The following is a 576,716-nucleotide window of genomic DNA, read 5'->3' on the forward strand; positions in this document are numbered from 1 at the left end:
ATGAATGAGAAAAAAAGTGAGCATGGTTTTAGTGAGTGGCAGAAAAACATGGAGTGGACAGACATATATGTAAATAGAATTCTAAGAAAAGAGAAAATGAGGCAGAAAATATATTTGAAGATAGATAGTGACCAAATTTTTTATTTTTCCAAATTTGTTAAGAATTAATCCCCATACCCAAGATACTTAATAAACCTTGAACAGAAGAGACATGAAGAAAACCACAGGAAAATATATCATAGTCAATTTCTATAACATCCCAAGACACCAACAAAACATTAATAAAGAATAGTCTTGAGGCCGGTGCAGTGGCTCATGTCTGTAATCCCAGCACTTTTGAGAGGCTGAGGCAGGTGGATTGCCTGAGCCCAGGAGTTCTAGGTCAGCCTGGGCAACATGGAAAAACTCTATCCTCTACAAAAAAACACAAAAATTAACCGGGTGTGGTGGCGCATGTCTGTAGTCCCAGCTATTAGGGAGGCTGATGTGGGAGGATTGCTTGAGCCTGAGAGGTTGAGGCTGCAGTGAGCTGTGATCTGGCCACTGCACTCCAGCCTGGGTGACAGAGTGAGATCCTGTCTCAAAAAAAATAAATAAATAAAAGAGAAATTAAAGAAATAAATAAAGAATAACCTTAAAAGCACACAGTAGCAAAAATAAATATCACATACATAGGAAGAAATAAAGAACAGCAGATTTGCCACTAAAAACCATGCAAGCCAGTATGCAATGGAGTGACATTTTAAAAATAGTAAGATATTTTTATCTAAAAAGATTCTGTCAAAAATAAACAGGAAATATATATTCTTTAGAATATAAATGCTGAGAAAATTTATGATCATAAGACCAATATTATTTTAAAAACATTAATGGAAGTCCTATTTTAAAGAAAGAAGAAAAACATATACTATATGGAAATTTAAATGTATCATGATTAAATAAGTGCTCAGAATAAAAAGTAGATAGACTAAAGATTGTCCTCAGGAGAGAAATTGAGATAAAATTTGCGAGGTGTTTATGTAGCAGTAAATGTCTTGAATGATATGAAAAAGGGTTTGAACTGTGAATACCATGATCATGGAATCCTGTAATCAACATTTTGGGTAAAATATATAAGTATTTTTTTCCCATGGACATATTTCAATTCACATGTAACTTAAGTATTTCAGAGTGCATATTATCTTACTTACAGTAAATCTCAGTCTTTGCAAAGAAGAATTTTATATGGGACATAGATAAACATACATATCCACCTTTCCTGTTCTTTCTTCTAATTTCTGTCGCACACTCAAAAAGAATATATTTTACTCAGCTTGTACAGAAGAGAGGATAAATAGAATTACAGGACAAAATACAAGTGAAGAAAACATTGGCAATATAACTAACAGTTAAGAAATGGAGGGAAGGTCTAAGTGAGAGGAATTATAAGTTGCTACGGTTTGAATGTGTCCCCCCAAGTTCATGTGTTGGAAACAACACATTTGTAAAATAAAAAGGAATTAAAAGAAGAAGAAAAAAATTCCTAAATCATTCCAGGAATGGTACTATTTTGATATGCTCTCAAGAATCCAGCATTTTAGGCATGTTTATATAATTGTGAACATTTGATATACAACATTTTATTTTCTGGCTTCTCTTTAAAATTATTGTATCATAGATTTTGAAGTTAATTTATATAATGTATACATATTATGAAGTATTGGATTATATTACATTCAGTTAATACTTCATCATTTGATTAGCTAATTCTTTTTATTTTACAAATTTGTTCTCCTGGTCATTTACATTTCTCTTAAGAGTCAATATAAATGATTAAAACATAAATATATGAGTACAAAGACGAGGAGTGTGTACATCTTCAGTAAATATCTGCTCATCATTCATTTTACAAGTTAGATTTTTATCTCCTTGGAAGGCAGAGAACAGACCAAGAGGTGTGAGGAATAACACTGGTCAATTTTTATGGAAGGGAGAAGAAATACATTGTAATAAGCTCCTTCACCTCTTAAGAAGCCTTAGCTATGCTCCTCTTGTGACTTTTTACAGCAGAGGTTTAAGTAGATCCAGTCCAATCTTTAGAAGCCCAGCAAGACATTCTCCTTTGTTACCGATGTTCTGGGATGTTCTCTTCAAATACCTGAACTATAGACTCATCATGAGTCACTATTAGAATTGAATCCTTTTCCTTTCTTCTCCTTCATTTCTTTCTTAGGGATCTAGGTAACTGCACCAAAATGGATCCTCACTGCTCGTTGACAGACCAACTGAGTGCTTTCCACATTTGTAAGATCTGGAATATTCTTCTTTCCATTGTGCTTCTTCCCATCTATATCCAGTCCCATCTTATTGAAGACACCACTTCCGATCATTGCTGCACTCTATCCTGACCTTCTCTTGGATAATCTATTCTGCCACGATGTAGGGTATCTGCTCAAAATTGGCATTTAATGGGGTTGATGGGAAAAACAAGCAAAAGTCAGAAGGCTTTGCAATGAATTAATCAGAGATCTGCAACAATAATATTTAAAGTAAAGTAAGCATGAGAAAGTCAGAGAGAGAGAGAGAAATCTTTACATCATAATAACTAACAGATTCTTATATCATCTAACAGGATCTTATTTAACAGATTCTTTTAACATCATAAAAACTAACAGATGAACCAGTGCGATAGTTTTCAACAGATCTGTGGTAGATACACTAGTTGATCATAATCAGTTTTTGTGTGTCACATTTAACTTGATGTTTATGATATACTTTTGTCTTCATTAGAACAGATAATTAAACACGCTATTTTTGTTTCATTCTCTTGAATTCCCTATTTATTTATTTTTGCCTAATAAAGAATCAAGGAGAAATTTCAGAGCCCAAATTTCGCCTCCAAGATGCTGAGCAGAATGTTATGCATGTCAATGGCTTTGATTAAGACGGTTGCTGATAAATTAACCTTCCTGATCAAAACCTGCTGATCTATCACAAGCTTTTTTTTTTCTATTGAAGAAAAAACTGTCTCACAAGGAAATGGACTTTTCCAAGGTCACACAAGCAAGTTAAGTTCTTATTTTTTTTCTCCTAGCTTTTTGAAGTCTCTTTACTCCCCCTTCATGCCACATTATTGGGATCTAATTCAGAACATTCTGTATAAAGACGGGCATTTCAAACCCATGGCAATCTCCTCTGAGCCTTCCTTTCTATACAATTATTAAATGATTATATCTTCATTTCTTTCAAAGAGCAAAATGATTGCTCTCTTCCAGGGTCTTTTCATTTATTCTTGATGTGTCTCTTGTAGCTTCCATTAGCTTTTCCAGATGCTGCAAACATGAGAAAACTTTGCAAATAGTTCACATTAATGACGAGCCATTGGTGCTTTTCAGCTACTTTTAAGAATAATATCCTTTAGTGTGATTTTCAGCTACTTTTAAGAGTAATATTCTTTGGAAACAGAGACTTCAACTTCCAATAGTGAGCAATTGGAGGTTGCAAGATCCATAAGTGAATATTACAATGTATTTTTCAAAAATCACATCAAAAAAATTCTCAACATCTGATTAACCTAAGTATTTAATTAGTTTTGAAAATATGATAGAGAAAAATAGTTAACACATGGAATTTTCTGACAGATAATCTATTAACTACAGAAATTTTTATTGATGCCCCTATAGCTATGGATGATGAACCATTTACCAAATCTAAAGTCTATGTGACTTCACAGGAGCAGATGGCAAACAGTGTCTTGGTTGAGATAATTTCTGCTTCCCTAACAAAATTTATTTTATTAAAAAAGATAATTATTTAGGATTCTGCTGTAGCATTTTAAGGTTTTAAACAAGATTAAGAAATATGCTTATTTTAGGCTGTGAATATGGCTTGCTATTTCAGGCACCCTGTATTATTTTAATTATATTTCAGCACCAAATATAAAATAATATAGTTTAGATAAGGAAAACCAAGGTGATTTTCAGAAATTAGCGTCTTGTCTCTTACTAGTTGCTAAGCAAGTTAGTTGGCCTGCCTGATGTTCTATTTATTTATTTTTACGTGCATAGGAATTAAAAATGTATATAATGATAATATTTTTTGATTTAAATATTTTTATTTTAAACTGATATTCCTAATTGTTTTTAATAGTTAATTTTGTATATTTAAAAAATTATTTGTGGTAACAAATGTAAAAAATACTTATTTTTTATACTTCAATACACTAAGTGAAAATATATTCAGATTCTGTGTACTTGGAATTCAATTACAGTTTGTTTTTTAATCATTTAAATCACTGAGTATGATTTGACATTACGGTAGAAATAGAAAATATAAAACTAGAGTTTAAAAACATTTTAAAAATAGAAAATAAAAAATAGATTCAAAAAAATCTTCAAAGTGATGGTCTGCTTATTTTTTTTTCTTTACTGTAGATTCTAGAGGTACATGTGCAGAAGAATATAATGAAAATGTTGCTATACATTTTTCTTCTATGTAGCAAAAATAACACAGTTTTGATATAAGTGGAAAGATAGGAGAATACAAATGGTTTCTGTGAGTGCATTTATGAAACGTACTTAAATGTGTGAAATAAGTTGTGTCTACAGTTCAGATCAATGGCTTAATGGGAGTTGTTGTTTCAATAGGTTCCTGCTAAGAATGGCCTCTTTTAGGAATTGATTTTTAACCTCCACTTATATAGGACTTGAGTGGTCAAATTAAGTGAGAAAGTTCATTCTTGGCATTTGTGGGAAGGTTAGTTATGACTGTTGGTAGGAATTCTTTCTATAGGGAGTGTGACTATGAGAAGAATAACGGGAGGCCAATGAGATTCCCTGTAGAGAATGACACATGGAGGAATCTGCCTTGATATTTCTTAGCAGGAAAAAAGGAATGAGATTAAGTGGTATTGCTGCATCTTTACTATGCCCTGCATACTGTGCTTCACACATTACAAGCACATATCATTTTATTTTTCAAACCACCCATGGTGTAATTAAACAATATTATACACATTATTAATAAACAGTTTGTAGGCACTGTTGTCCAGGCACTATTATCAGAAATAATGCATTCAATACTGACAATATCTCTATGTGATCATCTAATTTAGAGACGAAGAAAAGACGACACAGCATTAAGAAGCTTTACCAAAGAGATAGAGCTTATAAGTGTGGAACCAGAGTTTGAGCCCAAGAAATTTGCTTACAGAATATGTGCTCATCACCACAAGCTATAATGCCTCTTCTTTAGGCACTATTATAACCCTTTTAGATTAGTGGAACTAAAGTTTATAAAAGTTATGTAGTATGCCCAATGTCACACAACTCATAAGGAGGGAGAGTTAGAATTTGAACTCAAAACTGTCAGCCATTAAGCCTATTTCCTTTTCCCAACATAATTTTGCCTGGTGAATATTGAAAGAGAGTTTCAGTAGCAAGCATTATAAGGATGTGCTGAAGGAGAAAGTCATTTGGAAGTAATCTTCTGAATTTATTTATTTATTTATTTATTCATTCATTCACTTATTTATAAGTAAGGCTGTTATTATTTTATCTTACCATGTCCTGCTTTTCAAAGCTTATGACTCTTTGCAACCTCAGATACCATCTCTTGACTGCTAACTTATCATCCATATCCCATCAAGCCAAGTCTCCTCATCTCTGACACTTCCCACCATAGAAAGATCTGCCTTTCATTTTAAGACCCAGCTTTTTGTGTATGTCTTTGTAAACCCATCAGCTGTTATTTAAACCCCTCCCCTCTTACCTAAGACTTACTATTTACCTAAAACCATTATTTAACATGTTAACTAAACATTTATGTATTGACTTTTCCTATTTTTGTGCCATAGGTTCATGTCTTTTCTTCCTAATTTATTCAGCTATAAGTACAATTCTCACACTCTTTATCTACCTTAGAGTGAAAGATATTGAAAGTATGCTAGCTGGTAGAATAAGGGTTGACTTCGTTTTTAACATGGTTCTAGTGCTTGATCGTCACTCCCCTTTCTTGGAGATAATCAGTGTTGATGGTACTCAGAGACAGTCTCCCCATGTTCAGTCATCAGCATTCCTGGACAAAGGCATCTTGAAATCATTTTCAGAAGAAGGCTTATTTGCCTTGTAGGTGACTTTGTTGAAATATAATTGTTACGATCTGAATGTCTGCATTCTTTCCAAATTCCTATAGTGAAACCTAATCACCGATGCAATAGTATTGAGAAGTGACACTTTTAAGGAAGTAATTAGGTCACAAGGGTAGGCCAAGTGAATGGGATTAGTGGCCTTGTAAAAGAAGCTTGAGTGAGCTTGTTTGCCCCTTTAATAATACATGGACACATAGAAACTGCCACTATGAGGAACAAGCCCTCATCAACCCTGAATTTACTGACATCTTGACCTTGGACCTTCCAGCCTCCAAAAGTGTGGGCAATAAACTTCTGTTGTTTGTAAATTACTCAGTTTAAGATAATTTGCTACAGCAGTCCAAACTGACTAAGACAAGAATCATGGGGAAATCCGAACTTACGCACACACAAACACACATAATAGACATAGCCTAAAATAATTCATTTAAAAATACATAAAGAACTTGTATTTTTTATCATGAACCTAACCAGCTAAAAAGTATCTGCCTTCATTTTTTCAAAAATTTAAAAAAATTATGATAAATATCAAGGCATCAGGACCAGTTTATAGTCTGAAGTCAGCAGCATGTACCTTATATGACCTTTAACTTTTCCGTATAGTAAATTGTATATAGTTGATGAGTCATTGATCATGTTTACAGTAAGCTATATGTGTGATCGTTTTAGCAATGGTCAAAATTCAGCATGTTCACACACACACACCTACATATCAACCCATCCGCCCACTCTGACATGCACACATTTCACCTATTTTTTAGTTGAGGCTATCAGGAACAAAAATAGATGCTTCTCTATTCTCCAGATATTCATTTTGACCATTGATTTTCCCAAGATTACTCATGAGGATTGAGAACATGAAACCAAACACTCAGCTCCGTTAATTGAGCTTTCTTTGGTTCACATCAGTTCTTTCGACGTTTTTAGTAGGATTGCATTAATGGAATTTTATATAGTTGGAACTGTTCAATACTTTTCTACAAAGACAAGGTGTTTCTGCCTGAAAAGGTGATTACTCTAATTGTGCTATCTATTCTTCTGTAGAATAATGCCATTTTTCCATTTAGGTGGAGTTGACATGTGTCAGGAAGCATCAATCAGCTTCCATATAAACAATCCTAGAGAAAAATTAGTATAGTCAATGTAATACTTCAGAGACATCTGGAAACATACCCATTGTGGAAATTATGGCTTTCATAATATGTTGATATTATATTATTTGTAAGTGCAACGTGTGTGTGTGTGTGTGTGTGTGTGTGTAAAGACAGAGGAGATTTGCTGAGTGCAGGGGCTCACGCCTGTAATCCCAGCACTTTGGAAAGCTGAGGCAGGCGGATCAACTGAGGTCGGGACTTCGGGACTAGCCTGACCAACATGGAGAAACCCTGTCTCTACTAAAAAAAATACAAAATTAGCCAGGTGTGGTGGTGCATGACTGAAATCCCAACTACTTCGGAGGCTGAGGCAGGAGAATCGCTTGAAACCAGGGGGCGGAGGTTGTGGTGAGCCAAGACTGCGTCATTGCACTCCAGCCTGGGCAACAAGAGCAAAACTCCGTCTCAAAAAAAAAAAAAAAAGAAAAAAAGAAAAAGAAAGAGGAGATTAGAGGGCTAGTCAAGTCCTTAACTAATATGCACACTAGTAAAGAAATGATGAATAAAATTAATTATATGTTTCTTTGGACAGTCCTATTCTTGGCTCTCAAAGGTAAAGCACATTGGGGAAATGGAGTCAGTTTAATAAATAATGCCTTGGCTAGATCTTTCAGAAGAAACTCACAAAGGATGTTTCGGGAGAGAAAGACCAAAGCATGTAATTTCTATAACCACAGGAGATCTTTTCATTAGCCTCCTCTTTGGTTCTTAATAGTTTCCCAGATGCATCTGGGGACTGCTATAATGATTATCTCTGTACAATTGCTCTCTCTCTTTATTGATACATAGAACTTCAATCTGTTTGAGTGAAGAGAAAACATTCTATCTAATCTGCATTATGTTATCACAAAGTCATTGCTGAGATAATGTTATGTTAAAATAAAATTGTATTCCAACCCCTTTTTAAGTATTTAAGTTCAGACATTTCAAATGCTACTGAAACCCTACTAATTAACTCCAAGCAACTCTTGCTTACCTGTAAGGATCAGTAAATGCTTCGGAAGAGCCAGCTACTAGTGGCACTAATGAGGTATGAAATAGACTAATTTTATCGTGTTTCTTTGCCTATTTTTTCTACCACAGAGGAGCAGACATGCAGAAATTGTGTCTCTCAGATACACAAAAATTAGGTAATATTCTCTATAGTGTTTTTCCTTTTCAAATCTCTTGTAACAAAATACAACCAGAAGCAGAAGCACCACAACCACCATCGCTGTCACCGTCATCATCATCATCCTACACTTCTGGAGACTTGCCTCATCCAATGGTGTTTCTTTCCATTATGTTCTCTACATTGGTGTTGACTTGCATTTTTCTCCTAAAACACACCAAGAGTTTCTCTGTATTCTAAAGATGAAAGCCAAACTATCCCATGGCATGCAAAGCCCCAAACAGTCAGACTCTTCCACATTTTTCCAGCGATAGGTGCAGTTTGATCATTGTCTTATTCTGCTTCAGCCATACTTTTTTGTTTTTCCGATTGGTACACCTGTTCCATGCTCTCTTTCTCAGGGGGCCTTCTCACATACTGTTTTTGTCTTTCTGAAAAAAATCATAACTAAAGTTTTCACCTAAATAAATTATCTTAATTTTATTTAGACCTTATCTTACTTCTCACTTTCTCAGGGGATAGTCCAAGCTGTACCATTTTGTAAGGCCCCCACCATTTCACAGACCCTGGTCAGAGTGAAACATTCCACAGGGGTTCGGGCTGTGAGAAACATCTTTCCTAACAACCTGATCACAGCCACAGGAACACCCTTTTTTATTTTTATTTTTATTTGTTTTGAGACGGAGTTTCTCTCTTGTCACCCAGGCTGGAGTGCAATGGCGCGATCTCAGCTCATTGCAACCTCCACCTCCTGGGTTCAAGCAACTCTCCTGCCTCAGTCTCCCCAGTCTCTGGGATTACAGGTGCCTGCCACCATGCCCGGCTAATTTTTGTACTTTTAGTAAACATGAGATTTCACCATGTTGGCCAGGCTGGTCTCCAACTCCTGCCTCAGATGGTCCACCTGCCTCAGCCTTCCTAAGTGTTGGGATTACAGGTGTGGGCCACAGCACCCTGCCAGGAACATCCTTATCATACCCTGCTGGGTAAAGCCCCAGCTGAAGGAACATCCCGTCATATCCTGCTTGACACAGGTCCAAGGAACATCCTATCACATCCCACTGGAAAAAGGGCCAAACCACCTGATCATAGGAGCATCTTATCAATATCCTCCCGGGCAGCAAGCCATACCACCCAGACCCCTTCCACCCAGGCCTATAAATTACTCCAGCCTGTAAGCAGCAGTGGGCTCTGGCATTAAGCTGGTCCCCCACCTCTGCAGGTTTTTGCAATAAGCCTGTATTGCCATAGAGCCACCAACTGTCTCTCTCTCAGACATTTTTTAACCCTTGCTTTCCCCTCTAACATCAGGAATAGTTACCCTTCTTAATATTATTAATATTTGTTGCAGGTCAGCAAACTGAACACTCTTTTATTATTATTGGTTATAACTATTATTGGTTACAACTAGAATTAATTTTATATTTTACATATTATTCCCACTACTAGATTGTCACCTTATTATATGCTTTTATGTAATCATATCACTAAATAGCCATTATTTCATTAGAATTTTTATATATTACTTGATACTTTGATTAGTTTGTATCTCTATGTATAAACCCAAGAATACATGGGTAGTTATGCATGCAAAGTTCAGTATTTGGAATGTAATACACTCATAACAAATAATAAAATACTGTAGAGCATTATTGTGTGCCAGGAAATGGCTAAGGTGGTACAAGGTTTATTTAATCTCTGAAACAAACTAGTGGCTTTTTAGGTATCACTGCCTCATTTTACAGTTGGTTAATAAAACGACATGCCCAAAGTCCAGGAGTAAAGAATATAACCAAAATTCTTTTCCATGTCCACTATTCTAGGAAATATGCAAGTCATCACAATCTCTTCTCTGGCTTTCTCCAATTGACCCTTCCTGTCCAGTCTTCCACCCAACCAAATATTCTCCTCACGTTAATTCAGTCATATCACACTCTTTCTTAAAACTCTCCAAACCCATCTTTCTTACCTTAGATCCCCAAATCCTTAGAATTCTTTTTCAAATAATGTCAGAATAGTTTGTAGCAAACTATTCATCTTGCAGATACACACACACACACACAGACACAAACACACACACACACACTTCTTTTAAGACACTGGATAATGGAAAAAAGAAGGAAAAGATTGGAGGTTTGTCAAACTTTGAAAACAAGAAAATGCACTGTCTGATAATTCCACTTACATGATTCTTGCCTGAGTGTAGTCCAAATTGTTCTGGATGCCTTGAACTCAAGCAGAAAAATCACAGCATTCCTGGATTTCAGACTTAGAGATAAAGTTTGGAGTTGCCAGAGAAACTGGAAAATTAGTGTGAATAACTATATTATTAAATAATAATTTAACAATTAAACAATAACTTCATCTTTAAAAACTTTATTAAGTCTGAATCCACAGATGTGGGAGTCAAAACTATGAGGATAAATACCACTCAAATCCTTGCATAGCACTGAATTATGCCTGTGCTAGAGGGAAAAAGACAATAAAGCAGACAAAAGATTAGAAGAAATAAAGGCACTACATTTCTCAAATTTGGTAAAAAAGAACCCCACAAACTTAAAAATCAAAAGAGCACAGGAAACACTAAACAGGATAAATACAAGAAGAATATATTTAGACATATTATAGCCAAAATGATGAAAAGCAAGACAAAGATAAATTTTAGAAATAATATATTTTTAATGAATTAATAAATAGTGTAGGAACAATTGGACATCAGTGGACAAAATCTAAACTTTAAAACCTTACACATTATACATAAGTTAATCCAAAATAAATCATGAATTTATTTTCTATTTTATTTTTATTTATTTATATTTCGGCGACAGGGTCTCACTTTGCCACCCAGGCTGGAGTGTAGTGGCACAATCTCAGCTCACAGCAGCCTCTACCTGCTTGGCTCAAGCAATCCTCCCACCTCAGCCCCCAAGTAGCTGGGACCACAGGCATGCGCCACCACACCCAGCTAATTTTTTTGTATCTTTTGTAGAGACAGGGTTTTGCCGTGTTGCCCAGGCTGGTCTCAAACTCCTAGCTGGTCAAGCAATCTCCTGCCTCGGCCTCCCAAAGTCCTAGGATTATAAGCGTGAGCCTCTGCCCTTGGCCTGGATCTACAGCTCCCAGCGTGAGCGACGCAGAAGATGGGTGATTTCTGCATTTCCATCTGGGCTTTGAAGAGAGCAGTGGTTCTCCCAGCACGCAGCTGGAGATCTGAGAAGGGGCAGACTGCCTCCTCAAGTGGGTCCCTGACCCCTGACCCCTGAGCAGCCTAACTGGGAGGCACCCCCCAGTAGGGGCAGACTGACACCTCACACGGCCAGGTACTCCTCTGAGACAAAACTTCCAGATGAACGATCAGACAGCAGCATTCGCGGTTCACGAAAAAACACTGTTCTGCAGACACTGCTGCTGATACCCAGGCAAACGGGGTCTGGAGTGGACCTCTAGAAAACTCCAACAGACCTGCAGCTGAGGGTCCTGACTATTAGAAGGAAAACTAACAAACAGAAAGGACATCCGCACCAAAAACCCATCTGTACATCACCATCATCAAAGAGCAAAAGTAGATAAAACCACAAAGATGGGGAAAAAACAGGGCAGAAAAACTGGAAACTCTAAAAAGCAGAGCACCTCTCCTCCAAAGGAACGCAGTTCCTCTCCAGCAATGGAACAAAGCTGGATGGAGAATACTTTGACGAGTTGAGAGAAGGCTTCAGATGATCAAACTGCAAGCTACAGGAGGAAATTCAAACCAAAGGCAAAGAAGTTAAAAACTTGGAAAAAAATTTAGACGAACGTATAACTAGAATAACCAATACAGAGAAGTGCTTAAAGGAGCTGATGGAGCTGAAAGCCAAGGCTTGAGAACTACGTGAAGAATGCAGAAGCCTCAGGAGCCAATGCGATCAACTGGAAGAAAGGGTATAAGCAATGGAAGATGAAATGAATGAAATGAAGCGAGAAGGGAAGTTTAGAGAAAAAAGAATAAAAAGAAATGAACAAAGCCTCCAAGAAATATGGGACTATGTGAAAAGACCAAATCTACGTCTGATTGGTGTACCTGAAAGTGACGGGGAGAAGGGAACCAAGTTGGAAAACAATCTGCAGGATATTATCCAGGAGAACTTCCCCAATCTAGCAAGGCAGGCCAACATTCAGATTCAGGAAATACAGAGAACGCCACAGAGATACTCCTCGAGAAGAGCAACTCCAAGACACATAATTGTCAGATTCACCAAAGTTGAAATGAAGGAAAAAATGTTAAGGGCAGCCAGAGAGAAAGGTCGGGTTACCCACAAAGGGAAGCCCATCAGACTAACCGCGGATCTCTCGGCAGAAACTCTACAAGCCAGAAGAGAGTGGGGGCCAATATTCAACATTCTTAAAGAAAAGAATTTTCAACCCAGAATTTCATATCCAGCCAAACTAAGCTTCATAAGTGAAGGAGAAATAAAATACTTTACAGACAAGCAAATGCTGAGAGATTTTGTCACCACCAGGCCTGCCCTAAAAGAGCTCCTGAAGGAAGCACTAAACATGGAAAGGAACAACCGGTACCAGCTGCTGCAAAATCATGCCAAAATGTAAAGACCATTGAGACAAGGAAGAAACTGCATCAACTAACGAACAAAATAACCAGCTAACATCATAATGACAGGTTCAAATTCACATATAACAATATTAACTTTAAATGTAAATGGACTAAATGCTCCAATTAAAAGACACAGACTGGCAAATTGGATAAAGAGTCAAGACCCATCAGTGTGCTGTATTCAGGAAACCCATCTCACATGCAGAGACACACAGAGGCTCAAAATAAAAGGATGGAGGAAGATCTACCAAGCAAATGGAAAACAAAAAAAAGGCAGGGGTTGCAATCCTAGTCTCTGATAAAACAGACTTTAAACCAACAAAGATCAAAAGAGACAAAGAAGGCCATTACATAATGGTAAAGGGATCAATTCAACAAGAAGAGCTAACTATCCTAAATATATATGCACCCAATACAGGAGCACCCAGATTCATAAAGCAAGTCCTGAGTGACCTACAAAGAGACTTAGACTCCCACACGTTAATAATGGGAGACTTTAACACCCCACTGTCAACATTAGACAGATCAACGAGACAGAAAGTCAACAAGGATACCCAGGAATTGAACTCAGCTCTGCACCAGGCGGACCTAATAGACATCTACAGAACTCTCCACCCCAAATCAACAGAATATACATTTTTTTCAGCACCACACCACACCTATTCCAAAATTGACTACATACTTGGAAGTAAAGCTCTCCTCAGCAAATGTAAAAGAACAGAAATTATAACAAACTATCTCTCAGACCACAGTGCAATCAAACTAGAACTCAGGATTAAGAAACTCACTCAAAACTGCTCAACTACATGGAAACTGAACAACCTGCTCCTGAATGACTACTGGGTACATAACGAAATGAAGGCAGAAATAAAGATGTTCTTTGAAACCAACGAGAACAGAGATACAACATACCGGAATCTCTGGGACACATTCAAAACAGTATGTAGAGGGAAATTTATAGCACTAAATGCCCACAAGAGAAAGCAGGAAAGATCCAAAATTGACACCCTAACATCACAATTAAAAGAACTAGAAAAGCAAGAGCCAACACATTCAAAAGCTAGCAGAAGGCAAGAAATAACTAAAATCAGAGCAGAACTGAAGGAAATAGAGACACAAAAACCCTTCAAAAATTAATGAATCCAGGAGCTGGTTTTTTGAAAGGATCAACAAAATTGATAGACTGCTAGCAAGACTAATAAAGAAAAAAAGAGAGAAGAATCAAATAGACGCAATAAAAAATGATAAAGGTGATATCACCACCAATCCCACAGAAATACAAACTACCATCAGAGAATACTACAAACACCTCTATGCAAATAAACTAGAAAATCTAGAAGAAATGGATAAATTCCTGGACACATACACTCTCCCAAGACTAAAGCAGGAAGAAGTTGAATCTCTGAATAGACCAATAACAGGAGCTGAAATTGTGGCAATAATCAATAGCTTACCAACCAAAAAGAGTCCAGGACCAGATGGATTCACAGCTGAATTCTACCAGAGGTACAAGGAGGAACAGGTACCATTCCTTCTGAAACTATTCCAATCAACAGAAAAAGAGGGAATCCTCCCTAACTCATTTTATGAGGCCAGCATCATCCTGATACCAAAGCCGGGCAGAGACACAACCAAAAAAGAGAATTTTAGACCAATATCCTTGATGAAGATTGATGCAAAAATCCTCAATAAAATACTGGCAAACCAAATCCAGCAGCACATCAAAAAGCTTATCCAGCATGATCAAGTGGGCTTCATCCCTGGGATGCAAGGCTGGTTCAATATATGCAAATCAATAAATGTAATCAAACCAAAGACAAAATCCACATGATTATCTCAATAGATGCAGAAAAGGCCTTTGACAAAATTCAACAACTCTTCATGCTAAAAACTCTCAATAAATTAGGTATTGATGGGACGTATTTCAAAATAAGAGCTATCTATGACAAACCCACAGCCAATATCATACTGAATGGGCAAAAACTGGAAGCATTCCCTTTGAAAACTGGCACAAGACAGGGATGCCCTCTCTCACCACTCCTATTCAACATAGTGTTTTTAAGTTCTGGGCAAGGCAATTAGGCAGGAGAAGGAAATAAAGGGTATTCAATTAGGAAAAGAGGAAGTCAAATTGTCCCTGTCTGCAGATGACATGATTGTATATCTAGAAAACCCCATTGTCTCAGCCCAAAATCTCCTTAAGCTGATAAGCAACTTCAGCAAAGTCTCAGGATACAAAATCAATGTACAAAAATCACAAGCATTCTTATACACCAATAACAGACAAACAGAGAGCCAAATCATGAGTGAACTCCCATTCACAATTGCTTCAAAGAGAATAAAATACCTAGGAATCCACCTTACAAAGGACATGAAGGACCTCTTCAAGGAGAACTACAAACCACTGCTCAATGAAATTAAAGAGGATACAAACAAATGGAAGAACGTTCCATGCTCATGGATAGGAACAATCAATATCGTGAAAATGGCCATACTGCCCAAGGTAATTTACAGATTCAATGCCATCCCCATCAAGCTACCAATGACTTTCTTCACAGAATTGGAAAAACTACTTTAAAGTTCATATGGAAACAAAAAAGAGCCCACATCGCCAAGTCAATCCTAAACCAAAAGAACAAAGCTGGAGGCATCACGCTACCTGACTTCAAACTATACTACAAGGCTACAGTAACCAAAACAGCATGGTACTGGTACCAAAACAGAGATATACATCAATGGAACAGAACAGAGCCCTCAGAAATAACGCCGCATATCTACAACTATCTGATCTTTGACAAACCTGAGAAAAACAAGCAATGGGGAAAGGATTCCCTATTTAATAAATGGTGCTGGGAAAACTGGCTACCCATATGTAGAAAGCTGAAACTGGATCCCTTCCTTACACCTTATACAAAAATCAATTCAAGATGGATTAAAGACTTAAACATTAGACCTAAAAACATAAAAACCCTAGAAGAAAACCTAGGCATTACCATTCAGGACATAAGCACAGGCAAGGACTTCATGTTTAAAACACCAAAAGCAGTGGCAACAGAAGCCAAAATTGACAAACGGGATCTAATTAAACTAAAGAGCTTCTGCACAGCAAAATAAACTACCATCAGAGTGAACAGGCAACCTACAAAATGGGAGAAAATTTTCGCCACCTACTCATCTGACAAAGGGCTAATATCCAGAATCTACAATGAACTCAAACAAATTTACAAGAAAAAAACAAACAACCCCATCAAAAAGTGGGTGAAGGACATGAACAGACACTTCTCAAAAGAAGACATTTATGCAGCCAAAAAACACATGAAAAAATGCTCACCATCACTGGCCATCAGAGAAATGCAAATCAAAACCACAATGAGATATTATCTTACACCAGTTAGAATGGCAATCATTAAAAAGTCAGGAAACAACAGGTGCTGGAGAGGATGTGGAGAAATAGGAACACTTTTACACTGTTGGTGGGACTGTAAACCAGTTCAACCATTGTGGAAGTCAGTGTGGCGATTCCTCAGGGATCTATAACTAGAAATACCATTTGACCCAGCCATCCTATTACTGGGTATATACCCAAAGGACTATAAATCATGCTGCTATAAAGACACATGCACACGTATGTTTATTGCGGCTCTATTCACAATAGCAAAGACTTGGAACCAACCCACATGTCCAAAAATGATAGGCTGGATTAAGAAAATGTGGCACATATACACCATGGTATACTATGCAGCCATAAAAAATGATGAGTTCATGTCCTTTATAGGGACATGGATGAAATTGGAAATCATCATTCTCAGTAAACTATCGCAAGAACAGAAAACCAAACACCGCATATTCTCACTCATAGGTGGGAATTGAACAATGGGAACACATGGACACAGGAAGGGGAACATCACACTCTGGGGACTGTTGTGGGGAGGGGGGAGGGATAGCATTGGGAGATATACCTAATGCTAGATGACAAGTTGGTGGGTGCACCGCACCAGCATGTCACATGTACACATATGTAACTAACCTGCACATTGTGCACATGTACCCTAAAACTTAAAGTATAATAATAATAATAATAAAAGGCTCTTACATTTGATATGAAGTAAAATATTTTTTAAAAGTTATAAAAGATACATATTGCAATCTCCAGAACTACTATAAAAATAACTAAACGAAGCACAATTAAAGAGCCAATAGAGGAATTGAAAGAAAAAAAAAAACATGAGAAACACACAAATAAACCAAATATGATATGTAATCCATTTAAGTAGAGATGTTTAAATTGGATAAGAAAGAAATCAAGCCTCAGCTATGAAATAAGATGCCATCCAGATGATATGCATTTTATATATAAGCTTGAGAGCAGCAACATGGAAGGAGCTGGAGGCTATTATCCTAAGCAAATTAATGCAGGAACAGAAAACCAACTACTGCATGTTCTCACTTATACATAGGAACTAAGAACCGAGCACACATGGACATAAATATGGGAACAACAGACACTGTGGACTACTAGATGGTGTGGGTGGGTGGATTGAAAAAAACTATTCACTACTGTCATGCCATATTTCCATGTGACAAAACTGCTCATGTATCCCCTGTTGAAATAAAAGAGGCCTGGCACGGTGGCTCACATCTGTAATCCCAGCACTTTGGGAGGCTGAGACAGGTGGATCACCTAAGGTCAGGAGTTCAAGACCAGCCTGGCCAACATGGTGAAACCTTGTCTGTACTAAAAATACAAAAAATTAGCTGGGCATGATGGCAGGTGCCTGTAATCCCAGCTACCTGGGAGGCTGAGTCGGGAGAATCACTTGAGCCTGGGAGGCGGACGTTGCAGTGAGCCGGAGATCGCACCGTTACACTCCAGCCTGGGTAACAAGAGAGAAACTCTGTCTCAAAAAAAAAAAAAAAAAAAAAAGAGAAAGTTGAAATAAAAGTAAAAGAAAAAGGAAGATATATATATATATATATATATATATATATATATATCCCATTGCTATATATATAGCTTATTGCAAACAAAAAGCATTAGACACACACAAACGTGACATCTATATTAATTCAGGGAAAGTAGATTTCAAGAAAATGCACATAACCTGAGATAATGAGAAACATTTTTTTATGATGAAATTGAAGATTTCATCCTTAAATTTGCCAGGAAAACAAAATACTCATGAAAGTGTAGATGCAGAATAACCAAACAACACATGAAGGGAAAGCTAACAGGACTAAATGTTTCAATAGATAAGTCCATAGTCAAACATGGAGATGTAAACATTCCTTTCTCCATAACTGGTGGAACAAATTATCTTAGTGTCTGCTGTTATAACAAATTACCTGAGACTGGGTGATTTATAAAGAACAGACATTTATTATTTTCTCACTGTTCTAGTGGCTAGGAAGTCCAGGGTCAAGATTCTAGCTGTTTCCATACCTGGTAAGGACTGCACTTCATGTCCAAGATGATGCCTCTTGCTGTGAGCTCATGTGGCGGAAGAGATGGAAGGGCGAAATACCCTAGCTAGTTCTCTCCAGCCCTTTGATAAAGCACTAATCTCATCCATGATGGGGGAACCCTTCTGACCTAATCACTTTTTAAAGGCCCTGCCTCTTATTATTGTTGCACTGGGGATTAAGTTTCAAAATGAATTTGGAGGAGACACAAATATTCAAACTGTAGCACAATTAGAGAAAAGAAAATCAGTAAAGATAAACAATGTCAACCATGTTTACCTACTCAGTATTTCACTGAAACAATACAGCATGTACATTTTTTAAAATGCAATGTAATAATAAGCAAATTGTCTTTATGTTGGGCTATATAAGTCTCAGCAAATACTGAGATATTACAATTATGGGAATATGCTGTCTGATCAAAATGAATTTGACTAGAAATCTATAATAACATTTTTGCAAAGGGCACATTTCTAAATAAATCATGGGTCAAAGAAGAAATAATGAGAAATTAGGAAATATCTTGGGTAGAATGGTAATGAAACTAGGATACATTATGATTTGTGTAGCTAAATAGTGATTAGAGGGAAATTTAGACCTTCAAATGCTCACAGTAAAAAAAGGAGAAATGTTTAAAATCAGTGATCTAATTTTCTACTTTACGAAGCTAGAAATAAATGAGCAAATTAAATCTGAAGTAAGTAGAAGAAAGGAAATAAATGGTAAGAGCAGAAATAAATAGACAATAAAAAATAGAGAAAACAAAAAATAACAACACAGAAACATATTCTCATAACATTACAAATTCAGTCTTCCTGATACCCACCCATGGTCTAAGTTTTACCATTTATACTCTCAAAGGACCAGTGATTTCTTCTTGTATAATGCTGAAGATATCTGAAAACGCCTCTTCTCATGCCCCTAACCTGACAAGTTTCCAACTCTAGTAACAGAAATGCAATTAGAACAGTAACATCAGAAACATTAGTGTTAGACCTGGGTATTTATTTTTCCCGCTTTTGGAAAACTGTATTCTAAAGGTCATCACACTCTTAGCACCTTTTCCCAGTTGTTCTCCACTTGCTATTAGGCTCTTGGGTAGTGTCAAATGGTCACATGTACTTTTACATATGCAGGTAACCTTGAGGTTAATAATTACTTAAATAGCACATACTATTACATTCATTTACCATTTTAATAACCAGTTATCAACACAGTTGTATTAGGATTGAAGGTAAAACTACAATTTGAGCTACAAGAATATTAAAGATGAAGCATTTTTAAAAGTGCCTGATTTTGGTTCAACCTCCCTGTTAATACATTTCATACAAATTATGTCTGGGCCACATCTAAACTACTTGACAAAGGTTTTGCTATGATTTGAATATTTGCTCCCTTTAAAACTCATGTTGAAATTTTGGCTGGGCATGGTGGCTCCTGCCTGTAATCCCAGCAATTTGGGAGGCCAAAGCTGGAGGATCACTTGAGGTCAGGAGTTTGAGACCAGCTTCATCAACATGGTGAAACCCTGTCTCTACTAAAAATTCAAGAAATAGCCATGCGTGGTGGTATGTGCCTGTAGTCCCAGCTGCTTAGGAGGTTGATGCAGAAAAATCCCTTGAGCCCTGGGGGAAAAAGTTGCAGTGAGCCAAGACTGTGCCATTGCACTCCAGCCTGGGTGACAAAGTGAGACACTGTCTCAAAACTAACAAACAAAAAGACTCATGTTGAAATTTAACCTCCAATGTGGCAGCATCAAGACTTACAGCCTGTAAGAGGGGATTGGATCATGAAGGTGCTCATGATTGAATTAATTTATTCTTGGATTAGTGGATCAACGGGTGACTGGATTAATGGAGTATCCTTGGAGAGGAAGCCAATGGCTTTATAAGAAGAGGAAGAGAGATTTGAGCTGGCAAATAGGCATGCCCAGCTCCCTCACCATGTGATACCCTGTGCCCTGTGGGGAATCCTCACCAGCAAGAAGTCTCTCACCAGATGTGGCCTCTCAACTTGGACTTCTCAGCCTTTACAACTGTAAGAAATACATTTATTTTCTTTATGAATAACCCAGTTCTAGGTACTCTGTGATAAGCAACAGAAAACAGACTATCAGAAAATGGGCACTGAGCACTGGGTTGTTGCTCTTGAATACCTGAAAAGGGCAAGCAGCTGGGTAATGGGCAGAAACTGGAAGAATCTGGAGGAGCAGGCTAGAAAAAAAACCTAGAGTCTGATGAGGGCTTCAGATACAAGAAGACTAGGGAAGGTTGGGAACTCCTTAGCAAGTGGTTTAGTGGTCCAGACCAGAATGCTGATATAAATAGGAACAGTAAAGGTCATTCTGACAAGGTTTCAGATGGAACTGGAGGACAAGGTGCTAGAAACTGGGGTAAAGGTCTTCCTTATTATAAATTCACGAAGAAGTGGGCTGAATGAACTGTACTTACATTTGAGGGCTTTGTGGAAGGCCAAACTGAAAGTGATGAATGCGGTTATTTGACAGAAGAAATTTCCCAGCAAAATACAGAAGAAGCTTCATGGTTTCTTTTGACCACTTATGAGATTTGGAAACAAAGGAACAATTTAAAGACAGAATTTACAATTAAAAGGGAAGCAGAGCAGAAAGATTTGGAAAACTTTCAGCCTGACCATGTGAAAAGCAAAGTGTATTTGAGAGAGGAAACCAAAGGTGTAGCCCAGCAATCTTTTGCCAAAGAAATTAGTAGGGAAAGGAGATCATCAAGAGAATGGGAAAAAAAAGTCATTTCAGAGCTCTTCAAGGCATCCCCTACCACCACAGGTCCAGAGGCCTAGGAGGGCAGATGGGTTTAGGGGATAGACCTGGGGCCCCCTCCACAGGCTCCCAGAACGCCTCAGGTCTCTCCTCCCTGAATTTGAGTGCGGTGCTCCTGGGCCACTTCAGCTGTGGCGAGTGTGTCCCCAGGTGTGGCTTGACTTGTCATTTAGAGAGATACAAGCTGTAAGCCTTGAAGACTTCCATGTGATACTAATTTGCAGGCTTACAGAAAGCAAGAGCTGTGGAGGACTGACAGCTTCCACCCAGATTTCAAGGGATTTTGTCAAAAGCCTGAGGGACCCAGGCAGATACTTGTCACTAGGGTAGAGCTGTCACAGAGAGCCTTCACTACAGCAATGCTGAGCAGAAATATGGATTTGAAGCTGCAACAGAGTCCCCAGCCGGGACCACCACAAAGCTATCAACAACTGGGAGAGCTGGGGTTTCTGAGCCCAGCAAAACCACAGGAGTGGGGCTGTCAGAGGCACTGGAGGCACAATCCCCCCGACCAATGTAGGGAGGATACTTCATAACATTGAATCAAAGAAGATTATGCTGACATCTTAAAATCCAATGTCTACGCTCTTGAAATTTGGACTTTTGAGTTGGTGTTGGAAGGAGTTATGACTTTGGGGCTATGGGGATAGAATGAATGTATTTGTATGTGAGAAAGACATGAGTTTCAGGGGCAGGTGGGGGTGAAATGTCATAGTATAAATATTTGTCCCATCTAAAGCTCATGTTGAAATTTAACCTCTAATTGGGCAGTATTCAGAGGTGAGGCTTTTAACAGAAGATTAGATAATAAGGGTTCTGCACTCATTGATGGATTAATGGATTAGCGGGTTAGTAGATCAATGTGTTATCATGGGAGAGGTACTGGTGACTTTATAAGAAGAGAGAGATCTAGGCTAGCATGCTAGCATGATCAACCCCCTTCTGTGTGATACCTCGTGTCCCTCAGAACAAGAAGGCCCTGATGCATTGTGATTCCTCGACTCTGAACTTTTCAGTCTCCACAACAATAAGAAATAAACTCCTTTTCTTTATAAATTACTCAGTTTTAGGTATTCTGTTATAAAGAACAGAAAACGGACAGGTTTCAAACACTCGGGTAGATTGAAGACTGCTCATAGAACTGGAGGTTGGTCTGAAAGTACAGAGTCAGTGGTATGATAAGCCCAAGGCAGTGGCAAAACTTAGGTGCTTACAGTGGTTGTGAGACATTGCTGAGAAGTTGTGGGTCCATGGATGTGTGTACCAGCAGAGGCCATCTGGAAATCATGAAAACAAACTTGAAAGACTTGAAGTCTGGAAAAGGTAAAATTAGATGTAGGAAAAACTGGATCTTAAGAGAGCATTGGCAATGGGAAGGCCAATAGGTAGAGATAGTTGAGATATATGAGATGAAGCTTTTGAAGAGGTAATGTCCAAAATATTGAATACTACAGGCACGGGGCAGGACTGGCCATACTATGTAGGATAATCCTTGGGTAATCTTATATCATGTATGGCTCATCCACTACAACTTACTACTAATAAAAGCATAATGTGTTATTGGTAAATGCACAAGTTCAAGTCATAAAACAAGTAAAGTATAATAGTTTATTCTCAGTATAGCCTAAATGTTTTCTTTAAATTTTATTGGTGAAATACATCATGTATGATGGGGTTTTCAGAAACACTGTATGATTTAGATTCAGCTCTTAAACAGTGTATAGTTTGATGTCTCATAGAATCTAATAAAAATGCTAAACCAGGCCATTAAATATTTATGCGCCGTTTGTATATTGCGTTGGGAAGGGACTTTAATTAGTTTGTTGCACAAGACAGAATCTGCATTTCCATAAGGGGAAGAAATGTTAAGATGAATGTCCTAGCCAGAACTTCCCACATAGAATGTTTTCAGGTCCAATCTGGAAACTATTCAAATAGTATTATAGAAATAAGAACAAGATGAAGTAAGGGCAGAAAATATAAAGTGAAGATTAGTCAATCAATGAGAGCACATTATATTGTAATTAAAGCTGATTTGATGAAATGTAAATTACAGAGAATGCTGAGGATATTCTCTGCTCTGATAAACTTTCTCTTTAGTTGAGGGTACATCAGAAAACTCATTTTGTTGCCTTACTCGTGACACTTTAGGCACATTCTTATGATTTTAATTAATCCAATATCATCTTGCAATGTCTCAGGAGGGATGCCAGGGGAATAGGAATTAACGTTAGAGTAACAGAGGGCTAGTCTTGAGGAAATCAAACTCTCCCACATCTCAGCTGTGCAAACTTGTGAAGGTTATTCTCTGAGTCATATTAGTTTTAATTTATTGATTAGAAATATTAATAGTTTTTATGGAGCCTTTGTGAGAAGTATAAATTAAAGAAATTATGATTTAATTAATAATCATAGTTCTCAGTCCATAATAGATGCTTAGCCAGTGTTTTTCTTTCCATTCTTGTCTCAGGCTCATTATTCTGCATATGCTTTTATTCCTCTATCCACATTTTCAATTAATACATTTTTCTGAGTCTACCTGTTAGTCTCAACTATGGTTTCCTCTCAGTTCTCATTGCCACATTTTAAAATTAGATACTTAACAAAATCAGCTTACTCCAGGGTTCCCTGAGGGAAAATCAGTCACCACTCAAACTCTTCCAACTCATGTGTCTCTATTGATTGTTCTAAATTACTAATTCCATATTGAATTTTAGTTCTTTGGCTATTGTTCAAAGTCCTCATCTGTATGTATTTAAGTTTATATCTCACTATTTCCAGCATGATGTCTTTGCTCTAGATGATAGCCGATAGCTATGCAAGCAGTCTGTACATTACAGCCATCACCTGTAACTAATTTTGTCACTGTTTTGGCCCCAAGTAAAGTAACTCTAAGCTCATTTTTCTTGAGCCAGTTATTTGACCTCTCTATGACTCAGTATTCTAATCTATCAAATGGGAACACGAAACACTGTCTACCACATAAAGTAATGCTCAACATGTGTCTGTTGTTGTTTTAGAATTGTTATGAAACTGCGAACAGAACAGCAATTTCCCTAGGAATTTTCCTATGTTGTTTTACAACGATCTCACTTCTTTGAACCCAGTAACGCTTGATGCTAATCCTATTATGTTGTAGGTCTTTAATTCACCTGGCTTTTGTGTACATATTTACCTCTAAATAAACAAGCAAAAAATACATTATTTAGTGGCATGGCTGAGTTATAGTTATTTTTGTATCTTCAGTAGAATTGTGGGTATAGCGACGTGGAAAATGAATAAAAATTAGCTGTTATAGAAACCTAACAATAAATAAATAAATAAATAAATACAGCTTTAGTTGTTTTTGTTGTTGTTATTTTATATTACTTTGAGTTTGATTTTGTTTGTATTAAAATAATATAATTTCTGATTTTAGTTTCTTATCCCTTCTCGGGGAATTCTCATATTTCCCATTCTCTCCCCAAAACATAAGTGCTATGGAAAGGGAACTTTTGATAAGAAAAGCCATTAATTCATTTATGTAGAATTTGACTTAAATTCTAATATTTTGATCAAATTTTGCAGTGTCTAAACGGTAATTTACAATTGGTGGTTGAGCAATGAATGTTTCTCAAATGCGTTTTTCTCCTCCTTGTTTTGGCTTTTCTTCAAGCACACTTTTCTACAGAGCTTTCTATCTTTTTTTCACCCATCCTTTCAACTATATTATACTATCCCACGGAGCTCAGAAGCCAATCACCCAGCATTATTTGTGTAACTTTCATTAATGGTAATTTGCTTAGTCCCTGCAGGCTGTTATGATAAAATACCTTAAACTGGGTAATTTATTAACAACAGAAATTCATTGTTTGAATTAGGCCTCAAAAAATTTATTATTTGAGCTTGGACTTCCCAGCTCCCAATTCTGGAGCTGGGAAGTCAGAGATCAAGTTGCCAGCAGATTTAGTGTCTGGTGACGATTCTCTGCTTTATAGATGACACCTTCAATGGGTCCTTACCTGGCAGAAGGAACAAACAAACTCCCTTATGCCTCTTTTATAAGGGCACAGATCCCTTTCATGATGGTTGCCCTTGTGAATGGGATTGGCACCTTTTAAGAGTCACTTTCCAGAAATCCCACCTCTTAATACCAACATATTTGTGATTAGAATTCATATACAAATTTGAATGGGACACAATCATTCAGACCATAGCATTAACAAATTAGAGAAACATAGATCACCAAGTTCAGATATATATTTAATATGAAATTGGTGTTAAAACTGTAGGTGGTACTAATTAATTACTAATGCTGTACAGTTATTCAAGTCTTTTTATTCCCATCATTAATGACTAAAATCAGAAGCAAAGAGTTCAAATTTCAATAAAGAATAAAAATCATATTTAAAATAAAATAACAATTTAAAAAGCCAATTAGTAAAACACTGGGCATAACATCAAATTGTAATAGTCTTAAAAGCTATCATTGCTATTTGGTAAAGAAACTCACACTGAATGTCTAGTACAAAAAAAAAGACAGAATATTATAATCTCATGGAATTCTCAAATATGAAAATAAGAACTATGCTAGAAAATAGAATAAGAAATTCTACATTAAATGGAGATGGATATCCCAAGGAAAAATATAAACATTTTATTCTCTTTGACAATCTATTCTTTTCTGAGGGCTTATCCATATGGCAAGGTGAAAAGGAAACTGGATTAGTTATTTAGGTAATACAGAAAAAAACAAAAAATGGTAGGAGCATTGCTTTTATTCTAAATAATTTCCAATATATAATTCTGACAATAGTATCTTCTGGCACATAGTAGGTGCTGGATATCTTTCTTTCTCTCTTTCTTTCTTTCCTTCCTTCCTTCCTTCCCTCCCTCCCTCTTTCTTTTTCTTTCTTTTTTCTTCTTTCCTTCTTTCTTGTCTAATATTTTTCTCCTGCAGTAAAGTTACTTATGATTTGTAAAATTATAACAAAACTCAAGTAGCATTAAGTCAAATAGGTTCTACCAGAGTAACGACATCATAGCAGCTCTCTATTGTTATATTATAGAAGGTTTTAAAGATTCACATTAATATGATCTCATGGTTGAGTAAACAGAGACACACTAAAAACTGACAATTTTCCAGGTTCTATTTACTCTATTTCATAATGTGGGCTTAACATTTTCTACACTACTCAGCTATGAAGTACTCACGCATATTTGATGGGAGAAAATTATCTTTATAAAGAGTTATATTCATGATTTTATTTTGTTTAGTGGAAGTGGAGGTTCGTAGATGAAAGATTTGGGTGTACAGAGCTAAGAGCTGAGGATTATATATAGTCATATGGTCATAGTGGATAATATATGATGTGCCAGGACATAAATAACTTCTAATATGAGGACTGATCATAGGCAGTGGGCTATGAAACTGTTTCAGCAGGACAGGACATATGTGCATATATCTTTAGTGAAACCTGAATTAGATTGGATATCATACCTGTTTTTCAGAAAATGTCAGTAACTTATCATAGTATTAAAGCACAATAAATTACATAATGGGGAAAACATTATAGCCTGTTTAAGAACTATAACATTGTCTCTATCCCCAACCACAGTTTATCTCAGCTTTCTGGTTATTGGCAAAATATTTACCTTTGTTGTCTGACACAAAGGGAGGTTTATTATTATTATTATTATTATTATTATTATTATTATTATTTTGAGACAGAGTCTCACTCTGTTGCCCATCCTGGAATGCAGTGGCATGATCTCAGGTCACTGCAGCCTCCACCTCCCACGTTCAAGCAATTCTCCTGCCTCAGCCCCGCGAGTAGCTGGGATTACAGGCATGTCCCACCGTGCCCAGCTAATTTTTGTATTTTTCATAGAGAGGGAATTTTGCCATGTTGGCCAGGCTTGTCTCAAACTCCTGACCTCAGGGTGATCTGCCCACCTTGGCCTCCCGAAGTGCTGGGATTACAGGTGTGAGCCACTGTGCCCGGCCAAAGGGAGATATTTTTATGACAGGAATTTGACCATGGACTTTGAGGTCAGAATGACTGTGACACTAATAAGGCAGGTCATGAATAACTTACTTAAGTTCTTTAAGAGTCATTTAACTTACTTGTGAAATATTTAAAAAAATCACCCTTATTAGGAAGTAGTGATGATTAAGTGACATAATATTTGCAAAATATTGTCATTCTTTTTGTGCTTTTTGCAATACATTTGCCATAGTGTATTGTAATTATTGATTTACTTATCTTTTTCATCTGGACTTATAGCCCTTTGAAGAAAGAAACTGTATTTTTTTCCCACTTAATGTCTAGAGCAATACCACATATGCACAGCAGGCATTCAATATATGTTCATAAATAAATGGAAGTGGTGTGCATGCCATTGACTATCGGACAATAATTTTCCAATATTCCCTTAAGTTAAATTTCTCCACTCACGTGTTTTATCATATTTGTCCTATATGACTTTCATGCATCTAACTTTGAATAAACAATTTTGCTAAACATGTAAAATGAGTAGGAAAGTACCATTAAGTAATATAAAAGTGATAGAGATTGGAGTTTTCATCAGCTCCATATCTGGAGCTTAGGTGCATTTTTAGACCAAAATCCTCACCTTCCTCTGAATGTGTTCTCTTCTCTCTGTCGGACATGTATCAACTGCTGCCCCATATTCACTTCCAACCCATCTCAACCCCTCTTGGGAGTATATCATAATTATTTCTTGACCTCTGACTTCCAGGTCAGCGGAGGCACCAGCAGTAGATCTTAGCTAGAAGGAGAGATGTCGAGATATATATTCCCTCACTTATTTCCTTCTGGGTTTTGTGGTTCTCTTCACTGACCCTCTTTTCTATCCATCTAACTACCTCTCCAAATTCCTTTAACTGGCTCCTCTGCTTTTCCCCTTCTTAAAAATTTTTTTTTTTGATTTAAGGGGTACATGTGCAGGTTTGTTACATGGATATATTGCATAATGGTGGGATTTGGGCTTCTAGTGCACTGTTCACCCAAGTAGTGACCATTCTAATCAATAGGCAATTTTTTTTAAATCTTCATCATCCTCCCAACCTTCCCCATTTTGGAGTCCCCAGTGTCTATTGTTTTCATCTTTATGTCCTTTGTGCCCATTGTTTAGCTCCCACTTATAAGTGGAATCATAGTATTTGATTTTCTGTTTGAGTTATTTCACTTAGGATAATGGCCTTCAGCTCCATCCATGTTGTTGCAAAGGACATGATTTTGTTCTTTTGTTATGGCTGTGTAGTATTTCATGCTGTATATATACCACATTTTCTTTATTTAATCACCTGTCGATGGACACATAGCATGATTCCATGACTTCACTGTTGTGAATGGTACTTGAATAAACATATGAGTTCAGATGATTTTTAATATAATAATTTCTTTTTGGGGTGATAGATACCCAGTACTGGAATTTCGGGGTCAAATGCTAATTCTACTTTTAGTTCTGTGAGAAATTTCAACACTGTTGTCCGTAGAGGTTGTACTAATTTACATGCCTACCAACAGGGTGTAAGTGTTCCCTTTTCTCTGCATTCATGCCAACATCCGTTGTTTTTTGACTTTTTAGTAATAGCCATTCTGACTGATGTAAGATGATATCTTATTGTGGTCTTGATTTGTATTTCTTGGATAATTAGTAATGTTGAGCATGTTTTTCCTTTTATACAAGTAAGTGGCAAAACTTTGTGCTCTCTACTGTACGTAATCCAGTGGTACAGCCCTATTCATTGCTGCTCTTCTAAGTCCATCCAGAATTTATAGATAGCTCCTTTATTGAACTCCTTAAAATTACTCAGTTCCACATGTAAAACCATGAAGATAATTGTAATTAATAATTGTAGAGGTGTGTTTTTTGGGGGTTAAAAAGATTATTTATATGAAGTGTTTATCATAGTAATCTAATGTGGAAAAAATGAGTTAAGGCATATAGAACACTTAGAGCTTGACTGACATGTAGTACAAGCTAAAAAATGCTTCAAGATGTTGCAATTGTTATGATCAATGTATTACACATATTATTTTCATCTCTGATATTTTATAGCTTTCTCTATCTCTTGTCTCAATTTGCAAATTCGCTGAAGAAAGTGTTCATGCCTGCGTTATTCTTCTATCACTACTGCTTATCATAAGGTGGGGCACAAGGAACATTCAACATTTTTTTTTGAAAAGCCTAAATGAATAAATTATTCACAATACATTTTTGAAGAAAGAGCAAAATGTTTAGTTATTATGCTTAATTTAGTATTAATGATCAATTCTTTAAATTTATTATCTCTATTTCTGTAGAAATAAGCTACATCTTTGGAGAATATAACTATGGTTACAGTCAAGCATCTGGAACCTTAGTGAGAAATGAAACGATTAGGATGATTATGTTCTTAACAAGCTTATACAACATCTGCTAATGTGAACTTGAGCTATGGGGCAGGTAAAACCTTACACAATATTCCATTATGAGTAACAAGGCATCTTTCAAATATAAGTATTTATAGATTTTTCTTAAGAACTAAATTTTTTGTTTGTGAAATTGCATTTGAAACAGACTTCCTTATTTTAATGGTGTTTGCCTGTCACAATTTAACACCCTAAGAAATCTTCAAAACTTATTTTGAATTGCAATGCATTTATTAGGATGTCTACAGAATAAATACTTGAATAAATATTTCCCAGATGCTTAAACATGTAAGTTAAGAGCCTCAGTTAATGACTCAGAAATCACTGTTCAATTCTCAGGATATGTATTTGTTGGAATTTCAGGCTCTGTATTGAGCCTATATAAGTTATAGCTTCAATAAGTGACCTTATAAGTTAGAACTAATGCAACCAATTAATCATTGTTGTTATGAAATTGATGAAAACAGTATATTAAAATACCCTGCATATATCCTATTATATAGAACACACTGAATTTTTAATTTACTATTCTTTTTATCTTCATTTTCTTAATAATTTAAAATAACTTAAACATAAGCCAACTTAATAGCAACAAAAAATAAAGAAATACAACAAAATAAATGAACACAAACAAAACAAACATAGAGACCAGAGTATAGACCCTAAGGGGTTCTGTGGATCAAATTTTATTTATTTATATGCAGAGATATTGCTATGGGCTGAATGTTAGTGTCCCTCCAAAACTCATATGTTGCCATCTAATCCCCAAGGTGATAGTATTAGGAGATGGGAACTTTGGGAAGGTGATTAGGTAATGAGGGCAGAGTTCTCACTAATGGGATTTGTGGCCTTGTAAAATAGGCCCAAGGGAGCTGATTCAGCCCTTCCATCATGTGAGGATGCTGCTAGAGTGCACGATCTATGAACCAGAATGTGCGCTTTTCTAGATACCCTATCTCTTGATCTGTTTTGATTGTGGACTACCCCAGCATCCAGAATTGTGAGAAACACATTTCTGTTGTTTATTTGATGGTATTCTGTTATATAGCAACCAAAACATACTAAACAGAAAATTGGTATTGAGAAGTAGGGGTGCTGCTGTAATAATTAAGTCTAAAAATGTGGAAGCAGCTTTGGAGCTGGAAAATGGGTGGAAGACTTGAAGGGTTTGGAGTTTCATGCTAGAAAATCTCTGTATTTCTATAAACAGGCTGTTAAGAATAATTCTGGTGAGGCCCAGCAAGACAAAAGGATAGCTGTAGAGAAAGCCTCAATCTTGTTAGAGAATACCTAAGTGGTTGTGAACAGAAGTTTGGTAGAAATATGTAGAGTAAGACCACTCTGATGAGGTCTCAGGGAGAAATGAAGAACATGTTATTGGAAACTGGAGAAAAAGTGATATTTGTTATAAAGTGGCAGAGAACTTGACTGAATTGTGACTTAGTGCTTTATGAAAAGTAGAACTTGTGAGCCATGAAATGGGATATTTGGCTGAATATATTTCTAAGCTAAGTGTCAAAGTTGTAGCTTGGCTTCTCTTGAGTGCTTATGATAAAATGTGAGCAGAAAGAATTCAATGACAGAATTTTTAATCATAAGGGTAGCAGAACTTAAAAATTTGGAAACTTGTCTGCCTATTCATATTGAAAAGAATAAGAAAGTGTGTTTAGGAAATAATGTCAATGGTATAGCTAAGCGACCATCTGATAAGAAAATTATTCAGCCTGCTAAACAGCAGTCAAAACCTATTGTCCCAAATAGTGAAAATATGACACAAAAGTATTTCAGGAATTATCAGGCCTGCCCTTCCCATCACAGACCTAAAATGTCTTGTCCTTGGGGACAGAATGGTTTCAAAGGAGTAGCTGTGTATGACCCCAAAACCTCAGTACTCATTTCCTGGTGCCTCCTCAAGGCTGTGCTCTCCATACTCTAACACAACATTCTCTGGTTGCTTAAGGTTCAGCTCCAGCAGGCCATGGTGGCTGTTTCTGAAGAGGACACAGGTGGTAAACCTCAGTGGTGTCTTTGCAGTACCATCTCTGCCAGCTCGCAGAATGCACAAGCTGTGGAAATGTGGTCACCTCTACCTAGATTTCAAAGGATAAAGCCACTCAGAACTACTATTATGCAACTCAAGCAGAGAGGCACCACAATGATGGGGCCACTAGAAAATTCCCACCAGGACAATGCCTCACGGAGCTATGGGAACAGGACTGTTCCTACAAACTTATACTGGTACAACCACCAGTCTTGGAGAGCTATAGACACATGACTGTAAGCTGTGAGAGCTGTGGCATGGGCTGCACTCAGTAAAGCAGTGAGGGTGGCCTTCCAGAATCTTGAGGGCTCCATCCCTGCTCCAGTATTTCCAGGAGGTGGAACGCTGAGTCAAAGATTATTCTCACATCTTAAGATTTAATGTTGTTTGGCCTGTGAGTTTCAGACTTACTTGGGATATGTTAACCATTTATTCTTTCTTATTTCTTCTTTTTAGAGTGGGAATGTCTGTCATATGCCTTCCTCACCATTGTATTTTGGAAGTGCTTCACTTGTTTGACTTCACAGTTTATGCGTGAACAGAAATTTGCCAGTATGAATTATACCATGAGTCTTACACAGCTGATTTAGATTATATTTATATGAGACTTTGAAACTAGACTTTAAAGTTGATGCTGGAACTAGTTAAGACTGTGAGGGTTATTAGGATGGAACGAATATATTTTGCATGCAAGTAAGATATTAATTTTGGAGAGCAAGGGGTAGAAAGCTGTGGTCTGAATGTTCGTGCCTCCTCATAATCATACGTTAAAACCTAAACCCAAGGTGATAGTATTAGGAGGTGAGGATTTTGGGGAAATGATCAGATCATGAGGTCTCATTAACAGAATGAATGACCTTTTATAGAGACTCCAAAGAGCTTCCTCATTCCTTCTGCTGTGTGAAGAAGACACAACAAAAGGATGGCCATCTGTGAACCAGAAAATGGAATCTCACCAGCTACCAAATCCACCAGCTCCTTCATCTTAGGCTTTCCAACCATGAGAATTGTGTAAAAATACATTTCTCTGGTTTATGAGCTATCTAGTCTATGATACTTTTTTCTAGCAGGCTTAAAGGATTAAGGTATCTTTTTATTTTTTCTAATTTTATTTATTCCGTCTCCTTTGAGGGAAAATAGGTCAATAAGCAGAAGAACTTGTTTCTAGATCAGTCATTATTTCCTGAGTGACTATGGCTGAACTACCGTTATAGCCTTCAGTTTCTTCATTCACACAAAATGACTTGAAATTGATAATCTCATTAAATTATATGAGTCTCTTCAATTTCAGTAGCTCTCTTGGTTTAACAATGTGCTTACTTATTTTTGTCCACTAAATGTACTACTTATTTTTAGTAAGTGACCCAGTGTGCAAAAGGCCACGTGGATGAGTAACTGCTTAAGGCTCAGAAATCTCAGCTTTGGTCATAGCTCTGCCATCAATTTTCTGAAGACTTTTGCTTGATTTCTGTAAACCTAGATTTTCTCATATATAACATAAAAGCATAAGAAAACAAAAATTTCTGGTTCCTACCCACTACTTTTTTTCTCTGTAACAAACTACAACATTTTATAAATTTGTATTTCCTCAAAATATATTATTTCTGCTATTTACAAAAAGAAGGCTTTCTCTTAAATTTTCCTCAGTAATCTGCAGTGTTAAAAACACATTTCAAAAGTTAATGCATGTTATCATATCAATCAACTAAAGGTCATAAATTCATACACTTGTCTACTACAACTCTTTCATTCAAAGCTCAAATTTTTCCAATGACATTTTAAATATTTTCTTTGAGTAATAGTGGAAAATATCTAATTAATCTTTATGCATTTTATTAATAGGCTTTACTTTGTAGAGCACTTTTAAGTTCACAGAAAAATTGAGTGAAAGATACAGAGACTTTCCATGTATCCTTGCTCCTCACTCAACAAACACAATGTCCCCATTATCAACATCTCCCACCAAAATGACGCGTTTGTTACAATCAATGAACCTGCATTGACAGATCATTATAACCCAGAGTCCATAGTTTGCATTAGGGTGACTTTTCAAAAACTCAATTAAATTTTGGCTCAAAGACATAGGACAAAAGGAAGTCCGATTATCTAGAAAAGTTTCGAACAGATTCAACAACAATTCACAGGGTTTTTTTTTTTTTTTTTTTTGAAAGTTTATTTTGCCAAGGTTGAGAATGCACCTGAGACAGCCTCAGGTAGTCCTGATGACATGTGCCCACGGTGGTCAGGGCACAGCTTGGTTTTATACATTTTAGGGAGACATGAGACGTCAATCAATACATGTAAGAAGTACACTGGTTCAGTCTGGAAAGGTGGGACAACTCGAAGCAAAGGTAGAAGGACTGGAAGTGGGGAGGGAGCTTCCAGGTCACAGATTGGTGATACACAACTGGTTACTTTCTTTTGAGTTTCTGATTAGTCACAGGGGTTATTTTTTAGTAAACTGAATATATTTTCTCTTCTATTATCCTGCCATTTCCCAACCCAAATAATAATAAATCTCCACAATGACAACATAAAGGCATCTTTCATATATACATAGATTCAATTTTGAACATTTACTAAAGAATTATAGATGAGATTTCAGGTAAATTTTTTTTATTTTTCAGATGACAAAAGTAAACTGAGACATTATTTGCTATATACTAGAGATGATTAAGGATGTTCCTCTCCTAGAAACTGAAACCTAACAAATAAAATGCTTATTAAAATTGCTATGGAGTTATAAAAATGAAATATATTTGCTCCACTTAGGCAAAAATAGAGCTACTTAACTAATGCATTCTTAATGATCATATATGGCTGTGAAGATAATTTTCTATTTCTGAATAATCCTCTTTATTTATTTATTTATTTATTTTTATTTTGTTGTTGTTGTTGTTGAGACGGAGTCTTGCTCTGTCTCCCAGGCTGGAGTACAGTGGCGCGATCTCGGCTCACTGCAAGCTCCGCCTCCTGGGTGCACGCCATTCTGCCTCGGCCTCCTGAGTAGCTGAGACTACAGGCGCCCGCCACCACGCCCGGCTAATTTTGTTTTGTATTTTTAGTAGAGACAGGGTTTCATCATGTTAGCCAGGATGGTCTCGATCTCCTGACTTCGTGATCCGCCCACCTCAGCCTCCCAAAGTGCTGGAATTACAGGCGTGAGCCACCGTGCCCGGCCTGTAAAGGTAATTTTCTATTTCTGAATAATCCTCTTTATTTTTTTACAATCCTAAATGCACCCAATTTTCCTCTTTAAAAGATCTATGCAACACTTGCCTGAACACTAAACCACTATAGTATTTCTGTAAGGGTTAATTGAAGAATAGTTATGGAAGACTAGTGAAAAGTGGAAATAACTTTAGAATCAATGATATAATCAGAAATCCAAGGATAAATAAATGCTATTATCTCTAGATCACAGAGAATTATACAGAACACAAATTGTTAGGCAAATCTGGAAGTCAGGTATAAGGGAAGACAAGAAGCTGGGGGCTGTGAGAGTAAATGGGATTTTACTCTGACCTGACACTGAGATGAATTTACTACATCTCGCTCAATATCAGTTTCTAGAGTCTATTTGTTTTCATGTATATGGCAAGTGCTTTGAGTCTTCCAACTGTTGGAAAAAACAAAGCAAAAAAATAAAACCAAAATGTTTCACCCTTAATGATGTACTAAAAGAAAGAAGAAAGGAAGGAGAGAAAGAAAGAAAGAAAGAAAAGAAAGAAGGAAAGAAAAAGAAAGAAAGAAGAAAGAAAGAGAAACAATAGAGGCAGTAATAGGTCCTGTGCTGAGTCAGCAGTCTCAAACATTTCTATATTACATGTGGAATTCAGCCAGAACAGAGCTTTAAATATCTTTTTCACAAAGAGTGACATAGAATAAAAATAATGAATTAAAATTGGTTCTTTCCTAGCATGACTGTTTATGATGTTTGTAAAAGAAATTTATGAGACAGACTCTCTTCCCAGTAAAATTTACTGATTGGTTTTTTTCTTTGACAAAAGACGTGAACGGAACAATTTTGCAATTGCCTGAAAATAATGCTGGATTTATTGCCTGGTCAGAATATAAGAGAAATTTAATCATCCATAACAGGTGCAAGTGATAGAGTCAGCAAAATCTCTTTCCCTAGTATAAATGAACCAGTAAAAACCAGCACTTTGGGAGGCCGAGGCGGGCGGATCACGAGGTCAGGAGATCGAGACCATCCTAGCTAACACGGTGAAACCCCGTCTCTACTAAAAATAGAAAAAATTAGCCGGGCGTGGTGGCGGGCGCCTGTAGTCCCAGCTACTTGGGAGGCTGAGGCAGGAGAATGGCATGAACCCAGGAGGCGGAGCTTGCAGTGAGCTGAGATCGGGCCACTGCACTCCAGCCTGGGCGAAAGAGCAAGACTCCGTCTCAAAAAAAAAAAAAAAAAAAAAAAAACCATCTCACTACATAGACGTTATTGAAAAAGATGGAAGAGGCTTGGAGGCAAGGAAGAAGAGATAAAGCAGAAGACAGCTAGAAGATTAGAAATGGATAGAGAAGGGATGAACTGGGGTTAATGAGATTTGGCTTTTACATAGTTAGTATCTGTAAACCCGAAAGCAACTTGAAATATGAAATCAAGTTCCAAATAGAGAGATGAAGTAAAGACTACCCCTCTAGAAAAAAAAAAAAAAAAAAAAAGCCCTGTTGTGGATTGAATTTTGTCCTCCCCTAAATTCATATGTTGCTGTCTTAATTCGTACTTCCTCAGAATGTGACCTTATTTGAAAATAGGGTCATTGCAGATTTAATTAGTCATGTTAAGGTGAGGTCATTAGGCAGTTCCCCAATCCAATATGACTGATGTTTTTATAAAACGAGGAAATTTGAACACAGAGACACACACAGGAAGAATGACATAAGATAAAGGCAGAGAATGGAGAGATGCATCTAGGTCAAAGAGTGCCAACAAACCCCCAGAAGCTAGGTGAAAGGCATGGGGCAGATTTTCTGTTTCACAGGTCTCAGAGGGAACCAACCCTGTAGATAAGTGAGTCTTGGATATCCAGCCTCCAGAGCTGTGAAACCATATACTTCTGTTGTTTAATCTGCCAATTTGTAGTTACTTTGTTAAAGAAGCCCTAGCAAACTAACACGTGCCTGAAACCTTTACTCTTGAATAATTGCTAAATAAAGCTAGCAACAAAAATTACTAAAATATTCGATTCCCCCATTTCGTTTTCAGGTAAATGAGAAAAGTCTAGTAGAGAAGCCTAAACTTAAGAAATATTTTATTCCAGTACATTCTGAGAGCACTGACAATTATTCCACAGTGAACTCTATAGTTCCTGTTTATAAGTATTGAAATTGCCTATTAGTTGGTTCTCCAATATCTGGATTTCTTAAATCCATGTTAAGCTTCATGAAAATCAAAGACTTTCTACCACTAGCATCTAGGAAAAGGCTAAATATGCAACTTTGCTTAATTTTTAAAAATCGAAGTAGTTTAATGTGATCTGCATTAGAGCCAAACATTTCTGAGTTTAAAATTTGGCTTTGTCACATGCACACACACTTACTTGACCTCAGTATGATCAAAATATTAGATATTGAAGATAAAATAACTATTAGCTGGCTAAAGTATTAGCCAGCATATGGAAGATAATAAATGGTAGCTATTGGTAAATAGCAAAATGTAGAGGAAGGGTTTTATATATGGAATGTATAGTTACAGAGTTGTATCAAATCTGATCATGGAAAGATGCCTCACTACCATGAAACTTGTTGCTCATCTCAATAAGTAGAATGATAGTGTATGTTGGATTGTTAAATAAACTAGAGCTTTATCTGGTAAGTTATAAGAATGCAACAAGTTATATAAACTCATCAAATATTAGTTATCTCTCCTTTGATATATAGAATAATTAGATGATTCCAGATCTGCATACAAATTGCATAGTACTCCCTTTTGAGAAATGGTTTTTTAAGCATTCTTGCTGCTAAAGTTGGGACAGTTGTCCTCTCTAAATTTCATGTTGAAATTTGATCACCAGTGTTGGAGTCAGGACCTAATGGCAGCTGTTTGGGTCATGGGAGACTATCCATTATGAATAGCTTAATGCCCTCCCTGGGACAAGGGTGAATGAATTCTCATACTATTAGTTCCCTCAAGAGCTGGTTGTTTGTTTAAGAGCTATGAACCTCCCTCCTCCTGCTTCTCACTCTTGCTTTCTCCCCGTACCATGTGATCTCTGCACATGTCAGCTCCCGTTCCCCTTTCACCATGAGTGAAAGCAGTCTGAAGCCCTCACCAGAAGAATATACTGGTGCCATGCTTCCTGTATAGCCTGCAGAACCATGAGCTAACTAAACCTATTTTCTTTATAAATTTCCCAGCCTCGGGTATTCCTTTATAACAAAATAATACAGACTAAAACATTTAGCTTTTTGTTTTGCTGGCTTGTGCCCTTACTGGGAGTCTCCATTTCTTGGTTCTGATGATCAAAAGATTTTTAGATATTCAAACCTTTTAATTAAGTCCCAAGTCCAGAATAAGGTGGCCCAAGCAAAAATGTGTTGGAATCAGTGTCCTTTATCACCAGCCTGGATTTAGCGGCCAGATATATCTTGTTATTTACTTGGCCATATAGCAAGTGCAATCTTAAATCCAATTGACAAACGTCATGAAACAAGAGCTACTCTGTTTCTCCACTATCTCTCTTCCTTGGATATCAGGTCAGACTCATTGTACAGATTTAAAATATGGAGTAAAGTGTATTATAAGAACCCATGATGTTACTTGGAAACCAAGCTTTTGTGACAAAAAGCAAACCAAACTAAGAGATTCCAAGTGAGGAGGAGCCCTTTTCTACTGCCTCTCCTTGCATCCTGCATGACTATTTTGTTCTTTACTGTCCAGATAAACTGACTTTACTTTGATTCTTTGTTTTATACTGCATAGTGTATGCCCACACATAGTCCCTATTTTACACGTTGGATATGCAGTTTCCTGAAAAGAGAAAATAATCTCACTCAGGTCCAATTACCAAATAGCCAATATGACTAGGCCAGCTTGTACTACGTTTCTAACTCTAGTTAAATTGACTGAGGATGTAGGACTGGAATTCTCTTTTAATAAAAGCCCCCAGCATCCTACTGACTGAACTATATGAATGAAGGATGGCAGGGTTAAAGATTTCATGAAATAAAGTCTGGGAAGGCAATCAGTCAAAAAGCTGTCTGATATCCCTAGTCCCATTCTATGTCAGGGACCTTGTCCTTACTCTTAAGAGAATTGAAAGAACAGTTCCCATGGCAACTCCTCCTCCTCATGAGTTGAATGATTGATTTGTCCCACTTCCCATCTATTCTGTAACTTCCTTGTTTGGGCAGATCTCAGAGCTGGGGCTGACACCTGCTTGACTGTTGGCATGTTTTTTTCCTCCTAAAATCAAATTCTGAGTCTTGACACTTGGAAGCTCTTATGGATTTTAGCAGATCAAGATGTCCCTTGGATCACCATGACCAACCTATATTGTTGTATTTATTTTCCTTTTGGTGTTGTCTTTCTCTAATGCCTGGTGTCTATTTTTCCAACCACAGTATGTCTAACATTATAACCTGTCTTTATGAAGATAGCAGAGAAACATTCACATTTTGACAGCTTTTGTCTCTGAGTAGCCTTCAGAAACACTTTTGTCTTCCTTGACACAATCTGTTGACATACAAGAGGAGACATGATTTTTCTCTCTCTGGAACACCACTACATTGGAATGGCCTTCTCGCTTGACGAACCTTATGGCAGAGACCAAACTCTTTCTTTGCATGCTGACTGGTCAGCACTGGTTATTAACCTGCCAGCTCAGTTCTGATGCCTGGAGGAAAGACAACAGGGTTTTAAAGGGACAATAAATATTCCATACAGCTCTGGACTAAACAGAGTTGCATCTTTGAAAGATTTATATTTATAGTAAACATAAATCAACTCTCTAGAGAAAATGAAAACAATAGATGTCTACATAATTTACTAGCAGACCACCTTGCATAGTTTCAGAGTACACTGATGTGGTTATCAGAAGAGTCCTGGTGATGACAGAAGGTTTAGATTCACAGTGAGGATAATAATTGCTTTCAATGCAAATGAGTGGAAGCATAAATAACGTAGTCTCAGGAGTAAACTTTTCTTGTTAGTATAAAATATCTGGTCCTAATAAGACAGGGTAGGTGAAGGTGCGGGAGGAGGTTAATCCTTCGTACTGCAATAAATTAAAAATTATGGAGACAATATATTAAATGCCATGTGTGTTGATTCTTTGTGATAAATATGCATTTTGATAGTTAAATGAATATAGGCTATTGAAAGGATTATGACCTCTAGGAAATAAAAACCCTAGTGAAATTTTCCTGATCTTGGGACAAATTTGTAAATTAATATACTGGACCAAAAAGTAGAGGGGAATTTAATGATATAATAAGTGTTTTTCTAAAAATAAAGTGTTGGCCTCAGATCAACCCAATGCATCCTTCCGGTTTACCCTTCTACTCCAGGACCAGAACAGGTGAACAGAAAAGCCACACCTATATTTTAAAATAACAGAGATAAGACACAGCCTAGTCAAAACTAAAACCTGGCTAACATGGCTTATTAGATTATTTATTAATTTTCTCATTCTCTTTAAGAAGAAAACATTTATAATGCCTAGTACACTTCCTGACACATAAGTGATGCTCAATAAATATTTGTGAAATAGATTTAAGAATGATTGAATCTTCATCATTGTCAATGGAAAAGTCAAGGCTTAGAGAGGTTGAGAAGAAGGTTCTCTTATGTGATCAGTTCCTAATTCAGCAGGAAAATAAAAACTGACATATTTTGAGATTTTGCATTAAGCCAATTATTCCAGACACAATGTACATAAATTCAGGCTTAGTTTTAAGAATAGCCTTTTTATTTTCTGTTTTATGGACAATTCAGCATTTTGTTACAATCAAGTAATATGCCAAAGAGATGACTTGGCTTACATGTAAGTTATTTGGGATTAAATCTCAAATAACTATAAGCGTTATTCTGACAACATAATGATTTTTGAAAAAAGTTTCAAGGTGTTTTATCGTAACATTTTGAGAAAAAAATAGGGTGGTATTATAGCAGTCCAAGGTGACCTTCTGAGCTGAAAATGAACCTCTCTTTTTCACTGAAATAAATGAACACACATTTTGTTTAGTGGTCTAAAAGAAACTGAGTGATTGAAAGAGGATGGACAATTTTTTTAAAAAAGTGAAAATTCTGAATAATGAGGCAATATATTTTTACTGAACACTGCTAGTTGTCAATTGTGTTAGATTGTCCTGGGTCATGTGAAAAATCTACCATTTATTGTTTACATCCCCAAAGAATCTGACAGGAACATGTTGGTCCACTTCTCAACTACTGCCATTTTTGACATAACACTTAACCTGGAAAATACTTTCTTACTGACACTGGAGTGAATATCTACTATAATCTGGGAATGTCTAAGCATGAATATGTGGGACTTTCTCCATCTAAATGGTGGTTCTAACATATTATCATTTTTTTTTTTTTTTTAGATGGAGTTTCACTCTGTCGCCCAGGCTAGAGTGCAGTGGTGCAATCTCGGCTCACTGCAACCTCTGCCTCCCGGGTTTCAGCGATTCTCCTGTCTCAGCCTCCCGAGTAGCTGGGATTACAGGCATGCACCACCACGCACAGCTAATTTTTGTATTTTTAGTAAAGACAGGGTTTCGCCATGTTGGTCAGGCTGGTCTCGAACTCCTGACCTCGTGATCTGCCCGCCTCAGCTTCCCAAAGTGCTGGGATTACAGGCATGGGCCACCACACCCGGCCACATTATCAACTTTTTGAACCTGATCTTTCCAGCCTACTTAATTGAGCTGGCTCACCAACTACGTGTTTTCTTCTTTTTAACTGGAAAGTTCGGCTGAAAACTAGCATAGAATTTCCTCTTGACAAATATATAAAATGAAGAGGAATATCTCTGATCTTCCTTGAAATATAATATTTATTCTATTCTCAGAACCAGAAAAAAATATCATTATAATTCCACCACTTTTGTATAGGTAGAAGTTGTTTTATTATATCATATTATATCATTGTTATAACTTTCCATTAAAATGGTGCAAGATTTGTATGTGTGAATACAAGATAAAAATTTATTATTGAATATGTCTATATTTTATTTGTAAAAAATTTACTTTCTACACTAAATAAGTAGTATTCATTGGATATCTTTAGTTTCAAATAATTTTATCTACAATGTCCAGAAAATTAGCCAATAATAGCAATCCTACTTCCTCTAAAAATACCTGATATTTAAAAGAGTAAACATGGAAAGCCATACTATATGACAAATGTTGCAGAAAATATAAATCACCCCAAAATTTGGTCTCCTCTTTTCAATCAGAATATAATCAATGACTTTTATACAGATTCCATTTTCAGATACCTGTTTCTACATCAATAGCTTCCAATGAGGGAGATTCAAGCAAAATATGATTGGGTGAAGATTTTTTGTAACATTATCTTAAAAGACAATTACTACTAGCCTTACCCCCTTATTCTTCATCTTTTTCTTCTGGGTTGGACTATAAATATGATGGCGAGATTTGGATCAGCCACATTAGACTATGAGTTCAAATTGGAAATAGAATTCAGGCTTGAAGTAAAAAGCTAGAGGATCCTGGTTCCATGAGTATATTAATATTTCCAATATCGTCTTTGGACTACCTACTTTTATACTCTACGTGAGAGGAGACTAAACTATGTATTGAATTTAAGATTCTTTTATGTCATGACTCTTCTAGTAAGTAAATTCAGTCCTTAGTTACAAAGGTAACTGTATCTAGGGATATTTTGTGTCTTGTCCTACACTAGATATTGGGGAAATATAAACATTCATAAATGTGAAGAAAATTTACTTAAATGGTATTCGTCTAGAGGACCTAAAATTTTTTTTGGTTTCTTTAGCACCTCAATTATTCAAACTTGCACACTGAAGAATACTTTATGATAATATATGTATAGGGAATAATAGCAGAGTAAATCTTACTCATTTTAAAGGGTATTGGCTACATAATCTAGTACTATATAGTCCAATAAACAAGTTTAGTAAAATGTTTCTCCCTCTCCAAAGTCTAAATTTTATTATTTTATCACACTGAATTTATAAATTACTGATACATATTACAAGAAAATATTAAAGAAAAATACAGAGTAAAACATATTTGTTCCTAGGGGTGAGGGCTTATAGTGCCATGTATTGTAATACATAGGTCTTTTTAAAGTCAGGAAGCCTCTGGATCCAATGGCCAAAAAAGAAGAGACAGTAGAGGGGGTGAGAATAGAAAGAGAGAGAGTGAGAGTAGAAAGAGAGAGAGAGAGAGTCAGTGAGAGTAGAAAGGGAGAGAGTGAGAGGAGAGGGAGAGGGAGAGAGAGAGAGAGAGAGAGAGAGAGAGAGAGAGAGAGAGAGAGAGAGAGATTGAGAATGAATGGAGCCATTGCAGCCAAATGAAACTGAGAGAAAGAAGAGAGAAAAGAAATGACCAAATGTCCTATTGGTTTGTTTTTTTTTCCTTCAATTCATTGATAGAAAATAGGCTCAATGAGTAGCAGAATCCCTTTTTATTTATGTGTGAAATTCTTTAAATCTTCATTCATCCTTAAGGAAGATTAAGGGTGACTGGAGAGAAATAGAAGTTTTTGTTTTTGTTTTTGTTTTTGTTTTTTTTTGAGACGGAGTCTCACTCTGTCACCCAGGCTGCAGTGCAGTGGCGCCATCTCTGCTCACTGCAAGCTCCACCTCCCGGGTTCACGCCATTCTCCTGCCTCAGCCTCCCCAGTAGCTGGGACTACAGGCGCCCACCACCACGCCCGGCTAACTTTTTGTATTTTTAGTAGAGACGGGGTTTCACCGTGTTAGCCAGGATGTTCTCGATCTCCTGACCTCATAATCTGCCCGTCTCGGCCTCCCAAAGTGCTGGGATTACAGGCATGAGCCACCGCACCAGGCCGAGAAATAGCAGTTTTAATGTAACTCAATTTGTGATGAAGGTGGGACCCTTTATTATTTATTAATTCATCTATATAAATAAATATAGATGGCACTCAGGCTATATTGCTGAGTGAAGTCATGGAAAGATAAATTAATAAATAATGAAGGATTGGATAAGTGATGTCAAAATGTTGCACTACTAATTCTTCAAAAAATTCTCTCTATATTAATATATATACATACTACATAGACATATATACACATATATACACACACTTGTATATGTATGTATGTATGCCTACACATTTACATATGGTCACTCTTGAAATATAAATATAATTTTAAATTTACTTATGGTAAAATCACTGTTGTTTGGTTTATGATTCTGTAAATTCAAACGTATGTATACATTTTATCACCATCACCAGAAACAGAACAGCATACAGAACAATTCCATAACCCCCAAAATTTATTTTGTGCAGCTCCACAGCAAACACTACTCCAACTTCTAACTCAGGCAACCAGTGATCTATTCTCCATCTCTGTAACTTCATCTTTTCCAGAATGTAATATATTTGGAATCAGATAATATGTAACAGTTGAAACAGGTTTCTTTCACTTAGTGTAATGCATTTGAGACTGATTCAAGTGTTGTGTTTATGGATAGTCTGTTCCTTTTGATGCTAGGTAGTATTTCATTATACCACAATTGGTTTATTTACTTATATTATTTTTTAAAGAAGCCCAAACACATTTTCTTGCTGTATTTGTGTTTAATTCTCCATCGATAATGAGCAATCATGAGGATGGCCTTCTGCAGGACAACATAGTCACAGGACTGAGGCGATTCATCGGCACTGAGAAGGAGTATGAGGATCACAGAGTGGGGGGCTGCCTCTTGCTGTTTCATGTTAGAGACAAACTATAACACAGTCCATGGGCCTGCAATCTTCCCCTTTTATTATCTGGTAAACGATGTAGTCTTCCACTTAATTCCGGAAGTCCTAGTTGTCCCGCAAGTGATGTTCTGCAGCTTCAATATTCAGTGGATCATCAAAATTCACAAGATCAGTAAAGAAAGAGTTTAATCCCCAAACAATTACCTTTATGGGATGTTCTCGTGGGATCCCAGCCAGTGTAGTCAATTGAATGTTCTCTCGGTAAACTCAGATATACTTCTCCTGTCTCTGTAATGTTGTGGTGCCACATCCTGCTCAGGCATTTCACTTTGGGAGGCGCCATGATGTACGCATGGGAACCTCAGTTCAAATGGAAATTTTCCACCCTGTAACCCCCTCATCTGGTTACAGTTAGCTGAAAACAATGAGGCTGGTTTGGATCAAGAAAAGACACTTTACATGTAGAGGGTAAATTAGCTTCAAGCAACTTGTCTCTCACAGAAACCCTCCAAGTGGAGTCGGACACTGTGGCTGCCGTTGGGACCCTTTGAACAACAGTTTTTGTTGTTGTTTGTTTTCCATGTTTTGGTGACCAGGATAATGCTTCCATAAACATCCATGTGCAGATTATTGTTTGAATACGAATGGACATTTCTCTAGAGTAAACACCTAGAAGTGGGTTGCTGAGTCCTGTGGTCAGTGTAAGCTTTTTTTTTTTTTTGAGATGGAGTCTCACTCTGTCGCCCAGGCTGCAGTGCAGTGGCACAATCTCGGCTCACTGCAAGCTCTGCCTCCCAGGTTCACACCATTTTCCTGTCTCAGCCTCCCTAGTAGCTGGGAGTACAGGCGCCCGCCACCACTCCTGGCTAATTTTTGTATTTTTAGTAGAGACGGGGTTTCACCACAATTGGCCAGGCTGGTCTTGAACTTCTGACCTTGTGATCTGCCCACCTTGGCCTCCCAAAGTGCTGGGATTACAGGTGTGAGCCACTGCGCCTGGCCCAGTGTATGCTTTTTAATAAGAAAATACCTGCCGGTTGCGCAGTGGCTCATGCCTGTAATCCCGGCACTTTGGGAGGCCGAGGTGCGTGGTTATGAGGTCAGGAGATTGAGACCAACCTGGCTAACACGGTGAAACCCTGTCTCTACTAAAAATGCAAAAAAATTAGCCAGGTGTGGTGGCATGCACCTGTAGTCCCAGCTACTTGGGAGGCTGAGGCAGGAGAATCGCTTGAACCAGGAGGCAGATGTTGCAGTGAGCCGAGATAGGCCATTGCACTCCAACCTGGGCAACAGAGGGAGACTCCATCTCCAAAAAAAAAAAAAAAAAAAAAAAAAAAATTATATATACCAGACGGTTTTCCAGAGGGACTGAAACATTTTGCATTCTCACCATCAATTTTATCAATTTTTAAGAGTTCCAATTACTCTCTATCCTTGACAGCACTTAGTATTGTCATATTGTTATCTTTTAAATTTATTTTAGCAATTCTAATAGGTGTGTATTTCTATGTCATTCTTGTTTTAATTTGCATTTCCTTAATGACTCATTGGTGTTGAACATTTTTTCATGCACATATTTTGCTACCACTATATTCTTTGCAGTGCAATGTCTGTTCACATATTTTGCCCGTTAAAGTTGGGAGGTTATTTGTTTTCATGTTTGTTTTCTCATTTGTTTTCTCTTTATGTTTCCCGAATACAAGTTTTTTGTTAGGTATGTGACTTGAACCTTTTTTTTTTCAGTTTGTGGCTTATCTGTTCATGTTTCAACAGTGTCTTTCACAAAACAAACTTTTAAGGTTTTATGAAGTTCAATTAGCTTTCATTAATCATGATTTTGGTTTCTTTAATAACATTTTGTCTAATTCAAGGTCCCCCCAATTTTTTTAATGTTTTCATCTCAAAATTTATTTTTGAAATAGATTTATCCTTTACATTTAACTCCATGATCCATTTAGAGTTAATGTTTATACAAAATATAAAGTTTAAGTCAAGCTAATTTTTTGGCATATAGATATCCAATTATTTCAGAAATATTTATTGAAAAGACTATGCTTTCTCCATTGAATTGCCTTTGCAACTTTTTCAAAAATTATTTGACCATATTTATTTATATTTCTGCACTCTCCATTTAAATTTTTAAACAGTATGCAATAAAACAAAAGCTGGCTTTGCAAAGTCACTTTAAGTAAAATATTTAAAAATATATATATAAAATCCTATGTACCCATTATTTTTCCCTCTCTACATTTACTCAGATATTTACCTTCTTTTTCTTTTGTTCTTCATTCATTACCATTTCTCTTCCATTTGCATTTTTTAAAGCATGTTTATGGGTGACAAATTGTCCTAATTTTCTTTCATCTGAGATTGTGTTTCACTTTTGATCCTGAAAGATAGTTTTGCTTGATAAGAATTCTCAGTTTACTTTTAGCTTCTCCTCTCAGCACTTTAACAAATACTATTCCACTCTCTTGCCACATCCATCAATTCTGATTAGAAACCTGCAGGTATTTGAATTATTTCTCCCTCTATGCAATGTGTGGTTTTTCTCTGGCTGCTTTTAAGACTTATCCTTTATCTTTGGTTTTCAAGAGTTTCACTATAGTGCCCCAGAATGGTTTGATTTCTGCTTATTCTGCTTGGAGTTGGCTGAGTGTTTTGGATCTGTAAATTTATGTCTTTTATTAAATTTGTAAGGCAGTCAACCATTGTTTATTTAAATATTTTTTCAGTATCTATGCCTTTTTATCTTTGCTATTAGTCCCTAATGACACAAATGTTAGCATTTCTGATACTGTCACACAGAGATTGCTAAAATTATTTTTATTTTGTTTTAATCTTTTTTCTCTCTGATGTTCAAACATTATAATCTCTATTGATCTATTTTCATGTCTAGTGATCTTTTCTTATGTTACATCTACCCTATTATTGAGCTCTTTCGGTAATTAAAAAATTTCTCTTATTGAGTTTTTTGGTTCCAAAATTTTTATTTTAAAGACTCTATTTGTTTTCCAAATTTTCTGTATTTTTATTCATTTGAAGTCTATGATTCTTTCATGGAACATAATCATAACAGATGCTTTAAAGTTGTTATGAGACTCTGCATCTTATTACAGCTTTGTAGACAGCTACTTTCTTCTTTAAAAAACAGTCAAACTACTTTAAGACCACAAATTCTGAACCATCTTTTTTCAGAACCATAGTTTTAATAAGCTTAATTTTCAAAGCCTTTGCTGCATAATTCTGGTACATTCAGTGTGTGAAAGATCTAAGGTTCATTATGGATTTGGAAGTGATCCAGACTTATATGTAGTCTTAACCTTTGTATTGTTAATTCTGATCAGTTCCACACATGTGATCAGTTCAAAGTACAGCCCCAAATCTTATGTGTACATAAATTCAAAGTGTCTCTTTTTTCCCACACCCTGTAATCTCCATGCTGTTGAATTTCCAGTAGCCCCTGTTCTGCTGTTGCAGATACTAAACCTGAAGTTTTAGGGCACCCATTCTATTGCACACATCCTATGACCGGGTTAATGTTGGTGTAAAACAGCAAGATAAAAGAGTCTGCAAAGCTGCTGCTGTTGCCACTGCCACCTCCACCTCTTTTGCCTCTGCTGCTTCCATCATAAGCATCCAGTTTGTTTCTGGAATTTGTCTAGCATGATGCTAGAAGAATCGAAAAAGCTTCATCCCTTAACCCCCCACACCAAGATCTCATCCTTTTGTCTAGACAAAGTGTGTGTGTTTTTTTTCTTCTTAGAACTCCTTCTATCTATATCCATCAGCAATTCTGAGATAAGGTATTCTAATCAAGAAGATACTGAAGAAAAAATGAGCAAAAAAAAAAAAAAAAAAAAAACAACCAAACAAAAAAAAAAAAACACACACACACAGCAAATCAAGACAGGAGCAAAAAGCGAAACAAAACAAAACAAAAAACCACAAATGGAAATTTACCACTATATGGTCATTTGAAGGAGGTGGCGGCGATTTCCCTACTCTATGTGCCAGCTCTTACCTACTGCTCAGAGCCCTCTGATAGACATTTTACTTTTTTTTTTCCAGTATTCTTGGTAGTAATCAGTTAGCAAGATGAGCTAGATGTGCGTATTCCATCTTAACTGGAACTGGAAATTTCCTGCACCAACAATTTTTAAGAATCTCAGAGTCCAGTGGGCCATTATTATTGACATGAGAGACATATATTTAAGAGAGGTGAGAAGAACACATTATTTTCAACATTTTGAAAAAGAATATTCTGTATTGCTAATTAGAACTCTATAATATGATTACTGGAAAGAAAATGGAAAGTCATTTACTTAGAGATGGCATGTAAAGACTCCTTGCTAGTGAAGGATAAAAAATGAAATGAGAAGAGGAGAGAGAGAGAGAGAAAGAAAGAGACAGGGACAGAGAAAGAGATACTATTCTATATATGAATTTCCAGAAGTTAGTAAAAAATATTTCTCACCTATTTATTTTTATAAGTAACATTTTCCTTGGTATAACATATTTTATGTTCAAGAAACTTATATGTGTTTGTGAGTGTGTATCTTAATTGTTTGAACTGTAGAAAAGCAAATGTTGAATAATTGATCTAGGTGTGTAACCCAGAAAGACTAAGATGTCAGCACAACATAATAACCACATACTTGGACAAATAAATTATAAGTGTTATGGCTAAATAGAAAATTATGATCCAAGGTTTTCATAAGCCACTGTTGACTCAGAAGATGGTGGATAAGATGAGATAAGGGTTAGAAAGCATTGTCACAGGGAATCCAAAGGAAAACAGTTCTTGTGTCAGTCTAGTCAGGGAGAAAGTTATTGTCATGTTAAATAAACACAAATGCCTCTAAAAGCAAAGAGTCCCAGGATCCCATACTTAGGATCTGTTAGAGAGAATGTAGGCATCTGAACTGTATATGCAAGGACTGAGCCTAGGGAATGAGAGGACGTTCAATTGATTAGAGCAGTAGGATGCTTTCATTTCCATTCTAGGCTGAATACTTTGACAAAAGTGTGAAGATAAACCCATTTGCAACTGTCATTACTGGAAGGAGAATAAGCAGGTAGGATCTATGGGAATAACCTAACAGAAGGGAAAATAGCTTCACAGAAGTGGAAGAACCATTTTCTGAAGCCATTTCTATGATTATAAAAGCTGAGCAGAATTTTCATAGATGTTTAGGCATCCTTAGAATGGATAGGGCATGGTATTTTGTTGTAGGCATGTCACTGGGGTGGTTATAAAGAGGGAGGAATTACGGATGCATTTCAGGTTTCCAGTCTGTGAATGTAGCAGATATTGGGACAAGAGAGGAAGTCAGGCAGTAAGAAAGCCAAAAAGTACACAAAAGAGAAAGAGAATGGGAGAGAGGGAGGGAGGGAGGGGGAGAGGGGGAGAGAGAGAGAGAGAGAGAGAGAGAGAGAGAGAGAAATGGTGGGATAAAAAAAAGGGAAAGATTGTGATGTTTTTAAATGGATATTTTAAGATCTGTAAATCACAAAATTTGTGATGTCTAATAAGTAGTTGGAATTGCAGGACTAGAATTCCTACCTTGGATCCTGGGAGATTGGCTCCAGAACCAGGAGTTTACAGTTAGAGAAGGATCATATTTTAGAAATGTGGGTTAGAGGAATTGCTCTGGGAGCACGGAAATTATTATCCCCAAATTGTGGTAACAGCATATTTCTCCATTAACCTGGTTTCTTGAAATACTAGAGTTGGATAGCCCTGGGGATGCTTTATTTGTAAGTGCTAGGGAGAGATAAAGAGAGTTGGGTGGTATGAATCTCATTAGGGGTGTTATTGATTATAAAAAATTATCTATTTTTGCTCATACTGCACAGGCCATATATCTCATTCAAAAAATAGAAACATTCTAAAGCAGTTGAAATTATTTCTAGTGGACTATTATTAATTAATGTTATATCTACAGCTAAGGATGCAAGTCAGAATAATTTTGATAATGTTTTTATGAAAAAAATTTTTCGAAAAGTTTGAGGAGACACTTATATATAATGGAGAAGATATATATAATGAGAAAAAAACATTTGTTTTTAGTCTTTTATCTGACTATTTTACTTGTATCAACTTTAATTACAATTTATATCATTTCTACACAAAACCTTGGATTTGAGCTCTTATCTGGGCAAATTAGATATACTGTTAAAGTTTGAACCATGAAAGCACACTGAATCATTTCTCCCCAAATGATGCAGATGCTTAATTAATCTTGAATTCAATACTATATGTAAACTGGGTCCATTTCAAATCTAATACATGTGTTAAGTAAAGTCCATTTTCACCACTATATCAGAATACTTCTTCTCTATTTTGGAAATAAAGTTGGATAGAGAACAGAAAATTGTCTACAAATGAGCCTATTCTTGACAAACTTCTAGTGAAAGGATGTAAGATAAGTCTTTATTTAATATTTGAGCTGAATCTAGTATATGAATGTCAAGCCGTTTATTGCTGCTGGAGGATTTTCTTTAAAAAAAATCATGTTTAGCAGGAAGCAATGTGACAATTTCCACTATAAGCTTAGGGAAATAATGAGTAATTTAAGGCACAGAATCGTTTTATTATCTCTGAAGCCCCATGACTTTAGACTCCTTGGTTTGAAGCAATGAAAGGAAATATAGAGAGAATTAATACTATCAGCTGGTGCTTGAGGAGCTCAATGATGATCAACTATGCAGTAATAAAAATGTAATTGATTATCTTTTAGTCTGAAAAGAGAAGTGACTATACTATCTAGTACTGTATATATTTTGATTAATTTTTTTATTATCTTTATATTTTGATTAATTCTTTAGAGAAAATACTGTTACTATATATATTACACACATAATAGTAATAATATAAATGTATTAGCTATTGACATAACACCTATTTAATAGGATACACATTAAGAACTAATAGAAAGTTACAGAATAATGAATGAAAAGTACACACACACACACACACACACTCCTGGGATATAGGAAAATTACACTTTAGAATTCAAGAGACCTGGGTTTGAATGACATATCTGCTGTTGAGTTTGGGCAATACATTCCCTCTTTGGGCTTAGTTTCCTCATTTTAAAAAGTAACATGACAGTCCCCATCATATGATGTTGATGTGAAGAACAAATAAAATAAAATTTAAAGTATTTACCAGAATGCCTGGCACATAGACAACATCGATATACAGTCCTAGTTTTTGCTACCATTACTGTGTTGCTTTGATTGTTGTTATCAGAAGAAGACTTCTGTTGATGTTAGTAATCTTTGTTGAGTAATGAATGTGAGAACTTAACAGATGTGGCTGTATGGGTCCTAATTGGTTGAATCCAGCAAACGGCACGTCTTTGTCATCCCAACTGGTATAGTGTCATGTCACAGACTTCCACTGTTACCAGGTCATGGTGGGGGCAGTGATCAGGGGGATGAGTAAGTAGCAGGTTCTTGAATGTTGCTACCTGAAACGGGACTAGATCAATAAAACAAGTGGGCAGTGTGTCTCTCTTTAGCCCTATCCTTCTCCACAACCAAAAGAGAAATAAGAGTTACAATAAAATGTCTTGCAGATGGCCTTGACGATAACTGACATCTTAAAAATACCATTCTCGATGTCAGCTTGATAGAGATTCATAAGATGTGTTGGGGAAGAAGAAATGGGTTTTTGAAGCGTGAAACACACTTCTATGAGCATGCCGCTTTGCTCAGATGAACGGAAGTAGGAATGGTGGTTAATAATTAATCTGTTCCTTGTGAATTCCAGAATGAATTCTGACTGACTTAAGTGCGAAACAGAACAGAGCTAGGCAGAAGAAAAAAAAAAGGAAAAAATGAAGAAAACAATATGAGACTGTGGAGGATATATATCACCATCCCCATGCCTGAAACCTCCTCAGATTTGGGCTATTTTTGACTGGGTAAGGGGTAGGGAATAAAAAGAGGGGTGTCATATCATTACTTTGAGTGAGCTCATTTCTGAAGCTGGCTGAAGCATTTTATGACCTATTGCTGTGCCACACCTCCATCTGTACTTCTCGTCTCTCGTTCATCCAATTAGAGATGGAAATTTACTGCAATACAACAGCAATGAGAAGGTGGTAAGTGGACAGGTGGCTATATATTCTATTTGATGGTGCCAAAGTGATTGGAGGAAGGAGAGAGAAAGACAAGAGCATGGGAGCAGAGCACAAGAGAAATTATATATTACTGGGGAATGCTTAGCACATAATGGCTCCATCCAAACCTCGGCACTAAGGGACAATCAAACTCTAGCGTGGCTTTTAGAAGCATAAAGCCTTGTTCCTAGGATGACCGCAGCTCCCCATTAAAATACTTGAGAAAACTCAGTGTTGCCAGGAGAATTTACTGTTTGTTCTAGCCAACACCTTCCCGTACTTGGAGAACTTACCTAAAAAGGGCATACACGTGTGAACCCATCCTCTTCCCTTTGAGAAAAAATATGTAACTTCTACAATTCAGGAGTGTCTTTCTCAAGGACCTGAAAGCCATTTTTTTGAAATGTAACTATCTGAAAGGAGAGAGCCTCCTTCAGTTTCTGTGGATGGATGAAATCCTAACTTTGATGACTACCAGGTAGCAGACACAGCTGATCTAATGACATTAGCCCTCACCAATCTTTTGTAAGTTTTTCACTTGACCCCACTTGCCTCCCCTCAATAGCCCTTCATCCTCCCTCTAAAATGCCCAGTTGCCTCTGCTCAAATAGGAAGCAAGCTCTTTCCCCTATTGTTAATAGTTGCTGAATAAAATTTGTTTTAACTGCTTTAACTAATGTCCAGCTCTATTTTTCACAGACAATCACATGATTTTATTTCATTCTATCTTATGTTACTTCTATCAAGGGAAAAAATTTAGACTACTTCTAATTTTCCAGCAGTATATTTGCCTCCACATCTTCAAGGATTCATTCCATGATCATATACTATTATAAGATATGTTAAATATCTTGAGGTCTTAGCATATGAATAGAAGGCCTGTCTAGCTCATGGCTGACATTAATATTCTAATAGTATCTTCCCAAATGATAACAGGGAATGAAAAAGAAAAATCTAAGCTCTATCTATTGGCAACATGGCTTGGATCAACCTTTTCTTGCCCAAATGTTTCAAGAGAAAAAGAGACTTGGAGATAAGTTCCTGAGACATGAAAGATGGAAATTGTTACATTGAAAAACAAAACCAAAAGAAGAGAGACAAAAAAAACTTTAAAAATACTTGTTTAAAAAACCAAATAACATTTTAAAATTTGTCTTCCAAATGACTATATATAGTAAGCAAATTAATTTATAAAAATTTTATGACCATCTTAAGACAAATTTGCTAATTTTAGTATATACAATATACTAAAACTTAAAGAAGTATATACATAAGGAATTTAAAGCATGGTGCATTTGTATGGTCAAATATTCTTCAACCAATAAAATTGTGCTATTTTCTTTTTTTAATTGAGACAGAGTTTCTCTCTTGTCGCCCAGGCTGGTGTGCAATGGTGGGATCTCGGCTCTCTGCAACCTCCGCCTCCCAAGTTCAAGAGATTCTCCTGCCTCAGCCTCCCAAGTAGCTGGGATTACAGGCACCTGCCACCAAGCCCAGCTAATTTTTGTATTTTTAGTAGAGACAGGGTTTCACCATGTTGGCCAGGCTGGTCTCAAACTCTTGGCCTCAGGTGATCCACCCACCTCGGCCTCCCAAAGTGCTGGGATTACAGGTGTAAGCCACCGTGCCCAGCCCAAAATTGTGCTATTAAAGGGCATTTGATACCATAGGAAAATAACATGAAAATCTCAGAACCAGAACACACATTTTTATATATAGTATGACCCTAAGGTAATAGTATATTAACTCACTTGTATACAAACACACTCATTAATTATATATGCATACACGTAGACAGTCCAATAGCAGTATATGATTTCCAAAATTCAGTAGGTCATTTATTCTGAATAATGAGATTATAGACAATATCATTTTCTTTTTCATACCTTTTGTCATTTGCCTAATTCCTTCGAGTCAGCATAGACTATTTTATAATTAGAAAAAAAGTACATAAATATAAACATTATATGTAGCATCATGAGATGTGACAGCCATAAGAAATCATTAAAGTGTGTGAAACACTTGGAAGTAAAGCATAATGCTCAAAAATAAAGTGTGTTGTTACAGAATTATATTGCTATAGCGAGCTACTTTAGAATGACAGTGATCTTATTTATCTTTCTGGCCCATCAAACAAGCTTGACAAATATATGATGACTAAATGAGCATCTATGAATTTTCTAGAAAATGTATATTTGAATATTCTTTATTTAATTAGACACAGAAGCTTATTATCCATTTTACCAAAATTTAAATAAAAATTGCCTGCTTTTACAGAAAAGAAAAATTGAAGTCTGGATAAATTTTCAGAGAAATTTAGTGGGAAAGATGGAGTAGATTATTCCAACTTCATATCCGATGGTGTCCCCATTTTCTTAAAACGTTTTACTTAATAAGCCTTTACTGAGAATTTGCTTTGTGCAAAGTTTTAAATGAGACAATAGTGCCAGGCTGAAACGTACCCTAGACTTTAGAGCTGTCTTTCACAAGAATGCAAATGCTGGGGTTGGCTGGAGAATATGTGCTTTTGGAAGAGATATGGTTGGTACTAGGAAAGGAAGGTGGGACGAGAGTCAACTCACATATACCCCCAGCTATTTCAACATTTCTCGTGTAGATGAGCATGCTGTGACATAGGAAACAACATCAACATCATCTCTATATTCTTTACAAGCATAAAGGTAGGCACTGAATTTTGAGAAAAGGATTTGTTCTTTCTAATTTCCAAACCGAATGTGGGTCATTCTTGAAGACAATGAAATAAACTGTGCACATTCATTCATATAGCTCCATTGATGAAATCAAGAGACAATGACATTGAATTCTCCAATTCAAAAAGCTCCCAAGATGAGCAGTAAAGCAAATTACTAAGTGCTCTTAGTTTATCTAAGCCCAAATTTTATGGTGGCAGATGTTAATTCATCTCTGCCTAAGAGAAACCTCTAACAAAAACACAAACTATGTCAACTGCAAAATGCTTTTCTCAAAGGTCATGCCACAACTAGAGGGCTCTCAAAAGTGTTTTAAAGTATTCTTTGCTGGAGAGAGTTGATTTAATCACCTGTAGCCTGTCCTCTGGGGATAATTTGAATTTGATAGCACTCTGCAAAGACATGTTTTCAGGAAAGAAAATTCTGAAGATACTTTCTGTAAAAAGCCTAACACAAACAATGCAAACTTTTATAGACCCTCAATTTATTTTCATATAGTATGAAAAGCACAAGATTTATTGCTTTGTTCTTGTTTGTTTATTTAATAAATATGTCTTGTTTTCTCCAGCAATGCTACCAGGAGCCAAAATGACTCAAGTGCAAGAAATATTTCAAAGCTAAGAATAAGAAGAAGCAATAAAGAATTGAGCTTAATTGTTGTCACAAATCTAATCTGACTGTTCTCATAATGCTTTCTTCCCTGGGTGCCTCTGCTTTAGAACTTTGTGTCAAGTAAGCAACAATTAACACAGACTTAAGAGTGCAGCTTATATATTGAAAATGACGCTTTCACTTTTTGCAGGGGCTTAGGAATATATATATATATATGTTATGATTTTCAACAATAACCAGGTATTATCATCTGGGATGAGCCAATTTGAAAGTCGATGTTTTTCTGTTAAGGTTTTAATCATTATAATTTGAACCAAGATCATGACACTGGAGGGGGAAAAGGAAGTGATTTCTTTACTATTTGACTTTCAGAAATAGCTCAAATGACTGTTTTAATTAGCTTTCAAGGAAGGGCCTGGAAGTAGCTGGAGGAAAGTAGATTGGGTAGATTTTCCCCAAGGAACTTAAATACTAGCATTTACTAAAGTGTATTATGCAGAATACTACATCCTTGAAATATGATTAATTGAAAAACAATGAGATTCTGTGATCAACTATATTTAGAAAAATATGCATTTAAATAAAATTTTATCTTACTGTACATTTCTCATAATATTTTTTTTCCTAGCTACATGGGCATTATCAATTTCCAAGAATAGTATAAAATAAACAATTTTCCAAACTTGATTGGTCCCACAATACTTTTTTTTTGCTAAACATTTAATGGAGAAGAGTCTTTCATTGTCATGCCTAGGTAAGAACATTATTTTAATCCAGGCATCTTCCACACATGTGATTGACACAAACTTTTTTTCTTTTTGAAGGGAGCAAGAGTGGGAAGTAGGTGAACTAAGTTATTTAGAATACAGAATTGTTAGAATTTTAAGCCATTTGTCTGATGGAATAAATTGTTTCTGTGTTTTTCTAAGGAGTCAGGCATTATGGTAAGAATTCTCCAATATATGAGATAAGTTCATTCTATCTACATAGTTAAGGAAAATGAGACTCATGAAATTAAAGTAATTTACATAGAATTGTGACAAATCTGGGAATTGGACTTAATTCTGATGCGTCAACCCTCCCTATCACCCAGCACAGATGATAAATATTGTTGGCGGCTGTGTGAATGATACTTAGACCTTGTCTCAGACCAAAGCCAAAATTGATTCCAACAGAGCAAACTGAGTCAGTCAGACCATCATCACTTTGCTATGAAGAGTAATGACTCATATACGGACTTCAGAAGACAGATTAAAAATATGTTTCCAATCCATTGCTTTCCCTGCATGATTTAAGATTTTATAAACCATTGAGGTAGAAGGTAGGACAAAGCTTGTCATGCTTGTATACAAGAATCAGACACTCTCCTCAAGATTTTTATTTAGAGTATAGTGATTTGTATGTTTAATTAACTTCCCAGGGAACACTCTTTTAGGTAATCCTTGAGCTATGTTTTAGGAAGCTCTGATGCGAAGAATATAAAACATAGCCAGCTATTGCTAATCTAGAAAATATAAGTGTCTAGCGAAGATCAGTATGTTAATTATTCCACAGTACAAAAAAATTGTTGGACATGTAAGTAAAGGAGATGAAAGTCCGAATTTATTAGATCTTCCCACTGTTTTAAAAAGGCTCTGTATCTGACTCTGTTTTAAAAGCTAGCTTGGATTAGGGAAACATAATCTACTACCTATTGCTTCTGATTTAATAATTCATTCTTTAAAGACCTTGCCCTTAGGCTTGTGCTTATTTTTATATCCATGTTCAATTCATACTTACAAATATTTAGGTGGCTAGTAGATTGGCTCAAAGTGGAGTACAAAAGGAAGTCATATACTAGTCCTGCATTCCAACATCATAGGCTGTCATTAGAAATGGGAGGGTAGGCTGGGCATGATGGCTCACGCCTGTAATCCCAGCACTTTGGGAGGCCAAGGCGGGCAGATCATGAGGTCAGGAGATCAAGACCATCCTAGGCTAACACGGTGAAACCCCGTCTCTACTGAAAAAATACAAAGAAATTAGCTGGGTGTGGTGGCGGATGCCTGCAGTTCCAACTACTCGGGAGGCTGAGGCAGGAGAATGGCGTGAACCTGGGAGGCGGTGCTTGCAGTGAGCCAAGGTCGTGCCACTGCACTCCAGCCTCGGTGACAGAGCGAGACTCCATCTCAAAAAAAAAAAAAAAAAAAAAAAAAGGTAAATCACGTAAGAAAATAAAGAATGAAATTTTGTTTTCTAGAACAGCAGTTGCATTGGTCTGATTACAGGTTTTTCTTTTCATCGTTTAAAAAATTGCTCTGCTTCTTACTTCAAGAAGCAGAAGAGGGCTGTACACTGGACACAAAATGTTGAGGTTTTGTACATTTAAATAGCCGGGGATATTCTAAATTAGCCCAGCTCTACACAATCCAGAATTTTTAGATATTGTAACTATTGTATCAGGCAGAACTTGAAATAACAAAATTTTAAAACAGTAAGAAGAAGGTGGTAGAGAAACAAGAGGTGTGGAGGTATGGGAAGGTGTGCAAAGAACAGAGAGAAATGAGGTGAAAGTGTCAGGAGACAGAGGCAGGGGGGAGAGAGAAGACAGATCAAGCATGAGAGTGAAAGAAAAGGGAAAAGAGCAAAGAACAGGAAAGAGGGAAGAACAAGGAGAACGCATTCTGCCTGTGCCTCTAGTTTTCCTGCTGCAGGGATCATCCTAGGGGAGAGAAACACCAGCATGGACATTCAAGTTTTGCTCTCCTTCTTTCCAAGGACCATCCAGCAGAAATTAACCATAGGAAGCGAGATATAAATAGAGTTATATGAAGATAATGTTAGATATTCAGATAAACCAAAAAGAAAAAAAAAAGAATACATTGGCATTCAAAGAAAGGCAAAAAGAACGGAAGTGAAAGAGTTGACTAAGTTAAGACCCCACCAGCAGGAAGCAGAAGGCTCCATCCAGGGCTGATATCAGATGTCATGTTGCTAGGTGAACAGGTGAACATCAGGTAAGGAGGAGCAGATGTCCAGAACAAAGATGACATCCACATTGAGGGTATGAGCAGTGTGAGGACTAAAACTAGGAGACAAAGAACACAGCAGTGCAATTGAAGGGGAAAAGATCACAGGATGGTTATTGCAAAACCAGGAAACTTCAGGCATGTGACCCCTTCCTGAAATTTACCATCTATTGGCAAACACATGTGTAGCTAATATTTATATATGCATTTGTTCATTGTTTAATAAGCATATTTCCACCAGCCATGGAAGTATTGTTCATCTTAGGAAACCTATACGAACAGAAAAAAAGGGTAAACCAGTTTATGAATTCCAAAGGTCCAGGTCCAAGTACAAGTACTGAGACTTAAATGTGGACTTCTCAATTGAGGAAATACCAGTTTTTTATTTATCCACTGAACTTATACTGTTTCAATTGTTGTGTTATTCTACTGACCTCTTTTTTCCCCAGCTGTTTTCTATTTATCTGAACAAACAAAGAAATAGTAGCAGAAAGTCACTGGGGGAAAGTAAAACATTCTTGAATAGACCAAGAAGAGCCCCGGTTTAGGAATAAAGTAAAGTAGTCCTCTTCAGCACACATCATACAGACAGCTCTCGTATTTGGTGTCTTGCAGAGAGACAGATAATATCACAGCGTGCCACAGAGACAAAGAACTAAAGGACCAAAACAGAGCCCTCAGAAAGGAGTTGTGGTATTGATTTTTTTTATTAAATCACATTTCTCTGAAAATGGAGAATTTAAGTTTCTAAGAGAAAAGATGCCTTTGGCTTTATGCCTCCCTGATTTCCAAACTCTACGAAAAAACTAGGGAATATGATAAATATTTCAAAGAAAATCTATGCAGATATGCAACCTAGTGCTGGCAAAGGGACTAGAATCAACTTTTCTTGATTTCAAGTCTGATACTTTTTATGTTTTTAAGGACACATTAAAATAATTTGTGGGCAAAATTATTTCCATGGGTAAAATAATTATTCTTCTCCCATCACATCTTCCCTTTGGATAGTTTCTGAGAAGTCCTGTGGGATGGAGCAGTATTTGGCAAAATTTTACAAGAGGAAGTATAAACCAGAACTGGAGGATCTGCCAAACTAGAATGTCTTCCTTCCCTGCCAAGCATAATGGAAATAACCACATATACAGAAAGGGTTTCAGGTAATCAGAGAGGGTTGAGCTGGGATCCTTGCCTCCTCTCCTGTCTCTACAGCAGTCTCAAAATGAACAACTGTTATAAAAAATGGACTAATTCCACTATCAGTCAGTATTTGAAGACGAGCTAGACACTGCATATCTTTTGTTTATGTCTATATAGACTGGCCAGTCCCACGAAGTAACTGGTATGGATGGTGAAATAAAATAAAATAAAACAAAAGCTATTTCTTACATTATTTATCTAGAAATAATGATGATTGTAGGCATTTCCTCCTATTTTCTCTAGGATTTATGACTAAGTTATAAAATAGGTATTATTGTCCCTCATATATGCACATACATATGTAAACCTACCTACGATACATAGACAGACAAATAGATAAATTGATTGACAAATAGATAAATAGATAAATTGATAGATATAAACAAATCATCAGAGATTATTTGACACAGCAATTTAGGACAGAGCCCGAATTGTAATCCAAGTTGCTCTATCTCCTAATACGTTTTTTCTCCCCTACACCATGACGTTTCTCTTCAGAAACATGGAGTGTTTTGCCATCTCAAAATGGTGATGTAACCTACAATCTGTGCTATATATCTTTTTCTTTTTCTTTTTTTTTTTTTCTGTTTGTTTGAGACAGAGTCTTGCTCTGTTGCCCAGGTTGGAGTACAATGGTGTGATATTGGCCTACTGCAAGCTCTTCCCTCAGGGTTCAAGTGATTAACCCACCTCAGCCTCCCGTGTAGCTGGGACCACAGTTGCACCCCACCATACCCAGCTAATTTTTATATTTGTAGTAGAGACAGGGTTTTGCCATGTTGGCCAGGCTGATCTCCAACCCCTGTCCTCAAGTGATCCACCTGCGTCAGGCTCCCAAAGTGCTGGGATTACAGGTGTGAGCCACCATGCCCAGCCTATTTTTTCTTAAATAAAAAATGTGACATCATATCCACATAAATTACCAAATATCCCTCTCATCTTTACATCATACTGTATTCCCTTCCCTGTCTTTTTTATCTTGCCATATGAATTTATTTCTAATAAAAAAGCCATGGAGATAGAAATATTAAGATTTTTTTACACATTTCACTATATATAAAAATACCGTCTATAAATCCATCCTGATATACAGACAGAAATAGAAAAAAATGATAAAATTCAATATATGAGTGTGTAATTTAGTTGGGTATGGTTGGCTGAATAATGACTCTCTGAAGATATTCATATCCTAATACCTGAACCTGTAAATTTGTTACATTATATAGAAAAAGAGACTTTACATAAATGATTATAAATTATAGATCTTAAAATGAGATTATCCTGGATTATCCAAATGGTCCCATGTCCTTAAACAATAAAAGTTCTTATAAAAGGGAAGCAGGATAACCAGAGTTAGAAAAAAAATTGGAAAAACTATATTCATATACAAAAGAATGAAATTGAAACAGTCTCTTAAATCATACATAAAAACTATCTCTCAATGAATTAAAAAGTTAAATATAACTTCTAAAATCATAAAATTCCTAGAAAAAAACACAGGAGAAAAGCTTCTTGTCAATGATTTTTCGGACATGACACCAAAAGCACAGGCAATGAAAACAAAAATAAACACATGAGACTATATCGAATGAAAAAGCTTCTGCACAGCAAAGGACAATCAACTAAATGAAAAGACAATCTATGGAATGGGAGGAAATACTTAAAAACCATATATATGATAAGGGATTAATATGCAAAATATGTAAGGAGCTCACACAACTAAGTAGCATAAATAAATAAATGACCAATTAAAAAATGGGCAAAGGACCTGAATAGACACTTTTCCAAAGAAGACATTCAAATGACCAATACTTACATGAAAAGATTCTCAATGTCACTGACCTTCAGAGAAATGCAAATGAAAACCACAATGAGATACCACCTTATACCTGTTAGAAAGGATTTTATCAAAAAGACAAGAAATTTTGCAAGGTTGTGGAGAAAGGGACCCCTCATACACTGTTGGTGAGAATGTAAATGTAAATTGGAACAAGTATTATGAGAAACAGTATGGAAGATTTTCAACAAAATTAAAAATAGAACTACTACAAGGTCCAGAAATTCCCCTTCTGGGTATATCCTTTAAAAAAATGAAATCAGGATCTCAAACAGATATCTGCATTCCCATGTTCACTGCAGCATCTTTTACAATAGCCAAGCTATGGAATCAACCCAAGTTCTTATGGATAAGCAAATGGATGAAGAAACTGTTGTATTATATGCATATAAAAGAATATTATCAAACCATAAAATAGAAGGAATAGAAGGAAATCCTGCAATTTACAACAGCATGAGTGAACCTGGAACACATTATGCTAGATAAAATAAGCTAGATACACAAAGACAAATACTGTATAATATTAGTTACATGTGGAATGTGAAAATATGGAATTTATAGAAGCAGAGTAGAGTGGTGTTTTCCAGAAGTTGGGGAGAGGGTAGGGTAAATGAGGGTGTGCTGGTCAAAGAGTACAAACTTTGGCTTATAAGATGATCAAGTTCTGGAGATCTAATGCACAGCATGGACGAAGGTGATTGATGTGTTAATTTGATTCTGATAACCATTACACAAGCCATATGTATATCGAATCATCACATTATACACATTGAATATACATAATTTTTATTTCCAAATTATTATTATTATCATTTTGAGACAGAGTTTCATTTTCACTGTCCAGGTTGGAGTGCAGTGCTGCAATATCGGCTCATTGCAACCTCTGTCTTCCGGGCTAAAGAGATCCTCCCACTCCATCCTCCCAAGTAGCTGGGACTACAGGCACACACCACCATGCCCAGCTAATTTTTGTACTTTTAGTAGAGACAGGGTTTCACCATGTTGCCCAGACTTGTCTCGAACTCCTGGCCTCAAGTTATCCACCTGCCTTAGCCTCCCAATGTGCTGGAATTACAGGCGTGAGTCACGGTACCTGGCCCAATTAAACATTTAAAAAATAAAATAATAAAATAAAATAGTTGGCTGTCCATATCTGTGAGTTCTGCATCCACAGATTCAACGAACTGCAGATCAAAAAAAGAACATTTACAGGATGTCAACCCATAGAAATGGAAGGCCTACTTTTCCCGAGGGCAGATAGCCAGACCTGAGCCTGTAGATTTTGGTAGGATTTTGGTATATGTGGCTGTTCCTGGAACCAATTCCCCCCATAACAAGGGATGACTATCAAAATGAAGATTCTAGGAGAGTGTTTTGCGGGAGAAGTGAGAAAGAAAAGATGTAAGGATGCAAGTAGAGGTCAAAGAGATGAGAAGATTTTACATAGCTGACTTTGAAGATGGAGAGAGGTATTATGAGTCAAGGAATGTAGGTAGCCTCAAGAAGCTGAGAAAGGGGCATGGCTTGGTGGCTCATGCCTGTAATCGCAGAACTTTGGGAGGCGAAGGTGGGCGGATCACTTGAAGTCAGGAGTTCGAGACCAGCCTGGCCAACATGGTGAAACCTCACCTCTACTAAAAAAGTACAAAAATTAGCTGGGTGTGGTCGCCGGCGCCTGTAATCCCAGCTACCCGGGAGGCTGAGTCTGGGGAATGGCTTGAACCCAGGAGGTGGAGGTTGCAGTGAGCTGAGACTGCGCCCCTGAGTGAAGAAGTTGAAAAAGGCTTCTCTGGACCCTCCAAAAGGATAGCAGCCCTATAGACCCAATGTACATATTTGACCACAGAGATGCAAGACAATAAATATATTTGGCTTTAAGCCACTAAGGTTGTGGTAGTCTATTACAACAGCAATAAGAAACTAACATAGGAATTCCTTTGTCACAATTGTTAAAATCTTCTCCTCTTGAAATTATCCATGTACTCTCAGTGGTTGGGAAATCTTACTTATAGATGGCTATGAACTGACTAGGAGCACTAGTATATCAAATATACTTCAATAAATCATCATTTTTATTTGAAAAGTCAAAAAGTACAAATTTGGTGAATTCTATGGTTTCCATGATTGGCAATGACTTGGAAAGAAAACTTTTTTTGTTTGTTTGTTTTTGTTTTTTGAGACAGAGCCTCACTCTGTTGCCCAGGCTGGAGTGTAGTGGAGAGATCTTGGCTCACTGCAAATTCGGCCCCCTGGATTCAAGCGATCCTCCAGCCCCAGCCTCCTAAGTAGCTGGGATTATAGGTGTACACCACCATGCCTGGTTTTTTTTTTTTTTTTTTTTGTATTTTTTTAGTAAAGATGGGGTTTCACATGTTGGCCAGGCTGGTCTGGAACTCCTGACCTCAAGTGATCTCAGACTCGCAACATGCTGGGATTACAGGCATGAGCTACCATGCCCAGTCAGAGAGAAAACTTTAAATTCTTGGTGGGAATAAAGGAAGATGGCACAATCAGCTTGGGTTGCTATTAAAAATGGCATAAACTGAGCCAGGTCCAGTGGCTCACGCCTGTAATCTCAGCACTTTGTGAGGCTGAGGTGGGCAGATCACCTGAGGTCAGGAATTTGAGACCACCCTGGCCAACATGGCAAAACCCCATCTTCACAAAAAATACAAAAATTAGCCAGGCATGGTGGCGGGTGCCTGTAATCCCAGCTACTCAGGAGGCTGAGGCAGGCGAATCACTTGAACCTGGGAGGCATAGGTTGCAGTGAGCCGAGATCGCGCCACTGCACTCCAGCCTGGGCGACAGAGCGAGACTCCGTCTCAAAAAAAAATAAATAAATAAATAAAAATAAAAATAAAAATAAAAAAAGCATAAACTGGGTGGCTTAAACATCAAGTATTGATGTCTCATAGTTATAGAGGCTGGGAAGATCAGGATCAAGGGGTGCCAGCCAGTTTGGTTCCTGCCAAAGGCCTTCTTCCTTGTTTGCAGATGAATGCCTTTTTGCTGTATATTCACATGGCTGAGAGATCATCCTGCCGAGTCTCTTATTGTAAAGGCATTAATCCCATCATGAGGACTTCACCCTTATGACCTAATTACCTCCCTAAGGCCCCATCTCCAATACCATCACATTGGAAACTATGACACAAAATTTTGGATGGATACAAACATTCAGTGCACAGCAGAAGACTTCCTTAAGAAGGTGACCCCTATTGCTCTTGGCTTTCAGATAATTTGTAGAAAGAAGTAAAGTGTGTTTATTTTTATAGTAAACAGAGACTTGGAAGTCCTTTCTAATTTCTGTTTTTTCCTCCATTTGTTATTTATTATATTTGGCTTAGGTCAATAGTCAGCATAGTATCAGACCATTCACAGATCTTTTTTTAGAAGTTTGACCCTTCTTTATATGAACCAATTTTGCCAGCATTGCTTTCCATGTTTATAGATGCACTTTAGACCCTATGAAAAGTAATTACTGGATTCATTTAATATATTCTAGATATAATTAATTTTTATGGCATGGCTTCTGAATAAATAGCTTTTGAAGTATACTGGTGTCAGTAGAAAAAAGTGTAAATGCCAGGAACTTCTCAGAAGCAGAACTATGCATTCTCTATATTCTTATCACTGCTGGCACCTGTCATATGGTCTACCCCAGAGAGAGGCACAATAAATATGTGTTCACTTCATTGATTCACTGCTTCTCTGGCTGACTGGGTGTAGGGGTGTATGTTGGATTACATACTGATTGGTAAAATAAATGGTTATAGCCAACCCACCTTTGTGCTGTTCATATGCTAATCAGCACTTTCAGTAGGGCTTCCTAATTTTTGTTTGCACATCTGTCTCCTTCAATAGACTTTGAGCATCCTATTTATATCTGTTTCTCAAGGCTATAGTCTAATTCATGACACATAAGAGGTACTAAGAAGATTAAGTTATAACAGGTACAGGTACTTAGAGAACTGAATGAAAGAATGAATGAATGAATGAACAAATGAATGAATAAACAAATGAATGAATGGATAAAGGGCAATTTAGCATTATTCAAACATGAGTTATTTTGAACAGCTACTTTAACCCATGGACATGTTTGGAATACATTGATGAATGAACAAATGTTGAATTCCTTAAAATATTTCTTCTGCAACATAATATTTATCAGAATCAGAGACTATACCTTCTGATAAGTGTCTGGAAAGAAGCTACATTCAGAGGTTGATAAGGACTGAGACTATGATACGTCACTGAGGAGGCAGGCCTTAAAAGTGCTTCAGCCTCCGTCCTTCTCTAGCAGAAAGACTATACCAGGGCAAAATAAATAAATCATTTAATAAGGAAGCACTTCTTAATTAAATTCTTTGAAATTAGTCCTAAAACATGGATAAATATATTTCAAAATACTAAAAAAAAAAAAAAAAAAAAATCACTTCCATACAGGATGGATTCAGTTCTTCCAGTTGTTATGTTTCAGAGTGGAGATAATGAAATGCAGGTATGTGTATGTGTGCTTGTGCATTTATATGTGTCACAAGAGTGGACTTGTTATACATGGGCGTTCTGCCCCATCTGGTTCTTTGACTCTAGCATTCTCTTGCTCTTCTGCCTTCCACCATGGCTGCCATTTTATTTGAATGTTAATTATTAATGGTTAGTGAATAAGGCCACTCCAAGTCCCATGACCAGCTGAGAGGTAGGCAGTAATAATAGGCATCTCTGTCTCTTCTCTTAGAGCAGTAGTTCAATATTCACTAATTCAATATTTATGGCAACTGTATAGAATTTGACAACTATGAATAATGTGAACTGACTGTATTTTCCACACACTAGTCCTACCAGAATCGATTCCCTTTTATCTCTCAGCTCAACCCTGACATTTTCCCCTCATTGACCTCTTTATGGCCTTTCTGGCCTCCATGAAGCTTCTCAAACACACCAGGTATAGTCCCAACTTGCTCTTCTCTGTCTGGAATGCTAAACTCACTAAAATCTTTATGACTGTCAGGTTTTATGAAAGTCTAATATACTGTAATATTTACTTATGTATTTAGTTCACTGTTTATCGTCTAACTCATACCCAAAGATTCAGTTTTCACCTGAGTGAAAAATATACATTCTCTTGTCTTGTTTCTGCAGATGTAAGATGAGGGCCAGGCATAGTCAGGTGTTGCTTAACAACAGAGATATAATCTGAGCAGTGTGTTGTTAGACGATTTTGTCCTCATGCAAATGTGATAGAACTTACACACACCTAGATCGCACAGCCTACTACACACCTAGGCTACATGGTATTGCTTATTGATGCTAGGCCACAAACCTATGCTGAATACTGTAGGCAATTGTAACACAATGGTAAATATTTGTGTGTTTAAACATATCTAAACATAGAAAAGGTGCATTCAAACTATGGTATAAAAGATAAATTTGGTACACCTGTACAGAGCACTTACCATGAATAGAGCTTACAGGACAGTAAGTGGCTCTGGGTGCATCAGTAAGGGGGTGGTGAATCAATGTGATGACCTAGGACGTTACTGTGCAGTACTGTGGACCTTACAGATTCTGCACACTTAAGCTCTGCTAAATTTGTTTATTTTCTTTCTTTAATAACACATAACATAACCTTATTATAACTTCTTTTTTTTGAGACGGAGTCTCGCTCTGTCGCCCAGGCTGGAGTGCTGTGGCATGACCTTGGCTCACTACAACTTCCACCTCCCGGGTTGAAGTGATTCTCTTGCCTCAGCCTCCCGAGCAGCTGAGATTACAGTAGCTGGGATTATAGGAGCCACCACGCCTGGCTTATTTTTGTATGTTTAGTACAGACGGGGTTTTGCCACGTTGGCCAGGCTGGTCTCCAACTCCTGCCCTTAAAGGATCCGCCAAGCCGTGACTCCCAAAGTGCTGGGATTATAGACATGAGCCACCATGCCCAGCCACTATAACTTCTTTATAAACATTTGAAGTTTTCAAAAATATTTTTACTTTTTTGTAATAACAATTATCTTAAAACAGAAACACATTGTACAGCTGCACAAAAATATATTCTTTCTTTACCTCATTATTCTATGATTTTTTTGTTTTTAATTTTTTTAACATTTTAAACATTTTAGTTAAAAACTAAGGTGCAAACACACGTTTTAGCCTAGGCCTACACACGGTCAGCAAATTCAAGTTGTCACCAGGAAGCAATAGGAATTTTTTGGCTTCATTATAATTTTATGAGACCACCATTGTATATGGTGTCATTAACTGAAACATTGTTATGATGTATAGTACTATATATACATGTACATATATTTGTATACATACACATATTCATATATACATACATAAACATATATCTATGATATATGACACGTTTGATACATATGAATACATACATGTATATGTGATTTGCAAGTACCCAGGTGATCACCATTAACAGCCAGATTTCTGTACTGCTGATATAAGTGCCAGCGAACCTCTGAATAAATATTAGAGGAAGAATCCTTGATCTAGTAGTGCTATGCTTGATAGATTGATGTTCCAGGGATGTCAGATAGTTTAGGGAAAATAAAATGGTGTGTAAGGGAATAGTGATTTAAAAAGCAAACTCTGGAGCCCAAATACCCGATATTTAATACTAACTATCTTGTGGTGAACATTATATATGTGCAACTCATAAAGTGGTGGCATAAAAACTCTTGTTCACTAAAAACACCCAAAGTAAAGGCATTAGTGAGGTATTCACAGTGAAGCTGGAGACAAAGGATATGCTTAAGAGATGTTTTGGTCATAAATCAGTAGAAAGAAATGACTGATAAAAAGTTGGGTCTGGGCGTGGTGGCTCACGCCTGTAATCCCACCACTTTGGGAGGCTGAGGCGGGTGGATCACCTGAGGTCAGGAGTTCGAGACCAACCTGGCTAACACAGTGAAACCCTATCTCTTCTAAAAAAATAGAAAAAATTATCCAGGCATCATAGTGGGCACCTGTAATCCCAGGTACTCATGAGGCTGAGGCAAGAGACTCGCTTGAACCGAAGAGGCGGAGGTTGCAGTGAGCCAAGATTGCGCCACTACACTCCAGCCTGAGTGACAGAGCGAGACTCAGTCTCAAAAAAATAAAAAAGTTGGAAAATGGCTAAGCTTAGAAACTTAAGGCATTTGATGATGGATGTGATTCTGTACATGATGCATTTGAAGCTTTTGCAGTATATCTAGGTAGAGATGTCTAGTAGACAGAAGTGTGTGCTAGAAAAATGTGCAGAAGCTGCATCATTAGAAGACATAAAGCCTTTAGAGATTTGTGTATAATCTGTGGATGATTGTTTTCACTAGCTCAATCCTTTGCCCCACATTTGCCACTCTACATGACCTTGCTAATTCTCCTTAAAGTACATATGGCTGTCATTTTATGTTTTTATTTATAAGTTATTTGTCTACTGATCATCTCTTTCAGAGGACTGCATATTCTATATGAACTGGTACCTTTTTCAACTTGTCCACTATTGTATTTATAGCACTTTGATAGTGCTAGTGCCTATTATTTGTTGGATGAATAAATGAATAATTAATATGATGAATTTTTAGCACAAACACAATATTCAACTAGATGATCTTATTTTTCTTTTTCATTTCTTTTATTTTTTTTTCTTTTTTTGAGACAGAGTCTCACTCTGTCACCCAGGCTGGAGTGCAATGGCATGGTCTTGGCTCACTGCCACCTTTGCCTCCCAGGTTCAAGCAATTCTCCCTCCTCAACCTCCCAAGTAGCTGGGACTACAGGCGCGTGCTGCCACACCTGGCTAATTTTTGTATTTTTAGTAAAGACAGAGTTTCACTATGTTGGCCAAGCTGGTCTAGAACTCCTGACCTCGTGATCCGCCCACCTTGGCCTCCCAAAGTGCTGGGATTACAGGCGTGGGCCATTGCACCCGGCCAGATGATCTTTTATATAACCATAATGGTTGGGGGAAAAAAAAAATCAGTATTCTTGCATCACCAATATCCCTATGGTGTTAGAAATGGTAGCATCTTTATTCTTTCACAGTAAAACTAAAATATCTGAAATTAACAACATCATAATCATTTGTCTTGTCTGCTAATAAAGAGTAATGTATAAATCATCACAATGCTAATTATAAAACAAGTAGATCATATAAATACAGCGTGTCTCATTGCCATTACATACTACAAATGTAGTTATAGCGCTACTAAAAATCAACTCTTCTCAAAATACTAAGACATAACTCTGGGAACAACTTAAGAAATAAATTTTAAAAGTAACATATGAGTTGGCACAAATAGAATATTAAATGTAATCTTCATATCTTTAATTATGCAAGTCATAGAAGCAGATGTAAAAGAAAACTTGTATTGAGTAATATATGTTAATAACTTCATATTCAGTTCCCTCAAATCAAATGATTCAGCCAAGTTTTATAGCTTGAGAAGTACTTTATTATACGGAGCACTGAACTAGTGACCAGATAAAGAATTTTCTGCTAGCTTTCACTTAGTTCTGGAAAGTCATAGCAAATGCAATAAAATTATATTGCATCTTGTATTATTGATATTTGTGTTATTTCCTCTTTTCGAGTCATTTCTCTTTTTACATTCTCACTAAGGTGAGCTACAAAAGAACTATATCTCTCTCTGGGAAGTACATCTAATGAGAGTGAATGATTGAGAAAAATATTTTACTAAATAGCTTGACCAAGTTTTCAAGAGTGAGCACATACTTTATGTAATGTAACTACTCCATTTTATAGGGATGTAAACTTAGACCCAAAGAGTTGAGGTGTACTCTTTAAAATTATGTTTAGTTAGTGATGATAGAATATAACTCAAGTCATTGGATGAAGTTACTCCACTATACTATGAGAGTAGCAACTAAGAAATGGCCAAACAGGCATGGTTGGCCTGATACTTTTCCTGTGTTTAATGGGAATTTTATTAAGGGAGGGAGGAAAGCAAACTACTCTAAGTAGTAGCCTTTTATGTTCACACTTTATCATCCATCTCCATCCTAAGAGATCAGTAAATTTCAGACTTCAAACAAATAAATAATAGCTCCCCATCAGGAGAAGGTTCTGATATCTCTGTAATTGTAAGCAATATATACAACGAAATTCTCCATTCTCTAAGAAAGGTGGTTTGATCCTTCATCTTATAGTCTTCAATCATTCATTCAGTGTTAAGTATTTTCTGTGTGCAAGATACCTCATTAATCTTTTACAGATACAAAATTTAAATTAAAAAAAAATTTGAAGACTTCTGTTTCTGGTTCTGCACATAAGAAACCCGGAAGTCACCATTCCATCCTAACAACAAGCAAAAAGCTGAACAGACTGAAAAGTCAGCAAGTCATCTAGGATCTGTAAGAGTGGTGAGGACACAGGACAAATATCTCCTCCCAAGAACGGAGAGACAGGCAGGGAAACATAGGGAGCCACTGTTTACAGGAGCAGAAACCACCCTGAAATCAGTGTTGGGGTAGGAGAATCTGAATTGGAGTTGATGAAACACTGAAGGCTCAGTGTGGAATAATCTGTAAGGTAAAAACTTCTAGAGGACCCAGGCATGAAGAATAGGGGACTTTTTTTGTTAGTTTTACCTTCAGGCGCACTGCCAGGTTCTCACGTTAAATATCAGAGAAAAATCTCCTCCCTTCCCTCTCTCCCACGCTTCCAGCAGGAGAAGGGCAAAGGATACCATTCTGAAATACGCCAGAGCATTTTATTCTTTTTAACATGGCCTGACCTTAGGAGAGACTAGTTAACAAGGGTCTAGCTAGCTAGGGTATCATCAGAGCCTAACTTAGCTCGGAGAAGGAAAATACCCAACTGCAGTCCACTCTAGATATCCTCTCCATCTGAGCAGGGAGAAAAAAAATGGAGAAGCACTTGTGAAGTTCTCAGCACAGAAGAATGGTCTCACTAAGAGTCTGAGACCGATTCATAGGACTGTAGTACACTTTGCCTATGCCCACACATTACTCATGCATTACTAAAAGCCTCTTTACGGTAGATTCTCTTAACTGTTACATTAAATTTACAAGGCATGCCAAAAGGAAACACACACACACACACACACACACACACACACACACAATTTTGAGGAGGCAGAACAGCATCAGAACTGACATGACAGGGATGTTAGAATTATTAGACTGGGAATTTAAACTAACTATGGCCAATATGCTAAGGACCATAATGGGAACGTAGACAGCATGCAAGAACATGTGAACAATGTAACCAGAGAATTAGAAGTCCTAAGAAAGAACCAAAAAGAAATGTTTGAGATCAAAAACACTGTAACAGAAATGAAGAACGCCTTTGATTGGCTTATTAGTAGACTGGCACAGCTGAAGGAAAATCTTTGAGCATGAGGCTATCTCAGTAGAAAACTCCAAAACTAAAAAGGAAAAGGAACATGGACTGAAAAACAACCAACAACATCCAAGGAGTGTGGGACAAATACAAAAAGGTGTCACATGCCTGTAATGAGAAAACCAGAAAAAGAAGAAAAAGGAACAGAAGAAGTGTCAGACACCAAACCACAGATCCAAGAAATTCAAAGAACAACAAACTTGATAAATGCCAAAAAAAAAAAAAGCCCACTACACCTAGGCATATCATTTATAAACTACAGAAAATTGATGATGTAGAAAAAAATTCTCAGAGAAGTCAAAGAAAAACAACACCTTACCCATAGAGGAAGAAATATGAGAATTACATCTGACTTCCCCTCGGAAATCATGAAAGCAAGAAGAGAATAGAATTAGCTATTTAAAATGCTGAGAGAAAACAAAGCGAAACACCAACGTAGAACTTTATGCTCTGTGACATTACCCTTGACAGTGAAGGAGAAATATAGACTTTTTCAGGCAAACAAGAATTAAGGGAACTTGATGGCAGTAGACCTACTTTGCAAGAAACATTAAATGTAGTGCTTTAGAGAAAAAGACAATAATATAGATCAGAAACTCATATCAACATAACAAAAGGAGGAACATCAAGAATGAATATGTAAAGGTAAAATACATTTTTTATTTGTCTTATTCCTAACTGATCTAACAATAACTTTTTTCAAAATAGTAATAGCAACTATGCATTCAATTAGATATAAATGTATATTATTTTGTATGTTTATGCACAAGTGAAATGAATTACAAGCAATAATATAAGAGATAAGAGAAAATTTTGTTATTATAAGGTATTCATGCCATTAGTGAACTAGTATAGCATATTTGAAAGTAGTCTTGGATTCCTTGTAATGCATATTGCAAATTATAGGGCAACCACTAAAAAGATTTAAAAAAAAAGAAGTATAACTGACAGGCTAAGAAAGGAATTAAACTGGAATCATATAAAATGCTTCATTAAAACCACAAAAAAGTGGAAAAAAGTAGAACACAAAAATAAGAACAATAAACAAGTGTGACAAATAGGAAACAGTAACAAATATGGTACACATTAACTCAACTATGTCAATAATGACTTTGAATATTAGTTGTCTCAATGCACTCATTAACAGAGAATGTCACAGTGGATGAAAAAACAATACTCAAATCTATATGTTTCTACCAGAAGCACACATTAAACATAAAGCTATATGTATTTATAATTTATATACATATATACATTAAGAGTAAATAAATGGCTAAAAATATACCAAACTAACACTAATCAAAAGAAAGAAGAAGTAGCTATATTTATTTCAGATAAAACAAATTTCAAATCAAGGGAAATTATCAGGAATAAATCAGGGCATTACATGATGAAAAATAGGCTGATTCTCCAAAAAAATATAATGATACTTAATTTGTATGCACCTAATAACAGTGTCAAACTACATGAGGGAAAACATCAATAGAATTAAAAAAAATCACATAATCATCTTAATAGACATAGAAAAACAAACAAACATTTGAAAATATCCAGCATACTTTCATGAACAAAACATTCAATAAATGAGAAATAGGATAGAACCTCCTCAATTCAATAAAGGCCATCTATTAAAAACCAAAAACAAAAACAGCTAAGATTATACTTAATGATTAAAGACTAGTTGCTTTTCTCCTAACATAGAAATAATATACGGATGTCCCCTCTCACTACTTTTTTTTTTTTTTTTTTTTTTTTGAGATGGAATTTTGATCTTGTTGCCTAGGCTGGAGTGCAATGGCGGGATCTCGGCTCACTTCAACCTCCGCCTCCCGGGTTCAAGCGATTCTCTTGCTTCAGCCTCCCGGGTAGCTGGGATTACAGGAACCTGCCACCATGTTCAGCTAATTCTTTGTATTTTTAGTAGATACGGGGTTTCACCATATTGGCCAGGCTGGTCTCAAACTCCTGACCTCAAGTGATCTGCTCACCTCAGCCTCCCAAAGTGCTGGGATTACAGGCGTGAGCCACCATGCCCAGCCCCCTCTCACTACTTATATTTAACATTTTAGTGAAGGTTCTAGTCAGGGAAATTAGGCAAGAAAAAATAATAAAGGCATTCAAATTAGAAAGGAAGAAGGACATGATCTTATAAATAAAAAAATTCAAATTCGTTCATTAACAAAATTCTTAGAACCAATACTCAAGTTCAGCATGGCTTCATGATACAATTTTAATATACAAAAATCTATTGTATTTCTATATCCTTTAACAAATAATCCAAGAATATTAAGAAAATAATTTGATTTACAATAAAACTAAATATAATAAAATACTTAGGAAATAATTTAACAAATAAATGTAAAATATGTACACTGAAACCTATAAAATTCCATTGAAATAATTTTTAAAAGATCTAAATAAATGAAAACAAGTACAAAGTTCATGATTTATATTACTTATCATTAAGATGATGATACTCTTTACATCGATCTATAGACTCGATGAACTCTATATACAAATTCCACCTAAATTATTTGTAGAAATTAGCAAGTTAATTCTAAAATTTACATGAAATTTCACAGGTCACAAAATAGTCTAAACAATCTTAAGAGTAAGAATAATGTAGAAGTACTTACAAAGCAGGGAATTGAGACAGTGTGACATTGTCATAAGGATAGACATGTGGATCAATAGAAGATAACTCAGAGTTCAGAAATAAATCTATACATTTACAGCAACTGATTTTCGAAAATGGTGGCAAGACCCTTCAAATGGTGCCAGGCCAGCTGGATAGCCACTTGCATACCTCACACCATACACAGCAATTAACTCCAAATGGATCAAAGACCTCAATGTAAGAGATACAGCTATGAACGTCTTGGAGTAGAACACAGGGGTAAATAATCATGACCTTCGATTAGGCAAAAATTCTCACGTATGACACAAAAGCATGAACAACGAAAGAAAAATAAATTAGACTTAATCAAATTTAAAAATAAAAACCTTTGTGCTTCAAAAAGTCAGCATCAAGAAAGTAAAAAGACAAACCACAGAATGGGAGAAATATTTTCAAATCATATGTCAGATAAGTGGGTTGTATCTAGAATATATAAAGAACACTCAGAAATCAGTAATAAAAAGACAAATAACCCAATTAAAAATAGATACAACATATGAATAGACATTTATTCAAGGAAGATATATAAATGTCTAGCACACACTTGATAAAATGCTTGACATCACTAGGTATTAGGGAATGAAAATCAAAACCACAGTGAGTTTCTGGAAATTTGGGTTGTTTACACCTTATCTATTGTGAACACGGCTGCTATGAACAGTTGTGTAGAAGTATTTGTTTACATATATGTACATATTATTAAAAATAATTATTAAACAAATACTTCTACATAATTATTTCTCGCAGCCCTATTCACAATAGCTAAAGAGAAATCAACCTAAATGTCTATAAACTCATAAGATGTGATAGATTACACATACGATTGGTTATTAGCCACAAAAAAGAATGAAGTACTGACACATGTGACTGAACTAACCTTGAAACATTGTGCTCAGTGAGCTAACACAGTCACAAAAGATCACGTTTTATGATTCTAGTCATTTGAAAGTCCAGAATATAAAAATATACAGATAGAGTAGATTCAGGATTGCCTAGACCTTGCATGTGTGTGCAGCAGAGGGGTTGTTAGAGAAGAGATAGTTAAAAGGTATGGAATTTCTTGTTGAGAAGAAAATAATGACTTTGTTGCTTGTTGCACATATATATAAACATACTGAAAACTGAAAACATACTGAAAACTTGATTAGTACACATTAGATAAGTGAAATATATTGACGATAAAGATACCGAAGATTAAACCAAAGACATATTGCAAGCACTAAGCCTATAAATCTCTTGGCTGAAAACACTGGAGTAGATACTCAGGGCTTTGGATTAAGTAGTGATGTCTTATATATAGAATCTAAATCACAAGCAACCCAGAAAAACATCGATAATTTGGGTTTCACTAAAATTAAAAAACTGTTGGACATCACAGGACATCTTCAAAAAAAGTGGAAAGACAATCCAGACATGGTGAAGGTTATCTGCAAATCATATATTTGATAAGAGATGTGTACTTCAAATCTATAAGGAACACTGATAACTCAATTTAAAAAAGACAACAATGGTAAAGGATTTGAATAGCTGTTTCTTCCAATGGCCAATAAGTATATGAAAATATAAAAAATCAACCCCCAATGTGATAATACCTCATGCCTATTAGAATGATTATGATCAGGATACAAATAATAAGTTTTGGTGAGGATATGGAGAAACTGAAACATTCGTACTATGCTTTTCGGAATGTAAAATGGTGCATTCACATTGAAAAATATTTTGGCAGTTCCTTAAAAGGTTTATCATATTTACCAAATGACCAAGAAATTCCACTCCTATGTAAATATTTAAAAGAAAGAAAAATGTGTCCACAGAAAAACTTGTAAAAGAGTATTCATAAAAGTATTTTCATAATGGCCAAGTAAATATTATTCATAATAGCCAAAAGCAACCCAAATTGCCATTAGCTGATCAATGGATACATACAATGTGGTAAATTCATACAATGGAATATTATTTGACAATAAAAAGGTATAAAGTACAACCTATTCAAAGTTAATCCATGAACCTATTTATGTTAAACACGTAAACATGTTAAATGAAATAAGCCGTGCACAAAGACTGAATAGTATATGAATCCATTCATATGAAATATCCAGAGTAGGCAAATATAAAAGAAAAATAAGTTTGTGGGTGCCTAGGACTGGGGAGGATGAAAGGAATGGGTGATGACTGCTAAGTACTGGTTTGTTGTTGTTGTTGCTTTTGGTAATGAAAATATATCATGTTTGTGGATTAGAAGATTCAAGAAGAAACTGACAAGATCATTCTAAAAGTTATATGAAAATGTAAAGAACCCAGACTAGTCAAAACAATTCTGTAAAAACTAACTTGGAGCACATACATTATTCAATTTTAAATTTTACTATACACCCAAAATAATTTAAAAAGTGGAAGTGTTGGCATGTTAATAGCTTCAAAGATAATGAAGCAGAATTAAGAATACAGACATACATGGTCAATTAATTTTTTACTAATGTGACAGGGTAATTTGTTGAAGTAAAAGAAATCTTTTCAGCAAAAGTTGCTGAGATGATGGTATATGCATATGACAATGAACCTTGAGCTTTCCCTCATAGGATACACAAATATAAATAAATGCGGATGGATAGGATAAATATAAGATTAAATATAGAAATTAAACTATTTTCTTTGAGAAGAAAATATGTCTTATTTTATTTTAGAAAATATATAAATATAAAATATTTTTTATATATTTTCTTCTCAAAGCCATTTTCTTTGAGAAAAAAATACAGGAGAAAATTTTTCTGACATTGAAATGAGTAAAAATTTCTTAGATAAGACACAAAAGTCTAAACCATTTAAAAATGATGAATTACATTTCATCAAATTCAAAACAGCAATATAGAACAATACAAACCATAGTTTCCTTTTTAAAACACACTGTTAAAAATGAAAAGGTGCCAGGCATGGTTGTGTACACCTGTAGTCCTAGCCAATCGTGAGGCTGAGGCAGGGGAACCCAGTTGTTTGGGATTGCAGTGAGCTATAACTGTGCCTGTGAATAGTCACTACACTACATGCTGGGCAACATAGTTAGATCCTGTCTCTATGTCTCCAAAAAACAAATAATAATCATAAAATAAAATGTAAAAGTGGAAAGGAAAGGCACAAACTGAAAGAAAATATTTAAAAAGCATATATTCTACAAAGGACCTGTACCCAGAATATATAGAGACATTTTGCAAGTTAATAACAACATGACAGACAATCCAATAAATAAAATGATAGGTACTTTATTGAGAGAGTTGAATCAATGGTAAATAAGCACATAAGATGTTTGACACCATTTTTGTCATTAGAAAATTAATATTGAAACTGCAATGACATTTGAATATACATCTATTATAAAGACTTAAAATGGTTATATAATTGCTTAAATAAGCAAATGAGAAATATGACAACGTCAAATGTTGGCAAGGATGAGGAACAACAGAAACACTCATACCTTCCTACTAAAAATTCAATATGTTAATAATAGTCATTAAAAAAAATTCAGCAATTTTTTATCAAGTTAAAATATGCTTTCCATGTGACTCAGCAATCCCACTCCTAGGTCTTTACCCAAGAAATGTAAATGTATGTCACAAGAAGACATGTGTTTTTGTTTGTAACTTACACCTGTTAAATAATGCTAATGGAACTTCATTCATAATGGCCCCAAACCACAAGTAACTCACATGCCCATCAATTGGTGAATGTTCCAAAAGTTTATAATATATATTCACAGAATAGAGTATTACTTAGTAATAAAAAGAATGAGTTACTAATACACACTACAACATTAATAAATTTTAAATATGTTGTACTAAATGAAAGATGCTAGACAGAAAAGACTGCGCACTACATGCCTCCATTTATATGAAACCACGAGAGCAGGCAGATCAATGTTTGCTGGGGCAAGATGCTAGCAAAAACGTTTGCAAATTGGAATCTCAGCATTTTTCATGGGTGATGGAAATGTTTACTATCATGACTGTGGTGGTAGTTACACTGCTATTTGTTAAAACTTATTCAACTCTACATTTGGCAATTTGTATTGTATATAAATTATCTCAAAGCTAATTTCAACAGATAAAAGAGAGATACAATATGCAAACTTTAATAAAACTATGTATTACTCTGTTTTATTTTCCTTTTCCTCCGCCTGAAATACAGGAGACCTATGTCTTCCTCCTTCCTTATCGATGCCTAATACTACAAAATATATGGCTTGCAAAATCAGATCAAACATCTGCATTTTCTATTCTATAAGAGTCTAGTAGCTTAGAATATTTGTTAGAACTGCCTTCAAAGGCATGCTAAGCATTATTTTCAAAACATGTAAAGAATCCTATCATTTTAAAACATGGCTACAGAGGTTTTCAAATAAATAGAAACATAAACCTCTGCTATACTGCCATAATTTGACTATAGAGTTGCTCATCCTGATAAAAAAAGATACGAAGAGTTTTAGCCAATATATTATTGCTAACCAAATATTCAGCTCATATCAAGACGAAGTCACTAATTTATTCATATATTTTTAAAAAGCAAGTAGTAGAACACACTACCAAATATATTTTTTTCAGAAGAACATAAAGTTGAATATCACAGAGACAAGCCATCATATTTGAGATGGTAATCAAAAAGAAATTGGAGTTGTTATGTGTACAAATTTGAGAGAATCACTCAAGTAAAAGTTAAAAGTTAATAGTATATTTTCTTTCTTTCTTTCTTTCCTTCCTTCCTTCCTTTCTTCTTTCTTTCTTTTTTTTGAGACAGAGTCTCACTTTGTCACCCAGGCTGGGGTGCAGTGGCACTATCTCGAGATCGGCTCACTGCAACCTTTGTCTCCTGGGTTCAAGTGATTCTCATGCCTCAGCCTCCCTAGTAGCTGGAACTACAGGTGTGTGTCACTATGTCCGGTTAATTTTTGTAATTTTAGTAGAGACAGTGTTTCACCATGTTGGCCAGGTTGGTGTCAAACTCCTGACCTCAGGTGATCCTCCCTCGTCAGCCTCCCAAAGTGCTGGGATTACAGACGTCAGCCACTGTACCCAGCCATATACATTCTTTCATACAGTAAAGAAATATCAAAATCCAAATAATACATAGAAATAAAATAAATGCAAGTTAGAATAAATCTTGAAATTGTATTTTACCTTCTAGCCAGAAAAATCCATTAATGAATAGAAAATATCCTTTGTTGCCAGTAAAAGAAAATATTTTCTTCTTTTGAAATTACTGACTTCGTAGAATTATTTGACAATACTGAAGATGTCCAAGCAAACCTTATCTTTCTCACTTTCATAAGCAAGACATTAAATATTGCAATGGAGAACTTTGGATACAAGTTGAAATTGACGCTAACATCCATGTTCAGAATCTACTTTTTTAAAAATGAGCTGAGAATCTGAAACTGATTATGTGTTCTGTTACTGTGTATAAAGATGAAAGGTCTAATTGGCCTATGGGACCTCTTGACAGGACAGATTTAACCATGAAGCAGAGTAGGGACAGGACCAAAGGCCCATGGTGCTTTTAGGGATGCATGAAAATATTTTAATTCGTTTCAAAATCAAAATATAAACTGAATAAATCAAGCTGGATGATAGCTGTCTTCATACCAAAACAGTTATGAAATATAGTATTTTTGTATTAATCTGACTCTAAACTGATGTTCAACATTTGAGCAAAGTTTATGGATCAGTGAAAATATGTTCACATAATAAATGTGTGCTTTGTGACGATGCTGAATCATCTTCAAGGGTGGACTTAGAGAATGCCTAAGTTCCAAACGCATACCAGCCACTGATTTGCAAGAAGACATGGGAGAGGAATAGTGTCAGGAACTAGACATGTGATACATAAAACTGATCTCATTTTACATGCCAGAAATTGACAATCCTTGCCTTTCTCTTTGTACCGGACTACACTGTTGTTATTTTAAAACATGAATTGAAAATAAATGATCGTTAATTGACCACATTTTTTAGTAATAGAGAAGAATCTTACTCAGGCTGTTAATTATGATTATTTATCCCTTCATGGTTTGTTTTGCTCTATTCTGTCTGAGAAATGCATCACACTGTGATCTTTATGTTCAGACAGTCTTACAAGGCTTCCCACTGTGCACTTCTTAGCTCTTCATCACACAATGAAACCCAGTCTGTGTGAAGCTAAGATATTACTTCTTCACTATTATGCATAATAAGACTTACAATTTGTTTGTCTATGATTAATTACCACTTTTCCCAAGAGATGTAATGCTGAATGTTTTCATATGCTAATACGTGCCAAGCTGCCAGTGCTAACTCAGCTCTCTAATCCTAAAACTCACCTTAAGTGAATGAATATCACTGTTTATTGCCAAAGTTGACATTTGTCTGGAAATGAAATAAATATCTAAGAAGAATTTCAATGATAGAGCTGCTTTTCAGCTGACAGCTCATTCCTTGTTATCAAAAGGCAAATATATGTCAATGTGTGCATTACTTAAGACTCATGAGATAATTGCTTCAATTTGCCTGACAATCTGATAATTTCATTTGCACAGTTGTGAATGGTGTCAACACTGAATGAATGTACCTTAGACAAAAGGTGTGAAACACAGTTGGAGAAAAAAGGGCTTCTATTGAAGTGTCTTCTGCCAGATGAAATCCTAGATAGTTGCTTTCTTCTTCAAAAGTGTGTGTCCTTGACTCAAATTTGATCTTGAATTTATTACCAAAAAAGAGAACAGATTCAACATTCCAGGTGGCCTAAGAAACATGTAGGTTTCTAATCATTTCTTTTAATTCAAAATTTTATTTATTGATATATTTGTGAAAGTCCATATAGTGCACAGGTATATACTTGGAGCAAGCTGTGTGATGGATATTGGAGAAACATATATTTTAGCAATAGATCCTTCTCATCTCAAATCTCCCTAAGTTTTATGGTGTTAAGTAAGTTTTGTTGCTGTTTTCTTAATTTCTCTAATTACAGTTTTTTTTAAATTATCGAAGTGGGTATAATCCTACCCACTGCTAAGGAATTTTGTGGAGATTAAATGTGTTAATAAACAAAATGTGTTTATAAATAAAATGTGTTAATAAATGAAACAATTCTATTGTAATCAGCTCAGGTTAAACACTTAGAATAGTTTAATTGTTATTATTAACACAACTACATGTGCATTTAATCAAGTTCTTATATTTTTTAAGCCTCAATGTCTTTATCAAATAGATCCAAGAATAAATCATTTGTAATGTTAATATGTTTGAAGTGTTGTTGCGATGGTCACTTAAGAAACATAAATATCTTTGCCTAGTGTATAGCACAAAGATGGCTTTAGGGAAAAAAAGTGCTTTCTTTATTGTATGCAATCAACAAGTAAAATATTAAAATATTATATATATATTTTTTCATATGGTGGCATTGACAGGCTTCAAAATTAACTGCAGTGTATTTCTATTTTATTATTCACCTGAGCTGGTGCTAGCAGCAGATTCTGCCTGGAGTAATTGTTCAGATCAGTGGTCTATGGCCAAGGACAGAAGAAATGAGACTTTTAATTAATAGAGTGGAAACCAGAGAGATATAATAGTTGGGGCATCTGCTAAACTATAAATCTCTAAACAGAAATGACTCTGATTGCAACTCAATATTTAGAAATTATAAGATGCAACATGGAGTTCATCTCAAATAAAGAGTTCTTATTTAACTTAGAATGTAAACCTACAGTGCATTAATGCATGTCCAATTGAATTTTATTGTGATAGAATAAAAAAGGAGGCTTAACATATTTTATTAAATGCATGCATTTGCCATCAAAATATCAACTAAAATGATAGCAGATGACTCATTTTTTTAAAAAAAATTAATACACCTAAGTACTAGAAGAATGAGAAAAGATATTTGTATGTGAATAGTTCAGCACATACTTAAAAGATTTATAGCAGGTAAATCATTGTTAATTTTCTTAACAGAAAGTAGAGAATTAAAAATTAAAAAGTGTAATGCTGTAAGAAAAAAATAAGTGGATTCACCCAGAATTAGCCGGCTCAGAAATTGGAGGCAGGAATATGTGATGTTTAAAAGATACATGAACAATAGTCAGACTCCAACTTCCACTGTTCCTTCAAAACCCATGTATGCCACGTTTCTGCTCAGGAGAAACTGAACCAGAGATGGTCTGGATGCAAGGACCTTGAGGCACAACAGAAGATCTGGGAGAAACATAATCATAAATGGAAGGAGTGCTTAAGTGCACTTCTATTCACTGAAATGTGAACGTCATCTTACTCAAAATCTATCCCTGCTATTGAGCTCCCAGGATTCTGGCAGCCATATTTACAGAGCCCATTTTGGAAACTTGGAGAAGGTTTTTATTATTATTATTATTATTTTTTTATTCTTTCAGAAATCAAATGCCTCTAGGGAAATATCTTTTAGTTTTCCCTCTTCACCCTCCATTGAGTTCTACCAGTTGACAATAGCAACTGTTGAACCAGAGCGCTCCAGAACACACTCGGTGATTTTTAAATATGAACAGTGATCCAAGTATCACCAGACATTAGAGGAGGGTCTCTATTATAAAGCTAGAACCCAAAACAAATGAATGGGAAGGAAAAGAACAGGAAATGTACATAGTCTTTGGAGAGGACAATCAAAACCTTACATCAACAGGAATATGTAATATTTGTAGAGAAAGTAAAAAAAAAGTTTCAACCAAGAAACAAAAGGAAGAGGCTGTATAAAATAAATAGAAAATACAAAATATTTCTAGGAAATTCAAAATACAATAGCTTAAATTAATAAAAAATTTAAAACCTATACATGTTGTAAACCAAAAGTAAAATGGTAAGCCCTCAGCCATCTGAATGGACCTTCTCCTCTGGACAAGAACATTCCAAAGTCAGTTCAGGACATAATGGGAAGGGGGAGCCAGACATGCCTCATTATATCCTCCTCCCTTTTGGAATTACTGATAGAACAGACTCTTTAAGTCTGGTAAGAAACATTTACAATCTATTCTCTTTAGAGATTGCTACCTGGAGTATTCATCTGCATATTAAACTTTGATCTCCAAAACTCCTTATTGTAACCCAGGCATTCATTTCTAATGATAACTCTTTCAACAGATTACCAATCAGAAAATCTTTGAATGCACCTATGACTTGGAAACCCCCACTTCCAGTTACTCCACCTTTCTGGACTGAACCAATGTATGTCTTACATGTATTGATTGATGCCTTATGGCTCTCTAAAATGTATAAAACAAAGCTGTGGCCTAACTACCTTGGGCACGTGGTCTCAGAATCTCCCGAGGATTGTGTCATGGGCCATTGGTCACTCAGATTTGGTTCAGAATAAATCTCTCCAAATATGTTACAGAGTTTGACTCTTTTAGTTGATAATGTGTTGGATGATAATATCAAGGAATCACTGAGAAAGTGGCATAAAAATAATCAGGGAAGCATATCAAGAATCATACATAAAGATCCTTGTGGTGTGTTTTGCAATATAAGCTATTAGAAACAATTCAAATTATTAAAGATGGTTTAGGGTTGTATTCACACAAACATTGTATGTGGATAACAACATATGTAAGTTATTTGTTATAAGCACTGTTAGACAGATATGTGAATACTGTCTAATGGCATGACTCCCATACAGAGAAACCGAAAAATCTGAAAAATACATCTAACAGTTAATGGTGGCTTCCACTGGGTTTTTAGATCATAAGGTGTCAACTAACAACAAAATTCTAAGCCTCCCAACAATCTAAATGGACCTTTCTTCTTGGGAAGGGCATTCCAGAGTTAACCTGAAAAACTATTCAGACCATGATGGGAAATGGGGGTAAGACATGCCTCATTATCCCCCACTTCCTTTTGAAATTCAGGCATAGCTGATCAGCATTAACATTAAAACAGATCTTACAGCTGACAAAGCTGAATCTGTGGCAATGAGATACCAAATTACAGCCTGACTCTAGCACAGCATTGCATGACAGATAGCAGGCCCTGAAACAAATCAAAGTATTTTACCTCAAATAATGTTTATTTGCTATATCTTGAAATAGTCCTGCAAAGCTGTCTTTTGTGGGAAAAATCTACATTCTGAAAATAATCCCTTCCCTTTCCCAGGTTTTTTACCTGATTCAGAAGAAAATTAACTAAGATTCTGGCATTCTTTTAAGTCTGATAGAAAACATTTAAAATCTATTTGCACTGAAACTTGCTGCCTGGAGGATTCATATGGTAATAGAAGAAACCATGGTCTCCTCAAGCTCTTATCTTAACCCAGACACTCCATTCTATTGACTCCAAGTCTGTACATAAACTCTTTAAACCAACTGCCAATCAGAAAATCTTTAAATCCACCTATGACCTGGAAGCCATCCCCACCACTTTCTTCAAGTTGTCCCACCTTTCTATATCAAAACAATGTACATCTTACGTATATTGATTTCTAATATCTCCCATAATGTATAAAACCAAGCTAGAGCCCGACCACCTCGGACAAATGTTTTCAGGATCTCCTGGGGCCAAGTCACAGGCTATTGGTCACTCATATTTGGCTCAGAATAAATCTCTGCAAATATTTTACAGAGTTTGACTCATTTCATTGCCAAAGGAAATGAATGCTGTTATTTTAATAACTAGTCTGCATTTTCTAAATTGTATATAATTGATATATATTGCCGTTATTTGAGCAATTTAATATATAAAATAAGAATTAAAAACTTGATTTTCAGTTCCAGGTTCTTCATGCTCTTTGCCAATTGTGTTAAGTGACTTTCTTCTCTTTGTCTAAGAAGGCAGTGTAACTATGTCATCTATTCATTTGAACCACAACATTTATTAAGCACTTATTATATGCCAGCCTTTGTATTAAGTACTGGGGATGTAGTGTTTACAAGATAAGTCAGTCTTTGCTATCATGAAATAAATAATCTAGAAGAGAAGATAGCTAAGAAACATAAAATCACATACATAAAAAAGAAAAGTGTGTGTATTAGTTAATTCTCACACTGCTATGAAGAACTGCCCAAGACTGGGTAATTTATAAAGAAAACAGGTTTAATTGACTCAGTTACACATGGCTGGGGAGGCCTCAGGAAACTTACAATCATGATGGGAGGGAAACAGGCACATCTTACATGACGTCAGATGAGAGAGAGAGAGCATGAAGGGGAAACAGTCCCTTATAAAACCATCAAATCTCATGAGAGCTCACTCATTATCGTGAGAACAGCATGGGGGACATCTCCCCCATGATCCAATCACCTAGCAGGTCCCTCCCTCAACACCTGGGGATTACAATTCGAGATGAGATTTCGGTGGAGACACAAAGTCAAATTATGTCAGTACGGCTTGTAAAAAGTGCCTTGAGGAAAAACATTGATTGAAAAGAATGAATATCAATTGGATGGTCAGGGAGCCCTCTCGAGAAAAGTTGACTTTTGACCTGAGAAATTAGACTATGAAGCCATATAAAAGGAGTGATGGGAAAGAAAATGAAAAAAAAGAAAAAAAAAAACAGTGAGCATTATCCTCCAAAGTTGGAAAGGTCTCAATATAACTCAGAATCAAAAAGAAGGTAAAAGCATAATTAGTAAAGGAAAGAAAGACGTGATAATTTTAGAGAAATTGGGAGACATGGAAGGAAGGATTTGAATCGTGAGTGATCCTAATTCATAGGGCTCTTTTGATTCTAGGCTAGAATTAACATGATCCATTTTACAAGATAATTATGGTTGTCAGGTGATGAATGAATGAGAAGATGTGAGAATGCCAGCAGGAACCATTTGGAAGCTACTGCATTAGCCCATGTAAACAGGATGGCATAATAAATTCAAACTATACCTTGCAGATTAGTGGTTTGTTTTATTCCTGGAAGGACTACTTCACCGTAAAGGGACAAAACGCAATGCCACAATAGATGTCCTCTGCTCTGGCTTCTGCTTTATCACTATTGAAGAACATGGACTACTCAAAAGGAGATTCCAGGTTAGAGGCACTGTTATCTGAAAGCACATCGCTTATTGCTCATTACTAATTTTGGTAATAATGTTAAGCAGCACAACTGTATGGCCTGAGAGAAAACATTGTAGACAGAGAAAACATTTTTTTCTCTAAGCTAATCTTTAAATTGTGTTATTATTGTTATTAACCATAGAAAAGCAACCCTACATATGCACCAGAATCATTGACAATTCCCTGTTATAATACAGGATTGAAGGCACCGTGCTCAGACCTCTTGAATCAGATTTGCCTGGGCTAAAGCTCTGGATGCTGCATTTTAATGTACTTGCCATGCACACTCCCCAGGGGCTTAACTATGCAACAGATAAGGGAACTACTCTTCCAGGCTACGTCATAACAGGCTGTCCTGACACCAACCACACCTGCATCTTCATTTTTTTGGGGGAAGTTACCATATAGGGAGTGACAATCAACCAATGCAACATAATATAAAATTAAAACCTAATTTTAGACTCAAAGTACTGCTATTTCCTCATGTTTTTGAATTCAAGTTTATTCAGAATTAATTTACCTAATGATCAACAGAAAAAAAAAATAGGTAAGTGTTTTCTATCCGAATGAAAATTCAAAATCGAATGTGGTTTCTTAAGAACAAATGTGATTTCTTTTGAGATTTTCTTATCTGATTTTTAAGGAAAATTCAAAAACTTACTTAAGGTAAATATTTTATTAAAAAGGACACTCTGTAAGGAGGAATAAATGTAGCATTCTGGAAGTCAACATAATCTAGGTCCTGACACTCTAGAAATCACATTTTTTTATTTTCTGTTTAATATACTATGCATTTTTTAGTCTAAGTAGTAGGGATTTGAATAGATAGCTGTTCAAGTAGATAAAGCATTAGTTTAATACAAGGCATTAAAGACTACAAAGAAATTGCCAATTTCTCTTCCCTGCCATAAAGAGGAAGACACTGTAGTATGATCACAAGGTCATTTCTACCTTAACATTCTGATTCTGATGTTGTTGCATATCTTGTGCAAATCACATGCTCTTTTCCATTTTTTTCAACATACAAAATGGAACATGAAGATCACAAATATTCATTTACTCTATGCTACCTGCAAACAGTACTCACAGCTTTATCTGTGATATAACACTAACCCTCTGCAAAAATGCAATATGATAGTTAGCAATATTGTAACATTCTTTCACATGAGAAAAGTGTGTCTCGGTGTGGTTAAATTATTTGGGTAACGTTATACAGATCATAGGGGAAATCCACTTTGGTCTAATTTGCAATATATGCTTTTCTCTGCTATGTCAAATTTTCCCCCATAATGAGTTCTTTTTAATTTTTTTGTAGAATTAACTACAAGTTTTCATATTAAATTCTAATGCTCCTCAGGGGCATAGAAAGGACAAAGTCATAAGTTGTTTTTAATTTCTGCTTTGGTCTATAGCCACATTATAGCTATACACTGGCCAGAGGAAAATAAAAGGACAAAAAATTCAGTAAAGCAGATCCTAATGCACTATACAGAATGAAGAATCATGGAACGCTGGATATTATGATTATTCTATTCATGGGACAGTAAATAATTTTTATCTCTTGCAGCAACTCTAATCCATAAATACAGAATTCCAATAGCCATGTGCAGAGAAAGGTTGCTGATGCAATTTATCAAAAAAGGTACCAGGATCAATTAGCAAGGTCTAACTAACATGGGTGGAGCAGGTGGAAGGGGTGGCTTTTATTCTGGTTCAGGTATCCCTTAGAGACATTGCAGGTTTGGTTCCAGATTATCACAATAAAGCGAATATCACAATAAAATGAATCATATGATTTTTTTTGCTTTTCTAGTTCATATTAAAGTTGCATTTGTACTGTAATCTATTAAGTGTTTAATAGCATTATGTCCAAAAATCAATGCACATATCTTAATTAAAAATATTGCTAAAATCTGCTAGTGATCATCTGACTCTTTAGTGAGTCATAAACTTTTTGCTGGTGGAGGATCTTGCCTTGATGTTGCTGACTGATAAGGGTAGTAGTTGCTGAAGGCTGGGGTAGCTATGTTAAATTCTCAAAATAATAATAATAAAATAACATTTACCACACCGATCAACTCTTTCTTTTAAGAAAGATTTTTCTGTAGTATGCAATACCATTTAATAGCATTTTACCAACAGTAGATCTTTTTCAGAAATTGAAATCAATACACTCAAACCTTGCCACTGCTTTATCAACTAAGTTTACTTATTTTCTAAATCCTTTGTTGTTATTTCAGCATTGTTGACAGCATCTTCACCAGGAGTAGATTCCATCTCATGAAATAACTTTCTTTACTCATCTAAAAGAAGCAACTCCTGGCCAGGTGCAGTGGCTCTGACCTATAATCTCAGCACTTTGGGAGGCCGAGGCGAGTCGATCACTTGAGGTCAGGAGTTGGAGACCAGCCTGGCCAACATGGTGAAGCCCTGTCTCTAATAAAAATACAAAAATTAACTGGGCATGGTGACACACGACTGTAATCTCAGTTACTTGGGAAGTTGAAGGAGGACAATCGCTTGAACCCAAGAGGCAGAGGTTGCAGTGAGCCAAGATGGCATTGCTGCACTCCAGCCTGGGCAACAGAGTGAGTGAGACTCTGTCTTAAAAAAAAAATGGCAACTCCTCATTCATTCAAGTTTTATCATGAAATTGTAGCAATGCAGTCACATCTCCAGGTTCCTGTTTTAATTCTAGTTATCTTGCTATTTCTACTACACGTGCAATTATATCCTTCACTGAAGTCTTGAACTTCTCAAAGTTATCTATGAGGGTTCTAAATCAACTTCTTCAACCTTCTGTTATTGTTGGTATTTTGACCTCCTCCTATGAATCACAAATGCTCTTAATAACATCTAAAATAGTCTTTTCCAGAAAGTTCTTTTATTTATTTTGCCCAGATTCATCAAAAGAAACATTAACTATGGCAGCCATAGCCTTATAAAATGCATTTCCACTACCTGGAAGTTGAAAATACTTCTCGTTCCATAGGCTGCAGAATGGATGTTGTGTTAATAGGCATGAAAACATCATTGCTATCCTTATTCATCTCTGCTGGGCATAGTGGCTCATGCCTGTAATCCCAGCAATTTGGGAGACTGAGGCAGGCACATCATTTGAGGTCAGGAGTTTAAGACCAGCCTGGCTAACATGGCTTAAGTCTCCATTAAGAATACAAAACTTAGCTGGACATGGTGGTGCACACCTGTAGTCCCAGCTACTTGGGAGACTGAGGCAGAAGAATCCTGCAGAGTTTCCAGTGAGCCGAGATCATGCCACTGCACTCCAGCCTGGGTAACAGAGCAAGACTCCCTCTCAAAAACAAAACAAAACATAAACATTCTTATCCCTCTCCATCAGAGCTCTTGGGTGACTGGGTGTATTATCAATGAGCAGTAATTTTTAAAGGAATCTTTTTACCTGAACAGGTCTCAACAGTAGGCTTAAAATATTTCGTAAAGCATGCTATAAACTGGTGTATCATCACGCAGGCTTTGTTGTTTTATTGACAGACCACAGGCAGAGTACCTTTAGCATAATTCTTAAGGGCCTCGAGATTTTTGGTAAATAATCATGGCTTCAACCTAAAGTCATGAGCTGCATTAGTTCCTAACAAGAGAATCAGCCTGTTCTTTGAAGTTTGAAGTCAGGCTTTGACTTCCCCTTTCTAGCTGTGAAAGTTCTGATAGTATCTTCTTCCAATAGAAGGCCATTTTGTCTACATTGAAAATCTGCTGTTTACTGTAGCCATCTTCATCAATTATCTTAGCTACATCTTCTGGATTACTTGCTGCAGCTTCTGTGTCAGCACTTGCGGTTTACCTTGCACTTTTATGTTATAGAAACAACTTCTTTCCCTAAACCTCATGAACCAACCTCTGCTACCTCCATGCTTTTATTCCACAGTTTCCTCACTTCCCTCACCTTTTTAGAATTAAAGACAGTTGCAGCCTTGCTCTGGGTTAGGCTCCGGTTTATAGGTATGTTGTGGCTGGTTTGATCTTCTACCCAGACCACTCAAACTTTCTCCATATCAGCCGTAAAGCTGTTTCACTTTTTTAACATTTGTATGTTCTCTGAAGTAGCATTTTTAATTTTTTTCAAGAACTCTTTCTTTGCTTTCAAAACTTGGCTAATGGTTGACACAAGAGGCCTAGCTTTTGGTATTTCCAGGCTGTTGACACAGCTTCCTCACTAAGCTTAATCATTTTTAGCTGCTGATTCAAAGTGAGAGAGGTGCAACTCTTTTTTTTTTTTTCACTTGAACACTTAGAGGCCATTGTAGGGTTATCAATTTGTCTAATTTCAGTATTGTCATATCTCAGGGAATAGAGGGAGAGAGATGGGGCAATGGTAGGTGGAGCAATCAGAATACATGTAATATATATAGACAAAGTTTGCTGTTTTATATGGGCATAGTTTGTGATGCCCCAAAGCAATTAAAATAGGAACATCAAAGATCATTCATCACAGATCACCATAACAGATATAATAATAATGAAAATCTTTAAAATATTGCAAGAATTCCCCAAATGCAACACAGAGACATGAAGTGAGCATATGCTGTTAGAAAAATGGTTGCCACAAGCTTTCAATTTGTAACAAAACACAATATCTGTGAAATGCAATAAAGTGAAGCATGATAAAAAGAGGCGTGCCTGTAATTTCTAGCTCTTTCCTTACCAGCAATGTAATGTTGGCCAAGTGACTTCCTCATTTCATTCCTTAATACTTAAGTAGTGCTAACATCCACCTCTTAGTGTTGGGGAATCATTACATAAGTGTTGTAGTTTCTATAAATTGTCTGCCCCAGTACCCCATTATTTTATTGCTGTACTGGGAGCTTTAGCACAGCTTTAATGAGTTGCAGGTACTTCATGTCTCACTTATTCCGTTACATCTCTTCACAAATGCACGTGCTTCTTTTTGGATTATTCTTCCCTCCATCTCTTATGGGAAACCCTAGTTATAAACAGGCTTTGGAGCCCAACAGTACTGGGTTTAATTCTGTCTCTGCCAAATAATCTGTGTGTTTTGGCAATTTATTTTAACTTTATCAGCCTCAGTTTCCTCATCTGTCAAATGTGGCTTCTCATAGTATAACACAGAATTTACAGAGTGGTTGTGAAGATCAAATCAAGTGAGGAAATTTCTATTTTATATTATGCCAAATATCTAATAAAAAGTAACTGTAATAAAATTATAAACTAATTACACGATAATTTTATGTATTATGAATGATTATAATACTTTCCATTTTATTATCTGCAAGCATGAATCTTCAAAGTAAAATCCAAAAAACCATTTTTATTCTAATCCACACATTATTTTCTTCCCAAGAATAAAATTGAGCCAGGTTTACCTTGCAGAAATATATTTCTTAGGGGAAGAACCTCACATATTATATCATAAAGGCCACTTTATTTTTTATTGTATTTTCAGAACTGACATATAAGAATGCCCAACTAGATTTATATTGGCAGTTTTATAATACATTAAGTAGAAATGTTATTTTCTCCTTCCAAAAATCCAAATATTTTAAATCTCAAATGTCGCCTCCGCAGAGTTACCTTCCCTGAATACTCCTTCTGAAATAAAGCCTTGAGCCCAGCCATCAAATTATCTCTTTATGTTTTGTTTCACACAAGCAATCATTTCTCAACATTACACTACATATTTATCTGATTTCTACTTTTTTTGTTTTACTCTGCTAGACTGTAAGCTCCATAAGGACAAGGAAGTTGTCTAGTTTACTGCTTGAATCTCCAGCTGTTATGATAATGCCTGGCACATATGTTGGATCTTGTTTTCACTTTTTTCTTTTGACATATGTATAGAGCCACAAGAACTTACAAATATATTACAGAGATGTCCTGTGTACTTGTAATTCAGTTGACTCCAGCGCTAACATCCTACATAATAGTATACTAGGAAACAGAAAATGGACATTATTGGAACCAAACAACTAGAGGACTTAGATCTCATGAGTTTGTGTGCTCATTTTTTTTGCACATGTTTGTGTATAGGTCTACATTTTATCACATTTATAGATTTGTGTTAACTATGATCACTATCAAGATACAGAGCTATCATCTCATCTCAAAACTCCCACATCTCAAAACACCAGAATTGTTTTATATATGCATCTCCTCTCCTTCCCTAACCCCTTGCAACCACTGATCTGTTCCCCATCTCTATAATTTTGTTATTTTTAGAATGTTATATAAATTTACTCATATTATATGCATATATAATAGCTATTTTCACTCAGCATAAATAATACCCTTGAAAATTTATCAAAATTTTTATATGTACCAATAGTCTGTTCCTTTTTACTATTTAGTTGTATTCCATATTTCTACTAATTATGTCATTAAGTAAATCCCACTTTCTATGATTTATATTACATCTTTCAAAGTCATGTAAAATGTTTGCATTGTTGTCACTTTATTTCAACATATTAACCTGCCACTTATCTTGTCCAGGACACTGTATATCTTTATATTGTAAAATTTTAAAATGTCATATTTTCCTCCTGCCTCCACATCCTTATAAGCAGCTGTGAACACCCTGCCCAGGTGGTCAGGTGCACTAAATGATAAGGAGGTATCTGCCACAATTTCCCTTCTTGCCCTCCCCTGACTGTTGAACTAGTGACATTCAAACACACTAACGAAATTCTCTCATTCCTTTTGCTTGTGTACACCCCCCAGGTTTCCAATAAAGCAGTTGCCCATAGATCCTCTCTCTCTCAGCTCTACCTGGTTGGCTGAGCCTACTTCCCTGGAGCTACTCCCATACGGCTTCTTGAGCAGCATGCCACACCTTTCTCTCTAAGATATGAGTGTAATAAATCATTTTATTTCATATGCCTCTGAGAGTGTAATTTCCAGGGCAGTGTGGGAATGATCCTTAAAGGCTCCACGAGGGGAACTTACTTTCCCATTTATAATACAATCCTTCAGCAAGTAGGGGAAATTTCTAAATGAAAATGTGATTGACTCTGATCTCAGCTGACAGCTAAAGAAGGTTCTCAGTCTTTATGCCTGTGATGTTTCAGTGTGTATGGTCTTTCATCGCTTCCTACAGTTGACATATGGCAGTGCCTAACACACTGGAATGGCTTCTCTGTTTACATCCTTCTGCTTTTCTTCTCTCTCCTTGTTTTGAGAATAGGCAACATTCTAAGTGGACTTAAGAGGAAAGAAAATCCTCATTAAACTGGTAATAAACAATTTTATTTTGTCTTTAGAAAATCTTCTCAATATTTTTTTCTTAAAAATTACATAAGAAAAGGAAAAAGCCCTAGAAGTTCAGATCTAGCATGTAAGGCATAAGACCCAGAAAGGCAAATTTTAAGGTATCCCAAGAAACATGGCATTCTTAGAGAATTACTAGAATTATTTAAGGAAAGCACACAAACAAAAACAAGAATCCCAGTGCTGTATAATATACAAAAATTAGGCAGAGTAAATACTTTATAATGAATGGGTTTCAAACTTTAATTAATGAGTTATAGGGGGCATAAAACAGAGGTTTTCTGCCAGGCATGATGGCTCATGCCTGTAATCCCAGCACTTTGGGAGGCCAAGACAGGCGGATCGCTTGAGGTCACGAGTTTGAGACCATCCTGGCCAACATGGTAAAACCCCACCTCTACTAAAAATACAAAAGTTAGCTGGGCGTGGTGGCCAGTGCCTGTAATTCCAGCTACTTGGGAGGCTGAGGCAGAAGAATTGCTTGAACCCAGGAGATGGAGGTTGCAGTGAGCCAAGATTGTGCCACTGCACTTCAGCCTGGGTGACAGAGGGAGACTCCGTCTCAAAACAACAACAACAACAACAAACAAACAGAGCTTTTCATCCCCTCTCTTCCCAGTACTGTGGCTGCTTCTCATATTATATTAGTTTGCTGGAATATGACTAACATGACTAACTGCAACACATACCCACCCCCCGCCCCCCAAAAAAAATCAGGAATAGAAGAGATGAAGCCATCCACAAAAGTCAGCAAGCAAGACACAAACCTATAGTTCTTAAATAACTAGTTTTCTTGGCTTTACAATATGCCACCTCATTTATTGCTCCCAAGAGCTTTGTGAGGTAGGCACACTTTTTCCTATAGTAGACTAGTAAAATGAGATTTAGAGATATCGAATCCTCTGGACTGAGTGTTGATGCCCCTGAAAATTTGTATGTGAAAATCTTAACCCCCAGTGTGATGATATTTGGTGGTGGAGACTTTGAGAAGTGATTAGATCATGAGGTAGAGCCTCATCAGTGGGATAGTGACTTATAAAAGAGATCTCAGAAGGCTTGGTGTGGTGACTCATGATTCGAGTTGCAGCACTTTGAGAGGATGAAGCAGGAAGATGGCATAAAGCCGGGAGTTTGATACCAGCCTGGGCAATTATGCAAAACTCCCATCTCTACAAAAAAAAAAAAAAAAATTAAGATTAGCTGAAAATGGTGGTGTGCACTTGTAGTCCCAGCTAATTAGAAGGCTTACGTATGAGGATCAAAGGAGCCCAGGAGTTTGAGGCTGCAGTGAGCTATGATCACACCTCTGCACTCCAGCCCGTATGACAGAGGGAGACCACATCACTGAAAGATAATAATAGGTTTTTTTTGTTGTTTTGTTTTTGCAACCCCAGAGTGTGTGCTCTCTCTCTCTCTTCTGCTTTTCTGATAGCAAAACAGTGACTACACTTACCAATAATTTATCGCATTAAAAACAACAGGAAAAACCGCAGTACTTTTCCACCAACCTAATACATTTTAAAATAAATAAAAGAGTGTAATTGGATTGTTTGTAACATGAAGAAAGAATTAAAGCTTGAGGTGATGGCCCCTACTTATCCTTATGTGATTATTGTGCATTGTATTTCTGTATCAAAATATCTCATCTACTTCATAAATATATAAACCAACCATGTACCCATAAAAATTAAAAATAAACGGAAACCTGTTTTTAATTAAATCCTTTAAAATAAATTATGAAGAGGTGTGTTGTTACTTTCTACGTAGCTTATTTGGTGCTAGCTTTCTCATATGTATTTGCCAACTAAGGTCTACCTGCCATCCCTACTCCCCATGCCTTGGCACCCCTATGATCATCTGGAACAGTGTTCAATGAAATGTGAAACTTACATTATAAAGAAAATTCAATTAAAGATTTGAAGCCAAGTGGTAGTTGGTGAGGAAGGAGGAATATAATGTTTGTGGCCAGATATCTCAAATTGCAATCTCAGCTTTGCCTTTAATACCTAAGGTACATTAGGCTTTTAGGCAAATTACGTGTATTAGTTGGCTTGGGCTGCTGTAATAGAAGATCATACACTGGGTGGCTTAAACAACAACCCATTTTTTTCTCATAATTCTGTAGGGTAGGAATTCCAAGATTAAGGCACTGGCTGATTAGGTGTCTAGAGAAAGCCCTCTTTCTGATTCATAGACTGCTGTATTTTGGCTGAAATGATATCTCATAATTTTCACTAGCATTTCTCTGATAATCAATGATGTTGAGCACCTTTTCATATACCTGTTGGCTATTTGTATGTCTTCTTTTCAGACAGATCTTTTCAGATATTTTGTCCATTTTAAAAATTAGATTATAGTATTTTTTCCATTGTTTGAGCTCCCTATATATTCTCTTTCTAATCCATTAACAAATGAATAGTTTGCAAATAATTTCTCCCATTCTTATGGTTATCATTTTACTTTGTTGATTGTTTGCACTGATGTGCATAAGCTTATTAACTTGATGTGATCCAATTTTTCCTTTTTTTCCTTCCTTGCCTACTCTTTTGGGATATCACTCAAGAAATCTTTCCCCAAACCAATGTCTTAGAGAGTTTCTTCAATGTTTTTTGTGGAGTAGAGTCATTATTTTAGATATTAGATTCAAGTCTTTAATCCATTTTGATTTGACTTTTGTGTACAGCAAAATATAGGGGTCTAGTTTCATTATTTGCATGTGGATATCTAATTTTCCTAGCACGATTTATTGAAGAGACTGTCCTTTCCCCAATGTATGTTCTTAGCAATTTTGTAAAAAATGAGTTCACTATAGATGTATGGGTTTATATTTTGTATTCTGTATTCTATTCCATTAATTTTATGTGTATATTTTTTATGGCACTACCTTGCTGTTTTGGTTACTATAGCTCCATAGTGTATTCTGAAGTCAGGTAAGGTGATTCCTTCAGTTTTCTTCTTTTTGCTCAGAATAGCTTTCACTATTCTTGGTTTTTTGTGATTCCATAAAAATTTTAGGATTTTTTTTCTATTTCTATGAAGAATGTCACAGGTATATTGATAAGGATTGCGTTCAATCTGTAGATTATTTTGGGAAAAATTGACATTTTAACAACATTGATTTATCTAATCTGTGAACATGAAATGTCTTTTTATTTTTTGTGTTCTCGTTTTTGCATCAATTTTTAAAATAGTTTTGATTGTAAAGATCTTTCACTTCTTTGGTTAAGTTTATTCATAGGTATTTCATTTTATTTGTAGCTATTGTAAGCTATTATAAGTGTAAAAAAGTAAGCTATTACTTTTTTATTTATTTTTCAGATTACTCATGGTTGACATATAGAAATGGTACTAATTTTTGTATGTTGATTTGGTATCCTGCAACTTTAATGAATTTGTTCATCAGTTCTAATAGTATTTTTTTTTGTGGAGTCTTTAGGTTTTTCTAAATATAAGATCATGTCAACTGCAAACAAAGATAATTTAACTTCTTCCTATCCAATTTGGATGTTCTTTATATATTTGTCTTGTCTGATTGCTCTACCTAGGACTTCCAGCACTATGTTGAATAATCGTGGTAAAAGTGGACATGCTTGCTGTGTTCCAGATCTTAGAAGACAGTCTTTCAGTTTTTTTTCCTATTCAGTATGATACTAGCTGTAGGTCTGTCGTATATCCCTTTTATTGTGTTAAGATAGGTTCTTTCTATATCCAGTTTTTTTTTTTTTTTTGAGGGCTTTTATCATGATGGGATGTTGATTTTTATCAAATGCTTTTTTCAATATTAATTGATTATCATGTGGGTTTTCTCCTTTATTATGTTGATATGGTGTATCACATTGATTGATTTGTGTATACATAACCATTCTTGCATCCTTGGCAAAACCCCCACTTTGTCATGATGAATGATCTTTTTAATGTGTCACTGAATTTGGTTTGCTAGTATTTTGTTGAGGATATTTGCATCAATGTTCTTCAGGGAGATTGGCCTGTAGTTTCCTTCTTTTAATGTGTCTTTCTTTGATTTGGGTATCAGGGTAATAATGACCTTGTAGAATGAGTTTGTAAGTACTCCCTTTCTTTCTCTCTCTCTCTCTCTCTCTCTCTGTCTCTTTTGAACAGTTTGAGTAGGATTGGTATTTGTTCTTTTAATGTTTGGTAAAATTCAACAGTAAAGCTATCAGGTCCCTGGCTTTTCTTTGAGGGGAGATTTTTTATAATGGCTTCGATATCATTACTTGTTATTGATTGGTTTGGGTTTTGTATTTCTTCATGTTTCAATCTTGATAGGTTGTGTATTTCCAGAAATTTATCCATTTCTTCTAGATTTTCAAATTTATTGGCATATAGTTGCTCATAGTAGCCCCTAATGATTCTTTGTATTTCCACAGAATTGGTTTTGAGGCCTTAATTTTCATCTTCGATTTTATTTATTTGGGTTTTCTTTCTTTCTTTCTTTCTTTCTTTCTTTCTTTCTTTCTTTCTTTTAGTTAGGCTAAATGTTTGTTGTTTGTTGACTTTATTTATCCTATCAAAAAATAGCTTTTCATTTCATTGATCTTTAGTATTTTTTTCACTCCAATTTCACTTATTTCTGCTCTGATCTTTTTTATTTCTTTTCTTCTATTAATTCTGGGTTTGGTTTTTCTTGCTTTTCTAGTTCTTTAAGATGCATTGTTAGGTTTTTATTTGAAGTTTTTCTGCTTTTTTTTTTGATGTAGGTGTTCATTGCTATAAGGTTTCCTCTTGTTACTGCTTTTGCTGTATCCCATACATTTTGTTATGTTTTGTTTCCATTTTTTTTTTTGTTTCAAGAAATTTTTTAATTTACCTCTTAATTTCTTTATTGATCCACTGGTTATTTAGGGATATATTGTTTAATTTACATGTGTTTCTATAGTTTTCCAAATTCCTCTTGTTATTGATTTCTTGTTTTATTCCATTGTGGTCAGAGAAGACACTTCATACACTTTCAATTTTTTTTGAATTGTTAAGACTTGTTTTGTAACCTAACAAATGGTCTATCCTTGAGTATGATTCATGTGCTGAGGAGGAATAATGTGTATTCTGCAGCTGTTGGATAAAATGTTCTGTAAATAACTATTAGATCCATTTGGTTTATATGATAGACCAAATCTAGGTGATTCAAGTCTGTCTTTCCTACAATTTTCAGTGCCTTTTTCCTTAATATGATGTTAAAACCAGGTACTGTGATTGCTCACCAGATGTTTGGTTTTTATGAGGGTGCTTTTTGTGTGGAGAGTTGTTCAATTTGTTGTTCTTGTTGGGGTAAAAATAGCTGGGGGTTTCTATTCAGCCATCTTGCTCGGCCTTCTCTAAGACAGTTTTTAAAAAAATATTTATTGAGTTTCTACTATAAGTAAAACAAACAGGTCATTGGTCAACTCTAACAATATGTTATGTGTACTTATGAAGGTTAGAAAACAAAAGTCAAAGCAGATGTTGATATTAATTAAATAATAGGAAAAATAACTCTTCCTGTTCTTCTGGGACTGTCCCTGTTTTAGAAGGAAAGTCTACCTCCCAGGAACTCCCTCAGTACCAAGTCAACATGGTATACTTGGTAAGCCTATCAAATAATCATATGATAGATACAGAATTACAGCTATCACAATTGTTAAAAGACAGAAAAGCATGAAGTTACAGATTTCTATGATGGGGAAGGGCCTGATTGGAGGTCTAAAGTGTATTCTCCATAGAAAGGAAATATGAAAAAATAGTCAAAGAAAGAGGAGGTGTTCACCTGATACATATTGGAAGAAAAGTTTTATGTAGTGAAATTGGCATTTAAGAAGGATCATGGTAGAAGATAGCTTGTTTAGTGTGAGAGCTATACAAAAGTTAGTGTGGCTGGGGCCCACGAACCAAGCGGCTCATGGTGAGACATGTGTCTCAATTACACACCAGGATTCAGACCAGACTCAGCAAGCGTTTTCTATAAAGTGTCATATGGTATAAAAAATTGTAAGACAGCTTTAAAGATTTCAACAATTGTTGTATAGCCTCCTCGTTCCAAATATTAAATCAAACATGAATCCAACCACTTCTGGAAAGGAAATGTTATTAAGGTCCCAAATCAGGTGACCTTAAGATAGAGAGGTTATCCTATTGGGCCTGACCTATCACATAAACTTTAAATCTTAGTTCTAGAGGTCAGAAATAGAGGAATTCAGAGATTTCCAGCACAAGGGGATTTAACTCACAAGACATTCTCCATTGCTGCCTTTAATATGGAAGAAATCATGTGGCAAGAACTGTGGGCAGCCCTAGGAGCTGAAAGCAGCCACTAATGATAACTATTAAGCAACTGGGAGTCTTGCCACTCAAAGGAATTGCATTTTCTAAACGGGCAGTTAGAGGAAGACCCTAAATCTTAAATAATACAGTAGCTCTACACAAGATCTTGATTTCAGTCACGTGAGACCCTGAACAGAGAACACGGTCATACTGTGCCAACTCCTGACACATAGAGACTGGGAAATAACATACTTTTGTTGTTTCAAGCTAATAATTTTGCAGTGATTAGTCATGCAGTAATAGAAAACAAACACAGTAAATATAGTAATTCTTTTTTAACTACTGGGCATTACAGTTTCTGCTGCAACTAGTCAACTATGTTATTATAGAGCAAAATCAGCCATAGATAGTACATAAATGAATATGTATGTCTATATTCCAATAAAATTTCACTTACAAATAAAGTCATAAATATATTTGGCTTTTGTGTTATAATTTTCAGACTCCTAATATAGAAAATCTAAGGAGTTGTATACATTGTTAAGGAGTTTTTGCTTTAGCCTAACTAAAATGGAAAAGCATTGTATGGCTTTAGTGTGGTAATAAATGATTACATTTACATTTTGAAGATCAATCTGCCTAAGACTTTGGTAATGAGTAATTGAATGAAGTAGATCAATATGAAAAGTGTAGAATAATTTTTTGGCTATTGCACTTGATATCTCTTGCTAGGAGAATGGTTACCAGAAGAGTGATAGGGAAAATCTTCAATCTGGGCACGTGTGTGAATATGCATGCATGCGTGTGTGTTTCCATTCATATACATGTATAAACTCTCTATAAAGATAGGAGTTGTGTTTTGTGACATTTTTGCTCTAATGAATAAACAGATTCTGCAACACTTGTAATGTAACTCTTAAAAAAAAATGACTGAGCTTTTTCTACGACAATGGCATCACACAGATTAAATGAACATTTCCTGTACCTAGTGGATTCATATGAATTATAGGAAAGAAAACGGCTCTACTGACCCGGTGATTTAATGTTGTCTTCCTAACAACTTGCAAAACTTTATAAGATGATGAGAACGATATCACCAGAGGCATTTTGAAATGGTCTGAAAATTGATCAAGGCTAGACAACAGCTTCCTTATTGCCTTACCTCTTCTCACACAATGCTGTTTTAAATAGTATTTTGGGCCAGGCACGGTGGCTCAGGCCTGTAATCCCAGCACTTTGGGAGGCCGAGGTGGGTGGATCACCTGAGGTCGGGAGTTCGAGACCAGCCTGACCAACGTGGAGAAAACCTGTCTCTTCTAAAAATACAAAATTAGCCAGGCGTCGTGGCACATGCCTGTAATTCCAGCTACTTGGGGGGCTGAGGCAGGAGAATCACTTGAACCTGAGAGATGGAGGTTGCGGTGAGCTGAGATTGCACCATTGCACTCCAGCTTGGGCAACAAGAGTGAAACTTCGTCAAAAGAAAGAAAGAAGGGAAGGGAAGGAAGGAAAGAAGGAAGGAAGGAAGGAAGGAAGGAAGGAAGGAAGGAAGGAAGGAAGGAAGGAAGGAAGGAAGGAAGGAAAAAGAAAAGAAAAGAAAGACAGACTATTTTTAAAAGCCTTTATATTGGAGTATTTTCCTAGGTACTGAATGGTCTCTTATGAAATAAGACACCCAGCTCAATAATTGACACATAGTAGGTATCAAGTGAATTTTAGTGGAATTGGAATCTAACTTGGCTAAAATAAAGACAGTTTTTATTGAACCTAGGTTTAATATACTAAACAAAGTCAGTAACTATGGTGAATACCAACCTATTTAGAGTTCAGCATTACTTTTCTTCAAAAAGAAATGCAAAATTAAAAGAGAAAAATGTTGCAAGAGATTTCTCCCTGGGTCTTTCATATTCCTACATGTGTTGCTGTGTGCTACGCTTCAAGACATTGACCACTCTTTACCTTGGACCATTTTTCAGTGTAATGTTTACAGCAAGTAATTGAGGGATGAGTTAACATCTCCCCTAGGAACAAAGGCTTATTTGCTGACTGCTCACTGTGAAATAGAGAATTTCTTAGGCTTAGCAATCCTCTTTTGTGATACAATCCATGATTTATGCAGGCACCTGTGTAGGCCCTCTGCATGGATTTGGGAGGCAAGTGGAATTAACAGAAACATGCTAATACTCATGCTACCTGCTGTGTCATGAGTAATGAAATTCTTTGTCTCTGAGTGAGAAGTTCATATCTTCTGTCAGTATCTGTCATAGAGTATTTGGACTTACTTTATCATGTTATAAATAAAGAATGATTCCCAGTGCAGAAAAAAGTTTTCAAGGTTTTATATCTTGGATAAATATTCCAGGTTGACTACTTCAAACAACGTGTTCTCAAATATTTTCCCAAATATTTATGAAAGGATATCATAACTAGTGACATAAATGATGATAATGTTATGGTTGACAAAGCATTCTTTCAAAAGGTTGCTTTAGTTCCTCAAACTTTAAGTTAACTAAGAAAGATATTATCATTCCAAGTATAAACGTAAACATTGCTCAGAAGGTTTTTACAATGTTTTTCAAAGCAATGTAGTGTTTAAAAGTTAGGTTCCTACTTATAATTTGAAGATTCTGACTTCTGTTGTTTAAACATATTATTTATAAAAATAGTACAGTGAAAAATACATTTATTGTAATTATTGATTCATGTATTTATTAGCAACATTTCTCAAAATTTATTGTGTTATGCTAATTGTATAACATTATATAATATGTGTTCTCTGTGTGTGTGTGTGTGTGTGTGAGAAAATCAATTGGACATAATACGTAGCAGATACAATGCAGACAAGTGGTTAGAATGTCTAGTTTGTTTTATAAGGTAAATAAGAAAGTTTTGTTTGGTTGGTTGACTTTGCTTCATAGCTCAAATATGTTTTATGAAATAATTTTGGGAATTTTAATTGTGCTTTCAGTGATTGAGTCAAAGATAGGAAGGAGAAAAGGGTAAAGTCAGGAAAAGAGTTGGTGAGAACCGTCAACTTTCACACAGAGACCCAGGTATTGGAACCTCAGATTGAACCAAATCCCAGGTTCTTTTGTTTCCTTGGGGGAGTAAATCACAAAATTTATTTAAAGTCCTCTTCATAGCTTGCAGTGCTCTGAATATCATGTTTCAAGTGTATGAGTAAGCTTTGTATACTCCTTATAGCGAATGCTTGGATTCCTTATTGACACATAGATTGAAGTTCTTAATTGTCAAGACTAAGAGGCAATTGAAGGAATAACTTGGTGAAATGCTCTAGTTAAGAGACAAAAATTTGCTCATTTTTTAGATTTTGGTGCCTAGCACAGTGCCTTGAGCTAAAGAAAGTGTACACACACACACACACACTCAAACACACAAACACACACACACATACACAAACACATGCACACACAAATGGATAAAAAATAGAAAAGAAGGAGACTGGGTGCGGTGGCTCATGCCTGTAATCCCAGCACTTTGAAGGCTGAGACGGGGCAGATCCCCTGAGGTCAGGAGTTCGAGACCAGCCTGGCCAACATGGTGAAACCCCGTCTCTATTAAAAGTACAAAAATTAGCCAGGTATGGTGGCATGCACCTGTAATCCCAGCTACTCGGGAGGCTGAGGGAGGAGAATCGCTTGAATCTGGGAGGCAGAGGTTGCAGTGAGCTGAGATGGCGCCACTGACTTCCAGCCTGGGTGACAGAGTGAGACTCCATCTCAAAAACAAAACAAAACAAAAAAATAAAAAATAAAAAAAAGAGAGAGAGAGAGAGTGAAAGGAGGGCATGAGAAAAGAAGATTGAATGAAAAGGTCAAGGAAATTATTTAAGAGAGTTGATGAAGCAAGCATGAACTTTAAACCACCTTTGGTTGGATTTCCTCCCATTTAATAAAAAAAATCATATTAATAAAATCACAAACATACAGGAATTATTATAAAATCTGTATTTATTTGTAAGGAGAAAGAGAAGAGGAGAAATCAGGCAAACGAACTAGGAGAGAGAGGATAAATTACATAAAATTTAAAAAAGTTGGGGGGGCTAAATAATAGTTAAGGAAGAGAAAATATAAAAGAGAACAACCAGGAAGAAAAAGGCATAGAGAGGCTAGACAGAAAGAAAGAAAGAAAAAAAGGAAAATAAAAGAAAAGTCAAACTTTTAGTGTAGCTTCACTTTCTTTCTACATGATTAGTAAATCAACAGGGGAGACAGAACCTTAGAGCCGGAAGAGAGAGGAGAAAATAGCTGCTTTTCAGACACTTGACTTAACCACACCTGGTCTCTAGCTGGCAGCCTCTGCATATTCCCCTGACAGCACCTGGAGAAGGTTCCTGTACAACACCGAAGGGGTGATGGGAAAGTATGACACGTGGCACCAGGGCAAGATCTGATCCTTGACAAATGAAATCTGTCAGCCATCTCCTCAAAGGCTGCCACCTTTCATATCCCTGCTTGGCTGAGCTAGCTTTATATAGAGACTTATTGTATTATTCAGCTGGTTTGATTTTCCTTTTTATGACAACCCTCCCCTGGAGACCATCCATCTCTTTACAATCCTGGAGAATGACTCTAACTGAATGATATTTCAATGTAATTTATAACTCTCTACTGTAAACACAAATGCGGGTTGTTTCTTAGCACTGGAAGTAATGCTAGTGGCCAGTCTTGAGCCTTTAATATTTTGAATGAAGTTAGTACCAAAATGGTTAAAGAATTTAGATAGGAAATTTTAATAGAGCTAAAAGAAAGAAGAAACAAATGCAAAACGAATAAACAAACATAAACACTCCGAAAAAAATCGAAAGAATTAGTTTTAGCTTTCTATGATTATTAATTTTGTGTTGTTGAACTTCACAGGCAGTTATGAAGATTATGTAAATAATTCATGATTAAGACTTACTAACAAAGTTGTAGGAAATAGTACCCAGTACTGCATGATTCTAAAGATACAAGAAACCTTAAGATGTACCTATTCCATTGGAAGATCTAAACTCTTAAGATGTTTATTCTCCCTAAATTTATTATAGATTCACAACAGTTCCAATCAAAACAGCAATAGATGGTTTGTTATTTTTTGTTGTTGTTTGTGGAAATTGATGAGGTTTTAAAATTCCTATGGAAATGCACAGGATAACCAAGGTAATCTTGAAGGACACCAAGGTCAAGGGCTACAGTACCTGATTTCAAGACCTACTATAAAGGTCAGTAATTAAGAAAGTGTAGGCTGGGCGAGTTGGCTCACACCTGTAATCCCAACACACACACACACACACACACACACACACACACAGTGGCTTTTATGCACTTTGGGAGGCCAAGGCAGCGGATCACGATGTCAGGAGATCGAGACCATCCTGGCCAACATGGTGAAACCCCGTCTCTACTAAAAATACAAAAATTAGCCAGGTGGGGTATTGGGTGCCTTTAGTCCCAGCTACTCAGGAGGCTGAGGCAGGAGAATTGCTTGAACCAGGAGGCGGAGGTTGCAGTGAGCCACTGCTTATCTGTGTAGATGTCTGCTTAACATTTACCTCTGTTAAAAAAATGTTATTCCTGGTGTTGGCCTCTGTTTCATTCTACTCTAATTGTTAAAAATTTATTTCATGTTATTCAGACCAATTTGAAAATTTTCTTATGAATATATTTATCAAAAAATTGTATTCATATTAATTATAATATAATATTAATAAAATAATTATAAGTAGAGATTTTGGCTATAGGATGCTGTAATCTGAAAATAATATTTTACATGAATAATTGATAATGATTTTACATGTATGTTTTATTGTAAAGTTTGACTCTATGGTTAAAAGTAAGATAATTTTAGGACTAAGCAATTACATTAGGAAAAGTTTTTGAAGATAGAAGAAATAAGAACTCAAGTAGAAAAAATTGAATATAAAATTTCTGGTAAAGAAATTTTTTTTGTGAATGTATAGAATGATTAATAGTGGTTATCAACTTGCTATAGGATTTTCATTTCATTGGATACACTTTATAAGAATGATTTAAGTGTCTTACTTAAAAATGTTAGTATTTAAAGTGTGCCAAGTGTTATTACAACACTTGCAACTACCTGCTCTTAAAATGAAATGTTATTTGTCAATTTAAATACATGAAAGGGAGTGAGGTTTTCAGAATTCATTTGGAAATACACAAACAAAAAAGTTGAAGACCACTGTCTGAGAACATAAAAGTAGCTATCTAGAAACTGTCACCATGTGGACGAGCACAGAATTCCTGCTGTCCTACAAAGTCGTTCCAGGCCTCCTCTGAAACTCTCAGGATGAAGTTCACATAGGAACACCCTATGGCCTCAATGACTTCTGCAGCCTCATTTCCTGGGTTCTATTTTCCATACTCACGTAGAAGGATCCCCAAAGACAGAACACAGGGTACTTTTCTGAAAGACCCCAGCCTATTTCCCAGAGGGCTTGCTGTTTCTGCCTTGAATTCACTCTACACACCAAATGAACAAGCTAACACTTCCTGCTCCTCAAAATTCAGCTCAGCATCATCCCCTCCTCTGGAAACACTCTTAGGTGACCGCATAAAGATTTGTATTTTTGTTAGGATTAGAACCTTTACTGAGTTAAATATTTGTCTTCACCAATGTCAAAATTTATGTACTCCTTCAGGGCGGGGCTTTTCTGGTTTTGTTCTGTTTTTTGTTTTTGTTTTTGTTTTTCTGCTTTGCTTCCCTCTTTAAAATTTGAGGGTTTAAACGCTATCTATTTTACAACACGCAAATGATTGTAGAATGATTGAATTTAAGAATAAACACACATTGAATTTACTTTTCTTTTTCCATAGAGCAAGTTCATGCATTTGAAATTACTGAAAAGGCATATCTTAATGACTTCAAATTTTAAACTTGATAATACTTGAAAAGCAAATTTCTGTTTTATTTTCAAAATATTAAATTATTTAAGAAATACTAGCTACATAGAATGCCAGAGAGACTTACAGTATTAAAAAGATAATTCTGTAATTACAGATATTATACTTTGATTTTCTTAGTAAATAAGTCTTCCCAAAGGCAGCATTCTCTAAGTATTTTGAGATGGGTTCTGCAACCCTGCTATTAATTTTCTGTGGTACAGTGTCTTCTCTAATTATTAGAATTCACAGTATTGTGCTGTCTTAAATATCGTATCTATTTGGAAAATCTATAATGAAATGATTTGATTTGATTTGCTCATGATGGCTAAAAAGATTAAGATGAGTAAGCAGTAAACCCTAGCAAACCTTTAAAAAATCAAAAAAATAAAAATCCTTACCCTGCAATCCACCTCTAGTGCCAGGTTTAGGACCGAATGGCTGATAGAATGGATGACTGATTGGCAAACAGAAATATTCATGGCTGCCAAGCTGACGGAGGAGACTTATTCACTTGCTCAATCCCTCCCTGGCTCAGGGGTTGACTGGCTGGCTGACTAGAGCTGCCTGGCAGACTGGCTAGTTAACTTGCTAGCTGACTGGTTGGCTAGCTGCAGGGATGGTTTCCTGACTAGCTAAGTGCCCGATTAAAGGGATGACAAGTTGCACAGCTGCCTTCTACACTAGCTCAGAGGTCGGTCAGTTGTCTGACTGACAGTTTGCCAGACTAAATTAATAACCGATGTGCAAGATCACACATATTCTGGAGGTGGTCTCAGCTGCATACTCACACTCACTCAGGCTGCAAGATTATGCAAATATCCAGACCACATTTGTGGAGCCTGTGACTGCATAAAATTCACAGCTCCATTTGAGAAGACTTTTTATACCTGAGGAACTCAAAATTCCTGATGTTTAATATTCTACAACCAGAGACCATTTGAAAAGAACTGGGGCTCTGTCTATGGATGGTTTATGTGCTAGGGCAAAAGTAAAAATGAATGCGTTAGGGTGTTTGCTTAAATCTAAAAGAGGCCAGCCATAGGTGGTGAGGGTGTAGATGATCAGTAGCCGTTTTGTAAGAGTTAGTAAGTTTCCTTCCCATGTTAGAGAAATGGGTAATAAATTTTCCTGTGGTGACACAGATTCATATAATCAGACCGACTACATCTCTCAGGGAGTCAATCTTGTAAAGAAAAATAAGTATGCCAGGCATGGTGGCTCAAGCCTGTAATCCCAGCATTTTGGGAGGCCAAGGCGGGCAGATCACCTGAGGTCGGGAGTTCGAGACCAGCCTGACCAACATGGAGAAACCCTGTCTCTACTAAAAATACAAAATTAGCTGGGCACGGTGGCGCATGCCTGTAATCCCAGCTACTCAGCAGGCTGAGAGAGGAGAATAGTGTGAATCCAGGAGGCAGAGGCTGTGGTGAGCCGAGATCGAGTCATTGCACTCCATCCTGGGCAACAAGAGCGAAAATCCATCACACACACACACACACACACACACACACACAAACACACACACAAATTGATTAAAAACAATTCAACCAGTATTCATCTATCCATTAAGGAACTGCTCCCCCTTTTCCTGTGTTCTAATGAAATTATCCGTCAAAGTGCCTTGTTCACCTATCAACCTGATGGATTCGGTCCAAATCCTCTTTCCAAAGAGTTAACAGAGGGATTTAACAATATAATGTCATGTTCTTAGAGGGGAATTCCCTAGTTGTAGGGACCCTTTTGGTCAAGTTTCTGAAGGCTCTTTTTTCAGAACTAAGAAGTTTCCAAGTAGAAAATAAAGCCAATTAAAAGAAAGAAGAGCTGAGACAAAGAGGTAAGAGAAACAAAGCATAGAAAAGAGGGGAGAAGATAGTAAAAGGGGGGACTCCCAACCGCCCAACTTCGGAACTTCTATTCAGACACACCCAAATTGGACACTGGACTTTCCAATATTGTGATTCAACAAAGTCCCTCTCATCCTGAGCTGATTTTGAGTTCTCTCATGTGTAATAAAAATGTTCAGAATAATATAGAGCCACAGTTTCTTTAAATTATGTTGATAGATTGATTCATTATTTTAAAAAATATTTGTTTAAAACTTACAAGATGGAGGTAATACAATGGTATGTAAATTATATTAATGCGAAGCAATATAAAGAAAAATATCACTACCTAAAATATACAAAAAATTACCATCGCAAAATAATTATCACTAGCAGAGCATGTCAAAAATAGAAGGACTTTGACAGGTATGTGTGGGTAATAGAAGGTTTATGATTAAAATATTTTCAATAAATGCTATTTCTCTCTTTTTTTGACTGTAATAATCGAGTCATTACCTGTATTTTTTTGTGAGTAAATAAACATGTCTTGAGTTTAATCAGCATAACCAAAATAATTGATTTTGCATGTGTATCATTATTAAAAATGTCTTCTTACTGGGCCTTTATCTGCTTGGTACGTGCCTCTTACCCATTAAAGTCCATCAAAATAGCTTCAAGCTCTGTTATTTTATCTAAGAATTTCTCTCTCCATGTGTATCTCAGGTTACCATGTGTTCTTTCTTTAGTGTTTCTGACTTACTAAGTAATATGCGTTTAACTTAATCATAATTTCACATAATAATTATTGTACATATTCTTGTGTGTGCTGAGTTTGTCCAGGATGGAAAAGACTTATTTTACATCTTATGTCTCTCAAAGATTTGTCTGGTATTTAATTTATATGAAGTGGCCAATAAATGCTAATTATAAAATTGAATAAACAAAATATATTAACTCAAATATGAGATATTTAGCTTCACTCCTTCAATGATCTTTTTTTCTTTGCAAGTATAAGCAAAAGAAAATTTAGCTAATGATAAGTATCTATGTAATTCATAATGAGCATTAACTTTTTGCTTTTCTCATCTCTTATTTTCTTTTTGAGTTAAAAGATTCCCTGGGAATAAAGTTTAAAAACTCTTATGATTCTATTAGTGTGGACAACTGGCATTTTATAATATTTAATTATCAAATAATCTTTCAGAGCCCTTAAGTTATTTGAACTCATGAAGGATGTAGAAAATCACACATAATCGTATTTTGTAATCAACCAGAAAGAAATTGTCAGTGTTCACTGTAAAACATTTGTAACTAAGTTGTTAGTTTATGAGGGTTAAATTAGGCCAAATATTTCACTCTGTGTATCTCAATATTTCTGCATATTAAATTAAGATGACCTAAATTCACTTAAGGTCCATACATCTATTACCCTAATGACCCCAAAGCCAAGTCACGCCAAGACATTTCTGCTAGTCATGCCAAGCCATTTCTCTCATGTTTATTTTGTAAAATGTGGATAATAAGGAGGATCCCATAAGATTTTTCAAAGAATGAAATAGATATGCCTGCATGTATGTGTAGATAGACAAATACAGACATATAGATATATAAATATTTTATCCTAAAATTTCTCTGTCTCTATATATATGATGCATATCATATATTATATATATGAAACTTAGAACAAGTTCTGTCCTTGGTAACTTCTGTATATGGTTTTCTGTTTACTCATAGCGATGATAACTCCTGTTTTAGCTTCATTAGCCAGAAACTAGAACTGGAGGAAAAGGGACTACAGTTCAAGGAAGCAGACCAACAAAAAGAATACTAAATCGGAGAAGGCAAGACAGCCAGTATATCATGGGACAGTTTTCTGAGAATCTGCTTAAGCACTGCATTTAGTAGTCCTTTCAGGATAAGGCATGAGAAAATAAATATATGAGCTGGCTTTATCCATCACATATCAAACATTAAGTCCCCGTGGCATTAACTTTATTGTACTTCTGAGTTGTGTTTGGGCATGAAGGGAGTCTCATACTCAGCATTAATAGTATAATCCTGGGGTGAGAAGGAAAGATGTATGTTACCCATTTAAAATACTAAAAGCATGTTACTCATACAAAAGATGTAACAAATGCATAATTAGAGCATCAGAAGAACAAAGAGAAAACTGAGAAATACTTCAAGTAATAATGACTAAAAACTTTCCAAAATTTATTATAGTCACAAAACTATGGATTTAGAAAGCTCAGGGCTCACAAAGCAGAAAAAGACAAAAACTATAACTGAATGTAGCATAGTTAAACCATAGAAAAACAAAGACAAGTAAAAAATCTTGAAGGAAACCAGAGCAGGGTGGGAGAACTCCCTTCATATAGAGGAGCAAGGATAAGAATTTCACAGTGACTTTCTAACCAGAAACCATGGAAGCAAGACAACATCTGACTGAAATGCAAACTATCAAAATTCACACAAAGTGAAACAGACAACTTGCAAATCCCTATATCTATTAAAGAAGAGTATTCAATAATTAATAACCTTCTGAAAAGCAAACCACCATGGACAGATGGTTTCATTGGTGAATTCTATCCCACATTTAAGTAAGATAATACCAATTTTCTACAATATTTTACAGAAATACAGACAAAAGCAAAACTTTCCAAATAATTCTATGAGTCCAGACTTAATAATATCAAACCAGGTTGGCATTATAGAGAAAGGAAAACATTATGAACACAGTATAAGAAGGAAAAAAATCTACAGGTTGATATCTCTCATGAACATAGTCATTAAAATCCTCAAGAAATATTAGCAAATTGACTCCAAAAATAGATATACAGAATTTTACAACATAACCGGTTATGATTTATTCCAGGAACACAGCATTCCTCAACATTTATAAGACAAACAGTATATCTACCATATTAACAAACTAAAAGTGAAAGAAGTTGTATAAACAGAAAAAGCAAGGGACAAAAGTTCAACAAATATGTATGATTTTAAAAAAAACTTAGCAAATTTAGAATGGTGAAGAACTTCTTCAAATTGATATAGAACATCTGCAAATAACATACATAAAACATTATATTTAAGGTTAAAAAACTGGATACTGTCTCCTGGAAAGCAAGAGCACAAGTAAAGCAGACAAAAAAATTTTTTTTTTTTTTTTTGAGATGGAGTCTTGCTTTGTCACCAGGCTGGAGTGCAGTGGCATGATCTCGGCTCACTGCAACCTCTGCCTCCCGGATTCAAGCGATTCTCCTACCTCAGCCTCCCTAGTAGCTGGGACTACAGGCACGTGCCACCATGCCCGGCTAATTTTTGTATTTTTAGTAGAGACGGGGTTTCACTATGATGGCCAGGATGGTCTCAATCTCTTGAGCTCCTGATCTGCCCACCGCAGCCTCCCAAAGTGTTGGGATTACAGGTGTAAGCCACGGCGCCCGGCCAATTTTTTTTTTTTTTTTTTTTTTACCACTCCTATTCAACCTCTTATTGAAAGTCCTAACTAGTGCAATAAGATAAGAAAAGGAAAGGAAATGTACACAGATTGGAAATAAAGATCTCTATTTGCAGATGGCACGATTGTCAAATGGATACAGGAGTCAACTGAAAGCTTCCAATGACCAAAGCTGAAAAAATAACAAAACAAGGTAGTGCTGCATTATAACACAAAATATAAAATAAATAGTCATGAGGCCATACTTATATAAATATGATTGAATAAATAAAGAGAATTCTCTTCACAGGATTATTCAAAATATTTTAAATTACAGTCTGTAAATAAGAGGTAGACCATAATTGCCATTCCTTAGGTATAGACTATCCATAGTGATTGTCTTTCCAGACAATGTGGTATAGAAAGGGAGAAAAAAAGAGAAGAAATTCATAGTGAAACAACCTGATACATAACTTCTCAAGCCAGCTGACCAAGGTTAACATTAACAGTGATTAGTTATATTGATTGCATGCACTTTTATAGGAGGCGATATAAACAGCAGTTCCTCATCTCTACTGTCTTCCTCCCAAAAAACCTTACCCCAGGCTAATCATGAGAAAACCACGAGACAAAAATACCAACTAAAAGCCATTCTATAAAATACTTGTCCAGTAATCCTCAAAAATGTCAAGGTCTTCAAAAATAAGGGAAGTGTGAGAAACTGTCATAACTAATAGGAGCCTCAGAAGATACAACTACTAAATGTAATGTATTCTAGAGGAGCTTTTGACATGTAAAATGAACATTAGGGAAAACCTGGGGAATTACAAATAAACTATGGACTTAAGTTGACAATAATGTATCAAGATGAGTTTTATTAATTGTGATCAGTGTACCAGGATAAGGTTTTAAAAATAGATCAGGGCACATTGGCTCATGGCTATAATCTCAGCTCCTTAGGAGGCTGAGGAGAGAGGAGTGTTTGAGGCCAGAGTTGAGACCATCTGGGACAACAAAATGGGATTTCTTCTATTTAAAAAAATGGGTAAAACATTAGCCAGGTATGGTGGAGCGTGCTTATGGCTCCAGCTACTTGAGAGTCTTAGGTGGGAGGATTTCCTGAACTCACGAGTTCAAGGATGCAGTGAGCTATGATTGTGTCACTGCACTCCAGCTTGGGCAATAGAGCTTGACCTTCTCCATTAAGGAAGAAGAAGAAGGGGAAGGCGGAGGGGAAGGGGAAGGAGGAGGGAAAGGGAGAGGGGGAGGAGAAAAATTGGGTGTAAAGTATACAGAAAGTCTCACTACTATCTTTACAATCATTTCATAAATCTAAAATAGCTGTAAAATTATGTCTATTTATCTATCATTTATCTAGACAGAAAGAGAGTGTGTTCACATTAGAACGCTACTCAGCTGAATGTGTAAGGTGTGATTTGGGGGAATGAGAACATTACAAGAAAGGTGTTTGGAAGCATTCTGAAGCAAAGATATGTCTTAGGAACTGAAAAACATTTGGTATACCTGGAGAGGAAAGCTTGAGAAAGTATGTGGTAAAATATGAATCTAATGATCCAGAGAAGGGCTATTTCACTAAGGGTTTCATAAGCTATTTTAAAAGGTTTAGTCTTTACATTTAGGATAATGGGAAATCTTCCATGAATTGGAAGCCAGTAATCAACTCGATAGTATTTTTATGTTGGTAGGATAATTCTGATCCAAAGGACCCGAGGGAGGTAAGACCAGGGTACAAGATAGTTCAGGGAAACCATAATGGAGTCCAAGATATGTAAAATGGCAATGGGGATGTAAAAGAGTAGATATAGAAGGAAAATTATATGTGATACTTCTGAAATATTGAAGTTGAGAAATGAGAAATTTGAAAAATCATAGATAATGCCTTTTTCTTTTAAGCAACTAGATTCAAACCTAGGCTTTTAGAATTCAAAGCCGTTGTTATCTTACTCTTGCTGCTATGTCATTTGTGATGAGAATATCTAATCCATGTTCCTCTCTTTATAACCATTCTAACATAAGGTTTATGTGTGTGGTGGGGAAGGTGATGGGAAGTAGGAGGTGGACTATGTTTATTTATAGATTTGCAGAGTATAACATTTCTCTGTTTCATAGTACCAAGGAGATTTTAAAACTAACTGGCTCACACACAGGTTTTTCCTAAAAGAATTTCAGCCACCATTTGTGGAATGTGTTCAAAGTGACAGGCAAAGCACTGGAAAACAGGTTCACATTTAATCTTCTAAGTGACTTTGTAAAAATATACTTGAATTCCCATTTTCTAAGATGAAGAAAACAAGTGTAAAATAGGATAAATAAATTGCTAAGGAACTGAAGTTATTAAGTATGACAGAATTCTGATTTAAGACTACATTTGCCTAATTCTGAATCCCGTTCTTTTATAAAACATCACATTAACTTCCAGTAATAAAAGCACTCTATGCTATTATAGGAACGGGAAATTCAAAGGAAAGGAGTTGACCCCGTATAAAACCCACCTTTGAAAATTTCAAGTAGCTATATTTATGAGGAGAGTTGAAAAAGAACTAGTGAATAAAGTCTTTTTTTTACTATCTTAAATGATAACTTCTCAAGGCTTGTTCCTTCAAAAGGCTTGAGTCATTTCTGTTTGAGTGGGTCTTGGTGGAAGGAATGAAAGAGCTTCATGATGACACAGTTCAAGAGTTGCTACATAAATCAGGCAGCATGAATGATCCCATTATCTGGTCATGGATCCCTGGCTGCAAGGAGCTTTTGCTAAAGGCAAATCCACAGATACATCAACATAGGGAGGACCTTCTAAAAGTCAATGCCTGATTCCAATATTAGATGATGGGATGTGTGCGATGACACAGGACAGATTGAAATCTTTTGTGGTGCAAATTTATCACTTTGGATATGACTTTTTATGCTCTGATATAAAAGTGACAAGAGAATGTCACAAAGCAGGTAGGGATGAGAAGTCCAAGTAATATTATAAAGAATATACTCAATGGCCAAGAAATGCACCTGCTCAGGTCTCTGGGCCAATGAAATAAAGCAGAACACCACACAGTTTATTAGGTACTTGGATTCATGGAATAGACCACTCATGTCTGGCATAGACCACAAATTTAATAATTCTCATAATGCAAATTAATTTATGTTTCAGAGAATGTATTTGTTTTCATCACTGAAATGCAGATATCAAGACTTCATTTATCTAAAATAATTTTTGAATTAATTCAATTAGGTCTGGCATGAGAAATGCGGACATACAAATAGAAATATTAGCTAAACATTGATAAGGACACATAATGACTCATGCATTGTACTAAATGCTTTATAGGAGTTATCATAATCAAAAATCATTGAAACTTCCCAAAGTAGGAACATTTGCCATCCCCATGCAACTGATGAATCATGAATGTCTGATACACAGATCAGAGTTCAATTAGCCTCATTCCAAAATCTTTAATTAAAACATAGAAACCAATATATATTTATGGTCTTTTATATGTCAAAGTCCATTTGCCATGTCTTCTACTTAGGATATTTCTAATACTCTTCAGATTTTTGTACACTTGGATCATAATCTTCTGTTTACAGCGTAATAGAGTTATGCTCATGATGAATAACTATCACATATTAAGTAGCAAAATTAGTTTTTAAATTATTACTACTATTTCTAAGTCTATGCTCTTTCCCACTATGTTACAGTAAATGAGAAACTTTACAAACTAGATACTTAATAAAACCTGTTTATGCTTTCTTCTCATTATTTTGTCTTTTCAAATGGGAAAAAAGAAAAAACTACGTTTTTAAATCTCTTATTTGTATTTGTATCAATATATACAAAATGCCTTACATTTTGGACACTCAGTATTGATTGAATGAATGAATAAACATGTAATAGATTTGTATATGAGTCTACAGTTCAGAAGGTTTCATTTACTGTGGAGACTCATGAACTCCCTGTATTAGTCCGCTTTCGTGGTGCTGATAAAGACATACCTGAGGCTGGGCAATTTACAAAAGTAAGAAATTTAATTGGACTTACAGTTCCACATAGCTAGGGAAGACTCATAACCATGGTGTAAAGCAAGGAGGAGCAAGTCCCATCTTACACGGATGGCAGCAGGCAAAGAGAATGACGAAGACACAAAAGAGAAAACCCCTGATAAAACCATCAGATCTGTGAGACTTATTCACAAACACAAAACAGTATGAGGGAAACTGCCCCCATGATTCAATTATCTCCCATCAGGTCCCTGCCACAACACGTGGGAATTATGGGAGTACCATACAAGATGAGATTTGGGTGGGGACACAGAGCCAAACCATATCACCGCCTCATAAAGAGTGAACATTGGCTTTGGGAGGCCAAGGCAGGTGGATTGCCTGAGGTCAGGAGTTCAAGACCAGCCTGGCCAACATGGGGAAATTCTGTCTCTACTAAAAATACAAAAAAATTAGCCAAGTGTGGTGACGTGCGCCTGTAATCCCAGCTACTCAGGAGGCTGAGGCAGAGGAACTGCTTGAACCAGGGAGGTGGAGGTTGCAGTGAGCTGAGATTGCACCAGCCTGGGTGACAGAGTGAGACTCCATCTCAAAAAAAAAAGAGTGAACATTGTGGTTCAGATAATTTCCCTTCTTTTCTGCTTCTGTGGAGCTAAGTTTCAAAAAATGAAAGTCCTGACAACCTAAATGTCCATCAACCCATGAGTGGATAAAGAAAATGTGGTATATATACACCATTAAATACTACTAAGCCATAAAAAAGGAATGAAATAATGGCATTAACAGCAACTTGGATGGAGTTGGAGATCATTATTCTAAGTGATGTAGCTCAGGAATGGAAAATTAAATTTCATACATTTTCACTTACAAGTGGTTGCTAAGCTATGAGGATGCAAAGGCATAAGAATCATCTAATGGACTTTGGGGGTTCGGGGGGAAGGGTGGGAGGGGGGTGAGGGATAAAAGACTACACACTGAGTACAGTGTATACTGCTCAAGTGACGGGTGCACCAAAATCACAGAAATTACCACTAAAGAACTTATCCATATAATAAAAAACTACCTGTTCCCAAAAACTATTGAAATAAAATTAAGTAAGCACTCTAGAACTGTAAATATATAAAGTCCTAGAATATACAACATACATTTGTCACAGCCCAAATTAGTTATTGCTCAGTCCAAGTGAGAGTTGTATTTCATTTATGGTATTTGGTGTTTCTTTTCCTATATGTGTATCTCTGGCCTGTTTAAAAATGTTGCTGAGTTTTTAATGAATTGTTCTAGGAATTTTAAAGTCATTCAGGTATACCCTACGTCCAATTTGTGGCTTAGTTTGCCAGTACTCTGTGATTTATCTGAATAAGAGCCTACTGTCTGAGGAAGTGTTTAATTTTTGTTGTTAGAATATTTTGAAATTAAATTTGTGTTATTTTCCAAAGTTTTTAAGTCAATACTTTTGACATGAAATATAGATATTTAAGTTTTTTTTTTAAATTTAAAATCAGGGCACACAATTTTGATTTTCTTTCTTAGGAAATGTTATTGGAACTAGTGGGGACTCAGCACCGTCAGACTGTGATAGCTAAGATGCATCTTGGGACTGGATTGCCTAGGTTCATATTTGCCATTATATATTGTAACTTTGGGCAAGATATTTAAACTCTCTGTATCTCAGCTTCCTTCTTTGTAAACTGACTTTGACTGTAACATCTAACCCAAAGGATAAATCTGGTATATGTAAAGTACTTAGAAGAATTCCTAGCTCAGTATAAGTATGCAATAATTGTTATCCGTTTCATGTCATATATACATGTATAAAAACACATGCATATATATTCTCAGCAATTTATTTAGTATGTGAAATTTGCAAAAAGCTTTTTGTATATATATGATTCTTATATATTTGTGCATATATATATACACATATATAAACACATACACACACAAATATGTGTTTGTGGTGATTTTTTTCTGGATCATAGAGTATGTCTTTTAGATTTTTTTTATTTAATATTGAATTTTAATTTCATATATGTGACTGTATGCAGGTAAAATGGATAAATAATTAATATCATTTACTTTGTAATTACACCAAAGATAAATATTTTATTGCTGAGGGTTCGTTAATTACCCCACCTTGCCAAAGCACACATGTAATGAACAGCATTAGTGCTATATTTAAATCCAATCTATGCAAATCCAATATAATGCTTCAAAATATTGCCATTTATTATTTAATCAAATGCACACTCTACAGTTAATTTATGGATTATCCTAATGATAAAAATCTTGTTTACCTCCAACTACTTCCTATCACAAGCTTGCCTAAGATGATAATGTGGTTTATGAAGAGAAGGCTTCACAAATACATCAAATGTTTATAGATAGTATGAGAGAATTACTTCATTGTACAGAGAAACATCTAAGTTGAAATTCCACCTCACATAATTTGTAAGAATAATACCCTTGGAATATTCTTATATGTGAATTCTTATGGTTATTTGTGACAATGTTGCATAGATGATATATCAGGGATGTGATTTTCTTAGTCAAGGCCATATATGTACGAATGGCCATTGCTTTTTCAAATGGCAACACTGGCTTGCAATCTAAGCATTACTCAGAGGCTTTTCATTCCTACACTTTCTCAAGCATTATCTTGCTTTATAGCTTACATAAATTATAATGCAATTTGATCTCCCTCTGTTCTGTAAATTTTTATTTCTTTGAATGTACTTACTTTTATATAATTGCCATACATTTGTATTCCCTTATGTGACTTACCAATTGATATAACGTATCTATTTTACTTTATTTCCTGTCATTTGCTTGACTTGCAGCAAAACCTTATAAAATTCAAGTTGTTAATAATTTGCAGTTTTAAGTTTAGCAAATAACTTGTCCCAATTTGTCATTGTCTGTTATATTTGTCTCTGTTTTTAATTTTCCAACACAAATCCTCAGTTTCAGTGGAGTTTAATCCATCATTTTTTTCTTAAATAGTTTATATTTTCCAGGAATATAGGATATTTTACCTCAAAAAACAATGGTATACTATAATTTCCTCTATCATCTCTTTATAATTCTAAATTTTATATTTAAATATGCAAACCCTATATGATTAATTTTGCATATTTGGAAGCTTTTATGTTATTATTTTCCATATAATGAAGGTTCTGTCAATGTATTCATAAACTAATCAGTTCTTTCATACATGAGCTTGATGTATATCTATGATAAACTAAGTTCTTACACATGGAAAGATACAATTCTGGGTCTCCTGTTCATTTCTTTATTTGTCTTGTCAGCTAAAGTAAATAGTTTTAATTATACTTTTGGAAAATATTTTAAAACTAGTAGAATAAATCTTCTGTGTTTACTCATGATTTTTATTATTTCCTTGAGCTTTCATAAGCCTTTTTAAATGTAGATTTTCCAGAGAAATGCAGTAGAAATTGTATTGGATTTCCAAATGTTTATAATTTTATGAAGGATAATTGGCATTTTTATAATATTAAATGATTATATTTATCGATATGTTATATATTTTTATTTTTGTTTTGTTTTGTTATTAAATCCTTCCAGTTTCTCAGTTTTATAAGACTTTTTTCATACTTTTATTTTAGGTGCAGGGGTATGTGTGTGTTTGTTACATACATAAATTGTGTGTCACAGGGGTTTGGTGTATGAATCACTTTGTCACCCAGCTAATAAGCCTAATAGCAAATAGGTAGTTTTTCTAACCTTTCTCTACTCCCACCCTCCCCACTCAAAGTAGGCCCCAGTATCTTTTGTTCCCTTCTTTGTGTCCATGTGTTCTCACTTTTTAGCTCCCACTTATAATTTAGAACGTGGTATTTGGTTTTCTGTTCCTGTGGTTAGTTGGCTTAGGATAATGGCCTACAGCTCCACCCATGTTGCTGCAAAGGGCACAATCTTACTTGTTTTTATGGCTGTGTAACATTCCATGGTGTAAATGTACCGCATTTTCTTTATCCAGTCTACCTTTGACGGGCATTTAGGTTGATTTTATGCCTTTTCTATTGTAAAGAGTGCTACAGTGAAAATATACATGCATCTGTCTTTATGGTAGAATGATTTATGTTCCTTTGGATATATACTCACTAATAAGATAGCTGGATCTAAAGGTATTTCTGTTTTAAGTTCCTTGAGAAATTGTCAAATGGTTTTCCACAATGGCTGAGCTAACTTACATTCCCACCAACAGTGTATAGCATTCCTTCTTCTCTGCAACCTTGCCAGCATCTGTTATTTTTTGACTTTTTATTAGTAGCCATTATGGCTGGAGTGAGACAGTATCTCATTGTGGTTTTGAGTTGCATTTCTCTAATGATTAGTAATGTTGAGCAGTTTTTGTATATGCTTCTTGGCCACATGGATGTCTTCTTTTGCAAAGTGCTCATGTCCTTTGCTCACTTTTTAAAGTGTGTGTGTGTGTGTGTGTGTGTGTGTGTGTGTGTGTGTGTGTTCCTTATTAGATTAAGTTCCTAATAGAGTCTGGGTATTAGACTTTTGTTGGATGCCTAGTTTGTAAATATCTTCTCTCATTCTGTAGGTTGTCTGTTTATTCTGTTTATAGTTTCTTTTGCTCTGCAGAAGCACTTTAGTTTAATTAGGTCTCATTTGTCTGCTTTTGTTTGTGTTGCAATTGTTTTTGACATCTTTGTCATAAAATCTTTGCCAGGGCCTATGTCTAGAACGTTATTTCCTAGGGTATCTTCCAGGGTTTTTACAGTTTTAGATATTACATTTAAGATTTTAATCCTCCTTGAATTAATTTTTGTACATGATGTAACAAAGGGGTCCAGTTTCTATCTTCTGCATATGGCAAGCCAGTTATCCTAGCATGAATTATTAAATGGAGAGTCCTTTCCTTTTTGCTTATTTTTGTCAACTTTGTTGAAGATTAGAGGGATGTAGGTGTGTGTCATTATTTCTGGGCTCTCTATTCCATTCCATTGGTCTATGTGTCTGTTTTTGTACCAGTACCATACTGTTTTGGTTACTGTAGACTTGTAGTATAGTTAGAAGTTGGGTAACATGGTAGTATAGTTAAAAGTTGGATAACATGATGGCTTCAGCTTTGTTCTTTTTGCTTAGGATCGTCTTGGTGCTTCAGGCTCTTTTTTTGTTCCCTGTTAATTTGAAAATAGTTTTTTCTAATTCTATGAAGAATGCCATTGGTAGTTGGATAGGAATAGCATTGAATCTGCAAATTGCTTTGGGCAGTACGGCCATTTTGACAATATTGTTTGTTGCTATTCATGAACATAAAATGTTTTTCCATTTGTTTATGTCATCTTTGATTTCTTTGAGCAGTGTTTTGTAATTCTCATTTTAGAGTTATTTCACCTCTCTGGTTAACTGTATTCCTAGGTATTTCATCCTCTTTGTGGCTATTGGGAATGGTATTGTGTTCTTGATTTGGCTCTCAGTGTGGATGTTATTGGTGTATGGAAATGCTACTAATTTTTGTACATTGGTTTTGTATCCTGATAATTTGCAAAAGTGGTTAATCAGATCTAGTGGGAGCTTTGGGGCAGATACTATAGTGTTTTCTAAGTATAGAAACATATCTGCAAATGGAGATAATTAGACTTCCTCTTTTCCTATTTTGATACCCTTTATTTCTTTCTCTTGCTTGATTGCTCTGGCTAGGACTTACAGTACTATAACGTATAATGCTGAGAGTGAGGATCCTTGTCTTGTTCCAGTTCTCAAATGAAATCCTTTCAGCTTTTGCTCATTCAGTATGATGTTGGCCGTGGGTGTGTCATAGATTGCACTTATTATTTTGAGGTATGTTCCTTCAATGCCTGGTTTTTTGAAGATTTTTAACATGAAGGAATGTTGAATTTTATCAAAAGTCTTTTTTCATCTATTGAAATGATCATGTGTTTTTTTTTAATTTTAGTTCTGTGTATGTGATGAATCACATTTATTGATTTGCGTATGTTGAACCCATCTTGCATCTCAGGGATAAAGCCTACTTGATTGTGGCAGATTAACTTTTTGACGTGCTGCTGGATTTTGTTTGCTTCTATTTTGCTTGCTTGTATTTTGTTGAAGATTTTTGCATCTATGTTCATCAAGGATATTGGCCTGAAGTTTTCTTTTTGTTGTTGGTGCTGCGCCTCTGCTACGTTTTGGTGTCAGGATGATGCTGGCCTTGTAGAAAGAGTTCAAAAGGAGTTCCTCCTCCTCAATTGTTTGGAATAGTTTCAGGAGGAATAGTATCTGCTCTTCTTTATACATGTGGTAGAATTCAGCTGTGAATCCATCTAATCCTGTACTTTTTCTGGTTAGCAGGCTTTTAATTACTGATCCAATTTTGGACCTCATTATTTGTCTCTTTAGGGTTTCAATTTCTTCCTGGTTTAATATTTCCAGGAATTTATCCATTTATTTAGTTTTTCTAGTTTGTGTGCATAGAGGTGTTTTAATAGCCTCTAAGGGGTTTTTGGTATTTCTTTGGTGTCAATAGTAACATCCCTTTTGTCATTTCTGATTATGTTTTTTTGGATCGTCTCTCACTTTTTCTTTATTAATCTAGCTAGTCGTCTATCCATCTTATTTTTTCCTTCATTAAACCAACTTCTGTTTTTTTGATCCATTTTTTGTGTCTCAATTTTCTTTAGTTCAGCTATTATTTTGTTTATTTATTTTCTTCTGCTAGCTTTGGGATTTATTTGCTCTTGTTTCTCTAGTTTCGTGAGGTGTGATCTTCAGTTGTTAATTTGAGATCTTTCAAACTTTTTGATGTGAGTGTTTAGTGCTATAAACTTCCTCCTAAACACTGTGTTAGCTGTGTCCCAGAGATTCTGGTATGTTGTATGTTTGTTCTCATTGGTTTCAAAGAATTTCTTGATTTCTGCCTTAATTTCATTGTTTATCTAAAAGTAATTCAGGAGAAGATTATTCAATTTCCATGTGATTGTATAGTTTTGAGCAACTTTCTTAGTATTGATATCTGTTTTTATTGTGCTGTGGACCGAGAGTATGTTTGTTGCAATTTCACTTTTTTTTTTTTTTTTTTTTTTTACTTAGCTAAGGATTGTTTTATGGCAAATTGTGTGGTCAATTTTAGAATACATGCCATGTGTAGATGAGAAGAACGTATATTCCATTGTTTTGGGGTGAAGAGTTCTGTAGATATCTGTAAGGCTTATTTGTTAAAGTGTTGAGTTCAGGTCCTGAATATCATTGTTCATTTTAGGCCTTGATGATGTATCCAATATTGCCAGTGGTTTGTTGAAGTCTCCCACTATTATTGTGTGATTATCTAAGTCTCTTCACAAGTCTATAAGAACTTGAATTATGGGTCTGGGTGCTCTCGTGTTGGGTGCATATATATTTAGGATAGTTAGGTCTTCTTTTTGACCTTTACTATTAGGTAATGACTTTCTTTGTCTTTTTTGATTATTGTTGGTTTAATGTCTGTTTCACCTTAAGTTAGAATAGCAACTTTGCTTTTTTTCTGCTTTTCATTTGCTTGGTAATTTTATCTCCATTCCTTGACTTTGAACCTATGGATGTCATTGCATGTGAGATGGATCTCTTGAAGGCACCATACAGTTGAGTCTTGCATCTTTATCCAACTTGCCACTCCGTGCCTTTTAATTGGGTCATTAACCCATTTACATTCAAGGTTAACATTGACATGTGCAGATTTGATCCTGTTATCATGTTGTTAGCTGGTTATTACGCAGACTCGATTGTGCCGTTACTTTATACTATCAATTTTCTATACACTTAAGAGTGTGCTTTTTTTTTTTTTTTTTAGATGTAGTCTTGCTCTGTCACCCAGGCTGGAGTACAGTGGCATGATCTTGGCTCACTGCAACCTCTGCCTCCCAGGTTCAAGCCTCCCAAGTAGCTGAAATAACAGGTGCCCACCACCACACCCAGCTAATTTTTTAATTTTTAGTAGAGACAGGGTTTAACCATGTTGGCCAGGCTGGTCTTGAACTTCTGAACTCGTGATCTGCTTGTCTCGGTCTCCCAGTGTGCTGGGATTACAGGCATGAGCCATTGCGCCTGGCCTTAAGTGTGTTTTTGTGGTATCCAGTAATGGTCTTTCATGTCCATATTCAGCACTCCTTAAGTACCTCTTGTAAGGCAAGTCTGGTGGTGATGAATTTCTTTAGCATTTGCTTGTCTGAAAAGGATCTTCTTTCTCCTTTGGTGTTTTGCTGCATATGAAATTCTTTTTTAGAGCTGTGTGGGTTTTTGTTTTTGTTTTTTCTGTAAGAATGCTGAATACATGCTCCATTCTCTTTTGGCTTGTAGGGTTTCTGCTGAATGACCCACTATTAGCCTAATGGGTTTTCCTATGTAGGCCACCTGTCCTTTCTCTCTAGTGGCCTATAATATTTTTTCTTTCATGTCGCCCTTGGAGAATCTGAGCATTATGCAAACATTCTCTGCATCTCCTGAATTTGAATGTTAGCCTCTCTAGTGAGACTGGAGAAATTTTTATGGATAATATTCTCAAATACATTTTCCAGTTGCTTGTTTTCTTTCCCTCCCTTTCAGGGAATTCAGTGAGTCATAGATTTGGTCTCTCCATATAATCCCATATTTCTCAGAGATTTTGTTCCTTCTTTTTTATTCTTTTTTTCTTTATTTTTATCTGAGTTACTTCAGAGAACCAACCAATCTTTGAGGTCTGAGGTTCTTTCCTCAACTTGGCCTATTCTGCCTTTAATTCTTGTGGTTGTATTAGGAAATTCTGGCAGTGTGTATTTCAGCTCTATCAGATCAGGTTGTTTCTTTCTTATAATGGCCATTTTGTGTGTCTGCTCCTGTATCATATTACTGTAATCCTTAGATTCCTTGGATTAGGTTTTGACTTTCTCCTGACTCTCAATTATCTTCATTCCCATCCTTATTCTGATTTTTATATCTGTCATTTCAACCTAGTTAAGAACCTTTGCTGAGGAACTAGTACAGTCATTTGGCAGAAAGAAGACACTCTGCCTTTTTTGAGATGCCATAGTTTTGCACTGGTTCTTTCTCATCTGTGTTGGCTGATGTTCTTGTAACTGTGGTATAATTTGAATACAGTCAGTTGACTTCTTTTATAGATATTTTCATAGGGCCAAGCCTTTATGCAAGTCTTTATTTGTAGCCAAATTCTTGTTCTTGATTTCATAGGAGGGTATGTTAGCAAAATATTTTTTGGTGTTGAAGTTTGGGCCATGATCCGGTAGATTAAGCATAATGGCTTGTAGGTAAGCTCTTGCTCAGCCATGTGGCTCCTCTGTATTTCCTCATATTTGCAGCCGTGCTCTCTCTGAACGCTCTGAAAGTGTGGGCTCCTCTCCCACTAGAGTCCTGGCTGCAGATCTTGAGTTGGCAATCCTGGGCTGCACACAGCAGCCCTGGGGCAGGCTCAGGCTTTTTGTTCCTTCCCCATTATGGAAGCAGCAGGGGAAGGGAGCTTAGCAGTGATTGTCACAGAGGACCTTTCACTTGTCTATTGGGGCTCCACCCCATAGAAATGTAGAGCCACTGCCAATCAGTGTGACTGGCCTCAGGTGGGGCAGCTGTTTTGTGGTTCCAAGCCAGAGGGCTCTGCTTGGTGAAGAGCAGGAGAGGTGAGTTGCTTGCTGGGGAGACAAACTGTCCTCTTCTTAGAGTGCCTGTGGTTTGCTGGAGGTGTGACTAAAGCACTCAGGGTGTTTGTTTCTTTCCCAGTACAAGGGCAGCAAGGGTAGTACCACTGCAGTGGCAGTGGCAGAGGGGCTCTCACTTGCCTCTGGGAACTGCATCTTAGAGAAATGCAGAGCCTCGGGTAATGGGAATGTTCAGCCAGGGGGTGGGGTTGCTGAGATGCTGGCCTGAGCTGAGGGTCTTGCTTGGTGAAGAGCTAGAGGTTGAGAGCTCAAATGCAAGAGATACTGGGCTCTTCCACATGGTGGTTGAAGCATGCTGGAGGTGCCAGCACAGCAACCATGCTTTGTTCCTTCCCCAGCCCAAGGACAGTAATGGCAGTACCACTGCAGCTGCAATGTCAGAAGGGCTATGGGTTGTCTCTGGGATTTCCTCCTCAAAGAAATGTGGAGCTACCACCAAGTGAGGTGTTCAGGCAGGGGCAGGGTGGTTGTTCTAGGGGCCCAGGTGGAGAGGCCATGACCAGTGAGGAGTAGCAGGGGTGGGGACCTGCGTGCAAGATAGTCTGGCCACTTTTCCTGAAGGCAGCTTCCTGTGCTGTGGGTCCCTGTTAGTTCCTAATCACTGCACTCCATCCCAAGTCTGAGGGCAAGAGGAGCAAGGGCTTTAGGGCAGCAAAAAGAGTGGCCCACCTGCTACCTCTGGGAGCTCCATCCCAGGGAAGGGCAGAGCTGAGACCTCAGGTGGGGTTGGGGTAGCTTGCTGCACAGGGTCCTAGGACAGTGGGCCTTGTCTGGTGAGATGCAGTGGAGGTGAGGCTTGCCATCTGTCCACTGCTCAGCCCTGTGGATTCCACCTCTTTCTTGGAGTCATATGAGGAAGCCATGGCTGGAGCTGCAGCCTCTGGGACTGGGGGTACCTGGGCATCCAAGTTTCCTGGGACTCTGTGTGTGCCTGATGGCGGCTCTGCTTAGACTTCACACAGCTCTCTGTCAGTCTGGAGGCCCTGGTGGAAGGGGGACACTGGGGATCTTCTGAGTCCAGGGTTGCAAAGTCCACAACAGAAGTGTGGGTACCCATGGAGTCTCAATCACTCACCATTTTTCCACAGTGGAGGGCCTCCCCTGGCTCTGGGCCATTCCTGGGTGGGGTGGTCGGCTGTCCTGTCTTGCTCTTCTCTGTTCTCTGTGGGGCCACATTGCTTCTTTGATGAATCCCAATGTGTCCACCTGGATACCCAGTTGGAGAGCTAGTGTTTACTTGCCACTCTTTCATCCCTTCTGTGAGCAGTGAACACCAGCTCCTTCTAGTTAGCCATCTTGAATGTAATCAGTTTGTAAATTTTCCAACATTACTTTTCACAACTTCTCCTAATGATATTTATTCCCTAGATAGCACACACCACATTCCTAAATTTATGAATGACATAGTCATAATCGGTTCAAAGAAGAATAGTATGTTTGTCCCAAAAACTAGAGTAAAAATTATAATTCTTTCAGCAACTAATTGTGTAACTTTGAAAAAGGTATTGTGCATATCTTTACAGCAGTTTCTTCTTTAATAATTTGTTAACAAGATATTTGAGGATATATTGTTGAGATTCTAATTGAAATATGTGTATACTCAGCATGTAGTAGACTCTTCCTAATGCCTCCTAATAAATAATCATATTAAATACCTTGACTTCATCACCACACATTATATACATGTAACAACATTTCTCATGTACTTCGTACATTTATACAAAAAATCATATTAATAATAAGTATCAGTCTTTGTATGAAGAAACCACCATTTAATGCCAGGCTAATTTTTTTTTTTTTCCTTGAGACAGGGTTTCTCTCTGTCACCCAGGCTGAAGTGCAGTGGTCCAATCTTGGCACGCTGCAACCTCCCTCTCCCAGACTCAGGTGATCCTCCCACCTCAGCCAACCAATCTCAGTAGCTGGGACTACAGGTCTATGCCACCATGCTCAGCTGATTTTTGTGTTTTTTTGTAGAGATGGGGTTTTGCCATGTTGCCCAAACTTGTCTTGAACTGCTGGGCTCAAGCGATCCACCCACTTCAGCCTCCCAGAATGCTTGGGAGTATAGGTGTGAGCCACCACACCTGGCCCAGGCTAAATTCCTTATTTGCATGAATATCAACATGGGTGCTATTACACATATTAACTCATTTTATGTTCATTGTGACACTAGCATTATCTCTGATTGTTTTAAATAAGTACCCACTAGTTCTAGAAGGTGATATATTTATAGTAGTAGCTAGTGTTTTTAGAGAATTTTAGTTTGCCAAATCTATGGCAAGTGTATTACATGAAAGATCTTGACCAAAATTTGCAAACACCCTTGTATTAGGTGCAAATATTAGTACCATTTTATAGATGGTTAACCTTTGCTATTGACATTTTTGTTAAAATTTCCTTATTTCACAGAACTTGATCTGATATTTAAACTCAGATCTGCCTAAATCCAGACCTTCTGTGTTTAAATACTATGCTACACTGTTAAACAAGAGCATTTTCCTTCTGCTATAATTATTGTGGGGTGAAAAAACATTTTAATAAAGTTTTTAACAATTAGTGTGAAAGAAGGGAGATTTGTAGTTTAATCTCAGGTGACACAATATTATAAAGGAAAATCTGTTGTCTGAGGATTTTGTTTAATCAAAGATTTTTCTTTCCTTCTTTGTTCTGTTTAAGAGTCTCAGCTCACTATTACAATTCTTTTCAGAAACTAAGAGAAAAACAGGCTATAGAGTGGAATTTGTTTATGGAAAAGCATTCTACAATGCTGTCAGCTCAGCCGCTTGAGTTGAAGAACTTACTATGTGAGTGGGAATTTAAAGCTAACACCTTGGGACTCATTGTCCAACTGTGGGTTTTGTCAGGCAAACATATGCAGCCACTGGGAGAATGCATGTACTTTAGCAAGAACTTTTTAGAGTCGTAGTTTGAAACTTACATGAGTCTAAAAGTGTCTTATTGCCTTCTCCTATATTGCTCGGACAGCAGACATAATTCATTCATACTTGCTGTAGCACTCATTCATGATTTGTGTTACATTTGGTCATAAAGTTTCTGACATACTTTTTATTAGATTTAATATAAGTTTCTCACTAAAGATTACACTCAGATTGTGAAATGGTAAACATATTTTGTTCAAGATGCCCATTTATTCTTTTTTTCTTTCCGGCCTGGTGTTTATTATTATTTTCTGCCTGCTCAAAATAATTTTGCCAATGAATATTTTATCATGCTATATGACTATGCATATCTTGAAGACAAAGGCCAAGTGAGCATGAACAATGACTGGGAAGAAGCTAATAAGAATTCAAGGGAGAAGTAAAAAGCAAATCAGTCTTGGATGCAGGGGACCTAAGATTTATGTTTTACTCAACCAGTAAGTAGGTATGTTATGATATGGATGTCATTTTTACTCATGATACCTTAGTCACTCCTTCCCTCTCCTCCCTCCCAAGTATAATACAGACACTGATTGAGGTTATACTTTCCTAAATATGTCAAACAAAAGTGCTACTAGATCTTATCTCACTGCTGCTAAAGTTCTTCTGAAGTTGTCTATGCATTCTGGCAGTCTTATCTTCTGATTACAAAGGACTCTACTGAATTCTTATTACGGTTTTGTGTCTTCAGCCTCTCCTTTTGTGTCTTCAGCCTCCCCATCTTTTTACTAATCCAAAGGTAGAACTCATGCCCTTTTCCTGATTTCCACAATAAAACAATAAGAGAAACAACATCAACAACAGAAACATAAACTTCAACAATAGATGGAAACATAATTTTTTCATTGCACAAATGTTTATAATGTTACGAAGTTTTTTGGAGGAGAAGATATAAAATTCACATCATCAAAAACCAACAACACAGAAATAAAAGTTAGGCTAAAATATTAGATAATCCTGTGCTTGGAAATCGGCAGAAAACATGTGGCAACAACTATCAAGTAATTTATCTACTTAATTGTATTTTCTCCGGTAATTTCTCTTCCCCCCCACATTAATTTCTCTACTTTTTCTTGTCTCACCCCTGACCAGACGATGTCTCTCATGTTTCTATATTCCTCCCTCCCAACCCCTTTTCCCCATAGCATTAATTACTTCTAAGAAAACACATAATTTATTCATTTATTTATTAGATTTATCGTTGTTATGTCTTCAACCCACATACCTAGTCAAATTTAAGCTACAAGAAGACAAAGCTGTTTGTCTTTACATTTAACCACTTATGGCAATTCTTTACACAGAATAGTCATTCAAGAAACATTTATTCAATGAAGGAAGAAACAGATTGCTATTGGAAACTAAATTATTCTTCTACACAGAGCAATTCGACACATCAATATACTCCATTAAAATTGAAAATCCTCTTTTATTTCTTTCCTTGTGCTTTTTTACTTATTTCCTTTTTTCTTAAAAGTCGCCATTGTTAAAATTCGGTTTCGTTCTGAGTAATTTTTTTCTCTCTTTCTCTGTTTCTTGTTTGGTTGGTTGGTTTTTGGCTATTCTATGTGTAGTATCTGCCTTGATCCATGATTGATCCATGATAAAGTACATCAGGAGGCAGGCACTAACCTCATGTGTATCAATATTATACATTCTACAATGTATTATACATAAACACGATTTCTTCTAGAGCACTTTCCTGGAGGAGTGACCATTTTTAACCTGCACACTTGTAAGAGCTGTTTTCTCTACTCTTGCCTTGTTTTGCCTCTTTAGTCTCACATGAGACAATAAAACTCTTCAAAAAAAGAAGCAGATATTGCAGAACCACAACAGGAAGGGAATTCCACATGTATTAATCACCTACGCTGAAAAGTGGACTTCCAGCAAGAACCTCTCCCCTCCACAGCAGACAATGCTGGGCATCCTCATCCATAGTCAAGCATGCTTTAATTATACCACCAGCATATTTTAAAGCACATTCTGTACTACCTTCATACGTCTGTGGGCATTAATAAAATTGTCTCACATTTTAAAATTATCTATTTCCAAAGACTGCAGTGTAGTGTTTAATAATATGGGTTTTAAAAATGAAAAAAAAAATTAAATTCTGTTTCGGAAACCTTGTGTTCAATTCTATGTAAAAACTAGTATAAATTGAGTGTGTTGCCTATCTGCTTACCATTTCCCTAAAACATAATATAAGGCTAATAATGCTGCTTCTATCAAGAGATTTTGTGAGAAGTGTGGATGAGACAACACATGTAAATTTCTTAGCAAATCACTTGCCATAGTAAAATCTCATTAAATAGAATCTACCACTTTTGTACATATGCAATGACCCCTCTGCATATCATTTTCAAAGCAGAGGTACAAATTTTGTTTTGAATTCTATCAGTAATTTAAAATGAGGAATCTACCTCTTTGCAGCAAACTCGTGTGTGTGCACATACATGCATGACAAAAACATTACCAAACTATCTAAAATCTATTCTTAAAATTCCAATATGCAGAAAGCAGAAGGCCAGAGTCTTGCCTATTTTTGACAAAATTTAAAAACTTAGAAAACCTATTTGAGGAAAATAAGAGAACATGAAAATAATTTTGCCAATTTTTATGGTGAAAATCAGGAACATTTAATGTGGCAAAGCAGCGAAAATGAAGGAGAGGATGTAAAGAATTATGAATGATTCTAGGTTCTTGTCAATTCGGAGATCTAAAGTTCATTTCAGTGATGCTGTCCATTGGCAGATATGTGATTTTAGTGTATTTTCTTCTCTCTGATCGAACTCCTATCTTTTTAGAATCTTATCTCCTTACAGTTCTCCTCTCTATTTCATTCTTTTTCTAACTCTCAGTATGCTGTAGTGGTTACTAGCACAGACTCCGGTGTCAGATGACCTGGGTTCTGATCCTCGGTAAACTACTTGTTTGTTGTTTATAATAGGGCACATTATTTATTCCTCTATTTCCCTTAGTTTCTTCATGTACAAGCTAAACTTATGTTTAAGGATTTGTGCTAAAAAAAAAAAAATGAGTTAACATATGTAGCACGCTTAGAAGAGGACCAGCCATATAGAGAATAATGAGTAATATTAGCTATTAATGTGGTATATTTTGATATCTGGCATGGCAAGCTTCCCTTTCTCAGTTTCACACTATTTCAAATAAAAATTGAGTATTCTATTTTCTTTCTTATTTTACATGAAATGTAACAATGTATTCAAGTTTCTTCCAAATCTCATTAACCCTACTGTGATTTTCATTGGAATTATATTAAATCCATGTATCAGTAGTGAAGAATCAACTTTTAATTGCTATTAATTACCCCCAAATCTAGCAAGAAATATAGTATAACCCTCAATTTATTAATATCTTTTTAAGGTCCCTAAACACATTTTATATGTACTTTATACATGCCCTACATATTCTGTTATTTTTAATATATGTTTTACTTTTGCAGAAGTCTTTTTATTACTTCTGAACCAATCCTTGTGGATGTTCAGGAAAGCTATTGCTTTATCTTTCTGTGTGTTATAAACTCTAAGCACTCTGAATTTCATTTTATTAATATAATTGGTTTCCAGTTGGTTCAGTGACATCCTCCAAGCTTATCATACCATCTACAAATACTGAAATTTGTCTTCTTCCTCTAGCTTTGTAATTAACATCTATTTCTTTCCTCACAGCAATTTAGAGTGTTAGAATAATGTAAATTAAAGTATATACCTGTATTAGCTGTTATTCATTTTATCCTGATTCCAATATAATTATCCTGAGTTTTGTTTCCCCTGTTGAATAAAATATAGAATTTCATCACTTGGTGTGCCTTAGAAATAATATATTTCTAAGACTTACATTTTAGAGGAGAAGATGAAGGAGCACAAGGTATAGCAAATGGTCCAAGGCCATAAAGTAAGCTGGAGGTATAGGCCTATTTATATCACAGTTTTCCCAAGTTGAGACAAATTTCTCTTTGGTATCTTACTCTGAATCAACCTGATAAATAATTAATAGTTTTTTGCTCCTGTCCCATTCTGCCTGTGAAGTTAGTGTTTTAGTAGACCAATGCTAGTTCCATTAACCCTTGCAGAGACAGTAGTAGGAGAGCTTCTTCCACTTTGCAGTCTGAGAAGAGGCATTCTTGGGCTTCTCTAAATTGTAAAAATAAGTTTTATACAGTTACTGTCATAAAATGTTTTATAAATAGTGAAGTCTTAGGAATTCTCAAAGTCTCAGTTGGTAAGAGAACTCAAAATCTAAGGATTTAAAATGATCTTTCTCCCTGGGAGATAGAACAAATTAATATATTATGTGGTTTCCCTATCCAATGAACTTGGATAGGGCTTGTTGATAGTTAAAGACAGATTGTTTTATACAGAAGAGAATAATTTGATATCCCACTGACTTAAGTAAAGTACATTGGACATGTCATCTACCTGAAGAGTGTGGCTATTACATAGTCAGAAGAATGAAGAATAAGATATCTTTCCTTATACAAAGAGCAGAGGAACATGGTGTTATCTGTTAGTTCTTACAGAGTTTCCAACTAAAGCCAAAAAACGATTTTTGGAAGGTAATGTGTTAGTTTTTATTTATGTTGATGATTGAGAAGATGGGGAAGTTTTGTTCCAAGGATACTTTTTAAATATTTTTTTCTTATTTTCATCTGCAACCAACTCACCCCATGAAGGATAATTTTGTTTAATAAATCAAAGTGTACCCTTCAGAGCTCATGAAATAGCTTCAAAATATGTAAAGCAAATTGAGCCAGCTCAGTGCAGTGAGTCTTTAGGGCCAAAAACGTTATCTGAAATTTCCTCAGGAAATCGTACATAAAGTAAAACAGTTAAAAGTTGTAATATTTCATCCCACTCAAATTCAAATTACTTAGTTGGCATGGAACTTTTTTCCAAAAAAATATTTGAATATCCTACTATATGACATGGGCTTCTTTCCCCCTAACAAAGTGGGGGATGAGGGTTAGGAAAGTGATTTGACAGTTGACATGTCATCTATTAAGCCTGTGGGACTCCAGAGATTCCTGAATACAGGATAGTTTGCCATGGATGTGGATATCCCATGCATGAGATAATATATCTTATTAGATGTAGTCAACTATCCTATCCCTCTGACATAGACATATAAATGGCCACTCCAACGCTCAACTACAGAGAAAGGGGCAAAATAGAATTATTCCATTTAGGCAGTCTCTTTTTGTTGTTATTGCTATTTTTAATTAAGAATTCATTATTCTTCCAATAGAAGCATTTATTAAAAAAAGAATATTGCTAAAAAATGTTGTCTACTTACTACTTTTTTACAAGATTGTCAACTTTGCAATGTTGTATTTATATCTCTGAATTATGAGAGAAAACGTTCTCTGAGAGATTGATAAACTCACTCCAGAAATGAACTTTAAAGTATTCCAGGTGTCTGGATGAAGCAGAGGGTTCCAGACAGAATGATGTTCTAGTCTTTTTGGCGCATGTGCTTTCTGTCTCCATCTAGTTAAAAATGCTTGCACTTAACAGTCATTTGCATATTATATAGACATTTCCCTTGATATTTTTAATCTTTGACACCTCCTATCATTATTAAACCAATCACCATAACACCTACTTCAAAAATGATACATTATATCCCCTGAGTTTATCAATCATAAAACAATCTCAGTCCATCATCACATGAATTATTACAAAACTGTTTGATATATGTACCAAAAAGGGAAAAGTAGTCTCTTGTCTTTGAACTTTTCAAGACAATCGCATTAAGGGCTGAACTGTATCGCACTCCCATGTCAATTATAAAGACATTATTCAATGGCTTTACTCAATCCATTTGACTTACAGTTAACCCCACAACTTTCACTATTAACTTTCCTTTCTACTTCTTTTAATATTTGACACTTATACATCCTAAAAGATTGGTAGGATCTTTGAAATAGAAGTAGATATCGACTAGTACAGAATTTGCCTGAGTGGGGGATGTAAAACTAGGATGTAAATCAGAGTGATTTTTATTGAAATAAGAGATGGTTTTAGACGGTATGTCGAAAAGGCAATAATTAACCTTGACTCTTATAGTGAGAAAGTTATTCTCTTCTCAACTTTCTTTCATTCCCTCTGGATACATCAAGGAGAATGAATCAGTATGTTGCAAATGGGTCTTTAACACAACTTCAACACTTGCCATTGTAACCAAGATAGGGTGTAGCTCAGGCTCAAAGCCTTTAACAGAGCATGACAAAGGTATATATTTTGTTCTTTCATTTAATTTTAGTATCTTATATTTAAGGTAAGTGAGGTGGCTTTCCATTTATTGTAATGATAAAAAGTTTCTTTTTAAACATATCAAGGTAAGCGAGGTTTTGATTGTAAAATATCAACAAATAATAGTTGATATAGTATGTAGAAGTAGCAATATATAAATGATAAGGTATATCAAGGAGGAGTCCATTATTTTTCATGGTAAAGAAACATGACCGTGAGTACTGTAGTCCCAGCTTATCCACAGGGGATATGTTCCAAGACCCCCAGTGGATTCCTGAAACCATAGATGGTACCAAACCCCATATACACTATGCTTTTTCTTATACATATATGCCTATAGTGAAGTTGAATTGACAAATTAGGCACAGTAAGAGATTAACAATAATAACTCATTATAGCAATGTACTGTAATAAAAGTTATGTGGAAAAAAAAAAAAAGAAGTAGCCCAAATCATAATGACAGTTTGCAAACACCTAAAGTTTGGGAAATACTGACCTTAATAAAAGAGAAAAACATCCTTTAATACTTGGTTACATTCCTTAGAATCTACCATCCAGTAATGCCACTGAATAATAACTACAACATATTGGTAATATTAACACAAGTAAAGAGTAGCTATATCTAAAACTGTTTTCAAATGTGTAATATAAGTCCATTAGGAAGTCAACAGATTTGTATTTTTCTAAGATTTAGTGTATACTTTAAATGTACACACTATCAATGTGGATTGTGAATATATGTATGTGTGGTATAAATGCATATGTATATGTGTATGTATATATGTGTGTAAGAAGTTAAGTGGCATAAAGTGTAGCAATAACTTTGTGTATACATATATACACACACACATATAGTTTTACAAAATTGTAGCTTTTTTCCGACATTTATTATGTGCTTCACACTGGATGTTATACATAAAATTTTGCTTCATTTCCCCAACTCTCTATGAGGTTTTATGGACACTATTCCCATTTTACAAATGAGAAAACTAAGTCAGAATTAAATATCTTGCACACAATTATACACATATTAAGTAATAAAGTTATATTCAAATTCAGAAAAAAAATCCTTAACTACAGTAAAAGCAACCAATGCATATTAACACTCCTGGGTTAACTTCGTTTTGACAATAAAAATATAACAAAGAAAAATTTGAAAATTTGTAGACTCTAATGTTGAAACATTTTCTTAGAACTCTAAAGTGATCTCATATCTAGAGATGACAGACCTACATTTTCAGATATAATACGTTTTCTCAGTCCATGCTGTTGTGCTGCAGTTTCCTGCTCTCTAGATGACAGTTCTTAGAAATTAAGCAGATAGATGGAAGCATCAATCTTCAGTTTGAAAGTTATTAAAGAATTAAAAAAATAAATTGAAAATTGTGTGCACCAGATGGATTTCTTGAAACCTGAGTTCCAATCCCAGTGACACCATTTATAATCCTGTGTCTTTGAAGAGTGACCTTTAGTTTTCTCATATTGAAAACTGGCAATAATTGCTAATGAGATATTTGTGTGATGAATTAATTAATTGCTGTTTAGTAAATGTGAAAACAACAAAACAAAGCAAAAGCATATTTTCTGACATATGTGGCAAGGACTCTAGAATTTTCTGGTATTTTCATGATTTCATACATCTTTCAGTGACTTCACAATCTCCTCATTTAAATTATGCGTATATGTTTGGCAAGATTAATTGCCTCTTAATGTAGAAACACTGCCAAGATGGAGGTAACACATCGAAAGATACAATAAACCTTAAACTAAAAATCACCTCTATCCCAACAAGAGCTGTTCAGCTGCTACTTTTGTATGATTTTGGACAGATTTCTGCTGTCCCACCAAATGAGACACACAGCCTTTAAAACCTTCACCAACATTTGCTCACAATGTATCTTCTTTTGTTTTTCAAATCCACCATAGTAGTCAAACACTATATTTCTTAAAGCAGGTAGCAAGGCATATCAATAAATTAAGAGAAAGATTTAAGTCAATTGGTTAACTGTTGCTGCCAGGGAGTTAGAATGTATTCTTTCACTTACAAAAGTGAGAAGTTCCCTGGCATAAAGTGTAGTAATAATTGTGACGATGTTTCACTTGAGGAAACATGATAGACCAGAAAGAAAATAGTCTTGGGAAATCAAGAACCCTGGGTTCTAATCCAAACATAGTTCATGGAATGATGATGAGGGCAAAAGGGAAAGAGTTGCACATATTGTTTAAGAACTCAGGCTCTGAAGTCATATTGCTTGGGTAATGTTTTGCTTCACCTTCTCATTATTTCTATGATCTTGATAAGATTCCTTAATATTTCTGAGTTCAGTTTCCCCATTTAAGAAATGAGGATAGTTAATAGTACCCTCCTCATTGGTGTTTTGAAAGGCTAGAAAGCAACAATGGTTATAAAAATCTTAGGACAGTGCCTATAACAACAGTATCACTCCATAAATAAGAGTTTATGTTGTTGCTGTTAGTATTATTGTTATATTTCAACTCTACTTTCTTTAGCTAAAATATGAAAAAATTGGGCTAAATAATTGCTGAGATAATTTACAGCTGTCATATATTATGACTTCATTAATTTTTGCTTTAGATTTTTATAAAAATCTTTTAGTTAGCAGAATCATTGACAATGCATAATAACTTGTCCTGTTTATTTATTATTTTCAGCCCTGAAAAGAGAATCTGGTTATGTGTTCAATGAATATTAATTGTATGAATACAACTTCATGAGCATCAAGTAGACCTAATCAAATCAGAATCTCTGGGACGGAGATACAGGATTTTGCTTTAAAAAAAAAAAAAAAAAAACACTTTTAAATACAGTAAAAGTGTATTCTTAGGCTGTACTAATGAGTTTAATCTGTGCACTACACTTTGAAAAACATAGTTTTAGGAAATACGATATGTAATGGGGATTAAAGTACTCATATAATGTGTTGTCAAAATTAGGATAATTTTATCAGTAAACTGGGATATTAATGATAACTATGACAACAAAACTGGCATGGATTTGGATTTTATTGATCAGTGGGGAAAAGTAGACACCCTAAAAAGGACACTGCTGGAATGCACCAAGGGTATGTATGATACCCAGTTTTTGACTGATCCCCAGGAGATGTCTGTATACAAGATTTTTGGAGGACTGTTTCCCAGGGCTGAGGTTTTTGGAAGCCAGTGAGCTTGCAAAGTTATAAGACACTGATTTTGACCCAGAGAAGAGAACTCGTGTATTACATTTATATTCAGGAAAGATGTTGGATGATAAAAAAAAATAATAACTAATGCCAGGAAATTCAACCAATTATGCAAATGTAAACTAATATGAGAATTATTTTTTTCCAAAGTAAGATTAATGACACAAGATTTCCAAATACCAAGAACTATTCATATAGTTATGTGAACTTCCAAATCCCCACCTAGCATTTCTGGGAGTTTATTGTCCTACTGGCCCTTAGGCTAGAATAATAAATGTCTTCTGTAGAATACTCCCCTCACCATCAGAACCCATCGATGCCTTTTGAAACTGTTTCTTGCATGACACTTCTCCAAATACAATGGAAGTATCATCAGTCTAGTTACAAACTGTTTTCTTTTATCAGTCTTCATAATCTAGTCTTACTAAAAAGGGGATTGTTCAGGTATTGACATCAGATGTAATGCTATATTAGTTATCCATACTATTGAGAAGATGCACTTGAGGGTAATACAACACTGCATTTACAGAAATCACCAAGAGTCAAGTCAGTCCTGGCATCAGGTTCTAAGTCAAGTGCTATTTATTTGTAATGGCAAGACAAAGGCAAAAAAGATAGGCAAATACAGGCATAAAAGTTCAAAATTGAGTCAGCATTCCAAAGACACTCTAGAATGTTTAAAGATGTACACAGTGAGTTGGCCAGATTTCTTGCTGTTGGATATTGTTTACGTCGTGTGTGTGTGTGTGTGTGTGTGTGTGTGTGTGTGTGTGTGTGTACGTGCAGTGTGATTACTTTGGTTTCCTACAATCTTTCTTAAGAGGCATAAGTGTGTTTCAATTTTTCTGCTCTCAAGACTGTATTTCAGTGAGCCAAAATGAGCAGGGAGAGAAGGTGTTTTTATGCTCCTGAAGCTGAAAAGAAAAAGTGAAAAGTAAAGCGTACTACATAAGGCAAGACACTGTGTGATACCAGACGAGGCAGGGGTGATTGTTGGCCACTTCAGGAATCTGGATGTTCAGTGTTTTCAAATAGAATCATCATTCCTCTGCAGAGCGTCTCTCTTTATCTAACAGTTACAAATGGATCCAAGAGTTGCCAGAGTTTCTGAATTCTCATCTCATTATACAAACCACTAAAATGAGAAAAAGTATAACTCCCAAAAGCTTTCAGGTAGTTAATGGCAGCAGGGCGAAGTTTGCCTTTGATATTCACCTGTTCAGCATACCTAACTTATTTTGTGCTTTTCTATCAAAAGCAACATCATAGGGGCATTATTGGCTGCTTTCAGTGTGTGTGTGTGTGTGTGTGTGTGTGTGTCTTGCACATGGGTGCAAGAAAGAGGGAATTTAAAACAATTCTAATTTTTAAGACAAATATTGTGTTTGCAAAATCAATATTGAAATAAAATAATAACAATGTTGTTCAAAAACATAGGAATACATACATTATGTGTACATTATTATGTGTGTGTGTGTGTGTATATATATATATATATATATATATATATATATATATATATATATGCATAGATGTGCCCAAACACATAGAAATAGAGTTTCTGGGTGAGTAATGGAGTGCTGGGGTCAACCATCAGAATTAATTTTATTTTATTGTTACATATTTATTTAACAAATATTTATTGTATTCTTAAAGTTTGCAACACCTTGCTGAAGAATGCAGTGAAAGTAAGTCAAGAACTACACAAAAGCATAAAACAAAAGTAGTCTGTTTATTATCGAATAGCTTACAACTGAATAGAGAAACCCTGTCTGCATGCAGCTATGATGAAAACTAAGATGAATAATTCCAACTAGGCATCGAGGAGGGTAGGATAATTCTTGCTGGAAGTGGAAGTTAGAAGGCAAAGAAGTTTTCTTTGCTTTTCAATATATTGGACCTTCACTACACATCTGGGACTCGGCTTCCTGGTGAGAACTTAATTTTTCATTTATTCATCCTTTTCAAATGCCAGGTGTCATTTTACATCATAGCTAACAATTTCACCAGAATTGAAAGAATAAGTAAATTTGGCCAAAAAAAAAAAAAAAAAAAAAGAAGCGAGGGAAGAACACAGATGCTAAAAAAAATTGGTGTTTCTGCTCCTGTCAGTACTTCTGAGCATTTGCCAGATGTCAAATACCATTAATGAATTGAGTGGGTGCTTCTTGGTACTGTAATATTCAACAGCCATCTTAATTGTTAATAATTCCCAAGAGCACTGGAGTGAAATATGAAAGGGGTGGATAGAAAAAAAATCAAGTTCACACTAGGAAGCCAAGTCCCAGCATACTTAGTGAGGGTCCAATAGCATGAAAGGCAAAATTGTAATTTCAAAGTTACATAAAATTTATGGGCTAATGACACCAAATACAGAATTACAAAAATTATTATTAGCAATGGCTAGTACACATATATAGGCTCTTTAGGCTCTGGGGTCTTTGTAATTACCTCAAATATTAACCCACACTAGCCTTAAAATAAATGTGATGATGATAATGATTATATTTGTGACACTAGTTTCTATACTGTGGAAACTTTTAAAAAATATTCTTTATATGAACATTAGATGCTGCCAATAACTATATGAGGTAGATGCTATTGTTAATATCTCTATTTCACTGATGAGAAAACTGAGGTACAAAGAGATTTCATAATTTGCTGAAGGCTTCATAGCTTTTAAGTTCAGAATCTGGAAAATCCAGGATTAAAATTTACATAGTCTGGCTCCAGAGCATGCTTTTAAATCATATGCACTGCTGCTCTCAGTGGATGTGATTATAAGAATAAATGGGTGAAAAGTAGCTAACAGTATAATGGTAGCTGAGATATAGGTAGTTGGTATATATGCCAGGCAGAGTGCTACAAATTCCACACACATTAACATATTCGATCTTCAGAATAAAACATTCCCTCTTCTCCTCATCCATTATTCTCCCATCCTATTCATTAAACATATGAGGTAATTGAGGCTCTGAGGCTCAATAATTTGCTCACAAGAAACAGAACCATAGGATACACACACACATATTTGAATATGCATATATTATGCACAAACATGTACATAATATATGCATATAAGCATATAGGGCATACCCGTACCATGATGTTTTGGTGACTATGGCCATATAGTATTTAAAGTCAGGTAATGTGATGCCTTCAGATTTGTTCTTTTTGCTTAGCATTGCTTTTGCTATGCAGGCTCTTTTTTAGTTCCATATGAATTTTAGGATTGTCTTTTTTAGTTTTGTGAAGAATGATGGTGGTGTTTTCACGGGAATTGCATTGAACTTGCAGATTGGTTTTGGCAGTATGGTAATCTTCACAATGTTGATGCTACCCATCCACGAGCATGGGATGTATTTCCATGTGTTTGTGTTGTCTATGATTTCTTTTAGCAGTGTTTTTAGTTTTCCTTATAGAGTCCTTTCACCTCCTTGGCTAGGTATATTCCTAAGTATTTTATTTTATTTTATTTTATTTTATTTTACTTTTTGCAGCTATTGTAAAAGGGGTTGAGTTCTTGGTTTGATTCTCAGCTTAGACACTGTTGGTACACAGCAGAGCTACTTAACTGTGTACATTAATTTTGTATCCTAAAACTTCTCTGAATTCATTTATCTAGGAGATTTTTGGAGGAGTCTTTAGGGTTTTCTAGGTATTCAATCATATCAGCAAATAGTGACAGTTTGACTTCTTCTTTACTGATTTGGATGCCATTTATTTCTTTCTGTTGTCTGATTGCTCTGGCTAGGACTCCCAGTACTATGTTGAATAGAAGTGATGAATGGGCATCCTTGTCTTGTTCCAGTTCTCAGAGGGAATGCTTTCAACTTTTCCCCATTCAGTGTTATGTTGGCTGTCGGTTTGTCATAGATGGCTTTTATTACATTAAGATATGTCCCTTCTATGCCATGGAACAAAATAGAGAACGCAGAAATAAGGCCAAATACTTACAGCCAACTGATATTTGACAAAGCAAACCAAGACATAAAGTGGGGAAAGAACACACTATTCCACAAATGGTGCTGGGATAATTGGCAAGACACATGTAGAAGAATGAAACTGGACCCTCATCTCTCACCTTATAAAAAAAATCAACTCTAGATGGATCAAGGACTTAAATATAGGATCTGAAACCATAAAAATTGTGGAAGATAACATTGGAAAAACTCTTCTAGACATTGGCTTGGGCAAAGACCTCATGACCAAGAACCCAAAAGCAAATACAACAAAAACAATGATAAATAGGTGGGACTTAATGAAACTAAAATATTTCTGCAGAGCAAAAGAAACAATCAGCAGAGTAAACAGATAACCCACAAGTGGGAGAAAATCTTCATCTGACAGTGGGAGAAAATCTATACTTCTGACGAAGGACTAATATCCAGAATCTACAAGGAACTCAAACAGATTAGCCAGAAAAAAAATAAACAATCCCTTAAAAAAATGGGCCAAGGACATGAATAGACAGTTCTCAAAAGAAGATATACAAATGGTCAACAAACATGAAAAAATGCTCAATATTACTAATGGTCAGGGAAATGCAAATCAAAACGCCAATGCTATACCACCTTATTCCTGCAAGAATGGCCATAATCAAAAAACAAACAAAAAAATAATAGATGATGGTGAGGATGCAGTGAAAAGAGAACCCTTTTACACTTCTGGTGGGAATGTAAACTATACAACCACTATGGAAAATAGTGTGGAGATTCCTTGAAGAACTAAAAGTAGAAGTATTGTTTGATCCAGCAATCTCACTACTGGGTAACTACCCAGAGGAAAAGAAGCCGTTATGCAAAAAAGAAACTTGCACACACAAGTTTATAGCAACACAATTTGCAATTGCAAAAATATGAAAGAGGCCCAAATGCCCATCAATCAAAGAGTGGATGAAGAAATTTTGGTAAACACACACACACACACACACACACACACACACACACACCATGGAATACTTTTCAGCCATAAAGAGGAATAGAATAATGGCATTCACAGCAACCTAAATAGAATTGGAGACCATTAGCCTGAGTGAAGTAACTCAAGAATGGAAAACCAAACATCATAAGTTATCACTCATAAGTGGAAGCTAAGCTACAAAGATGCAAAGTCATAAGACTGATACAATGGACTCTGGGGAATTGAGGGAAAGGGTAGGAGGAGGGTGAGGGATAAAAGACTACAAATTGGGTACAATGTATACTGCTTGGGTGATGGGTGTACCAAAATCTCTCAAATCACCACTAAATAACTTACACATGTAACCAAACACCACTTATTATCCAAAAACCTACGGAAATAAAAATAAAATCAAATTAAAAAAATTTTAAAATTTTAAAAATACAGAGTATATATAATATACATGTATACATATATACATATACTCATATATATATAACATAGTAGCATGTATGGTATGTATATATACACTAAAAGAAATATATACTCTATAATTTATGAATCTACATATTTATTTATATAAATATCTCTATATTTATATAAATATCTATATAAATATCTATATATTTATATAAAATCTATCTATATATTTATATAAATAAATAAATACATTTTGTACTAGGCATCGGGTCATGTAATTACAGAAGCTAACTCCCACAGTCTTCCATCTGCAAGCTAGAGACCCAGAAAAATTGTGTAGTTCAAAGTCCTGAGAGCCAGAGTGTTAATGGTGTAGATTCCAGTCTGAATATGAAGGCCTGAGAACCTGGAGGGTTAAAGATAAAAGATGGAGGTCCCAGTTCAAACATGCAGAGAGGGTGAATCTTCCCGTCCTCCACTGTTTTGCTCTATTTGAGACTTGAACAGATTGGATGATGCCCTCCCACATGGGGAAGGGCACTCTCACTTACTACATCTACCAGTTCAAACGCTAACTTCTTCTGGAAACACCCTCACAGACACAGCCAGAAATGACATTTAACAAGACCTCCTGGCACTCTGTGACCCAGTCTGATTGACATATAAAATTTGCTATCACTTATCATAACTTTTCAGAGTAAAAGGAAGGGATTGTCACAATTTCCTCAGGACAACAAGTATAAATTGGATCTTTCCTAGATAATGCAGAATGTATATATTTTCTTCATATTTACTGAACCCTAGTTCTCTAGATCTGTTTTAAAATAACTCACACTTAAAATCTGTGAGAAAGAAGTCATTCAAACCTAGATTCATTTTTTTTTTAATTTGGATACTAATATCCTCCCCAGACAAGAGTGTGATTACAAGGATGTATTTTTCCAGGCCCACAAATTCTTCTCTAGGAAGCCTTTTTTAAACTTTCCCTTTTCTTTCTCTTATTAGTCCCACACATCCTCTGCTTCGCTCTGTTCTAGCTTGAATCAGACAGGATTCTTGTATTCTGGTTACTTGTTTGTCTTCTCTGTTAGACAATGAAGTTTGGAGGACAGGCAATACCTATGTTTTTCTTTCTTCCACCTAATGCAATGCATGGCATAGAGTAGGTACCCAAGGCATGTTTAAATGAGAAAGGGAAGGAATAAGTATTCTTGGTACTAAAATTATTTTAATACATTAGCCCATTTTATTTTCAAAATTTGGAGTCACTATTTCCAAGGAGAGATTTTCTGATTAAGGAGTAAAAGTGCCATACATTAATTTATTCAAATCTTCATTCATTAGGTCACTCAGAATGACTGCTTGAAGACTTTCAGGCAGTAAATTATAGAATTGATTAGTGAACATTATTTTGATTAATCAGGTAGTTTAATTTCAGAACGTGGTAGTGAATCTATCTCAAACTATCTGTGAAAAAGTCTCCAATCTCTTGGATAAAAATGTCATGATCCAATTGGCTGGGTCACTGAAATGATATTAAAGGAGAACTCTAGAAAAGTGTTTAAATGAGGTAATATATTGAAATAAGTCTGCAGCCTCCCCAGGCACCTGTTTCAAAAAAGCAACACTCGCTTGGCTGTATAAGTTCTGGTCTATTTGTTTAACAATTAGTGATACTATGTTTCCTCATAAACTGTATTAGACCCCATTCAGGCATTTAATCAATGTGTGCTTTAAAAAGAGTGTCAGGAGATCATGTACTGTTCCATGGCTGCTCTGGGGGTGGGACTGGCACACAGCATCATCCTAGGTATTCAGGTGTGTTCTTTCTTGATAAATGATTAGTCCTCATAAGACTTTTCAGTTCGTTGTGTGAGTTAAAAAGCAACCACTTGAACCTGGTAAGACAGTCTCTTAAGAAGTTGTCTTCCCGGGGATTATGAGTACCATGAGAGTATAAAGTAGTAATTTCACTTAAATTATTCATAGATACTAACATTTAAGCAAATTAGGCTATTACCTCAACTTCCAAATTAGAGAAGAACTTTCCTTTAAAGTCAATAGAAAGTTCTATTTGCTTCAGATAATATGGTTAACTCGGTATCATCAGTTGTTTCTTTTGGTCATGTTGAATAGCTGAATCCAATAACACAAACACCTTTAAAATTTACTCCAAATGTCCAATGAGCAACTAATTAGTTTAGGCATTCAGATTAATTTTTCTATTCTGTAAATTTAGCTTTGCTTTTACTTTTATTTGTATTTGTGAGAGTTCATTTTTATAGAGAAATCTCCTGCTCCCTCCCATCAAATTCACTATATGCTTAAAAATTCTAGCAAATTAAATTTGTGCTGGCAAGGAGATAAAACAAATAAATGGCTTAAAAACATCACAATCAAGTATGATAATAGCAAAGTGTTATACTTTTAATAAGTGATTAGGAATGGTTGTAATGCAAAGATTTATTTTACAGAACAAAAGCACTTAAGCAGGAGTTTATATTACTGCTATGCTTCAGTGATGATAACATTGGGACTTCAACCTGCATAGCTACAATGATTAATTAAAGGCCTTGTTCGGGATGAGTGAGCACCATTATTGTTCTTAAATAGGAAAAGGCAGGTAACCATTACTGATTATTCCTCAATTCCCAGTCTTACTTGTTAAAAACTAAAGAATACTAAAGTAGGTTGTACAATTTCCAAGCTGCTATGAGAAGTAGAAAATAACACAATTTCCATACCATATATAAGTGAGAGTTGGATTATTTGAAAGATTTTTAAGTTAACAGCCAGATTTATCACTGATGGTCTGAATATATAATTTATGATGGTATGTATATAAGCTTCACTTATATCAGTAAGATATGAACATCTTTAAGGGGAAGCAATTTAGGATCCCAATACATGCTTCCAGCTATATATCTCTGTCTACAGCAAATACCCCTCATCAAAGGAAAAATAATATATACACATATATATGAAAAAAGAATTTACAGATCAAAAGACATCAACATTAAATATCTAATGAAAGCATCTTAATGCATTCTGAATAAGCATGAACTGTATTAGTTTTATTTTTCTAAGGCACAAATTATGTCAGATTACATCATTTGTTCCTCCTTTTTAAAAATCATACCACTGTGCTATTTTTTCTAATATAAATAAGTATTTTTGAGTATACTTGATAATATTTGGAGACAGTTTCTTTCTGAATATTGGAAATGCTTCTACCAAATCTTCTCTGCAAATATCCCTACCAATTTGAAGATAAAAAGCAAATACTTTGGAAAATGTTCCAGGAAGAACATTATCTTTGAGATTCTGTGGCTTGGAAGACATATCGTTTATAACAGTTTAATGTTGCCAATAAGCCCTGAAATACCTCTGATTTGAGATATTCCCTCTCTTTATCTATTCCATCTATATCTTCTCTGGCATATACTGCAAGGAAGTGTGTCTTTTGCTTTTGACCACCAGGCATAGCAAAGGTTAAGTATAAGGTGAAGAGCATTATCGTACTGTATATATTTGCTGAATTACAACAAGAATTCTTACTTGACACTACCACAATACTCAGTAAAAAGACTCCAATGGGCAGAGTTTGCTTTTAATTTTAAAAGTCTTTCTTTAATTATACTAAATACATTCATTTTGTTTACTGTGCTTACACAATTATTAAACCATTTGCAGATGAGGGAATGGATACTGGGAGAAATCAATTTTCTAATGTTGCACAGTCAATAATGAAACAAGACTTAAACTTATGTCACCTTCTTAAAGTCTAAGATTAAGAATATGTTTTTCTTTTATATTACATGATATATCCAGAGAGGAGATTTTTGTTATTCAAAAGCCATATTCTCTTTATTTTTTAATATTTAATTTTTTTTTTTATTTTTTGAGAAGGAGTCTCACTCCGTCATCCTGGCTGGAATGTAGTAGCGCAATCTCAGCTCACTACAACCTCCATGTCTGGGGTTCAATTCTCCTGCCTCAGCCTCCCAAGTAGCTGGGGTTACAAGCATGTACCACCACTCCCGGCTATTTTTTTTTTTTTTTTTTTTGTATTTTTAGTAGAAATGGGATTTCACCATGTTGCCCAGGCTGGTCTTGAACTCCTGACCTCAAATGATCCACCCGCCTCAGCCTCCCAAAGTGCTGGGATTGCAGGCATGAGCCACTATGCCCGGCCTTCCAAAAGTCATATTCTCTTTAATTCTAAAAAGTATCAAAAAATTATTGTAAACTATGCATATTAAATAAAAATGTTGACTATAAAAATAGCAAATATTTCAAAACTCTTTAACTAGAATAATTTTTAGAGGAATAGTTAATTCAACAGTATTTATGAAATGGAATTTTATGTCAGCATTACAAGTAAAGAAGTAGATCCACATATGTCAGAATATAAAGATCTCACACATCTGAAGCATGGCCAGAAAAGCAAACTGCTTGATGAGACTGACTGCACAATCATGTTTATGTACTGTATTTTGCCTGTGTTTGTTGCGATTTTTTTTATATATTTGACATCAAACTGGTTAACTATAGAATGACAGTGGAATGGGCCAGGGCTGTGAGGTTGGAAAGATTAAGGATAGTTAGATTTAAGTCCACATTCTATATTATTTGCATCTTTAAAAACAGGCACTTGTTCTTTTTTATTTTTTTTTTCTGGCATCTCTGTAAGAGACAGTTATGGTACAGAATAAAAGTGAGTTTACTTTCTCATTTATCCAAAGAAGCCTTGTGCAGTTACCCTCTTCTCTTTTACCTCCCTCCATTTCTGGCTTCCCTTGATTCAGTACTTAATGTTTAGTGCATTTTCCATATTCCCAAAGTGAAAACTTCCCATAAACCCAGAACACTGTTGCAGGATTTCTGGCCAGCACATGAGTTTTCAGAATGAGCTGAAATAAGTCGTTAAGAAGTTTGGCCTTTGTCTACCTGGTCTGACTCCCTACCATTGCTTTTCTAATGATATCTAATATCTAAAATTAGAAATGCTGTCTCTACTAAAAATACAAAAATTAGCTGGGCATGGTGGCACGTGCCCGTAATTCCAGCTACTCAGGAGGCTGAGGCAAGAGAATTGGTTGAACCCTGGAGGCAGAGGTTGCAGTGAGCAGAGATTGCACCACTGCACACCAGCCTGGGTGAATAGAGTGAGACTCCCTCTCAAAAAAGAAAAAAATATATCATTTATCTTTCCCATTATTGATTTTTTTTTAAAAAAAGATATTTTTGTTTATACATGTATATCTGAGAAGACCTCATCTGCCAAATCTCAGTTTGCCAGATGGGCTGATAAAGTTCCACACCAACTGAAATAAGTAGGCATAAGGAGCCTATAACCATAAATGCAACTTTCTCTTTCTCTCACAGTCCCACTTCTTTTTAGACTTTAATTAATCCCCACCTCCCTAATTCTTCCACACTATATACATTCTATAATTATTGTTATGATTATTATGTATGAGTATCAGCTTTGTTCAGGGCAGTGGGTTGTGTGCTGCATGAGACACACAAGAGAGCCAGGAAACCACAAAGCACGGTCTCCCACCTCTAAGAAGCATGTGAGCATTATTTGGTTCAAACTCAGGATGGAAATTAAGAAAGCACACTTTTTTTTCCATTTCTCAAACTGTGTGATTTCTCCTTTCTTTGTCTTCTTTGCCTGTCAAGAGGAGGTGATTATATAAGGCAATATTTAAAGACAGGTTCAACTCTGAAAACTAGTGCATAGAAATACACTCTAATTTAATAGTACTTATGCAGCCTAAATTTTTGCCCAACTGCAATTAATGGACGTGAGTCAGTTTGAGTATTTTAGCAGTGACAATCTTGATATAGTGATACCCACACTTGCTACTCAGCCCTTTTAGTCTGTCCATTTAGAGTCTTTGACTCACATGTTATAGTTTTCACACAAAGGACAGTATTAGAGTAAATTAGATACTTATACTGTCATGAAAAAAAGTAATATTTAAGCTGCCTTTTAGAATTGGACATACTGGAGTTTGGTGCAGTTGCCAGTGGCGAATGTTCCTTAAAAAGCCCAACAGTAAGTAGGCAGGAGACATTCTATAGAAGATTGATTACCCCAGAATCTAGGAACTAGAAAAATCCACCTGCAAGTAATGGCCTTGGTCTATTTTTCTTTTACATCATCCGTTTATAAATCACAGCATTCTAATCAGTGGAGAACAATGAGCAATTGTGCTCAGTGTATAGTGGTGATGGGATGAACAGGTCTGTGAATGAATAATCAGTGATGTTACCAACACCCACAGAGCACGACACAGATGGAGTGGCTGGGTCTCCAGGCACTGATTGCTCTGACATCCTGTTGGTCTGAGGATGCTCAGGCTGAACTGTTTCTTGCTTATTTATATGCTTTAGCATGTAAGGCTTTTAAAGTGCTAATTCATATGTCAATATACTATATTGTTTTTCTTGCTATTTAGAAAATGAAGACAGAGAGAGAGAGAGATACATGATAACTCACCTAAAAAGTAGGGTTCTGCACCAAATCATTTGATCATGGTGCTCTTTGCAAGTTAAACACTCTGGGAATAGTATTGCTCAGGCACAGGTCTGCTTTTAGTTGTCCAGATAAACTATCTGAGTAAGACAGATGAACATGTCCTCCCACAATCCTCCGTGAATGACTCCTTCTCTGAGATTTAGGAAAACGTCCCACGTCTTGTTTTTGAAACTAAGATATAACTTTGGTTATGGACTGCTACAGGCATTTGATTACTTTCTTCTTTTATTCTATTCGAAAGGCAATCAGAAAGACTGTCTAGGCCGGGCATGGTGGCTCATGCCTGTAAATCCCAGGATTTTGGGAGGCCAAGGCAGGTGATCACCTGAGGTCAGGAGTTCTAGACCAGCCTGGCCAACATGGCAAAACCCCATCTCTACTTAAAAAAATACAAAAATTACCCAGGCATGGTTGTAGACACCTGTAATACCAGCTACTCGGGAGGCTGAGGCAGGAGAATCGCTTGAACTTGGGAAGCAGAGGTTGCAGTGAGCGGAGATCGCACCACTACACTCCAGCCTGGGCGACAGAGCGAGACTCCATTTCAATAAATAAATAAATAAATAAATAAATAAATAAATAAATAAATAAATAAAATAAGAAAGACTGTCTAATGCAGAGACTAAAGGCACGAGCTTTGAAACAACTTCTGCAGTTGGTTGCATGACTTCAAGTCAACCTCTTTACATCTCTGAGTCTCAATTACCAGATCTGTCAAATTGGAAGTGGCTGTCACATACAGGCAGGCATAGCAGCAATGGTGTGGAAATTAAATGACACTTATCACATAGGAATACCAACTTCACATGTGCTACTATCATTATTGTTTTTATATTTTTACAACCTAAACAAATGCGTTCATCTACCTCCAGTACTTCTGGTAACTTCCTGCTCATTCTTGGGGAAAAAAAAAATGATGTTGACTATGTTTTCCAGTTTCAGTAAGCTGAGCCTGAGTCATGCTTTTGTCACCCAACACAGCATTAATTATGGGCCTTGTGTATATGCTTATCACATGCCTCCCCGTCCCTGCATCTGGTACACATTCCTTTTATGTCACATGTTTCACATAGCAATATGTGAGATACAGCGATTGCATATAACAATACTTTATAAGTATTCTTCTCTCCAATAATGATAGCTTCTGGGGGCAGGCAACATATCTTTTTATCACTTTAGCACGATTTATTTAGCAAAGTTTTGAGCTCATAGTAATTACTGAATAAGTTATATTGACTAATGAATGAATTGTTGTCTATTTCCTAGACTGTGTGTTAATGGTACTGGGACTCTGGCTTGGATTTTTAGAGATAAAATAGACCTAATCAGCATGGTGTATATCTTAATTGGAGTCAGTGTATCTGGGGTCTAATTTTAGTTCTGCAACTTATTTCATGGGAATAAGGGCAGGTCACCTACCTTCTTTAGGTGCCACATAACTAATATAAAACAATGGAATTATGCTAGGCCAGGGTTAATACATGGTTTAAAGTATATTCAGACACTCATCCACCTTCATTTCTGCATTGGAAATGAATTTTGATCCCAGATTTTGCTAACTGGGAGAAAGTACCATGAAAAAAATACTGGTGTCTGTCCTGAGAAGGAAAGAACAGAACAGCTATGCAGATGCCACATCTTTTTCAGTCCTGAGTGTTTCTATTTCATAATGCTATATTTCTAGTGTTAAGCTGTTTCTTTTAAAGATGGCAAAAATTGGACTCCCAAAGATTAAACCTCTTGGGCAAAGTTACCTATGGAGTATCTAAGGATAGAGTTCTATATATATATATGGAGTATAACATGACATTTTTCCAGTTAGAAACAGTCTTTTTCCCCCAACCATGGGTCAGTTATTTCTATCCTTCCACTGTACACATCACAAATAAAAAGAGCATAAACATAATTAGAAATGCTATTAAGACTATTTTAAAACATGTTCCTTAATTTGAAAACAAAGGTAATGAGAGGAGAGTAGGAAGGAAAGGTGATCCGAATTGGCCAAGTGAATGCATTTTAAAATATAGCTTCCTGCAAATTGGCAAGAGTCAGAGATACAAGTGTAGAGCTGGCGCCTCAGGTTGGAGCTCTGCACTCATACTATGAGTTGAAGTGTGTGGCTGCTTAGCCATGAATCAGCAGCACCATCTAGAGGTGAACCGGAATCCTGCACACGGAAGAAACAAAAGGAAGCCCACCTGTTTAATTTGATCAACGACAAAATCATTACTTCACTTTTCAATATATAACCCCTTACAGGCTGTCTGTGAAAGAGTTGCTTTCTATTCCCATTAAGAGGCGACTGCAGAATTCGTTACTGGCAGCATTCAAGACTTCACTTCAGGCCGGGAGCGGTGACTCACGCCTGTAATCCCAGCATTTTGGGAGGAAGAGACGGGTGGACCACCTGAGGTCAGGAGTTCGAGATCAGCCTGGCCAACATGGTGAAACCCCATCTCTACTAAAAATACAAAAAAAAAAAAATTAGCCGGGCGTGGGGGCACGCACCTGTAACCCCAGCTACTCCAGAGGCTGAGGCAGGAGAATAGCTTGCACCTGGGAGGCGAAGGTTGCAGTGAGCCGAGATCGTGCCACTGCACTCCAGCCTGGGTGACAGAGGGAGACTCTGTCTCAAACAAACAAACAAACAAACAAACCAACAAACAGACTTCCTTTCAGAAGCCAAAGCTTACCTCCTCTACTTCCCTACTGAGAGGAAAGTCACTGATTTCCAAATCCCTTAATTTTTCCCGTTCATTTTGCTGGATACCCGCCATGCCTCAGGCTTTGGGCAAAGCACTAGGGATACAGACAGAAATATACTATGGTCTGTCCCTCTACCCCTAGCCCACCTATCCAAACCTAACCACATGTCTAAGTCTTCCTCTGTCTTATCTTTTTCAACAGTTTCTGGGTAGTGAGAATAGATCTGTCAAGGCAGCCATTGGATTTTCAAATATTTGTTCTCAGTAAAAACATTTTCATTGAAATCATGTATTCCAATGACTTTAAAGGGATAGAGATTCTTGCGATCTTAGAGTAGTCACTGTTAAACTTGGGCAACTTGGGCATACATGAAAATTATTACCTGGTGATATGGTTAGGCTTTGCGAAATGTGAGGACATTTGGGAGGGGCCAGAAGCAGAATGATGTGGTTAGGTTTTGTGACCCCATCCAAATCTCATCTTGAATGTGTTTAGGGAGGGACCTGGTGAGAAATGATTGGATTGTGGTGGCAGTTCCCCCATGCCACTCTCAGGAATTTGGGAGTGAATTCTCACCAAGATCAGGTGGTTTTATAAACGGTAGTTCTTCCTGTGCTCATACATGCTGTCTCTCACCTGCTGATATGGAAGGGAAGTGCTGGGTAGAGGAGGGCATGGTCTCTGGCTATGGCTCCACCCCTGGGCCTGTGCCCACGGACCTAGGTGAAGACAGGCATTTTTGTTTTCCTGCCCAAATGTTGCATTTCCCAAGACCATACTGGCCTGCCACACCCCCATCTTGTGCCTGTAAAAACCCGAGACCCTCACGCCTGTAATCCCAGCACTTCGGGAGGCCGAAGCGGGAGGATCACTTGAGGTCAGGAGTTCGAGACCAGCCTGGCCAACATGGTGAAGCCCCGTCTCTACTAAAAATACAAAAATTAGCTGGGCGTGGTGGCAGGTGCCTGTAATCCCAGCTACTCCGGAGGCTGAGGCAGGAGAATTTATTGAACCCGGGAGGAGGAGGAGGTTGCAGAGAGCCGAGATCTTGCCACTGCACTCCAACCTGGCGAGAGAGCGAGACTCGTCTCAAAACAAAAACAAAAACAAAACAAAACCCGAGACCCTAGCAGGCAGACACACAGGCAGCTGCACCTCGAGAGGAACGCGTCAGCGGAGGAACACACAAGCGGCTGGAGGTGGAGAGTAATGCACCAACAGGCACTGACACTCCAGCAGGCCATCGACCGGCAGAACGATGCGGAGTTTGGCTGGGGCAGTCGGAGGAGAGCCCAGGTCACTGAGCAGCCCGACTCCAGGGGAAAACCTTCCCACTCCACCTTCTTCTGGCTTCTCCCATCTGCTGAGAGCTACCTCCACTCAATAAAACCTTGCACTCATTCTCCAAGCCCAGGTGTGATCCGATTCTTCCAGTACACCAAGGCAAGAACCCGGGATACAGAAAGCCCTCTGTCCTTGTCACAGAGTAGAGGGTCTAATTGAGCTGGTTAACACAAGCCGCCTATAGATGGCAAAACTAAAAGAGCACACGGTAGCACACACCCACTGGGGCTTCGGGAGCTGTCAACATCCAGACCTAGACACTGCTGTGGGGTCAGAGCCCCACGACCCGCCCATCTGTATGCTCCCCTAGAGGTGTGATCAGCGGGGCACTGAAGAAGCGAGCCACTCCCCCTGTCGCATGCCCTGCGAGCGGGACCAGGAAACTTTTCCCATTTCACTGCCACCATATAAGATGTGCCTGCTTCCCCTTCTGCCATGATTGTAAGTTTCCTGAGGCCTCCCCAGCCATGCAGAACTGTGAGTCAATGAAATATCTTTTTTCATTACCCAGTCTCGGGTATGTCTTTATAGCAGTGTGAAAATGGACTAATACACCTGGTTTACTTTTTTACTGTAATACAGATTCCCAGGTTCCAAACCCCAGATTTTCCAATAATATAGACATGTAGGATTATGCATTATATTTTACTATGTTTGTTTGGGTTTCATGATTGAAGTGAACAACAATTCAGGCTTTAAGAGGGGAATGTTCTAATTTGTACTCATCAAGGGAACTAATCCCAGGATTATAAATTAGAAGTATCTGGGTTTTTTGAAATCACTTCCTCACTTAAATACCTCTGTTTAAATTTTAGACTAGGTGATATCTAAGAACTGCACCAATGCTACATCACTGTAGTGCCAAGTATTTAAAATAGCAATCCCTTAACATCACATGAAAAAAATTAGATCTGTCACAACTTGGTCAAGGGAACATGTTTAATTAGAATAGCTTTAAGAACCATTCTGTGGAAATATACACCCCTAAGGTTATTCATATCCATATTTTGATCTAAGTTTTATTAATATGAAAATACACCATGCAAGGATGTTTGTTTAGTGAGCCCCTTGTTAGATTTAACTGGGAATCCATTATATTAGCAAATTCACAGCTGTGAGGCTGTGTTGGTGCAAGGAAGCTGAAAATTAGAAACTTGAGTGGATTTCAATACCTAATTCCACAGCGAACGTACAAAAATTAGAGCTGAAAAAGAAATTATTCTAAGTTGAAGGCAATTTAGCTTTCATTCTTTCTCATTTTAACAGTCCCTGTTTTAAAAGATGCCCAACTGTACATCTGTAGAACGAAAAAAAAAAAAAACTGAGTTTTTTGAAACAAACTCATGTTCTACATCCTTGACAATAAATATCTTTTATATATTTTCTAGTCTCTGTTCTTCCATTTATTATCATGGAAAAGGGCCTCTTTACATCTCAGCTGAACTACTGTACTAGTCTAATAAATTACCCTGATGACATTCTCACTTCCTAAACTCTCCAAATTTAATTTCCATCTTTCCACCAGGGAGATCTTTCTAAACTTTTCATATGGCTGCTACTTGTGTAAAATCTTCCAACAATACTTAACAACAGAGTCCAAATTTATAACATTCATGTGTGATTTGGTCTCTTGCCTAGTTCATGAATTTCACCTCAAACTCAAATTTCAGATATTCTGAATTCTCTAACTCTCCAACTCTCCAACTCCTTGACACTTCCATGACTTTGCAAGTGATGGTTTATCCTGCTGGATCGTGGTTTGCCATCATTTCCTGGGTAATTCAGCTAAGTAATGACCTGCCCTCTGAAATTGATTCTTTTTTAACTCCCTAGGCTTTACTAGATGTGCCTTCTCTGGGGTTTTTGAAAACCCTATACATTCTATCATCAGAGCTGCATAGCATACAAGAAGAAAAAACAAGACAGAGGTCTTTTCCCTACTGATCTTAAAAATCGCAGAATATGTGATTCTTACCTGTAATTATCATTAGAATGTGAGCTTCTCAAAAACAGAGAATACAATTAATTTTATATTCTCTAATTTTAATCTCGGTAATCACTTGTTAAATGTGTTCACGAATGTGTCCATTTAAATCTGTTTGCCCAACCACTAGTAATTCTTAAACAATTGTGGTGATTTTCTAAAGGGTCATACTTGTTAATCAAATAATTTTATCTGTGACTGTCATCTATAATTATTTTTGATAAATTGAGTTTCATAAATACACATTTAGGAAAAAAGTAAAAGAAAAAACCCTCAGGGCAATATTGAAATCACAATGAAAGAAAAACACTTCAATGCCACCCGTCCCCCAAAATAAAAATGTATAATTGGCACTATGTTGTTTAATTATTTATTTTGTGCTTTTCAGTTTTGAAAATTAAAATATAATTAAAGGCCATCATTTTTATCTTTATTGGGGTGACTTGTGACAGTAAAGAAATCAGTGCCTTGATGATTGCATCAAGGTTCAATTATTAGAATGTTTGATTGCCCTGAGCTGCCAAAACCAGCCTGAACATTGGTGGAGTTAGTTGTACACATCTTGTGCGAGATGAGCTAGCGTTTTGTTAGTTAATTTCAGCCCGGTTTCAAAAGCATCTCAGTAAAACATACAGGTAACCTTTGTGTTGAAGGGTTGAAGGCCAGGAAATTCCGTGAGCCTACACCTCAATGAACACAGGATGCCAAACATGGGCTGTCAGGGATCTCTTCTCTGTTGTAGTTGAACACCATGTTCACAATCCCTTCACTCAGTTTCTTTAAAAAAAAATTGTCTCAAATTTAAAAACCTTACACACTTTATGTTTTCTAGATTCTAGCTGGCTATGAATTTAAAACGAATGCTGACAGATATTTTCTAATTATTTTGCTCAGTCTTTCCATACTTTAGTTCTACATTTACTGTCAAATTTCTTAATCTATATCCTATCTTTTCCTTGCCTTTCCCATATTGCCTTTCCCTCTGAAATGCCCCTTCTCTTGAAGGCTCCCAGCTATGACTATTGCATTTACAGAAAGCAATTTCGTAATATATATTAAGATATTAAATATGTCTATTTTCTTTTTCTAATATTCAATTATCAGGAATATATTCTATTGTAATAAAATTGATACAGAGAAGCTTTCAGTAACAAAGGTATTTTTATGACAACTTAAATTATAATACATTTTATTTATAATTTGGAAATAACAAAAGAGTAATAAGTGAATTAAATCTCTATCAATCTTCAAGATAGAAAATTATACATTTTTTGTAATCGTATCAATTTTTTTAATAAAATTGCCGAACACTAAATTGGAGAAAAAAAAAAGACCAGATGTAGGAATATCTAGATCAACAAAGAATAGAATATAGAAATATGAAAATATAAAAAAAAACAGAACAAATAAAAAGAGCTCATAAAATAAAGTGTTGAAAATGTAACAGCGGTTATGAATTTTTTGAAAATCTGTAAGTTTGCTTTCCATCTCAAATTTTTCCAAAATTTGCCATATGGAGCATTTGTAATCTTGTAATGATTGAAAGGAAGAAAAAGAATATGTGATTATGAAACTAAGACATAGAGACATGGGACTTTACTGTAGGGTAAGAACACTCAAATTAATGCCACACTTCTTCAGGCTCTAGAACCTAGAATGATTTGAGGATTTTAACTATCTATATATCTATGTAATAGAAATACAGATCTCCAACCATCCTCTTCATATCTGTCTTTCTGTACCATTTGTCCATTAATTTAACCATCAATTATGCCATTTCTTAAAACACTCATTATTTTCTTGGGCTGGTGAATTAACTTGTTTGTTAGTTGTTTTACAGCATATTTAGGATGTGTCATATCCTAGTGGAAAGTGCCTGAACTCTGGAATCATTGAACTCTGCCATTTATTAATATGTCTATACGTAACTTGTTTCATCTCTCAGAGCTGAAAATTTGTCAACCAAAGATGAGAAGGGATAATGTATTATACCTCATAATATTATGGAGAACACAGGTTAAAAAACAAAACAAAACAACCAGTGCATGCAGGTGAAAGTTCCTGCATTAATGAATGAAAGTAGCACCCTCTTTCTCATTGAGCCCAATGTATATTTAGGGTCCAGGGTCCAGTGTATATTTTGATAGGCAGGTAGAGATCAGGCAGCTTCATCATATTTCACATGCTGATCATTAGGATCATTTGACATTATTCTTGTTCCTTTATTTTTATTTTATGTTCCCTTCTTAAGGGTAACCTGATGTCGTGGAGATATAAATGAGATTATTTGAAGATTTTTTCCTCCTGAGTTTAGAATGTTATTCCAGTCCTATCATATATCTTTCAGAATCATCCAAAACAAGAAATTAATAAAAGCAAAAATTGAAGGGTTGTATTTATAAGTACTTTGTCAGAGTCAGATAACTTGAAATAATGTTATACTCACTTTTTATTTTCATCCTCAAAGAAATTGTGTAGGGAGAGCAGTAAAGATTTAAATGCCCATTATGAGGTGGGAAAACTGATTCTAATTGATCTATTGAGTGCTCACCAGCCAACTATGGTGGAAGTAATAGTAGCTCTATTAATAGTCATAATAATAATAATAGCAATGATAGTAGTAGTAATAGTAGTGATGGTAACTAAAATTGAGTGCTTACTATTTGCTAAGTCCTGTTGCAATAATTTATTATGTATTAACTTATTTAATCCAGGCAACTTTATAAATTGTGTACTCTCATTATTTCCACTTTGCCAGTGACTAAAGTACAGAAAGCTTGACTGATACACTCAAGCCTGCCTAGTTCATAAGTACTGGGTCTGAGATTTAAAACCAAGCATTTTGATCCTAGATCCTCTGCTATGTTGCCTCTCTCCAGAAATGACAGGATTAGAATAAAACCTCAATCTAAAGCACAGTGGATATTAAAGTGGAATCCAATTGCAGGAAAGACAGTTTAATGGATATGAGTATGTGTTCTGGAGTCAAACTTCATAGTTTTGAAATCAAGGGATTTCAAATTTATTAAGATATAATTGACAAATAAGAATGGTATATATTTATGTTATAAAATGTGATGTTGTAACATCTGTATACATTGCAAAATGGTTAAATCAAGTTAACATCTCCATCAGCTTATATACTTATGATTTTTTGTGGTAAGAACATTTAAGATCTCCTGTCTTAGCTGTTTTCAAATATACAATAAATTATTAACTATAGTCACCATACTGTACACTAGATCTCCAGAATTTATTTATCCTGTCTAAAATTTTGTACCCTTGACTAACATTTTCCCATCCCCACCTCCACACCCCCAGAGACCCTGGAAACCTGCATTCTACTCTCTGATTCTATGAGTTCGACATTTTTATATTCTCATTACTCTGTGACTATATACAAATGGGTCTATTTATTGGAACCTCAGTCTCCTCATCTGTAAAATGGAGATTAAAATCACAACCTACTCCATAAGAATGATGGGAGGTTTAGGTGATATAATTCACATTAAGGGCTGACATAAATTAAATAATGTATGTCTTTCAGCAGATACTATCATAATTAGTGCACATAATTAACCTGAGGCTAAGGCCAACATGGCTTTTGTATTTTTTGTTTGTTTTTGCCCATTCTTACTCAAAGCACATAGGCAATGCTAAGTACAAAATAGATGGGTGCTAAAATTTCTTCAGCTAGAGAAGAGACTACTCTAGCAATGGCTACAGAATTTATTGAGATTGTGGAGGAATGCTCAGTTTAGGCTGTATGCAGAAACTGGAATTCAAGCAACCAATAGCCTCTGGAGGGCTACAGACATGTAAGTTTTGAACTGCGCAACAGGCAGTCTATAAGATCTGGGATGCCATAGTATTGTCTTATAGTGTCCTGAGTTTCTCCTATCATTTCAATCTTTTCACTTTATTGTAATCGTTTACTCTTGATCTTCCTCACTAGACACTGCATGAGGTTACTGACCAGCATTTTGCCTGAGACCAAATCTACCCTTCACAGGAATTCCAAAATAAATAATAAAAAAACCCATGTAAATGGATTAGTGCACCCTGGGATGAAAAGAATAGTTGCAACCACCAAAAGCTGGGGAAGCACAGGACAAGGCTGCCTAACATAGAACCTGGGATACTTGTCACACACTTCCCAGAGAAAGTGACTCTAGGTTGAGCTTTGAAAGAAAGATGGAAACTAGTCAGGTAAAAGGAAAGGAGAGATATTTGCATAATATTGCAGGCAAAGAAGAAACAGGTGACATCGTGGAAGGTGGAAAACCTAGAGCCTGGTGTCAATCTGCATGTCAGTGTGGCTGGAGTGTGGATTCCACAGTGGAAACACAGCAAGAGGCACATGTGCAGCCGAGGAGGAGAATAAGCAGAACTAAGCTGTGAAGACACAAATGAGATTCTGGAAAAATACCTCTCTTGATTAAAGGAAGAAGGCCTATTCCTCACCCCTGGAAACTTGCTAAAAAAGCCCCGCCCCTGGCATATGTGGGTGGAACAGGCAAGAAAAATGGCCAGGGGAGCTGCATTTTTGTTTTAAAAGTTTACCAAGTGATTCTGATTGAAACTGTTCAAAGATCACAGTTTGACAGGCACTGCCTCGTGAGATTTTTAAAAAGCGATTATTAACATTAACTGGTCATACTCTCTTTGGATATTTTGGAAATACACTCCCAACCCTTGCACACATTCACAATTAATCATTCGATTGACTTATACAATTTGTTGTGTTTTTAATATATTCTAGGAACTATATACTAAGATTCCTTTTATAATTCTCTTTCCACTTGCCTAATTCCTTTAACATAAATGATTTTTTTTCTTACCAAGTTACCATAAGGAAGAACTTGACTCTTTTTTTAATTTCCCACTCTCACAGCCCTTTGACTTATCTAAGCTTTCATGTTTCAATCGAACTGGGCCCAAATGCTATCTCTGCACACAGCCTGACCTTGCCAATCACTCATCCTCCTTTTGGATAACATGTGACACTTTCTCACATCTCCTTACATTTTGCCTTTGACAGGCTCATCAGGGGTTTCCCTTCAACTTTGTTCCTCAACCCAGAAAGTCCCCCATCTTGCACTTCTTGCAATTCCCAAAATGAAAAGCACTCTTTGCTACCTTACTATATTAAGAATAAGATGGTCTCCACTTGAAGAGACACATTGATGGCATGACATTAAAATGAATACAGATGGTGGAGGCAAAGCTTCAAAGATACAGTCCAATTGGCATATCTCCTTGACAATGTAGGTTACTCATTCAAAACAAGGTTAGAAACCCATTTCTGTTCTGGCAGCTGTAAGATTCCTTAATAGACATATTAAGATGTGTTTCTTATTTAAGCACTGAATTTTCTTTTGGGGGCACATATGGAGAAAACGTGTTTATTTATACTTTATTTTTCCTAAGGCAAATTATATTTATGCAGGACTTAGAATAAGAAGAAAAGTAGAAGAGAGACAGAATTAATATTGAATAATACTTATCTCTGTACAATTTAATATTATGACTAGCTGAAATATAAGCTCCTTGAAACAAGGACATTATCTGTTCTGTTCATTGCACTATTCCAAATTCCTGGATTAATGCCCAAGAGTGTCCTGTAACAAATATATGTTGAATAAATAAATGAATTAAAAAAAACAATTGCAAGCCACATATGTAGATTACCTATTAGAGTGCTTGCTTTATATCAAGATCCTCAAATGGCAGCCATTGTTTTTACCATAACTGAGACCAATAATAATATATAAACATCTGTCTTTATGATGAATACAATATATCTATATGTAGATATATTATTAATAATAATATAGATATTTATACAGGCATATTATATTATATGTATAATCTACATGCTTGATATATAATAACCACTGCTTCTACATCTTTGCTTGAAAAATAAATAAAAAGCAGTTCACAGTAACTTGAATACATTATAATAAGTGAAAAAAAGGATGTGGCCAGGAGCAGTGGCTCATGCCTGTAATCCCAGCACTTTGGGAGGCCGAGGCGGGCGGATCACGAGGTCAGGAGATCGAGACCATCCTGGCTAACACGGTAAAACCCCATTTCTACTAAAAATACAAAAAAGTAGCCAGGCATGGTGGCGGGCGCCTGTGGTCCCAGCTACTCGGGAGGCTGAGGCAGGAGAATGGCATGAACCCAGGAGGTGGAGCTTGCAGTGCGCCAAGATCACGTCACTGCACTCCAGCCTGGGCAACAGAGCGAGACTCCATCTCAAAAAAAAAAAAAAAAAAGGCTGTATGGGAGAATGATCCAGTACATGAGATTAAAATAATAAAAAAATTATATCAAAGTAAAACTATATAAGCTTTACATTGCAGCAATGAAAAGAAGTTTACTGTGTATGCGTATCTTAAACATGGGGAAGGCACAGGAGATGTGCGTGTAAGAAAGATCACACTAGCAGCTATAAGGAGGAAGGAGGAGCAGGGCATAGCATACAAAACGGGACACAGAAGGAAGGGAGCACTGAAGTCTGTGAGTATGTGATGGGCCAAGTGAAAGAGATCATGAAAACTGAACAAAAAGCACAGGCAGAAAAAAATTTACTTTACATTTGAGTTTCTAGATAATATTTCATTTTATTTTTACAACTAATAATAAAAAATATTTTCAATCTTGGTACTTGCATAATCACTGGTAGAATAGAAACAGAAAGAGCGGCAAATCTTTTTTAAATGGAAGCTCTTTCTACACAGTTTATGCTGTTATGTGGCCAGTCACCACTTACAGGCAGGTACCCAGCTGAATTGAGTCAGTCATGACCTTTTTTTTGTTTTTGTTTGTTTGTTTTTGAGATGGAGTCACGCTCTGTCGCCCAGGCTGGAGTGCAGTGGTGCGATCTCATCTCACTGCAACCTCCGCCTCACGGATTCAAGTGTTTCTCCCGCCTCAGCCTCCCGAGTAGCTGGGATTACAGGCGCCCGCCACCACGCCCAGATAATTTTTGTATTTTTAGTAGAGACAGGGGTTTCACAATCTTGGCCAGGCTGGTCTTGAACTCCTGACCTCGTGATCCACCCGCCTCAGCCTCCGAAAGTGCTGGGATTACAGGTGTGAGCAGTCATGACTTTTGTGCCAAAAAATCCATGCAAGTTTCTGAAGGTAGGTAGGTCCTCACTTTGTAAATAAGATTTAACAATTCCATCAGAATTATACACAGAAACAAATTATGCTATTTCATCTCTAGCAATAGGCTGTTTGAAATTTAGCTTTATAAAGCAAAGGAAGGAACTTAGCATTCAATTTCGCAGGAGTGCACCTTGCCCAAAAGTTCCTTCCAGTAATGGCATCAGTTCTATAATATCCAAAAAGTAAAAACGTGTAACATCTCCTTGAATATCTTCAGTGGCAGAGAACTGACTATTATATCATATCATTGACAATCTCTTTGTGTAATAATGACTCTGTCATATTGAGCTGACATATGTCTCCTTGGAAATTCATCCCATTGTTTCTATTCTCTCCTTAAAAAAGGCCTGCTTTCCCCTTGGTCTCTTTTTCAAGAGTAAACATGCCCCATTCTTTCCACAATATCTAAATGGCAGTGATTTCTGGAGCCTTGTCAAACATACTTGCCCTTCTCTATTTGTACTCCAGGTTGCCAATATGGCAGTAAGTGAATGAAATGTCACCACTTGGAATCTTTCACTCTTGCACCTCTATAATCTCTTTGTTACATAACAATCAAGACATTCTTCTGAAAACCTAAATCCTGCCGTGGTACCTCCCCACTAAAATTTCCCATAGTCACATAACACTTTCTAGGAGAAGGACCAAAATCTTTCAGTGCCCATGCCTTGTCTTTTTCTTCAGCCAATTTTGCAGCACTGGTCCCTTTGTTGGATACATTGGGATCACATTGATCATTTCTATGCCTGGAATGTATCCAGCTGTTTTCCAGCCCAGCACCTTTGCACCCACCCTTGTTCTTTCTACCTCTAATTTTCTTCACTTCTGCTTTTATGTTGTCAACTCTTAAGCCTGATCTCGACAACAATTTCCTGGGCACCACTGTTGAGTTGTTATACTGTTTTACAGTGCCTCCCATTAATCCCTAGTAGTTAAGATTACAATTAAAATACAATTAAAAGTACTCTTAGTACTTAAAAATTTTTAAATGTAGTTCTCACCTACTGGACTAATACACTTTATAAATATTAGAATTATGTGTATTATTTTCCCCACAGCACCCTCGGCAAGAAACAGAATGCCAAATGCATAGCAGGAGTCAGAAAATATTGATTAAATTAAATATATAAGTTAAAATTATTTTCCCCATATAATACCCAAATCTTTACTTGTGAGACAGAATAGCATAATGCTTAAGACTTCAGGCTAGGGATGAAATTTTATCCTCCACCCAAGTAGTTGTGTCATTTTGAGAAAAGTTATTTAAACGTTAAATCTTCATTCTCTTCTTATACAGAATGGGGCTAATAATCATTTCTCCTGCCTAGCCATAGTGTGGCAATTAGAAGAATTACATGTAAATCACTGAGCACAATTCCTACTTGAAATAAACTATGGTTAGCTTTGATTATTTGTCTTGCAGAAGCCCCACAGTATTGGAAAATATTAAGTACTTGCTAAATGGTTGTTGGAATGAATGGATCCCAGTCACAATGTACTGAAGCACAGGGAAAACCCTGTGAATCAAGGGTCAGACTATTTGTATTCAGTTCTGCTCCCTCCAAGGAATGTCTCTGTGCTACCACGTAACAGCACTAATGACTGAATATGCCTCAGTTTCTTCAAATATAACAAAACAAAATTAGGATAGAATCTTTCTATCCTCTCTTTCAGTGTTGAAATATTATGGGTCAAATACGCTTTGTAGACAAGACCTCAAAATCTGTAATATTATTTGAGGCACGTTTAGAGTATCTGCTTGTCTCACAGTTGCCCTAAGGCTCTGTTTATGCGGGCAAATTGAAGAGGAGACATGAGGCTATTACAGAGTAGAATCTGGGAAAAGGGGACTCATTTGACCTGAACTGTCTCCACTGATACCTTTCCCTGGGAGACTGCTCAACTCTAGATTTGACAATGTAGACAGAGCCTGAGGAAGGTTTGAGGGCAAATACAGATTGAGATAGTGAAACTTGCAAAATACATGCTCACTGCAAACTGTTTGATGATAAGGGATTGTACGCTGGCTGAGAGCATCATGTTTGGATGTAATATAGTGTAACTTCTTTAGCTCTATTTAGCTGGCCATATCTGCCAATAGTTTTGATTACACAATCAAAATGAAAGTTTGCAAGAAAAGCACCAGATTGATGTGTGGAATACATGAAAATGTAAAGTACCTTTGAATTCCAAATTTTTTCTATGTCATGTTGCATAAAAAAGAAAAATAATTTTACGAATTAACAAACCATAGCTATGGAATGGGAATTAAAGGACCTAGTGTTGAAATAAGGTCTTATACAGATTGGCCTTTGCACTCATTACCAATATATTCTGACAGCATCCGCTTATCTCAAAACTCTCAAGCTATCTTTGTCTTCTTACAATTCTTCGATTATGTTGTCTTCCTTACAACTTGCAGGTTTGACTTTGCTTTCTCTCTCTGCTTAGACTACGTTCCTATCATTCACTCGTGTTTTTGTTTTCCGTTTTGGCCTAGCCAATTTCTATTTAAATTTTAGGTTTTAGTTCAACTGTAGTTGTTCAAAATGAGCTTTTCATAATCTTTAGACCTCCTCTGGCAACCCCCTTCATATCTCATTTCAATTTGTAATTATTTTTTAAAAACCTACCATAGCTATAATTCATTAGTAGATATTTACTCATAAATATCTTTACTCTTTCTCTCCTTCAATTAGACAAAAGATACTGTGAGCACAAGAATTATTTCTACTTTGTTTAGAGCTATATTCCTAGCAAAGCACAGAACAGGCATTGATATCTCTGGTTCCTAATGCACTGGGTAATATGTTATATGCAAGACCTAGAGTGGGTAATCAATAAAACAACATTTTTTGAAAGCGTGACCTGGGGAAGTCATTCTCCTGAATCTAAATTTTTGTTTCCTAGTATCTGAAAAGGAAGTTGAATGGAAAGATTCCTCACATTCTATTATTATAGAGGCTGAAGGGCTGTTGTCTTCTGATTTGTGAAGAACTATTTTTGGTCTTTAATGGATTGCCTTCTATTCTTATTGTCTATTTACATCCTGCTCAGGTATCTAATCCACTCACAATAAAATCTTTTAATCATTTTTCTAAATTTCAAAAACATGGAACAATATATTAGAAGATGTTCTACTCCGAAAATTAGGAAATGTGTTTTCTAAACTCAGTTCTGCCCCCAAATGACTATTCAATTCAGATAGATTATTTGGCATCTTTGGTGCTTAGATGAAATGCATTCCATCACTTATGAAACAGAGGTGATAACAAAGGCACTGTTTCTTGCTCTAAAGTTCCCAAGTCTCACATTATTTTGTAACTGGAGCAATCAGGCAAGAGAGAAAAAACGAGCTTGTTTATGGTGACAGGGCCTTTGGAAGTGTCAGAGGTAAAAGGACCTGTTGCTAGTGAGAAGTTGCTCCTGGCAGTGCCATGCCTCTGGGGAACAGGTTGGAGGTTGAATATTATCATAGGCAACACTTGAATTTGGTATATTGCAGGGTGAGCGGGAGCAGGGTGCTCTCTAACATTTGTGCACCTGTTTTCTTCGTGAGATTAAAATGTTCCATTGGTCTATCACCTTCATGTTATTTAATCATGGTATAACTTAAATATCTTAGAAAAGGCAGGTAAATCACACCCTAAACTAATGTGACAGCAAAGGCAAATTACACGTATCTGAATATTCAATGCTTTTTCTGATGAGGCAAGTTGTATGCAAAAATGTAAATTTGTTTATTCTTTCAAGACATAAATGTGGCAGCTTAATGCAAATTAAGTGAAAGAAAGTCCCATATGTAAAACCACAAGATTTTATAATTCTACCTACATTTTCCTCAAGAGAAGGGATGCTTTAAACAAAAACCCTTTACTTAATTTAAATGTAATGAGAAATGCAGAAATATACCAACGTTCAATGTAAATTCCATTCTGATATTTATACTATAGAATAATTTGCTGCTGTAACAAATTTTAAAAAATCAGAGTGAGCTAGTGGTACTACTACCTCTTTCACTGTGGGTTTCCCTGAAATTCAAGAACCAAACATTGGAGAAAGAGATCGCCCCAGAAGGAACCCAGAATTTAAATTTACTTATAGAAGCAATGTTTCATTAAAAAAAATTATCTTACCTCACAGAGTTGTCTTGAAACTGTCCTGATGGAAGCAAAGAAAAAAATGAATTGAGGCTTACTTATAAAGATAGGAAATACTTACAGGTTTGAAAATGGCTTGTGATTCTTCCTCCATTTCAGTGTCCAACAAGCTCAGTTAGAACGTAGATGCAAGTCCTGGTGAGTAAATTAGAACAACAGTACACCAATGAGAAATGAGAGAGATGGTCATTGCACACAGACCTGAGAGTTGCAAAAAAGATGGCGATTGTCGTGCTAATGTTTGCCAGAGGTGTCCCACAAGCCTGAGTAAAGTGAATTTCACCTCTTGAAGTCTATTCTTTAATTGACACAAAAATGCAAGTCCCTGGAATGAGATTTGGCTGCTACCTTAAGGGTCGTGGGTCCTTTATCTTAATGTTTTATTGATGGAATTTTGCCATGCCCATCACTTGGGACAGTGTCAGGAGACTCATTAGTGCAAACAGCTCTTAGTTCCAAAGTTCCTTTACCAATCCTTTTTGCTGGTTTGAAAAACACTAAAGAGAAAGGGAACAATTTGAGCATGGCTAAAGGGCTGTTTACTACAGCAAGGCATAAACTGCTTTTGGCATTCCCCTTTTGTAATTCATATTTTATTTCATTCTCTACTTTTACCTGTGGTTCCCCAAGAAGGAATTATTGTACAAATTCAATCTTCTAGACTTAACAGCCTTCTAATTTTTTTTTTTTTTTTTTGGCCGCTTAACTGTGGCTAGTGTACACTGTGATTCAAATATTCCAGAGACTTATAACATTCTGAATAATCTACTTTGTCATGTTGGAGTAGTATTCAAAAATGTAGACCAGGAGGGTTTTACTAATGACGTAAGTCTTATATCCCACATATTCTGTATGTATGTGTTCCTAATTTTTTTTTTGCAGGGGGCAATCTTCACCCAATAAACATAGGTAATTATTGAGGATACTTTATTCAAGTGTTCTTTGATCAATATAATTTTGTAGGATTCCATCAAGACAGTCCAAAATTGAAAAATAAAATCTTCTCATAAGCAATTTCCAGAATTTTACTTCCAAGAAAGTTTTCATACAACAACATTGTACATAAATACCAAGATATTTTAAAAAGGGTCAGTTGTGGTGGCTCACGCCTGTAATCCCAGCACTTTGGGAGGCCGAGGCAGGTGGATCATGAGGTCAGGAGTTCAAGACCAGCCTGGCCAACATGGTGAAACCCCCGTCTCTACTAAAAATACAAAAATTAGCCAGGCGGGTGGTGGGCACTGTAACCCCAGCCGCTTGGGAGGCTGAGGTGAGAGAATCACTTGAACCCTTGAGGCAGAGGTTCCAGTGAGCTGAGATCGTGCCACTGCACTCCAGCCTGGCGACAGAACAAGGCTCCATCTCAAAAAAAAAAGACAACACACACAATATGCAAAGATAGTAAGATCCACAAAATTATACATACACACACCCATAAACACATATATATATACACATATATACATATATATGTGTGTGTATGTATCTTTGGATTAGTGTTCAAGAAATGTTTATCAATATATTATCTCTATGCTGGCTAGGTAGCCATTGACAGCCAGGGTAGTATTTTCTCAACTAAATATGAACTGGTACATACTCATTATTGTTCAGTGTTCAGGCATTTATGAGCAAAAGGAAATGGAAAATATCAATGGAAAATTCATTCAAAGTATTGAGGGCCTATTGGACCACTTTGTATATAACTCTGCTGAGGGTATTTGTGTTTCCAAGATTCATTTTCTCTCCACACTGAACACTGCACATGCTTGCTATAGGGCTTTATTCTTTTCATATTGCATAGAACATACTGATTAAGGGTAATAATTCTCATGATGCTGATTTCATTTATTTAAAACTAGTCAAAACTTTGGCCAATGTACGTACTCTCTGTGTCTTTCACTGTCTTGGTCTATGTTTATAAAATGAAAATAATAATATTGTCTATTTCATAGTGTAGTGGTAAAAGCTGATAGAAATAGCCATATTTTTATCTCAGTGATTCACACATAGTAAGCATTAAATGTATTATTGTTGGTTACCATGATTATTGTTACTGTCAATATTATTTATTATCATTGCTTACACGTCCTTTCTTCAGACATTTGTTAGGCTTAATCTTTATTTCATGATCTGTAAAAACTTGTTAGTTTTTTTGTCTTCATTTATCTCTTTTAATCTAGAATCTATTATTTCAATTATGGTACATAACTCAAATGTTTACTAACTTCCATTTCCTATGTGTTCTGCTTTTAGGTAAAATCACTCTAATAGTTTGTCCCAGGACTGCTGGAATGATAATAACATCTTTGTGCTAGTGATGGATAAAAACTTAGGGAACATATCTTACTTTCTGATTAAAAAATTTTTTTAAACAAAATATCTACTACAATATGTCCTATTCATATGAGCCTTATTATTCTACTACGGTTTTTGTATCTTCAAAATTGCTTGAAAAATTAAAAAAATATATGTGATTACTAACACAATTATTTATTTATTTATTTATTGAGACAGAGTTTCGCTCTTGTTGCCCAGGGTGGAGTTCAATGGTGCGATCTCGGCTCATTGCAACCTCTGCCTCCCAGATTCAATGATTCTCCTGCCTCAGCCTCCTGAGTAGCTGGGACTGCAGGCATGCAGGCAAAAGCATACCTAGCTAATTTTTGTATTTTTAGTGGAGATGGGGTTTCACCATATTGGCCAGGCCGGTCTCAAACTCCTGACCTCGTGATCCGCCTGCCTCAGGCATGAGCCACCGCACCCAGGCCTGATTTTTTTTTTTAATAGTGTGTTCAAAGGAGAACTTCTCAGTGAGTTAGAATTGTGTTTCAGCTCTTGCTTTGCCAGCAAGTAGCTTTCCTATCCTGGAAAATGTTACTTCATTTCACTGAATCTTAGTTTGCTTATTTGTAAAGTTTATAGCTGGTAATTCTAATATAGGTCTAATATAATTTTAAATAGACTGCGAGTAAAATTTAGAAATGTTAGACATAGACCGGACCCTGTAGGAGTTTGATTCAAGACAAAAAGTAATAGAGAAATGATGAAAGCGTTTAAGAATTAACAAAGGTATTGCCAATATAATTTGTAGTAGAACTGGTTTACAAAAGATATATATTATGGAATGTGATATTTTGGAGTTTAAATAATCTGAGTATCAACTCCAGGCTGGCCCTGACTTCTTCATAATTTATATCTGTTATCAGATTCAGTCGACTTTCCCTATTTGCAGGTTCTACATCCACAAGTTCAATGAGCACAGATAGTATATACTCAGAAAAAAAAAAAAAGACAAATAAAAAACACATAATAACAGCTATTTGTATTTTAAATGCTATTAAACGTTAATAGTCTTTATATTGTATTATGTATTATAAATAATCTAGGATAATTAAAGTACATGGGAGGATGTATGTTAGTTACATGCAAATAATACATAATTTTATATAAGAGACTTGAGCATCTGTGAGTTTTGGTATCTGTGGGGGTCCTGAATATTCCCTAATTGCCAAATCTTACGAATATGTATTATCTCAAATTTAGAGATAATAATATTGAATTGACCCTCAGTTTAATTAATTGTGCAAGCCACTAATTTTTAGTGTTAAATTTTAAGTACTAATCTTTCTGACTTTGAAAATCCACATTTTTTTCATTTTTGCTGCAGTCTTGTAAGTGATGAATCAATATGAGAAGCAGTATGAAAAATCTCACTACTATACCAAGTTATGAAGGCAAAGAGAAAGAAAATAATTGAAGTTTATATTTTTTCGAGTAAAATATTTCTGACATAGGTGTGTAAGAAAATATGTGACTCAGTAGTCATCATGCAAAAAAAAAAATCCCATCTTTAATATATTCTCCCTTAACATATCTAGCCTGAGAAATAGCCCTCATCTTACAAAAAAAAAAAAAAAAATGGTGGGGGTGGCTGGCATGCTGAGCAGTTCTACCTAAGGAAGCAAATAATCAGCACTCCGAGATTTTTGGAGAAAACAACTCAATTTGCATTAAGTCTTAACAATGTCACACTTAAAGTTTGATACACAGGGCATATAGAATTTTTTAATGGAAGTTAGAAAAAGATGGTCTAGAAAGGAAACTTAAAAAGAGTATATTAGCAAAGACTTTTTCATCCTCTTCAGTAAGAATTTTGTAGTAGAGCTGATTATAATAGCTCTACATATATTTATTTACAATAAAATGTACTTAAGTTTCATTGGTGGACATATGATTCAGCTATCTTCACTTGATAATTATAAGGTATAAATAAAATTTGAAGATAAAGGATGTTCTGCTCATTGTGAGATATTTCTAGGCACCTGGGCTAGTTGTGTCCAGACTAATTTGCTCTCAAAATGTTAGCTAATGATAAGAATGGGTAAAACTTGACGTAGGGTTATACCTATATATAGAACATGTGTTACAGGCAGAATATTGTTTCCCCAAGGATAACCATGTCCTAATGTCCAGAACCTATAAATATGCTATAACAAAAGAGAACTTTCCAGTTAGATTAAGAGTACAGATCTGCAGATGGGGAGATTACCCCAATAACACGAGTTTTTAAAAGGGAAAAATGATGGAAGAAGAATGTGACATGAAAAAGACTGGACTTGCTATTGGTCATTTTGAAAATGGAGGAAGGGCTATCAGCCAAGGAGAGCAGTGAATGGCCTTCATCTTACAAGCAGCAGGAAAACCCTGGACCCCGTTCCCACCACCCCTTTGGAACTGAATTATGCCAACAGCTCCATGAGCCAGCAACAGATGCTCCTCTACGGCCTCCAGAATGGAATGCAGCTTGCTGACAGGTTGATTGTATTGCAATGAGGTATGTATCAGACCTCAGACTTTCAGAAATGTAAGATAATAAATGTGTGTTGATTTCAGCCAGTAAATTTGGGGTAATTTCTTATGTGGCAATAGAAAACTAATACAGCATGTTATATATTTCATTTGTCTTGCAGGATAGTCCTTACACAGTGTTTTCTGAATACCCAATGATAGAGAATTTTAATAAATTTCTACATAAAAGTAAAAGCATAGACATGAAATACTGTTTTCAGACATATAAATTATTCAAACTGATAGGGTTTGAAGTATTGAATTGGGATAGAGTTTTCACTCTTAATTTTTGTTTTTCTTGCAGCCTATGGGTCAATTATGAGAACAATAAACAATATTTTCAAGTCAGGAAACAGAACTACAACAAAAGTTAATTATATTGAAATACAATTACTGAAGTATTTTTATAATGATATAGAATTATAAATGCTTCCCCATTAATACATTAAATAAAATATACTGGTAGGTTTCTTATTATTATTATTTTCTTCATTATTGTTAGTTTATTATTATAAGTAATATTTCAATGCATTTAAAACAGTATAATAAGATTGAAACATATTTGCAGTGGCTAGGAATGGCAAACTGTATTAATAATGATTCTATGATTTGTTTCCTACATGAAGCATAAAAAATGTTAAATTAGGTGCACGATTTCCCCCTTTTGAAGTCAGAGTCCCTAGCACATACTCATGGATAAGAATTCCTTCTCTATGTCAACAGACTTATTAGGTTCCAAGTTTACTGGTGAAAAGCGACCTGTTCAAGAGAAGTCAAAGAACAGTGTATTCTAAAGACTATCAGCAATTTACCTCTAAGTGATAGTGAACCAGATAACATGCCTATGAACAACGGGAATGCTCATTTTCCTCAACTCTTACAGAAACAGTAGATTCTTCTGTGATATCGATAGATTAAGCAAAATGACACCTTGTTTTGCTTCTTGTTGTCATTGCTAAATTGCATTTTGAAAACATTAATGATCTTTTTTTAAACATCTCATTTTAATCAAATAAGTAAGTGTCCTAAAATTGACAACGGAACAAATAAAGTTGCTGTCTACTATGACACATACAATAATTGCATTCAAGATGCTTACAAATTTAAGGGAAATGAAGCATGATAAAGAAGTAATTGATAATAGAGCAGGTAAGCAATGAGTATATTGGATTTGGTGTGTGGGGGGTGAGGAGTCGAATAGACAGAGGAAGCCAGTAAGAATCAGGGTTGCTTAGGTGAGATTAGGGACTTCAGAGAAGAGGCAATGGCCGAGCTGGTTTCTGAAAACTACATGCTTTCTAGATCAAGGATTTTCATTTTCACACTATAAACATTTTGGACTGAGTAAGCATTTGTCCTAGTCGACTCTGCTGGCCATTGTGAAATATTTAGCAATATCTCTGGCCTCTATCTACAAGATGCCATTAAGAACAGAAGTTATGACACATAAAATATCTTCAGGTATTTCCCAATGACCCTGGGGCACAAAATCACCCACTGGTTGAAAACCAGAGCTCTGAGACCATGCTACTCAAAGTGTATTACAGGTCTCAGCAGTATTCCCATCACCTAGAAGACTGTTAGAAATACACAGCTTCAGGTTCCACTCCAGAATTACTAACTTCAAATCTGCCTTTTAACAAGACCCCCTCGCCTATTTTGCATACACAGATTTTGAGAAGCACCTAGGCAGTTGAAGCACCTGGCAAATGGGAACAACACACACATTCTCAAGAAGGAATAATATAGATAATTTCAAGTGGTCAGAGGGCAGAGTAGGAATAAAACGCAAGACTGGAGAATCAAGCAAAAGCCAGAAGATAACACCTTTACAAGCTCATAAAGCATCAAGATGTTCTCTGGGCAAAGGACTTCAGTGAAGATTATTGATTAGAGAAGGAATGAAATATGATCAGATTTGCTTTAAAATAATTTTATGTTTGTGCAATTTAATTGTCACCCTAATTGAATGATTAAAGTAAGAAATGGGTGATTAGTTTGTGAATTTATTTAATATCACCCTCCGTATGAGCAACTGGCCATTTTCTGGTTAATTTGAAAATATGACCTGTCCCTCAAATCAAAGAGAGACCGTAAGTCTACAAGCAATTGTCAGGCAAAAATGTATAGCATTCGATATTTCTTTAAGAAGAAAGTCATGTGTAATGGCTGGAGAGGCATCAAGTTAAGATTAAATCTTTATATCATATTTAGATAGATTTCCTGCTGTTCTGGAAATTAATTTGAATTAATCATGATCTTTCCACCCTTTGTCATCCTTTATTCCACAGCTGAATTAGTCCATAGCACAGCAGCCTCACAAACTTGGAGGTCTGATTTTTTTCAGTTTGGCCTGGGGATAGGAAGTCAAAAGCTGGCAAGAGACAAATGCTTTGCAGAAGTGACAAATTTAGTTTCCTGGAGAAAGTTGCTGACTGCAATGTTCCAATTGGAACAGCTTATCTGCTCCTCCAGATGTTGAAATAATGACAGATGCTCACAGAAGCCTTGACAAGAGGAAGAAAAGAGCCCACTCAAGAGTACAACCTGTTTGTATGGAGAAAAATACCAGTAACACTTATCGAGATCCCCATTCTGATGAGGCGTATATACATCTTTACAGCCGAAACATGGTATGACTGTATGCAAATTCACTGTAGGAAATTAGAGGATTTTGTGCTGTTGGAGACACAGACAAAACAGAATTATGACTCTTTTTTTCACAGGGTTGATAAATCATGAGGTCACTTTATTAAATATGAAATTACATCTGTATACTTGAGCTGAATGACAGGACACTGGTTTATAATGACTAAAGATGTATGATTGCATTTTCCACACTCGTGGCAGAGAGATGAGTATTCCATTGTGTGTGACATTTCCAGCAATTCATATTGAAGATGTGTTTTAAAATCATTAACTTATTACTATCTAAATAAGGAATATAAATTAATACTTACCAAGCAAGTAAAAATAGCAAATCTTTAAGCAACTTGAAATTTTGTACGGTAGCACAAAAACTCACAAGATATTGATCTTGGCTGTACTAAAGAGTGACTAGGTGGTATATTAAAGAGTGCATAATATTGAGTGATTAAGGGTCATTTAAATTATTTTACATGAAGATAATTATATTGTGTTTGAAATGTCAAAGACAACTTACCTGATGTATGTGTATGTAGGAAAAACAAAAAGCAAAATTGTGGTATTTTGTGTATCTGTGTCTTTTTCTGTCTTTTTGTATCTTTGTTTTCTCTCTCTCTCTCTCTGATTTTCTTTAAATGAGGTCATTAATTCTCCTGTGAGAGAAACTTTTCTTTACCAGAGGAAAACTACCCAATTGTAAAATATAGTTTGCAAGATGAAAGAAATGTTTCTCCAAACACTTCACCTTCTCTAAGAGATTTCTTTGCATCTTACCTGGACTGCTGAAGAAGCATTTTCACAGTATCCTTTGCAATAACTTCCCTTGCATAGCTGAAAAGCACTTATTATGAAATTATTTCTGCATTCAGTTGAAATCTAATTCTTGTCTGTGCACTCTGAACCATACTCCTCAAGTAAATCACTCTATGACAAAGGACTAGTATCTAGAATCTATAATACAAGACACTCAAACAAAACAGCAAATAATACCACCCGTAAGTGGGCAAAGGACATGGATATTTTTCAAAAGACGATATCCAAATGGCCAAAACAAACATATGAAAATATGCTCAACATCACTAATCATCAGGGAAACGCAAATTAAAACCACCATGAGGTGCCACCTTACTCCTGCAAGAAAGGCCATTATTAAATTTTGAAAAACAATAGATGTTAGTTAGTGTGGATGTGGGGAAAAGGGAACACTCATATACTGCTGGTGGAAATGTAAATTAGTACAATCTCTATGGAAAAGAGTATGGAGGTTCATTAAATAGGTATAAGTAGATATACCATTCAATCCAGCAATCCCACTACCCAAAGGAAAATAAGTCATTATATAGACACTTGCACACATATGTTAAAAAGGGCAGAATTCAAAATTGCAAATATGTGGACCCAATCTAGGTACCCATTGACTAATGAGTGGATAAAGAAAATGTGGTATATATACACCATGAAATACTACTCAGCCATTAAAAAAAAAATGAAATAAAGTCTCTTGCAGTAACTTGGGTGGAGCTGGAGGCCATTATTCTAAGTCGACTAACACAGGAGTAGAAAACCAAAAACTGCATGTTCTCACTCAAAAAGAGGAGCTAAGCTATGAGTAAGCAAAGTGACATAATAAACCTTAAAGACTGAGAAGATAGAGGGTGGGAAAGGGGCTAAGGATAGAAAATTACACATTAGGTGCAATGTAATCTACTCAGGTTATGAATGCACTAAAATGTCAGTATTCACTACTATATAATTCATCCATACAACAAAAAAAACACCTGTACACCAAAAGCTGTTGAAATAGACATTTTAAAAAAACATTGAAAAAAGCTGATACCTCTGACCCAGAAAAATATAACAAAGTTTCTTCCCCCGTAATGATTCATTTGAGTTAATGTGTAATCTTTCCAGTTTGTAATGACATTTTAAGCATTAACTCTAAGTAGAGAGGACAGTGTGCTCTTAGGTAATTACTAAACACCCAACAGTTACAAAATTCATGTATCTGCATTTAGATAACAGGGATATCTCTTATAAATCTAGCTTATTGTGTCACATCTTACAAACTATTTGCCTTCCCTTCTTTCTCTATGACACCAGGGACATACATAGTTTGACCAAAATCCTTCTAGCTGTATTTCGGATCTGCATCTTCCAACCCCACAACCTTATCTATTCTACATCCACAAAACTGTATTTATATGATGAACATTTTCTTAAGTCCTATTATGCTTTGGGCCTGAGCTAGATGATTAAAAGATGATTCAGATGTAATTATTGTACACCAGGGATAGATAGATGCAAAGGAGTCTTTGTCAAAACCTCTATGTCTTTGTAATTCCCTGTTAAGATAAATTTATAGCCATGGGAGTTATTTATATATAAGGAAATGATGGCTGAGAGAAGTTAAGATACTGACACTAAGGGTGTGCAACCAAGACTCAAACACACTCTATGAATAAATCAGAAAGTTGTAAGCCAGCTGGATCTTTAGGTGTACCAAAGAGGGGACATGAGGAACTCAGGAAGACAGAAGCATGCCAGAGTGGACAGACAACAGGCTGTTCACACAGAGCCTTCCATAGCTTCCTACTGGTGTACTGGAATGTGACCCACCTCTCAGTCTACTCTAAATAGAGTCTAAACAATCCACCGAGGACAGCGTATGTTTACATTACACATGTTTACACACAGCCCTGCTTTGAATGATTAACAAAAATAAGCTAGAACCCCAGAACTTCTATGAGCGTGTAGCAAAGCCACAGATATAATTCTTCCTGAAATTTTTAATTTGGCATTTCAGAAAAATCCAGACATTTGAGTCTTCTGAAGATCCTCATGTAGTGAGTAACAGATAAACAAAATTATTCAGTTTTTTTTTTCTGTTGAGCAAACCAAAGAATATGCTCGTGCATTCTCTTTGCTGCTAATTATTTACATCATTGGAGAGAAGATAATATATGAGTTATACAAGCTGATGATACATTTAAAATGATAGTGTCCTTAGGAATATTTTTACTGAAGACTATATTCCAAATCTGGTCAGTGAAGAAATCACATTTCCAATCTTTACATATGCCATTATACCTGTTTTAATACATTGCATATTCTTTTCCTTTTTTTTTTTTTTTTTTGAGATGAAGTCTTGCTCTGTCACCTAGGCTGGAGTGCTGTGGTGTGATCTTGGCTTACTGCAACCTCTGCCTCCTGGGTTCAAGCGATTCTCCCTGCCTCAGCCTCCCGAGTCGCTGGGACTACAGGTGCGTGCCACCACACCTGGCTAATTTCTGTATTTTTAGTAGAGATGGGGTTTCACCATATTGGCCAAGGATAGTCTCGAACTCCTGACCTCGTAATCTGCCTACCTTGGCCTGCCAAAGTGCTGGATTACAGGCATGAGCTACTGTGCCCAGCCTTATTGCATATTCTTTGGCAAAAATACATGTTTCACATTTCATACCTTTTGAATAAACAAATACTCAAATCCATTTAACAATGATTAAGTTCTTCTCTTTTTTGTTTTATAAAACACATAATTTACAAATGTAACCATTTTAAGTGTACATTTCAGTAGTGCTAATGTATGCTCATTGGTGTGCAACATCTCTCTAGAAATTTTTCATCTTGCAAAATTGAAACCCTATATACACTAAACATCAACTCCCCGTTTCCCTTTCTTCCAGACCCTGGCAGTCATCATTCTTCTTAATGTTCCTAAGAGTTTGACTACTTTAAATATCTCATGTAAGTGAAATCATGCAGTATTTGTCCTTTTGAGACTGGCTTATTTTACTTAGCGTATTGTCCTCAAGTTTCATCCATGTTGTAGCAGAATTTCCTAATTTTTTAAGGCTGAATAGTATTTAATTGTATTAATATACCATATTGTCTTTATCCATTCATCTGTGGATGGACATTTACGTTGCTTTTAATTCTTGGCTATCACGAATAATGCTGCAGTTTCAAAATATCACTTTTAGATCCTATTTTTGGCCAGGTGCGATGGCTTACGCCTGTAATCCCAGCACTTAGAGACCTAGGCAGGCGGATCACGAGGTCAAGAATTCAAGACCAGCCTGACCAACAAGGTGAAACCCCATCTCTACTAAAAACACAAAAATTAGCCAGGCATGGTGGCGTATGCTTGTAATCCAAGCTACTGAGGAGGCAGAGGCAGGAGAATCACTTGAACCAAGGAGGCGGAGGTTGCAGTGAGCCGAGATTGCACCACTGCACTCTAGCCTGGGCAACACAGCAAGACTCCATCTCAAAGAAAAAAAAAAATCCTGTTTTCAGCTCTTTTAGATACACATGCAGAAGTAAGATTACTGGATCATTGGTGATTCTATTTTTAATTTTTTCAAGAAACCCCATGCTACTTTCCATAATGGCTGCACAATTTTACATTCTCACAAATGTTCCAATTTTTCCACATTTATGCCAGCACTTGTTATTTTTTGGCATTTGTTTTTATTGACCATTCTAATGGGTGTCCAGTGATACTTCATTGTAGTTTTATCTTGCATTTTCCTGATGATTAGTAATGTTGAGCATTTTTTAATACATCCTTTCGTCATTTGTGTATCTTCATGAAGGAAATGTCTATTTCACTCCTTCACCCACATTTTAATCAGATTAATATTGTCATTGTTGAGATTTAGGTGTTCTTTATATATTCTGGACATTAACCCCTTATCAGATATATCAGATATATGATTTGCAAATATTTTCTCCTGTTCTACATGTTGCCTTCATTTTTAATTTTATAGGATATTATACTTTAGGAAGCATGATAATAAGCTTTTTCCTGAGCTTTTGTATGTTGCCCAAAGAAAGTATAATCTAGTATCAATGTAATAAACAAAATCTGAAATCTTTACTTATCACTGCTACTCACAAACTGTGAGACTTTAGAAAAGTTAAACTTGGTGAGTTTCTTTATTTACAAAGCAAAGAATTTGGGTAGAAATGTATTTGTAGCCAAACAGCTCTGTGTGTCGGTTATAACCCTAGGCCTTGGTGAGCTCCTTGGCATTGGAATGCTTATAGGCTAGATGTGGAAGAAACATAAATAAATAGATAAATAATTCTGAAATAGTTGCCAAAGTAAATGTGCTTACTTTTCCAAAGAAATTGATATTAGGGGGCTGTTGCTTTCTGTGGATGGCAGTTTACAATAAAAGCCTGCATAATGGGGAGTACCAAGCTTCCTGGCTTAGCAAAGTGACAGTTGCACTACAACAAAATATCATGTTCAATATTGTGATGTCTCTCCCTGGTAAGCAAAGCCAGCTAGGATGAAGTCAGGGTGGTTGTCTAGCGTCCAGTGCCTGAGGACAGTTTCATATCCAGAGAAGAAAAATAAGAGCCGCAGACGTGCTGTGGGAATATGATGTAGTTACATTGCCTCTCTTAATCTCAGTTACCTCACCTTTAAATTCAAAGGGTTGGTGTGGTTGGATATTATTTGGCAAAAGAAAGGTAAACAACAACAACAAAAAGACCAGAATGACTTGCACATGAGCCTAATTTGTTATACCAAGTGACAGAAGCCACACTCGAATGACGAAGCATTGAAAGATTCCGTTATCGAAAATATCCAGAATAGGCACATCCATAGAGAGAGAAGGTAGATTAGTGGTTATCGGGGCTGGGTGTGGAAACAAAGATTGTCAGCAAATACACACATGGAATCTCTGGGGTTGACTGAAAGGTTCTAAAACTTAACTAGGGTGATGATTGTAGAACTCTTTATATTTACTAAAAATTATTGAATGAGACAAATAAAACTGTGGATTTTATGACATGTCAATTCAAATTCAACAAAACTGATAGAAAAAATATATTAAAAAATATGTATTAAAAAAAAAACCCTTGAACATGTAGGGATAAACTCTCAAAGGCTATTCTCAGGTCGCAGGTATTCTGATTCTGTGATCTCAAGTATGATTTTTGTAAATTTTATTTCCTGTATTTTCTTTAACTTTTCAATTAAATTTATACATTCTTTTTCTAAGGGCCTGACCCCCACAAAGATGTTTATATTGCTTTTCTGTTGAAAGATGTGCCAAACCTTTATGCACTTTATATTGCTTTCATATCCAGCTCTACAGAAGCTCTCAATAGTCATCACACTATATGTCCCACAGTTCATTCTGAAGTTTGGCCAAAGAAGCATTGTTGTTAGAGATATAGAATTTAACTTGAACCAATCATTTCCAATGCTCTACATAACTAACACAAGTCTTGAAATTTTGGCAGATTTACCCTTCTAAAATGACTTATATGCATCTACACCTTTTAAGAAACCTGGGATAATTTAACCATTCCTACTTTGCTATTCTAAACAGAAAGGATTCTGCTCTATTTCACAATAATCAGCTTCCTCTAGGGAACAAACAATGAGAAACATGAATTATTAGTGTCCTTAGCAGAAGTTATTTTGCCTGTTAAAAATAAACATATGCATCTTAGTTAACATCATCCTGTTATTCAGATTATTAAGACTTCTTGTCAGATCAGCCATAAAGGAAAAAAAATATGTAAAGAGCTAATGGGTGGATTTTACAGTAAACTGCATGTACACACACACACACACACACACACACGTTGTTTGTCTCCCAAATGCGCCTTTCATTTATTCAATAATGTTGAAATCCCACGTATCTGTAGTAAGTCATAAGATATAAAAATGAACATAACCTTGGCGGAATATATATTGACTTCAGGTTTCTTCCTTTCTCCCTCTTTTCTTTCATTGCTTCCTTCATTCTTTCTGTATGTAAAGAACTGTAAACTCCGTGAGGTGAGGGATGGGGTAGGATCTTACTTTCCATCATCTTCCCAGCAGTTATCCACAAGCCTTGCTCAAAAGATATTATGAGTGAATGAGTGAGAGAGTGAGCAGTTTACCCTAACCTGTTCACAGTAATGGATTCCAAGAAATAAAACTGTGTCTATCCCAGCACTTTGGGAGGCCAAGGTGGGCGGATAACCTGAAGTCAGGGGTTCGAGAGCAGCCTGACTAACATGGTGAAACCCCGTCTCTACTAAAAATACAAAAAAATTAGCCAGGCCTCGTGGCATGCACCTGTAATCCCCGCTACTTGGGAGGCTGAGGCAGGAGAATCGCTTAAACTTGGGAGGCGGAGGTTGCAGTGAGCCAAGATCGTGCCATTGCACTCCACCTTGGGCAACAAGAGCGAAACTGCGTCTCAAAAAACAAACAAAAAAACTGTGTCTAAGTTAGATCTGGTCTCTGTTATTACATGTCATAGTGAGGGAGTCAAATATTAAACAAATAATTATGCAGGTGAAGATCGCAAAAGAGAGTAAATAAAACAGGTGTCTACTCTCCTCAGTTACTGTTTATAGTTTATACCAGTGATTCTCATTCGGAGTATTAGAAACTTATTAGAAACTGTGAGAAATTTATAAGAAAAATACCAAGGACTTACACGTGGGCAAATTCAAAATCACTAGAAAGCTGTCCAGGGCATTGGTATACATTTTAAAGTATATTTTCAGATAATTATAATAGGCAGAAAATCTGATTTATAAATTGATGATAATGTAGTCTGGACATGGGTGCAGACATCTCTGCTCTCCTACAAACTCAGATAGGCTGCTAACCTGCTGGTTTACTCTACACAGGTAGGAACCTGACTCTTTGCATGCCAAACTTCCCTGCCCCCTCCTACAGACCTTTCACGTGGTCCTCAATATAAAGCTTTAATGAACGAGCATATAACTTAGCAAATAATGCTACCATCTGCCTAGTCTTCAAAGTTATAAAGAAATGTCTCTGATTTCTCTCTGTCTATATTGATTTGCATAATGCTTTTAATCCCACCATATTTATTTTTCAAGTCATTTTTCACAATCTCAATAGCTATGGTGAGACTCCATAATTTATGACCTAGTGATTGCATTGGTGTCCTAAATATTGTTTTCCCCCTCTATAATTTATTCCACTTGCTCCTAGAACAAAGTTATCTTTCTACAATACATATCATGTTATTCTCTGAGAAAAAGTGAGTAAAGAAAAATTCCTTCAGAATAGTCAATTGTAAAAATTTTAGATTAAGATTTCAAAGACATTTTCTTACATAATTAGAACCTAACACGTGCTTTCAGTCTCTTCCTTCTCAACTTCCTTCTTCTCTGCCTGTCTCTGTCCTCTATGTCATTTGTCTTCATCAAATCTGTTTATTTTTAATTTATTTTAATATACCAAGTAAACACTGTATATTTTTATGGTGGACAACATGATGTTTTATGTATTTACACATTGTGGAATGAGTAACTCAAGCTATGTAACATATGTATTACCTTACATAGTTTTTTTGTGGTGAAAATAGTTAAAATATACTCTTAGCAATTTTCAATCGTACAATATATTATTATTATTAACTATATTCACCATGATATACAATAGGTCTCTTGAACTTATTTTTCCTAACTGAACTTTTATATACTTTGACAAACATTTCTCCACTCATCCCACCGCTCAGCCTCTAGTTATCACCAGTTCACTCTGTTTCTATGAGTTCTACTTTCTTAGATTCCATACAGAAGTGATACCATGTAAAATGTGTCTTTCTGTGCCTGGCTTACTTCATTTAAAGTAATGTCCTCCAGGTTCATCCATGTTATCACAAATGACGGAATTTCATTCCTTGTTAAAGGTGAATAGCATCCCACCATGTATATATTCCACAATTTTTTTATCCATTCATTCACTGATGGACACTTAAGGTTGATTTCATTTCTTTGCTATAATGGATAATGCAAAAATGAACATGAGAGTGCAGACATCTCTTCAAGATAATAGATTTCATTTCCTTTGCATATATATACCCTGTAAGGAGACTGCTGGATTATATGGTAGTTCTGGTTTTAATTTTTCAAGGATATTCCATATTGTTTTCCAGAATAAGAATGGCTATATTAATTTACATTTCCTTCAATAGGGTACAAACGTTTCATTTCTTCTATGTCCTCACCAACATACCTCAATCAACATATCTGATTTTTAAACCTCCCTTGACTTGCATATGCTATGCTTCTGACCTGAAATCCCTTTCTGCCCTATTTCACTGAAACACTTCATTACCTAGCCAGACACATGCCTATAATCCTTCAAGGAATGTAAACTAATTTATAAACTCATATGGTTTTTCTGTTTCTTGCAGATTTTTAAAGCATGACGTTGGTTTTAGTAGAGGAAATCAGTCAGTTTCAGATCTTCCAATCCTAATTATGTGACCAAAAGTAAAACTTATATTAAGAAATAAATTTCCTTTACAGCTTATAATTTTATCTTTTTCTTTGACATCACCAAGAGATTGAGTCATCGATTACTTACAAGTGAGTAACATAAAAGTTATGGATATTGAAGATGGCTGCTTCTTACAAACCAAAATTCTGGAACAACATCACAAACATAGCTTACAAACAGTTATCTATGCTGTAGAATATGGTAATTTTTAAGTGTATATACAGTGTAATCTGTGGGAAAAGTTCATAGGTGTATATCTTGCAGTGGAACTGTCTAAGGCATTTGAAACAGAGCAACTCCATCTTGAGTAGGGGCTGGATAAAGTGAGGCTGAGACCTACTGGGCTGCATTCTCAGATGGTTAAGGCATTGTAAGTCCAAGGATGAGAATGGAGGTTGGCACAAGATACAAGTCATAAAGACCTTACTGATAAAATAGGTCACAATAAAGAAGCCGGCTAAAACACACCAAAATCAAGATGGTGACAAGAGTGACCTCTGGTTGTCCTCACTGCTACATTCCCACCAGCGCCATGACAGTTTACAAATGCCGTGGCAACGTCAGGAAGTTACCCTATGTGGTCTAAAACGGGGAGGCATGAATAATTCAGTCCTTGTTTCACATATCCTCAAGAAACGACCATAAAAATGTGCAACCAGCAGTCCTTGGGGCTACTCCATGGAGTAGCAATTCTTTTATTCCTTTACTTTCTTAATAAACTTGCTTTCACTTTACTCTGTGGAATTGCCCTGAATTCTTTCTTGTACAATATCCAAGAACCCTTTCTTGGGGTCTGGATCCAGACCCCCTTCCAGTAACAGAGATGTTCTTATGAAAGATTATTATCTCAAATATTCGTACTCATGCATCTTTGTAAGATGCTATTCTTCAATACTTTTCCAATAATTGTGACTGAAGAATATATACTATGTAATTATTATAGACAATTTACTAATGTAGCTAGAACTGGAGCTTTTTTGGTACCTGATTTATAACTTAAGGAGCCACTGAAACTTTTAATAACCAGGAAATCCACATATTATAAGCAACAGTCACTGTGAAAAGTCTGGGAGATAAGTGGTAGAAATGTGTTTTCCTCACATAATAAAGCAGATTATTAAATTTCTTAAAATAAGTAATCCCGGAAGAATGGTCATATATTGCTAACTTCATGAGTCACCCTGAAGACTCACTTCTATTTAGAGAGTGAATCTCCTGGATTAGAAGATTTGCATTTAAATGGTATTTCCCCCTCTTGCAGCTACAGGTTTCTGCATTGGATAATACTGCTTTTTCTTTGTGTAGCATGCCCATAAAGGGTCCTAATAAATCCCACCATTGTGATGAACCTTGAGTTTGTCAAAAGACTTTTAAGCTATTCTAACAGATGCATTTGAAATAGGGTTTTCTGTATTTCCTTTTGGGAGTTTTTAAGGATCTTTAGGATAATTAGCTATTTCCCTACAGGCCATCTTTATAATTAAAAACATAAAATGCCACCCATCTTCTTAGTGAATTAAACAAAACACGCATTTGAAATCTAGCCACTAATTTCAATAGCAAAATAGGCAATAGTTCAACAATTATAAAAATACTCTTCCTAATATTGTAAGCCTTTTAGTCCAAAGTATTTGAGAAGTTAAGTAAATAATGAACTAAAGGGAACATTACCAAGAATTGTGGTGTTGAAGGATTCTCATTTAACACCACAGAACTCAGATTATTTGGTATAATATCTCCATTTTAGAAATGACTTGTCTGATGGCAAAAAGGAAGAATCATGGCTAGAATAATGTAAAGGATGTGGTAACATTTGTGGTGGGTTGTAGATATTTTGTCAATATCAAATGTTTTCTAGAACTGTCACAGATTTAGTTCAATGTGTTATTCATTACAACAAAAGACACATGTAATGGAAATGCCTATTTGAGGTGGTTGAGAGAGAGAGGTAGAAAAACTCTGTACACATTTAAGCCCCTTTTACAAAAATTATGACAGAAAAATCTGGCATAGGAAAATTATGAAAGTGAAAGAAATGTGACCTAACTGATTCAATCTTGCTTCTAACCTCCAAGCTGTCCTTGTTCATTCCTGGGCATAGGCCAAGCTAATTATGGGAGGAAGTTACTTTGTACTTTAACTTTGAAATAAAAATGATAACAGCCCCTCTCCCAAACTAACTCCCTCCTTGCTTGGGGATCAGACTGCCTTCGTAAAACAAACAGATTAACCACAACATTAGAAATTATGTCTTGGAGGTCAAGCAGCCAGAGGCCACGAGAATCCTAACTTCCCCAGTTGTTCCTGTAGATAACATTATTGTTGTAAAATCTATCATTGGTGTTTGAGGTATTTTCAGACCCTTCATTCTGATGGACTAGCTGGTACCACCCAGACCAGTTAACTGGCTCCACCGGTCTTCTGGCCCCAACCCAGGAACTGACTCAGCCAAAAAAGACAAGCTCCGAGTCCCTCTGATTTCATCCCCAAGCCACCCAATCTTTTGTAGACCATTCTACACTTCCCATTCTCTAGGCCCTTGCCTACCAAACTACCATTAAAAAGACCTAGCCTGTGAATTTTTGGGGAGCCTGACTTGAGTAATAATGGAACTCCAATCTCCCATGTAGCCTGCTCTGTATTTATTAAACTATTTCTTTATTGCAATAAGTGTCTCAGTACATGGGCTTTTCTGGGTGGTGAGTAAAATAAGTCCATTGGGCAATTACACATATCATATCTCCATAGTCTACGTGTGTGCATGTGTGTAGCATAAACCACTCTTGAAATACACAAAACTAGACTTGAGCCAATGGAACGATATGTCCCTTGCTCTTAGTTGAAATGTCTTGAAACATCACAATTTTAATTTTCCTTAATTTGGTTTAATTTATAATTTTACTTTGATTCCATTAAAAATACAATCAATATGTTTTTTTTTTCTTTAGGGTAGTAAGTTGATACTATACCACACTTAGAAGAAATAAGCACACAAAAACTTTTAGAAAAAACCTGCACAGAATAATTAAGGATGGATCCTGTCACATACTAAAATCTGCTTGATAACTTCTTCAAAATAAAATTAAATTAAAAAGATGTAGAATTTTCACAAAAGCAGACAAAAGAGTGAAACAGAATACCATCCAGAAGAATATATAACGGAGTACAAAATCCAGCATAGCTAAATATCTCAAAGCACTGACTCAAAGTGGAATTTTTAAAAATAGTGCTGGAGAAACAAGAGAGCAATTAGAAAAATGATTAAATTCAATCGATTCCTCACATTGTACAAAAGAAAAAATCCTAAATGAATCAGAGACCTAAGAGGAGGAGGGGAAGGTGGTAGGGAAGGAAGGAGCAGCAGAGGGCAAAATTCTTTAATAACTTGGGAAAAATGAAGAGAATAACAAGGACAAAATAACCTTCATATATAAAGAACAGTTAAATATTAAGAAACCAATAGCTCACAAATCATACAGAAAAGTGGGCCAATAACACAAACAAGTCTCAAATAAAGATATTAAAATGAGCATTGAACATATGAATAGATAAGATATCACATGTAATAAGAGAAATGCAAATTAAAACATTGATATATTGCATCTCACCCATTGGATTGGCCAGACTCCAAAAGCTTGACAATGTACTGTCTTGTCTAGAATATAGAGAACCTGCGCTGTTCTCCCACGTTTTACATGCAAAATGGTAAAACACTTATAGGAAGAGTTTGCCAACATTTAACAAAGCTATATGTTCATTTGTCCTTTGCCCAAGCAATCGAATGTCTAAGAATTTATTCTGAAGATACACTTGCAGCAATATAAAAAAAATTGTACAATGTACAAAGTTATTATCTGCAGTATTATATGTGAGTGCAACACATTGAAAATAACCTAAATGCCCAAACATAAGAAATTTCTTGAACAAATCATTTCTATACATCATGTACTGTACACCATGTAGTACAGTGCTGCTTTGAAACTAATGAGAATGTCTATTTACTAATAGAAAGTGATTTCTAAAATGTGTTGTTGAATTGAGAAGGAAAAGTGCTCAAAATTATATATTGTATTCTGCATTTGTTTATAAGAGAGGGAAAAAAGTAAAAAATAATGAGGAAAAAGTCCTCCTTAAAAAACGAAATTTAAAAAAACTTTCACTTTTCTTAGTATGCTTAATTTTTGTAATTTTGGGGGTATAGAAATTTGCAAACTCCTTCAAGTACTGTACAATTGAACTAATGAGCTAAAGCATTGTTGTTAAAAGCTGTGGTTTACCAAAGAAGAAAATATCTGTGTCTACAAATATATAAAATCATGATTGTGTGTGTGTATATTATATGTGTTTATATTATCTATGTTGCATTTTTTTCCTATTCACTGAAGTGGCTTAGAAACGACCCTAATTCTGGTAGTAATGAGCAAATCTAGTTTTCAGAATTTGGTTTCTAAGATTTCAGAATTTGGTTTCTACTCACTACCAAAAGAAACCAGAAATCCTCAAGACATAACAGATTGTGGACCGAGGACAACGAAAGTGCAAAATGAGCCTGGGACATCTAGTTATGCCAGCGGATCCACAAATGATGGGGACATAACAAAAAGACACAAGAGATGCCTTGAAGGGGCATTTGTAGCCAAATCTGAATAATTTTGTCATCAAAATAGATAAAGACGATGACGGATTATAACCTCTTAAATAAAAGGGGAATGTGTGATTTTGCTTTGACAATAAGCAGATAGATATAAAGATTGATAGATAAATTGTATATAAGAAAGGAAACAATGAAAAAGAGAGAACACATTCTGACCGTGGTATTTCAACTCTTCAAGGTGATGGGAGAGGAGGAGGTGGAAAACTGCTACTCTGCAATTCTCATGGTTAAAATTGTTCCAGGTAATTGTCATGGGGAGTGAGGGTTGATGATAGCAGTGTGGCCTCATCTCAAAAAGTTTCCCTGGAGATTGCTTATTATGTGGAAAGTCAAATATAGTTGTATGCAGTGGAGAAGCCTGACAATGAGTTGAGGATTATGATAAATGTTACTTTGAGTGACAGCCAGATACCATCTACTCCTGAATGTGTGTGATACATGAGAAAGGATTCTGGCTCATTTGAACCATAAGATGGCAAGGGATCCACAACTTGAATCTCATCTCCAGCTCCAAAACTGAGGAACAGTCTGTAAGATAATTGACCTGTAGTTTTCAAAGTGTCAGTGTCATGAATGGTGCAGTAATGCTGAGAAGCACTTCCAGATAAAAGAAGTGTAAAGATACTACAGAGCTAAATGCAAAACATGCCCCTAAACTATATGCTGTATCAGAGGGGCAATGCTATAATAAAACATTATTGGAACAATATGTATCTAGCAAAAAAGTGGAAATGTACAGACTGTTGTGTCAAGATTAAGAATGAAGTAGTGTCCTTTGCATCACCTGGACCTGATGTAATATGTGCAGTTGACCTAATAAGTGATATTCACACAATGGAGAAACATGTAAACATAATTTCTGTTAATTAAATGCTTGCCAGGAGCCATGCTAGGCACTTCACATCTATCATTCCAGATAATCTTTATGATAGACTTAAGATATAGATACTACGGGGAAACCGAAATATATAAATAATGTATCCAAGTGCCTGAGGTTCTTTCAAAACATCTTACTTTAGATAATTAAAGAAATTTTTAATTTCTAGTTTTATACTGATGACTAATTTTCTCCTAATGAATGTTAAAACCCAATGTTTTCATGGGGTATTAGAAAATTGCTTTAGAAAATTGGTCAATAGTTTATATCTGACTCATTTGAAACTACCTTTTTTATGTTTCTTATTGTTGCTAAAATATTTCTCACTGTACTGAAAAAAAAAAAGAAATCATTTCAATAAATGCATACTTACACAACAGGAATTCTCTTGAACTCCTGATGTGAAACACGACACATACACAACTTTGTAGACAAAATAATTTTAAAAAGCATATTTATAAAAATAAGAGACAAAGTCAATTTTTGATATAGTTTGTAATACTGACAGAAAAGACTTACAAAATGTGTATTTTAAATATATCTTTATTTGATTGGAAAAGTAACCACCTATCACATTTTGAAAATTGAGTGCATTATAATGCTCTTTACATGCAGGGAGATTTCAAATCTGGTTTAATTTCCGATAGAGTATCTAATTTGAAAAAATTAAGCAATTATAGTTTATAGAGTCCAAATCATTCATTTTTAAAGTTGTAAACTCACTTCTTTTGACTTTCCTGTCAACCTCTAGGTGAAATGTTCCAAAAGTTTGCTTAGTGATTTTCCCATTAAAATGCAAATCAGTTTTCCTAAATGACAAATATGAAATTAAAACCCTCATACAAAGTGGAGACATGCCTTAATGACTGCAAATTTAAATCCATTCCTGTTAAGATCTGAGTTATGGGATTCTACCATGAATAGGAGGAAGCTTGCCAAAGTGGTTTCTCACACTCTCTCATACTTGATAATGTGATGTTGACTGTTCAAGAAAGTATTTCCAATGGGAACAGATTTGAAGTGATAACACTAACAAATTGCTAATAAATAGACATCGGATTAATTATGTGACATATTTTTAAATTGTGTGCATATGCTCAGAACTTTGACAAACAACAAATAATTTGGCGCTGAAATATCATATTTCTGTGATGAAAGGAAGCTGAGATTTTGGATATGGGTGGCATTAATAATAATAATTTACTGTGGTAACTTGTACCTGTATGGTATGAACGTATTTTGTAGTATTCTTTAAAAGCTCAATTATTGTAATATGGTAGTCTGGATTGGATTCTGGAACAGAAAAGACACTGGTAGAAAACTTGTGATATCCAAAGAAAGTCTAGACTTTAGTTAATAATAATGTGTTAATGTTTTTATAGCCAGAACACTTGTGACTGATAATTTCTGATACTCAGCTCAGACTTCTAGGAAAATAGAGGTATTATTGACTTTATATCAATGGGAAAACCAGATATGGTTTGGTACAAGTTTCCTTTCTTCCTTCCTTTTTCTCTCTCTCTCCTTTTCATATCTCTTTGACTCTCTAATGTTTATATTCCGAAAAGAAATTGTCTGCATTTGACTAAGACTGCCACTGTCAGCTCCAACTTCAATACTTCTCCATGTAACGTTCCAAGAAAAAAAAAGAACCTTTTCCCTTCTACAGTATCTATGTATTAAAATTGCTAAGGTACTAAAACCTGTTTCGGTTACTTACACGTTCTTAAAATGATAGTAATCAAATGAAAGACTGTTCATTTTTGAACAATCCAAGTCGCGTAAGCAAACTAGTACCAAGTTAAACTATAGGAAAAAATATGTTTTCTTGGGAAAACCAAATCTAAACAAGCAGATAACCAACACATCTGATTTCAAACATGAGATCTTGCACCCTGCTTCCACAGTATCCTATATATTCCTCAATCAAATTATTCTGAATCATTACAAGTCTGCCTTCTTTACATTACTGGTGACTTAAGAAATAATGCATGATCATCTTTCTATCTCCATGTTTACCTGATGTTTGTAACTACAAAATTCTTGAACAGAATTTTTTCAAGAAATTCAAAGACAAAGAAACACAAAGACAAAGAAATCAATCTGAGGCAAGTAAGGGAAATTTGGAGTTAGGTATGTGACATGGTGATGCTCGTTTTTACTTGCAATATGTGATACTCAATCTTTGTCTTAGTTCCTGGATGCTAGATTTTTTTCTATATCAAAAAATGATTTTATAGATACTTTCCAACAAATATAGGGTCTAAAGTAATTGGGCTCTATAGTAAGTTTTTAGGGATAACACTACAGGAAAACTTTCTTTTTACCCATTTTTATCACCTTCTACACACACACACACACACACACACACACACACACACAGTCTTTGTCATCAAATAAATATTTAGCCTGGTATTGATCTGGTTCCAGGAAAGCCATTGATTGACAGATTGACTTGACTGTATAAAGGCCACTTTGGGCTCTGCTCTAGACCTATTTTTGCTTGTGTGTTTGTTTGTTTCCTTTGGGGAGACTAACTAACTTTTATCTTTGGTAACATTTTCTCCTTCTACACCATTATTTTCCTCCAGGGCTCCCTCTTCAAAACCCATTGAGGATATTCCCCATAGATCTTGGCTTTTTTTTTTAAGATGAAATGTTTTAAGTAAGGCTTCACAAAAGTACTGGAAGAAGGCTGTATAACTTCTCATTAATATAATCAGTGTGTTGAATGTCTGCAGTAATTATATTTGTCATCCAACAGGATTGATGACTGCATTACAGAGGCATCTGTGAAGTTCCAACTTCTGGTCCTTTCTCCTGAGAGAAATAATCAGAGGCAATACCTCATACACAAGAGACAATGCTTTCTGCCATGTGGCTCTATGAGCATGGTTTCAATTCAGTGGACCATGTTTTATAATGTAACTAAGGCAGAAGGTGGGGCAAACAGATTGTAAGCTTACAAGGTGACTTGTACACAAAGTCTGCCTGCAAGGACTCTTTTATGGGAAACATAAGAAATTCAATGAAAAATATTTATTTATTTATTTATTTTCCCTGAAGCATTCTGTATTTTGGAGTCATAAAAAGAAGAGAAATACAGCAAGAGAAAGAGTCAATAATAGAAAGGCATGTAAATATAAACTGATTTACAAAAACAATAATAAAAGGCTAACATTTATTGAGTGCAAACTATGTTGCTTTCAATAGACCAATAATTTCAAATGTATCTTTTCATTTAATACTCTAAATAAACCTCTGAGTTATTATTATTTTCACTACTAGATGAGAAAATTGAGTTTCAAAAACAGAGTAACTTACTTCATTTTACAGATCTAGACAGTGGTAAAGGTAAGGTTGAAACCTGATAGTATGATCTAAAATATTTATTCTTGTTTTTTTCAAATTTATTTATTATTGTTTTTTAAGTTTCGGGGTACATGTGCAGGATGTGCAGGTTTGTTACATAGGTAAACGTGTGCCATGATGGTTTGCTGCAACTATCAACCCATCACCAAGGTATTAAGCCCAGCATGTAGCAGCTCTTTCCCTAATGCTCTCCCCGCACCACTCTCCCCTGGCTGGCCCCAGTAAGAGTTGTTACCCTCCGTTTGTCCATGTGTTCTCATTGTTCAGCCCCCACTCATAAGTGAGAGCATGCAATGATTGGCTTGCTGTTCCTGCATTAGTATGTTGAGGATAATACATTCCAGCCTTATCTATGTCCCTGCAAAGGACATGATCTCATTCCTTTTTATGGCTGCATAGCATACTGTGGTGTATATGTACCACATTTTCTTTAGCCAATCTATTATTGACTGATTGGGCTGGTTCCATGTCTTTGCTCTTGGGAACAGTGCTGCAATGAACATATGCGTGCACGTATCTTTATAATAGAATGATTTATATTCCTTTGAGTACATACCCAGTGATGGGATTGCTGGGTCAAATGGTATTTCCAGTTCTAAATCTTTGAGGAATCACCACACTATCTTCCACAATGGTTGAACTAATTTACATTTCCACCAATAGTATAAAAGCGTTTCTATTCATCCGCAACCTCGCCAGCATCTGTTGTTTCTTGACTTTTTAATAATTGCCATTCTGACTGGCATGAGATGGTATCTCATTGTGGTTTTGATTTGCATTTCTCTAATGATCAGTGATGTTGAGCTATTTTTGTATGTTTGTTGGCCGCATGTATGTCTTTTTTTGAGAAATGCTCATATCCTTTGCCCACTTTTTAATGTTTTTTTTTTCTTGTGAGTTTGCTTAAATTCCTGTCTATTCTTAAAAAAGTTTTCAGTGTTGGAGCAAACTGCACATACTCCTGAGGTCACTAGAGACTCTGTGGAATCCTTGGAGGAATACCACATGGGATAAATTCCAAGGTCTCCATGATCCCACACTCTGTGCTTTCTTTTCTTGTTATTCCTTTACTTCCTCAATGGCCTGACAATCAGGTTGACCACATCTCAGCAGACATATGTTTTTAAGAGCCTACAACATATAGTGCTAATTTCAGTAATATCACTTCTCTTTTAAGTCCTGTAGATCATTTTTGTTAGTGAAATTCTGCAAGGTAGAGGTGGTAAGGGTAAGTTTTCATTTTGGTTTAAATTCATGCTGTTTTCCTATTAGGCTATTTCTATATTAAAAATACATCCTCCTTGCTGGTTCCTTCCTGCACAGTGTCTATGTTTGAGGATAAAATAAGTGAAACAAAGGAATAACAGTAGGCATGATAATCATCAAGACATATGTGCGTACAGAGAGCAGCTAATTCATTCGTGAAGCTCGTGATAGCTACTATTTATCAATGTGCTAATCACGAGAATAAACTAATCTGTTTTTTCTTGGTGTCATCAAATCCAGAAATCAAAGGCAGAAAAGGGAAGATTTATAGTTAGGAAAAAAAAAATATGAGAGGAGCAGTGACACAGAGCATATACCTCTCATAGAGGATGGTCAATGTGATTTATATGATAATCAAAAGGAATGTGTGTCAGTTTATTGAATGTTATCTACAAAAATCTTTGACACCTTTGACAACCCAAAGAGTATGAGCTTCAAACACTGTGTTAATGACTTTGGTGACACACACCATAATAGATCAGCTGACAAAATTCTGAAAATTCAGTTGATATTTGTAAAGAGAATTTTTATTGTCATTTGGGAAATCAAATCATTTTATTTGAATACTTCTGAAAGCTGAGATGTGAAAAGGAAAATATCAGTGGTTGTTAACAGTATGGCTTTTGAATCAGAATCATTAACCAAATAGATTTCTGAAAGAATTGGGGATAAACGCCATTGCAATAGCACATCAGTTCAGACGGGTGTTTAGATTAAAGAAAAGAAAAGAGAGATTGACTGATGATTGAAGGTTCAAGCTAAAAAATATTGACTTCAGACTTTTAAGTAAATGAACACTAATGGGAAGACATAGGGAAAGAACCCTTTATGGGATCCAAATTCTTAGCACATTCTTTCTCTTGGTGAAGTTGAACTGAACTCTGAGCTCATATTGAATCCCCAGGAGCTTCAAGAGAGTTCAGAAGAGCCCAACAGGGGGCAAAGCAAGATCTGATCATGTCCTTTTACTGCTTTCAGTTGTCAGTGTCTCAGAAGTCAGTGGGGATGCTCAGTGTGAAGAAACATTGTGGGAGCAATGAATAAGGAGAGGCATCTGTATCTTTTTTGCCCTCTGTGGCAGAACAAACCCCCATTTAATGATTGAGCTAATTTATCATTTGAAGTTCATTATTAGAAACCATTGTGTAAGCAGATTATTAGCAACTTAAAGTGTGTAACTTTTTGATAACCCCCTAAAGTGCTCATTTTTTAACCCTGTTTTGAAATAGATGAACCCAGCTATAAAACCAAATTGCTCATTTTTTAGTTGTGAGATCGTGCAACTTACCAACTCTGATATCAGTGCAGTCCTCTATAAAACAGGAATAGTAGTACCTATCTCATAAGTGATACGTGAGTATGAAATGTAATAACATACTTGTAGCGCTTACATTGGTATCCGAACTTGACACTTAACAAAGGCTAGGTGCTTTCCTGCTTTGATTCTATTGGACGTTTCTGATACTGACAAGACTAAAATATGACTCACTTTTAACATCAGATGGGTAAAATAACTATAACTTTCATTTACTTGATTATTTTGATGACTAATTTTAAACCAAATAGCCAAATAGTGACTATATTGCTAAGATTTTCAGAAAAATAAAATGGAGATATCTAAGAACATAGCTTAATATTACTAAAATTTGTCAGTGTGCTCGTGTGTGGACATTTTAGGAAAGATTCCAGGAACTGATATTTCATTTTTCTACATTCAAACTCCTTTTTGTAATCTCTATATTTTTGAGGACCTATAGTCAAATGGCTATGGATTAATTCACATGATAACTATCAATTAATACTTTTGTTGTTTGAGGTAGATGACGGTACCGTGTTAGTCTGGCTTATTTAGAAATTGGAATTGGAGAAAATTGTACAGTGATGACAGTGTATTGATAAGATTAAAAACCAGGACAGTAATGATGATGAGAATGAAAACCGAGTCAAGGAAAGCTATGAAGCTGAGAGCTTCAAGAAGACACAGCCATTGTATTACTGAAGGTGCTTAACGTGATCTGCAGAACTTTATCTCGAAGGACTACCAAAAAAAAAAAAAAAAACGCACCTTAGAGTGACCCAAAAAAAAGATAAATGAGCAGGAATCCACCTACATGCCCCCATCGCACCTGCCACTTACTACTGTCCAAGATTTGCTCTGTTGTGTCATATGCCCTTTGGTTGACACTCATGAAAACTTGTGGACATATGTGTAAGTCCCAAAAAAGGTAAATAAATAGAAAGTAAAACGAACAAACAAACAAAAAATAGTTAATTCTCTATTAATATAACTTGACCCTTGGGGCCCCGAGTTTGAACTTATACTCACCTACAGCATTCAGAGGTTCCCAAACTTTCTCAGTTTTAATGCCCTTTGTCAGAAATCTCTTGGTGACCCTATGCCAAAAGAAATACATAAAAATTCAGATTACTGCAGAGTTAGGCTCAAATAACCGAATAAGTACTGTACTTTTGTCCTAAGGACTTGATGGCCATTTTTTTAAAAAATGCGTATGAATTGAAACAAGATATAACATTTTAATTTCATTCTTAACTAACCACAATGAACTGCTAATGGGGTTTGTGCGCCCATTAAATGAGGTACAATTTTTCAAACCTTGGAATTTAACTGTATCACCAACCTCATTTCCTATTTCATATTTATTTTTGTGGCATTCTTGTAAAGATATGATGTCATAAAAATATATAATCTAATATTTAAAGTGTGAACTACCTTGGAGGTGTACTTTGCAGGATGTCTAACAGACAGTATTGCTTAAAAATGTGAAATGCCCTTCAGAACTCCTGGGTACCCTGGAACATAAGAAACTTGAGTTTCGGAAAAGGCAAAGGAAGCAGGTAGCACCTTATGAAATAGGAGTTTGGATGAAGGAATGAGAAGCAGTTTAAAAAGCCTGTGTCCTGTCAGAATCTTTTACACATTTTTGAATCAAAACTCTCAGAAATATCAGGTAACCAAGTAGCCAACTATATAATATTGTAGAATACTGACTCAGCTCTGGATTCTTACTCTTTGAGGAAAATCTTGATTCTAGGAAGATTATCTCAAAGTCTGAGTTTGGTAATGTATGAAATGAAACTAGTAGTTTCTAGTTTCATTTCTGGTCTCTCCATTAATTCTCTGAGAGTATTAAATGAGCTTTTCATATAAAACATTTTGCTCATTACTTATGTCATAGCAATTGCTCAATGACTATTGTCTTGCTGTCTACGGTGGAATCCCAAAGAACCAAGGAATCTAATGAATTTCAAACATGAACCACCAATATAATCATTTCTTAGAATCTCTCCTTTGATTTTGTGTTACTCTTACCTCAGAATAGAGAGCAAGGTTTTCCTAGGTAAGAAGATAAGAACATATTCTTGGGGTTTAAGAGAAGTTTTCCCAACATCTAAAGCAATTTGACCACAGTGTTTTGAAAATCAATTTTAAGTTTTCCAAAAAAACCCAGTTGTTTCAAATTACACATAATGGACAAGGCGCAGCAAAGAACAGACATGGTCCAGTGACCCTCAAGCTGCTATTCCTCATGTAGTTGAAAGCTACAGGTAAATCAGAATCTTTATGATATATGCCTATCAAGTTTGTCTCCCATGTTTGCTTCACTCTTTATATGTAAGTATCAGCCACTTCTCATGCTTTTGATCCTATATGTTAGATAAACTTTCACCCTTGGATTGTTAGTGTTGCTGCTTCTTGTCTTCTTGCATGGGCCATACATTGTCAGTTTTAACCTGAATATTATAAACTAGGGCACTCTTTTCCTTTTCTTTTGTCTAGTGCCCCAGTCTTAGATCATCCTGCTCCCAATTTGAATTGTTCATTTGAAAGATATGACAACATTCCACACTTACATTAAATTCACAGTGATGGACCAAAGGTGATAGATAATCATCATATAATTTCATATAAAAAAATATAGACCAACAGTTCAAAGTTCATTCCAATTCAACAAGCCTGTCAAATGCTTAGATATGCCCAATAAGGGAAAACAAAAATGGATGCTAATCAATTAAAATAAGTGATTTGCAGTTATTAATTAATTGAAAGATAAAATACTCAGAATCTGTTGCATTAAGAAGTTGCTTTATATTCATCACTAAGTCAAAAATTGCCTCATCTCACTCTTCTAAAATAATAACTTTGTATTAGTCTCTTCTTGCATTGCTATAAAGAAATACCTGAAACTGGGTAATTTATAAAGAAAAGAGGTTTCATTGACTCCCAGTTGTCTAGGCTGTATAGGCTTCTGCTTCTGGAGAGGCCTCAGGGAACTTACAATAATGGCAGAAGGTAAAGGGGAAGCAGGTATATCTTACATGGTTGGAGTAGGAGGAAGAGAGAGGGGGGAAGTGCCACACACTTTTAAACAGCCAGATCTTTTGAGAACTTACTATCATGAGAACAGCAAGGAGGAAATCCACGCCCATGATCCAATCATCTCCCGCCAGGTCCCTCCTCCCACACTGGGGATTACAATTCAACATGAGATTTGCGTACGAACAGAAATGCAAACCATGTCAAACTTGACCTTAAAAGATGATTGATGGACTTCTGGGCCCTGGTTTTCATGTAAGGAGCTTGAAAGTCACCACTCCATCCCAAAAATAAGTAAACAGCTGAACTAACTGAAAAATCAACAGCTCTTCTCAGATTTGTAAGAGAATTCAGGTCAAGTGGAAAACCACTCCCCCAAAAATGAAAGAGACAGATAGACAGATAAGGAAAATTTCAAGTTACTGGTGCAGAAACCCAGGAGCTGAAACTTCCAGTGGAACCAATGTCAGTGTAAGAAAGACTAACCCGTAATTGATGAATTGCTGGGGGCTTGGTGTGGAAAATTCTGAGCATTAAAATCTTCAGAGGAATCTCCACACTTTTGTGAAATGTATGTCCAGGAGCTTAACCAGGCTCTCATAATAAATATTGAAGAAAAGTTCCCTTGTGCTTCTGGCCAAGGAAGAAGAAAATAAACTATTTTGAAATAAGCCAGATCACTCTGTTCTTCTTAATAAGGTCTGCCCTCAAGAGAAACTATTTTAACAGAGTCCACAGTGCTGGGGTTTTATCAGATTCTAACTGGCTTGGTGGAAGGGAAACTCCCAACTCCAGCTCACACTAGTCATCATGTCCAACTGACAGTGTTTGGATGTTTGTCCTTCCAAATCTCATGTTGAAATGTAATCCCCAATGTTAGAGGTCAGGCCCAGTGGGAGGTGTTTGGGCAATGGGAGTGAATGTCTCTTGAATGGTTTGGTGCCCCCCCTGCAGTATTGAGGTCATGTGAGAGGTGATTGTTTTAAACAGCCTGACACCTCTGCCTCTCTCTCTTGCTCCCACTCTCACTGTGTGACACATTGGTTTTCTCTCATGCTCTACCATGATTGGAAGCTTCCTAAGGCCCTCACCAGAAGGCAATGCCAGAACCATATTCCCTGTACAGCCTGTAGAACTGTGAACCAAAATAAACCTTTTTCTTTATAAATTACCCAGTCTCAGGATTTTCTTTGTAGCAATGCAAATGAACTAGCACACCACCTAAGGGGCAGAAGTGGAGAATGAGAAACACATAAAAGAGTCACGGTACAGAAGAAAAGGCTTGGTAAAAGACTGAGACTTTAAAATAGTTCTACAGAATCTATATATTCCATATTCATGAATAGGAAAATGCAACATTGTTAATACATCGGTTTTTTTCAAACTGGATTTTTGGGTACAATGGAATCCCAATCAACATTGCAGCAGCTATTTTTTGTACATTAGAGTGATCATGACATTTTCATGGGGAAGCAAAAAACCTAAAGCCAAAAAGATACTGAAGGATAAGAGCAAAATTGGAGAATTGACACAGCTAGATTTTAAGACTTACTTTAAAGCTACAATAATCAAAATGGTGTGGTACTGGAAGAAGAATAGACACATAGATAAATGGAACATAATAGAGACCAGAAATAGACCCACATAAATATTTCCAGCTGATCTGTGACAAAGGAACAAATGTGATACGATGGAGAGAAGATAATCTTTTCAACAGATGCTGCTAGAACACCTAGACATCTACCTTAAAAAATGTATCTAGACCTAGAGCTAACACCCTTCATAAACATACTCAAACAAATCTCAAGATGCATTACAAACATAATTGTAGAATGCAAAACTGCAAAAGTTCTAGGAGATAACAGGAGAAAACCCAGATGGCTTTGGGCTTGATGATGACTTTAAAAATATAATTACAACTTTTATTTTAGATTCAGGGTATATATGTGCAGGTTTATTACACGTATATTGCACAATGCTGAAGTTTGTGGTATAATTGATCCTGTCACACAAATAGTGAGCATAGAACCCAATAATTAGTGCTTCAACATTTTTTCACTTCTCTCCCTTCACTCCTTTGTATTCCCCAGTGTCTATTTTTGCCATCTTTATGTCTGTGAGTACCCAATGTTTAGCTCTCATTTATCAGTAATCACATGCAGTATTTGGTTTTCTGTTCCTGTATTAATTCACTTTGGATAATGGTCTGCAGCTGAATTGTTGTTAATGCAAAGGACATGGTTTCTTTCTTTTTATGGCTTTGAAGTATTCCATGGTGTATATGTACCACATTTTATTTATCCAATCCACAGTTGATGGGCACCTGGGCTGATTCCATGTCTTTGTTATTGTGAATAATGCTGCAATCAACATATGAGTACATTTGTCTTTTTGATGGAATGATTTATTTTCTTTTGGATATATACCCAGTAATGGGATTCCTGGGTCGAATGTTACTTCTCTTTTAAGTTCTTTTGTGATTGATGAAAGCAGTAATTGATAAGCTGAACTTTATTAAAGTTAAACGTTTCTGCTTTGTGAGACACCAGGAAGAGAATAAAAAGGCAAGTCAAATACAGGGAGAATATATTTGCAAAAGATACATCTGATAACAGACTATTGTGAAAACAAAGTATCTTAAATGAATACAAAGAACACTTAAAATTCAACAGTAAGGAAACAATCCAAATAAAGGGTAGGTCAAAACCTGAACAAACACCTTAGCACAGAAGATATGGTCATGATAAATAAACATATAAAAAGATAATTTACATCTTACATCATCAGGGAAATGCAAATCTAAACAACACTGAGATTTCACTACATATTTGATAACAACAAATGCTGATGAGGATGTGGAGCAACAGGAACTTTTGTTTATTGATGGTGGGAATGCAAAATATTACAGACACTTTGGAGACACTTTGAGAGCTCCTTAGAAAACTAAACATAGTCTTACCAGGTGATCCAGCAATTGAGCTCCTTGATATTTACCCAAAGAAATTGAAAACATGTCTATACAAAAATATGAAAATATATCAATAGAAGGTTTATTCATAATTTCCAAAACCTGAAAGCAACTAAGATGTGTTTCAGTAGGTGACTGGATTAATAAGCTCTGGTATATCTAGACAATGGAATATTATTCTCTGCTAAAAAAATGAGTTATCAACCCATAAAAATACATGGAGGAAATTTAAATGCATATTACTAAGTAAAAGAAGCCAATCTGAAAAGCCTATATACTGTGATTCCAACCATATGACATTTTGTAAAAGACAAATATAGAGACAGTAAAAAGATTTGTGGTTGTCAGCGGTTGACAAGAGGGAGGGATGAAGGAAAGAGAGAGAAAAAAAGAGTGAGAAAGAGATAATCTAAGAATATCCCTCTTTCTTGGTGAAGCTCATTGAAAATGTTTTATAGTTGGCCACTCATGGCAGTTCAAACAGGAGCTGACAAAGAACCAGAAGTAGCCTAGCTATGTATATGGAAACTCACTGCTAACGAAACTTGGATCATTGGCAGGTGACTTAGCCAATGTATTTCTCTGGAAATATTAAAATCTCATGTTTCCTTCAATGCTGGGATCAAAGGTTAATTCCTTTAAAGTGTTTCTGGTTCTTTGTTGGAAATGTATTTTTATTCTTCTAGTCTTGATCTACTCCCAGTCTTACTCTAAGAAGTCCTCTCACAGAAGCGAAATGAACTGTAGGCAGATTTGTCATATTTATGTATTTGCTTTATTTCTCTAATATATTACACATTCTATGCAACTTGAAGTGGGGTGGCTTACACACTTATCTTTCTCACTAGACTTGTAAGTCTCTTATGGCCAAGGACCATTAATTTTTTTTTTTCTTCTCGCATTTCAGGAAAATTCAGTCTCAGAAAAATATTTTTATTCTATTTGTTTGATGCGTAACAGCTTACAAAATGCTTACATGTACACGAAGTGTTTGGCATTCTCCGTTTTATAATACAGTAAGTGGAATATGTGTCGCTATTTTCATTTCATTAATGGTATAAGTGTGGCTCATGTGAACCTTTCATAATTATACTGGAAGGGTTGTGATTCACACTCATCTTTCCAGAAACTAATCCAGTGTATATTTTGTTAGACCGTGTTTATCTCAGCACTCATGGTCCCAGCAGCGCCACATTACATATGCCCTTAAATATATTCAAATATACATAGTGGGAATTGAAAGGAATCCTTAAAGTATTTCTCTGAGGAAAAAAAATGAGTATAATGTTTTTGGATAAGAGATGAGGTCTTTAGACATGAATCCCCAGTAATAACAAAGAAGACACTGGCAAGAGGGTGAAACTGCCCTAGCTTTTCCAGTGTTCACTTTTCCTGGTTTAATTACACATGAAATATGCAAATCACAATTTGGTGAACGTACACAGATTTCACAAACAAACACAAGTGCATTTTCAAGAGCGACTTTAATTTTCCTTCTTTTCATCCTAATTGACAATATTTGTAGGAAGAGCACAGTTTGAGCAGTAAAAAAAAAAGCGGGGAAAATTAAATACAGAGACATTCTGAACTGCGTAATATGTCTCCTCTTTCATTAAGAGAATGAAACATTTTCAGTGCCCTTTATAGTTTTAATTAAGTATGTCACTATAATACTTAATTGAGAGAAATATGCAAATTATTGTTTCTTTATAAGGCCAAAGCTAAATAAACACAGCATTCTGCAAGTACCCATCTCATTATGTATTGATGCAGAAGTCTTGTGCAGATTAAGTTATTGCAGGCAGTTCTTTTTACCTAGAAATCTGTCCCAAACATTTTCATGTTAGTTATCTGTATAAAAATACTAGCAAATTTGATTTTTTTCAATATCAGCATGTAATATCTCTTGAAGAAATGCTGTGCCCTTCTTAAATAAAACTAATATGACTAATACCAACGGCCAGCACGTTCCCTGTCTGTGGTGTAGGTACTTTTGTCTATGAAGACTAGATCAGGCTGCTCTACCATCTCTCCTTCAGTGCCAATCCAAGCATTCTGATTTAATCTTGCAAGAGTGAATGTACCCTACTGTCTAGATATTAACAACAAGCAGATGTGTGAGATACTGAGGACTAGGAAGAACTTGCTTAAACCGCTCCTTATGGTTACTGTATCTTAGTCATCACAGGCAGATAGATACACATCAAAAACGCTAATGTATTTTTCTGCTTGTTCTCAGACATCTTAACACCCAATAGTTCACCTGAGCCACATTACTAACTCCTCTTGAATATCTGCATTTCTCTGACTTTATCCTATGTACAAGGGATAGTCTTTTACGGAGATGCCCTTTTCTTCCTGTGTCTGGAAATTTTTATCATCTTTTTCACTAATTTAAATATTTTTTTCTGTGAAGTTTTCCCTACTATTTTTAGGGATCCTTTGTTCCTCACTCTTTATGACGTTAGCTCTTTACACATTTATTGGTGGTATCAGTTATTATAACACATTGCCATTAATTTGTAGTGCTGTCCTCGACCTCTCCACATCTGCCCCCAAATTGTGATTTCTTTATCACTCTAAACCTATTGTTATTCATCTTTTATGGCCCATTTTCCCAATCCCTTTGAAACTTAATAGGCATATTATAGATGTTAGCAATTTAAAGTTCCTTTGTGTGACACCTTTATTGCTAAGTGTCTAAGACATATTATTGATAAAGATTGCATTAGGTATTGTTTTGGGGAAATATTTAAATATTCATTGGACAACATATTCAGCAGGATTAAAGTGATTCTGTAATTATGCAAATGACTAAAGAAATGTGTTTTTGACCTTACATTTTTAAAATTGTTGATGACAAGTTTAAACATTACCATACTTGCCCAGCCTTTTTCTCATCAGTGAAATGCTGCAACCTATGTGAATTTAATGAGGGTTAACTGAAAGAGAAATAGAAGTTATTTACCCTCTGATTATAAAACGATATGGCTGTCTGTTTATAACCTCATGTAAAATGAACCCTTTCATTAATAGTGAATGCTAGTCATTATGTATGGATTTTTATTTATTTCTGCTTGTCTTCATTAGGTATACCTAGTCCATTATTTTCAGCCTGGGACAGAAACACTCATTTCTGGAATGCATCCAGTTTCTTCAATCTGGCACGGGCTTGCTCACCTGTGTGTACCAGTACATGCATTTTCTCAGCCTTGGTTATTGTATTAGTCCATTCTCACACAGCTATAAAGAATTGCCTGAGACTGGGTAATTTAATAAAGAAAAGAGGTGTAATTGACTCATAGTTCCGCATGGCTGGGGACTCCTCAGAAAACTTACAACCGTGGCAGAAGGCACATATTCACAGGGGAAGAAAACTTGGACCTTCTTACCTGGCGACAGCAAAGAGAAGAGTCCGGAGCGAGGGTGAAAGAGCCCCTTATAAAACCATCAGATCTCATGAGAACTCACTTACTATCATCAGAACAGCATGGGGGAAACCGCACCCATGATCCAATTACCTCCACCTGGTCTGACCTTGACACCTGGGGATTATGAAGATTATAGGGATTATAAGTCACCAGGAGAACGGCATGGGGACACAGAGCATAACTGTATCAGTTATTTTCTCCACACTTCTTCATTGCACCTTTCCTTCTCTGTCAAGGCAACATCACCATAACCCTTCTCTTACATATCTTCTCTGACTGTCCCTATTATTAAATAAACACCCTCATCTATGCTCCAATAATACACTATTTACTACTTCTTTTGATGCATTTATTAATCCTTCCATTCAATAATTGTTCACTGAACACCTCCTTTATATTTGGAACTGAGGGTATAATTGAAAGTAGTAATACCCGTGATGTTTTTCCTCCTAGAGTTAGGTCTGGTTTAAGAATTGCTCCTGCATCAGACATTTCAGACATATTAAATGCATATGTGTTTGTTGCCCTATTAGATTCTGAACTCTCATCTGGGACAGGAGCTGCATATCTGAGCATTTAGGGCTGGGGAAAGTGGTACTCAGTGAAGTTTTGACTGAATGGTTACCCAAAGAACTTTGCATTTGTTTAGTCTAATTCTCAATCAACTAACCAGTAAATCATTAGTAAACTATTCAATTATCTTGGTAGAGTTGGAAATATATTTTAAGTGTTCTTGCAACGCAGTGTTCGGCATAAAATTAGAGCTCACTAAATGTTCTTTGATTAGTTGAAGGCCACTATGGATTCACCCCTATGCCATAATACATATGAATGAGTCTAATAATAAGATAAAGCAGTTATGTGTCACTGTTTCTGTTTACTGGGCATATTCGATTGAGTATGTAATCACACCTTAGCTCTAATGACATCAGGTCTGTGAATGTAAGGTTCTCTGTTCAGTTTCAAGGCATGGTCATTAACACGGACAATATGGATCAGGGAGCATCATATATAACTGCAGCTTCCAATATCTTGGTTCATGTTTTTAACACACCATTCCCATAATTTCTCTCTTGCCCCAGTAATTAATAATAAGATTATCAAAAGCCATTCATCCAACGTTTGAAAGATGTAAAAGATGCCTCCCAATACATACTTAATGGGCAAAGGTGATGCTATGTTTGTTTTGATGGGGATGTTTATCTGCCAGTTATAATGAGAGCTCAGCAAACACATGATTGGCCTGTTACCAGAACATGAGATAAAAACATTCTGGAGGAAAAGAAGTCCTTATGCCTCACTGGTTCAGACTCTATCAAGTAGAAGCCAAAATGCTTGACATTAGAGAGAAGAGGCAAACATAAGGAACTACAAGAAGATATGACAACATTTTTTTGTTGGACTGAAAATTTTAAAGCTGATACAATATAAGCTCATGTATTTTGCAATCAACTAAGGAGTTACAATCATCTCTCACTTAATATTTTTACTATATCTTTGTAATATAATAACACTTTAGAATAATTTATATCTATTATTCTATATATCTATATTCTATATTCTATAATAAACATCTATTATATATAATTTATATCTATTATTACAATAATAATTTATATCTATTATTGCAGTTTCCATTTAACCTAAAAGTAAGCAATACTTGTGTGACCCAAAATAAGTAAAGAAAAAAGGATGCATTTTTTCACCATTTTATATATGGAGAAAGCTAACTTTACACAAGGTTAATAGACAAACACAGGGTGGTTAATATTACCGTGGTAGACAAAAGTTTGGCAGACCCAACTTTCATTTTCTAAATATGTTATCTTGTGTCTACTTTCACTTAAAATGATGGAGAAATTTTATACACATAGCCCCACCCTGTCTGCAGCAGAGGTGACTGGTGACATATTTTACTAGTATTATGTTTACCAGTATGGATTTTGAAGGCAAATGCTTGAGTTTAAATCCTGTCTCTTCTATCCACCAGCTACGTGATTTGGGGCACAGAATGACTTCACTGTATCTCAGTTCTTTCTCCTGTTGAATACGAATAATCTGAATAGCTACCTCTTAGATATGTAAACGAGTTACTATATGTGAAGTACTTAGAAAAACACCTGGCACGTAATACATGCTATAAAGGGAAAAGCCAGTATCATTACTTTTGTTGTTGTTGTGAACGTTGGCAAAGAAGATGGAATTGGAAGTCAACTTTAATATTAAGAAATCTTTTACTTTGCTAATAAAATCACAAGTTGTGGTTGGTACTACACCACCTTTCGAATAGCTACAGTGAATCTGGAATGGACACCTGCAGGTGGAACACACAGGATGGACTTCTTATAAAAACTTCACTGGAGTGAAGTTCAAGAGAGTTGAAGAGAAGAAGCGTTTGACATCAAGTTCTTACTGAACCCAAACCCATTATGTGTTTGAGACACTGTAATCGACTTATATGTTAGCTAAAATTGAAAGAATTCTTTACTGACATGCAGGTGAAGGGGTCCGAGAGACAAGACTTATTACCACCACAATTATCAAAATGTGTTCTAGTTACCATTGCTCAAGGGATGGGCCAACTGGGAGTTGTGGAGACTCAATTCCCATTTTCCAAACACCTTATCCTGTGTGTATCTCCACTTAAAAGGGTGGAGAAATTTCATACATATACCCCCACCCTGTATGCAGGAGAGGTGATTGGTGACACATTTTTCTAGTGTCACTAAAAAGTTTCAAATATAGCTTCTGGGAATCTTATAAATCTTTTGGTGTCTTTTCTCAATCTTTTCTCAAATTTTAAATGTATGCATGTCATTGTTTTTCTATTTTTAAAAAAGGAGTTTGTTCCACAGATAATATTTATCTATTATCATATATTTTGACTATGACAATTATGGTAATTGTCCAGTTCTTACATGTTAAGAGATCAACTTCATTTCTGAACCACTGATGATATTGCCAAGTTTAGAGACAAGTTTTTTTTCCGTATAGACTCTTTTATATTACCTGTGACATTTTAGTTTTGCTGTTGAAATGTATAAACTTGATACTCATGGGAGCCGGCCTTCAAGATTATGAATGCCTCACAGTATCCATGCCTTTGTACAATTTCCTCTCACATTGTACAAGATGTTGGGCTGTGTGACCAGTAGCATACAGCAAAAGTGATAGTATGCCACTTTCGAGATTAGGTCATAAAAGATAGTAGTTTCTGTCTCGGATGTTGTCTTGCTAGCTAGTTCTCTCTCTGATTATACATTCTTGGCAAAGCAAATTGCCATGCCTTGAGCACACTTAGGCTGCCTATGGAGAGGTTCACATGGCAAGGAAGAGAGGTCTATGGCCAAAAGTCAATGAGAAACTGACACCTGCCAACAGCCACATGAGTGAGCTTAGCAGATAATTATCCAGCTTCTGTCAAATCCTGAGATGACTGAAGCCTCAGCCAACAGCTTAACTGTGACCTTGTAAGACCCTACACCAGGCTCCTCCCAGATTCTCAACCTTATAAACTGTGTGATATATACATGTTTTTTTTTTTTTTTTTATTCTTTTTTGAGACAGAGTCTCGCTCTGTCGCCCAGGCTGGAGTGCAGTGGTGCAATCTCCACTCACTGCAAGCTCTGCCTCCCGGGTTCACACCATTCTCCTGCCTCAGCCTCCCGAGTAGCTGGGACTACAGGTGCCCGCCACCACGCCCGGCTAAGTTTTTGTATTTTAATAGAGACGGGGTTTCACCGTGCTAGCCAGGATGGTCTCGATCTCGTGACCTCGTGATCTACCCGCCTCGGCCTCCCAAAGTGCTGGGATTACAGGCGTGAGCCACCGTGCCTGGCCCATGTTGGTTGTTTTAAACCATAAACATTTTATATTTTATTTATTTATTTAGCAACAATGTCAAAAGGAAAAAATAATATGACAAATGTAAATTACCCTCAGCAAAAGCTGGCGCATATTTAGTGTCTTATAAATCTGTGTCTCCTTCTTTTTAAAAACATAAAACAGAACAAAACAAAACCCTGAAATCAAGTTTAGTAAAGGTACAAAACTGCTTTTCTCAAATTTTAAATGAATGCATGTCATTGTTTTTCTATTTTAAAAAATTGTTGATTCTTTTAAAAAGATACCTTAACACTCATGTACTATATAAAATATATAACCAAACTCTGAGGACAATTTAGTTTCATTCATATATATTGAATGTTAGGGGCCTACTCAGGCAAAACATAGTTGTAGTTTAATGTAACAGTGATGAATTACTGGAGTGAACTCATGCAAACAGGGAAATTGAAATTAAATTCATCACACCAAGGAAAACACTTCCTACCCATGTAAATTAGCAGCTTTTCCACTAAAATCAATTTGTTTTGGTAAATTATGCAAAAATGCTCAAAGGGCTTAGGTAAGTAATTTATTATACTTTTGGCTGTTTTATAATGTTTGGAAATAAAATGTATTCACACAGTATTAGATGGTATAAACTGAGAACTTTAGTGACAATTTTTGTTTATTACAATTAATTTAACTTTACTGAAGTGTCAGAACACCCACATTATGTGGGACATACAATATTTTTTTTTTGTGCTTGTACTTGCTTAGAAGTTGGTGCATTAAAAACCAAAACAAAACTTTTAAAAATATAACTGTGTATGTTTAAAGTACTGATTAGTTCCTATAACATATTATGGCAAAGGTCAGTAATTTCAATGAAAAATGCCTTCAATGTTGTAGTTATAAGATGAGAAATTACCTTCTTAAGCCAGCATGAGAATACAGTTTTTCACAGGACTTTTGTACAATTAGTGGTGTAATTCAACGACAATGTCTTTGTTTAGCAGGAATTATATGTTAGGATATCACCAAATCTAATGTGCACCTTTAAATCATACGGAATTTTCAATTACTCTTTTTAGCAGTGGAGTAAAGGGGTTATATTTAATAATTTATCTCTCTCTTACCCTATGTCCAGTTGTTTAAGTCATCTGCATCATTCTGCTTCACATATCTTTGTCACCCTTTATCCCACTATATGAAATCAGTTTTAGGAACATCATTTATTATCCAAACTATGGAAATAGTCATCTAATGGTCTCATACATCTCAACTTAATTACCGCAAATCATTTCCCACCTGGTGGGCAAAAATGATCTTAGCACACATGAAGTTGGAATGTCACTGCCTGAAATCATTTACTGGTATCCTTTGCCCACACTATGTATACTAACCTTATAGGCTATCACACAAGACCCTCTGCATCTTCACATTAAGCTACTCATACAGTCTTTATCCTTCCTCTTGGCCCTTCCTTCCTGATACATCAAAGCCCTTGTCTATTGCAGAACATACCATCAATTTCCCAAAATATATCATTATTACTACCCTACTTATGATAACATGCACTTCCCTTTATAAGGTGCCTCTCTTTTAAGATTAATAAAATGTAGATGACTTTACCCTTTTTAATCTTAATATGTTTTAGAGCACTTACAGTTATATCACTTGTTTGTTTTCTCTTCTTGCTCACTAGTATGTAATCTCTATTAAGTCTAACACCATATTTCTTTGGTTCACCAGTACTTATATGTGTGTGTGTGCATTTGTGGCTATATGTGTGCACACAGATACGCACTTTAAACAGCATAAACTCTTTTCTACTAGCTGGTATTTTTTCTTTATCTTGGCTTCGAATCCACCTTGCTTTCTCTTTGACCACCAAGGTTTTCACATTCCATGTATCTGATTACTTTCTGTATTTCTCACATTATTTGCTATCTATCTTAGCTAGCTAGCTAGTAGGTATAGATGCATATAGATAGAAAGATGGATAGATAGATAATCGATAGATATCACATAATTATGATGACAAATAAAAAATAATTATTATCTTGAAATTTACCACTGGAACCATCTTAGCTTATTTATATGTTAGGATCATTAGACCCACGTTATCTCGTACTTTGGAAAATAGATGGGGATAATCTATTTCTTTGCATATTTGAGAAAGCAAATTGTTTTTAAAATAAATGACCACTTGGGAATGACTCCATGGTTTCTAATTACATTAGCATCCATTCTCCCAACGATTCTTAGGAAGATATGGGGATTCAGTGAAGCAAAATGTCCTTCTCTACCCTACCCCTGAATATCGGGGAAGTGATCATAAGTGAAGATGACTTACAGGCTCAAGCCCATGACTCCAAGCATCACATCCTCTGTTTTTTCCACTCCATTAGGAAACCACAATCTAAATGTGAATCTGACTTTATTAAACATATGTATTTTTTAACAAGTCAATGAAATTTTGGCACATAAAGTTGAATCATGCTTCAATAAGGGACTCTTTCATTTCAAGAAATGAGTTGGTACTTTAAGTAATACAAATATTTCTTTTTTGATAATTAGAAAAATTAAAACATATATTAATATTGTTTTGGGGGTATACAAGATTTTATATATACAGCTTACATAACAAGTCTAAAATATTAACATGAGAAGACTTCAAATTCAAAGAACCACGATTCAAAATCAAGCACTCAGGAATTTTTGCTGTTGTGTTTTTGTTGCTGTTGATATTTATTTATTTTTGCTTTTGGTTGAATGTACTGGGTAGTAAAAAATTTTGTTGTTCACTATATCATTTTTAATACAGTTATTTTTAGAAATGTTTACAGTCTAAACATGTTTTCCTTTCAGAATCACTACATCCAACACATTAATCATAATAAATTATGTCCTCAACAAAATTAATATGTATGTATAAAATGTGATTACCTCACACAAAAGTACAATTTAAACATTTAAGGAAAAAGAGCTTTAATTTTGAAGGTTTTTAGAATAATAGTAATATCAAGTTTAAAGCTTTGTAAAGTTCATTGACAGTAAGTAATGTGTCTAAAGTGTGTAAATTTTTTAACTCTTACATTAATGGTCAAGTTGTTGCTCTTTTTAGGTAGCATGGGAAGTTTTCTAAAGCCTAAATCTACGGCTTTGCTCCACACTTCTGGCTTTCTCAGCTTCTCTCATTAATCTTGCAGTAAATGATGCTAATGCAGGAGTTGCAGGGTGTAACAGAGTCTGCTTATTCTCTGTTTGTGGTCCCCAGTGGGTGTGAGGTTGTAGCAATTAAGGCAGCGTGTCTGCTGTTTTGAGGCACCACAAAGATAGATTAATTAGGTTGCAAATGGTCCCAGTGACATTGCCAAAGGAGCCTTTGATGGGCCTGGTCCAAGGTGATTTAGTCTGACGATACTGATGGATAGACAATCTTAAAAGAAGGGAAATGACTATGAGAAGTAAAGGGGGAGCATCTGGTGTCTGTAACAATGAACACACCAGGGCTACAGTTGCCTGAGATGAAAATCCTTCTCATTAATGAAATAAGTCTTCAGGAGAACATCAAAATACTGATAATCAATTTTGTAATATTTTTGATCTTGCAAGCTAATTTAAAAGGATAACTTAAACAGTTAATATTAGTTGATAATTAATAACTATTGTGACTAAATTATCTAAAATCTATAAGCTCATATATACAACTGAATATTGTTCCATTTGAAATAGTCCCTTGAAAGCCTGGACTCTTATTTCACAGACACGGATATCGTTAAAACTTGATCAGAAACCAGTTTTGTTATCCTTATCTCAATGTAAATGTCACAGTATAGAAAGGCTGAGGTAGTAATTTAATTTAATTTAAAGTAATTTTTTTTCAGAGTCCACGAGGCATTTTATTTGTAAACATGTATTACATCTCTAGAAAAATAAACCCAGGACTTTTCCTCCTGTGTGTTTTCATCTTACTTCTTCATGGTCCATGATGACCCTTGAGGTTTGTACAATGAAACCAAACTGGCGGACTGGGAACGCATTATTCTGTCATTTTTCTAGACCTTTGAGTTTTACATCAACTCTGGGGCTAATTATCCCACACTTGTTTAGCCTGCCTGTGAGGGTCACGACAATTTTCCCAGCTCTGTGACCATCAATGATTTCAGATTTGCCAGTGTAGCCATGCTTCATCATCAGAGTTAGAAACCGAATGATGACTTTGGAGCACAGCCTAATGAGAAACTGGCATTTTCCTCTCTTTTCAGCATCGTTGATGCCCTTGAGAGCATCAGTCAGGATATTCATGTGTGCCATTGTGGCGCAGAAAGATGGCAGGAAGGGTTAAAGGGTAATTTTTAAATGAGAAATTAGTTGGCTTTGGAACAGAGAGAGTAGATGCTTCCTCACTCAAACCTAGAGGGATAGCCTGGAGTGGGGGAACACAACTATATGGTTTCTAATTTATGCTCCCAAATTCTAGAGTTACAAGGCAAGTCCATAGCAAGAGCATAACAAACTACACTGTAGGAAGTAATCTTTTGCCCACTGACCATCTACATCATATTTCCAGTTTTAATGCTAGAAAGAAGAGGCTGGGGAAAACGTTACAGAGATCAATGGTTGTTGAGAGAGGCTATGAGGGCCTGAAAAGGGGAATTCTGTTTCATATGGGCCTCTAAGAACCAGAGACCAAGAATCAGAAGCCTCCCAAGAGTGTATTCTCATCTGACACATTGATAGGAAAGTGAGATAGTCATAGTGATGGTAGTTTAAAACACACTTCAAAAATCACTCCATGAAAAAATATAGTCAATGTTAAATTTGTCTCCAGGAAGATTTCGGTGACAAAAACCACAGCAGTGTCAATCAAGTTAGATCTTTTTTTTTTTTTCCCCTCTTAACTACCATGCATGACCTCCCTACTCCCAATACACAAATACATACTCAGAACCTGGTGAAATTAAAACAAATGCGCAGCTAAAAACTTAGAAGATGGCAATGGGGAAAGAATGCAAAGGAAGTAGATAATGTAAACCCAACCCCAGGTCACAATGCAGACTTTCTACCCATTGTGAGCCAGAGTTGGGAGAGAAGAGAAGATACCACTACAAATTAAGACCAGAGTGCTGGTTATTACACTGTGTCAACATTTTAATTGTTAAACTATTGCTGTGGAGGCTTGGAAATGACAAGCTAACTTATTAACTAAGATTGAACAGAGAAGAGCAAGACTTACGTGAGACTTCAAACAGGAACAGGGGACAAACTAGCTCCAATAAAAGCGTTTACAAGCACAGTAAAAGGAAAAAAATCATTGGCCTACCTGCACGAAAAGAAGTATGGAAGGGAAATCTCTGGTTTGAAAGAGTATGATATCAAAATGAAATTATGATCTACTGAAAGGAAAGATCACAAAAATGACAAATATGTAGATAATATAAAATTATATTTTTGTATCTTTTCTTAACTTCTTTAATTTTTTAGCAGTTTAGAACAAAGCTAACATATACAGAATATTAGACTACATAAAATAATAATAGTACAATTCTGTTATAAGGGTACCCAATTATACTAAAAAAATTATATACATATAAGTAGGTTGGAATAAATACATACATGTGTGAATAAATGCAGTAGTAGTAACAATTGTTGCTCTTCTGAAGAATTCAATATATAGCCTTATTTAATCCAATCACTCTAAATTGGAATGTGTAGTTCTATATATAAGTATGTACATAAATTATTAGTATAATTATAATTATATATGTTATATATTCATAAGCTTGTAATATTTATATTTGTATACTATATGCAATATATAAAATATAAATTCATTTTATCTGCATATATTAATGTATGGTATATTTCTATGTATGTGTTTATGCATGTGTATATAACCAATAGAGGAAATATAATGTGATACTAATAAATAAATTGGAAATCAATAAATTATTAGAGTTCTAAATACTATAAATAAATATTAAGAATATATTCTGAAGTAAATGAAAATAAAAATGCAACAGATTAAATAACATGATCCAGGTAAAGCAGTCCTTAGAGGAAAATTTATAGCTGTATATTTATACATGAAAGATAAAAGTTCAAAATAATAATCTAAGCTTTTACATTTGGAAGCTATCAAAAGATAATATGCACATTCCAAAATAAGAATAAGAAAGATAATAATTTGGATAAAGAAAAATTTCATGTAACAGGAAAAAAACACAATAGAGAAAAATCAACAAAGCTGCAAGTTGATTATTTGAAAAGGTCAAATAAACTGATAAATATATATTTAGAATAATCAACAAACAATAAAAGAGAAATGAATTATCTGTATAAAAACAATACAGGGGATATCACTACATGTGCTACGTAGAACAAAAGAATAAAAAGAAAATGTTATGTAAAAATATGTACTACATTTGATAAGGTACAATAAATATATGTATTCTTTGAAAATCCAATTTAACAAAAGGAATATAAGATGAAATGGATAATAATAGTATTAAATAACTTAAATTTTTATTACAAACTTCACAAAGAAAGTTTCTGCCCAAGATTGAATTTATTTGGGACTTACGTCAAATATTTATGGAAGAAATAATACTTAATTTACCCAAATACTTTCATAATAAAGAAAAGGAGAGTATAATTTCTTGCCCATATTTTTCATAACACACTGCTGAATTCTAACAAACATTCAGGGGAGAAAAAGACAGAATAAAGGAGAAAAGTCAACAGATAGATAAAGCATTTGAAAAAATTCAACACCAATTTATGCCAAAATTTTCAGCAACCTAGATATAGAATAGAATGAAACTTTCTCAGAACATATAAAGGCAACTATGATTGCAGCCAACATCATAATTTAGTTAATTTTGATCACTTTCTTTCTATTACCAGAAGCAAGATAAGCGTATTTTTCTTCATTTCTATTCAACATTGTAATAAAGTTTATAGCCATTTCAATAATGCAAGAGAAAGAAGAAGGCCTTCATAAAAAGAAGTAAAACATTATTTATTTGCCAAGTATCTAGTAATTTACATTGAAAATCTAGTAATCTAAAAATCTAATAAAAATACAAAGCTAAGAATAGGAAATGAATTTAGCAAAATTCTAGGATGCAATACCAATATAGAAAAGCATGAAATATATATGTAAATATATGTGTGTATAAATATATGTTTGTATATATAGGTATTCAACAACACAGGGAAATAACATTAAACTTAAAATATATTCATAATAGCATCAAATCAAAACACTCAACAATAGGTTTTATTTAAAATATGCAAAGAAAGCATAGGTTTTTAATAAATAATTAAATAAATTAACATTTTTTACAAAGAAATTGCAGAAGACCTACATAAATTGAGTTACAAACCATGTATGTGTTTTAAAAGTCTCAATATTATTAAGATGCCAATCCTCCCCAAATTTAAATGATATATTGAACACCATTCCAATTAAGTTTCCAGAAGTTTGTTTTGTGAAAATTGACAACTCAATTCTAAGACTTGTATGGAAATTCAAAGAATCCAGATTAGCCAAAATAATTTTGTAAAAAGTAATCAAATTAAAAGGCCTTGAATTATCTTATCTCAAGGCTAAAATAAGCTACTGTAATCAAAACAATGTGGTATTGATGCATTGAAAGACAAATAATTTAGAGCTACAGAATGGTGTCCAGAAATATTTTAACACATACATGATCAATGAATAGTGAGTAAAGTTATAAACAATTTTGAGTGCTTGCTTATATCAAGCAACAGCTTACGTGAGATATCAATATCTAAATGTAACATTTTAGAACACATAATATAATGTGTTTGCAACCTTGGGGTAAAGAATGCTTTCTTACGTTGAACACAGAAATCACTGTACATAAACATTTTATAAAATGAAAAATTTGACTTTAACAAAATTAGTAAGATTTGCTCTCAGAAAAAGCAAAACTTAGAAAACAGAAATGGAAGGACTTGACTTGAAAATATAAAACAGAATTGGATCTTGAATTATAAAGTACTTTCACAACTCAATGATAGGTACCCAAACAGCCCAATTTAAAAATGATTAAAAGATACAACTTAAACACAGAGGAAAGGCTTAAAAATGAGTGTATGATAAAGCAAATAGAGTACAATTAGTAGAATATGGGTGTTGGGTATGCACATTCTCATTATATCAACGTTCTTTCAATTTTGTCGTATATTAGAATTGTTTATAATAATAATAATAAAAATATTGAGCTGTCCATTTACAATTGAAGTACTTCATTTTGGTAAATAGTGTTTCTAGAGAAAGGTTCTCCAATTTTACTGCACATAAATATGATTTGTGAGGTACAAACAACTGCAACAACAACAAACAATGCAACAAAACAGAAGGTATTTGCTCTACTTTGATTCTAATCTGATTGGTGTAATAGTCATTTATATTTTTAGAACCTTCCCAGGTTATTAAAATGTACCTTCAGATTTTGGAACTACTGATGTAAGGCTTTGTATACAAATAATTCACCTGGACTTGTTGTAAATGCACTTTTTGATTTAGTAAGTCCAGGTTTTGAAATTGTACATTTTCAATAAGCTTCTGTAAGGTCCAGCCCTACAGGGCCTGTGGGTTTTTCTCTTCCTGTGCGGAGACGGTAGATGGTAGAAATAAAGACACAAGACAAAGAGATAGAAGAGAAGATAGGTGGGCCCGGAGGACCACTACCACCAAGACACGGAGACCCATAGTAGCCCCAAATGCCTGGCTGCAGGCAAGAGGGCAGGGTAAGGAGTGTGAGTCTTCTCCAATGATAGGTAAGGTCACGCAAGTCACGTGTCCACCGGACAGGGGGCCCTTCCCTATTTGGTAGCAGCCCAGGCGGAGAGAGAGGGGACAGCTTACTGTCATTATTTCTTCTATGTATTTCTCAGAGAGATCAAAGACTTTAATACTTTCACTAATTCTGCTACTGCTTTCTAGAAGGTGGAGCCAGGTGTACAGGGCGGAACATGAAAGTGGACCAGGAGTGTGACCGCTGAAGCACAGCATCACAGGGAGACGTTTAGGCCTCCGGATGGCTGCGGGCAGGCCTGACTGATGTCAGGCCTTCCACAAGAGGTGGTGGAGCAGAGTCTTCTCTAACTCCCCACGTGAAAGGGAGACTCCCTTTCCTGGTCTGCTAAGTAAGGGGTGCCTTCCCAGGCACTGGCGCTACTGCTAGACCAAGGTCAGCTAAGTAACTGGTGCCTTCCCAGGCACTGGCATTACCGCTGGACCAAGGAGCCCTCCAGTGGCCCTGTCCGGGCGTGACAGAGGGCTCACACTCTTGTCTTCTGGTCACTTCTCACCATGTCCCTTCAGCTCCTATCTCTGTATGGCCTGTTCTTTCCTACGTTGCAATTGTAGAACAAAGATTATTATAATTTGAAATAAAGAGTAATGCTACAAACTAATGATTAATAATATTAATATATAATCATATCTATAATCTATTTCTAGTATAACTATTCTTATTGTATATATTTTCTTTATTATACTGGAACAGCTTGTGCCTTCAGTCTCTTGCCTCGGCACCTGGGTGGCTTCCCGCCCACAAGCTCCTAAGTGATGTAGATATTGATGGACCAGGGCCACACTTTCTGTTCCCAGGTTCTGCCATCGTATCACATTAAGTGTGCATCAGAATGTCCAGGAGAGCTTTTTGAACGTGAAATTGCCAAACTGTATTCCCATCACCAACTACTTCTGATTGAATAATTTTGGAGTATGACTCAAGGATGTTCACGTCTAGAAAGTTCTCAGGTGATGTTGGTCCTCTTGGAATAAGAACCAACTTTGAGAATCATTACTCTAAAGCTGTGTTGTTCAATGTGGTTGTCAATAGCCACATGTGGTTATTAAATATATGAAATGTGACCAGTTCAAATCTAGACATTCTTTTAGTATAAAATACTAAATTTCTAGATCTATGTAATGTAGCTGAAATTGAAAAAATAATGTGAAATATCTCAATTTTATATTGATTTAATGTACAGTGTTTTAGGTATCTTTGTGAGTAAGTTATACTGTTAAATTAATTTTACTTCCTTTTAAACTTTTAATATTGCTAATATAAAAATTAAAATTGCATATATGGCTCAGGTTATTGTCTTGCATTTTATTTCTATTGGCCAGCACTGCTGTAGAGTCTTATCAAGAGTTTGTGCTAGATCCCTGATCTGAATTTTGCTTGTCCACCTAATTTTTTGTATCTGTTAAATGAGATGTGATCAAAGGGATTCTCAACATTAAAAATTTTGAGATATAATCTCTTGTAATTTCTTTTATTATTTTATAACTGGTTCAGACAGGGACTTCTTTTCATATTCAGTTACAAAAGTATATGGACCACCTTTAACTAAAATTGTGAACATTTCTTCAGGTAATTTTAATGTCAAAACTTACTCTCTAGCTCTACCTTTCATAATAACCTCTGGCAACCTGTGGCCTCACAGAGAGGGTCTCCTTCTTCCCGATCTCTTTTCCAACTGCCTGTTTTTGTTCTATTTCCTTTATCTGAGATATTCTTTTTCCTCTTTTGCCTATGAAAATCCTGGTACTCCTTCAAATACCAGCATGACCCATCTGTGGGAACTGATCACTTACTCTTCTGACTCTACCTGTCTTGCCCCCAGCTTTATGCCTATCCCTTTAAAACAGAATTTTTCTCCTTACTTCAATAATCTAGTGTGATGTCCTATGTCTATCCCTGCACTAATGAGTTCTGTGACTACTAAGACCATAAACCTTTCTGCTTGCCTCATCTTTAGTGCTTAACTTAGTTTTTACACATGGTGGCTGCTCAGGGCTTGTTTGCAGAATACGTTCCCATTTTTGTATGCATGGGAATGTATTTGTTAATTTATAAAAGCAATATATGAAGATGTGATGTATTCTTGGGTTTTATTTAAAATGCTGCTTTGGAGCTGGAGTTGCCTCATTAGCAATTCACTAGGGTAATAATTGCATGTGACACCACAAATGTATTGTGTCCTATTTTCTAAATCCATGGGTGGAAATAAAAACAAGGGTTGGATCTTAAACAAACACAAAATAGAGAGATATTTCCTTCCTGTGTTTTAACTCCTAGTCTGACAAGGTAAATTGTAATGTTCCTACCTTGGAAAAATGTTTTCCCTATTTATTTTGAGAATTCGCCATAAGTAATATTCCCCTGCAGCTTAAAATTTTAGCCTTAATTTGACTGAAGAAAAAGTCTTCCTTTAAGCTAGCATTAGTATCTTCGCTTTTAATATTATTAGCTAAACATAGTCTTTTTAGAATAAGCATTGATAAGAAATGGAGGTTGCACATCTAAATGGAGTGATGTAAATAACAGAAGATAAAAGTAGCTGTTTTCCATGTTTTCCTGGTATTCTTCTTCCAGTTGAGAATTATCTTGTGTGATTCCCCCTATCCACAAGCCCTAAATCTAATATAGGCCCACAAGAAATATTTAATTTCACTTAAGTAGTTGCCTATTGCAAGCACAGAATATACCCATTTGGTGCTTCATGAAGGCCAAAAGCATGAAAATATAACCAAGAAGAAGTCCAAAATCACTCGAGCAAGCTAGACTCCCATCTCAACCCTCTCAGCATCCAATTTACGGTCAGACAACATGAAACCACAGAAAAGTTGAGTAATTAACCATTCCGAACCATTCAATATATATTTGATGAAACTTTTCTGGAAAAGTAAAGTGTTTTTCCAATGTTAACTCATACTTAGCCAGAGTTTAATTATCAACAATTTATCTGGACACCGTTCCAAGTCCTTTTCAACCACCATACAATGTGAGGAGCCCTCTGTGAGGGGCCCTCTATCCTTTCATATTCCATTTATTCTCTTTTTCCAGTTCACTTCTAACTCCAGGATTCCCCTTGCACACTGCAGACACCATTCAAAAGTAGGTCAGTAGTTTCTTGTTGAGTAACACCTTACTATCATCAAACAGAAATAACATGAGCCTAAATGAAAAGGCCCTATAATGACCTTTTCAAAAGCCAAGAGGAGAAGGATCGGCCTGAAGGACCCTTTGACATAGCTAAGTTCTTCAATCATTTTTTTAATTTATTAAAATAGTTAAATATCAGGCCAGGCGCGGTGGCTCACGCCTGTAATTGCAGCACTTTGGGAGGCTGAGGCAGGAGGATCACAAGGTCAGGAGTTCAAGACCAGCCTGGCAAATATGGTGAAACTCTGTCTTTACTAAAAAATACAAAAAAAAAATTAGCCAGGCATAGTGGTGCCCTCCTGTAGTACCAGCTACTCAGGAGGATGAGGCAGGAGAATCGCTTGAACCTGGGAGGTGGAGGTTGCAGTGAGCCGAGATCGCACCACTACACTCCAGCCTGGGCAACAGAGTGAGATTCTGTCTCCAAAAAAAAAAAAAAAAAAAAAAATAGTTAAATATATTTGAGGGGGAAAACTGCTAAACAGTGATATTAATTAAAGGAACTTCTATAGTCTTTGTTACACTAATTAATGTAAATTGTGAAAATCCATGCTGGGGATATTGTTTGCTACTTTTTCAATTTTGACTAAAAATCTCTTTTTTTTTTTTTTTTTTTTTTGAGATAGAGTCTTACTCTGTCGCCTAGGCTGGAATGCAATGGCTTGATATCAGTTCACCTCACCTCAATCTCTGACTCCCGGGTTCAAGTGATTCTTCTGCCTCAGCCTCCCCAGTAGCTGGGATTGTAGGTGGCTGCCACCACGCCCAGCTAATGTTTGTATTTTTAGTAGAGAGGGGGTTTCACCATATTTGTCAGGCTGGTCTCGAACCCCTGACCTCAGGTGATCCACCTGCCTTGGCCTCCCAAAGTGCTGGAATTACAGGCATGAGCCACCATAAAACTCTTTACACACACACGAATACATGCACACACGTGTGCACACATGCACAAGCACCACATTTACAAATATCAAACAGCTAGTGCCAGTGCTCCATGGAATATATTTGGGAAATGCAGCTTTATAGAAAAAAAAAGGGGGTGGGGATGCTTTGTTTTGGGTCACATGATAGCGATTGTCTAATAAGGGAGATTAAATTATTCCAAGAACATAAAATCAAAGATTAAATATTATTAAAGAGCTATGGGCATGTATGGATCTTCAGAAATTTGAAGTGTTTCTGCAATTAATACGAGAGAAAGACGTGAGCAAAAAGTCAAGGAGAGTTTGGAAAATAAGAGACAGAACGGGATGTATTATGAACATAGCCAGAAGTTTGGTTCTTAACAGCAATGGTTCTCAAACAGTGATGAGTGATCTCCCCACTCTCTCTTCCCAAAGGCATGTGGTAACACCTGGTGACGTGATGTGGTTGTCTCACTGGTGTGAGAGCGAGCATGTTATTGGCATCTAGTGGTTTGATGCTAGGGATGCTGCCAACCATCCCCAGCACTTGTAGTGCAAAGGCTAGCCCCACCATCATCACCACTGTCACCACTGTGGAGGCTTACCTCTCTTGATATGCCAATAGTGGCACTGTTGAGAAGGCTCACTCTATAGCCTTCTATGTGTAAGGGCATGACAGTCTTGGGATCATGGTTAAGGTTATATGGAGGATTTAGAATTTTAGGAAAAATAATGCATATTTTTCAGTTGTCAAAAGACAATCAGGATTTTTTTTTTTCCCTAGGCAAGATACTGGTCGTTAAACTTGAATTGACAAATTTATAAATACATAGGTGGATGCAGGGGTAGGATGAAAAGAGGGAAAAGTAAAGATGAGGCTAAAGTGAGAGGTGGTGAGGCAGTTATACGTATGAAAAAATAAGAGGCTCAGATACTCTTATTACTACTATCATGAGCAATATTTGGGCATATGGCCTCCTAGAATTTTTTAAATAATTTATGACACTGTATCACTGTATATTATATTATAGTGCATATCATGAGTTTATTAGGCAGGGGATCCTACTATGTGCTATTTTGTAAGTCTACAATTAAATACTGTTTCAATCTATAAAAATCATATATATACATATATACATATACATATATGCACACATATATATGATTTTTCTAGATTAAAACATATGTTTTATGTATATATATACATATTTTTATACCAACATATATATATAACATATATATAACATATTTATATATATAAAACATATATATAATATATATATGTATATTCCAGATCAAGTGATGTCACTCAGTAGAAGGAGGGCAACAGAGACCTACATAGTTTCTTTGAATCTCTGCAGTTTCTCATTTTCTAACTCTTAACTCCTTGAAGACATCAGTTTCTTTGAATCTCTGTAGTTTCTCATTTTCTAACTCTTAACTCCTTGGAAGACACCTTGTGTCTTTGATTTGGCCAGAAGAACTGCATGTTAGTATCCTGGCCACTAGATGGCAATAGCAAGACAGTGTTTGATGATAGCAGGTTCTTGGTGTCTAGGTTTAAAAAAAAAAATACCTTTTTTTTTGTTTGGTAATTCAATTTGTGTCTGTCTATCAGAAAAGGATAAGGAGATTTCAGAGGCAGATGGCAAGGGGAAAGAGGAAAGAGCAATAGTGGTACAATTTCTTTATAAGAAACAAGAAATAGAGCTTCTTTTTTGTACACCACAAACCTGCCCTTTCTCCAAGTGAAAACATTTTACACAATTGCAGCCCTACATTTAATAGCTGTGCATCCCTTAGCAAAGGCAGGTCCTTACAGAGCAATCACCATCACTCTCCTTTCCCACATACAAATACTTGAAAGTGGTGTCTGTTTTGTTTTACATTTACTGGTAAGGATAATCTCATTTTAGTTTACAATTTTATCCGCTAAAGACATTTCTCTGCTGTAAACCAATAAACATTTTTCATTCATCTACAGTAATGTGCCAGTAGTGGTATGTTGGCCAGCCTAGGAATCAGCATGGAGATCAGAACTGTATTTTTTATTTGAGCTATGCAATATATCGAACATTTCATAAATGGCTTGTCTTTGTCCATGTTTTAGCCAAGCATGCTACCACCTTCATTTAACCACCTAAAGGGAATCCAAACATTTCTGCTCTCTGTTCTTATTTTCCCCAAATTTGCTAACAGACTGTGCTACTGTTAGCTAAAGTTATCAAAATATCTGATAAACGGAGTGGCATGTGGTACAGTGTAAAATTTTTTTATGGAATGGATGGGTGGATGGGAAGAGAAGCAATAGTTACGGTGAGGTGACCAAGAATAATAAAAGATTGAAGAAATTTTAAAAAATGTTTAATTACCATTCAAATGTACTTCTAAGTTCATTGTTGGTATAAAAAAGATTCTATTTCTGCATTTTTAAAATGTGTGAGAATCTGGATATTTATGTAGATATAATATTGTCTCCCCAAAACATTCTGTTCTCAGGATGGATGACTTTTTGGAGATTAGAGTATTTTTTTAATGTGTATTAAGGAGACATTTTAAAGGTTCTGTTTTGAAGGAGAATAGCTTATTTCACTGATACCCTTCGTTGTTTTCCTTTTCTTTCTTTTTTTCTTTTCTTTCCTGTCTTTTATTTTTTCTCTTCCTTCCTTCTTTTCTTCTTTCCTTCTCTCTCTCTCTCTCTCTTCCTCATTCTGTCTGTCTCTTTTCCTCCTTTTTTTAAAAAGTATCTATAAAACCACTTTTCTTTGTGAGGTGCTTGTGATAGAGGGACATTGCTGTTACTCATATTAAACTTGCTTTAAAATTTCATGGTATCAAAAACTAGGATGTGTGGTGACTCTTCAAAAAGGTAATATTTAGGTTGAGACTTGGAGAATGACTCTTTGAACATTCAGAGGTGGGGTGGGTGGAGGGATCATGGTGGGGATGGGGGAGATGGTGTGGCTGTTCAGGACTGCGGGACAATATAGGCAAAGTCTTTAAATATATATGGAACTTTGTTTCTTCCACAAAATGAAATAGGATTAAGTGTTTGAAGCCCAAGAGGAAAGGAGAAAAGAATACATGTTGAATTTGGATAAGCACATCACATAAGATCATACATTTTAATAACAGAGGAGACTGTTGGATCTTAAAATATATGTATATTTTTATGTATATGTATATTATAGATTGCCTCCTGTTCTTCATTGAGAATCTATGAGAATACTAAAGGCCAATTAAAGGGTAATCGATACATTACTCACAAACACTAAAATAGAAAAATAAGGAAAACAAAATCTTCTCTAAATAATAATGTTAACACACAAATTTAAAATTACAGTGGGTATAAAACCTGTTACATATTTAAATCACATGATGGTTTAAAAACATATCATGTTAAGCTGTCTTAAATATGCAGATTTAATATTGTGTATCTCTAGTGCTTCTAAGTTATTCATGTTTGTTTTCAGATGATTATAATGTGCAATTAAGATTGAGAAACATGGTACCAAGGAGGAGGCATATACATTGCTAACTGTGGGACTAGTCCCTTTTTAAAAATTAGTTCAGTCTGTGTGTCCTTGTGACGCATATTTACTTAAATAAGTTCAATATTTAGAGGAACTGGCAGGCCTCTAGTTCATCCTGTGGGAAGCTTGAAAGGAAATATACCTATGAGGTCACATGATAAGACACCATGATAAGTGGGACCTGCCACTAGCTTCCCCTTGTCCACCTTTCTTTCTGCAATCCGAGAGAACATTAGTCCCATAGACACAGGCAAACTTGCAGACTATCTGAGCAGAATTCACACTGCAGACCTGCTTCCAAGGGAGTAACAGGAAAGGATTTGGGAAGTTTGATTTTTTTCTTGCAGAGTTGGGGTTGAGGGAAAGGTGAGGCTTTGGGGTGAGGATACATATTTTTGTTTTCAAATATATTTCATATGTTAATTGTTTGCCTGTTTATGAGAGAGGTAGCCATGAAGTCTGGACAGGTAACAAAGTGAAAGCAAAGAAGAGAGAGAAAAGAAAGGTAAAATAAAACAATACAACACAGACAAAAAGGAAAGAAAAGCCGCAGACAGTGCAAAAATAGTTAATGTTATAAACGAATTAGCCTTAGCCACAAAGAGGCAAGTCTGATCATCTTACATTGATGAAGCTGACTAGGGTTCCTCATGTACAAAAGTTAATCATTAATGTATCCTCTGAAAAGCTTTAGGAATGTGACTGTGATGTGTATGTACATGGCACACCCTTCTGTGTAGCAGATCACATTGTCCTTCCCTTTAACACATCCACATACGGGCATAAAGCCATGTCTTGGCCATTTCTCACTTCGAGATATGGTGATTTATTGGGGTCCCTGTTTTAGTAAGGACAGATATCCATGGCACCTCCTTCTCATTCAGGACCTATTTTATTGAATGTCTTCAATTATGAGATTGCAGAATATTGCCACCTGCTAGAGACTTGACTTTCATATTCTACCTTCAAATCCTCCTTGGAATTCTTCAAATCCAACTGTAGAGCAACTTGCATAGACCTGACTAGTCTAGTGGGCTACTTTTAGGAACTCTGGAGAAATAAAGAAGTAAGGTGAGTGGATACCCCATGCCCTATTTTGTATGGGGTTCCTCATAAAAGAGGGAGCCACCAAACCTGGGAACTAAGTTTGGAGGAGTCACCCTCCTGAGGCCCTGAAGGGTGACCTGTATCCCAGCTGAGAGCAGCAGGAAAGACCAAGACACAAGGGGATGCCCTGGTCAGCTTGTAGATTTAGAAATGAAGACAAAATTCTCTGCTCCCTCCTTCAGGTTAAAGCATAGATTCTCAAAGTATGGGATATTTATCACTGGTAATTTTCAATTTTAAAATACCAGAGATTTTTAGAAAAGCATTTTCTTGTACTCACCTATCCATTTATTTCAAGAAGAATGTCTTGGTGTTATGTGGCTATTTTTTACCATTTCCCTAATATGTACTAATTCATAAATTTGACAAAGAAATTGGCTTCAGGCTCAAAATCTCAGACAAACAGTAGTATTTAGCCAATCTTTAATAATATTGTCTTGGTTAGTTTATATTTCAGATTTTATAGCAAGGGTTGATTGTTTATAGTTTGTAGTAGTCACATAAATTTTATTTGAAAATAAATTTATTTAGGTTAAATATTAGCCAAAGGGAGGAACACATTAAATAATTAGCACCTTATGGCTGGCACAATGGCTCATGCCTGTAATCCCAGCACTATGGGAGGCCAAGGAGGGCAGATTGCTTGAGCTCAGGAGTTTGAGACCTGCCTGGGCAAGCTGGTGAAACCCTATCTCTAAAAAAAAAAAAAGAAGAAAAGAAAAAAAAAGGAAAAATTAGCCAGGCATGGTGGCTCACACCTGTAGTCCCAGCTACCCTGGAGGCTGACGAGGTGGGAGGATTGATGGAACCAGGCAGTCAGAGGTTGCAGTGAACCGAGATCGTGTCACCGCATTCCAGCCTGGGCAAAAGAGTGAGACCTTGTTTCAAAATAAATAAATAAAATAATAATAATGATTAGCAGTACAGAGAGCTCATGCATACAGGCAGGTTTATGAACAACTGAATCCTGATTATGATGCGAGGTCAGAGCAGTTGTTTTCTGTCCTGAACTGGCATCAGAATCACCTTAGGAATTTTAAATATATAGAAGCTAGGATCCCATCCTAGACCAATTAAATTAGAATCTCTAAGGAGTGGAGCCTGGACATTGATTTTTGTAAAGTTCCCCAAGTCATTTTACTGCGCAGCCAGTTTAGAGAACCACTGTGTTGGAGAATGCTGATTAAAAATAATAATAATAATAAAAAGTAGATGTTTTCACTCCAGCACACACTCAAACACAGAGATTTGTGGCTACAAATAAATAGGCACAATGACATAGCCATATAAACACTTTACTTAAAATTTAAAAGGCTTTCTTTTTAACAGAATAACAAATTGTAATTGAAAATAGACTACCCTCCCTTGCTCTGCAGATTCAAATGCCTGGGCGTCTAAGCACATTCTACTGGGACCAAGCTCAGGTTCAGCCATTAGCTTAATTTGTCACCTTGCACAAGCCACTTGACTTCACTGTGCACCAATTTCCATTTTTACAAAATAAAGGGAGAAAGGATGTTTGACATGGATAATCCCTAAAGACCCTTCCAGCTATAAATCTGTACAGTTTTTTATTTCAAATGGAAATGACCAGACAGTAAGCATTTCCTGTTTGGTTTAGCATTAATGATGATAATTAAAAATAGAATCATAGATGTGGTACATGAGGTTTTACTGTCTTTTTTTTTTTTTTTTGTACTGTAGATAGATTTTGAAAACTAATTTTTCTTTCCCTGGGCTGACAGTTCAGCCAGCAAGCAACCTTTTAAAAGCCTTACTCAGAGCAAGGAAACCAACTTGAGTATGCACAGAGAAGACATGGTTGACCTAGTAATGAGGACTGTGTAAAATTGCATCGATTTTCTTTTTTGACCTCCCTTTCCATTTAACCATTTGTCAATACTGGAGAAAGAAAGCTGTAGAATGTAATTTTTCAGCAACTGGAAAAAAATACCACTTGTCCAGGGGAAGGAAGTTGGAATACGATTTTGACGTGGAATCAGAGCTTCATACAGAGTGACTTTTCTCGAGTCTTATGTTGAATATAAATCCATGAGCTCAAATGAGTCTTTTGCATTCAAGTTTCCCTGAATTTTTGACTGACCTTACTCACCTTTGGCCTCCACATGTATCCTAGAATCCCTTCTTTTTCTTTTCTTTTTTTTTTTTTGTTGTTATTTTCTAATCCAAATGTCTTTCAAGACAGTTTAGGGGCCACTTCTGTAAAGTATCCCAAAATCATTTCAATAAAATCTTTACCCGTTGACAAGGTTAGCTGTGTGCCACACACCTATCAATACCCTAGTACCTATATCACCATCTCACAATTAGTTTATTTGTCTCACTTGTGAGAATGTTAGTTTTTCAAGGTCATGGGAATGTCCTTATTCATTTTTATCTCTCCAGGAGCTGACACCATGCCTGACACACAGCACAGTTTTGGAAAATGGTAAACGACACTGATTCCTCAAAGATAAAAATGTTCCCAAACATCATGGACTCAAAAATTGTTATTTCTACTATGGAAATAATATGTCTATCAGACATTCCACTTATAATTTTTTCTCAAATAATCCATACTCAATTCCAGAAGGTGGGATTGGCTACAATGTGTCACATTATGAGCCAGCACTGATCGATTGGTTATGCCTGGCTAAAGTACTGGGTTGATAAGAATTTTGAAAGTATATTTGCGGTGGCTAAGAGTGTCTTGATTATTAGCAATATCCAACATGGGTACTGGTACGAAGATTGTCAGTAAACAGATTTTGTGCTCATTAAACCTAACTAGTTACTGGAATAGAAACAGGATTTAGTTAGCTGAGGTGTGCAGATAGCAGCTAGGCAAGTCTTTTAGAAGTAGGCCAGCAACAGAGAAAACAACCCAAAAGTATGAGTTAACATGTGGGCCTACTGTGAGTTATATATAACAATGGTCTCCTATTTGAAACAATTTTTCTCAAATGAATTTCACCATTGTGTGTGTATGTGTTCCAGTTGCGACGGTGAGAAGATGAGGCAAAGTATTTACACTCTACAGAGATGAATTGCTTGCAGTATGATATGACCTTTTGGAAAACTAATACGATATTTTGATGTAAACACTGATGTCAGCCAAAGCCCCCTTTTCCACTTAAGGGTCAGTCAACTTTAGATTAAGATTCCCTGTGATATGATAATTATCTCTTTATTTATCTGTCTCTTCTTTTGGAATAGGAGCTGTTCAAGATCAGAAATGATAAATCATATTCATCTTTGTTTCTCTAGCATACACAGAGATTCTATAATGTGTGTATTTGTGTGTGAATGTATGTATAAATTTAGGCAGGTATGTAAAGATTTCCTGAATTCATGAAAGTGAATATAAAATATTATTTATATCTCTAACATCCAGAAGTCTCTCTTTTACATATTTACTTCTAGATAGGACTTAAAAGATAAATGTCTTTCTGAGTTTTGGAGATAAACTTTTCAATTTGAACCAGAACTTCTAATTTTACATAATTTTTTTTCAGTTGCTATATTGACCTACTTTAGATTAAAAAAAACAACATGCAGGGCAGAAAATCCTGGTTTGGCTGCATCTAAGAATGGAAACTGCAGAAAGTGCAGAAACTGTTGCAGATACTCATTTTTAAAAATGCGTCACTGAAAAGCAGAAATGAAATAAATACTATGCTTCACATCCCCAATACAGTCATAAACACATTATAGATAGCACATTAGGTGATAGACAGATAGGTTGATAGTTTCATACACAGATTTTAAAAAGCAGACATTTCTGCCTTCCTACTCAGAGTGTCCCCATCTTTGCCCTATCAAATGAACATGGAAAGGTTCACTAATACCAAGTATGCAGTTCAAATACTGCTCACACTGACTGCAAACACCCTAATACCTAACATCCAGACCAAGAAAGGGAACACTACAGACAATTCCTTCTGTGCACTAACCTTCAACAGTGACCACTATCCTGAATTCTAGCACTATACGATGATTTTTGCCTGTTTTTGTATTTCATATATGTGAAGTTGTATAGCACTTCTTCATTTGCACCTGAAGCCTTTCATTCAGGATTATATTTTTGAGGTTCATTCATATAAGCCCTTCTATGAGTAAAGGACTTATTACCCCTGCTGCTGCGAGTGTTGCCAGGAGACAGCCCTCAGCTGTCAGCTCCCTTCTGAAATTGATTCAGTTGAGTAATACAACCTCACCTAAGGTCTTGGCCACTCTTCAGGGTGGCCAGCATCATGACTGATGAACTTAGAGTAGACAAAATCAGCCCTCTTGCCCCATTTCCAGAAACCTCCAACAGCCATATGCTCTTCAAAGTAAGAGCATGAGTAAGAAAAAGACTCATTTAAAATAATAGTCTCAGTACTAAACAAGAACGTAAACATATTCAAGAACTGGAAATATACAAATTTAAAAGCCCAGCAATCCCACTCTTACATAAGCACTCAATGCAAGCTCATACATATGTTTACCAAAACAGATATACTAGAATGTTCATAGTAGCACTATTTATAATTATCAAAATTGGAAACTACTCATATATAATCATCAACAGTAGAATGTACGCAAAAATCACATTTTATGTGCACAGTGGAATGCACAGAGGAATGAGGGAGATATATTATTCAATTGGGAATGGGTTATTTCAGGTTGAAATATAAATATATGATTATAATATTATCTGTGTAATATATAATATTATCTGTGGTCCCCTAAGGAAGCCTTTCTTTCCCAGGGGACCACAGAGAATATTCAGAGAGTGAGGTGGAGAAGAAAGAATGGTCTTTACTTTGGGGATAAGAGTAAGTAGCTGCTCAGGGAGAATGAGGTGGAGGAGACGATCTAGAAATCTGGAGCCAAACTCTGAAGTGTATTCAACATAGGATCTATCTCTTAGAAACTGTCAGGAAAAGAACGGATATAGTTGAGTGCATAGTTAACTTTTGAGATTTCAGGATATTTAAGCTATATATATATATATATATTTTTTTTTTCTTTTCTTTTTCTTTCTTTTTTTTTTTTTTTTGAGAGGTAGTCTCCCTGTCGCTCAGGCTGGAGTGCAGTGGTGCGATCTCGGCTCACTGCAGGCTCCGCCCCCCGGGTTCACATCATTCTCCTGCCTCAGCCTTCCGAGTAGCTGGGACTACAGGCGCCCACCACCTCGCCTGGCTAATTTTTTGTATTTTTAGTAGAGACGGGTTTCACCGTGTTAGCCAGGATGGTCTCGATCTCCTGACCTCGTGATCCACCGCCTTGGCCTCCCAAAGTGCTGGGATTACAGGCGTGAGCCAGCGCTCCCGGCCTGAAAATATATTTCTATAGTTGAAAAGCTCAATTCTGTGTAGAAAGTTAAACTGACATTGTTTTACCTTGGACCACACTCAGAAAAAAAAAAAAAAAAACTGTTCCTATGATTAACATATTATCTATCTGGTGCAGTTTCCTAAGGATTAACTAATAAAGACTAGTTCATAAAATTGCTACAATTTCTTTTTAAGATTTTATGGAATTTATTTTTTAGAGTTGTCTTAAATTCACAGAAAAACTGGGCAGAAAGTAAGAGATGGCCCATATACTCACTCCATACCCCCCAACCCCGCCAGACATTTCCTTCCCCACTATCAACATCTCTCAGCGAAGGGGTACATGTGTTACAAATGAACTCACTGACACATCGTTATCACCTTAAGTCCATAGCAAATATTAAGGATCATTCCTAGTGTTGTACCTACTATGGGTCTGGACAAATTTATAATGATGTGTATCCACCATTATAGTCACATACAGAGTAATTTTCACTGCCGTAAAAATTCTGTGTTCCTCCTGTTTATCCCTCCCTCCCCATAATCCCTGGCAACCACTGATCTTAGTTTTGCCTTTTCCAGAATGTCATGTAGTTGGAATATGGTATATAACCTTTTCAGACTGGCTTTTTTCACTTAGTAATATGCATTTAAGGTTTCTGAGTATCTTTTCATGGCTTGATAACTCACTTCCTTTTGGCTCTGAATAATATTCCATTGTCTGGATGTACCACAATTTATTTATCCATGAACCTGCGGAAGCACATCTTGTTTTTTTTCTAAGTTTTGGTAATGATGAACTGAGCTTTTATAAACATCTGTGTGCAGGTTTTGGTATGGACGTATTTTCAACTCCTTTGGGTCAATATCAAGGAGTGCACTTTCTGGACTGCATGGTAATAGTACGTTTAGGTCTCTATGAAACTGCCAAACTGTCTTCCAAAGTAGAAGATGTGTTGTAACATTTTGCATTCCCACCAGCAATGAGTGAGAGTTCTTCTTCCTCCATATCGTTAGCATTTTGTGCATCTTTAGCATTTTATGTCGGTGTTCTGGATTTGGGCCATTGGAATAGGTGTGTGGTGATAATTCATGTGGCTTACATTTACATTTCCCTACATACAAATGATGTAAAGCTGCTTTTTATATGCTAATTTTTTACCTGCATAGTTTCTTTGGTCAGCTGTCTGTTAAGGTCTTTGGCCCAACACTTTTTTTTTTTTTTTTTTTTTTCTTGAGACAGTGTCTCACTATGTCTCCCAGGCTGGAGTGCAGTTGTGCCATCCTGGCTCACTGCAACCTCTGCCTTCTGGGTTAAAGCAATTCTTGTGCCTCAGCCTTTCGAGTAGATGGGACTACAGGTATCCGCCACCATGCCCAGCTAATGCAACACTATTTTTTTAAGTTTCTCATATAGATTTGTTCTATCAAAAATATGACTTTTATCTCTTATAGAGAGTTTATGTATCTTGGTAGAATATTTCTTTTGTTCTACATTAGTTACATTCTTCTGTAATTATCTCTGTGCTCTCCATAAAGATCATTGCTTGTTTATTCCTTTAAAATAAGATTCGGGTCCACGTGGATATATGATCATTAGGAAACACTGGCAATTCTGATGTTTCACATAAGACATGGCCTGTATTTTTAAGGTAAATATGTTCCACATTCTTTCTTGAGTTTCTATTGCAGTGGTTAACACTGAGTGTCAACTTGATTGGATTGAGGGATACAACGTACTAATCCTGGGTGTGTCTGTGTGAGTGTTGCCTAAACAGATTAACTTTTGAGCCAGTGGGCTGGGGAAGGCAGATCCATCCTTAATCTGGTGGGCACAATCTAATCAGCTTCCAGCGAATATAAAGCAGGCAGTAGAATGTGAAAAGGAGTAAAGGGCCTACCCTCCCAGCCTATATCTTTCTCCCGTGCTGGATGTTTCCTGCCCTCAAACATCAGACTATAAGTTCTTCAGTTTAGGAACATGGACTGGCTCTCCTTGCTCCTCAGCTTGCAGACAGCCTGTTGTGGGACCTTGTGAGTTAATACTTAATAAACTCCTCTAGATAGATAGATAGATGATAGATAGATAGATAGATAGATAGATAGATAGATAGATAGATAGATAGATAGATATAGGTAGATGGATAGATATAGCCTGTTAGTTCTGTCCCTCTAAGAGAACCCTGACTAATACACTATACTTCATTAAGTAGTATCAGTTTGAAACTACTAACTTAATAAATAAAATTTACTATTTTATTTGTGTTTATAGCATTTTCTACCCTCTTCTCCCTTAGGTAACCATATTTTAACTGTTTGTCATTTATCCTTCCATAGTTTTTACTATAATCATACATGTACAAATATAGTTTTACCATTGCCTTATTTTGCATTATAAGGACCAGAATGGCTAAATCAGAAGCCATCCTAATACTCTCTCTCTCTCTCTCTCACACACACACACACACACTTTTGCATTTTTTTCATCAGTAAGATTTACATGTCTATAAAAATTCAGAAAACTTAAGCAGATTCTTAGATATTTTTCTATTTAATGATGAGATGTATGTTCTCACTCCTTGAATCTGGGTGGGCATGTCACTGCTTCAGTCAAAAAAAAGTAGAGTTAAACGAGTTCCACTCGTAGGTTATATAATGTCATGCAGCTTTTACCTTATTTACTTTAACACTTGGTCTTGGAGATTTGACAAGCTGCCATGCAGGAAGTCCAACTACTTTGAGACTGCCGTGTTAGAGAGGCAACAACTTTGTGGAAAATCAAATTAAAATGTAAACTTTTAAAAACATACAGTTTATTTCTCAACATAAGCTCCATCAAGTTCACAACACTTTTGTAAGCAAAGATACTAGCGATTTCGTCAACCACTAAAGAACTGAAGGTCTGGGAATTTATCCATGCAGTTTTGTTTTGTTTTGTTTTTTAATTACTAAGAAAAATGTGTGCCCTTTACAGATTTTTGTAAAGATTAGTAAACAAAAAGAAATCAGCAGGAGCCAAATCAGGACTGTCACGTGGATGCCTCATGATTTACAATCAAAACTCTCACACAATTGTCTTTGTTGATGGGAGAGGTGAGCAGAGGCATTGTCATAGAGAAGGACCATCTGGTGAAGCTTTTCTGCTAAATATTTGCCTTTCTCTAAATGCTCTTTATTATGGACAGATGTTATAATTCTTAGGCCCTCCAGAAAGCTAACAAGTAAAATTCCTTGAGCATCCCAAGAAACTCTTGCCATGACCTTTGCTCCTGACTGGTCTGGTTTGCTTTGACTGGGCCACTTCTGCCCCTTGGTAGTCATGGCTTTCATTGTGCTTTGCCTTCAGGATCATACTGGTAAAGCCATGTTCTGTTTCCTGTTACAATTACTCAAAGAAGTGCTTCAGAATCTTGTTCTCACTTGTTTAAAATGTCCATTGAAAGCTCTTCTCTTGTCTGCAGCTGATCTGCGTGCAATAGTTTTTGCATCTGAGTGGAAAGGTTTCTCTCAACTTTAATTTTTCAATCAGAATTGTGTAAGCTGAACCAGATGAGATGTCTATGGTGTTGACTGTTATTTGTGCTATTGCTCATCAGTCCTCTTCAATAGGGCATGAACGAGATAAATATTTTTGTTCACAAATTGATATGGATGGTTTTCCACTGTGGGTTTCATCTTCAACACTGTCTTGTTTTTCTTCTTAAAATGAGTTATCAATTTGTAAACTGCTCATTTGAGACCTTCCCATAAACTTTTCATAAAGCGTCAATGATTTTTACCAATCTTCTACCCAAGCTTCACCGTAATTTTGCTGTTTGCTCTTGCTATAATATCAGCAGAATTTCATATAACTTTGATAAAGGCCCTTTTCAAACTGATGTCTTATCTTTCTTAGTGCCTCAAATTAGACCTTGTTTAGACGTGTTATAAAAAGTTAGTATTAACTTATTTTGATTCCAATTATTTTTAAATATATGTATCTAATTTTTAATAATGAGTACTTTCATAAACTTTTTGAAAACTACCCATAGTTGTCGAAAATTTTTTCAGCAGACCAGGTTTGTTCTGGTCAAGAGTATTGCCTGAGTCCATCATTTAACCATTACAACTCAGGGACCAGACATAAAAGTAAAGAAATCACCATGAAAATGCACTCACAGTCCCTAGTCTTCCAAATCCCTAGTGGATGAATCACCTCGAGTCATGTAAAGATTTTCTGAAACAGAAAATTTGACATTACATCCTTGCCAATTTCCAAACTCACAGCAACCATGAAAAGAATAAAAAAATTTTAATCGCCTCTCATATTTGAGGGTTTTTTTTGTAGAACAACATCCTATTTCCATTATCATATTATGATATTTGCACAAACTTTAATTCCATGGCTTTCTAGGGATCTTCTCTTAGAATAAAAGTCCACATGAAGATACACAATTAACATCAAAAAAGAAAACTGTAGATCAATATCTCAGATTAATATTGATGCAAAAATTCTCACAAAAATATTAACAAACTGAATTCAACAATGCACTAGAAAAATTATTCAACACCAACAAGTGGGATTTATCCCAGGGATGTAAGAATGGTTCAACATACGCAAATCAATCAATGTGATACATCATATCCAGGAAATGAAGGAAAAATCACATGATCATTTCAACTGATGCTGAAAAGTATTTGATACAATTCCAAATCTCTTCATTTTAAAAACCCTCAAAAAACTGGGTATAGAATGAACTTACCTCAACATAATAAAAGCCATATACAATAGTCCCACAGCTAGCATCCTACTGAATGGGAAAAACTGAAAGCCTTTCCTCTAAGATCTGGAACAACAAGGATGCCAACTTTAACCACTGTCATTCCACATGGTAGTGGAAGCCCTAGCTAGAACAATCAGACAAGAGAAAGAAATAAAAGCATCCAAATTGTAATGGAAGAAGTCAAATTATCCTTGTTGCAGATGATATAATCTTACATTTGGAATAACATAATGACTCCACAAAACTATTAGAACTGATAAATTCAGTTAAATTTCAGGATACAAAATCAACATACAAAAATCAGTGGCATTACTGTATGTCAAGAGTGGACAATATGAAAAAGAAAAAATGAATCCCATTTACAATAGCCACACATAAAATTAAATACCTAGAAATTAACTGAACCAAAGAAGTGAAAGATGTCCGTAATAAAAACTGTAAAACACTGATGAAAGAAATTGAAGAGGACACCACAAATGGAAAAATATTCCACATTAATGGATTGGAAGAATCAAAAGTGTTAAAGTGTCTATACTATCCAAAGCAATCTACAGATTCAATACAATTTTTATTAAAATACCATGACATTCTTCTCAGGAATAGAAAAACATATCCTAAAATTGATATGGAACCAGAAAAGACCCAGAGTAGTCAAAATTATCCTAAGCAAAAGAACAAAACTGGAAGACTCATATTACCTGACTTCAAATTATACTACAGAGCTATAGTAAAAAAACAGCATGGTACTCATATAAACACAGACACATAGACCAATGGAACATATAGAGAACCTAGAAACCAATCCACATGCTTGCTCTTAACCCATTTTCAACAGTTTCCCAGAACATGCATTGGATGAAAAGCAGTTTCTTCAATAAATGGTGCTGAGGAAACTGGATATCCATATGCAGAAGAATAAAACTAGACCCCTACCTCTCACCATATACAAAAATCAAATCAAAGTGGAATGAAGATTTAAATCTAAGCCCTCAAACCATGAAACTACTACAAGAAAACTTTACGGAAAATCTCTAAGACATTGCTCTCATCAAAAATTTCTTGAGCAATACCCCACAAGCATAGGCAACCAATGCAAGAATGGACAAATGGGATCATATCAAGTTAAGAAGTTTGTTCACAGCAAAGGAAACAATCAACAAAGTGAAGACAACCCACAGAGTGGGGGAAAACATTTTCAAACTACGCATTTGGCAAGGGATTAATAACCAGAATATATAAGGAGCATAAATAACTCTATAGGAAAGAATATATAATGATATCATCAAAAAATGGGCAAAATTTTGAATAGCTGTTTCTCAAAAGAAGATATACAGATGGCAAACAGGGACATGTAAATTTGCTTAACATCAGTTATCATCAGAGAAATACAAATCAAAACTACAATGAGGTATTACCTCACCCCAGTTAAAATGGCTTATATCCAAAAGATGGGCAATAACAAACACTGGTGAAAATGTGGAGAAAATGGTACCCTTGTACATTGTTGGTGGGAATGTAAATTAGTACATCTACTATGGAGAGCAGTTTGGATGTTTCTCAAAAAAACAAACAAACAAACAAAAATTGAGCCACTATATTATCCAGCAATTGCACTGCTGGGTATATACCCAAAAGAAAGGAAATCAGTATATTGAAGACATATCTGCACTCCTGTGTTTGTTGCAGCACTGTTCACAGTAGCTAAGACTCAGAAGCAATTTAAATGTCTATCAACAGATTAATGGATAAAGAAAATGTAGTACATATACACAATGAAGTGCTATTCAGCCAGAAAAAAAAGAATGAGATCATCTCGTTTGCAACAACATGGATGGAACTGGAGGTCATTCTGTTAAGTGAAATAAGCCAGTCACGTAAAGAGAAATCCCACATGTTCTTACTTACTATGGACATAGTAGGTGGAAGGATTGTTACCAGAGGCTAGAAAGTGTAGTAGGGGTTTGGAGGGACATGAGGATAGTTAATGAGTACAAAAATGTAATTTTAAAAAATGAATAAGACCTACTATTTAATAGTAGTACATCAGGGTGAATATAATCAATTGCAACTTAATTGTACATTTTAAAATAACTAAAAGAGTAGAATTGGATTGTTTGTAACACACAGGAAAAATTACTGATGTATACATTATTATCTATTATGTGATTATTACATATTGTATTACTGTATCAAAACATCTTATGTACCTGATAAATATATATACCTAGTATGCATCCACAGAATTAAAAATAAAACAATTTTAAAAAGATATACAATTGACAAATCTTTGACACAATTATTAAACTATAAAGCCTAATCCAAATCTCCTTGTAATATTTCCCAAATACAAACAATAGATCCTAAAGCATTTCTCACTGCTAGAAGAAGCAGATATACAAAAAAATCATCAGTGTTCCAATCTGCTGGAAAGTATGGCCTAATAAGTATTGTGAAATCAAATTTGATGCCCTTTGATTTGTAATTCTCTTCCTTAGTGAGGAGATAACAGAAAAGGACTATTTGACAAAAATCTAGTCACAGAAGACAAAAATGAAGAGCCTATAACAGCATAAAATAGACTAAGGAGAATTGGGGAGAAAGGCCTGCCAACGGCCCTAAAAATAATAAATTTAGGATTGGGTTCCTGGAACTGTCATACGCTGGTATAAATTCAGAGTGCTTAAAGGATGGAACTATAGTGCAGGGTGATTCATCAAATGACAGAGTTGAAGGAGAATATCTTTAAATTTCCTTCTAATGCCATATATCTGTGAATCTAGTTTTGTGTCCTCAAGTTCATAGGATGATCTGTCTACAACAATACAGGATCCAATATGGGATATGTTTCTAACAACTACGTGGAGTGCCATGTTTCATACATAAATGGAAACACAGCTGAGAGTATTTTATCAAATTTTTTTCCAGTTTGGTTCTCACAGCGTATAGATACTGTGGAGACATTTCAAATGTTGGTGTTATTTCTTAACTTCCCTTGATTTGTGTCATTCCCTGTGCTTACATGCAAAGAGGCCAGAGGGTCAATAACATATCTTATCTTTAGAAGTCATTGTATATCATATCCCAGCCAGTGTAGTATGGGATTTATGAATCATTCTTCTTGGTGATATATTTTAATGATATCAGTAATTGCTGATAATCCATTAGCATGTGAGCACTTAAGACAATAATTAACCTATCATTCTTACACTAACATCATGTGTGGTTAGCATCTTTATCTGGTGACATTTCCATCTGGTAAAAGTAGAGAGAATTTAAACTGAAGTCAAAGAGATTATAAACTGAAATCAATTTCTTTTATTTGGGATGCTGATATATCAGAGAGCTTGAAATGTGAAGGCAATACTTTTTTAATTTAAAATTTACTTTGATGTTAAAAAATGAGTTTAGCTTCAAAGTGTATTTTAGGTTAAGCTTGGAACACAGGTAAATGGTAAACCTCTGCTGAATCAGACACACTGACTTCCCACATAGAAACCATTTGATAAAGTAATCTGCTTGTTGAGCCAAAGATAAAGTTCACACCAAGAAGCCTAAATAAATAATGCCACATATGTAACATGCATTCCAGAAATTGAACTGCTTTATTATCAACTTTTAATGTTTAATAAGCAACAAAGTCTGAATGGCATATTTGAGAAAAAATTTCAATGTGGAATTAACAGAGCTGGAACAAATTCCTAGACACTACCTAAGTGTCTTGACAAAACCATCTAATCCTTCTGAGTTGACTCTTCTATATAATGAAGAAAATAATATATATCAATTTAACAATTGTAAATTTCTAATTTATAAAAAGTTGTAAAGCTGTCTCCTACAGAATATTAGGATTAACCTGTTAACTATAGAAATAAAATAATGCAGTAGTTCAACAGTGTTTTATCCTATATCCTAAGAAAGGTTTGAAAATGAATAGGGACCAGAACCATTGTCTGTTAGCAACGGAGTACATTTCCCAAATAGAATCCAATCCAGAAGTTTTGCATTGCTTCATGTAATATAATGGAATATATAAATTCTCTGTCTGCATGACTACAGAAAGAAGCTATTTGCTGAAGCTTCATCAGAATAAGGTGACTTTGAAGAAGATTAAATTGTAAAATTATACACTTACAAGATAAAATTTTTGTTAAAAAATGGTGCCAGAGTAAACAACAGAAGCTGGATGCATATTCAAATAAACTTATCGGGCCTCTTCCAAGTTACATCAGCTTGGACAACTGAGGAGTGAGGCCACTTGGTAAAGTGACCTGAAAACAACTGGATAATCTGAGGTGAAATACTCATGGAAGAGAGGAAATATAAAAAACATGGGCTTTGGAATCATTCAAATCTTTGCACACATTCTGACTCTGTAGTTGATTAAATGTGTGAGTTTGGACATCCAACTGATCGCTCTGAGCTTGTGTCTTCATTTATAAATTGAAAGTCTAGTTTTCATCAAACATACCAGATCCTATGGATATCATCATTAATTCCTGCCCCAAGACATATCAAAATTTTCATCCAAAAAATCACATTTTGGAAGACTTATGCTAAAACATTTTGATGCTAAAAACCAAAATTTATCTTTATTGCTTGTTACATATGCAATGTTTTATCTTTTTATTAATATGTTTAATATTTTTTAAAGTAATGGTGATTTATGAGTATTTTTATTTTTTAATTTTTATTAATTAATTTATTTTTGAGACAAGGTCTTGCTCTCTCTCCCAGGCTGGAGTGCAGTGACAGGATTATGGCTCATTGCAGCCTCAACCTCCCAGGCTCAAGAGATTCTCCCACCTCAGCCTTCCAAGTAGATGAAACCACAGGTACACACCACCATGTTCAGCTAGTTTTTATTTATTTATTTATTTTGTTTTGTTTTGTTTTGTTTTTGTAGAGGCAGGGTCTCCCTGTGTTGCCCAGGCTGGTCTCAAACTCCTGGGTTCAAATGATCCTCCTGCCAATGAGTACAGATTTAAAAGTTTAAAAAGCATGAACCAGAATAGAAGTGAAGGTTTCTCTCTTACCCAAAGCAAACATCATTAAAAAGTTTCTTGACAATCCTCCTTCAAAGAATCACAGTCCAGTGTATACATGTGTATTTTATTTACATAAATAACAATGTATAATGTACACTGTTATGCATCTTACTTTTGATATAAAATGCTTAGAAAATAACTCTCTTCATCAGGATAGTTTGGATAGTATCAGTAATTATTTGCACAATGTTTAATTGGATCTCTTGGTTTAGATATTTTGAAAACACTGGAAACCATTAAGAATATATTTAATCAAAACAAGCAGGAGTTGGTACTCAATATTCTTGATTTACTCAAAATTATGGTGGAAAGTAGATTCTCTGCATCTATTGCTTAATAAAGGACCTCTGGTTAAGGAAGCACTGTGAGGTGAATAGCACAATAAACTGAATTCAAACCACATCTCAGTCACTTCCTTATCTTGTATGTTGAGAAGATATTATACCTCCCCAGGCCTCAGTTTTCCCATATTTAAAAAAAAAATTGAGAAGACCTACTCAATATTTGCTTTCAAAGCATGCTACAGAGTTGGATAATATATTAGCAAACCACGTATCTGGTAAAGGTCTAATGTCTAGAATATACAAAGAATTCTCCAAATGGAGTAGTAAAATAAATAAATAATTCAATTCAAAAAATGGGCAAACGTTATGAAAATTCATTTCACTGAAGAGGAGGCATAGAAGGGAAATAATCAAATGAAAATATTTTTAGTATCATCAGCTATTTGGGACATGAAAATCAAAATCACAAAAGTTATCACTACATTCTTACCAGAACAGCTAAAATGAAAACAAAAATATTTTTAAGTGGCAACCCAAAATGCCGATGAACATGAAGAGAAATTGGACCATTCATATATTGTTGGTGGAAATGTAAAATGATGTAGCCACTCTGGGTAAGTATTCGAAAGTTTCTTTTTAACAGTTAATATGCACCTACCATGTGACCCAACAATTGCACTAATGGGCATTTATGCCAGAGAAATAAACAAGTATGCTCACATCAAAGTGTTTATATGAATGTTTATACATTATCAGCTTTATTCATAATGGCATAGACATGGAAATGACTGAAGTTCTTCAATAAGCGAATGAGTAAATAAACTCTGATCATACCACAGAACATTAGTCAGTGATAAAAAGGTACAAACACTATTGATACACTCAGCAGCCTGGATGACCTCAAGTAATTATGCTAAGTGGAAAAGGCCAAATCTCAAACCTACTCTGTGATTCCATTTATGTAACATCTACAAATGACAAAAATACAGAATAAAAGAAAAGATTCATGGTTGCTGGAGTTAAATGGGGGAGGGAGGGTAGGAGGAAGTGGGTGTGGCTGGAAGAGGACACATAGAGCATCCTTGTGCTGATGGAACTATTCTGTATCTTGACTCTATCAGTGTCAATATGCTAGTGGTGGTATTGTACTGTACAGTTGCAGCCTGTTGCCATTGGTGAAAAGTGGATAACAGCAACGTGACTTCCTTAGGATCTTTGTGTATTATATTTGACATGTGATAAAATTACCTCAAAATAAAAAGATTAATAGTAATAGCAAAAGCGATTTTGTTGCACTGTCTCCCATATTCTTTATTTTTATTTTATTTTGTTTATTTTATGTTTTTTGAGACAGAGTTGCCCTCTCTCTCAGGCTGGAGTGCAATGCATGATCTCAGTTCACTGCAACCTCAGCCTCCTGGGTTCAAGCGATTTTCCTGCCTCAGCCTCCTGAGTAGCTGGGATTACAGGCACATGTCAGCATGCCTGGCTAATTTTTGTATTTTTAGTTGAGACACAGTTTCATTATGTTGGCCAGGCTGCTCTCAAACTCCTGACCTCAGGTGATCCACCCTCCTCGGCCTCCCACAGTGCTGGGATTACAGGCATGAGCCACCATGCCCAGCCTTCATATTTGTTACTCCATTGTTTTTTGATGAGAAATCTATAGTATACAAATCATTGTTTCCTTATATAAAATACCTTGCTTTTCTCTGGCTGTTTCAATACTTTTTCCCTTAATAGTTTGGTTTTCAGCAGTTTTGTTATATATGTGTAAGCGTGGTTTACTTTACATTTACTTCTACCCTGCTAGTCACTTTTCCAGCTGCCTGCCCTCCATCATCAACTAATCTGCCTGCTTTTGTATTTTTCTCAGAGTCCTTAGGTATTTTATTGGTATATTGCTCGGTATTTGTGGTTGGAATCAGAATTGTTTTGAAGGGGAACTGAATACTATTCTGATAAAAGATGTTTGAACTGTTATTTTAATATTTTTTCCCCAAAGTCATGTTATAATAATATTCTAATTAACCTAATTCAATATATACATGTTTCTGTAATGGGCAAAAGTTACATTCTTATCAGAATGGCTATATCATATATATCAATTATATATAAAATGTTTACATAAAGCTTTATATATAATACATACACAATATATAATTATATATGTATAAATATATTATTTATGTAAATATATGTATACTTATATAAATATAAAAATTATTTATGTAACTATATCCATTCCTTCTCTTCATGTACCTTACACAATAATATGCAAATAAAAGAATATAGTTCAGAAGAGTATGTGGAACTGAATTTAATTGGGAATTTTTATAATAATTATCTATTTTACTCAACTAGGGAAGAGTATGTGGAACTGAATTTAATTGGGAAATTTTATAATAATTATCTATTTTACTCAACTAGGGAAGAGTAATAGCAAGTATTTCAGACTCATTTTCTCTAGAAAATCTTATTTGCCAAACCCTGTTTTTTTTTTTTTTTTTTTTGAGATGGAGTCTCACTTTTGTTGCCCAGGCTGGAGTGCAATGGCGCGATCTCGGCTCACTGCAAACTCCACTTTCCAAGTTCAAGTGATTCTCCTGCCTCAGCCTCCCAAGTAGCTGGGATTACAGGCGCCTGCTGCCACACCTGGCTAATTTTTTTGTATTTTTAGTAGAGATGGGGTTTCATCATATTGACAAGGTTGGTCTCGAACTGCTGACCTCAGGTAATCTGCCTGCCTTGGCCTCCCAAAATGCTGAGGTTACAGGCGTGAGCCTCCATGCCTGGCTGCCAAACCCTATTTTTTAAGACCATAACAAGACTAAAGATTCTAATAATCTTTAATCAGTCTTTGTTGAAATTACAAAGAGGGACTTTATTTGTGACTTTTTGGCTTTGAGGCATAGGAACTGTATGAATATAAGAAAATTATTTATTCCTTGCTGGGAATAAACAGCATTATCAGATGATGTTTAGGTGACCCCAAGCACCCAGAAAGCAACAACACATGTGGTTCCTTTCAAGGTCATTCCAAAGCTCTGCTTTCTGTCATTTGCCATCCAATATTCCCTAGTTCCTCTTTGCACCTCATTATGGTGTTTGTAAGTTCAGAGAAGCTGATTTTGCTTACCGAAGAAGAGAAGAACAGACCACAGCCAATCGTCTGATCAGAGCATAAACAAAGTCTCCTAATTGACTGATCGAAAACTACTATGGCTGTGTTACTGAAGTCTCAAACGTAGACTTGGTAATACAGCACAGCAGTGCTTGCACTTTCTCACTGCCTCTGAATTTTTTAAGAACTATCTTCACCTTGCATGATTTGCTACACATCCCTGGCAGGCCTCTCTCTTCCGTGCCCCTGTGCCTTTGCAGCAAGTTGTTCTTTCTATGTGAACTTCCTTTACCACCTTTCACCATCTCTGAGATTTGCCTTTGTATAACTAGTATAACTACTAATTTTTGAGTGAGCAAATCCAGTTTTAAACGTTTCTCCTAAAGTAGTTATTAGATAAATACACCAGGATATGTGATAATGCGTGTGTGAGAAAATGTTCACTGTGACAATGTTTAAAACACATTGTATAATGTATAATGACAATGTATAAAAAACCATTCGTATAACTACTCTGAAAACTAGTATTTCATATCAGTGCAAACTGCATAGATCTAAAGAATAGCTAATATTATTCCACCACGGTTTATTTCAGTTGTTGAATTCAACAGAACTTTTCTGAATAACTACCATAGCCAGGCACTATGACAGTTTCTATAGCTATGACTCTGTCATTTATATATTCTAAAAATATACATTTAGTGCCTACTATGTGCCAAGAAAACTTCTAGGTTCTAGGAACATGGCAGAGAACAGAGAGACAATCACTCTGCTAACATGAAGCAAACATTTCCAAAAGGTAGATACAAAACATATGAGCCAAATTAAAATATTACAGTAGCTGGTAATACATGCACTGAAGAAATGAAAAAGGTAAGGCAACAGTATTTATCTCTTAAAGAGCTCACAATCCAATGGATAAATAGATTTAATAAAATGAAATACCAAGAAGTAGGGCAAGTGTTATTGGAAAGTAACCATAGGATAATACAAAACAGCAGATGAGAAGACCTATAGACTAATTATGGAGTGAAAAGTGTGTGAATGAGATTAGCTGGCTTATGAAGATGTGAAAATGTAGAACTGGGAGAAATGAGAGAGGAGAGCCACTCAGCCTGTGAGACTAGCCTAGGAAAGGTCCTAGCAGTATCCCTCTGCATGGAAAAACAATATCAGCACAATCTTAATAAAAAAGCATTATTCATGAGAAGAGGTATAGCACCTCTGCAAATCAGTGATATGAACATTTTTTGGTAGGATTGGCTTAATTTTCATGATAATTTATTGTAACCTGCCCTACACTGAACATGTAAACTGCTGAACATCTAAACCTGGAACTTATAAATTGTTTCCATTTGTTTCTCTATTTATTAAACCTTACTTCAATCTGGGGGATATGGATTCTCTTTCATTTTGAACATGTCTCAATCTAGCCCAGGGCCTTCATGTGAGAATTTCTTTTGCCACAAGAATTTATCTAAATGCCCATTGCTATTTGATTATGCAATTTTGTAAACATATCTAGATAAGCAGTATGTTTTCATTTCTATATCTTCAAAGCTAGATTGAACACTGTTATCACTTATAATGCATAAAATGCACATCATTTATTGTTTACTCCAACCTTATGTATCATTATTCAAATTTAACTAATGAAGGCACAGGCTCAGAGAAAATAATCACAGTCACCATTATAGGAATAACAGCTACTGTTTACGGAATGATTAGTACATATCATTCACTCTTCTGGGTACTTTATAAATATCATCTCACTTAATGCTTACTACAATCATATCAGGCAAATGTTATTATATCTACTTTATAGATGCGAGTGCTGAGTATGTAACTTGTGCAGGGCTGTAGAGCTAGCAAACAGTGGAGGGCAGCATGCAACCCAAGTTTCTCTAGCTCCAAAAGCCATACCTTTTCCAGTACAAAATAGTACCTTCCTGATGCTGCAAGAACAAAGGGATGGATGACATGATTGCACGTGTCTTTATATCAATGCCAGTTCTCGCATATATAAAGTACAGGGACAATTCTCCATCCTCTATAAAGTAATTATGCTAAGTCTTCAACATCAAGAGTACAAAGTGTGGGGGGCTGGTTGGACAACACTATCATGCCTCTATCTTCATAGATTTATCATTGTCTTGTAATCATGTTCTGGTTGTTGCTATCATGACCTATTATGTCTGGGAGATTCTGTGTTTCCGTTTTTCTCTTTCTCTCTCATCTTTTCTTGTCTCTGACCCAGACCTTTCTACTCAGACAGGTTACATGTGATAGATCAGAGCATAAAGGTAAAATTTCTCTGAAACATATAGGATAATAAAAGAATGATGGACAGCTTTTAGCCAAGGTTCTGTTCTGTCCTCTCAGTTATAGATAATGACTTTGCCTGAGAAAAACAATAAGAGAGTCCCTCTTCAACCAAACACACAGAAAAAAGGAGGTTTGTTTTTTTTTTTTTTTGTATTTTTTTCAGTCTGCAGTCACAACTTAGTGAGTGGACTAGTTTCTATGTAGTGTAATTATTACCAAAGATGATTTTACTCTTCAGTTATTTTCTTTCCTTTTTCATCATATTTCATCTTATGAGACTTAAATTCAATAAATTAATGGAAAATCTCTTACCACCAACTTTCTATTAAACACCCAGCTAATAGTAACTACAACATCCAGGAAAATCATCAAGTAATAAAAACAATGTTTTCATTAGCGCATGTAATAAATATTGGAATAAGGGAACAATGAATGGATGAATAAAGGAAAGAATGCATTGATGGCTAAATGGATGAACAGCAACTTACTTGGCAGTCAGAAATACTGAGGAAGTCACTGCTGCTGAATTGAAACTCATTCCTGACACGTATGCACCCTATCCAACCACCTGGGTCACATCTCTGTGCCAAGAGCCAGCCACAGGTGGTGCTGGCTTTCTTCTATCATCTTTCTAAATGCTTCCTCATCTGCCATCGCCTGTGCTTGCTCCTGGTATGAGCAGTCTCACCCTCTGGCTGTGAACATTTGCTTCTGGACATGCTGTTTTTCTGCTTGTCAAGTAGACCGACATTACTATGCTTGCATAAAATGAATAATCAGCACTTTGAGAAGCCATTTTTTGCCCCTAAAATGAGTTTATTACGGGTTTATTTTTCATTGCCTATCAAACAGATGTTGCCTGCTCTCGGAGGAATTTTCTGTGCTTCCCAGTCACTCTGGCTGGGTGGGTTGCCAGATGCTCCAGCACTCTGCAGAGCTGCTCATGAATGCCAGGGAGGTGAGCAGATCTGCCTCAGCCATGAGAATGGAAATCAAACTGTTGCTGTGCATGGTGGGACAGGGGGTGGCTGCTGCTTCAAAATGGGAAAATGCAAACAAGTATGGAACAGATGCAGACAAGTTCCAACTGCTGTGGAAGCAGCTTGATTCAGTAGAAAGAGCATCAGATTTGGAATCAGACCGACCTGGGTTGAAATCCCAAATTTGCCACTTTCAGGCTGTGTGAATTGAACTCTTTGCCTCAACTCTAAATCGTAGATTTTAACACTCATATTATAGAGTTGCTATACGGACTAAATATGTCCCTAGCGTATAATAGATGATCAGTAAATAGTAGCTGATCCACTACTTTCTTAACCAATGTTAAGCTGAATGATTGGAGGAAGCCATTTTATAATCACGTTTGTTAATAATATATCTCAGATATATCTATCATCTATCTATCTATGTATCAATCTGTGTATCTATCTAACCTGTCTATCTACCTACAGATCTGTATCTACCTACATACCTACCTATCTGTAAAGTTCCATAGTTATTTAAAACGGTTAAATTTTATGTATGCACCATAATTAATATCAGTTTTCAATTAATCAATTAGGTTTTCGGTTTTTTTTAAACATTGTTAGAGTGAACATTTTCTCACACACGCATGCTCACATATCCTGGTGTATTTATCTAATAACTACTTTAGGAGAAATGTTTAAAACTGGATTTGCTCACTCCAAAATTTGTAACTTTACACTGTGTTTCATATAGCCATTTATTTTTCTAAAATATGTATTCATTTGCATTCTCATCAACCATATCTGAAAACTATTTTCCCGCATTCTAGTAACCACTGGATATAGACAATAATTTTAAATACATCTCCACATAATTTTATTAGGTGCAAGAATAAATATCTTTCATGTACTCATTGGTGGTTTATCTCATTTCCTTTGTGAATTGCCTCCAAAAAAGTTTGCAAGTGCAACACCTTTTCTTTTGCTTTACAAAGGGTGAGGAGGTTTCAGAACTAAGTAGGGAAGATGACAGCTATGGCACAGAAAAGTTACTGCCCACCAAAAAACTATGTGAAACTATGTTTCCCCACCTCCCTTGTAACTGCATGGACTTTGAATGAGAAATAATCACACTGTGTTAAGCAACTGAGATATGTGGCAGCTAGAATTAATTATCCTCATTTAAGCCAGTGTTAAAGTGAAGCTGCTTAAGCCATGATTTAATGATAATAAGAGATTATCTTAGCTTAACCAAAGGTAAAATCATGGTGTGCATATATGTATTTAAGCACATGTACATAGTACGTGGTATGCAATGTAAAACATAAATTATTTATTTTGAAATTTCAGTTTAACATTTTCGGTCTATGGTTGAATGCAGGTAACTGATACTGCTCAAGGCAAAACTGCAGATAAGGGGGGACTACTGTATGAAAAATTGTTTCACTCGGCTGGGCGCGGTGGCTCAAGTCTGTAACCCCAGCACTTTGGGAGGCCAAAGCAGGTGGATCACAAGGTCAGAAGATCGAGACCATCCTGGCTAACATGGTGAAACCCCAACTCTACTAAAAATATAAAAAAAAATTAGCCAGGCATGGTGGCAGGTGCCTGTAGTCCCAGCTACTCAGGAGGCTGAGGCAGGAGAATGTCATGAACCCAGGAGGTGGAGGTTGCAGTGAGCAGAGACCGTGCCACTGGACTCCAGCCTGGGCAACAGAGCAAGACTCAATCTCAAAAAAAAAGAAAGAAAGAAAGAAAAATTGTTTCTCTCTAGTATACAGCTTAAGCTAAAAAGTAAAAGAAAGCCTCGGAGGAGCCAAGATGGCCGAATAGGAACAGCTCCGGTCTACAGCTCCCAGCGTGAGCGACGCAGAAGACGGGTGATTTCTGCATTTCCATCTGAGGTACCGGGTTCATCTCACTAGGGAGTGCCAGACAGTGGGCGCAGGTCAGTGGGTGCGTGCACCGTGCGCGAGCCAAAGCAGGGAGAGGCATTGCCTCACTTGGGAAGCGCAACGGGTCAGGGAGTTCCCTTTCTGAGTCAAAGAAAGGGGTGATGGACAGCACCTGGAAAATCGGGTCACTCCCACCCGAATACTGCGCTTTTCCAACGGGCTTAAAAAACGGCACACCACGAGATTATATCCCGCACCTGGCTCGCAGGGTCCTACGCCCACAGAGTCTTGCCGATTGCTAGCACAGCAGTCTGAGATCAAACTGCAAGGCGGCAGTGAGGCTGGGGGAGGGGCGCCCACCATTGCCCAGGCTTGATTAGGTAAACAAAGCAGCCGGGAAGCTCGAACTGGGTGGAGCCCACCACAGCTCAAGGAGGCCTGCCTGCCTCTGTAGGCTCCACCTCTGGGGGCAGGGCACAGACAAACAAAAAGACAGCAGTAACATCTGCAGACTTAAATATCCCTGTCTGACAGCTTTGAAGAGAGCAGTGGTTCTCCCAGCACGCAGCTGGAGATCTGAGAACGGGCAGACTGCCTCCTCAAGTGGGTCCCTGACCCCTGACCCCCGAGCAGCGAAACTGGGAGGCACCCCCCAGCAGGGGCACACTGACACCTCACACGGCAGGGTATTCCAACAGACCTGCAGCTGAGGGTCCTCTCTGTTAGAAGGAAAACTAACAAACAGAAAGGACATCCACACCAAAAACCCATCTGTACATCACCATCATCAAAGACCAAAAGTAGATAAAACCACAAAGATGGGGAAAAAACAGAATAGAAAAACTGGAAACTCTAAAAAGCAGAGCGCCTCTCCTCCTCCAAAGGAACGCAGCTCCTCACCAGCAATGGAACAAAGCTGGATGGAGAATGACTTTGACGAGCTGAGAGAAGAAGGCTTCAGACGATCAAATTACTCTGAGCTACGGGAGGACATTCAAACCAAAGGCAAAGAAGTTGAAAACTTTGAAAAAAATTTAGAAGAATGTATAACTAGAATAACCAATACAGAGAAGTGCTTAAAGGAGCTGATGGAGCTGAAAACCAACGCTCGAGAACTACGTGAAGAATGCAGAAGCCTCAGGAGCCGATGCGATCAACTGGAAGAAAGGGTATCAGCAATGGAAGATGAAATGAATGAAATGAAGCGAGAAGGGAAGTTTAGAGAAAAAAGAATAAAAAGAAATGAGCAAAGCCTCCAAGAAATATGGGACTATGTGAAAAGACCAAATCTACGTCTGACTGGTGTACCTGAAAGTGATGGGGAGAATGGAACCAAGTTGGAAAACACTCTGCGGGATATTATCCAGGAGAACGTCCCCAATCTAGCAAGGAAGGCCAATGTTCAGATTCAGGAAATACAGAGAATGCCACAAACATACTCCTTGAGAAGAGCAACTCCAAGACACATAATTGTCAGATTCACCAAAGTTGAAATGAAGGAAAAAATGTTAAGGGCAGCCAGAGAGAAAGGTCGGGTTACCCTCAAAGGGAAGCCCATCAGACTAACAGCGGATCTCTCGGCAGAAACCCTACAAGCCAGAAGAGAGTGGGGGCCAATATTCAACATTCTTAAAGAAAAGAATTTTCAACCCAGAATTTCATATCCAGCCAAACTAAGCTTCATAAGTGAAGGAGAAATTAAATACTTTACAGACAAGCAAATACTGACAGATTTTGTCACCACCAGGCCTGCCTTACAAGAGCTCCTGAAGGAAGCACTAAACATGGAAAGGAACAACCGGTACCAGCCACTGCAAAATCATGCCAAAATGTAAAGACCATCAAGACTAGGAAGAAACTGCATCAACTAACGAGGAAAATAACCAGCTAGCATCATAATGACAGGATCAAATTCACACATAACAATATTAACTTTAAATGTCAATGGACTAAATGCTCCAATTAAAAGACACAGACTGGCAAATTGGATAAAGAGTCAAGACCCATCAGTGTGCTGTATTCAGGAAACCCATCTCACATGCAGAGACACACATAGGCTCAAAATAAAAGGATGGAGGAAGATCTACCAAGCAAATGGAAAACAAAAAAAGGCAGGGGTTGCAATCCTAGTCTCTGATAAAACAGACTTGAAACCAACAAAGATCAAAAGAGACAAAGAAGGCCATTACATAACGGTAAAGGCATCAATTCAACAAGAAGAGCTAACTATCCTAAATATATATGCACCCAATACAGGAGCACCAAGATTCATAAAGCAAGTCCTGAGTGACCTACAAAGAGACTTAGACTCCCACACATTAATAATGGGAGACTTTAACACCCCACTGTCAACATTAGACAGATCAACGAGACAGAAGGTCAACAAGGATACCCAGGAATTGAACTCAGCTCTGCACCAAGCGGACCTAATAGACATCTACAGAACTCTCCACCCCAAATCAACAGAATATACATTTTTCAGCACCACACCACACCTATTCCAAAATTGACCACATACTTGGAAGTAAAGCTCTCCTCAGCAAATGTAAAAGAACAGAAATTATAACAAACTATCTCTCAGACCACAGTGCAATCAAACTAGAACTCAGGATTAAGAATCTCACTCAAAACTGCTCAACTACATGGAAACTGAACAACCTGCTCCTGAATGACTACTGGGTACATAACGAAATGAAGGCAGAAATAAAGATGTTCTTTGAAACCAACGAGAACAAAGACACAACATACCAGAATCTCTGGGACGCATTCAAAGCAGTGTGTAGAGGGAAATTTATAGCACTAAATGCCCACAAGAGAAAGCAGGAAAGATCCAAAATTGACACCCTAACATCACAATTAAAAGAACTAGAAAAGCAAGAGCAAACACATTCAAAAGCTAGCAGAAGGCAAGAAATAACTAAAATCAGAGCAGAACTGAAGGAAATAGAGACACAAAAAACCCTTCAAAAAATCAATGAATCCAGGAGCTGGTTTTTTGAAAGGATCAACAAAACTGACAGACCGCTAGCAAGACTAATAAAGAAAAAAAGAGAGATGAATCAAATAGACCCAATAAAAAACGATAAAGGGGATATCACCACCGATCCCACAGAAATACAAACTACCATCAGAGAATACTACAAACACATCTACGCAAATAAACTAGAAAATCTAGAAGAAATGGATAAATTCCTCGACACATACACTCTCCCAAGACTAAACCAGGAAGAAGTTGAATCTCTGAATAGACCAATAACAGGAGCTGAAATTGAGGCAATAATCAATAGCTTACCAACCAAAAAGAGTCCAGGACCAGATGGATTCACAGCCGAATTCTACCAGAGGTACAAGGAGGAACTGGTACCATTCCTTCTGAAACTATTCCAATCAATAGAAAAAGAGGGAATCCTCCCTAACTCATTTTATGAGGCCAGCATCATTCTGATACCAAAGCCAGGCAGAGACACAACAAAAAAAGAGAATTTTAGAGCAATATCCTTGATGAACATTGATGCAAAAATCCTCAATAAAATACTGGCAAAATGAATCCAGCACCACATCAAAAAGCTTATCCACCATGATCAAGTGGGCTTCATCCCTGGGATGCAAGGCTGGTTCAATATACGCAAATCAATAAATGTAATCCAGCATATAAACAGAGCCAAAGACAAAAACCACATGATTATCTCAATAGATGCAGAAAAAGCCTTTGACAAAATTCAACAACCCTTCATGCTAAAAACTCTCAATACATTAGGTATTGATGGGACGTATTTCAAAATAATAAGAGCTATCTATGACAAACCCACAGCCAATATCATACTGAATGGGCAAAAACTGGAAGCATTCCCTTTGAAAACTGGCACAAGACAGGGATGCCCTCTCTCACCACTCCTATTCAACATAGTGTTGGAAGTTCTGGCCAGGGCAATCAGGCAGGAGAAGGAAATAAAGGGTATTCAATTAGGAAAAGAGGAAGTCAAATTGTCCCTGTTTGCAGATGACATGATTGTATATCTAGAAATCCCCATTGTCTCAGCCCCAAATCTCCTTAAGCTGATAAGCAACTTCAGCAAAGTCTCAGGATACAAAATCAATGTACAAAAATCACAAGCATTCTTATACACCAACAACAGACAAACAGAGAGCCAAATCATGAGTGAACTTCCATTCACAATTGCTTCAAAGAGAATAAAATACCTAGGAATCCAAATTACAAGGGATGTGAAGGACCTCTTCAAAGAGAACTACAAACCACTGCTCAAGGAAATAAAAGAGGATACAAACAAATGGAAGAACATTCCATGCTCATGGGTAGGAAGAATCAATATCGTGAAAATGGCCATACTGCCCAAGGTAATTTACAGATTCAATGCCATCCCCATAAAGCTACCAATGACTTTCTTCACAGAATTGGAAAAAACTACTTTAAAGTTCATATGGAACCAAAAAAGAGCCCGCATCACCAAGTCAATCCTAAGCCAAAAGAACAAAGCTGGAGGCATCACACTACCTGACTTCAAACTGTACTACAAGGCTACAGTAACCAAAACGGCATCGTACTGGTACCAAAACAGAGATATAGATCAATGGAACAGAACAGAGCCCTCAGAAATAACGCCGCATATCTACAACTAGCTGATCTTTGACAAACCTGAGAAAAACAAGCAATGGGGAAAGGATTCCCTATTTAATAAATGGTGCTGGGAAAACTGGCTAGCCATATGTAGAAAGCTGAAACTGGATCCCTTCCTTACACCTTATACAAAAATCAATTCATGATGGATTAAAGACTTAAACGTTAGACCTAAAACCATAAAAACCCTAGAAGAAAACCTAGGCATTACCATTCAGGACATAGGCATGGGCAAGGACTTCATGTCTAAAACACCAAAAGCAATGGCAACAAAAGCCAAAATTGACAAATGGGATCTAATTAAACTAAAGAGCTTCTGCACAGCAAAAGAAACTACCATCAGAGTGAACAGGCAACCTACAAAATGGGAGAAAATTTTCGCAACCTACTCATCTGACAAAGGGCTAATATCCAGAATCTACAATGAACTCCAACAAATTTACAAGAAAAAAACAAACAACCCCATCAAAAAGTGGGTGAAGGACATGAACAGACACTTCTCAAAAGAAGACATTTATGCAGACAAAAAACACATGAAAAAATGCTCATCATCACTGGCCATCAGAGAAATGCAAATCAAAACCACAATGAGATACCATCTCACACCAGTTAGAATGGCAATCATTAAAAAGTCAGGAAACAACAGGTGCTGGAGAGGATGTGGAGAAATAGGAACACTTTTACACTGTTGGTGGGACTGTAAACTAGTTCAACCATTGTGGAAGTCAGTGTGGCGATTCCTCAGGGATCTAGAACTAGAAATACCATTTGACCCAGCCATCCCATTACTGGGTATATACCCAAAGGACTATAAATCATGCTGCTGTAAAGACACATGCACACGTATGTTTATTGAGGCATTATTCACAATAGCAAAGACTTGGAACCAACCCAAATGTCCAACAATGATAGACTGGATTAAGAAAATGTGGCACATATACACCATGGAATACTATGCAGCCATAAAAAAATGATGAGTTCATGTCCTTTGTAGGGACATGGATGAAATTGGAAATCATCATTCTCAGTAAACTATCACAAGAACAAAAAAAACAAACTCCGCATATTCTCACTCAGAGGTGGGAATTGAACAATGAGATCACATGGACACAGGAAGGGGAATATCACACTCTGGAGACTGTTGTGGGGTGGGGGGAGGGGGGAGGGTTAGCATCGGGAGATATACCTAATGCTAGATGACGAGTTAGTGGGTGCAGCGCACCAGCATGGCACATGTATACATATGTAACTAACCTGCACAATGTGCACATGTACCCTAAAACTTAAAGTATAATAAAAAAAAAGCCTCATGCTTCACAGCTTATTGCTTCTTCGATATTATTAACTTATGAGATCAAAGAACCTTAGCTATGATTCCTAATTATGATATTATTATTAATAATAACCAATGTACTTATCCCTTACTACTTATTCTCAGTACTTTACATATGTTCCTTATTTCATCCTCGAAGGTGTGCCCTATGAGGTAGGAACTCTTATTATAAATTTTTTAAAAGTATGACAGGTACGTATTAGAGAGGTTCTATTTTTGAAGCCAGAATTTAAACACAGGCAATCTGGTTTCAGGGTTGAGGCTTGCTACTTCCTGAGAGACAGCTTATGTATTGCTTGGAAACACTTCTGTGCCTTTACTCTTTTAGAGGCAATCTAGTCTCCTTCTGGATGTGATGTATTTACCAGATTACTTTTTTCTTCAGTTTCCTCACCTTTAAATTTAGACAATAACAGTTACCATTACAGCAGATCATATAGGTAAAATACTTAGTACATGTCCTGGCACAAATAAAGTGTTTGAGAAATGATAACAATCATTATTACTTTTATTATTGTTATCGTGATAAGATAGTTTGGAAATAATAAAGCTGATGTATAACCAGTCTGACTTTATTAGGAGGGATTTTAGAACTGAGAGTCTTTCCAATCATTGTAAAAGAGGAAGTAATGTTCTTAGAGATCATAATAGAGGTTAAAATTAGATAATACAGAGGTACTATCTATTATTCTAGATAAAGTTAAAGGCAGTCATAGAACTTGTCCATATAGAAGCCACGCAGCATAGGGGAAGGTTTTCAGGTGTGTTGTCTTTGGGTAGAATAACCTCACCAAAAGAAGGTCAGGTCTACAGAAATTCAGTCAGTGCCTTAAAGGAGGAGGATATTTTGCTGGCATTCACGTATTGATGCAAATGAATACTCAGAGTCTACTCAAGTTGGTGTGGTATGTGGATACAGCAAAGAAAGTAATGAGTAAGTGTTCTTGTCTCCTCCAGGTATACAGATTTGAGAAGCTACTAAACCATAGAAGTTACATCATTAGAGATAGCATAGACTTTTTATCTTTACCAACTTCCTGCTACCACATTAAGTAGAAGTGGTAACATCTGTTCTCCATGCAGGTAGCTAGCACTTCCCATGTAGGGCAATTGGATCCCCACCAAGTGAACAACTCAGCTGTCTGGTATCTCTCTTAAGTTCATCTTTATTAAAATCTTGAGCTGTAAAAATAAATTTGCTTATTTTCCATTCACTACGGGTAGGACTTATGTCTTTTATTTTTCAGGGATAACATGGATTAATAAATATGTAGTATTTCCGTATCATTATTTCATTGATTTTTTTTCTTTATATGGTGGAAAAAACTTTATTGAAATTTTTCTGGTCAACAGAGGTCCATAAAATATATTTAATATAATCATAGATTCAATATTATTTCATAAGAACATAATTTTATAGAAAATGTATTGTATGTCTAATATAATGTTCATGACCTCATATATTTATTGATATATAATGTCCATAGGTTAACATTTTTCCTCATAGAAATGAAGGGTAAATCAGTTTGTCCAAAGTAACACAGCTGATTTGTCATTGTCCTTTTTCGTTTCAATGTGCCCTCTATTCAATATATTTGAGAGTAGTTTCAGAAATAAGCCTAAGTGTTATTTGTTCCTTTGGAAGGTAGTTTACCAGATGTTTGTTTTAAGGATTTCAGATGTACAAGTCTTAAATTGTACACAGGGCTGTATCTAGAGCTTGTATGGGAGATGGGGTCTTCATATGCTTTTTTTTTTAAATTTTATTTTCATTGTCCTTGTTTGGATTCTTATTATCTCTACCCTGAAGTCCTTCCAGCAGGACAGAAATATTCTAATTTTAACATCTGATGGAGTGAGAACTGCTGGTTCTAAGAAGCCTAAAATTTTCTTCCAAAGGAAAGAAATGCTGTTTTGGGGAGTTTGTGTTTTAGAGTGAATCCAGGAAGTTGGAGGACCTGGCATTATCTAAGAAATTACATTCATACAACGTTCCAATTGGCTTTCTCGTCTCATCTCAGTGGCCTTCCCACAAGGTACACAATGGCTAAATTAAATCTGGTAAAGCATGAGTCTTGGCTCTTGATAGAATAAGTTTGGCTACAGTATAAATTTCAGCCACCTAAGGCTCATTTTAAAGCCATTCATTATCTCAATTTCTAATCCTATCTCTGTTATTTTCCTAAATACTGTATATTTAGAAAACTTGACTATGTTCGCTCCTATGTCCATATCCAAAATTACCTTTTACTCATAGATACTTCATGCTTTCATTATATTAATCAGTTTATACTTTACATTTTTGCAAATTTTAATTGTAGCTTGTCTTCCCCTCTCACATCAAAGCCTGTGGCCATGGGTTATCTCTTTTCATCTGCATGATTACCATGCACTAGTAGAGGGCAAGCAGCTGACTGATTTTGGGTATGACTCACATATGAATTAGATTTTAAGCCTCAAAAACACCTATGATGTAGTCACTAGCTCTATTTTATAGTAAGAACATGGAGTCTCTGAGTGTTTAGTTAGGCTCAGAAATTGATTACATATAACCCACTCCTTTGGAAGGTAGTTTATTACATGTTTGTTTTAAAGAATACAGATATACAAGTCTTAATATTTACACAGGGCCCAATCCTAACATGATCTGAATATTATGTCACAGTGCCAGTCATAGTCACTTGGATACAGTAGGTGATCAACTAAAATGTATTTATTCGTGAAAGAATGGGATTAATATAATAGTATACTGTTTATTTCTCACTAATAATTGCCTCATAAGTTTCAAGTATAAAATTTGTCCAAAATATACCAATTTCAGGGAAGAAAAAGGCTATTCCCAGTATTTCATACTTTATGAATTATGTTTATGTCAATATAACTTTTTCCACCACCAAGCCAACTTGCTGTTACAAAGAAAAGGCACGTAATAAAATCAGACTTCTTCTAAAGTGAGGCTGCCTCCCTAATTGCAAATGTAAATGTTGCCAGGTGTTCAGCTCCCTTGTCCTAATAAATAAATAATTAGAAAACATGATTAATATGAAGCCTTGCTGCCTAGCTGTGTAGAGTGTTCTTAGAGAGCAATGTTGGGAATTGGACTTGGAGGGAAGAGTATATGCTTGATGGGATGCTTCCAAGTCATCCTGGCAAGAAAGCATCACATGAGTATGCACACTATGAGTGCCCTACTTGGGGCCAGAACAGAATTATAGACTTGGGAGAAGCAAACAAAGTCCCCCTTGGCTGCTAGAGATGGGAGTTAGATGAAGCATCATCTGAAATCAAGATACTTTGATTCAGTTGTGTTCTGAGTCAGACCATATTTTTTTTACCCAAATCTATCATTTTCTTTTTTTAAAATTTAATTTAATTTTTTATTATACTTTAAGTTCTAGGGTACATGTGCACAACGTGCAGGTTTGTTACATATGTATACATGTGTCATGTTGGTTAACTAGCTTTTCTTATCTTTCATTTCATCAGTTTTCTAATCACTATAATAACACCTGTTTCAATTGTAAACATTGAATTAGTTTGTGAACATGCAAATGCCTAGAACAAAAGTCTTTTTCTTTTTTTTTTTTTTCTCCATTGCACTTTTATTTGAATGTAATATTTGGGACAATTATTCAAAAGGGCCAATATTTCCCAATTTAATCTGAGGTCATAATAAAACAAGCAACAAAACAGTTTTTGGGATTTCAGTTTCTCACCCTTATCATCAAGACTCACTGCCTCCCACCATCAATATTTACTGAGCATTTATAGTGTACTAGGCACAACAGAACATACAGAAAACATTATCTCAGTGTCTAAGGCACCCTGCTTCCTTTGCTTGCATCCCTAAAACAAAAGTCTTTTTCAAATGATAGTTATTAGCCCTTATTTTCTTCATCTGCAAAATGGAAATCATGTTTAGGAAACAATGCATATTATATTTCCTCATTGGAAAAGTATAATGCTCATCAGCATATCAAAATCTCTTAAGCATTTCTACAATAAAGAAGCCTACATAATTTTAACTCAGTAATCCACATACTTATGCAACCACAATAATGTAACCATTCACTTTGCTAAATACATTTTGGAAAATATAGTCTTATCTTAAGAAATATTGTGATGAATAATTAAGATATTATACCTGTAAATAAACAATATGAGCATCTATCCTCTTCTGCTGATCCAGAAATATGGGGAAACAAATCAGCATGTTTAGAGAACAACAACAACAAAAAGCTATCAATACAGAATTCTGAAAACTCACATTGGGTTGAATACTTGTTGCACCCAGAATCCTCTATTTAGGGTCCATGGTTTTGTGTGGGATTGTGACTTTTTAGAACGAGAAGATATTTTCAAATTGAAATCCAAAGTGACAAGGGATTTTATCAATGGAGCACCATGAAAGATTGTTTTTTTACAAATGGCCAAATATTTCTTCCTGTCCCTTGCAGCATTGCTGTTCCTTTCATGTGGAGTTAGAATCTATTTCTCTAACTTCTGAATTTGTTCTTTGCTGTGTGACTTGCACTGGCCAAAGGAGTATTTACAAATAAAATGCAAGCAAAAACTTCCAAAATGTTGGTTTATTGGAACTTCTCCTCTCTCTGGCTTTTGTATGGAAATTCTCTGCAACTGTGTTCACAAGCCCAGGCTGACTTGCTGCCGGAGAAGAAATTATGCAAAGACAGGCTGCAGCCATCCCAATCATCCCAAGAGTGGTTCCAGCACAGGATAAATAAGCAAGTCAAACCCCAGCAAAGCCATAATAGACCTTTCAAAGTTTCCTCAGGTCTCTTTCCCACCATTATTTGTGATCAGAAAACTTACAAAATATGTACCCACTTATTCCATTTTTAAACACAGCATATTGTATTGTTAAATTTAAGAACTATTGTGTAAAATAAATCTATAGAACTTATTCATCTAGTATGACTGAAAGTTTACATCCATTGAAAAACCCTTCATTGCCTCCAGCCCTCAGCACCTGGCAATTGCTATTGAATTTTCTGTTGTAGGTTTTTTTTTTCTTTTTTTCTGAAATTGTAGGAGTTTCTTATGTATTTTGAAAATTAACCCCTTATCGAACATATGGCTTGCAAATATTTTCTTCCACTCCACAGATTGCCTTTTCATTTTGTTAATTGTTTCCTTTGCTGTTCAGAAGCTTTTTAGTTTGATGAGTCCCACTTATCTACTTTTGCTTTTGTTGCCTGTGCTTTTGGTGTCATATCCAATAAGTAATTGCCAATATGATTTTATACACTAAAAACGCCCATCTAAAAATAAAATTTAGAAAACAATCCCATTACAAGAGCATCAATAAAACCCTGAAATATTTAGGAATAAACTTAACCAATAAGGTAAAAAAAATTGTACAGTTAAAACTACAAAACATTGATGAAAGAAATTAAAGACACATGGAAAGATATCCTAGGTTCATAAATTAAAACACTTAGCATTTTTCAAGTGACCATTTCAACTAAAACAATCTAAGCTATCCCCTTTAAAATCCCAGTGGATTTTGTTTTACAAGATAAAAAAAAAATCTTAACATTTATATGGCATCCCAAAAGACATAGAATAGTTAAAGCAATCTTGAAAGAGAACAAAGCTTGAGGCACAGCATTCTTGATTTTAAAATATACTGCAAAGCTATAGTAATCAAAAGATTACTGGTTTAAAACAGTATGGTACTAACATAAAGACAGACATATAGGTCACTGAAACAAAATATAGACCCCAGAAACAAATCTACACATCTATGGTGAGCAGATCTCCAAAAAAGGGTGACAATGGGGAAAGGTTAATTTCTTCTTCATGTGTTTTAAAAAAAATATCTGCATGGAAAGGAAGGAAGGAAGGAAGGAGAAAGAGAGAGAGAAAAGAGGGAAGGGAAGGGAAGGGAAGGGGAGGGGAGGGGAGGGAAAAGGAAAGGAAAGGAAGGAAAGGGAAGGGAAAAGGAAAGGAAAGGAAAGGAAGGAAAGGAAAGGAAGAAAGAAAATTGGGCCTCTGCTTTGCACCATACACACAATAAACTCAAAATAGAATCAGGACCTAAACGTAAGTCCTGAAACCATAAAACTCCTAGAGTAAAACATTGGAATAGCTTTAATGCCAGAATAGTTAATGAGCACATGCAAAAATAAGAATTACAGGGCAACTTACTGGTTTATAGCATGAAATATTTCCAGAATAAAACAGGTCAAGATTTTACTGCCTAATAATTGCATCTTCAATATTCTATAACCAGATTCTCTCTTATTAATTTTGTTAACTATCATAAGACTAGTTTAGAATAATGGCTTCATGTATATACACTCATGAAATTTTATTCTTATACTAAAATATATTTATTGTTGGCTTCCTGTTGCCAGCACAAACATCGTCTCTTTTCCACTAACAAATACCAATATGTTCGTGTCTTCGTTCATGTTATCACTTTGCTTGTTACCTAGCTTGCTCTAAATAAGATGAGAAAAATAATTGTAGTGAAGAGGAACCTTAGATAAAAGGAATCAGAATTTAGAGCTTAAAGTTTTATTTAGATTTATATGTTGAAGTGAGCCTTGAGGCAAAGCAGATTAAATTGATCAATATGGATGTTGAAGATTTCGGCAGAAAAATTGTTGAGGAACTCAACTTTCAATATACGGCTCAGTGGGATGGAAGTGGAAGGAGTTCTCTTCTTTCTGGTTCCCAGGGTTTTCAAAATTTTGGAGCATCTAGAGATCTCATTCGGATACAATCAGAGCCACTCTCACAATCAGCAGTTATTGCTCCTCAAGTGGTTTTATAGCCAGCAAATGTAGGCAACTGGCAAACAGAAGTAATTTTTAAAAGATAGAATTGACACTATCTTCAATATACTTGAGAGACTTGTTGAATGTCACATGCATGGAACCACTTTGATGACTCTCAGGGTTAACTAAGAGTGGAAGGGAAAAAAAAGTTAGGGAATACAAAGGTAGATGAGAAGTCTTGCTCCTATATCAATAAGGGCAGCTAGACCAGAATGTGCCTATCATGTGGGGAAAGAAACAGAAAACACCTATTTAGGAGAACACACTTTTTCCTGTCATTTTCTATATCGACTTGCACAGAGACTTGCCTCTCCCCAGCTATTATTGCTTAAGGTCACTCACTGTTACTTTATTATTCTTTTTGTTTTTTGGTAAGTTTAATCAAGGTGTCTTCTCTTAGTACTGTTCCAAAGATAGAGGCAGAAGAGCACAGTGGTTCAGGGTGCAGGTTTCAAATACCAGTAGGAATTGTGGCCTACCATTCACTTACTATTTTTGTGAAAAATTTGACTAGTTTTTTTATTTTTTTTATTTTTTACCATTACCCTTTTGAGGCTTCTTATTGATACACTGGTATGATACCAAGGTGGCATCTTCTTACTGGTAAACTGATATCATACCAATGCAGTATTTAATATAGTAACATGTTTAAAATGCTAATTTCAGTCATTGGTAAACAGCAATAACTCACAAAATGTTAAGCATTATGGTCTTTATTATAAACAGGGCTCGATTTTCATCGCATTTTTCATCAAGAATACTTATTTTTACATCTTATTATTATTATTATTTTGAGGCAGAGTCTTACTCTGTCCCCAGGCCGGAGTCCAGTGGTGTGATCTTGGCTCATGTTATTTGGGTTACTATAAACCCATGTTTTTTGGGTTACTATAAACTTGTAGTATAATTTGAAGTCTTTCTTTTGGAACTTTCTTAAACTTTTCAGATCTTTGTTCACATTACCCATCTGCTCTTACATGTTTCCTAATTCCCCTTACGGCCTTTCATATATTATCCACAGGCTATTTCAACATCTGTATCATTTCTAAATGTGACATTGATATTCACTTTGTCTCTTTATACTGTATTTCTTCTTGTCTTTTCATCGTCTTAAATTTATGGTTGAAAACCTGGTGTAATCTATAGGGTAACAAGAACACAGATGAAGGCCTTTACATTTTAATCTGGCTGTGGTTGAGCTATGTTTAATGATTTCTGTAGCTGTAGGTATCAATTGCTTCAAATTTGTTTGGTGTTTTAAATTTTACCTCCTTCTTAATCAGATTCAGGACCTCTCAGTCCTTCTAGCTATAATCCACCATTATAATACTGGATCCCTGATGATGCGGTGCTAAGATTTAGAGAGGAGATTAATTCTATAGCCTTTAATTAAATCTCAGTCTTTTGGTGGGCATGTGTCTTGGCAACACACATCATAAGCATCTTTTCCCTTATCTCTTAGGTGACATAGGAAAGCTAGAGGGAACTGAAGCTGGGTACATATCCTTTCACTCTAAGATAAGACTCTGGAAAATTCTTTTATTCTGGGTACTAAGACTTTATTGCAGAGAATATCATGGACATATTTCAAAATGGATATTTTTACCTTTCCCTGATACAGCCATGAGCGGACCTTGTTTGGCTCTTTGCTGTGAGAAACTGTGGTGTTTTCGGGATATACACTGCATAAAAAGTGTGGAGACCTCGACTACTGTGGTCCTAAAGAGATGGTAATTCTTATGCTAGTCTGCATTCAGCTTTCAGCAATTTTTTAGAAAATTACCATTTAAATGCTTTTATTATTTCATGGCTCCAGTAGCTTCTGCTCAAGGTAAGAATATCTTTGTTGTGATTATATCTATTTTCCTGTCACTCCAGATTTCCTGAGGGTGGCTTGCCCTACCTCAATTATTTGATGAGTTAGTTTATTCTGTTTTGTATCCTTGCAAGGATGATAGAAATGGCTTTATATGGAGCTGAAACCATAACGCTTTGCTTCATTTTTGAAAAATTATATTGCTCAATGTAAGATTATTAGTTGATTATTTTTAACTTTCAGCCCTTTGAACATGTTGTCCCACTACTTTCTGCTCTCCATTGTTTTTGATGATCTTATCGAGTTCCCCTTGTACATGATACGTTTTTTACTGTTTGTTTGTTTTTCCCGCTTTCAAGATTTTATGTTTGTCTTTATAGCTTCACTAATTGAATATGATGTCTCCCCATGTGGGTCTCTTTCACTCTATCCTACCTAGAATTTGTTGAGCTTCTAGGATATGTACTTTAATGTTTTTAAAAATCAAATTTGTGACGTTTCTGCCAATATTCCTTTGAATATTTTTCTTCCTTTTTCTATCTCTTCTCTTTTCCTAGTATTTTTATTATGGTTGTTACTGGTGGCAAGTGGAGAAGCAGCGGCAAGTCCCAGCGAGCTTCTTCCTTGTCTTCTCACAAGAAAGATTTTGACCGACAGACCTAGGCAAGTTTTAAAATCAGAGGCAAAGGGTTATTAAAAGAAGTGAAGTACAATTGGAAGAGGCCCAAGTGGGGGACTTCAGAGTGCACCGCTTATAGCTTGGAATGTTTTTGTTTGTTTGTTTGTTTTGACGCAGGGTCTGGCTCTGTCACCCAGGCTGGAGTGCAGTGGTGCCATCACAGCTCACTGCAGCCTCAATTTTCTATGCTCAAGCGATACTCCCATACTACCACCTCAGCCTCCCGGGTAGCTGGGACCACAGGCACGACCCATCAGGCCCAGTTAATGTTTTGTATTTTTAGTAGAGACAGGGCCAGACGAGGGGAGGCGGGGCAAGGGGGTTGGGGTTGGGGGTTTGCCATGTTGCCCTGCCTGGTCTCAAACTCCTGGGCTCAAGAGATCTACCAGCCTTGGCCTCCCGCAGTGCTGGGACTACAGGCATGAGTCACTGTCCTTAGCCGCTTGGGATTTTTATACATTGGCTTTCTTATGGGGGGTTGCTTCTCTTCACTTGCTCCCTCCCTTGGGCCTTGGGGCGGGCTGTTGCTCAGTTGCCACATGGCAATGCTCGGCCAGCACTTGGGAGGGGCCGCATGCACAGTGTGTTCAGTGAAGCTCTGCACTTGCTCACTTGGGGCGATTTTTCCCTTCTGGTCCAGCGCCCGCAGAGGAAGGTTATGTACGAGTTAAATTCTGCCATTTTGCCGCCTACTGCGCATGCTTAAGACCTTATCAGGGACTTGAGGTTTGCTGGCTCCAGATGTTTTCTACCTGTTGAGGAAGTTGTTTTCTACCTCTTCGTCTTGGAGCCAGTTGTGACCACTTGTCATTTCAGAGGGACAGTTTTATGATCTGACCATCACCCTATGACTGCCTGCCATTTCTGGGGGCCCTCTCCTGCCCTGCTCATGTCTGTCTCACTACCTACTCTAACTTGGTGTCCCATATTTCTCAGAGACTGTTTATTCCCCTCCTCCTAGTCTTTATTCTATTCTCTTAATCTTTATAGACATTAATCTCAGTTTTGGCATCTAGAATTTTCTCACTAGAATATTATATCCATATCACTTTAAACTTGTTTTATTGAAAACAAGATTCCTCATTTCCTGAGAGTCCTAAATACGGAGGATGCCTCAGAAAATTGTGCTTCCTGGGTTTATATCTTCAGGTTACTTAAAAGTTTGCAAGTTCTCCATGAAGAACACTGTTCATGAGAGATCTGGTGTTGTGCCACTGTTGTTGCTGTTGCTGCTGTTGTTGCTGTTGCTGCTGTTGTTGCTGCTGATGTTCCAAGAGTTGTGGCATGCATCTTATTTAGATTATTTTTACTTGTCTGAATTCACCCTATTTCAAAATTATTTTATTCAAATGGATAGGAGAACTTTACATGCTAAATAAAATTATGTGTATTCAAAATATTTTTTATTTTACTTCCAAAATGCTTTATAAATTATTGTTAAATCTTATTCTTCTGGTGCAAGCAGTTTGTGACCCCATCCCACTTTGCGACTAGCTGACTCATGTTTTTCACTTATTATCTGCAGTCCCACATTCTGAGAAGTCTTCTGATATCCCTCAAGACTAAATTTGATATGCCTTTCTGTTATCTCCCAACTCATGTGATTGCCTTGTGCTTTTCTTTCCAATTATTTCTTCTATTTCAGTTGATGAGTCCAAACCTCATAACTTCTCTCTCTCTTCACATCTTTCTACAGATTGGTTCTGAGGATGACAGGGTTAAGCCAAGTCAGATAAATGAGTAAATAAGAGATGATGGAGTTTCTGAGCAGGGAAAAGAACTTCCTGACTCTTTTGAAATAAATAAAATATTCAGTAGGATCCAGGCTTGCTGTGTGCACCACACATGTACAGGGAAACTCATGGCTCCTATTATTATTAATAACCATATTATAAACATGAGAGAAGACCAGCCAAATAATTAAATAGCCATTCTAAGAGTAAAAAGCTCTAAGGAACCTAGCACTTTGAAGAAACGTCAAATCATTTTTTTCACTTCCCCTGAAGCCTGTACATCTCTGAATGTCTTCATAAATATACTTGGTTATTCAATTATTTGGTTTGGATTTGGTGACACTTATATCTGGAAAAAATATCAAATGATCAAGTTCCCTTACAGGAGTACCATTATTTATTTCAATTTATGTATATCTTTTTCTCCCAGTATGTCGAAGCTTTTTTGAAGGTAGGTATTAAGTCTAGTATAGCTTCCTAATGCCAAAGCCTGGTTATAGAGTCTAGCAAAAAGTCCTATCTCAATATATATAAATTTATGTTTTGCCTATACTTGTAGAGATCTAAATTGTGACTCAGAAATATTAACTAACTTCCCAAATATCACATAACTCAAAAGCACCGGTCACCAATGTAGTGGTAGTCTCATCTTACCTAAATAACTTTTTTCTGCATTGTGAAATTTTACTTTCTAACTCTGTCTGTGATACTATAACATTTGTGTGCAGCTTTTCTCTGCACCATAATACTGATCTCATACCCTGAATATCTAGTATGTAGTCTACAATAAATAATAACAAATGTTTCACAAGTTGAGTCCAATCAAATTGCTTTCTTAGATGATTGCTTTAGAGATGCTTGGAGGGATGACTACTCAGTTATAAATAATTCAAAGCACCCAATATCTATTACACAGCAGACAATGTGCTGGATGGGTAATTTAAATGGGTCCAACGGAATTATCTCTTCAGAAAACTTTGCTTGTTTTCATTCAATATGCAAATGCTATCTACATATTTGTGCAGCAAATAATGGATTTACAAACTAGTTTTACATCATCCTTGTTGAATTTTGCCTCTTCAAATAAAAGTACAGATAACATAGCAGACAAAATTGCCCTTATCTATTGGTCTTTTTCTTAAAGATATATAAATTACAGTAATAAATATTTTCCCCCTCACCATCATCGTTATACAGTATGTGACACCAAGAGACCCAGTGGATTAAAAGACATGATTGTTTTCAATATTATTTGGATTTCCAGAGACAGTGAAGGATAGGTACAGAGTAGTCAATGAATGAGTAAAGCATATTAATGTCACATCACCATATTATAGTTTTTTAGTTATTAAAATTCACATAATACAGTTTGATCTGAAAAAAAGAGCCCTAGAGAAATTTTTATTCAAGCAGTAGTAAAATAAATGTAGCATATAAGATACATCAGCCTCAGGTAAGTTAAGCAATTTGCCCAAAATTATCCTAGTTAACACTTGCAGAGGGAGAGCATAGACCCAGATTTTTTATGTATATACAAAGATGCATATAAACAATATATTTGTGATTGTTAAGTCAAATGCTGTAATTTTTAGGGAGAATATTGAAGCCAATAGAGGATAACTGTCAGGGAAGAAACTCGTTGATCTAGGAATAGAACCTAAAACACAGAAAGTTATCCATGAAAACAGGAAAGGTAGTTTTTCAGATAGAAAAAAAAAAGGATTGTGGAGATAAATTGAGACAGTAATCTAGTTTAAATCTGCCAAAATTTAGTATAAATAAAACTGCAAAATGCTTGTTTGGTTTAAAGTAGAGATGAAATTCAAATAAAATATAATGAACCATTTTAATATGTTCAATTCGCTGGCAGTTAGTAGATTAACAATGTTGTGTAACACAACCACTATGAAATGTTTCAGAAAACATTTTCATCTCCCCAAAATAATTATTGAAATCCCATTTTTCTTCTTTAATTTAGCTCTTTATTTACAGTTTCTTTTAGCTCTTTCAACATTTTTAAGAAACTTGATACAAAGTCTTTGTGTAGTAAGCCTAATGCTTGGCCTCCTCAGGGGCAGTTTCTATTCATTTCTCCTTTTATTGGGCCATATTTTCTTCTTTCTTTGCATGCTTTATAATTTGTCTTTGAAAATTTGACATTGCAAATGTAATTTCTAACTATAAAAATTATATGATTCTCCCTTCTTTAGATCTTCAGATTTTCTTTTGTGGTTGTATTTTTTAAGGACTTTTTTGTTTGTTTTTACTGTCCGTATTATTTGTTATGGGTGGTCTCTGAGGTATATGTTTCTTTATCTCATGTCTAGCTAGTATTTTCTCATAAAATTCCTTGAACCCCTGCAGTGAAAGAAAAAAAAAGAAGAAAAGATAGATTAAAAAGACAGATAGATAAATAGCTAGCTAGCTAGCTAGATGATAGATAAATAGATAGATAGCTAGATGATAGATAGATAGATAGATAGATAGATAGATAGATAGATAGATAGATAGATGCATACATACTTATATACATGTATCTCTTCTAATCTTTGTAAATTGACATTGTGCTGGAACACTTCTTCAATGCCTAGACAGATCATTTGCAACTCTGTCTTAGCCTTCTCTTCCTGCTTGTGCACAGCTTAAAGATAAATCACTTGGAAAGCTGAGGGTCATCTCAGGTCTTTTCTGAGCATATGTGTAGCCATGGGAATGAATGTTGCCTTCTAATTTCTTTGGTATGTGCACGTGCTTTTCAATTACCTAATTTCTAAAGAACAACTCTCTCCGGCTTTCAGCATGGCTATAGTTTACCTCAGCTGTAATATTCTGCACCAAGTTGCAGTGGATTGTTAATTTATCTTACAATGTTTTTAAAGACTTTCCTCTGCCTAGCTCCTTTTAAACATGAAAAATTATAAATTAGGCAAAAAAAGGCACGTAGCTTGTAGAAGTCCTTTAGGAAATTCCCAGACAGGTTGAAACAGAAAAATAAACATAATTTCTTTGGCGTCTCAAGAACTGGGGCCAGAGTACCACACAGGAAATTCAGGATACCATCTTCAAGACTACTGCTGAAGGGAGTAGGACTAGGGCAAGTAAAATGCTGCAAATATTTTGTATAATTTTTAAGTTACCTTGTTCTTGACTCAGTGTTTACTTGTTTTCTGTAAATGGTTAACTATTTCCCAGCTTTCTGACAAAGTTGATTATCTTTTTGCTTCAATTTTTTAGTATGTTTGTGAAAAGATGAACACTTGGATCTGCCAATTTTACTTTTTTTTTTTTTTTGGCTGACCTCACACTCCACAATGACTTTTTGCTTGGAATGCCCAGGTTATATATAATGCTCACAGTCCTTAGACATTACAAATAGTTGAAAAATAAACTTTTAGAAGAAAGTCTAGCTATGTAGAAATTTTGTCTATTCAGAATATGTTTATTTGAAAGCAAAAAAGTGACTGATCAACAAAGGTTTAAATATTGAAGTCATTAATTATCCTGCATGCGTGTGTGTGCCATCTGCATGTACACACACATACAGACTCCAGACATATTGAATATTCTGCCGTCTCTTAAGGAAGTTATTAAAATCCTGGACTCTATCTTCTGGCTTTGCCACATGCTGCATCCACTTTCCAAACAGTTAAATTATGGTGACTCCTTGCACTTAAAAATGTCATTTCATCATTTCAAAATGGTTCCTGCAGCTTCTTACACAACAGATTATAAGTAGTAATAAAGAGGAAAAGATAAAAAGTTTTCAGTTAATAAAGTTCTGTCTTTTATACAGGAATTTAAAATAATATTGAAGCTTTAAACTAGACTTCCATGTATGACCCATTGGCCAGAAATTGATCTCATGCTTATTCCCATTACGTTCTCAAGGACTAGGGAGGCAATGTGGTTATGATGACTAGTTCTTGTCACTGATGAGTTATCTAATGCACAGTGAGCAGAGATTCATTTCTTTGGAAATAAATGGGAATGTGTAAGAGAAATAATTCGAAGAGAAGAATGGCAGATGAAAATATAATGCCTAACCCAGAAAGTGTTTAACACATATGCCTTTTGCGGATAAGATGGGAAAGATTACAGTTCACAGAATCCTTAGTTTTCAATTGACATATAAATTACCTAGTATTTCTCATTTGGAGAGAAAGTACAATTTTGACGCGAATACATTTTTCAGAAAAGAAAATGTAAATTAGAATATATTTTAAAGTGTATGGATATTCAGTAAAATGTAAAATACATTCTGTAGGTAATAAATACAAGAGGAAAAGCAGTATGAAAAATGGTCAATTTAAGTAGAAAATAAAAGAAGGAAATAAATGTGGCAAAAATAAAATTAAAATATGTAAAAATGAGTAAAATAATGAATTGTTAAATTAATTGTAAATGGATTAGAATTGCATATCAAAAGCCACTGATTGTGTTAAATTTTTCATAATTCACAAATCTTTCAAGTTAAAAAAATAACACATTTCAATGATTGAATAATATAGGCAAACAATAAACAAAGCTAAATTAGTTTTATAAAATTAATTGAATATTCAAGTTAAAAACCTAGAAAAATAATTTGGAAAACTCAAATAATTGAGAAGAAAGAGTTAAGGACAGTTAGAGCGGATATTAATGCAATGAAAATAATAAAAATATAAAAATAGGCAATGCACAATCCAGTTCTTCCCCAAAAATAAAAATATATATATTTCACTTGAATTTATTTGAAGGAAACAGTAATCTTCAAACAAAATTCCTATTTTAACAAAAAATGAGATTTTATTTCACATCCTACATGTTAATTAAAATTAGTGGCCTGAAAATACAAAGTAATGTGGGAAATTTTGCTTACTATTTATGAGAGTATAAACTGAGTTAACTATTTTGCAGAGATATTTGAATCTAACACATGAAAAAGAAGATATTTAACATTCTTAATACCCATAAAATAAGAAAAAGTAACTTAAATCCTCATTAATAACAAATCAGTACATTCTGTGTGTGCCTATATGTGTGTGTTTTCTTGTCATCAACCATGTTGAAGAATCTATATAAATTAACAGTGCCATATTCCTTATATATTACTACTTTTACTTTTATGCAACATCCCTTCAAAACATTATGCTAAGTAATATAATCCAGACACAAAAAATATAACTTGTATGATCACACATGTGAGATATCTAGAATAGTCAAGTTCACAGAAACAGAATGTAGAATAAGGTGATGAGAGGCTGAGAAGAAGGCAGAATGAGGACAACTGCTTAATGGCTACAGAGCTTCTGTTTGGGTTGACTAAAAATTTTGGAAACTGATGGTAATGATGATTGCACAATAATGTGACTATACTGACTACTGTGGAATATGCCATATTCTCCAGAAGTTTAAAGTTACATCATTATATTTATCGTAAGAGAAAAAATTAATACAGCAAAGTTTTGTGAAAATATGTACACATTTTGTACAGTTATCTTCTGAGAGTGCATATTATGAATCAGATGTACAAAGAAAGAGAAAAATAAGAAAGAAAAAAAGAACTCCATTTATATTACCATACTTTTGACTCACATCACTAGCCACATGTGCTAGTTTTTCAAGTACTTTTGAAAAACTCAGAGAAAAATTAGCTTCTTTATAAGCCAGAGGGCCAAATTACATGAGGAAACTGTTATGGACTCCATATGTAAAGGGGTGTTCTCTTAGTAAAAATGTGTAAGCAGCTTCCTTGGAAGCTACAGCTATGTTCTTTGTTAATAATGTAGAAGTATGAATTGTTGTCACAAAAAAAATCTGCATAAAAAACAAACACATTGACTCAATGGCATATAAGAATAATTTATTACTGAGTTATAGACCTGAAGATCAACTAGTGTGGCTCTGTTCCATGTATGTCATTATGAGGATTAGATTGGAGGAGCAGCAGCTACTCATGACATATTTTAAGGCAGTGGAAAAGGCTCAAGAGAGTAAGCCAAAATGTACAATTTACATATTTCTGTTAACATTCCATTGACCTAAACAAGTCACATGGCCAAGCACAGTCTCCCAGGCTGGCTGGTATACTCTTTGAACCATAAGACCATGGCAAGGATATGGATTTACAATATTACCAAGGAAGCTGAAATGATTAGGTCCAATAATTAAATCTATCGTGTATGAAGAAGGGATACTAGTATCACACACTTTTTTTAGATTGTATTTAAGGTCCAAATCTAAAGCTTTCTCAATGAACAGTTTTAGATGAAATATTGCTTAAGACATAAATATTAACATGCCTCATAAAGAAAATTAATATTCATTGAGTACTTATTATGTTCTCTTTAATGTAAATGGCATTTATCATAGATTTGTATGCTTTCCAATAACTCTGCAGGCAGGGCTTTTATTATCTTTTTTGAGATGAGAAAATAGACAATATAATTTTAAGTGACCAATTTAGAGAAATAGAATATCTCAACATGTGTCAGGCAATGATCTCGATTTTTTTTACATGATCTAACTCATTTAATATGTATTAAACGTTTTTGAGGCAAATGTCATTATCCCCCCTCTTTGGTTCATCAATAAATTGAGGCATAGAGAAGTTAAATGCCTTCTCAAGATTACTCAGGTAGCAAATCACTGAGTCAGGATTTAACTACAGGGAATGTGGCTACTGAATATAAGTTTGAAAACACAATGCAGGAGGTAGACTGGTCAAGATTCAAATACATCATAATCTTCCTTAAAAGCAAAGCAAAGAGCAACAAGTTGACAAGGATGTGAGGTAGTTTTAATTTTGTCAAGTTTTTATATGGATGAAAAGCAAATATTACGCATCATAAAGTATCCGAATCTTTTGAGGAATTAAAAAAAAATTTTGAAGATGATGAATGTAAAGAAAAGCCATCAACACAATTGGAATGATTATACCTTTCTTTCTGTCTCTTTGTGTCAAAATAATAAAGTTCATTTTTGCTTTAAATATTTAAAAAAAATAGAGGGACTTGTAGTTTCTTGCTATGTTGCTCTAACAATGAGAGTGTAGGAAAATATCAATTGCTGATCTCTGTATCCTGAGTAGGAAATCCCCCACTTCACTTGATGTCTGGGATCAGTGCCTAGTTTTGAAGCTAGACACCTGCTGTGATTGATACCTGGAGGTATGAGGTACAGATGTATTGTAGCGTATATAAGGGGTGCAGGAGTCCTGAGCAATGTCATCCGACTTCTCACAGGTTCACAATTGGACAGTATATATTTTACACACACACACACATATAAAAACACAATTTATGTATGTATATAAGTTTACATATATACATACATACACACACACATATATATAGTGTCATTTTGATGGATGGGTTGCCATAGGAACAAAATGTGAAATGTCAGCATGGAGGGTTCATATTTAACCCAGTCCCTGCCAGTCACATACTATAGTTCCCTGAATAATAATAATAATAAGCTAACAGCAGCAATCTTAATTATAAAATAATAATAGCTACCATTATACTAAGCATACTATATGAAATATCTCTTTTAATCGCTCAACAACTCTTTAATTTGCTATTGATATACCTCTTTCACTGATGAGACACCTATATCTAAGAATTACATTATCAAGAACATGCAGCTAGTAGATATTGACCAAAGTCTGGAAGAACAAGTTTAAGTAGCCTTGTGGATGGTAGACATAGCTGACAACAATAACCTAACTTAAGTAGACTCCAAGAATGACCCTGAATAGAAGATGCACCTGAATGTTGTGTGCTCAGAGTTCCAACCTAAGGAATCTGAGAATAGTCAACTCAGAGTATCTGTGAGGATTATCTGAGCTCCTGGCCTGTTCTGTGAATGGTGGGACATACAAGAGAGCCAAGCTCTTTGTTTTGGGTTAAATGAAGGTTGCCAGCTGGAGGTTGTTAGGAGAGGGTGCTAAGTGAAAATGCCATATAAAGTGCATGCTTTTTGCAAGCAACTATGGTACTCTTGCCCCGCCGATCACCACTGGGCTATGTGGTTCCCCTGTCCAGCGTGCCTACACTGGATCTCCCTGTCTGTAAGTCTCCTGCTAATAAAACGTATGTCTCCTTTGTTGGCTCTGGGTCTCTTCTTAGGCCTTCTCAGCTTGGCATCATCCCTGTGGGAGCTAACAGGGGGCACAACAACTTTTATGCTATGCTATGCCACATCCTATAGGTGAACCATAATCTCTTAGCTCTTGGTGTTAGCACATGATATTTCTCTGGTGGTTAATTTCCTCCTTTATCTCCCACTACCTCTTTATCATGAGCAATTTAACACTACCTCTAATATGCATTTCAACTTACCATAAGACTGGGTTACCTGTTTCTTATATCTGTTAATATTCTTTAGCTTCCCTGTGAGAAATAAGTTCCTTGACAGAAGGCACTGTGTCAACATTGTAACTTCTGTGCATTATAAGTAGTGGCTTAACCCATACATTTTAAGTATATTACTACCATGGAATTACGATGGCAGCTATTACATAAATCCTTGCCATGCATGATCCATGTCAGTAACATACTTGTCTCTAATTCTCATAACAGTCCGGCAAAGGAAGCATTTTTTAACATTATTTTACTACTGCTGTGATGACTATTATTATTTATATCAGCACTTTACAAATGACAGTATAGAAGCTCAGAGAGGTTAAGTAACTAATTCTCATTCACAGTACTCATAACTGACAAAGCTAAACAAATTTGGTAACTCCGAATGCTATCAAAATGGCCTTTGGATTTGCCATACTAATGTCAAGTGATTTAACCATGATGCTTTTAATTTTGCTTGAATTGCTTCTGTTGCCCTGTTTTAGCCCTAAGTTGGTGCTATTGGGAGAGAGAAGAGAGAATCTCTGTTACAAGATCCTTTGTGAAAGCAGTCTAAACTTTTATGTCCTCCTGCAGTTTCCTGTATTTGCATAATTATTTTGGCTCTGCTGCCCCTATTGAATATCTCTCCCTCTCTCTTCCTAAAGTTCAAGAACAGGGGCAGATGCCCATGTGCACACTCCATTCAGGAGTAGCCCTTGGCCACCTTATTTCTGGGTAGCTTTTGTTGTGCTCATCTGTTCAGGAAGCCTGACTGTACAAGGGCTCATTTGCTGGTTAATTGCATTCTCAGATCCTCTAAGAATGTCTGCACACCTGCTCTCCACTTCACTGTCTCTTTTGATCTCTCTTGAAATACTCAACTTTGATTATGTGAAAATCTTCTGTAACTGTAATACGTGCCTGGAAAGCAACTAAAACCTTCCACTGTGACTATTTTGACCTGAAAAAGAGGCTATTTTAGGGCCTGTGTGTGGTGACAAGATAAAACAAAAGAAAATAATGTATCTTATTGTCTCCGTAATCCAGTTCAGGAAGTAGAATTTGATTCATCTTATGTTTGGTAAATTTTAAACAGATGTGAATTGCAGAGTAAACACATCTTTAACAGGTTTTTAAACAGTGGTCTACCATAAATTTCTATTTTTCCAAGCAATTTTTTTATTTATGTACTTATCTTTATTTTATTAAAAAAGTTTTTTAGAGACAGGGTCTTCCTCTGTGGAGGACAGTGGTGCCATCATAGCTTATTTTAACCTGGAATTCCTGGGCTCAAGCAATCTCCCACCTCAGCTTCCTGAGAGCTGTGATTACAAGTGTGTGCCATCATGACTGGTTAATTTATTTTGCAGAGATGGGGTCTCACTATGTTGCCCAGGTTGGCCTTGAACTCCTGGCCTCCCAAAGTGCTGAGATTGTGGGCACAAGCCACCACACCCATGCTAAGCAATAATTTATTACTTCTAGGAAATTGAGGAAAACACAAATATAAGTTTATTTCTAAATAAATAATACAGATAAAAAAGAAACCAAATGAGAAAAAATAATCATAAAGCAATCAACACTGTCCTCAGAACAATCCTATGGAGCCAAATAAACCTATGCTGGAATTGTCATCTATTTGTTTTTTGATTTTTATATAAACTTTTCTAACATCACTAATTCCATTTGTATTCTCATTTGTTCATGTCTGAGTTCTCTCACCCTATTCCACTTTTCTCCACATGCCCACTAGACAAGTATTCCTTTTACAGAAAAGCATTGTATGAGTCTCCGTTATACATTTTAGAAATCATTCAATGATCCCTCCATCTCAGGGCTTGGTACAAAGTGGGACCTCAATAATTGTTTTAGGAACAAAAGAAAAGATACTCAATTACCAAGGATTAAGTATATACTATTTCATTTATTTATCAAGACATCTTGAACATCTATTATGCATGAGACACTATGCTCAATGCTAAAATGGTAACTTAGGGCAATTTAAAAAGTCACCAAAGGTTGTCAAAAAGCCTTTACATTGCTATTGCTTAAATTTCTTATTAGGTATTCATGTCCAGTTATGAAGACAATTTAAGTATTTACATACTTATATGTAAATATATGTTGCTTTCTAAATTACAATAGCAATGTTGGTGACTGGAGCACACAAAAGGACATTTCTGTGAGGATTGTCATTGCACTTAGCAAGTACCTCATGAAAAATATCCTTTTTATTCATGAGGTGGTTCAGATGGGTTAGAGAAGGTAAATGTTTTATGTATACCATCTCGGCAATACTTGTAAAGTGAAATAATTGTGAAAGTTTGTGTTATTCTCTTTCTTTGGCAAAGATAGTTCAATATATTCATCACATCATTAAATTTTAGGATTAGAAGGGATATTGGAAAGCAGTGAGTTCAACTGCTCTCTGATATTTGAATTTCGACCACACCCATAATTTGAATACTCTGGCGACAGTCAAAACCCACTAACTTGTAATTCAGCCTGTTCTAGTTTGTGTCAGTTTGTTCAAGAAATTTTGATTTCTTCCTTTTATTGCCAGTTCTAACTTGACATTGTTTACATATGAAGATGACAAAGGTATTTCATAAGACTTCGGATATCATGTTCATTCTAGAAGCTCTAAGATTCTACTTCTACCCCCAAATAAATGTTGCTAAATTTGATTCAAGTACTTTTAAAAAGGAAATAGTTTTCTGGCTGGAAACAGACCTTTCATTGTTTAAGCTCCTTTACAGTTTACTGAAATAATATAACCATCAATGGGAATTTACATTTTCAATTTTAGATTAACCAGGTTTTTTATAAGGTGACTATCCAAAGTCATTAAACTAATAGTTGTTATATCTCTAACACACTTATTTTCCTCCCAGAGGTAATGCATCTTATTTCCCTTTGGCACATGGTTCTCTCTTGTTCTTTCAGAGTTTCTAATTAGGCCATCTGTTTCAAAATTAGTCAAGCATTGGGAATGGATTTAGTTTTGTTTGTATTTGCTTGTCTGTTTTATTTTCATTGATGACATTTTCAAGATGGCTTCCTCTTCTGGTAACCCGAGACCATTCGTTGCTCTTTTGAATGAAGATAAAGATCTTTCTCAATCACTATTCTTTTCTACAGACATCAAGTGAAATGTGGGTCATCCCATTTCTCATTCAATAAAAAACTTTTTGCAAGAGTGTGTAAAATGTTATATGGAAAACAAAAAAGAGGCAAGAGGCTTCACATAACGTCAGCTGGGTACACAGGAAAGAACAGAGTAAATCTTAGTCATTTTTGAGAAGACAGTTCTTTGACTTGTTTACAAAATAATATGACCTTTTCTCCTCTTTAAATATTATGAAGTGGAAAAGTTACTTAATATGGCTATATATTTTTACCTACCCACATGCAGTGGAAAGAGGTAGAGATTGAAATTCATGATGCTGACTGTTAGGGCACTTTCATAGTATCTGCCTGAACTTGGTCAGGTTACTTCAACTCTTGACTCCTCAATTTCTCTATTAGGAGAGATGAGGGGTACATGGTTTTCTCTGAGCTCATCTGAAGGTACCCCTCACTATCTGTCTCTCAGGGCTACTTTAATAATTATATCAGCTTAATTTTTTTTAAATGTTGCTGTCAGGTTCCAACTCGAGCTGGGGTCCAAGGGGAGTTGGTGGAAGGGTGGCGGGTAGCTGAATGAACACTCGAGGCAGTTGGGACCTGGTTTTATTCTCCCGCCTACAGAGTCAGCAGTACAGTACAATAGTGACTCAAAGCCAGGTATGAGCTCACACAAACAGGTTACATTAAATGGCTACATAAATGTGATTATGTAATGCATGGGGTTGTGTGCCTGCACTTCAAACCCAGTGTGTCATACTGTACCGGATGTCCACCTTGGCCTACTCCTGACTGAAGCTCAGCCATTTTCCTTACAGCTGCCATCATGGAATTTTAACAGTTAAAAGCACGAGTTTATTTCGTATATCACAACTCAAACACATTCCATATGTTTTTCCAGTGTATGTAAGAAGGGACAGTGTCTTATTGGTATCCAGGGAAAGACTAGGCTTTTCTGCCCACTTAGCTAGTATTAAAACTATAATAAAGAGTTTTTGTGAAAGTGGTCACTAGATTTATTGTTGGAGGCTTATGAAATAAAAGGCCTGTAGCATATGACCATTTGCTATTTTTTATCTTCATTTCTTCTTTTTTCCTCAGACAATGAACATGACAAAATCTTTCTGCTGGAAGAGCTAGTTCTGGTCACTGTGATACCTGGGCTGTCATTTGCTTTAAAACCTGGATTGGTTAGAATGAATAGATTTGTCTTTGCCGACGAAACAAATGTCAAACTTTAAAAAGCCTTTTCAGCTATAGGCTTTTCATAGAATAAGCTACCTCTGTCAGGAATTCTTCTCTCACTACCACATATTCCAGTATTTTCTCTAGTCACAGGCTCTCTACATTGTAGACATAGGTAGGCCCACTTCTCAAAATTCCATTAGTGAAACATTTTAGTTAATTTGCAGAGAGATTTTCACAAGCAAGTCCTAAGAAAATGAAAACATTTTAGTCATACACAAAGGTAGACAAAAAGGCTCAGAGAAAACATGTATTTCTTTCCCAGTTTTGGTAAAGAATATTTTGCCAATCCAAGGCATATTTTGCTTCTTATTTCTGGAAAGAATGTGCTTTTCTATTCTCTAGCCCTTTGAGGCTTGTTATAAGAAAAGGAAAGACATAAAATGGCAGGAAATTTGTACTGGATGCTATCAGGCTAATCTAATAATAATGTACTTCTGAAAGGTAATCGTGCTGGTAATAAAACTACATGCATTCTTCAAATGTGAATTCACCCTTTTTGTTTACTGTAAAGGTGATGTGACTGTAGGTAAATTACATCCCGATAACCTATTTTAAAATAGTTAAATAAGGAAGAATAGAGGCAGCAACGAGTGGCACCAAGTGTATATGTAGGTGAGAAGACAGTGAATTTAATTGCATTTACTTGAGTAGTGCCCTATTATGTCCATACTTGACATGCTCTTTGGGCAACCATTTCCTCTCGAAACTACTAAGACAGGCAGCTTTCCTCAGATGTAACCTGGCAGTACCGTAGCTATACCAGGGCTTACTCCCCCAGAGCTTCTTTGATACTGCAGTTTTGGTCACAAGCAGGCTCTCAGTCAGCACTGCAGCACTCACTAATCTGGAAACACAGAAAATGTAACACCTTATTTGACAACTCTGGACCAAAAAGGGATGAAAGCTATCGAATCAATGCATGTTACTTCCATCTCTCAGGAGGACAATTTTGAAGCTCATACTTACTCATTCTCATTTATCCTCCAAGTCTTTAGGGAGATGTGATCCCCAATGGCCAAAAGCACTACACATCTCCACAAAGCTCATTGTAAAATGGCTCTTCTTCTTTCCCACCTCACCCTGTCCAGTCACCTCCTCTCTTTCCCTGGCATAGGTTTCCCACATCAACGTTGTTTCTGAAAGCTCTGACTCAGGTTCTGCTTCCTAAGGATTAACCCAGTCTATGGCAGAACGAGAAGGCTATTAACATGCATTGCAAGCTGATTACATCCTCATATGTTTTTAAAATTTGTATACATTAATTAATCAATTCCCACAGTATTACGGGGGTAATATTATTCCTTCTTATCAAACTTAGCAATTGAAACTTAAAGAGGAAAATACTTATCAAGGGCTAAGTAATATATTCTTTTGACATTAAGCTCAGTTTTTTTTTTTTCACAAAAAGCTCACTTTTTTCACAAAAGTAAATTGTTTCCTATGAATGTAGACCTTTTACTCAGTCATTAAGTTACTCTTAACCTGACAATAAAATCTCTTTCTTAAAAGAAAAACAGAAGGTATTCCTAGTAGGCATTAATTTCAAAAAGTGATTACATGAATTACCCCCTCTCCCAGATAAAATTCAGCATGCATAATTGTCTCACAAGTTTCCATATTGATGGGAATGGTTTAAATTTGTTATTACTCCCAGTAGCCCTGGCAACTTGCCTTAATACAGATTAAGGTATGTATCCTTGGTTAGATTCCTACTTTTGGCTTATCACTGAGCAACATTAATAATATATCTCAGTAGACAGCTTAACAGCTTATAAAAATGTTAAAATCCAAATTAATATATAAGGCATACTAAGACTGAGAGAAGTTAAGTAATTTATTGAAGGCCTCCATTGCTAATAAGTTGCAGAATGAGAAATCAATGCCATGTCTCTCTTGCTCAAATTCTGTGTTCTTCCTAAGCTTTGAAAATTGGCTTAATTTGAATCAACTATGACAGCATCTGGAGTTGACTGTTAGGGAAGCTATCTTCAATACAGAAAATATATATAAAAATCCTGTAATATTATAAAAGGTAAGAACTTGCAATAACAATATTCTAAATTTTGAGATTCTAAAATACATTTAACCCACTATATTTACTTCCAAATTATCTTATTTCTGGTTTGTTCATTAGCGTTGCAAAATGAAACTACTTCTAATGCACATAAAAACCTTATTGTAGCCAAAAATATCCCTGTTTGGAGTTTATAAAAGTAATAATGAGAGTTAGGGTTTATCTTTCCTTACTCAATAAGTGGGTCACTTAATAGCCTCCTCAACCTTCTACATTATTTTAGGGATTTCAAAGAACTTCTGAGTAATAATTTGAGTCTCATAATAATCCTGTGTTGTTGTTGATTATTATTCCCATTTTACAAATGAAGAAATGGATCCTCAAATATGAACATATTTAAGCATTAAAAATTTGGTTCAGTTTATTCAAAATAACAATGGTATTAACTACTTTCATATGTTGAATATTAGAAAATGGTCAGTTAGTATATTACCTGTTATTGATGTAGGCATGGCTGGCTTTTTGTATCTATGGCAAATTTTATTTCTAATGCCATTTAACTGTCATAGATAGGTGGGTTTTCACTGGCACAGTGCAAAAGATAAGGGAAAGGTGTCAGAATTGTGGATGACAATAAGAATTTTTAAAAATGCAAATGTTTGGGATCCTTAGGGAAATGGCTAGTAATTTACAAGTGTCTAACAGGTTGAACAGGCTCAATTGCACTCAATCAAATAGGCAAAACTGTAATGGTTACATGAAGATAAATTATAGTATTAGGAGAAAGGGGCATATTCCAACTTTTCTGTTATAAGAAAACAGAATATCAGGCTACTAGCCAGGTAGACTTAATGTCAATTCCAAGAGTACCATTCTAATTATGATAATCATCAATAATTAAATACTTATTTTGAATTAGGTAAATCACTTAGCAATGGTACATATCTGACACATTAAGGCCCATAGACACCTATACATTAACTTTATCATAGCATATGTTTTGTACCTTCAATGTGATAGACTCCTTGAGGTAAGTAATTCTTGTCATCATCATCAAACTACATGTAAGTCAATAGAAGCTAAGAATTGTTACGGGACGTTTCAAGTTTATTCAGTTTCTAAAAGGCAAACCAAGACTCAAAACTATGATCTTAACTATATACCATGCTTCCTCTAGATGAAGAGAACTAGAGAATTCCATTATAAACAAAAGCAGTAGCACCCTAACCTTGAAGACTGGGTCTTTATGATTCAGGTACACCATGGGTTATGTAATTAATTGTGCAATTGTAGTATCCTGTCTCACATTAGAATACCAGATACTGCACCTAAGATAATGAGACCAAGTCCAGATCCACCTCTCTTAAATTCACTCACTCCCAACATGAAACAGTATAGATGGAATTACTAAAATATTCCTTGCATTTGTCACAATTCCCTTAGAATTTAAAATGACTAAAATTTTAGAGCAGAGCATTAATATCTACACTCTAGTAAACCTGAGTGAACCAATTGCTCTAAATATGATAGGATTTCAAACAGTGAAGAAGTATAGCAATTTCTCTGGTTATTCTCTAAGCCTCTCAATTGAGTAGGCAAAGTGAGAAATTAAAGCTTGGGCTATTTAGTCTCTTTTATATAATATTCATTAAGATTTTAAGTGCCTATGACAGATTTCTTTGTTAGCATTTTTCATTATCTTTTCTTTATGGTCATTCTTCTTTCAGTGTTTAATCTATGTGACAGTCCTTGAAGCTAAGGTAATTTGGATTAAATTTTCAAGCAAGATCTTTTTGTGTGTGTGTGTGAATTCCTATCAACTTGTTTTATTATGATCAAGATATTTTACATCCACTCTATTCCTTTATCCACTAATTTACTGACTTTATTGAAAAAGCAATCAAGTTTGTCTGGCATAACATGTTCTTTATAAATTTAGTATGGCCCCAGAGAATGTAATCTGCTATTTATTAACAAAGCAGGCAACAGAAGCACAGGTTTTTTGTTTTGTTTTGTTTTGTTTTTTCCAGACTCCTCCAGGGGACTGTTGCAGAGACTGACTTCTGGTTTGAAAGAGGAATTCACAGTCTGTTCTCTGTAAAGGGGTAGGACTCTGGAGGCAAGGGGTAAGTCTCTTCAAGCTCACACAGAAATCTCATTTTTTTTTTAATGGAGCAGATTTATAAGAGACTATATCCCAGAGGTAAAATCAAGGGCCTTGAAGTGTCATAGATGTAGCATCTGAAATTCTGAAAGGTGGTCATAGCTGAAGCTCACAGTCAGATCCCAAGCTTGAAGTCAGCCTTGTTGGAACTCTAGGGGACCAGAAAGGGCCTGCCATCTGTCACACATTTTACATATTAACCTTTTAATTGGCTTCATCATATTTTTACCCCCTGGAATTGTTTAGCTCAATTTCCTCTAAAAAACAAAACAAAACAAAACGAAAACCTCATTTTGTTAAATGAATATTTAAAATCCTCCTATTTTTTCTTTGTTTTCATTAGTCTAAGGAATAACATAATTAAATAAATGCACAAAAATAATGTCTTAAACTCCTGGTAAAACAAGAAGGTTTATATGTAGATTAAATGAATGGGTAATATGAAAAAGCCTGTAAAATTAAGCACCATTTCCCTAATTTTAGCCTATAGAGAGATTATTTGTTTAAAATGCAAAATTTTGGGTTCCATTCACATAGATTCTGATTCAGCAGGTTAAGAAATGGAAATATGCCTTAAAAAATTTGAGGTGACCCAACTCCTACACTTTTAGAAAAATAAAAAAAGTTATAAAGTGCTATTGAATTGAAAAAAACTTATTATATTAATCAATTAATTATAACTTTAAAATTGTCAAGTCTAAATATATCTATTGTGCCCACTTAGATACACACACACACAAACACACACACACACCCATTGACCATATGTTGCTTCCTGCTGTGAGAGTATAATCGTTAACATTTTTAAGGGGTCTTAGAGGCTTAGAATACCCAAGGTGTGGCATGCCTGAAAGTGATGCCTAGTATTTCCACCGTCCTTTTGTCCAGAGCCTAGTCATATGGCTCCAACCTAATTATAGTGGAAAAGTTGGATATATAATCTTCCTCTGAGCCTGGGAAGAAGATTGGTGAATAATTTGTCCCCGTTTCTACCAACATCCTGAAATAAACTAGATCTACATATTTCTATAACTAAGATCCAGTTCACACTCTGAGTATAAAAGAAAATATAGAACGACTATAGAATCATGAAATATTGGGTCTTGTAATACTCTTTAGAGATAATCTAGTCAGATATCAGCATTTTAATAATGGGATTCTATTTCTATACTTAGGAACTCAAGTGGGGAAAATAATTAATATCAAAATTAAAAAACAGAAAGCTGAAAAAAATACAAATGCTTTGACTAAAAATATTATTTCAGAAAAAAAGACATAATTATATATCCATTTAAAGTAGGTAAGTTGAATAAGTTCAATTTTGTATTTTATGTTTCAAATATTTAGATTACTATGGAAATGATCAAAAGCTTATGTTCATACAACAAGAAAGAATTTAATTGCATAAACTCTTTAAAGTAGTTTGAACTCCATAAAGTGATATGTATTTTCCAGTGGAGAGTTAGAAGATAATAAAATAGACCATGCATCTGTTACTTTTACATTACACCTAGAGCTAACATTGTATAATTAAAAAAAAAATGGATTTCAGGTTACAGCTTCAATATGTAAAGAACTGCTCATCTTTACAGCAACAACAAAACATTACACAAGCTGAAAATCGACTTTTCTCAGACACACCAGAGAAGTAAGTTCTCAGGGAAAACTGCCACAGTGTACTCTGGAGAAACAAACACAGCTAGAGAGATATTGTGATCCACTTTCCAGGGGTAGAAGATGCTAGGTCCACAAACTGCTAGCAACAAATCCTTTCTAATGTCAATGAATTGTTAGAGTGAAGGGTGAACTAGTCTGAAAGTGAGAGTCTCCCAGTGCTGTGTGGGTGGGCAGTCTTAGGAGGGCCTCCATACCTTCCTGCGCTCTACCACCAGAAACTTCACCAGTGGATAATTCACAAAAATCCCCTCCTGGCTCTAAAAACAAAAGAGGAAGCGTAATCACGGTGAAAATACACTAATAACCTTCTTAACAAATGCGTACTCTCCAGAAGAAAGTTCTGTTTCATAAAATCATCCAGCCTAGAAGGGAACCCCACTCCAACCCCTTCCAGCCTTGCTGTCTTACCAAAGGAAAGGGGCAAAGTCACAGTCAACAGTGTTCTTAGTTTCAAAGATAATTGATTGAGAATGCTACAGTCAGAGAAAGGGGTAGATAGTGGGTGCAAAAAAAGAAACCACATCTCTAAAGAGAAAATTGTGAAGGTCACACTGGAGACACAGTTCCACTAAAAGCTTGAGAGTTAATCAGAAGTTTGTGAAATACTCTTCCACCCCCACATCTTACTTCTACACTAATAGGACTCCAATATGGTTATGGTGGATTACAGATGAAAAAGCTTCAAGCTACAGACTATCTCTAAGGAGGAGGAGGACTTAGGAAACTCCAAAGGCAACAGGGAAAACAAAAAAGAATGGAAGGAAGCAAAGAAAGGAAAAGGAAGAGAAAAATAAACGAAGAAAAGAAAAACTTATGAAAATTTGAATCCTCTGACAACTACAGCTACATCAAACTTGAAATACAGTGCAATTCCTTATGGTCTGTTCTTTTAATCTATATCTCTTCTTTCACCAGCACCACAGTGTCTTACTCTATAAGTCTTGTGGTGGTGTAATATGAATATTCCAACATAATCTTAAGCAATAATCAATACAAATTCGTTGTATTTTGCCGTCTCATATAAATTTTTGAATTATTTAGTAAATATCTACAAAAATACTTGCTGGTATTTTAATTTGGATTGCATTCAATCTATATATCCATTGGGTGAAAACTGACATCTTAACAGTACTGTGTCTTCCAGTGTATGAACATGGGATATTTATCCATTTACTTAGAATGTACTTGATTTCTTTCTTCAGAGTCGTGTTATTTTTCCTCATATAGATTATGTTATATATGTTGTCATACTTAAATATTTCTGTCTTAAAAAATTGAATTCTAATTATGTATTGCTAATGGACAGGAAAACAATTGACATTTACTTATTGATTTTTCATCTTGCAACCTTTTTATTACTCACTTAAGTTGCAGGAGGTACTTCTAGAATGTTTGGCTTTCTACTGAGACAATCATACCATCTGTGAATGAAGACAATTTTATTTATTTCTTCCTGTCTGTTTGGTGCACCTTTTATTAGTTTTTCATCTTCTTTCTCTAACTATTATTTTTAATCTCTAGCTAATTTCTACTACAATGTTGTACGGCATTGGGGAGCAAGGGCATTCTTGCATATCTGGAATAAATTCTACTTAGTTGTAGTAGATAATTCTTTTGTATACATATTTGGATTTTAGTTGCTAATTTTTTTTCAATAATTTTTATATCTATGTTCTCGAGAGTTATTTATCTGTAGTTTTCTTTTCTTATCATGTCTTTATCTTGTTTTGGTATTCGGCAATGCTGGACTCACACTGCAGGAAATGTTCCCTCTTGGTATTATATTTCCTTAAAATGTTTTGCTGAATTAGTGAAAACATCTGGGCTTGGTGCTGCTTTTTTTTTTGAAGGATAATAGAAGTTTTGAGCCAATTTTTTTTTAAGGGACTGAGGCAAGTTTAAGAGCAGGAGTGAAGGTTTATTAAAAAGCTTTAGAGCAGAAGTGAAAGAAAGGAAGTAAAATACACTTGGAAGAGGGCCAAGTGGGCAACTTGAGATATCAAGTGCCAAGTCCATTTCCTTAATAGATAATGACTATTTGGGTTATCTGTATCGCCATTATGTGAGTTTTGAAGATTGTCTCAGTAATTTGAACTATTTAATCTAAATTATAAAATACGTGGGCAAAGAGTCATTCATAAAATTTCTTTACCCTTTTAATGTCTAAGAAAGCACAAGTGATGAGATCTCTTATTTTAATATTAGTGATTAGACTTTTTCTCTCTTTTTGTTATTGCTAGCTTGGATAGAGATTTATCTTGTTTTCTAATACTATCTTTCCGGATGAAGAACCCAGTATTCATTTGGAAAAATAAATGATTCTAGGACTGATACAGGAAATATACGTGTGAGCCTGGATTATCTTGTTATGCTAAAAGTTAGGAAGTGCTTAAAAAACAAAACAAAAATAAACGAGACAACTTTGGTTACATCGAAAGGATATAGGAGCACACTAGAAGAGCCCCCAGTGATCAGAGACAGAATAATATAAGCAATAACATAAATAAGATAGCATCGGATTGCAACTCAAAGTATAAAATAAATCCATATGTCTATGTTGAGATAAATAAGGTGTCAAGTGAATAAATAAATGAAGGGAGGGGGAGAAGAGACAAATCATGCAGAAGAATTTAGAATAATTTTGGAAACACCAGATCCTCAAGGAAGGGGACCACAATTCCTCACTGCTTAAGCGTGTTGCACATCATGACTTCCTTCCAGTGAACACGTGGAAATGGGGATAAAAGAGTAACTTGATAAATGAAGAAGCCTCACAAACACTATATCAGCCAGGTGGTAATGTCAACATCAACAATGTTAAATCATGGTAATAGTATGTACTTTTGACATGATGCAGTGAAAATGGAATGTTACTTCTGTTGTCTTCCTCCACAAAACCTCCATTCCCAGTCTAACGATAAGAAAAACATCTGGCGAACCCCAGTTGGAAGACATTCTAAAAGGTAATGACCAGTACTCAAACGGTTTAAAGTCATCAAAGCAAGGAACGTCTGCAAAAGTATCACAGTGAAGAAGTACCCAATAAGGCATGATGACTAAATAAAATGTGGTATCCTAAATATCCTAAATGGGATTCTGGGACAGAAAAAATGACATTTAGTAAAAACTAAGGAAATCTTTACAAAATATGGGCCTTTATAATGTATAAGGATGGGCTTATTAATTATGAAAAATATACCATGGTAAAGTACAGTATTAATAACAATGGAATTTGGGTGTGGAAAATGTGGTTACAGGTTGAATTAGAGAGAGAGAGAGAGAGAGAGAGAAAGAGAGAGCATTAATATAAAATGTCCTAAAAGGTTAGAAAAAAAATGGTTACAGCAAATTGTGTACCCTCTCTACAGCATCTTCACATATCTGTAAATCTAGACCTATTCTGAACTTGAACTTAGCCAAAAGGCTGAGAAGCAATCTAGATCTTTTCTGAAAATAAACTGTATTAAAATGAACTTGACTTATTTTATTTCGTTCTCTCTAGGGCATTTATAACATACTTTGCTGCAACTAATTTTTTCCAGCCTTCTAGGACATTTCTTATTAGTGTTCTCTCTCTCTTCTTCTCTACCTCTTAACACATTTTTACCCTCTAATTCAACCTGCAAATACCCCCTCAAAGGCATACAGATAATTTTAAAAATCTTAGAATGAGTCTAGAACTTAAAATTTGGTTCTTAGCCACTGCCCAGTGTTTCCCAGTGGTTCCTGGGAGTTCCTCCTACAGAGAAAGATGAGAAAGATGGGCACATATAAGAACATAATCACAGCTAAATGTCCCTTAAGTGCAGTTCTTCTGTCACTGATGTTCTGCAATAGCTCATTAACACCCAAAGGGACAGGGTCTGTTGTGAACCAATTGAAGCAACCATCAAAAGTCCCTGTTATGCTACCCAAGCAGTATTCAAAGCTCATCTGTGTTCTTGAGAATTGATTCTTCATAGAATTCTGCCTGACTCTCAGATGGCCAACTTAATGTTAAGAATGGAGATCAAATGGTATTTCTAGTTCTAGATCCTTGAGGAATCACCACACTGTCTTCCACAATGGTTGAACCAGTTTACAGTCCCACCAACAGTGTAACAGTATTCCTATTTCTCCACATCCTCTCCAACACCTGTTGTTTCCTGACTTTTTAATGATCACCATTCTAACTGGTGTGAGATGGTATCTCACTGTGGTTTTGATTTGCATTTCTCTGATGGCCAGTGATGATGAGCACTTTTTCATGTGTCTGTTGGCTGCATAAATGTCTTCTTTTGAGAAGTATCTGTTCATATCCTTCATCCACTTTTTGATCTAGAACTAGAAATACCATTTGACCCAGCCATCCCATTACTAGGCATGTACCCAAAGGATTATAAATCATGCTGCTATAAAGACACATGCACACATATGTTTACTGTGGCACTATTCACAATAGCAAAGACTTGGAACCAACTCAAATATCCATCAATGATAGACTGGATTTAAAAAATGTGGCACATATAGAATACTGTGCAGCCATAAAAAAGGATGAGTTCATGTCCTTTGTAGGGACATGGATGAAGCTGGAAACCATCATTCTGAGCAAACTATCGCAAGGACAGAAAACCAAACACCACATGTTCTCACTCATAGGTGGGAATTGAACAATGAGAACATTTGGACACAGGGTGGGGAACATCACACACCGGGGCCTGTTGTGGGGTTGGGGGAGGGATAGCATTAGGAGATATACCTAATATAAATTATGAGTTAACGGGTGCAGCACACCAACGTGGCACATGTATACTTATGTAACAAACCTGCGTGTTGTGCACATGTACACTAGAACTTAAAGTATAATTAAAAAAAAAGAAAAAAAAGAGAATGGAGATCAGATGATTGTTCTCTTTGCTGTACTTTCCCCTGTGATCATTTGAAAACAAACATCAAAAAAGTGTTACTTCCCAAAAGGATATCTGTTTTCTACAACTCCGTACATTTAAGTCAGCTTACAGGCCATGCTTCTGCTAATATTTGGCATTTTATATTAAACTTGGCACTTCTAGACCCCAAAAGCCTTCCAATATTCAAAATCTGGCTAGATAATATATTGCGGTCTCAATACCCTTACCTGGGAAATGAGATACAATGAGTGTTTATGTGGAATAACTGAGATAATTTATGTAAATGGATTACACCAGTACTAAGCACTTTATGAGAATGTAATATTACGTTAGTGCAAACGTAATTGTGGTTTTGGACCATGAATTTTAAATCATTATAACTAGGCTCAAACTCATCTTTATTAATCAAAATAGGAACCATTACAACCAACACATTTTTGCCAATGAGAAATAAGTTTGTTTATTCCTGCATAGCCCCTGCAAAACGTTCTCAAGATGCTTAAAGAAGTGGTAGTCAGTTGACAAGAGGTCAGGTGAATATGGCAGATGAGGCAAAACTTCACAGCCCAATTCATTCAACTTTTTAAGCGCTGATTTTGCAACGTGAAATCGGGCATTGTCATGAAAAATTGTGCCCTTTCTGTTGATCAATGCTTGCTGCAGGCATCACAGTTTTTGATGCATCTTATCGATTTGCTGAACATAATTCTCAGATGTAATGGTTTCACCGGAATTCAGAAAGCTGTAGTGGATCAGACTGGCAGCAGACCACCAGTGACCATGACCTTTTTTTGATGCAGGTTTGACTTTGGGAAGTGCTTTGGAGCTTCATCTGGGTGCAACCACTGAAGATTTTTATTGCTAGTTGTCAAATAAAATCCACTTTTTATCACACATCACAATCCGATGGAGAAATGGCTCATTGTTTTTGCGTAGAGTAAGAGAGACACTTCAAAACGATGATTTTTTTTTTTTATTTTTCGCTCAGGTCATGAGGCACCCACTTATCGAGCTTTTTCACCTTTCCAATTTGCTTCAAATGCTCAACAACCTTAGAATGGTCGACCTTGAGTTCTTCAGCAAATTCTCCTGTAGTTGTAAGAGGATCAGCTTTAGTGATTCCTCTCAATTGGTCCTTGTCAACTTCTGATGGCCGGCCACTATGCGCCTCATCTTCAAGGCTCTTGTCTCCTTTCCAAAACTTCTTGTACAACATCTGCACTGTACATGCATTAGCAGTTCCTGGGCCAAATGCGTTATTTATGTTGCGAGTTGTCTCAGCTGCTTTACAACCCATTTTGAACACGAATAAAAAAATCGCTAGAATTTGCTTTTTGTCTAACATCATTTCCATAGTCTAAAATAAACAGCAAGTAATAAGTCATTAACTAAAAATCATAAAGCAAGAAAGGCCCATTAAAATGATATATAACATAACCACATTTATTTAAGAGTGTATTCCAATATAAAATGGCAAATTCCAACAATGCAAAAACCACAATTACGTTTGCACCAACCTAATAGCTATTAGTTTTCAAATAACTTGACACAATTGTTCATGCTTCTGTTTTATCCTGGCCAAACATCTTCTATTCCAGATTCTGCCCAAATTCTGCTACTCATCTCTCCATATGTAAGTATAGAGGGACTATGGTATTTGGTTTATATGACATTCAAAATTGAAATAACCTACTCAGATATTTAGTTGGAAGTTCACCTAATTTTTTGAACATCAGTTACAGGTCTTTTAGGCAGAGCCATATCTGAGTGGAAAAACTGGATGTAGTCATCCTCTTGGTGTGTCTGAATGCCACAGTTGCAGAGGTCATGCACTGAAGAAAGTTTATTACTACAGTAATATTTTGTAAAAGTGGCTTACAAATACAAACGTATTAGTTTTTCAGTCTTCCTATGCTTTTGTAGTTCCTATGTATCCTCACAACCCTTTATACTATTAGCTTCTTTCTTTCTCTCTCTTTCCCTCCCTTCCTCCCTTCCTTCCTTCCTTCCTCTCTCTCTCTCTTTCTTTCTTTCTTTCGAGTCTCACTCTGTCACCCAGGCCGCAGTGCAGTGGCACGATCTTGGGTCACTGCAACCTCAGTATCCCAGGTTCAAGTGATTTTCCTGCCTCAGCCTCTCAAGTAGCTGGGATTACAGGAGTGCACAACCATACTCAGCTAATTTTTATATTTTTTATAGAGACGGGGTTTCACCATGTTGGCCAGGCTGGTCTCAAACTCCTGACCTCAGGGAATCTGTCCACCTTGGCCTCCCAAAGTGCTGGGATTACACTTGTGAGCCACTGTGCCCAGCAGCTTTTATTTTTCATATTTTATTTTAATACTTGAAATATTTCCACGAAGTCCTTAGAAATTCCCCAGGAAAAAAAGCACAATACAACTTATTTGTATTACTACTTAGGCAACTCTAAAAACATTTACACATTTTGAGACAACAATGTGATAAAGCTTGAAAGATCATAAAGGCCTACTTGTATATCAAATAATTAAATTCAGCAGAATTTGTCTGTCCATAGTTAGGTATAGAACCACAAAAAGTATAGACGGTGGTTTCATATATATATATTTGCTGTGTTCGAGTTAATATGGCATAGGCAAATATACCTAGTAGGGAGAAAAAGACCTTTATATCATCCACTGCACTGAGGTCATAGTAATACAATGGCCCCATATCAAGAGAAAATTTTAAGCTATAAAAATGTCAGGTCACAAAATGTGATTTGGATCAATCTTCCAGCTCTGTTTTTCAAAAAGCATATTTCATTTGAAAAAGTGATGTGTGTGTGTGTGTGTGTGCACTCAACTATCCAGTCATGTGTAAATATGTAAATTTAACTTTATGCATTTAAATGCATATTATTGTGAGATAACAAATTGATAATGAGAAAATATTTGATACAACTGAAAATCCCCTTATGATACAATAAAAAAGTAGCACAAGGGAGAGCTCTGCAGTAATGGAATAGTTCTGTATCTTGATTCCATCTCTGGTTACTGAAATCTACACATAATAAAATGGCATGTTATACATATAGAGTGTACCAATGTCAAGCTTCTGGGTTTGATATTGTACTATTGTCCTATAAGCTGTTACCTGGCAAAGACAGAGTAAGGGGTACACAGAACTTTCGTGTACAAATTTTGCAACATCTTGGGAATCTGTAATTATCTCAAAATAAAAAGCTTAAAACTATATGAGCTATAATTCTGTGTATTCTTATATAATGCAAGACACAAAGGTATTATGCTAAATCTCAAGAAAAAGAAAAAAGAAAACTTCAGGTTTTATCATATTTCTTTTCTATATTTATGTTTAAAATTGGGGTATTTTCAGAATTTCTCCAGATTTTGAAATTTTCTTCTGATAAAGCTTAGGTATATCTGCATGTCTAACTTGAGTTAACTCCCAAATAACTTTCCAAGAATATTCCTATTAAAAGAACTAAGTAATTACTGTCTATCTAGAGTAAGGAAACAATCACGCTATTGAAACATGTATCAGAACTCCTTAATTTGCATCCAGGATTATTCTTTTATCTCTTTTATGTTTTTATCTCTTCATCTCTTATCCTTTATTCTCTATGTATTTCTGAGTAACTCCCATTTTTTTTATTCTTTCCTCTCTTTCTTTTCTCTTTCTTTTATCTTGATCTCTGTCTCTTTTAACATTTTCATTCTATATACAAATATTTTAAAATTACTATTATTTTTACTTCTACTACCACCATGGCTGCTGCTACTACTTCTTTTAAGTAATTTAGATATGAGGAAATTTAAAATGAATACAATTATGATTTTTTTGCATGGAAAATGTGTATTTTATAAATGAAACAATCTGTAAATTTTTATGAGCTTTCAGCCATAAAAAAATGAGAAATGTTATTGCACGTAATTGAATACAAAATTGCAGGTAGAAGAAAACTGTTTTCAATTTTCTACCTTTTATACTATCATTAAAAACGTTATTGTATTTATGTTGAAATACTATGAGAGTAACACAATAGTGCATAGTTTGGTTGGATAAATATTTGTTTAATAAAACAAAAAATAATTAAAAATGTTTAGAATTAATTGAGCTTATCAGTTATGTGCAGTTATCTAGCCTTCTTACCCCACTTTGGGAATACACAGTAGTCATCTAAAAGTTATATTTGTCACCTTTTAGAAGTTTTAGTTAAGACTAAGATACCACACTTTTATGACTAAATAAATGTTTTATATTTTATTGTCTTTCTCATCATTCATTTTCTCTAATAATTATTTTAATATATTGTGTCATTATTTCTTTCTCTAGTTTACAGATATCTAAACTCAAAGGAATTAAGAACAGTCCTCAAAGACAAAAAGCTGCATTGCATCAATATTACATTTATATCTTCTAACTTTACTGCTGAGCTTTTTGGGCTGAGCCATGATACGGAATATTCCAACTAAGATTGAAGATATTTCTTTGGTTAAAATGGTAAACATCTGTAGAAAAAAGACCAAACAAATCATTTAAACTTTCAACTGAAAAGCTGGTATACATCCTGAATTAGGTTTATATCAAATGCATCATGAGACGATTATTTGTCCTTTCATCTGAATTCAGAAAGAGTTCTCTATCACCTGCTACTTTGCATGGATGAGTGATTTCCAAAGAATATACTGTATCATTCACACATAGCACTTTTTATAGGCTGCCTGAGCTATTCAGCACTCTAATGACTTTAGACCAAATGAAAAACAGACATAATAACATTAGAGACAGATGTTTTTCTATAAGATCCTTTGATTAAATCAAAGAAAATGGTATTATCATGCTTTAAAAAATATTAACTCAACTTATTTTTTGAAAGAAATCCCACTCTAATACCAAATTACTTTTGTCATTTCCAATGAACTCCCTAGTACCGGTCACGTCACTGTAACTGCCTCACTTTTGGTTTCTATTATGTTACACAAATGATTCAAATCCAGTTATTTTATGTTAGTCTAATTATTAAAATTAGGTGGACATCATGTAACATCATAATGCATTTTATGTATATGGGTAGAAAGGAATGACATAAAGCACAACTTAGGAGAGATATATATATATATATTTGCATAATGTTTCAACAACTCCAAATGTTGTATTCTCAAAGGCAGCCACACAGATTTTCAAATAAATACAATATAAAATTTGACTATCCTTCGTGGAGTTGTAGGCACTGGAGTGGTACAGATCATGTGGAACATTAGGGAAATAAAAAACACACACTGACTGATTTTAAACAGTTCTCCCTCTTTCCAGAATTTACTCAAATCCCAGAGCACACACACAAAGATATGTTTTTTTTTTTGTCTCAATATATCTAGTATGTAGTCTTATGAGCCAATGGGCTTTTTGAGAAATATCAAAGGGACCATTATCTTCCTGAGTTTAAGTGCTATCATAAAATCATCTCTACTTACATGACAGAAAAGAGAAAGAGACAAAGGAAGGAAAACAAACAAAAAAGAAACAACAAAGACCAGCTCTCCCAAAGGCAAACTTAGAGTCAAATATGTTTAGAATATCTTTTCTGTTGGAGCTACAACCAACCCCATGTCCCTACTTACAACTTTAGTTATTCCAAAATTGTAGAGTGAAATTTTACACATCACAACTCAAAAGTGAAAAAAAAACGTTATAATTGCTCTCATCTTGCTCATTTCCCTATTTTCTAATCACAGATGACAGGAAAGGTACAGACATATTTAAAATTGGAGTTCATTTTGGCTCTTTGAGTTTACTCTGTTTCTTTTTTATTCCTTCTTAAGCCATTTATGTCCTTTTCAATTTTTAAAACATTATTTATTCACTCATGTATTTACATCACTATTGTCTCAAATGTAATTATTTACTCTCTGGTCATAATTCAATAATTTTGCTATTTATTTTATTGTTCATTGCCCCCTCCAACCCCCTGTGCTTATTGGAAACACTTTCAAGTTAGTGCTTGTGTCCTATTAATGTATTGTAAGTTTAGTAAAGCATTTTAGTTTCTGGCAATACAAGAAAATCCAGATCAAGCTCAGTGTGTGGTTTCTCAGCCCAAACTTCAGAATCAATGTTTCTGCAAGGGGTTTTCTCTTTTTTTCCTTGTATTAGAGGATGGTATTTAGAAGCCATGATCTGGGGGTACTAAGTATGATCATTGGTATTGCTGCATTACTGCCTATAAGCTCTCTAAGAGAACAGAGTTACAAAAAAAATGTATGTTCACTAATAAATATATATACACATATATTAATATTTGGTTTTTATCTATGTATCTACAAAAATAAATAATTTTAGACTGATAGATCTGATTATATTCCAGCACCACATGATTTATTCTAACATTCTCCTTACTTACTTGTCAAGTCTTTTCTCTGACAGTGAGAAATTCAGCACTCAGTAACTATACTGTATTTACTTATTTTATTAACAACAGGATAAATGTAGTTATTTCATCATTGCTAAATATTACCCCTTTGATAAATAAACACATAATTATATTAGTGTTATGTGCAGTTCATTTTGCTGTTGGCCTTCTATATTTTGACAAAACATTGTTTTCTGAAATTATTTAGGCTAGTTCCTATCTTTATTACCTCTTTCAAAGTGCCATTTATTATTAATACAGTTAGATACATTTGTCACAATGTGCATTACACCCTGGGTTATCCCCAATATCTTGGTTGACTTTTTTTTTTTTTTTTTTTTTAGCTTGAAGAGCATTTTCTGGAGACTGAGGGAGGGATAAATTTTCTACATAAACTAACATGTGATCTGCAAATTGAGACAGTTTTCATGAGTATTTTCCAATTTGTCTGTTTTGTCTTTTTCTTTTCTTTCTTTTTTCTAGCCATCTTGCACTTGGTAGGATTTCTAGTGTGATATGGAAAAGAAAAAGTGAGAAAATTGTTTAGTCTTATTACTAGATTTAGAAGAAAAGCAGCCAGTTTGTCACCATTAAATATGAAGTTTGTTACAGATGCCCTTTGTTGGGATTCTCATATTTTTATGTGCTTTGTAACCTTCTTTGCTTACTGTTGTACATTTGGTATAGGGCAATTGATACTAAGTACATATTGTTATTTTCAGAATATTTATTAGCACATTTTTCCTCTGCTTGACTTTGGCTGGGTCTTTGCATTAATTTTCTCAGGAGTCAGAGCATGTGTGATGCTTTTGGTGCATTGGGAGGTGGGAGGAGCCTGTTGCCTGATTGTTCTCTTTTGAGTTCTCGCTGATTCCACTAAGACAGCCTTTATGGGACATTGAAAAATTTAGCTATAATATTTTTGAGATTTTTCAGTAAGATATGGAGTCTGTTTTTCTAAAACTTGGATTTGGGCTGGTCTTGCTACTTTATTTTGTCAATAGAAAGAGAAAATGATGGTCTTAGGGCTTAAGAGACCTTTTAATTTCCACTCATTGTGCTTCACAGGAGATCTGCCACCACCACTATGCGCATGAGTCCAGGCTAGTTTGCTATATGATTTGAGACATATGGCCTAGTTCCCCTGTCCCTTGGCCAGCAGTCAGCAAATTACCAGCCAACTGTCAGATATATGAATGAAGCCTTCAACCGCTGGCTGAAGGCAAATGTGTGAGTGAATCTAGCCAAAACCAGCAGAAAAACTGTCCAATGAGCACCAACCAAGTTGGCAATCCACAGAATTGATGGCAGGGATGGATCAATAGAGATGGATTACAGTAGATGCAACAGACCCTTTCATTTCTTCATTTCTCTTCAACATCCAGAACTGGAAAGGATTTATTTAATTATAAATTCCCTTATGTTATATTTGCTTTTACCATGCTTTATAGCTTTTTTCTCTCAATTACTGAAAAAATACTTTATAATATTGAAAACCGTGTATTTCTCTGCAGAGCCTGCTTTCAAGACAATTGATTCACTGTAGACAAATCTGTCTATAAAATTTAAAATTCAGACAGAAGCAATGGACCATTTATCTGAGCTTGATGCCCCAAAGCTGTGGAAGAATTGATTTCAATGGGTGTAGAAAGCTGAAAATATGTGGATGAATGATCCAAGGAGCATTGGTTCAATATCACATCAGTATTATCCATATTATAAATTTACTAACCATAGTGATTACTTTCATTCCTTTCCAGATATATTCATCACTAATTCATGATTTTCCATTTTGTTGTCTCCTAACTTGATCTTAACTTAGGCTGTGGTAGATATTTGTTCACATAAAGTCTTAGTCGTTCAATATCTGAAATAATCAGTATTATTCAGTAGTTACCAGTGTATTTGTTGCCAATTTTATTTTATCAATTTGTAATGGACACTTTCTTACACCAAATATTTGGAATCATTTCTTACTGCTTTTGTTTGACTTGGTAGAAAGTCCTTAAGTAGAATATATATATATATATATACACACACACACATATACATAGGTGTAAGTAACAGAGCATAGGGTTTTCAGTTGTGCAGCAGTTTATCAAGGAAATATATTTTACAATATCTACTCAATTTCAGTTATGAAAAACACATGTTTCTTCCAAAAGTCCCATGTCAATGTCAGTGTAAATTCCACACACTGTATTGTGTGAGACTCCATAGTATCTGGCTGCTGAGAAAGTTACTGACCTTACTACTAGTCACATCCCATTACACTAAATCCTCAAATGCACATTCCCTCCTACACACATACAGTGATTTTTATGTATTCATTTTATTGTGGTGCTATTCTATGCCTTGTCTTATTTGACAAAGTCTACAAAGTATTTTAATGATAGCATTTTCCATTATCCTCTTTGACCTCCACATATCCACAATAAAGTATTTCTTTCTCTGTGACAATCAGAACATTTGCCCATAGTTCTATAAACTTACAGTGTGTAGCATTGTAATTGTCCATCCACATGTTAAATTATCTCAAAGAAAGAGGCCTAGACATATTATTCTTCATTTAGAGTGCCATGGAACACTGTAGTGTTGTTATTTATAAAGTTACAAAAACCAAAGTCATGCCTTCCTTGTTTTTGGCTCTCTCCCCATCATCCAACATAGGTCTTGACATATAATTTTAAAACCAATGAATACCTGAGGAGTGAGTCAGTTTGTGTATTATGTATTATAGTAATGAGCAAAATATAGCAAATACGAGAACCTGCTTCATGGAACTTATGGATCATTGATGAAGAATTGACATCAAAATAGAACATTCAATTACAAAATAAATACAGAACTGAAATTAGAAAGCTATAGGGAAAAATCTATTGGAGCTCTAGTTTCAAAAAAGGACTATCCAAACACAGTGTATGAAAGCTTAATCATGCATTGGGCCTCTATATCCATGGGTTCTACATTCGTGGATTCAACCAACCATGAATTGAAAATATTTTTAAAGAATCACATCTGTTCTGAACATCCACAGAATTTTATTCTTTTCATTTTCCCCTAAACAATACAGTATAACTACTCACATAGCATTACTTAAGAGTAACTTAGAGATGATTTAAGGTATGCAGAAGGATGTGCATAGATTATATGCAATAGTGTGTTATTTAATATCAGGCACTTAAGCATCTATGGATTTGGTATCCACAGAGGTCCTGGAACAAATTACCCATGGATACCAAGGGATGACTGTAATTTGAGTAGTATCAAATATAATATGCCAAGGATGTAAAGGAAAAATCAAAATACAGAAACACATATCACTTTGATATAAATATATCCCATATGAATAAGATATACCATCCTAAATACAGTTCATTAAAAATAATACATGCAAACAAAATACTGAAGTCGCAGTAATTGCTGAATTCATTTTTAAAATGAAGAGATCTTAGTATCTATCTTCTCTCACTCCATGTACATTATGGCAAAAGACTAAAGAGAGTATGCTGTCTATAGCAGTGAAAGATTACTAGTTAGTTCATGGACAGAATCATTGTTTATAGTTCTAAACCCTTTGTTAAGTCAATTCTTCAGACATTTATTGGATACGTACTATGAAGAATGCACTGTTATAAGTGATAGCAATTTAGTTGATTTTAGGATTAGAGAAGACTAAAATTTCTCTCCAGCTCAGGTATGAGGGACCAGAAAGATTCTAGACATAGGCCTAAAAATGCAAGTGTACTGAAAGAATCTTATAGTCTCTCTCTTTTTAGAAATGTCAGTACTATCTTTGAACTAACTTTAGGTGTAGGGTAGCATGTCTCCAAAGCCAAGTGCAGATCAGCATAGTCTTAAATGTAAACATAGTTGATGGTAAGACACACAAACAAGTGGGAATTTAAAAGTCAGAGACCTAGAACCATCTTAGGTATACAGTTACAGTGTAGCAAGAAAGCCAGACAAAATAAAATATGAAGTATGTGTTGGGTTTCAGGTAAGAAGCACAATCTCTTCATGCAGTGCTAGAGAGCCTTACCCCTGCAAATGGTCTCCGATGTGTTATTAAATAAGTAACTGCTATAGACAGCATACTCTGTTTAATCTTTAGCCGTAATGCATATGGAGGGAGGAAGAGAGATGCTAAAATCTCTTCATTTTAAAAATGAATTCGGCAATTAATGTGACCTCAATATTTCATCTGCATGTATTATTTTTAATGAACAGTATTTAGGGTAATATATCTTATCATTCTGAGATATATTTTTATGTGACATAATATGCATTTCTGTATTTTGGTTTTTCCTTTATTTCCTTGGCATACTATATTTGATATTACCCAAAGATTTTCTATTTATGAATGTAAAGCAAAGATAATACTATAGGCCATACAAAAGTATAATTAAAAATGTCAACACAGGGCCAGGCACAGTGGCTCACACCTGTAATCACAGCACGTTGGGAGGCTGAAGTGGGAGGATTCCTTGATCCCAGGACTTTTGAGATCAGTTTGGGAAACCTGGCAAGACCAAATCTCTCCAAAAAAAAAAAAAAAAATTGACAACTAGCCAGGAGTAGTGGTGTGCAACCATAGTCCCAGCTACTTGGGAGGCTAAGGTGGGAGAATCACTTGAGCTAGGGAGGTCGAGGGTGCAGTGAGCCATGGTCATGCTACTGCACTCCAGCCTGGGCAACAGAGCTAGACCTTGTCTGAAAGAAAGAAAGAAAAGAAAGAAGGAAAGAAACGAAAGAAAAGAAAGGAAAGAAAGAAAGAAAGAGAAAGAAAGAAAGAAAGAAAGAAGGAAGGAAGGAAGGAAGGAAGGAAGGAAGGAAAGGAAGGAAAGAAGGAAGAGAAAGAAAGAAAAAGAAAGGAAGGAATGGAAGGAAAGAAAAAGGAAAGAAAGAAAGAGAGACTCAATGTATAATCATAAGAATCTTAGAGCAATCCTCCTGCTTGCAGGTTGCTTCGATCATTCTAACCAATTGAATAGAGGACTAGAAATAATCGGACATCAAAAACACAGAATTAAGAATTTCTTCACTAGACTACTGGTAGATATTTTCTATTTGCCTATCTGTTTTTCATCATTCTATATTTGAGAAAAAAAAAACTAAGTTTTTCTCTGCAGGTCTAATACCTTTTGTACTCTGAATCCATGGAATTTGAGTTAGGATCACTCCCCAAGCTCACCCCTAACCCATCTAAAGTAAGTGCATGATCCAGATTTCAGGAAAAAAAGTCTGACTTAAACATAAACACATGAGCTGAAATAGTTCCAGATTAGTTTTATACTAAAATTATATAGTTAGTATACTAATATACTAATATATAGTTTTATACTAATCTCTGGAATGTTTTAGGAGTGGAAATAAGTCCTAAGAAAATACATCTTTTCTTTCTAGAGAAATACTACAAAGCAATTTCTCTTTTTCACTCCAATCTGAGATGAGAAAAATCACAGCCTGAATTTCAACATCCAATTGACCATTGTTGGGGGAATACACAGAAGTTGCCAGGAATACTATTTAGAGATGGAGAGAACAACTGTAGTACTTTTGTTTGCATAAGTGGCCAAAATTATGTCTGTCCCTATATCTATTTTTCTTTGTAATGTGACACTGCAGGTCCCACTATAAACTCAACTTCCCCTACCCCATAATATAGATTAGATTTGTGACAGACATTTCTTTATTTCTTTCTTTCTTCCTCTCTTTCTTTCTTCCTCTCTTTCTTTCTTCCTCTCTTTTTCTTTCTCTCTCTTTCTTCTCTCTCTTTCTTTTCTTTCTCTGTTCTTTCTTTCTCTCTTCTTTCTCTTTCTCTTTATTTCTTCTCTCTCTCTCTCTCTCTCTTTCTTTTTTGAGATGGAGTCTCACACGGTCACCTAGGATGGAGTGCAGTGGCACAATCTCCACTCACTGCAACTCCTGCCTTCCGGATTCGAGCAATTCTTCTGCCTCAGCCTCTATAGTAGCTGGAATTACAGGCGCCCGCCACCATGCCCTCTTAATTTTTTGTATTTTTAGTAGAGACGGGGGTTTCACTATGTTGGCCAGACTGGTCTTCAACTCCTGACCTCGTGATCCACATGCCTTGGCCTCCCAAAGTGCTAGAATTACAGCCGTGAGCCACCGTGCCCTGCCAGATTTGTGACTTTCCTTAAGCAACGGAATGTGGTATGAGTGTCATTGGACCGGTTTTATGCCTAAACCTAGGCCTCAAGATGCTCTGTGTTCTTCTGCTCTTGCTTGTTTTAACTCTGGCAGTCATGTACTCAAATCCAGGCTTAGCTTGTTGAATGATAAAAAGGCATGTGGCTAGTCATTCCTGTAGCCTCAGCTGACAACCTGTAAAGCCATCTAGCTGACTGGCAACAAACCAAGAACAAAAGATGAGGTCGGCTGAGATGAGAACTCCCCAGCTAGCCAGGCCAAATTACTGATCTACACAATCACGAGTTGTATAAACGTTTGTTCTTTCAGCACCTAAATTATGGGGTGGTTTGTTATGCAACAAAAGCTGATACCTTAACCTACGTATAAAAAGACCAAACACATTTTGATGCTATTGTTAGTATCTGAATTCAGCTGCCCTTCAAACTTTAATTTCATTAATGAACACACTTCTTTCCCCTTAATTTGGTACAGATTGGAATTTTCTGACAGTTGCAACAGAAGAAAGATTTTTTGTTGATTCACCTACTAACCAGTGTATGTGCTCTCTTCAATCTATTTTACCCACTACAGATATTGACATATTTTTCTGCTTTATAACATGTTTATGTGACTCCCCAACTGCTTTTCAATATATTTGAAAGTCTTTGTATGGTCCTTCTTAAAGTATGTCCTATATAATTCTTGACAATCATTGTCAACACTAAGCTAGTCACACATCCCAGACTCTAGGAAAGCTATCTTCGCTATTGCCATTAAAAACATGAAAACCTCTACAAGACCACCATACTTTCATGCTGCTTGATATTCTTTTTTATTATTATTATTTTTTATTTTTTTGAGATGGAGTCTCGCTCTGTCACCCAGGCTGGAGTGCAGTGGCGCGATCTCCAGCTCACTGCAACCTCTGCCTCCCAGGTTCACGTGGTTCTCCCACCTCAGCCTCCTGAGTATCTTGGATTCCTAGGTATTTTATTATCTTTGAAGCAATTCTGAATGGGAGTTCATTCATGATTTGGCTCTCTGTTTGTCTGTTATTGGTGTATAAGAATGCTTGTGATTTTTGCACATTGATTTTGTATCCTGAGAGTTTGCTGAAGTTGCCTATCAGCTTAAGGAGATTTTGGGCTGAGACAACTGGAAAAAACTACTTTAAAGTTCATATGGAACCAAAAAAGAGCCTGCATCGCCAAGTCAATCCTAAGCCAAAAGAACAAAGCTGGAGGCATCACGCTACCTGACTTCAAACTATACTACAAGGCTACAGTAACCAAAACAGCATGGTACTGGTACCAAAACAGAGATATACATCAATGGAACAGAACAGAGACCTCAGAAATGCTGCATATCTACAACTATCTGATCTTTGACAAACCTGACAAAAACAAGAAATGGGGAAACGATTCCCTATTTAATAAATGGTGCTGGGAAAACTGGCTAGCCATATGTAGAAAGCTGAAACTGGATCCCTTCCTTGCACCTTATACAAAAATTAATTCAAGATGGATTAAAGACTTAAATGTTAGACCTAAACCCATAAAAACCCTAGAAGAAAACCTAGGCAATACCATTCAGGACATAGGCATGGGCAAGGACTTCATGTCTAAAACACCAAAAGCAATGGCAACAAAAGCCAAAATTGACAAATGGGATCTAATTAAACTCAAGAGCTTCTGCACAGCAAAAGAAACTACCATCAGAGTGAACAGGCAACCTACAGAATGGGAGAAAATTTTTGCAATCTACTCATCTGACAAAGGGCTAATATCCAGCATCTACAATGAACTTAAACAAATTTACAAGAAAAAAACAAACAACCCCATCAAAAAGCAGGCAAAGGATATGAACAGACACTTCTCAAAAGAAGACATCTATGCAGCCAAAAGACACATGAAAAAATGCTCATCATCACTGGCCATCAGAGAAATGCAAATCAAAACCTCAATGAGATACCATCTCACACCAGTTAGAATGGTGATCATTAAAAAGTCAGGAAACAACAGGTGCTGGAGAGGATGTGGAGAAATAAGAACACTTTTACACTGTTGGTGGGACTGTAAACTAGTTCGACCATTGTGGAAGTCAGTGTGGCGATTCCTCAGGGATCTGGAACTAGAAATACCATTTGACCCAGCCATCCCATTACTGGGTATATACCCAAAGGATTATAAATCATGCTGCTATAAAGACACATGCACACGTATGTTTACTGCGGCACTATTCACAATAGCAAAGACTTGGAACCAAGCCAAATGTCCAACAATGATAGACTGGATTAAGAAAATGTGGCACATATACACCATGGAATACTATGCAGCCATAAAAAATGATGAGTTCATGTCTTTTGTAGGGACATAGATGAAGCTGGAAACCATCATTCTCAGCAAACTATCGCAAGGGCAAAAAAACAAACACCGCATGTTCTCACTCATAGGTGGGAACTGAACAATGAGAACACATGGACACAGGAAGGGGAACATCATACACCAGGGCCTGTTGTGGGGTGGGGGGAGGGGGGAGGGATAGCATTAGGAGTTATCCCTAATGTTAAATGACGAGTTAATGGGTGCAGCACACCAACATGGCACATGTATACATATGTAACTAACCTGCACGTTGAGAACATGTACCCTAAAACTTATAGTAAAGAAAGAATAAACCATTAATAAATTTACCTAGAAATGAAACTTCAGAATTAAACATTTAGCCCAGATTAAATGATACTATGAGGATAGTCAAAGACACATATCTATGAATCATAAATTACCAACAGACACCTTTATTATATTGCAGATTTTAAAATATATGACAAAATCCAAACAAACTGCAAGTAAAAAAAGAAAAAAAAAACAAGGGTTAATTTTTCTCTACCCATGGTTCTTTGCACTGCTCTCTGCATAACTGTGCTAGACGTTTCTCATTTGGCATTCTTATTTTTATAGAGAAACATCTGTCCTTCTTTAATTAGGATACTCTACATTCCTCACACTAGTGGTTTTTAATAATTTTACCCAATGATCTATGTGGATTACATTTTTTAGCTCCACAAAATTAGACTTTTCCATTATAGTGCTTATAGTGCTATGTCCTTGAACAACTTTCTTTTTATATGAAATTTGGGAAGAACTTTGAGATGGTCGAATTGGTGTTATGTGGAGGTAGTACACATTCAAAAACTCATCAAGGGGAAATTTCTATGGGGCATGTTGGCAGATAGGAACAAAAGAAGAAGAAAAAGTGATATTTTTGGTTCATTTAATGAAGTTGATAACCATTAGTAGAAAATAATATTTTCAGCATTTAGGATACAAATTACATTCTGCATTTTGTGCTATCAGAATGTTAAGCATTCTTTTTACAATGGGGCTGTATTTATTTTAAAATTTTGAATTTTAAAAACTATTTATAAAATGGAAACATTAAAAATATATATATATTTCTCATAAAACAGAGCTTCCCATTTCCTGACTTTATTTTTGCCAGAGCTTCCCATTTCCTGACTTAATTTTTGCAGACTTTCTCAACTTTTCTTAGTTGTGGGTAGACACAAACTTTGGAGGAACCCTGTCAAAAGCCAGCAAACTAATAGTCTGCACTTATAACCAAAATGTATGAGTGTGGTTAACTTGCAGTTGCTGATGACTTACTGGACACATTAGTTTAATCCTATTTTTTTTCTTACATAGTTTGGAATTATCAAGACAGCTCTTATCTCTGTTAGATTGTGAGAGCTATTTCATATTGAATTACAAGTTTTCAAAATCTTGGTTTTATATTTTACCAATATTATGTCTCTCAATGTGTCTTAAAGGTATCTGAAGATGCAAGCCAAATTACACTAAATGTATTGTTTCTTCAAATTTGAAACTGTTTCATAATAACTGAGCAGCACAGGGGAGTAAGATAAGGTTTGGACCCAGTAGCCTGGGGTCAGTTTTCAGCAACCTAAGGAAAATCTGATATCTCTGAGTCGGCTTCCTCAACTACAGACTGAACACAATGGCACAAGTATTGCCCCCAGTATAAGGTTGTTTTAAAGATATACAGAGGTCAATGCTTTGAAATATTCAATCTCTTATAACATAAAAAGAGATGTTAAAATTGAAATATTTGATGGCATTTTGGTCTGTCCAAAATCTGTGAGTCATGAGATAATATCTCTCATGACATTGTTAAAAAAAAAAAAAAAAAAAAAAAAAAACGATGCAAATGTTAATACCAAGCACATGAAGCCAACAGTGATCTTGTTCATAAGTTATATTACTAATTTCTGGGTGCATACATACACACTCACAGAAATATATATTCTAAGAGAATGTATATCTGTCTATATATCAACATTTACGGTTTTTGTTTCTTATTTTATAGGACTATTTTAAGGATCAAAATTACATTTATGTAGGCTTTAGCAACCCAACACATGCTGAATATACATAGTCATCATCAATATCATTATTGTTTCTATTAATTAGAAAGCTGGCACTCAGTGCTTAAAGGAAATAAGAAAAAGTAATCAAATACAGGAGAATTAACACTGTCATAAGAAGTAACCTAAAAAATGTTAAATCTAGTAAGTAAAGACAAAATATAAAGTAAAAGTTGGAGATAGAATCATGTCATAAGAGCATAATGATGAAAATTGCAGAATCATATCATATTAAAATAAATCATTTGGCTTCTGGTTAAACAATGCCCATGATTAACTACCTCCAATGCGGTGTTTCTCAAATTCTCATAAAAGAAAAATAGATAAATATTCATAGAAATAAAACATACAAATTTGAAAAACAAGGACCAATTTCCCAGAACAAGCAATAGTCATCTAATGCCAGAAGCTAAAAAGAATCCTATATAATAGGCACATTATTTTAAAAATTACTCAGATCCTGCTACATAAAATCGAAGTCTGCCCAAAACATGAAGGTAAGGTAGTTTATACTTCCTCTATCACTTTCCCCTGCCAAAAGCTAACAGAAAAGTGGATCGTTATCTCTCTCACAAGAGGGCTATTGTGAAGGTTGCTAGAATCCTATTATGTCTTCCTGTTCCAGTCTGTGCTGACCTGTTTAAAGACAAGTTAATTGAGAGGGGAGAGACCTACATGGTTTTTCAAAATGATTTTATGGAAAAGCTGAATCTAATACCTACATCTTCTTCATAAAAAAACAAACAAAACAAAATAAATAAAATCTATGTCTTCTTTATTCCTGACACTACTGAAAAGTAAATTTCCCTTTGGTAACTGGCTAACAATGATTAATAATAATAAAAATATAAAATCAAATTTTTATCCAAAACAAACTTATTGACATAATAGTCAGGCACTTATATGCTACCTTGATCTTACTTCTCATGGTAGAATTCAGCCCATTATCTTCTTGAAAAAAATATGGCTTAATTATGTAGGAAATGATCAGAAATGCCCACGAACCAAATTATTCCTTAAAGAAATGTCAATTTTCAGCTTATTAAATAAATATTTCATTCTCGCCCAGCATTCCCGCACAGAATCTCCTACGCAAATGCAAGCAACATTTAAGAGTTTAAGACTAGTGCAGAAAGCATGTAACAGATGACATTTAGAAACCCACTTCAAAGTAAATATTTCATTTGAAAAGAAAAACAGAGAGGAGGTAGAGACACAGATGAATGATAGTTTAAACACACTCTCATGTCCACAGAGGTCATCATTCATGCCATCCATAACTGTTGACACTAAAATACATATTTATCTGTCTCCTTTCTATGCTTTGAAAGCTCTTAAAACTACATGCTGAGCACTCTGAATTCTTTGGAGCATAGACTAATTAAGAGGCAGTCTCTGCAGTCAGGCTTGTGGGTCCCTCTCTTTTATACTCGTGAAGCCCTGGGGATAATATGTAACCTCCCTGTGCCTTGCCTTTTCTCATCTAGGCAATGGGGATACAAAGAAATCTCACCTTACAGAGCTGTTGTGAAGATTTAAGGACTTAATAAATCAAAGTCACTTACAGTCATGCCTGAAGATGCATACTGAGGTCTTTATAAAAGTTATCTATTCTTTTAGCTTCCCAGAGCCCAGAACAATGTCTGGCCTAGTGTATATTTTCTCGATTTATCTTTCTCTCAACTCAATGTTTTGCTTTATTTTTGAGTTCTCTTTACCGTCTTGAGTTTTCTCCACTACGCTGAGAAAGATAAAGGGCTATGACACTCTAAAACAGATACCTTGAGTAGGTAAGGACACTGTCTCCTCTTTTATGCTAGAGTGCAGGAGGCAATCAAAGAAAGAGTATTGTTGGAAAACTAACTGTAAAACCAGACTAACCAGACTGTCTCTTCAATCTGAATGTGTCATGCAGATGAGGTTTTCACTTCTAAAAATCTATCAATTTTAGGAATTTACCAATGGGATGGAACTTGGTGAAAGCAATAAACATGGAAATATGCTATTTCTTTACACGAGTCCAGCAAAGGGAAGGCAAGAGGTGAAGGTGGTTTCTGAAGTGTTACCCGTGTAACTCTGGAGCAGATATTGTCTCCCCAGTGCTAGCTACTCAATACATGCTGAACAGAACAGACTTTGGAGTTGGTTGGGCATGAACAATGTCAGGGCCAACCATGAGCATCCTTCCTATCTGAATACATTGTTCAGCACTTGGTCAAGAGCACAACATATGTTAGCAGCTCTGTAAATACAAACTCTGTGAGCCTCCACAACATATGATGTGTATTGCACATCATGCATTGACCAACCTACTGAACCCCAAGTATTTTGACCAACCTACAACTTGGTGAAAACTCCAAGTACTGAGTGCAAAATTTAGCTTCCTGTGGTATCAAAAGTACCTGCGCAACATCCGACCCCATTTCCTACTATCTCTGGTTTTCCAAATGTCCACATTTTCTTCTCTTTAACTAGGTTTATTATTACCCTGATTGTTCAAAAATTCAGGCCTGCAGCAAAAAGGAGTAAACAATTTCAGCAACAGCAATCTTTTCCAGACCCCAATGTCATACTAACTATTGAAACAGAGTTCAAACTCTTTTTTATTTTACAGTTTTCTTGAGGTATAGTGGATATAAAAAATAACTACATATATCTAATGTATACCATTTGATGAGTTTGGACATACATACACCCTTGATATTCTCACCACTTTGAAGAATATAGATATATTCACTATGTACAAACATTTGTGTGTATGTGTGTATTCCTTCACTTTGTGTGTTTCTGTGCATGTGTGATAACAACACTTAACATAAGATCTACCCTTTTAAGATATTTTTAAGCACAATGCCATATTGTTATATATAGGAATACAGCAAATAGCTAGAATTTATTTATTTTGTGTAACTGCAGTTTTCTACACATTGAACAACAGCTTCCCATTTCTCACCTCCCCTATATCCCGGAAATCCCCATTCTATTTTCTGCATTTAAGAGTTTAATGTAAGCAGAATCATGTAGCATTTGTCCTTCTATGACTGACTTATTTTATTTAGCATAATGTCTTCCAGATCAATCTATATTGTTGCAAACATACAGTACCCCCTTTTTAGGCCAAATATAATATGTCATTGTATACATATGCCACATTTTCTTTATTCATTAATATACTGCTAGACATTTGGGTTGCTTTTATGTCTTGGTTGCAAAAAATTATGCAGTGAAAACTGAGTGTATATATCTCTTTGAGATCCTGATTTTAATTATTTTGGATATAAACCCAGACATGGGATTGCTGAATTATATACTAGCTCTATTTTTAAGTATTTTTTTCTGAGGAACTTCCATATTTTCCATAGCAGCTACATCATTTTACATTCTCACCAACAGTGTGCAAGAACTATTTCTGCACAATATCTACAACAATTTTATCTTATCATTATTATATTATTTTTGATAACAGCCATCCCAACAGGTGTGAGGTAATATCCCATTGTGGTTTTGATTTGCATTTCCCTCATATTGGCATTACTGAACACCTTTTCATAGACCTGTATGCTTTTATTTATGTCTTCTTTGGAGAAATGTCTATTTAAGTCCTTTGCCCATTTTTGAAGCATGCTATTTGGTTTTTTGTTATGGAGGTGTAGGAGTTCCTTAGATATTTTGGAAATTAACCCATTATTTGATATACAGTTTTCAAATATTGTCTCCCATTGTGTAGATTGCCTTTATACCTACAGAATATTTCCTCTGCCATGTAAAAGTTTTTAATTTGATGTAGTCTAACTTGTATATTTTTGCTTTTGTTCCTGTGCTTTTGGTATCATATCTATGAAATAATTATCAAAACCAGTATTCTGAAGCTTTTTCTCTATGCTCCCTTCTACGAGTTTACACTTTGAGGTTTTAAGTATTTAAATTATTTAAGTTGATTTTTGTATATGACAAAAGATAGGAGTTCAAAAGATAGGAATTCCATTTCATTATTTTGTCTAAAAAGAGTAAATAAAGTAAATTATTCTTATCCTTACGTATACCTAGAGTTTATGGTTAGTCCTTAAATCTTTATTCCTGGTAGTACCCCTTCTGGTAATCAGAGATTCTACACTTAGGTTCTGCTGTATTCTTCTAAGAAGTCTTTTGCATCAATGAAGTGCATCTAATACAAAAAGACTGCAAGAAATTAAAATAAAATAAACACATCAAGGCCTTGTCAAGAATTTACTATATGGAGATCACCAGTCCTGTAGGAAAAATAGGCCTATTTTCTATCTTCAAGAAGATCATGCCCTAACTGTGGAGTTGAGTTTGCAAAAACACTCTACTAAGTCTCATTTAATGTCATCGTCAGTTTCCTCCATTAGGTTTTAAGCCTTTTGATAGCAGTGTATAAGGTATTCATCTGAATGTGCTATACTAAGCAATTGTCCTGTAAAATTGCAGGATTTACTAATTTACTCAGCAAATAATTTTGAGCTATAGCAAACAGGATAGAGATGCATATGGAAAAAACAATACACAAAACCCTGCCCTAATGGAGCATACCTGCTGGCAGGAGGATGGTTATATGTGAAGACAAAAAATGTCTAAATAATTAGCATGTTAAATTAATTAGTGTGTGACAAAGTTATACGTGTTACAGAAAAAAATGTTGAAATGTAGATTAGAGTAATATGGATCAGAAAAAGAGAAAAGAAGCGAGCTTATAATGCTAAATGAGATGTTGTCAAGGTAGACTTCATAGAGAAGTGACAAATGAGCAAATATTTGAAGGAGATGTTAACAAAGGAGGTTGGGAGGAGGGAGAAGATCCTATCCACATAGTGATATTATCCAGTGCAAAAACTCTCAGGATAGAGAATGACTGAAATGTTTGTGTAACATTAGAAAGGTCAATGTAGCTGCAGTAGAGTTAGCAATAGTAAGAATAAGTTTAGAAAGAAAATAGTAGAGAAAATCTCTATAGGCATGTAGGCCATTATTAGTAGAAACTTGATTTTATCTCTGAAGGAAGTGGAAGTCATTGCTGCATTTTGAGCAGAGAAATTTATGACTGTTGTACTAATTTAAAGGTACTGTTGGCAATATTATTTTTAGATGAAGAAAGGAAGCTATTTTTACCTTCCCCCCCGACCATAAAAAGTAAATATAAGTACAGGTTGGGAATCCCTAAACCAAAAATCCAAACCCCAAATGTTTCAAAATCTGAAATTTTTTGAGCACTGACATGATGTCACAAGTGGAAAATTCCACACCTGGACTCCTGTGATTGGTTGCAGTCAAAACACAAGCTCACAACATGCAGTTTATTAAGCATTCCCAAGGGAAAATAGACCCTCCCACAGCCTTTCAGCTGGGTATGTCTTTGCTGTACACCACAAGTCTCCCTCATGAAAGCATGCCCACAAAGGCTAATACAATATCATGTGTGCTGGGCAGAGCAACTAATGGCATGTCCCTCACAAAGATGCACACGGGACCAAGATCTAAATGCATCACTCACTTTGCTCTGTGGTATAAAGATACTCTCATTTATGGGTAACAGTGATAAGAAAAATAGGAAGTGTTTATATTTATCTATAGCACAGAAATGAAACTGTTGGAAAAACTGGACAGTAATGTAAGTATAAAACATTCTACAGAAGAATATGGTTTTGCAATGACCACCATATAGGATCTGAAGAAATCAGAGTTATAAACTTTCGAAGTCCTATGCTAAAAGTGAGAAACATAATTTAATAAAAAGCAGAAAAGTACTGAATAAAGTTTAAAATGAAGATCATCATGTATTGAAAGAGTGAATTTATTAACATCACAGTGAACACATGCCACCTAAGGGTAAGCTGATAATGAAATAAGCAAAGATCTATTATGATAAATTGAAAATTGAAGGGAACCGTAAATCTTCAACAGGCTGGTTGTAGAATTTTAAGAAAAGACACAAAATAATGTTTGTAAAGATTTGTGGTAATAAAGTGTCAACTGACCATAAAATAGTACTGAAATTCATTTATGAGTTTGCCAAATTCATCGCTGATTAAAATCTGACACCAGACTGGGTGCAATGACTCACACCTGTAATCCCAGCACTTTGGGAGGTCAAAGTGGGTGGATCACTTGAAGCCAAGATTTGATAACAGCCTGACCTACATGGCAAAACCCCGTCTCTACTGAAAAATACAAAAAACTTAGCAAGGTGTGGTGGTGTGTGCCTGTAATCCCAGTTACTTGGGAGGCTGAGGCGGGAGGATTGTTGAACCCAGGAGGTGGAGGTTGCAGTGAGCTGAGATTGTGCCACTGCACTCCAGCTTGGGTGACAGAGCGAGACTCTGTCTCAAAAGGAAAAAAAAAAAAAAGAAAGAAAATCTGACACCAGAACAAGTCTATAATGCTGATGAAACATCACTGTTTTGATGTTATTGCTCCAGAAAGATACTGACTACAGCTGATGAGACAGCCCCTACAGGAATTAAAAATGCCAAGGACTGAATATCTGTGTTGGGATTTGTTTCACAAACATTTTCTACCAGCAGCTCATGCTAACTGCAGGGAAGCTGGACTGGATGATAACTGCAAGGTTTTATCTCTTCATAACTGTTCTGTTCATCATTCAGCTGAACTTCTCATAAAAAATAATGGTTATGCCATGTGGTTTCTTCCAAATATGACTTCGTTAATTCAGCCATGTGGCCATGGTATACTTACATTAATGAAGAGTAAATATGAAATCACTTTCTTGAACAGCATGCTAGCATCAGTGAACAGAGGCATGGATGTGGAAGAATTTCAAAAGGAGCTTAGCATGAAGGGTGGTATGCATACTGTTGCTAGCATGTGGAACACAGTGGATACAGACAGTTGTGTATGCCAGGCATAACCTCTGACCTGCAACCAAGTCCAATGATAATGTGAACAAGAAGGTGACTGAAGGATTCCATATGTCCAATGAGAAAAGAAAAATGATGTCTGACTTCCTTACATGTACAAAATTTTTATCTTCAGGGTGTCTGTAAGCTGGAAGAAGTAGATATCAAAGAAAATGTTAACATTGATAATGAGGCTCTATTTGTTTGTTTATTGACTAATGGTGAAATAGCTGAGGTGGTTCTGAATCAATGTGATTGTTGTAAGAGTGACTATAAAGACGACATTGTTTAACTCTGCAGAAAAAGTGCCTCATGATAAAAATTTGTGGTGGGTTTTTTGAAGGACTATAGCAATGTGCATTTACAACAGAACAAGAAATTATGTCAATTTATAAAATCAAAGAGTGACATCTAAGACAAACATGTGAATGAGGTAGATGATTCATAGATGACTCTGGAGGAAGCATTTTAAAAAGCCCTTCCAGCAGAATTCCTCCTCATCCCTACAGCACCCACTTCCTGATCCCTCAACTGTTTCTGATGTTTCTTATCACCAAAAACAATAAAGAATAAAATGCAGAGTATAGTAACCTTTCAATCAAAACACAGCACTGGATGTGGAGATTGAAAGCCTGCCATTGTTCATTGTTGCTATTGTTTGACAGGAGATACAGATATTTTGGTGATGTTACTATGCTGCTTAGTAAACTGGAACACAGTATTTTTCACTGTATTAATACTATGTCATATATTTTACTGTTAAGCATTTACGTGTGAATAATTATTAAACAATGATTGCTTATCAGTAGCATATAAATTCAGAGTCAGGAATGACGATAATGCCAAAAACCACAGATTGCCCACATTGTTGACTAGACAATGACACCTTTGCTTTGTGATGGTTCAATGTACAAAACTTTGTTTCATGCCCAAAATTAATAAAAAGTATTTTATAAGATGATCTTCAGCATATAAAATATAAAACAAATTTTGTGTCTGGACTTGGGTCCAATTCCCACGAAATCTCATTATGTATATGCAATATCCAAAATTTAAAAACGTACAAATTCAAAACTATTTTGGTATCAAATATTTCAGATAAAGGATATCCATATTGTATATATGAATCAATAAATATCAAGACTCTAGACACCAGGTAATAAGGAACAGTAAGCACTCAAAGATGAAAATCAAATGAGGCAAACCTAACCATGTTAACCAGCTTACTGCAATGAGAGAGTTTCCATGAAGAGAGCATTGGTGAGCTCTGGAAAAAAATTCAAGAAACTTAATATACTTTAATGGGAGTTTCCAGAGAGGAATAAGAGTATGGAAAAGAAAAAAAAGGCTCAAAAGATTCAAATTTGGTAACAGATATAAGTCCATGGATAAAAAGAAGTCAAGTAAAAACCAGCAAAGAAAAATGTCACAAAATACAACATAAAGACACATAGTATCAAGTCTCCCCAAGCCAGTAAAATAGAAATAATCTAAAAGTATGCAGAGAAGTTTATATACAGAGAAACAAAGTTAAAACTAATAGCCAATTTCTTATCAGAAACAAGGCAAGTAAAAAGAGAGTGAAACAACTAGAGAAATGAGAGAGAAGAGAAAAGAAAAGACAAGGGGAGGAGAGGCGAGGAGAAGAGGAGAAAAGAATAGATAAGAGAAAAAATGAGAAGAGAGAGAAGAGGAGAGGACGAGAGAGGAGAGGTAAGGAAAGGAGAGGAGAGAAGAGGAGAGGAGAAGAGGAGAGGAGAAGAGGAGAGGATGGGAACGGAAAGGAGAGGAGAGGAGCGGACAGACTATCAACCTATACTCAGTGAAAATATTTTTTCTAAAAAGCAGACAATAAAAAGACTTATTCAGATGAATATAAGCTGGAAGTATTCATTGCCAGAAGACTCAGCAGCTTTGCATTTTAAGAATTGTTAAAGAAGACTTTCTCAGAAAGAAAATGTTATATGGAAATACAGATCTACAAACAGGAGCAAAGGATATAAAAATAGCAGCTATGTGTGTAAACACTTAGGGAAAACATAATACCAACTCTAAATAATCTCTTTCAGATATCTAAACAGCAAACACTTTTTCCAACTCAATTTGTGATTACATTGCTATTAAAACTAAACAAATTCATTACAAAAAATAGAATCTAATAATATACATAAGACTAATTCATAATGACCAAGTGGTATTCAATCTAATTTAATTTAACACATTAAATTAATGGCATTAAATTTAATATAAGTTGCAACTATAATTTAAAAATTAGTAATAAAATGTACTATTTTAATTTGTTAATAATTTTAAAAGAAAAACAACATATACACATCTAATAAATACAGAAAAAACATTGACAGACTTCAACAATTATTCCTAAACAAAACAAAACAGATCATACTTAATGGATAAAAACTAAATTATCTTTCTCTAAGATCAGGAGCAGGATCAGGATGTCACCCCTTTTCTTTGTCACTGCTCTGGAGAGTCTAGCCAGTAAAATAAGGCAAGAAAATAAAACAGAGTAAAAAATGTGTATTCACTTTGACAACATGATTGTCTGTGTAGAGAAACCCATTAAATCTACAAAAAGAGAGTAGAAACAATAAGAGAGTTTAGGAAGGTTATAGATTACAACCAATATAAATACATAACTATATGTGTATGTAGTACATGTCTAGTCAGCCCTTCGTATCTGTGGGTTCCACATCCACAATGGCAAACAACCATTGATCAAAAACATTTAAAATATAAATTAACAATACAACAACAAAAAATATAAAACAAAAACCTATGTATTATAACAAATATTTGCATGGCATTGTATTGTATTCAGTATTATAAGTAATCTAAAAATGATTTAAAGTATAACAGGAGGATGAATGTAGGTTATATGAAAATAATATGCCATTTTATATAAGGGACATGAGGATCCACGGAGTTTTTCCTATCTGCAAGGGTACTGGAACGAATCCCCATACACAGATGAATACACACACACACACACACACACACACACACACACACACACACACATAAGAACTCTCAAAACTCAACAAGAAAGAAAACAATCTATAAAAACGGCAAAAATTTCAGAAGAGCCTTCTCCAAGGAACATACATGAATATCAAATAAGCACATAAAAATGTCCTCCACACCACTAGTCATTATGGAAATGCAAATTCATTTATTTTTTTAATTGACACACAATAATTGTACATATTTATCAGCTGATATTTCAATATATATAATGTATAGCATATCCCTTGTCTCCAACATGTATCATGTCTTTGGTTAGGAACATTCAACATCCTCCTTTTAGCCATTTGAAACCATATAATATATTACTGCTAACTATAGTTATCCTACAGTGTTGTAGAACCATATAACCTTTTCCTTCTAGTTAGCTATAATTCTGCATCTTTTAACAAATCTCTATGTATTCCTTCTTTCCCTCAATCCTTCCTACCCTCTAGTATCTTCTGTTCTATTTTTTACTTCTGTTGGAACCACCCTTTTTAAGGAATTGTAAATTTTAATCACAATGAAATAAAACTGCACACAGAGTAGAATGGCTAAAATTGAAAAGACTGAGCATACCAAATGTACTAGTCCATACTCATGCTGCTATAAAGAACTGCCTAAGACTGGGTAATTTATAAAGGAAAGAGATTTCATTGACATAGTTCAGCATGGCTGCAAACCTCATGAAACTTAACAATCATGGCGGAAAGGGAAGCAAACTCATCCTTCTACACAAGGCAGCAGGAAAAAGAATGAGAGCCAAGTGAAGGGGGAAGACCCTTATAAAACGATCAGCTCTCCTGAGGACTTACTCACTATCATAAGAATAGCATGGGGAAACCTGCCCCATGATTCAATTATTTCCCACCTAGACCCTCCCACCACGTGTGGGGATTATGGGAACTACAATTCAAGATAAGATTTGTGTGGGAGCACACCAACTTTTGGCTAAGATACTGAACAGTTAGAGTTCTCAAATGCTACTGGTGGGCATAAAATAATGATACCACCACTTTGAAAAAGTATTCAGGAGTTCCTAAAAAGTTATCCACACACTGCTATATGATCCAGCCTTACTACTTATTCTGTTATTCAGAATAATAATGTATGGGGTAAAGAAATCAATTTATTGGTTGGCTTTGAGGGAGGGAGGGATGAATGAGGGACCAATTATAAAGGTGTAGAAGACAACTTCTGAGGGTGATAGATCATTATTTTGATTGTGGTGATGGTCTTGCAGATGTATATTTATGTTAAAACATCTAATTATACAGTTTAATTATGTGTAGTTTATTATATGTAAACTAAAATTTGGCAGAGTTGGTAAAAGTAAACAAAATAAAGCAAAATATATTTGGTTGATATGTTTAAGTAAACAAAGGCCAAATCAAGAAGACCAGTCAGAAAAGCAAAATCAATAGCCCAGATCAGGAATTACAGTGGTTCAGATCAAAGCGGTTTTCATGCACTTTGGAGTGTAGTACCATGGTAAGATCTTAGATATATTTGTTAGAAGAACCAATATGACTTTCCAATAGACTAGATAACAGATTTGAGAAAAATAAATAAATACATTAAGTTTGTAGAAGTTTTTAAATATATATACATAGTAGTTAATGGAGATAAAATGAAAGCAATTTTTGTTTTAGGGAAATCGTCAGGAGTTCCAACACTGAGAGGTTAATTTTAGATATCTACTAGATAATGGAACGGAGTTGCTTAGAAGACAATTGGATGTATAAGTTTCAACTTGAAGAGTGAAGTCTAGATGACAGATATAAAATTGGTAGTTGGCATATAAAGATATAATGGTAATAATAATAGTTATGACAGCTACTAGCATGTATTGAGTATTTGCTGAGTTCCAGGTGAAATGCTTTAAAAACATTTAAATCAATCTTCTCTGCAGCCATGTAAAGTCAGTATACTGAATTTGGCCCAAATGTTGCAGATGAGTAAACTACTGAAGCAGTTAAATTGTTCAGACTGGTACATGAAGGAGTAAGAGCTCATGGCACGTCTCTCTGAAATCAAAGGCTGAGGCTGTAATCCTTAGACTGTTCTGTTACCCACAGCAAAGCAAATATTTACTTCAACACCAGATGTGAATGAGTGGATGGATTTATGGATGAATTAAATGTACGGATAGAGTCATTTGTATAAGTCTAAGCAAAACAATTATTAGTGAAAAGCACCAAGTGTTCTAAGAAGGCAAGGGAAAGAACAATTAAATCTGACTGAGGAGATTTCAGAAGTCAACATGAAAGAGTTAGCATGAGTGCTGCAGATAATAGGATGTTGTATAAAAAGAGGAGAACAGCAGTATAGTGACAGGACAGCAAGAGCAATGACTTGAGATATTAAATGGCCTGTCAAGATCAGACAGAGATAAAGAGTGAGATTCGGCTGGACCAGAGGGGCATAGATGGAAGTAGTAGAAGGTGCATTTAAAGAGATCTGAGGAAGGCTAGCATCGCAGTGCTTGGCGTGATGTGCGAACATGCTTCACGTAGATCCGCTGTGGTGCACAGCTGGAGGGTTGCTATGCTTAGATAATATGATTGAACAAAATCTGTGAGCAAACAACTCTTTAAATAAAAGGGAAATTCCTTGTAACCATCAGTCACTGACTATTTATTGATAAAATTAAGAGAATCTGTCGCATATAATATATACTTTTAAAGATTTTGGTACTACCTTACCATAATTACAATTACTATTTCCATCAAGAGGAAAATATGAGATTTTCAAACACTTACAGCTGCTTATTTAGCATAATAGTATATTTTGTGAGAGCTAATTCTGGCTTTGTAATGTGACATATCTCTTGTATTAAAATATTTTATATACTAAATATATGTTAAGATATTTAAATATATATATCAAATAAATTAATAAGTTGAATATTTTAGTAACTGAAATGATCCCAGGAGTTTCCTAAACACTTTATTTTTTTTCATTTTCTTGTTTTTAAGATGAAAGCACTAAAACACAAGTAAACCATGCAACCATTAATAAGTTCCATAAATTGAGATCATTTAAAAATAGTTTTTCTTCCACTATCCACTTTTATTCTGACTTAGACCAAGCCAAACTAAACATTCATCTATTTCCTGTGATTGGAACTTCATGGAATGTACTTAATATGGCAAACAACATATATGAATTGTTTATGCATTGCCTTTAGTCTGAAATGATCTTAAATAAAGTTGAATTAAAATTAAAATTAAACTGGTTGAGTATTTACTATATTGGGAACTGTGCCTTATACATGCCAGCCTTTTTTTTTAGGTTCATAGAATTACAGATATTGTGGCTTTGAATTCTTGCAAGAATCTTACAATGTAAGTATTCCCAAGTATTTTTTTATGTAAGAAGAGATGAGGTTAAAAAAAAAAAATCTCACAGGGCAATAAACTTCAGAGTCTGGATTCTGTTCCTAGTTTATCTAATGCTGATGACTTTGCTCTAAACTGCTGTGTAATATGGGTGTCCTTAAAGACCAGCTCAAAAGGTAACCTTGTTGAGCTACTGAGCTACTTCAACCTCCTCCTTGTGAATAAAAAGTAATCCTTTCTTCTTTTGGTGGAAGAATAGTCAAGAAAATAAGGTCTAGAAGTAATACCTAAACATTTGCATTCTAGTTTTTCTCATTATCATTCATATAAGCTAAGAGCATCATCACTTAGGATTTGGGGATAGTGCAAGCATCCTTTATCTTCATGTAGACTGTCTGATTTATTTGGTCAAACTTTGACTTCTCACCCACTTCACTTCTGTGGTGAATGCAATTAAAATATTCTGCAGTTTTATTATTTTTATTTTATTTTTCTTTTCTTTCTCAAAAGGGGTTGCAGGTGTATAGCTGATGTGTGTGAGAGAGAGATTATATATCTAAGCTAAATAAAATGTAATTTACATTATATACATATATATCTATACAATTTACTAACCTAGCTAACTTTATTTATTTTTACTCTTCATTACTATTCAACATGACATCTAGACTTTTACCATTGATAATAATTCCTTGATCAGTGATTCTTCGAGAATTTATTAGAATTGCATATTATTTTAAAATTAAAATAAAGAGAAATGGGTACACCTAACTCTTCTCAAAAAAAAGTCATCCTTAAAATTGCCACTACATTCTTCCTAATGAAATCTGTGAGGCTTGATTATTAAAAAATATTCAAAACAAAATTTTTAAATGACTAATGCAATTGCTAAATTGATTAATCAAATAAAGCCAACAATTAAAATATATTTGCATTATTCTTTACATTATATACAATGTACATATTCATCTGCTGCCAAGATACTATTATGATTGTCTTCACATTGTTTTTTACTTACCTGAGAGTCTGTTTTTCTGTTTTTCCTGAGTTTATTTCATGCAATTGGTGGGGGAGGAAAGTAGTGTTACTTACTCATCAGACTACAACACTGACAAAACAGACCTTGGGTGGAATGGTTCTTTCGCTACCTTCACAAAGTGAGCTTAAGGGAACACAGGAGTATTAAAGAGAGAATGGGGTAGGAAGAAAAGTGAGATAAAATTATGCATCAAGGAAACCAACTAAAAAATGAGAGTAAGCATGTGACAGAAGGTTTTATTATTGTTCTGTTATTGCTACTGCTATTGTTATTGTTGTTCTTCATATCTTTTAACTTCTCTGAAAATCAAACATACAAATTTCTTAAGATTTTTACATTAGCAAGAACCCTACCATCCAGGGAAATAAGTATTCTAAGCATTTGAGACCACTTGAGGGCACTGTGGCATTGCATTTTGGTAAGGTGACCTTTTAAGAGTCAACTCAGGGAACATAATCTAGCTTTTCAAAACCCAGAATAAGCACACACAGGTACTCTGGGGTAATGTCTCTACAGGTGGATAGGCATAGCTCTGTGGACATATAAATCAGTTAGTGCCCCACTGAGGCAGCTCCGGACCCGATTGCTTTCCACATCTGGCCGTCCCTGTATGTTTTGGATATTTGCTTTACTGGTTGCTCAGTCTGAGCTATCCTATTATAATTTTCCAATTGCAGTGATAATGGATCATTCTTGGCATTTCCCACTCATTAAATGGATTAATTTAGGGGCATTTTCTGTCCTTGGTATAATCATTGAGAAGGGAATGAGAATAGCTGCTGCATTGGATGAATTACAGCACAGGGTCCAGAACTTAGATGTGAAAAAAGAAAGGGAGAAATTGAGGATGGAAAGAGAGGTGAAAAGGGGGTTGGTGAGTGAGTGTGTTCCTGAGGCTTAGCTGGGCAAAGGAAAACGTCTCAGCTTGCTGACTGGGATCAGAACCAGTGGTAGGTCACAATAGAATACAGTGCTAACATTGGAAAAAGTTTAAATGTATGCTAATAGAGCTCCATCCTTTCATACAGTAACTTTCCTTTTCATTAAAAATACACTGACTGCAATAAAAAGCATGGAACTCTTTTACTTGCCATTTGCATTTTTTTACATTTATAATTCTTGTAATAAAAGAAATATCAAAGACTCCTCGAGTTTTAGTCCTGTTTCTCAAATACCCTGTATCAGTAAATTTGTTTGATAAACATGTTTTGAACAACTACGCTATGCTCAGCATTGTGACTGGAATGAGAAATACGGAAAATCCTAAGAGCTCCTCCTACCCTTAATCAGGACACTTTATGAATAAATTGGAATACATTTTTAAACAAATGAAACAGTAGCACAAAATGAATTGGCTTCTTATGATCTCAGATTCTTATCTTCTAATGGTATTTAAAAGCTGTAAAATTCTGATTCAACATCTTCTTGTCTTGAGTAACGGGAGCTTGAGAATGAAAAAAGCAGCCTCCAACTCCACCCATTTGATTAATTAAAATTGCCAACAACCTTGAGAGAGTCCCCTGTGGCACAGATGAAATAGTGAGCATAGCTTCAGTTTTTGACATATATGTGTTGAAAAATCAGAAGGAATCTTGTTACCAGAGAAAAAGAAAAGCCATAGTAGGGAGTGTGACAGAGTTAAAATAAAAAAAGAATGTGGGAAAGAATGGCTTATTTAAATATTTATAAATGGCAAAGAACATTTAATACAGCTTCACATAAATGTGGGATCATGAAGCCTTTGATGGGTCTATAACATGGCTCTGTATATCATAAAACATGGAAGATGAAACTTATAAAGATTTAGAAGACAGTCTCAGAATGTCACTAATGAATGATGAGAAAGAAAATACAAAGGAGGAAGCTGGATACACGGACTTATACTGACACCTTTGATAACAGGTACTTTCTGCTTCAAATAAGAAGGCATTATAATCTACAACGAATAAGAATGAACAATTCTGTGATCGATAAGAAAAGGTAATAGGAAATGGTGTCTAAACGAAAAACTGAGCTAGTTAAGTGAAAATCTAAAAAGAATTATCTGAAATGTTATAAATAAGCCAAGCTGAAAGGAAAATTTCTGAACAAGGTAAGAAAGTGATTTTCTAAAAATATATATGTATATTTGGAAGCCTCCTCAGCAGGTAGCCAGCACCCTGTCTATGGTAGTGCCAAATAGAAACTAGACAACCATTTGAGGGGATGTGGTACAAAGAATTTTAAAGTCACCTATGAAGGCTGTCATGTCCCAAGATCTACAGACATCGAGATGGAGGCCCCAGAGAGCTAATGATATAGTCCCAGTCCAAGTCCAAAAACCTGAGAGCCAAGAAAGCCAGCAGTCTAAGTTCCAGTCTAAAATCTGGCAGGCTAGAGACCTAAGAAGAGCTGATATTTCTGTTGGAGTGAAGGCAGGAAAAGACCAGTGTCCCAGCTGAAAGCAGGTAGGCAGGAAGAGCCTCTTCTTACTCACAGGAAGATCAGCCTTCTTGTCCTATTCAGGCCTTGAACTGATTGGGTGAGGGTTCCCCACATCAAGAAGGAAAATCTCTTCTACTCATTCTACCAATTCAGTGTTGATCTCATCCAAAAACACCATCACAGTCATACCCATAATAATATTTGGCCAAATATTTGAGCACAATGTTGCCCATTCGAGTTTGAACAAATATCTGGGCACATTGTGGCCCAGTGAAATTGACATTAGCAAGATATACTACATAGAAACATGGAGAGATGTTGACTAACGACATTGGCAAAAAACAATATCAGAATTAAAGGCAGGGCAAACACTACAATGTTAAAGGTCAGAAAAAAATTCACATATGGTAAGCATGGTTTACATGAAGGAGGTACACATTTCATGTATGTTGATTCATTTACTTTATTTTAGTTAATTTGATTTGTCTGAATGCTGTCATTCCTCAAAACCTGCAGGCCCTAAGTCAAGGCTCCCTTCTCTTTGGAACTTCCTGATCAATTCTTACACAACTTATAATTAGGTGATCTGATATTCTAGAAACTCCACAATTGGAAAACTACTCTTGTGCCCCAATGGAAGGGATCTTATACTGTTCCTCATTGCGACCATTGCTGTCAAATTCCAAGATGTTCAACCTTCAGTTTGCTTTGCAACTAAAGAAATACAAGAGCTAGTCAAATTGTAGAAGTATTCAAACTGGAGAATTCAAACTGAGGTTTTTTCCAGAGACCTCAGAATTAGACGACAGCCACAAGCAGACAGCTACCCCAAGAACCTCAGAACAAGTGGATGATGTCACAAGGTGACATCCAGCGCAAAACACCATGAAACAAGATCCAATGGAATACCCCTCTCTCCTTATTTCCTGTTTCGTTTTGTTTTTTGTTTTGTTTTGTTTTTGTTTTAGACGGAGTTTCACGTCTCACACTGTTGCCTGGGCTGGAGTGCAGTGGTGAGATCTCAGCTCACTGCAGCCTCCACCTCCTGGGATCAAGTGATTGTCCTGCCTCAGCCTCCAGAGTAACTGGGATTACCGGCACCCACCATCAGGCCCGGCTAATTTTTTGTATTTTTAGTAGAGACAGGGTTTCACCATGTTGGTTAGGCTGGTCTTGAACTCCTGACCTCGTGATTCGTCCGCCTCAGCCTCTCAAAGTGCTGGAATTACAGGCATGAGCCACCAAACCCGGCCTATATCCTGACTCTTTATCCTTACTGTTTGCCTAGAGACTTTCCTGTTCTTACCACAATAACTCCCTTTCTTCACCATTACTTTTTCTCACCTGAGATTAGTCTTCACCTTCCTTTTCTTGTCCTTAAAGTTAGAAGCTCCTGTGTTCATCCCCCATTCCTTTCCTTTTGTCACCTCTCAGGAAGACAATTTCACCCACAGAAGCTTTGGAAAGCTTGGGACCAACTGTTCACTATTTTTTAAAATACAACAGACTGTTAGTATTACAAATTCTTATCCATGATCACATGTGGTATTTCCCCAATCCTTTTCATCAATCAGTATATCTGTTTTGCTATAGCCCTTTCATTCCCTCCATTATTTTAAACTGGGCAGTTACATTGTGACAAACCCCCCACACTAACTCCAATCTATCTTCACAAGGAACAGGTTTGTTTCTATAATAATTTTACCACTAGCACCTTTTTGGAAATGAGCATTTGTCATTACATTTACCTAGCAATCAATAAATCTTATATAAGGCCCCAAGATGCTACAGATTCCTTAGATATCCCTCAAATAAATGGAAGTGGCCCCATTGTCCCTCCTAGCCTAATGCTTTTGACTCAACCCAAACACACATAGACAACCTCTTTCAAATCCTTTTCCTACTCTCAAATTGCAGTCTTTGGTCATGCTCAGACATCAGCTAATTATTTATATCACCCTTGATTAGATACTAATAATTCTTATTTTGTAAGTGGAACCCAAGTCTATTGATAGTGTCTATTGATAGTTACCAGCCAACCAGACTGGATCTTATCTTTCCATTCTTATAAATTTCTTCGTATTGCTTGTTTTTCTGAGATTTTCTTCCTGTCTTGAACCATCTCTAAAGTAATCACCCATCCCCTCCAGTTCACCTTACTCTCACTATAAAGACAAAGGCAGTGTCCAAAACATCACAAAGACTTTTATAGGTGATCTTGGTTCCTGAGGACATGATTTAGAAAAAATAGCTGCAGAACTGGGCATAAATTCCATCAATAATCTCATTAATTTTTGGGAAAAGTTTGCCATCTTTTGGGTACCATCCCTTGGAATCTATCACTCTAAGAAGTTACACTCAACTACAGATTCATTTACTCATTACTGAAGCAATTCCCCATGTCCCTAGACAATATCACTACTGATTTTAAATCAGTGATCCACCAGTTGCAAGAAACCCAGTATGCTCTTCTCACAGCCCCATTGCCATAAATATGATGCTGGCTACAGAAGAGAGAAGCACTTGTGTAGTGGTTGGAAGTGATTGGTCCTGAAAATCGTTCTGATGTTTCTCTAATAATCAGGAAAGCTCCAGAGGTGAATTAAGAGATGCAACGCATCATGGCCTTTATGCATAGATTACTGAGGAAATAATACAGGTCCCAGGACTTCTTCTGGTGGATTCTTGAAGGTCTGCAAAGTTGTGCATACAGATTGATTCAGCTTGTAATCATTGTCCTTCTCTTTATAAGCTTAAGTATCCTTTTCATTAAATGTCTCATGGATGACACAATACACAAGTCAAAAGCCAAGTCTCAACAGATGGTCAGCTGTTCCTAAACGAACAAAAGGTGACTGAATGAGAAACAGACTCATATTATTCAGAAAAAAAAAGAATACATTTTCTTCCATTGAGCAAGAAGGGGGATTCTGTCAAAAATTCTTTGCTTGACCTAAATTTATTTAGGCTTCTAAATTTTCTCTAAGGCTCATTTGTACACGTTCTTGTAAAATTCAGTATAGCAAATAACCTTGCTACCATGAACCTCTGCCTTTGGTACCTGATCACCCTCACACCTGATAAAATCTTCCCACCCTTGGTATCTGATCACGCTAGCCTGCCTTCAGCAGGAATCCTATTTGGTTGGCTTAGCCAGAATTTCCACTGGACTTAATATTTCTTCTTTGTAATTTTTCATCCACCAACTCCTCTGCTTCTGAATTATAAATCCCCAGTTGTTTCTGCTGTACTTGGCATGGAGCCCAGTTCTGTGCTGGGGTCTCTCTGTCCCTATGACAATAGTCAAAAATAAAATGGGTTTACTCCACTTTAACTTCTGTCCAACACTGATTTTCTTTGACACAATCCAGTTCAACTATCGATCTCCAGAATTAGCAGTCATCTTTCTATGATGAATGAAATGTTTTCTAGTATTTTGACAGAGGGTATTTATTAAATAATTCTTTATGGAATAATTTAGATTATTGTCTTTTTTCTTGTATTATTCATAATGCTGCACGAAGCAATTCATTAATGTAGTTTCTGCTTCTGTTGAAATATATATTTAAGATAAATGAAAATAGTGAAATAACTTGATGGATGGTTAGAAACATCATTATAGTTCTTGCTACAAACTACAATATTGCTTTACAAAGGAATGTAATAGTTTAAATGCTACAGCTGATAAATGAATGTACCGGTCTGTCACATCACCAATATTGGGTGACATTTTGAAATAACTATTTTTTTAGGTATGAGACAATGCAACTCTGTAATTTCAGTTATTATTCCTGCTACAGATGCATATTTTCTTGCTGTAGTTCTTTTTATGGAATATCTTAAGATTTATACATTTATATAGAGAAGAAAAGAAAATCAATTAAAGAATAAATAACAATGTGAGGCAAATTATGGTTAATACAAACAAGATAACTACAATAAAGAGCAAAGTAGAGATATAACAAATTAGGCAATATAATTTGTCAAGGAGGTGAAAAATCTTTTCTTGGCATGGCATTTAGCATAAAGTTGGCCAAAATAAGTACTATAAATTTGTTCTATAAAATTTTATTGTTATTAATTTCAAACTTTCACAGAATGAATTGTTTTAATATTGCCTTTATAATTTATGTAGTTAATTTCATTTTTTAGCACAATCCATCACATTTATGACAATTGAGAATGAAGGAATTATATTTGGGCAGTGGTAGCAGCAGTGAGTCATCATAATGCATTGAGATAAGTTCTGACCTGGAAATAGCACATTTGACCCATATTATTTTTCTCCTGCCCTCAGATAATACCTAGGCAGTGAGCAATTGTTTTGAAATTATGTTGAACATTGGCATAGGGCATGATAAAGTTAGCTGTGTTAGGTTTGGGTGAGCAGTTGTAATATCACGTAGAAGAATCTTAAACCTATGTGGAAAGCCCTGCTCTAACTACTATGCATGCCTCTAAGAGATTCAGATGTGATACTGTGTTTGAAAGTAAAGCACTATATGAACATAAGAACATAAAATTGTTCTTTCTATTTGCATCTCATCATCTTCTACATTAGGGGATAGTTTTGTCCATTTGTTCATCACAGAGAAATGCAAATTTTGTTCATTTCAGAGTAAAGTTATCTTTATATGTTCTACCAGTAAACACACCCTTTGTACAATCTGATTCTATGAAAGCGTTTCTCCATAAATAATTGTTGAAACAAATGGCTTTTCAACTCAGGAAATTACCATCACATCAGACAAGAATGCCCTTTGAAATGCTGTCATTTTAAATAAGACCTTAGAAATAGATGTTAAATAATACAATCTTTAAATGGAAGAAAAATATGTCTCCATTTTCCTGAAGGCTTCTGCTCATATATGAATGTGAACAGACATTTCCAGACAATATTATCAAAAGTTCATGAACAATAATTGTAGTCTTTACTTGATTTCTCATTTTGCTAGTTTCTCTCAAGATTAAATGTGAAAAATGCATCTAACATATATTTAATATACTACCCAGAAACCATTGTGGGAGACAGATTTTTAAAAACGCTGTTCAGAAGCAAATGAATGTGTACTACACAAAGAAGTAGAGATGATTATTAATTATTGTAAGATCTGCCATGAGAAATCCATGATTGAGGTTCTGCATATCAAGTACTAATATGGCAGGTGCTAGGTATACATACACTCTTTCTCACCCAAGTACACACACACACACATATTTATATATGTACATCTGTATATATGAATGTGTATATATGTACACTTAAATGATATCACACACGTATTATTTTTTAGTCTTTCACCTATTGATTTTCTTTAGGAATTACTATTCTCTACTAAGTTTTCTCACTAGGATTTCAGCCTTTCTAAATCTTTGTAGATTTATTTAAGTAGGGTTTTCTATAAGTTAACAAAAATATGATTTCCCTGGAAAAATCCATTTTTTAAAGGCAACTACAGGCATTTTCAAAATATGTTGTACTTTGACAAAGTATATTATAAACTTTTATTCTTATTTTAACAATACCTTCATTGCTTGAGGGGATATGGAGAAACGGGAACTCTTAAACACACTGTTGGTGGGAATGTAAATTAGTATAGCCATTATGCACAACAATATGGAGGCTCCTCAAAATTTTTGAAGTAAACACTATTGAGTATATTTCCAAAGGAAAATACAATTAATATGTCAAAGATCTATCTACACTCCTATGTTTGTTGCAGGTCTATTTAAAATAGCCAAGATTGGCCATCGACCTGTTTCCATCAATGGATGAATGGATAAAAATAAAGGAGTATACATACACAATGGAATAATATTCAGCAATAAACAAGAATAAAATCTTTCCATGTGTGACAATGTAGATGAACCTAGCAGACATTAACTGAAATAAGCCAAGCACAGAGGATTAATACCACATGATCTCACTAATACGTAGAATCTAAAAATGTTCATCTCATAGAAGTAGTGAATAGAATAGTTATCAGAGGTTGGGGATAAGAAAGAGATTGAGGGTTGAGGAGAGTGAAGGAGAGGTTTTTCAAGGATACAAAGTTATAGTAGGAGGAATAAGTTCTCATGCTCTTTCGCAAAGTAGGGTGATTGTAATTGACAATTCTGTATTGCATATTTCAAAACAGCAGTAAGAGAGAATTTTGAATGTTCTCACCACAAAGAAAAAATCAATGTTTGAGATGATAGATATGTTAAATACCCTGATTTGAACATAACACAATATATAGATGGATCAAAACATCACACTGTGTCTACTAGGATATTATCTTCTTTTTTCCCTAAGTATCTCTTCTTTTCCCTGACCTAATGTATACGTATATTCATACTCCAGTAGGATACACTGCGATACAGTGTGATGCTTTGATCCATGTATATACTGTATAATGATCAAATAAAGCTAAAAAACAAATAAAATACATATTGTCATAGTGGAGAAAAAGAAAAAAAAATTACCACAATATTGACTGCCTAATTAAGTCCCACTTTACATGACTTATCCTCAGGGCTACTTCCACTTCTTCCTTTAAGTTAGATTTATTTTTGTCATTTCATAATGATTAAGCAGAGCCCTCAGAAATCAAATGTTCAAACTCCAGCTAAAATGCAAGGAGCTATGAAATAAATATTGTTCAGTTTAACTGCAACGTTTACTACACTAAATTACATTTCCAAATGTAGAGACATGATCTCTTCCCTGACTTGAAGAGATAGAGGATATAAATGCACAGCTAAATAACACATAGTCTGAAATGATATGGTGTCACACTCACACTGTAATTGGCATCATGCTCACACTCCAATGCAGCTGGGTATTGATCATTTTTGCATCTTGAACTCTAGCAAAAATTTTATTTGAAAAATGGATTCCACAACACACACTGGGGTCTATCAGAAGGTGGAGGGTGGGAGGAGGGAGAGGATGAGTAAAAATAATTAATGGGTGCTAGGCTTCATACCTGGGTGATAAAATAATCTGTACAACAAACCCCATGACAGAAGTTTACCTATATAACAAACCTGCACCTGTACCCCTGAACTGAAAATAAAAGTTAAAAAAACAAACAAAAAAAAGAAAAATGTGTTCCATTGTTATAATCTACCAACCTACCAAATAGTGTTGGAAAACTGCTTGTTTACCTGTTTCTCTAAAATCCTTAAAATTACAATTTTTTTTCAATGGATGAATCTTTAGTTTGAATAGATGGTAAATGTTTTTCTAGATATTCTTCTCTGAGGAGGCTGTCTTTCTAAAATATTTTTCAGTAAATAAAATGTTTATAGTTTAAATTAATGTGTACGTATGGAGATAAAGTATGTGGTAGATACCATACATTTAGCCTCCCACTGCACATTTGTGTCTATCATAAAGAATAAAATATTTAATTATCTTCTCTTTTCCCTAATCTAATAATAAGAGAGGGCACATAAGAAAGTGCATTACAAGAAAACGTTTTAAAAACACACAAAGATGTGTGGTTTTATGTGTTTACTTATTTACTTATTTCTAAAATTTTAATGTTACACCTTTCTGCATTATGCTGAAAAAATAATCTTAGATTAGTCTGTAGTTTAAAAGTTTTTCCTACTCTTGGCTGTAATTTTAGTCCAACTAAAATAACGTTTTCTTCTCCAAGCTTTTTGTTGTGTTTTGTCCCAGTGGAAATATTCATTTCCAAAATTAATTGTCTAATATTACTTCCAGATAGTGGGAGAGCTATACCATTGTAGTAATCTCACTGTTTATATACGTGGCAAAAAGTGACATGATATGCTACTTAGTATTGTTAAACATCAATTTTATATTAAAAGAATGAGATTGGATGGAGATTATATGTACTACATTTCATTTTGTAGGGTCACTTAAGGACAAGCCTGTCTTTGGTCAGTATCAGAAACAGTGGCAGCCATTTTGGAAGTTAGTAACAGAATTCATCATCCTAGCTATGAAGTAAAATACACTCATGGCGATTACCTCATAGCATCCATTCTATGCAGGTAATATAAAAGTTGCCAGGGATTTTGCTATATAATCCTCAATTCCTAGCCCTATGGGAGTTCAATGTAATTTTAATTATAAGGACAGCTGAATAAGGTACTAGAGAGAATTATGTCATATAACACCATCATGAAGACAATGTTGTGAAAACCCAGGCAGTTTGAGGGAAGACTTAAGTAGAAGAGATAAAAATTATGCTAAAAAAAATAGGAACTTAGCTGATGAAGGAGAAGGGGATGGAGAGTCATAATTCAAAGGTATACAAGTATGCAAAGGAAAGGAAACAGGAGAAAGCAAAGTGGGATTCAGGAATTGCTTTTAATTCAGCTTGGATGGACCACAGGGTCCTGGGGAAGAGAGACATCCATGAAGCTACAATGGTAGACAGGCTACAGATTTCCAAAGACTTTGATTCCAAGTCAAGATATTTAAAACACAATTTACAGTGTGAGATCCTTAGGATGGTATTAACAGAGTAGTAAAATATTTATACCAGATTTAAACAAATAATACTCTGAAAATTATCTCTTACTGGCAAGACTACAGATAATTTATATTTTCTTTTTGTAACTGTCTATTTCAGAATTTGAATACATATAAGACATAATCAAAACACTTTTTTAAAAAATAGGATACTGCTTGTGGCAGAAAGGGATAAAGAATTCAATGGCTGAGTGATTTCAGATATTTTCATCACTTGGGAGGCATTTTGTTTTTATTTTAGAAACATCAAATTTTGTAAGATTTTCTCAACCAAACTTCACTTTCAATGAAATATAAAGTCATATTTTCCCATGTTAAATAAACAAAAATGGATATAAATATTATGTTAGCATCTAAACAATGACAGGAGAACTGTTGTGATCAGACTTGTAGCAGAGATTAACTCAGGTGATATTTGTATCGGTGAACTCTATACTGATTATATTTATGGTTTCTTTTAAATATTTGAACATCTATATGTTAGCTTTTGAATGCTTGTTGTAAACTTCGATTGCACCACGGAGGGAATCATTGGCTAGAATGGATATAAAAGGCCCATTTAAGCATACAGTATTACAATTCATAGAAACCATGAAAATTATATTAACATTAAAGTCATATGCCAAACACAAACAAAAACAAACATCAACTACATCAAAACAAAAGTAAAGTGTTCTTCTGATCAAATTCTGAGCTAGAAAAAATTGTTATGGAATATATTTATAGCATTTCATTTATAATACATGAAGATTTCATGAAGAAAGAGAGGCAGAATGTAAGGACTAGTGAAAATCCAAATATAAAAGACAATTTAAAAAATTTTCTGGTCACTGAAGAAAATGTTATATAATTGGAACTGCAGAACTTAGTATCACAGATAAAGGGAGCATTAGGTTTCTGCCCTTTAAGGTTCTGGGCTTCTGTGATTCTTGTGCTACCATTATTTTCAAGTACTATTACTTATTCATTAATTATTTGATGAGCACCTAGTATGTACTAATAAAGGTTTTCTTGTGTGTTAAGTACAGTTAGGAATAGTTAGCCATATAGATGATTGGATAATTGATTTTTTAAGACAGATATTATTTCAAAATCGCTGGAAGCCAAGCCTTAAAGACAAGACCAGTCATGTACTAAAAGGGTCTCAGTTTGGCTCTGGAAAATTTACAAAAAATGTCTATAGTTGAAATGCAGGGAAACAAGTTCCAAGGATGAGTCTATATTCAAGGCATACTAACAAAATTAAAAGCACGAAGAGCTAGAGGGAGGTAGCTTCAATGACTTGGGCTTTATTTATTAATCACTGGCATGCTGACTGTTTCTAACAGAATAGCCAAAAGTTAAGAAAAAAAAAAATCTATGTACGTTTCCAAGATAGTCCCTAAAATCTGGGGCAAGCAGGAAGCATCATAGTGATTGTAATCCATTGAATTCACTCCTTCTGAGAGTACCTACTGAGATCACTTTTTGACAAATCAAATTACACTATTCCTCTACTTAGTTTCTTTCTAAAACTCCTGGTTAGCTTCAAAATCAATTTAATACCTTATTACATCTTAGAACATTTTTTCACTGAATGCCTACTTACCTCTCTAGCCATACCTCTCATAGTTCCCCACATCTTACTGTTACCTCCTTTCAGCTCTAAAATTGTGTGTTCTGTCTGCTCTTAGACTTTACCCCATGCTGATCCTTCTGCCCAAGATACCCTTTATTTAGCTCATTCTACTCCAAGTATCCGCTTTGAAGGCATTTTCTTCAGGAAGCATTCCATGGTCCCCTATATCTGGGTTAGGTGTCTTTTCTATGAGCTGTCAAAGTACACTTACTACTGTGATGACATTTATTGATCACCCTCAATGACTAGATGCTCATCTATTTGATCCATTTAATTGTAAATTCCATAAGGACTGGAATTTACAATTACATGAGACTTTTTTATTAGCAGTTGCATTCACAGTGCTTTACAGAGAAGTCATTCAATGAGAATTTATGGAATGAGTGAATGAAATAATTAATGAATCAAGGAATTTGGGTAGCTAAGCTTGAGCCTAATGCATTCCTCTTAAAAAGAATTGGAGATAAGGAGCAAGAGAAAACAGAACAGAGGATTCCTTCTCTGCCAGTACCATCAAAACATTTCTCTACTTTTTATCAGATGCCTGTTTATAAGAATATAAGCTTAACCAGTAAGATAATTCCAACGGTTAATTTTGCTCCTTGGATCAAAAAGACTTCCAATTATCAGGGAGTTATTGATCATCAGCTAAAAACAAGATTTTGCAAAATACTCATCAGCAGTTGTCCTATATTTATGGGTTTACTAAAAGGAAATATGCATATGAGTTTGGGATAGGAACAATGTATGCATAAATATAAAACTGACTTTTTTTCAATATTTTATTCATTTTTTCTCAACTACATAAAGTTTCATAAAAACAACTATTGCTTTTTGAAGCAAACTTTATAATCTCTGGCAACATAGTATGATAACAGACATATACTAATCTTTCTTTTATGAATATTATATTACAGGAGTTTAAACAGAATCTCACAGTGAGTTATATATATATTACTATACCATATATACTACTATTACTATAATATACATAAAAGCATAAGATATGTTTCAAATTTATATTTATATTACAAAATATTTTCACGATTATAAGAGAAATGCATTATACATCCTGGAGTGTTTGGCCTATCACATAATTGAATCCAAGAAACTTTATTCTGCCATAAGCTATGTGACTTTGGACAGAATATTAGGTCTCTTGTACCCAGTGGTTTTGTTCATAGGTGAGGGAATTGAACCATATAACCTGTTAAGTTGCTTTAGGTTGTATAATCCAAATACTTTGAAATGAGAATTTATATAAATTGTTTGCTTCTCCATTATCATATATATTATTTGTTTCTGAAAAATATTCATCTCCTCATCTATCTATTGATTCATTTATTCATTCATTTAACATTCACTATGTTGCTAGCATAGAGTATTATAGATGTAGCATCATAACTAATACTACTATTATACTAGTAATGCTAGCACTACTGCTACTATTCCTATTGCTACTACCAGTGCCAATAATGACAAACAATTATTGGGTAGATAGCATGTAAGTACTATCTAAATGATTTATATGCATTATTGGGTAGATAGCATGTAAGTACTAGCTAAAATGATTTATATGTATTAACACATTTAGCAGGATTATTTCTTTGTCAACATCCAGTACTAGTGTTTCAATGAAGGTGGGAGTTTAGACTGCCTAACAAGCCTTCCTTAGCTAGTTATTAACAATTTTATTTTGGAGATCATGAAATATAAATTATATAACTTTTTGAAAGTTATAGTTTTGTTTGATTGTTTTGTTTTTGAGACGGAGTTTCGCTGCTGTTGCCCAGGATGGAGTGCAATGGTGCGATCTCGACTCACTGCAACCTCCGCCTCCCGGGTTCAAGTGATTCTCCTGCCTCAGACTCCCAAGTAGTTGGGATTACAGGTGTGCGCCAACACACCCAGCTAATTTTGTATTTTTTTTAGTAGAGACGGGTTTCACCACGTTGATCAGGCTCATCTCAAACTCCTGACCGCAAGTGATCCACCCACCTTGAACTCCCAAAGTACTGGGATTACAGGCATGAGCCACTGCGCCTGGCTGAAAGTTATAGTATTCAATGTTATTAAATGGCTGAGCTGGGATTTAAACAAAACTTTCACTCTTAACCAGTCTGGTACAGCTATTATGGCATTTTTAGTATCTGCTTTGATTTTATTATACAGTTTTTTCTTTGAATAGGTTCAGATTTACAATATATGATCTTTACTGATATGTATCTTTTAAGAAATCTGACTGTGGGGTCCTTTGAGATCTAGGGTAGCTTCTAGAATAGGAAGCATATTCACAGAGTATAAAGAACATTCCCAAAACACAAAATAAAAATTGATGCTTAGTATGTTCCTTATGTCTAATGAAAAATAAATGAAGAAATAAAAAACAACAACAACAATAAGGTCATCAAAAATATATTAGAGACACGTCTTCTCCTAAGGTAGAAAATAGAGCCAGTCATTGACAGAGATTGGGGCATCATGGCAAATGGAGAAGAACCACTGATTGAAAGGCAGGTTGTACATCTTAGCTAAGCATGGAACGCATTTGGGAGAAAGACCTGCATACCCAATGTAAAATGAAGCGTTTCAAGAAGAATACACAAGCCACATTTGATAACAACAATTAATCATACTTCTATAGTCTTAAACATTTTCTGGTATTCTTAGTTTTAATATGAAGTATGATTTAGCATTATTTGACAAGAGGAGATGTTAACTGAATAAGCCCTTGGTTTAGAACACTAAGATGTAACTTGTATGCTATATGCTTTTTGTCTTCCTTACTACTTATTTTAATTATTCATTAGTCATATTAAGAGTGTCCTCATAATTTTGTTTGCATTTCCTTGTCATTTATGACATTGTTCCATGGGGGAAGTCCAACGCAAGTAAAACATTGTACACATATTTTAATCAATACATCTTCATCTTCTTGATGCCTTGAATGCTCTTAATTAATAAAATCAACAGTTCTAGTATTTGAAAAGCTAAATGGGGCATGTGAGATCTGAGGATATCATGTACAATCTTTAAGTATTATTTTTTCCAGATTCCTTATTAAAGCTACGCAGTTTTTAATATCACTTAGAAAGTGATTTTCTTCTTTGAGAAATCTGAGTGACACATGCTTGGTTTATTACTTACAAAATAGTGGTGTCATTAAAAATTTTATGTATTTGAGCAACCAAAAGTAAAATATAAAGGGAATGAAGTCAACTTTTTTTAAACCAAATAAGTTAATACTATGGGATATTTGGGTTAGAAATAACTAACTAGCAAGACCAAAACCAAACCAATTTATTCTCAATTTTGCCTTTTTCTGGGTGGAAGAATTTGGACATAACTAACCTCTTAGTGCTTCAGGGATGTTTTTAAAAATCAAAAATGAGTATTCTTTATTATGTGTACATTATTTGATTCTAATTTCTTGATTATGATGTTTTAACACTTTATTTTAAAAATAACTCATTTTTAGGCTTTCATAATTATACATTGGTATGAACCTTCTATAAAGATAATAAGCATCAAGATTTTGTAATGATTACATGATGAATTCACATTTAGTATATTCAAAATAAAGCATTATGTGTGAAAGTGTTAAAAAAGTGAAATAAAAGAAATGTGTTTGACTGAGTAGGGGTAATAATTCTTACATCCTAAATTGATCTGGACATTAAATGTATGCATTTATATAAATATGTGTATGAAAAAATTAAAATGCATAAAATACTCTGTAAATATGGGATATTTAAAATTTTTGCTCATACCTATCATAATGGAACAAAATATGGAATTCAAAATAGATAAATAAGACCAATTCATAATTTCATGTCATCATGTTTGGTAAAAGCTTCTCTCTCATTGAGCAGAATTCTTAATTTCATATTCTGGTGTTTTTTTTGAGCAAATAAATGAGAGCTAACAGGTTTTTAGATAAAACTGTACATGCTGTTAGAGTATAATGAAATCGTGGCTTTTTTTTTTTTTTTTTTTTTTTTGACGGAACCATGCTCTTGTCGCCCGGGCTGGAGTGCAACGGCACGATCTTGGCTCACTGCACCCTCTGCCTCCTGGGTTCAAGCAATTCTCCTGCCTCAGCCTCCCGAGTAGCTGGGACTACAGACACACACCACCATGCTTGGCTAATTCTTGTATTTTTAGTAGAGATAGGGTTTCACCATGTTGACCAGGCTGGTCTCAAACTCCTGACCTCGTGATCTGCCCGCCTCAGCCTCCGAAAGTGCAGGAAAAGTACCTCATATATTGAATCGGTGTTGATCATTTAATTTCTTATTTTACACAAAATAAATGTATTGTTTCATTCTTCCAAATCTGGATCACTTTCCTTATATCTTTTTAAACAATTATTTTTCATTTCTTAAACTAACACTGCGAAAGATTATGATGCCATATGAAATACACCTGAAAATTATAGAAAACATATGACAACTGGACTTGAATTTAAAATCTCTGATTATTTTCTTCATTGGAGAAACATAAGGGGTACATGTTGAAATGGGTGGGAAGAGAGTGGTAAAAAGAAATGTGTTTCATATTTCAGTGTGGGAAAAATACTTTTAAATAAATATAAGGAGTTATCCTCAATGAAATTTTTAAAATCCAGTTCTTTGCAAAACTGAGTAAAAAAAAAATGATTCCTTCATCTCAGAAACGGGTCTGTACCATTAAATCTTAAATTAATAGTAGGCTCTATTCTTTGCACCACCAGACCATACATGGTATACGCATGTGTGTGGGTGTGTGTGTGGGGCAGTGGTGGGGATGGGGGTGTGTGTTGTAGTTGGCTTCTACAGGTTAGAAATGCAAAAATCACTTAATCCAGTGCTTATAGAGAAAAGTTAATTTGGAAAAGTTCTTTGAAGTTTTTGCCCTGAAAAACATTTCTTTGTGTGTTAAATTTGCACTAATTCAGCAAGTGAAACATCGTTGGAGTCACTACTGTTCTCAAGGAGTTTATTGTTTCACAGGGGAATAAAATGTATATATAATAAGATGTATATATTATGATCTTGAAGTTCTGAAAATTCAGTTCTGCAATGTTATGTAAGCTCTTGGATATTCTGCTTAATATTTATGAATTTTAGATTCTTTCTCTGCAACGTGCAATGAGAATAATATAAACATTCCTAATGGGGCTGCTGTGTCATGTTTTAACTGTAATTAGCAAAACAAATTCACATGGTCTGGGATCAGCTACTCACATGCCTTTTTCTATCTTGAATGTCTTCTACAATTTAGTAGCCAAAAGCAGAAGAGGCTTTTGAACTAAAATTTGTTCACTTTTTGTGAACAGATTTTAAATAAATTAATTTACAAATAAGAGTTTGGGCTTAGACCCACAAGTGAATATGAGTGTTGAGACTCCAACTGGGCAGGAGTATTGTTTTCTCTGACATCAGCTTTATGGTTTTCTAAAAATTATTACTCAACTATAAAACTCAGACAAACTTTAATGTAAACTGCTTTCTTCTGAGATCCCTGGGCATGGAAGTGATTAATTCTGCAACTAGCCAATGATAGGGATTCAATTTCTCATCACTTTAGCCTGTAAGATCCAGCAGTGATTTTATAAACACACAAACATATAGCACACAAACATTTACATACATACATATTTATTATATTATATTTATATAGTATATTAACACTCTGCTTCAAATCTTCTCAATCAGAGGTATGTAAATTGCTGTAGGTAGACCTGCTCTGGTTTGTGAACATCTTATTACTAGTCCATAATAAGATAAATGTGAGTATGGAATGAATTTTGTGAGAATTTCTCACTACTACTCTAGTTTTATTTTAATTTTATTGGGTTTTGCAAGATTATCAGACTAACGTTAAATTGGAAATTACAAAACAAAACAGAAAACCACTTGCCCTTTACTGCGCATAGTTTGAGAAATACTGCCTTCACTTCTACGCAAAGGTCCAACCTATCTTTTGCTCTCTCTCACTTTTTCTCTTCTAATCTCCTTCTCCCCCAGCATGTAGTTAGCTGACCTCACTCTTGACCCTTCCAAACCTATTTCAGCTCTCTGAGTCCTCTGTGCACTTTGTGGTGTGTGTGTGTGTGTGTGTGTGTGTGTGTGTGTGTGTGTGTGTGTTGATGCCTGTCACACTCTTCCTAGAGACTGCCATGTCTGGCCATCAGACTGAATTGGTGACAATTCAGTCAAGAGACACCATGCTTCCCAAATTCCCTGACCTTGAGCTCACTTTTAATCACATCATCACAGTTTATTTTTTTAATTGTACTCATCAGACTATGAATCTTCTCTTTTACTTACTTGTTTCCCTATTTATTTTCAGATTCTCCGATCTGGAAGAGAAGCTCCATGATAGGAAAAAATCTAGTATACTTTACTTGCTGTCTAATTTTAGAACCTAGAATAGTGTCTGTGAACATAATAGGTACTCAACAAATAATGGATAGGTGTTAAATATTGAATGTCTGTACAGTCTTAACAGTTGAAAGAGTAATTGCACATACATTAAAGAGCTGGGATTACAGGTGCCTGCCACTAGGCCTGGCTAATTTTTGCATTTTTAGTAGAGACGGGGTTTTGCCATGTTGCCCAGGCTAGTCTCAAACTTCTGAGCTGAGGTGATCCACCTGCCTAATTTCCCCTGAGACTTTAAAGTCTAATAGCATAATATATTTTGTGTTAGAACTTCTCTTGTTATTTAAACTATAGTTCAGCCTTCCACCCTCTCAGAGCCACCCCCAAGCATCCCAATGCACAGTGACCTCTGCAGTCTTTAGAAACCTCATTGTTCTGTTCTTCATTTGATGCTACACAAACACACCACTGCCTTCTTGCTTAGTGCTCAGGAAAAAGATTAAGTAGAGCAGGTACTGATGCAGGAAGGTCGTTTAAGAGGCTTTTGAAGGATAGCTATAGGCAATGTTTTGACTAAGTTAGACAATCTCAAAAAGCATATATGGTGGAGAGGCATATCCTTTCAATTACAGTTGAGAAATGACATGCTATGTACTATGATCTGAATGTTGGTGTCCTCCAAAAATTTATATGTTGGAATCTAATGCCCAATATGATACTATTAAGAGGTGGAGACATTAGGAAATGATTAAGTCATGAAGCATTCAGCCTCATGGATGGGTTTAGCGCTCTTAAAAATGACATTGAAGGGAGCGTCCACTTTTGGCCTCTTCCAGCATGTGAGGAAACAGCAAGAACGTGCCATCCATGAGTAACAGGTGCTCACCAGACAGCAAATCTTCTGGAGCCTTGATCTTGGATTTCCCAGCCTCTAGAACTGTAAGTGAATTTCTGATGTTTATAAGTTACTCAATATAAGGTTTTTGTTGTTGTTGTTGTTGTTGTTTGTTCATTTGTTTTTATATAGCTGTCCAAATGGACTAAAACAGAGTGAAACAGAAAATAGCATCTTAGACCCAGGTTGTAGTACTCGCCTTGCCACTTTCCACCTAAGTGATCATGGATGCCTTTCTTTTTGTGAATTCATCATGTTTACAATGAAATAACAAAGTTTTTCTCAGATAATTCATTTGAAAGTCAAACAAAATACATGTGTGAAGGGAAACATCTCAAGTTCTAAAAAAAGGATTATTTCAAACCAGAAAATTAACAACAATAATGATGATGACTAGCATTTGTTATGATTCAGTAGGTATGACTCAATGTACCACTCTAAAAGAACATTCAATACAATAGTTTATTAAATTCTACTAGTATCCACTCCCTATTTCTGAAATACTAAGTTTTAGAAGTTAATTATATAACAATTAAGAGATGGGATTAAGATTCCAATCTAATATTATTAACTGGTAACCTTCATTGAATGCTTCTAGAGGTAGCCAACCTATTATATAAATCTGTGTATCCCCACCAAACTCAGCACAACACCAAACATGCCCTAGTTAGCAAGGAACTAACCGATTTATTTATTCACAGACATGTAATGCCTTAGTGGAAATCCTAACCAATATCAGACACAACAATTGACATTATTTAGTCAGCTGTTAGTTCTAATTAGCCAAAATCCAATCCATTGTTTTACATCACAGTTTATTAGTTCCTGGAGTAAAAAGATCTGTTTTCAGGGTATCCTTGAATTAAGGCCCATAATATATCCATTATCAACACATTTATTTGAATATATAAGGTACCAACATTCATATTCCTGTTTTATGTATTTATTTTTAATGTTGAAATTAAAAGTGTTTTTTTTTAGTCAGTATTTTGAAACTTGGAGGGACTTTTTAAATTATCTGTTTCTAGTTCAAATTAGATTTGGACTTCAGGGCAGAAAGAAAGGAAATGAGTTACCTAAATCTCAAGAAAATATGAATGGCAGGGCTTGTACTCTGCCCTGTGTCTCAGTAATACTTGTGGGGATAGTTTTGGCTTCTGGTCTTTGGAATGGCCTTTGGTGAAGATCTAAAAGTTGCACTAAATTACTGTTTCATGATGGATATAACTTCTAGCTCAGATGATATCATAAAAATTACCTGGAGGATGATTACGACTGAACTGCAGGATGATTAAGAATGAAGTAGAATGTTGTTACCAGCGTCTAGTACCATAATCTGTATGAGTTATTTCTTTTATTATACTTTAAGTTTTAAGGTACATGTGCACAACGTGCAGGTTAGTTACATATGTATACATGTGCCATGTTGGTGTGCTGCACCCATTAACTTGTCATTTAACATTAGGTATATCTCCAAATGCTATCCCTCCCCCCTCCCCCCACCCCACAACAGGCCCAGGTGTGTGATGTTCCCCTTCCTGTGTCCATGTGTTCTCATTGTTCAATTCCCACCTATGAGTGAGAACATGCTGTGTTTGGTATTTTGTCCTTGCAATAGTTTGCTGAGAATGATGGTTTCCAGCTTCATCCATGTCCCTACAAAGGACATGAACTCATCATTTTTATGGCTGCATAGTATTCCATGGTGTATATGTGCCACATTTTCTTAATCCAGTCTATCACTGTTGGACATTTGGGTTGGTTCCAAGTCTTTGCTATTGTGAATAGTGCTGCAATAAACATACATGTGCACGTGTCTTTATAGCAGCATGATTTGTAATCCTTTGGGTATATACCCAGTACTGGGATTGTTGGGTCAAATGGTATTTCTAGTTCTAGATCCCTGGGGAATCACCACACTGACTTCCACAATGGTTGAACTAGTTTACAGTCCCACCAACAATGTAAAAGTGTTCCCATTTCTCCACATCCTCTCCAGCACCTGTTGTTTCCTGACTTTTTAATGGTCACCATTCTAACTGGTGTGAGATGGTATCTCATTGTGGTTTTGATTTGCATTTCTCTGATGGCCAGTGATGATGAGCATTTTTTCATGTGTCTTTTGGCTGCATAAATGTCTTCTTTTGAGAAGTGTCTGTTCATATCCTTTGCCCACTTTTTGATGGGGTTGTTTGTTTTTTTCTTGTAAATTTGTTGGAGTTCATTGTAGATTCTGGATACGAGCCCTTTGTCAGATGAGTGGATTGCAAAAATTTTCTCCCATTCTGTAGGTTGCCTGTTCACTCTGATGGTAGTTTCTTTTGCTGTGCAGAAGCTCTTTAGTTTAACTAGATCCCATTTGTCAATTTTGGCTTTGGTTGCCATTGCTTTTGGTGTTTTAGACATGAAGTCCTTGCCCATGCCTATGTCCTGAATGGTATTGCCTAGGTTTTCTTCTAGGGTTTTTATGTTTTCAGGTCTAACATGTAAGTCTTTAATCCATCTTGAATTAATTTTTGTATAAGGTGTAAGGAAGGGATCCAGTTTCAGCTTTCTACATGTGGCCAGCCAGTTTTCCCAGCACCATTTATTAAATAGGGAATCCTTTCCCCATTGCTTGTTTTTCTCAGGTTTGTCAAAGATCAGATGGTTGTAGATATGCGGCATTATTTCTGAGGGCTCTGTTCTGTTCCATTGGTCTATATCTCTGTTTTGGTACCAGTACCATGCTGTTTTGGTTACTGTAGCCTTGTAGTATAGTTTGAAGTCAGGTAGCGTGATGCCTCCAGCTTTGTTCTTTTGGCTTAGGATTGACTTTGCAATGCACGCTCTTTTTTGGTTCCATATGAACTTTAAAGTGGTTTTTTCCAATTCTGTGAAGAAAGTCATTGGTAGCTTGATGGGGATGTCATCGAATCTATAAATTACCTTGGGCACTATGGCCATTTTCATGATATTGATTCTTCCTACCCATGAGTATGGAATGTTCTTCCATTTGTATCCTCTTTTATTTCATTGAGCAGTGGTTTGTAGTTCTCTTTGAAGAGGTCCTTCACATCCCTTGTAAGTTGGATTCCTAGGTATTTTATTCTCTTTGAAGCAATTGTGAATGGGAGTTCACCCATGATTTGGCTCTCTGTTTGTCTGTTATTGGTGTAGAAGAATGCTTGTGATTTTTGCACATTGATTTTGTATCCTGAGACGTTGCTGAAGTTGCCTATCAGCTTAAGGAGATTTTGGGCTGAGACGATGGGGTTTTCTACATATACAATCATGTCATCTGCAAACAGGGGCAATTTGACTTCCTCTTTTCCTAATTGAATACCCTTTATTTCCTTCTCCTGCCTGATTGCCCTGGCCAGAACTTCCAACACGATGTTGAATAGGAGTGGTGAGAGAGGGCATCCCTGTCTTGTGCCAGTTTTCAAAGGGAATGCTTCCAGTTTTTGCCCATTCAGTATGATATTGGCTGTGGGTTTGTCATAGATAGCTCTTCTTATTTTGAGATACGTCCCATCAATACCTAATTTATTGAGAGTTTTTAGCATGAAGAGTTGCTGAATTTTGTCAAAGGCCTTTTCTGCATCAAAAAGCTTATCCACCATGATCAAGTGGGCTTCATCCCTGGGATGCAAGGCTGGTTCAACATATGCAAATCAATAAACATAATCCAGCATATAAACAGAACCAACGACAAGTTATTTCTTAATTAAGGTTTTTTGTTGTCATTGCTATTATTATTCTATTGTTGCTGCTATTGTTTTATTGAGCAATTAGGAAGCTATTAAAACCTTGCCTGGCAGAAATTCTCCATGTATTGGCCTTTCTTCAACTTAAATAGATATCAGTGTTTCAGGGAGAACTTACTGGAGTCAATATTAAAGGAAGGTGAGGCTGCAGAGAGATAAAAAATGGTTGAAGGGCACATAGAGTGAAAGAGATAAAGTGAACTCAGATTTTCCCATGCTCATTCCCATCTGGTTTTTTCTTCTTTTTGCAATTGTATGTAAAGAAGTGACCCTTTTCATTGTATTATTATTATATATTTAATTACTTTTATCTATAAAAAAGTACAATGCTAAGTACTTTTAGTTGTTATTTATTATGTTTATTATTTAATGTTCACCACTAAACAGGGAGGGAGAAATATTATAACCATTTTGTAGCAAATAAGTAAAATATTTAAAACCTCCTGTCTCCCTGGATTCCTCTTTCATATGGATGGTGTATGAGGAGCCATCAAAGCCCAGAGAAGGACTCCCTAGAACTAGCACACCGGATAGAGGAAGTAATACGGATTCAGAAGGTTTCTGTTGCTTAGCAAAAGACAAAAGGGGAGTGATTCATCCAGAGATGACCATTTTCAGAGTCAAGCATTAATTAAATAAGCCGCCTACTAAATATCAGAGGCAGTAGGAACAGGAAGATCAGGTGCACAAGGAATGCTGACATATAGACCAGATGGAATCAGTGAAATGTATAGCATGCTGCTTAATTCTGTGGATGCCTTCACCCTACTGACAAGAGGCACAGGATTCTTCTCTCACCCAAAAATCTTGCAAGTATTAGGTTGGTGCAAAAGTAATTGTGGTTTTGGCCACTAAATTGCAAAAACTGCAATTACTTTTACACCAACCTAATAGTAAGATTAAGATGTAGTCCTCATAGATCCTGAACAGTCATCCCTCAAAATCTAATTATTACTTAACTATACCTCCTCTCTTGCTCTAGTGGTCACTATTTGGAGGAAAGTTTGGAGTGCTGTGTACATTAAGAAATCCATATTCCTAGTAGATAAACTGTAGAAATTATACTTTATTTTTCTTTCAAAGTTGCAATCTGTGTTACATTGCATCCTGCTCCTTTAATACTTGTTCAGTAGCCAATGGTGCTAGCCATTATACTGTCACAGAGCACAATTTTCCAAAATAAATCACAGTCTATGGAAACTCATTACATATAATTATTATAATTTCAGAAACTCTGAGTTCTATTTTTTCTCTAATCTACCTATTTTAATTTTTGAAATAATATTGATATATTATTAATTAATGTGAACTATGGATAATCAAATATATATTATAATTACTAAACAATAATGGAATACACTTAATCAACAAGATACCTCTTGCAACCCCATGTTTAAAGATGAGTTTGTTTATTTATTAAATATTTAAACCAAGTTTTTTAGCATTTCAACAGTAAAGGACCCATTATTAACTCATAATGTCTTAGACACTTAATTGACCATATCTGTACATATGTTGTATTCAGTTTCAGAAATTACATGGAAAATGTCTCTGTCTGTACAGTTCTAATTAACCGGATGTCTCTATGAGGTTTTGAAATTATCCTTTTTATAGGTTAATGTTTTAGTCAATATATGTGAAACAGGATTGATTGATCAGTAATTACCCATGAGCACTCACCTAGATCAGTGGTGGTGTGTTCTAGAAGGCAAAGACTCTTTGTCCAAAGACAGTTGCCCCTACATGCATTCCACATTCCTTAACATTTCTTAGCTCTATTTGCATTCTTTGATGCCCAAAGCCAGATTCTGCCAGTCACTGCAACTTGTCTCCTGTCTAGTTACACCATGAATTAAATATCCATTCCCCTTATTTGGGAAACATTTTTTTCCTCATGTCCAGTAATCTGCATCCACCTAATAGGGTAAGATTGAGGACAATGCATAAAACACATTATAATTTTACAGAAATTATGTAAACTTGGTAAAAATTTTGAGAACCCATTCAGGGAAAAAAATAAAAATAAAGTTTTGTCTTTATTTCTTAAATAAGGAATGGGAATATAAGCAGTGAAGTATTTAGACAGGGTCACAGACAGCAACTTTAAATGACAGCTCACCTCATTTCCACTAAGGTTCACAAGGCCTGCCCAGGAGGCCAGAGTTCAATCTGAATTCATCTTGCTTCTAGCATAGACAACAGTGCATTTCCCCCACATAGCTCCTTTAGCCACCATGCAGTGTTTCTCCTGGATCATGCTGAAGAGACCATTGCCAGTTCTCATTTGGTCTACAAACGTCACCTTTCACTAAGAACACTTTTAAGATCATTTGGAAGACTGAACAGGAGGACGTGCATGGAAACATAGGATGATTGAAAATGAATCAAAAGCTGATGGTTGCAAGATACTCTTTATCGGTGAAAAACAGATTTCTGATAAGTAATACCTTCTTCCAAATACTTTTTTACTTTAAAAAAATAGGCAAGCTGGATCACTTAATGGTACTTGAGGCAATCAGAAATATGATAAGCTTAATAAAGTGCCCTCTTCAGCTATTAATCAAACAATTTAAATTAAGTAATCTTCTGGTAACATTTCTTGAACACTTTCTATCTTCTAGGCACTATTAAAGTACTTTAGATGTATTAATTCATATGATATTCCCCATATTTTCAAAAGGTAGATACTAGTTATATTCCTTTTCATAAAAAATAAAAATAAAACAAAGAAAATTTTACTGGAAGCAGCTCACTTTTGTCACTTCGATGGCCCTTCAGAAAAGTCCCAAACTGAGCCAGGAAGGTGGGTCTTGAACCCCTGCACTCAGTTAAATTGAGTTCCTTCCCATAAAAGTGAACTCTTAGTAATGAGTCACTTTATTCTGTTAAGAGCAATTACAGGGTAAATCCTCGCCCATCAGTAGTCAGCAGACACTTTTAACTACTAGGAGAACTGGTGCCTTTCTCTTGGAGGTGGATTTCAGTCATGCACTAAAACATCCACTACTCAGACCAAAGGATAAACCCTAGATGTATAATGAAGCCATGGATATATGACTACATAAACTAATGAATAAAGAGATGCTTGGAATATATTTGTCTGATTTATCATCTGGAAAGAAGAGTTACTTAGTCCTCCTAGGTTAGAATCATATTTAGCATATTCAGATTTTTGTCTTCCATTTAGAAAAGGAAGCACAATCTGAATTATCATTAATAAACATTCACGCATTCCAAATAATGACTTTGCAACATGAGAGCCACCCAGTGAAACAGGAAGTAGTAAGTATTTAGTGCAGATGATTGGCTGTCTGAGACAAATAGAAGAAAGTGGATTGTCTCAAAAATCACCACAAAGAATAATAGCTCTAGAAATCATACTGAGGTTAGATTGCAACAAATCAGAACAATAGAGGAAGAAGGAAATTGTCATATCATCAGCTCTGTGCTATGTCTTTTACATATATTATCACACTTATTCCTTAAAACTACCTGCATATCAAAATGCCATAAGAAGTTGAGAAAATAAAGGTTCAGAAAGGTAAAGTAAGTTTCCAATGTGATACAGCTAAGCAATGAATCTTGTGGTTAAACACAGATATGTCTAGATCAAAATCCAGTTGTCTACAGAGGCTAATATTATGTATTTACGCTTCTTTAATACTTACATGTATATGTCTCTAAATTTCACAAGTTTATTATTAAACAGTCACAATTGCAATAATTGACATTAACACCCATTTTACAGTTTGCTATAAATGTTATACTCAGAATTTATTTTTTATTTGTTCTTTATAACTTGATTGAGAAACAAAGCAGACATGATAATCTTTAGTTTATAGATGAGAAAGTTTACACTTCAAAGAGGCCTCTTTTCTCTTTCAATTCTCTGGCTGTGGAATCATTTCATCATCCATCTGAAATGGTGGAATCCCACCCTCTTTTGTCAGTAGAGCTGATGCCATTCTGGATATTTTAGGCAGTTTGGGTCAGATTTTCACAGATTAAAGTGAGCAGTATATAGAGGAGGCACAGCATGTTGTGGCTTATTTGTTTTGTGATGCTTTCTCTCCAAAGTTCCACACAGAAAACTTTCAAAGAGGCTAAGTGATTTATCCAAAGTCACTCAGCTTGGACCTGACAGTCAAACCAGAAAAGGAGGATGTGTGTTTCAAAATAATTTATCATGTTCTTGACACAACGGCTATAGCTCTTGATGTGCAGGAAAAGCAACTCTTTCTTATTTGTTCTGGATTCTTACTTCTAAGATGCTTAACCTCTGCTGCTCTCACACTGATGACAAAAAGGTGGAGCCAAAGTCTGATGAGACCCGAGACAATTTTTTGTCCCAGATATTGACTATATTTGTCTCTCTACTCCTGGAATCTCACTGAGTGATACCAGACAGCATGTTTTTTTCCTCTGTGGAAATGTAGATCATTTCACTTGCCATCAGAGGAAAATTAAAAAAACAACAACTGATGCTTGTTCTCTCTCTGCTGTATCTCTTAGTTTATATGAAATTTTTTGAAGTCAGATGACCTTTGCTTTGATCACTTCCAATTGCATTGCACCCAACAATCTTTGTATTACTCATTTTTCTATGTCAAAGAATTTGTTTAATCTTCAACTTGTTCTGTTGGATAATTACTTTAGAGAAACTTTAACCTTGTATTAGTCAAGTAACTCACATGTTCTCTGGAATTCACTTTAATAACTCCATTATTCCTATTTTTGAAAAAAAAAAATTAAAGTCAGCTCTTTTTTTAAATTCCCCTTTCTCTTTCTCTATCAACAGTATATTTAGAGCTGCTTACTTATCTGTATAGGGATTGATTCAATGTAAGTCACTTATTTGTTTAATCATCTATTCATTTGAAATGTGTTGAGTGCCTGCTTTAGGTGTATATTATGAACAAAATATGGTAAAAAGAAGAGATGAATTGATAATTTTCATTTCCCTCAAAAAGTTTATGTTCTAAATCAGTAAACACAGAAGACAAATAATTTCAACACATTGTGGTAGGTACCATAATAGCAATATGTGAAGATAGCAATTAGGGAAAATTTAATTCTGATGGTAGAATTCAAGGGAATATTCATATTACAGGGGACTCTTGAGTTGATTGATTGTAAAGGAATGAGCAAGGAGAACATAAGGGTAGGAGGACCTGGAGACATAGCACTAAAGACTGGGAGAATGGTGATTTATAAGACTAAGAATAAAAGAACCCCAAATCTACGTTAGTTTTCATCTCAGAATATTACAGACTGGGTGGCTTAAACAATAGAAATTTACTTTCTCATAATCTAGAGGCTAGAAGTCCAAGATCAAGGTGCCAGTAGGGTTGGTTTCTGGTGAAGTCTCTCTCATTGGCTTGAAGATGGCCACCTTCTCTTAGTGTGCTTTTTTTTTGTGCATGTGCATCCATGCTTTTTATAAGAACATCAGTATTGGATTAGGGCCCAACCCTTATAACCTCATTTAACCATAATTATCTCATCAACGGTCTTATCTTCAAATAAAGTCACATTGAGAGTTCTGACTTTAAGTTGTAAATTTCGGAGAGACACAATTCAGTTCATAACTTTCTGCCTTCTGAACTCCTGAAATGTATGTATTTTTCATATGAAAAATACATTTACTCCACCCCCAAAAGCACCAAGTCTTAATGCATTTTAGCATCCACTATAAACACATGGTCTAATCTAAATATCATCAAAATCTGATATGGATGATGCCAGAGGGACGGTTCATCTTTTGCATAATTTCTCTTTATCTATGAACCCATGAAACCGACAAGGTATATGCTTCCAAAATACAATGGTGAGACAGGCATCCGAAAGACACTAGTTTCTTCTGAAAGGGAAACATCAGAATGAAGAAAGTGTAATGGGTCCCAAGCAAGTTCAAAACCTAGAAAGACAAATCCATTAGATCTTAAGGCTCAAGAATAATCTTCTGGGCCCACTGGGGCAGCAAAATTGCCCCCATGGCCTTAGGCATGGATCCTACCCCCTAAGTGGGTGGTAGCCCCATCTCCAAGGCTATAGCTGTTGGTCCTGCTTCCAAGGCTCTGAGTGGCAGTTTATTCCTGAATCACTGGGCAGTGCCAGCCTGGCCCAACCCAAACCAAGGAAGAGATCACTTTGAAACTGAGGCAGAGACAGCCTTGTCGCTGAATCACCCTAGGGGGCATCCTTCCCTTTTCCTGACGGGTAAGACATGTTCATAGCTAGATAACTCTATTGTCCTGCCCTGAGAATCCCAAGAGTCTGAAAGCCTACATTTATTTTATCCCCTCTCTGTCCTCTTCAGTCCAAACTTGCAGTGTTTTTGCTGATGTAGTTCAATCTCCATTCCTGGTGCTCTTTATATGGCTGATTTAAATCATGGGTAATTTCTTTTTATAGCAGTTGTCCAGCCATACTCCTGGTGTTCTCTTCAGAATGCACTCTCTAATTTATTGCAATATGAATAATCTGAGAATTTTCCAAGTTTTCAAATTCTGGTTTCTTTTGCTTAGTGATATTTCAATCTATCTCTTTCTTCTCACATTTTACTATAACTAGAAACCAAGCTTTCCTTTCAATACTTCAATTAGAAATCTCCTCTGCTAAATAGCTAAATTCATCAACCTCAATTTCTACTTTCCCATTAAACACAATAATACATTTTGCCCAATTATTTGCCACTTTATAACAGTTACCTTTCCTACAGTTTCCAACAGCATAGTTCTCATTTCCATATGAGACCTCACCAGAATCACATTTAACATCCATATTCCCACCATAAGTTCTTTCAAGGCAATTTTTATTCTACCATGTGATATAACAAGAGTTCAGCTAGATAGTGAGATAGATCATTTAAATTGGGCAGAAGTCAGAAAACCACAGTGGTTGTAGGTTCTGTGAAAAACTGAAATGAGAGGGTGGCACATTGTGCTCTCTGAAGTACTGACAGAAACAGCCTTTAGGATGTGATTCATCTTTGGAAACAGCCCCTTTTGAGGTAGGGGTTTACCTATTCAGATCAGAGGGCACAGAAGTACATCAGTTACACAGGAAAAACAACTAAGAGGTTAAAGGATGTATTCATATATACTATCATATCCTATCTGTCCTGCAATTAAAAGTGCTCATATCCTCAAATATAACTTCATAGACTCCCTCTATCTCAGAAAAGCATTGATAGAAAGCTTTGCTTTAGCTGACAGGTGTGGCCAATGAAATTCAGCTTTAGATAGGAGCCCACAGAAGACACTCAACTGTTAATTTTTCTGAGCTTTATGTAATAGAACATTTGGATAAGCTTTTGTAGTTAGAATGAAATTTCTGTCTGCCTCCTTTTTCATGAGTGTACTTCCAATTATGATACTCAATCAAGACACCCGCTGTAACTTTTTTCTTGCTTGACTTTATGCAGGAGTGGGTGTTGGGGGTGGAAAGAAGTATTTCATGTTGTTTTTGGCTATCTCTATCTTTTAGGAAATTACGTTTTTCTTTTAGAAATTTTGAAAATCCAGTGAAGCTGGAGTCATGCTTGAGCTGGAGCTTGGTTCTCAAATTTTATTGTCATTAGAATTTCCTGGAGAATGTATTAGAATAGAGATTGCTGGGTTCCACCCCAGAGTGTTTCATTTAACAGGTATAGGAAGGCCCAGGAGTTAATATATAATTCTAAGATTTTCTCAGGTGATGCTGAAGCTGTTAGTCTAGGGAGGAAGTTCTAGACACTGTGTGTGAGTGTGTGTGTGTGTGTGTGTACATACATATATACGTGTCATGCATCTAACTCTACAACTAGAGGAAATGTCTGGAAAAGGACAGAGATATGAGAATCTAACAACCAGTTGTATATATTGGTGGCATATGGAGAAGCCATCTATACATTTTTCTTTGGCCTAGAGCAATAAAGCCATGAATCATGTAGGAAAATGCCATTCTCCTTACAAATCACAACTCTAATATATTAAAATTCCAGAGGTGGGATTTGGGACCAAAGCTTTCACACATCTGTCCTTCAATCCTACCATCTATCCACCCATTTACTTATTTATTCCTTTAATATTTATGAGCAATTAATAGATTCTGCCTACAAGTAGATGATTGCACTTCCCTGCTTTGGTCCCTACATGCGTATACCTCCTTCACAATACATTGCTACGTCTTTTGACCATATTCTGACCACATATTCTAGCATGATGGCAAATGTGCTAGAAATAAGACATTTATCTAAACTTCAAATTTGCTTTTCTTTGGTACATTTTCTTCTAACTCCTTTTTTATACATTTTACTTCATTAATTTTCTCTTTAGACACTTTATCTAATTCTTAATACTCTAGAATGATCCATTGAAGTGAGCTGCAAGGGTAATTTTTTGTTGTTTCTGACTATCCTTTGGTTTATTATACACAAGTCTCTAGGTAACCTCCATTTTTCTCTTATTAAATGTATCCATGGAGGGTGTCTTTGTTAAAGATGGGCTATTCCTCACCTATTCAAATTAGGGAGCCAAACAGAGAGACGAACATACATTGAATTTACCTGGACTTTTGTAGACACTAATCTACACAAAATACTAAACATTGTCACTGGTGAGAAATCTGAGGCTTTAAGAATTAACCTGTGCATGTGTCAGGAAGTTCATTTATGGTGAAGATGAGATTTATATCAGGCTTCTCTAAATATAAAGTCTTACTATAATATTTCTACAAGACTGATGCATGAGAGGGCTATTCACAGCTTAAGAAACCATTGGATATTTTCCTAAGATTGGAACTCTGAGCTGGTTTCCACTTCTTATGCTTGACATTTATTAAGTTTATTTTTTTCTCAGAGCCTTCCATAGTGGCTTTTCTATGTCTCAATACACCAGACCATTATGTCTCTGAATGACCTCCTCTTTCATTAAAGCAGTTGATACCTCCAAGCTTAACTGTGTCTGTGCAAGATATTAATATACAGAGACTTTTTCCCCTTTGCTGCTAACCTCCTCTTCACTCCAATTATCCAAGTGGTTGAGACCTACCATTGGAGTTGTTAGTTATATTAAATTTAGAAATAGTCACAGGTCATAAACCTCCTAAATTGTGCTCAAATAAAATGTGCATAGAAATTAAAGTTCTAGATCACATTTATTTCCAAGTTTTACTGTGTTCACAGTGATTTTCTTTTGTGCATGTAATGAATCCTTATTTGTTTAATGACAGTGATTAGGTTTCTTAAATTACCAGAAATCAAATCCATTTCCCTCAGCACTGGGCATATACATGAGAATTTTCAGTTGTATATTCTCCAGGCTCCTTTTTATAATGGCACTAAATACGTATAAACAAGCATCTGTTGCCGTAATTTAAATGTTTTCTTCATATGCACTGCATGTATATTAAACAGAGAATGTGTTGTTTAACATATTAGTTATGTTCATAGATTAGTATCTTTATTTGTGAATAGCTAGCTTGTAAATATCTCCAATAAATGTAGCAAAGTATATCTTTCCGACTCAAATAGTCACATCTTCCATATGATGGTATGTTTTATATTTATTATTCAAGATCACGTTTCAAAGTACTTAGAATCTACAGCTATAAGAGGTCACACCTCTCCTTGCTTTAGGTGATTTTCAACAAAATAACTACCTTTTCTTAAACTATCCAGAGATTCAAATATAATTTTGACACTTGCTGCCTTGAAATAATGGTGCTAATTAAAATTAAAATTGGAATAGAAATTTAAAATTAAAATGACAAAAAAGAAGACCCTGCAGTTCATAAATATATATGTAAAATAGAATCAAAGAAAAAGAGAGTAGTTGGAAAACAGTATGCTAAATTGACTTTTTAAATAAGATGTTGGCAAGTATAATGGAGGCTTGTATATTCTATGTAGAATGAGGTGACTTTTAACCGTACAATTTTCGGCGCAGTGACAACTGATGTTGAAGAAACTAGATGGAACGTGAATTAAACTATTCAAAATAAGAAAAGTCAGTATATACACATTATAGGATATTTTCATCAATTTTGCTGCTTACAAATTCAAGTGGAATTGCAGAACAAAACCTATTTTATGAACGTGCCATTTGACCTAAGCCCCTTGAAAATAATAATATTAACCTTTACCACCAGGCTATAATAAAATGCTTTGCATTTAAATAGCCAGTAAGTGTCTTTCCTATTCTTTTCCACTATGTGAATTTTGGCAGGTTTATATTAAACATGTATAGAACAGTATATCTTACATTGAAGAAGAGCCTCATGATGATGCTGTTTTATGAATAATTGATATGCGAATTCATTAATATCTCACCTTCAAATCATATGTGTGATTTTATCCATATCCAGACATTCTGTTGTTAATTTATTTAGATAACTAAAGATTGTATTAGTTGTCTATTGCTATGTAACAATAACCACAATTTTAGTAGCTTAAAACACTACACATTTATTATCTCATAGTTTCTTTAGGTATACTATATCTCTAAGCATGGTATAGACAAGTTCTCGGTTCAAGGCTTTGGAAAACTACAATCAAGCTGTCAGTCACACCACAACTCATTTGAGTCTCTGGGTCCTACTCCAAACTCATTCAGATTGTTAGAAAAATTCAGTTCCTTGTGGTTGTAGTACTGAGGTCCCTATTTTCTTGCTAGCAATTAACAGGGACAAATCTCATTTTCCAACACTGCTCACAGTGCCTAGCCAGACAGCTTCCAACATCAGTTCACAACAAAGCTGTTTGCTTTCTTCCACACCAGCAGAAATAAGACTGTTTAAAGTCTTTATCTAGGACTAGCTGAAAGTAATGCTCTGCTTTCGAACGATGCACTTAATTAGGTCACCTTCACCCAGCATAATCTCCCTGTTTTTAGGGCAACTGATTTGAGACTTTCATCACATCAGCAAAATCCCTTCACAGGAGCACCTAGGTTAGTGTTTGAATGCCTGGGATGAAGTGCATATATCCCAGGTTCCTGGATCTTGAGGGACATCTTAGAATTCTCCCTACCACAAAAATTGTAAGTTAGGGCTTTTTATGTAGCAAAAAGATTTTATAATAGACTTTTACTGCAAAATAACATGGCCTTGAAGGATCAAGGAAAGAAAAGTATGAGTTTGGATCAGACTGCCTGGAGTTTACCTTTATGCTCCATCCCTTGAGAAAGGCTTTTTACCTTTAAGAAAAGTAAAATTCCACATCTCTTATAGCTAGAATGCCTATGTATCTTGATCTACCCAGAAAAATCCAGTTTTTTTCTGTTTTTCCGGTGATATAACTAAAAGTGTTGTTTGCAGTACATTCTAAGATGTCTTCTTGTTTGGACAATAAATCATATGGTCTACTTACATGGCTACTCTGAGGTTCTAATTAGAATATATATATATAAAATCTTGCAGTATTTGGGTAATAGAAGGCACTCAAGAGACATTAGTATAGACACCCCCTTTTTCACCAACCTAGATTTGTATCAATGCCATTGTGCAAAAGCTTTATGTACATATTGTCACATTCAATGACAAATACAAAAAATTAATAAGAAACTACGATTAAAATTGCATAAACTATACTTAGGGATGTTAGAAAATTAGATAATAAAAATTCAGAGCCAAAAATTGCAAGTTAGTTTATTTTAAGAATATGAAATTTGAGTGTTTCTATGGTGCAGTGTTATATTAGGGTTCTTAGAGATAATCTAGAATAATTTTTAAAAGATGAATCACATTTATACAAGTTAACAAGAAAGGAAAGATATTCATTAAAAAAAAAACTTAAATAGAACACAGTGGATGAACAGCAACTGAGTTAGAAGTTCCATGTGGATAGAGCACAAAATGATGACAGGATCCAGTGACAGACAGAGCCAACAAGGTGAAGTCTATTTCAAGCAGTGAAAGATTCTGACGGCTGGGCAAGGACTATATATGTTTTTAATAGGTGGCTGACACAATCACAGTCTGTCAAATGATTGTAAAGGTCAAGGACTGAATCAGGAAACAAGGTCAGGAGAAACTTCCAATTATTTGAACAAAAATAATAGAGTCCTGAGTTAACACAGTAATGACATGAAAAACAAAGAGAAAAGAGAAGAAATATAAGGAATGGAAGTATATATACATGTGTGTATATATAAGTGAATATATACATGTGTGTATATATAAGTGAATATATACACACATACAAAAAGAAAGCATATATGTGTATATATACAAGTATAAATATATACACACATATATGTCCTTTCTTGTATATATGTAAATATACATGTGTGTGAATTTATATCTAGCTCAAAGTCATATATATATTGAATATAAAGATGTCAATCACTAAGGGATGTATGAAGGGGCCTACTGAATAAAAATAGGAAAAGGCATCAAGGTTAAGTAGTGGAAATACTAAAAATAAGTTAGTATATTAACAACAACAAAAAAAAACTCCACTTCAGTTATATAGCATTTAGTCAGGTATATGAATTATTATAGAAGCAAAGATTTTTTTTTTGAGATGGAGTCTTGCTCTGTCGCCAGGCTGGAGTGCAGTGGCACAATCTCAGCTCACTGCAACCTCCACCTCCCGGGTTCAAGCCATTCTCCTGCCTCAGCCTCCTCAGTAGCTGGGACTACAGGCGCGCACCACCATGCCCTGCTAATTTTTTGTATTATTAGTAAAGACGGGGTGTCACCATATTGGGCAGGCTGGTCTCAAACTCCTGACCTCATAATCTGCCCTCCTTGGCCCTCCAAAGTGCTGTGATTACAGGCGTGAGCCACTGCGCCCAGCCGAAGCAAAGATACTTTTTTAAAAAGAGGAAAACAGAGCTAAGCACGGCTTGCACTTTATTAAACTGAAGTGTTATTGTGATCAAGTTATAGTAAGAACCTGACCAGTTAGAGTTAAATGTTGTCTTCAAAGCAAGTATGTTTTTTATCTGGTTGCTGTATTTTTGTCAACAAGGTTGCTATTTTACGGTACAAGTATTATAATTAATTGCAGCTTCAGAAAAGCTATGTGGAAAAGTTTTGGCAAGGAGCCAGGCTTCAAGGGGCCTTAAAAAGAAGGCTGTGACATCTTAAGTCTGCTTAAGATACATAAAGTATTATATATGTTATATATGACGTATATTATGTATATATATCTTATGTATATGTTTAAATACATATACATACATGTTTAAATACATATACATACATATATGCCTATATGTGTACATGTAATGTATGTAGTATATATGTATGAGATATCTATATATCTATAAAGATATATAGATATCCTTAGTGCCCCATCAATTCAACTAGCTCACCATCGACATGAATGAAACAATTAGAAAACAGGAAAAATCAAAGACAAGATCCATATGGATGTTAACCTCAGTGTGTCATAACTTAGAAGTACGCTGCTTGGATTTTTTTTCTTACTATAGCCCTAGATGTTTGGGCTTACCCTTAATGGAAGTTGAATAAAGAGTAAACAATACGCATATTCTCAATCTGTGATAAGTATTCTATTTGACTTACTATTTTTCACCCCATTACTTCCAGTGATCCAGGGAGAATATGGGTTTCTGTAGCATCCTTGACTGCTTTTCTATACTCCTAGGAAGTGTAATGGTCTCCCTCTGCATCTGGTAACTGATACCATTAATTAGACCTGACAAATTAATGATAGGCTATATTAACCACATTTGTCTAAGCATTTCACAGATATCTCCTGCTTCCAGTGAGAGTCAGTTAGACTAAAATAAAATATTTCGAATCCTGAATTTCCCCATAAAGCCAGGTTCCCTAGTCCCAAAATTATCTCTAATAGGATTTTTTTAAGTTATTGTGGTGATGGTTTACCAGTGTACACACATCAGGTAATTATAATACTTGTACCATAAAATAGCAGCCCTGTTGACGAAAATATAGCAACCAGATAAAACATATACTTGTTTTGAAGACAACATTTAACTCTAACTGGTCAGGTCAGATTTTTCAATGGGTCATGGGAGTTGAAGTAAACAATAAAACAGAGGTATACATTGACCAATTGCATAATTTTTAATCAAAAGTAGCAAAATTTCCATTGGCTAAGAAGTTTGAAACATCCTAAAATTTGGGATATTTCTAAGGGTTAAAATTATCAGTATTTCCCTATTGCTAGCCAAATAAACATTGTTCTTCTCAGCCAAAGAACTTCATGTTCTGCCTTTCCTAATGTGTATCTATTTTCTTTCATATGAACCATATTCCTATTAAGTTGAATTACTTGCTAATTCATGAATATGCCTTGAGGTATAATATCCTTTTGAAATTGATTTTATTCAGACAAGCAAGATTTGGCTGTGTACCTGCTTAGTTCATCCTTACTTTATGAGAGTGCATGAGGCTAAGCAATGAATATATAACTCCATTCCAATGGTGTTCTGATAGGAGGAATTAGGTGGTAGTATGAGTAGAACAGCTGCAAGTACTGGTCCTTCATTCATTCACTTAACAAACTACCTGTGAGGTGCTATGCCAAGTCTTGTGTATCAAGGTCAACCAGCAAGAAATAAGTGAGAATAATCCAAGCACGAAGAGAGTCCCAGCTCTTTTGCTCAGGAATCATGCAGTGTAGAGAGCGGAGACGGAAAAGCTAGGAGGGATAGCACAGCCTTAGGCTTTGAAGAATCTTGCCTCTAGAAAAGATGCAGAGTCAATATAGAATTGAATTATGATGCAAGCATGACTATTTAGCAAAACCCATGTTACAATATAATATTTCTTCCCAATTTTACCCCAAGGCCAGAGGTAAATCAGCATGTCTAGTCCTAGGTTCCTTAAGTGACTCCACAGCCAAACAGGAAATATCTCATGCATCAGTACATGATCAGCTTGTTTTACCTCTGCAAACATCTTAGAATGATAATTCTCTAGAAATAACAAAGCTGAGAAGTCTGGTGATGTTCCTCAACATTTAGCCACAGTAATCAAAATACCTCTCTAAATTTATCACTTGTGTTGGAGGGAGTTGAAATAAACAATAAAACAGAGGTATACATTGACCAATAAGATATTAGAAGCCATTCATTTCAATTATGCTCATGGACCAATAGCAAAGTTCTCAAAGAAGCTTCCATTCAAAATTTGTATTGTCTAAAATAGTAAATTAAAGCATGATTCAAAAAATACATGTTGGTTTCATATGTATTCACTAAGAAAATTAATACTGACATTCGAATTGTCATGATTATTAAATACTAACATAGGGAAGGGCATGGAAAATACTGTAAATAGTGTAGTTCATAGACACTGATTCATACAATTTGCCTGTAACTGTAATGTGTTTTCAACAGGCTGATAGCTTCCAAACTCAAGTGCCTGACTATCTCTGCTTCTCTGTCCAAGGATGTTCTCCAATACTCCTGAGGGTCGCTAAATTGAAAGCAGTTCTCTATTTTTAAATATGAGAAATTAACACCCACGGTGCAAGCCTCTGCCACTAAAGAATGAGAGTTGGAGTATAGATGGCCTAACTTCTTGTCCTCTGATCCTGTGATTATGAGCATGCACTACACCATTTCTCAACAGCTCCTTACTGTTTGAGCTTCATTTGCTTACAGAAGTAAAACTAACACACCCTTTATTTTATTCCCTTTCTTCCTTTATTTCTCGTTTTACCCACTCCCTCACTTGTAACTTCTGGGATCACCTCTCAGTTGAAGTACCTGTCCTCAAGGCCTTAACTTAGTGTCATGTTTTTGGGAAAACTCAAACTAAAGGCAAGGCTATTTTTTTTTCCTCTTTTCACTTTATTACCACAATAATTTTATACGCATTCAAATATTTGTTATTCTGCTCTCTGATTTACAGGCTTATCTCTCCTACAAAAAAAAGATAAACAGAAATATAAGAAAATGATTTTATTTAACATTCTAACTTTAATACCCATTACATCAGTAAATGGTTGTTGAGTGAATGAATGGCTGAATGGAAAACATGAAGATTTAAAACCATGAGTTGTTCTATGCATTATTGTGTACTGCTTTGATCAATGTGGCAATGATTCAGATAGCTATAGCAGATGGTAATTTCCATATTCTCTAAAGTTGTAAATCCCAAATCACCAAAGGCCAGATTTCAAGGACCTGGGCCATCCTCTTTCCTGAAAAGGAAGCTAAAGTAGGTAATACTGATCCATTATTATAGTAAAAACATTTCGCCACCCCAGCTACTTGCAAACAAGTGAGACATCATTTTAGACTAAGGATCTCAAACTCTGGAAGAGTTTGGGAAAATTAGATAGATAAAGTTACTTTAGGTACTGATTTTTCTACTCTAGGAACTAACCTGCCAATTGTAGGTACTTTTTTCCATGTGAAATACTTGTTCAACAAGTTGAAACTGACAGTATACAAAATGTTTTACTGCCGTGTATCAGGTAGTTTGATGCATTTTATGCCTGAATAAATGCAAAATGAAATTTTAGCTGAAGGTGATGGTATAGTAAATGGCTTTTAATAAAGCAGGGAATAAGGTATATGTCTCCCATGGAGAAACCCATGGTGACGATGTGTCTGATTCATATTTTAATTGCCAGAATAAAATCAAATGTACATAAGTTCAGGCATGCTAATGAACAAGAAACAGAATTGGCTTTTTCTCTGCCTATTGAATTGTCTAATGGTTTTTGAGAGAAGCAAACAGCATTGTGGATCCAAATATTACTCCAAGGAATTATAAACTCTATAACTCGCAGATTAACATTGAATGCTCTTTTGCAATGACACTCATTCTTCAGCAACATGGTTTTTCCAAAAAGACATATGTTGAAATGGTTTGCTAGAATTTTCTAATGAATTTCTTTAAATTGGGACATACTGTAAAATAAATCTGATCTCTGATCCATGTTTTAACAATCGGCTTGAATAATCATTGATTTCCTTTTTTACCAAAATATCTTATTTTGCTATCCCCCTTCTTTCCTTAGAAAAATTGTTGATTGCTGTATTTTATTTGTATTAACAGTTAATACAAATATAACATATTATGTGAAATATATTTTGCATAAGAAGATTGCTTGTCTAAAATGAATCAGTATAACTTTTAGCTTAAAAACCAGGCCCACATTTAACATTTTAGTTTGTCCATATGGTCTAGTTGTGAGAAAAATGCACAATCTTGAAATTTTAACAACAGATCATAAGCTATTTTTGAAAAATTCTATAAATTAGAGAATTTTGTTTTTTTAGGTTTACTGTTGCTTTAGAAGGGCAAAGGTAAGTTACATTTTGACTATATCATTCACTTACTCCATAATGTAAATTCTACAAGTATTGATTTAATGTATACTATAGAGGGTCCCTCAAACCTGATTACTGATACTCTCTACATAAAGACTTTCTTGGATTATGCAGGTTTAGGAGACTGACAGAGAAAAATGGAAGAGTATTGCCCTGTCTGTACACTCATATACCCACATTTAAGCTGGGATGTGGGGAATAAAAAATAGTGAGGAGTTTACTTGGCTCTGAGACTATGACAATGCCAATAGCATCATAGATGGGGAAACAAAAAGTAATGCATAAGTTGAGGACGTGTGTTTTACTCTTCAAGAATTTTATGTGTGTATGTGTCCTATGGTCAGGCACAATACTAGACACCAAGGGATAATAATATGGCCCTTGTCCTCAGGATTTTTATATTATAGTATTTATATTATAAGAAGGTGGTGTGACATGACAAAAGAGAAAAAACATAAATATGCATGAAAACTAAGATGATGGTAAATAGTATAAACATTTAACAATCTAATATTCTGAATGACTGGAATTTGGGGAGCTGCCAAGCAGGGGCCAGAGTATATACATAGGGTACCCATATATACTATTATTCTTTTGATATTATGTCATGAAACTAACACTTTGAGGTTGCACTTAAGTCACGTGAATAGAGGTTGAATCCATGGGGCCTGAGAAATTTCTAAACAACTGAGCATGAAGAAAGAAAAAGATCCTGGGCAGACAACTACAATGGTGGGAAAGAATGATCCTAGAAAATCAGGGAAGAATATTCCCAATTCTCTAAGAAATATTTTTAAATGCACAGATTCCGATATTACTATTACCTTATTTAGGTAAACCAATTTTTTCAGTGAGCCATAAAAACCATCTAGAATGGGCAAACAAAAAAATACTTGTCATGTCAGTAAGATTGATTTCATCTCATTTTAGTACTAGAATGTGAAATTAAGAGATTTTCTTTACTGCAAAACTCTCTGGAGCCAAAACAGGAAGAGAAGAAAACAAAGAAAATGAAAGCATATATATGCTTCTTACAAATTCAGGGTGACAAACTGGAGAGCAATAGAGAAGGCCATCAAGAGCAAAAATTATATCCCTTGCATTTTGATGTCCCGTACAGTAAGCAAAAGACACAATAGCCAAAGAAGATCGCTTTCTGTTCCTTTGGCCAAGAGACGTTTACAAAAACATTGAGATTGTAGAGAGAACATCTTCAGTTAAGTCATTGACTTTTTTTCTCCCTCACATATATTTATTCTTACACCAGTAGTTTAATGTCAACAGCTGTGAGCTTTTTTTGTATTTTTAACTGATTTAAAAAAAAAACTGCCAAGTTATTGACATCACTCTTTGCGTTAGTGTCAGAGCAAAACCAATGCATTGCATACTTTCAAATTTAGCATTTGGTAGTAGTAAGGAGTAAAAAAGTAATAATCAGAGATTTAAGATATTAGAACATTTGTCAGTCTTTTGTAAGTGAAAAAGACTTGTGAAAAAGCAGACATTTAAAAATGTGGTGCTGATTTTTAAAAATGAATTTTAAAATTAGCTTGCTTATTGCAGTATACCAAACATTCAGAAAATTTGAACAAATTAGTATACTGCTTGATGAATATCACAAAATGAACACAGCTGAGACTCACTACTCAGATCACGAAATAAGACATTATTAGTACCACAGAAGCCCTGTAATGCCTTCTCCAGTCACTAGGCTAAGCCTCATCCCAAAGTATTAACAACTAATTAGACTTCCAAATGTATATATTCATTTGCATCTACTTTAGTATTTCAATATCTTATTTGAGGAGTTTCACTTATAGTGTTTCTAGCCCATCCTCTGGAACAAGGAAAATACTAAAGGCCAACATAGCTCCTTTTGTTGCACTCATGTATCAAATGGAAAATAAAAGAAACAAACATTTTATCTAAATAGTAATGAATTCGCACTAATTTTAAAGCACACTAGGTATAATACATGGTCAATGTTTAATTCATGCAATGACAGAAAATATTTCTTATGCTAAGCACCATCCTAAATAGACACCTTTATCTCTACTTGGCCTAAGGTATTAGTATTAATTTTTCAGGTGATTATAATATGCAGCCGTGTTCAGGAACCAGTGCTCCAAAAAGCAAGCAGGTAGTTTGGTAATTGTCAAATGTCCCCTTCCTTAGAATGACTTCAGCTTCTGTGTTCTTGTGAAGTATATTTACTTAAACAAAATAAATAGTTAAAGGAACTGGCAGGTCTGCATTTCATCATGATTGACAGGTTGAAAAAGAAATGTAGCTATGAGGTCGAATATCTACCATTTTAAGTGGAATCTGGCCTTGACTATCTCCGCTTAACCTTGCCTCTTTATTTCCTTCATTTTGTTTGCTTTGGTTTAGTTTGCTTTTCTTTTCTAGTATTCAATGTAGATGCTTAAGGTTACTGATTTTGATATGTTTATTTTTTAGTGTAGGAGTTTACAGCTATAAATTTCTGAGTACTTATCTTGTGGCACCTCATAAACTTTGTATGTTTTGTGTATGTTCTTTTTCCATTTATCTTAAATGATTTTATAATTATCTTACTAGTCCATCTTTAACCAATTGGTTATTTATATTGTGTTTATTGTTTGTTTAATTTCCACCGATTTGTGAATTGCCCAAATTTTCTGTGGTTACTAATTTATATTTTCTTGAAAAACATTAAGTGTATACTTATACTTTTACATGAGTGCTATATAGAAATATATTTGTTCTAGTTGCTTGTTATTGCTTTTAAAATCTATTTCCTTGCTTATTATCTGTCTATTCACTGAATACATTATTAAAAGAAAAATGTTAAAGCCTCTATTATTAGAGAGGAAATGCCTATTGTTGCTTCTATTATGTCAGTTTTTTGTTTTATGAATTTAGAATATTTGTTGTTACGTGCATACAGGTTTATACTTGTTAGATCTTCTTGATGGATTATTACTTTTGTCATTACAAAATATACTACTTTGTTTCCTGTAAAAAATTCTACCTTAAAGTCCATTTGTCTGACATTAGTGTAGCTACCCTAATGCACCTTAAGTTACTGTCTATATGGTATACTTATTTGCATTTTTTTACTTTAAATCAATTTGTTTCTTTGAATTTAAAGTCTCTGTAAAGGAATATAGTTGTACTAAGTTTTTAGATCTATTCTGCCAACTCCAATTTTGACCTGAAAATTTAATCCATTTTCCTTTAAATTAATTAGTGATAAAGAAACAATAATTGCTACCATTTTGCTATTTGTTTTCTGTATGTCTTATTTAGTTTTGTCCTCAATCCCTCCTTACTGCCTTCTCTTGTGTAATGTCAGTATTTCTAAAGTATTATTTAATTATTCTGTCTTTTTTACAATCATTTTGAAATTTTCTCTCAGTGGACTTTCTAGGAATTATAATTAACATCTTAGTTATTAGCAATCTTATTTGGATTAATACCAACTCAATTTCAATAGTGTACAATTCTACTGTATAGCTCCATTCATTCTCCCTGCCTCTTTTACCATTACTGTCACACAAATAACATATTTATATATTAAACAAAGATGTAGGAATTCCAGTGGCATTTTTTTCACAAAAAAATAGAAAAAAATCCTAACATTCATATGAAAACCCAAAAGACCCTGAACAATCAATGTAATCTTGAACAAACAAACAAAAAAAGCTAAAGACATCATGCCTCCTGATATCAAATTGTATTAGAAAACTGAAGTAATGTGCCCATCAATACAGACAAATAATTACTTATTTATACAGTTGTCTTTTAAATCTGGTTATGATAAAATAGATTTACAATAAAAAATGCATTCATGCTGGAGAGTAACACCAGCAAGATGGTGGAATATCAGCTTTCAGTTCTCATCCCCACACATAAACAACTATTTTGGCAATCACCAATGAATAAGAATAATTTTATGAGAATCTTCCGGTCTAGTTGAGGTACCAGCACCCCTGTGGAACAAGAGGGTAAGCACAGTTTCACTTTACCTGCATTGTCCTGCCCCACCCATGCAATTGACACAGCCAAGAAAGGAACCCAGCCCATAATTTCTCTCATGAAGGAAAGTGGCAGAGAAGTGAGCACCTGCCTTTCCAAGCCTTGAGGGATGTTGTCAGGAGGCTCACTTCTGTCTCACCCCATCCAGAACATTGAGGGGATCACAGAGTGGAATCATCTGAGGACAGCTAGAAGTAGGGAGAATAAAATGGAGCACACAAAAACCAGTGTATGGTTCCAGACACCTAGCCATGGGTCCTGCTAACCTGCTTCCAGACTTTGCCAAGAGGCCAACCCATGAAACCTGCAGGATGATGAGTCTGAGGGTTCCCTCAACAGCTGACACATTCTCCCAGCACCCCACAGGCTCTCTCTATGAACATCAAGCCCATGTCTTGGTGCATAGCTCATGTGAGTTCCATGTGAAAGCACCCATGTCTCACCAGCAGTTGTGAATCTTAACAGGTGGCTCTATTCTCCTGGTGTGGGACAAGATGCATAACATTAAGCGCTTCAAAGTACTCCCTTAGTGAAAATAATGGGAGGCTCTCAGCACCAGGGCTGGCTTTACAGGATCAAGAGAAGATACACAATTCTAAAACTTGTTCCCCTAAGAGGAAACAAGAGGAGTAGTCAAGCACAACCATAGTAAAGGACTGTGAAATCACCAGAATCTCAAGCTGGGCTCATAGCAAAGTTTGTTTTACTTGAAAAGGAACTTCATGGCCAGGCATGGTGGCTCATACCTGTAATCTCAGCACTTTTGGATACTGAGGCAGGAGGACTGCTTGAGCTTATGAGTTTGAGACCAGTCTGAGCAACATGGTGAAATTCTGTCTCTACAAAGAATACAAAAAAAAAAAAAAAAATGTAGCTGGGTATGCTGGTGCTGCTGGGAAGGCTGAGGTGGGAGGATCACTTGAGCCTGGGAGGTGGAGGCTGCAGTGAGCCATGATTGCGTCACTGTACTCCATCCTGGGTGACAGAAGGAGACCCTGTCTCAAAAAAAGAAAAACAAAAAAGAAAGAAAGAAAAGATCCTCACCGTGATCACAGTCAGAAAAAAACTGGAGAAGGTGACTGCTTCTTCAGATATGAATATGTCAATAGAAGTCTTCAGTAAACATAGAGTCAAGAGAATATGACACCACTAAAGGAAGAACATAAAGTTCCAGGGGCTGACACCAAAGAAATGGTAGTCTGTAAATTGCTTAACAAAAATTTAAAATATTCATCTTGAAGAAGCTCAGTGAGCTACAAGAGAAAACAGATTGTTAATTAAATTAAAATAGGAAAACAACACAAGGACAAATGAGAAGTTAAATAAAGAGATAACAACTATAGAAAAGAACCAAACATAAATTCTGGAGCTAAGGAATACAAAGTTTAAGCTGAAAGATTTAACAGAGTGCTTCAAAAAGCAGTCTCAATTACACAAAGAAAGGAATCTGTGAACTCAAATATAATTCATTTGAAATTACGTATTTAGAGATACACAAAGAAAAAATAATAAAAACGTATGAAGAAATCCCACAAGACTTATTGGATACCATCCCCCAAACCAATATATGAATTATGAAAGTTCCAAAAAAAAACAGAGAATGAGAAAGAGAACAAGCTTATTTTAAAAAGTAAGTGAAATTATTCAACTCTGGAGATGAAAATAAATATTTAGACCCATAAAGGCCAAAGAAGTATAAATAATTTCAGCATGGAGAGGTCTTCACCAAGACACAATATAATCAATTTGTCAAAGCTACAGACAAAGCAAGAGAAAAGTGCTTGTCACACATAAAGGAACTATCATAAGGCTCTATATGGATATCTCAACAGAAAAACTTGTGGACCACAACAGATTGGAATTGAAGGTGAGGTATTCAGAGTGAGCTATTCAAAGTGCTGAAAGAAAACACAAACAAATATTAAAAATCAAAAGAAATCTGCTAAGAATACTTAACCTAGAAAAGCTGTCCTTTAGAAGTGCAGGAGAGATAAAGTCTTTCCCAGAAAAGCAAAGGCTGACAAACTTCATCACCACTAGGCCTGCCTTAGAGAAAATGCTAATGGAAGTTCTTCAAGCTGAAATTAAAGGCTACTGATTAGTAACATAAAAACATATGAAAGTATAAAACTCACTGGTAAAGTTAAACTCATTATCAAATTCAGAAAACTCTAATGCTTCAATATTGGTGCTAAATCATTTAATATCTAGTATAATGGTTAATTTAATGCAATTCCTATCAAAATTTCAATGACATTTTTAATCTAAATTGAAAAAAAATACTAAAATTCTTCTGGAACTACAGAAGACCCTGTATAGCCAAACTAATCTGGAGCAAAGAGAACAAGCCTGGAGACATCATGCTTTCTAATATCAAATTATATTAGCTAGTGATAGTAATGAAAACAGTATGGTAATGGCATAAAACAGACCAATAAAACACCATATAGATCCCAGAAATAAACCCACATATATAAAGTCAAGTATATTTCCACCGAAGTGCCCAGAATACACAACGGAGAAAGGCTGATCTCTTTAATAACTGGTATTGGGAGAACTGGATATCCACATGAAAAATAATAAAATTGGACACTTACATAGTGCACAAAAATCAACACAAAGTGGATTAAAGATCTAAATGTAAGATCTAAAGTTGTAAAACTTCTAGAAGAAAACACTGAGGCCAGGTGCGGTGGCTCACGCCTGTAATCCCAGCACTCTGGGAGGCCAAGGCAGGTGGATCACGAGGTCAGGAGATCGAGACCATTCTGTCTAACACAGTGAAACCCTGTCTCTACTAAAAAATACAAAAACTTAGCTGGGCCTAGTGGCGGGCGCCTGTAGTCCCAGCTACTCGGGAGGCTGAGGAAGGAGAATGGCGTGAACCCAGGAGGCGGAGCTTGCAGTGAGCCGAGATCGCACCACTGCACTCCAGCCTGGGCGACAGAATGAGACTCCGTCTCAAAAAAAAAAAAAAGAAAAGAAAAGAAAACATTGAAAAAAAGGCTCCTTGTCCTTGGTCTTGGCAATACGTTTTTTAAAATCAAAAGCACAAGCAACAAAAGCAAAAACTAACAAATGGGATTACATTAAACTATAAAGGTTCTATACAATAAAGGAAACAACCCAAATTAAAAGGCAACCTATGGAATGGCAGAAAATATTTTCAAATTATATATCTGATAAGAGGTAACAACCACAATACACTAGAAACTCATACAACTGAATATCAAACAAACAAAACCCAAATTATTCAAATAAAAACGGGCAAAGAACCTGAATAGACATTTTCCCAAAGAAGATACACTAATGTCCAACAGGTATGTGAAAAGCTGCTTAACTCACTAATCATCACGGAAATACAAGTCAAAGCCACAATGAATATCACCTCACACTTGTTAGGATGGCTATTATTAAAAAAGTAATAAATTTAACAAGTGTTTAGCAAGGATGTTGAAGAAAGGGAATGATTATACACCAATAGTGTAAATGTAAATTGATAGAGCCATATGGAAAACTGTTTAAAGTTCCTCAAAACATTAAAAATAGAACTTTCATGTGATGTAGGAATATGACTTCTGGGTGTATATCCAAGTAAACTGAAATAAATATATTGAAGATATATTGGAACTCCCTTATTTATTTAAACATTTTTCACACTAGCCAGATATGTAAACACCCTAAGTCATTGATGGGATGACATAAATAAAAAGGATTTCCTTTTTATGTAAGTCAAATAATATTTCATTATATATTATAATTATATATAATGGAATTATTATATATAATGGAATATATAATGAAAATTATAATATATAAGAATAGTATTTTATGTCAAAAAATAATGTGTTTTTACAAATTACATATAATCCCATTATATATAATTATAATATATATTATAATATATAATTCCAGTTTTATAATTATAATTATATATGTAATTCCATTATGTATATATATCATGGAATATTATTTACCCTTTAATAAAAAGGAAATTCTGCCATTTTTGACAACATGGATGAACCTGGAAGGCATTCTTAAGTGAAATACTCCAGAGACAGAAAGACAAACACTGTATGATCTTACTCATATGTGGCAAGTAAAATAGTGAAACTCAGATGCAAGGAATAGAATAGTGGTTGACAGGAACCAGGGAGAGGGAAAAATTAGAAGTGATGGTTAAAAGACACATAGATTCTCTTACGCAAGATAAATATATTCTGGATATCTATTATAAAGTATAATGTCTATAGCTAACAATACTTCATTGTATACTTGAAATTTGCTAAGAGGCTGTATCTTATATAAAGTGTTCCTACCAAAAATAAACACATACCCATAAAACCCCGATGATAATAATAAAGGAGGTGGGAAGAAACTTTGAGAGGTGATAGACACACCCTCTTTAGGGGTGGTGGTGGTTTCCCAGGTGTATCCTTATCCCCAAACTCATCGAGATGTATGTACTAAATATGTTTCACTATTTAAATGTCAATCACACCTCAGTAAGGTGTTTTTTAAAATATATTTATATTTTCTCTCATATTTCCCGATGTCATTACTTCACTTAAGCCTGAAAGATTCCTTTGAATATTTCTTATAGGGCAAGTGTACTAGCAACAATCTTTGTTTGTTGTTGATCTCTTTGAGTTCATCTGACTTGAAGTTTATATTGAGCTTCATGAATGATTGGATTAATAGATTAATCTATTAATCTATTAATTATAGATTAACTATTAATTATAATGTTTTCTTTCAAGTTCAGAAAATTTATTCCATTATTTCTACAAATATTAAATTTTCCCATTTCCTATCTCTTCTCCTTCTAAAATTCCCATTATGCATATATTTTTGTGTCTGATGATGTATTATCTGAGGTCTTTGGTCTTAAGCTCTGTTCGTTTTTCTTTCTTTTATTTTTCTTTCTTTTTTTCTGAGATCTGAGACTGTTCATTTTTCTTTTTTTTCCTGTTCTTCCGTTAAGTGGATAATCAACACATTTTTAGTTTACTAATTATTTCGTCTGCCAGATCACATCTGCTATAGACCCCTACTAGCGAATATTTTATTTCAGTTATTGTACTTTTGGACTCCACAATTTTTATTTGTTTTCAAATTTTATCTCTTTGTTGATGTTGTTTCTTTCTAAATTTTTATGTTTTATATTTAGACATGATATGTAGTTCTTTGAACATATTTCAAATAACTGTTTTAAATAACTTTTTATTAGCAATATTAATAAAATTTAAAATATTAACAACAATATTTTTACTTTGAATCTACTGTTTGGGCCTCCTGAGATGCAGTTTCTGTTGACTGCATTGTTTCTCTCTGTGAGTGGGACTTACTTTCTTCTTTCTTTGCATATCTAATGACTTTTTGTTAAAAAGTAGCTATTTAAAAATATGTAATGTGGCAACTTTGAAAATCATATTTTCTTCCCTTCCAAGCTTTTGATTTGTTGTTACTTTATATTGCTGTTGGTATTACTGTTTGCTTATTTAGTGAATTTCATGAATTAATTCAATGACGCCTCTATCCTTTGTAGTGTATACCTGCTAAAGTTTCTGCTAAGTTAGCTTAGTGGTCAGCTAATAGTTGGACAGTAATGTCCTCAAAGGCCTTTGATCAATAAGTCTTCCTGCATTTGCAGAGGGTTCTAGGTGTCTTGAGGTTTACTTTCAAGGCTCAGTCAGAAAATATAAAATTCTGTCTTATTCTTTACTTTCTACTTTCTCAAAGTAAACCAGAGCTGAGAGCCTTAGATATTCTCAGGTCTTTCTGTTTTATGCTAAAACTCCTTGATGTGCACACAACCCTATACGTGCATTTGAAACTTCATCCAAAGCCTGCTATGAACATTTCATTCCCAAGCCTTCTCTTTCGGGTATTTTAGTCAGCCTCTTTTTATCGCTGTTATCACTACCTCAGAAAGAGGTGGTGCAGAACCATTATCTCTCTTTGGATTCAACAGATTCCCTCCAGGGAAATGACTGTTTGCCTTGACTGAGGACTAAGGTCAAATAAAACAAGAAATCCTCCCTGTGAGTGGGAATTCCTAGGAAGCATCCAGAGTGATCAAATAATGACAATTCTCTGGCAGTGGAGCATTTGGGAAGCTTCAGTCCTGTTTTATCCCTGCCAATGTCTGCTTGGCTGCTGGCGTTCATGGTGATCATGGGCCTACTGGTTTCCAAGGCTACAATGGAGGTGATAAGAGTGGGATGGAAATAAGACAGAATACTACAAAGCTCATTACCCCTACCAAGATTCAGCTGTTTTGTTTTTGTTTTTGTTTTTTAATAAACACTCCTTGGATTGTTGCAAAAAAATGGTTAAAGAGTTGTAAAGAATTGATTTTGATCATTTTAATCTGTGTTGTCTTTCTTTTATGAAGTAACAAGTATTTGGAGATACTTACTCCATCATCCTCACTGACATAATTCTAATCTATTTCCCTTTGGACTATGTATAGGCAGCTTCATAAAAAAGCAAATTGAGTTGTTAGATTTTTCTTAAAAAGTTTATCACAAAATATATTCATACTAGGATAAATTTTAAAATAATTGATCATAGAGAAGTCAGTGAAACAGTTTTATTTGGAAAAATGAGACAACTTAATAAAGAATAACAATGATGAAAAACAGTTTTAAGAGGATAACTGTATTTATATGATTGTCACTGTAAAATAGAATTATTTCTATTCAATATTATATTCTATTATGAATATATGAATAATGAATATATGAATAATGAATGTAATTAACTGAATAGAAATAATTCTATCTATATGTGTATATATATAATAATTGAATATAATTAATTGAATAGTCATATAGTCAAAAGACAAAGCCCAAAATTAAATAACTTCATTTACAGCAGCTTAGGAAAAAAATATTTGATGGAATTCTTATATGTTGAGAAGAAGCCTTTTTTTCCCTCAAAATTTAACACACACACTCTCATTCACTCGCCATATTTCAGGGAGAAAATTAATATTATTAAAATTAAATTCATACATATATATGCATACCTACAGTTACACATACACCTAGGCTATATGGTATAGTCTACTGTTAGGCTATAAAGATGTACAGCATGTTACTATACTAAATACTATGGCAATTATAACACAATGGTAAGTATTTGTATATCTAAACATATATAAATATAAAAAGTTACAATAAAAACATGACATAAAAGATAAAAAGTGCTACACTTGTATAGGACACTTATGAATGAAGCTTGAAGGACTAGAAGTGGCTCTGGGTGAGTCAGTGAGTGAGTGGTGAGTGAATGTGAAGGTCGAGGACACTCCTGTACTCTACTGTAGACTTCAGAATCACTGCACACTTAGGCTACATCACATTCACTTAAAAAATATTTTTCTTTCTTTAATAATAAGTTAACCTCATATTATTGCAAATTTTGTACTTTCTAATTTCTTATTTTTTTAATTTTAAACTTTTTTATAATAACCTTTAGACTTAAAATACAAACACATTGGACAGCTGCACCAAATATTTTTTCTTTATGTCATTATTCTATAAGTTTTCTAATATTTTTAAATTTTAAATTTTATTTGTTAGCTTGTAAACTCTTGTTAAAAACTAAAACAGTAACACAAACATTAGCCTAAGCCTACACAGGGTCAGGGTCCTCAGTATCACTGGCTCATCTCCACATCTTTCCAACTGGAAGGTTATCAGTGATAGAAACACACATGGAGCTCTTATTTCCTATGATAATAGTGCCTTCTTCTGAAATACATCCTGAAGGACATGCCTGAGGCTGTTTTCCTTGTTAACGTTTATTTTTATAAGTAGAAGGAGGTCATTCTAAAATAACAATAAAAATCATACTATAGGCCGGGTGCAGTGGCTCATGCCTGTAATCCCAGCACTTTGGGAGGCCGAGGCAGGCGGATCACGAGGTCAGGAGATCAAGGCCATCCTGGCTAACACGGTGAAACCCCGTCTCTATTAAAAATACAAAAAATTAGCTAGGCGAGGTGGCGGGCGCCTGTAATCCCAGCTACTTGGAAGGCTGACGCAGGAGAATGGCGTGGACCAGGGAGGCAGTGCTTGCCGTGAGCCGAGATCACGCCACTGCACTCCAGCCTGGGCGACAGAGCGAGACTCCGTCTCAAAAAAAAAAAACAAAATCATACTATAGTACATACATAAATCAGTTACGAAGTCATTTATTATCATGATCAAGTATTATATACTATACATAATTTTAAGTGTTAGACTTTTGTATGACTGGCAGCGCAGTTGGTGTGCTTACGTGAGCATCACCACAAACACGAGAGTAATGCACTGATTGTGCTATGCCATTACGACCACTCTGACATCACTAAATGATAAGAATTTCTCAGCTCTATTATAATCTTATGGGACCACCATTACACATAAAGTCCTTTGTTCACCAAAATATTCTTAGGTGGGACATGACTATATAAACCTGATTCTCTTGATAACTTTTGTCGTGACCTTAGGAAAATCGTTTCCTTTACCTCCTCCTGTTCTTTTTTTCTCAATTTGTAAAATGGGAATAGTAATAGCTATACTGCCTTTCAAAAAATAAGAAACTAGTATATGTTTTAAAAAGATATTTGTTACAGGAAATTGTTTACATAGCTAATGAATGAAACAACAAGTTAGTGAAGAGATATGAGACAACTCAGAATTTAGCAAACAAGGAGGCACTATGACTCCAAAGATTTGGAGGGAAAAGAAGGAAGGGTTTTACTAGAGCTCAGAAGTAGATCTGTTTGTGAATGTCACAGAAGAGTTGGCAGAGGAAATTCAGGCCCTATTTATATTTAATATCATCACAGAAAAATCTTTTTAAACAAAATATGGACCCCATTTAACCTAAACTGACCTGTTGTTTGACATCTCCTTAGGACAGTAAAGTTTTCCAAACTTTGTGCCTGACCCATCACATCAATGTATTTGCTTCTGGGTATGGAGGAGTGTTACTCCTTGAGGAGTAAGGTTCATTCAGATCTGAGAAATGGACTCAGTTGTCAAGCCATAGGTATTGTTGGATGAAAAACACTAAAGAGAGACAGAGGGAGAGAGAAAGAAACAGAGACTTTATTATTTACTCCCCCATCTAGAAGCACTTGTGTCATAACGATAACTGTAGATGTGAACTTGAATTGTGCCTTTGCCACTGGGTTGACCTGTATCATGAGTAAAATGAAGAACTTCTTTCAGCACCAAGTCTCTTACCTTTCAAATGTAGGGGCAATTATGCTTATTATATCTTGCCTGAGTGACAGGTACTACTGTCTGTAAGGTTTCTTTTTAAATGAAATTACATAGGATCATGCGTTTTAAGGCAAGAACATAGCATTGTTAATAAATGATACAAACTGCAACTAGTGAAATCTTAAAAAGACCCTGTATTCTGGTATGCCCACATTTGTAGTCCTTGACTTGTCTATCTCCTGAGCCCCAGTTGTTATTAAGTTGTAAGCATTTTGGAACTTGGCATCCCTCAAGACTCTGAACTGCTGTACTCTGATATTTAAAATTGACTCTAAATATCTTGGAAATTGTTTGGAATAATCTCAAGCAAAGTAGCAAATTGTAAGTATTATTTAAAGGCTTTATCAAGATTTAAGGTTTTGTAAATAAAGTGGGTGTACTAGAAAGTACAGAACTTAGTATTCGGAGTAGCAATAGATAAATAACAAATTATCTCAAAATTTATTGGCTAAAATGAACAAAAACTATTCTATCCCACAAATACTGTGGTAGAATAATTCAAGATAGGCTTTGATTGGTGGTTCTGACTTTATATCTTACATGTAATTACAGTAAGATGGTGGTTGGAGCTAGAAGAGCAGGTCTGAGAGAGCTGGGCATCTTTTTCTCTTAATGTAGTCTTAGAACCAATGTGGTTTTTTTTGTTTGTTTTTTGTTTTTTTGCATGTGGAATAATTTGAGCTTCCTTGCAACATGGTGAGCTCAGAACAGTCAGACAGCTTACATAACAGTTATGATCACTGAGGACAGACACTACCTGAGAGAAAAATGAAAGCTGGGTTCTGATCCTGACCTAATGTACAATTGCTTGTATTACAGGCTCTTGGTTGAAACAGCCTCAGCCCACATGGTTTCAAGGGGAAGGAGGTGAGAAGGATTCCATCTCTCACTAAGACAAGTACCAACATATTTGACTGCTTCTTTTAAAATCACTAAAAAAAGATTCTATTCTCTCCACTTTCATAAATCAATCCCTGTTGCCTTATCAGAAAAACTAGCTTTAAAATGAGTTAATCCAAAGCAAGTAAAACAGAGACTAGTATATAATAAATTCTACAAAAAAACACAGCTACTAGTAACACTAGCTTAATTAATAAATATAGATATTTGCTTTTTACTAAAAAATCGAGGGCTTTTCAAGTGAAAAGGTATACATAATTTTCTGATTAATATTATGTAATTATCTTTACCCAGCTACTGGTGAATAGCGAGGGTTATTCCTAAGTTTTTTCAGGTGTCCATTAAGTTTTCTCATTTTTATTTTAGTCTTTGCTTAATGGACCAAGAATTGACTGATTGAGAAAGAAATCAAGACACATTAGCACTTTAAATCCAATGTTTGAAATAAGCAGACGCCTAAAGGGATCTGAGAGATGACAGAAAGAAAGACAGAGAGAGAGAGAAAGCGAGCATGCAAATGGGTTTAAAGAAAGTCTGGCTTTTCTTTAATGTACTATGTCTGGCTTTAAGTCTCTCAATCATCTTTAGACAGTAATTAGTAGAGCAGATTCAAGTCTCTTCGAATGCCATTGGAGCTCAAGTCCATGGAAGAAAATGCAAATTGACAGCAGTAGAAATGTTCAACACTGTTAAAGCTCTACATTATAAATATTTCAATGAGGTAAAATAAGAGAGCAAAGACAGAATCCACAGACACGCCTGCTATAAAGCAACATGAAACACAACGCAAAATAAAATGAAAAACCAATGGAGAGGTTGGAAAGAAAATACTTGCAGACTGATTTTTTTTGTAGCCTTGTTATTTTCCTTATACCACTATTAGATTTAGAGCTCCATAAAGACAGGTATCTTTTATAATAAAGATAAATAATTACAGATATTAAAATTATGTATACATAAATTATATACATAATTTATTTATAGTATAATATATAAAATTAAATATATAATATATACATAAATTATATGTGGAAAAATGTATTCATAAATTATAACATATATTTTACCACACTTTAAATCAATGTAGCCATATTATAAATATAATAAATATATAAACATTTTATTTATAATAGTAATAGATACTATTACCTAAATAAATTTATTTAAATGAATAGTAAATAATGAATAGTAATTATAGATCAATAGAGATATCCTGACCTAATTAAATCAAATTTATATATCATAAAATTCAACCACTTAAGGGATACAAATCAGTGGGGTATTTTTTTAGTATATTTTCACAGTTGAGCAGACATTATTACATCCAAATTTTAGAATATTTTTATTACTCTTAAAAAAAAAAAACCTGTACACTTGAGCAGTCCCACTGCATAATTCCCTATATTTCCAGCCATCAGGAACCATTATTATCCTTTCCATCTCCAGAGACTGGTGTGGACATTTTATATAAAAGGTGCAATATGCGGTCTTTTGTGCTTGGCCTCTTTCACTTAGCATAGGGTTTTCCAGGCACATCCATTTTGTAGCATATACTACTATCTCAATTCTTTTGTTGCTGACTAATATTCTGTCATTGGGATATGTCACATTTTATTCATCCATTCATCATAGATTACCATTTAAATTATTTCTACTTTTTGGTTATTATAAATGATGCTGTTATAAATATTTAAGTTGTGATGTTGACATATATTTTTAATGCTTTAGCATATATAGATAGGAATGAAATTGCTGTGTCATATGGTAACTTTTTCGTTTTTGTGTTTTTAAATCTAATGGGTTTCTCCAGTAGACAACATGAGCAGAATTTTATTTTTTTATCAAGGCTGACAATTTTTTTTTGGATTGAACAATTTATTCAATTTTTATTTCAGGTAATTATTGACATAGTTTATGTGCTTTTAGAGTTTATTATGCTTTTATTTACCATTTCTGTTTCTCTTCATCTATTCTTTTTTGTTTTATTAAATATTCTTATTTATTATATTTACCACCTGATGCCACATGCTTACAGTTACACATCTTTGCTTCCACCTATCTTCTTTATGCTATTATTGTAAAATATATCTCTATGTAATATATACACCATATAATATTTTATAATTATTTTTTCCGACAAGAGATTTTTAAATCAGTTAAGAAAATAAAGGCGGGTAAATATTATGTACAGTACCTTTACTGGTACTCCAGTGTTGTTTGGTTCATTTCCTAATGAATTTAAATTAATGTCTTTTTTATTTGCTTTCATCCTGAAAAGTTTCCTTTAATATTTTTTACAAGTCTGCTGGCAACACATTGCCCCAGTTTTTATTTACAATGAATTGCTCTTATTTCATCTTAATTTCAAAATATAGTTTTGCTGGGTTTTGGATGATGTTTTTCTTTTCTTGCAGCATTTTGAGTATGTCATATAACTGTTTTTTACCCTTTATTTTGTCTAATGAGAAGTTGGTTCTTGATTTTATTGGAGTCCTTTTGTACATATGAATTGTTTTCTTTTTCTAATTTCAAGATATTTTTCGTAGTTTTTGTTTTTTATTATTTCTACTATGATGTTTTTAGAAGTCAATTTCTTTGTGTTTATCTTACTTAGAGTTCAATGGGGTTTTTAGATTTGTAGATTCAGGTTTTTCCCAAAATTTGAAAAATTTTCAGCCATTGTATCTTTGAGTATTTTTCTGCTCTTTTCTTTCTCTTCTGGTACTCTCATTGTACATACACTGGCACACTTAATGGTGTCCTAAATTTCTCTAAAGCTCTGATTATTCTTCTTTAGTTTTTTCCCCTCATTGTCTTTTGGATTCCATAATCTGTATCAATATGTCTCTGCATTTCTGATTATTTATTCTTTCAATTCAGATACACTTTTGAGATCCTAGTATACTTTTTTATAGAAACTAACATAATTTTACATTACAGTACAGAAATGATGATCTGCTATTTGTTGGATAGGACCTCCATTGTATGAGTGTGGGATAGATGTAAGAACAGAGCCCTTGATCTCTTGGGTTCACTCATCTGAAGCTTATTCTCTGCAATATGAAACTGAGGGGTGGGAATAAAAAATTCTGGTGGCCTATTCCTTCTGATGAGATGCTATAGTGCCTACTTGAGATCTAAGAAGGAGGAAGCCTCATTTTTTTTTTGCCCACATAACCTGGAGTTTCTATAATGTTAATCTTGGGTAAAGAAGAGTGAAGCAGTGAGTCATGGGTCATGTTCCACTAACCCTCACTCTTCTCATTGGAATTTAGTAGGTTCTGTTGAAGGAATGTTCCTTCATTTGCTGCAAGCCCCCAAGATAGATTTCATACACTTTATGTGTTTATTTTTAATAATTGTCAACAGTTACAGTTTTACAGAGGACCAGATTCATGAAGGTTATCCTACAACCATGCTGGGAGTTGTCTCAAAATAGTTATACTTTTGTATTGTTCCTGATTTATGTATAGGTACACAAAACCCAGCACTTATCAGATGTTCACAGAATGCTTTTTGTAAAATAAAAGGAAAAAAAAGAAAAGAAAAAATAATAAGTGAACAAGGCTGAGGAATTATAATATATTGACCAGCATTAAATGCTAGTGAAGTTGACTGCTCCCACATAAATAGGCTCAACACTATAGAAATATAACTCAGGTTCTCTTTTTCTAATTTTGAAAATAGCATGTAAAGAGTATGCTTGGTTTCAGTTCTAAACAGCATCTGTAGATCAGAATCTAAGTGTGCCAACAAAGTAGATTGGATCACCATGAAAGCGAGATAACTCTGCCCTCCGCACCTTTTTCAACCAATAAGAATCTTTCAATATAGATTACTCTGTGCCTTCTAGAGAAACTTGGCTCCTTGTCAATTCAAACTGGAAAAAAAATGCACAGAGGAGAGTGAACACCTTCTCTGTTAACATGCTGAGGAAAATTTTACAATGAATCTTTACGCAGTATTTCCAAAAAAACAAAAATTTATTTTTATTTCTTTGATAAAAATGAGTCTTCTGCCCTGTTAGGTGTCTGGATATTTCACCTGTAATACTCATAAAAAATGAGAATTCCCGGCTGGGCGTGGTGGCTCATGCCTGTAATACCATCACTTTTGGGAGGCAGAGGCGGGCAGATCACCTGAGGTCAGGAGTTCGAGACAAGCCTGGCCAACATGGTGAAACCCTGTCTCTACTAAAAATACAAAATTAGCTGGGCGTGATGGTGCACGCCTGTAATCCCAGGTACTCAGGAGGCTGAGGCAGGAGAATCACTTCAACCTGGGGGGAGGAAGTTGCAGTGAGCCAAGATCATGGCATTGCACTCCAGCCTGCCCAAAAAAGAGAAACTCCATCTCAAAAAAAAAAAAAAAAAAAAAAAGATAATTCAGGCTCTCATGTAAGCTAATAAGTGAAGAATTCTAATAAGTGAAGCTATTAAGTGAAGATGTATAAGTCAGGAATATCTGGAATCAATGCATTTATTTTTCTTTTCCATAGTTACTGCATATCCTTTCAGTCATGGGAATAAAGTAAATCCATAGCATTTAAAATATATATTTAGTTCTGATCCTCAGCTTCTGTTGCTAATCTATAAAAATGGGCGCTTTCAACCATGAGACTAAAACACCCTGGAACTTACTAAGCATTGTTTAATAAACTCTTAGCCTTTTGCATTTCTTTTTGTTTTAGTACGTATTTTTCACTTTTAGTTTATCTGAAATCTGGCATTCGGATAGCCAAAAAAAAAAAAAAAAGCATAATTTTCTTCCTTTTACATTGAAAAACAAAACAACTCAAATGCATTTCTATTGTTGGTTCTGCTGCAATAATGAAACAAAAGTGTTTTAAAAATAAAATAGTATAGCAGGAAATGGGCTTTATACCAGATGTGCCTCACAAATTTCAGCTTTCCCATTCTTTAGTCAAAGGCCTTAGATAATTACTTTTTTGCAACATCATAATAATATCTTTATTATATTTTACAATAATTTAGCTTGGGATATTTGTCTTTTCTGACACGTTATATAGGGAAACCTCTATTCCTGAAAAAAACTCTACATTGAAAGGGGGAAATGGGTCAATATCACATGAAATATCTTTTTATATTAGAATTCTTTCTTAGCCACAACTGCAGTCATCATTTACATCAATCAGTTTCTCAGGGACTGTGAAATTCTAGAATGTAGCAGTAATGCTTATCAAATAATCATCTCTCAAATAATAATCGATTGTCCGTGACCAATTGAGTTTCTTACTCACTGTTAATACAAAATAATCACGAGAGTTTTAAAGAAACCATAATCAAAGCAATATCTCCAACATGTGAACTTGTGATCACTGTTTTTAAAAATGTTTTTATCAATTAGCAAATGAGGGAGAATTGTTTTTTCAAGACATGTTATAATATAAAACCCTTCCCCCAACTTTTCTTTAGTACATTGAAATTCATTTCTAAATTCAAGTAATAGTCATTTAATAGAATGCCAAGATTATACCCTGACAGTCATCACAATTTGTATTTCTGAAGTCACAAAATCAGACCTATACACTCTATAAATAACAAATACAATCTATATTGAATACATTTGTAAAGTCACAGTCATAGTTTCTGTTGTTTATACTTTGTAAATCACATATATATTCCGTGTTACTCAATTATCTTAGTGCAAACAGAGCATGTCCGAAGGAAGGATATCAGGATGTGAGAAGATTTCGAAGCAAGCCCTGCACGCAGTCATTGAAAGTACTTTTTCATTTTGATTTTCCTAAGAAAAAGAAAACCCTTAATGAAGATCGCGATTTTCTTAAACCATCACAGTGTTTCATGGGAAAGAATAACATGCTACCTTTGTGACTCTAAAACAGAGTAAATGCCCTATGTATTCAGGAAAAGATACTGATATAATGGAAAGCAAACACTTAAAACAACCAGAAATGGAAAAAGATGTCTCAGTGGTTTGGGATACCACTTAAATACATGGGAATCTATGTATTCATAGACGTTCAAGTGCCAGATTTCAGATAAACCTATCAGAACCTTTTAACCCCGAGACCCTAGAATTAGCTAATTTATCCTTTCTCTTTCTCTTGTTGTTGTTTAATGTGATTTTCAGTGCATTGTTTTCTCCAGGCATCAATTCTGAGACCTAAGTATGTCCTCCAAATTTAGACTTAGATGAATCCATTTCGACTTTTTATTGTCATCCTTTCTTCTCCCAAAAATTTCATTTTTTTTCTCTCGACCCTTTCTGATTTGCCATAACATTTACCTTAAAGGATTGTCTTAAAGGCTTCTCTTTATTGTCTTTTTTTCTTTATCAGCAGCATTAAAACATGTAAAAGAGCACTGTTTTGCTCCCTGAAGCCTGAATTCAAAGTTTCTTAACATAACCTATCTACCTATTTTCAATGAAGTTCACATTCTCTATTATCAGACTATCTAAATTACACGATTTGCCCTTTCCCACAGGGGAACCATTCAAAGACCCCTAGGGGATTGCTGAAATAGTGGAGAGTACTTGAACCCAAGCACTGTGATGGTGCAACAGTTGATCTGATAACCAAGAAGCCTCCTAAGTCTAATGTTCTGGGGGCCTCTACAGCGTGGATACAGTGGGCAAAGAGATGATTTGTATCCCAGGCAGGAAGGAACAGGATGGCGCAAGATTTCATCAGGCTACTTAGAAGAAAGGGCAATTTAAACCTCAGGAATGGCTTATTTCTGGAATACTTCATTTAGTATTTTCAGATCATGGTTGACCACAGGTAAAAAACTACAGAAAGCAAAGCCATGGATAAGGGCAGACTACTGTACTTCAAACATCACAGTTATGTTTAAATATACAAAGAAGAAAGGATATCAAGCTTTATTTCATGTTCAGAATATCCACAGCCCTCTAATAAGCAATTTATGGCAATCGTGTTATTTAATTTGTATAACAACCATAACAATAGATATTCTTTTTTTAGCAGAAGGTAATACCAGTGTTCAGCAGATTAAATAATTTTCCCATGTCACAGGTATACTTTGACTCCTAATTGCATTCACACTCCACAAGCATACCATGTGAAGTCAGCTCTGGTGGCCTGCAAGTTTGGTGTTGAAAAGAACTGTGCACTCATTCACTCACAGGTCTGGCAGTTGACTCTGGCTCTCCTCTTATGTCTCTTTAGAACTTAACTGGACCTGTCAACTGGGGCAGTAACATGTCCTCTCCATGTGATCTGAGATTCCTTACAAAATGGTAGCCTGTTTCCAAAGGCAAGAACAAGGTAGGAGACAGAGAATAAAAGGAAAAGAAGAGAGGAAGACAGAAAGAGAGAGAGAGAGAGCCATAAGAAAGGTATACTTTTGTTTGTTTGTTTGTTTGTTTTGTTTTGTTTTTGGGACGGAGTCTCACTCTGTCACCCAGGCTGGAGTGCAGTGGAGCAATCTCGGCTCACTGCAAGCTCCACCTCCCTTGTTCACGCCATTCTCCTGCCTCAGCCTCCTGAGTAGCTGGGACTACAGTTGCCCACCACCACGCCCAGCTAACTTTTTTGTATTTTTAGTAGAGACGGGGTTTCACCGTGTTAGTCAGGATGGTCTCAATCTCCTGACCTCATGATCCGCCCGCCTCAGCCTCCCAAAGGTATGCTGTTTTAATAACATAGCTATGAATCCTATACAAAGTCGTTTCTGTTACAATATATTGATTAAGGCAGTAACAGAAGAGAGGAGAAATAAATCTCCATTCTGTGATTAAGGCAGTAACAAAAGAGAGGAGAAATAAATCTTCGTTCTGGCTAGATACCACAAGGGCATATGGTAATGAAATATCATTCTGCGTATTTTAGAAAACATATTCTTCTACATTACCTAAATAAGTTTACCTATGGTACAAAGCAGACTTTTTCTACTATTCTGAATTGTTTAATTGTTTTTCTTTTTCACTTGTTGATATGGACCTTAGAGTGTCAGCATGGACCAAAAGCGTTCCACAGATCAAATTGAGTCTCATTGGATCTCATTAAGTACAACTGTTAGATCCTTGACTGTTGTCTTAACAATTCTCACTGATGTTGGAATCAACCAGCAAAGTGCCACATTGATTTTCCAACTCTGGCTTTTAATATAACTGGATTTGCACCAAGTGCCCAAGAAAAACTGAAAACGCCATTCACTCCTCTATAACATAATGTGATTGCATCACAGTAAAATATTTGATGTTTAATAACAACTACAGTTGCATTTCTGCCATTGTGTATTGCAGTACATACATAGAATGTGTTGTAATTCAGCATATCAACAACATGTTTCTCTCTAAAAGGGTGAAATTATTATTTTATTGTTCCCTATTTTCATTCTCCTTGTTTTCTGTAACATCAATCCTGAAAATACTACAGTCCTATAATGCCTTTTGTTCTAACTGTAGGTGTTTTCAAAATAATCAATATGTAATAATTAGAAGTATATGAAGTATCAGAACTGAAGTGATTAAGGATAAATAAACAAGCAAACAAAGCCAAGGCTCACATTATGAAGTTTACAAAGCTATGGTTAACATTATCAAGTAAAGCTACTCTTGGTTTGCAATCAGTATCACACATTTATAAACTAATATTTGGTCCTCAAAATGTTTGCTATGTTTGAAATCCTTCAAATACCCTCTTTTTCTTCACTTTATGTATTCTAACACTGATCATCTTTCTTGCTTTATCTCACAAGAGCTGCTAAAGGAGTCTAGACTTTATGAAAATGTGTGTTCTTGAGAATTTCCTTTCTCGAAACACAGAATAGATGGATAGATAGACTTTGTTCTATTTCTTCTGCTAAGTACAACTAAAAACCTAGGGCATTATATATAAGACACATATAAAAACACTGTGAAGGAGAGAAGAAGAGAAGAGTGCTGGGGAACCCTGGGACTAAGGAATGCCACAGTAGTGAATTCCTTGGGTTTCCTTTTCACCTTATTTATCCCAGACCCAGAGCTAAAGAAGCCACCATCCCAGAAATGCCGATGGCTACAGACAAAAATCCCCAATTAAAGTCTGCTATCTTTAGCTGAAAGGCCAGAAAAGAAACTTCTAGCAAGAAAGAAACATTTTAGAAAATAATCTACTTTAGTCAAACACCACAACAAAACTGTGGCCCCACTCTCATTAACACTAGCAGAGTTGGAGTGATAAATCTAGACTTCCACCTGATTTACCACGCTGGAATGACGTTTCCCAACACCTGCACCAGAGTAGCATCAGAAAAGTGAGCCAGAACTTTCATCGCTATCACATGGTAGCTTTCATCTCCACTTCTCACATGGTATCAGAAGAGACATATGGTCAGCCTAGACTTCCAGCCCTGCACCCCCATGCCAGCAGTAACAAGGCACCGCTCACCTCCTGTTGGGAATAGACCCCCCCAAAATCTGGCCTTAAACTGGCCCCAAAACTGGCCATAAACAAAATCTCTGCAGCACTGTGACATGTTCATGATAGCCATAACATCCACGCTGGACGGTTGTGGGTTTACGGAATGCGGGCAAGGAACATCTGGCCCACCCAGGGAGAAAAACTGCTTAAAGGCGTTCTTAAACCACAAGCAATAGCATGAGCGATCTGTGCCTTAAGGACATGCTCCTACTGCAGATAACTAGCCCAACCCATTCGTTTATTTCAGCCCATCCCTTCGTTTCCCATAAGGGATACTTTTAGTTAATCTAATATCTATAGAAACAATGCTAATGATTGGCTTGCTGTTAATAAATACGTGAGTTAATCTCTGTTTGGGGCTCTCAGCTCTGAAGGCTGTGAGACCCCTGGTTTCCCACTTAACACCTCTATATTTCTCTGTGTGTGTCTTTAATTCCTCTAGCGCTGCTAGGTTAGGGACTCCCTGACCGAGCTGGTCTCGGCAACCTCCCAGTTGGGGTGGTGTCAGAGGAAGCCTAGTAAAGGACTTTCACCAACGCCAAGTAGTAATAAGGCCACAGGCACATCCCATGATGTTACATCTAATACAAAAAGCCAGAGACATCACGAATTCAACAGAAAACACAACCAAAAGATGTCAGCACTGAGATGACAGAGGTATTAGAATTATCTTCCAAAGATTTTAAAGTGACATCATAAAAATGACTAAGCCAATGATTAAGAAGACATTTGAACTTGATAAAGAGCATTTATGGAACTTACAGCTTACATTTACTTAATGATAGAAGACTGAATGCATTCCTACTAAGGTTGAGAACAATGAAAGATTATCTGTGTTCATCACTCTTTTACAACACAGTGCAATAAGCCTGGCAAAAAAAAATAAAAGGCATGCAAATTATAAATAAAATGCCTCAATATGCAGATAACATTAGTGTCTATATAGGCAATTCCAGGAAACCTACCAAGAAAATGTATTCAATAAATAATAATGATTTCAATAAGGTTGCATGACATAAGATAAACTTACACAAATCAAATCTATTCCTATTATTTAGCAATAAATATGTGGATACCAAAATTGAATAAATAATAAAATAAAATACTTACATATAAATCTGAAAAACTCATGCAGGAGTAATATGTTGAAAACTACAAGATGCTGATCAAAGAAATTAAAGATGTAAATAAATGAAGAAATTCAGGTTCATAGACTGGAAGATTCAACTTTGTAGTATATCAATTATCCACAAATTGATATAAAAGTTTTATTCATTTGCTATCAAAATCTCAACAAGAACTTTTAGAAATATAGGCAAGATTATTCTAAAATATATAGGAAAAGAAAACTAATCAAGAATAGCTAAAACAATTTTGAAAAATAAGAGTAAAATGAGAGAGAAAAAGTCTACCTCATTTCAACACTTATTAAATTGCTACAGTAATCAAGACTCTGTAGTATTATTGGAGGAAAAGACATGTAGTTGAAGGGAACAGAATAGAGGGCCAAGAACTAACACCACATGAATATGTACATATGATTTTTGACAAAAATGTAAAAAACAATTAAATGCAGTAGAGATAACTTTTAAATCAATGGTGCAGGAGCAATTGAAACTCCATAGGCAATAATGAACCTCAATCTAAGTTTTACATCTTATATAAAAATTAAATAAAAATAGATTCTAGAGTTAATTTTAAAAAAATACAAATTATTAAAAAAAAACAGAAGAAAATCTTTGGGATCAAGGGCTATGGAAGAGGTAAGGTTGGGGTTCGTTGACTAGATACCAAAATCACAATCCGTACCATGAAAAATTGATAAATTCTACTTCAACAAAATCAGTACACTTTACTCTGTGAGGACTCTGGCAATAGGATGAAAAGAAAAGCTACAGACTGGAAGAAAAATGTATAAACTATACCTCCATTAAAGAACTAGTCTCTAGGCTATCTAAAGACCTCTCAAAACTCAACATTTTAAAAAATCCAGTTAGAAAATAGTGAAAGGATATAAAGCGCATTTCACCAAAGATGAATAATCGCATTAAAAAAAAGTTCATTATTATTACCCATTAGGGAAATGCAGATGAAAATCACATGAGCCATCATCAAACATCTATTAAAATGGCGATAAGATAGATAGATAGAAGATAGATAGATGATAGTAGATGATAGATGATAGATAGAAGATAGATGATAAATAGATGATAGACAGATAGATAGACAGACAGATAGACAAACAACAAATGCTGATGAGGGTACTGAGAAACTGATTCATTCATATTTTCCATATGGGAACTTAAAATGACATGGAAACACTGAAAAATATGTTTTTTAAATAATTTAAAATGCAACTACCACAAGACCAAACAATTGTACTTTTCACCCTTTACCCCAAATAAAGGAAAGCTTGTGTTAGCGTGAAACTTTTTCATGGATGTTTATTGAAGCTTTTTCGTAACAGTCACAAATTGGAAACAGCCCAGATATCTTTCAATGGATGAAAGCTGACATTAACTATTACACATCCATACCATTAAATGCTAATCAGCAATTTTTAAAAGATCATACTATTGATATATGCAATAATCTAGATGGATCTCCAGAGTATTATGCTCAGTGAAGAAGAGTTAATTCCAAAAGGCTATATACTGTATTATGTCGTTCATGTAACATTATGGCAATGACAAATTTACAGAGATGAAGAAGAGACCTAATTAGGGCTTAAAGAGGATATTGGGCAGGAGGGAAGGAGTTTCGTTTTAAAAAGGAAATATAGGGGATCTTTGCAGTGATGGAAATGCTCAGTATGTTGAGTGTACAAATAGCACTATATTGGTTGTGATATTATTGTATTAGTTTTATAAGAGATTTTTATTGGGGGAAACTGTGTGAACCATATGTGAGATCTTTCTGTATTATTTCTTAAAACAGCACACCAATCTACAACTACTTCAAAGTTAAAAGTGTAATTAAAATTTACATTACATAATACTTTATTTACTGGGCAGGGTGCCAGTGAATGAGAGTTCAAGCCAGGTGGATCACGAGGTCAGGAAATTGAGACCATCCTGGCCAACATGGTGAAACCCAGTCTCTACTAAAATACAAAAAAACCAGCCAGGTGTGGTGGCACGTGCCTGTAGTCCCAGCTACTCGGGAGGCTGAGGCTGGGGAATTGCTTGAACCCGGGAGGCGGAGGTTGTGGTGAGCCGAGATTGCGCCACTGCACTCTAGCCTGGCGATAGAGCAAGACTCCATCTCAATAAATAAATAAATAAATAAAATAAAATAAAATCCTTTATTTAATATGCATTACAGGTCACCTCTAACATATCATACTGAAAGCGTCTTGAAGATAGGAAATATTATTTATTTTATTTAATTCATTTATGTATGTATTTATTTTGGGGACAGGTCTTGCTCTATCACCTACGCTAGAGTGCAGTGACAGAATCCTAGCTCACGGCAGTCTAGAACTCCTAGTTTCAAGCAATCCTCCTGCCTCAGCCTCTGAAGTCACTGGGACTACAGGCACACACCTCCATTCCTGCCTAGTTTTTTTTAATTTTCTTGTAGAGACGGGTATTGCCATGTTTTTCGAGCTGTTTTTTAACTTGTAGGCTCAACCGATCTTCTCACATCAGCCTCCCAAATCCCTGAGATTAGGAGAGTGAGGCACTCTGCCTGGCCAAGAAACATTATTTAGAGCTTTCAACTACTTTTTTCTGCACCCCCTTCTCGTGACCATGGCTAACGAATCTTAAAAACACCAGTCCCATCATTTCCCATTTCAGCATGTCTATACTTAAAACCTTTCCTTTGCTTTACACTGCTTTTTTATCAAAGATTAGCATAGACTTTGTGGCCCAGTACCAATCATGGCCTGTACACTTCTTCAGTAGCATCTCATTCGTCATCGCCTCTCTTTTGGTGCTTCAGGCAAACTGAACAGTTCCTGATCATGTTCAGGTCCTTCCTATGTAGGGTTTCCTGGCTTGGATCCTATGAACACTGGTCTTACTTTCCGAAACACCCTTTAAAAGACTGCAGTCAGTGGAAGTAGAATAAATTTAGTTACATACTATTTAAGGTTTTAAAATGTGGGCAGTGGGAACATTGTTTGAAAATAAATTTTGCTGGAAAGACAAGGAAGCTATGAGGACAAACTTACCAGAGAGATAATATTTGAATCCAATCTTAAGAAGCTTGTCACATAGTAGGGCTCACCATAACGCTATATAATTAAGTGCTACATAAGGATTTTGTTTGTTTTGTTTTTTTGTTTTTTGAGGAGTCTCTCTGTGATTCCCAGGCTGGAGTGCAATGGCGTGATCTCGGCTCACTGCAACCTCCACCTCCTGGGTTCAAGTGATTCTCCTGCCCCAGCCTCCCGAATAGCTGGGATTACAGGTGCCTCCTGCCACTCCTGGCTAATTTGTGTATTTTTAGTAGAGATGGGGTTTCATCATATTGGCCAGACTGGTCTCGAACTCCTGACCTCAAGTGATCTGCCTGCTTCAGCCTCCCAAAGTGTTGGGATTACAGCCATGAGCCACCGCGCCAGGCCCATAAGGATGTATTGGTTAACAAGAAACCACATACATGATGGCGGTCCCATAAGATTATACCACCATAATTTTACTGTATCTTTTCTATTTTTAGATATGTTTAGACACACAAATACTTACCATTGTGTTACAATTGTCTACCATATTCAATACAGTAACATGTATGTTATAGATTTATAGCCTAGGAACAATAGGCTATACCACATAGCCTAAGTGACCTAGGTTGTGTAAGTATACCTTGTGATATTCACACAATAATGAAATTGTCTAACGATGCATTTCTCAGAACATAGCCCCATCATCAAATAGATAAAAATGAATGACAGATGCATGTATCCTCTAGTGTGCTACAAAAGGGTAGCATTTTGGAAATTTTGTTCATGATTTTCTCAAATGTTAGAAACATATGAAAGTCTGTCATCTTTAGAAGTCCTTCAAAGAGATTAAAATGCCAGCAATACAGTTGCTTAAATTGGTAAGATTTTTAAAGGCACATATATTTAGTAGTGACTTCTTTCTAAACATGAAGCACAATTTTAACAATGAAGATCCTTAAGCCTATGAGGCATTAGCACTTCTTCCACCCTCCCCTTCTCTAATCAGTATAATATGTGCTCCATGAAAAGACACTTTTCATGGAAGCACTTCTTTCCACATATTTTCTTACTTTAATGGCATCAGGAAAATCCCATAATCACTTCACCTCTGGATCAGTTTGTTAGCTTTCACCAGAACACAGCTATGTGGTTTTAGAATTAAGGAGAGGCAGTAGAGGGAGCTCTGACAGCCTCAATTCTAGGGCCGAAATTTTTCCCTTTCAGTGAGCCACAATCTCACAGCCTCAATGAAGAACTAACGCCTTGTGAGATCCAGTGTGATTTTTGAGAAGAATATTTGAGATAATGCACATAAGACCAAGAGCAGAAATTGTTTTAATATCCACATTGTGCCCCACTTTTATGGAGATCTTTAAAATCACTATTGATAAAAGACCATCATCTTACCATATGCCTGGGCGACATCCCCATCCCTTTTTTTGTATCTTTTCTGTTATCTTAAATATCAAGCATAGATTTCAAAATCAATACCTAAAAGTATTTGGTGCAACACTGTAAAATTTAATTTGTCTTTCTGATGGAAAAGGAGAACAAAATAACACTCCCTCTTCCCTACTCCTGGCCCCCACTTATTTGTCCTTCTGATCAATAGTAGTCTTGATTTCCTGGTCTTGAAGCCTAATTCTACTTTACTCTCCTGTGTTCTCCCAAATCTACAGTTTACCATTCCATTGACGTCCCACCTGCCTTTTCTAATCACAAGCCAGTAGTTTGATGACAGAAAGAGCTAGTGACCTTCTCTGATATAGGTCCCTTAGAAAATTCTCTTCTGGGGTTAGTGCAAGTGACAAGACAAAATTCACAGCCATTGCTACTAATGACATCTAGCAGCAGCATTAAAAAAGGAAACCTCTTGGCACAGCTAACAAAGGTCATCCAGAAAACACCAGTGCTAGCTTGCAGCAAACACCAGAGTCGCTGCCCATCATAAACACAATTACTCACTCCTGCTGTGTCTCGGGGTATCTGTAACTACTCACCAGCAACCATCCTTGGACTGTGGCCACCAATCATGCCATTGTACTAAAGTCAGGAGAGAGATTTCTTTCCGTGTATTGACCTAAAAGGAAAAAAATAAATTTAAAAAAATACTGAACCTCCCTTCTGCAATAAAACAAAGTCGCTTCCATTGTTCTGCCACATCTTGTCATTCAGACTTAGGATATCACTCTAGCTGATGCTGAACCCTAGGTTTTTTTAAATTTGTAAAACAAGGGTAATAATGTCCATAGCAAAAGGCTTTGTAAGCATCAGAGATGATGTATGCAGTGCTTGACACAATGATTAGCACAATGAGAGAGGTTTATTAAGATTGTGATATTATGTGTATTGTGATTTCTCATGTCTTTGTCTTACTGAATAATTTGAAAAAGTGTTAAGACATCCATTTAGTTGTTATTATGAATTGATGTGATTATTTTTACATGTGCCTGTGCTGCGAGGTACTGAGTCCTAGTAAAAGGACTGTCATCACAAAATGTCCCCAGATGCAAACTGTCCATTTAAAATAAGTGGTCACCAATTATTCTCCATTCTTTACCTCAGCCAGCCAAGAACTGAAAATGGACTTGGTTAGAATTACAGAAGGAGTAGTAGAGTCAGTGGGAGAATAATGAGATCCATTTCAAACATTGATCTGGAAGAATCATGAGACTCATCCTAATAACTAAATTCAGAAGTCAGAAGCTAGAGAAAGTTTTCATTTTACTTTAGGGTATAGATTTATAAAACCCTTGTTAGATTGCAAAACTATTTTAACTTATCTGTATATGATAATTTTATTGTTTGAAAATTGTCTCCTTGAGGTTATAGGCATTAACTATTTATACAGCATAAGTTAAATGTGGTATTTTCTTTAAGGGATTTTAAAAGTGGAAAACTTAGTGTTTGCTTTGACACTCGTCTGCAACAAATATAAACTTAGCATCTACTTTTTTTTTATTATACTTTAAGTTTTAGGGTACATGTGCACAATGTGCAGGTTAGTTACATATGTATACATGTGCCATGTTGGTATGCTGCACCCATCAACTCGTCCTTTAACATTAGGTATATCTCCTATGCTATCCCTCACCCCTCCCCCCACCCCATAACAGGCCTCGGTGTGTGATGTTCCCCTTCCTGTGTCCATGTGTTCTCATTGTTCAATTCCCACCTACTTTGTGTATTATGTTTGTCCTGGAATTATTACGATAAATAAGTTATAACCTCAGTTTTCAAAATGCTTATAGTACAAAGGGAAGGCAGGCATTGAAACAATTTTTGTTTAATAACACAATTATTATAGCAAAGTGTAATAGTCATGGTTAATAGTGATGACAAAAGGCATCATAGATAGTTAACACAGACACACCTCAGAGGTATTGCAGCCTCAGTTCCAGATCACCACAATAAAGCATATATTGTAGTAAAGCAAGTCACACAGATTTTTTTCTTTTTTGGTGTTTATAAATATCATAAGTCTATTAAATCTATATATAGTCTACTAAGTGAGCAATAGCAGTTTGTGTAAAAAAGTGTACATACCTTAGTTAAAAAATACTTTATTTCCACAAAAGTTCTAACAATCACCTGAGCCTTTAGCATGTTGCATTCGTTTTGCTGGTAGAGGGTCTTGCCTCACTGTGGATGGCCACTGTCTGATCAGGATGGTCATTGCTATAGCTGGAGATGGTTGTGGCAATTTCTTAAAATAAGACAACAATAAAGTTTGCCACATCAGTTGATTCTTCCTTGTCACAAAAATTTTCCCTGTAGCATGTGATGCTGTTTGATAGCATTTTACTCACAGTAGAACATCTTCCAAAATTGCTGTCATTCCTCTCAGACTGTGCCACTCTTTGTCAACTAACACTATACAACCTTCTAAATCCTTTGCTTTCATTTCAGCAATATTCACAGCAACTTCACCAGGAGTAGTTTCCATCTTAGACAATTTCTTTGCTCATTCATGAGAAGCAACACCTCATCTATTAAAGTTTTACCATGAAATAGCACCAATTCAGTCATATCTTCAGGCTCCATTTCTAATGCTAGTATTCTGTTTATTTCCAGTACATCTACAGTTACTTCTTCCAGCTGAAGACTTAAACCCCTCAAAGTCATGCACGAAGGTTGGAATCACCTTCTTCCAAAGTCCTCTTAATGCTGATATTTTGACCTCCTTCCATGAATAATGAATATTCTTAATAGCATCTAGAATAGTAAACTATTTCCGGAAAGTTTTCATTGTATTTTGCTTAGATCCATCAAGAAAATTACTACCTATGGCAGCTATGGCTTTACAAAATGTATTTCTTAAATAATGAGACTTTAAAGTCAAAATTGTTTCTGATACATGGATTGCAGAATAGATTCTGTGTTATCAGACATAAAAACAAAATAAATCTCCCTCTGTATCTCCATCAGAGCTCTTGGTGCATTATCAATTAACAGTAATATTTTGAAAGAATTTTTTTTTTAGCAGTAGCTCTCAACAGTAGGCATAAAATATTCAGGAAACCATGTGGTAAACAGATATCCTGTCCTCCAGGATTTGTTATTCCATTGATAGAGCACAGGCAGAGTGGAATTAGTATAATTCCTAGGGGCCTTAGGATTTTTGACATGGTAAATGAACACTGGCATTGACTTAAAATCCCCAGCTGCATTAGACCCTAACAAGAGAGTCAGTCAGTCCTTTGAAGACAGGCATTGACCTCTCCTCTCTAGTTATAAAAGTCCTAGTTGGTATCTTTTTCTCAATAGAAGACTGTTTCATCAACATAATCTTAGCTAGATCTTCTGGATAACTTGCTGTTGCTTCTATATCAAGACTTGCTGCTTCACCCTGCACTTTTATGTTGTGTCTATAGCTTCTTTCTTTAAACTTCGTGAATCAACCTCTGCTAGCTTCAAAAATTTCTTCTGCAGCTTCCTGACCTCTTAGTCTTTATAGAATTGAAGAGAGCCAGGGCCTTGCTCTGGATTAGATTGTTTTGTTTTAAGGAATGCTTTGGCTGGTTTGATCTTTTATCTGGACCACTCAAACTTTCTCCGTATCAGCAATAAGGTTATTTTGCTTTCTTTAACTTGTATGTTCACTGGAGTAGCACTTTCAGTTTCCTTCAAGAATTTTTCCTTTGCATTCACACCTTGGACAACTGATTGGACCAGAAGGTCTAGTTTTTGTCCTGTATGGGTTTTTGAAATACCTTCCTTACTAAGCTTAATTGTTTCTAGCTTTTGATTAAGAATGAGACATGTGACTCTTCTTTTCACTTTGAACACGTGGAGGCCATTGTAGAGTCATTAATTGGCCTAATTTCAATACTGTTGTGTTTCAGGAATTAGGGAGGTCTAAGGTATGACAGAGAAATGGAGGAACTGCTGATTGGTGGAGCAGTCAGAACACACACGATATTATTGACAAAGTTCACTTTCCTATATGGGCACAGTTTGTGATGCCCCACCAAACGATTACAACATTGACATGAAAAATCACTGATCACAGATCACCATAAATGTATAATGATAATGAAGAAGTTTGAAATATTAAAAGAAGTATAAGAATTTTACTCAAAGACACAAAGTGATGACAGGCTGTTGGAAAATTGGTGCTAATAGACTTGCTTGATGCAGGGCTGCCATAAACCTTCAATTTGTAAAATAATGCAGCATCTTTGAAACACAATAAAGTGAAAAACAATAAAATGAGGTATGCCTTTGTTTGGTAAGAGAGTTAAAAAGCAGATAGAATTTCACCAGGTTTACAATTTGGATGACAGATTCGGAGGTTTTAGATGTTTTATGTGGTGCAAAAAAAAAAAAAAGAAAAAGAAAAAAATCTTTACATTTTCTTTACTTCTCCTTTTGGAAAACTACAAAGACTCTATATATCCAGGGTGGTAGTTAGGGAGTTAGCAAAGACTAGAACAGAAAGAGGCAGCTACCAGGACAGTCTGAGATTCTGACATTAGCAGAAAGGAAAAAAAGGAAAACCAAGTTACCAAGAAGGAACTGAGAAATAACCCACAGTGGAAAGTAGAATGATCTATGGCTTTTTTTCCACTATATTATTTCTCAACATCATAATTGTCTTATATATTCAGATCCATAGGGGTCTTTGACTTTTCCTTAAAAAGTTGATTTTGACAGCATTTAAACAATGTTTTATAGTGACAACTCAGGGCCCTCTAGGAAAGAATATCATGTTATCTACATGAGCATGTTTCTAAACTGGTAAATGACAGGAATTCCTATCCTGTGCCTCACATCGTGCACTGCCTATGTTGGCAATTATATGCTATTCTCTCTTATGAGACTAAGACATTCAAGGGTAAGAGTACTATTTTATTTACTTTGAATGAACATCTTGGGGTGATCACTAAAATGGTTTTAATATCAGTGCATGCCCGGAGTCTAAGAATCTTGGAATAAGTGGAGATTTCTGAGACAAGGTGTTCATTTCAAAATGATAGGGGATATCACAGCTAAGGTTGCTACAGAAGGTAATTCCAACATGGTACTCTAACAGGAGGGGTGGAAGGTGTAGTCAGGGGAAATTTAGAATGTCACACAACGGAAGAATCAGAAATATTTTCAAGAAGCACTACAAATCAATTGTGGTAAACTAGGGCTCCAGCAAGTACCAGAAGGCTGAATCTGACAATATCAGGTTAAGAACAATTATCATTGCTCCTAACAACACTAACTACAACGTAAGGGGCCTGAGTTTAGACTTTGTAGGACATAATTCAAATCCTGGCTTTTTCATATTATTGTTTCATACCCGTGAACAGCTATTTAATAAAACTAAGCTTTAGGTTCCTCAACTGTAAAAAAAGAGAGACATATATTTATTCTTCAAAGTGATTGCAATGATTTGTTGGGATTATGTCTCACATAATATATGGATCTTATCCCTGCTCTTTCTTTCATGCTGAGATAGAGAACTACACACAGTCCCACATCTAGGTACCAAGGCAGGTCTCTAGTAAGTGTTGAATTGAGCTTTAATATAGTGCATAGTTTGTGCTAGACATTTAATTAATATTTGATACAGCAAATGAAATGATATAATCACTTTTCAATGTTAGGAAGCCATAGATGATTCAGGTTTACTGATAATTTCATTAAAAACAAATGCCATTGAAATAGATTACTCCATTGCTCTCTTTTTATAGAGGAACTAGGACAGAGACTAAGCATGTAGACAGAGCAAGGCTAAAAATTATACTGTGGCAATAGATTTTTAATTGTTCTCTTTTTACATTTTTCTCTTTAAGAGTTAAGTTGAATAGATAATCCAAGAGGTCCTTAGGGTAATATTTATTCTTTGTTTGGCTCCAAATAATTCAATGACTGTTCTTTCAGATCTATGGTTTTCAAAATGTTTTATGCAATAACACACAACATATCTCAGGGTGGTGTTTTTTTTGTGTGTGGTGTGTGCCTGTATACAAGAGTATTTTTTCTGCATATATTCTCCATAGATGCAGATTTATTTGATTTGAAGTAGAATAAACACATGTGGATTTTCACATGGAACCAAGGGAATTGGGAGGCAGGGTGTTTGTCTTCCCATTTGAGAAATACTATTTGCATTCAATCCTTGATTTATTTTTCAATAATTTATCCAGTAAAATTATTTTAGAGTAATAATATAATAAACATCTGAGTGCCACAGCCTGACTAAATAAAATGGTAAGATTTTGCCATTGGCTTCATGGTTATTAAAATGGAATTGTGATTTCCTTTGTAAATTCTCCCTGATTCTATTCCCATCTCCCTACTCAAATGTAATCACTCTCCTAATGTTTTTCTCTATTCCATTCCTACAAATGTTTATTACTATTATTATTTATTTATGCAGCTATAATCTATGTTTGCAGTTGCTTTTCATGTTCTCAAACTTTATATAATGTTATCATACAGCATGAATCATTCAGCATTTTGCTTTTTTTAGTAAATATTATAATTTGGGGATATTGGTGCACACATTGCCAGTTCATTCACTTCAATTCCAGCACAGGATTCTGGTCCATGAATATCTCATACTTTATTTATCTGTATCCAATTGATGTGTATTTAGTTCCAATTTTTGCTGTTAAAAACAATGCTGCAATTAAACCCTCTGGTATATGTTTTTCTAAATGTATTCCTAGAAGTCACAGATTTTCTGGATGTCACTCTTTAAAATTACTTGGAAAAACAGTGAGAATTTCGGGCAATTTACTTAATTTGACCTGGCTCAATTTCCTTGCCTAAAAAATGAGGGTAGTAAGTCCTATAAGATTTAATTAAAAACTAAATGGTCATCTTTTGTGAAACATTAGCAAATTATGATAACAAATGGTCTCTCTCATTTTTTCTTTCTCATCCTAAATTGTATCTATAGACAGAGAACTGAACACACAGGGCTGCCACTGAGGCATTCAGCATTTCATGTGTTTATCTAAGTCAGAGAAGTCACCCATATAAATGAGAAACATCTGCATTCTGTCTGAGTTTGTCTGACTAACTTTTACATTGATATTCAAAATCATTATCTTTGAATTTCTGATTTTGTGACCCACACGTATGGGTGGTGTGTCTGTGTTTCTCTGATTTTCAAAAAGAAAAAGAAAACAATGCTACTGAATCTTATTTCTTATTCTGTTCCATCTCTCCTCCTCTATTTTACATTCATTTGCTTGTCCTTGCTGAGGCTTCTCAGGCTTTTCAACCAAATGCAAACATTAAATGAAGGTTTTCCTGCAATTTCAAAGCAAAGCAATTACCCTAAAGGGAGAGAAGGTAATTGTTGATTGTCCACAAACATAGTGAGGCTCAGCATGCATATTTGGAAGGAGAAAGGGAGGTCTGAGCTAAGAATAAGAGTGCAGGACAGTGGTGCTGCCTGATACAAGTTGTTAGGACAGGGTAGGGAGAAAATCAAAGAATAAAGATGATATTCTTAATATGTATGTAGATAGCTCTGTCATGAGAACCTTGTCTCCTTCACAAGACAGAGCACAAAACTGCCTATGTTTGGGGATTTCAAGGTTATAGAGAAGGCCAGTGTCACACTTCATTTACCCCTGCCTCAGATAATCTTGTGTTCTGTCTGACTTGATCCTTGATCCCTTCCCCATCATGACACAGCCTATGTTTTAGCCACCAAACTAAAAATTATATGCATAATTTTACAGAAGGTGCATTTTTAGAAAATGCATATAGCATAAATATAATTTTCCCTTTGGCCCAGAAATTCTACATCCCTAAATATAAATATATAATAATGCTGTAAAACCAGGAGAAATATTTATATGATAAGATATTTATTTCCACATTCTTTAGAACTGAAAAAAAGTGGAAATCATTAAATGCATGATAACTAGGCAATAAATAACCTAAGTAGCATATATCTATGTTACAGGATATTATAGTGCCTTTAAATTGAACTTTATAACAAATTTAGAATTTGTGAACATGGGGAAAAGCTTCTCACATCAAGAAAAGGAAGCAAAATATAATAATAATGCAAGAGGATTTCAACTGAATAAATACTCAAACTACAAATAAAGTATGTAGGCGAGGTGCAGTGGCTCACACCTGTAATCCCAGCAGTTTGGGAGGCCAAGGCAGGAGGACTGCTTGAGCCCAGGAGCTTGAGACTAGCCTGAACAATACAGTGAGTCCTCATCTCTACAAAAAAATTTTAAAGATTAGTCAGGAGTGATGGTGTGCCCCTGTAGCTCCAGCTACTTGGGAGGCTGAGGCAGGAGGATCACTTCAGCCCCAGGAAGCAGAGGTTATCATGAGTCTGTGATTGTACCACTGCACTCCAAAAGAAAAGACCCTGTCTCAGAAAACAAAAAGTACCTAATATGAATGAGGGATGAAAATAAAAGTAAAAATGTAAGTATTTTGTTTTACTTTTAATACTAAATGCATTTGTCTGCATATTTTTGTGTATTTTTATTCTATTGCCACAATAGGTATGTGCTGATTTCACAGACAGAAAAAAAGTCTAAGTTATTGTGAAAATAAAGTATTGCCATTATTTATGGATAGTTTTATTGTGAGATGAGATAACTTGAACAGTATCCAAAAAAAAAGAAAAAGAAATATATTTCTTCACAGGTTGTCCGGCCACAAAGCCAGTCAAATGATTGGAATTTGACAGCCTCATTTATAAAGTGAGGCTGTATAACCAGATCTGCCCATGGGTCTACCCCCACTAGATTCATGGTCTACAGAGGTCCTAGGGGAAAAACGCACAGATAAGGGTGAGGATGTTTTACAGACATTCATTATTAAACAATGATCCACACTGTGCCAAAGCAGTCTTACTTTTTTTTTTTTTTTATGTAGGGTAAAAGGGCATATTTTATTGCCCCTAAAATTTCTCTCTGGCCTAAAGATGTTGAACAGATGCAGAGCAGAGGCAGTCTCCCTTGAGTGGGCTTCTTCAGCAAGTGGTGTGGAAAATGAGTGAGCTTTCAAGTGAAACTGGTAATTTGAAAGAATGTCGGATGTCTCTTAATCTGCTTCCTAAAATTTTAAGTAAAATAAGCATCACTCTTCTTATGGGGCTGCTTTGAAGAATAATATGGATGACATCTGTGAAATACCTTTAAAGCATGGTTTGCAATGGAATCAAAACTTTGCCAACTAGTGGCAAGCATTCTGCTCTTTCTGTTTCCATTGGAGGAAAGGATTATGCAATATGCAATTTGAGAACACAAATGAGCTAAAATAGTAAACAAGGAATAAGGGTGAAAGGTGGCAAATCATAACATTAAGAGAAAACAAGTAAGCAAAAACAACAATAATAAAAACAGTCACTTCCAATTACTGTTTACTGACGCAAAGTGATTTCTAGTTACCAATCATAATTTAACTTGCTGTCAAAAGATTAGAAAGACCCCATAATAACTAATATAGTTTCCCTCTTGTTATGAACCCAATGTTGACAGAAAGCCTCTTGAGTACTATGAGGCAGGCACAAAGATATTCGTTTCAGAATTGTTTTAGTAGTGAAACTCTGGAAACTAAATGCCTATCAAAAGAGGAATAGAAAAAATATAATTGCTATATTACTGTATTGACAGCTACATGGTGGGCAAAAGCCATGGGTTAGGCCTCTAGAGCAAGGGGTAGATGTGAACCTCTATGTCATATATGAATAAAAATATTCGATATCTCCAAAAATTATGTTTACCTCAGAAACAACACACATGAAAGAATTCAAGGGCTGTAAGACCTTTGCACTCTCTGGGAATTTGAAAGGTAGTAATTAGTAATAATATATAATATGTATGAGATATAGGTAACAACATCATTACCACCAATCACGACAATAACAGTAACAATAATGATAATAAAATAATATATAACTAACAATCTAAGGAGTGTAAGAAAATAAAAGTAATAGGTAAATCTAAAGAAGGGCAGAAAAGAGAAAATAAATAAAAACAAAAAAATTTGGAACAAATAAAAACATATAATTGAAGTACTTTGAACACAAATATTGTAAATCCAAGCTTTTCCGGTGGGCGCAGCAGCTCACGCCTGTAATCCCAGCACTTTGGGAGGCCAAGGCGGGCGAATCACGACGTCATGAGTTCGAGACCAGCCTGGCCAAAATGGTGAAACCCCATCTCTACTAAAAATACAAAAATTAGCTGGGCATGATGGCACATGCCCGTAATCCCAGCTACTCAGGAGGCTGAGGCAGGAGAACTGCTTGAGCCTGGGAGGCAGAGGTTGCAGTGAGCCAAGATCGTGCCACTGCACTCCAGCCTTGCCGACAGAGTGAGACTCTGTCTCAAAAATAATAATAATAATTTTTAAAAATTAAATAAACAAATAAATAAATAAATCCAAGCCTTTCCAACCCGAGGCCCCCAGGCCACATGCGGCCCAAGATGGTTTTGAATGTGTCCCAAGACAAATTCATAAATTTTCTTAAAACATTATGTTTCTTTTTTTTGTAATTTCTTTTAGCTATTGTTAGTGTTAGTGTATTTTATGTGTGGCCCAAGATAATTGTTCTTCCATTGTGGCCCAGGGAAGCCAAAAGGTTGGACACTCCTGAATTATACCAAATACTTGTAATTTCTCCAGTTAAAAGACAATGAATGGCAGTCTAGATTCTAGATAAACAACATAATGACATATTGTTTATAAGAAACAAAATTAAAGTATAATAACAAAAAGTTTTTAGATTTAGATATGCAATGCAGAGATTAACATAAAATTACACAAATGTGCTAATATTAGAAAAGTTATCCTTTAAGGCAACACATATTGCAGGATGTACAGAGAGGCATTTCATGATGTTAAAAGAACAAATCTATCAGACAGATATAATAATCTAAAGCTTTATTTGCTCATAATTTAAAATATAGGAAAGAAACCTTCACTGACCTAAAAGGAAAAATAGAAAAATTCATACTCTTAGAAAAATAAGTTAACATATCTCTATAAATATTTGATGAATTAAAAAGACAAAAAAATTTAAGATCATAAAATAGTAGCACAATAATTAATGCAGTTTACATAACTGACATATATATTTTGTATTTTATTTATTTATGTTTTAGAGATGGTGTCTTACCCTGTCACCCAGGCTGGAGTGCAGTGGCACAATCATGGCTCATTGCAGTCTTGAACACCTGGGCTTAAGTGATTCTCCCCACTTGGCCTCCTGATAGCTACGACTACAGGTGCTAGTCATTATTCCCAGCTATACCTGATATATATAGAACATTGCAAAGAATAACTGTAAATACATATCCTTATCTACTGTATTTAGAAATATTATGAAAACTGGCTATATGCTAGACCATAAGCTAAGGCCGAACACATTTTAAAAGTCTACAATTATGCACAGTTTAACATCCTAACACAATATAATTAAGTTAAAATCAGTGATAGAAATATACCTAGAAAATTCCCCAATATTGAAGATTAAGCAAGAAAATTCTGAAGGACGCATGGATCACAAAAAAAAGTCACGATAAAAATTAGAATGACTGCTAGATATATTAAGAGGAATGAAATAAAAATCAGAGCAGGAACAAATGAAGTAGAGACTATGTATCTAAAAGGAAAACTCTGGGAAAACAAAATTGGATGGCTATTGGTTGTGAAAGAAAGAAAAGACAAAAATTATCAGCATCAGGAATGGGAACATCAATAAAATCCTAAAGACATTTAAAACCTATAATAATTTTTATGGCTAATATGATACTTTATTTGAAAAATATCAATGCCAAACTGACACAAGAAGCAGAAAATCTGAAGAGACTATATTTAGTAAGCTAATATAATATTTAAGTCAGACTTTTCCTACTAATAAAACTCCAGATCCAGATGGCATTACTTATGAGTTACTCAAATAGTTAAAATATAAATAGCACCAATCTTAAACAAAATTATACAGTGTGTAGCATATATGTATTGATTCAAATACCAGAGTTCTTGGAAGAATAAAAATTTCCAAGTCAATGTCTCATATGCACATAATTGGAAATATCTTGATAAAACATTAAAAATGAACACTGTATTATCTAAACAAGATGATATATAATATGGCAGTAGGGATTGTTTCCATTTGAATTTCAGTCAATGCAATTTACCACATACCAAAAATGTGCTTAGTTCAAACCATTTGAAAAAGCATTTCATGAAATTCACCACCCATTTATGAATAAGCTCCACATGAACTGGAAATACGAGGAAAATTAATCTGATAAAGAGATGCTACAAGCACCAAACACTTTACAGATAACATTGTACTTAATGGTAAATTATTGAAAATTTTCCCAGAGATTGGGAAATAGAAAAAGGATTCCATTACTGCTACTTTATAAAAAAAAATGTTATCAGATAATCTAACCAATATAATAAAACATGAAAAAAATATGTATATGTCTATTTCTATCTATCTCTATTGACAGATAAAAATAGACAGAGATGGGAAAGACAGAAATTAAGAACTCCATTATTTACACAATTAGGTATTCCATTTCCATGCAGTAGCAACAAGCTATCAGAATATGAAATGGAAAAAGAAAGGGTAACTGTTGCAATAGTATCAACGTAACATCAAACACTCAAGGAAAATGTAATTTTTAAGATATGCAATACCTTTACAAAGTGAAAGAGAGAGACAGAACAAAGAAGACTAAAATAAAGTAATAAATATATGATAGGCTAGAATAATCTATTTTTAAAAGACGTAATTCTCAACAAGGATTTTTATGTTTTGTTTTGTCTTTTTTGTTTGTTGTGCATCCACTAGTTGTTTTACATTTTATATGCAAATGAAATGAGTAACAACCAAGATCCTTATAAAGCACGTTGCTGGATAACTTAAACTATCAAATATCAAGACAATATAAAGACATACTAATTAAGGCAGTAGTGTAACATGGTCTAAAGTTAAACATAGAGCATAGACACATCAGAAGCACACCCACATGTGTACAGTAAAATGATTCACAACAAATGTATCACTTCAGAGCATTAGAAATATGGATGTCCTTTCAATAAATAGTAAACATGCACTTGTATATTTGTACTAGACAAAATGAATTTATTAAATTTATACTCCTACCACATGTCATAAACAAAATAAATACCAGATGGTTTATAGATCTAAATGTGAAAAGTTGAGCAATAAGGATTCTAGAAGGCAACATATAGAATAATTAAATCACTACTTGGGATGGGCAAAAACTGCTAACACACATAGTGAATTTTATGGTGCTAACCATAAAAGGAAAGTGAACTACATTAAAAATAAAAATTTCAGCTTGTATCAAAAGACGCCTTTAAGGAATGAGAATGGAAGCCACCAAGTAAGAAAAGACATTTGCAAAGCACATATTTGGCAAAGGTCTCCTATCTAGAATATATATACTCATACATATATGAAACTTTCACCAATAAAAAACATAAATGCAAAGCAGTTGGAAAAGGACAAAGAAAAAGAAGGAGGGAGAAGGGAGGGAAGACATTGGTAAGTTCTTGAGTGGCATTTTACAAAAATTGTATAACTACATGTTCAACAAATAGGTGAAAAGTTTCTCAATGTCACTGATCTACGGAGAAATTGGAATTAAAAATACAATAAATTTACATGACTAAACCACTTGCATGACTAAAATTAATATAATTCTAAGCATGTGAGGATATGGAGTAATTTCAACTTTCATCTTGGAATAACGACTTTAGAAATGTGTTTGAGATTATCTTTTAAAATCAGACATATGAGATCTAGCAACACCTACTTACATTTAGAAGCTAGAGAAATACTTACTTAAGTACCACAAAGGCATATACAAAAATATTTATAGCAACAATATTCATAATAGTCCCAAATTTAAAAGTGTTTATCAAGAATATAAAATAGATAAATAAATGGTGAGATATACATATAATATATACAGCTAAGAGAATGCAGAATCTAATATTATATGCAATTATAAATATAAATCTCATGAATATAAGGTTGTGTGAAAGAGACTAAACACAAAAGAGCAAACGCTGTATCATGTGATTCAGGCAGGCTCCTTGAGTTCTGTTATGTTCATGGTTTTGGTAACGTGTTTCTGTTGTTTTTCCTTTTTGTAATAAATTAGCAAGCTGTATACAAAGGCTTCTATATTTTATTTTATGTAATATTTCAAATAGTTTACCTAAAAAGTAAAACCACATGTAGTACAAAATATGTGGATCAAATTTAAGAAGATGCATAAACAAATGTTTAAAATGTTTTGAAGAGTCACATACCATTTAAAAGGTCAAGTGTTCCCTCCAGTGATAATTTGGCTAGAAAATACGTTAAGACTTTTGATGCTTTAAGTTGCAGTAATATGAACAGTTTGCATGCAATAGTTTGGGGTTGATATGTTAGCTGAGAGACTAAAATCCTAAGAATATGATCAATACATCTTGAATCTGTGATGAAGGTAGTCTACTTAATATTTTTGAGCAATTTTCTCATTTATATGATATTACTAATGTTTCAAAATTTATGGAGCTATAATAAGCAAAAGGAGAAGTTATGAGTTTAGGATCCTATATGTTAGGCAGCACTGGGATCATAACTGTTGTTCTCAATGAAAATGTTTTTCAAAGGTAACCTTGAGTTTTCTTTCCAAAACTGACATGTGGCATTTTGAATCTCTTTGACAATAGCCAGTCATCAAAAATATGAGAACGGCTTTTTTTTTTTTTTTTTGTAATAGCTAAGGACAATGAATTGTTGTGAACCGGTACTTGGACCACTATGTAATATATTTTAGTTACTCATTAATAAGTTAATTAAACAATGTGTAAAACAAAACTAAAACAAAATGAGAATATATTTCTGATTGTGGTTCTAACCTGACTCTGAATTCCAAGACATTTAATAATTTCTTGAAACCCAAGACGAATTCCAGAAAGTATTTGTGTCTCTTTGATTGACTATTTAGAATAGATATGTATTGATATCTTTGGCATATTGACATACAAAGTACACTGCTATATAGTTTGGATATAGTATATTGTATCTGAAATTTCACACATTTTGACATTAAATAATGACTGAATTGTCATTTCTTCCTTTTCTAGATTTGTGATTTCATTTAAGTTCCTTAAATACTCTGACGCTCAGCTTTACAACTCTAAAATGATTCTATTAACAAATAATTTGCAGAATTTGTGTAGGTCCATAAACTAATCTGTACTTATATAAGGTAGAGATGGGTTTAACTCTGATTGCTGAAATTGACTAAGTAATATTTTAATCCCTTCAATCATCATCATGTGATGAAAGTAAAGCTCCACTCCAAAATCATTCAATGAAACTTACATTATTATATTCTTATTTATATTTGGATATTCTTACATATTTTCTTATAAGTTATTGTTAGGTTGGTGCAGAAGTAATTGAGGCTTTTGTCATTACTTTTACTGGCAAAAACCTCAATTACTGTTTCATCAACCTACCTTTCAATGTACTTTTCAATGGTACAAAAAAATTGGTCAGGCTAGCAAAATGGAGGATTATTAACAGCAACAACAACAAAAAAATACAATAAGGGAGCTGAAGATACCCTTGTTTATTTTTAGTCTAAACTGCTCATCTTATAAATGAAAAAGCTGAGGCCTAATGCCACCCAGTGATCAGGATTGCAGATGATTCAATTTGATGATGTTGAAGAGAAGTTGAGCCTTTTTTTCTGTATCATTAATGAATTATCCTTGATTTTATTGTATTGAAACATTTTTAATAGATCTAAAAGAACTCTTTATTTAATAATCAGGGTGGTACAATGGAAAAATACATGATGAATTTTATTCTCTGTATAATAGTCATCCATATTTGGATTTTATGGAACTATTTATTTATTTATGTAAACATTATTTTTTAGAGAAGTTTTAATTTCACAGAATAGTTGAGTGGAAAACAGAGTTCCCATATGTGTCCCCACCCTACATGTGCAACCTCCCCACCATCAACATCATGCCCCAGAGAGTACAGTTGTAGGAACTGATGACCCAACATCACCACATCATCATCCTGAAGTCCTTAGTTTATATTATGGTTTACTCTGTGTTGTACGTTCCATGGGTTAGAGAAATGTACAATTACATGCATCCACCATCCCTAGTATCATACAGAACACTTTTGCTGACCTAAGTGTCTCCTGTGCTCCACCTATGCATCCCTCCCTCTCTACAAATTACTGATAACCATTACTATTTTTACTGTCTCCATAGAGTCGGAATCATATAGTATGATAGGCTTTTAGATTGGCATTTTTCACTTAATGGTACGCATTTAATTTTCTTCTATGTCTTTTTACAACTTAATAGCTCATTTATTTATAGTCCCGAATAATATTTCATTGTCTGGAATGTACCACAATTTACTTATCCATTTGTCTATTGAAGGAAATATTTGTTTCTTACAGGTTTTGGCGATTAAGAACAAAGTTGCTACAAACATCTATACACAAGTTATTGCGTGGACATAAGATTTCAGTTCCTTTGGATAAATACCAAGGAGCATCACTGCTGGATCATATAGCAAGAGTATCTTTTGTTTTATTAATAAAACTCCCAAACTGTCTTCCAAAATGGCATATTTAACAGCAATGAATAAGAATTTCTATTGCTCCACATTTTCACTAGCAGTTGATGTTTGCGGTGCTTTGGATTTTAGCCATTTTAATAGGTGTGTAGTGATATCTAACTGCTGTTTTTTTATTTTATTTTTATTTTTTTGAGATGGAGTCTTGCTCTGTCGCCCAGGCTGGAGTGCAGTAGGGCGATCTCGGCTCACTGCAAGCTCTGCCTCCCGGGTTCACACCATTCTCCTGCCTCACCCTCCCAGTAGCTGGGACTACAGGCACCTGCCACCATGCCTGGCTAATTTTTTTTTTTTTTTTGTATTTTTAGTAGAGACGGGGTTTCACCGTGTTAGCCAAGATGGTCTCGATCTCCTGACCTCAGGATCTGCCCTCCTCGGCCTTCCAAAGTGCTGGGATTACAGGCTTGAGCCATCGCGCCCGGCCCCTAACTGGTGTTTTAATTTCAAAATCTCTAAAGATGTATGCTGTTGAGCATCTTTTCACATGTTTCTCTGCTATCTGTATATCTTCTATAGCAAGGTGTTTGTTCATATATTTTTCCCATTTTAAAATCAGATTATTTTCTTATTGTTTAGTTTCAAGAGTTTGTACGTACATTTTGGATAATAGTTCTTTATAAGATAGGTCTTTTGCAAATATTTTCTCCCATTCTGTGGCATGTTCCTTTTCTTTTGACAGTGTCATTCAGTTTGCTTTTTAAAAAAAAAAAATGAAATAACGTTCAATTTATCAATTCTTTTTTCCATGGATAATGCCTTTGGTGATGTATCTAAAAACACATTGACAAACCAAATATCATCTGGATCTTCTCCCACATTGTCTTCTAGGTGTTTCACTGTTTTGCATTTTACATTTAGTTCTATGATGCATTTTGGGTGCTTTACTTATTTTTTGGTCTGAGTTTTTTCAAAGGATGAGTCTCGATGTCAAAAACCTCCACCACTCTGTAAAGTTATTAGGAATATTCACCAGTGACAATTAGGAAGGAAGTAAATTTCTTTCACTGATTGAATATCCAAATGGAATCTGGTAACATACTGAATCATATGGGAGAAGAGTCAGAGAATCTTAGAATACATCATCTGGAAAGAGAGCTGGCAAACTGTTCCTCTTTGATGGAAATGCATTTAATGCATCATTAACAGGTATTATAGAAGGCAGATACAAATGAATGTCTTTATCAAATAAGCTTTGAAAAATGTTAACTAATATGCAACCTATGCCTTTACCTTCAGGATTTTTAAACCCTTTAATTTATTAATGATTCTTGTAATTTTTCAAATGGGCAATACATTACCCAGAGTTTCCCAAACTCATTTTACTGAATAAATACTATTTTTTCTTAATAAATTAGTGTTTTGAGTAGAAAACAACTTTATTTAACAGACAAGGAAATAAGCTCAAGAAAAAACATTCAGCATTAAGCCAAAAGTCATCTAGCTAGTTATGGGAACATTGGGGTTGGCACAAACTGGATGAGTAAAAATCAGTGTCAATTTTATTTCTATATCTTTCTCCTTTAAAAAATAGACTCATTAAATAAGTGATCACAGAGCATATATTGGGATGTACTAGGAATGGAGGAATGATATCATAATGCTCATACCTTGAAATTGAGCCCTAATGTGCTAATAGAAATAATTTCTATCATAATATAAGTGATTGTTTTAAGACTGACTGAGTGGCTGTTCTAATTTTGGGGAGTTTATGTTTTCACGCATACATTGCTAACTCTAGCCTTTTATAATTGGTACAGCATCAAGACAGTGTTGCCTATGTTGTTTGGGGTCTTTCTTGACTTGCCCCAGTGTTCTCACTTACAATAAGTATATTTAGACTGCTCTATTTTCCTGCTGACTTTGTATTCAGATACTATTTTTGTGATTATCAATTCTGCAGTTATAGGAAAATGTATCTGTTAGTTGTGACTTTATTTTCTACCTTAAAAACACCATTAATTAAATTATTCTCCAATCTCATTTGACTCCTTCCAGAGTCAAATAAATGCAAAGCATAGGGACATGTATTCTTCACAGGAACCAAAAAGAGTTGACATGGTAGCCCTTAGTGAGAATTCTGAGCAAGGATTAGCACTTTGAAAGAGCTTGTCCATCCGTCAGAACAAAAGCTAAATTGAATTCAGCTTGAGGATAACACATGAATTTTCAAAGCAAAGCATTCATTCAAAGTATCTATGTAACAGTACAGGTAGTGCAGTGTTTATTATTAAATGCCACACCACCAAAAGAAAACATCTTAATATTTTGATGTCCTAGAGATTGATAATTGAACTTTAGTAATATGGCTCTGTCTAATAATCTATCCAGGTATAAAACAATAAAACTGGTTATATTTATACAGTTTATTTGTGCAGTGTCCATCTGCGAAGGCTTTCTATGTGTACCACAAAACAGAATAAAGACATTTTGAAAATATGCAGAAAATTTCCTTAGCAAAACCTTATATTCATTAAGTGAGCAAAGTCTTAAAGCATTTGATATAACAAGTTTTGAGCTTTTATAGCAAAAATAAATAAACAAATTAACAAAAACTCTTGAACATCCCACTGGGCATGCTCACATGAAGGTGGACAACCACTTCATTCAAAAGGATGATGCTATCCTGATTAATATTGAGAGAAGACCAAGAGCTCACAAAGGCAGGTAGGTAATTGGTATGAATCTCGGTTCTTTTATTTACCAGTCATTTGGCCATGGGCAATGTAAGTGACTCATCTCATCTCAGTTTCCTCATTTGGCAAATGGTTACAATGACAATTATATTGTCCTGTGTATTAAAAAGTGAATAATATAATATAACTAATATAGTACTTAGGATTCAATAGATGTACAGGAAATGATTTCCTCTTTTCATTTCACAGAAAAAGTACTCATTTACAAAATGCACAAGTTATTGTATAGTTCGGTGCTAGAGAAAGGAAGGAAAGCCACTTGCCCTTATCTCACTAATTTACTGAAACGAGGCTATATTGTGCAATAAAATAAGATATTGTGAATCCCTGAAGTAAAGGAAATTGAACTAGATCCAATTTATATCACAATTCAATAGTTACAACACTTGTGTTTCCTTAAATATTTCTTCTAAATGGCAGCTAGGTGATATGTAAAATACTTGGCTTTTTAAATATAATTTAAATTTTATTTGGCAGTTTGTAATACTATTAAGGCCCTTTTACTTCTGAAAAGGATAGAGTGAAAATCTGACTTACACAATAGAAATCAGCAAATGGTTTGAGTAGAAACTTCACAAAAGAAATTGAAATGGTCAAAAAGGAAAGATGTTTAATACATTAAGCCATCAGAAAAAAAATGTAAATTAACATCACAATAAGATTTAGCTATTGTATTGTTATATATACTATTGTATTGTATTCAAAAGAATACAATTTTAAAAATTCACAACACCAATTATTGGGAAAGATGTGTGGAAAAACTAGACCATAAATGCATTGCTGGTGGAATGCAAAATGATACAACAAACATCTAGACCTTTATCCACTAGACTGTATACTTATCCTATAACCCAGAATTTCACATTTAGGTATTTATACAAGATAAATTCAGCTCGAGCATAACACATGCATTTTCAAAGCAAAGCATTCATTCAAAGTATCTATCTAACAGTACAGGTAGTGCAGTGTTTATTATTAAATGCCACACCAAGAAAAGAAAACACCTTAATATTTTGAGGTCCTAGATACTGATAATTGAACTTTAGTAATATGGCTCTGTCTAATGATGTATCCAGGTATAAAACAATAAATAGGCCGGGCGTGGTGGCTCACACCTGTAATCCCAGCACTTTGGGAGGCCAAGGCGGGCAGATCACAAGGTCAGGAGATTGAGACCATCCTGGCTAACACATGAAACCCAGCCTCTACTAAAAATAGGAAAAGAAAAGTTAGCCATGCATGGTGGCAGGCACCTGTAGTCCCAGCTACTAAGGAGGCTGAGGCAGGAGAATGGTGTGAACCTGGGAGGTGGAACTTGCAATAAGCCGAGATAGCACCACTGCACTCCAGCCTGGGTGACAGAGTGAGACTCCATCTCAAAAACTAACTAACTAACTAACTAAATAAATAAAACTGGTTATATTTATACAGTTTATTTGTGCAGTGTCCATCTGCAAAGGCTTTCTATGTGTACCACAAAACGGAATAAAGACATTTTGAAAATATGCAGAACATTTCCTTAGCAAAACCTTATATTCATTAAGTGAAACCTTAAGTTAATTCATTAAGTGAAAACCTTATATTCAATAATTATTTATACAAGATAAATAATTACATGTGTCCTCACAAATTTTTCTGAGTGTTCACAGCAGAATGGAAATCAACAGGAAAATGACCATGTGAACTGTGGTAAATCTTAACAATAGAATAGTACTCAAAAAGAAAAAGTAACAAACAACTAAAAGGGAATGTATTAATCCATTCTCATTATGCTATGAAGAAATACCTGAGACTGGGTAATTTACAAAGAAAAATAGGTTTAATGGACTCATAGTTCTACATGGCTAGGGAGGCCTCACAAACATGGCAGAAGGTGAGGGAGGAGCAAAGGCACATCTTACATGGCAGCAGGCAAGAGAGCATGTGCAGGGGAACTCCCATTTATAAAACCATCAGATCTCGTGACACTCAATCACTATTACGAAAACAGCATGGAAAGACCCACTCCATGATTCAATTACCTCCCACTGAGTCCTTCCCATGACATGTGGGGATGATGGGAGCTACAATTCAAGATGAGATTTGGGTGGGGACACAGCCAAACCGTATCAGATAGTTAGTGGAGAAAGAACTGGATAAGTAGAAAAGAACTTTTAATCTATCGTCAATAATACACATTTATTCTTGACTCAGTGGAAATCCATGGAATGTGTTAAGTCCAAAAGTAACATAAAACTTTGCAGGGACATGGATGAAGCCGGAAACCATCATTCTCAGCAAACTAACACAGGAACAGAAAACCAAACTCTGCATGTTCTCACTCATAAGTGAGAGTTGAACAATGAGAACATATGGGCACAGGGAGAGGAACATCACACACTGAGGCCTGTTGTCATGTGGGGGGCAAGGGGAGGGATAGCATTAGGAGAAATACCTAATGTAGATGACGATTTGATGGGTGCAGCAAACCACCATGGTACATGTATACCTATGTAACAAACCTGCACATTCTGCATATGTATCCCAGAACTTAAAGTATAATAAAAAAATTTTTAAATGAAAAAAAGTATCTTCTTTAAAACAAAGTAATTTTACTCTGGGTCGAAAATGGATTGTTGAAGATATAGCTGGGGGTCAAAAAAGTGAAGAGACAGTAAAGAACTTATTGCAGCTATTTTACTGAGATAAAATGCATGTCTTTGATGGTAACATGTAGTGACAGGAACAGATCTTGAATATACAAACACATTTTGAGATATATATATATATATAGGTAGATAGACATAGTTATTGCTATTGGTAGAAATGTAGATATATAGATATAGGTATGTGATGTGGATGTGAATGTTTATATGAATACAAATATAGATGTGTAGAACTGACAAACTTTTCTGATTGATTGAATGTAGAAAAAGAGAAGGTAAAATGAGATACGACTAACAGATTTCTGTCTTGAGGATTTGAGGAATGTGGTTCAACTTAAAAATTGTGTAACACTGGGAAAAGAAGAGAAAAATTAAGAATTTTGTCATCTTAGGACTACAGCAACACTAAGCACACAAGAACAATATAATGCCAAAGCCCAAAGCTATCTCGGAACAGCAACAAGGAAAATTTGAATCTATTGCAGGTGTCTCAGGAGTGGTAACTCTAACAATTTCTATAAAGATGAGAATGGATGCATGTGTAATTTGGGTCCCACTTCAATGATAACAATTGATCAATTAAATTAAGTATACAGATGAGCAGTATAAAAACTTTCTTTCATGTGCTGTCAAGTGTCAAATTGGCCTGATACAAAGTAAAAACAAATCCCTTTAAGACATAGACTTCTAGAAATACCAGTGCAATAGGACATTACTTCTCTACTAATCTGTGTAAAAACAAAACATGCATAGCTAGATACCTACAAGAATATTTGCTCTACCATAATATAAAAATAAATTTAGACTTGTACATTTTTCTCTAACTGGAGAAATTCCAGATATCCATACAAATTTCTGGAATCTCTGCATAGTCACAAGTCCAAACTGAGCAACATTAAGGAATATTTTTCATGATTTTCAATTTTTATGTAAAGATGGAAACATTTACTCTCTGATTACTTGATGAAAATTTCAAACCTATTTGAGAGGTATTAGAATTAGGTGGTTATGAAATCCCTGGTATAATTTGCCATGAGTTCAGTAAGTTAGCAACATCTTCCTTACAGTTGAGGTACATAAAGATCTGGATGAAGGAACGTTAGCAGAGAAGACAGCAGAAGACATTATGAACCACAGGCTCTGAAATCTAGATCTGAACTTTACAGCTACGTAACAAGTGCAAGTTGTTTCACAATCTTATCCCTCATTTTCATCATTTATAAAATGAAAATAGCAAGTTTACACTCTGTGGGGTATTATAAACATTAAATATATTATCAGTCTGAAAATTGCTTTGGATATGAAAACAATCAATTATATTAGTTTCTCTATTTATTAATTTATTCAACAAACACAGGTCAGGTCAGTACTACATGAGAGCCATATTCTATGATGATGATGGAGAAACAAGAGTCCCTATCCATGAAGAGAGTGTATTCAAATAGGAAAAAGAGCCAATCACCAGCAATTAATTAACTAATTAATTAACTCAGCAAAAATATAATGGAGACAGAAAAGGATTGTGAAATAAGGACTTTCAAAAGTGAATGGGATAATTTAGAAAAGCTGGTCAAGATTGTCCTCTGCAAACAAAACCTGAGTAAAATGAAGGACTGAGCCATGCAAAGGTCCAGGGAAGACTACACCAGGTGAAGAGAAGAGCTAAAGCAAAAGTCTTGAAATAGAAACCATGCTGGTGTCCTCAAGGACAGGTAGCCCTTTAGATATATGTGTGAAAAGAGATTATAGGGGATCAGAAGGACAGCAAGGAGATGTTAGTTTGTAATTGCAGTCATTGAGGGTAGACATGATGAAGGAAGTGAGTCAGAGTTGATCAACTAAGATTTGGACTTGGCCAAATTGCAAGTCATTTAATATTAGGAAGACTAGAAAGCTAAAATCACAACGCAATATTCAGGGTTAAATTCGGTAGCATCTAAAAACGTCTGGGAATTAAAACATGTAATACCCATTAAATGCTGTTATATAAAAACTAAATGCATAATTCTCCACAGTGCTCTGTAATTTAAAACAATAGTTAATTAGATAATGAATATATGTTAATTATAAAATAACTAAAAGAAATATAAGAAAAAACAATTACAAGTCTACCTCCCAAATACAACCACTATTGATAGAGATAGGTAGATCGGTGGATTGATAGATAATCTGTAGATAGAAATACACCTTAACACTTTCAGGCATTTTCTTTGAGCAAAATAGAAATAGACCCTAACACTCACAGGCATTTGCTGTGAGCAAAACATTTTATAAATGTTTAAAAGTGGAATACTAATATCCACCCCATCAGTACATTCATCCATATATCCTCCTAGCCATCCACATTTCTAATTTAATGTACACGTTAATTAACAACACGACAATTTTTATTGTTAGTATATCCAAAGACAGAATTTTTGAAGAATCCAGATAACTTAACACTTCATAACTCCCATAGTCCTCTTTCTTTAACATATGTGAAAATCAATAAGTGCTTTAAAGGACAGGATGACCTTAATGAAGACACTGAGTAACTGAAAAATAGAGACAACTTTAACTGTATTAGAAGGTCCAAAAAAATTTTCTCAGAGCCATTTTTTTTCTTGCTACCCTTGACTTGATCTGAGAAATTCATTGTAACATGAAAATTTTAAAAACCCTCCAGACCTTGAGGGAGGAATTTCATCAAATGCTTCTGTTCAAGTAATAGCACATACAAATAGAATACATGCATCTGTAAAATATTAAATATCAATGCAATGTATAGTTATTCCAAAGTCATTCATTTTACATAAGATGTTAGGTCTTGATTCTCCTTCCAATTTAACTTTGCTAGTCTGTTCCTGAGAGAATTTTTTCTTTTCAAATAACAGCTATGTATGTGGATATAACAGCAGTGCAGATTTTAGCTTCACACTACATGCATTACTCAAGCCAGGCTAACAATAAGTTAGAAAGAGAACAATATATATACAGTCAATTTTTGGTGTTTTAGTTAAGTATTCATTTTTTGTATTTGTTATGTGTATGTGTGACTATTCCTTATAAAGAATGAGAGACAAAACCGCAAGTTTTGGAAAGCCTAATTAAGGCAAAGTAAACACAGAGCATGAAAAGCCAGAGTTAACCAAACCCAATTCTCTGCTGTACAGTAAGGAATGGACGCTTACTCACTGGAGAGTTTTGAGGATTGGTTTTAAATCCTAGTTTCATTTTGTGACATTTGACAACTTACTTATACTCAGAAAATGAAAGTTTCTTAACTTGTAACATGAAAACATGAAAGAAGCAATCAGCTCTAAGACTTTGAGATATATATATATGTATATATATATATACACACATATATATATGTGATAAACAGTGCCAATTTACTTAGAGTGACACATTAGAGAAATGAAAGCATCAATAAATTCAAACAGAGGCAAGGCATCCTGAAGGAGGTGAAAGGAGTTATGACCTTACGGAAGATTAGGAGTCAACTTGCTCAATACAAAGATTGGTTGGAGGAGGAGGCATTCTAGGACAGAACAAAGGAATGAAGATACCAGAATCCAATAATGCATTATGATATGCCATTAGTTTAATAGTGTTATACAGAGAGCTCAGGTTTCTAGAGAGATTGCAGTTGTAAGTAGGCACTTTGCTTAGAATAGTGCCTGGCCCAGAGTGAACACAAAATTAGATATATTAGGTTAATTAGACACGGTTATGCAGCTATGTCCTATAAATGCCAAAACGAGATGATAGGATGATCTTATTTACCTCGAAGTTTGCTTGCCTTTAATAATAATCTCTGGCCAGATATTAGAGTCCAAACATTTAAAAATTAATGGGACAAAATCTTTACACCATGTTTCTATTATTAATATGCTTAGAGTTCTTGGCAAGGTGTCTTAATGTCTGTAGGTTCTAAGTGATGAGTAACTCTAGCCTTACATTGCTTCTTTTGGTCAGACATGTATCCCCTACTCTCTGTGAATTTAAATTACCCTCTGTTGGACTACATAAAACAATTATTCCCAAGTTAAATTAAATCCCTCCAACAATTTTTTATTCAGTTTTCTTATCTTTATCAAGATTTCTTTTTCTTTCGTCTTCTTTTTGACAGTAACAAAGGCAAGAGTTTGAACAGAGAAACAGGGTCCCTTAACAGTATTTCCACTAAAGTTTGCTTATTTACAGAGATATGTTTCTGGTGCTATATATTTAACCTGAAGCCAAGTTACTATGTGTTTGTTTGTTTTTCATTGAAAAAAATTCCAAAGAATTAATGAGCATATAAAAACAATAAAATATAATAACGTTTGAATAATAACGTTAGAAGTTCTCATTTCCTAAACTGTTTCTTCCACTATATGATGGTGAAATTTCTCAGTAATGAAATGAAGCATATAGTCAATAAGCCAATATTGTTGATTTTAAAGCCTTTAAAGAAGGAACTAGAAAGAGTGACAGACTGGATACTCCTGCCATTTTTAGTGACTTGAATGCCAGTTACAATTTATTCCACAAATATAAGAGTATCGATGCAGGCGTTTGTAAAATTTACAAAGATTTAGCATACTGAAAATTGAGATACTTTCACTGAGTCATTCATTCACTAATTTATTAAATGTTTCAGGAGCAGTAAAAGATGAAGCAAGACAACTAGACTTTGACAAAACAGACATTTTCCATTACATGTTTAGATGTTTTGCATTACATGCTCGCACTTTTTATTTTCTTGTAGATATTAAGACAAGGATGATGGAAGAACAAGAAAATGAGCTGGTCATTATTTTGTTTCTCAGTCAGCCCACTGTGAAGGATGGAGAGTGAAATAAGAGAACTGGAAGTGAGGATGGAGAATGAAACTGATAAAATGAAGATAGCTTAACAGATTATTAGACTTGCCTAAGGTGAAATAATGGAGTCTTCAAATAGGGTAGTGACAGAATGGTCAGAATTCAGTGGTGATGTTCAACTCACTTACGTGGTAGAATTTACATAATTTAGAGCTGCAAAATGATAGAGAAAGGGAGAGCAACAAAGGTGGTATAGTCTCTCCCCTTCAAATGCCATATGATATTATTTACAGACCTATGGAACCATATGGTTTTTTAATTCAATGAAACTATGAGAAAGGATTTAGTTGCAGAATGAAATATCTTGGTTATTAATGAAGAATGACTTAAAAATCTTAAAATCTTAGGCTCTGGAAGAAAAATATTTCACTTGCTAATGTAAAAATGAATAAGTTGGGTGGATCAGGAGACAATACCACTAATACCACTACATCTTTGATGAACTTTCTTCTTTAAACTGCAACATAACTTCATTGCAATGCTGGTTTTGTAAATGCAATCACACTTGAATGTGGTTTGAATTTTAAGGAGTGTGTCACCTGGCCTGGTGGTATAAATTCTTCAGGGAATACAAGATGAGAATCTTGATGCAAATTTACAAAACCTGAAAACTTTTAAGAGACAATGGAGAAACCAAAAGAGAATGAAAATCAGAATAGTCCATGACTCTGTCCATTTCAAATGTACGCTTAATTCTCATTCCTTATTCTTGTGTAGATGGTCTCAGATTGTCAAAGAACAAGAATCTACTAGGTGATGGATAGTGTACACACACACACACACAGACACATACACACACACACACAAACACAAACACACACATACCTGCTCCTCAACTTACTATGGGGCTATGGCCTGATAAATTTATCATAAGTTGAAAATATCTTAAGTTTAAAATGCATTTAATACATCCAACCAAACAAACATCATAGCTTAACCTATCCTACCTTAAACGTGCTTGGAATACTCATGTTAACCTGCAGTTGGGCAAAATCATCTAAAGCAAGCTTATTTTATAATAAAGTGTAGAATATTTCATGTGATTTATTGAATACTATATTGAAAATGAAAAACAGAGGGATCGTATGGGTACTAGAAGTAGAGTTTCTACTGAATGTGTATTGCTTTTGCACCATAGTAAATTAGAAAAATTATAAGTCAAACTATAAGTTGAATTGTAAATTAGGGACTGTGTGCTGTGTGTATGTATGTGTGTATATGCATAAGCTAATAAACACCTAAATATTATAAAATATATATTTATTTATACATATGCATGCACACGCACACACACATACATTCATACACACAAACATATATATTCATCATCTTCAAAGGAATGAGTAAGCCAGCTCCATATCCCCAGTGCAATCAATACAGCCAAGCCCTAAGAATTACAGACTAACACAAGGGCAATTGTATTCTATTTCATTTCTAAGTGTTATGTTCATCTGCAAAGCAGCACCACCACAGGGCCACACCATTGTCACTCTTGGTAAATAGCAAGTAGTTTCATAACTTGTCTCAGCAGTGTCATTTCACAGTTCATTTTATTGTTACTAACAGAACATCTAAAGGTATAAATTACTCAGTGTATGGAAAACATGCCATTTTAGCTTCCCATCCATACCCTACTCTCTCCCCAAGGACCAAAATGGCCCTATACTTCCATTCCCAGCCCAAATGTTTATATACCAGAATCCCATAGGTACGCTCTTTTTAAAAATTTTCTTAGCGACTATTCTCTTTCACCTTGGAGGAAATAATTTATAACCTGTCAATATCACAAAGGCTTAAGAGTCCATCCTTTCAGCTGATTTTTTTTATTTTACAAAACCTTTCTTCATAAGATCTTTATATCAAGGTGTAAAAACTTAAACAGAAACAAAACTTCTTCCAACAATTGTGAAACCTGGATAATAGTTTTGAGCCTTTGCTGAGTTAAATTTGATAGCTTTGAGAAAGTTTGATAGATAAAATTGTTAAAAACGTATGTAGGCCTCATCTCACTTAAACTTTATATCTACGTGAGGCAGGTGTTATTGTTATTGACATTTTATAAATAAGGGATCTGAGGCTTATAGAGATTAGCATAATGTTGCACGTCCATATGACTAATGTCTAGATTGCAAACCAGGACTGGGTAGCTTCACAGCTCAAAATAAACCAGATATAGACTCAAGTAATACTGAAACAAAGAACTTTACAGAGAGGCGCTGGCAATGCAGAAAGTACATTAAGAGACTGAGAAAAAATTTAATGGTAAACACCAAGGCCGGTCCCTAAATATGTAATCTACTATAGCCTAACTTTGGGAAAATGAATACAATTTAAATGTCTTTCACTAATTTTGCATGCAAAGGGTGTAAAAAGCTATATGGAGCTGTCATCTGAACTGACGTTTTATATATGGGGCATGTCATATATTAGGGATGAAATTAGCAAGTGTTTGGATGCTCAAATGAATTTGATCATTCACTATATAATTTTCAATATGATCTCTGCTTCAATACCCTATTTTACACTCTTGTAATTGGGGAGAAGGGAAATCAAGTAGTTTGAAAAGTGCACTGCATTTGTAGTAAATAAATAAATAAGTATGTAAATTAAAAAATAAAGAAAAACTGTATATTCTCTTCAACTTACTATATGGGAGTTTAATCAATTTACTTAAAATTATGTGATCTTTGTGTTTTTGGTCTGTAAACTGAAGATAATACTTACCCTGTCTCTATACTGGTATTGTCCAAAATGAAACTGCCACTTTGAAACCATAAGATCTCGTGAGAACTCCCTTACTATCAACAGAATAGCATGGGGAAAGTCATCCCCATGATCCAGTCACTTCCCACCAGACCCGTACCCCAACACATGGGGATTACAATTTGAGATGAGATTTGGGTAGGGACACAGAGCCAAACCATATTATTCTGCCCCAGGCCCCTCCAAAATCTCATATCCCCTTCATATTTAAAAAGCAATCATGCTTTTCCAACAGTCCCCCAAAGTCCTAACTCATTTCAGCATTAATTCAAAAGTCCAAGTCCAAAGTCCCATCTGAGACAAAGCAAGTCCCTTCCACCTATGAGCCTGTAAAATCAAAAGCAAGTTAGTTACTGCCAACATACAATGCAGGTAGAGGTATTGGGTAAATGTTCCCATTCCAAATGGAAGAAATTTGCAAAAACAAAAGGGCCACAGCTCCCATGCAAGTCCAAAATCCAGCCAGGAAATCATTAAATCTTAAAGCTCCAAAATCTCCTTGACTCCATATCTCACATCTAGGGCACACTGATGCAAGGTCAGGTGCCCACAGCCTTGGGCAGCTCTGGATTGGAGGGCACAGCCCCTGTGGCTGGCTTTGCAGGCTATCACTGAGCACCTGCAGCTTTTCCAAGTGCATGTTGCAAGCTGTAGATGGAACTACCTTTCTGGGATCTGGAGGACAGTGGCCCCCTTCTCATCTAAGAGCTCCACTAGGCAGTGCCCCTGTGGGTACTCTGTGTAGGGGCTCCAACCCCACATTTCCCCTCTGCATTGCCCTAGTAGAGGTTCTCCATGAGGGCTCTGCCCTTGCAACAGACTTCTGCCTGGACATCCAGGCATTTCCAAACATCCTCTGAAATCTAGGCAGAGGCTCTCAAAGCTCAACTCTTGTCTTCTGTGCACCCATATGCACAACACCATGTGAAAGCTGCAAACACTTGGGGATTGCACCCTCTGAAGCAATGGCCTGTGCTGTACTTTGTCCCCTTTTAGCTACAGCTGGAAGTGGAGTGGCTGGGATGCAGGGCACTATGTCTCAAAGCTGCACAGAGCAGCAGGGTCCTGGGCCTGGCCCACAAAATCATTTATTCTTCCTTTAGACCTTTGGGCATGTGAGGGGAGGAGCTGTCACGAAGGTCACTGGCATGCACTGAGGACATTTTCCTCATTGTCTTGGCTATTCACATTTAGCTCATCTTTACTTATGCAAATTCCTGCAGCCTGCTTGAATTCCTCCCCAGAAAATGGGTTTTTCTTTTCTGCCACATGATCAGGCTGCAAATTTTCCAAACCTTTATGTTCTGCTTCCCTTTTAAACAAAAGGTCCAATTTCAAACCATCTCTTTGTGAATGCATATAACTAAATGCTTTCAGAATAAGCCAAATTATCTCTTAAATGTGTTGCTGCTTTGAAATTTCTTCTGCTAGATACCCTAAATCACCTCTCTTATGTTCAAAGTTCCACAGATCTCTAGGACAGGGCAAAATGCTGCCGGTCTCTTTGCTGAAGCATAGCATGAGTGACCTTTACTCCAGTTCCCAATAAGTTCCTCATCTTCATCTGAGACAATCTCAGCCTGGACTTCATTGCCCATATCATTATCAGCATTTTGGTTAAAACCATTCAACAAGTCTCTAGGAAGTTCCAAACTTTCCCACATATTCCTGTCTCCTTCTGGGCCCTCCAAACTCTTCCAGCCTCTGCCAGTTATCCAGTTCCAAAGTCACTTTCACATTTTCAAGTTACCTTTATAGCAGTACCTCACTCTGCTGGTTCCAGTTCTCTGTATTAGCCTGTTTCACACTGCTATAAAGATACTACTTGAGACTGGGTAATTTATAAACAAAGATGTTTAATTGACTCACAGTCCCGCATGGCTGAGGAGGCCTCGGGAAACTTACAATTAAGGTGCAAGGTGAAGGGGAAGCAAGGCACGTCTTACATGGCAGCAAGAAGAGAGAAAGATTGAGCACAGGGGAAACTGCCACTTTTAAAACCATCAGATCTGGTGAGAACTCCCTCAATATAATGAGAACAGTGTCGGGGAACCACCCCCACAATCCAATCACTTCCCTTCAGGTCACTCCCCCAATACCTGGGGATTATAATTCAAGATGAGATTTGAGTGGGGACACACAGCCAATCTATATCAATAAGCATGTATGTATGTGTGTGGATAAGTGAAGTTATAGTATATGGAGAGCACTTTTAAAGTCAGCAATAATAATGGACTTGACCTATTATATAAACATCTACCTACTGTTATGGTTTGGGTCTTGACCTCACCAAATCTCATGTTAAAATGCATTCCCCAGTGTTGGGGACTGGTGGATCATGAAGGTGTTGGATCATCGCAGTGGATCCCTCATGAATGGCTTGGCACCATCTTCTTGGTAATGAGTAATTTCACACAAGGTCCAGTTGTTTGAAAGTGTGTGGCACCTCCCACTCTCTCTTGCTCCTGCTTTTACCATGTGACCTGCCTGATTCCACTTCACCTTCTGCCATGAGTAAAATCTCCCTGGGGCCTCTCCAGAAGTAAAGCAGATGTTGGTGGCGTGTTTTCTGTACAGCTTCCAGAATGGTGAGCCAATTAATTCTCTTTTCTTTATAAATTACACAGTCCTGTATATTTCTTTATGGCAACAGTAGAACAACCTGACACACTACCCCAATCAATATTATTATTTTAAAATGTATATAGAAGTGTTCAGGATTAAATACTTGTTTTAAGAGTATTTAAAACTAGAAAATATATATGTAAAATTTCTCAGATGGTATAATCCAACCAACAGAGGTCAATCACTATTGTAATTAACTGGTAATTGTATTGGCTGAGAATTGAAAATAAACATTTCTGACTGGATTGTGTATGTTCTAAGGAAAACGCCATTTTGAATCAAATGTATTCCAGTGCCTACACTGGTTAAATATTGCATGAGTATCATTGAAAGATGCTGGTTCAGCAGGAAGCCTGGGCAGAAGAAATGACTTTCTTAGGTGGAATGATGAGGTCATTTAATCTGCTTCCAAATCCTTGACAGGGATTAATATCCCATTAAGAAAGTAATAAACACCTTCATAATAAACACATGGGGTGGGGCGCATTTTCCATCATTTCAACAGCGAGGCTTTCTTTTAATTTCAACCATCATGTGCCTTCTATACACTCATAGTTATTTACAGTTTCATCAAAACTAAATCATATTATAATGAGTAATAACAAATACCATTTGTTGAGCACAAATTATATGTTAGGCACTATGCTGAGTACCTTGTATGCCTAATCATATATTTAAATAGACTCTGTTTTAGATAGTATCAATATCCTAATTTAAGTGTTGACTAGCCAAAGTTCACAATGCTAGCATGTGGCACTGCTGAAATTTGAACATCTTTATTTCATTCTAGAGGTCATACTCTTAAGTAAGCAGCCATTTTTCTTACCTGCTGTCTTAGTCTGTTTAGACTGCTGTAACAGAAGACACAGACTGAGTGGCTTATAAACAATAGGAATATATTGACACATTATTGGAATTCCAAGAACAAGGTATCAGGAGATTTGATCCCTGGTGAGAGTTGGCTTTCTAGTATTTTTGGTGTGTTCTGACTTGGTGGAAAGGACATGGGAGCTCACTGGGACTTCTTTTACAAGAGCTAACTCTTAGGTCATTGGGATAATGACCTCATCATTTCTCAAAGGCCCTGCCTCCATATGATATCACTTGAGGATTAGGTTTCAACATATAAATGGTGGGGAGGAGCAAATAAATATTCAGTCTGTAAGCACCTGCTTTATCCTTAGTGAAACCAGGACATAAATGAAAACAACTCCAGAACAGAACTGAAACTTTTGGTTTGTATCCTGATTTCACCATTTTTAAATCCTATGCACTTGGTTACTTGTGTTTTCAACTTAAGTCTTTGCTTCTATGGTTCTATGGAAGCTGGAAACTCTTGTATCTAGAATGTGCATATTTTAACATACTGTTCTGCCAGTAATAACACATTCATATGTTGTCAGGCAGATTACTTAATTTCTCTAACAATATTTTCTTGTTTGTAAAATAGGCAGACACATCTGTCCTGCTGTTGTGATAACATTTTTAGGTAAAGGAAGTAAAAGTAATTAACATAGCACCTGACACATCTCTAACCAATAAAACATTAGATTACTCCCCATTTCCTCGAAATAATAGAGAAAAGATAATTTAATATCTATTTATGCATAAATTGAGGGTCCAATAAACCATGGTTTCTTAACCTGAGATTAATGTAATGGGCTTTCTAGCAAGTAATGGAGACAAAAATCACAGAGCATATGGTCAGAATGAAGGTGTTCCCACTACTATGCAGCCCTGTGCCCTACAAGTAATGGAAACACAGTTTATAAAGGAAGAAAAGCTATGGGCAGATTTGCATAAGTTAAAGTTCAATGTGTTAGCCAGTATTCAAGCCAGAGTTCTCAGCTAAAGACTTATTTTCCTGGGACCCCAAAGCTGCCAAGTATAGCAGGAGTCATTTGGATGTCAAGCAAGGCAGAACGCATGGGAGAAACATTTCTGATAAAGCTCAATATGGATTAGTGCTCTGGAATGATGTGGAAGGAAGGGGTCATAACAATGAAATCTACAAAGAAATAATTCACTTAGTTAATAAAAGGGCTACACAATGATCAAGTTCCTCTAATCCCTGTACCTAAATACTACACACACACACACACACACACACAAACCACATGGGTGTGCACACATGAATGTCTGTTTACTCAGGATTAGGGAGACAACTACCTAGCAAACAGATTCTCAAAATGCTCAGTAGAAAAAGCAATTGTTTAGTAAGTTCAAATTTCACCTTGTTTACTAGTTATACATTTCAAATTATCCCTCTTGTTAAATTTTAGTTTTGTTTTATATAACTATGTGGAAATTTAGGTGAAATATATGAAAAAAGCTATTAAAGTGTGAACAATGCACCTTAGAATAAATTTTCCCTATGAAACTTTCCCTTCTAGATCACTAGATGTATCTTTTTTATATCCAGCCAAAATTCTGTAGCAGATGAGTATCGTTAGAAGCCCTAATATATGGCAGAGTTTTAAAACAAATGTCTTCTCAGAGAGTAAAGAGATGGAGGTGAAGGCGAGTTAACTTGTGACTAAGTAGAACTAAGCCATAAAGACACAGTAGATATAATTTACTTGTAGCTCCTGGGAGTAAGTTAGAGTCAGTGAGAAGCCATAGGTTAGTGGGTCAGGAAACAGGGATCAAGCCATTCACTTTTGGACTAGGTAAATGAGCTAAAGAAATATGATATAATTGAAAGATGATATCATGGTATGTATTAGGCAAAGTGTGTACCATGGTTCTACCTGTTCAGTCCTGAGAAAGCCACAACAGTCATTACTGCCAGAGAAGAAGGGGCCAGTGAAAGTGGTGGTTTCTCATTGGCTAGAGAATAACTCCTCTATGGTTAGGGAAGTGCTCCTTGATGTCAACCACAAACCAGGTTAGATCTTTGTGTTATGCTGCACAGAGCCCTGGAGCTCTACTTCAAAACTCCCATCAACCTACTTATTAAATCAGTTACTATTCTATTCACTGATTAATTTAACATATATTTATTGAATGCCTACTCTATGTCAGGCACAATGCTAAGCAAGTTGCTCTACTAAGACTCAAACTCCTTACATTTTGGTATTTTTATTTTTACTTAACTAATTAATAACAGGGTCTCATTCTGCTGCTCAGGCTGGAGTGCAGTGGTGCAATCTCAGCTCACTGCCATCTCCACCTCCCAGGTTCAAGTGATTCTCATGCCTCAATCTCCCGAGTATCTGGAGCGACAGGCATGTGCAACCACACCCAGCTAATTTTTGTATTTTTGGTAGAGACAGTTTTGCAATGCTGCCCAGGCTGGTCTCAAACTCCTGAGCTCAAGTGATCTGCCCACCTTGGCCTCCCAAAGTGCTGGGATTACAGATGTGGGTCACCGTGCCAGGCCAAAGTTTTTGGATATAAGGGAACCTTCAGTCCATGAGTTCCCTAAGGCCAGAGACTATTAATTTTTCATGTATAAGCCAAGACCATGATCTAATATATGGCAAATAATCTTTACAGTATGATGGAATTTAACTAAATGATCCCCCAGGACTGCTCAAGCTCTACTATTCCAAAATAATGAGGATAATGATAATAATGACAACAATGATGATGCCAATTTGATAATAATAACTAGCACTTCTTAATGTTCACGAAATGCCAGGCTCTCTGCTAAATACTTCACATGAATTAAGTCACACGATACTCAGACAAGTATATGAATCAGTCATTATTATTGCTTACATTTTATATATAAGGAAAGTGAGTCCTAGTTTAGTGAATGGACAAAATCTTGAGAACAAAAAACTGTAGAACTAGGGATTAAACCCAGGATGACTGATTCTAAAACCATCATGTGATAGTATCTTCTTTCTGCAGAAACATTTGCCAATGATAGATCAGTATTTCTGTGGGTAACATCAGCAGTAAACTACAAATACATTCTTTCCAAATACAAATTTTAAAGGCAGAATAAGTGTCTGTTAAATACAATTTGAGATTTTTCTTCTATCCATCACACTCAATGCAGTTAAAAATTCAGGTAAGTTTTTTTTACAGCCTCCCTTGCCATTTAACTTACCTCTCCATTACTTTGGCAAAAGCATCACCATGGCAACCCTTCTCTTCCAATTGTGTTTACACTAATGTTTTTCCATTTTAACCACTGACTTTGAGAGTTCTCTCCAACTCTAGCTCTACTGTAAGTTAGGATAACACAGTTGTAAATGGCAAAATTGTACAACCGAAGAAGGCTTTGAGCAGAGTCCCTGAGCTAGAATCATTCACAGAGAAATAACAGTAGTAGTGGTATTAATAGCAATAAAACAGCTGCTCTTTATTAAATTTATATGATATACCAGGACATCTAGGAAGTCTCCTATGTATGATATTTAATTCCTCCAAATAGTCCTGTGCGAAAGATATTACAGATAGGAAACTAAGACACAGTGAGGTTAAGTAATTTTCTCAAGGTCTAATACTTAGTAGCTGATAAATATGTCTGATCAAATTTGTCACACTCTATAGACCACTCTTTTTCTTAAATTATAATGGCCTTTGCAGTGTGAGTTTTAGGGACACCTACATCTACCTTTAGCTGGTTAATCTCTGGCAAGTAATTTCCATGTCAGTTGATTTAAATGGACTTTCCTAGAAGCAGAGTCTAAGACTGGGATTCTTGTGAAAGTGTTTTATTGAAGGAATGCTCCCAGGAAAAGGTATTAATGGGATGTTTCAAGTTCATTTTCTTCTTCTTTCCTCTTCTCTCTCTCTCTCTGACACACACACATACACAAACACACATTCACATACATCATCATCATCACCACCATCATCATCTATACATAAACCTTTGCCTCAAATCTAAGTCGTAGGAGAGAAAAAATATGAATCACTAAATTGAAATCAGGTATGCAACTATGGTTCCATGAAATCTGGCCAAGAGAACAGGATTATATGGTCAACACACTGACACCAATATAACACTTCAGATAAGGGTCAGTTTTCAATAAAGAGCAGTAAACATGCATCCCCTCAAAACTATCCTTCACATTTAGCCTCAAATAAGTATCTGTAATACACAGCTGATTATAGCCACTGGCACAATAGATCTATAAACTCGTTCATAGCTTTAATACAGGTTGTATTATTTAACCACCAGAGTAGCCCTGGAGGTATTTTCTTTAATTTGCAAATTAGTAAAGAGCTCAGAGAACCAAATAATGTGTCTGTGGTCACTGACTGGCAGCAACAGAATCGAATTTGCTTTTTACCACACCATGCATCCTCACATCCCAGCTGCCTTAACAGATCCACTATTTCCAGGAGATCTGTTGTAGGAGTGTGAGAGTGCGTGTTCCTTTTATGATTCTCTCCATCCTTCCTCCTTCATTAAAACAGGGTCAAGAAGGCTAGCTCAGGTCTCAGCAGGCTCCTTTTAAGGAACAGCACCAGCGTTCCCTGGAAACCATTCATCTTCCCTCCCTTACCAGAAGATCATCCACAGCCTGCCACTCTCACTGCTAGACTGTTTAGATAAACATCTCACAGATAATCTTTTTTCTCCTTTCTTTTCTACTTGAAATTTTCCCCATCTTTCTTTCCTCTGCAGTTTCCAAGGACTTAATCTTAGATAAGGGCAAAAAATTTCAAACTAGAAAGAATTTCTGTGGGTTCATTTGAAGTATAAACAACTCTCAGAAATTCAGTTTCACCACTGCATAAGGAATGCCTGTGATGGGCCAAGTACCAGAGGAAGATTTGAAGATGAAACAGAAGTAAGGTGGCTTAATGTTGAGAAACATTAAATATATATTTTTAAAAATCAAACTTTGTGATTAAGAAAAATATGGTTTGTTTTTTAAATAGCTAGGAGTTACTGAGGGCATACTATGTTGCTCGTACAGTATTCTCTGCTTTATAAATGTTTTCTTATCCAATCTATTTAATGACCCTTAGGTTTGCATTATAATCACTAGTTTACTGATGAAATATGGAAACTCATGAAAATATGGCTAACAGCAATCCCATGTGGAATTCAAATATACATTTTGTTTATTCTTTTTAATACAGGGTAGTTTCCCTTATCTATGGTTTCATTTTTCACAGTTTTATTTACCCAATGTCAACCATGATCTGAAAATATTACATAAAATATTTTGAGAGTGAGAAAGATCATATTCACATAACTTTTATTGCAGTATATTGTTACAACTGTTCTATTTTATTATTATTGTTTTTAATCTCTTAGGGTGCATACTCTATAAACTTTATTATACATTTGTAAATATAGTAAAAAAAAACAGTGTATATAGGATTCAGTACTATCTGTGGTTTCAGAAATCCACTGGGGGTCTTGGAATGTATCCCCCACAGATAAGGGGGGGGCTATAGTACCCTCTTTTATCTATATTCTACCATTCAGTGAAATACAAGATATAAAACATAGGGGTATAATAAAACACACTAAAATCCCCACAAGATAAAGAGATATAGAAAATAACACATCCGAATGTGAAATTATGGATTCTGTCTTATACTCTAGTCCTCATAATGTGATTGTCAGAGGTTAGTATCCTCAGGCAAGATTTCAGTAGTCGTCACAGGTCACATGCTTTAATTTATTTGCAGTAGGTTATAATTCTGTACTATGGGGAAGTGGGAAACAGGTGTTCAGAATCAAATTGGAAATTATTGGTGGGGGAATGTGTAGATAATGAAGTTGCCAGAAACCAGTTAGATAGATATGGATGATTAGTGTCATTATACTCATAGAGAATGGGAAATGAGAAAGTGGAATAAAGAAAAGGAGGCAGGCAGTTCAAGACATCACAGAAGGTGATATAGAAGACTAAGCCTAAACTCTGAGTTTTACTCTGCATCTTGCTTACCACTTACAGCTTCAATTCTCTCAGCTGTAATTTTATTGTGAGTGATCACATGTAAACACAATGCCTAACATTAGATAAGTGTTCAAAACATATTATCTGAGGTTCACAGAATAGGTCTGCAAATTCAGCTCATCCCTTGTCTCTGTTTCACTTAGATTTGAGTCCTACCTGCCTCCATCTGTTGAAAGACATCCTTGGTGTCTTGTACGTGCCAGCAGCCCTGGGGAATGGAAAAGACAGGGAGCCCCATCTCTAGGAGTAGGAAGTAAGACACATATATCTCATATTTTGCATTAATTTCCCATTTTAATCCCACTAAAATGTGCATAGAGACAAATTAATCCATTCACGTGGGAAATTGGATCATTTGCCTTGACTTCCTCTTTTCAATAGCACTGTTGCCCTCATGCCAGATATCTGTACCTCCCGAGGATAGGAATCCTCATTTTTTTTACAAGGACTTTAAGGAGATGAAAGTTGCTACAGAGCTGTAAAACGTGCTGCAGAGTAAGTCGGATCTCATCCAAACAGCCACAGATAGACATTGATGGATTTGGCAATTATATCATCCGAGCATCTAATATGTAAAAGGAACATATTTCTGTCTCTCTTAAAGACTTCATGGGATGCTGACCATGGCTCTGTCTCGCCTCTCTCCCCGCAGTAGTAAATTTCAATGGAATTAATAGCTGAGCTTCTTTGAGCTGGCTTTCTGATAAGACTATATTAAAGGACAGCAGTAAATATTATAACTTTCATATTGATAGCCTCATCTTCCCACATATTCTCCAGTGGTGGCTGATGAAGAATCTCTAGTGTGATGATGGAGCTGTGGTTGTCTTCTTAAGGAAACCACATTGCCTAAGGTTAGGATCCTCAACGATATCTACTTTTGTTCTTCTGGGTACCGTGCGTATTAATGGAAAATGTGAAATAAAAGAATGGGTAATTAAATAAGATTTTAAGGGACCTTTAGAGAAGAAATCTAATGTTGAGATTCCTTATTAGAGGTAAAGGGGATATTTTCACTATTTCAACAAGTATTAAAAGAGCTTGAACTTTGGCTCAGATCATGAATGCAGTGGTTAAAATGTAAAATGCCTGTTCCTTTGGCTGGAGTATGTCACCTCACCATGGACACACTGGTTATCTCTTGCTGAATCAGCTCTGACAAGCACTGATGAATGTCTTTGATTAATAAAACATTGGGAATCAAATTAAATATTACTGAATACATGTAGTGTCTTTGGTAGACAAGATCTTTCAATATACACAGGCTTTTCATGGGTGGAAGATAGTAACAGCTAATAATAAAAGTTAGATTTTACTGGGCACCTGTCATGTGATAGGCACTGTTCTGAGTGCTTTACAAGTAATGTATTTCTAATTTTTATAACAAGCCTGTAAGATAGGTTCAGTTTTTATTTTCACTTTACAAATGAGAAAAATGTAGCACTTTGGCCTGGAATTTGCAAGGTCTGGCTCAAGATATTGTTGTCTTATCCACTATAATATGCTTTAAAACTATTATAATAATGAGATGTTCAGTAGTGTAATAGGCTGAATAATGGCCACTCAAATATCGGCCCCTACCTAGTCCTTAGAACCTGAAAAATGTTTTAAATGAGGAGAGACTGTCCATGATTATCTAGAAGGGCCCTAAATCCATTGACCATTGACCTTGTCAGAGGGAGGCAGAAGGACATTGTACACGCCAAAGTGAAGAAACTGATGTGAAGACAGAGGCAGAGATTGGACCCACGTGGCCAAAAGCAAGGAAATACTATCAGCTACCAGAAGCTAGAAAAGACAAGGGATGGATTTTTTCCAAGAGCCTCCAGAGGGAGAATGGCCCTGACTAAACCTGGTACCTTAATTTCATGCTAGTGAAGTAGTTGTTGATCTTCTGGGCTCTGGAAATGTGAAAGAATACATTTCTGTTACTTTAATCTACAAAGTTTGTAGAAATTTGCTAAGGCAGCCACAGAAAACCAATACAGGTTGTGAAAGTAAGTTAACAAAAAATTTATCAAACACTTTATTATATTCATAGAGGAGAGACCATATTTAGACTAGGGTCGCTTAGTGATAACTCCAGGGAGTAGAAACCATGTTTGATGACTCCCAGCCTGACATTTTTGGCTCATAGGAAGCACCTCCTATATTCGAACCAGAATCTCCTCTTGAGTAATCACATCAAAGACTCCTCTTCCTCCAAGGAACTCTTTCTGATTGAAAGTAGCCTTAAACTTGGATAGCAGGGCTTCTTCCTCGCTACACCTCAGTTGAAATCCTGACAAAGTACCTTGTTTCAACATCTATGCTGCTTTTGAAAGAAAATGGAATTTCAACCAGCTAGAATGCAGTGTTTCCATGTTGAAAGATGTGTAACATTACTTATCTTCTATGGCTTTTGTATTAAAAGATGTAATATGTGTACAGGGCCATCTCTAAGTGACACTTGGGTTTTTTTTAAATTTTATTTTATTCACTTCCTTATCAAATTATCAACCTTTGGGAAGATAAAACAACTACATTTTCTGAAAGATTTTAATTTCTCATTTACACCACTGTTTGTATTTAAATGCATCAGAGGCTGAGCACAGTGGCTCTTGCCTGTAACCTCAGCACTTTGGGAGTCCAAGGCAGGCAGATCACGAAGTCAGGAGTTCGAGATTAGCCTGGCCAATATGGTGAAACTCCCGTCTCTACTAAAAATACAAAAATAATCTGGGCATGGTGGTGGGCGCCTGTAGTCCCAGCTACTCATGAGGCTGAGGCAGGAGAATCACTTGAACCCAGGAGGTAGAGGTGGCAGTGAGCCGAGATCACTCCACTGCACTCCAGCCTGGGCGACAGAGCAAGACTCTGTCAAAAAAAAAAAAGCATTAGAGATCCATGGAAAGGTAGCATGTTGCATGCACACACACACACACACACACACACACACACACACAACACCCAGAGGGTTTCAAATGGAAAATTCTTTTTTGAATCATGGGATATGAAGCTTGCAGAACATCAGACAAGGCCTTGTACTCCTTGTTCCTTTTCTCCTCTCTAGACTAGAGATAATTGTTCTTGCCTTACCTCCTCCAGGAAGGCTTGGGAGTGGGGGAAGAGGTTGGTGCCACAAATTACAGGGGATCCAGCACTTTTTTAAACTGGATAATTCTATGTGCATATGAAGGATTAGAATTAAGATGACTTAATCCATAGTTTTAAGGGCACACCTTGTTTGTGCTAATCCTCCATGTATTGAAGCAAGAAGCATGAAATCTTTAAGACATTTAAGAAGTATTTACAGATACTATGTTGGGGCTGTAAGATATAATCTTTCAGATCTTAGAGATAAATCCACATTTTATAGCATCACTTTCTCACCACTGATTTTATTTATTTATTTATTTAAATATGTTTATCTCTTCTTCATGACCTCATTTAATAATGCCCTCCTTGGGGAAAACTTCCCCAATTGTTCAAGGTAGAGTCTTTTTTTGATCCACGTCCCATGCTTATTTCATGTCCCTGTAACAGCACTTATAACTGGCCTGCAATGGATATTTTCAAGTCTGTCTCTTCTGCTAATTCCCTGAAATGCACAGGTTATTTAAGCCAATCTGCACAATCCTATTCCTAACTATGCAACTAGAATGTTAATATATGCATGATACACCCTCTTCAATGGTGACACCCAGAGATATCGGTAAAAGCCAAATTCTAACATCATCTTTCAATTCATCTGCTCAGCTGAATAGCATTCAGAGCTAATTCTTGACTCTGAATTAATTTCTTTTAATATCCCTTTCCCTGGTTTCATTTCACTTGGACCACTTCCACCATTTTGACCTGGTCCTTCTCCTTGACTATGATTTGAATCCTACTCCCAAGCAAGTGACCTTCTAGTTAAAAAAATAAATTTTAGAGGAGCCCTTCATAGGAAACTCACACATTGGCCTAACTACAAGACTAGGAAGATCATAAAATATGATCTCCTCATGGTTGGGGATGTATCTCCCTATACTCCTTTATCCCTTTGACCAGGAATTTTGACATGATTTATACATTATCACTGAACACATAATGAGAATAAATCTTAGGAAGATTAAATTAAAACACTCTAAGGACATTAAGATCTCACTGTGCTGTAAAATCCTGCCGCCACTTTATTTTAATTCAGATATAATGAACATCAACTATATGCTAGGCACTAAAGATCCAGTTATAAACCAGACATTCTGGAGATGCATACAACACAGTCCTGAAGACCAGCAGAGGAAAAAGTAGGATGTTATAACCCACAGTGAAAAGTGCTTTGGTGGGGAAAGTCCCCTATGAGAAGGAAGTAAAAGAAGAGAACCTACTCCAGACTAAATGGAGTACAAGCATAGATTCTAAACTGTAGTGATGTTGGGCACAGTGGCTCATGCCTGTAATCCAAGCACTTCAGAAGATGGAAGCGGGAGGGTTTCTTGGGCCCAGTAGTTTGAGACCAACCTGGGCAACATAGGAAGACCCCATCTCTACAAATAATAAAAAAATAATTAGCAGAGTGTGGTGGTGCACACCTGTGGTCCCACCTACTCAGAAGACTAATGTGGAAGATCTCTTGAGCCCAGGAGTTCAAGGCTGCTGTGGGCTATAATTGCACCACTGCTCTCCAACCCTGGGTGACAGAGTGAGAGACCCTTTCTCAAAAAATTAAAAAAATTAAAGTTAAAAGAAATAATAAAAGGAAGTGACTCATGAAGGAAGAGGGATTAGTCACGTAAAAAAGGAGGGAGAAAGCAATCCTCAATTCTCCTTCTCTCATCTCTCTTTACTTTCAAAATTCTTAAAAGCATATTGAACATCTTGCAGTGTTTGAAGCTATTTCCTTCTAATATCCTCATTTCCCTCCACTTTCTTCTAGGCTATTTATCTTCATTTTGTAAAATCCTCTCTGTAATTAGTCAGATATGATAAGTAATAAAGCAACTATATCTCAGTAATTCTGCTTATAAAGTCAAACTGATTTTATAGCAGTCCTATCACAAAAACTATATGGGTTATTGTTGAAAGACGTTTAAAGTATGATCTTTGGGTTTATGCCACACCCCACGCACACAAGTTGGTTTTATTCAAAAGACACAATTGGGTGGTTCCTGTAATAATTGGGATCATAATTTTCAGTGAATACCAAAGCTCTGTTCCTTGGTATTTAAACCCAAGTTCTAAAGAATTTGTGACATTATATTTCAGGCTCTCCTCTTATGACTGGAGGTAGAGTGTTTTAAGAGGCTTATTAAAGGTTTGAAAATACAAGTCATGTTAGCATGGAGTAACAAAGCTATTTAAAATAACTAAGGGTTGTCACCCACAGAGATTGAAACAGGTCAAAAGGTCCAGAATAACTACTGAGTTCATTTATATGCAAATACTTTCTCAGACGTGTGAGTCTTCAGCTCTGATATTTAGCAAGGCCAGCTGGAGGAGATTCTAGTGCAAGGGGTTATTACCCATTACAATCTATCTAAAAGGATATTGCATAAACTTCAAACTAAGGGTTACATAAACAATAGTAAAAGCAAATTCTCACAATTTTGTGTAGGGCTTTGCAGCGTATGGAGTCTTTAGCTCTTAGGTTCCCTCTCCCCTGTTGAATTTGATTGAGTCCTTTCCCATCACACAGATACTGATTTCTACAGGGCAGTCATTCTCCACATTTTCATAACCACGTTTTTCTCTACTCTCTGACTTCTTTCTTGCACTCAGAAGCTAAGCTAGGTAATAGCAGCATTTCCTTCTGTCCAGACCCCAAAGCAAAGCTGATCAGTCAACCTCTGCTTCCATTCCTCTGAACAGCTCTTGGCCACTTCAAGTGTCCAATGTAGGAGACAATAATGAAAGTGACAGTAATCATGACTATCTCATTTATGGTGTCTCAGGTGTGACCTTTAGCTCAACTTTACCAGATGGACTTATTAGTACTATTTGCATTTCCTAGATCAGGAAATCAAACGTCTGAAAGAAAGACACATAATTTGTTATTGGCTTAGCTTGGATCCAAAATCAATTTTGTCTGACTGCAAATACCACACTCTCATACACAGGCAGAAGTTATTCTCTGAACTTCTGCTTATACAGCCACATCATTAAAATCAAAATTCTAACTTCTGCTATTATTACCAGAAATAAATTGATTAACATGGCAAAGCAAATGAAACACATTAAGTGCTCAATAATATTTTTTCTTATTTTATTTTTCTACTAGAATCCTTGGTAACAAGTAATATAAATTTGATCAGCTGGTACAGTGACAGGTACATGATAAGTGCTTAAGAAACATTTCCTGGGAAAAGAAATGAATGAGAAAATGAATAAATAATAAGCCAAAAAAAATAGATGGATGGATGGTTTGAAATTTCCTAATAGTCTTTTCATCTTCCTTTGAGTTTTTCTAGACTTGGAATTCCTTCAGGTTTTCTGAAAGCAGATGAGAAATTTGGAGGGAAGGGGCTACTAGATATCTTTCTTCCATGTGGGTAAGGCATTGCAAAAGCACTTCTTAATTTTTCTATTATTTATATTTCCTTGTGTTCATAATTGATGCTGTCTTCCTGACTCCCTCCAGTTATAACGTATACACCTAAAAGTGGTAGAGAGGTTTAATTCCACCATTATAAATATAAATTTATTATTAGGCTAACACAAAAATTATCTGCCATAAATTAGCCATCAGGTATATATTGAGTAACAACCCATGTACCAGATGTCCCTTATAAATAAAAAGGATGGCCAGGCGCGGTGGCTCATGCCTGTAATCCTAGCACTTTGGAAGACTGAGGCAGGCAAATCACTTGAGGACAGGAGTTTGAGACCAGCCTGGCTAACATGGTGAAACCCCGTCTCTACTAAAAATACAAAAATTAGCTGGGCTTAGTGTCTTGTGCCTGTAATCCCAGCTACTTGGGAGGCTGAATCAGGAGAATTGCTTGAACCCGGGAGGCGGAGGTTGCAGTGAGCCAAAATTGTGACATTGCACTCCAGCCTGGGGGACAAGAGTGAAACACCATCTCAAAAAAATAAAATTAAAATAAATAAATAAATAAATAGGATGTAAAAACCCAGTTGAAATTAAACTTTTAAAATAACACATTTCCCAGCACTTTTCTCATTGTAAAATTAAAGGGAATTAAAAACCTCAAAGTATATCAACAGATGAAGAATGACTGTATCACTAATTACTATATATTGATAAAGAAAATGATTGAGATTCTATATATTCTAACATAAATGCACTGCAAAGCATATTGATAAATGGGGGGAAAAGGAAAGTCACAAAATAATACACAATGTACAACTTCATTAATGTAAAAAAAAAGTAAATCCAGACACAGGCAGCTATACATTTCATACATTTTAATATGCAAATATACATACATAATTGCTGTTAAAGGTGGCTACCCCTAGAGAGTAGAAGACTTGGAGGGTTTAGGTGAGACTTTCATATCTTTTGCTGCATATTACGCAGTTTGTGATTAAACAAACAAAACAGGGTTACACCTTACTTCAAGATTTTACATTTTATGGGAATGATACGGGCATAAAGTCTTCCCACAGGTGTATATTCTCGGTGGAAAAATCCCTGTGTTCATATTTATAACATACTCTTCTTATATTTATAACTTTTGTGCTTGTGGAATTAAAACAACTATAATAACAAGTGAATTAATTTGGAGCATTACTTGAATAGCAAATCTAGGTCTTTACCTTGCTAATGAAAATATCAAAAATAATCAAGTCCCCGTTCCTTCATACTATACTTGTGAAAACTTATGCCAAGGTAAGGAAGGTTACCAGGTGAAATTACACAGCAAACTCCCAATAGAGTCAAGGAATATACAAGTTGAAAGCCACATTTGGATTGATTATTTGGGTCTTATTTTTATTCTGAAATCAAAGCGAGTAAATAGAGTGATCTAAATAGAATTTGAAGGATTTAGTTATCTTAGTGGTGGCAGTGTATGTTTATTCCACAATACAGAGTAGGCAGAGGTGATATTTAAGAATTAGAAAACACTAAGGTATAATCATGCTTTGCTCTTGGTGTTAGGCTGCTGAATACCACTCCTCCCCCTTTCCTTTGATCTCATCCTTGCAATTTGAAAGCCAGAGGAATGATAAATGGCCATAAAATACAGACAAAGATTCCTTTTGTTTGTCCCACAGAATAGGAAGATGGTCAAATTGTTCAGTCATCAAGCTATAATGATCTGAAATAAATACCAGCCTCTTTGATGTGGCTTAGGAATGCCAGCATCATGGAAGAGATCATTCTTCCGACTTTCATATAATTGAATGATTATGTCTGTTTATGAATGAGCTTCCTTAATTGCTAACTGGTAATCTGGCATCCTGACATGAGTGTATGTGAACTGTGATCCCTCACCCTGCACAAGGGAAAAAAGATTGATCTAAGAGGAATGAATGGAGAGAGAGTTCTCCAAATTAGAAATAATCGAAGTAGAGAGCAGGTGATGAGAAAAAGGCACAAACATTACTCTACCTGCCCTCAAAGAAATGACACTGATTCATCTGAATGAGGCTATAGCCAGGATCTCTGACAGGTACATATTTGTTTATAGAAAACTCCAAGAAAATACGAGAGTCAGTGGGATATTTCCATTTATAAGAAGAGCAAAACCTGCAAAGGCTTAACTATCCTGATCTTGGGGAAGTGTAATATATACATATATATAGATATAGATATAGATATATATACACACACACACTCACACACACACACACACACACACACACATATGTATATAAAGCTACCTGAGCTGGTAATTGAAAGGTATCTGAATAGATCAAGAAATATAAGAAAAATGTTAAAAATACACCTACTGAAATAAAATAGATGTTGGAGCTAGCAAATATTGTTTTGGCAACATACCATTTTTATTTACTTACTGTGCTACACGAGCAAATTTGCTAACTTTCTGATATCTATTTCCTTCCTCTCTCTCCAAAAGAGGACAATGGGATCACAATTATCTTATTGTGATGACTAAAAGAGGTTATGAAAGTGGCATTGTCCAGTAAAAAGTACTGAGCGTGTGGTAGGAACTGTCTTTACTTTCTTTTGTTTAACTTGGAATTCAACAAAGGCAGTGGTGTCAACATTTTACCAGACTTTAGAAGACAATTTGTAATTTACATTTATTCACAAACACTTTTCTGAGGAATTTCTCCTTCAAAATACAGTAAACTTCATTCATCACTCATTTATTTCTTGTATTTTAGGTATTTAAAACCTCAGTGATCATGATTATTTTAGACTTTTTACAGTTTTTTTATATACTACACTCTCAGGTTCTTATCTCTACTCCCATCCACTTCTCACTATTAATGGAACATTTTTCAAATTTGGATATCTTATGCATAATTCATGTGCAAACTGATAATACATTTCTTAAACCACTACTAAAATTTTCTTTCAGAACATCTCTTATTTGATTACTACATTCATTTCTAATTTGGACAGCTCAAAAAAAATGTACTAGACTTCATTATGAGACAAGAACTGGGCAAGGCACAAAACTGATACCTTTCCCACTTTCGCAAAGCTTATTACCTTGAGGAAAATATAAATATAGATATATTTAAATTACTGTAAAAAATTATGTTACAATCTGTGGAATAAGATACCCAGAGGCCACTGGGTAGAGAGAACTCCTCCAGTGGAAATTAGGGGCAATTTCCTAGAAGAAAGAATGTGTGATATGTAACGTAATGTGTGTATATATATGCAATGTGTGTATCCTTATAATGTTTACATGTATGTTATATATATACACATGATGTGCCTGTTGATGATGATGACAATGATGAGCTTATCCCACACAGAAGGAAAAGTCTGTGCAAAGGTTCTACATCTAGAAGTAATATGGCATATTTCAGTGAGAAATAGATCAACGTGGTTGGAAAGCAAACTGCTGAAGAAATCATGGCAGGAGATGGCTTGGAGACATGATTCATATTAACCTCTCTTCTCTGAGACCCATTTTCCAGCTCAAACCAAAGTACAATTTTGTCAGGGATAATCAACCACTTTCTCCGTCTTATTCCCTAGGCCCTGTTACCAAGATTGTGAACTTATGATGATCTTTTGGGATCTTCCTGCTTTCTCTCACCCACAGCATCACCTGATTATTTCCTCATACTCTTACCATACATGTAACTTTAGCTGGTCCTCTTCTCTTCAATCCCCCACCTGTTTTCATATGTCCAAATAGGGGCATATTTGTCCTTATCAAATATGTCATTTTCATACAGTCATTATCCTTTAAAGAAAAACGAAATCCTATCATGATGTTGCCTCAGACAAAATTCCCCATTGCTTTAAAGCTAAGATTGTTAATTCTACACAAGAACACAGACCCATTCTATAATCCTCCCTACATTTTCCAGCAAAATAACTAAATGCATGTGCAGTAGATGAATGAATAAATTATCTAAACTATATTTTCCCTCTCTTCTTTTCCAATTACCCACTGGCAATGGTTCTCAAATCATTGTGTGCTTCAGAATATTCCTAGAAAGTGTCTTAACATTCAGATGTGCAAGCCCTATGTCTTCTGATGTTTATCCATAAAGTCAGGTTCAGGTCGAGAGTATGAATATTTAACACAGAGATTCTCTGTTTACAAACTAAAATTTAAGAAGTAATGTCTTCTGTGGGTTAACAAACTCTCTCCCTTTTCTAATGACAATAAGACCTTTGGTTAACTTTCTCTACTCCTCTGGGGATTTGGTCAAGGTAGATTATCATGTGTTATTAAGCAACATGGCTTATGGCAAAAACAACCCCTGATTATTAAGTTGTGTCTGAATTGGAGTTTCTATATATAGATCACACAAAAATTTGATTTAGAGCTCCAACTTTGGAATTCCATAAGTAGAGGACTCTAACTGTAATGTCCTATGTGGAAATTCTGGAAGCCATGCTCTGGAGTGATTGATACTGGCTCATGTTGGAGATAAGTTTCTAAATTAGGCTGGATTACACACCTTCAGGGTATGAGTTTTCTTTCATTACTTGAACTTTCACCTGGTAGAGGTAAGGGAATCTGGCAAAAAATACTTCCTATCTAGCTGTGTGAACAGTGGACTTCTACAAGGGCATACTGACTGGCTAGTATGCTCTGTGCTTCCTGAACTAAACCTTCTGAGTAGCTGCAGCTAGGCATAGCTTGTGATAGTCTTGTAAATGTTAGTATTTATTTGGAGCTAAGAAGAAGAGCCCTTGGTGGGTATTGTCTCTAACATTAATATGTATGCTTTCTCAAACCCTATAATTTCATGCCTTCATATCTTTGCTCACACTATCTTCCTCTTGGATGTAGCACCCCATCCTGCTCTACCATCCTCCAAGGTTTGCCTTAAATGCTTCTTTAACTTTTTTAGTTCTTCCTCAAGGAAGAATAAATTATTTCCTTCTCTGTGCTTGCATTGCATGACACCATGTCCATGTTCTTTTTTTTTTTTTTTTTTTTTTTTTTTTTTTTTTTTTTCTGGAGACAGAGTTTCACTCTTGTTGCCCAGGCTAGAGTGCAATGATGTGATCTTGCCTCACTGCAACCTCTGCCTCTGGGTTCAGGCAATTCTCCTGCCTCAGCCTCCCAAGTAGCTGGGATTACAAGCATGTACTACAATGCACAGCTAATTTTGTACTTTTTTTTAGTAGAGACAGGGTTTCGGGCTGGTCTCAAACTCATGACCTCACGTGAACCACCCGCCTCGGCCTCCTAAAGTGCTGGGATTACAGGCATGTGAGCCATGGCACCCAGCCCACATTCTTTGTTTAGTACTTACTGTCATTACGGTTATCTGTAAAGTGTCTGTCTCTCTTCTTGAGGGCACTGTGTGACTTTGCATTTTGAAGTTCCAACGTCTTGCACAATTCCAGGAACAGAATAAATGAACAGCTGTTTGTGAATCCCCACTAAATCACTGAGATGATACTGGGTGTCTTGAGATCAAGTTCAAATCATACGACTTCTTCAAGATTTAGGCAACAGCTACTTCCTTAAGAGATTCTTTTTCTAAAACTCTATATGCCTCATTCCTGGGACTTAGTCTCTTTCTTTTAATGATTCATATTACTTTCAATTGTTGTGTGGTTGTATTATTATCATGACTGTAAATCAATTATCATGTGCCTAATTTTGTCCCCTCAGAATATTCCACTCTTGAGAGAAGGAGTCATATCTTAATCTTTACATTGTTAAAATGCCAAAATTGAAAAGTGAATGCAAAGGACATGCAATAAAAAGTTTTTAAAAATACATTAAACGGCAGTTTTAGGATTTAATGATTTAGATTATGGTTGTTTAAGAATCTGTTTATTAAGTTGTTAAAATGGGTCTGATTTTGCTAACTTCTAAATAAAAGAACACATTTCGCCTTGTTCCATAATCATTATTTCCATTTAAATAGCAGTTGCTAGTTCACAAACCACTTTTACATTCATTATGTTATCTGATCCAGATAATAGTATTTTATAAATACGGAGAAGGTATGAAATAAAGGAAAGAGCACTGATTTAGAACCAAAGAGAACTAACTGTTCAACTCTGTCTCCAGGACTTGGAGAAGCCATATAAATTATTTCATGAAGTTTAACATGAAAAATAAAGATGTTGTAACCTGCAATGATTGATAAAATTTTAAATTTCTGTGATCACCTTATTTTATGAAGTAAGCAAAAAATAGCGTATTTCAGCCGAGTTAAAACTGCAACTACTTGTAAAAAAAAAGGAAAAGTAATAATCAGTTACTACGGAGCACAAAAATGTTTGAGTCCCTAGAGTTAAACAATGCCATTATTCTGAGCAGCCTCAAGGAGATTTAACAAATAAACATTAGAATTCTGCATCTATTAGATCCTAAGTACATAAAATAACAATATCATTTTTCAAGGTAACAATCTCGGAAGAGACTGAATAATGAAAAGTAGGGCCGTTCTTCTATTAAGAATTGGAGTCCACACTATAGTAAGACCCAGTTCTAGGTCTTGGAAGGAACTGTTACTTCTGATGATACTTTGAGATGTAGCTTGACCTTTTCCTTTTTCCTTCGGCTGAAAATGGAAGCCAGGTAGTCTATCTAGTACTCACTTCACTTGCAAAACTGAATTTTCTTAGAATATTGGTGTACCATGTCTAAAGACAAATAATAAGTAACTAGGTAGCCTAGGTGGTAGATGTCAGTTCTAGCTTCTATGTTCAAATCACTAAAAACAAATGCCCCATTTTCTTTCAAATTCAGAGTCTAGTGTGAACAATACATAATTAGAGAAAATACCTAATTCGATTGGCTTTTGTGGGTAGCCAATGAGCGATTATAATGCCTTATTTTTGCCCTATACCTGAAAAACTTGTAGTTCAGGAAGATAGGTAGAAAAGTAGGCAGGCAGGTAGATTAGATAGATGAACAGCTAGCTAGCTAGCTAGATAGATGATAGATAGATAGACAGACAGACATAAAGAAAAGGCTGGAGATAGTAAAATGATGATTACCAGAGGCTGGGAAGGGTAGTGGGGGTAGAGGTAGGGCAGGGAGTGAGGATGGTTTATTGGTACAAAACTGTAGTCAGACAGGATGAAAAGATATAATATTTGATAGCACAACAGGATGACTACAGTGAACAATAATTTATTGTACATTTAAAAATAACTAAAAGAGTATAACTGGATTGTTTGTAAGACAAAGAGAGGTTAAACGTTTGAGGTGCCAGATATCCCATTTACCCTGATGTGATAATTATGCATTATATGCCTGTATCAAAATATCTTACATAACCCATAAATATATATACCTACTATGTGCCCACAAAAATTAAAAGGAAAAAAAGCTGGAGGTATTTAACTTCCTATCTGATGGCTTCAAAGTTGCTTATTGCCATGGTTTGAGTGTTCTCACCAAAACTCATGCTGGGACATTAATCTCAGTGCAGAGATGTTGGGAGGTGAAACCACTAAGAGGCGGGGCCTAATGGTAGGCACTGGGCCATGGGGCCTCCACCCTTGTGGACAGAGTCCTGCAGTGAGTCAATCCTCTCTCTCCAGAGACGACATTAGTTTTGGTGGAATGGATCAGTTCCCAAGAGAGAGGGTTGTTATAAATCAAGGTCTCCCCTCCTGTTTGGCTCCTTTGGCTTTGTCTGCTTTCCCTTTGACCTTCCAGCATGTTATGAGATAGCATGAAATCCTCAGGAGAAACCAGACAGATGCAGGCGCCATTCTTGTTGGACTTCTCAGTTCCAGAGAATCCTGAGCCAAGAAACCTCTTTTCTTTAGAAATTACCCAGTCTTAGGTATTCTGTTTTAGCAACAGAAAACAGACTAGGGCACTCATGTAATAGTAGACCCAGCCAGGTGCGGTGGCTCACGCCTGTATTCCCAGCACTTTGGGAGGCCGAGGTGGGTGGATCACGAGGTCAAAAGATCAAGATCATCGTGGCCAACATGGTGAAATCCTGTCTCTACTAAAAGTACAAAAATTAGCTGGGCGTGGTGGCACGTGCCTATAGTCCCAGCTACTCGGAAGGCTGAGGCAGGAGAACCACTTGAACCTGGAAGGCGGAGGTTGCAGTGAGCTGAGATGGTGCCACTGCACTCCAGCCTGGCAACAGAGCAAGACTCCATCAAAAAAAATATATATATATATAGTAGCCCCTACACTGACTCACACACACATACACACCACACAGCCTCAGCTTGCCTCAGTGGTCTCAATTATTGCTGTGGCCATCCATATGCCTCCTTCTTTAATGGATATGCCAATTTTTTTTAGCTCTGTTTATCTATAAATTTGAATAAATTCTATATCAGTGTGTTAACAATTTAACAAATATTATGGTTCAAGTAGGAGGGAGATGATTTTAGCATGTTTTCCTCCCACTGTCTTGAAACAACTATGCTATTATGTTTCCATAATCAATACATGTACAATGATTTAATGCAAAAGGTAACAACCTATATCTCCCTTTGCAGATTTCTCTGAAGATTTGTTTATTTTCATTGTTTAGTTTACACTATTTGTGTTTTAATTACACATTTCCCTTTGCCATCACCCCCCAATGTGGAAGGTAAACTCTCCTGGTAGCCCTCCAGCTGAGAAGAACACAATAGCTTTCATAAACATTGAACTAATCAATTAGAATTTAGGGCTCCCATTTTAATTTATAAAGCTAGTTGTTTCAGATCTGAGTGAATCTAAAGATTAAGGTTTGATTAAAGGCATTAAACAAGTGGGTAAGATGTTTCTCTAGCTCTTTAGTGTTTAAGAAAAAAAAGCGAGCTCCACCAAACGATACAGAAGCAATGTTAATGAGTGCCTTGTCTGTTGCTTGCATTAATTAAAGCTATTCTCTTTTCCTTTTTAACTTCAAAGTACTTTGTATCAATGATAATTAATTGGAAAGGCCACTGCAGTTCTTCTTGACAGAGACCTGGAAAGGAGATTTGATTTTAGTTTTAAGTCGTTAGCAATTCAAGCCAACAGTTTACATGTCTCATTCATTTTACTTTATTGCTTTGGAAATGTGTGTCCAGTTTCACAGTGTCTTGTATGTATTCAGAGTGTAACAATACATTAGCCATATTTTAAATATTTGAAATGAGTTTCAAAGGAAAAAAATGAAAGAAAAAAATAAAAGTTGAAATGCTGTGAACTTACAAATATTGACGGTAAAACAACCCTCAATGTTGCTTAATTCATAAAAGATGTTGGGTTATCTGTGATATTTCTGAAGATCAGAATCTTTTTTAAAATGTTGCTCTCTTGATCCCAGGAGCTTGAGGTTACAGTGAGCTATGATTGCCCTACTGCATTTTAGACTGGGAGACAGAGCAAGACCCTGTTTTAAAAAAAATGTTTTTAAATATTGTATAGAATTCTATGTAATGAATGGATGTTAGTGTATATGTCTTTACAAATGTGAAAGTTTAGTACTGTACCAGTTTTGCTATTGAAAGATTTCAATAAAATTTAGGCTTGCCTTTTATCATACATGGACGAGGTTTGGTTTGCTTTATTTTTGTTTTGTTTTTATTGCTGTTGTTATTGTTTTTCCCTTTGATAAATACCAGTAAATGTAAATACTAAGCAAAGGTAATGCATATTTAAAATTTCTATAGATGATGACATATTTTGGTCTAAAAATACTGGGATATTCTACATTTTGACTATGAATTTATGAGACTATCCTTTGCCCCACACTGTTGCTGCTGATGAACATGAGTTAGTATTTCCTCCTTTAAACCATTTTTTTTTTTTTTTGAGACAGAGTCTTGCTCTGTCGCTCAGGCTGGAGTGCAGTGGCATGACCTCAGCTCACCGCAACCTTTGCCTCCCAGGTTCAAGCGATTCTCCTGCCTTAGCCTCCCAAGTAGCTGGGACTTCAAGCGCATGCCACGGCGCCTGGCTAATTTTTTGTATTTTTAGTAGAGACGGAGTTTCACCGTGTTAGCCAGGATAGTCTTGATCTCCTGACCTCGTGATCCGCCAGCCTCGGCCTCCCAAAGTGCTGGGATTACAGGTGTGAGCCACTGCGCCCAGCCTAAAGAATTTTTTAAAAGCCAGCACACTGTTTTTATATTATGCATTTATTTAATAGTATTGAAGTTGAGTCTTTCAAATGCATATGGTCTTTTGTATTTTCTTGCCACTGAAGAGACTGTTCACGTTTTCAATTTTTGTAGGATTTTCAATCACCTTTTTCTATTTTTTAATTTGTCCTTTATAATTAAATTAATTGACCAATGTTATATTTATTTAAAATGCCCCAGGTAAATCTCATGTATCCTAGCATTTGCTAGCCAGTGTTAGTATCTACTCTCTATTACCTATACCATAAACTCTAATCTATTTAATCTGCCAGTTAATCCCTTCTATAATGTGAGTTTTTTTTAAGTTTTTACTTTTTCTTTTGTTAACTTTTTAACTAAAACTTGTGGTATTTCTAAACTCACTTTTAAATTCTATCTGGCATGAGCCCAGGATTACTATGGTATACAAGAAATATTTGCTGCACTGATCAACTCACCATGGCCACCCACTCCTGGGGTCCCAGACAGCTTATTCTTAAAGATAGTACCTAGCTGTCAGAGTGTTAGCACCTCAGTCACATTTCCCCATCTGAGATGTCTCTAGGAATTTGAGGACAGGGCCTGAAATCAATCAGTTATTCTAATAATAAACTATTCTGAGCCACTTGTAAAAGCAATGTGATAATACGAATGTGTTTTTCACAGTAGAAAAAGTTAAAGACAGTCCTCATCACGTGACGGTAACAGTTTTGGTAGTTTTTCATTCTTTTACCTTGAAAAGAATTTATATAAAGTGTAACAATATCTGGAAAATGGTAATCTCACAATAAATGTTAAAAAGCATCATTTTTATTAAATGAGATCATTGTAATTATAGTTTTTGATAGTTTAGATTATTATTACTCTTCCTGCCCCTGATCTTAGGTTGATGAATTCTACTTTCCCTCTCAAGTGATGTTTCCTTGACTGTATGACTGGCTTTGACCAATAGGAGGCTGGCAAAAGTGATGTATGCAGAATTCATATACAGTATGTACTTGTGCAGCTTAACTTGGCTTTTGCACCTTACTGATTCACCATGAGAAAACTATGCCCCAGGTATCTGTTGTTTTTAGAATCTGGGCCCCAAAACAAAAGTTCATGGAACAGTTCTAAATGTAACCCAGAGCCCAGAGCCATGTTCAACTGGATCTGCATCCTGACACAAAGCCACCCAGCTGAGACCATCACAGGCTCAGCAAAATCACAGTTGACCAGTACCCCCTTCACTGAGTGTGAGAATAAATGCTTACTACTGTAAGCCACTCAGTTTGAGGATTATTTGTTATATCATTTGGGTGGTAGCTTAAAGGTATAGCACTGGTGCCCATGGCATTCATAATAACAGTAATAGGTTGTCAAATGCTTACCATAGCTTTTCTCATTTGATCTGCCTACAACTATAGATGTTGTATTATCCTTAGACACAGAAAATTTAAGTAACATATTGAAATAAAAATATAATGTTATAAACCTAGCATTACAACCCAGCCTTTCTGAATTTAGTACCCCTGTTCTTAGTGACCATAACATACAGTCTCACTAGATGTCCAAACTATGACTCCTCAAGAAAATAACACAATGTGTTTTAAGGTCTTTGCAAGCATATCAGATATTGTTTCCGTGTAAGTATGAATCTGGCCTAATCTGACATGAAAAGTACAAAATAAAGCAGTAATTCCTAAGCTCAGTTATTCCTGGGAACTGCCCAGTGGTGGTAGTGAGGAGAGCATGAGGATGTTCAGGGTTCAGCATGGACATTCTAAAACAGAAACTTCAGGACTAGGGACTATGGATATTTATTTAGAATAAGTTATTTAGGCAACCTTGAAGGAGCCAGAATTTCATCTCTCCAAGGGACTCTTAGGGTAGGAATAGTGATTTTTACTAAGAAAAAGTCTTAGTTTATACTTTATTTTCTAAATGCCAAGTGACTCGGACCTCCATTTTTACTTAGAAAGAATGTCATGTCCAGTATACTGAGCTCAATATGGACTCATTAAGGAAAACTTTATGTTCCCCATCTTAACTGTTTAAGGAGTGTAGCATCATGAAAAGGTCATGACATTACAAGTCAAAAAAATCTCTGGTTCCAATCCCATCTCTGTCTTCCTACCTGTGTGACTTTAGACATGCCACCTAAACTCTCAAAATTTAACTTTAATTATTTTTAAAAATACAGTATAATTTTCCTTATCGAGTAGGTTTTTGGGGGAGGATTTATGAAGATAATATATTTTAGAACATCCTGTTTAATGGCACAATTTGGTCTGCATTCAGTACACATCAGGAATTATGATCCTTTCTTATATATATTAAGTTGTATGGAAGACACGTGGAAATAAGAAAACAAAGACTGTAAAACTCTCAATTTTTAAAAGTCCTGTGAGCATAGGAGGCTGGATGAGTGCTTTTCCTCAAAAAAACACAGTCCAGGAGTCAGAGCCTAAGTTTACTTAGGAAATAGGCCTCAGGATACTATTGCCTTCACAGCTTGTCTTTGCTGTCAAAAAAAGAAACCAGGCTTCTAATTGGCTGTGACCACAGAGCCTTGGACCAGAATCCCAAATTTACAAAATAAAAAGTTGTCTCCAGGTAGTGAAACTGATCTGGAATTCTTCTTTCTTTATTTTCTAAATTCATGAAAAGATATAATAATGTAACTCATCCATAGTCATTCATTTACATAATATCTATATGCATGCTTGCCTATGCCTAATTTAGAGCAATATTAACTTTTTGATACTTAAAAGATTGTTTTTTTTTTAATAAATTCAAAGGATATAGTGGGTATTAAACAACAGACAATATAATTGTTTCTATACAAAATAATATTTTTTCCTATGTCAACCTATCCCGCCCTGTTTTCCAGATAGGCAAAGCAAATTCTCAGCCCTATATTCCTACTGGAAAATGGAAACCTAAAGATGTTAAGTGATATGCCCAAGAAACTACAGGAAATATAGGCAAGAAATATATATATTTTTTAAAATACTGACACAGTGCTCATTTTACTAAAACTTGCTGAAACTTTGGGAAATTGTGTCCTGTTAGAAATCAGCATGCGTATCAAGGTAAGAAACTTCAATATCTCATTTATTTTCTAAGTTATTACCACACCTCTCAATTACTGGAAGAACATTCAGTTTCATTAATCTCAAGACAGGGGACCAACTCTTTTTATTTTTTTTAAACCCTGGTTTCAGTGTGTCCAGAAAAGAGGTCTATATATTGCTATGTAGATATATAGCTAAATAGGTACCTCAGATGATGAACTGCTATAGAGACAAAGTATCCAGAAACAACTCTTTGAAGAAGGAATGAGCGAGAAGCCAAATCTGATTACTGAGAGGTGAAATTTATGATGAACACAGTGTCAGAAGGAAAATCACAAATCAGATAATTGAGTGGTGAGCTGAGTTCAAAAGGGTTCAAGACCATGTCAAGGTCTCATAGTGAGCAAGTGGCAGAGTTTGGAGCCACGCGGTTGACTGCTATGATCAGATGTGCTCAACAGTTTTGATGGTGGGTAGAGATTTGGATGGATGGAGGCATGCCTGCATGAAAGTGAGAATAAATTTTAATTCATAATCTAGAAAACAATCAAAATCATTCAACATAATGGATGGCATGGCAACACATGGGAAAAAAGATATGTTGTCTAAAAAAGTGCTCTGCTTTTGTTAAAAACATTATTTGGAAAAATAAATAAATAACATATTGCAATAGGGTGGTGTAAATTCTTATGTTGGGTTTCCAAATGTCCTTCCCTTAACAAATAGGTCAATTTAAATAGATGATGCAAACAAGGAAGAGTTCTTTCCTTGGAGAAAATGCACAGTATGTCTTCCCCTTATCTAGTCTGGTACAAGGGAAGGTCTGCATGAGGCAGGGACTTGGTTTTGGCTGTGGCCATAAGATGGTGACAAGTATTGAACACTCAGGATCTGTTTTTTTATCCTGTTCCTGCTGAGTTCCTCCTGTCTTTCCAAAAATTACTCACTATCACCAAGTCTCGGACCCAGGTTTCCTCACTAGTAAAATAAAAAGACTCATTTGGCGATTCTGAAATTATAAGTTTAGTCTACCTAGATTCTCTTCTTGTCCAGAAAAAAGCCAAGGGCCATATGAATGAATCCCCTATAAAATTATTTTTGCTTTGAGATGCCCATGACTTCAGCTCTGGCTTCAGAATGTTTCTATTGCTTCATATAATCACATTCAAAGTCATTTTAATTGTTTTTTTTTCTTTGCATGCCTACTGTTCTGTGTTCATTTTTCTCTGCACCTAATTTGATGGCAAAGTAAGGCCAGGAATATATAGACATCCATCCTCTAGCCATTGCATTAATTGATGCCTGGGAGTAAGGCAATGCTATCTAATGAGACTGAATCAAGTGATTGGTACAAAATGCTGATTTTCAAATACATTTTATCTAACCATTTGAGCTGCCTTGAAAATTGGCATAATTTAACAGTCTGAGCCTCTAAGATAAGGTAATTCTTGATTCATATTTTTCATTTCACAGGAGAGGGAATGAGAAGGCAAGGTTTGATGTGAGTGACTTCAGTACCTATTGACTGTAACAGAGTATACTTTTCAAACACACATGAAAAAAATGTAAATTATTAAATTACCTGAAGTGATTCTGAATAAGTAGACCCACCCTAACATCTACTACAAATGAAGCTTCTCTTTTCTTAAAAAAAAAAAAGCCCCTCATAATCAAAGGACTATGAATATTCAGAATAAAAATGGGATTAGAAAATTTTGTGATGCTTGTACAATGAGAGGAAAGAAATGAGATTGTTAATTCATTGGGTCACATCATATCCATTCCAGATTCCATGGTTTAACACTTCTTCCTCACTACAGAGGATTCATTATGAAGTAAAAGCAATTGTAGAATACATTTTCCTGAATAATGGCAAGAAAACTGCCATATAATTACTGAGAATTAAAAACGAAAATAATGCGTGTGTGTGTGTTCACATGTGTGAGCACACATTTTGCAATATACGCATAAGAATAAGCATTGATGAGAGGCAGAGTAAATGTTATGAACCCTATTTCCATAGAGTAAATCAAGTTATATGAATGTGAACCCCAAATATCTGAGACAGATCTCAATTTAGGAAGTTTATTTTGCTAAAGTTAAGGACACGCCTGTGACACAGACTTAGGAAATCCCGAGGACATGTGCCTGTGGTGATCAGGGTACAGCTTGTTTTATCCATTTTAGGGAGACATAAGGCATCAATCAATATATGTAAGATGTACAATGGTTCAGTCTGGTAAGGCAGGACAACTGGAAGTGGGGCCTTCCAGGTTAGAAGTAGATAAGAGACAAAAGGTTGCATTATTTTGAGTCCTTGATCAGCCTTCCACTGAATACACATTTAGTCTGGGTCAGTGAGTTTGCATTTTTACATAAAAAATAGGGCAGAGGGGCCGGGCGCAGTGGCTCATGCCTGTAATCCTGGCACTTTGGGAGGCCAAGGTGGGCGGATCACCTGAGGTCGGGACTTCGAGACCAGCCTGACCAACATGGAGAAACCCCATCTCTATGAAAAATATAAAAATTAGCGGGGCGTGGTGGCACATGCCTGTAATCCCAGCTACTTTGGAGGCTGAGGCAGGAAAATCACTTGAACGTGGGAAGCGGAGGTTGCGGTGAGCCAAGATTATGCCATTGCACTTCAGCCTGGGCAACGAGCTTAAAAAAAATTATATAAATATATATATATATATTTGTTTCAGGTGAACCTCAGAAGGATGACTTTGAGTTCTGTCTGTCTTTTATCCACAGGAATTTCCTTGTGGGCAAATTGTGAGGGAGGTAGCTTTGCCCTAAGCAGTTCCCAGCTTGACTTTTCCCTTTAGATTAGTGATTTGTGGGAAGGGCCGGATGGTTCAAAATTTATTTTCCTTTCTCAACTCTATAAATTCAGTGAAAATGTGTCCTCTTTCTTTCAAAAATGAAAATCATTATTGTCTGCCTACGTTCCAGCAACTGGATAGTGCCATAAAATGCTATAAAGTTGATTATGGCAAGATCTCTATTCAGAGGAACAGAATGATCAAGTAGAAGAGACACACCTGTAAAATATCAGTTCAATATACGGTAGAAGATACTGTGATTATATTTGCCTCATTTGGAATGTTTTAATATACCCTGACAGTCTAACTAAAGTCTAAGTTCACTGCTTCCCAATCTGCTTCCATTTCACTGTTTTCTAAGCTGCCTTTTGTTGTCCTGCCAGAGCAACCATTTTTCTAGAATGTGAAAAGCTGATTACGTCATCTTCCCAACACTACTTTTGGAAAAACAAATCTGGTTATGGGATTTTCTGAAACTGTGTACGCATTGATGATAAATCACAAACAAATTGTAATTTCGGAGATAAATAACTTTTCCCCTTGCTTTTCAATATTAGAAAATAGTTTTGTGTGAGTTATTTGATACATTGATATATGAACCAAGCCATTGAGTTTTATCTTCACAAACACAATATTTATGTGATAACATGAAGAGGAGGAAAGCTGATTGCTCATGAACAAAAAGGTCATAAAATCATGAAAAATGACTATGGGAGAAAATACTATTTTTAATATTTTCAGCTCCTACCTAAAAAGGTGGGTATGCACACACACACACACACACACACACATATTTGTAACCCTATTTTTAGAACTCTAAAGCAAAAACTGTACTAGATTCTCAAAAATAAGGCAATCTTTATTCACTGTTACATCAACAGGTATACATTGTAAGAACTATATAAAAATACAGTGTCCAAAACAGAATAACTAGAGCTCAAGAAAAAAAAAAAAAAGATGATATATTGAATGAGCCAAGATTTCAAACTGTGCCTAGAGACTCTAAACTCAGCTACATCCCAGCTGGTTTGTGAATTATATGCTAATGGGTCTTACCCATAATAATAATAATATATATGTGTCTTCTATTTGATTTATCATTAAGCACCTACATTTAAGTGGAAATGAGTACCTAAATTTTCTCTCTTTATATGCCTCACCAATCTTTTTTCTCTTTATTTCAATGATGTTGCTATCTTTTCATCCTACACTAATCGGCTGTACTTACATCTGCTGATGTTCAAGTCACTGCAAAATGCCTTGCCATTTTTGAAATGCATTAAATTCAAATCAAAATAAAAAAGTTCCTAAGTATCCCAGCAATCACGAAGGAAGAGTCTTTGTGGCTACTTCACCGAGAGCATGTGGAAGAAAAGGGGCTTATTTTATGCTTGTCACAAAAACTGAAATGGAACGAGAAGAGGATAAAGACAAGCCCCTTATCTTTTCCTCAAGTTTCACCAATTTATATGTTATTAAGGGTCCAGACATCAACTATGACCTGTCTTACTTCTGACTTACATGATGTCAGAGAAGAAACAGTTTACAAACATTCCGTTACCTTATTCCCTTTCTCTGTATTTTCTCTACTAAATACACACAATACAAATTCATGTTGAAAGGTATTCTTACCATGATTCTGGCTATAAACTCTCACAGCACAAATATGCAGTCATTAGTTTATGTTAAACCACACAAAAAATTTAAGGATAATAGAATTTCTCTGTGACAAAAGGGTAAGAATGAGAGGAAAAGGTAAATGGATTGTAATTATTTTTCATGGATTGAAGATTATTCGGGGTCACATAAGATTCATCCTCTATTCTAGTAAAGGTTATAATAGATAAATTCAAACAGGGGTGTATTTCATTCAGAACGTCCACAATGAAATGAAGATACCTTTTCATGTGAACAGCTTAGTTTAGGCTTAAAAGCTAATATTCTGAGAGGTTTTATAATTTGAAATGACTATCCAGGAAAGCTGTGGGATTCATTGCTGTAGTGGCATCTGTATTATACAGGCTCCCACCATTCTTAGTCATGTCACATTACATTTTTCATTCATCCTTTCTTTCAACGTATATTTATTGAGCATCTACTATGTGCCAGGACCTGGCAAATAGACTAATATTTATTGATTGATTTAGTTTTCACTGGATCACTCAATCACCTTTTTGAATATATTCCATAAGCTCTTGTTTGTCATGTGGCAGTCATTATAGTAGGTAATAGGACACACAAAATCTGTATAAAAAAATAAAAGTTCTACATTTGATAAATTTAGATATTTATGAAAAAGACAAAACCTGTTTCAATACAGTATAATATGTAATAAAATAGGAATATGTCTATGGTGGCGCAAAGAATTAACTGTTAGAAGAATCATAGAAAACTTCACAGAAGCGAAGGCACATGAGTTGGATGGTAATGAATAAACAGAAATGTGGGTAGGCATGGTGGCTTAAACCTCTAATCCCAGCATTTAGCGAGGCTGAAGCGAGTGGATCACTTGAGGCCAGGAGTTTGAGACCTGTATGGCCACCATGGCGCAGCCCTGTCTCCGCTAAAAATGCAAAACTTAGCTGGACATGGTGGCACACTCCTGAAATGCCAGCTACTCGGGAGGCTAAGGCACAAGAATCGCTTGAGCCTGGGAGGCGGAGATTTCAGTGAGCTGAGATCATACCACTGAACTCCAGACTGGGTGAGAGAGCGAGACTCTGTCTCCACACACACACACACACACACACACACACACAAAAAAAAAAAAAGTATTGGTAAGTAAGACAACTCATGTGTAAATGGTTTTGTGTGTTTGAAGATCTATGTGAGTTCCATGAAACTCAGATCAGTAGTTCTCAGTGAGGTGCAATTTTGTGCCCATGGGACATTTGGTAATGTCTGGACGCGTTTTTAATTGTAATGACTTGTGGGGCAATACTATAGAAATTTAGTGAGTAGAGGCCAGGGATGCATCTAATCATCCTACAATGCACAAGACAGCTCCTTTACCCAACAGCAAAAATGGTTCAGCTCAAAATGTCAGTAGTGATTTAAAGAAAGCTGGTAGAAGGTCAGTAGGAAAAGAAGTTAGAAATGAAGTCAGCAAACCCAAATATGGAGCTTTAACATTTTCTTATGTGTGATGGATGGGAAGTGATATCATTTTAGCAGAATAATTACATTTTTATATTTATTTCCAGGATAACTCTATAAGCTGAAATATAGAAGATACATTGGTTTTAACTAACATTGAATGCTATATAACTATAATTATACTATTAGTCACAATAATTTACATGCAATAGCATGTAGTGGAGATGAAAGTTTAGGAAAGCTCACTACCTCACTCTGTGCAACATATATGAAAAGATTTACATTTGAAGCAAGATGTAAAGAAATATATATTTCTTTTATGTACCTAGAGCAGTTATTATTTCAATTATTTCAGCTTGAACTTCCCTGCTATTTTTTTCTCCTTATCTTTTAAAATATTTTAACTTTTGAAGACTCTGGGTCCTTGACAATTTGTTGGATGAGATCATCACTGATGGTAGTAGAATTTAAGAACATTTGCTCACATTATAAATTTCAAACTAGGCTTGTTTGATTAATTTTATTAAGGAAGTGCTACCACAGTTAAATGCCAAGTATCTGGCATGTAACATATTCAGGTAGACACTTAAATTTTATGGAGACAAAAATATGTACATAGGCTTCTCCTGTCAATTTCTAATATTCTGCATTTTAAAAATTTCTTTACTATGAAATTTGGAAACCCTCCCTTATTCTTTTGTGTGTTTAAGCAAAATAAGTGTCTGTGACTCTTTTGGAAGATGCTTTACAGATGGACAGGGCTCTGTTTTTGCATTAAATAGAACCAAATGCCATGCTTCATTGGTACAGCAACCAGCATTTATGCAAATCTGAAGAGTAGGCAGGTGCAAGAGCAAATTTCTTAATGCCATTTGCTCTGAAAATTATATAAATCCTCTAAAGCTATGCTTTTTATAGTAGTTAAAGGATTTTTGTTTGGTATTTTTTAAAAATAACACCTGCTCCAGGCAGAAAAGTGCCCATCCAGCAGGAAGTGGGTTGCTTTTTGTGGGGAAGGAGTCCCAGCTCTTGTCTCTAAGAAATAATAAGACAATAAATGAAATATATTTTGAAAATGCTGGGGAGGATGGTTTAGGTAAAAGGAGGAGAGCGAGATGGGAGAGATTTTGCTTTTTGCACTGACAGATGCAGGCAAATGGCAGCAATTCAGCTCAGCCAAAGAGATGGCAGAACTCCACGGGACTCCATCTGGGGCCTGTTTCTTTGGCCTGTGAAGCCTGGCAGAGCCTTTCCCTGGTAGGCCTATATTTCCCTTTCTCTTTCCACCCTGGCCTAAAATAAGAAGGACTTTGTGTACAATTATCTGATTAACTCTCAAGAGCTAATGACTCTCATTTGTTTGTTTGTTGGTTTTTTTTCTTGATGAACTTTCCTTCATCCTTTCAACACACGGCCATAGACTCAACAGTGAGTAATTAAGATCAGAGATTTGTTTATTCTGATTCCTTTCATCAAAGCTGAATTCTCCCTGACAATATATTTTGGTAACCTCCTTATTTTCAAAGAGAGGTAGATTGTGTTTTAATGTTTTAATGACATGATGTCTCAATATATTTGTCTGCTCTTGGAGACACTAGTAGTTCACTCATATATTTTTTTTTCCTTTAAGGAGGCCTTACCATGTGTTATCAAGAACTGGTGGGGCTGGAAATGAAAAAACTCATTTTTCATCCTAGTTGTGTCATTAACTCCTTTCAGCCACTCAGTCATGTAACTTTTTAAAAATTTTTTTCTGAATATAATGGCATTATGGATATGAAAGCCATCTTCCCATTCACCTCCAAGGTTGGTCACCTGTTCTGAGTTTCTGTACTGATGTTCCACTCTCTTAAACATCCCCATGTACATCCCCCTGAAAATTATCATACAAAGAAAAGAGTAAAAAGCTTTTTAGAAAGAGGCAGGTTTACTCTTATTTGGCAAAAGATAAACAAGACATAAGCACCAGCTTTACATCCAGTGCTGTGCTAGGTGTTAGAAATATGATATGAGTAGCATTTAGCCCCTCTTGATAGAAAGCTCAAAATCTTCCTAAGATTTAAATGTAGAAATATATCATGATTATAAAATAGTATATATTTATTTGGTATATCAAATAATGGAATAGACACTCTTATGGGTGGTTTTAACTGACATTACTACTTATTAATCTATGGTGTTAAGCACATACCTATTCTCTGTGGTCAGTTTCTCTTCATTTTTCCCTTCCAAATACACCCAACACCTTGCTCTCAGTCTCAATGTATTTACTTCCTAAGTTTCTCCCCTTCAGAGTACATTTGAACTGTTTCCCTCAGCTAACAGCCCTACCTCTTCTCAATGTGGTTTTCCTACAGGCTTTTCTTCTATATACTTTCTTTACTCTCATTCCTTTGGGGTTATGGGTAGCAACCACCCTGTTGTTACTATCCCCACAGCTCAGGAAGGGACATCCCTGGTATTTCCCATGCATTCTATCTACATCTTTTAAAATTTTTTTGTTGGCTAGGCACAGAGGCTCAGACCTGTAATCTCAGCACTTTGCGAGGCCTAGGCAGGAGAATAGCTTGAGCCTAGGAGTTCCAGACCAGACTGGGCAATATAGTGAGACCCCTGTCTCTACAGAACATTTTAAAAATTAGCAAAGCATGGTGGCACATGCCTGTAGTCCCTGTAGTCCTAGCTACTCAGAGGGCTTAAATGGGAGGATTGCTGAGCCCAGGAGGTGGAGGCTGCAGTGAGCTGAGATAGCACCATTGCACCTCAGCCTGGGCAACAGAGTAAGACACTGTCTTAATAATAGTAATTAAACATTTCCATTAATAAACATTCCTAAAATTATAATGAATATATCACTAATTCCTGCTAATTAATGTACAATTTAAGTCGAGAGGGGTGCAAAGCTGTCCTTGAAATGAGATTATCGGAAAAGGTGGCATTTCATAGTCATCAATATACAGGAAATCAGAGAACCTCAAGGGAATAATTAACAATTTGATGTCTTAAGTCTATTTCCTAGGATAGCAGGTTCATAGTTGGAGGCTTACATATTAAGAGAATTCTCAGGATCAACACTCGTATGGGAGTGAAGGCAGTAGGGTTGGTCTGACACGGGGGAATTCAACTGTGATTGAGCTGCAGTAAAAGGCTCACAATAGCTTGGGGAACACTGGTGATGGGTCGGCCCATCAGAGTTGTCCTGCCTTCAGATGAGGCAGCTAGGCTTCATCATTAAAGGGGCATCTTGGATGAAGCAGCTGTCTTGGAAAAATTCCCCAAAGAAGACCAACTGACAGCCCTCTGCCATTTACACTTTCAGCTGCCACTGGAGAAAGAGTGTCTTGGTCCAAAAGGGAAGATCTGAGTAGCAGGAACAGCACAATACTCACTACATTTGGTATGGAAGGACATCAGGCTGTGTTTGGGGGAGTATTAGAGGAAAAAGGGGAAACATGTTACGAAAAGTCTTGCTAGCAGAGCTAATGACGTTTAACAAGTTATCTACGCTTTCTGAGACTCATTGTGATGTTTAACAAGTTATCTACACTGTCTGAGACTCTGATCATAAAAAGCAAGAGTTGGTTTTATCTCTGAGATTTTTCAGGCTTTAACTTTCCTTCAGTGTACCCGGATCCTGTTCTCATGAATGTTAACAAGAAATTAATAATTAGGAAGCCAAATATGTTTGCCATATCCCCTGGTCTTTTTTAATTTTATTTACTTATTTATTTTTAGAAACAGGCTCTCTCTGTCACCCAGGCTGGAGTGCAGTGGCAGGATCCTAGCTCACTGCAGCCTCAAACTCCTGGGCTCAAGTGATCCTTTTGCCTCGGTGTCCCAAAGTGTTGAGATTACAGGCATGAGCCACTATGCCAGCCCAACACTGGTCTTCTGGAATGAGCCCTCAATTAACCTCTTCATTCAGAGAAAGCAAAAAATGACTTTTATTGAATGCCTACCCTACCCCAGCCACTGTGCTACTTTCTAATCCGCGTAAGTAGGTTGTATCTGTATTTTGGAGTTATTTATGTCTTATGTACATTATAATTAAAGGTGTACACATTTTCCCATCTGCTGCTCTGTCAAGGTTAGACCATTGATATTTTACAAGCACTAACATCGGGTGAGATTCATATTCTGCTCCCTAGGAGTTATGGGACCTCTGACTGATTCATTAAGTTAACTCAACCTCGGTTTCTTCATTGGCAAAAATGGAAATTCATTTCCATTTTTCTAAAATCTATAACATATATGAAATGCCCTATAGAGTGCATGGAAGATAAAAGGTACTCAATATTTTATATTATCTCTACTCAATATTTTATATTATCTCTCCCCGCTCTTGTCATATGTTTTCTTCTTACAGTTCCTTTTATGCCTTCTTTCTTCCCTGGATTTCTATTTCCTTCCTGGGGTGCTCCTTGAAAACAGAGTATGTGCATAACATATCTTAATTTTGAAATGGTTAAACAATGCCTATGTTTTAACAAGTGCTTTTCTAGGCACAGTCTCTGGGCCACCAATATCAGAGTCATGAGATTTCTTTATAAAATATAGAATCATAGTCTGTAGTTCAAAATATTGGATTCAGAATATCTGAGGTTATACTTATCCATTTTATCAACACTCTCAAGTTAGTCTTATACATGTAGAAATCTGGGAATTAGTGATTCAAGAAATTCAGGAAAAATGTTTGCTAAAAACACATATGTGTGATGTGATTGTTCCCAATATTCTTCTCTTAAGAAAATGAGGATGGTCAGAAAAAAAAAGAAAAACATATTTATTTTAATATACTAACCATTTTGTATTAATAGTTTAAAGATAAAATAATGAGAGGGCATACTGAAGTTAGATTAGGTTAACTATGTTCTAGGAGATGTTAAATTTGGAAAGATGCTGGGTCCAATTAGAGTCCCCAGAGATTCATGCCTCAGTGAGATAATTAGAGAATTAAGGATTTTTTTATTCAAAATGTGGTTATTAAAAAGAAATGAGATAAAAGTTTCTAAGATCTTTGGCATTATTCTAAATGAACCAGGTTCTTCTGCTATAGAAAGATTCAACATAAATAAGACCCATGAACTAGAACTAGAAACTAGAGAATCACGGACATCCATATAATGTAAAAACTTTGATAACAGACTTTTCCATCATCCCCCTTAACCATTTATCTGTTTTGAGGGTCAAGGAAAAGGTATGTTAAGGTTTCTGAGAAATATGTCTAATGTGTAATTTTTCTAAACTCTTAATCTATTTTGCTTCTATCTTCTGCTTTTTCAGCTTTGAGTCTAGAGGAGTTCCAATGAGCATAGTACAATTCTTTTGATACTTCTGTTGATTTCACTCTAAATGTTGATGTTTTATACCTTAGCTTTAATCACAAACTGTTTTGTTTCTTAATTTTTACCATGGGGCAGGTCTGGTTCTACCATATCATCATTTGTATATGATCTCTAGAAATATGATTCTACTGCTTTTGGGACTGGGTTGCTGTTATTTCCCAACTAAATATGCCCTTATCCTCATCAAAAATAATACACGGACTCTCTTGCTAGTATTCTGTGAAATTTTTAAAGCCTGGAAATCCCTAGGAACTGAAATTGAGACCAATCTCTGCTAAGCATTGGAAATAAACTATAGCTGCTTCTTAGCAAAATGTGTAAACACCAAAAGAATAAAGAAAAACAAATGAATTTTTGTTGCCAGAATCAGGAATCCTCTCTTTCATGAAATGAGCTAATGACTAATACTTACCTCCAGTTTCCAATAGTTTTGGGTCATTTACAAAAGTTGAATACACTTATACATACATATGTTTTCATCCAAATGTGGAAGCATTTTCTCCCTAAACTTATGCCTAACCTGGCTTAATTTTTACTTCATTAGGTGCATTTTATCTATATGATGCCCTAACTTGACATTCTACTGATTCTTATTTGTATCTTCACTAGCATACAATTTATCTTTCCTCTTTGTCTTATATAATTTCTAAGATTTTCTCTATTTACCAGCCTTAATTCTACAGAAATCAACCCAAATCATAGTTAATTACCTAGCATTCATCCAGAATTGCCCCAGCTCTCTTAATAATAGGTACTGTAATACCGTGGCTAAATATTCTTCCTATTCATCTGCCAACGTGTGAATTACATAGCAAGATGAACTAAAAAAAAATTCACCTTTCTACATCATCTATTTTTGTATGCTGAGCACAAAACATGTCTCTGGATTCTGTTATCTAATTGTGTCCTCAAACTTCACAAAGGATTATGCCAAAATCTAGGCAATAATTTCAGTGTATGGATCATTAAGGTAAGAGACAAGATTTACCTTTGGCATTCGGGAGGACTCTTGAGTGATCGAGATAATGGAAACAACAAAGTTAATATAATACAAAGTCATTACAGCATGTTTGCAGAATGTCATTTTGGATAATTACGTTTCCCACAGTGTTAGTTTGAGTCAAAGTAGATGTAGAGGTTGTGTATAGCTTATAAAAGAGGTCACAATTGCATTGAAAAACAGAACAAAACCACTAGAAACAAAGGAAACATAATAGCATCTTTTAAATATATTTCCTGTTTTTATAAAAGCACTCTTTAAAAATAAGTTATTTTATAAACCAAATATATGATACATCTAGGATTAGCGATTTAAAACATTGTCTGAAGAAAACAGCACAGCACATAGTTTACTAAAAAACAGAAATGTAAGCAAATGGTGATGCTTCCATTTAGGGCATTCCTTGGGGAGCAGGGGTGAAAATGGGGATAGTAATGGAGACAGGGTTTAGGGTAGGGGAGTGGATGAGGGTGGGTGTGGAGATGGGGATGGAGGTGGGGATGGGGGTGAGAATGGGGTTGGAGGAAACGATGGGGTGGAGATGGGAATAGGGTGAGAATGGGGTTGGAGGAAACGATGGGGTGGAGATGGGAATAGGGTGAGGATGGGGATGAGGTTAGGATTGTGGAGGTGGGGATGCAGATGGAGGTGAGGTTGGGGAGGGGATGGTGTGGGGACAGGAGTATATACATAATATGCATATATTATATATAGTATATATAAATATATACGTGAATATATAATATATATATTTGTGTGTGTGTATATATATACACACACACACTCCTGTCCACCCCATCCCCATACCCAACCTCACCTCCATCTGCATCCCCACTTCCACAATCCTAACCTCACTTGCTACTTGGGGACACATGTATACATATATATACACTTAGAGAACCAAAGCTATGGTATGGGTTTTTATTTGCAATAGGCAATCAGATTCATAAAACAAAAATAAGCTTTCATCTTACACTATGTTAGCTTAGTTTTATGAAAGTATGCAGGGCAATAAATGCATCAAGTATAGCATCTTCATCACTGAGAGACCTGACAGCTTCTAGAGTGAGCACATAGCCTCTTTCATCTCCTCACCTATATGGGCCGTGCATGGCTTCTATAAATAAGACCCAAGATGTCTGCAAGTCACTTTGATACAGAAAAGAAGCCACCTCAGGTTTCCACCAATCTTTTATGCTATTTGAGTCATACAGGTTTAAAATTGTCCTGACCACACAGCTCTACAAAACCAGGTGTGTCACCAAGTAGCAAGTGAAGCACGACTATATTCTGCATTTATCTTTACCCTAGAGTTCCTAAGGAAATATGACTGTGACATAAGAAATACAAAGTTCAAGGTCCCTCCAAGCCAAATCTGCAGAAACTGGGTCTAAGAAATCTGCTAATCACAACCATATAATAACCGTAAAATTTGGCAAATGCTAACATATAGGTATGTGAATTTCTATGGGATAAAAATAAAAGTATTTAATCCTAAGCGGGATATGCAGAAAAGGCTTTACACAGGAGATTACATTTGTGTTTATTGAGAAAATAAAGGAAAATTTTAGTGGCTGGAAATAAAGCTTGGAACAATTTAGGCAGAAGAAAGAGTAGGTAGAAAAACAGACTTTTAGATATTTGAGGTAGGGTATTGAGACTTCAAGATGCTGGAAATATTTTGAGGACAGAATTCAAGGGATATGAAACTAGAAGGAAGGCCAAGCCCAGTTGATTGGACTCTTTTGAATTAAAAATATTAATACTTTTTCTGCAATTATTTTGACCATTCACGAATGCCTTGATTTATGTTTACATTATAAAAATATCAACATAAGTAACTATTAATCATGAGGCTATTCATAATTATGGAAAACAAAAATCACCTGAAATAGCAAAGGAAGATTTACTCCCCTCCACTTGAGGAAATACTGTATGTTTATTAATAAGGAATGCATATGTTGGATGTGTGTCAGGAAAGGTTATACCCCACAGTATATTAGGCATTTCTGAAATAAGAGAAATTGGAAGAAATTAGACCAGGGAGAGTAGAAGTACCAAAGTTTCCCAATTGAGAATGGAAAATTCCTGATACACTGTCATCATAAATAACACAAATATTTTGTGATTTATTGTTTGCCAATACAGGATGTCTTAGAATAAAGTTTAGGGTTTTATGTAAGCTAGATATATCTACTCCTCCCTCCAAAAATTTATTAAAGCATTTTTTTCTACTCATAGCAAAATGTTAACATCAAGTCAAGTTTCTATGATTTCTCTGACAATGCTGAAATAAAAATATGTCACAGGGACAAAAAGACTCTGAGTTAAATCCCAGGGAATTAAAGTGATTTTTTTCTGAAATCTCCTGCATTGTTACATTAGTACTTGTATGTCTTTGAAAATTTATATTGAACTGATATGGCTTCTTATAAAATGATTTAATTTAATACCAAAATCAGTGATTTAATTAAGCATAATTTAGAAGAAATTAGGATGCTACTTATTGCATTCTCTTTAACCAAGACTTTATGACTATTTTGATTTTTATTACAAAAAAGTGCATAGTTATTTTGGGAGTGTTTACTTCATTCTTTAACATCCATTCTTTAACATTTCACAGCCACAACCAGTTTAGTTACATGCTTAGAGCAAATGTACCCCCTTGACTACATTTTTAAAAATTCTGTATTTAGAAGCTGTATTTTTAATTTTTCTTCACTTTAGAAATCAAAGTGGCTATTATTTTTTTAAAAGATGCTGACAAGGTTGCAGAGAAAATACAACATTTATACATTGTTGGCAAGGGTTTAAATTAGTTCAACCATTGTGGAAAGCAGTACGGCAATTCCTCAAGAGCTAAAAGCAGAAATAGCATTCAACTCAGCAATCTCACTACTGGATATATACCCAGAGGAATATATGTCATTCTACCATAAAGACACATGCAGGTGAATGTTCACTGCAGCACTATTCACAAAATCAAAGACATGGAATCAACCTAAATGCCCATCAATAACAGATTGGATAAAGAAAATGTGGTACACATACACCATGGAATACTATGCAGCCATAAAAAGAATGAGATCATGGCTTTTGTGGGAACATGAATGGAGCTAGAGACTATTATCCTTAGCAAATGAATGCTGGAAAAGAAAACCAAATACTGCATGTTCTCACTTATAAGTGGTAACTAAATAATAAATCCTCACAAATACAAAGAGGTGAACAACAGACACTGGGATCTACTTGAAGGCGAAGGTTGAGAGGAGGGAGAGGAGCAGAAAAGATAACTATTGGATATGAGGCTTAATACCTGGCTGATCAAATAATCTGTACAACAAACCCTGTGACACAGTTTCACCCGTGTAACAAATCTTCTTATGTACCCTCAAACCTAAAATAAATGTATTTTAAAAAGACAATTATATATATGTTTCCGACAATGGATTCTATGCTCATTTATTAACAATTTGGAAGTTCAAAAAATGTAAAGAAGTAAATAATACCACTCATACTCTCCAACTTGGGTGAAATCACACCCACAGTTGTTATGGTTTCTTCTAGAAATTTTCATATTTTAAAATATACATCCTGATATTTTCTCACCTAACATCAAGATGTAATCTTTCACCACGTATTATTAGTTATTTCATAAAACTCCCTTTAGTGCTTACATGATACTTAAAGGATTGGTGGTATTGTCATTTATATTATGATTTTCAATCTGGGGGGATTTGTATGCAAGTTACTGTTTTGAGCTGGGGGTGGTGAACATATTTGTGAATATAGCTGATTTTGGTTTAATGTTTTCTCATTGTGTGTTTAAAAAATGTTTATCATTTATTTCTTCAAGTTATCTGAAACAAGAAAGTCTATTTTGGCCTCTTAGAGGTAATCAGTAGGAAAACAATGGAAAGACATGGCATTTTTCAGTACAAGTGAACCTTTGTTTGAGGCCTCTCAATTTCAAAATGATTCATTATCAATCCATTTGCTCATCTGAGATACTTAAAAATAACTGAATATATAAGTTTACTTTGTGGATAAACTTGTAAAGATCTAATAATGATAGCTTTTATAATGTATTTGTTTTTATTTATTTATTTAGTTAGTTAGCTGTTAGTTAATTCTTGCTATTGTCAGACATGGGGTTAGGTGCCAAGGGTGCTCTCACCTGATCACCATAGGTATTCCAAGGCTTACGCGGCGTACCCACAGATACACAGCTAAGTAGAGGCGGAACCAAATATTCAGAATAAACAATTTCTAGTGCTAGCACAATTAACTACTGTGTTCTATGTAAAGTGGGCATCATCCCTCTATTAGGGAAGATACCCTCACTATGTTTTATTATAGCCTTTTCCATTTCTCTTTATCCTCAAAAAAAGCAATGATCATATTTTGTATTTGTTTTTGTTGCCTTTGTTTAACTGTCTATATTTACGCCATTTCAGCTGACCCTTCCTTCTGGGTCTTTGTTTCGAGTATTATTCTCTGGAGGAAAGATTCTGAGATGGAGATAACCAGGCAGGATATTTTCGCAGGGAGAATTCTTAGGATAAGCATCTGAAAAAGGGAGGTGTTGGCCAGATGGAAAGCTGGATGCCTGTTCAGATTTGCGGACTAAGTCTTTGGACTCCCATGGTGCCCAGGAAAGAGACACGACCCCTGAATGATGTTGTTTTCTACATCTGAGACAATCCACGGAGGGGGCTGACAACTGACAGCTAAGGGTCATCTTGGAAGCACTCCCTCAGATGGAAAAATGAGCCTTTAGTTCCTGAAGGGCAATCTGTGCAGTGCATCACAGTATGCTCCACGGTAATTATAAAACTCTTCTTTAATTCATAAGTGAAATAATATAAATTATGCACGTGTATGCATACACATACGTACTCTACTGTATGCATAAATATATTGTTATAAATATCAAATAAGGTTACAGCATAGTCAATTAAAGACAGTTACTACAGTAACACCTTATAAAATATTTAATGCACATACTTACATATGTAAAAATATATATGTGCATTTCTATGTAATCTGTGCTATTCCCAGATATAAGAGACTCATTGAAAAAGCTAATGAATTCCTCAACTGCAGAAATAAATGTGTCCATGCATTAAATTTATTTTAGATCCTTGAATTAGGACAACTGATTGCTGTCCATTATAGACAGCATTTCTGAATTCCTGCATCTAGATGATTAATGATAGTGTAAATTGTACATGTTTACCACTATTAAAGAAAATAAATAAAGCTTCTGAGTGGCTCTGATTGTATGTTCACAGTTGGACAAATTGTTTATTTTTATACATAGGCCAACAAACTATAATTCACGAATTTGACTTCTTCCTTAGCCTTAAACTGTTTCTTCTGTAGCCTAGGAAAATGATACAGAGAATTCAAGCTGCTCCTCTGGGGAGATTTCCGAGAGGCAGAACCAGAGCAGAGTAGACATTTCAGAGAAAGAAAAAGAGAAAAACAGCTGTACTCTCTATATTTTATTCCATTTAATCTTCACAATACACCCTAATCAAAAGGCACTTCCAAATAAAAAATCCACATTAAAGATTTTAGATTAACTTGTCCAAGATCATATATGAAATATTTTTGCAGCGCCAGGATGAAACCTTGTTCTATTGACCCAAAGTGCAAGTTTTAATCCTCTTCCACCTACTAGGAAAGTTTTTCAAAGGTATACTTGTATTTGAGGTAGCTAACTGGGAGCACCTATAAGATGAGTGCCCTGGTGTAACACTAGACACTTTATTTTCCCATTTTTCCTATCTTGACATGGATTTGTGACTATTCCTCTTTGGGAGAGAATCAATAGAGACACATGAAAAAAAGAACTGAACTCTTAAAAATGTTACAATCTTAAAGCAAATGAACCATTAAGGTATCCAGACAATAATTCTGCTATTGGCAGTTGGAGCTTTGCTTTTGCTTCATTACTCTGCTCTTGGGAAGTAATATTTCCTCAAAAATTTGGTGACATTTTTATTTCTCATGTTTAAAGGATCCCTCTCCATCTCTTCCAGGGATCACACATTTCTACCATCTCAGACAGATGGACTCTCTCATTCTTATCCAGGCTGGCAGTGTTCAAATTCAGGTGCTTATTTTTTTCCTTTGATCTACCACTGCTCATGTACATCTCTGTCCATTAGACAGAAGTGTCAGTGCCTTTCCTTTTTTTTTTTTTTCCTCCATATTACAACTCAATGAACTTGCATTAGTAGATATATTTTGGATTTTTCTAAAAGTATAAGGGTTTTTAAATTATCAATGAAAAGATGATTAAATGAAAGTGGAATTAATATAAAATGTTAATTATTTAAAAATTGCAGTAAGACGAGATCATGGCATGTTTTAAATATACATAAATATTTTCAGGTTCTGAAGACAATCTATATATGCACTGATGGTCTTTTTCTCTGTGTCTGTGGGTCTAATTTTGAATATTGTTAAGGCCCTGCTTGGATGTCAATGTATCCAAGTAGCTTTCAATGTTTTTCTCCCAAATTACCAAGCATATTAATGTTTCTCATATTGAATTATATTTTATCAAATCAAATTTTATAACAGATTAGTATTTTTCCTGAGTTAGAATATTTGAAACTAGCAAGCTCCAGAAGAGAAGAAATTAGCTTAGAGAGAAAAGAAAAAAAAACAGATTTACAACCAGGCCTCTGGTTATTAATGATTATCAGACATTGATTTGGTTGCTTAATCTCTCTAAGCCTCATTTTTCTCATCTCTAAAATGGTGCTAATACCAATGCTTATGTTTTAGCATTGTTGTGAGGACCAAATAAATTTTTATATGTAAAATTCTTAACTCAAAATGGGAACCATGCTAACTTTTTGAAAATGCTTTACTATTGATGTGAAGCGTTTTGGAGCTCAAGATATGTGGGTCTCCAATGGCAAGACAGTTATCCATACTGAGTTTTAGTGATTTCACCTCTGAAATGAGAAAAAGAAGAAAACAAACAAACAAAAACAAAAGCAAGGTCTCTCCTTGGCTTTTGAGAAGGCAGGTTTTGTTTGTTTGGCTTTGTTTATGTCATCATGATCAGCATGCCTATTTTAACTGTGTCCTTACGTGACCAGCATCCCCACTGGGTAGCGCCGTGTTGGATTATTTTTTTGTAGCAGATTTATTGATATATAATTTTAGAACGTTTTCATCACCCTGAAGTAGTTCCTGTACTTTTTATGGGAACAGCCCCCCGACCTACTCACACACAATCTCTCTCCCTCCTCACCCAGGTTCAGGCAGCCTTAAATCTACTTTCTCTATATATCGACTTTACTATTCTGAACATTTCACGTGAATAAAATCACATAATGTGTGATTATGTGGCCTATTGTGATTGTCTCCTTTAACATAACATAGTGTTTTCAAGGTTTACCCATGCCATAACTTATGTAAGTACTTTGTTTCAGTTTATTGTTGAATGTTACATCATGTTGAAACACCACATATTTATCCACTGATCAATTGGCAGATATTTGGGTTCTATGCACCTTTTGGCTATTATGAATAATGCAGCTATAAACATTTGTGTACAAGTTTTTGTTTGTATGTATGCTTTCATTTTTATTTATTAATTGTTTTAGAGACAGGTCTCACTGTGTCCCCAGGCTGGACTGCAGTGGCACAATCACAGCTCACTGCAACCTCCACCTCCCAAGTTCAAGGGATCCTGCTACCTCAGCCTCCCTACCTAGTAGCTGGGACTAAAGGCAAACACCACCATGCCCAGCTAATTTATTTTTTATAGAGACGGGGTTTTGCCATGTTGCCCGGGTTAGTCCTGAACTCAAGCAATCCCCCGACCTCAGCCTCCCAAAGTGTTGTTATTAAAGGCATGAGTCACCACAACTGGCCAGCTTTCATTTTTATTTAATGTATACCCAGGAAGTGGAATTTCTGGATCAAACAACTCTATGTTTAATTTTTTGAGTAACTGGAAGACTGTTTTGTGAAACAATGGTAACTTTTTGTATGCAAACAACAATGTATGAGAGTTTTTATATTTCTGCATATTCACTAAAATAGTGTTTACAGTAACCAAAATAGCATGGTACTGGTACAAGAACAGACACATAGACCAATGGAACAGAATAGAGAACCATCCTTTGCTTCTAATGAGAATACAGCTGTCATTGAGATTTCCTTGTAAGTAATGAGCCATTTCTATCTTTCTGCTTTCAAGATGTTCCCTTTCTATCTGGCTTTCAATAATTTTATTATGATGTGTCTGTGGTGAATTTTCTGTATTTCTCCTATGTGGAGTTTTTATATGTATAGTGGGCCATATGTGCGTCTTCTTTACAGAAGTGTCAGTTCATGTACTTTGCCTGCTTTTTAATGAGGCTGTTTGTTTCTTTCTTGTAAACTTGTGTAAGTTCCTTATATATGCTAGATATTAGGATTTTGTCAGATGCATAGATTGAAAAAATTTTCTCCCATTCTGTAGGTTGTCTGTTCACTCTGTTGATAGTTTCTTTTGCTGTGCAGAAGCTCTTTAATTAGGTTCCATTTGTCAATTTTTGCTTTTGTTGCTATTGCTTTTGGTGCTTTCGTCATGAAATATTTGCCTGTGCCTATGTCCTGAATGGTATTACCTAGGTTTTTTTTCTAGGATTTTTATAGTTTTGGGTTTTACATTTAAGTCTTTAATCCATCTTGTGTTGATTTTTGTATACAGTGTAAAGAAGGAGTCCAGTTTCATTTTTCTGCATATGGCTAGCCAGTTTGCCCAAAATCATTTACTAAATAAGGAATCCTTTCCCTGTTGTTTGTTGTTGTCAGATTTGTCAAAAATAAGATGGTTGTAGGGGTGTAGTCTTATTTCTGGGTTCTCTATTCTGTTCCATTTGTCTATGTGACTGTTCTTGTACCAGTACCATGCTGTTTTGGTTACTGTAGTACTGTAGTATAGTTTGAAGTCAGGTAGCATCATGTTTCTAGTTTTGTTCATTTTGCTTAGGATTGTTTTCACTATTCTTCACAGAACTAGAAAAACTATTTTTAAATCCATATGGTTCTTACTAGTTTCAAATTCTTACCACAATCCATTTTTTCTTCTACTCACTTTATTTGTGCTGTTATCCTCAAATATACTACATTTTTATATGTTAAAAACCTCCAAAATACAAATGTATATTATTTTGTACAGTTGGTTCTTAAGTCAGTTAGGAGAAGAAAGTAAAACAAATATATATTAATAAAGCCTTTTATATATACATAATTATCTTTACCAGTGTTGTTTTCCGTGTGAATTTGAATTATGCTCTGGGGTCGTTTGCTTTTACCCTGAAGAACTTCCTTTACAATTTCTTACAAGATACAGCCAGAAAAATACATAAATTCTCTAACATATTTGTCTTCTAACAACAAATTCTCACTTCTGTTTACATTTTGGAATGTCTATTTCAACATCATGTTTGAAAGATGATTTTATTGGGACATGGTTGGCAGTACTATTCTTTTGAAAATGTTGAATATCTTTACTGCCGTCTAACATCCTTTGCTTCTGATGAGAACATAGCTGTCACTGAGATTTCCTTGTAAGTAATGAGCCATTTTTATCTTTCTGCTTTCAAGATTTTCTTTTCTATCTGGCTTTCAATATTTTTATTATGATGTGTCTGTGGTGAATTGTCTGTATTTATCCTATGTGAAGTTTTTATTTGTATAGATGGGTTTTTATCAAATTTAGAAAATTTTCAGCCATTATTTCTGCAAATACAGTGTTCTGCTCCTTCATGTCTCTCCTTTCTGTCATTCCTGTTACATATCTGTAGGTTCATTTAATGGTGTCCCATTTCTCTGAGGTTTTCTTCATTTACTTTGCCTTATTTTACTCTGTTATTTGGATTGCATAATATCTATTAATCTATCTCCATGTTTGCTCTTTCTTCTTGTAGTTCAAATCTATTGCTGAACACTTCTAGTGAACTTTTCATACCAGTTGTGTTTCACAACCCCCTCATTTTTATTTGCTTCTATTTTTATAATTTCTATTACTTTATTGATATTCTCTATTTGATGAGATTACCAATATACTTCCTTTACTTCTTCAAATATAGTTTTCTTCAGTTCTTTGAACATTTTTATAATGGCTACTTTGAAGTCACTGTCTATCTGACCCAGAGTTACTCTCACGGGCAGTTTTTAATGCCTATACTTTGTCTTTAGTACTAACCAGGCTTCCTTTCTCCTTTGCCTGAATCCCAATTTTTGGTTGTAAACAGGATGTTTTCTATGATATATTGTAGCAACTTTGAATTCTACTTACACCGAGCCCTCCAAGACTTATGTTTTCTTGCTTGTATATTTGTTTAGTGACTCCTTGTGTTACTGTAGTCATTACTCTTTCCCCTAAGTACAATGCCTCTGATGTTGCTCCACAGAGGGTGGAGACTTGAACACCATTATAGTCACCCTCAGATGGCAGTGGCTTCATCAGCATTCTTTTTCTCTGTCTTCCCCTCATGATGTAGCAGATAAGCTCCACTAATTGCCTGCTGTTTGCTCTTTTGTTTGCAACAATGTCTTGGGGAATGCATTCTATACAGGCTTGTCCAATTCAATTTGGACCCCTGCAGGATACATTTTGAGGTTAGTACTCAATATATGTTCTGATCTCAGGAGGCTATTTTTACCAGTCTATTTTCCTGGTTTTCTCTGATAGACTAGTTAGCCTGCAAGTTAGTTTGCAAGTTCATCTATAATGAAGGTACCAGTCTTCTCTTAATTACTTTTCACCATAATCTCCATTGTTTTTGAAAGAACCACTGAGCTTAACTTCCCCACATTCTGATGCAAAGTCAGTTCTTTGGGGGAAGTTTCGTAGCACTCCTTTTTGTAACCTGTCTCTCCATCTGGGCAAAATCCCTAAATCACTACTTTGTAGTTGGAAACAGACACAATGGCCCACTTCTTTCAGCATGACACCTCTGAATTAGAAACGGGTTACTTGACAGAGGGAAGTCAGTAGCCTCTAGTCTTTTCATCTTACCTCTTCCAGCATGGGACATTCCACCTTACTAAAGATCCGGGTCAAGGATAACCAGAATTCCAGTATTCATGGTGAACCATGCCCAAGGTAGACTCTCCATCTTATGAGTGGAGGTTGTGTGAAAAAATAATACATCTCCTTCCTGTGCACACTCATCTGAAACTCAGTATTTTTAACGTATCTAATGATGTACTACCATTTATTGGAAGAGACTATAGACCTACACAGGCAGTTAGAGTTAGTAAAACTCCTGTGTTCTTGACTGCACTCATCTAGAATGGAGTTTCTGTCACACTGGGAGCTGGGAGAGGATAAGGAAGAAAAGACTGGTTCAAATGCTACACACTCTTTTCTCCTTGTGTTTTAGTAGACACTCTTGAATAAATGTTTCTTCATTTGTTGTATGATATTAGGCCCATTTCCAGAGACTTCAAGTGCTTCTTTCTGTATAATTTTTATGAGTTTCACTAATGAGTCGGTCTATAGAACATCTCATTACTCTTCTGGAATTATACTGCACTTTTTAGTATGTTTCTATATTATTTCCTGGCTGTTATGTTGAGATTTTCCATTTTTTATATATCACAAGTGTTTTTATTTCAGTTCTATTATAATTATAATAGCTGTGTTAAAGTTCTTTTCCATTAATTTAAACATCTGAGTCATCTCAGGGTCTGTTTTATTGACTTTACTTTTAGTATGACTCATGTCTTCCTATTTAACCTTGGTTTATATTTTACTTCATTGTTACTTGCTGGACTCTGGGAGTAATAAGTTGTGGGGAATACCAGAGGCCATCTTCCCTTAAAGGATGTTGATTGTATTCTGTTGGTAACTGACTGTTATCTCCTGGTCAGCATTCAGTCTTAGTTCTATTTTTTATTAGTTCTCTTTATCTTTTGGCCTAGCTTCTAAAACGTGACTCTAACTGTAGTGCGTGATTCTTTTTTTTTTTTTTTTTTTTTGAGACGGAGTCTCGCTCTGTCGCCCAGGCTGGAGTGCAGTGGCGAGATCTCGGCTCACTGCAAGCTCCGCCTCCCAGGTTCACGCCATTCTCCTGCCTCAGCCTCCCGAGTAGCTGGGACTACAGGCACCTGCCACCACAACAGGCTAATTTTTTTTTGTATTTTTAGTAGAGACAGGGTTTCACCGTGTTAGCCAGGACAGTCTCGATCTCCTGACCTCGTGATCCGACCACCTTGGCCTCCCAAAGTGCTGGGATTACAGGCGTGAGCCACCGTGCCCAGCCAAGTAGTATGCGATTCTTACCTGCTTGGTCTTTCATGAGTTTCAGTGAAATGCCTAAGATATTCAATAAGGTCTCTTAACCTTGACTGGACCAGAATTTCTATGTCTGGAGGCCTACATAAACTCTGGTATTTCTATTCAGTTCTCAGCTCTTTATTAACATTTCTGCCAGGCCTCCATGTGACTCAGCCTATGCAAAAACAACACACCCCTCAGCCTAGGATCTATAATAAATGCTCATGCAGAATTCTATCCTTTCTCTTTTCAGTTCCCTATTCTCTGGTAACTTACTCCAACATTGTGCTACTTCAGTACCTCAGAGCACTGATCTGTCTCTTCTGGTTCCACATGCTCTGTCTAGCCTTTATCTCCTTGATCTGAAGCATGTTACAGGCCTACAGCAGAAAGCTAGGAAACATGTTGGACTCACCTAATCTGCTTGCTCTAAAATTTTACAAGCATGTGCTACTTGTTGCTCGTTGTCTGAACATAGAGAATTTACATATTTTTCCTGGCTGTATAGGTTCTTTCAGTATGAAGACAAGTCTTGTAACAGTTATACTCTTGTGTGGCTGGAAGCAGATGGCTTTATGTTTTTTTCTTAAGCTGATGGAAATAATTATTTTCACCCGTAGTCTTTCTGGGAAGTGTTTATTCCTAGGACCCATGGAATATTTGGTGAGCAAGTCTCCAAGAAAGACTGGGTCTCATGCCAATATGAGTTGTAGGAATACAAAGTCATTGCTATTTTATTAAAGAAATGTATTTTTATTATGTACTCCAACCTTAAAAGTACGTTGGGTTATAACAACATGGTGTATCTTGTACATGAAGTTTCCATTCACTGAGATATGAGCTACAAGTTATAAAGCTAGTTTTGAGAAAAAGGTCTTGAATTCAAGTTTAGGGGATATAGAATTTATACTGCTTGTTGTATAACAAAAATATATATGCCTGCCTGCTATAGAAATGCTTTAGTAAGCTATTACAGTTGCCTTTATTTCACCTTTTCTTTTCCTTTTTTTTTTTTTTTTTTTTTTTTTTGAGACGTCTCGCTCTGTTGCCAGGCTGGAGTGCGGTGGCGTGATCTCAGCTCACTGCAACTTCTGCCTCCTGGGTTCAAGCAATTCTCATGCCTCAGCCTCCCAAACAGGTGGGACTACAGGCACCCGCCACCATGCCTGGCTAATTTCTGTATCTTTTAGTGGAGATGGGGTTTCACCATGTTAGCCAGGATGGTCTCAATCTCCTGACCTCGTGATCCACCAGCCTCAGCCTCCCAAAGTGCTGGGATTACAGGCGTGAGCCACCGCGCCCTGCCTCAACTTTTATTTTCGATTCAAGGGGTACATGTGCAGGTTTGTGACGAGGGTATATTGCATGATGCTGAGGTTTTGGGTACAATTAAACATGTTTCCCAGATAGTAAGCATAGTATCCCATGAGTAGTTTTTCAACCCTTGCCCACCTCCTTTCCTCCCTTCTTTTGTAGTTTCCAGTGTCTATTATTCCCATTTTTATCTCCATGTATACCCAATGTATATTCCCGCTAATAAGTGAGAACACTCAGTGTTTTGTTTATTGTATCTGCATTAACTTTGCTTAGGATAATGGCCTCCAGCTGCATCCATGTTGCAGCAAAGAACATAGTTTCATTCTTTCTTTTAAGCCATTATAGTTAACCAAGAGGAAGTCTAAGATCAAAGCTCCATCAGGTACCTATGGCTTCAACCAGGCTATAAAAACCTATGATTACAATATCATTTCTAGCCCTCACTGAATGCCAGAATAAATGTACAGTTTTTAATGTATCCTGGTTAGATTTATCTAGTAAGTTAAACAGAGATAATTCTGAGGAGTCAGGGCACAGTGATATTGTCACGGGATCCTTAGGGTGTTGCTTCGCTAGCTGGAAACCTTTGTGGCTGGCAGTGTCTTCTGCCTGAGTATTGCTTGTGCCCACTGAGCTCGTTCCACCCACTTGGTCCAGCAGGCTGTGCTTGGCTCGTGCTACCAGCTCAGATCCCACAACTGCCAAGGGCTAGTCAGGTGCAGGCAGAGTGGCAAGGGGTGTGTGGGCGAGTGAGCGTGGGGTTCGGCCACTGCACACAGCCAGGCACACTGGCTGCTGTGGCAGCTGGGCGGCTCCAGGCACTGGCACAGTGGCCAGCTCCATGGAGGCTGTGGCTAGACCAGATGTACTACATGCAGCTTCTGCTGGGGGTACCTGAGTGCCCGGAATTGGTGGGTTTTTGGTCTTGCTGACTTCAAGAATGAAGCCGCGGACCCTCACGGTGTTACAGTTCTTAAAGATGGTGTGTCTGGAGTTTGTTCCTTCAGATGTTCAGATGTGTCCAGAGTTTCCTCCTTTTGGTGGGTTCGTGGTCTCGCTGGCTTCAGGAGTGAAGCTGCAGACCTTCCCGTGAGTGTTACAGCTCATAAAGGCGGCGCGGACCCAAAGAGTGAGCAGCAGCAAGATTTATCGCAGAGCAAAAGAACAAGGCTTCCACAGCGTGGAACGGAACCGGAGCGCATTGCAGCTGTTAGCTCCCGTGGCCTGCTTTAATTCCCTTAACTAGCCCCAGCCACATCCTACTGATTGGCCCATTTTACAGAGAGCTGCTTGGTCCACTTTACCCAGAGCTCATTGGTCCGTTTTACAGAGAGCTGATTAGTCCGTTTTGACAGATTGCTGATTGCTGCGTTTACAAACCTTTAGCTAGACAGAAAAGTTCTCCAGTCCCCACCAGATTAGCTAGACACAGAGCGCTAATTGGTGTGCTTACAAACCTTTAGCTAGACACAGAGTGCTGATTGGTACGTTTACAATCCTTTAGCTAGACAGAAAATCTCCAAGTCCCCACCGGACCCAGAAGCCCAGCCGGCTTCACCTCCCAATGGCACTCACCGCGGGACTTTGCAGCACCTAGCCCGGGCACTCCCGCAGCCCAGAGGGAGCTCGCCACCCCCCGGCCACAACAAGCCCGGCTGGGGCCAGCCAGCTGGCGGAGTGCGGGGCCCGCCCAGCCTGCGCCCACCCGGAACCCGTGCCGGCCCGCGAGCGCCGCGCGCAGCCCCGCCTCCCGCCCGCGTCTCCCTCTCCACACCTCCCCGCGAGCAGAGGGAGCCGGCTCCGGTCTTGGCCAGCCCCAGAGAGGTGCCCCCAAAGCGCAGCGGCGGGCTGAAGGGCACCTTGAGCGCGGCCAGAGCGGACGCCGAGGCCAAGGAGGCGCCGAGAGCGAGCGAGGGCTGCGAGCACGTTGTCACCTCTTACCTGCATCCGGACGCGGGGAATGCGGTGGCACTCAGAAGCTTGGAGATGCCAGGAACTGCAGTGCCCGGAAGAGGGTTTCACAGCCCTGGCTCAGGGAGCCCCTGCGACTATGCTCCCTGAAAGGCCACAGCTCTTCTCTCCTTCTCATCACCTCCAATGTGGCAAGTGGGTGGGGCGGTGGGGAGCAGAGGGAGGAGAGTGCGTGTTTTAGCCCTGTTTGTGTTACAGCTTCTCCAGTCCCATCATTCAGCAGGTCCCGAGTTCAGGCAGGTCATTCTGTCAAGCGTCCAGCTGTCAGCAAAGAGGAGACCCACAGCGGGTAGCTCCTTCATGCAGCTAGCAGTCCAGGAGTCTGTGAGTCTGGTTGAATCTGGAGTTTTATGGACTTCAGAAGACAGGAAGTACGTGTTGATTGGTCCATGGGTGGCCATGGGCGGGCCTGGAAAAAGCACCTATAAGTTCTCACTCCAAGCCATGGACTCCACCCCAACTGACAGCCCAGCCCCCAGGCTTCAGGCTGTCCCTGGCTTGAAGGTGGGGCTTCACTAGGTACCCACCCCTTTCTGCCCGGGAGCCTCTCTGCCTCCTGCCACCATCAATCACGCCCACAGCGTCCAAGCTGTTTGATCCAAGGGACGCCTGCAGGCCTGCGCCAAGCCACTCTCAGCCTCACCGCGGCCTCCCGCCCATGCTGTTAGCACCCAAAATCTGGAGGGGGCTGCGGAGGCAGGGGGCTGCCATGTCAGTGCCTTCCCAAGCATGTGCACACCTGGGCAGGTTGCAACAGTGGGGTCTCAGCCTCAACTTTGCTCTGAAATCAGAGCAGGCACTGGGAGCAGAGAGAGATCAAACAGAGGGAGCAGGCACTTCCAAGCTTGCTGGGGCAGGGGGTTTCCTGGGCCCCCGAGAGCACAGGAATGCCTGGGTCCACAACCGCGACTGGGCGCCTGCAGCTGTGCCTGGGAGGGTGGATCTCCCACCCTGCCAACTCGGAAGGGAACGGGGCTCCCTCCTGTTCCAAGCTCCCACCTGCTCCGTGGAGGGCACATACCTGTCTGTGCCTCCCCTGCAGCAGCCGGTGTCTTCACAGATGGCCACCACTGCCATCAATATTGAATAAGGTGAGGTATTCCATAAACTAGGGGCTGATATTCTCATTGAGTTTCTATTTAACTGGGCAATTGTCAAATTATTCAATGGGGAGTTTTGTGTTGTGGCTCCGTACAAAGTGGTGATGCCACTGAATTCAGAGTCTCCTGTAAAAGTCAGTGTGCGTCAGCAATGGACTCCAAGTTAAATAACCATGTTCAGTGTTTGTTTGAGGAACAATATAACTATAGATACCTATGATTTTTATCTCCTGAGGGCAGATGTTTTTGATGAGCAGGCACTAATGCTTCCTTCCTTAGGTACTTCTAAAAATATAAATTAAAGTCTTAACATTATGGTTTCTGTAGCAGTCTCTTGTGTTTTAAAATAGCATGAATCAATTCACCAAGGCTAGAGACTTCTCACATTGTAAACCAGTGAAATTAAGTTTGTGAATCTGAAAAGCTGAAAAATCACCCCTGGGACTGAAGAAAATGTGAGAATAAGACTGAGAAGCCATAATTCCCTATCCATCTTCCTACACACTTTCATAGCCTTTGTCGTCTGAGGGAAAAAGAAAGGTTTTCATCATGCCGGTTAAAGGCTGTGAATGTGACCTAGATAATTCTTGGGGAATTTAAGTTGAAACACTTCTTTTAATGTCCTTTGAAAGGAAAAACTAAACCTTCATTTCTCAGAATGAAATTGTGGTCAAAACAAATGTATCAAAAGGGCTACAGAGAGATGGAAAAAGATTGTATTTCCAGGTAAGCTGCTCAAATCTATCTGGTCATTCTCTAAAATAGTCTCATCATATTCAAATCATTAGAACCACTGTGTGTGTGTGTGTGTGTGTGTGTGTGTGTGTAGTGGTTTAAATAATAACCAAACATTATTCTCCACCATAGAAATACACAGCTTCTCCACAGGAATAAGAAAAACTTAATATTCAAGAAGCATCTATTTTAGGATAATAATACTATATAAATAGTTTTCTCACTAAAAATATGACTTTTTAAAATTTTTAAATTTTTTTTATTTTGAGACAGAGTCTCACTCTGTCGCCCAGGCTGGAGTGCAGTGGCGTGATCTCGGCTCACTGCAACCTCTGCTGCCCGGGTTCAAGCGATTCTCCTGCCTCAGCCTCCTGAGTAGCTGGGATTACAGGTGCCCGCCACCACGCCCGGCTAATTTCTGATCTTGAACTCCTGACCTGGTGATCCAACCTCCTCGGCCTGCCAAAGTGCTGGTATTACAGGCATAAGCTACCGTGCCCAGCCTAAATATGACATTTTATCCCATAGTAGAGTTATCTTTTGCTACTTACCTCAAGACAATAAATTCTGTAGTAAAATTTAATAGTTTTAGCTTCTTACTTTAATTAGAACAAAAATAAAGGAGGATAAGCAGGATGATTACTCAGTCTGATTCTGAGATGTTTTACAGATACCCAATAAAATTTCATTGAATGATTATAACAATTGACCTTGAGACAATATCAGAGATATTAAAGTTGAAGAAATTTGAGCTGTTCAGGGTATGAAGATAAAGTCTTGGCCGGGCATGGTGGCTCACACCTGTAATCCCAACATTTTGGGAGGTTGAGGCGGGTGGATCACTTGAGGTCAGGAGTTTAAGACCAGCCTGGCCAACATGGTGAAACACCATCTCTACTAAAAATACAGAAACCACTCAAGCATGGTGGTGTGCACCTGTAATCCCAGCTGCTTGGGAGGCTGAGGCAGGAAAATCGCTTGAACCCAGGAGCCCCAGGAGGTAGACGTTGCAGTGAGCTGAAATTACACCTCTGCACTCCAGCCTGGTTGACATAGTGAGACTCAAAAAAATAATAATAAAATAAAATAAAAATAAATAAATAAAAATAAAGTATCCATGTCACCATTACAAATACCTGAAATTTAACAGAATTTAACAGGAAAGAGACACTGGGGACTATTTATCCTGCTCCCAAGGAAAGTACATTTAAAAGGAGGAAGAATTTGGATCACTCTAAAAGAAAAGGAAAAAAGAGAAGGATGAAATAGTAAGAATTGTCCCACAGTAGTTTAATTTGGTGCCCGTGACTAAGTAGTGTGGTTCACTGACTAAAGGAAATGAGAAAGATACCATTTCTTCTTTAGAGATTAGCTGAACTGGGTGCCCTAAAAGATTTTCTCCAGCATCAAGTCTATACAAATTAAAATATCTCAAGATTTAAATTAATATGTCCATTTACCCAATAATTTATTCACGTTTAATCCTGAATACTTGGTTTCTTCAATCATGTTAGTTACCATTGATCAAAGTTGTGGAAGATGCACATTTATCTTACACTTCACAGCTTCAAATATGATAGTTCAGACAAGAAGTAAACAGACAATGTGTACACCATGTGATAACAACTATAACCGAGAAAGTACAGGATCTATGGAAGTAGAAAGCAAGGGCATTTCAACACTATTACTTTTCACAACAGTACAGAACGTTCAGGCACCACCGTGGAAACACCACAATCTTCAAGACACTTATGTCAAATATTCTGGGACCAAAGTAAATTTTGAATCATCTTTGTGTTTAGAGAGTGGTGAGGAGCATAACAGAGAGCCCTTTTACCATCGAATTATTTCCCCTAGTGAAAGTAGTACTGTCACTAGGTTACCCCAGTATAGTCAAATATTTTCTTCATAAATACTGTCCATCATTATCTTTATTAATAAATTCCTGTGAAATAAATTGATACTAGATCATGAAAAGTTTTGGATTTAGTCAAGCAAATATTTTCTGGGATTCAACTGACTTAATTTTTGAGATTTGTCAATCATCATATACCAACTACAAGCTCCAAAGAACTAATAATATTACTTTAGAGTCTTCTTATTGGATGAAGAAAGTCCATTAACCACTTGCAACTATTTTCCTGACAAAAAAAATGTTACCCAATATAATAGAATAGTGATTTCCACGTAGTGCAATGGTAAAAGAGCCTTTGCCCCAATAGCAAATAGAAGTAGCAAAGTAGAATGACCATAAATCTGTTTGTTCTGTGTACATTTTTATATACTTTTATTTTATTATTTTTGGCTTTATTTTGAAAAAAAGGAGCTGTAATACACATTTTTATAAAGTATAACCACATAAAGTTCTATTTACTGCTATACATATATGTTTTGGTGTGGCCTATTATTCGCCTTTTTAAAAAAAACTCAATTTCCTTTTGGATGTCTGTTCATCCTCTACTCTTAACTCATGGAATTTGTATGAGTTAGAGCTCACCAGTGATAATAATGATGGTGGAAATTTATTGAAGACCTCCCTACATAGGGTGTGCTAGCAATTTCTGTAAACCAGGCACACAAACGTTATTTAAAAATACGAGTTATATATTACTACTTACCCTTTATATATGCAAATTGGAAGCAAAAAAGATTAAGTAGCTTGATCAAGACAATATAGTTACAATAATCCAGGGAACTTGGGCTCAAGTCAGGCAACAGAATTCTAGAGATGAAACCAGAATGTGACCAATCAGAAATTTTTTCTTTTATTTCTTTTACTTTTTTTTTTTTTTTCTTTTTCTGAGGCAGGATCTCACTGTGTCGACGAGGCTTGAGTGCAGTGGCACGATCATGGCTTACTGCAGCCTCCATCTCTAGGCTCAAGCAGTCCTCCCATCTTAGCTTTCTGTGTAGGTAGGCTGGAAACGTTATTTTTCTTAAAGGTAAGGAATGAGCTGATGTCCAAATAAAACCAATGGAATCAATAAATGTTGGGCTTTCTGGAAAAAAGCCAAACATTTTCAAGTCATATGGACTTGAACCTCTGAATATGTAAGGGTTTTTGCTTCCTTCTAGCAACTATGTGGCTGAAAAAGTGAAGACAATGGAAAGGAAGGCAACCCAAGGTTGGACCTTACTTGAGACTTGTTGCTACCGTTTGGACCATGAATCAAGATGTGCTTAAATCCCTGAATAACCCAACAATTGAAAGGTACATAAGCCAGTATCTTTATGCCACATTTTTCTGTTTCTTTTTTTTTTCTTTTATTATTATACTTTAAGTTTTAGGGTACATGTGCACATTGTGCAGGTTAGTTACATATGTATACATGTGCCACGCTGGTGCGCTGCACCCACTAACTCGTCATCTAGCATTAGCATCTTAACCAACATGGTCACCAGGTTCACAGATTTCAAAGTTAATTGAGATGTCTTTAAGCAAAATCTGTCAGTGAACACTTTCACTGTCAGTGAAAACAAACAGTTCAAAAATAATATCTTGATAGCATGGTCACTTTCCTCTTTGAGAAAAGAAAAATATTGTGTGTGCCTGTGTGTGTTTATACACAAACACAATTTAGCCATGAATCTTACATATTTCCTATCTTAGTAAAAACAATTATGCTTGTGTGTGTGTGTGTGTGTCTGTGTGTGTTTTTCTGTGTGTCTGTGTTTATATACAAACTTACATTTTCTGCTATGGTCCTTGTTTGTTTTCTATCATATTGTGGGGGAGAAGGGTCAGGTTCATGCTATTGCTTGTGCACACCAGCACTTTTCCCATGCAATTTGGAAATACATCTTTTCTAAATGATGTACAAAATTAATGAGGCCCATTAATATAAATTGAAAGACTGATATTTTTAGTCTTACTATGTACAAGTGTTACATAAAATGTAGTTCATAATAAGAACGTTTTTGCTTCTTTATTCAACACAAGTAAAACAGGACAAGAAAAGTTGGAATATATGCTGGAGTTATTTGTTTATCCCGTCATAGAACATTTAATTTAAAGGTCTCTATAACTCAGAGAGAGACTTCTGTGTTTGCTCTGTTTGACTTCTGATATGTCTCTCCTAATCTTGACAACAATAACAAGATTGTGGGCAGATAAAAATAAAATATATGCCCTTCATCATGCCACTGGCCAGGAACCACAGAAACAAAGAAGTATCAGTTATGGTCTGATTCCCCCATCGCAGCCACTGTCTAGTAAGAACACAAAACGTATTTGCAACAGTACAATGAACCCTATAATAGAGACACGAGCAAGGTATTACTAATCTTTGCATACACCATAATGCCTCCCTCTGGGCCTTGTGCAAAGGAGAAGCTCACTAAATGCCACTTGAATTAATATTTTAAAAATGGACTGGGTTGCTTCACAATCCAGGTAATAACCCATTATAATGGTAGATCTTTCTCTATGTCTACAGATTTCATATAAGATAAGATGTATCTTTCAACATCTATATTTATTTATTTATGTTAGTTTTGTTTTAAATTTTTTAAGTTCCAGCGTACATGTGCAGGACATGCAGGTTTGTTACATAGGTAAATGTGTGCCATGGTGGTTTGCTGCACCTGTCAAACCATCACCTAGGTATTAAGACCAACATGCATTAGCTCATTTTCCTAATTCTCTTAACTTATATATCTTAACGTAGAAAGTTTTTTTTAAACTTGAAAAAATTTTGTAAAGTAATTGCCTTCTTTGGTTACCTTTGTATCTCAATCAAAAATCTATAATGGAATCATCCCAGCAACTGTTCACTATTTACTTTTCCTCTAGCAGGTAAACTATCTTATATAAGGGGAGGTGATCTCATCATTCCGTTATACTTATATTTCTGTATTTTACAGCCTCATCAACAGGAAATGCTACCTGGTTTAACATTTCTTCTGTTGTGTCAGAGAAAGTCTGATTATTTAACAGACACGGAATGACAATTCAAATACGCTTTATTATGATTCAGGCTGTTCCCCTGCTGGTCTCACCAAGAGATAGCACAAGCCTTCCAATACAAGTACCTCCATCTCTACCATTCTAGCAATTCTTGAGGGTATTAATTACCCACTGGTGACACAGTACAAGAGACCTTTGACCATAGTTCAGCGTCAAATATCAGCGTCACACAGAAAGAATCATCACCTGTTTGAAACATACTACATTAAAAGTCAGTTGATCTGGATTCTAGTTTTAGTTCTAACAGTGACCACAGTAGTGACTACATGCCAGTCCCTATGTCTACTAAGCAAAATATATCAGACCAGTGGCCAGAAGATCTGCTGTATGAATGCTCCATTCATTCATAGAAGAAAATAATACCTTCAAAGATCCTTTTCCCACAATATTTTAAAATTTCAATTCCCAATCTCTTCAGTTGAAAAATTCTGATATTTTCTGTCACATTGGTTGTGCACAGATTTGTTTCACGTTTGAAATAGCAGATACAAAATTACTCTAAGAACAGTAAAATGCAGGCTTTGTTTTTCTAATTATAAATTGACAGCAAAAATAATTGTTTAAAAAATGAATGAAGATATTATCATTTCTTTATGTCTCTGAATTGCGTGACAGGCAAAGATTTTCAAGATAACACTATAAACTGTTGTAAACTGTACAACACTTACTGTATTATACCAAGTTACTGAGTTAAGTGGAGCTATGCCTGACTCTGCTTGTTTGTGCAATCAGGCTTAGGCTGATGTCTGTAGGAATTTCCATCCATATGTTAGGCAATGGCCTGGAGTAAAACATGCTTAGGATCAGAGTTCTTTGCCAGATTGTGCTGTTGTAATGCTTTCTAGAACAGCTGGAATATGTTTTCCAATAGTACACAATAGCACCTAAATAGCTGTCTTGCCGTGATTTAGAGATTTTAAACTCATCCCCATGTTTAATTCATCATAAGACTCCGTTCTGACATTTTAATAAGCAATTATTTAAATGATGCTTATTTCTTAAAAGTTGTCTTTTTTTCAAATACATTTTTTGATGGATCTCTAACAAAACCAATGTTTGGAATATTTTTAGAGGAGGAAAAGGTAGCAATATGGGGAAAATAGACAGCAGGGATAGCTGACCCAATAATAAGACATCAGTAGCCTACAAGAGAAAAAGAGTGTACTAGGATTTGAAAATCCAATTTGAAATCCAAGTTACTCTAAACTATTGAGCACCTATGTATGTTGAGATAGAAAGTGACTGAATTTGTGACTAACTTCAGTTTAAATTAACAGAGGCTTATTGGTCATAACAAAACTATAACTTCCAAGGATGCGACCCCAAGCTAGGTCAGAGATTGAATAAGATCATCCAGGACCCAAGTTATTTCCACCTCTGTGTTCCATCATCCTAGAAGTAGTAGGTTTATATCATATGATTATCCCCTCACAGTTTCATGACATTGCTGAAGTTGATTGTTGCATATCTTAATATATCTTTACTCCATAGCAGAAAGAAGCAAGTATGGTAAAAGCGCAACAGTTTATTGTAGAAAGAGGTTATAGTTTTATATCAGATGAGAATTGCTTTCTAGCTAACTAATTTCTTATTACCCAGAATTGAGTAAAGTGCACTTCCTTAGAGCAAACCTGGTCAAAAGAATTAAATTTCTAAAAATAGTACAAATTAACAATTATTTGAGAGCAGACCAGAAATCTGTGTTTGAATAAGTTCTCCAAGTGATTCTGATGCCTGCAAAAGTTGTAAAACCAACCATACAACCAGTTTAGGCAGTGTGTATCTTTCCTGGGTCGACTCATTACTTATGATCTAAATAAACCAGAAATGCTGCAACAAGAAATAAATTGAATGTGGTAGTGTAGGGGGTGGCTACTGCAAAACCAATTCCAAAATACTCTTAGGAATGCACCTAAACTCTAAGGTTGTATTGTCTCTCATTTATTATAGGATTAATTTTGCCTATATGTCTCTCACATTAAAAGAACAAATCGAAATAGTACAATGGAAGAATACTTAATATTAACATTCAATGATGAAACAGGAAACAACAAACAACAAGCAAAGAACAAACATGATTTTCTCCTAGAGTGGGGTAGTGAAAATGAAATGGAGGAATTGAGGTGAGAAAGTAAGAGTGGTAGCCAGGTGTTTAAAAGTGTACTGGAAATGTAGTTTTTGTTGTTGTTGAATAACAGGTGCATCCTTCAGCTTGGACAATATTCAGAGTATGACTCTGCCCTATAATAAAATACCACAATAAATATTGTGAATCAATATCAAGAGGAAGCAATTAAATTATAGAGAGAAACTTTTTTCTGAATAAATAGCTAGAGTGAGGCATTTTGCTAAATTAATTGAATGAGCAAACATCCACAGAAATAAGTTGATTGAATATTACAACAAAAGGGGACATTTATAAATTGCAGTGGAGACCAAAAATACGTTTCATACTAAAGGATGATACTAAAGGATTCTGAAATCATACTAAAGGATTTTTAAAATGACCAGTAAAGATATAGAGGTGTAGAATAAGGGAGACATGGGACACAAAAAGATGACAGAAAAAAAACAGACAAAAATATTGAGACCACATTAAACAATTTTCAGCCATATTGTCCAAAAATTCCCATTAGTTCTTTAGAGAGGAGGAATTAACACTTACTATCAAAGTAAGTTAGATGATAGTCAATTTTTAATTTTTACAATTATGCAATATAAAAGACATAGTGAATTCCATCTGATTCTCATTATGAAGTTTAACAAGACATTCTCAGTTTATGAATTTGTTATCCTTATGCCTTAAAATCCTTACAGACAGCACAGGTCCTAATAGTGAGAGCAGCATATGTGGATACTAAGTAAAAACCCAGTTGTCCAGAAGGGTTAATCAAAGATGAGCTCAGTCCCTTTACCCCCAAAAGAATGTTGCTTCAACAATAATTATATCTGACTGGATTTGCCTTATGTACATAAGTACTTAGTGAACTTTTCAAAGGTACGTAAGAAATAAATTATTAATATTATTTTAAAACGCCATGAAATGCTAGCATAGAAAGAAAAGGAAATGTATTTGTGATCTTTCATGGCTTGTGTGATGTAAAAATTCCTCATGGATAAGGGTCTTTCTAATTATTTTAGTCAGTAAAGACGACTTACACCTCATCAGTTTGATACCTAGCAGGAAAAGAAATCTGCAAATACTGTGATACTGGGTATATTCTGTGCCTGACTAGACTAATTTGTCACAGACAATCTATTTGGTCACTGAAGAGAAAGAGGGCATGTCTAAGAATAACTCAAAATATATTTGTACTTCAGAGCTTATACCTGTCAAATGGGATATTCTTTGTAGTCAACCCATTGTTGCTCTGACTTAAATTCTTTCCACTGTGGAACAAAAGTGCAGTAATTTTGAAAATGGCATTTTAAGTGAAGCTATTTATTTATACTTTATACTACATCATTATGGTTCAAAACCAAAAGGAATTGTGTGGTATAAAATGAAGTATGTTTCTGTGAAAAATGCACTGAATACAATACAATTTTATGGATAGAGAGGTATGGAATTCTCAACTGTATAAATATTGCAATTCACAGAAGAAAGTTACAGTAGAAAAGCATCAACCTTCATAGAATTTTCAAGGTCAAAATTACAGTCTTGTCTTGGTCATTGTCTTACACTATGACCTAGGGGTGATTAATTCTCCATTGTTAAATGAGAGGATTGGACCCTCAAAAATCTTTCTCTCTCAATTTCTCTAGATTTGAGTTTGTAAATTTCAATTTTGAAAATACATGTGAATGTATATGTGTGTGTTTAAAAAATAAATGTATTTTCTTATGAAAAGTTTTTATAAAGAATGAAACAAGAAGTTCTTTAAAAATATATCTATATTAATATCCTAGCAAGAAGCAAATGAAACACAGAAATTACAATATTTTGAGGAGGCCTTAAGACACCATTTCAAAATACATAGCAATGTCTCAGTTAAACCACAAAGGATGGTGGATTATCTTAAGTTTTTAGCCACCCTAGGTCCAAAGTGGTAACTAAATGGAAGGGATTACAGAGACTTGAAAAGCAAGTGCCCTATATTAAGTGAAACCTTGAAAAGAGCCTTTATTTAATTGAGTCACAAACATTCAGTGGTGATTCTTCAGAGAGGAAATAAATACTCTGATCTCACTTTCTTCCTCTCTTCCCCAATTCTGTCATGAAACCAGAGCCAATGTGAAGCCAGAGGAATAAGGGGTCGCACTGATAAACTTCATAGCTGTCAATCTCAGTTAGGGGTACACTGAGTGGAGAGGAAGCATAAATCAGATTGGAAAAGAGTGAGAATTGGATCTGGGGAAGCAAAAGGAAGATACATTGTTTCATTGGTTTTGTTTGCTTTTAAATGAAATCATTGGACTGTATCCCAACAAATCACTAATATACCAAATTACTATCTGCTTTTCCGCAAATCATCTTTTTGTGTAGAACAACTATTAGATATTGTTTTATTTTTAGAAAGAGGGATATATTTATTCTATGCAGTATTATTCCAAATCCAAACGTATGAGTTCCAAATAATTAAAAATGGCAATGATTGCATGAATAAAAACTACTCTGGAACCTTCCATAGACCTAATACCTACACCATGCTTCAACACGCACACACACATCACATGTACATATCACATACTTGAAATACACATGCACTTGAAACAATCACTTTAAATTACGTAACTTTAATAATAATGAGTACTCGTTTTTATAGATTCTCTGTAGAGAAATCTACATAGCAAATTGCCTAAGAACATAGGCTCTGGATTCAGATTACCTGAATCCAATCTCAGCCCTGCTATTTATAACCTGTGTATTCTTGATCAAGTTACTCAACATTTCCAAGCCTCAGTTACCTTGTGTATAAACTGAGCATTTTTAGAAATCCTAATTGCTTTTTGGTGGAAAGTGTATGATATAAAATATTACAGGCAAAGAGCTTAGCATGGTTTAGTTCAAGGGCTGTTAGATTAGTTAGCAGTACTAGCAACAGTGCTTTTCTTCCTCACTCTTTCTTCTACTTCTACTGCTAATTATGCTTCTACTTTATGTGGAAAAAAGAGTCAAAAGTTTGGGGCATTGGTGTTTACTTCTATCATTCTAAGCACTTATTTAAAAAGTCAGGTGAGACAATAAATGTCATTCTCTCTATTTAATTTTAGTGAAATCTGTCATGCAGTTAAAATAGAGTAATATAGGAATTTCATGTGCTGGTCTCCAACTGAAAATGTAGCAGCTAAAAATGGAAAACCCCTACTAAAACAATTTCATTTATATGTTGCATAACTTAAAATTGAAGAAATGGTGTCTTTATGGGTCACAATGTACTTTCATTTGTCTGCTTCCCTGTAATTCCCAACTGTGATCTAAACATAATTAATTAGGTAAAGCTGGGGTGAACACCTCTTTCACTAGGGAGGGTTTTATCTTAGTTGCTTATCCTAGAATGATAGAGAAGACCAGGAATGTTTGTGAGGTACAAAAGTTGAAAATTCCTATTTAGAAATGAAGCCAAACACAAACACCTAGGACAAATTCTGTATCATATAATATGGTGTGGATATTGACTATCTAGGGAGCAGAGAGGGATTTGAAGCCTGGATTTCTGTCTCAGCTCAATGAACTGACAGTTTATGTTTAAGTGGAAACTGAGGCCATATGGACTTAGGTATACATTTGAAATATCAAAATATCTTATTGAAACAGATTTTGGCATGATAAACCTAATTCAACTAGGGATAGAACCATTTTTTCTTTCTCCACTTGCTCTGCAAAATCTATCAGGGAACGGAACTAACAATTGAGTGCCTCATATATATCAAGCACAATAGTAATGACTTTACATATAAAATTTTACTTGCAAGAATTTAAATGAATAGGTGAGGGAGGTACCACTATAGATGATATTCTTAATGTGTAAGTGGGAGAGTATTATGAACAGTAATCAGTTCAACTGGAGACACTTTCTGGAATCTAACAGATTTACTAGTTTAAGATGGTAAACAAAACAGTAATCAGTAATGCCCTTGGGAGATAGGATAGAAGCTTAACCAAATAGCATACATGTATCTCATCTTGCCTGAAGTTGAGACCAAAATGAAAAAATCTGAAAATAAGAAAGATCTAAACTCTTTTGCTTTCCCAAAAGGAAGATTCTTAGCAAGTTATTTAGATAAATCACACCTTCTTTTATAATTTGAACATTGATGCTTTTATTAGAATGTCATGGAATATGAGTCAGACACACATGGACTCAAATCCAAGTTCTACTACTTATTAGTTTTACAAACAAGTTTGAATAAATTAAACTCCGTGTCTCAGTTTTCTCATCTATGAGTAGTGCTGAAACTACCTCAGAAGATATTTGAGAAATTAGACTGATAACAAGAAAAAAAGCAACCATATTTATCATTATATATTACTTAAATTTCAGGATATTTCCAAATGAAATTATCTCAAGAGGTAAAGTCAGCTTCTAGATTCACTAAGATAGAATAGACCCATCTCTCTTAGGTTTTCCTTTTTGCAACTCAAGAACTGTGGGAATAACATAATAAAGGAACATAGATAGTCTCTGAAAGGTGGAAAAAAGCCTGGCTGCCTAAGAAGCTTAAGACTTGAATTACACTTCTGTGAATCCCCTGAGGTTTTTTTATTGCTTTGCATACACCCCATACAGAAAGTTGCAGAAGACTCCAACCCTTTACCACTAATGGGCAAAAATAAAAGAAGCTCCAAATAAAATATTTTTGCTCCTAGCCATAGAAAAGAGGGTGACCTAACCAAAATAAGACATTCTTTTTTGGCAATACATGCTCAACTACAAGCCACAAACCAACAGGAAATGTATACTTTACTATGCTTTCAGTGGGGCCAAGCACAGAGTTATCTTTGGCCCTTCCTCACACCACCTTGCAGAAAAAGGCAGCAGTGCTTTTATTTCCCAACCCTGTGAGAATAGCAAGACAAAGCAAGGATTTTATCTTTCATCCCTTGCCCACCAGAAGCAGGTGCTGGTATTTCAAGTCTTCTGCTGAGGCAGGGACAATGAGGCTGAGCAGGGGGCTGTTCTTCTATTCTCCAGGTGGTGGAAGCAGATATTGTTCTAATTCCACTACCAGGGAAGTGACAGTGGGGTCTTGTGGAAAGCCATATCATCAATAAGACCAGCTCTCTGTGTCTACGTACCTGGTGGCAAGAGACCCAGTGGGGAGCTGAGCTCACACCCTCACTCTGAAGTAGTGAGATGGTTCAAGTCATTGGGTCCAGTTTTATTGGGAAGGTGTCTGTGGGGCTGAAGGTCAGCTGAAATTCCACACCACCCATCTGTATTAAGGCACTGTGAATCAGTGCCTCACTTTTGCTAGGGTGATGTGGAATGGGCCCAATGCAAAGCTAAACATAAACAACTATTTAGCGTTTCCACTAAATCTGAACAGGAGACTTTAAAGGTCATTATAAAACATCTCTATATAGTTTTAAAATATTATTATATAGAATCCCAAGCTTCATATTATAAAATTTAAAATGTCAAAGATACAATTGAAAATCACCCAGTATTCCAAAAACCACGATAATCACAACATGAATGAGAAAATACCACTAATAGACACCAACACTGAGATAAATTAGGATGTTGGAGTTATCTGACAAAAATTTCAATGCAGCTATCATAAAAAATGGTTCAACAAACAATTATGAATTCTCAAACAAATAAAAGCAGAAATACCAACAAAGATTCAGAAGTTATAAAGAATTAACTGGAATTATAAAATAATAATGCAATAACTGAAATAAAAATTTTTCTGGATGAGCTAAATAGTATACTAGAGGTAAAAAGAATAGAAGTAAAATTGAAATAGCCATAGGATTTACCCATTCTGAACGACAGAGAGAAATAAACGAATTTAAAACATGCAAACCAAATATCAGGGACTTGTAGAATAATAAAAAGAAATCCAACTTTTACTTTATTTGAGTTAAAGAAGGAGAAGGGAAAGAGAGTGAGGTTAAAAGAACGACAAAAGAATGATCAAAATCTTCCCAAAGTTTTAAAAGAACATACACCACAGATTCAAGGAATATAATATACACCAAGTTAAAACCAAACATAATAATATACACCAAGTTAAAACCAAAGAATTTATGCTTCTGATTATAATTAAACTTCTGAAAACTAAGTAAAAATAAAAACCCCTGAAAGCAGCAAGAGAGAGACATATTACTTATAGATAAACACTAATTTGAATAACAGCAGATTGCTCATTTGAAACCATAAAGGTCAGGCTGGATGCGGTGGCTCACACCTGTAATCCCAGCACTTTGGGAGGCCAAGGCGGGCGCATCACAAAGTCAAGAGATCGAAACCATCCTGGCCAAAATGGTGAAACCTCATCTCTACTAAAAATACAAAAATTAGGCCAGGCGCGGTGGCTCACGCCTGCAATTCCAACACTTTGGGAGGCTGAGGTAGGCGGATCACGAGGTCAGGAAATCGAGACCATCCTGGCTAATATGGTGAAACCCCATCTCTACTAAAAATACAAAAAAAAAAAAAGAAGAAAAAAAAATTAGCCAGGCATGGTGGTGGGTGCCTGTAGTCCCAGCTACTCAGGAGGCTGAGGCAGGAGAATGGCGTGAACCCGGGAGGCGGAGCTTGCAGTGAGCCGAGATCGCGTCACTGCACTCCAGCCTGGATGACAGAGCAAGACTCCATCTCAAAATAAAATAAAATAAAATAAAAATACAAAAATTAGCTGGGTGTGGTGGTGCCTGCCTGTAGTCTCAGCTACTTGGGAGGCTGAGGCAGGAGAACCTCTTGGACCCAGGAGGAGGAGGTTGCAGTGAGCCGAGATTGTGCCACTGCACTCCAGCCTGGGCGACAGAGCCACACTCATCTCAAATAAATAAATAAATAAATAAATGAAACCATAAAGATCAGAAAGAAATGCCACAATATTTTTATGTACTGTAAGAAATGAGCTGTTAACTGCAAAGTGTATATTCAGTTGAAATATTCTTCAAAATGAAGGAGAAATAAAGATAGTGTCAACTGAAAGAAAACTAAAAATTTGCTTTCAAACTTAACTTTAAAGAACGACTAAAGGGACTTTTTCCAACAAAATAAAAGGAAGCAATAAAGAATAAGTCTTAACAGCTTCAGATAGAAAGGAACATCACAATGGGTTAAAGAAAAAGTAGATAAATAGAATATGCTATTTCTAATGAGATTTTTAAACAATCTTTGGTGATTTAAGCTAAAATAACCACACCATCTGAAGGGATGCTCAATGTATACAAAATAAATATTTAAGACAATTATCTCTAAAGTCTGGGGCCATATATAACCTAAATAAATGTAATGTTTCTACACTTCATCTAAGGTGGTAAGGCATCAATATTAGTAGGTTATATTTAGTTACATATGCACCATGTAATTCCTGGAGCAACAATTAAGAAAAGTACATAAAATGATATACTCAAAATCAGTGTAAATAAATTGAGTTAAAATAATTTTAAAAGTTTAAATAACCGAAAGAAAGGCAATAAAAGACAAACAGAGGAAAGAGAAACACAGGAAACAAACCAAAAACAAATAAGGTGGCACAGTTAAGCCTCACTATATCAATGATTACCTTAAGTATCAATGGTCTGCATACACTACAAACAAACAGAGCAAAGACAAGAAAGGAGGATAAAGAAACAAAAGAATAATCCAACAATGTGTTGTTTACAAAAAGTTCACTTCAAATACAACTACATGGGTAGATTTAATTTTAAAATAATACGGAAAAGACGATGAAAACAATACTTTTTTCAAAAAAAAGATGATATTAATATCAGCTACAGTAGACGTAAGAGCAAAGAAAATTATTAGAGATAAAGGGGGACATTATATAATGACAAAAGTATCTATCAGGAGATGCAACAATCATAAATATTTACATACTGAATAAAAGAACTTCAAAGTATATATAGCAAAAGTTGACAGATCTGAAAAAGAAAATAGATACAGCCATGTATAATTATGGTAAGGAATTTTATTTTTTTATTTTATTTTATTTTTTTATTTTTATTTTTATTTTTTATTTTTGAGACAGAGTCTCGCTCTTTCGCCCAGGCTGGAGTGCAGTGGCGCTATCTCGGCTCACTGCAAGCTCCTCCTCCCAGGTTCACACCATTCTCCTGCCTCAGCCTCCCGAGTAGCTGGGACTACAGGTGCCTGCCACCACGCCCAGCTAATTTTTTGTATTTTTAGTAGAGACAGGGTTTCACTGTGTTAGTCAGGATGGTCTCGATCTCCTGACCTCGTGATCCACCCACCTCAGCCTCCCAAAGTGCTGGGATTACAGGCGTGAGCCACTGCGCACGGCCATGGTAAGGAATTTTAGCACCCCATATTAGTAACTATAGAAGTACTAAACAAAAAAAGCAGGCAAGTTCAAACAAGATCTAGAAAGCAAAATAAACCAGTAGTGTCCATTTGACATATATAGGACATGCCACAACAACAACAGCAGAATATATTTATTTATTTATTTTATTTATTTATTTTTAAGACACAGTCTCACTCTGTCACCCAGGCTGGAGTGCAGTGGTACCATCTTGGCTCACTACATCCTCTGCCTCTCAGATTCAAGTGATTCTTGTGCCTCAACCACCCAAGTAGCTGGGACTACAGGCGTGCACCTGGATAAATTTTGTATTTTTAGTGGAGACGGGGATTCACAATGTTGGTCAGGCTTGTCTTAAACTCCTAACCTCAAATGATCTGTTCACCTTGGCCTCCAAAAATGCTGGAATTACAGGGGTGAGCAACTGTGCCTGGCCTATGTACTTATTTTTAAGAACTCAGAATATTCTCAAAGATAACCATTTTCTGGGCCATTAAAAAATGAGTTTAGATGAGTTGAAATCATAATGAATTTGTTCTCTGACTTCAATGAAATCAAGCTAGAAGTTAATTATAACAAAAAATCATTAAAATATTTAAAACTAAATGATACTCTTCTAAATAATCAATAAGTCAAATAGGAAGTATCAGAGAAAATACAATTCTAGAACTAAATGACAATAAAATACAATACATCAACACTTTTGGAAAAATGATAAAGCAGTACTAAAAGAAATGTACAGCACTGTGTGTTATGCATTAAAAGAGGAGTTTTTAATCAGTAATCTAAATTTCTACTTCAAGAAGCTAGAAAAAGAAGAGTATAATAGTTTGAAACTAAGAAGAAGGAAATAATAGAGATAAAAGAGATGAATGTAAAAATTAAAGAAAGAGGAAAGAAACATGAAAAGTGGCTCAACAATCAGAGACAGGTTTATTTTAGAGAAAATATACCTGAGAGGGGCTTCTGGCCAAGTTAAGTCAGAGGCACACTCTCTTACAGACTAAGAGTTTTTAAAGATTTAGGGTGGGAGAGTTTATCAGAGACTTGGACTGCTTCTGTGTCTCTTTGTTGTGTTTACCTGGGAGGGAGAGTTGTGTGTCTGTTCCCATACGTCTTCCTGCAGCTGCAGGCACACCTGCAAATCCACTTTTATCTTTTTTTTTTTTTTTTTAGATGTAGTTTCACTCTTTTGCCCAGGCTGGATTGCAATGGCACGATCTCAGCTCGCTGCAACCTCTGCCTCCTGGGTTCAAGCAATTCTCCTGCCTCAGCCTCCTGAGTAGCCAGGATTACAGGTGCCTGCCACCACGCCCAGCTAATTTTTGTATTTTTAGTAGATACAGGTTTCACCATGTTGGCCAGGCTGGTCTTGAACTCCTGACCTCAGGTGATGCACCTGCCTCGGCCTCCAAAATTGCTGGGATTATGGGCGTGAGCCAGCGCACCTGGCCTTGAGTCTGCTTTTAGTTTCCCTATCTTAGTGCACCTGAAGGGAAAGGAATGTGCTTATTAAGTCCCACTGTTTTACTGAGGCCCGTTGTATGAGGGTGAAGTCTGGCAGGTACGTAAGAGGCTTTCCCCCCATCTCCCTCTGTGCCAGAGCTGTCCTATCTATGTTTTAGTGTCTGCTCTTTCTGTCTGCTTGTTGTTAGAAGGGATTTCCTTGAAATGCATGAGGCTAGAAACTTAAGCTGGAACTTGAAGTGGCAGTGTTTGCCTGAGATGACAGTGCTCCTACTCTGTCAATTAATGGAACTGAAATAATATACAAAAATCTAGTCCTTTGGGAAAAAATCCATTAAAACTGATGAATATTATACAAGCATACATAAATAAAAAGAGAGAAAACATAGGTGACCAATATCTGAATAAACCAAGGGATTGTACTACAGTCTCTGCAACATTAAAAGAATAATAAGGGGATATTGTAAGAGCTTTACTCATAAATTTGACCACTAAAAATTAATGGTCCAACTGTTTAGAAACTGCAAATTACCAAAACTCAACCAAGATAAAACAGACAACATACATAGTTTAATAACTATTACTTACATTTAATTTATGATATATTTATTTTTTATGTTTTTGATTGTACTATTTTTTTGAGGTGAAATTCATATAACTTAAAATTGATCATTTTTAATTTTAAAAAATTTTATTTCAACAGTTTCAGGTGGTTTCTGGTTACATGGATAAGTGATTTAGTGGTGATTTCTGAGACTTTGGTGCCCCCATCACCAAGTAGTGTACAATGTACCCAATATATAGCCTTTTACCCCTCATCCCCTCCCACCCTTCCTCCCAAGTCCCCAAAGTCCATTGTATCATTCTTATGCCTTTGCATCCTCATGGCTTAGCTCCCACTTATAAGTGAGAACATACGATGTTTGGTTCTCCATTCCTGAGTTACCTCACTTAGAATAATGGCCTCCAACTCCAACCAAGTTACTGCAAAGGCCATTTTTGTCTTCTGTTTTATGCATAAGTAGTTTTCCATGGTGCATATATACTACATTTTCTTTATCCACTCATTGGTTGATAGGCATACAGTTTGTTTCCATATTTCTGCAATTGTGAGTTGTGCTGCTACAAACATGCATGATCCTGTGTCTTTGTCATATAATGACTTATTTTCCTTTGGGTAGATACCCAATAGTGGGATTGCTGGATGGAATGGTAGTTCTACTTTTAGTTCTTTAAGGAATCTCTATACTGTTTTCCATAGTAGTTGTACTAGTTTACATTTCCACCAACAGTGTAAGAGTCCCCTTTTCACTGCATTTCTTATTTTTTAATTTTTAAATTATGGCCATTCTTGCAGGAGTAATGTGGTCTCTCTTTGTGGTTTTAATTGCATTATCACTAATTATCAGGTTGCATTTCCCTGATAATTAGTGAGGTTAAGCATTTTTTGGTATGTTTGTTGATTGTATATCTTCTTTCAAGAATTGTCGATTTTTGTCCTTTGCCCACTTTTTGATGGGATTGTTTTTTCTTGCTGATTTGTTTGAGTTCCTTGTAGATTCTGGATATTAGTCATTTGTCGAATGCATAGCTGGTGAATATTTTCAATAGGCCCAAGTGTTTTCACTGGAGAATTTTATAAAAGTTTCAAAATAGAATTAGCATCAAATTTATACAATCTCTTCCAGAATATGGAAGAGAAGGAATCAATCCCCCAGTCATTTCATAAGAGCAATAATACCACTGTTTAAAGGAAACTACAGATTATTATGTATTACATATTTTAAACTTCTCAAAATGAGGAAAACAAGTTGAAGTATACAGCTTGACTGCATGAGATTTATTTTAGGTATACAAGGCTGGTTCAACAATTGAAAATAAATCAAACTAATTCAATACATCAACAAGATAGAATAGAAAAACATATATGAGATATTATTAAGTGACGCAGAAAATGCATTTGGCAACTTCCAGTACCTATTCAGAACAAACACTCAGCAAATTATAACAGAGAATAACTTCTTCACACTAGCAAAGTGATTCTGTAAGAAAACTATAGCTATCACCACTCATATTCCACATATAAAAACTATAGCCACCAAATAAGTGAAAAATAAATAAACAAAAGATATACATATTAGAAAGGAAGAAATAAAATGAGCCTATATGCAGATGGCATGATTGTCTATGTACAAAATGCCAACAAATCTATAAGGCAATGAGCTCCTAAAATTAACAAGGTAGTTCAGAAACCTCACTGGATAAAAATAATTGCACAAAAATTATTGAATTTCAATACACTAACAGTGAATATGTGGTAATCCAAATTAAACACGCAAAATAACTTCTGATAATTTCAAATGAAATAAAGTATATATGCATAACATGAACAAATATGCATGCCCAACATTACAAAATTTTGATGAAAGAAATAACAGAACATCTAAATAAATAGACATGCCACGTTCTAGGATTGAAAGATTCAACAAGTTAAAGACAATGAATTAAAAAAATGGTAAATTAGTTGCCATCGAAATTTTTGTTGCAAAAGATCATGTTAAGAGTATCATTTTAAAACTAAAAAGAGGAAAAAAAGATAATATTAACAGTATCAAAATATGAGCCACAGAAAAGAAAATATATTTGCAAACTACATATTCTTCTAAGGACTAGTATCTAAATATATAAATAACTCTTAAATGCAACAGTTGAAAATAATAAGTGGGCAAAAGACATGAATAGTCATTTTATCAATGAAGGTAATACAGATGGTAAGTGTGTGAAAATATATTCAATATTATTAGGGAAATGCAAGCACAAAGGGTTGTCAATACATACTTATCTATCAAAATGGCTAAAAAAAAAAGTGAACATCAAATGCTGGCAAGGATGTGAAGAAATGATCACCCATACCTTTCTGGTGGCAATGTAAAATGGTACAGCCACTCTGAAAACAAGTAAGTTATTATTTTAAAAACTAAACATTTAGTATCATTCAGTCTATCAACTGCACTGCACTCTTGGGTATTCATCCAAGCTTATGTTCACACAAAAATTTGTAAATAAATGTTCATGGCGTTTTAGTAGCCAAAAATAGGAAACAACCAATATGCCCCTCAACAGGGGAATGGTTAAGCAAACTGTGGTACATACGCATCATGAAAAACTACTCAATAATAAACAGGAATGAACTAATGATGCACACAACACATTGATGTGGTCTAGAGAATTATAGAGACTTATGATGAGGTTACATTCTGTGTGATTTAGTTAATATAACAATTTTAATGACAAACATAGGAGTGAAGATGAGAGCATAGCAGTTGTCAGTAATGGATGTGGGGACATAGAGGGATGTGGGAATGTCTATAAAAGAGTAAAATAAGGAATCCTAGTAAAGAAATTGCTTGTGGCCAGGCGCGGTGGCTCACGCCTGTAATCCCAGCACTTTGGGAGGCCAAGGCCAGCAGATCACGAGGTCAGGAGATCGAGACCATCCTGGCTAACATGGTGAAACCCAGTCTCTACTAAAAATACAAAAAATTAGCCGGGTGTGGTGGCGGGCACTTGTAGTCTCAGCTACTCAGGAGGCTGAGGCAGGAGAATGGCGTGAACCTGGGAGGCGGAGCTTGCAGTGAACCCAGATCGCACCACTGCACTCCAGCCTGGGCGACAGAGCAAGACTCGGTCTCAAAAAAAAAAAAGAAATTGCTTGTATTATGACTGTGTATTATGACTGTGTCAATGTCATAACTTTTCTTTGTGAATATTGTACTATAGTTTTGCAAGACTGTTTCTCTGGATAAAGTAAACAAAAGGTGTCTCTATGTTTCTGATTATTGCCTGTGAGTCTACAATTATGCCAACATAAAATTAATTTAAAAAAATGGTTTTGGCCATGAGATGCACAAAACTTGGTCAATGCTCTGCAAGTTGGCTCTTGACTTCATGGCTGGAGGAATGTGTAGAATAGCAGTAATTAATTAATGATGTTAAAAATAAAATAATCCAAATAAGCAAGTATGCATATAGATTTCTCTCTTGTAAGCACTATTTTTGTTTTTGCTATGACAAGGTTACTATCTCAAAATGTCTATTATTTTTTCTTTGTTTTATTTTCATGTTTTATGCTAAGAATAAGTTTTACATAGCTCTAAAGTTTGATGGACAAATAAGATGTAGATCTGTTGGCAAGAGAAGAATTTTGAATAGAAGTGTTGCTTCCGATACAACTATTCTAAAATACCACTTACATTAACCTCTGAGTTATTGCTTATGGGAGTAACTCCTTCTAACTTGGCCAGTTCCATGGACTCTCGCTTTTTCTTCATATTCCTTTATTTTCCCTTGTGATTCTCCACATCTGCCATTATCCTTAAAGATCTAGCTCTTTCCTATCATGTCACTTTATCTCGCAACATATTTTTCTCTCCCTACATACCAGCAAGACCGGCCGCTAATTTGTTACTTGAAGGCAAAACATTCCATTTGTTGCTAATTGGGATTATTTCTTTGCCCCCAACCAATTTCTTCCCACTCTCTTACTTTGCACATTTGTGGCAAAAAGTTTGAGTTTACAGTTTGTGATCTATGTGTATGCTGTGTGTGATTATAACTGCTTAAAGCCTGTGTTCCCCGCTAGATCATAATCTCCCTGAAAGCAGAGGGCACGGGTTCATATTTTACCCCCTATACACCACAATTTACAAATGCTTACCAAATATTGGGAAACAGGGAAAGTGAAAGAGAGAGAGAGAGAGAGAGAAATAAAGAATATGAAGAATGAGAGGGAAAAAGAGGAGAAAGAAAAGAGAAAAGAAGGGAGAGAAAGAAGATGAGAATACAGAAAGAAAATGGAGTAATTGTTTATTCGGCAATTTGACAGATAATTTTAGCACTACTTTTAACTAGCTTATTATGACTTCTGGTGGGCTCTGAAAAAGCAAAAACTCATCTTGGTCCAGGCTGTAGTATTGGTAGACTTATTGAACACCTATGGTATACCATTTCGAGGATTCATTAATACAAATGGAAATGTTGCTGCTTACTTGAAATTTAACATCTAGTTGGAAAGAATCACATGGGAAGTTGCAAAATAATGTTATTTGCCTTTTGATATGTAACACAGAATCTTAATCCTCATGACATCCTGAAAAAGATACAATATATGTTAACTAGATCATTGGCACATACACAGAATTATTCAAAGGAAAACAGTCACATATGATATTGCCACCCTCTAATGATTACTCTTAATATTTTGTTGTTTTCTCTAAAAACTTAAATATGTAGCAGTGTAGTTTTACAATTGACCATGGCATACTTCCAATCCTTTCTGGAGATACTATAAAAATATTGCAAGTGAAATTGTTTTTTAATCCCAAATATTTATTCCAGTTTTTCAAAAGAGAGGACAAATATCCAAATCAAATAATGGTAGAATAGTGCTCTTCATTAACAAATATGGCTGCATAAGTCAGAAGTTCTTTTACTAGGTCCCATGGCCACTTAGGGCTGTATAAAAATTGAGATTTTCATATCTGTAATTTTTAAACAACATTTTAAATTTCTGTTAGATATTAAAAGGCCTTTGGAACTTTGTCAAATTTATTGCTCACTGTATCTAGATATAGACCAACATTTACTGGCTGTGATAAACACTAGTTGGTAATACTTCAAAAAATATAGCATCCATTTGTTGAGTGCTATCTTAGTATGTTTTGTGTTGCCATAACGGAATAACCGAGGCTGGGTAATTTAAAAAGAACAGAAATTTATTTCCTCACAGTTCTGGAGGTCATGAAGTCAAAGATGAGGACTTCATGACCTCCAGAGGCATCTGGTGAGGGCGTTTTTGGTGCGTCATTACATGATGAAAGAGCAAAGAGAGAGGAGGGCTTACTTTCCCTTTTATAACAGCACCAATTCCACCCATGGGGGCAGAGCCCTCTTGCCTAATCACTTATTAAAGGTATCCCTTCCTTTTTTTTTTTAAATTTACTTATTTATTTTTTTATTATACTTTAAGTTTTAGGGTACATGTGCACATTGTGCAGGTTAGTTACATATGTATACATGTGCCGTGCTGGTGCGCTGCACCCACTAACTCGTCATCTAGCATTAGGTATATCTCCCAATGCTATCCCTCCCCCCTCCCCCCACCCCACCACAGTCCCCAGAGTGTGATATTCCCCTTCCTGTGTCCATGTGATCTCATTGTTCAATTCCCACCTATGAGTGAGAATATGCGGTGTTTGGTTTTTTGTTCTTGCGATAGCTTACTGAGAATGATGATTTCCAATTTCATCCCTGTCCCTACAAAGGACGTGAACTCATCATTTTTTATGGCTGCATAGTATTCCATGGTGTATATGTGCCACATTTTCTTAATCCAGTCTATCATTGTTGGACATTTGGCTTGGTTCCAAGTCTTTGCTATTGTGAATAATGCCGCAACAAACATACGTGTGCATGTGTCTTTATAGCAGCATGATTTATAGTCATTTGGGTATATACCCAGTAATGGGATGGCTGGGTCAAATGGTATTTCTAGTTCTAGATCCCTGAGGAATCGCCACACTGACTTCCACAATGGTTGAACTACTTTACAATCCCACCAACAGTGTAAAAGTGTTCCTGTTTCTCCACATCCTCTCCAGCACCTGTTGTTTCCTGACTTTTTAATGATTGCCATTCTAACTGGTGTGAGATGGTATCTCATTGTGGTTTTGATTTGTATTTCTCTGATGGCCAGTGATGATGAGCATTTTTTCATGTGTTTTTTGGCTGCATAAATGTCTTCTTTTGAGAAGTGTCTGTTCATGTCCTTCGCCCACTTTTTGATGGGGTTGTTTGTTTTTTTCTTGTAAATTTGTTTGAGTTCATTGTAGATTCTGGATATTAGCCCTTTGTCAGATGAGTAGGTTGCGAAAATTTTAGACCTAAAACCATAAAAACCCTAGAAGAAAACCTAGGCATTACCATTCAGGACATAGGCATGGGCAAGGACTTCATGTCCAAAACACCAAAAGCAATGGCAACAAAAGACAAAATTGACAAATGGGATCTAATTAAAATAAAGAGCTTCTGCACAGCAAAAGAAACTACCATCAGAGTGAACAGGCAACCTACAAAATGGGAGAAAATTTTCGCAACCTACTCAAAGGTATCCCTTCTTAAAACTATTGCAATGTCAATTAAATTGAAAAAAAAAAAAAAGGAGTATGTCACCATTTCCAGGACTGTTTTGAAAGATGAGCATTTGTCTAAGACTAAGATAACTCTTCACTTTTCATATAATCCAAAATGGTTCAGTCCCATTTTGATAGAATTTGATCTGAACTTTTAAGCAACTGTAGTGCTTTCATTCTCAAATCTCAATGCTGCCTGAATCTTTGAACACCAAACCAAGGCAGATTTCCTGAAGATGTGTGAGATGCCATATACCACCATTTTTACATAATCAACCCTGAACAGATTGTAATAGTGTCCAACAGTTTAATTTGACGCTTTTGAGTTATTTAGCAAAAAGTTAAAGCAGGTCTGGGGATATAATTATTTTTTCAATTAGGTTCTTTCAGGAGATTCAGGAAATGAAATTATGGCATAGAAGTTAGGTCCACATAGAGAAATGCACTGTGTCTGGGAAGTGACATTGAAGTCTATGGGTAGAGGTGGTGGTGGAAGTGGAGAATGTGGGTAAGGATTATATTTACCGAGTTTTCACCTACACTTCCTCATTTTTAATTTGCTCATATATTTATCCATTCATTTATTCATCAGTATCGTTTTTTAGAGCTATCGAGATTTTCCAACACCATATTTACAACATGTTAAAGAAAAAAAAAGGAATCAGAAAATTTCTGATATTTGTATAGTTATTACATTCTTCTTTCCTACTTTTCTTACTTCTTTCCACTTTTCTTATTTTCCTTCATTTGGTGTTTCTTCCATCCATTCAAATATTTTCCCCAAATTTTCCTAAAATCTTACTATGTTCTGAGTTCTGTGGAAGGTGGTGGCAATGTAAGAATAAGACATGATCCTTGAGCTCAAGATGTTACTTTCTAGTGGATTTTCATATGTATAGTGCACTACATTCTGTGACGTGCACTATAAGAGATTTCAATGGAAGGTTTGCGAGTCCAGAGGTATTACAGAAAAATATTGATGGCCACACATACCCACGTTCATATCATGTCTTTATAACAGGGTCAGGTTACTTCAAGTTTTAGCCTTTGCATCTCATGGGGCTGTTATAAACAAGCAATAATAACATATGTTGAGCTTATTAAGAGATATAAATACCTCCCCTTTCATACAGGGACAACATAGTGATCAGAGATACTTCACTTAGCCTTCTGATCTTAATATTAATTGCAAATACTGCATTCAGAAGAGAATTTTTGTCTGTACTGAATATGTGCAGACTTTTTTTCTAGTCATTATCTTCTAAACAATACAGTGTGATAACTATTTACATTGCATTTACACTGTATTAAGTATTATAAGTAATCTATAGATGTTTAAAATATACAGGAGGATGTGCACAGGTTATATGCAAATACTACCTCATTTTATATCAGAGACTTGTGCATCCATAGATTCTGATATTCTGGAGCAGTCCTGGAACTAATCCCCATGGATATGGAGAGACAACCGTACTTTCTTGCTTGGTATTAAAAATACTACTAATTGGTATACTGGGAATAGTTTATATTTTAAGCTGGATCATGGCTACATATGATTACTTATATTAAATCATTCAGCTATACACTAAAGTTTCATGGTCTTTATGTACTTGTTATTTATTTTTTTCTTTGGGTGGATGTTAATCTGAAGGAGAAAATGAGGGAGGAGGAGGAGGAAGAGAAAGAAAAAGCAAACTTGGTGAGAAATATGAGTAATGGCTTTGAAACGCAAATGATGATTTTAAAGAGAGACCAGATGTTGTCAGAGTTGGTTTAATGGGAAGTTAATATAGATTTTGATGTAGTTACAATCTTCACAATATTTAAGCTGTGTTTATATATCTTTAGATTTGCTTCCTAAGCCAAGCATAAAAATTAGACTTTTTAAACTGTCCTGTCTCATTTGATCCAATCTTCCTAAAAGTCAGGTACAAGAAAGATGAACATTTACCAGTTTAATGATTCTCGGGGAGATAATTATAGAAGAAATAACAGTAAGTAACAATGCCTGAACTGGGGAATTATAATGTTAACCGAGGAAAGCAGAAAACATATCTCAAATATCATAGAAGAGACACATCCAGTTTGATCTTCCTACTTCTTTGGGTCTCCTTAAACATTTATGCTCCTTCATGTTCTATATATTCTGAGCCTCTATTCAAGGAGAAATTGGAGGCCATCCTGAATTTTATTCCTTTGCATTTCTCTGATTCAGTTTTTCAAAGATGCATGAGTGTTTGTAATACTGTTTCCATTATGCTAAAATACACAATTTTCATTAAGACATGTCTAAGTGGTTGATTTCACCAACATTCCTTTGTTAGGAAGAATGCCAAGGTCAAGCAATCTTGAAGAAAAGAGAGAATTGCAGGATCCAGCATCTCAGAGTTAGGCACTAGGTCCTGAAGGGACAATGACTCTGCTTTTTTGGTCTTTCTGCTTAGCTCTACCTGCTTTTACTATGAAATGAGCTTTTCACATATAGCTGCCAAAATAAATGTCATAAGTCTATACTCAAACATCCCAGTCTTAGAACTTGCATTGAAAAATGGAGCTTCTTTATTGAATTTCTCTAGATCAACGCCGTAAGAAAACATTTCCTCTACTTGGTTTTCAGCCCGAGCAATGTCACGGCCCTTGAATTAACAATCAAAACCATGGGAAAGTGACCTATGTTTTGCCAGACCCTGTGTCACATGACCTTCTCTTCACAAAGCTAGACAGGTTGCTAAGATCCTCAGCTCAATTAAGGCCACATTGCATGGGATGTAGTTTTCTGAAAGATGGTGTACTAAACAAATGGAGTAAAGATGTGTCTACTAATGCATCTAGGATGCAGATTTGGGGGATTAATTTGTTTACTAATCTTTGATCTTTTGAATCAAATGCCTGATTATTTTTAATGTAAGAGATACATTTCTTTTTTTTTTTTTTAGGTTTTTTGAGTTCTCATTTTTTTGGATCTTTCCTTTTGAAATAAAAATTATCAGTGAATTGATTTTCCTGGATACATTCTCCATGTATTTTCTCCTTCTACTTATCTTGTTAAATAGCCCCATCGCTTTCCACTTTGACTTAATAACCCACGGAGGATTAATTCTGAAATCCTCGTTTTTCTGATTCTCTCCCATACAATCACTCTCCCAAAACTTTTTTTTGGGGGGTGGGGGTGGGGGATGGCATATCGCTCGGTTGCCCAGGCTGGAGTGCAGTGGTGCAATCTCGGCTCACTGCAACCTCTGTCTCCAGGGTTCAAGTGATTCTCCTGCCTCAGCCTCCCGAGTAGCTGGGACTACAGGTGCCCGCCACCATGCCCGGCTAATTTTTTGTATTTTTTAGTAGAGTCGGGGTTTCACCATGTTAGCCAGGATGGTCTCGATCTCCTGACCTCATGATCCACCCACCTCGGCTTCCCTCTCCCAAATCTTTTTACTTCATCTCTTAAAATACTAAATTTTTCTTTATAGCCGCTCTCCATATCTTGATATGGTGGAATTAATTCTCCTCTCTTGTTTTATTTCTCATCTCCTTTAATCTCAGAAACAAAGTAGGAGATGACTAGCACAAATTAATAGAAACTAACAAATGTAGGTGGTCAAATAGGCCTGAGTTTAATATTTGTAATTTGCTAGCTGGATAACCTACAGAAATGCACTTAATTCCTCATTTATAAAGTGGGAGAAAATAATCTTATACCTCACTTTTTTAGGAAATAAGATAAGCAAAACATTTAGTTATTGCTTTAGTGATATCTCGGTCTAAAACAAATGAAAGTTGTTTCACTAAGGTGATCTACTCAAAGAAAAGTGTGTTTGTTACTCATCCTAAGAGTTTGGTAGGTCCCATTGCAAACAGCAAATTCACATGACTTATAATGGCCTGCTCAACAAAATATCAACACATTTCAACATATTTTATATTCAACACACCACTAAATTTCTATCAATTTTTGTGTGCCTTATCCTTTATATATTTTTTGTTAAAAGGACTTTGTGTTTGGCTGAAGTGTTCTTTGCTTTCCTTCCACCCAAATTTTTGCTCTTTCTTCAACCAGAACATATGATGCTTATTCCATGAAATATTTTCTAAATGCTTAAATCAACTGCAAGTGTTGGTGCTGGAACACTGAACACTTACCTCTTAGCCTATCTAATAAGTTGAATCATAGTTATATATGTCCGTGTGTATCTCTCCCTCAGGTAGTTAGTACATTCAAGGACATAAAATATTTTATTTATTGTTACCAAGTTTTCTTTACACTATTCTCTAATTTGGAATGTGGATTTTTACCAGGTATGGGTTGCATAGAGGTAGGAACTAAGTATGTTTGCATCATATTTTATTTGTATTGTCCCATCCAGTCCTCAAAATAGAGTCATTTCTCAAAAGTGTCTTGCATGGTGAAATAAGCAGTTGAAAAGACAAATTGGTAGGTGGAAGAATGAATGATTAGGCAAATGCTTTCTGGGTTAAAATAGTTTTTGGTATATGTATTCGTTCACTAAATATTTGTTAAACTTATAATACAAAGTAAAACTGTTTTTCTATTCTGATATAAATACACCTTGAGTGATTTATCATTCTAATTGCCTTGGAAAATAAATACTTTTAAAACAGAATTTTCAGAGATATTTTTCAAACTTAGTGTTCTTCCACCAAATTATCTATCATTAATTTTTATTACACATTATGGTACAGACATATACAGGTTGTCTCTTCTGTGTTGCTTTCTGGAATGGTAAAGCACTGCCGGTGCTTGGACGATGGCCCCTTGATACTCTTTGTACCATGCTCAGAGTGCTGGGGAAGCAGAGTCTGGGCTTCTTTCTGAGTCCTCAGGGAATCTTTTGAGGCTACTTTGCCCTGAGCAGTTTTACCCAAGCATGGCATGTATCTGATTTCCTGTGAGGATGTTATACACAGAGAATCAATAACTCTTAGCAAAGAAGGGAAGATTACTTTTAGCATCTTTTAAAAAAAGTGACAGCTTTCTTTTATCAGTTGATTAATATAAGTATGTATAACCACATTACAACTAGCACACATTCATAGGGAAGATTAATCAGATCTGAATAGAAATATAATAAAACCTTTTTTTTAATTTCAGAGAAGAATTATTCATAACCCTTTAAAAATAAGCCTACTGAAAAGAATATTAAAAGATAATTTATATTTGTGAACCATGGGCATTTTGGGGGCCAATAAAGATGGAATAGTGGAGCAGAATACAGTTGATGATTCAAAGTTGTATCCTCAATTTTATACTTCTGTCACTGTAATGACATGGGCACATATATATATCCTGAGTTGGATCCATACCAGCCCTCAGGCATCTTTATAATAATGTGATTGCCAAGTAGATGAGCCCATGATCCATTAGTTATTTTATTCATTAAATCAAAAAATGATTGTTCATGCCTAATATATGCTGAGTACTATCTTAGGTAATTGATGCATAGTAATTAGAAAAACAAAGATCACTCCTGACTTCATAGTACATAGTGTCTATGAGGAAAGAATGTCAATTCACAGGTCAACCAATAAGCATGCAATTAGATAGTAAGAAAGAAATGCTAGGGTGTTGATAAACAAAATACGACTCTGATAAAGATTAATTAAAGAAAGCTACTGGGATAGGTTTGCTTTGAAAGACCTGAGGAAAAAAAGCAATAAAAGAAAATCAATGGAAGACTTTTAGAACATGAAGGAGTTAGTTATGGAGTTGAAATTCCAAGATGAAGAGAGGGTATTCCAAACCTTTCTAAAACAAACAAACAAGACTATTAGTTTGGAAATTTACAGGAAAAATAGAGAATTAGAACATAATGAAGAAAGGGGAGAATGGCTTAAAGTTTAGTTGGAGAGTTTCAAACACTTTTTAATCTGATAAGGGATTTTAATATTATTTTATGTTCAATAAACGTTGAGATTTTTATTATTTGAATAATGTATTTAAAGTAATGACATGATTTAATTTATATTTTAAATATAATTCTGACTTATTGTAAAAAATGACTTTAAAAGAACAACAACAAAAGTAGAAATGACTTGTGGTATTAATATTATGTGTCAACTTAACTGGGCTAAAAGATGCCCATATTGCTGGTAGAACATTATTACTGAGTATGTCTATCAGGGTGTTGCTGGAAGATATTAGCATTTGATCTACAGACTGGATAAAGAAGATACCCTCACCAATGTGAGTGGCCATCCCCCAATCTATTGAAGGCCTTAACAGAACAAAGAGGCAAAGGAAGTACAAATTTGCTCTCCGTTTGACAGGGATATCCACCTTCTCCTACCCTCAAACACTGGCAGTCCTGGTTCTCAAGACTTCAGACTCAGACTAACTTTCCTGTTTCTCCAGTTGTCAGACAGATCATGGGAGTCCTTGGCCTCCATAATTATGTGAGCTTATTCCTATTTTATATGTCTATCTCTCTCTCTGTGTGTGTGTGTGTGTGTGTGTGTGTGTGTGTTTTACTGATTCTGTACTGATTCTGTTTACTCTAAATAATATACAATAAACATATAAATGGAAATAATTGAGTCTGTCCCTGGAGATTTCAACGTGAGGGAAAAGAACCGAAAGACATCAATCAGAAGCCAATATATCTTAATTATTTTGATTGAAATGTAGTTTAGATGGAGAAGGACACTGGGGTGAGAAATTAATAAGATATTGCTAGCCTGAGGCTTATATTTTTTTCTGTGATGTTCCCTGTCTGAATTAGGCTGAAATCAAGACACACTTCATTTTTATTTGGTCTAAGAAAATTTTCTAAATTTCTGTAATCCCAAAGGGATCTGGACTGTTTAAGTTATTTTTGAAAATTTAGAGAGCACAGTCCCTGGATAGAAGAAAACAAACCTAAAAATACATGATTATGTGAGGAAATAATTCATTTATGTTCCCACATACATTATTTTACTTATATTGATGAATACAAGTAACTTATTGTATACATACCATCTCCACAATATCATACAAATCATTAGAAACTGCAGATTTATTAGTTAAAAGAACGTAGCCTTTCATTCCTTCCATTTTTTTTGAAGGACAACCTGGGACTTGAATGACATTCAATCTTGTTAAATTCTGCTGTTTGTTATCAGTATAAACATCTATATTTGGAGCTTATTAGGATAATATATATGAGTGTGATTAACTGGTTTTACCTTCCTGAATAAAAAAAAGTTAAATTGGTTCTTCTTTAGTTTCTTCTTCTCCCCAAAGAAAGATTGATATTGACAATATTCAAACTTTCATTTAGCTTTAGTTTTCTATGAGAAACATTTGAGAACAGCAAAGGGATGATTCCTCTTCTCTGCTTTATGGCTTGGAAATAGTTTTACATGAAAGATTCTCCTGATCCATATGATCATTGAGAAAAATCCAATAGGTAGCATGAGAACATATTCTATACTTTTCAAACTTCTAGAGAATGCCAGATTCCTTATTCAGTTTAACAAACGTTCCTTTACCTTCTACTGTGTGTCATGTATGAGGTATGTAGGGACTCAAAATACAGTATCTGTCTTCAAGGTGTTCATGGTCCAGTGTATTAGCTCATTTTCATGCTGCTAATAAAGACATACCCAAAACTGGGAACAAAAAAAGTTTAACTGGACTTACAGTTCCACATGGCTGGGCAGGCCTCAGAATCATGGTGGGAGGTGAAAGGCACTTCTTACATGGTGGCAGCAAGAGAAAATGAGCAAGAAGCAAAAGCAGAAATGCCTGATAAACCCATCAGATCTCGTGAGACTTATTCACTATCACAAGAATAGCACAGGAAAGACCGGTCCCCAGGATTCAATTACCTTCCCTTGGGTCCCCTCCCATAACGGGTGAGAATTCTGGAAGATACAATTCAAATTGAGATTTGGTGGGGACACAGCCAAACCATATCGTCCAGTAAAAAATAATTGGTAAGTAAATGACAATGAAAATCTAGGGAGAAAAGATAAATGATTGAGCTATTAATAACATTATGATCCTGTAAAATTGGAATATGGATTTTATTTTCAGTTTCCAAATAAATACAGTTCTTCTGGAATCTATCCCAGACTAATTGCTTCCTTAGCAATTTCCCAACATGTCTGACAGCTCCTATATAATTAAACAAAACACTAGTTCAAGAAATATCTTTAGCCACTAAATTTGAAAGTAGTTTCGAGATCCTTTTCGGTAAGTTGATCAATACAGATTACATGCCACATCATCCACTTTGAATTTATTCCTATAGTTTATCTTAGCTTTGAGTGTAGCCATGGTTAATTGCTAATCCATATTCATCGAACATCACAAATGAGGGCATAGTCAGGGGATACTTCATGTACCATCTCATCTACTGTGGAAAGTTATAGGCTCAAATTTTCATCATCTTTTACAGTTGTTCGATTTCTCTACACCTCTTAGAATAAAAAAAATGAAAAAAAAATCGTTGCAGATCATCATAAATTTTGGATGGTGAAGCTTAGCAGGTAATGACTTATTAGAAACAGGGACATAATTGAAATTGCCATCATATACCAGTTGAATTGGTTTAGTTGGACCATATGAGTTAAAGATATCTTTTCAGTTGTGAAATTATTTATATTTTCCAAGGCACCAACTCTACTAACATTGAAAATGTAATTATTGGAATGTTTTATGTAATTATTGGAGAATTCTAGTTGAAATTACCTCTAAATTAATGTGAGGCATAGAGTTGTAAACTAATGCTTACTACTTAAACTCCTAGATATTTCCAAATCAGATTTATTCTTTCACCCTGAGTCCAAAGATTGTTGAAAACTCTATGGTAGATGGGCCACTAAAATGATATGAACAAGGAAACAGGAAATTCAATTCTGATTCAGAATAGGCTAATTTTGTAGAGTTTTCCAACTCTGAAATATATTGTACTAAAATTTTTAACTGTTTTGGTTGTCCAGCATGACATGCAAGCAAATATTGAACTATGTAATCAACATTTTGATTTTTGTAAGCAATTATATATATAAATATTAGTTAGGAGGTAGCAACTTTTCACATAAAAAAGTTTGTGAAATGTAATCTTTATCTAGCCTTCAAATTTTTACAATTTTATCTCATGTTAATGATTCACCTACAATTTCCAGAACTTTTCAACACTAAAAAATTAATATTTTTATTAATTAAGGACGTAAGTTAATAAAAATATCATGCCCATTTCTGCTTTCAACCATGTTTCCAACTTCTCTATTGGTTGACTTAGTGTAGTGAAAGAGAATTTAAAAACAGTGTTAGAAATTAGATGAAAGCTGCCTTTGTCTATTTTCTGCTGCTATAACAGAGTAACACAAACTGGGTAATTCATAAATAAAAAAATGTATTTGACTCATGGTCTTGAAAGTTGAGAAGTCTAAGAGCATATTGCTGGCATTTGAGGAAGGCCATCCCATGGCAAAAGGCAGAAGGGCGGGAGCAACCATGGCAAGACAGAGAGCAAAACGGGGGCAAAATTTATCTTTTTATCAGAAGCTCAGTTTTGTAATAACCCCCTCCCGGGATAACAGCATTAATTTCACCATGAGGGCGTAGCCTTTCTAACTCAATCATCTCTTAAAGGTTTCACTCTTAATACTGTCAAAATGGTAATTAAGTTTTCAATATATGAACTCAAAAGCCATTCCCATGACCTTGTATAAGCAACATCAACTTATTAATCTTCTCTTACTGCCCCTATGAAATTACATGGCTAAAATTTAAGAACAAAAACAATAAGTATTGGTCTTTAGCTTTCAGGGTTATATATATTATTTCCTCTCAAAGACAAATTCAAGCATAATATTTTTGAAGTCATACAACAGGAAATACACCCTTTGCTTAAAAATGTAGCTTCGTATTGCTTTCTGGACAAGATATAAACTTATTTTCATGGTTTTCCAAATCTTATGGTTTTATAGATGAGAAGACTGAGCTTTAGAAAGACTGATTTTAATAACTACCACTGTTAACATGTGACCATGTATCTGAACTTGAGTCTAACTATGACGCTAACATTCCTCATTGTTACAATCTGCAGAGTATATAGGGTTTATCTTATCAAGAAAGTCTGTCAGTCTATGTTATAGCAGAAAATGATGGAAAACAAAAAAGGGTTTAACTAAAGAGAATGAAATTAGAAATTATGTAGAGAGTTGTAGGCAGAGTTGTGGAAATCAAAAGGAGCCATCTCAGCCTCTCAAAGTGCTGTAATCCCAGCACTTTGGGAGGCCAAGGTGGGCTGAACACTTGAGGTCAAGAGTTCAAGACCAGCCTGGCCAACATGGCGAACCCCATCTCTACTAAAAATACAAAATTTAGCCTGGTGTGGTAGCGCACACCTCTAATCCCAGCTACTAGGGAGGCCAAGGCAGGAGGGTTGCTTGAACCCAGGGGGCGGAGGTTTCAGTGAGCCGAGATCACAACACTGTACTCCAGCCTGGGTGACAGAGTGAGACACCATCTCAAAAATAAAATAAAATAAAATAAAATAAAATAAAAAAGGAGATGATGAATTGCACACAGACTAATAATAGCTAAAAGCAGTTTTCACAACTAAATTATATGGGACAAGGGACGTGACTGATTTACCTAGAGATTCTGTTGAAATAGAGCTTGGGAGAAAGGCTACCCAACTGTATCCACAGAAAAATAAGTCATTTCCAGAGCCACAGAAAAGCAAGAAATAATCCCAAACTTTATATTGTTCAATGTCTCTTTTTTTTTTTTTTTTGATGGAATCTTGCTCTGTTGCCCAGGCTGGAGTGCAGTGGGCACGATCTCAGCCCACAACCTCTCCCTCCCACATTACAGTGATTCTCCTGCCTCAGCCTCCTTAGTAGCTGGGATTACAGGTGCACACCATCATGCCTGGCTAATTTTTGTATTTTTAGTAGAGATGGGGTTTCACCATGTTGGCCAGGCTAGTCTCGAACTCCTGACCTCAGGTGATCCACTCACCTTGGCCTCCCAAAGTGCTGGGATTATATTCAATGCCTCTTACTGGACAAACTCGACAAAAGTTAGAAGGCATGGGAGCCAAGGAGATGTCATCCTTAGAGATCACAGAACAGGACAGGCCACAAAACGGAGGAAAATAAAGAAGAGGAGAAAATAAAAAATAACTAAGCATAAAGACTTTCTTGATACACCCCAATGGTGTTAGGAGCCCCTCCTGTTTTCTTCCTTTGCATTCTGTTTGTTTTTTGTATAACTTTTTATCATACTGTATAAAAGTTAATTTTTAAATTGTCTTAATCTACTCCTATCTCCTAGTACGTGAGATCTCTAAGAAAATGGACTGTGTCTCTTCTTTTCCCCACAATTCCATTTATAATGTCTAAGATAATACCTGGAACACATTTTATACAATGCGTATACTAAATGAACAAATGAGAATGAATAAATATAAATAACAAAGAACCACTTTAAACTTCCAAATGTTCAAACTTCTAAACTTATATAAGTGAACCAAATTATTTATTCCTTTATGGCAAAAATTTGTTGTTGCTACTGTTGTGGTTGTATTTGTTTGTGTGTTTGTGTGCATGTGTGGTGTCTGTGTAGGTGTACAGCTTACATATAGCAAGAGGCACAAATGTTAAGCATACAGCTTTTCTAACATTTACATGTGAATACACTCACATGTTTAATAAATGGATTGATTTCCAGGGATACTACTCAAAATCTAGGCAAAAAGTTTTGTCCCGATCAGTATTAGTAGCTCATTAAATTGAAAAATCCAAGATTTCTATATGGGGGGACCTTAGAGTTGCCAATATGTGTTCTCGAGATCTTTCCTGCAGGCTCCATTTTGCATAGCAAGCTTTCTGTTTTCACTTGTATTGTTTATTTATCTTGGGTGATTTGGGGATCAGTACCTATGAAATTAAAGGCAGAGGCACTAAAATACATTGTGTGAATCTGGGAGGGACCGTTCATATTGTAATTTACCCTAGTGGTACCCTGTTGATAGTATGCTGGGATTGCAGTGATGAGCTAAAGCTCTCCCAAACCACTCTTTGGCCGCTGTCCCTAGCACCATTGTGTTCATCATGTTCAAAGGAACTGCTGACAATGATTCTCTTTGTTTGTTAAACACATAAATGAGCTCATAGTTTGGTGCTGATTAACAAATACACTGAATTTAGAGAACTTGATACACAGCCCACTGACCTTGTTACTTGTATTCCATCTTGAAATCCACTCAGTAGTTACACCAATATTATAATACCAATGATTGGGCTTGATCCCAGTTTTCTCATGTCAAAAAGAGAAAAATTTTTAAATAAAGCCAACTAGGGTGGGTTTAGTGACAATAAAATTTTGTTTAAATGTATAAAGCAAATAGCCCAATGTCTAAAACTTAATGTAACTACAATAAAACCATTTTCTCTTCCAGGTCATTTCTAAATTTTGTAAAAAGAATAAAATTAAAGGCACATCTTTATTTTTCTGTGAAGTATATCTTTAATTTCATACCCCCATTTCTTCTGGTTTGAGACTACCTCTAAGATACCATGCTATATCCCAGTACTTTTTCTTACCCAAGTCATTTGTTTACCTGCATCAGTTTTCTAGTAATTTTGGCATGGAACACTATCAAAGACATTTATAATTAGATGAGTAATATTTGTTCCAGATTATTCCTTTATCCCCTTTCTTTAATGGAACTGTGAATATTTGTGATCTGTTTATATAGTTACATATGTATAACCTTTAAAAGTTTCCCTTTGTCTACTTATATGTTGAAGAATTAATGAACTTAGTTCTTTGTGAAAAAGGAATAAAGCAAGCAGATGTGGGAGAAGTCCACTTTACGACTTCAGTGAACTGGTTGTGTTCTGATTAAAGAATAATGCTTAGAATTTCATATTGTCAACACAAGGGAAATTAGCATGTCCATATTTGAATTTAGTGCATAATTTGGCATGCAGTATAAGACCATAAATATGCTAGTACATGCCTACGTAACAATTTGTGGCATGAATCACAAGTAATATTTACTCTGAGTTGGTTTTAAAGCGCATTTGGAAACCAGAATTAACCAGATGACACTTTATTATGTATTGGGACTGATGTAATGTAAAATTTAATTACATAATATTTCACACACAGCTGTGACAAAACATATATGAGCTTCCAAGATTCGCCAGCTAAACTGACATGAAGATCTTTTGGGAAGATTATCAAAGTGGGTTACCTTCTCTGGATAAATGAGAGTCTGTTTATATGTCCTGAGGCTCTTTTCTTAAATACTCAAATGCCATTTGTATCAAGTTCCTTTGAGAGAACAGATATGCTCTAGAGAATCTGTTACAACAAAGCAAAACAAACAGTACAAAACAGAACAGTTCATCTGCAGCACCTTGAAAAGCATCACATGTAGTTGATGAGCTCGCCCTACTTTAATCCCCTGTGTGTTTACAAAGCTTCAGATTTTTGGTATCTAATTGCTAGCAAACAGTAGATAATAAAATGCACTTATCAAACCAAACAGGATTTGAGTTCATTTTGTGGCTACATTGTCTCTGTCTAAAAAAATTTTATCTGAAATGTGCTTAATGAAAAGCCATTTTACACCTAGAGAGAGAAATTTAATTAGAATAAAGTGAATGAGCTGCCAATACCATCAATTCAGTAAACATTTATTATGTCTTAGTATTTACTTGGCACTGCGCAAGGAGACGAAGAGATATGGGAGATTGATTTTTTTAAAGGTTTGTGTTTCCAGAACTTTCTATTTGAGGTTATGTGGTAGTGTGGGAAACAGTCTCAAAGGCTGCAGAAGAGACCCTTTGATGCCCCCTCCCATGCTTCTGTTTCAAGAGCATCCTAACATTAGTCCAAGCTGAGCAAGGGAGATGCAAGGAGTCACTCAAAACTAAATCCGCATTTAAAACAATACATTTGGCCAGGTGCCTGTAATCCCAGCACTCTGGGAGGCTAAGGCAGGCGGATCACCTGAGGTCAGGAGATCGACAACAGCCTGGCCAACATGGCAAAACCCTGTCCCTACTAATAATACAAAAATTAGCTGGTTATAGTGGTGGGTACCTGTAATCCCAGCTACTGGGGAGACTGAGGCAGGAGAATCACTTAAACCTGGCAGGCAGAGGTTGCAGTGAGCCGAGATCACGCCACTGCACTCCAGCCTGGGCTATGACAGAGTGAATCCCTGTCTTAAATAAATAAATACACAGATACATAAATAAATAAAACAATACTTTGATGAGGCCCTTTCCCACATAGGCTGTGATCTGCTCTTACTCTGTGGCCCTCTCTGGCACTAGGGCTTCCTACTAGTTCTCAGATCTTCCTTCAGATGTGTTTCAAGGAGGGGAGTTGGTGAAGAATGGAACTGTGAAAGTCTGGATCTTCATCACAGTAGCCTTAAAAGGAAGCTCTTTTGCTAGCTTCAGGTTATCTTAATCTGCAATTCAAAGATGCAAAGCTGGCCAGGATATGTGGTAAATAATGTCGGTAAGGTTGACCCTTAGAACAATTCTGGGGTGAAATAACACACAAAGGGTTCCTGATTCATTAAAGGCAGCTAAATTCTGACAGCAAATCTGTAGCCATAAAATTGAGGGCAGCCATAACAGACTTCGATGTCAGTTTCTCCACAAAGGGGCAGTTTATATTCTCTTACCCTGAAATTATTCTTGCAATTACACAGCTGACTTTAATATGCTTTGACCAATTCTGATAATGTTGTCCATGCCTTTATTCTTCTATCTGTATTGCCCCTTCTCCCTACAATATTCATCATCTATAGCTCAACTCATAGTTCTGAATACCACCCAGCATCACTTTTTTAAGGAAATTCCTCTCTGTAATTCAGGTATCTCAGTAATTCCACTATGAAAACATTTAAAATTATGCATTGGGATTGTCTATTTTGTCTGCCTCCACCACCAGGTTGTAAACTTCTTAAGAAAGAGCATAGCCTCTTCCTGTGTGTCTCCAGGTTCAAGCACCATGCCTGGTACAATCTAAGTGCTGAACTAAAGAAGAAAAATCAGCTAAGAAATCCCTTTTACTGAATTTGTCTCATAAATTTATGATTTATAGCACTCCAAGCTCTCAAAGAAAGATAGAGATCATTGCATTTAAGGATTCTCAACCATTCTGGTCACACGACAAATGACAGTTACATTTGCAAGTGCCACTTATGGGATATATTTATATTTTGGGGAAAAATGCAAGATTATAAATTAATACAATAATTTTTAATCACCATACTCAAGAACAGACTAATAATATCATTCTGTTCACTATGGTCCTGGATCAATTAATTTTCAGACTTTTGCAATTTCAGAAATCTTAACTGTAGATTCACCCATCAAAATCTACATCACAATGGCCAGGAATTGCCTGTTTAATTTTTTATTATTCAGATTATAAACCCTATGTAGGCAAGTCTGTGTAACAGAAAATTCAGTGACTTAATGGGTACCGTATATGATTCCCTCTGGTGAGATTTTGACTTAAGAGACACAAACACTCTTTATTATAAGTCATGACTTGTATTCAAGTTTCATGTAAAATAATATGTGAAGCCATATGTGAACTTATACAGGGCAAGACACCAGAAAGAGCTCTATCATAGCAAGAAGAGATACCATGAAATTGTATTTCTATTTCATTGAACTCCTGATGATGCCAGGTGAAAGGCTAGTGATTTGACTCTCATACATATTGAAATTCTCACAGAACAAAAGTCTGAGTCTTTTTCCCAGAGTCTGGTATCCAATCCTACTAGGTCTTTGTGTGCTGACTGTGAAAGCAGTGAGCACACTGCTTGAACTAAGCAACATTTTCCCCATGTCCTAACCCACAACATAATTAATTCTTCATTCTTCCTTTTGTGTTAATGCTGAAATTTATATTGGTTGTTTTCTCCAAAATCCATAATCAAAATTTGAGGTTGCAGAATATCCTGGGAAATCCATTTGCCATCCTCTTGATATAGAGTCCTCTTTTCTATATGTATTCATTTTAATTTATTCCATAATTTAATTAATGCACATTTTCCACCAAGAGATGTTTATACAATTTTTAGCCCTTTTATGCTCTGCTCTTTCACTTGATTGATAATTGGTTTTGATATAGAAGCCTAGGATTCAAGTATTTTTTTAATGAGAATTTTGATAGCATTATTGTGATATATTTTAATATCCAATATTACTGTTGACAAGTCTTATTCTATATGCATTTACATTATTTTGCACATGACCTGTTAGTCTATTTAGAAGACAGTGAAGATCATTATCTCTGATGTTCTAAAACTTCATGATTGTATACCATGGTGTGTTTGTGTGTGTGTGTGTGTGTGTCTGTGTGTGTGAGTGTGCATTACTCTGTTTCCTTTAGGCTCTTTTTGAACACTTTCAAGTATCTTCTTCTGTGTTTTTACTGTTATCTCTATCTAAAACTTGAATTAAATTTTGAGACTTCCAATTACACTTTTAAAAAAGTTTGCATCTTCTACTTTTCATATTTTTATTTTTGCTTTTGGCTTACTCTTAATACCTTCTCTTGATGTTATCTCTTCAGCATTTTAATGATTAAGGAATACATGCACACACACACACTTATATGAAATGTTGTTGATTTAAAAATAATTTTATTTGCTCTTTGGATTTTATGATTTCCTATTGGCTTGATTGGTCGCTCTCATGTTGGAGTATTTCCTCAAGTATTTAGTAGTTCTTGGGTATCCATTCAATAAAGCAACAAAACATGCATAGAGAAAGTATTAATGACTAGTTATCCTTGGGTTACAGTCTATATATTGTAGTCCAACATTTTATTTGGGATATGTATGTGGAGGTGTTTGGGTCATTCAGTCTCTCCAAAAGAGAATCCTCTCATCTCTCGCTTGAGTGTGAATAAGCCACAATTCCAAAATGTTGTGAAAACAATGGCTAAAGAAGAAATAGTCTTCAGGACACTATGTAAATCATTACTTTTTCACTTTTAACTGTCCCATCCCCTGTTCACCTTACCTCCACATTCTGACTAGTATGGCTGAGCCCAGGTATTTTGATTAAATTTCTCTAAATAATAAACCTAAATAAACCGATTTCTCTAAATAATAAAAGAAAGAGTCATTGGAGGAGGAAGGAGTAATTTCTAAGGTGTGTGAGATAAAAGAGAAGCAGGAGAGATACAAAAGAATATTTGTAAATACCCTGTGTTCACACCTTCAACAATCCACCTTCTAATTCTGAACCCCCCACCACCCACCAGGGGTTCTGCAGGGCAAATTGTCCAATTTCTGTCTTTCCCCTCAGAACGCACTTATGATTTAACTTTCTTCTGTAACAGTTGCAACTCCTCCTCCTCCACCTGTATTCTAGCTGCCAAATTTGCTGAAAAAATTAGTCTGCTCTTTTCTTGTTATCGGTCTCTCTGTCATTTAAATAAGTAGCACCTTACTCCTCTTTTTCTGCAGCATAGTGAAGGGTTAAAGGGAGGAAAATTAAACTGCATGTGGTCGATACCTTGCATTATATTTATTAGATCGGTGCAAAAGCTACCACGGATTTTGCCATTGAAAGTTACAATTAAAAAAAGCCGGCCCAGCGCGGTGGCTCACGCCTGTAATCCCAGCACTTTGGGAGGCCGAGGTGGGCGGATCACGAGGTCAGGAGATGGAGATGGAGATCGAGATCATCCTGGCTAACACGGTGAAACCCCATGTCTACTAAAAATACAAAAAATTAGTCGGGCGTGGTGGCAGGCGCCTGTAGTCACAGCTACTCCAGAGGGTGAGGCAGGAGAATGGCGTGAACCCAGGCGGCGGAGCTTGCAGTGAGCCGAGATCGCGCCACTTCACTCCAGCCTGGCCGACAGAGCGAGACTCCGTCTCAAAAAAAAAAAAAAAAAAAAAAAAAAGCAAAGAACATCTAAATGTTGAAAGAAACAACAAATTGATCTCAGTTTCAAATTATTAGATTTGAAAGGAAAAATTTAAAATTTGTAGTTACATGAATGAGGGGCATAGAAGTCACACGTTTTTGCTTATGCAAACAGAAAACTTAACGACATATAAAACACAGATGTGAAAATTTAAATGGCTGGCACAGAAAACCAGATTGACTACTCTAAGGCAGGAAAACAAGTAAACATTTTTCAACTCTAAATTATCTTCAGTGCTTGAAACAGGAGGAAAAGTAGGCAAACACATCCTTGTGGAAGAAAACGGATGCAACACTTGGAAAAAATAATATGGCAATATGAATAAGAATCATTTTTATGCTACCTATTTTATTAATTCTGATTCTGGCACTCTAGCTTATGAAGTGGCAGGGAGAGGCAAATATTGTAATAATAAATAAATCATGTATAATTAGTGAAAGAAGGAAAATAGGAAGAAAACAAAGACAAATGACAGGAAGAAAAAAAACCTGGATAAAAACTGGTAACCAAGACATTTTACTGCATAAAAATAATATATGCATATGACAGGCTGTATGAAGTTCTTAAAAATGACTTCTTTCATATGTTCCTTGGCTGCATAAATGTCTTCTTTTGAGAAGTGTCTGTTCATATCCTTCACCCACTTTTTGGTGGGGTTGTTTGGTTTTTTCTTGTAAATTTGTTTAAGTTATTTGTAGATTCTGGATATTAGCCACTTGTCAGATGGATAGATTGCAAGAATTTTCTCCCATTTTGTAGGTTGCCTGTTCACTATGATGATAGTTTCTTTTGCTGTGCAGAAGCTCTTTAGTTTAATTAGATCCCATTTGTCAATTTTGGCTTTTGTTGTCATTGCTTTTGGCGTTTTTGTCATGAAATCTTTGCCCATGCTTACGTCCTGAATGGTATTGCCTAGGTTTTCTTCTAGGGTTTTTTATAATTTCAGGTCTTACATTTAAGTCTTTGAGCAATCCTATTACTGGGTATATACCCAAAGGATTATAAATCATCCTATTAAAAAGACACATGCACACATATGTTTATTGTGGCACTTTTCACAATAGCAAAGACTCGGAACCAACCCAAATGTCCATCAATGATAGACTGGATAAAGAAAATATGGCACATATACACCATGGGATACTATGCAGCCATAAAAATGGATGAGTTCATGTCCTTTGCAGGGACATGGATGAAACTGGGAAACATCATTCTCAGCAAATTATCACAAGAACAGAAAACCAAATACCACATATTGTCACTCATGAATGGGAGCTAAACAATAAGAGACACATGGACACAGGGAGGGAAGCATCACACACCGGGGCCTGTTATGGGATGGGGGGCTAGGGTAGGGATAGCATTAGGAGAAATACCTAATGTAGATGACAGGTTGATGGGTGCAGCATACCACCATGGCACATGTATACCTATGTAACAAACCTGCACATGCTGCACATGTATCCCAGAACTTAAAATATAATGAAAAATAAAATAAATAATAATAATAATAGCTTCACGGCCAGGCACAGTGGCTCTTGCCTGTAATCCCAGTACTTTGGGACGCCGAGGCGGGTGGATCACCTGAAGTCAGGAGTTCGAGACCAGCCTGGCCAACACGGCAAAACCTCTTCTCCACTAAAAATACAAAAATTAGCCAGGAGTGGTGGCAGGCACCTGTAATCCCAGCTACTCGGGAGGCTGAGGCAGGAGAATTGCTTGAACCTGGAAGGCAGAGGTTGCAGTGAGCCGAGATCACATTATTGCACTCCAGCCTGGGAGACAAGAGCGAAACTCCATCTCAATAATAATAATAATAATAATAATCATGGCTTCACATATTAAAAAATACCATCTACTAATGGTAGTTTTGAATGTTGGACCCAAAATTATGTATGCAATGTGACCACTGCTCACTTGGACAGGTTCGAATCATAATCCTGAAAAACACAATCCCAATGCCATCATTTCAAATGTTGAAATCCTAGAAGATCACAGTCCCTAAATTATAACTCCCTAAAGTCTCAAATTCTTAACACCTAAAATCATGAAAATCTCAATCCCAGGATAGTGGCAACATGTTAGGTAGAACCATTACCTTGTTATTGTCTTTATTTTAAAATTAAGTATGGTTTCAGGAGATGCATATGGGTGACAAGTGGACAAGGGGCGGACTTGCAAACTTAATTTTAGGTGTCAGTTTGACTGGATTATGGAATACCTACAAACCTGGTAAACGTTATTCTGGGTATGTCTGCGAGGGTGTTCCGAGAGGAGATTAGTGTGTGAGTCTGAGTGGATTCGGTGGAATGCTCATGTCAGTGTATATCGAATCGTAGAAGAATTTCAAAGAGGAGGGCATTGTGGAAAATAATGTGAAATAATTCTTTGAGGATAACTACATTCTAAAAAATAAAAAGCAGCTATTCATTGTGATGCAAGACTTCAAAATACACTAATAATCATGAAAGTGGCCAGCTCTTACAGACTATTTTTGTGCAATTTCCTAACACCTATCCCCATAATACACTTTTCCGTATGTCAAATTATCTTGTTAGGTTTTAGTATTTTTTCACTATTTTAAATTGTAAGCAGTATTTTTTTTTTTTTGCAATTTTCTATGGCTACATATTTCATCTCTATTTCCAATAGTGTAGGTATAAATTGTTTAAAGACTTTTAGAGAGTTCTAATTTGTAGTATGCATTTTTTGCAAACTTAATTCCACAAAAGTATATTATCACAACATTGACTTTGTGTGTAAGCATCATGCATGTACATAAAAACATTGAAACTTCCTCAGTAAATGAAGAGATGTCCTTTTTGTCCATCTGCATTTATGAAAGATAAAATTTCTAGAGATCTTGGCTCTTTAACTGCATATGAAGAGGTGACAACATTGCCATTTTTGATTGATCTATCAAAAGACTTTGATTGTTCTTCACAATAATTCAGATGCTGGGTGTACACAGTTACCAACTATAATAATATCTGTTTATACATTTCCCTTTGACCCATTTCTTTAAAAATATGTTTTGTCTGCTTATAACTATTGCACTATTACACCCATGCGACTGTCTTTACTGTACCTGACTGCCTATGCTTGCAGCAATATGTATGTTACTATCACCTGTTTTATTGTGTGTTTTTATGATTCTGAAATGAATCCCCTTCTAAAAATATAAATAATCATCTTTTAAATAACTTTTAAATTGTTTTATTCAAAATTATATTGGCAGATAATTGATCTTTTGAGATTGTGATTTTTTGACCCTAGGGATTTTGATCTTTCAGAATTTCAACATTTGGGATTTGGCATTTAGGATTGTGTCTTTTGTGGGTATAATCGGCTCCCAGTTGGACTGGCCCTTGAATTCAGAAGAGTCTTGAAACTTAGCAACCATTTGTTCATCTGTCTTTGGTGCATTCCAACAAGTCCTACTTCAGTATACTTCCTATGTGTTCAGAATAAGCCCAGAAAACCACAGTTGCTGACTGTATGCAGTTGAACAAAATAGCCAACTGACATTTTTCTCTTCTTCTTCCTTTAAACAAGGCAACATTTTCATAAGTAGGAGTTGAGGCATTGAAAGATGAAATTGGCACCTTTGTTATAAGAGAGACAATTGGAAACTGACCATCTGAATCTTTGTTTAATGCTAGCAATGTTATGTCTTATAAGAGTCTGTTAGTTGGCTGGGTGCGGTGGCTCACGCCTGTAATCCCAGCACTTTGGGAGGCTGAGGTGGGCGGATCACGAGGTCAGGAGATCGAAACCATCCTGGCTAACACCGTGAAACCCCGTCTCTACTAAAAATACAAAAAATTAGCCAGGCGTGGTGGCAGGCACCTGTAGTCCCAGCTACTCCGGAGGCTGAGGCAGGAGAATGGCATGAACCCGGGAGGCAGAGCTGGCAGTGAGCCGAGATTGCACCACTGTACTCCAGACTGGGCGACAGAGCGAGACTCCATCTCAAAAAAAAAAAGAGTCTGTTAGTTATGGAAAGTGATGGAGGGTTAACTTCGGTGAGGGTGCACATTATAATCTCTTATGACATCAGCTGTCTTTTCTAGTAAAAGTCTAAAGGGCAACACAATTGGAATCTTGTTTACTTTGTTTCCAAGGATGAGTTTTACCTCTGAAGGGATGGAGTACCTGGCAGAATGAAATAGTTTTTATTTATTTATTTATTTTTATTGCATTTTTGAGCCAGGATCTCACTCTGTCGCCCAAGCTGGAGTGCAGCAGTGCGATCATGGCTCACTGCAGCCTTAACCTCCCAGGCTCAAGTGATCCTCCCACCTCTGCCTCCAGAGAAGCTGGGACTACAGGTGTGCACCAGGATGTCTGTCTAATGTTTGTATTTTTCACAGATACAGGGTCTTGCCATGTTGCCCAGACTAGTCTCAAACTTCTGGGCTCAAGCAATCCACCTGCTTCAGCCTCCCAAAGTGCTGGGATTACAGGTGTGAGCCACCACACCAGCCTACGTTTTTATTAACACATGAATTTACCCATGTAGCCCCTCCATTGCAGAATGCAATGAAGATTTTTGTGTGCTTCTCCCATGAAACTTATTACGTTGTCATTTTTTTTTTGAGATGGAGTCTCACTCTGTTGCCCAGGCTGGAGTGCAGTGGCATGATCTTGTCTCACTGCAAACTCCGCCTCCCAGGTTCAAGCGATTCTCCTGCCTCAGCCTCCCAAGTAGCTGGATTGCAGGTGTGTGCCACCAGACCTGACTAATTTTTGTATTTTTAGTAGAGATTAGTTTCACCATGTTAGTCAGGCTGGTCTCAAACTCCTGACCTCAATTGATCCACCCACCTCGGCCTCCCAAAGTGCTGGAATTAGAGCATGAGCCACAGACCCGGTCCAATTTTATTTTTTATAATTATTCATTGTAATATCCATTATTCTACAAGTGTCATTCTATGTAAATAGCAAGTGCCAGATATGGCCATTTGGGCAAGTCATGTGATAACACAGAAAACAACACATACACTTGTCTCTCTGCCACCACACATAAAATCTGTGATTCTACCCTTTACTTGCTGCATCTTAGTTGCCTGGTACAGTGCCAGACAAAATAAAAGGTATTATCTAAGTTTATCTTTAAATAAATTGATGAGTTCATAAGTGAACTCAGGTGTTGGTGCCTTGTATTTTGTTCCTATTTTTAAAAGATGTTAAATATTAAATGTATCTCTTGCATTCTCTCATTTCTCTCTCTCCTGCCCCTCCCCTCTCTCCCTGTTATTGGAAGCTTGAGGCTAACCAATCTTGCCCATCAATAAACGTTACGTGAATGAATGAATGAATGGTGGTTCATGATCAAGGTCTCCAGATTGCATCCCTGATATTCTTCTTTTCTCACATTCTTTTCTTAGCACATTCTCCCTAGTCAATCTCAGCAACTCTAATCATTTTAGCCATTATGCCTATGCAGAAAATGTCCAAATAAATGTCTTCAAATCAGAAACCTTCTGAACTTCCAATCCATGAGTAGCTCTGCCAACTTGTTATCTACCAATATGACCTACTGGCTCCACAAACTGAAGTTTTTTGAATATTTTTATAACCCATCTTTTTGTGCTGTCCATCCATAATACTCTGCTTTCAAGTAGCTCATATTCTAGTCAGGAGGAATACATAAAAAATAAGTATAAAATACATTATGAAGATCGTTATATAATGGTATTTCAGACCCTTGTCATTTGGCATCTTGACTCTAGCAATTGTCTTTTGCTTCTTATCTTTGTTTTCTTTAATCCATCCTCTTTGGACTGATCTTCTAACATATTGATGGGTTTAGCAGAGACAGATAAATGTAGGGAGTTCCTAGGATGAATGTCCTGGAAAAGGGTGGGGTGTACTGCTTTTCTTCCAGGAAAAGTTGACATATAATGCCAGATGTTGATACTTAAAAATATGTCTGAAATAGTGCCAACATTCAAATCAGAATATATATGTTGTTGCCATCCAAATTCCAAACAATAAGGTTGAGATGATAATAGTCGCTGAGTTACAGTGACAGAAAGTATTGGCCAAAGGGAAATAAGAAATAAACAGGAAAGTCAACTGAATAAATAAAAAGTTGGCAATCAGCAGGTGGTTTAGAAAAATTCTGAACTTAAGTTGTCAAAAACACAATTGTAAATTTTATGCCCATTTTTATCTGTGCCTATTTGTTGAGAAATATTTATATAGAGGGTCAGTTATACAGCAAAGAAATATTTCCATTATGTAACCATCTTCATAATGTATTTTATAGTTCTTTTTTATGTATTCCTCCTGACTACAATATGAGCTTCTTGAAAAGAGAGATGGCATTTTATTTATCACGTTAATTCTAGTACTTAGTTTAAGACCTGAGCCAGAATAAGTGGCCATGAATGTTGGTTGAATTAATGAATGAAAAATTATCATAAGGCAGCAACAAGAACGTCACTTAAATAACTGAATAGTGGTGTAATTATAATAAAACTGCCCAGAACTTTTTGCTGAAATATTTTCCTGATCCTGGTAAATTCAGATGATGCCAGCTTCTTTTTTCCTCCAATCTCTGTCTCTGCATCTCTTTGCCAGGTCTCATATCAGCAGTATTCTAAGGAGAACTTAGAAAACCTTTAATGACTTTGGAGATATCTTCTCAAAGAAGTGATGTTGTGAGAAGAGTGATTTCATGCTGAATTCCATTCACTTCTGAGAGGGGCTTATACCATTCCTTGCAACAGCAGGCACTCCAAAACAGCAGCCAAGAAGGAAAGCAATGGTAGGGAGACTCCCCTCCCTGCTGTTGATGAAAGAGTTTTTAGAATGAAGCTTATTGATCCTTGGTAAGTGAATGGTGCAATTGTGAAGTCTCCCTCCATGATATTAAAGCAAAACCCATTCTAAAGGAAGTCCTGCCTAACCCACTAAGCTGACTCTATTGAACAAACTGATGAGGCCTCCCCATCTTTTAGTGATGTATTCCTGGAAAGGCTTTTTCCCAGGATGTGGGTCCATTTCGAGTGAATCACATAGTTACTTGTCTCTCAGGGAAGTAGATCCATTAGGCAATAATCTTAGAGGAGGGGAAATGCCATGCTCTTACTTGCCAAAATGAATTGCTTGCTAATATTTCTGCTTTGAAAGCACTTAAGGTAACTTCTGCTTCATAAAATTAGTTATTAAAAGTCAAAAAGTTTAATATTGTTAAATTTTCTAACAGCAATCAGCAGTGGGATTCAGAATCATACTATTCCACATTTCAGAGAAGCATCACAAATCACCTGGTGTCATGGGAGTACTTGAATTTCTGCCCAGGTATTCCTTTGTAAGGCCTCTGTTAGAGTCTTACCCCAAGCAAGAGCTGCTGTTGCTGACAGTACCACAGCTGATGTGTGATTTTAGACAAAATTTCTTAATTGCTGCAGATCCACACAGATTATGTAGGCACAGTGATTATTATCAGTGATGAGAGTGACTAGAATGTTTGCACCTCCTGTGCAAGCTATATCTGGTTGAGATTTTACATGTATTTATTGAATGCCTAATATATGGCAGGCACAGAGCTGATGCATTTCCACATGGTTGCATTTAACTTTCACAACAATTTTGTGAAGTTTCTAATATTGCCTCCATTTTACAAGTGATAAAATTTAAGTACAGACAACTTAAGTGTTTTTTCCTAAAATCATAGAGATGAAGTAGGAAACAAAAGATTAGAAGTCAGGTTTCCTGATTCTAACTTAGAGCTATTTCCTATACTCTCAACATATTACCTCTTATCTTTCTACATTGACTTTAAAGGATTTAATACCTCATGCTCAGATGGTGCCTGGCAATTCCTGTTCATTGTCTCTATTTTCCAAGCATCTTATTATCTAATTTTAAAAAAAACCGGAACATGTACTTTTTTGGAAACCTTATATTACAAACATTATGTTGTTCTGTTATTTAAACCAAGATTCAGCAAATTACCACATGCTCTTGTAAATAAAACTTTATTGAAAGATAGTCACACCCATTTGTCTATGTATTGTCTATGGCTGCTTTTTTCCTGCGATGGCAGAGATGAGAAGCAGCAACACAAACTTCATTGCCTGCAAAGTCTAAAATATTTATAATTTGGCCTTTTACAGACTCCTGCCATAGAGAATTTAGAGTTCTAACTCTGAACATGGCCCTTATATTAGTGTTAATCCATGTATGTGTCCAATTTGCTTTAGTGTACTAAGATGCCCCTAGATAATGCTAATGTAATTATACATTTTAAATTATTGTCTAAAATGTTTGCTCACTCTTGGTTTAAGCCATGAAAAATCATTCACAGAAATTATTTGCGTTCGTGCGTGAACGTGCTGGGATGTTCACATACGCACTTTAAAATGTCAGGCAAATCATTTCTTGAAAAAGGCTGGGTTTGCATATGAATGTTGTATCTACATATATATGTTTCTGCCACCTCTCATACCCCATCTTTCATTCCAGCTATTGCTGCAATGACAAGTTTTCTAGAAAAACATTTAGAATAGCTTGTCTCAGCTGAGCCACATTTCTCTCTCTTGCTGTCTTAGGGTTTCTTTGATGCCACAGGATGGGATGTTTGGAGGTATCTATTCCCATGCAGTACGAAACTGGACAAGGAAGGGATTTACATCCCATGGTCAATCCTTAACTCATAGGATTAAACAACAACACAAAACAGTAGATAATGCCTCTTTTTTTTTTTTTTTTCCAAGCCTCGCTCTGTCGCCCAGGCTGGAGGGCAGTGGCGCAATCTCGGCTCACTGCAAGCTCCGCCTCCCGGGTTCACGCCATTCTCCTGCCTCAGCCTCCTGAGTAGCCGGGACTACAGGCGCACACCACCACGCCCCGCTAATTTTTTGTATTTTTAGTAGAGACGGGGTTTCACCTTGTTAGCCAGGATGGTCTCCATCTCCCGACCGCATGATCTGCCCACCTCGGCCTCCCAAAGTGCTGGGATTACAGGCATGAGACACCACGCCCAGCAGATGACACCTCTTAATTTTGTCCCCTGCTCACACAACTCAGAGACGCATTCCACATGGATCCTTAGATATTCTTAGAGATGTAGAAGCTCAGATGCCCATAATGATGACTAGTTTTATAATACACCCTTAGACTGGCTTTTTGTTCTTCCCTCTTTACCCTATCTAATTCCTCACTCCTAATCCCTAGGATCACTTCCTGAAATAAAATAACTACACTTATACACCCACTCGAACCCACAGAATATAGAAATGTATGTGTATTGTTATATTAGAGTTGGCAAATGAGATGTTTACTTCCAGCAATTTCCCCCTACCATGACCACAGCATCCCTTATTATGCATGCATGTTCCCATGAACAAGGAGCCTCTGAATCTTTTTCTATATAGCATGTTTGAAAATTGCTACTAAATATCCAAAGTCACCACTGGAAATAAAAATCTCTGTCATACCCAGTAACTCCAATACTATGTAAGCCTAAATGTAATGCATGTGTGGCGAGAGATAGGAGAGGATAAGTGCTCACAGGCATACACATATACTATGGCATCACACAAAATTTATTTTGAATTATGTTTTATTATTGAATACATTCAAAATATAATTTTATATTACATACTGACATATATTGTTACAGTGCATGTAATATAATTATTTGAAAACTGGCTATGTATATACATGGATACATATATATGTACATATCCACAATGGTTGAGTTGGCATTCAACATCAAAGAAACCACAAAACAGAGAAATTCAAAATAGAACAAAAATACTAATACAAAGCAGTGATATAATTTTGATCAAGCCTATGAAATTAGATTTAATTATTAGAATTCATTTCGTTTAATATTCATTCTTAGGTTCTCATATTTTAAAATTGTGAATGTTTTTCTTCATTTTTTTGGACTGAGAAACAAGGGTAATGTGAAACACAATGCAGTATGGGGTTGCCGTTTTGTGGTACTATTAGTTAATTCAGTTAGCACAATGTCTTCTCTCAGGAAACAGCAAGACAGTGTTTATCAGTCAGGTCCTAATATAACTGGCGTCATCAGGCTTAATAGACAATATATTCTACTACAAGTTTAAAGAAGATACAGACATGCTTTTCAAAATGATGTCTCTTATACTCACCTTCCATAAAATCTGATGTCATAATATTATATCTTTACTCTGTGAAGGTATTTTCCTGTCGGCTGCAGGAATTATGTCTTCTAGTGCCATAAAATCTGTCCTTGATCCACAAAAGAGAGGCTTCTAGAGAAAATATAGTCTCTCAACACGAGTTGGAGTGATGAAGAGATTATGGGGCCTACAGTAAGACTCTCATATGTCTAAGTCTGGGATGTGTGTATATGTGTGTGTGTCCTTCTTTGACTCTCTGTCTCATTCTCAGTAGTATTTTTATTGCTCCTGTAATGAATTACCAAAAACTTAGTGGCTTAAAACATCACAAATTTACTATAGTATGGTTCTTTAGGCCAGAAGTCAGACGCAGGTTTCACTGGACTAAAATCAACATGTTGGCAGAACTACATTTATTATTGGAGGCCCTGGGAGATAATTTTTTTTCTTGTCCATTCTATCTTCTAAAGCCCATCTACACTTATTTTTCCTGTCTCCCTTGCTCTATCTTTGAGATCAAAAACGGCATTTTCCTTATCATTATTTTATAGTTATATTGTTCTCTGATCATGGCTGAGAATGGTTCCCTTCTTTCATGGACCTGTGTAATTAGAAATCTCACTCAAAATAATCTTCTCATCTCATAGTCTACGTATTAGTCCATTCTTGCACTGCTATAAGGATATACCTGAGACTGGATGATTTATAAAGGGAAGAGGTTTAATTGGCTCACAGTTCTACAAGCTGTACAGGAAGCATGGCTGGGAAAGCCTCAGGAAACTTAGAATCATGGTAGAAGACAAAGGGGAAGCAGGCACGTCTTACATAGCCAGAATAAAAGGAAAAGAAGAGGAAGGAGTGCCAGACACTTTTAAACAAACAGATCTCATGAGAACTCTATCATAAGAACAGCACCAAAGGGGGAAATCTGCCTCCAAGATCCAATAACCTCCTACAAGGCCCCACCTCCAACACTGGGGATTAGAATTCAACATGAGATTTGTGTGGAGACACACAGATCCAAACCATATCAGTCTACAACCTTAATCACATCTGAAAAATTACTTTTTCCATGTAAGATAACATATTCATAGGGTCTGTGGATTCGTGTGTGGACATCTTTGGAGAAAGGACATGAGTCTACCTATCATATCAATATGGAGACTAAAAATATCTGTCTCATTAAACTACATGGTTGATTTAATCAGATGATATGGGTAAAGTGCCTACCATACTCTAGCCTACACTGGGTGATTTATAGGTGTAAGCAATTTTTCCAATTTTCCTCATTTCCTTTTAGGTACTTAAACACTATGAAGTTTTTATGAGGCAGACATATAAGAATACTGGTGCATGTTAAAAACCATGTGTTATATTCCTGGGTGATGATACTAACCTAGAACAGACATAGATTAAGAAGTGAGAAAAAAATATTCATTTAGTCTAATAGAAACATTCATGCGCACAAAGGTTGTAAATTCACTAAGGAAGAACAATGTAAAAATATATTGATACTTTTTACCCACATCATTCTTATGATCTCACTGTTAATAGTCTATTTTTATATATTTCAAAACTAGATAGAGCCATTCTTGGGAAGCAGTAATTTTTTTCTTATTTATTATAGTATTTCTGTACCAAATGTTGTATGTGAGCATGTGTGTACTTCTGCAATACTTTTATCATAATTACTACAGATATATTTATATAACATACAGCATTTTATATAATGGTTCTTATAATGCATAAATATATGTTAAGCAAGGTAGTGCAATATAAAAATACACACATGTATATGTATGTATGTACTCTGTGTTTGCTTTATTCATATATACCTGTGTTTGAGTTCTCCATCTGTTCATAAATAATTCAGTGTGTTAGAACAACATTTTGCATACATTAAATTCACAATATTTAGCTGTTATATCTGTGCGTTTATATATATACATATATATCTATATGAGTTTATAGACACACACTTTCTTTTTCACCTTTTAAGTGTCATGGCTTTTGTTCTTGCCAACTCCCCAAATCATGAAATATAGTAAAATGGTTGTGGTTTCAAGCTGTTAACTATTGGCGTCATTTATTTCATAGTGATTGATAATGATATAAGGTTGAAGTCAAGAATGGTATTGAATTCCTAAGCACTCAGTCCACAGGAGATGATGGAATGAAAGATAGTATTTCAGGCCATTGGTTAAAGACAAGTAGAGATTAGAAGAAAAAGATCATGCATTCTCAAAATGGAAAAAATTGAACCCTATGTTTTAAATTCAGTTTTAAAGAAAACTGGCTATTTGAAACTTCAACATAGTACAGATATATAAATGTGAAAGATAGGATGTGTGCTATATTTTCTACGTTGGGTCTAAGTAGGTTCTTTAGGAAAGAAAGAAAGAAGAGGGAGAAAGGAAATAAAGAGAGAGAAATTGAGAAAGTCATGCAGGGCAGGCACAGTGATTCACACCTGTTTTCTCAGCACTTCAGGAGGCTGAAGTGCGAGGATCACTTGAGACCAGGAATTCGAGACCAGCCTGGGCAACATAGCAAGACTTTGTCTCTACTAAAAAATAGTTTAACAAGAAATTAATTGGTCTTGACAGTGCATTTCTGTAGTTTCAGCCACTCAGAAGCTGAGGCAGGAGCATCACTGAGCCCAGGAGTTCAAGGTTGGAGTGAGCTATGATCATGATTACACCACTGCACTCCAGCCTGGGAAAACAGGGGAGACCCTGTCAAAAAAAAAAAAAAAAAGAAGAAAAAAGAAAAGAAAAGTAAAAAATGTGAGACAGAGGTTTTGAATGAGATGCAAACCAATACGTAGGTCAAATAAGCCAGGGTCTAAGTAATCAGTTTTCCATAAACTTAAAGGGCCAGTTCTTGCAATCTGTTATAGATAGGATGCCATTTTCTTCTCTTTTTCTTTTTTGTACTTTTAAACCTTCCAGATGCACATGATATAATTCAGGCTTTTTAGAAATTGTGGTTCCTCTTGAAACCACAAGGATGCTGCTTTCAAATAAGTAGCTACTTTCAGTGTATTTAGCTGTTTCTTGAATGTATCCATCAAAATATAATGGTAATTTAGCCCACAGTGCATGATAGAACATGGTTTGGAAACACCACTATTTATGTTGAGGACTCTTTCACTTGCAGCATATGCTGCTCCCTTTCTTTAGAATCTCCTCTTTCTGGGCCAGGCGCGGTGGGTCATGCCTGTAATCCCAGCATTTTGGGAGGCCAAGGTGGGTGGATCACCTGAGGTCAAGAGTTCGAAACCAGCCTGGCCAATATAGTGACCCGTCTCTACTAAAAATACAAAAAATTAGCTGGGTGTGGTCGTGGGCACCTGTAATCCCAAGTACTCGGGAGGCTGAGGCAGCAGAATCACTTGAACCTGGAAGGCAGTGGTTTCAGTGAGCTGAGATCGCACCATTACTCTCCAGCCTTGGCAAGAAGAGCAAAACTCCTTCCCCCCTCCCCACCAAAAAAAAAAAGAATCTCCTCTTTCCTTTTGCTTCTTGTTGTTTATCATGAATTCATCCTCTTGTTGTTAAAAGTGAGTTTAGCATAGCCTACTGGATTCTGAGCTAGATTGCTCAGGCCCAAATTCTGTACCACTTACTGGCTGTGAGACCCTGGCAAAGTCATTTAATTTCTCTTTGCCTCTAATTTATATCTTAGTGGTCTAAAAATGGCATTGTTCATTCAATACGCATGTTTATTACAAGAAATGAAAGAGCTGATGTACATAAAACAGTTAGAAGGTACCAGGCTTGTAGTACGAACTCAAAACATACAATATTATAGACTCAAAATCAATGTTTCTTTGAAGACTTCTCAGAATCCTCAAGTAAGTTTCATTCCCCATCATATTTTTCCACCATAGCACTTTTTAAAATCACACAGAGCAGGATTAAAACAAACTTTGTTGTCAAGCATTTGCTGTTTGACCTTGAAAAAGTAATTTAACAAACTCGAAGTTTGTTTTTTTTTTCCTACTCACATTACATCAACATTGTAAGAACTTATATAAAATATATAAAGGACCTTAAACCTTGAAGTCACCTAGTGGTGGATAGCTATTTACTGGCATTGCCAAAAGTTATAAGGTTTGGCTATTCATAGAAGCACATTATGGAGTCTTAGGAATAAATAATCCCGCTTAGACAGAATCACATTGTTATTCTGTTTTTTAAACAAAAGTAATTTAACGCCTTCCAGATAAGCTCAACTTTCATATGTTGTCACCTGAGGCCAGAGAGAGTATCGGTGGGAAACCAACTGGTATAAATAGATATGGTTATCTGCTCTCTAAGTGTCTTTGGGCCTGTGAATTGATGGCTCTATAGCCAGATTTCCCAAAGTTTGTAAGAGGGTTTCTGTTCTGCTGAAGCTTTTACCTGTGCATTAAAAAACTCAGAGTCACTTCCTTCATATAAGAAGTCTTAAGTTTGCCTCTTTACTCAAAGAGATCAATAAATCCAGCTCTTGATTTTATTCTAAGCATTCATTTGCCATTAATACAAAATTGAATGAAAAATACTTTTTTTCTTACTCTCAAAGAAGAAATCATCATCAGAACAAAAGGCGCCACATATTTAGTGCCAACAAAGCCATGTTGTTTCATGTGCATTATTTCATCTAATTCATACCAAGATCCTATGACTTAGATACTGTTATTATTTGCATCATGTAATAGAAGAGGCTCCTGAAACTTTTGTTTAAAAACCAGAATAGTAAATTAATATTCACAGCAAATAAGAGGTGGAAAAGAGATTTAAACTCAGTTCTTTCTTACTTCAAAACCCTGATTTTTCCATTAACTTACACTGTCTTTCAAAAATAATAGTTAATTAGCACATATTACATAGAAATAGAGCTGAACTGGAGGTCAAATTATGTAAGCTAAATGCCCACACTTTATTTGTAAAGTGAAGAACCACTTGATAAGAGGATGACAGAAAAGGACAATTTGGTAAGAAGACCTTTATCTGAGTTCAATTCTTAGGGCTAAAAACTAAAATGCGTGGGTAGGACATGTATTCTTGTCCCACATCCATGAATTATTACTATGTGAATTTAAGGTAGTTACTGATTTTCATAAGTTGTTTCCTCGGCAAGCTGACCTGTGACAAAAATTTGTAAGCAAGTTTTTTTTTTCTTCTTTTTTTTTTTTGAATCATCCTAGATATCTTAGTAGGGAAATAGGAAGTCAATGCTGGTCACAGTGTAGGCAAACAGGGTTCAGTCCCACTTGAGACCTTTGGGAGTTTGCAAAGGACAATTAAAACCTCACGTCTCCCAGGAAGAGTGAAGAAGCTGGAGCATTTATCTACCAACTCCTGTCCATCACAGAGCAGGGAATGCTCTAGAAGTATTAATCCCTATCATTTCTGGGCTGCTCCATGGAGGTGAGCCCGCTCCAATTGCAAAACTCTCAGTCAAATGTCACAAGTTCTGGAAGCAGAAAACCATGAATGTATATAAAAATGGTAAGTGCTAAGGACATACAGATAAGGTGCTGACATTGCCTATACTCACAAAATCCAAAATTTTCTGTCCATAAAACAGGAATAATAACTCATGGTCTGTCCAGTGTAAATATTTTTCAGGCATAAATAACATGAATACTAAAATGGTTTGAAGGAAAAATTTTAACCAAATGCTATTTGTTGTTATTTTTGGTTAAATCATTAAGCTATTTTGGTAGCAAAATCTTATTAAATTACCTTAAGTGGCTCCCTTCCATGATGACAAATCTAGCATTTCTCATTTCATCTCTTTGCTAAGCTGATGAGAGATACACATACGTGATTGTCTTCCTCTTTTTTTGAGACAGAGTCTCACTCTGTCGCCCAGGCTGGAGTGCAGTGGCGTGAGATCGGCTCACTGCAACTTCTGCCTCCCGAGTTCAAGCGATTCTCCTGCCTCAGCCTCCTGAGTAGCTGGGACTACAGGCATGCACCACCACACTCGGCTAATTTTTTGTATTTTTAGTAGAGACAGAGTTTCAACGTGTTAGCCAGGGTGGTCTCGATCTCCTGACCTTGTGATCGGCCCGCCTCAACCTCCCAAAGTGCTGGGATTACAGGTGTGAGCCACTGCTCCCGCCCATAAGTGATTGTCTTTCAAGGAATTTACTTCTGGACTTTTCAATTTAGGAGAAGAGTTTTTTCTTAGGATTTGTTCAGGAAACAATTTAAAAAGACATTCTTGGGGAAGAATGCCTCAGTCATCTTTGGGTATCCCTGGTAAGTACTATATATGTTAAAGGTGATTCATAAATATTTGATAGACACATGAATGAAATGTACAAAGTTTTATATGCTAAAGGCTTTAAAAGTGTGTACTTCTAAGTTTATTACTATTATTATTTTGTGACAGGGTCTCACTGTCCCCCAGGCTGGAGTTCAGTGGTGCGATCACAGTTCACTGCAGCTTCCACCTCCTGGGCTCAAGTGATCCTTCTACCTCAATCTCCTGGGTAGCTAGGACTACTGGCATGCATCAACATGCCTGGGTAATTTTTAAATTATTTGTAGAGATGGGGCCCCACCATGTTGCCCAGGCTGGGTCTTGAGCTCCTGGACTAAAGCGATCATTTCACCTGAGCCTCCCAAAGTGCTGGGATTTACAGGCGAGAGCCACTGTGCCCAGCCAAGTTTATTATTTTTACAATATTTGATCATTACTTTTTTCTGACCTCCAATTTAGTGCTAGTATTTCATAAGAACATTTTTAAAATGGCTTTTCTTATACTTGATTCATTACAATCAAAAGAACAGGCATGCTCCCCACCTTGAACAAAGGAGAACTTGCCAGCATTTGTCTATCTGAAAGATACTGTTGACATTTGATTGTTTACTGCTTAAAAGATTTAAAAGATTATATTCCCACACCTGGAGAGATTCATAAAACTCTTGTTAACTCAGTTGTTGTATGTGCTCACAGTAGCCTATTGTCAAATACCAGGTAAACATATCTAAGTGATGTCAGAAACATTTTGGGGATCATAACCAATTTCCAAGGAATTAATTATGGTGTCAAACAATAAAATGTGTGTTGGAATGGATGGGACCTAGCAGCATCATGGTCTTCGTAAGCAATTTAAAATTTCAGGCATGAAATGGAGATTAGAAGAGGCTAAAGAACAGAGCCAAGGAGTCAAACATTGAGGCCCTTGAAAAACAAAAACATACCGAGCTGTTTTTGATACATAAAATTTAAGGGATTTTTAGCTTGGACATAATATATCTAAAATAATATTATGGGCTGGGCGTGGTGGCTCACGCCTGTAATCCCAGCACTTTGGGAGGCCGAGGCGGGTGGATCACGAGGTCAGGAGATCGAGATCATCCTGGCTAATACGGTGAAAGCCCGTCTCTACTAAAAAACAAAAAACAAAAAACAAAAAATCAGCCGGGCGTGTTGGCGGGCACCTGTAGTCCCAGCTACTTGGGAGGCTGAGGCAGGAATATGGCGTGAACCGGGGAGGCGGAGCTTGCAGTGAGCCGAGATCGCACCACTGCACTCCAGCCTGGGTGACAGAGCAAGACTCCGTCTCAAAATAATAATAATAATAATAAAATAAAATAAAAATAAAAAATAAAATAATATTATGAAAGAATATATATATAATTATATTATATGTTTCAGGTAGTAAAATTTTCCAGGCTAGCCATCAACTGCACCATTAAAACTAAAACTGGAAAAGATACATGATGTATTTCAGGCTCCGGCAACATGCAGTGCACCATGAGATCGCTAAGAGAAGGGGAGCTCACAGGTGAGACCCATTGCTTAGATATCTGTCTATGGGAAATTTCTCATCATATAGGGATAATGTCTGAGCAGGACACTGCTGTATTCTGAGCTGAGAACGTAGAGATCAGAGATGGGGCAGCTGAGTCTGAGAGGTGTATGTTACAGACTGAACATTTGTGTCCTCCCGTATTAGTCTGTTTCTGCTACTATAACATAAATACCTTAGACTCGCTGGCTTATAAACAATAGGAATTTATTTCTCATATTTCTGGAGTTTGGGAAGTTGAAGATCAAGGCACCAAAAAGTTTGGTGTTGGCGAGGGCCTGTTCCTCATTGATGACACGTTCTATGTGGGCTTACACAGCAGAAGGGTCAATGAAGCTCCCTTCAACCTCTTTTATAAGGGCACTTAATCACTTCCCACAAGGTTTCTTCTCTTAATCTTAGCACTTTGAGCATTGTATTCCAACATTTGAATTTTGGGGTACAACAGTCAGATCATAACACTCCCCCCAAAAATTGATATGTTGAAATCCTAACTCCCAATGTGATGGTATTAGGAGGTCGGGCCTTTGGGAGATAATTAAATTATTAAGGTAAAGACCTCATGAATGGGATTGGTGTCCTTACATAAGAGATCTTAGAGAGCCTCTGACCATTATTTTTCCCTGCCATGTCGGGATACAAAGAAAAGTCAGCAGTCTACAACCTGGAAAAGAGCCCTCAATAAACACATAATCGGCCAGTACCTTGATCTTGAACTTCCCAGCCTGCAAAACTGTGAGAAATAAATTTCTGATGTTTATAAGCCAACCAGTCTATGACATTTTAATTTTTTATAGCAGCCCAAACTGACTAAGACAGTGGTGAATCAAAGAGGGCCCCAGAAATCCATATGGGGTCTCCCCCATGTTTGTTGCTGAGGGCTACATTGTGTATGTACAGAATGGATTATCTGAGCCTTACCAGAGTAAACTTCTGTAGATTTGAAAGCAGGGGAGATATTAGTCATCAGGCAGTGCTTAGAGAACGGTAATGGGAAAGGACATGGGATCCTGTCCCTGGCAGAGTGGACAGGATCCTGTATTAACTTATTTCTAATATGGCAATATTTAGGATACAATAAAGGCTGTGACTTCAGAGTAAAGATCACACAGACAAGTAAGATGTATTCTCCGCATAAAGAAAGCCTAAAATTAAGACTTGGTAAGATTTTTAGTTTAGATAAAGTGCCATTCACTCCTTCAGAAGTTAAATACCTTGCTCTTTCTATAGATGCACACTAATAAAATATAAAAACAAACATACACAAGGTAATCAGACCATAATTGAACATATAATTTCAACATATACTTTTGCCATAAGGTAAAAACAACCCATATTTCAGTCAACAGATGAATGCATAAGGATATCATGGTGTTTCCATATAATGAAATACTACTCAGCAATATAAAGGAAAGAAATACTGATTGCCAAGACAAAACAAATAAACCTCAGAAACATTATGCAGAGTGAAGGAAGCAAAACACAAAGCATAAACACTGTATGATTCACTTATATGAACTCTCAAAAAGACAAAGTAATATAGGAACCAAAAGCAGACAAGTGGTTTACTAGTTTAGTTTTGTCTCATTTGTTTTTTGTGACACTGAGTATGTTGAAAGTGAAGAGACGCACAATTTATTTTCATGGTTAAACAAATGTTTCATATCTTGACTACGGTGGTGAAAACATGGGTTTTATGGACTGAATTGTGTACCCCCAGAACCCATAAGTTGAAGCTCTAACCCAAAACATTACTGTATTTGGAAATCTGGCCTCTATGGAAGTAATTAAAGCTAAATGAAATCATAAGGATGTGGCCTTCATTCTGTAGGATTAGTATACTTATAAAGAGGCATCAGGTTCTTATTTCTCTCTCTCTCTCCGTCTCTGTCTCTCTCTCTCTCTCATAAGGACACAGAGAGAAGGTGGCTGTCTGCAAATGAGGAACAAAGACTTCACTGAAAACTGAATCTCGATCTTAGATTTCTAGCCTCCAGAACTGTGTGAAAATAAATATTTGTCATTTAAGCCACCCAGCCTATGATACTTTTGTTATGGCAGCCCAAGGTGGTGAATACAATGGGCAAGTACATTTATTAAGACATACTAAACACTTTTTAAATGTGTGTGAATTTTATTATATATTAACTATAGTTCAACAAAATTGATTAAAAGATGCTCGAAGGACAGCACATTGTTAGCAATGTGATTGAATGAGAAATAAAGCTGGAGATGGCTGCACAATGCCTAGTTATTGTCTGTATAGAAGTTCAATGGAAAGGACCAAACAACAACAAAACTAATCTGGAATTTTGGCAGAAGGAAGGAAACGGGCACAAAACCCCTACAATATCCAGAAGTTATAATCACTATATTTTACAGTTTGACAGGCTGTGTTGTGATGAAGAAGATGAATGGGTTTTGAGTGGTATCCAAGCTTCAGGATTAAATGACTAAGTGAATGATAATGACATTATTTGAAATACGGGGAACCATGTAACTTGCAGGTGGAAAGGAAGGTGCATTTATTTTGGGTATAATGGATTTGAGTGGCCTTGGGATGTTCGAAAAGAGATGCCTCTGTGGCACTGACTATAGAGCTTTGAATTTCAGAAAAAAATATTGTACCTGCCTATAAATTACAAAGTCATTAGCATAAAACTGAGAATTATAATCTTAAGAGTGAATGAGATCACCCAGTTGGAGATGCTAGAAAAAAGGACAGAAATTAGCTGTGAACACATAAAAATATGAATATTTAGGAGACAGGCAGAGGAAGTCAAGTCCATGAAGGAAGCAAAGAAAAAGAGTGAATTTAAATAAAGGTAGTGTCACAGAAGTCAAGAGAATAGAGAATTTTGAGGAAGACAACATCAATAATGTCAAAAGCAACGGAAAACCCTACTAAAAGAGTCCATTTGGATCTAAAACACATTTATTGGATTTGGCACTAAGAACTGGGAATGGCCAAGGACAAAAGGAAGAAATCCTGGGCTAAAAGCTAACTTATCTGCATTCACATCCAGACTCTAGGTAATTGCTGTGCAGTACAGAACAAATTCCTTTGCCCCCGTGAATCTGAACACCCTCTTCTTCAAAATGAGATGATGAAATATAGGTTGTAGGCAGGATGAAATGCAATAATGATCATGGGAACATTTTCTTCCTTCTGATGTTTTACCCATATAAGCTATTTAATGTACTTCTCTACTTTGTGAGGAAGGAATAATACATGAGAAATATATTCATTTTAAGTTCATCAATCAGGAGAAGCTAGACTATGCTTCAGTAACTAAATATCAAATTTCTTCATAGCTTAACACAATTAAACTTTATTTTAAACTATATTAAGCTTTATATTTTCAACACAAGTTGGTAGTGGGTTTGTGTCCACACATCACCCTATGCCATTTTATGATGCAATCACGCACATGTGCTGTGACGTTCACTGTGACACAGAAAGAGAAAGCTGAAAAATCAAATATTGTCAATTAAATGCTTTGGCCTGGTGAAACAGGTACATTCCATGATCCCCCCCACAGGTTGGCTGGCGGGGGTGTGGCCTGCCTGTTTGGTCACTGCTGCTGCTGCTCAAACCCCTGACGAGAAGGGGAACATACAGAGGAACAGGTGCAGGAGCCTAAGTGGGCATGTGTTACAGTGTGCCTGCAGTCCATGGATGCCTTGAGTGTTAACCAGTTCAGTGGACGCTCTGCCTTTCTGCAAGGGCAGAGGGCCAGGGTGACAGCTTTCTGTATCCTGAGCTCTTGTCCAGCGTCCTGGAGGAATTTGTTCACACAAGGACTGAAAGGATGGATATGGGGGTTTTATTGAGTGGTGGAGGTGGCTCTTGGCAGCATGGATGGGGAGCCAGAAATGATGATGGAGTGGGGAGATGATCTTCTTCTGGAGCCTGGCCGTCTAACAGTCAAACTCCTCTCCCACCGCCCCCAGCTGAATTCCTCTCGGCATTCAGATGTTCCTCCTCCTCTCTCTTTCTCTGTCACATCATTCTGCCCTTTATCTGCATGCCTCCTTGTCTCTTTGTCTGCTCATCTGCCTCTAGAACCTGGGGTTCAGAGTTTATATGGGTACAGGATAGGGGGCATGGTGGACAAAAGGCAACTGTGGGGCATAAAACAGAAACACCTGTCCCTATATAGGGCCGTGGGTCTCCAGGCTTGAAGGTGGGTCCTTTCTCAGGGGACTACTCTCTTCTACCCATTGTTTCCCTGTCTCCTGTCCATATCAATGGAAGTGGCAGGCCACTTCTTCTCATGTATTCTATTGACAAAATATTAGATATTTAATCATCCCAATTTCAGGAAATTAGGAAATTTTAATTTTCCCATGTACTTTCAAGAAGACAAGAACTATAATTTTTATGGATACCTAGAACTTCTATTACAATACCCTAAAATAGTATTATAATTTATGGTCACTAGAAAGACATTAAAAGAGATGCACATATTTATGGCCTCATTCAATGCAGGACAACATTCAATGTCCTTAATGTTGTTACTTCCAATATTTAACAATGTCCTTCGACTTCTCAGAAAAGCTTAATCTTTCCACTTATGTTGTATTTGAGTTGACTGGTCATACAGAAAGACTTTATAGTACAGTGGAAAGAACATGGATGTTGGGTAAAATATGCATGCATATGAATTCTAGATACATGTTGTAACTATAGGCAAAATATTTAAACTCTCCAAAATTTGTCATTTTATTTGCATCATAAAGATAATATATAAACTTCAGAATTTTTTGCCTGAAAATGAAATGAGGCAAATAAAATTACTGAGTATGATACCTTGCACAGAATTAGTAAAGTACTTCCTCCATTTACCTTTTTTCCCCCTACCACCCCTAATCTAGTCAGACCCATTGGGTTTACAGATGATTGAGAACCTTGTTTAGTACATCCACTTACAGAATGAGTTCATTTCACCTTCCCTGAGGAGTTGATTGAAAGTTGCATTAAATAAATGTATTTTGAATTCTAAGAGAGTTATACCATTGGGCCATGTTCCACCTTTCTCTAGCTCCGAAGGATGTACTTCATAGGCAAGAAGGACAGATTGTTATCTCTGAGATAGCGAGTTTCTGATTTAGAAGGACTTACAGATGCATGCTCTTTGGCTTACTCTTCTGTGCCTTTTGTGGAACTGGTGAGAGTCAGACTATGAAGCTCTATGGCAATGCTATCCCAGATCTTAGGCATCATTTACCTAGTCCACCATGCACGCTTTACTCATACACTTCCACAAGCAGGCACTAGGAGCAGGGATGTGGAATGCATTTGAAAAAAAGTTTTATTATGGTTTGTGTGCTGCTTTAATTTAATCCCAGTTTTCCCTGAAACCATGAAAATGTCAACATTTCAATCAAAATTTTAGGTCAAGCACTTTAATTGTTAATAACCAGGTTGTTAACCAGTCAGTTATTTTGTGTTACTGAATTACTGAAATCATGGAAAGCAACACTTATCTTTTTGTTGTAAAAGGAAATCGGCTTTTTGAGGGAAAACAATTATATCGCTTCCCATAGCTCCTTCAGGTTCTCGTATAACTTGTTCTACTGCATTATCTCAGCAGTGACTGTTGATAAAATGGCAAGCATCTTCTTAAAACCCAAGAAGCATGGTTGGCAAATGATACTGCTTTAGTGGGACATAGATGCCCTCTCTTGATATTTGGCCATTTGATATATGTCTGACATCTGGGCTTTGACCGATTTAACACATAATTATATATCTAAAGTTAGGAAAGAGATACTCAAAAGAAAGTCTTGCTCCTGTTTCCAAACACTCAGAATCAAGAATCAAGGACCAGGCATGTCCCAACAGACTGTCACTGATCTACATCAACAGTGATTCAAGCTCCCTGGAGGGAAATCACCTCTTTGTGTGTTTTTTGGAAAATAAGTAATTGGTATTATTACTCTAAAAATATAGTTGAAGTATAAAGATGCAGTTAACCCTTTTCATTGCAATAACTTACCCAAGTAACATATCACAAACTAAATAAAACACAGATTTTTAAAAGATGCTCAACACTTAAAAAAATTTAACCAATTTACATTAACATTTTTATGACAATATCACCTTCAATTTTCAAAGCAACTGTAAAGAGAAACCACTGTGAACACAAAGTCCAGATTCATTTTCACAAATATTTTTCTTCATTGTTTTTTAAAGAGATAAAAAGTAACCCACGTACATTCAAATTAAACGGGTTTTAAATTAATTGAAAGCTGAAGGGTTGATTAATAAGAAGTATGGACTAATCCTTCTAATCCTTAAGCAGATTATCTAGAAATAGATTTCTGATGGTCATAGACAGTGCATCACAAAAATACTGGAGTGCCTGTTTTAAAAAATGTAACTGTGCTTTAAAAAATAAACAAACAAAATCCTGCAACCAAAACCAAACAACTCCACAGTATTTGTTAAAATATAAATAATTCAAATTTAATTGATAAACTACATGCTTAATTGTAGTATTATGTTACAGTGACAGAAGTTGATCATTGTCATCTCTGGAATTTTTTCTAGAGTTGTTCTTTATTACTGAGCTATATTAGTCAGGGTTATCTAGAGAAACAGAACCAACCGTTTGTATGAGGGTGGGCTGGAGACAGAAGGAGAGAGAGAGACAGGAGAGAGGAGAGAGAAAGAGAGAAAGAGAGATTAAAGAGAGACCCAGAGACTTTAAATAATTGGCTCACATGACTGTGGGTGCTGGCAAGTCCAAAATTTGCAGCGTGGGCTGGTAGGCTAGGGACAGCTGATATTGCAATTTTGAGTCTGCAAGTAGTCGGGAAATAGAATACTTTCTTTCTCAGGGGACTTCAGTCTTTTTTTCTAAGACCTTCAACTGTGGGGACTACCCACATTATGGAGAGTAATCTGCTTTATTCAATGTCTACTGAGGTAAATGTTAATCACATCAAAAATACCTTCACAGCAACATTCATACCAGTTGACTGACCAAATACCTGGACTCCATAGTATATCCAGGTTGACACACATAAATAGCCATAACATGAACATATCATCTTGTGTTTGTTGGTTAGGATGGTTTGATATTTTCATTATTATTTTTTAAAGTTTCTTGTAGGCTTTTTGGACTGTGTCAAAGCCTCTCCAAAAAATAAATGCATAATTCTTGATTGCATCAATGGTAAAGATGAATCAGTTTTCTTTAGTGTGAAATTAATTAATATGGGATCCATAAGGAATGTAGGCTAATCAGCTCTATAGTCTCAGTTTCATAATTGCTATGTAGTTACCTGGGTTCAGAAATTTTAACAATGCAAAACAAAGCAGACTATAAAACAACAAACAGGAAACTCTGATATTGTGGATTTTAAATTATCTTCCTAAATAAAAAAAAAAGTAGGAATGACATCAGCAAGAGAGCAGAAGAGGGGATCCCAGCCTTTGTCACCACCAAGGGAAAGACCTTCATGTGAGTGCTAGGGGCCTTTTTGTTGATGAAAGTGAACAATTAGACATCTATCCATAAATGAAAATATCCCTAGAGAATTCAGGAGTCCATTTAAGAAGCTGTAACAACACAGTGGGACAACCACGTTTGAGAATAGTGGCACAAAACAAATAGGAAGAAGTAGTTTCATTTACCCTGCATTATCTCATCCCTCAGGTCAGCACAGCACTGAGTGGGAATACCCAACCCATGAGTTCCCTTCACAGGGAAAAGGAGAGAAAGATGAGTAATCAATTTCCCTCGCTTTTTGGAATACTTTCCAAATGACCCACTTTGATTATACTCTATTCAGATTGCAAGGGAAATTAAAATAGCTGAGACATCTGAAGACAGCTAAGAACAAAGATGAAAGGCAAGGATTATCAGTTTCAGCCACATAGCAGGTCCCCGACTATCTCCAGTGGTCTACTCTACGGAGAATCCCAACAGCATTTGCCACTGAGGGCCTCAAAATCCCTCATAGCTTATGTGCATCCTCTGCAGCTTTCACTGCTGAGGAACCCCCAGGATTCACCATCATGGACCACAAAGAGCTGCGCCACAGAGGAAACCAAGAATTTTCACTGCTAAGGAAACCAACAGCCAGCACAGCCTCTGTGGACTACTCAGTCTTTACCAGGGAGGGCCCTGCAGTTTCTTTGCCTTCTCTGTCTGAGCCATGCCTCTCCCTCCACACTCTCTGGAGCTGCTCCAGCTGGTGTTGCCAAGTGTGCTTTTGCCCCAGAATCTAGTAAGGTCACTGCATTTGTGTCTGCAAATGGCCTAGACGTTTACTTGTGGTCCCAATTCCCACTTCTGTATGGGTATACGAAGCTGTCTCCTACAGACACATGCATGCCCATCTCCAGCCCCAATTTCTGCAGCACTGTGTGTCCACACAGCCAATCTAACCACTGTCAACAATCCCCACCACCATGTGCTAGTTCATAGCTGTCCCTTACAGCTGCACATGTGCATATTTCTAGCCTCGGCCCCAGGAGCTACTTTATGCACATAACGGGCCTAACCCCTATTGCCAGCCCTCCCAATCACACATGTTCCTGCAAATGGCCCTTGCAGTCATGTACTTGCTTGCCACTAGCCCCAGTCCCTGTAACAGCCTATGCAAGCCACAGGCCCCTGCTGCTAGCTATGCATGTGCTCACAAGTGACCCCTGCTGCTATGTACAGGCCTACAGCTAGCTAGCCCCTACAACAGAGACTGTATACACTACTGGCCCCAGTCTCCACAATCAGTAGCACTAACCCCTCATTACTGATCCCAGAGATGCTGCCGAAGACCTCAAAAGACCTTACAGCCACTGCAGACCCCTGAAGCAGCCCTCACTGCCAAAAACCATGCAGATGTTGCAGACTCCAGCTGCTTGAGTTAATGAGACACTGTGACGCCATGGATTGAGAGCCTCTGCATGCCCCCATACTTTGTGTCTGGTGACACAGCACACTCCAGCCAGGCTCCCCCACAACAGGTAAGTGTCTTTCCTTACCAAAGCAGTCTATGAGGTCTGTAAGAGGTTACTATTTATTTGAATGTGTAGACATCTATGCAAGGCTTCAAGAGTTGTAAGAAATCAGAAAAACATGACATTACCAAAGGAATAAAATAAAATTCTAATAACCAAACCCAAAGAAATAGAGTTCCACAAATTCCCTAAGAATAATTCAAAATAATTGGTTTAAAGAAGTTCAGTGAATATGAGATACATATAAACAATATAATAAAATCTGGAAAACAATACAAGAAAAAATAACAATTTCAAGACATATAAAACATTAAAAACCGAAAAGAAATTTTCGAACTAAAAAATACAGTAACTAAAATAAAAAATGCAGTATTTTCTCACTTATAAGTGGTAACTGAATGATGGGCACATAGGAACACAGGTGGGGAACAATACAAACTGGGTCCTGTTGGGAGATGCTGGAGGGGGGAAAGCATCAGAAAGAACAGCTAATGCATGCTGGGCTTAATATCTAGGTGATGGGTTGATATGTGCAGTAAACCACCATGGCACACGTTTACCTATGTAACAAACCTGCACATCCTGCACAAGTACCCTGGAACTTTAAATAAAAGTTGAAGAAAAAAAATAAACCACCTTAAAAAAATAACAACAACAACAAAAAATGAAATAGAGAGCTTCAAGCAGAAGAGTCAGCAAATATAAAGACAGATCATTTGAACTTGTCTAATCATAGGAGAAAATGGAAAAAAAAATGAAAAGGGATTTTAAAACATCTATGAGATTTTATGGAACACCATTAATAGACTTAATATTCACATTATAGAGATTATAGTTGAGAAAAGACAAAATGAGGGCAATAAACTTGTTTTAAAGATAATGGGCTGGGCGCGGTGGCTCACGCCTGTAATCCCAGCAGTTTGGGAGGCCAAGGTGGGCAGATCACCTGAGGTCAGGAGTTCAAGACCAGCCTGGCCAACATGGTGAAACCCTGTCTCTACTAAAAATACAAAAATTACCCAGCCATAGTGGCAGGTGCCTGTAATCCCAGCTACTTGGAAGGCTGAGGAAGGAGAATCCCTTGAACCTGGGAGGTGGAGGTTGAGTGAGCCAAGATTGCACCATTGCACTCCAGCCTGGGCAACAGAGCAAGACTCTGTCTCGAGTGATAATAATAATAATAATAATAATAATAATAATAATAATAATGGCTGGAGACTTGCCAAATCTGGGGAGACATATGGATATCTAGGTACATGAAGCTAAAAATTCTCCAATCAGGTTCAACTAAAGGTAGACTTCACCAAGACATATTATAATAACACTGTCAACATCAAAGACAAAGAGTTTTGAAAAAAGCAGGAGAAGTGAGTTTCACCACATGCAAGGGAAATCTTATCAGGCTTTTAGTAGACATCAATAGAAACTTAACAGGCCAGGGAGAGAGAGAGATAATATATTCAAAGTGTTTACAGAAAATAACAGCCAACCAACAATAATTTACCCAGCAAAGCTATCTTTAGAAATGAGGGAGAGATATAGATTGTCCTGTGAAACAAAATCAGAGGGAATTAATCACCACTAGACCTGCCTTTAAAGAAATGCTGAAGGGAGATCTTTAAGATGAAACCAAAGAATGCTGCTTAGTAATATAAAAACATACGGAAGTATAAAATGAATTGGTAAAAATAAATATATAGTCAAATTCAGAATATCCTAATACTGTAATGTTGGTGTATAAATCACATATAACTGCAGTATAAAGGCTAAAGGACAAAGTTATAAAAATAACAATAGCTACAATAATTTGTTAATGGACATATTATATACACAGTTGTAATTGTGACATCAAAAACAAATAATATGTGGTGAGGAGTAAAACACATGGCTTTTGTATATGATCAATGTTGTTATCAGTATAAAATATACTGTTCTAACTATAAGATGTTTTATGTGAGCCTCATGCTATCTACACAGCAAAAACGTATGGTAGATAAATGCAAGATAAAGAGAAAAGGATCAAAGAATCCCATGACAGAAAATCGTCAAATCACAAGGAAATACAGTAAGGAAGGGGGAAAAAAAAAGCAAAGAATCAACAAAGCAGACAAAAAGCAATCAACAAAAAATGGGAGTAGTAAGTCCTTACCTCTCAATAATTATGTTGAATGTAAAGTGAATTAAATTCTCTAATCACAATACATAGAACGGATGGATAAAACCAATACTCAACCATATGCCGCTTAAAGAAAGTCACTTTAGCTTTAACTACACACATAGACTGAAAGTGGAGATATGGAAAGAGATATTTCACTCTAATGTAAATCAAAAGAAAGCAAGTGATGCTATTCTTATAGTAGTCAAAATAGACTTTGTCAAAATCTTTTACAAAAGACAAAGATGGTCATTATGTATTGATAAAGGGAATAACTCCACAAAATGATATAATAATTATAGATATTAATATATATGTATCCAATGCTACAGCACATAAATACATAAAGCAAATACTAACAGATAGTACATGACTGCATTACCCCACTTTCAACAATTGATTGAGCACCCAGACAAAAAATCAATAAGGAATCATTGGACTTGAACCAAATTTTAAACCAAATGGACCTACAGACATATATAGAACATTCCATCCCACAACAACAGAATACACATCCTTCTCCAGTGCACAAAGAACATTCTCCAGGATAGAATATACATTAGGCTACAAAATAAATCTTAACACATTTAATAAGAATTTTGAAATGATATTAAGCATCTATTGCAGCCACAATTGTATGAAACTAGTAATCAAGAATATGAGGAAAATTGGAAAACTGACAAATATGTACAAATACACTTCTGAATAACCATCGAGTCGAAGAAACCAAAATAGACTATTTTTAAAAAGTTTGGATTCAAATAAAAATTGAAATCACAATATACTAAAACTTATTAGATGCAGGAAAAGCATCTCATACATTCTAAGAGACAAATTTATAGTGATAAAGGCCTACATTAGGAAAACAAGAAAGATCTCATGTAAACAACCTGAGTTAATACTTCAAGGAACTAGAAAAAAACTAAACACAAAGTCCTCAGAATGAAGGATATAATAAAAATCAAAAAATACATAAACAAAATAGAGACTAGAAAAACAATACAAAAGTTCAATAAAACTAAGACTTGGTTTCTTGAAATGGACAAAATTGACAAACTTTGGCTACATTAAGAAAAAAGAGACGTCTCAAATATACCAAAATAAATCAAAAGTGAAAGAGGAGACATTATGACCATCACACAGAAATATAAAGGATCATAGGAGACTGCTTTGAACTATCATGTGACAACAAATTGGATAACCTAGAATTAATGGATAGATTCTAAGAAAGCTACAACCTAACAAGAGTAAGTGATGAAGAAAGAGAAAATCTGAACAGACCAATAATGAGTGAGGAGATTGAATCAGTAATCAAAAATCTTTCATCAAAGAAAAGTCCAGGACCAGTTGGCTTCACTGGTAAATTCTAGCAAACATAAAAATAAAAATAAATAAATAAACTAATGCTGAGTCTCCCCAAACTCTTTCAAAAAGTTAAATAGAACACAACACAGTCAAACTCATTTTATAAGGCTAGCATTGCCCTAATACTAAAGCCAAACAAGAAAACTAAAATAACATTATAGATCAATATCCCTGATTCACATAAATGAAAAAATTCTCAATAAAATGCTAACAAACCAAATTCAACAATACATTAAAAGTATCATTCACTTTGATTAAATTGCATTTATCTCTAGGATCCAAAGGTGTTTTGATATATACAATTCAATAAATGTGATATACTCCATTAACAAAATGAAGGATAAATGATATGATCATCTCAGTAGATGCAGAAAAAGCATTTGACAAATTGCAACATTCCTTCAGCAAAAACTCTAAAAACACTGATATAGAAGAAATTTACCTCAACATAATAAAGGCAATATATGTCATACACACAGCTAATGTTATACTCAGCAGTGAAAATCTTAAAGCATTTCCTCTAAGACAATGAACAAGATAAGACAAGTACCCTCCCATCCGCCTCTACTCAACATTGTCCTAGAAGTTCTAAGGAGAGCAATTAGGCAAGAAAAAGAAATAAAAGTCATCAAAACAGGAAAGAAAAAAGTAAAACCGTCTCTTTGCAAATGACATGAATCTACACATAAAAATCCTTTAGGTTATCTTTGACACCATCCAAAAAAAAAAAAGGCGGGGGAGAAAGAAAAATAAAGTGTTATCAGTGAAAAATAAATAAGCTCAGTAAAGTTTTAGGATACAAAATCAATATCCAAAATTCAGTTGCGTTTCTATACACGAATAATAAACTATCTGAAAAATAAATTAAGAAAGACATCTTGTTTATTGTGGCATCAAAATGAATAAAATACTTAGGGATAAATTTAACAAGGAGGTCAATGAGCTGTACACTGAAAACTATAAGAAACTGATGTAAAACACTGAAGAAGACACAAATAATTGAAAAAGTATCTTGTGTTCATTGATTGGAGTAATTAAAATGTCTATGCTACCTAAAGTGATCTATAGATTGAAAGTAATCCCTATTAAAATTTCAATAATATTACTCACAGAAAAATGAACAGTTTTAAAATTTACACAGAGCCATGAAAGACTCCAAATAGATAAAGCAATCTCAAGGAAAAAATAACAAAGCTGCTGGCATAGTACTCCCTAATTTCAAATTATATTACAAAGCTATAGCAATTAAAGTGGTGTGGTACTAAAATAAAAACAGGTACATAGACAAATGGAAGAGAGTGAGCCAAGATTGTGCCACTGCACTCCAGCTTGGGCAATAGAGCCAGACTCCGTCTCAAAAAAATAACACACCACACCATCCCATTTCCTCTTCCATCACTTGGCGATAAGAAACATCCACCTCCCCATATAGACATAGGTATAAGCAGAGGGTGAGGCACAAGCACAACAGTAGCAGGTAGTTTCAAACTGCCTGCTTTTGCAGCTTACCTGGGCTTTTTATTCTTCTTATTGGATCCTGGTTGTTCTGCTTCCAATTTGTGTTGATCCCACCCGACCTTAACACTTGATGGGTCTAAAGGAGCTCAGCTCATAAAGAATATTTTTACTTGTCCTAAATTTAAATAAAAGAAATGGCCCTCTGTTCCCCTTCAGCCAATACATGACTACGGGCCACCCATAGGAGAAGGTAAAAGGCTGTTTCCTGCAGCTGAGTGAACCGAATAATGAAAGACACAGCTGTGGGCCATCAACAGCAGATATTCCCAGCAGCTGTGTGTAGTTTTTCTTGACCACGAAGAGAGGATCTTGGTGCAACACTACAGAATCCACTACAAAGAATATGTATTATACGTTTTGACTACCAGATTAAAGAGGACGGTACAAATATCACAGTTTAACTAGCTGAGCAAACCTCAAATCTAAAGGAATTTGCATTTTTACTTAATTTTGAAATATTAATGGGCACATATGGTGGGAGAGATGAAATTATATAAAGAAGTCAGCATTTGTAATGCATCGAGTCATAAAGGGGTGATGCATACTTTAATAACAGTAAAACTGCCATGCTCTTCTGCTTGTTGAGAATTTTTTTCAAAGAGAAAACTCTTATTTATTTCTAACAACCTAGCTTATATATATATCTTCATATATAATGCTTTCCCTGAACATGTGTTCTAGTCCAACTTAAATGCCTTTACTCTCTCATTTCCTGAGATTTCCTCTACTTAGGTTCTAACATTCAGTTAGAAGTTAGCACTCTGGGCTGGATGCAGTGGCTCAGGCCTCTAATCCCAGCACTTTGGGAGGCCGAGGCAGGCAGGTCACCTGAGGTCAAGAGTTTGAGACCAGCCTGGCCAAAATGGCGAAACTCCATCTGTACTAAATATACAAAAATCAGCCGGGCATGGTGGCAGGTGCCTGTAATCCCAGCTACTCGGGAGGCTGAGACATGATAATCGCTTGCACCTGGTAGGTGGAGGCTGCAGTGATCTGAAATCACGCCAATGCACTCCAGCCTGGGGGATGGGGCCAGACTCTGTCTCAAAAAAAAAAAAAAACAAAAAAAAAACAAAACAGAAGAAGTTAGCATTCTGCAAGAATACTATGATCCCACTGAGGATGGAGAATATTTTTATTTATCTCTATCTACTCAGTGTCTATAGTAGTCTACTGCCTATAGTAGGTGCCATGGCTTTTTTTGATGATTGAATAAATGCATGTAGCTTTCTGGGCAGAAATGCAGACAGACACTATGTGGAGGAACTGAAATACAGTAAGACATATATATTACTTTCTGTTATCTAGTGCTGGGACTATGAAACGTTAGCAATGAGGAATCAGAAGCTATAAAGGAGGAAGAGCCAAAGCTGGATTAAAGCAAGAAAGATGGTTAGTCTGTCTTAACACTCATGACATATACCCTACTGACTGCCTTCATCTGTGTCTAGGTTTTACTTTAATTCTCATTTTAAAAAGTGTCGGCCAGACACAGTGGCTCACACCTGTAATCCCAGCACTTTGGGAGGCCAAGGCAGGCAGATCACAAGGTCAGGAGTTTGAGACAAGCCTGGCCAGCATGGCAAAACCCCGTCTCTACTAAAAATACAAAAAAAAAAAAAAAAAAAAATTAGCTGGGCATGGTGGTGTGTGCCTGTAGTCCCAGCTACTCGGGAGGCTGAGGCAGGAGAATTGCTTGAATCCGGCAGGTGGAGGTTGCAGTGAGCCAAAATTGCACCACTGCACTCCAGCCTGGGTGACAGAGCGAGACTCCATCTCAAAAAAATAAAAAATAAAAAAGTGTATTTTTCTTGTGAGAGAAAGAAAAGATAAAGGTGAAAAATGTAGGAAATAGATGACAAAAACTAGAATATATACTCTATATAACATCTGAACCTGACATAATATTCTAGAAGCTCTTATTTTAAACTTGAATAGCAGTTTTATGGTTCCAGTATTCCACAGTTTGGATGGAGAAAACTCAGAGTATTTATTTCACATGTTTAACTTTCATCCCTGGTAGCTTTCATCTCAGTGTTTACATTTGGCATTTGGAATACATACTTCCCTTGCTAGGATATTCAGATTGACTGCAGCTCATTGGCTGTTTACACCTAGATTGCTAGTTTTGTTAGTTGACTAGCGCTAGCACTATGACATTCCACTCTCATGTTTTTGTTGTTTTGTTGGTTTGTTTGTTTAGACAGAGTCTCACTCTGTTGTCCAGGCTGTAGTATGGTGGAGCAATCAGAGCTCACTGCAGCCTCAACCTCTCAGGCTCAAGTGATCTTCCCACCTCACCCTGACAAGTAGCTGGGGCTACAGGTGTGCACCACCATACCTGGCTAATTTTTTATTTTATCTTTAGTGGAGATGGGGTCTTGCTATGTTGCTCAGGCTGGTCTCAAACTCCTAGCCTCATGTGGTCTTCCTGCCTCAGCCTCCCAAATTATTCGGATTACAGGTGTGAACCACTATGCCTGGCCTACCCTCCTTTTCTTTAACAGTTCTTCTCTTTCATTGCATCCTCTGTTATCTTAACTGTTGTCAGTTTTTACTTTAATCACATACATACGCAATGTATTGATCCCTAAATATTTTTCAGTATAATACTAGTTGTACACTTTCCAAGTATTTAAACTTTTTACTAAAAAACCCCCAAATGTTTAAATCATATAAAATTGTTAAATTTGTTAAATAAAAAGACAAAGTGCTTTGTAAAGATTTTTACAAAATCCTTATAAACAATCTTCAAATACTCTTAAAATGTTGTGAAGTTGCACATTATGGGAATTTTAGAATTTTTTAAAAAAAAATTAAATAAATATTTAGCATGGAAAATGTTTCTAATAAGTAGTCATTGCCTAGCTAGTGCCTATCACTGTCTATAAATTTTCATAAATCAATGAGTTTGATTTTCCACGTGTGTGTGCATGAGTTATGTGGAGGTGTAATCATGTGATAACCACACCCAGATGAGCTAATCATTGTGTATACCTAAGAATGATTTAGAAAGAATTCGAGCTAGAATGTAGTACAGATACAATGAAATGAGAGCCTAAACAGAAGGGGATAGATTGAAAATGAAGTTCAAGAAAAATATAACTTTGTCTGCAGCTGTATAGCTCAAGTTAAATTCATGCATCGGATAATTTCTAAGCTATACTTAGTATTATACTAATACTACTTACTGTGTTCCAGGGATAGACGGCAACACAGTGAGGCACAAAAGATAATATGGAAACTGTCCCCAAGATGTTCACGATCCTCTGGGAAAGAAAACATGTTGAAATAAGTCAGGATATGCTGCTTCTTTTGTTACAAAATTCTATAAGCAAATAAACATCAAACTCATTGTTCAGTGAGACTGGTTTTGATTGAAGAACCTAACAGGACTTCTCAAATAAGTTGATCATTAGAATGGGTTATGATTTATGAATAGTCTTTCTACAGATGGCAAGGTCTAGGGAGCCAATTCCAGGCAGAAAATGGATAACCAGTGAGACAGGAATGCAAAGCTTCACAAAATTTAGAAACGATTTTGAAGACAAAAAATAACAGATGTTGGCAAATATGTGGAGAAAAGGAAATGCTTGTAAACTGTTGCTAGGAATGTAAATTAGTGTAACCCCTATGGAAAACAGTATGGAGATTTCTCAAATAATTAAAAATAGAATTACCATTCAACCCAGAAATTACACTGCTGGGCTTCCACCCAAAGGAAAAGAAATCACTCTATCAAAATGATTTCTTACACTCATGGCTTACCACTGCACTATTCACAAGAGCAAAGTCATGGAATCAACCTAGGTACCCACAATGGTGGATTGTATAAAGAAAATGTGGCAGATATACACAATGGAATACTATGCAGCCATAAAAAATTTGAAATTATGTCCTTTTCAGCAACATGGATGCAGCTGGAGACCATTATCCTAAGTGAATTCATGCTGAAATAGAAAATCAAATACTGTGAGATGTGGGAGCTAAACACTAGGTATGGATGGACATGAAAATAGAAACAATAGACGCTGGGGACTCCAAGTGTTTCCAAGTGGGAGGAGGGAGGGAGGGCAGTAGGGTTGAAAAACTACCTATTGGGTACGATGGTCATTATTTTGGTGACAGGTTCAATAGAAGCCTAAACCCTAGCATTATGCAATATACCCATGTAACAAATCTACACCTGTACCCCTGAATCTAAAATAATAATATGCATTTTAATAATTCAACTGTATTTTTTGATGTTAATCACTGTTGTCCACAATATGTGGGAACAGAAAGAGTCCAGAGAGACAGATTTTTGTCAAATTTTGAAGTGTTCTACAATGTATCCTATAGGCAAAGGAGAGCCATCAAGAGGTTGGAAGGGGAAAACATTCCTGTGGTCTGTATATGTGGTCAGCCTGGCAGCAGCGTGGATGAAGGAGCAAAGAAGTGAGCAAATACAATATGCGATGTTTGAAAAGATGTTCAGAGGCATAAGCAGTAGAGGTATTTGAATAGGTTAGATGATCTCCTGCTGATGTTGTGGAAGGAATTCTGGTGAAAGATAGGGGTGACGGATTTATGAATGATTTCATCCTTTTCAGCCCTAAAATTATAAGATTTTATAAGTTTCCAAAAATTAGTGGAATATGCATAGGTTTCAGATCAGAGGGCTTTGGATTAAAACCCCACCTCTGCCATCTTTTTTAACATGAATCTGGGATTGTCTTTAATCTTTTGGAGTCTGTTTTCTCATCCATAAAATGAGGGTGAGCATTGAGCCTCGTTGTAAGGACTGTGCTTAGCTCAGTGCCCAGTAGACAGTAAATACTCAGTGAAGTGAATCAAGCAGTCACTTAAGAGGACAGATAAACCAGCCTTCTGGCTTTTGCTTTGTGGCATTTTGTTTTAAGAGGTCAGCCTCAATCTCATACCTTTATTGCAAAGCCACATGCATAGCCTCCTGTTGAACAGATGCCTCTCTTACCCACACACTCTTATCACCTGTGACCAGGTGTGTATTTGTACTCTGTCTTTATTTTAGCAGTGAACTCTTAGAAATGTTCCCAGGGTCCATCTGGCATTAATCCTAGGAAATGACAGATACTTAGGCCAAATTACACAAGATTGAAAGCACCATTTGTTCAGCTATTAAACCAATGAAAGGACACTTTTGTCAAGAAAAACTGTTCAGTAAGGCAAAAATCTGTGTAAGATAAACATCTTTCATTTTTGTCCTGGGAGAGTAAAAATAGTAGCTTTATGTCATCAATATTTGAAGATGCTTTGAAATGTGTTTAAGTTAGAAATACAAGGGATATCAGAAGTAGTATTTCTTCTCCAATTTATGCCTGTAATTCTCCTTAAAATTGTTATTTCCCAACAGCTGTTAAAACAAAAACAACAGTGTTTGCTTTGACTCTGAATATATTCCCTAATTCTCCTCCCAGTTTCAAAATTAACATAGGGTTCACTAAGCTAATAAATTACATTTAATAATATGCTAAATTATGGGGACAAGGTGAACCAAGAATGTTTTAGGTGGTATCCTAGTATTATTTAACATTCTTCAAATGTGTTATCCTATTCTTATTTAAAGTTCCTGAAGGCCAAAGAGAAAAACAGGCTCGCCATTGTTTTATGTGCCCTCTACCTGTAGCTCAGAGGGCAGGTAATACCTATTTAAGGTCTGTTTCACAGTATGATATTTGGGCATATCTTGAAGATATTGTGTTTGATGAAAATTCTAGGAGATATTTCCCATGAAGGATATGCTTAGGGTAAAATTGGGCTTCGATCTTTGTCTGACTTCTGCTTTTTCATTTTTTGGTTCTTTTGAGACAGAATCTCACTCTGTCACCCAGGCTGGAGTGCAGTGGCACGATCTTGGCTGACTGTAACCTCCGCCTCCCAGGTTCAAGCAATTCTCCCGCCTTAGCCTCCCAAGGAGCTGAGACTACAGGTGTGTGCCACCATGCCTGGATAATTTTTGTATTTTTAGTAGAGATGGGGTTTCGCCATGTTGGCCAGGCTGGTCTTGAACTCCTGACCTCAAGTGATCCACCTGCCTTGACCTCCCAAAGTGCTAGGATTATAAGCGTGAGCCACCATGTCTGACCTCTGTCTGACTTCTGCATTTGACTCTCCCAGTTTTCTCAACGTAAGACTCACGGAGACGACATAGAAGAGGGAAGAGATATTACAATTCTTATTCATTCATCTGGTGTTAGTCCTCATGTTAGTTAGTATTCAGCAAGAACTGGAGAGACCTGGGCTGGAGCACAATCAGAGAAGCAAGATACAGACATGATTTGAATCACCCCTTCTCTTGGAACTAGGTCCAATTTTCTGAATTTTCCCTCTGTTCCTTCTTGTGAAAAGAAATGTTCAGCAGTACTAATCGTACAGGGAATTCTAACACAGCGGACAGAGCTGAGTTTACCCTGAACTCAAGCTGGGGCCTTCCTCCATTTCGATTATCCCATCTGTCATTTTGCATTAAAACCATGTCCTGCCATTCTGTCTCCTTATATAAAGAGTACGAACAGTGCTTGTCATAACTGTATCCTTTGGGCACAGAACTAGGTCAGGCATGTGGTGGGTACCCATTTGTTAAACATCTGAATAGGTGAATGTATCCATCCATGCATGCAAGGATTAATGAATGGTATCATTTAGAAGATAAAAGTACTTATTAATAAGTATTGATTGCAGTCAAATTGTATTAGACTTTGTGTGTTAATAGGTGTCCCAGGGAAAAAAAGTTGCCACAATAATAGCTTTCTGACATTTTCCTTTTGTATTGCTATCATCCCTGACTGTAATAGTTAGCCTTAGAACCTAAAGATATCAGGTATCAGGTACTAAGGAGTTTATAATCCAGATGAAAAATGCCCCATGACTCCATCCTATTTGAAATATTTGTATAGAAACAGACTACTAAAAATGTAGAAGTGTGAGTGCTTTCTTATAATGCATACATTCTCTCCTTTGCCAGAAGCACTGAGGTTTTGGCCTCTGGATTATCTTTTTGCTAATGATGACTATCGTCAACAATCAATAAAGGTGAATGAATATCCAGAAGCATTGGAGGAGAAAATTGCAAACACAATATCCAAACACACAGCTAGAAAAATTATTATCTAATTACTGGTCAGGTCAGTTTTGTGCAGATTGTTTTTAATTATTTGTATTTTTCCAGGGACAGCAAATAAAATTCTGCTACAATGGAAATCACTGTATGGTGGTAACATGCTTGTGTTTGCCATATAGCTTTTTTAATCTGTTAAACTCCAAGACTATTGCCATAACGTTTAACATAGCAAGAGGCTCTTAGGGCTTGTATCCTTGACCTCAAACTACCCCAGAGACTTGTGCAGGACACTGTATCTAAAGTGAGCCTGTTTATCTGGAAGTGGGTATAGAAGGCATCAACAGCACTCCAAAGTCCTTGTAATCTCAATTAACTAGGAGTAGAGAGATCTAGCCCATGTTAAAGTGGCAGTGCTCTGCAAGGATAATTATATTTTATTTAACGTCAAAAGATTTGGAAATGATTCCTGTCACTATCATCTTGCTAATATCACTATCTCCTTAGGCCTGGCTTTCTTCCTCTACAATACGGAATAATAATAAATTACACCATACAGAGTGTCTGTGAAAAATCAGGTGAAGGCCAGGCACGGTGGCTCACACCTGTAATCCCAGCACATTGGGAGGCCGAGGTGGGTGGATCATGATGTCAGGAGTTCAAGACCAGCCTGACCAACATAGTGAAACCCCGTCTCTACTAAAAATACAAAAATTAGCTGGGCATGGTGGCACACGCCTGTAATCCCAGCTACTCAGGAGGCTGAGGCAGGAGAATCGCTTGAACCCGGGAGGCGAAGGTTGCAGTGAGTCGAGATCACTCCACTGTACTCCAGCCTGGGCCACAGAGTGAGACTCCATCTCAAAAAAAAAAAAAAAAAAAAAAATCAGGTGAAAACGTATGTTTACTACCAATGTTTTTCATGAGATTGAAATTTCATTTTACATGCCATTAGTTAACAATTTCTTTTGTATTTGTTATTCTACAGTCTACTTGATAATGCTTTGAATATCAGATATGTGGTTAAAATTCGTAATAAAACGTTTATTTACCTCCATATATCTAAATAATGTGTATATTCTAATTGTCTCCTGACTGACTAATCAAATTTAGACATTAAGTATTTTTTTTTTTTTTGAGACAAACTTTTGCTCTTGCACCCCAGGCTGGAGTGCAAATGGCTGGATCTCGGCTCACGCAACCTCTGCCTCCCGGGTTCAAGCGATTCTCCTGCCTCAGCCTCCTAAGTAGCTGGGATTACAGGCTCCTGACACCATGCCTGGCTAATTTTTGTATTTTTAGTAGAGACAGAGTTTCACCATGTTGGCCAGGCTGGTCTCGAACTCCTGACTTCAGGTGATTCGCCTGCCTTGGCCTCCCAAAGTGTCGGGATTACAGGATTGAGCCACCGCGCCCAGCCACATTATGTGTTGTTTTAAGGTAGATGTAGATTGAGCTTATTCACACTTCTGTCCTTTCTCTCTTCTACCAAATAAATTATGTCTCCATTTTCCGATAAATGAATATTTATATTGTTATTGCTATATCTATATAAGTGGTATTTATTACTAAACCAAGAAATAAACTGTGGCTTCATTCCACATTTTGAACAAGTGTTAGTTTTTGTTTTGTTTATACATAATATTGTCTCATTTTTATTCTCTCAATAGTCTTTGAAAATCTAAGTGTTTCTATACTTCCCAAGGGCTCTCTAAAATGCCTTTTAAAAATAACTTGTGGTACTGTCAAAAATTCAGATAGTTTATTACCTCTTTATTTTGTTTTGTTTTTTGGAGACAGAGTCTCGCTCCGCCGCCCAAGCTGGAGTGCAGTGGCATGATCTCGGCTCTCTGCAACCTCCATCTCCCAGGTTCGAGCGATTCTTCTGCCTCAGCCTCCCAGTAGCTGGGAATACATGTGTGTGCCACCACGCCCGGCTACTTCTTAAAAATGTGTTTGTTTTTACCTCAAAGACCTCCATCTAGACTCTCACAGTTCCTTGTTCCAGAAAACACTGGTTGCTTTCCAGGTCTACCAGGCAGCTGCCATTTTGGAATTCACCTCACTTCTTTCTAATATTGATTTTTTCATCAGACGCTTCCTTGCTGTTTCATTTTTCCTCAGTAAATTTCCTGATTTTGAAGCAGTAGATTTTTCAATAAGTTCTTGACAGGCACACACACCATGTGAAAGGAATGTGTTTTAAGAAGTTTTAATGAAGGTCAATGAGAAGCCACACCTCTGGCAGGATACAGAGGAAGCCCATACGATATTGTTACACGGCGAGCACTTGCTGAACTTGAAGAAACGAAAAAGGCTTCTGTAGACATTCAGTCCACACTTCTCATTTGATCACAAAAGGGGAATGGATAAAAAGGGAGTTAGCCGCAAAGCCAGAATTAAACCGTTATCCTCTGATTAACCAGACAGTGTCTTTCCTCTGGGTTGCACCATCTGGCAGGGGATGTGCATGGTAACTTTTGTATCTGATTCAATATTAAGTGATTCCGATTATACTATGCTGTGTACCTTACTACAATTATTGTCATTTTACAGGTAAGAAAATAGGGGAAAGAGTTGCAGAAATTGATTAACCAGTACAACTAGTAAGTGGCAAGTTGAAACTTAAAAAAAAAAAAAGAAGAAAACACTCATAAACAGGCATGAGCAAGAGAGAGGTATCTATGTTTGAATATTCCTGTTCTTAAAATCCCATTTCTATTCATGAACTTAAAAATAATAATTGTTAAGTAACTAAGGCCATCTTTTTAAATATTTCATGAATTTTTCTTTGTTCAAAATTCGTAATGGTAGTAGCAACACTTTGTATTATTACTGCAGAGCTCCCAAAACTCAGCTTTTTCTAAAGGTTAGCTAGAAATTTTCAGAAAGGCAAAGCTGATTATATGCCTGCAGGGTGGGCCTGTACAGGAGAATTTTAGAGGTAACTTTCTATTTTCTTTCTCTTCTCAAATGAAGCAATATTCAAGGTACTTCAAATCCTTAACGTGTATTTTTTAAGCCACATTGACATTGAGTTCAACAAAATTTTCTCCACAATTTAAGGTGAAAAGCATTGTCCCTAAAAGCTGAAACATAGACATAATAGTTAGTGGAATTTTCTGAGATAGTTGATACAGTATGAACATTACCCACTGAAATAAAAACATATTAATGAGTAGAAACTAACCCACTTCCATTTATTTAACAACTATGTCTTGAATGTCCCCATAACTGCTACCCTTGTTGGCACTCCATATACATAGATGAGCAAGTTATCTCCTGTCTTCAAAGAAGGAAATTGTCCAACTACAAAGCAAATGTCTAAGCTAGTAACTTGAATGCTTTTTTGGTTAATATCATATTATATGATATAGAACAATCTCCAATATGTACAATTAAGAAATACAAAATTATTGTAAAAATAATTTATGGAATATAGTTTGAGAAATTAAAGAATAATAACGTATGCATTGCTTTGATTATTTTCTTAGAGTTACATAGGCAATTATTGAGAGAGATCGTGTTTGTCATATGGATTGAAGAGTTTTTTTAGAAATCCAAGAAGCTTTTGTAGAAGATGTCACTGGACTTGCTTTTTTCTTTTTTTTGAGACCGGGTCTCACTCTGTCACCCAGGTTGGTGTGCAGTCGCACCATGCAGCATCGACCTCCCTGGGCTGAAATGATCCTCCCACCTCATTCTCCTGAGTAGCTGGGACTACAGGCATGTGCCACCATGCGCGGCTAATTTTTTGTGTTTTGAGTAACAACAAAGTCTCGCAGTGTTGCCCAGGCTGGTTTTGAACTACTGGGCTCTAGCAATCTGTCCCCGTCAGCCTCCCAAAGTGCTGGATTACCGACGTGAGTCATTGTGCCCAGACGTATGTTATTATATGAGGAAGAACAGCAAGATTTTCAAGATAAAGAGAACGATAAGGCAGAAATGTGAGAAGTGGTAAGTGTTAGCTGCACTGTATTACCAGAGGATGAGGCAAGTCCGGGTGAGTGAGGTGGGAGCTGTAGCCAGGGCAGCATTGACAAGCTTTTTGGCACTCTGTTAAGACCTTGGATATGTGTTGCAGAATTGGAAATCGTATACCTAGAAATGGGTACTATCCCCCAGGAAAGAATTTCATTGACTTAAAAGAGTAACAAATTTTCCAGGAAATTCGCTTTATAAGAAATTCTGTACATGATCATTTCTTTTTGGAATTTATTTAAAAATATTGTGTTTATTAGTAGAAACAATAATTTGACATCATTTTCAATAATACAATGGACCAGATTCCTGAAAAATTAACATTATGGAACCCCTTGAATGTTGAATAAACATAATAAAAATGCTTTCTATTGCCTAGTTGAACTTAGAAGAAATTAAAGAACATCCCCAAAGTCCAAACCATCAGTGGAAACTGAAAACGAGAGTGGAACATGGGCATGAACACTTCCGCTATCCAGGGGGCATTAGTCAATTCTGACCAAATGAGCTGATATTTGTACAGCCTCGAGGGAGAAATGGACAAACCATTGAGTTACTAAAGAGCTAAAGTTGGTGAAAAATAAACAAAAATATATCAGTGTGTTTTGTGAGTGTTTGACTCAGGCCTATGGGAATAAAACAACAAAACTGTCCCCTAAGAGTAGACTTCAACCTTTCCATCAATACCTATCTGAGGGGCAGACATTTATACTGCATGCCACAGAATGTCCTGGAAAAGTATTAGCCTTTCATTATCCACCTGACACAGCAATGAACACCTTAATTACACCATATGTTCATGATGCCATGTTATCTTTATTGTTCTAACTTACTTCATCACCGCATGGAAGAAAATCTCAGAATAAAAGAAAGAAAAAGAGGAATCAGTCGGGACCATTGAGGCCTGGGGATTGGGTGAGATGCCTCAGCCTTGTTCCTACCAATTGAGTCGACAAGCATAGGGTACATGACAGCCAACTGTATTTTAACAAATGACCTGCATACGAGCAAGATAAAAATGAGAACCACCAGCAAATACAGTGGTTTACAAACAAGTTGTGTTTTTATTGCCAGTTCCAATAAAATCTCCTTGCTAGAGTCTGTAAGTTTGTAAATTTTCAGTCACACAATCAATACATCTTCAATAAATGTACCTTAATGCTTTCTAGGACTTTTTGTAGAAATATAAATGGCCTCTGAGATTTGAATTTTTCATGTATCAGTATGTGACTGCAGACAACTTGGAATGTGGGAGGAGAAAGAGTAGGGATACCTGATTTTTCTCGTAAGTAAATAGGGAAAGAACATACATAACATTGTGTATGGTGCACATCAATATTCCGTTTCCAGAGAAAGGACAGACTATTTTTTTTCTTTTATGTGTTCTATGAAATTAAATAATTCAAACTTAAAGCATTGGAACCTAAATTATTTGAGCCTTGAAAAGAATGTGAGTAAGTAGCCTGAGTCACGTAGCATGCAGCTGAAACTTCTGCTTCTCTGATTATAGATTAACTACCTCCCTTACTCTTGTACTGTAGGAAGAGACGTGTGCCTGCCCGCGTCTGCAGACAGAATCAAGGCTCCCATAGAGGGTGCTCTGGCCTCTCTCCAGAAGCAGGTGCCTCCTGGCTTGTGGCAGCTCCACTCTGATCTCACACAGGTTCCCCTGTGTGCAGGAAGCCTGAGACGTTAAATCCACATCCAATTTTGGTCAAGATTCCATCAATTCATTTCAGCAAGTTGTAGGAAGCAGAAGTATGTGGGGAATGGGTGGATGGCAAGAGTTGATTTAGCAAGGCATATACAAATCCCCAGGAAAAGGTGACTCCGCCTTTGAGAGACCACAGGTCCTGCCCTTTGACAGGAGGTGCTGACGCTGTGGCAGCTGTGGTCCCGGGGCCAGCAGGTCATTGTCTACTACGAGGACCAGAGCTCTGTGGGCCGGCACCACGAGCTGTAGCCAGGAATCTCCTACTGGTGGGGGAACAAGGTGAAGACCGATGCGCTCATCTGCTGCTACCTGGAGACCATGAAGAGCTGCGGCCGCTCAGAGATCCTGGAAAGACCTCATTTTCTACATGTCACTTGTTAGAGTCGATGGTTCAAGTTCTCAGCCAGATAATGGACGCCAGCTGCGTTTTTATTCCACTTTCCCCTGGGGCGGGGCCTGGGAAGTCTTGCATTTCTCCTGTTGTGTAACAGCAGATGTCAGCATTTCTCAGGATGGTTTCAAGATGATTATTTAGTCCATGTTGGAATAGGTTCTTTTTGGGACCAAATTACTCTTTTTCCGAAATAAAATCTGGGTACCTGGTTGCCATGGTGAACAAAATCGAGAAAGACACACTCATCGGCCATACCCATTGGCTACCTCAGCCCCATGACATTGCTGGATTAGGGTTCGAGAAGGCCCCATGGAAATGGAGGAGGAAATCATGGAACAGCCCTGATTTCCATCAGCCCTGAAACCCTGCGGTCTGTGTCAGGAGCTCTTCAATGTCTACACTGAATCCATACAGATCATTTAAATAAAGGAAGGTAATTAAAGTAAAAAAATAAAAATAAAAATCTTTACGTCTGAGGAAAGATCTAAAGGCTCAAGAGATAAGACAACCACCACCCCAAATCTATGACCTCTCCTTATGCAATATTAAAGCAATCTATCTTCCCTGGAATGCAGCAAAATGTCACCATCACATTGCTGTAAGTTATGTATTTCTTTACATGGAAAATATTGCAACTCTGTTAAAGTTCTCTATCTCTTCCTATATAAGCGAAACATCAACTTCCCCTTGGGAGCGCTGACTCTTTTCTATCGGAGTTAACCTGAGTGCCTATCCTCAAGCTTTGCACTTGGATAAACTCTAAACTTAACCATATTTTCTGAATCTCATTATTCAAGGCTGACATTTTGGTTACCAAAAAGGGAGTCAGAGTGAACCTCCAGTCATCCCCATCATTTCACTGACAACCAGAGCCTTGGTACCATCATGAGTAATTTTGGTTCATGAGACCTTGCTGGAGTCACCAAGGTTCTCTGGTAAGGCCCCTCTTTAGTTTGAATCTCCGGGCTTGGTTGAGATTCAGACTTTTTCAAGCAGTACAAATTCCTAATTTGACGGGGTTGGAATAGAAGCGCTACCTGCAAGGTAGAAGTTTCATTTGCTATTCTCTCAATACTTTGCTCATTGTAGATTTATGATTTTCACTACTTTGTGAGGCCAAGTTTTTCTTTGTTTGTTTGTTTCAATTACTCAGAATTTTTACAATCTTTTCTCTCATTCAAAATTTTGATCAGGGAGGAAATGGTTTCTCTTTAAAAAGAGAAAGATAATCTTTGTGACTTAAGTGAAAAAACTGTAATCTTTAAACTGGCCAGATTCTGAAGCTAGGTTCAACTGACAAATCTGCAGTTTTATTTTTGAGTGACCAAAATCATAAATATTCTTTTTTTTTTGCAATGGAGTCTCACTCTGTCACCCAGGCTGGAGTGCAGTGGTGCGATCTATGCTCACTGCAAACTCTGCCTCCTGGGTTCACGCCATTCTCCTGCCTCAGCCTCCCGAGTAGCTGGGACTACAGCCACCCGCCACCACACCCGGCTAATTTTGTTTTTGTATTTTTAGTACAGACGGGGTTTCACTGTGTTAGCCAGGATGGTCTCGATCTCCTGACCTCGTGATCCACCTGCCCCAGCCTCCCAAAGTAGTGGGATTACAGGCGTGAGCCACCACACCTGGCCATAAACATTCTTTATGAGGACAAACTACATCCTGAAGATGAGACATTGTTCCTCCTGGCTAAAAGACACTATAGCTGACAGAGGTGTTATGGGGGTATTGGAGCTCATAGCTCATGACGTGAAATGGTCTCATAGGAAATCCCTTAAGCAGAACATACAGAGAACTATGCTTAATATGAGAGGCATATGTAAATACTGATCAGCTAGTACCTTAAGAACTCAAGTCCCGGCCAGGCGCGGTGACTCATGCCTGTAATCCCAGCACTTTGGGATGCCGAGGTGGGCGGATCACCTGAGGTCAGGAGTTCTAGACCAGCCTGGCCAAAATGGTTAAACCACATCTCTAATAAAAATACAAAAATTAGCCAGGTGTGATGGCAGGTGCCTTTAATCCCAGCTACTTGGGAGGTTGAGGCAGGAGAATCACTTGAACCCAGGAGGAGAAGGAGGTTGCAGTGAGCCAGGATCATGGCACTGCACCCCAGCCTGGGCGACTGAGGGAGATTCTGTCTCAAAAAACAAAACAAAACAAAACAAAACAAAAAAAACCTCTCAAGTCTCTTGGGATCACCAAGGCACATAAAAGGGAGGAATCAACTCAAGGGTGACCTCTTTAGGAGCTATTCCCACAAGCAGCATACCCAATCCTAAAACCTCCCACTAGGTCTTCTGACAACTCTGTTAAATTTCAAAAGGAAAATCTAAATTATGGCAATCGCACTTCTAAAACCAAGTCTTCCTCCTTAAGGAAGAGACTCATTGTTAGAAACATCTGCTGGATTCATGTATAATATTTACGGTGTCTCTTCATGCAAATATTTAGAAAAATGGTCTCACATAACTCTCAATGACCTGAAATTACAATGTCCAAAATGGGGTGTCTTTGAAATACCTAAAGTAGTTTATCTGTGTATTCAATTAGAAAATAATCTCTAAAATAAAATGAAATACCTGGGAGAGTTATTTTCAGTGGTACTTAGAAGTTTCTAAAAGACATTCTGATAAAATCATTTATTTGCAGAAGGAAAACAAAAAATTGACTAAAACAATTTCTGAATTGAAAAAGACTGCTGAAATTTATTCTCCTTCAGCTCCTCCTTCTCTGTATGCCCCACTGACAGAACGTCTTTCAGGGGACTCACTTCCCATTCCTTCTGCTCCTCCTTCTTCTGTGTTTCAACTCCATTTCAGGAACACCATGTCTGTTAGAGAAAATCCTGCCTTGGTTTACTAACCATGGGCCATCATAGAACTTGAAGACATAATTAAAGAATTCTCAGATCCTCTTCAGTACCATATTTGATTTACTAGGAAATTTGAATTAAATATTTGAATGCATGATCCCAGATTCCCTGATTTATATCAGTGAGTTCACATGTTAGTGTCAGAAAGTAAAGGCAAAGATTGGATTGAAAAGGCAAATTAAAGAAATGCTTTAGGATGTCAATGAATTTTCTAAAGCAGACCATGAATGGCCCCAACAATCCTGCCAAAACTCTACTAGATGTTTTCCGTTGAGTTTTCTGAAAAGCAGTTGATTGAAACAAAGTATAACAAAGCCAACAAAATACTGAAGAGCCTGTAATAACATACTATAGAAGGTTTTGGGGAAAGAAAGTTTAAACAATATTCAGACCTGTCAGAAGAAAGTTATATTTACCACCAAAATGAAACACTGCTTAACTCAAACTTTATAGACATATTAGATGAAGAACTGGCAATTACAATAAAGAGACAACACCCCATTTAGGCTGTCTGTCAAACTCATGACCATGTTAACTCTGCCAACCAAATGTCCTGTACCCTAACCAAGGAGGAAAAGGAAAGGAAAACTAAACATAGAGAGAAAAGGCAAATACGGTCATGAGTTTAAACCTAGAACAATTGTTCAACTAATCTGTATCCCCTAAACAGCCTAGTACATTTCAGAACCAACCCATTCCCTGGTTTGCAATTACTGCAAAAAGCCTGGATAGTTTTTAAAAGACTGTAGAAAATTAAAATGGAAAGAACAACAAGAGGCCAAAGAAAAGGAAGAATAGGAATGTTTCAAGAAAACCAAAGAGACCTGCTGTTTTCTCCTCACTTATACCTTAGTGTAAATTTAAACTATTTTAAATGGAAAACAAACAAAACTGTTATTGACACAGGAGCTACCTTAGCAGTGATAAATCCCACCTTATTACAAGGTCTCATTCTTCAGAATCACAAAACAATACAAATGGTGAGATTAACAAATATTCCTACAACAGCATGTATACCTCAACCTACAATTTTCAGTCAGATCCCCTAGGGGAACACATATTTTACTCTTGGTTCCCTCAGCCCCTATCCATTTGATAGAGAGACCCTTTTCAGAATTATACAATACCGCATCTCTTTCTCTCAGAAAGGGGAAATGTATTTAGAATTAGAAGACAAAATAGAATCATTTGGTAAAATTTTTCTTTGAACTCAGATCTTTTTAATTCACAGATTACTATTTATATTGTCATAGAAGTAACTAAAATGTTAAATGAAGAAAAATTACAAGAACTGTTAAAAATACTATGTGATCATCAGTACCTGATGGAGTTAAAATCCCCCATCAATATTGGGAAAATTATCTCAGCTGTGCCAATTAAAATTCAAAGAGATCTAACAGAACCTCTTCTGAACCTTAAAAAATACCCTCTAAGATCAGAGGCCTTGAAAGGGATAAGACCTATATTGTTGAATTATATAATAAGAGGCTTGATTATATCTCATACAAGCCCATGTAACACTCCAATCCTCCCTATAAGAAAACCAAAGAGTAGAGGATGAAGACTTTTATAGGATCTGAGAAAAATGAATAATATTGTTATTCCTCAGCATCTATGAGTACCAGACTCCCATATATTGTTGACTGTCATCCCAACTGTTACTGCAATAGACCTATGTAGTTCATTCTTTAGCATTCCCATGGGTAAAGATAGTCAATTTCTATTCTCTTTCACCTGGGAAGACAGACAAATACCCATGGACAGTCATCCCTCAGGGATGTATGAAGAGCCCAACTTATTTTTCATAAATATTAAAGGCAGACTTTTTCGATGTCGTCTTCCCTAAAAAATCCACCTTGATACAGTACATAGATTATTTACTCTCTGCTCAGGGAATAAGCAAGCCTCCCTAGGTAATAATATTTTTTTACAGTAATTAGCTTCAAAGGGACACAAAGTCTCAGAAGAAAAACTTTAGTTCTGTTAAAAACAGGTGAGGTATTTAGGTCATCTAGTATTGAAGGAAGTTCTTTTTATCAATCTGTATAGAATAAAAGGAATATTAGCCTTCCCTAATCCAAAACTGTTAAACAACTGAGAGAACTTTTAGGGTTGACAGGATACTACAGAAACTGGATTCCAAATTTCACTTTGAAAGCTCAATATTTATATACTCTTTTAAAATGAGATAAGCCAGACCACCTGGAATGGACAGAGAAAAATCAGTTAACACGAGAACACATTAAAAGGAGTTTTATAGATGTTCCAGCATTAGGATATCCAAATTATAATATTCAGTTTTCATTGTTTACTCATGAAAATCAGGGAAACACCCTAGGCATTCTGACTCAAAAACATGAAAATCAAAATAGATGTGTCAGATACTGTAGTCAACAACTGGACCTTATGGCTAAAGGATTTCCAACTTGCATGAAAGTAATAACTGCTACTGCCCTGTTAATCAGAGCACAGATAAATCAAATAAATACTGATGAGATGTCCCTGTAGGGTCTTTGTTCCTCATTCTGTGAAAGTGCTTCTAAACTTGTACCACACTCAATGCTATTCACTGACTAGGCTGGCTCCTTAAAAAGTTCTTCTTCTTTCTTTTCCCCATATTATAATCTCCAGATGTAATAATCTAAATCCTGCCACTCTTCTACCCCTGCCATCAGAAGAAATGCCACATGATTACATAATTTCTCTTTCCCAGGGCAGACCTACAACCCCTATTTCCCATAAACACTAATGTTGTTTGGGTGACAGATGAATCTTACTTGAAGTATAAATGTAGAATTCATCATAAAGGTTATGCTATAGTATATTCAATTGAGGAAATAGAAAGTGCTTATCTTCCAGAAGCAATCTTGGCTCAACAAGCAGAGTTAATAGCATTAATTAGAGCTTGTCAATTGTCAAAAGTAATAACTGCTAATATTTATACAGAGAGCTAATATGCTTTTGCAGTAGCTCATGACTTTGGAATACTACGAAACATAGGACTTTTTGACCTCTTCCAGTCAGTCCATAAAAAAGTGGACACCTTGTTTTACAATTATTGGAAGTCAAATTATTGCCAAAATCATTACCATTATCAAGATTCCAGGCCATACAAAGTCAAACACTGCAGAAAGCAAGAGAAATCAATTAGTAGATTACATGGTCTAAAGAGCTGCTCTAAATGTATCTGAACACGAAAATCAACCCATTTTAGCTTTTAAGAAAGCATTTGATTCTAATATAAAATTAGCTCAATCTAAAGCTCCAAAAGCACAACAAGAAAATTGGGAAAGATAGGGGAACATAATCTTCTGAAACTGACTGTGGTATGGACAAAATGGTCTACCCATAGTTCTAACCAAATTATAATCATCTTTCTTAGTATATTTTCCAACTCATTGAAACATAACCCAGGAAAGCTTTCATAGTTTTTAAGGTCCTTTTTCTTTACAGAAGGCCTTTTCAAAGTATGGCAATTATATTTTATTCATCTACCACTATTACAAGGATGCAAATATGTTCTAATGATGGTTTGTATGTTTTCTCATTGAGTGGAAGTATTTTCAAGCAGAAAAGCAATAGCCTTAGCAGCAAGTAAAATTATCTTAGATAAAAAAAGTATTCCAACCTGAGGAGTTCCCCTAGAACTTTATACTGACAGAGGTGCTCATTTCAGTAGGCAAATAACTCAGTCAGTATGAAAAATACCTATCACTGCCAGTCATCTGAATTAGTGGAACGCACAAACAAAATAATTAAAACTCAATTGACCACCTGTAATCTCAGCACTTTGTGAGGCTGAGGCAAGAGGATAGACTAAGGCCAGAAGTTTGAAACCACCCTGGGCAATATAGAAAGAACTTGTCCCTACAAAAAACTTTTAAAACTTAGCCAGGCATGGTGACACATGTCTGTAGTCCTAGCTCCTCGTGAGGCTGAAGTGGAAGGATTGCTTAAGTCCAGGAAATTAAGGCTTCAGTGAACCTTGATCATACCAGTGCACTCCAGCCTGGGCAACAGAGCAAGAACTTGTCTCAAAAATAAATAAATAGGCCAGATGCAGAGGCTCATGCCTGTAAACCCAGCACTTTGGGAGGCCAAGGTGGGTGGATCACTTGAGGCCAGAAGTTCAAGATCAGCCTGGCCACCATAGCGATACCCCATCTCTACTAAAAATACAGAAATTTGGCTGGGCATGGTGGCACATGCTTATAATCCCAGCTACTCTGGAGGCTGAGGCTTGAACCGAGAAGGTGGAGGTTGCAGTGAGCCAAGATAATGCCACTACACTCCAGCCTGGGAGACAAAGTGAGACGCTGTCTTAAATAAATAAGAATGAAAACCTCAAATGGCAAAATTAACTGAGGTTTTTAAAATTCCTTGTCCAAAATATTTTCCATTAGTTTTGCTTAGCCTAAGATTAACTCCCTTCGGTAAGCACCAACTGTCTCCACTTGGAATTGTAACAGGTAGATCTTTGAAAATGTCTCCAGGAAAATTTTGAATCAATGATATGAAAAGAGAATGTGGTCTTAAAAACAGCTAACTGAAAACTGTAATTTAGAACAAGACTCTTTCCACAGTGAGCTCCTGGACCTCAAGGACCTTGGGATTCAACCAGGAGTCTTTGTCTATTTGAAACAGAATCTTTTAAAAGACTCCCTCCAACCGAGGTAGAAAGGACATTATCAGGTGCTTCAAACTAACCCTCGTGCTGCTAAGCTAAAAGTAATTGATTTCTATTTACACATCACCCATTTAAAGAAAGTTACTTTGCCAATTTGTACTTCATCTCAAACCTGTGATCTACGATGGAAATTCTCCATAACTAGCAAAGATGAGAAAAAGACATCTGAGGTAGACAGCTTTTCCAAGACACCAGACCGTTATGTTTTGTTGCTACTATCATCTGCTGTTGCCAATGAAGCAAACCTTTTTTTGCAATGGGCTCAAGACTAATGGATTACAGAAAACCACTTGTTGGGTATACAGCCTCATGCCTCTTTCCAGTGAGTCTGGCCTACTGTGGTAGATATCTCCGTTCCAAGACAAGATTGGGTAGAACACCAGAAATATATCTGTTTCTCAAGGATAGTCATTGGTGCTTAACACTTGTATGACCAAGGATGTTATACATCACTGGCTTAATTATAGTACTTTACAAAGTAAAGGATATAGGGAAAGATTTCTGGTAAATGAAACCAATTGTTTAGCCTTAATGATAGCATTGATCAAACTGAGCAATAAGGCCACTCAATTTGAGGAGGATAGAACACAATTTGAGATGGTCTTATTTGGTTTACCCTGTCTTTTGGTCTGCTCAGTGAGCTTGCTCCTTCAGGTTGGGAACAAAAGAATCACATCAAAGACACATGGCCCGATAGCACTAGAATTATGGGAAGGATACCTAAGGGAACAGTGTATCCACACCATTATATTAAAAGTACTGATTGA

General features: G+C 35.9%; 1 long non-coding RNA gene and 1 pseudogene across 1 annotated transcript; both read right to left on the minus strand.

Moving 5' to 3' along the window:
* Positions 1-10,605: 10,605 nt before the first annotated feature.
* On the minus strand, positions 10,606-479,783 carry LOC134808817 (uncharacterized). Its single transcript, XR_010152627.1, has 5 exons — positions 479,388-479,783; positions 393,290-393,369; positions 197,482-197,549; positions 168,274-168,347; positions 10,606-10,692 (listed from the first exon to the last, which is right to left on the minus strand). It is a non-coding gene; the product is annotated as an uncharacterized LOC134808817 (long non-coding RNA).
* Positions 44,616-45,260, minus strand: LOC100613740 (NEDD8-conjugating enzyme UBE2F-like; annotated as a pseudogene).
* Positions 479,784-576,716: the final 96,933 nt, after the last annotated feature.

This window comes from Pan troglodytes, chromosome 18, assembly GCF_028858775.2.
Source record: "Pan troglodytes isolate AG18354 chromosome 18, NHGRI_mPanTro3-v2.0_pri, whole genome shotgun sequence".
Lineage (NCBI taxonomy): Eukaryota > Metazoa > Chordata > Mammalia > Primates > Hominidae > Pan > Pan troglodytes.